Source organism: Hypanus sabinus, chromosome 6, assembly GCF_030144855.1.
Source record: "Hypanus sabinus isolate sHypSab1 chromosome 6, sHypSab1.hap1, whole genome shotgun sequence".
In the NCBI taxonomy this organism is placed as follows: domain Eukaryota; kingdom Metazoa; phylum Chordata; class Chondrichthyes; order Myliobatiformes; family Dasyatidae; genus Hypanus; species Hypanus sabinus.
The window spans coordinates 27,027,355-27,519,164 of NC_082711.1; the positions used below are offsets into that span (position 1 = coordinate 27,027,355).

Genomic DNA, 491,810 nt, shown 5'->3' on the forward strand with positions numbered 1-491,810 from the left:
GTAAGAGGCTTGCTTTGCTGTCGTCATTTTGTTGGTCCTGTTCCATTGTTGCTATTTGTGTTGCTCTTCTGAACATTGTGGGCATGCTACATTAACATCAGAACGTGTGATGATGCTTGCAGGCTACCTGCGGCACATCATGCATTTCATAGAACATAGGACAATGCAGCACAGTACAGGCCATTCGGCCCACAATGTTGTGCCGACTCTTAAACCCTGCCTCCCATATAACCCTCCACCGTAAATTCCTCCATAAACCTGCCTAGTAACCACTGCATTTCACTGTATGTTTTGATGGAAATGTGATAAGTAAATGATTAGTATTTGAAAAGGTGCTTGCAACCATTACATGTTAAAATGGAAATACAATGCAAACATGCTGTGTTTGTACATTTGAGTTGATACAAGGTCAAAGGAACAAGAATTACCCATTTTACAAACATAAAATACTTTAGATCCTAGAAACCTGAACTAAAAAATAAAGGAATCCTTCACTGGTCAGGCAGCATTTATGGAGAGAGAATTAGAATTAATGTTTCACGTCAAAACCCTTGAGTGACAATCTGTCTATTATATTTGTAACAAAAAGTTCAGATCTAAAGATTGATACACAGATATAGAGCTCTGGATCTCCTGTTTCTTAATAACGGGACAGTAGTGTAGCCTTGCTCCTGATTTGAAAATCGTTTAAGACTCTCTGCCATTAAAAACAGGTAACATTTAGCCCAATCTGCAGCTGAATCCCACAAGAGAGCAAGTCAAGTTGTAAGAAAGGTTAAGAGTTATGTTTTTTTTTTGTGAAAGAGAAAGTGAGCAAGAGTGAGTGTGAGTGTGAGTGTGGGTGTGAGTGTGGGTGTGGGTGTGAGTGTGGGTGTGAGTGTGGGTGTGGGTGTGGGTGTGAGTGTGGGTGTGGGTGTGAGTGTGAGTGTGAGTGTGGGTGTGAGTGTGGGTGTGGGTGTGGGTGTGGGTGTGAGTGTGGGTGTGGGTGTGGGTGTGGGTGTGGGTGTGAGTGTGGGTGTGGGTGTGGGTGTGGGTGTGAGTGTGGGTGTGGGTGTGGGTGTGGGTGTGAGTGTGGGTGTGAGTGTGGGTGTGAGTGTGAGTGTGGGTGTGGGTGTGGGTGTGGGTGTGGGTGTGAGTGTGGGTGTGGGTGTGGGTGTGAGTGTGGGTGTGGGTGTGGGTGTGGGTGTGAGTGTGGGTGTGAGTGTGGGTGTGGGTGTGGGTGTGAGTGTGGGTGTGGGTGTGGGTGTGGGTGTGGGTGTGAGTGTGGGTGTGGGTGTGGGTGTGGGTGTGGGTGTGGGTGTGGGTGTGAGTGTGGGTGTGGGTGTGGGTGTGAGTGTGAGTGTGGGTGTGGGTGTGAGTGTGGGTGTGAGTGTGAGTGTGAGTGTGGGTGTGGGTGTGGGTGTGAGTGTGGGTGTGAGTGTGAGTGTGGGTGTGAGTGTGAGTGTGGGTGTGGGTGTGGGTGTGGGTGTGGGTGTGAGTGTGGGTGTGGGTGTGGGTGTGGGTGTGAGTGTGAGTGTGAGTGTGGGTGTGGGTGTGGGTGTGAGTGTGGGTGTGAGTGTGAGTGTGGGTGTGGGTGTGGGTGTGGGTGTGGGTGTGGGTGTGGGTGTGAGTGTGGGTGTGGGTGTGGGTGTGAGTGTGGGTGTGAGTGTGAGTGTGGGTGTGGGTGTGGGTGTGAGTGTGGGTGTGAGTGTGGGTGTGGGTGTGGGTGTGAGTGTGAGTGTGGGTGTGGGTGTGGGTGTGGGTGTGAGTGTGGGTGTGGGTGTGGGTGTGGGTGTGGGTGTGGGTGTGAGTGTGGGTGTGGGTGTGGGTGTGGGTGTGGGTGTGAGTGTGGGTGTGGGTGTGGGTGTGGGTGTGGGTGTGGGTGTGAGTGTGGGTGTGGGTGTGGGTGTGGGTGTGATTGTGGGTGTGGGTGTGGGTGTGGGTGTGGGTGTGGGTGTGGGTGTGAGTGTGGGTGTGGGTGTGGGTGTGGGTGTGAGTGTGGGTGTGGGTGTGGGTGTGGGTGTGGGTGTGAGTGTGAGTGTGAGTGTGGGTGTGGGTGTGGGTGTGGGTGTGGGTGTGAGTGTGGGTGTGGGTGTGGGTGTGGGTGTGGGTGTGGGTGTGGGTGTGAGTGTGGGTGTGGGTGTGGGTGTGGGTGTGGGTGTGGGTGTGGGTGTGGGTGTGAGTGTGAGTGTGAGTGTGGGTGTGGGTGTGGGTGTGGGTGTGGGTGTGAGTGTGAGTGTGGGTGTGGGTGTGGGTGTGGGTGTGGGTGTGGGTGTGGGTGTGGGTGTGAGTGTGAGTGTGGGTGTGGGTGTGAGTGTGGGTGTGGGTGTGGGTGTGGGTGTGGGTGTGGGTGTGGGTGTGGGTGTGGGTGTGAGTGTGAGTGTGGGTGTGAGTGTGAGTGTGGGTGTGGGTGTGGGTGTGGGTGTGAGTGTGGGTGTGGGTGTGGGTGTGGGTGTGGGTGTGGGTGTGGGTGTGAGTGTGGGTGTGAGTGTGAGTGTGGGTGTGAGTGTGAGTGTGGGTGTGGGTGTGGGTGTGGGTGTGGGTGTGGGTGTGAGTGTGGGTGTGGGTGTGGGTGTGGGTGTGGGTGTGGGTGTGAGTGTGGGTGTGGGTGTGGGTGTGGGTGTGAGTGTGGGTGTGGGTGTGGGTGTGGGTGTGGGTGTGAGTGTGGGTGTGAGTGTGAGTGTGGGTGTGAGTGTGGGTGTGGGTGTGGGTGTGGGTGTGGGTGTGAGTAAAATGAGGGAGGCAGACACACAGACAAAGAGAAAGAGAGAAAGCAACAGGCAGAGTGAGAGAGAAGGGGAGAGAGAGACACAGAGACTGTGTGGAAGACAAACAGAGAAACAGACAGGGAGACAGAGATGAGTAGACAAACAGAGAGAGAGAGAGACATAGAGAGACAGAGAGAAAGGGAGAGAGACAGTGACAAAGAGAGACAGAGAGAAGGAGAGAGACAGACACACAGAGACTGTGTGAAAGACTAACAGAGAAGCAGACAGGGAGACAAAGACAGTTTGAATGAGATAGATAAAGAGAGACAGAGAGACAGAAAATGTGAAAGAGAGACGGGGAGACAGAGACAAACAGATAGAGAGACAGAGAGACAAGGACAGTGTGAATGAGAAAGAGACAGACAGACAGAGAGAGTGAGACAGAGAGAGAGAAAGGGAGAGAGACAGAGACAATGTGAAAGAGAGAGACAGGGAGACAGAACCAGAGATAGGGGGACAGACAAATAGAGATACAGCAAGTCAGAGCACAGGGAGGGGGAGAGTGAAATCACAAATTTCAGAGATATTAAAGAGTCACTGTCACCTTTCAGTTGCAAAGAAGACTGCTATTGGCAAGGACAACATAACTACCTAACCTGCTCTTCTGCAAACTAGTATCACAGTCTCTCTTAAAACAACCAAAGGTAACAACAGGGACTTCAATTTATCACTCAAGCCAAAATTGTCACCTTTGGCAGATCAATACCTTGAAGACATTTACAAATCATGAGAGATATAGATAGAATAGTCACAGTCTTTTTCCAAGGATATCTAGAGGATAGAGGTTTAAGTTGTGAGTGGATCTGAGATGCAGTATTTTTTCATAGAAGGTGGTAAACATATGGAACAAGCTACCAGAGGCAGGTATAATTACAACTTTGAAAGATAATTGGATAGGTATGTAAATAAGCAAAGTTTAATGAGATAGAATACAAATACAGACATATGGCATTAGTTCACATAGGCATCTTTATCGGCAAGGACATTGTGCCGAAGGACCTTTACCTGTACTATAAAACTTGATGAATCTGTGAATTAAAATGTCTAAATTATAATATCTGGTTTTAAATGCAGAATCTCTGACAGAAGAGTGCTACCTCTGTGTTTCTATTGTTGACCATGTTTGAAAGGCTATGAATTCTGGCTTCTTTCCCTTCCGTTTCCAGCCCTGATGAAGGGTCTTGGCCCAAAACATCAAATGCATATTCCTCCCCATAGGTGCTGCCTGACCTACTGAGTTCTTCCAGCATTTTATGTGTCTTGCTCAAGAACTCCAGCGTGCGTGGAATCTCTTGTGTTTATAATATGGATGCCCAGGTGATATCCAAGAGTACCAAATGGAATAAAGTAAGGCCATCTACATCAGTTCCCAATGAAAAATTAAATTACTATGGTCTTGGATTTCTTATTAAGAGATCTCTTAGAATAATAAGACTCCATGGTACAGAAAAGATCAGTAGGACCAAATAAATGTTTCACACGGACCTTCTACGACATTTAAATTAATGCATATTATTCAATTACTTGCCAAGCTTCTTTTTTTATGGTAATCATCATAACTGTTCCTTTTTGTGTCAAATTCCACAATATGGGTGCACAATCAGAGAACGTTATCAACAGGAGGCTATTCATCCTGCGAAAGAGCAATTCTGTTAGTAACATTCCCCTGTTCTTTCCAATTACTCCAGCAAACTTCTAATTTTTAAGTGTAAACCAAAAATCAAACTGCTGGAGGAACCCAGTGTGTCAATAGACAATAGACACTAGACAGTAGGTGCAGGAGTAGGCCATTCGGCCCTTCTAGCCAGCACCACCGTTCACTGTGATCATGGCTGATCATACACAATCAGTACCCCGTTCCTGTCCTCTCAGGCAGTGTCTGGGGAGAGAAGTGGATGGTCAATGTTTTAGGCTGAGGTGCTTTTGGATTAAAATATAGATGGGAGATAGCTGGTACTCCATAGATGCTGAGTTCCTCCATTAGTTTGATTTATGGCCCGGAGTCCAACATCTGCAGTCCTTTGTTCCTCAATTTTCAGGTATCCAATTTCATTTTGAAAGATATTAATGTAAATGAAGTTCTTGGAAATGCTCTGAGAATGGAATAGATTGCTTTATTAATAGACATGCGCGTGTAGTACAGCATTCTTACTGCTGCTTCGAAGAATTTAATCAAAATCAGAATCAAGCTTATTATCACTGACATAGAATGTTGTGAAATTTGTTGTTTTTGCAGTACAATGCAAAATATTTTAAAATTACTATCCACGTCAATAATTACTATCCGTGATAAAAAAGGAATATAAGAATATAAAAATCAGTAGTGCACAAGAGTACAATGGTGAGATAGTGTTCTGCCATTCAGAAATCCAATGATAAAGAGAAAGAAGCTATTCCTAAAACACTGACTGTGTTCCTTCAAGCTTCTGTACCTCCTCCTGATGGTAGTAATGAGAAGAGGGCATGTCCTGGATGGTGAGGACCCTTGATGATGGATGCTCCCTTCTTGAGGCATCGTCTCTTGAAGATGTTCTCAATGGTGGGAGACTAGTGCCTATGACAGAGCTGGTTGAGTTTACAACTCTCTGCAGATTTTTCTGATCTCGGGCATTGAACAACCCACACCAGACAGTGATGCAGCCAGTCAAAATGCTCTCTATGGTGCATCTGTAGAAATTTGCTGAAATCTTCGGTGATATTTTAAATCGCTTCAAGCTTCCAATGAATTATAGCCAATAGCATGCCTTATTTATGAATGTACTATTTTGGGCCCAGGATAGATCTTCAGAGATGTTGAGTCCGAGGAACTTGAAGCTGCTTACCCTTTCCACTATTGTCCTCTCAATGAGGACTGGCGTGTGTTCCCCTGACATCTGCTTCCTGAAGTCCACAATCAGTTCCACGGTCTTACTGATGTTGAGTGCAAGGTTGTTGTTGAGACACAACTCATCCAGCCAATCAGTCTTACTCTTGCCCTGTAATTTATTATAACTGCCAATCACCAAGTAAGTGTGGATTTTGTGTGTGGGAGGGGGGAGTGTGACCTGCTTCCAAAAATTTCTTTAGGGGTCTTTCATGTATTTATGGGGAGTAGGGCAAGGGAGGCCAAACAAGAATGTTTTAATAATAATGTCTGGAGCTAAAATAGCAGCAGTAAACCAAGGCAAGACCAGACTGGGGATATAACATTGCGGTTATTTAATTAGGTATTCTGGAGAAAAGAACGGACGTGAAGACTGACTCTCAGTTCAAGTTTAAAGATGTCACCATGACCACAAATAATCGGCTTCACTTTCAGGGAGCTGAAGGGAGAGAGATGAGTCAGTGTCTAATGGACAAAATTTCAGTCAGAAAACAAATGACAATGGTTATGACCTTCCCGGTATTCAACCGTGGATTCTTCTTCAACCAATACTGGATGGTGGACAAACATTCTGACCATTTAGAAACAGTGGATAGGTCAAATGTGTAGTTAGCATGTGGAAGTTTACTCTATGTTTTCAAATGGAGGTGCTGAGGAATAACACGGAGATGGGAAATAATAAGGGCCAAGGCTTGGGAGACACCAAAGGGATCTGTGTCAGTATAGTAACAGCCTATTTTCTGACTACTTCTTTATAGCCGAGAATTGAATCTGCTGAGGGCAGTCTGATCCAGTTCATCAGTAAAGATGCTTTGGAAGAGGATTCTATGGCCATCTCCATTATCTGCTGCATCATATGAGGTGGGTGGTTATAGTCTTGTGACTATACTTGTTCTGGGCAATTGCTTCTGCAGAAGCGGTTTGCTGTTGCCTTCTTCCGGGCAAAGTCTTTACAAGATGGGTGATCCCAGCCAGTATCAATACTCCTCAGAGGTTGATTGTCTGGCATCTACTACCAACTGCTATGGCTTCACATGACCCTGGTTGGGGGTCCTGCAGAATAGCAGAGGGAAAGAGAGCGCCTTACACCTCCTTTGGTAGAGACTTATCTTTACTCTGCCACCCAAATGTGTTAAAAACTGCAAATTGATTGAGAAGGATGAGTGGGAAAGCATGACATGTGTAGCAGTCATCTAGGGTACCATTTGTGACTTTGGGGAGTGTAGTTTCAGTAGCATAATAGGTCAAAAATCTAATTGCAGGATTTCATTCAGAATTACCAGGTAAAATTAATGTGAATTTGCATATTCCAAGACTTTGAAGGGGAAAATAGGAATGAAAATGCGATATTTATTTGCAAGGGCCAATCTTCAGAAGGGAAAGGTGACGACATCATATCTAAAGTATCAGAGGGAACAGCGTCTGAGCAAAAAGAATCATTAATAATGTCAGCTAATATGTGAGCCAGTTGGATGGTTAGTGGGAATGAAGTCACAGAGGTAAAAGGTGGAGCTCAGGGTGAAATGAGCTGAGTTAATAAAAGAGCTGAGTTAATAAAAATTTACCCAAATGTATGAAACTTGCCAACTGCTATATTTTAATAAATCAATCCCAGAGGCCTGTCCTGAGATTGGAGGACTGTCTGTGTGGGTAGGAGAGAGGAAAGGGGACTTGTTTTCTTTTGGAGTTTTGCTGCCTGTAGTGTTTTTTTTTTGTTGTGTTCTCTGTCGTTCTGCCAAGCAGTTTGGGTATTCTATGTTGGCGCTAGAATGTGTGGTGCTGCTCCCTGCACATCCAAAGGTTATATTGCCTTTCATCCTGTGTTCCATGTAAACGTGATAGAGAAATGAATCTGACTCAGAATTTGAAACAGCAATTTAAACTTAATAGAAAATAGAGTGTGTCCTAAGATTTTATATATATTTGTTTTATTGGATGCCATGTTGCTAGCAAGGCCATCATTTATACCCATCTTAAATGCTCCTGATAAAATGGTGACATGTATTTTTTTTTAATTACCACAGTTCAAGTGGCAGACACCCACAGTGTTGACGGGTGTGAGATTCCAAAATATGGACTCAGAGATAATGCAGGGATAGCCAAGTAGTCCCACTTCAGGAATTGTGCATCGCCGGCAGAGAGTGGTGTCTGGATCTTTGTCCACCTTGGTGCTAGATGTTAAAAATAATCTACAAATGCAGGTGCTGGAAATCTGAGCGTGTCCGAATACTGCTCAGAAGGAAAAGTGGCTGTGCAAGTGACCCACTCAGGGTCAGACGTATGTTCAAAATAGTCCAGCATTTTTTGAGGCAGTGTATTCAACATAAGATCATACGACCATAAGATTTAGGATCAGAATTAGGCCATTTGACCCATTGACTCTGTTCTGCCATTTCATCATGGCTGATCCATTTCCCTCTCAGCTCCAGTCTCCTACCTTCCCCCTGTAACAGTTCCTGCACTGACTAATCAAGAATCTATCACCTCTGCCTTAAATATAACCAGTGACTTGGCCTCCACTGCCCCTTGTGGCAAAAAATTCCACAGATTCACCACACTTTGGCTAAAGAAATTCCTCCTCATCTCCATTCTATATTGATGTCCCTCTATTCTGAGGCAGTGTCCTCTAGTCTTACACTTCCCCACCATAAGAAGCATGCTTTCCACATCCACTCTATCAAGGCCTTTCAACATTCAATAGGTTTCAATGATTCTTCTGAATTCCAGTGAGTACAGGCCCAGAGCCATCAAATGCACCTCATATGATAAGCTTTTCAATCCCGGAATCATTTTCGTCAAGTCAAGTCACTTTTATTGTCATTTCGACCATAACTGCTGGTACAGTACATAGTAAAAATGAGACAACGTTTTTCAGAACCATGGTGTTACATGACACAGTACAAAAACTAGACTGAACTACACACAAAAAAAAACAACACAGAGAAAACTACATTAGACTACAGACCAACACTGGACTGCATAAAGTGCACAAAACAGTTCAGGCATTACAATAAATAATAAACAGGACAATAGGGCAAGGTGTCAGTCCAGGCTTCGGGTATTGAGGAGTCTGGTAGCTTGGGGGAAGAAACTGTTACATAGTCTGGTCGTGAGAGCCCAAATGCTTTGGAGTCTTTTCCCAGACAGCAGGAGGGAGAAGAGATTGTATGAGAGGTGCATGGGGTCCTTCATAATGCTGTTTCCTTTGCGGATCCTTTGAATCTTCTCCAATGGCAGCACATCATTTCTTAGATAGCCCAAAACTGCTCCAAGTGAGGCCCCACCAGTGCCTTATAAAACCTCAACGTTACATCCTTGCTTTTATATACCAGTCCTCTCGAAATGAAAGCTAACATTGCATTTGCCTTCCTCACCACCGACTCAACCTACAAATTAACTTTTAGAAATTCTTACACCAGGATTCCCAATCCCTTTGAAACCTCATATTTTTGAATTTTCTCTCCATTTAGAAAATAGTCTACACTTTTATTTCTTCTATCAAAGAGCATGACCAAACATTAAGGGCATATCTTCAGGTTCATGCACTGACACATGAATGCTCTTTTCCTCTCTATGAAACAATCCCAATAAAGGCCATGATAGTCTACAATTCCACATTATCTTTCCAAAAGTAAGTTGGCCTGGAAGTAACATATCTTACTGAATGGCAGAGCAGGAGCTGATCCTATTTCCTAAATTCTTAGGAGTGTCTAGCATGTTGGAAGCTGTCACAGCCTCAGTAGAAAGCCACCACCAGCATTAGAAGCGGGCTGTGTGAAGTTCTTTACTCAATCATTGATTAAACTCTGCACAGCAGACACAGGGATGAAGTTGCATCAGGGGAAATAGAGCAAAAAATGACCTCTAAAGTTTCATCCAATCACAGTGCGGGAATTCCTCTGGTCATAGTCCCTAACTACATAGGAAGCATTGTTTCCTCTATTCGGTGCCTTCCAATGAAAGGTAAATATGTTTCTTCACATTTTGCCAGAAGTGCAAGTGTATAATTGCCTTGGTGTACATGTGCAATCTCAGAACATGTAGTATGAGGGTAAAGTGCTACAATAATCCATTAAAAATTACAACCAGCAAGAGGTGATATAAGAGATTTCCAACTGCCTAAATCATTCTGATGAAATTTCAAACATGAAGCTTCTGATCCTAGAATTTTTAGATGACCTAAGATATCTATGCTAGACGGCTTGCTTCAGATTTTCCACCTGAACATGATCAGGATGCAATCTGAACGAATACAAGAAGATCTGCAGATGCTGGAAACCCAAGCAACACACACAAAATGTGTGGCCTCATCTCCTGGTGTCCACCCATCTCAGTTCTACTTCCCACTCCCATTCCGACATGCACATCCATGGCCTCCCTACTGCCGCGATGAGGCCACGCTCAGGTTGGAGGACCTTACATTCCGTCTGGGTGGCCTCCAACCTGATGGGATGAACATCAGTTTTTCAAACATCTGATCATTGCACCCCCCCTACCCCATTCCCCCTTTCCCATTTCCAATTCTCACCTTATCTCCTTACCTGCCCATCACCTCCTTCTGGTGCTCCTCACCCTTCCCTTCCGTCTGTCCTCTTCTACCAGATTCGCCCTTCCCCAGCCCTTTATCTTTTTTCACATATCAACTGCCCAGCTCTTTACTTCACCGCTCCCCCCCCCCACCCCAGTTCCACCCATCACCTACCACCTTGTACATCTTCCTCCCCTCCCCACACCTTCTTGTTCTGACTTCACATCTTTTTTTCTTCAGTCCAGATGAAGGGTTTCAGCCCAAAACATCGACTGCTTCCTCTTTTCAATTGATACTGCCTGGCCTGCTCAGTTCCTTCAGTATTTTGTGTGTGTTGCTTGCTACCAGTTCACGTCACTTCCCTTTCATTAAGCAAAGTATGATTTATAACATTTGCAAATGTACCAATCAATCAGAGTACAAAAGAGGAACTTGCAATGGCTCAGCACGATGAGATTCCAATCCATACTGATTGAAGTGTGAGTGTAATTTGGATGATTTATCCTCTTTGATTATTATCCATTAAGGTGACAGGGAGAGCGTACAATACGTTCTGTATTATTCAAATCACATACTACAGCAGTGCAATCAGCTTCCAGGGACACAAGAGACTGCAAATACCGGAACCTGGAGCCACAATCTGCTGGAAGAATGCAGTGATTCAATCAGCATCTGATGGGGGAAACGAGTTGTCAATGTTTCAGATTGAAAAATGTGCATCAGGACTGAATGGAGAGGGGAAATTTTATGAGGCTGACTTCTGAAGAATGGAATAGTAATTGATTAACTACCTTTAATGCAGAAAAGAATGCTGAGGGACAATTTTTTTCTTCCTTTGCACTTTCTGATAAAAGTATTTCAAGGCCCAGGGATGTGTGCTTGTAGCACAGGTTACTGCCTCCCCTGCAATTCCCACACATTATTGTTGTCTACATGGGGCAGCACCAGAGCATAGTGGTTAGCGGAAAGCTTTAAAGCTACAGGACTGAGGAGTGATTTCCGCCAGTGTCTGTGAAGGAGTATGTACATTCTCCACCTGACCACGTGGGTTTCCTCCGGTTGCTCCAGTTTCCTCCCACATTCCGAAGAAGGTGGTAAGAGTGAATGAGTTATGGGCGTGCTATGTCGGTGCCGGAAGTGCGGAGACACTCGCAGACTGCCCAGCACAACCCTTGCTGATTTGATTTGATGCATTTAACTCTATGTTGCAACAAACGAAGCTAATCCTGATCTTTAGAATCTTTCAGGAGGCTGCACAAAAGCAGCAGCATTCTGACGGGAGTTCAGTGCTGGCTCCAGTGCAGAGGGAGAGACACAGACATGACATGAACTCTTCACTGATAATAACTATACAGAAATAAGGAAAACAATAAACACTAGACCAACAGAACCACTAACTAAAAACTCTCAAACTAACTGAAAACTAACACCATCACACTAAATCAAAAATAATGACCTAGAACTAAATTAATTCCACTACTATAACAGTGTCTATCTAAAGCACGAATCTTCTTTCCCGGAACATGGACTATTGACACCACTGTGCCTCAATCAAGACTTGGCAAGACTGAAACAACATGAAGAGATTTACATACAATTAATTCTAGTCAAATTTATTGTCATTTAATCGTATACATGTATATAATATATAACCATATAATGTATCTAGAAATGAGACGCTTCTCTGAACCTGACTGAAAAGTACAGTAGTACACATAAAACACATAGCACAGGATAATTTATGAAGGCAAGGATACTGATGAATCACACATAAATAACAAACTAAAGTGTATTATTATTAGTTCACTAGCAAATCGGAATTTGTGTGCACAGTATATTTAATAGCCAGCAGCATTTTCTGATCATAACAGAACATGGACTAACTATTACACCTGAGACAAAGTGGTCACTGGATCTGAACATGCTGCCATCTTGGATATCCATCAACAAAGAAACCCTTACAAGCTGGAATGTGTGTATTCTCACACACGTGATCCCTTCTTTTAGCTGCCTGCCTGTGAGAGTGGCCAGACTCCACAGCAGTGTCCGCGCGTCTGAAACATTCATGATAAAGGAGCATGCAAACATGTGACCAGAGTGTAATGCGCTGTAAGGTTTCACTGCTAGTATAATGGTTTATCTGTAGCAGCTGTGTTTGGGTTATGATTAGAGATAACAGGGGCTTTGGAATGTGCGCCATCCAATGAAGGGAGTGTTGTTTCTTCGTCGTGTATCTGAGAGGAGGTATTTGTGGGCTTTTGTCGGCGAGAGATGAAGAGAGAAGACGCGAGTGGAGAGTTGGTAGACCGCAGGATGGAGTGGACTTGAAGTGAGGGTCCGGGAGTCGACAACGCTCAGAGGAGGTCGATGGGGAACAAATGGACAGACAACCGTATGCTCCAATGTGCATATTAGACTGTTTCATTAAAATGGGCCCTTTTTCTTTTTATTTTCTTTACTAACCCTATAGTCAGATTAGGACTTATAAAGCTCAATCGTTTAATTGCGTGTGGTGTACTGTCTGATCTTTTGCGGTATGGATTTGTAACTGGGCAACACATCACGCAACATCCACACAAACAAGATTTCTCAGTTTGGCTGGGCTGGAGGCTGTCTCCCCCTATACACACGCCCACTGGCCGACCCTGAGGGTTACAGGAGTATTTGCAATATCCACCTAGCTTCAGATTTCTCTGCCTCTCGCCCCCCCCCCCACAATCCCATACTTAAACGGAAGAATGAGAACCAGAGCTAGCTTCGGACTCAACTCAAAGCAGCAACCACAGCCCTATGCTTTATTCACTTGACACTTACAACAACATGGCCAGATTCTGCTGCAGCTCCATTCACAAATATGCAGGTGACACCACCATAGAGGGCCAAAGCTTAAATAACAACAGGTCAGAATACAAGAAGGGGATAGAGAGCTTAGTAACATCAAGTTCTGACAACAACCATTCCTTCAATGTCGATGTGGCTGTTCCATTTCTTTATGTGGGGAGAAGGGATTTGGGTGCTGATGATTGTGCTGCTGTTCTTTTCTTTCTTGGTTTTGTGGCTATATGGAGAAGGAGAATCTCAGAGTTGTCTACTTTAATAATAAACGAGCCTTCGAACCTTTGAACGTATGAATGTCAGCAACGCTAAAGAGCTGGCCATTGGCTTCAGGAAGAGGGTGGTGCACGTGCTATTGATTATATTGACAGTACCAAGGGTGAGTAGGTTGACAGCATCAAGCCCCTTCGTGTGAACAAGAACTTTAGCCTGTCCTGGTCCAACCACACGAATGCTACGGGGCAAGAATGTGCACTTCTGTCTACACTTCCTTGGAAGGCTGAAGATGTTTCACATTAACCCGTCGACCCTCACCAATTCATCTAGTTGCTGCGTAGAAAGCATCCGATTTGGATGCGTCACAGTTTGGTAGAGTATCTGTTCTGCCCATAACCACAGGATACCGTGGAGAGTTGTGGGCATTAATACATTATCTACGCTTCTAGCTGCTTCAGTAAATGCAGCCACCATTGTCAAAGACCCCACCAGGCCCTGTCATTCTCTTTTCCTCCCTCCCATTATGTAAAAGGTACAGAAATTTGAAAAACAGCACATGCCACCAGGCTCAGGTACAGTTTCTATCCTGCTGTTACAAGATTATTAAATGGTAGCCAGTACAATTGGATGGACCCTTGACCCCACAATCCACCTCGTCATGGGCTTGTACTTTATTGTCTGCCTACATGTCAGTCTCTCTATAACTGGTCTACAGCAGATGCCATCACATTGGCACTTCACACAACCCTGGAACATCTACACAGCAAAGGTGCACACATCAGGATGCTCTTTATCAAATACAACTCAGCACTTAACACCATCATCCCCTCAAAACTAATCAGTCCAAGACCTGGGACTCAATACCCCCTTGTGCGCTTGGATCCTGGAATTCTTTGTTTGTGGACAGTTCAGATTGGCAAAAACATCTCCTCCATAATCTTCATCAGCACAGAAGCATCACAGGGATGTGTGCTTATCCCCCAGCTCTACCCACCTTACACCTTTGACTGTGGCTAAGTACAACTCTAACACCATATACAAGTTTGCTGATGACACCACTTTTATGGACCATATCAAAGGTGGTGATGAATCAGCATACAGGAGGGAGGATGACAATTTGGCTGAGTGTTATCATAACAACAACCTTTCAATGTCAATAAGACCAAGAAAATAGACAACACAAAGACCTATGTTCATCGCCTATAGCTCAGCATTTAACACCATCATTCCCACAATCCTGAATGATAACTTACAGAACCTGGGCCTCTGTACCTCCCTCTACATTTTGATCCTCAGCTTCCTAACTAGAAGATCACGGTCTGTGTGGATTGGTGATAATATCTCCTCCTCGCTGATGATCAACACTGGCGCACGTCAGGGGTGTGTGTTTAGCCCACTGACTACTTCCTCTATATCCATGACTGCGTGGCAAGGCATAGCTCAAATACCATCTACAAATTTGCTGATGGTACAACCGTTGTTGGTAGAATCTCAGGTGGTGTCGAGAGGGCGTACAGGAGTGAGATATGCCAACTACTGGAATGATGCCACAGCAACAACCTAGCACTCAAAGTCAGTAAGACAAAAGAGCTGATTGTGGACTTCAGGAAGGGTAAGATGAAGGAACACATACCAATCCTCATAGAGGGATCAGAAGTGGAGAGAGTGAGCAGCTTCAAGTTCCTGGGTGTCAAGATCTCTGAGGACCTAACCTGGTCCCAGCATATCCATGCAGCTATAAGGAAGACAAGACAGTGACTATACTTCATTAGGAGTTTGAAGAGATTCAGTATGTCTACAAAAACACTCAAAAACTTCTATAGATGTAATATGGAGAGCATTTAGACAGGCTGCATCACTGTCTGGTATGGGGGTTGCGGCTACTGCACAGGACTGAAAGAAGCTACAGAGGGTCGTAAATTTAGTCAGTTCCATCTTGGGTACTAGCCTACACAGAATCTTTAGGGAGCGGTGTCTCAGAAAGGCAGATTCCATTATTAAGGACCTCCAGCACCCAGGGCATGCCCTTTTCTCACTGTTGCCGTCAGGCTGGAGGTACAGAAGTCTGAAGGCACACACTCAGCGATTCAGGAACAATTTCTTCCCCTCTGCCATCCGATTCCCAAATGAACATTGAACCTGTGGACACAACCTCACTTTTTTAATATATATTATTTCTGCTTTTGCACAATTTTCTAATTGATTCAATATACGTATACCATAATTGATTTACTTATTTATTACGTATTGCATTGAACTGCTGCCACTAACGAATTTCACGACACATGTCGGTGATAATAAACCTGATTCTGATTCTAACTCTGATTGTAGGCTTCAGGAGAGGGAAACCAGAAGTGCATGAGCCAGTATTCATCAGAGGATCAGGAGCAGAGGCGGTCAGTAACTTTAAACTCCCGAATGTCATTTTCACAGAGGCCCTGTCCTGGATGCCTCATTTGAATATTATTGCAAAGAAAGCATGGCAGCATCTCTACTTCCTCAGGACTTTGTGGAAATTCGGTATGTCATCAAAAACCTTGGCAAACTTCTATGAACACGTGGTGGAAAGTCTGCTGACTGGCTGCATTATGGCCTAGTAGCGGAACACCAATGACTTTGAGTGGAAAATCCTACAAAAGGTATTGTATTGGGCCCAGTGCATCACAGGTAAAACCCTCTCATCCATTGAGCACATCTACATGAAACTTTGCCTAGAAAAGCAGCATACATCATCAGAGATCCCCACCACCCAGGCAGGTCATGTTCTTTTCTCGCTGCTGCCATCAGGTAGAAGGTACAAGAGCCTCAGGACTCACACCACCTGGTTCAAGAACAGTTACTACCCCCCAAACATCAGGCTCTTGAACAAAAAGGGATAACTATAGTCATTCTGTTTCTGGTGTTCCCACGACTGATGGTCTCACTTTAAGGACTCCTGTGATTTCATGCTCTTGTTACTTATTGCTATTTATTTAAATTTGCACTTGCACAGTTTGTTGCTCATTGAGCCTGTTTACCGTTACTGTTCTGTGGGTTTGCTAAGTATGCCCGCAGGTACAATCTCAGGGCTGTATGTGCTGAGGTGTATGCACTCAGAGATGTGGTAGGTTTCAGTCGCTTTCCTCGGAGAGGCCTCTGGTTCAAGTCGCTGCTGTCAGAGGGGCCACTGAGTCCTTATGCTCCCGGAGATGTTGTTGAAATTCTGAGATTTATGCATTGGACTGCGATTCAAACTAACTGTTTTTCATATTGGCCTTTTTCAGTTCTATGTTTTTTTTCATGTTCTCGCCTATTCTTTCTTGTTGCCGATTGCCAGGCTGGGGTTTGGGTTATCTGTTAGTTTTTGGGTGAAGGAAATGTTGGAGATGTTTGAGGTTTACGAGTTTTTGTTGCTTTTTCTTTTCGGGCAAGGGGGATTAATGATTTTCTTTCAACTACTTCGGTGGCTTTCTGTATTCTATGGCTGTCTGGAGAAGACAAATTTCAGAGTTGTATTCTGCATGCATACTTTGATAACAAAATGAATCTTTGAACCTTTGACAATAAATTTTACTTTGAACTTTGAACATTTTATTCTGCATTTTGTTATTGCTTTTCTCTTGTACTAACTCAGTGTACTGATTTGATGAAATGATGTTTTTGTATGGCATGCAAAACAAAGTTAATTACTACATGCTGGTGCATGTGAAAATAATCAATTTACCAATAAACCGATTTACAGACATCACAATGGGTTTCTCAGAACTGCATTCGTACTTGGAAAGAAAGCCCCTTCCAAGGCTGTTCTTGTGCCAAAGCTCAAGCTGCAACTACAGGTCCAGTCACCTTCTCGAAACGGAGATTTTTCAGTCAAATTGTTGATTATTAACCTCAAACTTTAATGTCATGGATTTCCACCATTCCCATTTATTACTTTAATATTTACTAGATTGATGGCTCATCCAAATAATGCTATTTCAAATGCAACAGTAGTTCTTTCTCTAATGCACTGATGTCACCAAACTATTTCCAAATGAGGAGGCCATTCAGCCCAATAAGCCTAGGCAAACCCAGCCAGAATAATCCAAAAATACTTCTCTGCTCCTTTCTAAATTCTCTGTGCCGTGTCTTGATTTAAAATATTGAGTTTCTAATCTCTTGAGAGGCACAATATTATTTCAAGAAACCATTTCGAATTAGGTTATTATAGACGCAGTTTGGGTCATAAAACAGGATTAATTAATAATCTCTGAGGCAAAGTGAGCACGGTTTAGAATTACATAATAAATTTGATGTGGTTAGGCCTGAAATAGGAAATAATTCAAAGCCAATTAAGGAGGTTCTAAGGGTAAATTTGCTGCGACAGATTGTGTAATTAGATAAAAATACCTGATAAAGAAGCACTTGTATTTGTGTCGTATCTTCCATAATCTCCAAATATCCTTAAACATTTCACAGCCAACAATGTAGATAAGTGGCTGTTCCAGTGACCACTGGACTGTGATAATCAGTGATTTGACTGTGATAATACCATTAAATTTCAAGGGAATGTGTTAGATTCTTTCTCTGTTGAAGATGTTCATTGCCTGGAACTTGTGATATATAAAGATTACTTGCCATTTATCTGGCCAGGCTTGATATATGCTCAGGTTTTGCTGTGTGCAGTGAAAGACATCATTAACCAAGGACTTGCAAAGGACATCTTCTGATTACAGATTTTGCCACCAAGAGGAAATATATTCCATAATCATCCTGTTGTAAGAATTTTAAATCCCTTATTAAATCTTGCTTTAGTGCATTCAAATGAAAATTGTTACATCATCAGACAGCTCTTTCAACTTGTGTTTCCAGTATTCTGCTTTAACGTTTAACTGGAATGAGCTAAATTATACATAAAATTTCTATTGAGATCAATTGCAAATATAATATAGGACCCACTTGTCCTGAATCCATTGCTCTGACGCTCCATGCACTCGATTAACTGGAGGTGCAGTATCTGTCCCACAAGGCAGAGTGGGAGGGCATAAGTAACTGTAGGCCTCAACCAGCATCTCATAACATCCTGATTGACCCCACTGTCAAAGGCCTTTTTGAAGGCCTTTATATGTCTTAAAGAATCAGAGGCATTTATTTTTATTTTGTTTTACTGAGGTACAGCGCCCAGCAATTCACAATTTAATCCTAGCCTAAACATGGGACAATTTTCAATGACCAGTTAACCTACCAATGGGCACAGCTTTGGACTGTGAGAGGAAACCAGAGCGCCTGGAGGAAACCCATGCAGTCATGGGGAGAATCTACAAACTCCTTACAGGCTGTGGCATGAATTGAACCCAGGTTGCTGGTACTGTAAAGCCTTGTGCATATCTCTATGTTACAGTGCCTCTGCTTTATTTAAATCTATTTGAACTGATTTTAAATCAGTAATCTAGCAAGTAAATGTAATTGAAAAATAGAGAATTCATAACTTTATTTAACTAATACTAACTAAATCATTAAAATAGAGTAAATTAAAGTGCACAAAACAACCCATTTTTTAATCTAGGCCAAAAACCCAATTTCTACGCAATCAGCGGTGAATCCAGTGATCTGCTACTTTACAAGAAAGGTCATGTGACCCTGGCTTAAGCCTGGTTAATTTTTTTTATCTCTGCATTTTCATTTTGTTCTAAATGTATTCTTTCTGGCAAAAATTGTGTATTGCATTCTTGGGGCAATTTCAAGGGAGATTTATGATCAAGTCTCTTTTACACAGAGAGTGGTAGTTGTCCAGAAGACTCTATCAGGCTAAGTGGTGGAAGAGTATACAGTCATATAGCATAGAAATGGACCCTTCAATATAGCTGGTCAATGCTAACCAAGTTTCCCATCTAAGCTCATCCTATTTGCCTGTGTTTGGCCCACATCCCTCGAACTTTTCCTTTCCATGTACCTGTCCAAGTACCTTTCAAATGTTATTAACCAGTCTCAGCCTCTTCCTCTACATTTCTCTCCCTCACCTTAGAACTATGCCCTCTAATTCTGATTGTCCTACCCAGAAAAGTCTGCGTGCACCAGCCCTCACCACAGATCCCTCTGGCATGACGAGAGTTTGGGACAAGTGTTACACTTGCCCCTACACTTCCTCCCTCATCACCTTTCAGGGCCCTAAACAGTCTTTCCAGATGAGGTGACTTCACCTGTGAGACTGTTGGTGTCATCCAGTGCTCCCAGTATGGCCTTCTCGACATCAATACGGATCAGGGAATTGCTTTGTTGAGCAACTTCACTCTATGTGCTGCAAAAGGCAGCGTTTCCTAGTGGCAGACATTTCAATTCATCCTCTCATTCCCATTCTGACATCTCTGCCCATGGCCTCCTCTACAGCCATGTTGAGGACAAACTCAGGTCGAAGGAGCAACACCTCATATTCCGTATCGGTAGCCTCCAGCCCAATGGCATGAACGTTAATTTCCCTAACTTCGGGTAAGTTCTCCCCCCACCCCAACTCTTCTTACTCTGTCCCCTTGCCTCCCCTTCTTATTCTGGCTTCTTTTCTCTTTCCTTCCAGTCTTGATGAAGGGTCTCATCCCAAAACATTGACTGTTTATTCTCCTCCATAAATACTGCCTGAAATGCTGAGCTCCTCCAGCATTTTGAGTAGCAGAAATAATTTCCTTCTATCCACTTATGAATCCCTCTAAAGGCCTTAAAGCCTTAAACAAGTCATCTCTTCACTCCCTACATCTCAGAGAATTTATCCTATTTTGTAAACTTTCTTCATAAAGTTTAACTCTTCCAGACCAGGAACTCCTCGAGTTAAGCATCTTGGTCCAGAGGAATAAATCTATACAGTTGAGTGACAATAAACCTAAACTGAAACTTGAATTATTGTAGTGCATTCTCTCCAATGCCCATATCTCTTTTGTAGTGCATAGCTCTCAGAATCCAATTTGAACTACTTAGAGCTTTGTATATGGCATATCACCTTGCACTCCAAGTATCTGTAAATAAAGGACAGAATTCCACTTACATTCGAGAGTATTTTCTATAACTATTCATCACATTATAATGATCAATGTACAAAGATTTGCCTATTTCTTTGGACAAACACTGCTATTTATTAAGCAAACATGAGGAAATCTGCAGATGCTGGAAATTCAAGCAACGCACACAAAATGCTGGTGGAACACAGCATGCCAGGCAGCATCTATGGGGAAAAGCACTGTCGATGTTACGGGCCGAGACCGAGACGTCAACAGTGCTCCTCCCTATAGATGCTGCCTGGCCTGCTGCGTTCCACCAGCATTTTGTGTGTATGACTGCTGTTTATTAATACTTTTATATAATACCTTTTTCACGCACAGATTATCTCACATTTGCCTCCAGTGAAAATCATTTGCCAAAGTTTTGACCATTCACTCACTTTATTAATATTGCTTAGATTTGTGCTGTCTACCTATCTTTGTCAAACTGACCCAGTGTAGATCTTTGTGGGACAGCAGTGATCACATCCTGCCAGTTTGAGTACCCACTTTTATAGTCAGTTTTATTCCCCCACCGCTCAGCCAATTACCTCTGAGGGTCAATAATCTATCTTTAATACCATGCATTTCAGCTTTAGCTAACAAATTTTTATGCAAGATCGTATCAAATGCCTGTAGAACAGAGCATACAGGGACTCTGTCTCCAACAGTACAACACATCCACAGCACTGTGTTGGAGAGTCAGATAGACTTTTGTGCTCAAGTTTCTGAAATGGGATGGCCTACAGCTTTCCAGCTTGGAGGAGAAGTCCTATCAACAAAACCAAAGCTGACTTTTATTAATAGCACAAAGGATTCTACAGAAGCTGGAAGTGCAGAGCAACATAGACAAAATGCTGGAAGAACTCAGCAGATCAGGTTGTATCTATGGAGAGAAATACAGACTTGACGTTTTGGGCCTAGACTATTCATGACCCCTGATGTTTATTCCTCTCTATAAGTGCTGCCTGACCTGTGAAGGTCCTCCAGCATTTTGTGTGTGTTGCTGTGAATTAATAATGAAGTGATATTCCCACTTTCATTTTAGTAAACTCTGGTGTACTCAGGGCAAAATTATTTTGAGGGGCAGTATATTAACAAGATCTCTAAATAATATATAGGAAATTCACCTGTCTGATATTTTCACAAAATTGTTAATCAATTCAATGAACATATGAATATTAGCAAATGTATTTTCACACAGTTTTGCTTTACTCAAATATTGTAAATAATTTCTGAACACAGCCAATTAGTCTTTATTGAAAAAGGTGCAAGTAAACAGTGGACTGTTCCTCTTGATTTGAGAAGCTTCATTGGTTCGTGGTGGAAGCGGGCAGTTATGATGGAAAGCTTCGGAAAGGCTATGGTTCTCTCTTAAAGAAGACCCATGAAACATTAATCAAGACGTGCGATCAATAAATTCTGAAGTGCTGATTGCGCTCTGAGAGGTTTGCTGATTTGTGAGATAGTTTATCATTTGTATCATATTGTGTTCTTTATTCACAAAAAAAGGCAAGTGTTAAAACATACAAAGATGTGTGCCACTTAGCAAATTAATTATTAACAAAAGGAAAATGCAGCCACAAGGCTATGACTTCAATTGTTCACAAAAGGACAATGAGAAAGATTATTTCAAACTTTTTTTACATGGTTTAAAAACCAAAAACTGTAGCAAAAGTCTTTCTGTTTTGCACCTAAGGGTAGATAATTAATGAGATAAGAACAGAAACAAATGAAACTAATTAATTATTAATTTGAAGAATGGCAGAAGATCAATATTGTTTAATTATTTAGGGATATATATAAAAAAGAACTAAATGACTTAAAACTTGAGCTATGTCACAAGCTTTAATATTTCAGTAAAAAGTAGAATAGTTCTACAGGATATTTTTGGTTATTGTATTAAATCACTTATAGTAAACTAAAATCAAATGATCAGAATCAGAATCAGAATCAAATTTAACATCACCGGCATATGTTGTGAAATTTGATGTCTTTGTGGCAGCAGTACAATGCAATACATGATAATAGAACAAAAACTAAAACTGTGAAATACCATAAGTGTGTATGTATATATATATATATAAAAAAAATAAGTAGCACGAAAATAGGAAATAAAAAATATAGTGAGGCAGTGTTCATGGGTTCAATGTCTGTGCAGAAGGAAAAAACTGTCCCTCAGTTGTTGAGAGTGTGCCTTCAGGCTTTTGTACCTCCTTTCTGATTAATCCTAATTTCAATATTCAGTAATTCATTTTTAGAATCAACTCTTTATATTGAATAGAAAATATCACTTGTACAACTCTACACTTGTAGAGTTTATGCAAGTATTGAGAAATAACTCTGCTCTAGACTTGTAACTTCACCTTATCTGGGCAAATACTGCTATTTCAGGCTCACGAAGAAGGGCACTTAAGAATTACACTCTATCACATGGATTTGAGAGGTAGAGTTGCACAGTCCACAAAAACCCTACAAACTCCTCTTGTACTTATTGTTATTAGAATAAAGCAAAAATAAATCCCAAACACAACCTTGAGCTTAAAATGAGATACACTGATAGGAGAGAGTAAATTGAAAAGAGGCTAAGTTCAAAGATGACTGATACACTCAGTGGCCGCTTTATCAGGTACACCCATACACCTGCTCATAAATGGAAATATTTAATCACATGGCAGCAACTTCATGCTTAAAAGCATGCAGACGTGATCAAGAGGTTCAGTCCATAATCAGAACCAGGTTAGAATCAGGTTTAATATTACTGATCATATATCATGATATTTGTTGTTTTGTGGCAGCAGTACAACAGAATATATAATAATAGAAAAAAACTGTGAATTACAGTATATATATATATATATTGGTTAAATTAAAAAAGTAGTGCAGAAACAGAAATAAAAAAGTAGTGAGGTACCATTCATAAGTTTAATGTCCATTCAGAAATCGGATGGGCAGAGGGGAAGAAGTTGCCCTGACTCGTTGAGTGTGTGGCTTCAGACTCCCGTACCTCCTTCCTGATGGTAACAATGAGAACAGGGCATCCGCTGGGGTGACAGGGGTCCTTATTAATGGATATCCTGGATATCACAGAGGCTCGTGCCCATGATGGAGCTGCCTAAGTTTACAACTCTCTGCCTCTTATTTCAATCCCGTGCAGCAGCAACCCCCACCCCATACCAGACCAAATACTAGAATGGGGAAGAAATGTGACCTAAGTGACTTTGAACATAGAATAATTTTTGGTGCCAGATGAGTATCTCAGAAAACTGCCGACCTCCTGGGATTTACACACACAACCGTCCCTAGTGTTCACATGGGATGATGTGACAGACTGAAGGAAAATCCAGTGAGTGGCAGCTCTGTGGGTGAAAATGCCTTGTTTATGTAAGAGGTCAGAGAATGGCCAGACTGGTTCAAGCTGTCAGGAAGGCATCAGCAATTCAGGTATCCTCGTGTTACAGCAGAAGCGTGCAGAAGAGCACCTCTGAAAGCACAACACATTAAACCTTGAAGTGGATGGACTGCAGCAGCAGAAAACCACAAACATACACTCAGTGGCCATTTTATTAGGAACAGGAAGTGCCTAGTAAAGTTTCACTAAGTGTATATCTTTCGATGAGTCCAGTAACTCCAGATATTACAGTACCCCTTGAGATGATATTACTACTTTAAGGTGCACATATTCTATTATTTCAACATGTGCAATTCCACAAAATAAAATTTGTCTTATGTTAAGTAAAAAAAAAATCACAACTCTGACTTCAAGCAAAAATCTCCACAGGTAAGCAAGCTATTTTCTGCTATTTCTGCTATAGACAATGGAATGCATTCAAAGAATTGCCAAAAATCACAGATGTCAGTCAGTTTTTTAGGAGAAGAATGATGGAAAAACTAGAATTCCAGCTTTAACAATAAAAGCTCCAACATGAACAAAGCTGGCCTGTCCTCTGCACAGCTCCATGGGCAGACGTTTTTAGCCAGCTACAAGGCATTCAATGAGGCTATACACCATTTAGCAAGCACTCCATCACTTATAGTTCAAATTTTAGTTGTGGTTTTAGCCATATTTTAACACAGCACATAGATTAACTAATATTGACTGAAATCTACAAGTAACCTATTGAACCCAATTATTTTTAACTAATTTTCACATCAAATTATACGCATCTACATATTATATCCACACATCTTATATTCACATATTAATCTCAGAGTTCTAAGAGGGTAAGCTGTCTTCTTTTATATGATTTCCAGCATAGTAGCAAAGATTGATGGTAAGATTTGATGTAATTCTTGTCCTTAAACTCTGTATTTTGTCTCAGTTACCAGTTCACAGACTTTCCAGCTTTAACATATCCTAGGAAAGGAAATATTGTGTATGGTTTAATGGATACTCACCTTTTTTTTCACAAATGTTTGTACTTAAATAAATGAGTTAGCAATTTTTTCAACAATGTCAGAAGGGAATTCCATATCACCCTCTTAAATATCTGCATGCAACCATCACACGGGCACTATTTCATCTTCTCTTAAGCATCTGATACAAAGTTTTGTTTGTTACTTAACCAAATCTAAATTAGTTTGCTTCTGATATTTCCAAACGTTTTCCTCATAGAGTTGAATTAATCAAGTGAAGTCCAAGTTAAGCCCCTAAACACTCATTAATGTTGGGCCTAATTCAAAATGTCCTCATTTCATAGCCTCTGCTAACTTCTCTCCCAAGCTGTCCTCATCTTGCCAGTAGCTTGATCATATCTGCAACTTATCTCACAGCAAACTTGTTCTCACCATATCAGAGATATCACCTTTGTCCTATCCACTCATCTCTTTTGATCTCTGCAATTTAAAGCTAACTCATTTTCTGTCTTTCCCACTTTTGACAGAGAATTTGAACCACCAACTGTGTTTCTCTTTTCACAGAGGCTACCTGACGATCCAGCAATTTCTGCTTTCATTTCAGGTTTCAGCCGGCTGGTGGCGTAGTCGGATCAGCGCGGGACTTCGGAAGTGAAGGCTCCCAAGTTCAAACCAAGTCGCCCCCACCCCCCCGGGCATGCTTTCCATCGTGCCGGGTTGAGCATCGAGCTAGCCACTTGGCCTCGTAAAAAAACAGGGGTCGAGTCAGGAACGTTCATACCGTGACCCGGTTAATCCGAAAGGAGACCAATCCTGACACCACGTGCCAGACAAGAATGGCTGACTGTCTGGTGTGACAAGCTATGAAATGACCATCTTTTTGATGTTTACATTATTAAAATATTTACATTCAAAAGACCTACAGTATACACAGGAGAAAACTAATCATGCCAGACAACATCTGTGAGAAGATGTTCATAGCTTCATTTTCTGTTAATGGATTGCAAGACTGACAAATTTCTATTTGAGGAGATTCAATATAGTTTGAGGAGCACTTGGAGTTTTGTTCAAAAATTTATTATCCTGAACTTATTTCTTTTCAAAATTAACGGTGGCATTCTTTTGCTAGTCAGTTAGAAAATTATCTCAGAAGGAATTATTGACAAATTTCTGAAATAAGCAAATTAAAATTGAAGCAGCAATGAAGACAAGATTAGGTAAGGAATCATTCCTTAAAGCATAATAGTGAATTAGTAATGTACATAAAATGCTGGAGGAACTCAGAAGGTCAGGCAGCATCTGTGGAATGAACAAACAGTTGATATTTCAGACTGAAACCCTACTTCAGGATTGTAAATTATAGTGAATAATAAATTAGTGGCTTTATACAATAATCCACTAAAGTCACTATTGCCAGTACCAGCTTTTTGTTCCATATTATCTAATGAACTAAATTTAAATTCCATCCACAGGGGGATCCAAGCTCAATCTCCAGAAAACTGGTCCAAATTTTTAGCTTACTGGTCCAGTAACAGAACTACTATGTTAGTCGAGTCAGCTGTTCCAAATGTCCCTGCTGGGCAAACATTATAATGTGAGATTATTTGTCACATGTACATCGAAATGTAAATAAGTACAGAGAAAAATGTTGTTTGCACATATGTGTACTTCTCACTGCCTCAGTAAAGCAACCAAAATAATCAAAGACCACACCCACCCCAAACATCCCCTTCTTCTCCCCCCCTCTCCCATTAATAAAGATACTAATCTGTGGGTGTGGGTGGCAGGGTGGAGATACGTCTCCACTAAAGGAGGTGTGAGGTGCTGTTACCCTCTGTTATCCCGCAGGTCAACCTTGGGCAAGGTGTAGCACCTGCTTAGCCCCCCAAACAGTCATGGGAAGCCATGGGAACAGGTGGTGGATGGTCATATGAGCAGCTGGTGCACATCACCAGTCCTGGTTATGCGACCGTTGGCATCAGGCAGGTAATCTCAAGAGTATTGATAATGGCTGGGGTTACCCATTTTGTAAAGACACTGCCCAGAGGAAGGCAATGGCAAACTACTCCTGTGGAAAAATTTGCCAAGAACAATCATGGCCATCAATAGACCATGATCGCCTACATCATGGAACATGGCACATAACAAACGAACAAACAATGGGCTGAAAGCACGAGCCATCAGGCTCAAGGACAGCTTATATCCTGTCAGAATCAAATTATTGAATCATTCTCCAGCATGATAAGACAGTCTCTTGATATCACAATCTACATAATGATACGCATCTTATTGTCTACCTGCACTTTCTCTGTAGCTTTTGTACTTTATTCTGTATTCTGTTATTATTCTACCTCAAGGCGCTGTGCAATGACAAGTGTGAAGAGTCTGCAAGACAAGCTGTCCACCATACCTCAGTACATGTGACAATAAGAAACCAATGAAATCGAATTCAGGTGGACGAGGTTAATGTAGATGGGCATCTGTAAACCAAAAGTGCTATACACTCAGTGGTCACTTTATTAGGTACCCCTTGTTCATGGTCTTCTGCTACTGTAGTCTATCCACTGCAAGGTTCAACATGTTGTGCGTTCAGAGATGGTCTTCTGCATTACACTCACTGGATTTTTACTTTGTTTCTCTCGTCATTCTCTGTAAACTCTAGAGACTGTTGTGCATGAAAATCTCAGGAGATCAGCAGTTTCTGAGATACTCAAACCACCCCATCTGGCACCAACAGTCATTCCAAGGTCAAAGTCACTTAGATCACCATTCTTCCCCATTCTGATGTTAGGTCTGAACAACAACTGGACCTCTTGACCATGTCCACATGCTTTTAAAGCTTGAGTTGCTGCCACATAATAGTACTATTCTAAGAACAATCTTAGTAAAAATATGCCACTGCTGCCAATATAATGGAATAAATTTCCAACATTTTATCTCCTTCAAACAGGCTTCTTCTTTGGAAAGCTCTTGAAAGATTGTAACTGAGAATACAATTTACATGAGATAGCAGTCAAAATTGTTGCAATACTTTGTCTCTGGCTGTATTCAGTTCTCACCTTCTTTTGCCATATTCTTACCACAACTCAGTCTTATATTGAAACTAATTACTAATGATTGTCAGCAGATAAACTCATGGGTTTCTTTAATTTTCCAGGTTTCAAATAAATTCTTTCATGTTTCTGCTAGTTCTCCATTTCTTCCAGATCTTTTACCTCATTCTCTTCACTGTGTGTCATGATGTCTCCTCCATACTATTCGAGCGGTGATTGATAAGTTTGTGGCATAAGGTAGAAAGAGTCAATTTTAGAAAACCTAGTACATTTATTTTTCAACATAGTCCCCTCCTACATTTACACACTTAGTCCAGCAGTCGTGGAGCATACTGATCCCTTCTTTGTAGAAGTGGTCCACAGCAGGCATGATTGATAAGTTCGTGGCTTAAGGTAGAAGGAGATGAGTTATTAACTTCAAACTTTCTGCATTATCACTCAAAGAGTTACCATAGAACCATAGAACATTACAGCACAGAAACAGGCCTTTTGGCCCTTCTTGGCTGTGCCGAACCATTTTTCTCCCTAGTCCCACTGACCTGCACCTGGGCCATATCCCTCCAAACCCCTCTCATTCTGTCCAAGTTTTTCTTAAATGTCAACTTAAATGTTGAACTGCACATACGTGTAATGAGAGTGTCTTGGACCACCAGGTGGTCCACAGCAGGGGTGATTGATAAGTTTGTGGCCTAAGGTAGAAGGAGATGAGTTATACAGCTCTCGTTACATGCACGTGCAGTTCAACTTTTTGAGTGATAATGCAGAAAGTTTGAAGTTAATAGCTCATCTCCTTCTACCTTAGGCCACGAAGCTATCAATCACACCTATCAACACATGGATGGATGTGCATGAATGACATAGGAAGGAATTTAGCCTGACAAGTGCTCACATTAATATAAATCCATCTTAATGACATTGCTTTCTTATTTAGTCTCTTATTTTTCCTACTCTGTTGACCCACCAAATCAATAGAGTTCCATCATTTTAAGTTTGACATGAAGGTCTCTTCTGCAAGGTATGTTTCTGCTTAGTAATTTTTCGCTGACAATATGCACAACAGCAGAGTGTTGTGCGTATCCAGAATCCCAGGAATTGTGTTGCATCCACATTATGATGCTTGTAATTATCAAAGTAAGAGGGCTTTATTTTGGAAAGAGTGCTGGGCTGTGGCCCAGATCAACAGTTATTTTATTCACCCGAGACATTCAGTTCTATATCTAAAATTCCCTACATGTTAAAAAATTAAAGGAAAGTGAACTCTGAAGTTTATTAACTAATCAATTTGCATTTCAGAAACAAACTATAAAACCTAAAACATTGGTGAATTCCAATTGTTCTACATTGGTATTTATGCTCCAGATTTGATTTCCTCCAGCCCAACTAATTTTGCCTTTCTCTCTACTTTTAATATTTTATTTCTCATTTGTGCCATTTTATTTGTTTATCTCAATGAGCCAACTAGTGATATAGTAGCTTCAGCTTCAGACTTTGAGGTAAATGGTCCCAAGTTCAAATCTGGCCAGTTCCCTGTAGGAGTGTTGAACTAGCAACTCTGTCTCGTGAAACACAGTCAAATGCTACAGAAACTGGAAAAATGCCACTTGATGTGCCACAAGGCGTGAAAAGGAACAGCGTCAATCTTAATTTTCTACTATCAATCTACTAAGTTTTCTGACCCTCCATGAACAGTCAAAGGATAGAAAAGGTAATAACAATAAAAGGAATCTATGCTGGCCATGTATTCCTCTAATGTCCACGTGACTGCGGGGTACCCCACATCCGCAATGGTGGGTCTCTGAAGAGAGTTATTACTGCTAGACCACTCAAAGCAACCGCTTTTATGTTGATTCCTTATCTGTTCAAATGTTGCACTTCAGTGCCATAGACTACAGGTCATCTGACTGACATTTAACACTTTCTTATTGGCTCTGGTCCTGGCAAGCACCTATTTATTGTCTTTCTTCTGCAAGTGACAACTGGTAGATATTGGCTCTTTGTCCTTTTTGACTCTGGATCAAACCAGTAACTAGCTCAGACCACTTAGGGCAGCCAAAGACTACACCATTCATGATCTTGCATTTTATATTACATCAAAGAACACCTCTCAAATAACTTCTTCTTTGGAAGTTATCTCTAATCCAGCAGATTACCTGAAGCATCATTGTTTCTACTTTAAAACACTGACCAAGCCAAGCAACTTCAGTTCACAAAATGGAGGATGCAGAGCAGCTTCACAAAATGGCAGCTTCCATTCCTTCAACCTTATGGAAAGACAAAGACAATTGGTCTGTCTGAGTTCAATATCTTTGATTCATTCGAATTCACTGATCTGAAGCCTGTAGTTCTTTCTGGCCAATACAACCATTTGGAGAAACAAATAATATTTTATATATACGACCTGTTTTGATCACTCCAACTAAAGTAATTATCTTCACTATGGATACCCTTTCAAACTCTTTCCTACTCTTAAAGACCTATCAGGTAACTTCTTTCTATAAAACCTAGTCTGCTTACTGTTTCCAGACATATTCACTCAACTTTGGTATTAACCTTTGAAGCATCTTTCTCAATGTCTCTAGGGTAGCACATGGCCCAGCAATTTATGATCCTACCTTGCTGTCTATGCAGAGTTTGCATGCTCCTCTAGGTGCTTCAATTTCTTCCCATTTCACAGAGAAGTGCTTGTTTTAGACTGAATAACTTCTGAAAACTACTCCTGGTGCAGGTGGGTAGTAGCAGAACTGAGAAGAGGCAAGTTGTTGATAGGCATAGATTACAAAGAAACAAGTGGGGAAATGAGATTGCCTTGACTGTTGGCATGTTACCAATAAGATCCCTTTTACATCAAATGCAGTATCTTTTTATGAAATAATTTTATTCACAGTATCATATGTAGTTTTATCAAGATACTATAGAGGTCTAACTTAACCTCCCTACTTTATTTTCCCACTTGTACCATTTTATTCCATCTCAACAATCTAGACTTAGATAAATGGAAGAACGGGCAAAAAAGTGGCAGATGGAATATAGTGTTGGGAAATGTATGATGATGCATTTTGGTAAAAGGAACAATATTGTGGATTATTATCTAAATGGGGAGAAGGTTCAAACATCAGAGATGCAGAGGAACAGCCATAATGGAATGGCTGAGCAGACTCAATGGGCTGAATAGCCTAATTTGGCTCCTACGTCTCATGGTCCTATGTCTTATAGATTTGCTAACTTGGGTTGTAGAGTAGCTTCAGCATTTTACAGCTAATTTTCAAACTTTGCCCTATTTTTCAGTCCAAGATTTTTCAACCATCAAGCACTCGTCTACACCAATCCTAATTTTCTCATGGCATCTCCATTAATTCCAGCTCATCAGCAGAAGAGATAATTTACCGGAGCCAATTAACCTAACAAGCAGTGTATCTTTGTCATTTAGGAGTAAGCCAGAGCACCTTGAAGAGACTAAACCCCTCCCCTCAACCCCACCATACATGCTCATCACGAGAGATCACCCAAGCCAAGGGGTCTCTGAGGTGGTGGTATTAATCGTGGTACCGCAATGGGGCGGCATAGTAGTACAACTGTTTTCTCACAGCTCCTGTGACCCTGACCTCTCTGTGTGAATTTTGAACACTCTCCCTGTGAACTGGTAGGTCAATTGGCCACTGTAAATTGTCCCTAGGTGAGTGATAGAATCTGGGGGAAAATACCATTATACTGGGGTAAATGCGTAGGCTAAGGGTCTCGACTGTGCATTCTGGTAATATCCATTTCTCTTTCCTTCTGGTTTGATGATGACTAAATTCCATTCCAGTTCTACGTAGTCTGGGGGTGGCTGATGATGTTAATGTAGGCACCACAGATACTTCCACAGGTAGGACAATAAACGTCAGGCAGGACAGGTTGGGAGGGGGTGGCATGTGAGGTGCTGCACTACTTCTTTCATTTGCCGAGAATTTTTATGTACTCACTATGCACAATCCCTAAGTTCCCATTGCCCTCCTGAACGTTACTTCTCTACCTGGAGTGGCCATGGAACCAGGATTCCACACTAGGTATGTTATACTTTCCCAAGAAGCCTCTGAATCTGTTCCTCTGGCCACCTACTGTAGTTACCTCGCTATATGATGCAGCTCAGCATATGGAGGTTCATGAAAATGATTCCAGGATTGAACACCTTGTCATATGAAGAGTATTTGATGGCTCTGGGCCTGTAATCTTTAGAACTCAGAAGAATGAGGGGTGACCTCATTGAAACCTATCAAATGGTGAAAGGCCTCGATAGAGTGGAGGTGGAGAGGATGTTTCTATGGTGGGAGAGTCAAAGACCAGAGGACACAGCCTCACAATAGAGGGGGGTCATTTTAGAATGGAGATGAGGAGGAATTTCTTTAGCAAGAGAATGGTGAATCTGTGGAATTCTTTGCCACAAGCAGCTGTGGAGGCCAAGTCTTTATGGTCTATTTAAGGCAGAGATTGATATATTCATGATTGTTCAGGGCATGAAGGGATATAGGGAGAAGGCAGTACAGTGGGTCTGAGAGGAATATTGGATCAGCCATAATGAAATGGCGGAGCAGACTCGATGGGACAAATGACCTAATTCGACTCCTATATCTTATGGTCTTATACAGCCTGGTGTCAGGTGTGTGAGCCTGCACAGAGGTAGTCTAGGCATAATTAGGGCTTCAGTGCTGGAGGTACAGGGCTCAGTAAAGTATGCTGGCATTCTTTCATTTACTCTGCCAATATATTTAAAGGATTTGCATTATTGTTTCTCTCCAGTGCTTGTTTTGAAGTCTTTACATATCCATAGTTAATAGGCATACGGGAAGTCTGGGATCAGTGTGGTCTATCAGGTATTTTTATTAACCCAGTTTTCAATCTAGATCTTCAAATACTCTTGTCCTACACAGTCCAAGGGTGGCATTGTGGCATCAGCGCTGGACTTCGGAGCGACGGCTCCTGGGTTCGAATACAGCCGGCTCCAAGAAACCTGGAGAGGGATGGGCTCTGAAAGCTTTCAGATGCCCAAGACATGCCGTATGATGAGCAATCACCAAAAAGATTAGTGCAAAAAGCTCGTCATGACGGTGCCCCAACGACTCCACCAGGAGTTAAGGGTACACACACAGCAGAGCACAGTGTAATACATAAAAGCAACTATAAATTACAGTAAGAAATATATTAAAAATTGAATGAATAGTGGCTCAAAATGAGTGTTTACTTAAAAAGTTAAGTAAGTAGTGTATGGCTTGAGGCTCCTGTGTCTCCTCTCTCCATTTACCTCAGCCTTCACTGAGAGTTAATGGTCCACAATCTCTCGATTCTCATTACAGACCCTTATCATCAAACACCAATGTTGGTCAGAGGGGACAAGTCAGTGCAGGACTCCTGTTCTGTGGATGAGGCTATTCCTCTCACAGGCTTCAGTTAGAGTGGACCTCGACTCCAAACATGATCAGATGCAAACACCGTCTGCATTGTGCAGCTCCATGGCCAAAGCAGGGCGACGTGGTTCTGGAGAGGAGGTGGCGTAGGGTGAATGCTTCACAATGCTCCCTGTGGATTAGCTCCACTCTGGGGAAAATCTTGAAAGTAAGGAACAGCACTGTGGTGAGAATGATTGAGAAAAGTATAGTACGATATTCAAAGGACATGATTCTGAGCTATAAGAGCCCACAGAAACATTGCTGGTTTAATTAGAACTATTGTACTAATGCTTTGACTTATACAGGATCAAATAGCATACACAATTCAGGTTTGAGATTATTTGACCAATATTTTGGTTACCAGAGGACGTTTTAGATCTGTCTTAAAAATTTTACACTTTGAAAAATTATATCATATCATGGGATGTACAGTATGGGGTGTCCAGGGAGAGATAGAGCCTCTGGTGAATGAATTGTTGTGTCCATTCCAGGGCAGCTCGCTTATCTTTGGTCCCCACCAGACACTCATCTCTCACCTGTGCCTCCAAGTAGCTGCTTTGCATGCGACAGTAGCCATACCCCAGTACGTGGCTTCGACGGGCAGGCTAAATCAGGTGAGGGTAACCAGCAACCCTCATACGCCAGTGAGAGAGAGAGAAAGACATGCCTATCCTAGCATGCAAAGTCAGCTCCAGCAGACTATGTGGAGCAGATCTACAGTGAGATCCAATGGCCAAGAGAGGGGCTCTGCAACACTCAGTGATGATCAAAGGGCATGACAAGACACAGAAGAAGCCATGGTCCCAGTTGTGACGTTTGTCCGTGCTACTGGAGTGAAGCCGTGCCACTGCAACAGCTTTTCCACTCTAAAAACTCCCCTGCACACGTTTCATGTCATCATTCCGACACGACAGACAACCACCGCCATGGTCCCAAGAAACAATCAGGAACAAGGCGCATAGAAATAATTGAGTCCAACGTCCAAATGATTTGTATATTCTGAGAGTCACAACTGTTTTAGCGCAGATCTCCCTTTGTTCTCTGTTAACCATTCCTTCAGATCAGGTGATTTGTAAAAGATAAGGCCTGCAGTTCAGCTTCCTGACAGCTCATGACAACGGTCTGTTGTCACTTTGCCGTAGGTGATGCTTGGACGTATGGCTAACAGGAGATGTCTGAAACCTTCGTGCACACAAGCCTTATCATGGGAAATTGCTTCAAATGCACCTGGCAGACATGTGTTTCATTATCTTGAGACAACATGCTTGACCAGGCTGTTAAATGACATCAGAAGCAAAATGCCATTCAAATTCTACATTGCGTGCCCTTTAGATGCAACCTGCTGCATAACAGAGTCCTTAACAACTGTTTCAAAGTATTCTAAAACGCAGTCTGAAAGGAAAATCAATGGGCTGCGTAGTGTACGGAAAATAACATCTGAGAATTTTTTTCAGACTATAAATGCCACTTTATAATGTTCAACTGGAAGGAATAAAATATACTTTTCCAAAGTTCAGTTCTGAGGGCAAAGTGCTCCACATAGCAGGCTTAATGGAAAGGTACAGAGGTACGAAGGTAAACTAGCCAAGAATATAAAGGAGGATAGTAAAAGCTTCTTTAGGTATGTGAAAAGAAAAGGAATAGTTAAGACCAAAATTAAGATAGAAATGGGTGAATTTATTATGGGGAACAAGGAAATGGCAGATGAGTTGAACAGGTACTTTGGATCTGACTTCACTAGGGAAGACACAAACAATCTCCCAGATGTAATAGTGGCCAAAGGAACTAGGGTAATGGATGAACTGAAGGAAATTTATATTAGGCAAGAAATGGTGTTGGATAGACTGTTGGGTCTGAAGGCTGGTAAGTCCCCGGGACCCGATGGTCTGCATCCCAGGGTACTTAAGGAGGTGGCTCTAGAAATTGTGGATGCATTGGTAATCATTTTTCAATGTTCTATAGATTCAGGATCAGTTCCTGTGGATTGGAGGGTGGCTAATGTTGTCCCACTTTTCAAGAAAGGAGGGAGAGAGAAAATAGGGAATTATAGACCGGTTAGCCTGATGTCAGTGGTGGGAAAGATGCTGGAGTCAGTTATAAAAGAGGAAATTATGACACATTTGGATAGCAGTAGAAGGATCAGTCTGAGTCAGCATGGATTTATGAAGGGAAAATCATGCTTGACTAATCTTCTGGAGTTTTTTGAGGATGTAACTATGAAAATGGACAAGGAAGAGCCAATGGATGTAGTGTAACTGGACTTTCAGAAAGTCATTGATAAAGTCCCACATAGGAGATTAGTGGGCAAAATTAGGGCACATGGTATTGCGGGCAGAGTACTGACATGGATTGAAAATTGGCTGGCTGACAGGAAACAAAAAGTAATGATTAATGGGTCCCTTTCGGAATGGCAGGCTGTGACCAGTGGGGTACCGCAAGGTTCGGTGCTGGGACCGCAGCTGTTTACAATATACATTAATAATTTAGATGAAGGGATTAAAAGTAACATTAGCAAATTTGCCAATGACATAAAGCTGGGTGGCAGTGTGAAATGTCAGGAGGATGTTATAAGAATGTGGGGTGACTTGGACAGGCTAGGTGAGTGGGCGAATGAATGGCAGATGTAGTTTAATGTGGATAAATGTGAGGTTATCCACTTTGGTGGCAAGAACAGGAAGGCAGATTACTATCTAAATGGAGTCAGGTTAGGAAAAGGGAGAGTAAAATGAGATCTAGGTGTTCTTGTACATCAGTCAATGAAAGCAAGCATGCAGGTACAGCAGGCAGTGAAGAAAGCTAATGGCATGCTGGCCTTTATAACAAGAGGAATTGAGTATAGGAGTAAAGAGGTCCTTCTGCAGCTGTACAGGGCCCTGGTGAGACCCCACCTGGAGTATTGTGTGCAGTTTTGGTCTCCAAATTTGAGGAAGGACGTTCTTGCTATTGAGGGAGTGCAGCATAGGTTCACAAGGTTAATCCCTGGAATGGCGGGACTGTCATATGTTGAAAGATTGGAGCAACTGGGCTTGTATACACTGGAATTTAGAAGGATGAGAGGGGATCTGATTGAAACGTATAAGATTATTAAGGGATTGGACACGCTGGAGGCAGGAAGCATGTTCCCGCTGATGGGTGAGTCCAGAACTAGAGGCCACAGTTTAAGAATAAGGGGTAAGCCATTTAGAACATTTTTCCCCCAGAGAGTGATGGACATGTGGAATGCTCTGCCCCAGAAGGCAGTGGAGGCCAAGTCTCTGAATGATTTCAAGAGAGAGTTAGATAGAGCTCTTATAGATAGCGGGGTCAAGGGATATGGGGAGAAGGCAGGAACGGGGTACTGATTGTGTATGATCAGCCATGAAGGGCCAGAAGGGCCGAATGGCCTACTCCAGCACCTACTGTCTATTGTCTATTGTCATATTTTCCAGGTTATGGAAAAGGTTGAGCAAGTTAAAAACTTTATTCCCTGGAGCATAGGAGAACGAGGGGAGATTTGATAGAGATATACAAAGTTATGAGGGGTCGAGGTATGGTAAATGCAAGCATTGGGTGGCAGGTTGGGGATACGTCTTACCTAAAAGAAGGTGTAAGGTGTCCCCGCTAGTCTGCAGGTCACCTTTGGGCAAGGTGTAGCACCTGATTAACACCCCGATCAAGGTTACATGAGGGCAAGGGAGAAGGTGGTGGATGTTTGTATGAGTAGCTAGTGCAAATCACAAGTCCTAGTTATGCGATCACTAACGCCAGGCAAGCAATCTCTGAGAAGCATTGATAACAGCTGGGTCACCAAACCTAAAAAGACACTGCACAGAAGAAGGTAATGGCAAACCACTTCTGTAGAAAAATTAGCCAAGAACAATCATGGTCAAGATCACCTACGTCATACAACATGGCACATAATGAATGAAATGCAAACAGGCAGGCTTTTCCCACTGAAGTTACGTGACACTAGAACTAGAGGTCAAGGGTTAAGGGTGAAAAGTGAACATGAGGGGGAACTTAATCCCTCAGAGAGTGGTGGAAATGTGGAATAAGCTGCCAGTGGAAGTGGTAAATGCAGGTTTGATTTCAAAATGTAAGAGAAATTTAGATCAGTATATGGATGGGAGGCTATGGTCTGTGTGCAGGTTGATGGGACTAGGCACAATAACAGTTCAGCACAGTCTAGATGGGCCAAAAGGCCTGTTTCTGTGCTGTAGTGCTTTATGACTATCATAATAAATAACTTCCTCTAATCTAAATTCCACTCTTCAGTTTTAACACCTCCTAAATTCAAATACCTTAGGTGTTAAAACTGAAATTATGATCATTGCCTGCACTTATTTCCATTTACAGTGCACCTTTGATGGAATCAAATAAGATTACTGCCAAGAAATTGTGTTCCATGTGACCCATTGTTCAGGTACCACTTGTGTTAATTTGACACAAAATTTACATGCAGCGCAGGTATACATAATTTCAGTATGACAGCAGCATGGGTAACATGATAGCAAAGAAGGTGGCAGAGGTAATTAGAAGAGCAGGAGTACCTGCCAAAATAGAGAGGAAAAGGACAAAGGACAAAGGAGTTGTGTAGAGTGCTGCAAGTAGGAGGCCATGTTTGCTAAGGGCCCTTAAAAAGCTCTTCATCTAGTGCCAGGGATGAGTGAAGGGAAAGGAGGCGCAGACAGAAAACAGCCCTTGGCGGCAGTCAAGTGCCAGATATGGCTTGTCGAGGAAAGAGCTAATTCATTAATATAGTGATATAGCACGGAATAGGCCCTTCCAGACCTTCGAGACTCACTGCCCCAGTAACCCCCACAACCTCAATTAACCCTCACCTAACCATGGGCCAACTTACCATGACCAATTAACCTACCTGGTATGTCTTTGGACTGTGGGAGAAAACCAGAGCACTGGGGAAAACCCTTCCATTCCACAAGGAGGACGTACAGAATGGCACCGGAATTGAACTCCAAACTCTGGACCACCCCAAGGTGTAATTGAGTCGTGTTAACTGCTGCACTACAATGGCACCCACCAAATGGCTGTATAGTGGAATATCAGAATATCCACCACTGGGATGAAAGCAAGTCTCCTCGATTGTGATGGACTGTCTCTGAAGATGAGAAGAAGACCAGACCAGGGATTTCACACTATCTTTTAGCAAAAACCCTATCCTGCCCTGCCTTTGCCAGGGAAGTGCAATATGTGTCTCCATTTCTAGCCAGCTGTGGGTCTGCAGTTTTGATTATATTCCGCTGTTTCTTAATGACTATTTAAAGAAGTAGTTTCTGGGCTCTATTTTTTGGTGCAACACTGTAATTTTTAGAGCACTAATAACTGCTTACAATGTTAGCAGTATTCTGCTGTCTGCTGTTTAATTGTCGATGTTATCCCATTTACTTTAAATGTAAATTCCTCCAGCAGAGCATCTTTTGATTGTGATGTGGTATACTTCAAAAATGGCATTTCATTGCAATAATTGGCTCAGAACATTACAATCTTCATCAGAAGATGGCTGCCAATATTACTTTAAACTTGTAATCTTCTGCCTTTCAAACTGAAATGTGTACAAAGCATAATGAAGACCTACAAACGGCCATTAACATATTAAACAAACACGCATAACACTATTAGTTATCTTGTTTGCTCACTCTTAAGACTACGGCATCCAAAACAAGAACTCTTATTGATAGACAGCTTTGACATAACAAAGAAATTGAAAAAGCTGGAGTGCAGAGGAACACAAATCACAGAAGTTCAATGTGCAGATGTAGCAAGCAACAAGGGAAGGCAAGCAGTATGTTGGCCTTTATTCCAAAGTTCAAGTAAGATTTATTATCTAAGTTATAGTGTATATGTCACCATTTACAATCCTGAGATTCATTTTCTTGTGGGCATAATCAATAAATCTACAGAATAATAACCATAACAGAGTCAACGAAAGTCCGCCCAACTAAGGCATTCAACCAGAGTGCAGAGGACAACAAACTGTGCAAGTCGAAAAAGAAGAAACAATAATTATAAATAAATAAGCTATAGATATCAAGTACATGAGATGAAGAGTCCATTGGTTGTGGGATCACTTCAGTGATGGGATAAATGAAGTTGAGTGAAGTTATCCCCTTTAGTTCAGGAACCTGATGGTAGAGGAATAGTAACTGTACTTGAACCTGGTGGTGTATGTCCTAAGGCTCCTGTATCTTCTTCCTGATGGCAGCAGCAAGAACAGAGCATTTACTGGGTGGTAGGGGTCCCTGATAATGGATACTACTTTTCTGCATTTCATGTGAATGTGCTCAATAGTTGGGAAGGCTTTATCAGTGATGGACTGGGTCCTATCCAGTACCTTTTGTAGGGTTTTCCATTCAAAGTCACTGGTGTTTCTGTGATGCAGCCTATTGAGAAACTCTCCAGCTCTCATCTATAAAAGTTTGTCAAAGTTTTAGATGTCATGCCAAATCTCCACAAACTCCTAAGGAAGTAGAGTCACTACCAACCTGTTTTTGTAATTGCACTTACGTGCTGGATCCATGGCAGGTCCTCTGAAAGAATAACACATAGAAATTTAAAGTTGCTGACCCTCTCCAATGAGGACTGGCTCCTGGACCTCTGGTTTCTTTCTCCGGAATTGCCCGTGAAATGGCTTTCCAGAGATTGTCGATGTTTTGTAACTTTCTTGGTCACCAGATTTGAATGGCCCCTGATCTGGCTCTCAGCAGATTGCAGATCTCATCCAAGGCTTCCGATTGAGGAAGACACTGAATGACTTTGTGGGGGCATGCTCACCTACAGCTGTTCTAATAAAATCCGTTACAACTATGGTGTATTCATTCAGATCCTGTGATGAGTCCTTATACACGGCCAGTCCAGTGACTCAAAGCAATCCTGCAGCTGCTCCTCTGCCTCCTGCGGCCACTTCTATGTTGTCCTAATCTTTGCTCTTTACCCTCTGCCTGTATGCAGATATGGGAAGGGCAGCCAAGTGATCTGACTTACCAAAACACAATCTGGGCATGGAATCTTAGGCAGTCCTTATCTCAGTATAGCTGTGGTCCAGTTTGTTAGGACCTCTAGTGCTACAGGTTATATGCTGATGGGAATTCCAAGGGGACTTGACTAGAGGAGGAGATAGATACTTTTTTGATCCCAAAGGAAATTCCAGTCTCTGAGTAGCATTACAAGTGCACAGATGTGAAAAAATAAGCCACCATGAACAGTCTAACTGGAAGGGGTCATTACATCTCTGGCTATGGGTTGACTCATTATGGCCAAGGGTAAGAATGACCTCATATAGCACTCTTTGGAACAGAACAGTTGTCTTTGACTATTACTAAAAGTGCAATTACTAAGATGTCTTCCTGAAATTACATATGTACTGAGTGAGACAACACCCTGAGTATTGTCTCTCTCCACATGTAATTGTTTGAGAATTCAATGGAAATTCAGCACATGATTCTGGGGTTGTGATATGAGGTCAAATTTAAAAGCAGATCCATATGCTCATAAATTCAGAAAAAAGTGAGAGGCAACCACATTGAAATTTACTCTTGCAGACTTTACTAGGGTAGATGAAGGAAAAGATTTTTCTTTGATGGGGTTTTTTCAAACCAGGGGTTACTACATTAAAGTAGGGAATTCAAACCACAACACACACAAAATGCTGGTGGAACACAGCAGGCCAGGCAGCATCTATAGGGAGAAGCACTGTCGACGTTTCGGGCCAAGACCCTTTGTCAGGACTAACCGAAAGGAAAGATAGCAAGAGATTTGAAAGTAGTGGGGTGAGGGGGAAATGTGAAATGATAGGAGAAGACCAGAGGGGATGGGATGAAGCTAACAGCTGGAAAGGTGATTGGCGAAAGTGATACAGTCCATTGCAAACTGAGAAAAAGTTGTCCCGGAGGCATGGTAGTGATTGTGATAGGGACGCCAGGTTCCTTCTCATGGTAGAGAGCGTCACCCTCAGAGCTCGACAGGAGAAACAACGGGAGGCAGAGTCAATTAAATGTGAGTACCTGGGATCATCAGAAGGTCCAAATTGAGAAGCTCGAAAACAGATCCTGAAGCCATCCTGAAAGTAGGAAATTGTCCATTCTTTAAAGGTTGAAAATAAGTTTCTTCTTTAACAGGGTTGTAATCCTTCGGAATGTTCTGCTCAGTTGGTCTGAGATGGTTAGTCACTTACTGTTCAGAACCTGTTAACAGAAATTGATAGATAAGAACAGCAGATTATTATAGACAGGATGAGGTGTAGGTTATTTGATTGCCTGTGTCTGCTCTGCCCTTCAGTAAGATCATGGACGATCTCCTAATAGCGCCTGTTTCACGCATCATCTCAATATATCTTGATTCTCTTAATATCCAAAGACCTAGCCAGTTTTGACATATATAACCCAGCAACTAAGTCTCCAAGGTGAATAAAGTTTTACTCACTCTCAGTATAGGATGGCCAATTCTTACTTTGAGGTTTTGACTTTGGTGCTGGACACTGCAGCCAGGAAAACATCAATCCACTGGGCAATAATTCAGTCAATGTTGACGAAGTTCTTGTCAAATGCCTTTGGATACTTTCAACCATAAATAGTATTACATGAATGAAATTATTCTCTATCATTCATTGCTCTCTCCCTATAGTTCTGGAAGTCATGCATTTTTGGATATTATGTGAATCAAGGGATTGTGGTTACTATAGAAAAGTAGCATTAACATAGAACATCAGACACCAGGAGCTGAATGGTTCTGGTTTTGTGTTCTTAAAACATCTCAAAGTACTTCAGAAAAGCAGTACAAAACAACACTTGACACTGAGAAAGATATTGAGATAGATTACCAAAAGCTTCATCACCAGGGTAGGTTTAAAACAATTTCTTAAAGGCAGAAAGAGAAATCGAAAGATGAAGGATTTGGGAAGCAATTATGAACTTGGCCCTTGAAGACACAAGAGCCAAACATGTAAAGATTAATATAAGTGCTGTTGGTTGGTGGTAGAGTGGTGGGGGGGGGGATGAAGGCGGGGTGGAAAGCACAAATACCAAAGGATTGAATGGGTAACGATCACAAGACCATAACATATAGGAACAGAACTAGGGCATTCAGGCCATTCTGTCTGTTTCTGCCACCCAACCATGGCTAATTTTTTGAAACCATTCTCCTTCCTTCTCCCTGCAACCTTTACCCCACCTCCCCTTACAAATCAAATCAAGAACCTAGCAACCTTGGTTTTGAATCCACCCAGTGAAATGTAGCCACTGCTGTGCCTTCTTTGCCATTTCATAGATATGTTGGACCCAGGATTGATCCTCAGAGATGTTGACACCCAGGAACTTGAAATGGCTCACTCTTTCCATTTTCAATCCCTCTATGTGACAGGGGGAAATAAAGCCATCAACAGATAATGGGAGCTGAATTGATATCAAAAGGATTCTCCCCCTTGAGATGTGCTTCCATACAAAGGAAGCTGTTATTGTCTTTGGCAACACTTAATTGAAATTTACCTAAGGGAACTCCACTAAAAGTGATTGCTGCCTGTGCTGTATACATCTTCGTTTACTACCTGCTCATTAATAGTGATTCACAGTCGGCTGGTACATCTAGAGCGTCAGGACTGGTAATACTAGAAGGAGATAGCAATCTGGCCCAAAGGACCTAAGTTCCAGCAAATTGCAATGTAAATTTACAATGTATGCACATAAATTGAAGGCGTATTTGCTTTCTTTTATTTACTTCCCAACATTTTATAAACTACTAGATTTTATTCCTAATATAATATTTACTCACAGACATCCGCTTTCCCTCTCTTTAATTAAGAGGTGCAGATGAAAAGAAACATTTTGTTCAGATCTCGGCTTCTTGATCTTTTATGGACCATTCTCTTTCAGCCTAATTCTAGGTGTCCTCTTTGCAAACAGTCATTATAGGAACTCCCCCCCCTCCCCTATTCTCATCTGCCCTACAACTAGTAGCAAGTTGCTGATACAAATCACTCATTGCACTGATCAGTTTATGAACTTTATAATAATTCCCATTTGGATACTTAATTTTCAAATTGAATTCATCAATTAAATTAAGCATTCTCCTGTCACAACAAACAGGGAAATAAATAGAGTGTAAATGGTGCTGATGAACTCACCAGGTTACAATAGAGGCCCATCTTCTCCTCCAATGTATTTTATAGCAGAAAATCTGTCACCCTTATTGGGTTAAACCCACATCTGCATCCTGAGCCACACCAAACTGATTGCTTCTTAAATGTTCTTTGGAACAGCCAACCAAGCTAATTACTTCAAGGGCAATTAGAAATGGACAACATAGAATTGTGCTGGTGTAAATGCATAGGGTGAGCATCCTGTATCTATATTGTGATGATAGTTACAGATACAGTGGTTCCAGTTAATTGGGACACATCAGGACCAGTACATTTTGATCCAATTAAGCAGCTGCCCCAAGTTAGCCAAAGTTTCATGAATACAGTTTAATTGTGTAACAAAGACAAACTACCATGTAACTAAGTAACAAATTATGAGTTTGAATGAAGTTCAGAACAATTAGAACACTACCAATACTACTACAGTATTATAAACTGTGTATTAATTCCTAATAGTTATCGATGGAGGAAATCATCCAATGTACGCACCCTATTCTATTGATTGATCATAAATGAACAAAATTAGCGCAGACGCCTGCTGTAGATAATGGACTGCCTTCATACAATACTATCGACAATTGCATCCTACAAATTTTCATTTTCATTGTAACATTCAAAGTGATTGTTGATACCTTCAAATTCTTCATAGTTCCTTACATGTTAAAGTAGTGAAATTGATTCATTTTCACTCCCAGCCATTCCTGGCAAACTAAGCCTGAAAGTTTGAAACCACAATGAGCAAAATAACTCCGAATCGTCTTACAGCTTATTTCTCGCCAGCTACCAGTGAAAAAAAATCACTGCTTTTTTAAATAAACACACACAACTGATGCTATTTAAAAACTGCTCTAAGCACAGTTCATTGTCCAATGGCCAAACAAATGCACATGTCTGATGCTAGTTAGAACCTGTTTGGCAAAAGTCTCCTGTCCAAATTAATCAGCAGAGCGTCCCAAATAAACAGAGGGAAGCCAGGCTATTTTCTTGATTAATTATTGTTCTTTAAAGTTGTCCCAAATAAGCCGCTTCCCGGAATATCCGGAATCTACTGTGTTTCTCGTTTCTTAGGCAGTCCTTTGGGTCTGAGGATAACTTGCTTCCAGTCTAGTTCAGCATGGTTCTAAAGTGGCTAACGAAGCCTACGTGGGAACCGTATGCTGTACACACACACAAAGTGACATCCTGTGGCCTCATTAAAATTATTTCAGCGATCAGCTAGCAGGAACCAAAGTGTTGTAAAAACCATTGAATCCTGTACTATAATCAATCAGCTCTGTTTCAGGCCAGCCCATTCTGATTGTTGACCTGCATGACTTAAAGAGCAGGTCTTCTTTCTTTCTGAACTGGGACTTTCCCCTGTTTTAGTAGACAGCGCCCTTGACTCCATCTCATATATCTTCCATCATCTAAAGAGTAGGCTGAATCTGTTGTCATTCCATTTGTGCTAGCAGATTGTGAAAGACATTACCAAATAATAAGGGTGCCATGGTTGAGCACGGCACTACTACAGATTAGGGCATCAGAGTTTGGAGTTCAATTCCAGCGTCCTCTGTCACATGAAATTTAGGAATTACATATTTCTTTTGTTAACACCCTGGGAAAGGTTTCACTGCTAACTTAATGGTAAAAGCAGTATTTGGATAGAGGTAATGGGTGCTTTGGACTGTGAGCTTTGATCAGCAGGACAGGTAAAGAGAAGATGCTGGAGACAACCGGTCATAGGATTTGACCCAGTGGGGGACCGTGATTCGATGGAGCCAGGTGATCGACTGAGGATCAGTCAATATGAATTTTGGGAAGAGTTGAGCTCTATAGAAACATAGAGACATAGATATTGTTCATTTTAATAGGTCAAATATGATGACAGAATATAGTATTACGGGTAAGATTCTTGGCAGTGTGGAGGATCAGAGGGATCTTGGGGTCCGAGTCCATAGGACGCTCAAAGCAGCTGCGCAGGTTGACTCTGTGGTTAAGAAGGCGTACAGTGCATTGGCCTTCATCAATTGTGGAATTGAATTACTTTACTTTATTGTCACCAAACAATTGATACTAGAGCATACAATCATCACAGGGATATTTGATTCTGCACTTCGCGCTCCCTGAAGTATAAATCAAATTAAATATAATAAAAATTTAAATTATAAATCATAATTAGAAAATAGAAAAGGGAAAGTAAGGTAGTGCAAGTCAGGTCTGGATATTTGGAAGGTACGGCCCAGATCCGGGTCAAGATCAGTTCAGCAGTCTTATCACAGTTGGAAAGAAGCTGTTCCCAAATCTGGCCGTATGAATCTTCAAGCTCCTGAACCTTCTCCTGGAGGGAAGAGGGACAAAAAGTGTATTGGCTGGGTGGGTCGTGTCCTTGATTATCCTGGCAGCACTGTTCCAACAGCATGCAGTGTAAAGTGAGTCCAAGGATGGAAGATTGGTTTGTCTGATGTGCTGGGCTACGTTCACGATTTTCTACAGCTTCTTCCAGTCTTGAACAGGACAACTTCCATACCAGGTTGTGATGCACCCTAGAAGAATGCTTTCTATGGTGCATCTATAAAAATTAGTGAGGGTTTTTAGGCGACAGGCCAAATTTCTTCGGCTTTCTCAGGAAGCAAAGGAGCTGATGGGCCTTCTTGGCAGTGGACTCTGCTTGGTTAGACCAAGTCAGGTCATTTATGATATTCACCCCGAGGAACTTAAAGCTTTTGACCTGTTCCACCTGCGCACCACCGATGTAGATGGGGTCGTGCGGTCTGCTACTCCTTCTGAAGTCAACAACCAATTCCTTCGTCTTGCTGACATTGAGGGATAGGTTATTGTCTTCACACCATGCCACCAGGTTCTTAACTTCCTCTCTGTACTCAGACTCATCATTATCCAAGATACGGCTTACAATTGTGGTGTCATCAGCAAACTTATAAATTGAGTTTGATGGAAAGTTGGCTACACAATCATGGGTGTACAGTGAGTACAGCAAGGGGCTGAGTACACAACCTTGTGGGGCACTGGTGCTCAGAATGATTGTAGAGGAGAGTTTGTCCCCTATTTTTACAGCCTGGGTCCTGTCTGTGAGGAAGTTGAAGATCCAGCTGCAGATCTGAGTGCTAAGACCCAGGTTCCGGAGTTTAGGAAACAGTTTATTTGGAATGATGGTATTAAAGGCAGAATTTAGGAGCTGAGAAGTAATACTGCAGCTACATAGGACCCTGGTCAGATCCCACTTGGAGTACTGTGCTCATTTCTGGTTGCCTCACCACAGGAAGGATGTGGAAACCATAGAAAGGGTGCAGAGGAGATTTACAAGGATGTTGCCTGGATTGGGGAGCATGCCTTGTGAGAATAGGCTGAGTGAACTCGGCTTTTGTTTTTTGGAGTGAAGGAGGATGAGAGGTGACCTGATAAAGGTGTATAAGATGATGAGAGGCATTGAGCGTGTGGATATTCAAAAGCTTTCTCTCAGGGCTGAAATGGCTAGCATGAGAGGGCACAGTTTTAAGGTGCTTGGAAGTAGGTACAAAGGAGATGTCAGGAGTAAGTTTTTTACACAGTGAGTGGTGAGAGCGTGGAATGGGCTGCCGGCGACAGTGGTGGAGGCTGATACGATAGGGTCTTTTAAGAGACTCCTGGACAGGTACATGGAGCTCAGAAAAATAGAGGGCTATGGGTAACCCTAGGTAACTTCTAAGGTAAGGACATGTTCGGCACTGCTTTGTGGGCCGAAGGGCCTGTACTGTGCTGTAGGCTTTCTATGTTTCTATGTTTCTAAAGCCTACAGCACAATACAGGCCCTTCGGCCCACAATGCTGTGCCGAACATGTACTTAGTTTAGAAATTACCTAGGGTTTCCCATTGCCCTCTAGTGTACTCTAACTTGTGCACAATTTGACTATTTAATTATAAAGGGCCTGTTTTGTTTCTTTTCTTTACTAAACCTTTAGCTTGAAGTCATAAATATAATTCCTTTAATCGTATGCAGTGCGCAGTCTGTTATTTCTTGACACTGAGTTGTAACAGGGCAGCAAATTACACAGCAACCACACGAGCCGGTGTTTGGGGCGGGAGAGCCAGCTCAGTCTCACAGGACTGGTGGGACTAGAGTGTTATTCCGTAGACTTGCACCACCAAGATCACCAGGGAGGTTTCATCTTTATGGATTGATGTACTGTTTCTGAGCTGTGACTCCGGGACTAGGCAGTTTAAATATTTTGACACAGACTGGGTGGCCAAAGGACCTGTTTCTGAGCTGTAGTTTTTTTTTATGACTCTATATAGCTGAGAGCAAGCACCCCAACTTTTTTTTTCAACAAAACTCTCGAGACCTTCATGGACAAAACGAGAGACAGGGCAGAAGGTTCTTCAAAGACACAATGAGAACATGGTAAGTAAAAACCAAAGAATGTGGATGCAAGGTGGAAGAAATGTAATCACTCATACCCATGCTCAACGATTACATTTCCAAGTCCATTCCCTCACCTACTGTTTCCATAGCCTCAGACACTACCCCCCAAAATAAATTTCTATCACTCATCTGCCAATACTCTCAATTAATCAGTCATTGGAACCAACACTCCAATGTTCTACGTGAACCACCACCGTATCGTTCTATCTCCTACATCTCACATTGCCTGTTATTCAACAAGTGGTGCACGCAAGCACAATCTCACTCTTTAAGCAAAGTTTGGATAGTAGGCCTAGGTATGGGTCAATGGGACAGTGCAGGTCAATGGGAGTAGACAGTTTCAATGGTCAAGCATGGACAAGATGGGCCAAAAGGCCTGTTTCTGTGGTGTACTTCTCCAAGTACCGAGATACAGTGAAAAACCTTGCCTTGCATGCCATCCATTTCATTACATGGTTCATTAAGCTAGTACAAGGGAAAACAATAACAAAATGCAGAATAAGATCTTAGTTACAGAGAATATAACATGCAGGAAAAGAACCACATCCACATTCAAAATACTCCAAAGACTAAATGGTACATCTCTATAATCAATTCTCTTTCAAGTTGACACTACAAGGACAAGTATTCTCTTTAGTTATCACTGAGGACTATGCTAATCCTCTGTAAATCCTGAGTTTTCTGTGAATTGAACACAAAAGTTCCGATTGAGATTTGATTTGGTAGAATTGCATGATTGAACACTGATTGATGTTATAATCTGCTTACCTTATATATGTCTGAATCCTTCGTGGATCTGCAGGCATCATGCGATGTTTCTCCCAATGGGACAATCCAGAGGAACAAAAATATGGCCCATTAATTAGATACTTAGCAATGCTGCGTGTCAGAAACAAAACAGTATCTTGTTTCATCTGTGAAGTTGATCATCTCAGAGTGAACAGACAGAATCCTGTTTCCAATTCTGTCAGTATTCCCTGTTCTTCCATAGTTGAGCATCTTAGTGTAGAAGTCTGATACTTTAATAGTTAATGATAATAGTTCCATTCGGAACAAGACCTTACCTCAGTCTTAATAATTCACCTCCGCCCATTAACCCAATTCGCCACCCTCGACCACTATTACACCCACATCAGCCACTACTCTCCACAGCCCCTTAGCACCCTTCACCCACCCATACACGACCACTTTTTACTTCCAAACTACACCTCACACCTACAGTGACACGCTCACTGTCACACTGTGTTTTCATGTACCTGCTGCTACTAGAAGAGTTCCTTTTGCCAAGAGTCACTTTGTCACTCATTTCCTATCAGAGTCACCTTTTGGACAGATAACCCTACATTTAGCATCACCCTATATGTGTACAGTCTACGTATATAAGCTAATCTCATGTATATGCGGTCACACTCAAACAGTTATTTGTACAGTATAGGATTGCTTTTATATTTATGTTTTTTGTTTTTTTATATGCTAAATTGAATCTGTAGCAACAATCATTTTGTTCTCCTTTATACACAGTACTGAAGAATAACAATAAACAATTTTAATCTTGAATTAATTTTTTTTAATTTATTGAGATACAGTGGCCCCTTCTGGCCCTTCGAATGGTGCTGCACAGCAACCCACCAATTTAATGCTAGCCAAATCATGGGACAATTTACGATGACCAACTAACCTACCAACCAGTAGTACATCTTTGTTTTGAGATAGTGAACAGAAGATGAAAGTTCATTCCATTTGTCTTTCTGCACAAGTGTGGTTTGAATTACGTTTGTGATGAAAGAAAAATTCCTGTTTGATTGGAGTTCAGTTCCCACTGCTGTCTGTGAAGAGTTTATACGTTATCTCCATGACCACATGGCTTTGCTCTGAGTACTTCAGTTTCCTCCTACATTCCAAGGATGTATGATTAGGGTTAGTCAGTTGTGAGCATGTTATGTTGGCTCTGGAGGCACTAGCCAGCTGGCCATCTCAATCCTCACTGACTGGTTTTATGGTCTTATAGTCAAACAATGCATTTCACTGTATGTTTAATGCGCATGTGACAAACAAAGCTAGTCTTTAATCTTTTTTGTTGCACCCCATCTACAGCAAGTACATCTTTCACCAATTAAAAAGAAAAATATTGTACACAGGCATGGTCACACCAAAGCCATATTTAACTTCACCAGATTGGTCTTCTGATAATATTCCAACTCCTTTGAAAAAGGCAAAAGATATCATTGTTTTCCTAATTGCTTGTTCTGTCTGCATGCTCACTTTTTTTTTCAATTCATGCACAGGGATCCTCAAACCTTCCTGAATACCCTCAACCAGTCTCTCACAATTTAAAGACAAAATATTTTTTGATAACACTGTGTCATCAAACAATCTGCTATACAGCAAACTGGATCAATTTAATCTAAAGTACAGAAGCAAAAAAAAATGCAGGTGCATCTGCAAGTAGAACAAAGCAATTTCAACAGGAAAAACACTGACTGGGAAATATATGCTTAGTAGCTCCTGTATTAGGCAAACCTGTATATCTGCTTATTAGAAACATAGAAAACCTACAGCACAATACAGGCCCTTCAGCCCACAAAACTATATCAATAGACAATAGACAATAGGTGCAGAAGTAGACCATTCGGCCCCTCGAGTCTGCACCGCCATTCTGAGATCATGGCTGATCATTCACTATCAATACCCAGTCCCTGCCTTGTCCCCATATCCCTTGATTCCCCTATCCATCAGATATCTATCCAGCTCCTTCTTGAAAGCATCCAGAGAAATGGCCTCCACCGTCTTCCGAGGCAGTGCATTCCACACCTCCACAACTCTCTGGGAGAAGAAGCTCTTCCTCAACTCTGTTTTAAATAACTGACCTCTTATTCTCAATCCATGCCCTCTGGTACTAGACTCTCCCAACATCTGGAACATATTTCCTGCCTCAATCCTATCAAATCCTTTAATTATCTTAAACGTTTCAATCAGATCCCCTCTCAATCTCCTCAATTCCAGCGTGTACAAGCCCAATCTCTCCAATCTCTCTGCGTAAGACAGCCCTGCCATCCCAGGAATCAACCTAGTGAATCTACGCTGCACTTCCTCAATTGCCAGAATGTCCTTCCTTAAACCTGGAGACCAAAACTGTACACAATATTCCAGGTGTGGTCTCACCAGGGCCCTGTACAAATGCAAAAGAACATCCTTGCTCTTGTATTCAATTCCCCTTGTAACAAAGGCCAACATTCCATTTGCCCTCTTCACTGCCTGTTGCACTTGCTCATTCACCTTCATTGACTGGTGAACTAGGACTCCTAGGTCTCTTTGCATTTCTCCCTTACCTAACTCGACACCGTTCAGACAATACTCTGCCCTCTTGTTCCTGCTTCCAAAGTGGATAACTTCACATTTATTCACATTGAATGACATCTGCCAAGTATCTGCCCACTCACTCAGCCTATCCAAGTCTCCCTGTATTCTCCTAACGTCCTCTTCGCATGTCACACTGCCACCCAGTTTAGTATCGTCAGCAAACTTGCTGATATAGTTTTCAATGCCCTCATCTAAATCATTGACATAAATCGTAAAGAGCTGTGGTCCCAATACAGAGCCCTGTGGTACCCCACTAGACACCTCCAGCCAGTCCGAGAAACACCCATTCACTGCTACCCTTTGCTTTCTATCTGCCAACCAGTTTTCTATCCATGTTGAAACCCTGCCCCCAATGCCATGAGCTCTGATTTTACTCACCAATCTCCTATGTGGCACCTTATCGAATGCCTTCTGAAAATCTAGGTACACAACATCTACTGGCTTACCCTCATCTAACATCCTTGTTACACCCTCAAAAAACTCCAACAGATTAGTCAAGCATGATTTGCCCTTGGTAAATCCATGCTGGCTCGGCCTAATCCTATTTCTGCCATCTAGATGTGCCACTATTTCGTCCTTAATAATGGACTCAAGCATCTTCCCCACGACTGACGTTAGGCTAACAGGGCAATAGTTCTCCGTTATCTCCTTCCCTCCCTTCTTGAAAAGTGGGACAACATTAGCCACTCTCCAATCTTCAGGAACTGATCTTGAATCTAAGGAACATTGGAAAATGATTACCAATGCATCCGCAATTTCCTGAGCCACCTCTTTTAGAACCCTCGGATGCAGACCATCTGGACCCGGGGATTTATTAGCCTTCAGTCCTACCAGTCTACTCATCACAGTTTCTTTCCTAATGTCAATCTGTCTCAATTCCTCTGATATCTTATGACCCTGGCCCATCCATACATCTGGGAGATTGCTTGTGTCCTCCCTGGTGAAGAAAGATCTAAAGTATGCATTAAATTCTGTTGCCATTTCCCTGTTTCCCATAACAATTTCTCCCAATTCATTCTTCAAGGGGCCAACATTGTTCTTAACTATCTTCTTTCTCTTCACATAGCTAAAAAAGCTTTTGCTATCCCCTTTTATATTCCTGGCTAGACTGAGCTCATACCTGATTTTTTCTCTCCGTATTGCTTTTTTAGTTAAGATCTGCTGTTCCTTAAAACTTTCCCAATCATCTGTATTCCCACTCATCTTAGCCCTGTCATACTTCTTTTTCTTTAATGCTATACAATCTCTGACTTCCTTTGTCAACCACTGTGGCCCCTTCCCCCTCTTTGAATCCTTCCTTCTCATTGGAATGAACTGCATTTGCATCTTTTGTATTATGCCCAAGAATATCTGCCACTGCTGATCCACTGTCTTTCCTGCCAGGGTATCCGCCCATTTAACTTTGGCCAGCTCATCCCTCATGGCTCCGTAGTCTCCTTTATTTAATTGCAACACTGACACCTCTGATCTGCCCCTATCCCTCTCAAATTGTAGATAAAAACTTATCATGCTATGATCACTACTTCCTAATGGCTCCTTTACTTCAAGATCACTTATCAATTCCTGTTCATTACACATCACCAAGTCCAAAATAGCCTCTTTCCTGGTTGGCTCAAGCACAAGCTGTTCCAAAAATACATCCCTTAGACACTCCACAAACTCCCTATCCTGGGGTCCAGCACCTACCTGATTCTCCCAGTCCACCTGCATGTTGAAATCTCCCATAACGACTGCATTACCTTTAGCACATGCCAATGTTAACTCCCTAATCAACTTGTACCCAATATCCACGCTACTGTTTGGGGGCCTGTACACAACACCCATTAGGGTCTTTTTACCCTTACTGTTCCTCCACACATCCACACAGACTCTACTTCCCCTGTTCCCAAGTCACCTCTTGCTAAGGACTGAATCTCATTCCTCACCAACAGGGCCACCCCACCCCCTCTTCCCATATTTCTGTCTCTACGATAGCACGTATACCCTGGTACACTCAATTCCCAGGCCTGGTCCCCTTGCAGCCATGTCTCCGTTATCCCAACAATATCGTAGTTCCCCATTTTCATCTGAGCTTCAAGCTCATCTGTCTTATTTCTGACACTACGTGCATTCAAGTATAGAATTCTTAGCCCATTCCTCCTCTCTTTGCTTAAAACACTGTCTACTGTGCCTAACCCAGCTCCTTGAACTTCCATCGGGCAAATTGCACCCTGAATTTTGATGACCTTCTCAAGATCACCCAAACCTTGTACACATTTAACCCCATGCACCTTCTGACCAACCCTCTGGATCTGGATCCCTGCCCCCTGCACATCTAGTTTAAACCCCCCCGAGCAACACTGGCAAATACTCCTGCAAGAATGTTAGTACCCCTCCTGTTCAGATGTAGACCATCCCTTCGAAACAGATCCCAATGTCCCTGGAACAAAGACCAATTATCCAAAAACCTGAACCCTTCCTTCCTGCACCATGCTCTCAGCCTCGTATTAATGTGCATAATCATTCTATTCTTTGCCTCACTCGCACGTGGCACAGGTAGCAATCCCGAGATTGTCACCCTGGAGGTCCTGCCTTTCAGCTTCACTCCTAACTCCCTGAACTCTCTAAGCAGGACCCCCTCACTCACCTTACCTACATCGTTGGTCCCTACATGGACCACTACATCTGGGTTCATGCCCTCACTCTCAAGAATAGCCTGCACCCGATCTGAGATGTCCCGGACCCTGGCACCAGGGAGGCAACATACCATCCGAGACTCCCGATCTGCCCCACAAAATCTCCTATCTGCCCCCCTAACTATAGAGTCCCCTAAAACTATCGCTCTCTTCTCTTCCCTCCTCCCTTTTCTAGTTGAGGGTTCAACCTCTGTGCCAGAGGCAGGACCACTACAACTCATTCCTGGTAGGTCATCCCCATCAACAGTATCCAGTACGGTATACTTATTGTTAATGGGAATGGCCGCAGGGGTGCTCTGCTCTCTCTGCCTGCTCCCCCTGCCTCTCTGGACTGTCACCCATCTGCCTACTTCTTGGTTTTTTGGTGTGACTACCTCCTGATAACTCCTATCTATCTCTGCCTCCACCTCCCGAATGATCCATAGTTCATCCAGCTCCTGCTCCAACTCCCTAACTCGGTCTGATAGGAGCTGCAGCTGGACGCACCTTTTGCAGGTGTGGTCATCAGGGACAACTGTGTTGACCCTGACCTCCCACATACTGCATACGGAGCACACCACTGCTCTGACTGTCTCCCCCATACCTGAACTGGATTAATAGAATAAGTCTAAAAAGCACCTAGCGACCTTACCTTCTTCCCCTCAGCGAGCAATCACACAGGCTTACCGAAGTCCCCTTACGCCGAAGCCCACAGCCAAAGCCCAGGACTCTGCTTCCACGGACTCCACTATCGAACATGTCCTTACCTTAGAGATTACTTAGGGTTACCCAGAGCCCTCTATTTTTCTAAGCTCCATGTACCTATCCAGGAGTCTCTTAAAAGACCCTTTTGTATCCACCTCCACCACTGTCGCCAGCAGCCCATTCCATGCACTCACCACACTCTATGTAAAAACTTTCCCCTAACATCTTCTCTGCACCATCCTCCAAGCACCTTAAAACTGGTCCCTCCTGTGCTAGCCATGTCAGCCATGGGAAAAAGCCTCTTACTATCCACATGATCAATGCCTCTCAACATCTTCTACACCTCTATCAGGTCACCTCTCATCCTCCGTCGCTCCAAGGAGAAAAGGCCGAGTTCTCTCAACCTATTTTCATAAGGCATGCTCCCCAATCCAGGCAACATCCTTGTAAATCTCCTTTGCACCCTTTCTATGGTTTCCACATCCTTCCTGTAGTGAGGCAACCAGAACTGAGCACAGCACAGTACTCCAGGTGGGGTCTGACCAGGGTCCTTTATTGCTGCAACATTACCTCTCGGCTTTTAAACTTAATCCTACGATTGATGAGGTCAATGCACCATATGCTTTCTTAACCACAGAGCCAACCTGTGCAGTAGCTTTGTGTCTTATGCACTCCGACCCCAGGATCCCTCTGATCCTCCACATTGCCAAGTGTCTTACCATTAATAATATATTCTGCCATCATGCTTGACCTATCAAAATGAACCACTTCACACTTATCTGGGTTGAACTCCATCTGCCACTTCTCAGTCCAGTTTTGCATCCTATCACTGTCCCGTTGTAACCTCCACACTATCCACGACACCCTAACCTTTGTGTCATCAGCAAATTTACTAATACATCTCTCCACTTCCTCATCCAGGTCATTTATAAAAATCATGTAAGGGTCCCAGAACAGACCCCTGAGGCACACCACTGGTGACTGACCTCCGTGCAGAATATGACCCGTCTACAACCACTCTTTGCCTTCTGTGGGCAAGCCAGTTCTGTATCCACAAAGCAATGTCCCCTTGGATCCCAGGCCTCCTTACTTCCTCTTATCTTATCTTATCTTATCTTATCAAATGCCTTGCTGAAATCCATATACACTACACCTATTGCTCTACCTTCATGAATGTATTTAGTCATATCCTCAAAAAGATTCAATCAGGCAAGTAAGGCATGACCTGGTCCTGACAAAGCCATGCCGAATATTCCTAATCATATTATACCTCTCCAAATGTTCATAAATCCTGCCTCTCAGGATCTTCTCCATCAATTTACCAACCACTGAGGTAAGACTCACTGGTCTATAATTTCCTGGATTATCTCTACTCCCTTTCTTGAATAAGGGAACAACATCCGCAAACTTCCAATCCTCTGGAACCTCTCCCATCCCCATTGATGATGCAAAGATCATCACCAGAGGCTCAGCAATCTCCTCCCTCACCTTCCACAGTTGCCTGCGGTACATCTCGCCTGGTCCCAGTGTCTTAATGCAAATATCCAATCAGCCAAATATGTGGCATCAATCCAATTCATAAAAACATGCAAACATGGTCAAAAGTTTCAGTTACTGTTCAGACTGTGTTGGCGCGTGGCCTAGTGGGCAAGGCATCAGACTAGTAACCTGAAGGTCACTGGTTCGAGCCTCAGCTGATGCAGCGTGTTTGTGTCCTTGAGCAAGGCACTTAACAACACACTGCTCTGCGATGTCACCGGTGCCAAGCTGCATGGGTCCTAGTCCCCTTCCCTTGGACAACATCGGTGGTGTGGAGAGGGGCAACTGCCGGTCTCCCATACAACCCTGCCCAGGCCTGCGCCCTGGAAACTCCAGGCGCAGATCCATGGTCTCTCGAGACCGACAGATGCCATCACCGCTGTTCAGACAAAACATCAGAATTGAGAAGAAATGTGATGTAAGTGGCTTTGACCGTGGAATGATTGTTGGTGCTACATGGGGTGGTTTGAGTATCTCAGAAACTCCTGAGATACTCACACACAACAGTCTCTGAAGTTTACAGGGAATGGTGTGAAACACACAAAAAAAAGTCCTGTGAGTGGCGGTTCTGTGGGTGAAAACACTTCGTTAATAAATGAGGTTTGAGGTCAGAGGAGAATGGTCAGACTTGTTCAAGCTGACAGGAAAGCGGCAGTAACTCAAGTAACCATGGATTACAACAGTGGTGTATAGAAAGCGTCACTGAATGCATAGCATGTCAAAGCATTGAAGTGGATGGGCCACAGCAGCAGAAGACCCCTCCATTTCCATTCCTGTACCTAGTCAAGCGGCTACTGGGTGTAGTTATGGACTGTGTCAAATGAATGCCAGTCACCAACAGCGGTGTCCCTAACCTGGCTGACAGAGAATCATTTCCGTTCTGGCTGATTAAATCATTGTCATCATAAGTAACCCATTTTAGAAGCATTTTGATTTTCTATTATTCTACAGCTGTGAAGCCATTGGGTCCTCGCCTTTAGGGTGCATTGCGTTTGATGGCATTCAGAAACATTCGGGGATTCTTATGCATGTGCATAATCAGTTCAAATGGATTTAGTAATGCAAATATATTCCATCCTTTCCATCCCTGTTGCACCTTATATTCCACCAAGATTTACCTTGCAAGCAGTCTGAGCAAAACCTCAGCTGCTGTGTTGCAAATTCACATGTATTTCTTCGCAAGACAGTATGAGGCCATCCAGCCCATTTTCTCTATCAGCTCTTGGGCCATTCTAATCCCAATTTACTTCCATGCAACCTATCTCTCTAACACGTCCATCATCTCTCCTCTCGTCCCCTCCCCATTTTCCTGCCACTCGTCAGGACCCGGTGGAACTTACAGTAACTTACCAGCGTAGGGCTAGGTTAGAGGAAACCAGGGCACCCAATACAAGCAACACATTCACAGGGATAACTGCAAGCTCCTTAAAGACAACACCTGAGATCAGAATCGAAACTGAGTCAATGGCACTCTGCACTCTTCACAGAAGCAGGCTTAGGTCCAAGACCAAAATAAAAATAAAAATTGCTGGAAAAAAAATTAGCAAGTCAGGCGGCAAGTGTGGGAAGAGGAACAGAAGTCCACAGAGACCCTTCATCAAAATTAATTTTTTTAGGTTTTTATTTTCCTTTATGATTTTCTTAGTTTTGAAGTTGCTGTATAGATTTTATTCTCTAAATGACAATATGAAAACAGATTCACCCTTTTAGTCATAGTAATATGGTACAGTACTGTACAAGAGTCTTGGGCGCACACACACACACACACACACACACACACACACGCACACACACAAAACAATGTCACAGGTACTATATTTGTCAGTGTAGAATGGGGAAAAATTTGTAAATTTCCCACTCTCAGTCCACAATAGATACCTATATCTGAATCAGGTTTAACATCATTCAAGTATGATGTAACTCTCACTTCGGCTAAGACTAAATATAGGGGGTGATAGCCCACGGCCCGGCCAAACTTAAGAATTCTTGTCTGGGTGGATGCTGTGCAATGTGTCCCCCGTTACAAATCAGTACCCCAAAATAAATAATAGTACACAATATGTGATTAAATGATTAAGCTTTAAAATTCTTACTTTGACCATGTGGTTAGTAAAGAAAACGAAAAAAAAGAAAACTGGCCCAATCTTATGAAACAGTCTATTGCACAATGTTGGAGCTCACAGTTACACTGATTGTCCACCATCGACCTCCTCCGATTGTCACTGCCCTTCGGACCCTCGCTCCAAGTCCACCCCGTCCGGCGATCTACCAACTCTCTCCATTCGCGTCTTCTCTCCTCATCTCTCCCCAGCAAAAGCCCGCAAAAATCGCTCTTCTAGACTCACAAGAAAGAACAACAGCATTCCAAACCCCGTTATCTCTAGTCATAACCCAAACATTGCTGCTACAGAGAAACCATTACATTATCAGTGAAACCTTACAGCATGTTACACAACAGTGAAACCCTACATCATGTTACAATGATATGTCATGAAATTTGTTTTGTTTTTGTGGTAGCAGTACGGTACAATATATAAAATTACTACTGTACTGTACAAATCTCTTAGGTGCCCTCGCTATATATATGTGCCTAAGACTTTTCATAGTACTGTTGATACTATTGTAGTGTGGATATGATTACATTTGACAGATTATCATGCTACTTTGAGTATAGCTTAATCTTAACATCTGAAAGGTGATTCATTGCACCATCCATAGATTTTTAATAAAATTAATATAATAAATTATTTGCTAGCTTTGCCCTTGCAGGCTTTTAGGAACTGGTATATTTTTTAATCTGTTTCAGCTCTTTGACGCAACATTTACTCTTGTCTGCCTCCTCCTGCCTAATTCCGAGCAGAATCCCCTGTTAGTTTGGAGCCTCCTGATGATGTGAAGCAAAAGCCTCCTTTCCTCAACTTCATGCAGATGCACCTCCATTATGGGCCAGAACCAGTAAGGACTGCTGATTTTCTTCTTGGAATTGGTATTGGAATTTGGTTATTGTCACATGTATTGAGATACAGTGAAGAGCTTGTCTTGCATATTGTTTACACAAATCAAAGCATCGCACAGTGTATTGGGGTAGAACAAGATGAAACAATAGCAGAATGAATGATAAAGTGTAGTAGTTATAGAGAAAATGCAGTGCTGGGAAACAAAAAGGTGCAAGATCACAACGAGGTAGACTGTGAGGTCAAGAGTCCTCATTATAACAAGGCACATTGTGAAGGATTCTCTGAAGGATATCAAGAATATTACAGCATCATGAAAATTTTCACAACTATCTCACAGTGCCATTTAAGCAAAGGGAGAATAACTCTTGAAAACAAAAAGAAAAAAAACACTGATTTGTTTAATTAATTTAGTTTCACAGCTGTCAAACAGAGATTTAAACTGGAGTCTCTGGATCAATAATAGTTCAGGCCTCTGGGCATTAGTCTGGAACTCAGAATGCTGGTCAAGAAATTTTAACCCTGCTGGTGCCATAACCAATTGGTCAGCAGGCAATTACTTAACTTATTTTAAAAGCTCCTGCCTTACAAGCAATTGCACATGGTAAGGCTTCTATCTGAATATGCTTCCTCACCATCCACCAAAATTGATGTCAGAAGTAAAACACAGGATCTATTGGCCAATATTATTAGTTTGTTAACTTTTAACATTGACACTCATATTCCATACTTGCTACAGCCATTACTAAGAAATATCAAAAGAAGCCAAATGTCAGAAAAGCAGTGGATCATTTCCCAACCTTAATCATCTCTTTAACTTGTGAACTTGTCACTGGTTCCAGCCTCAGCTGAGGCAGCGTGTTTGTGTCCTTGAGCAACACATTGCTCTACAACGTCACCGGTGCCAAGCTGCATGGGTCCTAGTGTCCTTTCCTTGGACAACATCGGTGGCGTGGCGAGGGGAAGGTCTGCAGCTTGGGCAACTGCTGGTTTCCCATTCAACCCTGCCCAGGCCTGCACCCTGGAAACTCCAGGCACATATCCATGGTCTCTCGAGACCAACGGATGCCACACCAACTTGTGAAATTTGATGGGTATAAACTCAAGCCTGTTTAGTTAATCAGGGAACAAACACTTTACTGGAACGGTGTGTACACTATCACTCTATTGCAATGTATACTCAGTGGCTGCTTTATTAAGTACACCTGTACACCTGCTCATTAATTCAAATATCTTATCAGCCAATTATGTGGCAGCAACTCTGAGCACAAAATCATGCAGACATGGTCAGGAGGTTCAGCTGTTGTTCAGAATGTGGAAGGAATACTGTATGATCTAAATGACTGGCTGTGGAATGATTGTTGGTGCCAGACAGGGTGGCTTCAGTACCTCAGAAGCTGCTGATCTCCTGGGATTTTTGCGCACAACAGTCTCCAGAGTTTACAGAGAATGGCGTGAAAAATGGAGAAAAACACCCTGTAAGCAGCAGTTCAGTGGGCGAAAATGTCTTAGAATCATAGAACATAGGTGCAGGAGTAGGCCATTCAGCCCTTCGAGCCTGCACCACCATTCAGTATGTTCATGGCTGATCATCCAACTCAGAACCCTGTACCTGCTTTCTCTCCATACCCCCTGATCCCTTTAGCCACAAGGGCCATATCTAACTTCCTCTTAAATATAGCCAATGAACCGACCTCAACTGTTTCCTGTGGCAGAGAATTCCACAGATTCACCACTCTCTGTGTCTTATTAATGAGAGAGGTCAGAGGAGAATGGCCAGGCTGGTTCAAGCTGACAGGAAGGTGGAGGTTGGTGGTTGACATTCGTCTGTCTTGAAAGACAATGAGTAATGATTGCCATCATCACAAGCCTGGGTGGAAGATCTGGAGATCATGAGATGTCCAGTCGTCAAGATCCCTCTCTTGGCCTCACCAGTCTAGTCCAAAGGAGAGCTTATGAAGTAATATGTTTGGCACCAGCTTGGATGCAGGAGCTGCTGGAAGGGTCTGAATTTGCTGCCTGGGTTTACTCCTGTAGCCGCCATCTCTCCTGAGGCTGCCCGCAAGGCAGCGGGGCTGGGGATCTGGTTCACCAGCACCAGGGTGCATCCACACACTGCTGGGCCTGCGTGCTACATGTGCAGGGGCCAGACCTCCTCCCCATCCTTTGTAGTTCAGCCTGAGTCCGAAAGGAGTTCAATTTCGGTGTGTCGCCGGCGAGGAGAGGCTCCCTGTTGGAGAGGCTGTGTACTGGCAGGGAGAGACTGAGACATTCAGCTCTCCGTTTTGCAAGATGACTATCCAGCGGTGGAAGCTGAAAGTGAGAGCGACAAGCACTACCCACTACTGGAAGGTGACAGTAACTCAAATAACTGGGTGTTTTTCAACAGAGATGTGCAGAAAAGCATCTCTGAACGTGCAACACGTCCAACCTTGAAGCTGATGGGCTACAGCAGCAGAAGACCACGGACATACTCTCAATGGCCACAGGAAATACCTAATAACAGCACCACAGGAAGCAGCCTCACAGTGTTTAAAACAATTCATCTGCATGGTTTTGCATTGTAAAATTATAACTGGTCACAGAGTACAACTTACAAATGCAATATATTTATGATAAGTAGGAACTAATCATAGTGAGTGCATTACTCCGGCACAATTGTTAGTGATTGAAACTCGTGTCTATCACAAGGCAGCATTATAAAATGGATAAAAGTGTTTGCTTCCTTTGTTTATTGATGCTGACAGCAAGATTAATTATCTCTCCACTGAGACGCAGAAACTGCCACCAAAACATGTCACCACTTATTGAGGAAGGCCTTATTCATCACATGTGACAAGCCTGGGGATAATGGAAAACCTTGTTGAAAATTTGTCCCTGTGTGACGCTCAGTAATATAGTTGGAAAACTGCAAGGTTTAACTGCCTATCAACTGAAAGGATAAAAAGAGGAATTTTCTGCCGAGGCTCAACAGGGAATCCAAAACAACGAGTAACTAATTTTTTTCTTTCAATGGACCTCCTTGAATTCAATTAATTTGCTCATTAGGGATTTAAAGAGGATTTGCTACCTAACTCGTTTGCACATTTGCCTTGAGACAAATCCAACAGCCACTGACAACATGCTTTCTTTGTCCTGTACCACACATAATTTGAGGGGAACATGTTTACAAACAGCTTAATCTGTTTGGTACAAATACCCTCTTACATTCTTTTGCCCTGTTAGAACCACAGGAATCAGTTGAAGGCTTCCAAAGTCCAAAGCTGGACTTTGGTGCAACCTGATAGCAATGTATACTTTGTTTGTACAAACAAACAGCACTCAGCAAATTGAATTTCCTGTCTTTTTTTTTAATCGAATAAGTAAGTCTCACTTTGGTGCTTTTTGAGCTATTGATGAAGACTACAGATGCATTCTCTTTCCTCACTTCACACACACGGGCAATACCTTGGGCAAAGAGACACCTATTCAGTTTCTCCTTTGAACTGTTCTCCAATTTCTTATATTTAGGACCACTTTAAATGCAGTTAGTTAACCCTTTAAATGCTAGGTGCTCTGCAGGATGTGATTGCGTCTGCTTAATGTGGATTAATTGTAAGACAACATTTGAAAAAGCAGCAATATTTGCTTTCAGCCTTTTTGAAGCAATATGAAAAATGCAAAGGGGGTATTTGCCATTGCAAGGCATCTTTGCTTATTTCATACCCATAATGATTTTGGCATATGTGCATTTATACATCATCAAAAACAAAGATAATGAAGTTAAAAACTGTCTTAACCCAGAATTAAGTGCTTTTGTGAACATTTCTGGAAGCCTGAGCATCCATTGGAAAAAGTTCATGAGATTCGAAGTAATTTTTATTATCAGAGTACATACATTTCACCACATACAATCCTGATTCACTTCCCTGTGGGCATACTCAGTAGATCTATAGAATTATAATGATAACAGGATCAATGAAAGATCAAGTAGAGTGTAGAGGACAACAGACTGTGCAAAAGCAAATATAAATAAAAGGAATAAATAACAAGAACATGAAATATCATGATAAAGGGTCCTTAAGATGAGATCTTTGGTTGTGGGAACATCTCAAATGATGGGCAAGTGAATACGGTTCTTCCCTTTTGTTCAAGAGCCTGATGGTTGAGGGATAGTAACTGTTCTTGAACCTGATGGTGTGAGTCCTGAGGCTCTTGTACCTTCCTTCTACCTGATGTGTAGCATTCACACCTATGATGATGAAATGCTTTGGGAGGTTGGTCATGAATCATCACCTGTCTCAGGAAGGATCTGGACACAGCAGTTTGCCTATCGCCACAATAGTTCTACAGCAGACATGATCTCAATGGCTCTCCATGCAGCTTTGGATCACCTGGACAACACAAATACCAATGCAGGAACTCAGCAGGCCAGGCAGCATCAATGGAAAAGAGTAAACAGTCAATGTTTCGGGCCGAGACCCTTCATCAGGGTGGAGAGGTTTTGGCCCTAAACATCAACAATTTTTCCACTGATGCTGCCTGGCTTGCCGAGATCCTCCAGCATTTTGTGGGTATTATTTTTATTTCCAGCTTCTGCAGATATTCTCTTACCTAAGTCAGGATATTGTTTATTGACTACAGCTCAGCATTTAACATCATCATTCCTGCAGTTCTGACTGAGAAGCTACAGAACCTGGGCCTCTGGACCTCCCTCTGCCACTGGATTCTCCACTTCCTAACCAGAAGACCACAATCTGTGCAGACTGGAAATAACATCTCTACCTCACTGATAACCTACACTGGGAGTAGAGTCATGCTTAGCCCATGACTCTACTCTCTCTACACCCATACAGTGTGGCTAGGCATAGCTCAAATGCCATCTATAAATTTGCTGATGCTACACCCATTATTGGCATATGGTAATGAAAGGGTGTACTGGAGCGAGGTATACCAGTTAGTGGAGTGGTGTCACAGCAAAACCCTTGCATTCAGTGTCATTAAGATCAAAGAGGTGATTGTGGATTTCAGGAAGGGTAAGACGAGGGTATACGAAGCAATCTTCACAGAGGGATCAAAAGTGGAGAGGGTGAAAAATGACAAGTTCCTGGGTGTTAATATCTCTGCGGGCCTAACGTGGATGCAACCTATTGACGCAGCTATAAGAAAGGCAAGTCAGCGAGTATATTTCATTAAGAGTTTGAGGACACTTGGTTTGTCAACTAAAACACTTGAAAACTTGTACATATGCACCTTGGGGAGCATTCTGACAGGCTGCATCACTGTCTGGTATGGAGAGGGTGGGGTTCTTCGGTGCAAGATCAAAGTAAGTTGAAGAAAATTATAAAATTAGTCAGTTCCATCATGGTTACCAGCTTTGGTAGTATCCAAGACATCTTCAAGGGACGGTGCCTTAAGAAGGTGCTGTCCATCATTAAGGATCCCCATTACCCAGGACATGCCCTGTTACCATTGGGAAGGAGGTACAGAAGCCTAAAGGCACACATTCGGTGATTCAGGAACAGCTTCTTCCCCTCTGCCATCCAATTTCTAAATGGACATTGAACCCATGAACAATACCAAACTACCTTTTTATTTCTGTTTTTATTTGCACTACTTATTTTAACTATTTAATAGACATATATAGACTTAATGTAACTCTGTTTTTTCACTATATTTATATATCATGCATTTAATTGTACCTCTGCCTTAAAGATTTTCATGACATATGCTGATCATAGAAAGTCTGATTCCGATTCTGATTTTGATGGCTGCAACAAGAAGAAGGCATGGCCTTGGTGAAGGGATCTCGGATGATGGATGCTGCTTTCCTATGACAGTGTTTCATGTAGATGTGCTCGGTGGTTGAGAGGCTTGTACTGGGTTGAATCCATTACTTTTGTAGGATTTTCCATTCAAAGGTATTCAATGCCTAGGCAGAACTCCCCCAGATGGCATCAGCTGTACTGCGACAGGCAAAATCCATCTGCAGTAACATACTCAAAGTCACTGGTTAGAAAGATGAGTTCCTACTATCTCACAGAACTGCACTGTTTCTCCTGCACCTTAGATTAGATTATTTTGGGCTAGTTTATCTCATAAACAATAGATATCAATAGGTACACTTAATGTCAGAGAACTGTATACAATATACATCCTGAAATTCTTTTTCTTCATCCACGAAAACAGAGGGGTGCCCCAAAGAATGAAAGACAGTTAAATGTTAGAACCCCGAAGTCCCCCCAACTCCCCCTCCCATGCATAAGCAGCAGCTAGGCAATGATCCCCCCCCCCCACCAGCAAAAAAGCATCTGCACCCCCCACCGAGCACTCAAGCATGCAGCAAAACATCAATAAAGACACAGGCTTGCAGTACACCAAAGACTACTCCTTCACCTGGTATTCGACATACCATACCTAATAAGCAAAAAAGAGGTGTTCCCGTTTCACAGCAAGAGGGGAGCCATAACAAAATAACTCGCTGATTTACAGTGTTAAAAGTCTGTTGCATCGCTTTTTCTGAGCTCTGCCCCCAAAGAACTCAGGTCCCTGGGCACACAGCCAGCATCCAGCTCCCTGCTTTTGATCTTCTGTAAACTCCCATGACACATCAGGCGACAGCACCGGCCTTGAATCAGCCCGAGTCCGGAGCTAAAAAGGCGCACTCGGCATTCTTGGCATATCAAAAAGCGGCCAGTCATGAGGCCCTGAGAGCGGGTCTCATTCCCGCAAAGTACTGAAGTCAGCTTTTAACTCCAGGTCAGGGTCTTTAAAAGAACCTTGAAAGGGAAAAAAGAGATATGAAAGATAAAAATACAGCCATATCTGAAGATGCAAGCAAAAGAGTCGCCGTTAGGCACCATCATCCACCTAAGCTCCGCCCACAAGGTCCGTTGAAATTCCTTGTTCACATGAAGTTCACACAATAAACTTCACATGGTAATAACCAATACAATGATGAGCAAATCAGAATAGCACAGAAATTGCAACCTAAAATAGTGCAAAAAGAAATGCTGAAATTTCAGTAATGGAATATCCAAGAACAACACGAAAGTGGAAAAGTGGTGTAATAGAGTTATTGGTTCATGATTCTGAAGCAGTGGAGAAGAAGCTGTTCTTATTTTTGGATGGACTAGAGGCAGATACATTAGGGACATTTAAGAGACTCATAGAGAAGTAGATGCATGAAAGGAAGGCAGAGGGCCATGTGGAATGGAACGGTTGGATTGATCTTGGAGTAAATTGAAATGTTGGCACAACATTGTGGGTCGAAGGACCAGCACTGTGCTGTACTGTTCTATGTTTAGGATTCCAAGCTCCTATATCTTCTACCAGAAGGTAGAAGGGAAAAAAAAAACGGAATGCCTATTTTAAGGGCCAAATATCAAGCTGCGTTCTTTGTCTCTCCTAAAGCTGTGACCTCCTGCTACCCCATCAAATACAACCTCATCGGTGCCAGGATTACTCCCAGCTTCCGATCATCAGCATCATTCCAATGTCTGCCAAGTCTAACAGTTTACTGCTGACTGCTGCATTTGTGAAATTACCAAAACTCTGTACTCAAAGGAAAACTTTATGTACCTTTCCTCGCGCCCATGAGAGCATGCAATTCCAGTTTTGGCATGGTTTTACACAGAGAAATATCACAATTGTGTGAATTGTACAATTGAAGATCTTGAAATCTATGTGACTTACACAAACAATTAATGCCATTAAAAGGCAGCAAAGTAATTTCTAATCCTTTGCTTCCAATCTTCCTTTTCTGTTCTCAATTTAGAACAGGCTTCCTATATTCAATGTATTTAGAAAAGCATAGTGGTGCAACTTGCAGAGCTGCTGACTTATGGTGCCAGAGATCAAGGTTCAATCCTGACTGTTCGTGCAGTCTGTGTGGAGTTTGCATGTTCTTCCTGTGACCTCAAGAGCTTCCTCTGAAAGCTCTGGTTACCTCCCACACTCTAAAGAATTATGGACTGGTAGTTCTCAGCCTGAAACATCGACTGTACTCATTTCCATAGATGCTGCATGGCCTGCTGAGTTCCTCCTGCATTTTGTGTGTATTGCTTGGATTTCCAACATCTGCAGACATTCCCTTGTTTGTAATTGGACTAACAGTATAATCAGCCAGTAGAAATTGACCTCCATGTGTTGGTGAATAATAGAATTGTTGCAGTAGAATGCAGTTCAAAGTAAATTTATTCCAAGTACATATATGTATGTCACCATACACAACCCTGAGATTCATTTTCATGCAAGTATACAGAGTAAATCAAAGAAACACAATAGGATCAATGAAAGACAACACAGAACAGAAAGGATGAACAATCAATGTGCAAAAGACAACAAACTGTGCAAATTCAAAAGAAATATTAATAATAATAATAATAATCAACCACATGTACCCCCAGTCCTGAAACAAATCCAGACACATCAGTATCTGAGATTAGGCAGTGTTCTGGTCAGCGTCAGCTCCCCATGTTAGAAGAGGCTGGAACTAAAACCTGGCTGTAGGTATAAAAAGCAATACCCTTCCACTTTCGAAATGGAGAGATGTCTATGGAACAGAGTGATACTTCACTGCCTGGGGACTGCCAGAGCCTGCCTGGAGCTGGCGCTGGGCGTGACAGTAAGCAACCGCTAGTGGTGTACTGCTGAGTAGGCGGGGCAGGCTCCGGGGAACCCGGAAAAGATACTACCAGCACTCAGAATAGTCCATCAGTACCACAGGCTGCGTCTGCCACAAGTGCTCCTCAGGGGAGCAGGCCACTTACAACTGACACTGCTCGAACAGTTAAGAGAAGAAAGACACCCATGAAATAGTCATTAGAAGTAAACACACTCATAGTGTGAATATATTACTGAGTAACGGAACTTGAGGCTGACATGACAGGATAGAGGGAAAACTTAAAGTCTTACCGGCTTGAGCAAAGAGAAGAAGGAGGAGAAGGAGAAGAGAAAACAACTATCAAGGTGAAGAGTCCTTGAAAGTGAGTTGTTAGGTTGTGGGATCAGTTCAGAGATGGGGAGAGGTTGAGTGAACCCTGTGGTTCAAGAACTCGATTGCTGAGGGGTAATAATTTTTTCCTGAACGTGGTGGTGTGGGTCCTGAAGTACCTCCTTCCTGCTGGCAGAAACAAAAATAGATCATGGACAGTGCTATGCTTTGTAACTCCAGAAACTGATTGAATGGAAAACCAAGGAGGTAGGATGCATGTCTACTTAGCTTCCTTTCCTTTTTTTTAGTGAGGCGTGCACATATGACATGGTGACATAACGATGTATGCCATTCACATACTTCCTACATACATGCTGAAATGAATTATGTAACCAAACAAAGAATGCATGTTCAAACAATGTATTTACAAAATGACTCAAGTTTATTGAACTGCTAGATGCAGTACAGCCTGGATGGTGGGGGTCCTTGACGGTGGATGCTGCTTTCCTGTGAACTCAGCAGCATCTATGGAATAGAGTAAAGAGTCAAGGTTTCAGGCTGAGACCCTTCATCAGGACCGGAAAGGAAGGGGAGAAGTATGAGTAAGAAGGTGGGGGGACGGGCAGAAGAAGTACAAGGTAGCAGACGTGTGCAAAATGGCAGAGATGTGGGTGAGGGGAGAGTTGATGTTGGAGGAAGGAAACGTTTCCATTTTGTCCACATCTGCCCTCACCCCATCCTCCCGCCACCCCATCAGGTAGAGGGTTCCTCTTGTCCTCACCTACCACCCCAGCAGCCTCTGCATCCAGCACTTAATTCTCCATAACTTCCACCATCTCCAACAGGATCCCACCACCAAGCACATCTTTCCCTCTCCTACATTTTCCATTTTCCACAGGGATCGCTCCCTACACGACTCTCTTGTCCACTCATCCCTCTCCTGGTACTTACCTTGCTAGCAGAACAAGTTCCCTAGCTGCAGTCACAAGGAGAATGTACAAACTTCTTACAGTCAGCATCTGGAATCAAGTCAAGTCAAGTCAAGTCACTTTTATTGTTATTTCGACCATAACTGTTGGTACATTGCATAGTAAAAATGAGACAATGTTTTTCAGGACTATGGTGCTACATGACACAGCACAAAAAACTAGACTGAGCTACGTAATAATAAAAAAAACAATATCATTGGCATTACACTTCCTGCTGTGATCCAGTGTTGCTCTATATTGTACAGGATACACATTAGTTATTCCTGTCCATTGACTTATTCTGTTTAGTCTTTACCTACTAATAAAAGGACCAGATTCATCCTCATCAGCACCACCAAACAGGCTGCTGGTATCCACAATTATGAATGTCACACAAAGGAGACAGCCTGGATGTAATGCTACATGATTTCCAGAATGTGATAGTAGACAAAATGTTTACAATGAAAAGGGATAATTTAATAGAAATATTCACAACCCTAACTACTGTAGAGAAGGTGAATGAATTAGAAGTGATCTTCCTTAATGCTCTTCCCAGTTCCCAATCAGAATTTAGAGGGTACTTTCAGTGAATGTCCACTATGGAGCCCTGAGGGAATCTGTCCACATTAGATTTAGTACAGTGACAGTATTTACATATCAATGAGTTATGTTGGCTTAGCAAAATAAGCTTTAGTTTTAGCAACACTGCAAAGAGCATAGTGAATGCCAGGAACAGATTGTCAAAAATGGAACAAGACCTACTACATCAGCTAATTAAAGAAATCTGGACATATATCTAGCAAAGAATCTCAATATCATTTAAGCAGTACTTTATCTCACTTACTTTACTTACTTTATATGAATGGATGAGCAGAGATATAGAACATAAGACCATAACAGATAGAAGCAGAATTGTGCCATTCGGCCCATAATGTCTGCTCCCCCATTCTATCATCTCTGATTTAACACCCCTCACAACCAATTCTCCTGCGTTCTCACTGTAACATTTGATGTCCTTACTAATCAAGAATCTACCAACCTATGATTTAAGTATACTGTATCCAATGGCTTGGCCCCTACAGCTGTCTGTGGCAATGAATTCCACAGATTCACCACTATAGCCATCTATTCAATCGATTCATCACAGAACAGTACATCACAGTACAGGCCCTCTGGCCAATGATGTTGTGCCAATCTTTTAACTTGCTCTAAAATAAATCCAACCCTTCTCTCCCACACAGCCCTCAGTTTTGCTTTCATCCACGTGCCTGTCTAAGAGTCTTTTAACTGGCTCTACCACCAACCCTGGCAGCAAATTCCACACACACCCTCTATGTGAAAAACCTACTGCTGACATCCCTCCTATACTTATCTCCAGTCACCTTAAAATTATGGCCCCTCACATTAGCCATTTCCATCCTGGTAAAAAGTCACTGGCAGTCCACTCTATCTACGAGGGGTGATTGATAGGTAGAAGGTAGAAGGAGTCAATTTTAGAAAACCTAGTGTTACGTACCCGTGACACGTGACAGTGGTATCCTTGTCACATGACTGGGGTTGAAACTATACTGGACTTGAGGTAATGGTCTTGTGATGGTGGAGTGATGTCATTTTCCCGCCAGTAGAGGTCATGTGACAGGTTTTTTTACAGGGTATAAAAGGAGGACCCTTCCCTGTGAGGAGGGGCAGTTCGTGGCTGGATTTGCCATGTTGACTTCATGCCACTGCGTGATTTAATGTGATGACGCAGTTTAGTTGAAAGATGAAGTTTTATCTAATGCCTAAAGTTTAAAAGGTCTTTTCCAGCAGTTTCTTTACAATACTGCTAGTTGAGAATCAGTGGAGAGTGAAGATCGGAGTTCGGGAGTTAAAGATTGAGGAGAATTGATTTCGACGGTGAAACCTTGTTTGATCCTTATTCGGAAGGAATTCGTTGACTGTTCTCATGTTAATCCCTGCAAAGTAGCAGAAAGGATTGAGGACAGTGCTGTAAAGGAAAGGTCAGTGCCTTTAAGCCGTTTCGTTTTGTAAATTCTTCTGGGAAAAGTTCAATTTGGGAACCGAAGCAACACAACGTGAAAGAGAATTTAAATCACCTTAAAAAGTCTCTCCTTTAAATGGACTGTGAGCATTTTGAACTTTTGGCAATACTACTTTAAAGAACTGTTTTTGCAACATCGCTTTAAGAACTGTTTAAGCTGCCGCACATCTGCTGATTTCCGATTATGTTAGTGATTTGTTTACTTTTGGGGGGTTTGTTTTCAGTGTTTAATAAACATGTTATTTGTTATAAAAACCCTTGCCTAACTCATATATTTATTGTTGCCTGTATCCGTAACATATTTATGGGGGCTCATCCAGGATTGGACAGTTTGAGTTTAAATGCTTGCTAACTTTTGGATCAGTGTTTTGGAATAGGGGAATACTCAATTCGTTTCTTTGATTGGCTTGTGAGTGGTATTCGGCAACAATGAATATTGATGAGTTTCTGGTTTCGCCAGGCGCAGAGTTGTTAGCAAAGGCGAAAAAAAACTGAGGTGTCTGAGATAGCTAGTAGATTGCAACTTAAAGGTATTTTGAGGACTACATCAAAGGCTGTAATACAGAGAAAAATTGTGTCACACTATGTGGATTTGGGTGTTTTTGATTAATCGATTTTAGAGTCGTTTCCAATAAGTAATCTGGAGATGCAGTTGCAAATCGAACAAATGAAGTTGGAACAAAGTAAAGCAGAATTGGAGCGGTGTAGGTTAGAAGCTGATCAGAAAAAAGGGGATTTTGAATATGCAATGACGGAATTAAGGTCTGGGAATCAGTCTTCTGGTTCTAAAAAGCCATTTGTTGCTAGTCAAGAAATTAAATTGGTCCCTCCATTTAGTGAAACAGAAGTGGAAAGCTATTTCCAACATTTTGAAACTATTGCTCGGATGTCAGAGTGGCTGAAAGATAAATGGTCAGTGTTGTCACAGAGTGTAATTAAAGGCAAAGCACAAGTTTACACAGCTTTAACTGCTGCGCAAGCACTTGATTATGATGTTGTGAAAATGCATATTTTAAAGGCATATGAATTAGTCCCAGAAGCGTATAGGGAAAGATTCAGAAGTTTGAAGAAGTCTGTGGAAAAGACTTATGTGGTATTTGCCTATGATAAAGCTGTGTGTTTTGAGAGATGGGTTTCTTCTAAAAATGTAAATGAGGACTATGATACATTGAAAGAGCTGATTTTAATGGAGGAATTTAAAAGAAGTATTCCTGTTGAAGTAAGGACCTATTTAAATGAGAGGGATACTGATAAATTGCAGGACTGTGCTGGATTAGCTGATGAGTATGTTTTAATCCATAAGAATAAATTTCCTCAGGGCAGAATTTTTAAGAGGAAAAATAACACGGAGACTCAAGGTAAATCAGAAATTAAATCAGAAATTAATGAGAAAGGTAAGGATGAAGGAAAACCTGTGAAGGAAAGTCTTATTTGTAACTATTGTAAGAAGCCTGGCCATGTAATAGCTAACTGTTTCAGATTGAAAAAGAAAGAGAAGGAAGCGGTTCCAGATGCTTGTGTGCAACATACTGAAGCACCTGTAAAATGACAGGGTTTGATAAACACAAATGAGGGTTTGTTAGAGTCCGACCAAGTTAGAAAGGAATATGATCATTTTATAACTGAAGGGTTTGTATCCTTGAAAGAAGGATCTACTCTGGTGCCAATAAAAATCCTTAGGGATACTGGAGCTTCTCAATCACTGATGTTAGACAGTATATTGAAGTTTAATGAAGAGTCTGATACTGGTGAGGTAAATTATATAAGAGGTGTTGGGAGTGATTTTATGCCTGTACATTTACATAAAGTAAATTTAAAGTCAGGGTTAGTTACAGGATTTGTTAAAGTAGGATTACAGCATAGCTTACCTGTGAAGGATATTTCTTTATTGTTAGGTAATGACTTGGCGGGTGGACAAGTTTTTCCTGAAGTGCATTTGACAATAGAGTCAGAGGAACCAGAGATGAATACTAACACAGATTCTTCCTGTGTTGTGACTAGAGCTATTGATTGATGTGCAGGATGAGGTTGTTACTCATGACTGTTCAACTCGGGATTCGAGTTTTGAGAATGTGTCAGAGACTTTCTTACCTTCGTTGTTTGAACAAGATTCTTGAAGTAAGTCTGACTATGAAGATTTATCTCTGTCTCGGAAGAAGATGATAGCAGAGCAGAATCGAGACCCTGAGATTATAAAATTAAGAGAACAAGCTTTACTAGATAGTGAAATTGAGAAGGTGCCAGTAGGATATTACTTGGAAAAAGGAGTGTTGATGAGGAAGTGGAGATCGCCTACAATTTCTGCAGGTGAGGAATGGAATGTTGTTTACCAGGTAGTTATCCCTAATGTTTACCGGAATGAGATTTTGACTTTAGCTCATAGTGTGCCTTTAGGTGGACATCAAGGGGTAAGGAAAACTGTGGACAAGATTTTAAAACATTTTTACTGGCCTGGTCTAAGAAAAGATGTGGCGATGTTTTGTAAAACGTGCCATACTTGTCAAATTGTGGGTAAACCAAATCAAGTTACACCAGTAGCTCCATTACAACCTATTCCAGCATTTGGTGAACTGTTTTCTAAAGTTATTGTAGATTGTGTTGGTCCATTACCAAAGACAAAAACTGGTTATTAGTACTTGTTGACTATCATGTGTACTTCGTCTAGGTTTCCAGAGGCAGTACCACTTAGGAATATAAAAGCTAAAACTGTGACAAAGGCTCTTATAAAATTCTTTACTTATTTTGGATTACTTAAAGAAATACAAACTGATCAAGGTAGTAATTTTATGTCTGGATTGTTTCAACAGATAGTTTATAAATTGGGAGCTAAGCAAATCACTTCGTCTGCATACCATCCAGAATCGCAAGGTGCCTTGGAGAGGTTTCATTCTACCCTCAAGAATATGATTAGGACATATTGTGTGGAAAATGAAAGTGATTGGGATGAAGGTATAAACTTACTTTTATTTGCAGTAAGGGAATTGGTACAAGAATCTTTAGGTTTCAATCCATTTGAACTTGTGTTTGGGCATAGAGTTAGAGGACCTTTGGCTTTATTAAAAGAACAGTGAGACTAGTAAGGAAATACACACTAATTTGTTGGACTATGTTTTGAAATTTAAGGACAGGTTACATAAAGCGTAGCTTAGCCAAGGGAAATTTAAAATTGGCTCAGGAGAAAATGAAAACTTGGTATGATAAAGAAGCTAGGATGAGGATGTTTAAGCCTGGAGATAAGGTGCTGGTTCTTTTCCCAGTGCAAACACATCCTTTACAAGCTAGATTTCATGGTCCTTATGAAATTGTGTCTAAAATCAATTATGTGGATTATGTGATAAAAACTCCAGATCGTAGAAGGTCAACACAACTTTACCATATAAATATGATAAAACCATATTATGAGAAACAATCTGATACTGTGACTGTTGTGGTTAGTGAGAATGAGTTTGATTTAACTAGGAACATGATAGATGATTCATCTGAATTTCATTCTAAATCCAACATGGTTTCTGTTAGGTTACCAAATTCAACCATACTGGAAAATATTGATGAGAAATTAGCACATTTACAGCTAGAGCAGAAGCAGCAGATGAAGAAATTAATTTTTAAATATAAGGATTTGTTTCTAGATGTTCCGAGAAGGACTACTATAGCTTCACATGATGTAGATGTTGGAGATGCCAAACCTATTCAACAACACCCATATAGGATGAACATAGAAAAATGGGAACTTGCTGAGAAAGAAATTGAATATATATTAGAGAATAATATCATTAGACATTCTAACTTGAATTGGAGTTCACCATGTGTTATGGTGCCAAAACCAGATGGTAGTATTAGGTTTTGTACGGACTATAGGAAGGTGAATGCTGTAACGAAAACAGATGCATATCCAATTCCTAGAGTAGATGATTGTGTAGATAAAGTTGGAAAAGCAAAGTTCCTTACAAAGATTGATTTATTGAAAGGGTATTGGTGTGTTCCATTAACGGACAGAGGTAGAGAGATTTCTGCATTTGTAACTCCATCTGGGCTATATGAATATAATATTCTTCCATTTTGGGATGAAGAATGCCCCAGGTACTTTCCAGAGGATGATTAACTCTGTGATTCAGGGATTGAAAGATATTGATGCTTATTTTGATGATTTAGTGACAGGAAATGATACTTGGGAAGCACACATTATTGCTGTGGATAAATTGTTTGAAAGGCTTTCAAAAGCTAACTTAACTATTAATTTAGCTAAGAGTGAATTTGGACATGCCACTGTGACTTACCTTGGTTATGTTGTGTGTCAAGGTAAGGTATCTCCTGTTCAGGCAAAAGTTCGGGCAATTTTAGAGATTCCCACTCCAACGGGGGAAAAAACCCTCAGCAGGTTCTTGGGAATGGTAGGATATTATCGAAAAATTTGTAAGAATTTTGCTAATGTTGCCCTTCCATTAACTAACCTTTTGCAGAAGAATATGAAGTTTGTGTGGACAGTGCCTTATCAAGAAGCATTTGAAAAATTGAAAACAATGATATGTCAGCAACCTGTGCTTAAGGCACCTGACTTTGAAAATCCTTTTTCATTAGCTGTAGATGCTAGTGATGAGGCTGCAGGAGCAGTATTGATGCAAAGCAATGAGGGTGATGAGGTTGATCATCCAGTAGCTTACTTTTCTAAGAAATTTAATAAGCATCAAAGAAACTATTCAACAATAGAAAAGGAATTGTTATCTCCTGTTTTAGCTTTGGAATATTTTGAGGTAAATGTTGGTGCAACTCAAAAACCACTTATTGTTTACACTGATCATAATCCGTTAGTTTTTCTGAGTAAGATGAAAAACAAAAACAGAAGATTATTAAATTGGAGTTTGATGTTACAAGAGTACAATATTGTGATAACTCATATTAAAGGTAAAGATAATGTGGTTGCTGATTGTCTATCTCGATGTTGAATGTACAATGTAATTTTTTTATAGAGTTTTTTTTTCAATTGTACCACTCCTACTGTATTGTGAGTTGTAAGATGTTATATGATGGTATTGTATATTGTGTATGTTATAAAATTTATATATTTGTTTTTCTTGTAAATAATTTTTGAAATTTTTGTTCTTGTCAGACCAAAAATATTTTTTTTGATGGAGGTGTTACGTACCCGTGACACGTGACAGTGGTATCCTTGTCACATGACTGGGGTTGAAGCTATACTGGACTTGAGGTAATGGTCTTGTGATGGTGGAGTGACGTCATTTTCCCACCAGTAAAGGTCATGTGACAGGTTTTTTTTACAGGGTATAAAAGGAGGACCCCTCCCTGTGAGGAGGGGCAGTTCGTGGCTGGATTTGCCATGTTGACTTCATGCCACTGTGTGATTTAATGTGATGACGCAGTTTAGTTGAAAGATGAAGTTTTATCTAATGCCTAAAGTTTAAAAGGTCATTGCCAACAGTTTCTTTATAATACTGCTAGTGGAGAATCAGTGGAGAGTGAAGATCGGAATTCGGGAGTTAAAGATCGAGGAGAATTGATTTCGACGGTGAAACAGGTTCGACCTTGTTTGATCCTTATTCGGAAGGAATTCGTTAACTGTTCTCATGTTAATCCCTGCGAAATAGCAGAAAGGATTGAGGACAGTGCTGTAAAGGAAAGGTCAGTGCCTTTAAGCTGTTTCGTTTCGTAAGTTCTTCGTGGGAAAAGTTCGATTTGGGAACCGAAGCAACACGACGTGAAAGAGAATTTAAATCGCCTTAAAAAGTCTCTCCCTTAAATGGACTGTGAGCATTTTGAACTTTTGGCAATACTACTTTAAAGAACTGTTTTTGCAACATCGCTTTAAGAACTGTTTATGCTTCATTGCTTTAAGAACAGTGTAAGCTGCCGCACAGCAGCTGATTTTCGGTTATGTTAGTGATTTGTTTACTTTTGGGGGGTTTGTTTTCAGTGTTTAATGAACATGTTATTTGTTATAAAAACCCTTGCCTAACTCATATATTTATTGTTGCCTGAATCCGTAACACTAGCACATTTATTATTCAACATAGTCCCCGCCTACATTTACACACTTTGTCCTGCAGTCGTGGAGCACATGGATCCCTTCTTTGTAGAAGTCAGTGCCTTGGGCTTCCAGAAAGTGGTCCACAGCATGGGGTGATTGATAAGTTTGTGGCTTAAGGTAGAGGGAGATGGGTTATTAACTTCAAACTTTCTGCATTTTCACTCAAAGAGTTGAACTGCATGTGTGTGTAACGAGAGCTGTATAACTCATCTCCTATTATCATCTTATACAACTCTATCAAGTTACCACTCACCTTCTTTCGTTCCAAAGAAAAATGCCCTAGCTCACTCAACTTATCCTCATAGGACGTGTTCTTTAATCCAGCCGGTGTCCTGATAAACATCCTCTGCACCCTCTCTAAAACTTCCGCATCCTTCCTATAATGAGGAGACCAGAACTGAACATAATATTCCAACTGTGGCTTACTCAGAGCTTTAATGAACTGCAACACAACCTCCCTGCTCATGAACTCAAACCCTGACTAATGAAGACCAATGCACCATACTATTTCCTAACCACCCTTTCAACTTGTGCCTCAGCTTTGAGCAATCTACGGACGTGGGCCCCAAGAACCCTTTGCTCCTTCACACTGCTAAGAAGCCTGCCATTAACCCTGTATTCTGCCTTCAAATTAGACCTTCCATAGTGAATCACTTCACACATTTCCAGGTCAAACTTCATCTGCAACTTCTGAACACAGCTCTGCATCCTATCAATGTCCCATTGTAACCTACAACAACACTGGCCAAAACACCATAAATCTTCATGTCATCTACAAGATTACTAACCCACCCTTCCACTTCCTCATCAAAATCATTTATCAAAATCACAAAGATCAGGGGTCCAGAACAGATTCCTGTGGAACATCACTGATCCAGACAGAATATGCTCCATCTACCACTACCCTTTATGTTCTGTGTCAACATGCTCCAGCCGATTAGCCTGCCGTGCCCTCACATTTGCTAAGGTCCTTCTCAGTGGCAAATATTGGAGCAAAGTTTTCATTAAGTACCTCCCCTATCTCATCAAACTACAAGCATGTTTCCTCCTTCAATCCTACTCTCAATCTTGTCATCCTGCTGTCCTTCAAGTATATGTACAACACTTCAGGATTTTCCTTATTCCTACTCACCAAGGCCTTCTTATGAACCCTTTTAGGTCTCCTAAGTTCCTTCTTAAGCACCTTCTTGGCAACCTTATAAGTCTCAAGAGCCCTGTCTGATCATTGCTTCCTAAAGCTTAGGTATGCTTCTTTCTTTCTCAACTAGATATTCCACATCCCCTATCAATTATGGTTCATCCACCCTACAATCCTTCCTCTGCCTCAAAGTGAAAGATCTATCCAGAACCCTGTGTAAGTGCTCCCTAAACAACTTCGGCATTTCCTTAGTATTATCAGTTCACAATTTACGCTCCCACATTCCTGCCTATTAGTCCTGTAAACTACAGTGTAATAAGACGATAAGACATAGGAGCAGAATTGGGCCATTCAGCCCATTGAGTCTGAACTGCCATTTGATCATGGCTGATTTATTTTCCCTCTCAACCTCATTCTCCTCGTACCATTTGACGCCCTTAATAAAGAACCTATAAACCTCTGCTTTAAGTATACCCAATGACTTAGCCTCCACAGCCATCTGTGGCAATGATTTCCACAGATTCAGTACTGCCTAATTAAGGAAATTCCTCACATCTCTATTCTAAAGGGACATCCTTCTATTCTAAGGCTGTGTCCTCTAGTCCTAGACTCTTGGAAACATCCTCTGGATGTCCACTCTATCTAGATCTTTCAATATTTGTAGCTTTTAATAAGATCCACCCTTCATTTTCTAAACTCCAGCGAGTACAGGCCCAAAACTATCAAACAACCCTTTCATTCTGTATTTCATGGGGAAGAAAGAGAAGGGGGAAAATATTGTGCAGTTATGAAATTACATTTTGGCAAAATCATCAATGCTATGCTTCAGCTTTATAAAATCTTGGTCAGATCTCAGCTGGAGTACTCAGCTGGTTACCAAGGTAATAGGAAGAATGTGATCATGCTGGTGAGAACATAGATGACATTCACTAGGGTATGAGGAGAGACTGGAGAAGTTAGGTATGTTCTCTCTGGAAGCCAGGATATTAAGAAGGGACATGACTAAGGTCTCAGGAAAAATAGGATTGACTGCAGGAAACTTTAACCATGTCAGAGATAGATAAAACTAGACAACCTAGGTTTAGGGTAAGGGAGAAAAAGATTTACAGGGGATATAAGAGGGATCTTCTTTATGCAGACAGTGGTCTGTAGTTAGAATGTATTACCTGAGAGAGTGTTCAGGTTTTGGCATATTTCAGGGAGAATTTCACACCTAGTGTTTGGGGCCTCGTCATTGGGAAGGCCAGAGATCGAGGCCTAGTGTTTGGTGTCTGGCGTGTCCTGGGATGAATGCTGAGGACTGAGGCATGAGGGTTGATTCAGAAATCTGAGTCCACTGGAGATGCCAAAGCCCAGCGTCAACAGGCCCGAGTCGGTGTCCGTTAGAGGCTGGAGGCCTGTCCTAGGGTTAAAGGACTGTGGATGCATGTGGGTGGGAGGGAAGAACAGGGTTTGGTTTTGCAGTTGTTTTGTTTCTTGTTGTGTTCTGACTTGTCCAGCTGAGCATTGTTGGTGCTGGAATGCCTGGTGACCCTTGCAGGCTGCCTCCAGCCCACACACGGGATGTTAACACAAACAACTCTCTTCACTGTATGCTTCAATGTACATCTGACAAATAAACTTGAATCTTTAAATCTTGAAGCTGGGGTGCTGACAGCATTTAAGAAGGGTCCTGATTTTTGAATGAATCACTTTGACATAGCAGGCTATGGACCAAGAGCTGGGCAAAAGGATTAATGTCAAAGTTCAAAGTAAATTTATTAATGAAGTATATATATGTCACCAAATACTACCCAGAGATTCATTATCTTGCAGGCATTCACACTTGAACAAAGAAGTACAATAAAAATAAATGAAAAACTAGAAACAAAGAGAGATGACCAGTGAGCAGAAGACGACAAGCTGCAAATAGAGAAATAAGAACATGAATAAATAGGTAAATAAATAATAGTGAAAACATCATTGTAGAGTCCTTGAAAGTGAGTCCAAAGGTTGTGTTCAGTGATCAGTTGAGTGTTGAGGTGAGTGAAATTGTCCACACGGGTTCAGGAGCCTAATGGTTGAATAACTGTTCCTGAACCTGGTGGTATGGGACTTAAGGCTCCTGTACTTCCTTCCTGATGGTGGAAGTGAGAAAAGAGCATGGTCTGGATGGTGGGTCCTTGATGATGGATACAGCTCTCTTTGTAGATGTGCTCAGTGGGGGTGCAGGGGAGACTGGGCCGTATCCTCTACTTTGTGTAAGCTTTTCCACTCTTGCTCACCAGTGTTTCCGTGCCAGTCAGGATTCTCTCCACCATGTGCAAGCTATAAAAGTTCATGATATGCCAAAGTTGCCTAAGGAAGGAGAGGTGCCACCATGCCTCTAATACAGAAGGATGTCCACTGCTCAGGGAGGACGAATTGAGCCAAATGGCCTGTTTCAATGCTATACGATTCAAATATTTTTATATTTATAAACCAAATGGCCTTGTTATAAGAAAATAGACTATAAATGGGAGCAGGGTTAAATGACTAGCCAGTGATTATTCCTTTATATTGCATGGTAACTGCTTTCACCTGCTTCAGCTATGATAATACTGTATATCTTGGTCAAATAAATACTCTTCTGTATAAAAGAAATGAGATTGAAATGGACAATTGTCAGTAAATCAGATGCCTTCATGCACTATTGCATCAGCACTTGGCACCTACTGATCTTAATATCTACACATTTTGACAACACTCTACACCAATAGCTTTCATTCCTTAAAACTTGATGAAAATGTATGATGTTTTTCTGAAACATGAGAGGAAACTGCTTATCTTTTAGATGGTTGTACCTTTGATGCAGGTCCAGATATGTATGGAATGCACACATGCTCATTAAGAAACATTTAAGAGTATCACTTAACCTCTCCCAAATGCTTTACAATAACTGATGTCCACTTTGCACTTGAAGCCAAAGGAAAACAAGTCCATTAAAACTGTGGTTTTGCTAAATATGTAAAATTCATTATCTGCAGCTAATGCATGAACATGATTTCCTCATTTACAAAAAATGAAAATAAGCAAATATGTAAGTGAACACAAACAAATCTATCAAAATTTACATCTGAACTTATCCATAGCAAAGTTGTTTGCGACTACTCATGCATTTTTATTATTTCAATGTGGTCTTGCCCTTTTATATTAAAAAAAAATCCCATATCATAACCTTGGCTTCATCGATGAGAGTAATTTTGTGCTTTGAAACTTGACTACATATTCAAAGACGTTCTTTGAATGATAGTCTTGCACAGAGCTGAGTAGACATCTGGAGGGTCTTTCTCTGGAATGAACTTCTGTGCAAAGCTTTGGAAAGTTAACAGGTCAATGTGAAGGATCCTGCAGAGCATGATAGTGCAGTGGCTAGCACAAAGCTTGACAGTACAGGCAGCATGGGTTCAATTCCCACCACTGCCTGTAAGGAGTTAGTGCATAGGCCTTGTGATCAGGTGGGTTTCCTCCCTCAGACTGATTGGGAGGTTAATTGCTCTTTGCAATTTGTCCCATGATTAGGCTAGGGTTAAATCGGGGGTTACTGGACAGCATGGCTTGAAAGGCCAGAATAGCCTGTATCTCAATAAGTAAATACTGTAAATATATCAATAAATACTATTCAAAGAGAAGATAATTGCTCTCACATAAGCTTTCTTTAACTTCAAAACTGATTAATTGTTGATTCATTTTCTATTTACATGATCTTACTATGAGCTATTTGGCTGTTATATTTGCTGATGGCTTGCTATGGAAACACCAATGCCCAGGAATGGAAAAGTCTACAGGAAGTAGGGGATACAGCCCAGTCCATCAGAAGAAAAGCCCTCCCCATCATTGAGCATTTTTACAAGCAGCACTGCTACAAGTAAGCAGCACCTACCATCAAGGACTCCCATCATCCAGACTATGTTGTCTTTTCACTTCTACCATCAGGCAGGAGACACAGGAGGCTTATGTCCCATGCCACCGGGTTCAGGAAGAGTTATTACCCTACAGTCATCATGGATAACTTCACTCACCTCACCACTGAATGATGTGTTAAATTAAATAGAAATGCATTTTTAATAGATGTATTAATCAAGGCACAAAATGGTTACTGTCTCCCCTTCTCTTCACCTTATCTGCCCATAACTTCCCTCTTGTTCTCCTCCTCCTTCCCTTTCTCCCAAGGTCCACACCCTCTCCTACTGGATTCCTTTACCTCTTCTATTTATACTCTGCCAGTTTCTCATTTCATCCCCCTCCTCAAGCCACCCACTTTCTCCCTCACCTGGTCTACCTATCACCTACCAGCTTGTACTTGTCCCCCTCCCTTCATCTTCATTTTCTGCCTTCTTCCTATTTCCTTTCTAGTCCTGACGGAGGGTGTCAGCATGTAACATCCATCGTCACTGCCTAACCTGCTGAGTTCTTTCAGCATTTTGTTTGCATTGATCAAATGATAATGCAAGCTTTCTATTTAGAACCATAGAACACTACAGCACAGAAATAGGCCTTTTGGTCCCTCTTGGCTGTGCCTAGTCTGCCTAGTCCCACTGACCTGCACCTGGACCATATCCCTCCATACACCTGTCCTTACATAAAATTTCCAAGTTGTGGGTGAATGAGAATACCTTTAATCAGAAAATTGTCATTTGTTTATTTCCATATATTTTGCCATTGCGCATACTAATATCTCAAGTGAAAGGAGACCAAAATCACTGAACGTTCTCTTGCTAATTTCCATTAACGTTGGCTGATGATTTGGCAGCATTGTATTTCCATGCTTCTGCACAATTTTTCTGTGCTTTTCCCGATCTCCCATTAGGAAAGTCCTATTGAATTTCCATTGAAGAATCAACATTACAGTCCAAATGAGACCTTTCGTGAAAGGTCTCAACCCTAAATAGTGGATGCTGCCTGAAACATTGATCTGCTGCAGCTTTTTGAGTGTTGCTCAAGATTCCAGCACCTGCATTCTCTTGTGTCAATATTTCATGTATCTGGCAATGTTGGTCAGCTGACTGTCTATTTATGATGGAACAAGACACCATATAAGAAATACCAATATATTGTTAGAAATTGTCTTTCAGCTAATTGGTGCTGGTAGTCCCAGTGAAAATGAAGGAATAGGAATGGGGCAGGGAAACTGAACCAAAGCAGAAGATCAGTCTGAATCTTGCCAAATAAGGAATTAGGCCTGAAGAGTCATATGGCCTATTTCATCTCCTGTTTCTTATCTAAATATGCTAGATCACCAGCCAGGCCAGAGTTGAATACACATAGTTTTATTTTAAGATGCAGGGTGTATTTGCTCACATTGCTCTGGACATCAGGGCGACGTTGGCACAGGCAACAAATTTCGATTTCAATTTTAGATTGAGTTTTATTTTTGAAAATTGGGCATACAAAATCAAATGTGTAACCTGGATCTTGAAGAAATTTGGATTCTCATTCTGAGTTGTCAGATATCACTGTCACTACTTCATATTTTAGGGACCTAAAATTGTAACTGGATTTCCATAAAGCAACTAAAAGCACTTGAGCTCAATCCAGTTATTCTACAGATCATGACCCCTCTGGGCATCCTGACCTATTCATATAACTTCTTGAATATAAGACTAGGCATAAAAACTCACCAAGGACAATCAAATTTATTCCATATTTACAAAGGTCATCAATATGAATGTTTACTTTTCATAGAGGGGATATGAATAGAGACTCACTAATTTGCTATCTGACTTACTGTTTTTATCTGTTTTCTGTTTATATCTGCATGTTTATCCATTTCTTGCATTTAAAATTATTACTGAAGTTATTGTATATAAATCCTCAGTCACATCTCATCAGTCTCATTTCCCCGATCCGACAATTTTCCATTGGGTCTATTGTCCAATTCCCTCATGGGATCCCTGAATGATTTCACTTCCACCATCTTTGCAAACAGTGTAAGCTAGTTCATGACCACCGCCTACAAGGAAAGTGTTTTCCTCACATCTTACGCCCAAAACATTAACTATGTAATAAGACAGAAAAGCTGGAAATTCTCCACAGGTCAGGCAGCACCTGTGGAGAAGTGAAACAGAATTAATGATCCAGCTCAATAGGTTTGAACAGAGCATCTGTTTTAATGAAAGGTCGTCTCTTTTCTTTTCCCAGATGCTGCATGACTACCGAGTATATCTAATGTTTCTGCTTCATCGCCGATTTCCAGCATCTACAACAGAACAGAGTTTTTATGTGCATACATGGAAAAAATCATTGAGGGGAGACAATGTAAACTAAATGACGCAGTTCTAACTGCTTCACATCATAGTTTTTAATTAAATTTCATCCACCAATTGTGTGGCCACGATAGCACACTATCTATACCTTCTTACAATCTATTTCTCTCTTCTCTATTTTACTTTGCGTCATCTGCAAAGTGGAAATTGTTATGTCATCCAGATGCCTAACTCACATCTCCCCAAACAGATCATTTAAAGGAAGATCAGCGAGTCCCTCGAGGTCAAAGGAAACACTTCAAAGATAACATCAAAACCAGCGTGAAGAAATTCAACATTACATCTTAAAACTGGGAAGCATTGCATTCAGTAGATACACCGGAGAAAATCTATTCAAGAGAGAGCTGTGCTGTACAAGGACAACCTCCGCTGTGCCACAAAGAATAGGTGGCATCTGTGAAAGGAGAGACTGAGAAACCAAAAGAGGCAACCACCATGGCCCAAGAATATGTGGATCCCGGACCAGGCTCTACAGCCACCTGAGAATCCACCAATAGACAACCCCTTAGGGGAACATCATACTCACGTGAGCAATTGCACTAATATTTAAAAAAGCACTGTTATCACTGACCCCTGGAGAGTAGCACCTCAAACAAAAGAGGCTTCAAAAATATTTATGAAAACAGAAAAATAAAACTTTCCACAATTTACTAAATATTTCCAAAAGAGAATAAGTTAGGATTAGATCCAGAAGGCCCTTGTATCCAATTTTTCTGGGATAACCAACTCTTTCACTCTCATGTTATCTAAAATTGGCTCTTAAATAAGTCCAGTAGATTGCTTCCATCATATTCCCTGACGCATTTTTCCAGCTGCTGGATATACACTTTAAATGGTTACACACCAGCAACTATTTCAGCATTCTCCTTCACCCGTGTCCTCTAAATCTGTTCAAAAAACAGAACCTGAAAATTAACAATCTGCCTCAACCACTACAAAGAGAAAGCTTCACAAACATTTTCGTTTTCTGTTTTTGTTCTTGTTTCGGTTAAATATGAGACCCCACTTGCCACTACCAGTGCCAATGTTCTTTGATGCTGTTGCTTTGATATATTTTCACCTGGCATTTGCAAAACCATTACTTAAAGCTGCAGCAGTTATGTAGCAATGCACTTTGATGGGGTCAGCTGAGATCTGAGTGAGGAAATTTCCATGGAATCCAGGACTATAATGTATGTGGATACAATCAGTCAGACTTCATTAAGCCAGCTATACAAATTGTCAATAAATTATCTTAGGTCTAAATATTATTTTGAAGAACTGAAGACATTTTAACTTATCTTTAATATCATAATGATAGATGAAGATAATCAGATGAGTTTTTAAATATAGTAAGACCATAAAGTATAGGAATAGAATTTGGCCATTTAGTCCATCAAGTCTGCTCAACTATTCAGTCATGGCTGATTTATTATTCCCTCATAATTCCATTCTCCTGTCTTCTCCCTGTAACTCTCCCACTACTGGAAACATCCACTCTATCCAGGCCTTTAAATTTTCAAGTACATTTATTGTCAAAGAATGTAAAAATTATACAACCTTGAGGTTTGCTTGCTCACAGGTAGCCACAAAGCAAGAAACCTGAAAGAATCCAAATTAAAGAAGAAAGATAAAAGATCAGCACTCAATGAGCAAGAGAAAAAATACTAATCATGCAAACAATTGAAGTAAACAACAGCATTCCGAAGCAAAATTGTGTCCTTAGATCAGAACCACAGAGCAATCTAGAGTAGGCCCAAAGCCTCACTTGTCAGTTCATAAAACATAGAATAGTACAGCACATTACAGGCCCTTCAGCCTACAATGTTGTGCCGACCCTCAAACCCTGCCTCCCATATAACCCCCCAACTTAAATTCCTCCATATACCTGTCTAGCAGTCTCTTAAATTTCAATAGGGTATCAGCCTCCACCACTGACTCAGGCAGTGCATTCCACGCACCAACCACTCTCTGAGTGAAAAAGCTTTCTCTTATAACCCCCTTGAACTTCCCTCCCCTTAACTTAAAGCCAAGTCCTCTTGTACTGAGCAGTGGTGCCCTGGGGAAGAGGTGCTGGCTGTCCACTCTGTCTAATCCTCTTAATATATTTGTACACCTCTATCATGTCTCCTCTCATCCTCCTTCTCTCCAAAGAGTAAAACCTAGCTCCCTTAATCTCTGATCATAATCCATACTCTCTAAACCAGGCAGCATCCTGGTAAATCTCCTCTGTACCCTTTCCACTGCTGACCAGAACTGGACACAATACTCCAAGTGTGGCCTAACTAGAGTTTTATAGAGCTGCATCATTACATCGCATCTCTAAAACTCTATCCCTCGACTTATGAAAGCTAACACCCCATAAGCTTTCTTAACTACCCTATCTACCTGTGAGGCAACTTTCAGGGATCTGTGGACATGTTCCCCCAGATCTCTCTGCTCTTCCACACTACCAAGTATCCTGCCATTTACTTTATACTCTGCCTTGGAGTTTGTCCTTCCAAAGTGTACCACCTCACACTTCTCCGGGTTGAACTCCATCTGCCACTTCTCAGCCCGCTTCTGCATCCTATCAATGTCTCTCGGCAATCTTCGACAATCCTCTACACAATCTATAACACCACCAACCTTTGTGTCATCTGCAAACTTGCCAACCCACCCTTCTACCCCACATCCAGGTTGTTAATAAAAATCACAAAAAGTAGAGGTCCCAGAACAGATCCTTGTAGGACACCACTAGTCACAACCCTCCAATCTGAATGTTCTCCCTCCAACACAACCCTCTGCCTTCTGCAGGCAAGCCGATTCTGAATCCACCTGGCCAAACTTCCCTGGATCCAATGCCTTCTGACTTTCTGAATAAGCCTACCATGTGGAACCTTGTCAAATGCCTTACTAAAATCCATGTAGATCACATCTACTGCACTACCCTCATCTATATGCCCGGTCACCTCCTCAAAGAACTCTAGCAGGCTTGTTAGGCACGATCTGCCCTTCACAAAGCCATGCTGACTGTCCCTGATCAGACCATGATTCTCTAAATGCCCATAGATCCTATCTCTAAAGATCTTTTCCAACAGCTTTCCCACCACAGACGTAAGGCTCGCTGGTCTATAATTATCTGGACTATCCCTACTACCTTTTTTGAACAAGGGGACAACATTCACCTCCCTCCAATCCTCTGGTACCATTCCTGTGGACAACGAGGACATAAAGATCCTAGCCAGAGGTTCAGCAATCTCTTCCCTTGCCTTGTGGAGCAGCCTGGGGAGTATTCCATCAGGCCCAGGGGACTTATCCATCCTAATGTATTTTAACAACTCCCAACACCTCCTCTCCCTAAATATCAACATGCTCCAGAACATCAACCTCACTCATATTGTCCTCACCATCATCAAGTTCCCTCTCAGTGGTGAATACCGAAGAGAAGTATTCATTGAGGACCTCGCTCACTTCCACAGCCTCCAGCACATCTTCCCACTTTTATCTCTAATCGGTCCTACCTTCACTCCTGTCTTCCTTTTGTTCTTCACATAATTGAAGAATGCCTTGGGGTTTGACTTTACCCTGCTCGCCAAGGCCTTCTCATGCCCCCTTCTTGCTCTTCTCAGCCCCTTCTTAAGCTACTTTCTTGCTACCCTATATTCCTCAATAGACCCATCAGATCCTTGCTTCCTAAACCTCATGTATGCTGCCTTCTTCCACCTGACTAGATTTTCCACTTCACTTGTCACCCATGGTTCCTTCACCCTACCATTCTTTATCTTCCTCACCGGGACAAATTCATCCCTAACATCCTGCAAGAAATCCTTAAACGTCGACCTCATGTCCATAGTACATTTCCCTGCAAAAACATCATCCCAGTTCACACCCGCAAGTTCTAGCCTTATAGCCTCATAATTTGCCCTTCCCCAATTAAAAATTTTCCTGTCCTTTCTGATTCTATCTTTTTCCATGATAATGCTAAAGGTCAGGGAGTGGTGATCACTGTCCCCCAGATGCTCACCCTCTGACAGATCTGTGACCTGACCCGGTTCGTTACCTAATACTTGATCTAGTATGGCATTCCCCCTAGTCGACCTGTCAACTTGCTGTGACAGGAATCCATCCTGGACACACTTAACAAACTTTACCCCGTCTACACTCTTGGAACTAATCAAGTGCCAATCAATATTAGGGAAGTTAAAGTCACCCATGATAGCAACCCTGATATTTTTGCACCTTTCCAAAATCTGCCTCTCAATCTGCTCCTCGGTATCTCTGCTGCTATAGAATACCCCCAGTAGAGGAACTGCTCCCTTCCTGTTCCTGACTTCCACCCATACTGACTCAAAAGAGGATCCTGCTACATTACCCACCCTTTCTGTAGCTGTAATAGTATCCCTGACCAGTAATGCCACCCCTCCTCCCCCTTTCCCCCCTTTCTATCCCTTCTAAAGCACTGAAATCCAGGAATATTGAGAATCCATTCCTGCCATGGTGCCAGCCGTCTCCGTAATGGCCACTACATCATAATTCCATGTATGTATCCAAGCTCTCAGTTCATCACCTTTGTTCCTGATGCTTCTTGCATTGAAGTACACGCACTTTAGCTCTTCTACCTTACTGCCTTTACACCCTTTATTCTGCTTCTCTTTCCTCAAAGCTCTCTATATGTTAGATCTGGCTTTACTCCATGCACTTCTTTCACTGCTCTATCGCTCCGGGTCCCACCCCCCTTGCAAATTAGTTTAAACCCTCCCGAACCATGCTAGCAAACCTACCAGCAAGGATATTGCCCCCCCCTCGAGTTCAGATACAACCCATCCAATCTGTACAGGTCCCACCTTCCCCAGAAGAGATCCCAATGGTCCAAAAATCTAAAACCCTGCCTCTTGCACCAACTCTTCAGCCATGCATTCAACTGCCATCTCCTCCAATTTGTACCATCACTATCACATAGTACTGGCAGCAATCCTGAGTACACCACCCTTGAGGTCCTGTTCTTCAGCCTTCTGCCTAGTTCCCGAAACTCACCCTTCAGGACCTCATCCTTCTTTCTGCCTATGTCGTTGGTCCCAACATGTATACGACTTCTGGTTGCTTTCCCTCTCATACCAGAATGTCATGCACCCGATCAGAGACATCAGAGACGATCCAAGTCACGGCTGTGATTCCGGAATCTGGTGGGCGTTCCGTCTTAAAATAGCCAGAGCACCAGTCAGAGGCTGAAAGGTCCAAGTCCACGTCCTGACTGTTCAACTCCTGCTTGGGTGTGGTGACATTGCTGCAGAATAACCCTCACTTTAATCCCCAGAGCAGGAATCTGTTCCCTCACAGGTTCCACCCTCCTCTCCCCGGGGGCTAGTTGGACAGTGTCCAGCTGAGTGCGGGGTACGTTGGAATGCAGAGACTCCTTTCATAAGGTCGGCTCATCTTTAAACGTCAGGCGACTTGGCATTCTCCTGAGGCACCCGAGCCCACTCAGCAGTAGTGAGACACAAGGGTGTGTGAGGATGGTTTGTGAGGCCAGGAAAGGCTTAACCAGGAATGCCTTCCACTGCAGCTTTCAGTAGCATCCTGGAGATCAGGCAACCCCGAGCGACAGGAGCTGGGTAAGAACCTCAGACTGTCTGCCCAAGGTCTGGGCAGAATGGTGATTGTCCAGGGTTACCAGCAGATTGCTCTTTCCTGAGCCCAGGGAGGACCTGGACTGGCTCCATGTGGATCAGAGCAGCTGCTGGATTGTCTGACCCTGGCAGATTGTTACCCTGTCACTCAAACACTAACAGGAAGCAGTGTGTCACCGATAAAGAGAGACCCAGGAGAGGGTTCAGGTCTATCAGAGTCCCGGACCTTGAATATACTGTCTCCCTGGAGACAGACTGACTTAGCCCTGCTCTGAGTTTGGAACTGGACAATGTCCACTGTACACTTCACTCTCCGAGCCTGTGGAAATGACGTGAGCCCCTGGAGAAGGACACACCAACAGTAGCTGTCGGCGCTTGGGGGCAACCAGACTGATTCTGGTGCCAGTGGGCAGAGACTCCTCAGAGCCAGCTGGTGCCAGGTAAGGACCCCTCCTCTATCCGGGGAAGTCTGGGTACCAGTGTGTACCGGGGTTTACTTGACAGTGTGGCCTGGGAGGGGAGCAGCTGGTTGGCGAGTGGCCTTAATCTACTCCTTCCACTCTGCACCATCGGGTGGGATAACTGGGGGGATCCTCTGAGACTCTGTTTGCCTCGGTCTCAGTGTGGATGCCCCAGTAGCATTGACCGAACGGACCGGGCACTCTGCAGTGCAGAGCGGTAACTCCGAGCAGTGTCCAGCTGAGCCTGCAGCTGCAGCAGGGTCAGTTCCTGTTGCTGATGCGTGGTCACAGCAGCTGGACATGAAGGTCCATACCGGGAGAGAACCAGTTGTCAGATTTCACCAGTTCGCACCGAGAGGTGGATAGGACATAAAGGGACTGACCTGAGGAGCATCGGTTCAACTGCAGTCCAGATCTGCCGTCTCAGGTTTGTGTGGTGGACTGGTGACTCACGGCTTCATCACTGGCTCATGCGGAGAAAGCCTCCGTTTCACCGCGCTCACCCAGATGCCACAGGGTTTGGCAGTCTTGTTTCTCTGGGAGAAGAAAGAGGAAGTAAATTCACCGGCTTACAACTAGGCAATGACAGGTCCGCTTCCACTTCAGAGTCACAGATTTCACAGCACGAGAACTGGTTCACACCTCTTCACAACCCTGTCTACCTGTGTCGCCACTTTCAGGGAAATCCGTACTTGTACCCCTCGGTCTCTCTGTTCTACAACCCTCCCTGGGACCTATCATTCACTCTGTGTGTTCTGCTTTGTTTTACCTTCCCAAAATCTATCACATCGTGCTCATCCCTATTAAGTTCCACCTGCAATTCCTTGGCCCACTTTCCCAGCTGGTTTCTCTCTCATTGTAACTTTAGACAACCCTGACTTTCACCACACACCAATCCTGATGTCATTCACAAACTAGTTATACCATCAACATTCTCCTCCAATTCATTAACACACGGAACAAACTGCAGATTATTTCAGGATGACAAGAAGACCATTTGCGCTTCATAGGTTTGCCACTCTGCAGTTGGACATTGGGCACCGTCTTCAGACAGGCCCAAGGGGGAGGAGCATGAGCTGAGGTAAAAGGTGAGACCAGATGAGGGGAAGGTGAGTATGTGGGGGAAGTAGGTTTTAGTAAGAAGCTGGGAGGTGATAGGTGTAAGAGGTAAAGCACTGAAGAGGAAAGAATCTGATAGGAGCACAGAATGTGTTTTGGGAGAAAGGGAAGGAGGGGTGAGGGCACCAGAGGGAGGAGTTTCCCATGCTCACCCAGATTTCTGGAAGTCTTGTCCCTTTGGAAGAAAGAGAAAGTAGAGTCACCGGCTTGCAACTGGACAATGACAGGTCTCTATGCAGTTGGAGTCACAGATTCACACAGCCTGAAAACCCATCCACACCTTCCTCACTATCTTGTTTACTTTCAGGGAACTCTGTACCTGTACCCCACTATTTCTCTGTTCTACAGCTCTCCCTGGGTCCTGACATTCACTCTGATGTCCTGCTCTGGTTTAACTTCCCATTCTATCTGCTCTCAAGGGTACAGGCTCATTCTCCTTTCATTCTCTCAAAACAATCCCACTCCAGGCCAACACCATTTTGTCTCACAGACTTCCATTTTGTTTTAGCATATACCAAGGAGGAATTACATTGAACTCTTTTCTTACAGGGAGATTCAGTGCTAAAATGGCCCTTGGAAACAAGAAAATGGCTGAAACATTGCACAATTGTTTTTCCTATTTTCATTTGACGTTAAAGATTGAGAAATAAAATGGAATATTAATGGGAGAAACATAATTGAATCATGCCATACTTCTGGGAGCTTCTTGTGATCATTGTCCCACACTTGGGATCTTGCATCGAACACTCCCAATGTCTCACTGGGTATCTGATGGTCTTTTTTTTTAATTCTTTTAGGGTTTCATTGCTTAAGGGCTGCATGTAAGATGAATCTCAAGGTTGTATAATATATACATACTTTGATAATGTACTTTGAACATTGAACTAACCTTCGTGCAAATGCCATACAACTCCTGGAGACCATTTGCAAACTTTGTCCCTTACAGGTGCACTGCCTGTAAATAGTGTCCCATTCGTGAGTGTCATGAATTCTAAATAGAAGAAAGGCCAATTTTGATGGTATCAGAAAGGATCTGCAAGTGTGGATTGGGACAGATTGTTTTCTGGCAAAGGTGTAGTTGGTAAGTGGGAGGCCTTCAAATGTGAAATTTTGGAAGTACGGAGTTTGCATGTTCCTGTCAGAATGAAAGGCAAGGATCATCTGCAAACTTTGTCGCTTTCCAAGTGCACTGCCTATAGTGTCCCATTTGTGAGAGTCACATTCCTGGGCACTCTGGGTACACGGTCCCCCTTCGGGGAATGCAACTGCCTCCACTATTCCTACAGGCATTAAATAATTGAAGTTTAAAAATATATTTACTTTCGTTGTTCTCAGTTCATTTACCAAACCTCTTCATCCTACAAGAACACAACACAAAATGCTGGAGGAACTCAGTATCTATGGAAAGGAATAAACTGTTGACATTTCATGATGAGACCCTTCATTCAAGGCTCTCTATGTTCTTGATCCCATTGCTGATGTGAAGAGTTTCCCTCCCTCTGCTCCGCCTACATCCTTCACCAAAGTACTTTTCTCTGTCAAATCCCCAGCAAATTTGCCTATTCTGAGAACAACTCCAGAATCTCCAATCCATGCACAGAACATATGTCCTTCATTGGTGGAATCATTTCAGTAACATTTTTCTACTCCTCACTCTAGACCTTAATTTATTTACTAAAACATGGCCCCCAGCAGAAAGACACTTGCAGAGTTCAGTAACCCAGGTTTCATGCTGAGCTCAGGTACTGCCTGGTGGAGTTTGTCAATTCTCCCCATTACTATGTGGGTTTCCTCCAGCTGCTCTGGGGACCTCACACACCCCAAAGCAGTGTGATTTAGTGGGTTAATTATCTGCTGTAAGTTGCCCCTCGTGTGGGTGGTTGACAGGAGAAATTTTTGAAGGGTTATGTGAAAGGGAATAGGTTACAGGAAATTAGGTGTGGGAACGGGTTTGACTTGGAGCTGGTACAGACTTAACACCATGAGACCATAAGACATAGGAGCAGAATTAGGCCATTCGGCCCATTGAGTCTGCTCCGCCATTCTATCGTGGCTGATTTATTATACCTCTCAACCTCATTCTCCTGCCTTCTCCCCAAAACCTTTCACTCCCTCACCTATCAAGAATCTAACAATCTCTGCTTTAAACATACCAAACAACTTGACCTTCATTGCCATGTGTGGTAATGAATTCCACAGGTTGACCACCCTCTGGCTAAAGAAATTCTTCCTTACCTCTGTTCTAAAGGGACATCCTTGTATTGTGAGGTTGTGCCCTCTGGTCTGAGATGCCTCCGCTACAGGAAACAACCTCTCCACATTCACTCTAGGGTTGCAAAGAATGCCTTTGGCACATTGGCCTTCTTAAATCAATGTATTGAATACAGGGGTTGGGATGTTATGTTGAAGAAGTAAAAGATGTTGGTGAGGCCTAATTTGAAGTATTATTGTGCAGTTTTGGTCATCAGCTAGAGGAAAGATGTAAATAAAATTTAAAGAGGATGTTCCCAAGACTGGAGGACCTGAGTTGTAGGGAAAGAATGAATTGGTTAGGACTATGCCCTAAAACATAAAAAATTGAGAGGAGATTTGATAGAGGTATACAAAATTATGAGGGGTATAGACAGGGTAAATGCAAGCAGGCTTTTTCCATTGAAGTTGGGCGAGACTACAGTTAGAGGTCATGGGTTAAGGGTGAAAGGTGAACTTGAGGGGAACTTCTTCACTCAGAGTGTGGTGAGAGTGTGGAACGAGCTGCCAGCAGAAGTGGTGGATGTGATTTCAATTTCAACTTTCAGGATAGGAGTACAAGGCGAATGAACTTAGAGCATGGATCAATACATGGAACTGTGATGTTGCGGCCATTACAGAGAGACTTGGATGTCTCAGGAGCAGGAATGGCTACTAAGTGTGCCAGGCTTTAGATGTTTCAAAATGAACAGAGAGGGAGGCAAAAGAGGTGGGGGTGTGGCATTGCTAATGAGGGATAGCGTCACGGCTGCAGAAAAGGAGGAAGTCATGGAGGGATTCTCTACTGAGTCAGTGTGGGTGGGAAGTTAGTAAAAGAAAAGGGGCAATAACTCTACTGGGTGTTTTTATAGACCTCCCCCAATGGTAACAGGGATATCAAGGAGCAGACAGGGAGGCAGATTCTGGAACAGTGCTATCATAATAAGGTTGTTGTGATGGGAGATTTTAACTTTTCTAATACTGATTGGCATCTCCTTAATGCAAGGGCTTTAGATAGAGTGGAGTTTGTTAGGTGTGTACAGGAAGGTTTCCTGATGCAATATGTAGATAAGCCAACTAGAGGAGAGGCTGTACTTGATCTGGTATTGGGAAATGAACCTGGTCAGGTATCAGGTCTCTCAGTGGGAGAGCATTTTGGAGGTAGTGACCACAACTTTATCTGTTTCACCATGGTGCTGGAGAGGGACAGGAGCAGACAACTTGGGAAAACATTTAATTGGGGTAGGGGGAAATATGATGCTATTAGGCAGGAACTTGGAAGCATAAATTGGGATCAGATGTTCTCAGGGAAATGCACGGCAGAAATGTAATACATGTTCACGGAGTATTCGCTTTGAGTTCAGCATAGGTATGTTCCATTGAGGCATGGAAAGCATGGTAGAGTTAAAGAACCATGGTGTACAAAGTATGTAGAAAATTTAGTTAAGAAGAAAAGCTTACAAAAGGTTCATCATCAATAGGGACAGGAAAAGTACCAGAGGACGGGTGGGTTGGAAGTGTCGTTCCCTTGTTCAGGAAAGGGAGTAGAGATAACCCAAGAAATTATAGACCAGTGAGTCTGATTTCAGTGGTGGGCAGGTTGTTGGAGAAGATCTTGAGAGGCAGGATTTACGAGCATTTGGAGAGGCATAATCTGATTAGGAATAGTCACCATGGCTTTGTCAAGGGCAGGTTGTGCCTTACGAGCCTGATTGAATTCTTTGAGGAAGCTACAGCAGTGGATGTAGTGTATACAGATTTCAGTAAGGCATTTGATAAGGTTCCCCATGCAAGTTTCCTTCAGAAAGTAAGGAGGCATGGGATCCAAGGGGACCTTGCGTTGTGGATCCAGAATTGGCTTGCCCACAGAAGGCAAAGGGTGAGTTGTAGATGGTTTTTGTTCTGCAAGGAGGTCAGTGACCAGTGGTGTTCCACAGGGATCTGTTCTGGGACCCCTCCTCTTTATGATTTTTATAAATAACCTAGATGAAGAAGTAAGAAGGGTGAGTTAGTAAGTTTGCTGATGATACAAAGGTTGGGGGTTTTGTGGATAGTCTGGAGGGTTGTCAAAGGTTACAGCAGGACATCGATAAGATGCAGAAATGGACAGAGAGGTGGCAGATGGACTTCAACCCAGTTAAGTGAGAAATGGTTCATTTTGGTAGGTCCAATTTGAAGACAGGATATAACATAAATGGTAAGACTTTTGATAGTGTGCAGGATCTGAGAGATCTTGGGGTCTGTGTCGATAAGACACACAAAACTGCTGCTCAGGTTGACAGTGTTGTTAAGAAGGCATATGGTATGGTGGCATTCATCAACCGTGGGATTGAGTTCAAGAGCAGTGAGGTAACGTTACAACTACATAAGACCTTGGTCAAACCCCACTTGGAGTACTGTGTTCAGTTCTGGTCATGTCACTACAGGAAGGATATGGATACTATAGAGAGAGTGCAGAGGAGGAGATTTACAAGGATGTTGCCTGCATTGGAGGGCGTACCTTATGAGAATATGTTGAGTATACTTGGCCTTTTCTCCTTGGAGCGACGGAGGATGAGAGCTGACCTGATCGAGGTGTATAAGATGATGAAATGCAATCATGTGGAAAGTCAGAGGTTTTTTTCCCAGGTCTGAAATGGCTAACACAAGGGGACATATTTTTAAGGGCTTTAAAATAGGCACTGAGGGGATGTCAGGAGTAAGTTTTTCACACACAGAATGGTGGGTGTGTGGAATACACTGTCGGTGGTGGTGGTGGAGGCAGATACATTAGGCTCTTTTAAGAGCCTCTTAGATAGGTACATGGAGCTTAGAGAAATAGAGAGCTGTGCACTAGGGAAATTCTAGACAGTTTCCAGAGTAGGCTACATGGTTGGCACAACATTGTGAGCCAAAGGGCCTGTAATGTGCTGTAAATTTCTATGTTCTATGATCTATATATATAGGTACATGGCTGGGTTGGGTATGGTCCGGGTGCAGGTTGATGGGACTAAGCAGGTTCATAGTTTAGCATGGACTAGATGAGCTGAAAGGCCTGTTTCTCGGCTGTAGCGTTCTATGATTGTAGGGGGCATGACCTACTGGAGGAAGCTGTAGTGGCTGAGTTTCTGGCATTGAGTCCAGTTTTGTGACTCAGAAGGGTAGGAGGGAAAAGAGGGGTGCATTAGTGGTAGGGGATGATGGCTGGAGTTTCTGGGAGCAATTCAGAAGGTACAGGATAGATGGGAGATTTCAATATACAAGAGAAGGATTTTGTAGAATGCCTACGAGGTGACTTTTTAAAGCAACTTGTGGTTGAATCCACAAGGGGAGTCCCAAAGATGAAGAAGTATCATAAAGGGAGGATGAGACAACTGTGGCTGACAAGGGAAGTCACAGACAGCATAAAAGCAAAAGAGAGGGCATACAATATAACAAAAACTAGTGGGAAGTTAGAGGATTAGAAGCTTTTAAAAACTAACAGAAGGCAACTAAAAAACCATAAAGAGAGAAAAGATAAAATATGAAGGTAAGTTAGACAATAATATAAAGGAGGATATAAAAAATATTTTCAGATAGTTAGAGTAAAAGAAAGGTGAGAGTGGATGTTGGAGTGGCAGTAATGGGCACAAAGAAATGGTGGATGATCTTAATAAGTATTTTAGGTTGGTTTTCACTGTGGAAGACAGTAGCAGTATGACTGAATTTGACAGTTTAAGGGGCAGAAGTGGGGATCTTTGCTATTACTAAGGAGAAGGTGTTTGGAAAGGTGAAAGTTCTGAATTTTCTGATTGCCAGTATTTTAAAATGTTACAGTATCTGCTATACCACCATGCTGTCTGATAATACTTAAATATTTAATGTACAAGTTTGAAGATTGCTTATTGTCATTCTTCAGATCACAGTGTACAGGAGAATGAAATAATCGTTACTCTGGATCCACTGCAGCACAAAAAAAAACATAATAAACATAAAGAACTCTTTTCATTGGATTGTACACAGTCATGTGACAGTAAACTTGAACTTGATTTGAAATGTAATAATAAAAACAATCCTATAAAACACAATGTACAAGTAACTGTCATACACATAGACTGATTTATGTACATAAAGTGATGCTAGATGATGAGGTTGCGTTGAGGAGGTTGGGTTAGTGGGTGGAGGTGCTGATCAGCCTTACTACTTGGGGAAAGTAACTTTTTCTGAGTCTGGTGGTCCTGGTGGTCATTATCATTGATTAATAAATTATTAACAGTAATTATGAACTTGAAGGAAAAGGAATAACTCCTGTTGCTTATGTGTGTGTATTCACTGGTTTACTATTGATAAAAGTATAAGAGACAGATGGAAATATATGAAGCATTTTAGAAAACCTGTTCAAAAGTTATTAACATTAATTTTTTTAAAGACAATTGGAAAATGACATTATTTCTAAATAGTATTGTTATTGTAACCATTTACTATCCAAAACTGATGTGTACACTAGGTCTGCAATGATTTCAAAATGTATAATGCAACAACACATGTTCCTGCAATCATCTAACTGGCTCAAGTCAGTATGAGATTGTTACCTATGAAAACAATTCAGTACTCTTGGGTTATAATTCACTGCTTCATTTGACAGTAAGGATACTGCTTATGTATTGTTTTAATATGGGCTTGGCTTTAAGTAATTGAGGGGCAGTATTGCATGCCACTGGCCAATAACATTTATGTGCATGCCATGTTGAGCATATGTGCCATAGTTTCACAAAATGTACTCTAGGTGATGTATCATCAAAAAGCAAAATGAATGTCACATTTCACTGATCATTTATTTGGTTAGGATTTTAAAAAAGCATTGTGCTTCATACATCAATCAATTGCCAGAGATGGTTTTTCTGCATTTTCTGTTTGTCAATAAATAACCAGCAATACTTTCCCAATTTTATCCACTTAAAGGGTATTTTTACAACATTTTCAGGAACAATGGCAGTTGAACAAAAACATTCTCAACACATTAGTGGTCGCAAAAGAAAAAAAGTACCCATTTGTCACTATGGAATGTTTTTACATACTCTTTGTGTTTATTCTCACCATCTACCCAGAAAATATTTTGAATATTGCACAGTGACATATTAGCTGTATTTCCAAATTTTCTGCCCTTTTCTACTAGCAAGCTGTTTTTGAACGAGGTGGGCAAAGCCAGAAAGCGCCAAATACACTGTGGAGTCATTTGAAACATTTAAAACAGGCTGAGTCCTTCAGATGATCAAACCACTGTTTTGGTATGAAACAAAGTGCACAAATAAAACAGTTATGTTTGGGTTAGCACCACTGGTTATTTGTCCATGGTAGGCATCAAAGCAATGTCTGTTTGTCTTCTTACTCAATGCAACTATATGCTAAATCTACCACAAATCATTATACAACTTTGTAGGGTTTGAACTATTGCTATTTCTTTCCAGTAGCTTTCCCATGCCTTAAGGCCAATTATATAGCTTATAACATTATGACTTCTTGACCAATACCAATTAGAATACGCTTGTTCAATAGATACTAATCAAGAACATAACATCATAAAAACAGCAATGTTAGAAGTACTCAGCTATTTCATAATGCTCTTTTGTTTGATGTATTCATGTATGAACATAGAAATCTACAGCACATTACAGGCCCTTTGGCCCATAGTGTTGTGCCAAGCATGTAACCTACTCTAAAAGCTGCCTAGAATTTCCCTACTGCATAGCCCTCTACTTTTCTAAGCTCCATGTACCTATCTAAGAGTCTGTTAAAAGACCCTATTGTATCCACCTCTACCACCATCGCTGGCAATGCATTCCAGACACCCTCTCTGTGTGAAAATCTTACCTCTGACATTCCCCTTTTCACGCACCCTTTTATTAGCTATTTCAGCCCTGAGAAAAAGCCTCTGGCTATCCACATGATCAATGCCTCCCATAGTTGAATGACAATTGCACTTGAACTATAATGAAGTTGCGTCTGCAAGAAGAGAAATAGGGTTTTATATCCTCTAGAACGTTGAGCAATTACCAACTGAGGTAGCACAGTTGAGCTGGACTAGGACAAACACCAGCCATTGGATGGTCGAATGTTCAATTCCTGCCACTGTCTGTAAGGACTTCGTACTTTCTCCCCATGACTGGGTTTCCTTTGGGCTTTCCAGTTTCCTCCCACGTTCCAAACGTGTCCAGTTAGGTTAGGATTAGTCACTTGCGGGCATGTTATGTTGGTGCCAGAAGCGTGGCAACACTTGTGGGCTTACACCAGCACAGTCCTCGCTGAGTTGATTTGAGGCAAATGACACATTTCACTGTATGTTTTGAAGGTGGTGAATGTCACGCCACTGTTCAAAAAAGGATGTAGGCAAAAGGCAGGTGACTACAGGCCAGTTAGTTTAACATCTGAAAGCTTGAAGCTATCATTAAAGAAATAGCAAAGCACCTGGAAAGAAATGGATCCATCAGGCAGATGCAGCAGGGATTCAGCAAAGCCAGGTTCTGTTTGACAAACTTAGTGGAGTTGTTTGAGGATATAATGAGTGCAGTGGATAGAGAGGAACAGATAGACGTTATTTACCTGGAGTTCCAGAAGGTGTTCGATAATGTGCCGCATAAAAGACTTATCCATAAGGTAAGGATGCATAGAGTTGGGGGTAAAGTATTAGCATGGATAGAGGATTGGTTAACTAATAGAAAGCAGAGAGTTGGGATACATGGGTGTTACTCTGGTTGGCAATCAGCAGTGAGTGGTGTACCACAGGGGTTGGTGCTGGGCTCGCGACTGTTCATGATATACATTAATGATCTGGAAGAGCAGGCCGAGTATAGTCTATCTAAGTTTGCTGATGATTCTAAGTTGAGTGGAAAAGCAAACTGTGCAGAAGACATGGAGAGCCGACAGAGAGATATAGAGTGTGGACAAGGGTCTGGCAGATGGTGTACAATGTTGATAAATGCGAGGCCATCCACTTTGGAAGGAAAAATGGAGGAGCAGATTATTATTTAAATGATAAAAAATTTCACATGCTGCTGTGCAGAGGGACTTGGGAGTGCTTGTATATGAATCACAAAAGGCTGGTTTGCAGTACAGCAGGCTATCAGAAAGGCAAATTAAATGCTAAGGGCATTGAATTTAAGAGCAGGGAGGTTATGCTGTAAATGAAAAGGGTACTAGTGAGGCCACACCTGGAGCACTGCGTGTAGTTCTGGTCTCCTTACTAGAGGAAGGATATACTGGCTTTGGAGGTGGTACAGAGGAGGTTCACCAGGTTGATTCCAGAAATGAGGGGGTTAGACTATGAGGAGAGATTGAGTCACCTGGGACTGTACTCGCTGTAATTCAAAAGAATGAGAGGAGATCTTATGGAAATATATAAAATTATGAAAGGGATAGATAAGATGGAGGCAGCAAAGTTGTTTACACTGGTAGGTGAGACTAGAACTAGGGGACAAGATTTGGGGGAGTAGATTTAGGACGGAGATGAGAAAGAACTGCTTTTTCCAGCGAGTGGTGAATCTGTGAAATTCCCTGCCCATTGAAGCACTGGAAGCTTCCTCACTATATGTATTTCTGCTTTTAATTTAGATTTCCAACATCTGCAGTTTGGTTTTTGATTTTTGTGGACATGGCATCTCTTCATACACAAATATTATTCAAGAATGTGTCACAGAAAAGGCTGTTAGATGAAACTCAAATGTCATCTTGATCTGCTGTCTTAAAAGATATAGAAAAAAGAAATTCAAGTACAGCAGTAAAGTAGAATGTTAGCATTGCAACAGAGATGATTCTGTTTTCTGTCTTTATTGCATTCTGGGTTACATGTTTATTATGGAAACTTGAGAGGAGGGCATAGTAATAATCAAATAGAGTCAAAGGAATAAATTTGTTTGTGGCAATTTGAGGCTATCATAGACTTTAAAATGGATATCATAGCTTTTGCTGACCACTCAGTTACGCTTAATTTATACGTAAGTTCTATCATTTCAAGGTTTATGTTTGCTAATTGCTAATAGAGGATCGAGTATGTATTTTCAACTTAGGGAGCAATCATTACTGCATCTGGGGGCACATCATTCAAGCACAAGTCTATGGGGTTGCTGCAGCGACAATTGTTTTGGTTAGAATTGGCTGTCACAGCAATATTGGCGGGATGGATTATGTGGGTAAGACTGTAAGTAGATTGGTGAGACATCATTTGGAGTATTTTGTGGAGTTTAGCTATGATATCAGTGTCGTATAATTTCCTAGATTGATTAGCAGATTAAGTCGGTTCTCAAAATTAAGTGAAATGCAGTGGGATTTAAGGCTGATTTATACTTGTGCATACAGCCTACGCCGTAGCCCTGATTTTCACTTCTGCGTCGCTCTGCACCGTAGCGAGGATGTGTTGGTGTGCACCAAAACGCTACTTGGCGGAGGGGTTTCTATGCCACTGTGTTGAGTTTCTTCATGACAGACGTGGACGAGGGAATGCATTTCAAACATTTTCGCATGTCAGCAGGTAGATTTGACGATTTGGTTCATCTGTTTCGCATCTGCGTACAGACATGGCGGAGAAGAAGCAACCGGAAATGCGTAGGAGGATGTTGCCAAGCGGATCAATCACATTTGTTGCAGTCATCGTCGCCACGAAGCGTGAGTTACTTTTTTGGGAAGGTGCACATCACCCTACGACATAGGTATGTAGTACCTATGGCATAGATGCAATGCACAAGTATAAATTGGCCTTTAGAAGGAATAAGTGGTCTGAACAGGGAAGATGCTGACAACTGTTTCTTCCAGCCAGTTCTAAAGGGCAATAGATAAGAGTCAATCATTTAGTGCTGTAATAGGGATTTTTTTTATGCGGAGGTTTGTAAATGTTAGCAATCCCTGCATCAGAGAGCTATGAATACTGTTTGTACAGAGGGAAGATCAATAATTTGCTGGACACTAAAAGAAATAGAGGATGTGGAGAAATTAAGTGGAGCAGGTGGCAACCAGCCACAATCTAACTGAATGGCAGAGTGGAGTCAAAGGCAGGACAGCTTCCTGCTTCTATTTCTTAAGTTCTTATTACACTGGAGTTCCTCCTCCTGTTAGTTCAGAACAATCCCAAACAGTGTATTATGACTGTATCAGTGGAGTGTTGAAACCATGACTGTAATGTTAGCAACGTACAAACTAGTAAGCTACACTTTATTTCTAATGCTTTTTACACTGCATTTTGACAAAAGCCTCTTTCTGAACATTCTGGTTGACCTAGTGAATACACAGAGACCTACTGGCTCCCCCTGCTGTAGATGTTAATAAGTAATAACATTAAAAGAACAAGATTTATAAATGTTTGATATTTATTTGATTAAATGAAATTCACTTCTCTCAGGTAGTTAAGCAAAGAGACTTAAACAACTTTTGATCACTTGCTATTCTGAATTTTTTCCAAACAACAATGTTATTTTCCTACATTGGAGATAAAACACTGTGAAATATCTTTATCTAAGAACTTTATTCATTTTATTAACCAATATTGATATTTTTGTACAGATCTTTTTTTAGAAGATGCAACACAGGGGAGATTTGTAAATGGGTCAGATCATGCATGATTCAAATTAAATTAATGAAATCTTCAGAGACTACAGTATATTTCTGAGGCAGTTAGGTAGTGCTGAGCATTTTTGCAATCAAATGCCATGCTAGAATTTGGGAATATTATAAAGGAGCTTCCCCATTGTGAAAAAGGAATAAAATGTGTCAAGTGGGGCCAAAGTTGTGCAAGTCAGAATGCTACTTGGAGACTAGCAGAGGCAAAGGTATGATGTGTGCTACTTGACAGTTCTAAATTGACAATGCTGAAATTCTAATTGGAGCTTAATAAGAATAAAATTATTTGCCCAAAATACGAAAGTGATTCATATGTCTTTTTCCCTGCTGTTATGTTCAAAATCTATATGTTCATTCTATGTGGCAAGTGCGCGCTGGCGTCCTGCTGCCGAATGAATAGATCTTCCATAAAACACTAAATGGTTAGATGAAGGGAACAAAATTCATTTGTTGACCCAGTTGAATTAATCCTTAAAAGGGAATGGACACATTAAATAAAAAGCAAAAAGAACTTAATGGTTGCTTTGTACACAAGAACAAAGGTCATGATGGCCTTGTCGAAAAAGAAGTATTTTTTAGAGATGCAGCGCAGAATAGGCCCTTCTGGCCCTTTGAGCCGTGCTGTCCAGAACAACCCCAGTTAAATCCCAAGTTAATCATGGAACACTTAACCTACCTAGTACATCTTTGAACTGTGGGAGAAAACTGGAGCACCCCAGGAAAACCCATGCATTCCATGGGGAAGACATACAGACTCCTTACAGAGGACGCTGGTGCACTCTGACACGCCTAGATGTCATAGCATCATGCTAACCACTACACTGCGGGGCTGACCATACTTGAGTGCAGTTGGAAGATCCTTGTTATATGGGAGTGATACTGGAGGTAGGAAATACATCTTCAGTAGGATGATCCTGAAATAGCAGAGAGCTCATAGGATTTTCCCTCCAACTAAGACTGAAAATGAATCCATCAGAGGTACTGAAAATAACAAAAGGAATAGAGTAGATAAGTGAGGACTAATTATTTCCCTCAGTAGGGAATGGTTTCAAGATAGCTTCTCGAAAAGGGTAATTATGATTTTTAAGAGCTTTTAGGCATCCAGCATGCAAGTAGGGCTTCAGTCCAAGATTGGACTCATAAGCCAATTGAGAGCCCATAAATAGATCAACATCATCCTTGACCTCGAGGGATTGCCACGATGACAAGGGCTTCCCGCCCATTATTTCCAGATGAACCATCAAGCACCAATCTGCATTAATCTAAAATAAAAATAAAACAGAAAAGCATAATAAATATAAATACATATGTATATCCATAAAGTGATGCTAGCCATAGGAGTGTCTATACATAAAGTTTCTCTGACAGGAAATGATAAAGTAGTAGTGGTAGGGAGATTGTAGGTTAGTGGGTTGAGGTGTTGATCAGCCTTTGCTTGGGGAAAGTAATTGTCTTTGATTCTAGTTATCCTGATGTGGATGCAATGCAGCCTCCTCCCTGATAGGAGTGGGACAAACACTCAGGGAGCGTGAGAATAGCTGGGATCCGATGATGCATTGGGTAGTTTTGACTACCTGTTGCTAAGCATTCTTGCTTGCCACAGTGCAGTTTCCATATCATGCAGTGATGCAGCATGTTAGGATGCTCTTTACTGCACATCTGTACAAGGTCAAAGTCTTGATTCATCCCACTACATCGCAGATTTTACATAATGTAAAGCGGAGAGACAATCCAAACCTCCTGCAAGTAGCAACAAATTAGATCCCATGTCCCTTCGCCTTCTGGAGGTACAGAAGCCTGAAGGCACACACTCAGAGATTCAGGAACAGCTACTTCCCCCCTGCCATCCGATTCCTAAATGGACATTGAACCTGTGAACACTACCTCACTACATTTTTTAGTTCTGTTATTATGCACTATTTATTTTAACCTAACTATTTCATGGACATATATATACTTAACGTAGCTCAGCTTTTTCTCTCTATTTATTTATCATGTATTTCATTGGACTGCTGCCATAAAGTTAACAAATTTTACGACATATGCCACTGATATTAAATCTGATTCTGATTCTGAATCAGCCAATTATGCCGAATCTGTTAAATGCATTACAAAAGTTTATATAGATGTGAATTCCCTGCCTTCATCAGTTTTCTTAATTACCTTCTCAAAAAGCTCATTCAAGTTAGTAAGGTAGGATTTCCCCTACATAAAACTATGCTGACTATCTTTTATCAGTCCCTGTCTTTCCACATTTACATAGATTCCTTCTCTTAGTATTTTCTTGAATAATTTCATTACCACCTAGGCCTGTAGTTACTTGGCTTATATTTGCTGGCCTTCTCACAAAGGGAGCTTTGCAAACCAGCCATTTTCCGATGTCTAATTGTGCAATCTTTTTACCCCTCTAGAAACAACAGTCATCTCCTCACAAGGCCAGGTCAGTTTATAAAATGCCATGAATTAGTGGTAGGTAAGCCAAGATGAAAGTCAAATAAAAAGGTCTTTAGAAAGCATTTATAAATAAGATAAACAATGGCCCTAGGGAAATAAAGGCACGTACTGAAATCCATTTCGATGACAGTTTTAAGAAAGCACCTTTTATGTATTGCTGAGCCCACCTTTGCTGTGTCTTTTTGATTGGATTGTTTAGCTAAAAACGCAAGCAATGTCCACAGTCTCGCCTGCTACTGCAGCCCTTTGATTTCAGTGAATTAAATCTTTAACTAACAAATTGCTCCATAGCTTTGTCATGAGCAGAAAGGCAAAGGTCTGTAGTTTCCCGCAAGAGCATACAAGTCTCATAAATGTACTGGGCCTTCCTACTTATAAGTCAGGACTGTTGTTGACTTACCGGCTGTTTTGACTAACTGTGCACCTCAGCGGCTTGTTGCTTCTGCCATCTGTGTTTTTGAGTGCACCTAAATCAGATCAAAGTTGAAACCTTTTTCTTAAAAAAAATATGCAAACCACAGCATGAAAAATAACATACCTGGTTTGACACTACAAACAAAAAATAATGAGAGGAAATTACTTTCAGTAATTCAAGAAAAGAATTCAGAGATCCTGTGTGTTTTAATGCTGTTTATATCCCTGAAAAATCAATTAGTTCTTGTTAATTAAAATAATACTTCAACAGCTTAAATAACATGTTTCCAAGTTGAAGATATCAAATAATTCACATGTTTATCTAAGACTGGAGTCTTCTCTTAACAAGGTCATTTGCATTGAGTTGATTTCAAGCAGGCATGTTAATTTTTCTGTACCTAAAGTGACATTTCTTTAGTTTCAAAATTAACAGTGGTGGATTAATATATGGAATTGTTGTCTTCATTTCTTAAACAAGCCATTTTCTTTTATCTATTCTGAAACTACTAGCTGTCGTTGGAGTGCACTTACGTATGTTCCAGCTAGCTATGAAGTGGCTATTTGTCCTCTGTTAAATGAAATTGAAATAAAACAGAACTTTCATAGAATTTCATCACAGGTTTAGCTGTACTTATTGAGGTAGAAACAGAATTAGTGCTATTCTGATGAATGATCACTCACTCCCTCCATCCTCGCCTTCCCCCAACCCATCCACAGCCAGCGAAGGAATTTTGGCATCTTTATGCTTATAGGACGATGGAGTCATACAGCATAGAAAAACGTTATTTGGCCCGAAGTATTCACTGAACAGTTAGCATGTTATTACAACTGAGTTGATCTTTTTTCCCACCATGGGTTGGATTTTGTACTAGGGAGTAAATAAATAGGATTAGGGATAACAACAAAGAATCCTGGTTGATGTTTCTCCTGATCAGCCCAGAGATCGCAAGGATAATTGTAGTCCAGCTGGCAAGAGTTAATCCCTATGAGCCGCAAAATGGTTCTGAGGCCTGCAGGTCTGCATGGTTACCCTGTTACCAGTCTACTACACATCAGACCAGGGGTTCCCACCCTGGGGTCCACGGACCTCTTGCCTAATGGTATTGGTCCATGGTATAAAAAAGGTTGGGAACCCCTGCACCAGAGTAAAGTGACTTTTATTTGGTTTCAATATTAACAGTGCCAGATTAATATATTCATTTTGTAACCTTTGTTGAAAATAAAGTTATATGCTATATGTGGGGCGGCAAGGTAGCGTAATGGTTTGCACAATGCTCTATAGTACAGGTGACCAGGGTTCAATTCCCGTCGCTGCTCATAATGTTCTCTCTGACGGTTTCCTCCTGGTGCTCTAGTTTCCAAAGACATTGGTCATAGTAAATTGTAGTGTAGTGGCATCAGCACCGGTTTTCAAGGCGAGTGGTCCTGGGTTTGAATCCTGCTAGCTCCTCGCACGTTTCCCATCCGTACTGGGTTGGGTATTGAGCTTGCAACTCAGCCTCATGAGAAAACAGACAAAATGCTAAAGAAACGGCAAGGTTGCCATCCAATGCACCACAAGGCGCAGAGAGGAATAACAGCTATTCACTCCCAAGTCAATTGTTACCAGTGAATGATAATTATAATACAGAATTAATTTGAGTAGTTAGCTGGCTACTAAGAAAAATGTTCTCCCTCCTCTGCTGGGCGCACTAGAAGATGGTAGTGTCATTAGGCATAAAATCAGAGCCTAATCAATTCAATCATCTGATATCTAAAAATTAGATTAAAGATTAGCTTTATTTGTCACATGCACAGTGAAACATGTCAATTGCATCAATGAAGAATTTATGTCATGCAAGACTGAGTTTAATTTTCCGGGTAAGGCCAGGCTCAGCATACCACGGCCTAGCCTCATAGATCATCTGTTCAGCGACTTTTTACTTATTTATTTATGTAGATACAGCACGGAATAGGGCCTTCTGGTCCTTCCAGCCCTGTTGCCTGGCAACCTCCTTTGACTGACCCTGTAGAAGCTGCTGCTTCCAAGTGCCCCACCTTATCTGTAAGTCTTTCTCTCACCAGTTGGTGTCTTTGCATAGGTTGAAAGATCCTAAAGAAGAACTGTAAAACACATTTAGATATGGACGTTGTTATAATATTGGTTTACTTCAGGTTAATTTATTTACAAAAGATAAATAGTGTCGATGTTGAAAACCTGAAATAAAAACAGAATATACTAAAACACTTACTGCAGGCAGGCAGCATCTATGGAGAGATATATAAAAGTGCTCCAGGTCAATCATCTTTCATCAAAGTAGGAAAGGTTAGAGAGAAATTAAATTTTAGTATGTCGTTTCTGCTTTGTTATAGTCACACATTCTGTAATGTGAATGCACAATCAACACAAGGCACTAGAATGATTGTGCCAACAGGAGCAAAACGAAGGCAAATGCAATGTTGGCATTCATTTCAAGGGGAATAGAATATAAAAGCAAGGAGATAATGCTGCGCCTTATAAAACACTAGTCAGGCTGCACTTGAAGTATTGTCAATGGTTTTTGGCCCCATATCTCAGAAAGGATGTGTTGTCATTGGAGGGAGTCCAGAGGAGGTTCATGAGAATGATGCTGGGAAAGAAGGGGTTAATATATGAGGAGCATTTGGCAGCTTTGGGCCTGTACTCACTGAATTTAGAAGAATGGGGGGGGGGGGGATCTCATTGAAACCTACCGAATGTTGAAAGGACTAGATAGGGTGGATGTGGAGCAGATGTTTCCTATCGTGGGGTATCCAGAACTAAAGGGAACTGCCTCAGAATTGAAGGGTGATCTTTTAGAACGGAGGTAAGGAGGAATTTTTTTTTTAGCCAGGGAGTAATAAATCTGAGGAATGCTCTGCCACGAACTGCAGTGGAAGCAACGTCCGTTGGTATATTTAAGACAGAAGCTGATCATTTCCTGATCGGTCAGGGCATCAAAGGATATGGCAAGAAAGCAGATGTATGGGGTTGAGTGGAATCTGGGATCAGCCATGATGGAATGGCAGAGCAGACTCGATGGGCTGAATGGCCCAATTCTGCTCCTATGTCTTATGGTCTTATGGAGAGTACCTAACACTAGATCTTAAATTTGCAGCAATAACATAATTTTATCTAAAGTAATATCCATATCATGTTATACATTCAGGCATACCTGACTGGCACTAAAAATATGGCTCTCATACTGCTTTCTGAGCTTGAGTCTAGGAGTACTGGCCACAGAGACAATGAGAACAGAACTAGCGGAAAGAACTGAGGAATTGAAAGAATCAATGCTGAGGGATTTTGGGAAACAAAAATCTGGCCCAGTGGTGTAATAACAACAACTTCTCCATCAATGTCAATAAGACCACAGAACTGATACAGGGGAGGGATACCAGAGGTCCGTGAGCCAGGACTTATCAGAAGATCAGAAGTGGAGAGGGTCAGTAACTTTAAATTCCTAGGAGTCACTATCCCAGAGGACCTGTCCTGGAACCATCATATAAATATAATTGCTAAGAAAGCATGACAGTGCCTCTACTTCCTCAGGAGTCTGTAGACATTCGCCATGTCATCAAAATCCTTGGAAAACTTCTACAGATGTGTGGTGGAGAGGGTGCTGACTGGCTGCATTACAGCCTGATATGGGAACACCAATGACTTTGAGTGGAAAATCCTCCAAAAGGTAGTGTATTGGACCAGTACATCACAGGTAAAACCCTCTCAACCATTGAGCACATCTACATGAAACATTGCACAGAAAAGCAGCATACATCATCAGAGATACTCACCACACAGGCCATCCTCTTTCCTCGCTGCTGCCATCTGCTAGAAAATACTGGGGCCTCAGGACTCACACCACCTGGTTCAAGAACAGTTACTACCCCTCAACCATCAGGGATAACTACACTCATTCTATTTCTGGTGTTCCCACAACTGATGGTCTCACTTTAAGGACTCTTTATCTTGTTATTTCATGCTCTCGTTATTTGGTGCTATGCATTTATATTTGCAATTGTACAGTTTGTGTTCCTTGATCCTGTTTATTGTTACTGTTCTATAAACTTGCTAAGTATGCCCGCAAAAAAAGAATCTCCGAGTTGTATGTGGAGCATGTATGTATTCTGATAATAAATTTTACTTTGAACGTTGAACTTTTTGAGACTTGGGTGATCTTAGAGCAAGATTGGGAGGGGTGATAACCTGATCATTGCAGCATGCAGATAGTGGGTGAGGTGGTTCCTGAAGGATGAAGAGAAGGAATTCATTTACCTGGCCAGCAGCCCAGTCTATTGGAGGTCCATGTTTTCCTGGGAATGCCCAACTACAGAGCAGAACAAGGAGTGGTACGTTAAGGGATTATATTAACCAGTGAGCCCTGAAACATCAGTTTACAAGGGTGTCTCATGACTGATTAAATTTCCAGATTAGCATTAAATAACTCAGAAGAGCTCATTACTGCGTATCATTGGAGATACAAAATAGAAGGACTTTTGCATCAACAAAATAAATCAACATTTTGTTATTGATTTTAAAGGTATATTTATTAATGGTTCAATATTGTTAACATTACTTTTATAGCATAGCAAAGATTGAGATCGTAACATTCCATAAAGATTACATCATGTTAAGGTTGAGAAAACTCCTGGTTAAAAAAAAACTTGCACTGAGGAATCAGTGAAAAAATTGTATTTCATTGCTTTATGCATCTGTCAAGTTTACCCTGTGTTACATCTCCCTTTGTCACTGCAAAGCCAATGATAAATCTGCACATGAGCCTACAAAGTCAATCATTATTGCCCACGTCCTCATCAAACATTTTTTGCTTTGGTAATGAACATGTCAAGGTTGACCCTCACATTGTCTACTCTGAGATTATTGAATCACGTACACAATGCTGGATCTAAATGCTCATATTTGGGATAGTACTTTCTCTTTGAAGCCTGACCACTTTGTTCAACTGCCAGTCACTTCCCTTTCAACTATAAACATCACTTACAGTTGATCCTCTGGTTTCAGTTCCATGCTTCTCACTAATTTTACATGTACTAACCTTTTGTATTGCCTCAGGATGTTCCCGTTTGTGCAGGTAAATGTGATGTTTGGCAGATGCTGTCAAATTGCTATTTCCCCCATATAGACGGGCTCTGAGGCCATATCTGTACAGGTGTACAACACCTATGCTTTGTAATTTCTCTTCTCCCATTAGTAGTTACTCACATGACCTGAGTTACATAAAGACAGGACAATTATATCCATGGTTATATCCAAAGATGCTGTCAAAGTGGCTTCTAAGTTGTCACTGTGAAACACATAGTCATTTCTGACCAATTTACTTTCTATTCACAAAAAACCTATCCAACCCTACAGGGTAGAGAAAGCATAAAGTTATTCAAGTGTCTTTTTGCCCCCAAATTCAGAACCCAACACATCGACAACATACAGCTATGTGACCACTTCATGTCATTTTTATTTTATAATTTACAGTATTACAAGGGATGTCCATCAGTTTGAATTAAAACTTCGAACACTGCTGTCTTAGTAATCATTGCATTGTTATCATTTTTGCTATCATAGATCCCCCTTCTCCATCAGAGGATTCAGTGATCTTTAACTTGTTTAAAATTCACTCAAAAGGCTTTATTCAATTGCAACCCTTATGTTGATACATACCAATATCGATTCTTTCAACTTTAACCCTCAATGTGCTTCTTTGTTCTGTCAGTGTCTTCATCTAAAATGTTCCTGCAATCCATAAGTATTTGCTCAAACACTTGTTCTGGCAAATCACTAAAATTGTCCTCAAAACCTATGTTTAGTCGCCTATTTAATCATCTCTTCCATTTTTCAGGGAAATACACAACGGAATGTGGAGGTTGTTAGGGAGCATTTGCATGGGCTTCTAGGTAGGTTGCTTGCATTGAAGCCAGGAAAGGATGGTAGGGCTAAGGAATCATGGCTGAGAGCTAGAAGGGGACATGCAAAGGACTTGGTGAGAGGCAATAAGGAAAATACCAAGGCATCCTAGATGAAGAACAAAAAGTTGACACAAGAGGATAGAACCAGTCAGGGATAAAGGAGGAAACACGTATCCAGAGTCAGTGGAGTTAGGGGAGGGCCTTAATGAATACCTTGCTTCTGTATTTGCCAATGAGAGAGATCCTGACTTTTCTGAGTACGACATAGAACACGTTGATATGCTGGAACTTGTCAACATTAAGAAAAAGGATGTGCTGGAACTTTTGAAAAACATTAGGATCGATAAGTCCCTGGGGTAGGACAGGATATACCACAGGTTATTACAAGAAGTGAGGGAAGAGACTGCTGTGCCTTAGCAATAATCTTTGTCTCCTCACTAGCCAAAGCAGTGGTACCAGAAGACAAGAGGGTGGTAAAAGTTATTTCTTTGTTCAAGGAAGGTATAGGGATAATCTTGGAAATTATAGACCAGTGAGTATGACGTCAGTGGTAGTAAACTATTGAGAAGATTCTTCAAGACAGGATGAAGCATTTGAAGAAGCACAATCTGATGCCTCATGAGCCTGATTGAATTCTTTGAGAAAGTGACAAACACATTGATGAAAGTAGGGCGGTGGATATTGATATTAGTAAGGCATTTGACAAAGTTCTCCATGGAAAACTCATTCAGAAAATCAGAAGACATGGGATCCAGGTAGACCTGGCTGAATGAATTCAGAATTAGGTTTGCCCAAGAAAGGCAGATGGTGGTAGTAGATGGAGCATGTTTTGCCTGGAGGTCTGTGAGTAGTGTTGCCTGCAGAGGTCTGTTATGGGATCTCTGCTCTTTGCAATTTTTATAATGGCTTTGACGAAGTGGTGGAAGGGTGGGTTATTGTTTGCAGATGACATGAAGATTGATTTTGGCTGGTGCCGAAGGTTGTCATAGGTTAGAAAGCGACAATTATAGTACACAAAGCTGGGCTGAGAAGTGGCAGATGGAGTTAGAAGCTTTAGAGAGGGTGCAGAGGAATTGCTCTGGGGTGTAGATATTTCCAACATCTGTAGTACTTCTTGTGTAAATGATTTACTGCTCCACTACAAAGTCTCTTCGAGATATGCCTACTGTGCAGAAGTTTAACTCTACTCTTTGACGGGAGTTCAGTGAAACTCTCTCTTGTTGCTCCCCCTCTGTGATCACCAATCACCTGACACTTAATACTTCTTCCTCCCCTCTCCCCACCTTTTTATTCTGACTTCCTTTCCAGTGCTGATGAAGGGTCTCGGTCCGAAATATCTACTGCTTACACTTATCCATAGATGCTGCCTGACCTGCTGAGCTCCTCCAGCACATTATGTATATTTCCAGCATCTGCAGTACTTCATGTCTAAAATTTACTACGATACTGCCTAGATTAGAGAGTGTACCTTATGAGGAAAGTTAGAGCAAGCAAGGGCTTTTCTGTTTGGACCAAAGGAGGATGAGAGGTGACTTGATAAACATGTATAAGATAACAAGAGGCATAGAATGCTCAGCTTGAACCTTTTACCCAGGGCAGAAATGGCTAATAGGAGTGGGCATAATTTTAATGTGATTGGAGGTAAGTATCGAGGTAGATTATTTTACTCAGTGAGTTTTGGTGCATGAAACACACTGCTGGGTGGTGGTTGAGGCAGATACATTAGAGACGTTTAAGAGACTCTGAGCTAGGCACATGGATGAAAGAAAAGTGGAGGGCTATATGGGAGGGAAGTATTAGATGGGCTGAAGAGCCTGAACTATGCTGTACTATTCTCTGTTCGATTTTTCTTCCCAGTTAGACATGATTTGAACATATTGGGGCAAATATTGAGAAGGTCCACTGGGATACCGTTCAAAGTTCAAAGTACATTTATTATCAAAGTATGTATATTTTATACAGCCTTGAGATCCGTCTCCTTACAGGTAGCCACGAAACAAAGAAACCCAGTAGAAACAATAGAAACACATTAAAAATAAAATAAAATTGAAAAACACCCAGTGTGCAAAGAGAGAGGAAAAAACAAATTGTGCAAACAATAAGGGCAAGCAAACAACATTCGGAACTGAAGCTCACAAAGCCAGGTATTCATTACAGCTGATCGAAAAGTCCACTAGTTGCAGGCCGCAGCCTCAGTCAAGCCCCACAGAGCAGCGAGCCAAGCCAGACCATCCTCGCCTCCGATCCCAACACCCTGACCATTTTAATCTGGCCCGGCACTTAAACCATCCAAATCTCAGGTCATTCCTCAATCTCTGCCACTTTGATACGCCCTCAGGCTCGAGCTCTGCTGCCTCGATTTGGCTTTTCCAACTTGGCCCAGCTCTTAAATCCATCAGACCTCAGATCTTTCCTGAACTTCGCCTCGCCTCAGCTCTGTCACATTGAGTTGCCTCCAAGTCCACTCTAACAACTCCGGCCCAGACACGCTGCAACCATTATGCCTCTCTGAGGCCCCAGCCCACACTGCAAAAATGCTAGGCTGTATAGGCAATACAGCTCAACTCTGACAGGGAAGCCACAGGCCACTCTTTGCAGTGATTGTTTACCAGCAAAAGTGTGAATAGCAAAGTATTGAGTTGCTTTCTTTGTTTCATTGGCCACCAGCAAGTAGTCACAGAACTTCAGCAGCACCATCTTAAACCAGAACGTTTCAGGCCAATTCACATGGTGTATTGAGAAAATAGGAAGGAGGAAACAGGAATGCTGAATCAGATTGATTGCATTCCAAAGATAGCAGTGCAGTTGCTAAATTAAAGGCTACCTTATTAATTAAGTAAACAACAATAAAATGCCTATTGATTCTTTGTGGACAAAGACGTGTATCAGAAATACTTCAAGATTTAACTGAAGCAGGCCAAAATGGCATTTGGTTACCCTATAGAATGAATGCTACAAGTTATAGACAGAGGTGAAGATTGAGGCATACAGTTGCCTAAAGACATATGAATCAGAAATTGTGGGCATAGATTGGATGAGTCACTCAGTTTAAAGAACTGCAGGTGTGAAACTTTTAGCACTGGACAGTGAAGAGAGTCGCTCAGTCTTCAGATTGTACTGATTGTGCAAGAAGTCAATAGCTCACCAACTGGAAGACCCTGACCTGGAGTTACACACTGACTTTGGTTCCTTGTGGGAATGGGACCCACTCTCAGTGCCTCAAGTCCGGCTGCTTTTCGGGACGCCGGACTTTTGTGGCTCTGGAGATGGGCTGATTCAAGGCTGTTGCCACCACTGACTGATGCGTTGAGAGAACAAGGAAGTGCGGAAGCAGTGGTTTGCTGCTGGCTATGTGCCCAGAGACCTGAGTTCTTTGGACACAGGGCTCAGAAAAAACGATACAACAGACTCTTAACACCATAAATTAGTAAGTTGTTTGTTATGTCTCCCCGCTCACTGTGAAACGGGAACACCTCTTTTCCCTTATTAGGTAGAGAGAGAGCCTGTGGTATGTCAAATACCATGTGGATGACATGGGGTACTACATGGGGTACTTTGGGGTACTTCAAGTCTGTGTCTTTATTTATGCTTTGCTGCGCACTTGAGTGCTCATGGAGGTTGCTGATACTTTTTTGCTGGTGGGGTTGCAGAGGGTCATGGCCTTGCTCCTGTTTATGCGTGGGAGATGGGACCTTTGGGGTTCTAACATTTAACTGTCATTCATTCTATGGGGCACTCCTCTGTTTACATGGATGTTTGTGAAGAAAAAGAATTTCAGGATGTACATTGTATACATTTCTCTGACATTAAATGTACCTATTGAACCTATTGAAGTGTGAAGGGATGCATTTTGGAAGGTTGATTTTGAAAGAAGAGTACAGGATTAATGCACAATTCATAGCAGTGTGGAGGAACAGAGGGATCTTTGGATGTATGTCCCTAGATAGCAAAATAGTCATGAAAAATTAGAGATTGCCACTTAAAGGTATGTGGATCATGAAACAAGCAAAGACCCATCACAACAAACTGAATATTGAAGGGAATTGTGAATATTTTGCAGGCTGATTGCAGAAATGTAAGAAAAAGCACAGCTTTAAATTTGTAAAGATTTTAAAAATTGTAAGCATTAAGTGTCTGCTGATTACAAAGCAGCAAAGAAATTCATTTGAGTTTGCCAGGATCATTGCTGATGAAAATCCATCACCAGAAGAAGTCACCAGTGCTAATTGATTTTATATTTTACATAAAAACACAAAAAAAAAATACAGTGTACTGTAACCTTCCAATCAAAACATAACATCGTTGGTGGAGGCTGAAAGCCCACTATTGTTGTTATTGTTCAATGGCTGATTCAGGTACTCTCCCCATGCTGCTGTGCTGTTTTTGTTACCCTGCACACATTCTATTTTCATTATATTAATGGTATGTAATATTTTTTACTGTTAAGTGCATATGTTAATGAACAAGTGTAAGGCAAACACTATTTACCAGTAACATAAATTCAGAGTCAGAAATGATGACAATCCCAAAATGTCCCATTTTATACTCCATAATCCAAAAAAAATTTGAAATTCATAACACTTCTATCCCCAAGTATTTTGAATAAGGCATACTCAACCTGTAGATGCCAGAAATTTAAGAGTAAAACAGAAAATACTGGAAACATTCAGCAGATCAAGCAACATCTGAGGAGATAGAAAAAAATGTTTCAGGTCTGGTATAAGGGTTTCAACTTAAAGTGTTAGCTGTTTCTCCTTTCTCAATTGCTGCCTACTCTGCTGGGTGTTTACAGTATTTTCTGGTATTAGAAAAAAATATAGTCCAGGATGTGCACAGTAAATAGCAGACAGTTCCCAGAGGGCGGATTACAGATAGTGTCATAATAGTACCATTGCAGATGGAATTTGATGGTAATTCATTTGAAAAAGAATGTAAAATTGGCTGAAACAGCTGAACAGCAAATTTTACTGCAGAGGAAGCCAGAAGATGGGTCACAGCATGAAGGCCATAAATTATAGGAGCAGAATTAGGCCATTTGGCCCATCATCTGCTCTGCCATTCCTTCCTAGCCGATTTATTATCCCTCTCAACCTATTCTCCTGCCTCTCCACGCATATTTGGATTCTGTATATGATCTTGGAGTCTCTTAAATGCCCCTATCCAACTGAGCAAGAGACTTCTAACACTATAAACCTCCACCTTAGCCCTAAATTAAAACAAACCAAATACCCACACAGAAACCAAGTCGTTTGAGTTACCAGAAGAATCCTGCGGGAGTTATCTAATAACGACATAATTGAATTTGGAATCAGAATTCAACGAGAAATAAATGCATATCATTTTAGAACCAAGAAGGTATTTAATTCATCAAAACCACGAAATTTAAACTACGCAGGCTCCGGTTAAACTGATAATAGCGGGTTTAGGATCGAGTATAAAAAATACTTTTCCCCCAAAATAAGAAACCAATTTAAAAAGTTTTCCCCCAAAATATACGGCATATTGTATTATTACTTTTAAAGAGCTCGAGTTTGTTTTCGGTGCCTGTTAGCCGCTGGACCGTTGCTAGGTAACAGCCACCGCCTGTACTCGGGCTTGCCTGCTTCCTCCTTCCGCCGGGGCCGATTTTACTTCTTAAATTAACGGGGTGTTGTTTGTTCGACGTTCCTTGTGTATGCGGTTTAGAAGGTGTGTGATCTAGAATCTGCTAAGTTTTATTTAATCTGGATAAATATGTTTAGACTCACTGCCGTTGAGCTTCGTGTGACGGCCACAATTACTGCAAATGCACGGGCTCAGGGAGTTTGGAGCAGTACTGTTTCCCAATGCCTAACCCCATATTTGTCAGCTGTGATCACCCTAGTTCATTATAATACTAACCGAACCTACAGCATTACTAGCCTAACCTTACCTTTGCTAGCCTAGTCCCCACTATGACCAGTCTATTTCATATTATTACCATCCTGGGACCCAATATTACTAGGTGATCTCGACCATTCTTAGAACATAGAACAACAGTCCACTATGTTAAGCCAACCTTTTAACCAACTCCACGATCAATCTAACTCTTTCATCCTACATAGCCCGCAGTCCTCCATTTTTCTTTCATCCATTTGCCTAGTTGAGTCTCTTAAGTGTCCCTAAAATATCACTATTACTGGAAGAACATTCCTGATACTTTCCACTCTCTGTGTAAAAACCTTATCTCTAACATCTCCCCTAAACTTTCCTTCTTTCACCTTAAAAGGATGCCACTTCCACTTTGAGAACAAGATGCTGGCAGTCCACTCCTGTACTTCTTGTCTTTGACAGTTTAGGTATTGGTCTTGGTTTATCATCGTCAAATGTACAAAGATACAGTGGAAAAACTTTTTGTGGTTCATTCATATATAATTACAAGTCATTCCATACATAATTTATTGTTGGTCAGTCCTTAAGTCAAGTCTGACTCTTCATGACCTCATGGACTCCTGCACACCAAGCCTTTTTGTTGGAAACTGTCTCTCTAAGATCTCCCAAGATCATACACGTTGAGTAATATTATCTATCCATCGTAGCTTCTGTCGTCCTCTCCTTCTTTTACCTTCTGTTTTACCGAACATGAGAGTATTCTCCAAGGAATCCTGTCTTCTCATGATGTGGCCAAAATATTTGAGCTTTTGCTGCATAATCATGCCTCCTAGTGAGCAGTCTGGCTGTATTTCTTCAAGTATTGACTTCTTGGATCTTCTTGCTGCCCAACAAACTCTTAGCAGTTTCCTCCAGCATCCAAGTTCAAAGACGTCTACTCTTTTGTATTCAGCCTTTCTAATAATCTAGCTCTCACAGCCATATATCACAACTGGAAATACCATAGACTTGACTATATCGATCTTTGTAGACAATGTTAGGTCTCTACTCTTTATCTAAATTTGCCGTTGCTACTCTCCCCAGAAGTAAGCACAGTTTAATATTGTGGCTGCATTTACCATCTATAGAAATCTTTGAACTGAGGGAGACATAATACATAATTACATCAAGGTAATAAAACAGAATGTAAAATATCGTTGTATTTACACAGGAAGTGCAGTGTAGGTAGACAAAGTGCTAGAGCCACAAAGACATTGATCTGGATATCAAGAGTTCATCTAATAGCATATGAGAGGTCTACTCATGAGTCTGATAACAGTGTCGGATGGTTCGTGCTCACAGGCATTTGAAGCTTCTTCCTGACAGGAATGTGGAGAAGAGGGAATCACCAGGGTGAGAAGTTTCCTTGATTATATCGGCTACTTTTAAGGCCTTAAAATATTGGAGTAGATTTAGGCCATTTGGCCCATTGAGTCTGCTCTGCCGTTTCATCATGGCTGATCCAGTTTTCCTCTTAGCCCCAGTCTCCTGCCTTCTCCCCGTTCCCCTTCATGCCCTGTGGGACAGCAGAGAGTATAGACAGAGTCAGTGGAGGGAGGTTGCTTTGCATGATGGACTGAACTGTACTCATACCTCTCTGTAAATTCTTGGACAGACCAGTTGCTGAATCAGTTTTTATGCATCTAGATGAGATCCTTTCTGTGGTGCATCTATAAAAATTGGTAAGAGTCATTGATAACAGCATTACCAGCCTAGCCCTCACCATTACTATGTAAACCCCAACAGTTGCCAGCTTAGCAGCCCCCCACCCCAAACCATAATAAGTTCATAAGACATAGAAGCAGAATTAGTCCATTCAGTCCATCAAGTTTTCTCTGCCATTCCATCATGGCTAATTAATTATCCCTCACAATCCCATTCTCCTGCCTTCTTCCTATAACATTTAATGGCCTGATTAATGAAGAAACTATCAACCTTCACCTTAAATATACCCATTGACTTGGCCTGCACAACCATCTGTGGCAATGAATTCCATAGATTCATCAACCTCTGGCTGAAGAAATGTTTTCATTGCCTCTTTTCTAAATTGATGCCCCTTGTATTCCAGGGGTTTCCAATCTGGTGTCCACAGACCACTCAGTTAATTGTAGGGGGTCCATGGCATTAAAAAAAGGTTAGGAGCCACTGCTCTGTTCTGAGGCTGTCCTCTGGTCCTACACTTCCCCTTTCTTGTAAACATCCTCTCCACATGCACTCTATCTAGTCCTTTCAAAATTCACTAGGTTTCAATGACATCCCTTTTCATTCTTCTAAACTCCAGTAAGTACAGTCCCAAAGCCATCACATGTTCACACTGACATTTCAGGAGTCATTATCATGAACCTCCCCTGGACCCTCTCCAATGCCAGCACAACTTTTCTTAGCTAAGGAGCCCAATGGCTTACAGTACTCCAATATCTTATAAAGTCTCAGGTTTACCCCCTTGCTTTTGTATTCTAGTCCTCTCAAAATAAATGCTAACATTGCATTTGCCTTTCTTACCACCAATTCAAGCTGCAAGTTAAACTTTAGGAATCCCTGCACAAGTCCCTTTGTACCTCTGATTATTGAATTTTCTCCCCATTTAGAAAATAGTCCACGCCTTTATTCCTTCTACCAGGATGCATGACCATGCACTTCCCTACACTATATTCCATCTGCCTCTTCTTTGCCCTTTCTCCCAATTTGCTTGGGTCCCTCTGAAGACACACCACTTCCTCAACACTACCTGCACAACTCCACCTATTTTCATATTGTCTGCAAATTTGACAAAAAAGTCATCAATTCCTTAATCCAAATCATTGACATCTAATGTGAAAAGAAGTTGTCACAACACCGGCCCCTACGGCATACCACTAGCCACTGGCAGCCAGCTGAAAAAGGCCCCCTTTATTCCAACTCTTTGCCTCCTGCCAATCTTCTATCCATTACTAGTATCTTTGTTGTAATACCACAGGCTCTTGTTAAGCAACTTCATGTGTGGAAACCTGCCAAAGGCCTTCTGAAGATCCAAGTAAACAACATCCACTGATTCTCCTTTGTCTATCCTGCCTGTTATTTCCTCAAAGAATTCTAACAGATTTGTTAGACAAAATTTCCCCTTAAGTCAGCATTTCCATGCTGACTTTGGCCATTTTTATCATGTGCCTCCAAGTACCCCGAAACCTCATCCTTAATAATAGACTCCAACAACTTTCCAACCACTAAAGTCAGGCTAACTGGTCCATCATTTCCTTTCTTCTGCCTCTCTCCCTTCCTAAAGACTGGAATGCCATTTGCAATGTTCCACTCCTACAGAACTTAAGGACTACATAAAAGCCAAGAAAGGTCATCGAAGGTAGCAAAAGTGAGTGGGAAGTTGGATGATTGGGAAGCTTTTAAAGTCTAACAAAAGGCAACAAAAAAACCTTTAAGAAGGGAAAAGATGAAATACGAGGTCAGACTAGCCAATAATATAAAGCAGGATACCAAAAGTTTTTTCGGTTATATAAAGAATAAAAGCGAAGTGAGAGTTGATATTGGGCCACTGGAAAATGATGCTGGCGAGATAGTAATGGGGGACAAAGAAATGGCAGATGAACTTAATCGGTACTTTGCATCTGTCTTCATTGTGGAAAATACTAGCAGTATGCCAGTGGTTCATGAGTGTCAGAGAGCAGGAGTGAGTGCTATTGCTATTACAAAGGAAAAAGTGCAAAGCAGACTCAAAGGTCTTAAGTTGGATAAGTCACCTGGGTCAGATGGACTACATCCCAGAGTCCTGAGAAGGATTGCTCAAGAGATAATGGATGCATAGATTAGGGTCTTTCAAGAATCACTTGATTCTAGCATGGTTCCAGATGACTGGAAGATTGCAAATGTCACTCCACTCTTTAAGAAGGGAGGAAGGCAAAAGAAAGGAAATTATAGGCCAGTTAGCTTAACCTCAGTGGTTGGGGAAGTGTTGGAGTCTATTATTTAGGATGAGGTTTTGAGGTACTGGGAAACTAATAATAAAATAAGTTAAAGTCAGCATGGTTTCTGTAAAGAGAAGTCTTGCCCAACAAATCTGTTAGACTTCTTCAAGGAAGTAACAAGCAAGGTGGACAAAGGAGAGACGGGATGTCATTTACTTGGATTTTCAGGTGTTTGATAAGCTGCCACACATGAGACTACTTAACAAGATAAAATCCTTTGGCATTTCAGGAAAGATGCTGGCATGGATAGTGGAATAGCTGACAGGAGGCAGCGAGTGGGAATAAAAGGGGTCTTTTCTGGTTGGCTGCCAGTGACCAGTGGTATTCCTCAGGGGTCAGTATTGGGACTGCTGCTTTTCACATTGTTAGTCAGCGATTTAGATAATGGAATTGATGGCGCTGTGGCAAAGTTTGCTGATGATACAAAGATAAGTGGAGGGGTAGATAGTGCTGAGGAAGCAATGTGATTGCAGCAGGACTTAAACAAATTGGAAGAATGCGCAAAAAAGTATGGAATACAGTGTTGGGAAATGTACGATTATGCATTTTGGTAAAAAAATACAATACTGCGGACTATTATCTAAATGGGGAGAATGTTCAAACATCAGAGGTGCAGAAGAACTTGGGAGTCCTCGTGCAAGTCCCGCAGAAGGTTAATTTATAGATTGAGTCTATGGTAAAGAAGGCAAATACAATGTTGGCGTTTATTTCAAGGGGAATAGAATATAAAAGCAAGAAGATAATGCTGAGCTTTTTGACATGAGTCAGGCTGCACTTAAGAGTATTGTCAACTGTTTTGGGCCCCATTTCTCAGAAAAGATGTTTTGTCATTGGAGAGAATCCAGAGGAGGTTTACAAGGATAATTCCATGAATTAAGGGGTTAACATATGAGGAGCTTTTGGCAGCTTTGGGCCTGTACTCACTGAATTTAAAAGAATGCAAGGCGATCTCATTGAAACCTACCAAATGTTGAAAGGACTAGATAGGGTGGATGTGGGGAGGATGTTTCCTATCACGGCGGTATCTGGAACTAGAGGGCACAGTCTCAAAATTGAGGGGCGACCCTTTAGAACAGAGGTAAAGAGAAATTTTTTTAGCCAGAGAGTTGTAAATGTATGGAATGCTCTACCACGGACTGCAGTGGAGGCCAAGTCCATGTGTATATTTGAGGCGGAAATTGATCATTTCCTGATGGGTCATGGCATCAAAGAATATAACTAGAAGGCAAGTGTATGGGGTTGAGTGGGATCCGGCGTCAGCCATGATGGAATGGCGGAGCAGACTCAATGGGCTGAATGGCCTAATTCTGCTTCTAGGTCTTATGGTCTTAATTATACTAAAATTTAGTGATTCTTGAAAGATCATTACTAATGACTCCACAATCTTTTCAGCTACCTCTTTCAGAACCCTCAGGTATAGTCCAGGTAATGTATCCACCTTCAGACAGTCTATTCTATCGTTATCAGCCTCATCTCCACTTTTACTAGCTTAACCCATGTCAGTACCACTCTTAACTCCAATCCTTGGCATTTGAAATTTTATGCTCAGTTTTGGTCACTCAGCTGCAAGAAAGCCGCCATTATTGAGCAGAGGAGATTTACAAGGATGTTGCCTGGTTTGAGAGACTGAGTTATGTAGAGAGGTTGAGCAGACTGTGGTTATGTTGATTGAACTGTGGGAGAATAGGGGTGATCATATAGAGATGTATGAAGCCATGAAGGGATTAAATGCACTCAGTGTTTTTCCAAGGGTTGTGGAATCAAGATCCAGAGAACATAAGTTTCAAGTGAAAGGAGAGAAATTTAATGTCTGAATGGGAGTTTATCACCCAGAAGGTGGTATGTATATCAAATGCACTGTCAGAAAAGGTTGTCGAGATAGGTACATTAACAACGTTTAAATGACCCTTGGACAGCTAATTGGATAGGAGAGGTTTAGAAGGATATGGGTCACATGTGGGAAAATAAGAGTAGCTTAGATGTTTGTCTTGCTTGGCACAGACTTGTTGGCCAAATGACCTATTTTCATGTTGTGTGACTCTACATCTCATGACCATGCTTCCTCAAAAATAACATCCTAATCCCCAACTTTCAGCACAGGTTTCCCTCCCTCTTCCCAACAGTAATACCCTGATGCCCAATTATCATCATAAATTCTTTCCACTCCTGACCACCTTCCGAAACTACTCAAATCTCAGCACTAACCACCAGCAGTAATGACATATGGAATAAAAGCAGGAATAGGTCATTCAGCCATCAGACCAGACAATAACAAGATGTTTACTTCCACATCGCTTTCCTACAATTGTTTATCCTTACTATCTAAATATCAGTCTTCCTTGAATATACTCAGTGACTGAATCTCCACATCACCCTTGCATAGAGAATTCCAAAGATTAACTACCCAATGAATGAACAAAATTATTGTCATTTCTCCTCAATTGTTATGCCTTTAAAGTGGGATTAGTGAATCCTAGTTTCCTAGTTACACAGAATATTGAACATAGGAACAGGCTCTTCACTCAATATTGTCAGAGCTGAACACGATGCCAAATTAAATTAAATCACTTCTATCTGAACACTCTGCCTGAACATAATCCTTATCCCTCTCTATTCCCTTCAAATCCATGTGCCTTTCTAAAAGCCTCTTGAATTCCACTATTGTATGTTTGCATCACTACCCTCATCCAAGCACATACCACTCTTTGTGTTAAAAAAGACTTGCTCACTCATCTTCCTTGAGCTTTCCTCATCTCAGCTTAGTGAATGTTCCTAATGAAAGGTCTTGGCCTGAAATGTCAACTCCGTAGATGCTGCCTGACTTGCTGAGTTCCTGCAGCATTGTGTGTGTTGCTCTAGATTTCTCTTAAATGAACATCTTCTGGTATTTGACATTTTTATCAGGGGAGAGGGTTCTGACTGGTTACTCTGTGCTCCTCATTATTTTAAAAACATCTGTCAGATCTCCTCTCATCTTCCGATGCTCCAGATGCTTTAATTTGTCTGACCTCCACTTATAGCTCATATTCTCTAATACAAGTAGTATCTTTGTAAATCTCCTCCGTTTCCTTTCTACATCCTTCGGGTAGTGGGACAACCGGAATTGCCCACAATACTCCAGCTGTGGCTTAACTGAAGTTCGTTATAAATGCAGTATGACTTCCTTACTTTTATATTGAATCCCCCAACCAAAGGAGGCAAACATACCATATGCCTTCTTTACCACCATATCTACTTATACGGCCACTTTCAGAAAGCTATGGACTTATCCCTCTACAAAAAACAATGTTAATAGTCCTGCCATTAACAGTATACTTTTCATTTTGTATTTGACCTCAAAAAGTGCAGTACCTACATGCCCAGAATAAATATCAGCATAGGCAATATCATTATACTTAATCTGACAAGCCATTTAGAAATTTCAATAAGATAAAGTCTCATTTTTCCAAAGTTGGAAGTACAGCCTCAGTCTTCTTAAACGCTCCTTGGAGCATAAGCCTGCCAATCAAGGAGTCAATCTAGTGAATCTTACTGCACTTCCTCTTTTGTAATACTGTATATCTTTTCTTGGGTACATATTGTTCCTGAGTTGTTCCCACCAGGGCTGTAAATAACTGGAGGAAGAAGTCTCTACTTCTGTACTCAAATCCTCTTGCAGTAAAGGCCAGTGTACAATTTACCTTTCTAATTGCTTGTTATAACGTCATATTAAATATCAATCATTCATGTACAAGGACATCTACATAAATCACTGAAATTTAATATGAAGGTAGAGCAAGCAATTAGATCCCTCTGAGGGCCAACACTCTTCAATATCTCACCACCAGTCACAGCCTACTTATCAGAAAAAGACTTGTTTTTCCTACATGCTATTTTCAGTTAAACATTTCACAGCCCATGCCAGTGTACCAACCTGACACTATTTTCAGATTTTGTATAATAATTTTTTGCATAAAATTTTATGGAATATCGTCTCAAAATTCAAATATACGATTTCCTATTATCTAAACTGATAGTTACAAATTTAGAAAACTATCAAATTTATCAAACCCTAACTTCCTTTCATAAATGTGGTTTTTTGCTAAACCACATTTATTATTATTTTCCTGGTGCTTTGTTAACATTTCCTCAACAACATTGCCCCGCATTTTCTCTACTATGAATACCAGTGCAATGTGTCTCAAGTTCCAATTTTTTTCTCTCCCTCACTTTTGTGGTAAGATTACATTTGCCTTCTTCTAATCTGTAGAATCTGTAGTATTTTTTTAATTTCAATAATTGGGAAGCCCGGTAGAATAGTGCATAAAATTTTATGGCACCAGCAATCTGGGTTAAATTTCCTCCACCGTCTGTAAGGAGTTGGTATGTTCTTCCACGGGTTTTCTCTGGGTGCTTCAGTTTCCTCCCACATTCCAAAGACATGCCGATTAGCATTAGAACATTGTGGGCATGCTATTTTGGCACCACAATGGTGACACTTGTGGGCTAACCCAACACATACTCATACTGTGTAGGTCATTGATGCAAGTGATGCCTTTCACTGTATGTTTCAATGTACATGTGACAAGCAAAGCAAATATTTTTTTCTTAAAACTACTACAGTATTTCCAAGGCCATAGAATGTAGATCATTAGATCCAGGGGATTCATAACATTTTCTTCCCATTAATTTCTCCAGTCCTAATATAAATATCTTTCAGGGCTTCCTTCCTTGTTGTTCAGTATTTCAAGGAAGTGTTTTGTGTTTTCCTCCATGAAGATAATACACATACATACTCATTTTAATTTCTCTGGAATTCCCAAAAATGATTTCTCTTGATTCTGAATGTAAGGGACATACAATAGTTATTTTTTTCCTGTTTATATAGCTGTAGAAGTATTTATGTTTCTTTCAGACCATTTTTGTATACTCCTTTTTTCTTCACCACTAACTTGGTCCTCTTTTGCTGAATTCTGAAACTTCCCCAAACTTTACCCAACCTGTATTTTTCAGGAGAATTATAAATCTTTTTCTTTGACACTTTAACTTCATAATATTCAAAGCTGATCATCTATTCCTATTTGTTGTAAAGAAATATGTATTTATGATCTATGTATTCTTAACTATTCCACATTTACCTGTTACCCTTTTAATTTCCAACACCAACAACCCCCCCCCCCCCCGTACCAACTCCTCTGGTAATTAAATCCCAAAATATGATCTTCAATACCAACACTTATTGAATTGAATTGACTTTATTTCTTACATCCTTCATGTACGAGGAGTAAAACTCTTTAAATTATGTCTTTATCTAAATGTGCAATCTTAGTAATTTATAATAAATAGAACAGTCAATGTAACAAAGAAATAAACTCAGTGTGAGCAAATCAGTGTGAGCTAATCAGTCTGATGGCCACGGTGGAAGAAGCTTTCCTGGAGCTTGTTGGTCCTGGCTTTTATGCTGGTACCGTTTCCTGGATGGTAGCAGCTGGAACAGTTTATGGTTGAGGTGATTCAGATCACTAATAATCCTTTGGGCCATTTTTTCATACCTGTCTTGTAAATGTCCCAAATCATGAGAAGTTGACAACTATGGATGCGCTGGGCTGTCCGCACCACTCTCTGCAGAATCCTGTGATTAAGGGAGGTACAGTCCCTATACCAGACAGTGATGCAGCCAGTCGGGATGCTCTCAATTGTGCCCCTGTAGAAAGTTCTTAGGACTTGGGGGCCCGTACCAAACTTCCTCAACTGTCTGAGGTAAAAGAGGTGCTTTTTCACCTAAGAGCTAGTGTGTACAGACCACATGAGGTCCTCGATGATGTGGATGCCAAGAAACTTAAAGCTGTTCACGCTCTCAATCCCAGAAAGTGAGGGGGTCCTGTGTAGTGATTTCAGGGAGTTAGGTGCAAGGCTGAAGGGCAGGACCTCCAGGGTAACAATCTCAGGATTGCTACCTGTGCCACGTGCGAGTGAGGCAAGGAACAGAAGGAATATACAGATTAATACATGGCTGAGAGGATGGTGCAGGAGGGAGGGCTTCAGGTTTTTAAATAATTGGGCTTTGTTCCAGGGAAGGTGGGATCTGTTCCGACGGGACGGTCTACACCTGAACTGGAGCGGTACTAACGTTCTTGCAGGAAAGTTTGCTAGTGCTTCTCGGGGGGGTTTAAACTAAATTTGCAGGAGGCAGGGATCCAGAATTCGAGAGAGGTTAGCGAGATGAAGAATAAAGGACAGGTGGGGACTACACGGTTCCGGAATATTAAGTGTGTAGTAGAGAAAGGTGAGGCTGAACAAGTGATAAGGAGGACACATGTACAGAGGGATGGTCTGACGGAACATGGAGTTAAATGTGCAGAAAGAATAAATAAATTTAGGAAGGACAACAAAATTCAAGGGGCGTATAGCCCGATGGGAGTTCAGGGAGCAGGGTTAAGCACAATAGGCAGTGATTTAAACAGAGAGAGGAGAAATGGGCTAAAAATTCTATATCTGAATGCACGAAGTGTCAGAAATAAGGCGGATGAGCTTGAAGCTCAGGTGCAAATGGGTAACTATGATGTTGTTGGGATAAAGGAGACATGGCTGCAGGGAGATCAGACCTGGGAAATTAACGTACAAGGGTATACGTGCTATCGTAGGGACAGAAATGTGGGCAGAGGGGGTGGTGTGGCCCTGTTGGTGAGGAATGAGATTCAGTCCTTTGCAAGGGGGGACATAGGATCAGGAGAAGTAGAGTCTGTGTGGATAGAACTGAGGAACAGGAAGGGCAAAAGGACCCTAATGGGTGTTGTCTACAGGCCACCAAACAATAGCATGGATATTGAGTGCAACTTGACTAGGGAGTTAATATTGGCATGTGGCAAAGGAAATGTTGCATTAGCTATGGGGGATTTCAACTGGGAGAATCAGGTTGGTGCTGGACCCCAGAATAGGGAGTTTGTAGAGTGCCTACGGGATGCATTCTTGGAACAGCTTGTATGAGAGCCAACCAGGGACAAGGCTATTCTGGATTTAGTGTTGTGTAATGAACAGGATTTGATAAGCGATCTTGAAGTAAAGGAGCCATTAGGAGGTAGTGACCATAATATGATAAGACTTTATCTGCAATTTGAGAAGGATAAGGGCAGATCAGAGGTGTCAGTGTTGCAGTTGAACAAAGGAGACTATGGAGCCATGAGGGAGGAGCTGGCCAAAGTTAACTGGATGGATATCCTAGCAGAAAAGACAGTGGAACAGCAATGGCAGGTATTCTTGGTAATAATGCACAAGGTGAAAAGTCAGTTCATCCGCCTGAGAAGGAAGGATTCAAAGGGGGGAAAGGGGCCACGGTGGTTGACAAAGGAAATCAGAGATTGCATAGCATTTAAAAAAAAAAGGAAGTATGACAGAGCTAAGGTGAGTGGGATGACAGATGATTGGGAAATTTTTAAGGAACAACAAAACTTAACTAAAAAGGCAATACGGGGAGAAAAAATGAGGTACGAACGCAAGCTAGCCAGGAATATAAAGGAGGTTAGCAAAAGCTTTTTTAGGTATGTGAAGAGAACGAAGATAGTTAAGAACAATGTTGGGCCCTTGAAGAATGAATTGGGTGAAATTGTTATGGGAAACAGAGAAATGGCAAAAGAATTTAATAAGTACTTTAGATCTATCTTCACTAGGGAAGACACAAGCAATCTCCCAGATGTATGTTTGGGCCAAGGACATAGGGTAACAGAGGAAATGAAACAGATTGACATTAGGAAGGAAATGGTGATGAGTAGACTGATGGGACTGAAGGCTAACAAATCCCCAGGTCCAGATGGTCTACATCCTAGGGTACTAAAGGAGGTGGCTCTGGAAATTGCGGATGCATTGGTAATCATTTTCCAATGTTCCTTAGATTCAGGATCAGTTCCTGAAGATTGGAGAATGGCTAATGTTATCCCACTTTTTAAGAAAGGAGCGAGGGAGAAAATAGAGAACTATCGTCCTGTCAGCCTAACATCAGTAGTGGGGAAGATGCTAGAGTCCATTATTAAAGATGAAATAGCGGCATATCTAGATAGCAGTGATAGGGTTGGGCCGAGCCAGCCTGGATTTACCAAGGGCAAATCATGCTTGACTAATCTATTGGAGTTTTTTGAGGATGTAACCAGGAAGTTAGACAAGGGAGATCCAGTGGATGTAGTGTACCTCGATTTTCAGAAGGCATTTGATAAGGTCCCACATAGGAGATTGGTGGGTAAAATCAGAGCTCATGGCATTGGGGGGAAGATATTGACATGGATAGAAAACTGGTTGGCAGATAGAAAGCAAAGGGTAACAGTGAATGGGTGTTTCTTGGAATGGCAGGTGGTGACTAGAGGGGTGCCACAGTGCTCAGTATTGGGACCACAGCTGTTTACGATTTACATCAATGATTTAGATGAAGGCATTGAGAATAATATCAGCAAGTTTGCTGATGATACTAAGCTGGGTGGCAGTGTGACATGTGATGAGGATGTTAGGAGAATTCAGGGTGACTTGGATAGGCTGAGTGAGTGGGCAGATACTTGGCAGATGACGTTTAATGTGAATAAGTGTGAGGTTATCCACTTTGGGAGTAAGAACAGGAAGGCAGATTATTATCTGAATGGTGTAGAGTTAAGTAAGGGAGAAATACAAAGAGAGTCCTTGTTCATCAGTCACTGAAGGTGAATGAGCAAGTACAGCAGGCAGTGAAGAAGGCTAATGGAATGTTGGCCTTTATTACAAAGGGAATTGAGTACAAAGCAAGGAAATCCTTTTGCATTTGTACAGGGCCCTGGTGAGACCACACCTGGAGTATTGTGTACAGTTTTGTTCTCCAGGGTTAAGGAAGGACATCCTGGCTGTAGAGGAAGTGCAGCGTAGATTCACAAGGTTAATTCCTGGGATGTCCGAACTATCTTACGCAGAGAGGTTAGAGAGACTGGGCTTGTACACGCTGGAATTAAGGAGATTGAGAGGGGATCTGATTGCATGATATAAGATTATTAAGGGATTGGACAAGATAGAGGCAGGAAATATGTTCCAGATGCTGGGAGAGTCCAGTACCAGAGGGCATGGTTTGAGAATAAGGGGTAGGTCATTTAGGACAGAGTTAAGGAAAACTTCTTCTGCCAGAGAGTTTTGGAGGTCTGGAATGCACTGCCTCGGAAGGCAGTGGAGGCCAATTCTCTGCATGCTTTCAAGAAGGAGCTAGATAGGTATCTTATGGATAGGGGAATCAAGGGATATGGGGACAAGACAGGAACCGGGTGTTGATAGTAGATGATCAGCCGTAATCTCAGAATGGCGGTGCAGGCTCGAAGGGCCAAATGGTCTACTTCTGCACCTATTGTCTACTGTCTATCTATTGATGTCAATAGGGGTTAGCCGATCTCCATTCCTCCTGTAATCCACAACCAGGTCCTTTGTTTTTGCAACATTGAAAGGGAGGTTGTTTTCTTTACACCGCTGTGTCAGACAGATGACTTCTTCCTTGTAGGCCGTCTCGTTATTGTTTGAGATTTGGCCAATCAAGGTAGTGTCCTCTGCAAATTTAATTAGCAGATTAGAGCTGTGGGTGGCAACACAGTCATGAGTATACAGAGAGTAAAGAAGGGGACTTAGTACACAGCCCTGAGGGGCTCCTGTGTGGAGAGTCAGAGGACTGGAGGTGAAGGAGCCCACTGTTAGCACTTGCTGTCGATTTGACAGGAAGTCTAGGATCCAGCTGTACAAGGCAGGGTCAAGGCTGAGGTCTCTGAGCTTCCTGCTGAGCCTATATCAAATGATGGTGTTGAATGCTGAACTGTAATCCACGATCAGCTTTCTCGCATAAGCATTCTTCTTCTCCAGATGTATAAGGACAGTATGTAGAGCAGTGGCTATTGCATCATCTGTTGATCAGTTGTGTCAGTAGGCAAATTGTAGGGGGTCCTGTATGGGTGGTAGCATTCCCATACTCTACATTAAATTTCTGATTATCAACACCCTAACTTCATCAATTCAGCATTTGTAAAAATTGGCATCAATACCCTAATGCTAGCACTTCTATTTCATGTTTCCTTACAACATAGAAGCAAACCATCGTACCATAGATGGTCTCATACCATTCTGGTTTCTCCTATTTCCCCACTTACTTCCCTAAAACCTATTCTATCTCCATCAATACCACAAATTTCCCAGCAGACATCTACACAGGAGCCATTTAACATATTAACCAGCAAACTTTAGGGACAGAGTAATAGTGGGTGATGGGGATGTTACAATGTACACTACTGGACCATCTCCATCAGTCCTCTGTATTTATGCCAACCATAATGCCTATCTCTGCTAATCTCGCTTTCCTATATTTATATTCTCTGTGCCCTGCTCTTTCAAGTACTTATTGAGAGGTCACTTAAATGTTGTCACTGTTCCTGACTCCACCACCTTATTTGCTGCTTCCCATGGGAAACATACAGTGGCTATATATCCAATCTAAAGTTCTTATAACTTTATACAGCTCTTATCATGCAACATTTCACCCTGTTTCATTCTATTGAAAAAAGATCAAGCCTATCCAGTATCTGACAGCTCAAGTCCTCCAATCCCAGTAACAACATTATGATTTTTCTCTGCACCCACTTTAACTTAATCATGTCCTTCCTACAGTGTGGCAACTTGAACTGTATCCAATACTCAAGAGCAGCCAAACTGTACCAAATCATAAACATGAGAAAGTGTGCAGAGACGGGAAGTTCAAAGCAAGATACACAAAAATGCTGGAGGAACTCAGCAGGTCAGGTAGCATCTATGGACAAGAATAGAGAGTCGACATTTTGAGCCAAAACCCTTCTTCGGGACTAAGAAGAAAGGGGACAGATGACCGAATTATAAAGTGGTGGTGGTGGGGGAAGAGACTAGCTGGAAGATTATAGAGGAAGCCAGGTGGATGCAAAAGGTCAAGGGCTGGAGAAGAAGGAATCTGAAAGGAGAGGAGAGTGGACTATAGGAGAAAGGGAAGGAGGAGGGGACCCAGGGAGAAGTCATATGCAGGTGAGAAGAGTTTAGAAGTCAGAATGGGGATAGAGGAGGGGGTGGATTTGTTTACCAGAAGGAGAAATTGATATGCCATCAGGTTGGAGGATACCCAGGTGGAATACAACATGTTGCTCATCTACCCTGAAGGTGGCCTCATCTTGGCACAAGAGAAGGCTATTGACTGATGCATCAGATGGGAATGGGAATTAAGATGTTTGGCCACTGGGAAGTGCTGCCTGTGGTGGAGGTGCTCAATGAAGGAGTCTCCCAATTTACAATGAGTATCACTGCTGTAGAAGAAGCCACATCGAAATCAGTGGGCAACCCCAGCAGGTTCACAGGTGAAGTCTTGCCTCACCTGGAAGGACTGTTTGGGGTCTTGAATGGAGGTGAGGGAGGAGATGTATGGGCAGATATAGCACTTGGGTGCTTGCAGGGATAGGTGCCAGCAGAGAAATTAGTGAGGAGGGATGAATGGACTAGGGAGTGATCCCTGCAGAAAATGGAGGGGGAGTGGTGGTAAAGGTACATTTAGTGGTAGGATTCCTTTGCAGATGGCAGAAGTTGTGGAGGATAATGTTTGGATGCAAAGGCTAATGGCGTAGTAGGTAAGAACAGGAGGAACTCTATCACTATTGAGCTGGTGGGAAGATGGGGTGAGTGCATGTATGGGAAATAGAGGAGATGCAAGTGAAGGCAGCATCAATAATGGAGGGAGGGAAACTGTGTTCTTTAAAGAAGGAGGACATCTCTCATGTTCTGGAACGGAAAGCCTCAACTGGGGAACAGATGCGGCAGAGGTGAAGAAACTGAGAAAAAGAAATAACTTTTTTACAGGAGACAGGGTGGCAAGAGGTACAGTCAAGATAACCATGGGAACCAGTAGCTTTATAAAATAGGCTGGTTGACAGTTTATCTCCAGTGATGGAGACAGAGAGATCATGAAAGGGAAGGGAGGTCTCAGCAATGGGCCAAGTGAATTTAAGGGCTGGGTGGAAGTTAAGAGGCAAAGTTAATAAAATTGATGAGCTCACTACAGGTGCATGAAGCAGCATCAGTGTAGTGTAGGAAAAGGTGGGGAGTATAACCAGCGTAGGCTTTCAACATGTTTTGCACAGGTTTAAGTCTTATACTCAGTACCATAGCCACGAAGACATGAAAGTTGTACATCTTCCATGACAATCCTACATCAACCATGTGTACCATTCCTTTCATTCTCCATCATACTACCAATTTTAGGGTCATCTGCAAGCCATTTCATTAGGTCACCTTCATTTTCATTCATTAATATACTGTATATGACAAGCATCAGAAGGACCCAACACTGAAACCAGAGCACAGAGGAAAAGCTTACACATTCACATTAAATTACTTAGTTCTTCGCACCAATAATTAATATTGTTACCCTAATGCTTGTACTCTATTCTACAGTGTTACCATCATAACACTGGCATTCTAATCTACATGATCCTCTTTCCATTCCTAATACCCTAATTTCGATCAACATAACATGTACTCCTAACCATATAACCATATAACAATCACAGCACGGAAACAGGCCATCTTGGCCCTCCTAGTCCGAGCCGAACTCTTAATCTCACCTAGTCCCACCTACCTGCACTCAGCCCATAATCCTCCACTCCTTTCCTGTCCATATACCTATCCAATTTTACCTTAAATGACACAACTGAACTGGCCTCTACTACTTCTACAGGAAGCTCATTCCACACAGCTATCACTCTCTGAGTAAAGAAACACCCCCTCGTGTTTCCCTTAAACTTCTGCCCCCTAACTCTCAAATCATGTCCTCTCGTTTGAATCTCCCCTACTCTCAATGGAAACAGCCTATTCACGTCAACTCTATCTATCCCTCTCAAAATTTTAAATACCTCGATCAAATCCCCCCTCAACCTTCTATGCTCCAATGAATAGAGACCTAACTTGTTCAACCTCTCTCTGTAACTTAAGTGCTGAAACCCAGGTAACATCCTAGTAAATCATCTCTGCACTCTCTCTAATTTATTGATATCTTTCCTATAATTCGGTGACTAGAACTGTACACATTATTCCAAATTTGGCCTTACCACTGCCTTGTACAATTTTAACATTACATCCCAACTTCTGTACTTAATGCTCTGATTTATAAAGGCCAGCGTTCCAAAAGCCTTCTTCACCACCCTACCTACATGAGACTCCACCTTCAGGGAACTATGCACTGTTATTCCTAGATCTCTCTGTTCCACTGCATTCCTCAATGCCCTACCATTTACCCTGTATGTTCTATTTGGATTATTCCTGCCAAAATGTAGAACCTCACACTTCTCAGCATTAAACTCCATCTGCCAACTTTCAGCCCATTCTTCTAACCGGCATAAATCTCCCTGCAAGCTTTGAAAACCCACCTCATTATCCACAACACCTCCTACCTTAGTATCATCGGCATACTTACTATTCCAATTTACCACCCCATCATCCAGATCATTTATGCATATTACAAACAACATTGGGCCCAAAACAGATTCCTGAGGCACCCCGCTAGTCACTGGCCTCCATCCTGATAAACAATTATCCACCACTACTCTCTGGCATCTCCCATCTAGCCATTGTTGAATCCATTTTACTACTCCAGCATTAATACCTAACGACTGAACCTTCTTACTAACCTTCCATGTGGAACTTTGTCAAAGGCCTTGCTGAAGTCCATATAGACTACATCCACTGCCTTACCCTCGTCAACATTCCTCGTAACTTCTTCAAAAAATTCAGTAAGGTTTGTCAAACATGACCTTCCACGCACAAATCCATGCTGGCTACTCCTAATCAGATCCTGCCTATCCAGATAATTATAAATACTATCTCTAAGAATACTTTCCATTAATTTACCCACCACTGATGTCAAACTGACAGGTCTATAATTGCTAGGCTTACTTCTAGAACCCTTTTTAAACAATGGAACCACATGAGCAATACGCCAATCCTCCGGCACAATCCCCGTTTCTAATGACATCTGAAAGATCTCTGTCAGAGCTCCTGCTATCTCTACACAAACTTCCCTCAAGGTCCTGGGGAATATCCTGTCAGGATCCGGAGATTTATCCACTTTTAAATTTCTTAAAAGCGCCAGTACTTCCACCTCTTTAATTGTCATAGGTTCCATAACTTCCTTACTTGTTTCCCACACCTTACACAATTTAATATCCTTCTCCTTAGTGAATACCAAAGAGAAGAAATCATTCAAAATCTCTGCCATCTCCCTCGGCTCCACAGATAGCTGACCACCCTGATTCTCTAAGGGACCAATTTTATCCCTCACTATCCTCTTGCTTTTAATATAACTGTAGAAACCTTTTGGATTTACTTATTTGCCAAACCAACTTCGTATCTTCTTTTAGCTTTTCTAATCTCTTTCTTAAGATTCCTTTTACATTCTTTATACTCCTCAAGCAATTCCTTTACTCCATGCTGCCTATATCTATTGTAGACATCCCTCTTTTTCCGAACCAAGTTTCTAATATCCCTTGAAAACCATGGTGCTTTCAAACCTTTAACCTTTCCTTTCAACCTAACAGGAACATAAAGATTCTGTACCCTCATAATTTCACCCTTAAATGACCTCCATTTCTCTATTACATCCTTCCCATAAAACAACTTGACCCAATCCACTCTCTCTCTAAATCCCTTCGGATCTCCTCAAAGTTAGACTTTCTCCAATCAAAAATCTCAACTCTAGGTCCAGTCCTGTCCTTCTCCATAATTATATTGAAGCTAATGCTATTTTGATCACTGGACCTGAAGTGCTCCCCAACACATACATCTGTCAGCTGACCTATCGCATTCCCTAACAGGAGATCCAACACTGCCCCATCTCTAGTCAGTACTTCTATGTATTGTTGCAAAAAACTATCCTGCACACATTTCACAAACTCTAAACCATCTAGCCCTTTTACAGAATGAGCTTCCCAATCTACGTGTGAAAATTAAAATCTCCCACAATCACCACCTTGTGTTTATGACTAATATCTGCTATTTCCTTACACATTTGCTCTTCCAACTCACGCTCCCCATTAGGTGACCTATAAAACACTCCTATCAGTGTCATTACACCTTTCCCATTCCTCAATTCCACCCAAATAGCCTCCCTAGAGGAGCTCTCTAATCTATCCTTCCAAAGCACCGCCATAAGATTTTCTCGGACAAGCAATGCAACGCCTCCTCCTCTGGCCCCTCCTACTCTATCACACCTGAAGCAACTAAACCCAGTTCCCCAACCAATAACAGCAGCAATTTCATCTCAAATCCCATCCCATCACCATTCCCAAATGCCCACCTTGGTCCAAAATTCCTGCATCTTCATTAGATACAGGAAGTTTTTATGTTCCAGGTGGTACAACAAGCCAAGCATATTAAACTAAGAACCGTACAGCATAATCATTACTGTCAAGAAATTGTGGATCTTGCTAAGTAGAGAAAGGGTTTGCTGGATAAAATTTCCTTTGTAACAACAAGTGCTTTAAATTTACATACATTAGTAGGCAAACTGAAATGCTAGCCATAAATAAACTTATTTATTTATTAGTATTATTATTTTATTTTGTTTTTGTCTTCTATATTATGTATTGCATTGAATTGCTGCTGCTAAATTAACAAATTTCACATCAAAGCCAGTGATAATAAACCTGATTCTGAGATGAAGGGCAAGGTTAAGATAATTAATTGCTAGAAGTAGGTGATGGTTAACAATATTTGAAATTATTGTACAGTTACTCACATCCTGTGAAATGGTGCTGTTTGCAGAAGTGAATTATAGACAACTGGTAAGCTGAGCTTCCTTTTTTTTAACAAATAACAACTTGTAAAATCTGGCCCAGTGGTTCAGAAAAGAACAGGACAAAATTAATGATTTTCCTTCTTTCAAATTGCTTCAACACAATAATCATGTCAATCAAGAAGTACAATTGAATAATGCTGTTTTTGTTGATATTGTATGATTGCAAATTGATTATTCCTTGAGCAAAATGCAATGGCTATTTTCTTTTTTATTATTATTATTAATCTGTAAAGTTACCTAAGCCCATATATTGTACTTGAGCATCCTTGCAGCTGTGATGCATCTTCTTATCACATCAATTATATATGATATCATTCCATGTACAGTGTTCCCTTTGAAACTACATGGGTTCCCTTCATCAGAGAGACTCTCCAAGTCTTTGATTCTCTCATATTCCTGAACCTCTGAGAATCTCAGATCCTACCAGTTCCCAAGTGGACAAAACCACCTCAGTGTACTTGAAACCTATACATTGGCCATGATTTCTGTTCCACCCCTGGCTGCTTAATTGATGGCCTGCTCTCATTGTAGGCACACATTCTTCAAGACGCCCTCTCCACCACTGCATCCCCTAGTATTTTGACATACCTCAGCCTTTGATCAGAAGCCCCAATCCTTCTAAATAACCCATACTACCAATGCAAGACCTTATCAGACTCCCCCATCAAATCCAGAGTCAATTCCAAGAGGCAGGATTTGTTATTGAAATTTATATCTTACACTATCATTTGAGAGCACTGGAATTTCAAGTCTGTCTTTATAAGATGCAACTTCAAGAGATTTTGTTTTAAATGAATTATAAATCCATTGGAATGCAAAAAGGATCTAGGGATCTCCTCGTCTGCCTGCTGCGCCTCCGCCAGTGCTTCATAGTCTACCCCCTGGGACAGGGCTTCGATGTTAGGGTGGGAGAGGGTGTCCGCCACTACATTGTCCTTTCCTGAGACATGCCGGACATCCATCGTGTATTCGGAGATGTAGGACAGATGTCGCTGCTGGCGGGATGACCAGGGGTTGGATGCTTTCGTGAACGCAAAGGTAAGTGGTTTGTGGTCCGTGAACGCAGTGAAGGGCCTACCTTCTAAGAAGTACCTGAAATGTCGGATTTCCAGGCATAGCGCCAACAGTTCCCGGTCGAAAGCACTGTATTTGAGCTCGGGTGGTCGTAGGTGTTTGCTGAAAAATGCCAGGGGTTGCCAGCGACCCTCGATGAGCTGTTCCAGCACTCCACCGACTGCCGTGTTGAATGCATCCACTGTGAGGGTGGTAGGGACATCCATTCTGGGGTGCACTAGCATCGTGGCGTTTGCCAAGGCTTCTTTGGTTTTGTTGAAAGCAGCGGTGGACTCCTCGTCCTAGGTAATGTCCTTGCCCTTACCTGACATCAGGGCGAACAGCTGAAGGGAGGAAGCGGTGGTAGAAATTCACCATACCCACGAATTCCTGAAGGCCTTTGATTGTGTTGGGTCGGGGGAAATGGCGGACACTGTCTACCTTGGCGGGCAGAGGGGTTGCCCCGTCTTTAGTAATCCTGTGGCCCAGGAATTCGATGGTGTTAAGCCTGAACTGGCATTTGGCTGGGTTGTTTGTCAGGCCGTATTCACTCAGTGGGGCATAGAGTTGACTGAAGTGGGACAGATGCTCCTGACGACTGCTGCTGGCTATGAGGATGTCATCCAAATAGATGAAAGCGAAGTCCAGGTCACATCCCACCGCATCCATTAACCGCTAAAACATCTGTTCAGCATTCTTTAGGCTGAACGGCATGCAGAGGAACTCGAAAAGGCCAAAAGGGGTGATGAGTGCCGTTTTGGGGGCGTCGTCTGAATGCATCGGGATTTGATGGTATCCCCGGACGAGGTCTACCTTGGAGAAGATCCGTGCGCCGTGCAGGTTTGCTGCAAAGTCCTGAATATGCGGCACAGGGTAGCGGTCCGGTGTTGTAGCCTCGTTCAGCCTGCGGTAGTCGCCGCATGGTCCCCAGCCCCGTTGCTTTGGGCACCATGTGCAGGGGGGATGCCCGTGGGCTGTCGGACTGCCGTATGATCCCCAATTCCTCCATCCTCTTGAACTCCTCCTTCGCCAGCCGGAACTTGTCCGGGGGAAGCCTTTGAGCGCGGGCGTGGAGGGGTTGTCCTTGTGTCGGGATGTGGTGCTGTACGCCATGTCTGGGCATGGCTGCCATGAACTGCAGTGCCAGAACCGATGGGAAATCCACCAGGACTCTGGTGAAGTCGTTGTTGGACAGCGTGATGGAGCCTAGGTGTGTGGCTGGCAACTGGGCTTCACCCAGGGAGAACGTTTGAAAGGTCTTGGCATGGACCAGTCTCTTCCTCGGCAGGTCGACCAGTAGCCTGTGAGCTCGCAAAAAATCTGCTCCCAGGAGCGGTTGGGCTACGGCAGCCAGTGTGAAGTCCCATGTGAACTGGCTGGAGTCAAACTGTAGCCGTGCCGTAGGTCCTTACTGTGCTGCCGTTTGCGGCCCTCAGGGTGGGACCCGGTTCTCTGTTGCAGGTGTTGTAACTTGTCGGAGGTAAGACGCTGATCTCGGCTCCAGTGTCGACCAAAAAGTGGCGTCCTGACTGCTTGTCCCAGACATACAGGAGGCTATCCCAATGGCCAGCTGCCGTAGCCATCAGTGGTGGCTGGCCCTGGCGTTTCCTGGGAACTCGCAGGGCGAGCTACGGCAGCGGGCTTCTGCGCCCCACCGCTGGTGGTAGAAGCACCATTGTTCGACGGTCTCCTCACCCCTGCCTTTGGGGTTAGCGGGCTCTGCGGCCGGGTCTGATCTGGTTTGCTTCTGGGAGCGTGACATGGTGATCTGTGCGACAGACGCCCCACTCTCCTTCTTGGCTTTCCACCACACGTCCGCCTGGGCCGCCACCTTCCGGGGGTCGCTGAAATCCGCGTTGGACAGCAGCTGGCGTATGTCCTTGGGCAGCTGCTCCAGGAATGCCTGCTCAAACATGAGGCAGGGCTTGTGACCTCCGGCCAGGGACAGCACCTCGTTCATCAAAGCCGACGGTGGTCTGTCCCCCAAATCTTCCAGGTGCAGTAAGCGGGCAGCTCACTCACGCCATGAGAATCTGAAAGTCCTTATGAGCAAGGCTTTGAATTCTGTGTATTTGCCATCCGTTGGGGGCAACTGTATGAACTCCTCAACCTGGGCGGCTGTCTCCTGGTCGAGGGAGCTCACCATGTAGTAGTAACGTGTGGCATCCGAGGTTATCTGCCAAATGTGGAATTGGGCTTCTGTTTGCTGGAACCATAGGTGAGGTTGCAGTGTCCAGAAGCTTGGCAGTTTTAACAAAACTGCATGAACAGATGCAGCGTCGTTCATCTCCGGTCCAAATATCGTTTGGGCCGTCGGGGTCACCAATTGTAGTGGTATGCTACACACAGCGTTGAAATAACGACACGGAGTCGATGATCTGCAGTTGCAAAAGAGGTTTATTCAAACTTCGCGGCCTCGCTTTAAAGCCTTCCTGATCCCGCCCTCTCAGGGCGGGAGTGCTGTAGGGGGCGTGTATTCACTGTCCCGTCCTGCGCGCGGGCTTTTCCCCTTGCTTGTGAAGCAGGCTTGGCGCCCTCTTTGGGATCTGCCTCAATGCCGGCGCACGCTGCTTTGTGAGCCGGTTCGAGTGCGCTGGGAAGTGGGTCGCCACAGTATTTTAGTTTTAAAGAGTGAGACAAGATTGCTTCCAGCCCAAATTGTGACTCACTCCAAAGAGACAGAGAGACCTACTTAACAAGTCTGGAGATTATCCTCATTATTTGATCACATAAAACTGGTTTGTGGAACTGCAGTTTATAACAATCACTTCTCAATTACACGTCATAACTTTCAGTAAGCAAGATGCCTGCAGGAGTTATCTTGAGATATGCATGTACTTTACACGTAGCTGGTAAGGTGTCCAAGAGGTTTTGTTTCATGTCCTAGGAGAACTCCAAGAAGAAAGGAAAATGCATTCATATACTGTGCCATCTTTTATGACTTCGGCTTGTAGCCAGTTAAGTATTTTTGAATATTACATTTGTTTTAGCATAAGAAATGTGACAGCTTGTTTTTATATTGTAAGAACTGTCAATTGACATGTGATTGTGACCAGCTAATGTGCTGTGGTAATGTTGCTTGATTGGTAAGTATTGGCCAGAATTCCAGGCAAAGCTCACCAGCTCTTGCATTGAATTACATACAACTTTAACCACGTGGCTATTTAGCATTCCATTCTAACCATCGGCAAATCTTTTAAACTTCTCTTGTGTTTACTTGTCTAATTTCTCTTTACCTGTTTTATTCCCTTTATCATGTTCATCCTCTTGCCGCATCTTCTCTATGTGTGGAGAGGTCAACGTTTTCATTATTCGCTTTAGAAAGGTTCATTTTAATTTCCTATTTGATTCCTTTCTGACTACATTATTAGGCCTCATTGTTGGCAATGTAGAACAGTCCGTTTCAAACCTTGTCCAGTGCCACTCCCCGATTTTTTCTCCATTACATTGATTACTGCATTTTTTGCTATTTTCTGCATAAACACAGAACTCATCAGTTTTTATCACTTTTGCCACTAACTGCTATTTGCTTTTAAATTCATGTGAGCAACTTCTGACATTTCCCTTTTGTAAATCCTACTCAAAAGCTAAACTATCCACTTACTAGGATAACGGGGAGACCTCTTTTTCCCTTAAAAAGGAGAGAGAGAGCCTGTGGTATGTCGAATTACCGGGTGAATGAATAGTCTTTAGGGCACTGCAAGTCTGTGTCTTTATTGATGCTTTGCTGCATGTTTCAGTGCTCAATGGAGGGGGGTTGTCGCTTTGCTTCTGATCCATGGGAGGGGGAAGCTGTTGGGGGGGGCTTTGGGGTTCTAACACTTAACTGTCATTCATTCTTTGGGGCACTCTGTTTTTTGTGGATGTTTGCGAAAAAAAGAATTTCACAATATATATTGTATGCATTTCTCTGACATTAAGTGTACCTATTGATATGCAGTACTATGCAAAAGACTTGGGCACAGATATATAACTAGGGTGCCTAAGACTTTTGCATAGTACTGTAAGTAATTTTATGTATTGCACTGCACTGCTGCTGCAAAAGAAACAAATTACATGACATATGTGAATGATGATAAACCTGATTCTGATATGGGTCTCAATTGTGGACTGAGAGTGGGAAGGGGACAGGGAGAGGGGAAGAAGCAGGAAGCACCAGAGAGACATTCTGTAATGATCAATAAAGCAATTGTTCGTAATCAAATGACCTTGCCTGGTGTCTCAGGACTGGGTTTGTCTGCACAGACCACAACCCCCCCCCCACCCCAGCACTGCTTCTGTACCACATGTTCCACATCACTCCCATGGCACGCCACGCTCACCATTCTCAATGTCCTTTGCTCCTGCCAGATTTACAAACTCACTCTCTACTCCACGTTGACAAATACAATATTGTGCAAACATCTTATGTGTGTATGTTTTTATATAAAAATGTAAAATAAGAATAGCTAGGGTTTCTAAGACATTTGCATTGTACTGTATAGTGGATTTCCTACACTTCCTACAAAGCGAAACCCAATAGCATGAATGGCAGTGATGCTTCACTACCAGATGAACTCAACGCCTTCCATGCTCACTTTGAAAGGGAGAACACAACTACAGCTGTGAAGATCCCTCTGTCTCAGAGGCTGATGTTAGACTGTCTTTAAAGAGAGTGAAACTTTGCAAGGCAGAAGGTCCCAATGGAGTACTTGGTAAGGCTCTGAAAACCTGTGCCAACCAAGTAGCGGGAGTATTCAAGGACATTTTCAACCTCTCACTGCTATGGCAGAAGTTCAAAAAGGCAAAAATTATACCAGTACCGAAGAAGAATAATGTGGGCTGCCTTAACGACTATCACCCGTTCATCAACAAGTGATGAAATGCTTTGAGGGGTTGGTGATGACTAGACTGAACTCCTGCCTCAGCAAGGACCTGGACCCATTGCAATTTGACTATCGCCACAATAGGTCAACGGAAGACGCAATCTCCATGGCTCTTCTCACAGCTTTAGACCACATAGACAACACAAACACCTATGTCAGGTTGCTGTTCATCAACTATAGCTCAGCATTTAATACCATCATTCCCACAATCCTGATTGAGAAATTGCAGAACCTGGGCCTCTGTACCTCCCTCAGTAATTGGATCCTCGACTTCCTAACCGGAATACCACAATCTGTGCAGATTGGTGATAACATATCCTCCTCGCTGACTATCAACACTGGCGCACCTCAGGAGTGTGTGCTTAGCCCACTGCTCTACTCTCTATATACACATGACTGTGTAGCCAGGCATAGCTCAAATACCATCTATAAATTTGCTGACAATACAACCATTGTTGGTAGAACCTCGGGTGATGACATGAGGGCGTACAGGAGTGAGATAGGTCAACTCGTGGAATGGTGCCACAGCAACAACCTGGCACTGAAAACATCAGTAAGACGAAAGAGCTGATTGTGGAAGGGTAAGACGAAGAAGCACATACCAATCCTCATAGAGGGATCAGAAGTGGAGAGAGTGAGCAGCTTCAAGTTCCTGGGTGTCAAGATCCCTGAGTATCTAACCTGGTCCCAACATACCAATGTTGTCATAAAGAAGGCAAGACAGCAGCTATACTTCATTAGGAGTTTGAAGAGATTTGGCATGTCAACAAATACACTCAAAAACTTTTATAGTTGTACCATGGAAAGCATTCTGACAGGCTGCATCACTGTCTGGTAAAGAGGGGCTACTGCACAGGACTGAAGGAAGCTGCAAAAGGTTGTAAATCTAGTCAGCTTCATCTTAGGCATTTGGGGTGAACTATGTATACCTGTCTGGACACACCCCTCTGCTGACTGCTCCTGTGGCTCCTCCCACAGACCCCTGTATAAAGGCGATTGGAGGCACTGCTCCTCCCTCAGACTCCGAGATGCCGTGCTCCATTTTGCTGCTAATAAAAGCCTATCGTTCACCTCCCGTCTCCGAGAGTTATTGATGGTGCATCAATTTTATTAGCAGCAATTTTAAAACATGGAGAGCATTTTGCGACCCGACAGATTGGATCTCGACCCTCAATCCCAGGAAGCCGGCGATGCTTTTGAACTCTGGCTTGCATGCTTTGAATCATACCTGGAGGAGATTCATATGACCGACCCTGCCACGATGCGCAGGGTTCTCCTCTCCAGAGTCAGTGCAAGGGTCTACTCCATGATCAGAGACCAAACGGACTACCAGGGTGCGATGGATGCCCTCAAAAGACAATACCGGCAGCCAGTGAACACTGTCTATGCAAGACATCGCTTAGCGACATGGCGGCAAGGAGCTGGAGAGTCGAGCACTGAGTTTGTCCAGGCCCTACAGACACTCGTGCGGGCCTGCGACTGCAGGGGACTGACGGCGGAACAGCATGCAGAGCTGCTAGTAAGAGACGCCTTCGTTACGGGGATCAGGTCAGTGTACGTGCGACAGCGGCTGCTGGAACACGCCGAACTTACCTTACATTCGGCGATCGAGCTAGCCGACACGCTGGAGGCCGCTCTGCACAACACTGAGGCTGTCCAGGCGCGCGATCTCCCGCCGGCCCCATGGACGCTGCAGACCCCGCAACCTGCTGGCGAGTCGACCTTGGCTGCTGCCAGTCACAAGTCCGTGAAGTCCCCACAACCCGCCGGCGAATCGACCTTGGCTGCTGCCAGTCGCAAGTCCGCACAGTGTTACTTCTGCAGACTCGAAAAGCACCCCTGAAAATGCTGCCCAGCCCGAGAAGCTACCTGCTCCAGCTGCGGCAAGAAGGGCCATTTCGCCAAGGCCTGTAAGTCCAAACCATGAGCGGGGTCGAGCAACGCCATGTGCGAGGCATGGAGGTCGCCATCTTGGTTGCCACCATCTTGCCTGCCTGCTGCGTGTGAGGCATGGGGGTCGCCATCTTGGTCGCCGCCATCTTGCCTGCCTGCCGCGTGCGAGGCATGAGAGTCGCCATCTTGGTCGCCACCATCTTGCCTGTCCGCCGCGTGCGAGGCATGGAGGCCGCCATCTTGCCTGCCCGCCGCGTGCGAGGCATGGAGGCCGCCATCTTGCCTGCCCGCCACGTGCGAGGCATGGGGGTGGCCATCTTTGTCAGCACCAACTCGCCCCGCCTCCGACCCACAGGTGCTTACCGGGCACCAAGACAGCGGTTCAACTCTGGCCTTTGTGACCCTCGACCAAAGCGCTCCACACCAGCTTGCAAGGTCAATGATGGACATCCTGGTGGAGGGGCACAGGACTAGCTGCCGATTTGACATGGGCAGCACTGAGTTTTATTCACCCGGACACGGTGCAACGCTGTGGACTCGTGACACAGCCGGAATGCCAGAGGGTCACGGCTTCTGGATCGCATTCCACAGACATTCGGGAGGGGTGGGTTGTGTAGTGACACTGGTGGTTCAGGGCACAGAATATCGAGACTTATCGGGACTTTGCATTACTGGTCATGCCTCAACTGTGTGCGCCTGTGCTATTGGGGCTGGACTTCCAGAGCCACCTAAAAGGTGTGACAATGGAGTATGACGGGCCCCTCCCACCACTCACTGTCAGAAATCCTCAGTTCTGTGGGACTTTGTCATATACCCCGCTACTGACCACACACACACACCGAACCGCACATCCCACCATGGATGGTTTTTTAATATGCAGAATTTCTGTTTTTGAACATTTTTAATAATCTATTCAATATACATAATTGATTTACTTGTTTATTTATTATTATGTTTTATTTATTATTATTATATTTTTCTCTCTCTGCTAGATTATGTATTGCATTGAACTGGTGCTGCTAAATTAACAAATTTCATGTCACGTGCCAGTGATAATAAACCTGATTCTGATTCTGGACTTACACCACCATTCCCACAACTACTTAGACAACTCCTCTTCCCCCCCGCCCCCCCATCTTCTGCAAGGATTCTATCCCTTTCTTCCAGTTTCTCTGTCTCTGCCGCATCTGCTCTCAAAATGAGATCTTGCATTTAAGGATATCTGAAATGTTGTTTTTTTTCAGGAAGCATGACTGTGGCTGTTGAAGCCTTTTCTTACATCTGTTTCTCATTCGTCCACTCTCCACCCATCTCTGTGTGAACAAAGCTGACATAGAGATCCCTTCATCCTTGCCTTTCTTGATATAAGCCTCCACTTCCAGCATATTATCCTTCACAATTTCCATCAGCTGAAGTGACACCTCCACCACCTGCCCCATTTCCACCCCACAGAGACCACTCCCACCGTGATTCCCTGGTCTACTTATCCCTCCCCATCAACCCCTCCAGAGATTAAAGTCATCTGTGTTTCGAGACCCTGATGTGGCCTTCTGTACATCAGTAAAACCAAGCAGAGACTGGGCACCTATTTCACCGAGCACCTATGCTTGGTCCACAGTGGCTATCCTGAGTTCCCTGTTGCAAGTCATTTCAATTCCTCTTCCCACTCTCATTCTTCTCAATTCTAGTGTGATGCTCAATGCAAACTGGAGGAACAATATCTCATACATGAGGAAATCTGCAGATGCCGGAAATTCAAGCAACACACACAAAATGCAGGTGGGACACACTAGGCCAGGCAGCAGCAGCCTGGCCTGCTGCGTTCCAGCAGTGTTTTGTGTGTGTTGAAGAATACCTCATAGTCTGCTTGAATATTTTACAATCCATGACATGAACATTGAGTTTTTAGGTAATCCTCCCTTTGGTGAATGCATCTCTTTTTTAATCCCTTTCCCAACCTCTCTTTCTTCTGGTCCCCTATTTTGGTTCCCTTTCTCTTAACCGTCCCTGCCTCCTGTCCCCCATCACCCACCCCCCGAATCCAACTATCCACTACACATTAGTTCACCCACTGTCTCTCCCCCACCATACCCCTTCCCCATTTGGTTCTGGTTTGGGATACATCTGCCAATCACCTCTCCCTTAATGTTTCCCACTATCACCTTCAGACTAAAGCACTGGTAGCCCTTCATGTTTTGTTTTATCTCCCTCAAGCAGCTGTCTCCAACCTACACACTTCCCTTCCCCACGTAACTCCATCTGCCTCTCCATTTTGTTTTGTTGTCTGTCTCCCTTCTTACTCACCTGTCACTGTATCCCACTTCCACCTTCTACTCGTTACAACCTGCCTGTCCACCTATCACCTCAGATATCGGTCTCACCTCTCTCCCTCTCTGTACGAGCCACCTGATGTCTCCGCTCTCACTTTTAAAGCAGAATTTCAAGATGAATCATTGGTATTTCCCTCCCTCCCACTGAATGAACTCAACCCACTGAGCGCTTGCAACAAATTGTTGGACTTCTAGTTCGCCCCAGAAGTAGAAATGTGTTCATTGTATCTCTCAATCAGAACCATTCCTTCCATAAAGTCTTTCACCAAGTTACCCAACAGCCTTCTATTTTCAATAGTGACTACCTACATTGAAATAATATCAGAGATCTCTGATTTCCACTCTACTGACATGGACTCTGTTTAACATTTCATTCTAAAGTTGATCCGTCACGCCCCCCCCAATAATCATTGGAAACTTGAAGTTGATAAGGTATATTTCAACAGTAACAATTCCTCTTTATCTACAGTATTTATAAACTGAGATTTGAAAAGCTTTACAGGATGCTTCACAGAGTCATAAGGGTGGTCGGGGGTAGGGCATGAAGGAAAATTAACTATAATCTGATAAAGGACATTTTTAGAAATGCCTCACAAATAGTTTCGTAGTCAACGCTTGTTTACACAGCATATGAGGAACAATATTAGAGCATTTGGATCATCCATGCAGGGTTTCAAGAATTACTTTCCTGTGCAATCTGCCATGGTGATTACTCTTCAGCTGTGGTCCTCAGTGGGAAGTCTGCTTCAGACAGTGTCTTAAATCTGCTGGTATGGTTAGGTGGGGTCAAAGAAGTATTCAAGGTTAATCTGAGAAGGACTGGATAAAGTAGATTGTTTACGACTTTCCAAAGAAAACACAGAGCATCAAATACAGAGATATCTGGCCTATCAGCGGCATCGACAGAGCTTTACCAAGAGGGATTTCTCACAGGTCAGCGGCGGTTATTTAAAAAGGGAGCTTCGAGAGCGTTTGTCCATTGTACGTGGCCTATCAGCAGCTATAACCAGAGCACCAATCGTGAGTTAGATAGCAGGGAAGGTTCCAGCATAAAAGGGAGATGCTGCCTAGTGGAGTGGTTATCAAAGGAGTGATCTGAGGCAGTATAGTATAACGCTTTGGCGATAACAGGTTGAGGCGAGGTAAGTTACCTGTGAGGAATAGAAACAGGAAGGATGTCTGTGAGGCTGGGTTCTGTACTGGATGTCAGATGTGGGAAGTTCAGGACAATCTCCCGGATGCCACATCTGTGCCAGGTGTGTTGAGCTGCAGCTCCTTAGGGACCATGTTAGAGAACTGGAACTGCAACTGGATTACCTTCATCTAGTTAGGGAAAGTGAGGAGGTGATAGAAGTTATAGGCAAGTAGTCACACCAGGGCCTCGGGAAACAGGTAAGTGGGTAACAGTCAGGAGAGAGAAGGGCAAGAGTCAGATACTAGAGAGTACCCCTGTGGCTGTGCCCCTTAACAATAAGTACTGCTGGGGGGGGTGGGGGGGAAGGATAACCTACCTGGGGGAAGCAACAATGGCCATGTCTCTGGCACAGAGTCTGGCCCTGTGGCTCAGAAGGTTAGGGAAAGGAAGAAGACAGCAGTAATAGGGGACTCTGTAGTTAGGGTGTCAGACAGGCAATTCTGTGGACACAGGAAAGAAACGCAGATAGTAGTTAGCCTCCCAGGTGCCAGGGTCGGGGATGTTTCTGATCATGTCCACAAAATCCTGAAGTGGGAAGGTGAACAGCCAGAGGTTGTGGTACATATTGGTACCAACGACATAGGTAGGAAAAGGGAGGAGGTTCTGAAAACAGACTACAGGGGTTAGGAAGGAAATTGAGAAGCAGGACCACAAAGGTATTAATCTCAGGATTACTGCCTGTGCCACGTGACAGTGAGTATAAGAGTAGAGTGAGGTGGAGGATGAAGGCATGGCTGAGGGATTGGAACAGGGGGCAGGGATTCAGATTTCTGCATCTTTGCGACCTCTTTTGGGACAGGTGCAACCTGTGCAAAAAAGGACAGGTTGCACTTGAATCCCAGGGGAACCAATATCCTGGCAGTGAGGTTTGCTAAGGTAGTTGGGGAGAGTTTAAACTAGGATTGCTGGGGGGTGGGAACCAAACTGAAGAGTCAGAGGAAGGGGCGGTTGGCTCACAAATAAAAAAAGCTTGGAGACAGTGCGAGAGGGAGGATACAGTAGGAAGGTGATAGAGAACGGATACACAGACTAATGGTTTGAGATGTGCCTATTTTAATTCAAAAAGCATCATGAACAAAGTGGATGAACTTAGAGCATGGCTCAGTACTTGAAGCTATGATGTGGTGGCCCTTACAGAGACTTGGATGGCTCAGGGACAGAAATGGTTACTTAGAGTGCCAGACTTTAGATGTTTCAGAAATGACAGGGAGAGAGGCAAAAGAGGTGGGGGCATGGCACTGCTGATTGGAGACAGTGTCACAGCTGCAGAAAAGGAGAAAGTCATGGAGGGATTGTCTACTGAGTCTCTGGGTGGAAGTTAGAAACAGGAAGGGGTCAATAACTCTACTGGGTGTTTTTTATAAACCATCCAATAGTAACAGGGACATCAAGGTGCAGGTCGGGAGACAGAGTCTGGAAAGGTGTAATAATATTAGGGTTGTTGTGGTGGGAGATTTTAATTTCCCAAATATTGATTGGCATCTCCTTAGTGCAAGGGGTTTAGATGAGGTGGAGTTTGTTAGATGTGATCAGGAAGGTTTCCTGACCCAATATGTAGATAAGCCAACAAGAGGAGAGGCTGTACTTGATCTGGTACTGGGAAATGAACCTGATCGGGTGTCAGATCTCTCAGTGGGAGAGCATTTGGAGATAGTGATCACAATTCTGTCTCCTTTACCATAGCATTGGAGAAGGATAGGAACAGAAAAGTTAGGAAAGTGTTTAATTGGAGTAAGGGGAAATATGAAGCTATCAGGCAGGAACTTGGAAGCATAAATTAGGAACAGATATTCTCAGGGAAATGTACAGAAGAAATGCGGCAAATATTCAGGGGATATTTGAGTGGCATTCTGCATAGGTATGTTCCAATGAGGTGGGAAGAATAGTAGGGTACAGGAACCGTGGTGTACAAAGGCTGTTGAAAATCTAGTCAAGAAGAAAAGCTTACAAAAGGTTCAAAACAATGAGGTAATGATAGAGATCTAGAAAATTATAAGGCTAGCAGGAAGGAGCTTAAGAATGAAATTAGAAGAGCCAGAATGGGCCATGAGAAGGCCTTGGTGAGCAGGATTAAAGAAAACCTCAAAGCATTCTACAAGAATGTGAAGAGCAAGAGGATAAGGCATGAGCAAATAGAGCCAATCAAGTGTGACAATGGACAACTGGAGGAGATAACTGAGGTACTTAATGAAAGCTTTGCTTCAGTATTCACTACGGAAAAGGATCTTGCCGATTGTAGAGATGACTTACAGTGGATAGAAAAACTTGAGCATATAGACATATAAGAAAGACAATGTGCTGGAGCTTTTGGAAAGCATCAAGGACCACAAGATGTACCCCAGGCTACTCTGGAAGGCGAGGGAAAAGATTGCTGAGCCTCTAGCAATGATATTTGCATCATCAATGACATCAATGAGGATGGGAGATATTCTGGAAGATTGGAGGGTTGCAGATGTCATTCCCTTATTCAAGAAAGGGAATAGAGATAGCACAGGAATTATAGACCAGTGAGTCTTACTTCAGTGGTTGGTAAGTTGATGTAAAAGATCTTGAGGGGCAGGATTTATAAATATTTGAAGAGACATAATGTGATTAGGAATAGTTAGCATGGCTTTGTCAAAGGTAGGTCGTGCCTTACGAGCCTGATTGAATTTTTTGAGGATATGACTAAACATATTGATGAAAGTAGAGCAGTAGATGGAGGGTATATGGATTTCAGCAAGGCATTTGATAAGGTACCCATGCAAGGCTTATTAAGAAAGTAAGGAGGCATGGGATCCATGGGGACCTTGCTTTATGGATCCAGGACTGCCTTGCCCACAGAAGGCAAAGAGTGGTTGTAGACAGGTCATATCCTGCATGGAGGTTGGTGGCCAGTGGTGTGCCTTAGGGATCTGGGACCACTTCTCATTGTGATTTTTATAAATGACCTGGATAAGGAAGTGGAGGAATGGGTTAGTAAATTTGCTGATGACACAAAGGTTGGGGGTATTGTGGATAGTGAGGAGGGTTGTTAGATTTTACTGTGGGACATTGATAGGATAAAACTGGGCTGAGAAGTGGCAGATGGAATTCAACCCAGAAAAGTGTGAGGTGGTTCATTTTGGTAGGTCAAATTTGATTAGTATTAATTTGTAATAGTATTAATGGGAAGACTCTTGGCAGTGCGGAGGATCAGAGGGATCTTGGGGTCCAAGTCCATAGGACACTCAAAGCTGCTGTGCAGGTTGACTCTGGGGTTAAGAAGTGGTACAGTGTATTGTCCTTCATCAACCGTGGGTTTGAGTTAAGTGCCGAGGAGTAATGTTACAGCTATATAGGACCCTGGTCAGACCCCACTTGGAATACTGTGCTCAGTTCTAGTCACCTCACTACAGGAAGGATGTGGAAACTACAGAAAGGGTGCAGAGGAGATTTACATAGAAACATAGAAAACCTACAGCACAATACAGGCCTTTCGGCCCACAAAGGATGTTGCCTGGATTGGGGAGTATGCCTTATGAGAGTAGATTGAGTGAACTCAGCCTTTTCTGTTTGGAGCAGCGGAGGATGAGAGGTGACCTGGTAGAGGTATATAAAATTATGAGAGGCATTTATCGTGTGGATAGTCAGAGGCTTTTACCCAAGCCTGAAATGGCTAACACAAGAGGACAGTTTTAAGGCACATGGAAGTAGGTACACAGGAGAGGTCAGGGGTAAGTTTTTTACACAGAGAGTGGTGAGTGCGTGGAATAGACTGCCAGCAATGGTGGAGGAGTCAGAACGATAGGGTCTTTTAAGAGACTCCTGAATAGTTACATGGAGCTTGGAAAAATAGAGGGCTATGGGTAATCCTAGGTAATTTCTAAAGTAAGCACATGTTTGGGTCAGCATTGTGAGCTGAAGGGCCTGTATTGTGCTGTAGGTTTTCTTTTTTTTATGATCAGAGAAAAGTTCCATGATGACAGTCAATGGTGGACCCTTTCACAGTGGCTCTGTAGCAATCTCTAGAGATTCTGGAGCAAGGAGAACATTTCCCCTTTGAAATATAGGGGGCCAATGGGGACAGAAAAATATAAGTCATACTAGGAACAGAATAAAAGTTGTATTAGACAAATTACATCTTTATGGAATCTTTGTGTAAACTGTATTAAATAAATATCTTTATTTTGGCAACAGGGTTTTTCCCTGCCTTTCTGTGATTGTATATTAATGTATGAATCAAAAGTGCATTGTATAAATGGGAATAATTTAGTAAATTTATAATGTAAATAATGTATCAATAATGTTTGTTTTATTTTAGATAAACTTTTGGATAAATGAAATTTCCTGTTGAGGTCAAAGCTTTGCTTTAAATATGGATTTAAGTGCAACAATATCCAAATCACTGAGCACATCTTTGATGCCAGGCCCAAGTAGCAAAACACAGAAGGATAAGGTACATGTTCGAACTCTTGAGTATTTGGCTTTATAAAGAGACTCTGTTAACCACTTTCCTATTCTTTATGATATATTCTACAAATAAAAAAATATTTTCTTCTTACACAGAGTATTCACTCAGTCACGTTTTACTTTGTCTAAAATTAAACAGGTTAAATAGCGTTATTGTATTTTTTTTTGACAGGCCGAGGTGGACTGAGCATTTGCATATTCTGAAGATTGAAAAGTTAGCACTTAACCAAAACAAGAGTTGTTGTATCCACAACCTCTAGTTAAGTTAGGAGGCATTAGCACCAATATTTCTAACTCCTTTCCTGCTGCTTTGTTAGACTGCCAAAAGCCTCTCTTAAGTAATGTCATTGCATACAAGCCTCTTGAGTCTGCAGCTTTCTAATTGTTCACCATGGTTGCAGAACACAATGTGTTCAGCTACAATGAAAGTGCAAAATATTTAATTGTATCCCTTTTGCATTATTTGGCAAGGTCAGCTGTATGGGATCACTGCCTTTGCCCAATATTTTTCTTTGTTATTTGTATTGCATGCCTTCATTTGCGTGCCTAGAACCCACAATTGCAACATAAACTGCAGTTACTTTCCATGGCTATTCAAACAGCAACTTCCAAGAGCATAACTTCTACCAGTAGGAAGGCTAAGAAGGGAGGCAGGTGCACAAGTTCATTGCTCGCTTGCAGGTACCCCTCTAAGTTACAAACCATCCTGACTTGACATTAAATTTCCATTCCTCCCCGACTCTAAATCTTGGAAGACAGTGTGGAAGAACCTTCACAAGAAGGATTGGCTCATCACCACCTCTCAAGGGCAGGAAAAACTGACCCTGCAAGCAATGCCCCAAAAATGATTGAATGAATATATAACATGGGCTATAGCAAAATTTGGAAACTGTTTTATTACTGTTTAGGACAACATTGTGGTATGGCTTTAACAGAAACTCAACGGCAGCTTGTTTGCATGTTTATTTAAAGAAGCTTGTTATGATTATTTTCTTGTCAATGACAAGTTCCCTTCTTGGCAAATATTGAATAACTAATTCCAAAATTATATATCTTTATTTCTGGTTATTAATATTTCTGTAAAGAACAGATTACTGTCTAGATTTTAATCATGATTTAAAAGTGCTTTTGTTCTCCAAAATATGGCTTATTATGTTTTGAACCACATTTTAAACGAAGATATTTGACCTCTGTTGCATATGGTAGGATTTGTTCAATGAAAAACTGCTTTTGAAAGCTTAATTTACTTTTTATTCAATAAATTCTGCATACCCAAAGATGCTCATTAGCAGTTATCTCTATTCATTACATTTTGTTATGGTAGTATTTTGAAATTCAATAGAGAAGAAAAAGGCCAATTTAAATTTAATATGTTTATTATCAATTTTAAACTCCCTAAATCACAGGGATAATATAATGCTAGAGTAATACTAGTATCTGATACATGAGTCCCATACAAGTGGCTGGAGACTGAGAAGATTTGTAATGAATATTAGCCTGTACCTTTTCCTGCTTTTAACTGCAGAAGACTTCTTCGAAGGTATAAGTTACAGCCAAGTCTTACAGACCAGAAACTGTTCTTCTTAGATCTCATTAAAGAGGGAAGGATATGTATAATTTGTATATTTGTTTGTTAAAATAGCATTACATCTTTTGTGCTTTACGCCTTTGGGCTGATTGTGGTAGCTCCAGTTGATAAAGGCTGACTGTACATAGGACCCCTAAATCGGAAACTGATTGAGGAAGGAGAGTGTTTATGGGATGTAATTTAGCACATAAACACTTACATTTCTCAATCAGCTCCAATGTATCCACCAATGTTGTTAGGCTTTCTGGAATTTAGCAGGGAGAGACGCAATCATTTTTTTTAATGAGCTCTCTTAAAATAGACCATAAAATTTGTAAGGGGGAGGAAGGAGAGCAAGTCATGAAACATTAAATGTATACCCCAAAATAAGTGGATAACAATTTGTTGGACATAAGTTACTCAGTTAAGAGGGCTTCTCAAATAAAAAATAATTAGTTGTTCTTGCATTCTCATTTCCATTGTACCCTTTAGCGTATTTCCACAAAACCAGACACCACAGTGCTCGCTGCTGTAGCTTTGCAAGATCACATTATTAGGAATCTGCAGCTCCAAAATCATTCATTGTCTGATACTTTTAAGACAAAAGAACGGAATAAAATGAATTGTTACAGGCTTGTAAACCGAAACACTGTGAAGCCTGTCGTGGATACAGGGATAAAAAGAAATGAAAAAAAGGAAATAAAGGAAGATGAGGAAAGAGAGTACGTTTTGGATCCAAAACCTTCAGGCCTTACTTTAGGTAACTATATTTAATATTTCGTATTTCAGTTTTATTAACTTTGTAGGGTACAATGTGCAACGAACCTTGTGGATGAGATGGAAATATGAAGTCCATAGATAGGAAGTTGTTGAAGCCATTATTCCTACTTAATGCAACGTGAGATAATTTATTAACATTACAGAAATTATTTTCACCCATTTTAAGGTTTGCCATTTTGAAGCAGACTCATTGATTCAGCCGCTTCAGAGTCAAAAACAACGTTTAATAATGATCGCAACGCACACAAAATGCTGGTGGAACACAGCAGGCCAGGCAGCATCTATAGGGAGAAGCACTGTCGACGTTTTGGGCCGAGACCCTTCGTCAGGACGTTTAATGATGATATTTTCTAGAATCTTTTTATGATATTCGATGCAGGATATAAAATTCTGTGTGCTTTGATAAGCAACAGCAGAAAACTAAGTTCTGATAATGTCAGGAAGTATCTCTACCTCCATCTCTCAATGACTTACACAGCTTGTTGGCAGCACTGCACAGTGACACACCTGGAAGAGCTGCTCGCCCCTAGCTCTGGTTACCTGGATTCAGTCATGACCTCTGGAGCTGTCTATGTAGTGTTTGCACAGTCCCCTTGTGCATTGTCCTGTTGCTCAGGTTTCATCCCAAACTATACAATAGTTAACTAACTGCAAAGTAGTCACTGCAGAGATAAGCAGTAGGAATGTGCAGTAAATTGGGGAAAATGTGGAACTTGTGTAGATGAATGCTTGATTGTTGGTGGTGACTGAATAGCTGAAAGGCTTGTTTTCATGCGGTATAACTCTGAAATGATTCTACATTGGATGGCTCTACCAGTAGCCATATGAAGATGGTGCAGAGAGGCTTCACAGGAGTGAAGAATAGATGAATAGATGAGAAAGAATATAATTTAAAGCAAAGCAGTCATTCAATTTTAAAGATGAAAGCACTGAAAAATAAGGTAAATGGTGTGAAATAGTGCAAAATCAAAAGATGATTGATATTCAGAAAGATGTCAGTGTACACACTGAAATTTAATGAGTACGAGAGACATCTTGTTACAATTATATATAGCTGAGGACCATTCTATTTTCCCTGCCTCAGGTATACCTGCAGTTGAGGAAGTGCAACAAAGGTTCACCAAATTGATTCCTGAGATGATAGGCATGTCTTAAACTGGGAGATTAAATGACAGGACCAATATCCTTCTGAATTCAGAACATTGTGAGAATATAAAATTCACTTGAGATACAAAATTCTGTAGGGCTTCATGGATGAATATTGTGACAATGATATGTCTGGCTTGGTTTCTAAAACCAAGGATCACGTTCCCAAAGTAATTGTTGGCCATTCAGGGCAAATGAGAAGACACTCATTCACTCAAATATTTGCGAATCTTAGGATTTCTCTGTGCAAGAAAGCTATAGAAGCTCAGTTTCTGAGTACATACATGATACCGGATGACAGATTTTTAGCTATCAGGTGAAATGAGGTTGCTGCAGAAATTGAATTGACTTTATTTCTTACATCCTTCACATACATGAGGAGTAAAAGGCTTTATGTTACAGCTCCATCTAAATGTGCAATAATACTAATTTATAATTTATGATGAATAGGACTGTCAATGTAACATAGAAATACACTCAAATCTGTGTCAGTTAGTTAGTCAGATGGCCTGGTGGAGGAAGCTGTCCCAGAGTCTCTTGCAGCTTTTATGCTGCAGTTCTGTTTCCCAGATGGTAGCAGCTGGAATAGACTGTGGTTGGGGTGACTCAGGTCCCCAATGATCCTTCAAGCCTTTTCTTCACACCTGTCTTTGTAAATGTCCTGAATCAAGGGAAGTTAACAACTACAGATGTGCTGGGCTGTTCACACCACTCTCTGCAGAGTCCTGTGATTAAGGGAGGTATAGTTCCCATACACCAGGCAGTGATGCAGCCAGTCTGGATGCTCTCAATTGTGTCCCTGCAGAAAGTTCTTAGGATATGCGGATATACCAAACTTCTTCAACTGTCTAAGATGAAAGAGATGCTGTTGTGCCTTTTTCACCACACAATTGGTGTGTACAGACCACATGAGGTCTTCAGTGATTTGGATAGTGAAGAACTTAAAGCTGTTTACCCGCTCAACCCCAGATCCATTGATGTCCAAATGATGCAGAAGTAATAGATCAGTCAGTTCCTTAGGTTGTTATAGACAGGGGCTGATAGTGGGGATAAGCTCTTGCTACCTATTAAGTGCTTCAAATGGCATGTGCCTCAAATAGCTTCTGACAACCAGATTCAGCTCCTGGCCGCCACATGCAGCTTAGCTACTAAGCCCAGTGGAAGAAGTTCTACTGACAGGAGAAGGAGCAAAGGTGGGTTATTGTCACCTTAAAACTAGTATCTTCAGGCAGATAGGGCATGTCAGCTGTGGCTTGAAGCTTTCCAGGAGAAGGAAAACTCTGATCTCAAACTCCAGCTGCCTTGCAGCTATACCCACTAATGGGGAAGGCTTTGTGAGTAAATCCCTGAGAAAAAAATCCAGAGCTGGAGTCCCTAATGCAGATCTACATAGAATTCAAAGCTGAATGGCAACTCCTGCAATGCCACTGGTGCCAGACTATATCGTGGAGAGGGTGAGCTTGCTGTCCATACTGTACTGTCCTACCTTTAAGTATCACATGGATGGCTGGAGTGCAGCACCCACAGGCAGTCCCACCAGTGGAGGGTCTCAAATAGATCAGCCATAATCTTACTGATTGGTAGAGCAGATGCAATGTTCTGCTTCTATGTCCTATGTTTTTAATCCTTGTATTGAATGTTTGCTGGCCTTGTGCATGGACTAAAATATTTTTGTTTGACTGTCCTTGATTTGAAATAGATGAATATTAAACTTCTGCTGGTAATGCCCTAACTGGGATTTGTGCATTCTTAGATAATGCATTTGTAAATTTGATTTAAATATCTTCATTTTTTATTATTTCCACTTATAATTGTCAAATAGCAAGATAATTGGATGAACGAGTTTTACTTAGAACAAATTCTGAGACATATTTCTACTATCAATCTTATCCTTTCAGCTCAGAAAATGGGTCTGGTTGAAGCACCTAATGCACCCTTGACAGCTAATGAGTGGCATCTAGTAAAGAAGAGATCCATGCAACAGGGAGATTCAGCACAGCCTTGTGCTATATGCAGAGAAGAATTTGGATTACAACAACAAGTAAGCACCTTACATGATTGAAGAGAAAAACATTTTTACTGTACCAGTAAACCTCTACACTATGCGACAATGTTGCGATTTAAGTCACTATGTACTTGGAATTGCAGTTAAGTATCCCTTATCTGAAATGCTTGGAGCCAAAGTGTTTTGTATTTTTTTCATATATTTTTGGAATATATAATGAGATAGCTTGGGATCGCCATAATTTACGACTCTGAATTTGTGTACTACCAATGATTGTGTTACACTTGTTCATCACACGTATGTACTGATGAAGCCATTCAGTGTGTTTGATTTTCATCAGCAATGATCTTAGCAAACTCATCAATGTTTTTCTCTGCTGCTTCGTGATCAACAGACACTTTATCACCACAAATCTTTAAAAATTTAATACTGTGCTTCTTAAATTTTTGCAACCAGCCTGATCAATATTCACAATTAACTTCAATTTTCAGTTCATCGTGATAGATCTTTGCTTGTTTCATGATTAGCATGGCGTTAAAACAGCAAATATTCACTCTGATACTGATGAATCCACTCTTCCAATACACAATCAAGATCTTTGTTTTTTGCTTCATGTAGATTGTTTTTCTAGTTTTCATTAACTTCTATTCATTACGTACTGTATATGAGGTCACTTCTCAGAACTGTTTATGGTGCACAGAGATCTACGCATCACCAGGGAGCCTTCCCAGCAACTTTTTGAAATTTCCATTTGTGACTTCATATCAGTGCTCAAAAAAACTTCCAATTTCGGAGGCTTTTGGATTTTGTAATTTCAGATAAGAAGTACTCAACCTGTAGCTATAAAAACACTGAATTCCATACAATGTATTGAAATCACAAATATTGTTTCCCTTCCAAAATGTAAATGTGTATTCTATTCTGTTATGATCACTAAATACTCCAGGTGGTTTACTTTGATTTCATTTTAAAAATTGAGTTAATTTGGGATTATTTTCTATCTCCTTACAAACCTATTGCCAGTATATGTCCTTCTCTTATGGGGATTAAGACCACCAGGACTTCAGTAGTCTCTCTAAGTGCTTGAATTTAAACAAATCTACCTAAAAAATGTTGGTGTATTTCCTCACTTGACCCTAAGAGGGGACATCCCACAACCATTTGGCATGCCATCTAGTGGTGTAGGAAATGCTGAAATTAATCCAAGTAGTTTTGCTTTTTATATAAACAGTACTAAATACACAATGCCTTCCTCTTTTGATGGTCAGTTAAAACAGGTGTTGTTAAATTTGTTAATTAGAGCCTAATGATTGTTGAAAAATTCCTTCAGGAACTATGTTATAGTTAACATTTTATCTACCCATGGAGCCGGGAAGAATAAGTCTGCTCCCATCAACTCCTTTGCCATGCCATTTTGTCACTTTGCTTAGTATTGAATCACTTTTAGGCTGAGTTATCAAGGATACTACAGTCATACATGAAATCAGGTCATTATTCCTTGACATATTTGGACTGTGGCTCTGAACTGCTACATCAAAGCCTGAAAATAATTAAATGAGCAAAGCAAACTCCAGAAAGCACAACTTTAAAAATTTAATTATTTACAAAATGGTAATAAAACTAAGAACTGCTCCCATTAAGAAAATGCCAATGAAGAAGTCACATCGTTAAAAATAACTCAGCTGTTCACAGATGCCCCTCAGAAAAAGAAACCTACTTCCTTAACCTCACTTGGCCAGGTGTGATTCTAATCTTTCCTGTGAAGAAACTCATCATAGTTGTATCAAACTCTGCTAGTAGCATTCAACAATCCATTGGCATCATTGAGTAACTAGAAGAGGCAATAAACATGGCTTTTTCTCAAGAACACGCGTTTTAAAGAAATAATTTTATTGATGATTGCCAGTCTTATCATTAAGAATCCTGATCATTTCTGTCATTGTCTGCCATTAGGAATCCTGATAATTTCTTTAGCATTAAAGAGGGTAAAATTAAGGGGAAACATTATTCAGTACTTTTTATACTCATACATAAGATTACAAATTAATGTACAAGTTTTTTTTTCTGTGCAACAGGTTTTGCTGTCTTGCTCACATGTTTTTCATCGGGTAAGTACAAAGGTTTGCAGGGAAATAATGAGAATATCTATAAATAAATAACAATTTGATAATTTGTGCTGCTTGGGGAAATAATGAAACCCAGATTTAGGGTTTGCATGAACAGAGAGATTTGATATTGTTTTTAGTTGTAACAAATAACAATCAGCAAAACAAGCCCAAAGATTGCTTTATAAAATCGATACAGCACAGAACCTTTATTAAGACTGTCCTGGCTCTTATTACATTAGTTTCTTTTTCTTGGTAACACTTTGTATTGTGAATATGTTTTGTATATCAATCATGCATTTTTCATTAAGAACATTGCTTCATAAATGTGGATTATGTAGTGACCATTTACGTTTGTCATGAGCACGTGGTCAGTGATATCAGGGATGGGATGGTAAAAATGCAGAAATTTTTCCTTTTAATTTTTATCTTTATCCAGTACCTGGGTATTACTGGCAAGGCCAGAAATATTTTTCTTTCCTACTTGCCGTGGAGAAGGTGCTGAGGATTCATCTTTCTGAATCACCATCACAATACTGCTAGGTCCTGATTTACAGCATTTAGATACAGCAATGATGAAGGACTGGAGGTATATTTCCAAATCACAGTAATCTGTGAATTGGAGGAGAACCTGCAGGCTTATTGCCCCTGTCTTTCTTGATAGTAGGGGTTGAAGATAAGATAAGATACTGCAACTGTAGTCTGAGCAAGGTAATTGCAGTGAGGTTGGTGGAAAGGCCTTGAGGTGTCACTTGGTAAGGCACCTACCACAGAATACCTAGCCTCTGATCTGTGTTTTTTTAAACCTTTTTATTCAAAAATGAGGATTTTTTGAGGATTAAAAATAGTAATGTAAGGAATTCCTGAATTTCACAATTTACTTATTATATTTAATTTATACCTTAAGATTTGTCTGCAAGCCTTTGAGAAGTTCTCTGGGAGAAGGAGTTGCCCCATGTGTAGGAAGGAACAATACCAGACCAGGGTAATTCATGATGGAGCTCGCCTATACAGAATGAAATGTGCTACAAGGTACCTTATTTAATTGAAGCATCTCATTTGTAGATACTTTGTTGTGTTTCAAAACTGTTAATAGGGTGGAGGCAAAATGAAAGTCTTGTTCCATGGAGAAAAGTGAGTATTTTTTATGCTAAGAGACCATCCTCCTCAATTTGAGGGAGACTGAAGTAAAGAAGTTTCCTTCCAGTATGTAAGGAAATTTTGGTGATTTTATTATTGGATTTGTTCGTGCATCAAAGGTTTTCTACACATTGGCTGTTCTTGCTAATCATGTATCTATTCAAAATTAAAACAAGAACTTAGAATCATACAGCACTGAAATAGGTCCTTTAACCCCACCTTATCCATGCTAACCATGATACTTATCTATGCTAATCTCATTTCCTTGCATTAGACGTTTCCTAAGTACCTGTCTAAATGCCTTTTTGATCTGCCTCCATTGCCTCGTCTGATTTTCTGATCCTCTATAAGATCAACCCTCAGTTTCCTACATTCTAGGTGAAATAGACACAGTGTGGCCAATCTTTCCTGAAACTACAGCCCTCAATTCCAGACAGTATTCTGATGAATCTCATTTGTACTTGCTTTATTGCTTCCACATCCTTCATGTAGTGTGGCGACCAGAATTGTACACACTTTGAGAAATAGTACAATAACACACGCAAAATGCTGGAGGATCTTAGCAGGTCAGACAGCATCAATGGAAAGGAATAGTCAGAATTTCAGGATGAGACCCCTCATCACCCTCAATACTTTTTCATTTTTTTACAAAAATTTCAAACTTTCTTTTCCATAGATGTGAACATGAGGAGTCCTGACAAGGGGTCTCGGCCTGAAACGTCGACAGTGCTTCTCCTTATAGATGCTGCCTGGCCTGCTGTGTTCCACCAGCATTTTGTGTGTGTTGATTGGTTTTCCATAGATGTCCTTGGATTCAGTTTCCATTATTGCATTATCAGTGAATAGCTATGTGGGTGCTGTGTATCCTGACATCACCCCTCAAATGTGGCAGAGACTGAGGAATTGATAGAAGGGGATGGCATTTTTACAAGTACAGGGTGGGAAGAGGTATTGCCCATCTAGATGTGAGAGTCAATGGGTATATGAAAGACATGAGTAGATAATTTCTTTTCCAGCGAAACAGACAGAATGAGAAAGAGGAGAAACGTGTCAGAAATTTGAGGGCAGGGTGGAAGTTGGAGGCAAAGTTGATGAAGTTGACAAGATCCGGGAACAAGTGCTACACCTGCCCCTACACCTCCTTGCTCACTACTACTCAGGGCCCCAAAACAGTCCCTCCTGGTGAGGCCACACTTCACCTGTGAGTCTGTTGGTGTCATTTACTGTAACCTGTGCTCCCAGTAATTTCCCCCTCACCATTCCCCATTCCCCCCTCACATTATCTCCTTACCTGCTCATCACCTTTCTCTGGTGCTCCTCCCCCTCTCTTTCTTCCATGGCTACGTGTCCTCTCCTATCAGGTTCCCTTTCTCAAGCCCTTTATCTCTTTCACCAAATGACTTCCCAGCTCTTTACATCTCCCCTTCCTCCTCCCACTTCCACCTATCACCTACTACCTTGTATTTCTTCCTCCCCTCTCCCACCTTCTTATTGTGATTTCTCTTCTTTTCACTCCAGTTCTGCCCAAAACATTGGCTGTTTACTCTTTTCCATAGATGCCGTCTGCCCTGCTGAGTTTCACCAGCATTTTATTTGTGTTGTTTAGATTTCCAGCATCTGCAGATTTTCTCTTGTTTGAGAACAGTAAAGTAACTGGCTTTTCTATATCTTTTCAATTTTCCAGTAGCTAGTTTTTTAACTAAATCTCTGATCTTTCTAAATATTACTTCAGGAGTAAATAATTGTGTCAAATAAAGTTAGCCTAAGTATTACTGAAAGACATAAATTGATTGATGCAAGCAACCCGCACAATGATCTCCCTGTTTCCAGAACTAAGAATTGTATTCCAATGGTACATTAAGCATTTATTTGACAATCTCTTAGTATTGGAGGACCGATTTTAAAGTTGGTTTAACGATTCACACTTTTTAACGTAGAATTCAGAGTCATTGGCGTGGATATATTGTTCGCAAATGGTACAAGCAACTGAGGCACACTGTGCCTCCAAAAGACAAGAAATTACGAAAGCGATTCTATGAAGACAAGGTATGGTGATGAGCTTATAATTGTTAGTGTAAATAACCAGTGAATCTCAACCATCTGAAATAACTGGCACTTCCACTTCTAAGTTCAAGCCTAGTTCACAATGGCTTAGATAATAAAGTGTTAGCAACTTTTCTAAGTCTAGACATTTGGGCAATCGTCATCTGGTTGAAAGTTTGAATACACACTAATCAACTTAGGGAAATGGTGGAAAGTGTGATATAAATTATTAATTAATTTGAGACGGTAAATAGTGTTATTTATTTTTCAGCATTGCGCCAATGCAAACGACAAGGCCAGCACAGTAAAATAATGGCAGCTTTTAAGAATAAAAGAGTGGCTTGGACAATACAATCAAAACATTTCCTTTATGTAGAACTTTTTGCATCCCACAATCAATGACGTACCTTGAAGTACTATCATTCTGGAGTGTAGAGAAATATTAGTTTAACTCATTGATAAAATTATAGGTTTAAATTTTAAAACTGGGGTGGCCTTTTAGAGGACAGCAGTGGCAGCAGTTAGGTCTGTGGCAAAATTGGCTCTTGCACAGCAGGAGAGGATGGAGACAAAGAAGATTTAGTGATAGGAGAATCAATGATAGCGGGACAAATGGGAGATTTTGTGGCTCCAAGTGCCTCTGTAGGATGGTATGTTGCCTCCCAGGTGCCAGGGACCAGGGTCAAAGATTTCAAATGTTTTCGGGGGGTGGGGGGGTGGGGAAGAGGGCAGAGGTCATTGTACACCTTGGTACCAATGATGGCATTGGTAAAAAAAGGTTAGTCATGCTAAGCGAACATAAGGGATTAGGCAGAAGGTTAATCGAGCAGGACATCAAGGGCCGTAATCTCTAGCTTGCTTCTGGTGCCATGTGTTAGTGAAGTTAGAAATAAGAAGATACAGGAAAATACAGGTACAGACCTACAAGTATCTGGGAGTGCAGTTAGACGAGAAGCTAGACTGGACTGCCAACACAGATGCCCTGTGCAGGAAAGCACAGAGTCGACTGTACTTCCTCAGAAGGCTGGCGTCATTCAATGTTTGTAGTGAAATGCTGAAGATGTTCTGTCGGTCAGTTGTGGAGAGTGCCCTCTTCTTTGTGGTGGCGTGCTGGGGAGGCAGCATTAAGAAGAGGGATGCCTCACGTCTTAATAAGCTGGTAAGGAAGGTGGGCTCTGTCGTGGGCACAGAACTGGAGAGTATGACATCGGTGGCAGAGCGGAGGGCGCTGAGTAGGCTACGGTCAATCATGGAAAACCCTGAACATCCTCTGCACAGCACCATCCAGAGACAGAGAAGCAGCTTCAGCGGCAGGTTGCTGTCAATGCAATGCTCCTCAGACAGGATGAAGAGATCATTACTCCCCAACGCCATTCGGCTCTACAATTCAACCACCAGGGGCAAGACATGTTAAGTGCCGGGGTTAGGACTGAGCTTAAGTTACCACTCAATGCACTTTAGTAAACTATTTAAGAACTTTTTAAAAGCTATTTATTAATGCTTTTTGGGAGGGTGATTTTAGATGCATATCATATTTATACTGAGTTAAATACTGTATGTAATTAGTTTTGCTACAATAAGTGTATGGGACACTGGAAAAATGTTGAATTTCCCCTTGGGGATGAATAAAGTATCTATCTATCTATCTATCTATCTAATAAGGACCCCCATCACACAGGACATGCCCTCTTATCATTGCTGTCATCAGGGAGGAGGTACAGGAGCCTGAAGGCAAACACTCAATGACTCACGAATAGCTTCTTCTTCTCTGCCATCAGATTACTGAATGGACATTGAACCCACGGACACTACCTCACTATTTCTTTCGCTCTTTTTGCACTACTTATTCAATTTAGCTTTTTTAATATACGATATATATATATATCTCTTTCTCACTGCAATTTACAGTTTTTATTATTATGTACTGCTGCTGCATAACATTGAATTTGACAACTATGCCAGTGATATTAAACCTGACTAATTCTGATAAATGAGTGGCTGAGGAGCTGGTGCAGGAGGGAGGTGTTCAGGTTTTTGGACCATTGGGATTACTTGGGCAGAGGTGACTTGTTCAAGAGGGACTGGTTGCACCTGAGCATTGTACCTACAGGAAGAGTTGCTAATTCCAATCAGGAGGGTTGAAATTAGTTTGGCAGAGGTGGTGGAAACCAAAGCAGTGTGGCAGATGGGAAAGTTGAGGCAAATATGAAAGCTGAAGTGAACATGTTCAGTAGACAGGACGGCTGGACCAAGACAGGAAGTGAGGAAGGTTTGATCGACTAAACTGTATTTATTTAAAATAAAGAAACCTACAGATAGACAATAGGTGCAGGAGTAGGTTATTCAGCCCTTCGAGCCAGCTCTGCCATTCACTGTGATCATTGCTGATCATCCACAATCAGTACCCTGTTCCTGCCTTCTCCCCATATCCCTTGACTCCGCTATCTTTAAGAGCTCTATCAAACTCTTTCTTGAAAGCATCCAGAGAATTGGCCTCCACTGCCTTCTGAGGCAGAGCATTCCACCGATCCACAACTCTCTGGGTGAAAAAGTTTTTCCTCAACTCCATTTTAAATGGTCTACCTCTTATTCTTAAACTGTGGCCTCTGGTTCTGGACTCCCTCAACATCAGGAACATGTTTCCTGCCTCTAGTGTGTCCAATCCCTTAATAATCTTATATGTTTCAATCAGATCCCCTCTCATCCTTCTAAATTCCAATGTATACAAGCCCAGTTGCTCCAATCTTTCAACATATGACAGTCCCACCATCCGGGGAATTAACCTCATGAACCTACACTGCACTCCCTCAATAACAAGAATGTCCTTCCTCAAATTTGGAGACCAAAACTGCACACAATACTCCAGGTGTGGTCTCACCAGGGCCCTGTAAAACTGCAGAAGGACCTCTTTGCTCCTATACTCAACTCCCCTTGTTATGAAGGCCAACATGCCATTAGCTTTCTTCACTGCCTGCTGTACCTGCATGCTTACTTTCAGTGACTGATGAACAAGGACACCTTGATCTCGTTGTATTTCCCCTTTTCCTAACTTGACACCATTCAGAAAGTAATCTGCCTTCCTGTTCTTGCCACCAAAGTGGATAACCTCACATTTATCCACATTAAACTGCATCTGCCATGCATCTGCCCACTCACCCAACCTGTCCAAGTCACCCTGCACTCTCATAACATCCTCCTCATATTTCACACTACTAACCAGCTTTGTGTCATCTGCAAATTTGCTAATGTTACTTTTAATTTTTTTTAAAAAAGATAAAGTAGAAGACTTCAAGTTATGCTATCCAAGGCATGGGACTGGGGCATTGTAGCATTAACAGAGACATGGTTGAGTGAGTGTTAAGATTGACGCTTCTGTGTTTGAGGGTATAGATGCTTACAGATGTGATAGAGGTGGAGATAAGTGAGGAAGAGGTGTTGCATTTTGCTTAGGGAGAACATCACAGTGGCACTTAGACAGGATATTCTTGGAATCATCCTCTGAGGCTGTTTGGATAGAAATTAGAAATGAGATGATCACTTTGACAGTAAGTGGAATTAGAGGGTAAAATATGTACAAAGAATGCAGATAGCTGTAAGAATAATAAGGACGTTATAGTAGGTGATTTCAACTTCACCTGTATTAGCTGATACTTCCATAGAGCAAAATTAGTTCTATGTATCCAGTAAAGTTTTCTTGAACAGTTTGCAAGTGCTCCATCTAGAAAGTGGTAACAAACTACCACCTGCTGGAAATAAAGTAGGAACAGTAACTGAAATGTCAGTGGGGGTACAGTTTGGAACAAGTGGCTGTAATTCCATTAGTTTTTCCATAGTTATAAAAAGAGATAGGACTGCTCCACAAATTGAAGCTTTAAATTGGAGCAAGGCAAATTCTGAAGATACTAAACAAGAGCTTGCAAAGTTTGTTTGGGAGTGGCCGTTTGCAGGTAACTGGCTGTCCAGAAAATGGAAGACTTTTAAAAATGAGATAGGGACAGCATGGTCTTGTTAGAGTGAAGGGCATGGCTGACAAGATTAGGGAATGTTGGATAATGAGGCAGACTGAAGCATTGGTCAGGAAAAGGAGATGGTGTATATCAGGTAGAGGCAGCTGGAATCAAGCTAACCCCTTGAAAAGTAACAGAGTTATAGGAGCACGCAAGAGAAATCAGGAGGGCAAAAAGAGGACGCGAGATAGCTTTGGCAAATAAGATAAAGCAGAATCCTGAGAGTTCTACAAGTATGTTCAAAGCAGAAGGGAACTAAGGAACAAGAAGTTCTACTTAAGGATCAAAGGAATCATCTGTATGTAGAGCCACAAGAGAAAGGCAAAGTGTTAAATGAATATTTCCCATCTGTACTTACCGTGGGTAAAGTTGGAATTAGGGGAAATGAATAATGATGTAGCACACAGAAAATGCTGGAGGAACTCAGCAGCCCAGGCGGCATCTATGGAAAAGAGTATAGTCGACATTTCGGGCTGAGATCTTTTGGCAGGACTGGAGAGACAAATATGAGGAGCAGAATTAAAAGGGTGGGGGGGTGGAGGAAGATACACAAGGTGATAGGTGAAGCTGGGAGATGGAGGGATGAAGTAAAGAGATGGGAAGCTGATTGGTGAAAGATATACCAGGCTGGAGAAGAGGGAATCCAGTCGGAGAGGACAGAAAGTCATGGAAGAAAGAAAAGGAGGGAGGAACACCAGAGGGAGGCAATGGGCAAGGCAAGGTTAGAGAAGGAAAAGGGGATGGGAAATAGTGAAGAGGGGAGAGGGAGGGGCTGCAGGGACATTACCAGAAGCTTGAGAAATCGATGTTCATGCTTTCAGGTTGGAGGCTACCCAGCCAGATTATATGTTGTTCCTCCAACCTGAGTGTGGCCTGATCGTGACAGTAGAGGAGGCCAAGGATGGACATAGCAGAATGGGAATGGGAAGTGGAATTAAAATGGGTGGCCACTGGGAAGTCCTGCTTCTTCTGGCAGATGGATCATAGGTTCTCGGCAAAGTGGTCTCCCAATCTACGTCGGGTCTCTCCGATATACAGGAGGCCACACTGGGAGCACCAGAACAGTATATGACCTCAAAAGACTCACTTGGAAAGACTCTTTAGGGTCCTGAATGGTAGTAAGGGAGGAGGTACAGGGGCAGGTGTAGTACTTGTTCTGCTTGCAAGGATAAGTGCCAGGAGGAAGATCATTGGGGAGGGACAAATGGACAAGGGAGTCAGGTAGGGAGCGATCCCTGTGGAAAACAGAAAGTGGGGGAGGGGGGAGGGAAAGATGTGCTTAGTGGTGGGATCCCATTGGAGATGGTGCAAGTTGCAAAGAATTATGTGCTGGATGCAGTGGCTGCTGGGGTGGTAGGTGAGGACAAGAGGATCCCTATCCCTGGTAGGGTGGTGGGAGGATGCAGTGAGAACAGGCGTGTGTGAAGTGGAAGAGATGCGTTCGAGGGCAGCAATAATGGGGGAAGAAGGGAAGAAAGACATCTCCTTCATTCTGGAATGAAAAACCTCATTCTGAGAGCAGCTACAATGGAGGTGGTGAAATTGAGAGAAGGAGAGGGCGTTTATACAAGTAACAGGATGGTAAAGGGTATAATCCAGGTGGCTGTGAGTGTCTGTGGGTTTATAATAGACATCAGTGGCTCCAGAGCCACCATCCAGAGACTCCACACTCCAGTGTCTCTATCTCCAGAGATAGAGACAGAGAAATCGAGAAAAGGGAAGGAAGTGTTGAAAATGATCCCTTTAAATTTGAGGGCAGGTTGGAAATTGGAGGCAAAGTGAATGAAGTCAACAGGTTCCTCATGGGTGCAAGAAGCAGTACCAGTGCAGTCGTCAATGTAGCGTAAGAAAAGTGGGGGGGGGCTGGCTAACAGGGTAGGCTTGGAACATAGACTGTTCCACGTAGCCAGCAAAAACGCAGACATAGCCGAGATCCATGCGAGTGCCCATGGCTACACCTTTTGTTTGAGGGAAGTGGCAGGAGCCAAAAAAGAATTTATTAAGAGTGAGGACAAGTTATGTTAGATGGAGGAGAGTTGTGGTGGAGGGTACTGGTTGGGTCAATGATGTGTTAGAACATTTGTAAATTACAGTAGAGGAGATACTGGAAGTGTTAAGGTATGTTCAATGTTCAGGCCCCATGGCCTGAAAAAGTTTATACTTGGACATTGTGGAAAGCTAATGAAGGGCTTTGGCAGAGAAATTAGCAACTGGATGATAGTTAGTATTGTGCCTTTATTTAAAGAAGGGCTGCAAAGACAAGTCAGGGAACTACAGGCTAGTGAGTCTAATAGCAGTGTTGGGAAAGTTACTGGAGGGAATTCTGAGGGGCAGAATACACCAGCATTTGGAAAGGTGTGTTCTAATTAGGGATAGTCAGCATGACTATGCGCAGGAAATCATATCTCACAAATATAAGTTTTTTTTTAAGAGGTAATGAAGACTGACAAGGGTAGGGCAATAGACACGGCTTACATGGATTTTAGCAAGATGTTTGACAAAATCCAGCCGTTCTGGAAGGTTAGATCATGTGAGATCATGGATAAATTAGCCAATTGGATACAAAATAAGCTTAGTAGAAAGAGACAGAGGGTCTCCTGTCTCCTCCTGTGAAGGATTGCCATTCTGATTAGAGGCCCCTGACTAGTGGTGTGTGCAGGGATCAATACTGCATCCATGCTTGTTTGTCATCTATGCTAACAACTTAGATGACATTGTTTTTAACATAAATAGTAAAATTGCAGATGACACCAAAGTTGGTGGTGAAGGATTATGATGCAGAACATAGAGACCTATTGGGTACAAGTACATAGTTCCCTGAAAACAGGTAGACAGGGTAAAGATGACAACATTTAACATGCTTGCTTTAATTAGTCATGGCTTTGAGTACAGGAGTTGGATCATCATGTTGTAACTGTTCAAATCATTGGTGAGACCACCCATGGAGTATTGTCTGCAATTCTTGTCACCCAGCTTTAGATCTTATTAGGAAGCTTAATGTAAAGGAACCCTTAGGAGGCATAATATGATTGAATTCATACTGCAATTTGAGAGGGAGAAACATAAGTTCCATGTATTAATACCGCAGTAGAATAAAGGGAATTACAGAGGCTTGAGAGAGGAGCTTGCCCAGTTGGATTGGAGGGGCATACTGGCAGGGATGATGGCAGAGCAGAGACAGCTGAAGTTTCTGGGAATAGTTCAGAAGGCGCGGGATAGACATGTCCCACAAAAGAAGATGTTCTCCAATGGTAGGGCTAGGCAACCGTGGCTGTCAAGAGGAGTTTAGGACTGCATAAAAGCCAAAGAAAGGGCATACAAGGTAGCACAAGTGAGTGAGAAGTTAGATAATAGGGAAGCTTTGAAAATCCAACAAAAGGCAACTAAAAAAGTTATAAGAAGGAAAAAGATGAAATATGAGGTCAGACTAGCCAATAGTATAAAGCATGATATGAAAAAAATTTTCAGTTATATAAAGAGTAAAAGGGAGATGAAAGTTGATATTGGACCACGAGAAAATGGTGCTGGTGAGGTAGTAATGGGGGACAAAGAAATGACAGATGAACTGAATCAGTACTTTGCATCTGTCTTCACTGTGGAAGACACTAGCAGTGTGCCAGAGGCCCGTGAGTGTCAGGGAGTAGAAGTGAGTGCCATGGCTATTAAAAAAGAAAAAGTGCTAGGCAACCTGAAAGATCTTAAGCTGGATAAGTCATCTCGGCCAGATGGACTACATCCCAGAGTCCCAAGAGAGGTTGTTGAAGAGATAACAGATGCATTGGTCATGATTTTTCAAGAATCACTTGATTCTGGCATGGTCTCAGAAAACTGGAAGTTTGCAAATATCGCTCCACTCTTTAAAAAGGGAGGAAGGAAAAACAAAGGAAAATATAGGCCAGTTAGCCAAACCTCAGTGGTTGGGAAATTGTTGGAGTCTGTTATTAAGGATTAGGTACTTGGAGACTTATGATAAGATAAGTCAAAATCAGGGAAATCTTGCCTGACAAACCTGTTAGAGTTCTTCAAGGAATTAACAAGCAGGGTGGACAAAGGAGAGGCAGTGGATGTCATTTACTGGATTTTCAGAAGGCATTTGATGAGGTGCCACACATAAGCTGCTTAACAAGATAAAATCCGATGGCATCACAGGTAAGATACTGGCATGGATAGAGGAATGGTTGATAGGCAGGAGGCAGCAAGTGGGAATAAAGGGGGCCTTTATTGGTTTGATGCCAGTTACTAGTGGTGTTTCTCAGTGGTCAGTATTGGGACACTACTTTCATATTGTTTGTCATTGATTTAGATAATGGAATTGATAGCTTTGTGGCAAAGTTTACGAATGATACCAGGGTAGGTGGAGGGGTAGGTAGTGGTAAGGAAGCAATGCAATTGTAGTTGGACTTAGACAAATTGGAAGAATAGGCAAAAAAAGTTGCAGATGGAGTGAATACAGTGTTGTGAAATGTTGATAATGCAATTTTGGTAAAAGGAACAATAGTGCGGACTTTTATCTAAATGGTGAGAAGTTTCAAACATCAGAGGTGCAAAGGGTCTTAGGAGTCTTTGTCCAAGACTCACAGAGGACTAATTTACAGGTTGAGTCTGTGGTAAAGAAGCCAAATGTAATGTTGCCATTTATGTCAAGGAGAATAGAATATAAAAGCAAGGAGATCATGCTGAGCCTTTATAGGACACTAGTCAGGCCGCACTTGGAGTATTGTCAACAGTTTTGGGTCCCATATCTCAGACTGGATGTGTTACCATTGGAGAGAGTCCAGAGGAGGTTCACAAGGATGATTCTGGGAATGAAGGGGTTAACACATGAGAAGTATTTAGCAGCTTTGGGCCTGTATTCACTGGAATTTATTAGAATGTGGGAGGATCTCATTGAAACCCACCAAATGTTGAAAGGACTAGATTAGGTGGATGTGGAAAGGATCTTTTCCATGGTGAGTGTATCCAGAACTAGAGGGCACAACCTCAAAATTAAGGGTCAAGGTGCAACCCTTTAGAACGGAGGTATGGAGCAATTTCTTTAGCCAGAGAGTAGTAAATCTGTAGCGTGCTCTGCCACAGACTGCGGTAGAGGCCAAGTATGTGGGTATATTTAAGATGGAAGTTGATAGTTTCCTGATCGGTCAGGGCATCAAAGGGTATGGTGAGAGGCAAGTGTATGGGGTTGAGTGGGATACAGGATCAACCCTGATGGACCAATGGAGCAGCCTTGATTGGCCAAATGGCCTAATTCTGCTCCTATGTCTTATGGTCTTATTGTGTAACAAAGCTGGAAAGGGTACAGAAAAGATGCACATGGATGTTACCGTGATTGGACAGCTTAACCTATGAAGAGAGGCTGGTTAGTATGGGTCCATTTTCTCTGGCGTATAGGAGGCTGAGGGCTGATCCCATATAGCTGTGTAAGATAGTGAGTGGTGCATTTCTCAATGGTCACAGTCTTTTTCCCAGGGCGGCATAGTCTAAAAGCTGTGAATATATATCTTAAGTTGAGAGAAGAAGCATTTAAAAGGGGAAATTTTATTTCCACACAGGTGGTGGTGGTGGTTACGTGGAATTACAAAAGGTACTTGCAGAGACAAGTACAAATACAGTGTTTAAAAGGGATTCAGACCGGTACATGGAAGGGAAAGATTGAAAAGGATATGCATGCAAATGGAATGAGTTCAGATATCTTGGTTGGAATGAATGCATTGGGCTGAAGGACTTCTTTGCACGCAGTACAACTCAAAACGTGACTCAGAATTTATGGCATTTGTCAATAATTACGTGTGATATCTCATGGTCCACCAGATGTAAATTTGAACTCTGATGTAATTTGGGAATGTTAGATTAAAATAGAATTCAGTTGTCCTATTACACTGATAAGAATTTCTTTGGAATGATTGGTCATATTTGCACATTTAAAATTAATTGAGGAGAAACTAATAATATTTTAACATATTTATTAGTGCAGCCTAATTTAGCTATCATTCTACAAACACAGCCTTAAGTTAATCAGAACATTTATTCAGAGTCTTAAAATTCACAAAGTTAAAAAAGAAAATAAATACAGTAAGCAAACAATTCTAAAACCTACTGAGCTAACAAAACTGCACCATTATACTTTGGACCAATTAGTCAAATAATATTGCAGTTTGTGGATTGGAAATACCCACTGTTCACATGTTTAAACACAAGTTATATCAAACAGCTTTGGACAGCTTTATGGTTTGTGTTGGTGATACAGTAGTTTCCAGTAATCCATTTAAGTTTCTTAATAATTTAGATCAAAGTTGCCTAAAAGGTCACTGAAACTTTGTTATACCAATACACTATACAAGAATGTTTACCTGAGTGAGACGTGTTCCTTGGAATGTAGGGTTCTTCATGGTACAGTTCTTTGATCTTTATCTATAAAATCTTTGTACAAATGTCATGTAATTGAAGTATGACCATTTATTGCTGCAATTAAATCTGTTCAAATGCATCATATTATCAGCAGCTTTACTGGTTGTATAGATGTTTTTAAAAGGTGGTAAGTCAGAGGCTTTTGAGAAACAATTTGCTCAGCTTCATTTATTTCCCACAAAAGGAAGGCAGCCTTGTTTCAGGATTTGAACAATTTTGACTCAGATCTCACCAAACAGTGTAATGGTTTTGAGGTTTGCTTAGTCGGGGAGCTTCCTTTATCACTCAGAGATAGCAAACAATCTGTTGCTAACTTGAAGAGGTTTTGAAGAGTGTGACTGAGAAGATATTAAACCAATCAAGTCTTATCTTCATTGATATGTTGTAAATTCCTTGTTTTTTTTAGTTTAGTTTTGAGGCTTACTGGAGGTCAACACATTAGTAACCAATTTGTTGGCGTTTAAATGAAAGTTTTCTGAAGTGAGCAAAGTCCATCAACTTGCATTTATTTAGACAGTTTACAGATTCTGAAGTAACTTCATATTGACTCTTTCAAAATTAAAATAGTGATAAATTATAAATGTTTATTCTGCAAGATTGTTTATAACTGAAAATAGCAACTGAAAGTCAGTGCAATATCATGAGCTGTTATGTATACAAAATTAAAGAAAAATGAACATCTTACAATTTTAGTTTGATTTGCTGAGGGTGAATTTGAAAGGCTACCATTAAAATGACATGCTTTTTTTCCCTCTCCTGTGATGTCTTTCAGACCCCACGTACTGCCACAAAGCCTTGCATGCCTCAATCCTGTCACTATCAAGACACAAAATGCATGCATGAATCCAAGCACAGATTCTGTTATACCCTAAAATTTCTAAAAAGTTGCTACACTTCCTGAGCACATACTTACCCCATTTAGCTAAAACCTACTTTATGTCATCAAACATTGTCCTATTATACTTTGAGTCTTAAAACAAAAGTGATAAGTAATAATATGTAATTCCAAAATCAGGAATCATAATCTAGATAGGGGAAGAAACACGGGTGGAGGAGACTTCTCATGTACCTCAAAATTCAAAATAAATTTTATAATCAAGGTACATATATGTAACCCTGAGGTTTACTTTTCTGCAGGCATACTCAGCAAATCTATAAAATAGTAACTATAATAGGATCAATGAAAGATCAATGTATAACTATCTGCTAACCTCATTATAATTTGGCAGATTTGGCCAATTGATGAATTTTCAAATACTTTCTGTATACATGTGGCCTTATAGATTGTACTACCCTGCACTGTTTAATGCACTTTATGTAGTCCTGTGCAGGTCTGTAGTCTAGTGTAGTTTTTATGCTGTTTTACATAGTCTAGTGTAGCCTTGTGCTGTCTCACATAGTCTAGTGTAGTTTTGTGTTGTTTCATGTAGCACCAGGGTCCGGAGGAACATTGTTTCATTTTTACTGTGTACTGTACCAGCAGTTTGTGGTTGAAATGACAATAAACTCAACTTGACTTAAAGTATATTCTGTAGGGAGGCTTGCTGCTTAAACCTAAATGATGAATGTCCACATTAGGAGGAATTAAGAATGTAGCTGATGGAATAAAGAAATTGATTTTGATTTTAGAAGGTTTAAATAGCTTTAAAATTTGTCAGTCTTTGCAAGGTTAGTTAGTGGGAATCGATGCAGGCAAAAAGGAAAGCAATAGCTAGTCTGATGTCAAGCCATGAAATAGGAAAGTATTGGCAGATGCTGAAATGCTGCAGCTCCTCATTATTTAATCATTGGCTGATGATATCTCTCCACCAAATGGATGGATGATTAGCATCCCAGAATTCTTCCAGTAGAAGATGGCATGGAAACATGTCTGGTAAGACATGATAACAAACATTTTTTTTCTTAACTTGACCCCCAAAAAAAGCTGTTGGAACATCTCAGTAGGTAAAGCAGCATTTAGGGAAGCAAAGGGATGGCTGACAGTTTGAGGTCAAGACCTTGGATCAGGATATCAGTTTTTTTGCTCTAGTTTCCAGCATCTGCAGTTTGCCTTCTACTCAAACTAATCCACTTATGATGCCATAGCCTTGGCCCTCCAGTCTATTCTGTCCCACTTAGAAAATGATGCTTCATAATCCAGGAGGTTGTTCATTGATTTCAGGTCAGCATTTAACACAGTCATCCCTCAGAGTTAGGTGGGTAAACTGTCCTCGTTGGAACTCAACAGCATGCTCCATAACTGGCTCTTAGACTTCTTGACAGAAAGACCCCAGTCAGTCTGAGCTAGCAGCAATATCTCAAGCTCCATCACGCTGAGCACTGATGCCTCCTCCGCCCCCGCCCCCCCCATAGTTGTGTGTTCAGCCTGCTGCTGTTCATGCTGCTGACTCTGCACTGCCAGATCCAGCTCAAACCACATCATCAACTTCACTGATGATACAATAGTGGTTGGCCTCATAACAACAATGATAAGTTGGTGTACAGAGAGGAGAGTGAGAGGCTTGTCAAATGGTATAAGAGCAATATGCACCCGAGTCTCAATGTGGACATGACAAAAGAAATGACCGTGGACATCAAGAAGGAGCAGGCCAACCACTCTCCATTGCACAGCAATGGCTCTGTCATGGCGAGAGTGAAGAGCACAGCTTTTTTCAGTGCATACATAATGGATGAACTAATCTCACCCCACAACACCTCCTCGTTAGTCAGAAAGACACAGCAGAGTCTACACTTACAGAGCAGATTGAGAGCTTCAAGGTTCCCTGTCCCCATTCTAACAACTTTCTACAGGAGCATTATCGTGAGTGGCCTGTCTGGCTGCATCATATAGGAATTGCAAGACATCAGATCACAAGACCCTACAGAGGATCACCAGGGTCTCCCTCACCCAGTATTTGTGACATTTACTGGGATTGTTGTATACGGAGAGCCCAAAACATTGTTGAGGATCCCTACCACCTATCCCATAATCTCTTTGACCCACTACCATCAGGCAGGAGGTACAGGAGCATCAGGATAAGGACTGTCAGACAGGGTAACATTTCTTCCTCCATGCTTTGAGACTAATGAATACCCTGCTACCTCATCACTAGGACAGTAAGCTGTTTACTGTTTGCCTATGTGGCACAATGTGCTCGATTTTGAATTATATTTTATTAACATACTTGTGGTAAAATTCTCCTCATAGGACAATCCTATCCATTCCAGGAATCAACCTGGCAACATTTCATTATAGAAAGAACAGTACAGCACAGAAACAGGCCCTCTGGCCCACAGTGTTGTGTCGAATGAAATAGCTAACTAAACTAATCTCTTCTGCCTACACAATGTCTGTATCCTTCTATTTTCCTCACATTCATGTACCTATCTCAACATCTCTTAAAAGTCCCTACTATTTCTACCTCTATTAGCATCCCAAGTCCATTCCCCTCTCCATGTCCCTCACATCTCCTTTGAAATTACCCACTCTCACCTTAAATGTGTGCCCTCTGTTATTATAAAGATGTTGTCTGTCTATGCCTCTCATAATCTTATAAATCTCTATCAGATCTCCCCTCAACCTTCACTGCTCAAGGGAAAACAACCCAAGTTTGTCCAGCCTCTCGTAGCAAATGCCCTGTAATCTAGGCAACATCCTGGTATGCGTCTTCTGCACCCTCTTCAAAGCCTCAACATTCTTCCTGTAACAGGATGACTGGAACTGTGTGAAAGGTGCAGCCCATCTAGAGTTTTATGAGCAACACACAAAACATGCTGGCGGAACTCAGCAGGCCAGGCAGCATCTATGGAAAAGAGTACAGTCGACATTTTGAGCCAAAACCCTTCAGCAGAATTTCCGGCATCTGCAAATTCTTGTTTGTTTTTAGTTTTATAAAGCTGCAACATAACTTCCTTTACTTTACTGCAGGTATAAATTTTCTGCTTCCAGAATATTTCAAGTGAGGGGTTTGGCCTAAACTTTTTCCACTTTATATTTTATGTACCATGTCCCTATACATTCAGTTACTTTTTCCAAATTTATCGCTTTCGGTCAAATCTTTTTAAACCAAAGTTATTTTAATTTCTTGTAATGCCCAATTCATTGTTGACTGAGCCCAGTACTCCAGGATGTTCTGTGCAGCTTTGTAAAGATAAACAAATTATTTTTCTGTATTTCCTTATTCCCCAATAAATAATTTCTTCTATTACAGTGTCAGGAAGCCATGTAAGTTTTTTGCTAATTTGTTATTCATACATCTATAGAAGCTTTCACAGTCCTTCTAGGTTTCTTGGTAACTTACTCTCATGTTCTACTTTATCTTAACAATTCTTTGGTCTTCCTTCACTGACGTTTGAAGTTTACTTGATCCTCTGACTCACCGTACTTATTTCCTCAACCATTACAAGTCTTTTCCTCAGCTAATGCTTTCTTTAACCCCTCATCAGATACAGCTGGACCACTTATCTCGGTTGGCTTTGGTGCCTTAAGGTACATATATTTGCTATAAACTATGTACTAATACCTGAATTGGAAGCTGTTTGCCCTCTCCTAAGTAAAAGACTGTTACCTTATCTCATATTTCAAAACCCTTCATAAGGTTGCCCATAATTAGAGTCATAGAATAGCACAGCACGGAAACAGGCTCTTCATCCTGTCTAGTCTCTGTTGAACAACTTAAGCTGCCTGCTCCCATCGACCTGCACAGGGACCATAGCAACCAATAACCCTGTCATCCATTTTGCTATCCAAACTTCTCTTAAACATTGAAATTGAGCTCACATGCACCACATGTTGTCAGTTCATTCCACACTCTCAAGACCCTCTATGTGAAGAAGTTTCCTCACATGGTCCCCTTAAACATTTCACTTTTCACCCTTAACCCATGACCTCTAGTTGCAGTCCCATCTAACCTCAGTAGAACTCTATAGAACCTCAGCTTCTATAGATGCATGAATAACAAATTAGCAAAAAACTTACTTCTTACATTTGCTCTATCCATAACCCTCACAGTTTTGTGTACCTCTATCAAACCTCCCCTCAATCTTCTGCATTCCAAGGAATAAAGTCCTATCCTGGCCAACCTCTCTCTATACACTCAGACATTTTAGTCCTGGCAACATCCTCATAAAATGTCTTCTGCATTCTGCTTTGATATTAAGATGGTTGGACTGGTCATGTCTATTTGAAGCTCTGCTATAAATAAAGTCAGTGGACATCAAGGCAAAATACTCAATGATTGGAGTCACATGTACAAAAAGAAGATGAATGTATTTGTTGAAGATTATCCCTTATCTTAACTCTCTCTTTCCATTGATGCTGTTAGACCTACTGCTTATTTCATGCATTTTTTTTATTTGAGATTTCCAGCATTTTTACTTTTGCAACTGAGCTGTCAAGTTCTGTTTCTACTGGCAGTCTACTAACCAACATTTTTATTATATATTTCCACAGTTGCATGAGATTAATGACAGGTTAGTGAGATCGTGCAACATAAATATCGATGACCTGTTTTCTGAAATTGACCACTCAGTGGCTACAAGCAGAAGGGTGTTGCAGCAGTTTGAGAGACAATATGTTCGGACCATATCTGAGGAAGAATGGGTGCAAATACAGATTAAGGTCAGTAACTGAAAAGTGTTCTAGTTTAATTATGGAGGCTTCACAGTAGCTATTAACTCAGAATATGTCATTGCTGGACAGATACCGTAATGCAAAGATAAGCCTCAGAATTCAGAAAGATGTTCTTGCAGTGACCAATTCTAAAGGAACAAAACAGGAGCAGGTAGAAAGGCAACTGTCATGCAAGATTTTCTTTATCTGTAACACCCAAGGATTTTTTTTTTCATGATATCAAGAACGTCTGCCTAAAGTCATGATGATAAAAATTAATTGAAATGAGATGAGAGGGAAAAGCATGTGGAAACTCCCCAAATGCCAGCAGTTTTTGATGAACCCTCCATAATGTTAAGCATTTTTTCTTTCTTATATTTGTTTTCCATTAGAAAATCATTTCTAATGGAATTAAACCATTCAATGGTATCAGAAGTTATTTAATGCACATTGTTCATAAACTATTATACTGAGCCCACCAAGCTTTTGTACAGGAGAGGTTCTCTTTCCCCCAAACCCCATGTTTTTCCAGCAAGTTCAGATATCAGATAATAAATCTGGAGAAAAGGTAGTGTCTTACCATTAGCGCCATCCCCAGTGCTGGGAATATTCCAACTGCTGTATTAGCAGGGAAGCCTTTCCTAGCAGCTGGCAAATACAGCAAGCTTGCAATAGTCCTGGATATCCAACACTGGCTCTTGACAACACAACAGATCTGGCCTCAACTAATCTGTTGAAAGCAATGCCATGGGTGCTTTTGGTCACTCTTTCTGATAGAGCTCCTTCTGGGAATTGCACCGTTGATAAGGAGGAGAATTACCCTATGCATTTCTTTAATGACCCAAGTAAAAGCACCACGCAAGTTCAGGTGGTTTGGCATGTAGTTCTTTTCAGCACCTGTAGTATCACATTAGTGCTGGAAGTAGTCTTTTTAGACCATAAGACCATAAACTACAGGGGCAAAATTAGGCCATTTGGCCCCTCAAATATGCTCCACCATTTCATCATAGCTGATCCACTTTCCCTCTCAGCCCCAATTTCCTACCATCGCCCTATAATCTTTCACACCCTGACTAATCAAGAACCTATCATCCTGTGCCTTAAATATATATCAAGATTTGGCCTCCTCAGCTGCCTGTGGCAATGAGTTCCACAGATTCACCACTCTCTGGATCAAGAAATTCCTCCTCATTTCCATTCTAAAAGGACACCCCTCTAATTTTGAAGCTGTGTCCTCTGGTCTTAGACTCTCCCACCACAGGAAACATCTCTCCACATCCTCTCTATCAAGGCCTTTCACCATTCAATAGGTTTCAATGAGGTCACCAGTCATTCTTCTAAATTCCAGTGAATACAGGCCCAGAGCCATCAAATACTCGCCATGTGACAAGTCGTTTAATCCCGGAATCATGTTCCTGAACCTCTGTTGAACCCTCTCCAGTTTCAGTACATGCTTTCTTAGGTAAAAGGTCCAAAACAGCTCACAATACTCCAAGTGAGGTCTCACCTGTGCTTTATAAAGTCCCAACATTACATCCTTGCTTTTATATTCTATTCCTCTTGAAATGAATGCTAACATCACATTTGCCTTCCTCACCACAGAGTCAACCTGCAAATTAACTTTTAGGGAATCCTGCACAGGCGCCTCAGATTTTTGTATTTCCTATCTATTTAGGAAACAGTCAACCCTTTCATTTCTTCTACCAAAGTGCATGAACATACACTTGCGACACTGTATTCCATCAGCCTCTTCTTTGCCCATTGTCCTAATCTGTCCAAGTCCTTCCTTAGCCTCCCTACTTCCTCAAAACCATCTTCCTATCGTCGGCAAACTTTGCAACAAAGCCATCATCCAAATTACTGACATATAACGTAAAACGGATCGGTCCCAACAGAGACCTCTGTGGAACATCATTATTCACTGGTGACAACCGGAAAAGGCTCCCTTTATTTCCAGTATTTGCCTCCCGCCAGTCAGCCACTGCTTTATCCATGCTAGAATCTTTCCCGTAATATCATGAGCTTGTAGCTTGATAAGCAGCCTCATGTGTGGCACCTTGTCAAAGGCCATCTGAAAATCCAAGTACACAACATCACCCCATTCTCCTTTGTCTATCCAGTTTGTTTCTTCTTCAGTCAAGATTTTTCTCTGAAAAAACCATGCTGATTACAGCCTATTTTGTCATGTTCCTTGAAGTATCCTGAAAGCACATACTTCATAATTGACTCCAACATCTTGCCAACCACTGAGGTCAGACTAACTGAGTTATAATTTCCTTTCTTCTGCCTCACTTCCTGCTCGAAGAGTGGAGTGACATTTGTAATTTTCCAGTCTTCCGGAACCATTCCAGAATCTAATAATTCTTGAAAGATCATTATTAATGCCTCCACAATCTCTTTAGTCACCTCTTTCAGAATCCTGGGATGTACTCCATCTGGTCCAGGTGACTTATCTACCTTCAGACCTTTCAGTTTCCCAAGAACCTGCTCTCCAGTTATGGTAACTTCACGCACTTCATAACCCCTGAAACCTGGAACTTCCATCATACTGCTAGTGTCTTCCACAGTGAGGTCCATTGCAAAACACTTAATCAGATTGTCCATTTCCTTGACTCCCATTCCAACCTCTCCAGCATCTTAGAACATAGAAATATACAGTGCATTACAGGCCCTTCAGCCCACAATGTGTGCCGACCATGTAACCTACTCCAGAAACTGCCTAGAATTACCTTACTGCATAGCCTATATTTTTCTAAGCCCCAAAGGGTCCCTTAAAAGACCCTATTGTATCCGCTTCCACCACCCTTGCTGGCAGTGCGCTCCATGTATCCACCACTCTCCGTGTGAAAAACTTAACCCTGACATCCCCCTTGTATCTACTTCCAAGCATCTTAAAACTATGTCCCCTCATGTTAGCCATTTCAGCTCTAGGTAAAAGCCTCTGGCAATCCACACGATCAATGCCCCTCATCATCTTATACACCTCTATCAGGTCACCTTTCCTACTCCGTCACTCCAAGGAGAAAAGGCTAAGTTCACTCAACATGTTCTCATAAGGCACGCTCTTCAATTCAGGCAACACCTTTGTAAATCTCCTCTGCACTCTTTCTATAGTATCCACATCCTTCCTGTAGTGAAACGACCAGAACTGAACATAGTGCTCCAAGTGGGGTCTGACCAGGGTCCTATATAGCTGCAACATTACGTCACGGCTCTTGAACTCAATCCCATGGTTAATGAATGCCAACACACCAACATGCCTTCTTAACAACACTGTCAACCTGCTCAGCATCTTTGAGTGTCCTATCAACACGGACCCCAAGATCTCTCTGATCCTCCACACTGCCAAGAATCTTACCATTAATACTGTATTCTATTATAGTATACTTCAAGCAGTATACTATAATAATATATTCTGTATTCCAGCAGCCGACATCCACTCTCACCTTTCTTCTACACTTTATGTACCTGCAGAAACTTTTGGAATATATTAAACATTATTTATGCAGTATTTGAAATTTAAGTAGTATTTTGGCATAATTTCTGCAGCACAGAAACATTGTGAAGAACAGGTAAAAAGTGAGATTATTTAAAGTGACAATATACATTTAAACAATTAAAATAGTGAATGAATTTATTAGGCTCATTAACACAAATTATATGAACTGTGCTTTATTCATGATTACTACTGCACAGTGAAAGCTGAACACTGATAATCCTACTGGGCTGCAATTGGATCAGAACTTTACATGGAGATTTTTAACTTGAGAATTCAGCATTTATCTTTAATACTTTTCCCTACTTTTGACAGAATTTGGAATGTTCTATCTGAAAATGTAACAAAACCAGTTCCATAAATAGTTTGTGAGGAGTTGAATAGATTCAGTTATATTATTATTGACATTCAGTACTGTGGAAAAATCTTAGGCACATATATACTGTGGCTAGTGTGCATAATACATAATTTTATGTATGACACTGTACTGCTGAAGAAATAAAAAGAAGTTTGATGACTTTTATAAGTGGTGATAAACCTGATTCTGATATGGTTCTCTACTGTGGACTAAGAGTGTGTTCACTAAAACTTACTGGACATTCCCAAACCAAAAGCCGTGGATGAACCAGGAGGTACTTTGTCTGCTGAAGGCTAGATCTGTAGCATTCAAGTCTGGCAACCCAGGCCTGTACCAGAAAACCAGGTATGATTTGCAGAGGGCTATATCAAGGGTGACAATTTCGAACGAGGTTGGAAGTGACATTGGATGCACGGCAACTCTGGCAGGGTCTGCAAGACATTACTTCCTACAAAGCGAAACCCAATAGCATGAATATCAGTGATGCTTCACTACCAGATGAACTCAACGCCTTCTATGCACGCTTTGAAAGAGAGAACACAATTACAGCTGTGAAGATCCCTGCTGCACCTTGATGACCCTGTGATCTTCGTCTCAGAGGCCAATGTTAGACCGTCTTTAAAGAGGGTGAACCCTCGCAAGGCGGAAGGTCCTGATGGAGTACCTGGTAAGGCTCTGAAAACCTGTGCCAACCAACTAGCAGGAGTATTCAAGGACATTTTCAACCTCTCACTGCTACGGGCAGAAGTTCCCACTTTCTTTAAAAAGGCAACAATTATATCAGTGCCTAAGAATAATGTGGGCTGCCTTAATGACTGTCGCCCATTAGCACTCACATCTACAGTGATGAAATGCCTTGAGAGATTGGTGATGACTAGACTGAACTCCTGCCTCAGCAAGGACCTGGACCCATTGCAATTTGACTATCGCCACAATAAGTCAACAGCAGATGCAATCTCAATGGCTTTCTACATGGCTTTAAACCACATGGACAACACAAACACCTATGTCAGGATGCTGTTCATCGACTATAGCTCAGCATTTAATACCATCATTCCCACAATCCTGATTGAGAAGTTGCAGAACCTGGGCCTCTGTACCTCCCTCTGCAATTGGATACTCAACTTCCTAACCAGAAGATCACAATCTATGCAGATTGGTGATAATATATCCTCCTTGCTGACGATCAAGACCGGTGTACCTCAAAGATGTGTGTTCAGCCCACTGCTCTACTCTCTAAATACACATGATGTGTGCCGAGGCATAGCTCAAATACTATCTATAAATTTGCTGACGATACAACCATAGTTGGTAGAATCTCGGGTGGTAACGTGAGGGTGTACAGGAGTGAGATATGCTGACTAATTGAGCAGTGCCGCAGCAACAACCTGGCACTCAACGTCAGTAAGACGAAAGAGATAATTGTGGACTTCAGGAAGGGTAAGCCGAAGGAACACATACCAATCCTCATAGAGGGATCAGAAGTGGAGAGTGAGCAGTTTCAAGTTCCTGAGTATCAAGATCTCTGATCTAACCTGGTCCCAACATATTGGTGTAGTTATAAAGAAGACAACATCTATACTTTATTAGGTGTTTGAAGAGATTTGACATGTCAACAAATACACTCAAAAACTTCTATAGTTGTACCATGGAAAGCAGTCTGACAGGCTGCATCACTGTCTGGTATGGAGGGGCTACTGCACAGGATGGAGAGAAGCTGCAGAAGGTTGTAAATCTAGTCAGCTCCATCTTGGGCACTAGCCTACAAAGTACCCAGGACATCTTTAGGGAGCGGTGTCTCAGAAAGGCAGCATCCATTATTAAGGACCTCCAACGCACAGGGCATGCCCTTTTCTCACTGTTACCATCAGGTAGGAGGTACAGAAGCCTGAAGGCACACACTCAGCGATTCAGGAACAGCTTCTTCCCCTCTGCCATCCAATTCCTAAATCGACATTGAATCTTTGGACACTACCTCACTTTTTAAAAAAATATACAGTATTTCTGTTTTTGAACTTTTTTTAATCTATTCAATTTAGATAATTGATTTACTTGTTTAATTTATTTTAATTGATTTACATTATTTATTTTATTTATTATTATGATTTTCTCTGCTTGATTATCTATTGCATTGAACTGCTACCGCTAAGTTAATAAATTTCACGTCATATGTGGGTGATAAGAAACCTGATTCTGATTCTGAGTGTGAAGGGGACAGGGAGAGGGGAATCATGGTTGGGAAGAGGAAAAAGAAGGGAGAGATCAGGAAGCACCAGAGAAACATTCTGTAATAATTAATAAACCAATTATTCAGAATCAAATGACCTTCTCCTCTGCCATCCGATTTCTAAATGGACATTGAACCCAAGAACACTGTTAATTTTTTATTTCTGTTTTTTTGCACTACTTATTTTAACTTAACCTTTTAAAAGACATATACAGTCGGCCCTCCTTATCCACGAGGGATTGGTTCTGGGACCCCTTGCGGATACCAAAATTTGAGGATGCTCAAGTCCCTTATTCAACCTGTTGCAATGCGCTGGACCTCAGGACCCAGTGGAACCCAAGACCTTATTTAACCTTTCTCAGTGCGGTGGACATTAGGGCCCAGCAGCGGAGATCTGAATACGCAGTGTTTCTGTTCACGAAAATACTCACGATAACGATTGAAAATAAAGTGGAAATAATAAAGTGATCAGAAAGAGGTGAAATGCCATCGGGGTCATTAGGCCACGTTGGTCAATGATTGGAACAATTTAAAAGTATAAAGTGAGAAAGGCTGTGCCCTGATGAAAGCTGCAATTATTACTAAGCAATGCAGTGGTTTAATTATTGGGTTTTGGGTTTTTGATCCTCCGCATCAACCCGGCACAGTGGAGAGCGCCCTCGATAGCGATCTGTCACTAGATCGAACTCGGGGACTTAACAAGCCCGGCGCTGAAACATACATTCTTAAGTGTTTTATATGATTAGAGAGGTAAAATATATACTATATACCAATGCAAACGTTTGACTAACTGACACTAAATCATACTGGATGTACCTGTTTCGACTTACTTAGTAAGAGAACTTCCGAATTTTTTCGATCCTGATACACGATAACCCATGCACATCCTCCCATACACTTTAAATCATCTCTAGATTACTTATAATACCTAAAACAATGTAAATGCTATGTAAAATAGTTGTTATACTACATCATTTAGGGAATAATGACAAGAAAACGAGTCTGTACACGCTCGAACAACAAGTGCTGGAAGAGCACTTCCGGGTTTTCGCAATTCGCAGTTGGTTGAATTTGTGGATAAGGAGGGCTGACTATATATAATTAATGTAACTCAGTTCTTTTGTTCTCTATATTTATTTATCATGTATTTATTTAGAAAGAAGGCATGGGATCCAGGGAAGTTTGGCCAGGTGGATTCAGAATTGGCTTGCCTGCAGAAAGCAGAGGATTGTGGTGGAGGGAGTACATTCATATCGGAGAGTTGTGACTAGTGGTGTCCCACAAGGATCGGTTCTGGGACCTCTACTTTTCGTGATTTTTATTAACAACCTAGATGTGAGGGCAGAAGGGTGGGTTGGCAAGTTTGCAGATGACACAAAGGTTGGTGGTGTTGTGGATAGTGTAGAGGATTGTTGAAGATTGCAGAGAGACATTGATAGGATGCAGAAGTGGGCTGAGAAGTGGCAGATGGAGTTCAACCTGGAGAAGTGTGAGGTGATACACTTTGGAAGGACAAACTCCAAAGCAGGGTACAAAGTAAATGGCAGGATACTTGGGAGTGTGGAGGAGCTGAGAGATCTGGGGGAACATGTCCACAGATCCCTGAAAGTTGCCTCACAGGTAGATAGGGTAGTTAAGAAAGCTCATGGGGCATTAGCTTTCATAACTCGAGGGATAGAGTTTAAGAGTTGCTAGGTAATGATGCAGCTCTATAAAACTCTGGTTAGGCCACACTTGGAGTACTGTGTCCAGTTCTGGTCGCCTCACTATAGGAAGGATGTGGAAGCATTAGAAAGGGTACAAAGGAGATTTACCAGGATGCTGATTGGTTTAGAGAGTATGCATTATGATCAGAGATTAAGGGAGCTTGGGCTTTACTCTTTGGAGAGAAGGAGGATGAGAGGAGACATGATAGAGGTGTACAAGATATTAAGAGGGATAGGTAGAGTGGACAGCCAGTGCCTTTTCCCCAGGCCACCACTGCTCAGTACAAGAGGACATGGCTTTACGTTAAGGGGAGGGAAGTTCAAGGGGGATATTAGAGGAAGATTTTTCACTCAGAGAATGGTTGGTGCATGGAATGCATTGCCTGAGTCAGTGGTGGAGGCAGATACACGAGTGAAATTTAAGAGACTACAAGACAGGTATATGGAGGAATTTAAGTTGAGGGGTTATATGGGAGGCAGGGTTTAAGGGTTGGCTCAACATTGCGGGCCGAAGGGCCTGTACTTTGCTGTATTATTCTTTGTTCTGTGTTCTATTGCAATGTAATGCTGCCGTAAAGCTAACAAATTTCACAGCATATGCCAGTGATATTAAACCTGATTCTAATTGTGATTCTGACTTTGCCTAGTGTCTCACAGCTGAGTGCATCTGCATCAGTGCCATCCCCAACCCTTGGCACTCCTTCTCTGCCACCTGTCTCACCCTCTCCTGCAGCACTCCACTCGCCATTCCCAAATTCCTTTGCTCCCACTGGATTTAAAAACTCACACTCCACTCAACATTGACAAAAAACAATACTGTACAAAACACTTAGACACCCTAGCTATAAAACATAGAAACGTAGAAAATAGGTGCAGGAGTAGGCCATTTGGCCCTTTGAGCCTGCACCGCCATTCAGTATGATCATGGCTGATCATCCAACTCAGAACCCTGTACCTGCTTTCTCTCCATACCCCCTGATCCCTTTAGCCACAAGGGCCATATCTAACTTCCTCTTAAGTGGCAGAGAATTCCACAGATTCACCACTCTATGTGTGAAGAAGTTTTTCCTCATCTCGGTCCTAAAAGGCTTCCCCTTTATCCTTAAACTGTGACCCCTCGTTCTGGACTTCCCCAACATCGGAAACAATCTTCCTGCATCTCGCCTGTCCCAATCCCTTTAGAATTTTATACGTTTCAATAAGATCCCCCCTCAATCTTCTAAATTCCAGTGAGTATAAGCCTAGTTGATCCAGTCTTTCTTCATATGAAAGTCCTGCCATCCCAGGAATCAATCTGGTGACCCTTCTGTATACTCCCTCTATGGCAAGAATGTCTTTCCTCAGATTAGGGGACCAAAACTGCACACAATATTCTAGGTGCGGTCTCACCAAGGCCTTGTACAACTGCAGTAGAACCTCCCTGCTCCTGTACTCAAATCCTTTTGCTATGAATGCCAACATACCATTTGCCTTTTTCACCACCTGCTGTACCTGCATGCCCACCTTCAATGACTGGTGTACAATGACACCCAGGTCTCGTTGCATCTCCCCTTTTCCTAATCGGCCACCATTCAGATAATAATCAGTTTTCCTGTTCTTGCAACCAAAGTGGGTAACCTCACATTAAATTGCATCTGCCATGAATTTGCCCACTCACCTAACCTATCCAAGTCACCCTGCATCCTCTTAGCATCCTCCTCACAGCTAACACCTCCGCCCAGCTTTGTGTCATCCACAAACTTGGAGATGCTGCATTTAATTCCCTCGTCTAAATCATTAATATATATTGTAAACAACTGGGGTCCCAGCACTGACCCTTGCGGTACCCCACTAGTCACTGCCTGCCATTCTGAAAAGGTCCCGTTTACTCCCACTCTTTGCTTCCTGTCTGCCAACCAATTCTCTATCCACATCAATACCACACCCCCAATACCATGTGCTTTAAGTTTGCTCACTAATCTCCTGTGCGGGACCTTGTCAAAAGCCTTTTGAAAATCCAGATATGCCACATCCACTGGCTCTCCCCTATCCACTCTTCTAGTTACATCTTCAAAAAATTATGTAAGATTCATCAGGCATGATTTTCCTTTCACAATCCATGCTGACTTTGTCCCATGATTTCACCTCTTTCCTAATGTGTTGTTATCACATCTTTGATAACCGACTCTAGCATCTTCTCCACCACCGATGTAAGACTAACCAGTCTATAATTCCCCAGTTTCTCTCTCCCTCCTTTTTTAAAAAGTGGGGTTACATTAGCCACCCTCCAATCCTCAGGAACTAATCCAGAATCTAAGGAATTTTGAAAAATTATCACTAATGCATCCACTATTTCTTGGGCTACTTCCTTAAGCACTCTGGGATGCAGACCATCTGGCCCTGGGGATTCATCTAACTTTAATCCCTTCAATTTACCTAACACCACTTCCCTACTAACGTGTATTTCCCTCAGTTCCTCCATTTCACTAGACCCTCGGTCCCTTACTATTTCCGGAAGATTATTTATGTCCTCCTTAGTGAAGACACAACCAAAGTAGTTATTCAATTGGTCTGCCATGTCTTTGTTCCCTGTGATCATTTCACCTGTTTCTGACTATAAAGGACCTACATTTGTCTTGACCAATCTTTTTCTTTTCATGTATCTATAAAAGCTTTTACAGTCAGTTTTTATGTTCCCTGCCAGCTTTCTCTCAATCTTTTTTCCCTTTCCTAATTAAGCCCTTTGTCCTCCTCTGCTGATCCCTGAATTTCTCCCAGTCCTCAGGAGTGCCACTTTTTTTGGCTAATTTATATGTTTCTTCTTTGGACTTGATACTATCCCTAATTTCCCTTGTCAGCCACGGGTGTACCTTCCCTGGTTTATTCTTTTGCCAAACTGGGATGAACAATTGTTGTAGTTCATCCATGTGATCTTTAAATGCTTGCCATTGCATATCCACCGTCAACCCTTTAAGTATCATTTGCCATTCTATCTTAGCTAATTCACGTCTCATACCTTCAAAATTACCCTTCTTTATGTTCAGAACCTTTGTTTCTGAATTAACTCTGTCACTCTCCATCTTAATGAAGAATTCCACCATATTATGGTCACTCTTACCCAAGGGGCCTCGCACAACAAGATTGCTAACTAACCCTTCCTCATTGCTCAATACCCAATCCAGAATGGCCTGCTCTCTAGTTGGTTCCTCGACATGTTGGTTCAGAAAACCATCCCGCATACATTCCAAGAAATCCTCTTCCTCAGCACCCTTACCAATTTGGTTCACCCAATCTATATGTAGATTGAAGTCACCCATTATAACTACTGTTCCTTTATTGCATGCATTTCTAATTTCCTGTTTAATGCCATCCCCAACCTCACTACTACTGTTAGGTGGCCTGTACACAACTCCCATCAGCGTTTTCTGCCCCTTAGTGTTATGCAGCTCTACCCATATCGATTCCACATCCTCCAGGCTAATGTCCTTCCTTTCTATTGCGTTAATCTCCTCTCTAACCAGCAAAGCTACCTCACCTCCTTTTCTTTCCTGTCTATCCCTCCTGAATATTGAATATCCCTGGATGTTGAGCTCCCATCCTTGGTCACCCTGGAGCCATGTCTCTGTGATCCCAACTATATCATATTCATTAATAACTATCTGCACATTCAATTCATCCACCTTGTTATGAATGCTCCTCGCATTGACACACAAAGCCTTCAGGCTTGTTTTTACAACACTCTTAGCCCTTATACAATTATGTTGAAAAGTGGCTCTTTTTGCTTTTTGCCCTGAATTTGCCTGCCTGCCACTTTTACTTTTCACACTACTTTTTGCTTCTACCCTCATTTTACACCCCTCTGTGTCTCTGCACTTGTTCCCATCCCCCTGCCACATTAGTTTAAAGCCTCCTGAACAGCAGTAGCAAACGCTTCCCCTAGGACATTGGTTCCAGTCCAGGTGCAGACCGTCCTGTTTATACCAGTCCCACCTCCCCCAAAACTGGTTCCAATGCCCCAGAAATTTGAATCCCTCCCCCTTGCACCATTTTTCAAGCCACGTATTCATCTGAAATATCTTCCTATTTTTTCTCTGACTAGCACATGGCACTGGTAGTAATCCAGAGATTATTACCTTTGTGGTCCACTTTTTAGTTTATCTCCTAACTCCCTAAATTCACCTTGTAGGACCTCATCCCATTTTTTTACCTAGATCGTTGGTACCTATGTGCACCACGACCATTGGCTGTTCACCTTCCCATTCCAGAATGTCCTGCAGCCGCTCATAGACATCCTTGACCCTTGCACCAGGGAGGCAACATACCATCCTGGAGTCTCTTTTGTGGCCACAGAAACACCTATCTATCCCCCTTACAATCGAATCCTCTATGACTATAGCTCTCCCACTCCTTTTCCTTCCCTCCTGTGCTGCAGAGCCACCCATGGTGCAATGAACTCGGCTGCTGCTGCCTTCCTCTGATGAGACATCTCCCCCAACAGTATCCAAAACAATATATCTGTTTAGGAGGGAGATGACCTCAGGGGACTCCTGCACTACCTGCCTACTGCTATGCTGTCTAGTGGCCATCCCTTCCCTTTCTGCCTGTGTAGCCTTTACCTGCGGTGTGGCCAACTCACTGAACGTGCTATTCACGACTTTCTCAGCATCGCGGATGCTCCAGTATGAATCCAATTGCAGCTCCAGACGTATGTTCCTAAGACTCATGCACAGTACTATATGAAATTTGTTTTGTGACTGAGTACAGTGCAAGACAAAGGTCAAATTATAAGGATATGGCAATCATATGGCTACAGTCAAAAAGTAATGTTCCACTATTTAGCAGTGCATAGTGATATTTGAAATGGCCCTGCTCAATGTCAAGAAGCCTTATTTAGAAAATGTATTGTCTTCTTAAAAAGCATCGACCATTGTGGAAATCCTGGTACATTAAATACAGGAGACTAAATTGGCACAATTACACTGAAAATTTTAAGTTTTTGTTTAAAAGGGACCAATACCTCTACCAAGGTAGTAGACTGAATAGTTTAATACTTAGTGAATTTTAAAAATAAAAATTCCATTTATATCTTTGTTGAGTATATTCAGTATTGTGTAGCCATTATAGTAAACTATTATTTGTTGTTTTGTCAAATGTGTTTTTTTTTTACCTATTTTCAGGCAATCCAGAGAGAAACATTTGATTGTCCAATTTGTATCACCCCATTGGATCACTTAAGCAACATATTGTACCAAGCTGAAGGACCTGGCAGAGGAGAGAAAAGTGGTTCACTTGTGCGTCAAACAGTGCTACTGTCTTGCTCACACACCTTTCATTACGCTTGCCTGCAGGCCTTTGAGGACTTTTCAGAGGGAGAAAACCACATTTGCCCATTATGTAGATCAACCTATGAAAAGAAGGTTTTGAGTAACAAGCTATAAATCTCTACTTTGTCCAAAAAAAGGGAATTTTCATCCCTGTTCATTTGAGTTCTCAATAAACATAATGTGTCAAATCATTTTTGAGAAGATTCCTATTCCTCGTGGATCTCGCTTCTAAAACTAAACTTTATAAAAATAATAGAAGAATAAATGCTTTGACAATTTAGGGAATAGATCATCTTTTATCATAATGAATTCCGCATACTATATGCTTCATGTCTTCAACAATTTTTTCCAATTGTTTCATGGTCAGCTTGAAATTCTTGATTTTTGACTGCTTCCCATATTAAATCTGTTTATTCTACTCTGTAATGGAACATAAGCATTCTACCCATAATATGCTGCATCACAGATGATTAACCACTAAAAGTTCACAAGCTGCCTGTTTACACTGAGACCACTATTCTCATTGGTTGGAATAGTTGGTTGAATGGGCAAATTATGGTCAGTTTGTCAAGAAGTTGCATTTTTTTTAAACCACAGAACTCATCTTTTGACAGCCAAGTCAGATGGGTATGTTTCTTGTGGATGCTGCAGTTATTTGCCACTGAGATCCAAATTTAAAAGATAGACTAGTCACTGTGTCAAATCATTCCAACATTGTGGAAACATTCTCTTCTCCCTTTTCACTCCTCAACAATTTAGAATGTTGACCATATTTAATGTGCTTTTTTTTATCCAGAGAATACAAATATTCAATTTTAATTGTTATATTAAAACCCTAAATATTAAAAATGCATAATATTTCATTTCTCTGTCAATAGTAATGCCAGCATCTTTAGCAAGACCTCATAACTACAATGAATCATTCTACTATAATCTTGGTGAATTTATAACCTTTATGCTTCCCTTTACTGGACTGACCAAAACTACTGTGACTTGACTTTACAGATGGATGCCAAACCATTATCTAGAAATGTGAACCCTTTATTCCTGCAACTATTCCCAATTTATCTAACATATAGTTTAGGGATTAATTTGAAAATAACAATCATTCAGGGCACGTTTCTACATTTTTAAACTCCCTGTCCAAGACAAAGTAGAAATATATTTATACCATTGGTTCAAATTTGGCCAATGCTGGTTGACTGGCCTCTTTACTCCCAAATGTTTTCTAAAAAACAGTTTCATTACACTCCTCACAACAGTAGGGAAACAGTCAACATCGACATTGTAAATAGACATGTCAGCACAATGCATAACAGTATAATGCTTTATAGCACCAGTGATCAGAGATCACCGGATGTCATTGAGACTACTTGATACAAAATGATGCATTTGACAGCATAATCTTACCAAAAGTTCTGCATAGAAGTGCAATTAAAAAGCTTTGTACAATGAATGAGAAGCTTCATTCTTGTGAGAGTTGAACACTTGATGGAATTTGTTGAGCAGTAAATATTTTTCAACTCAGTGGATATGTAACAATTCACTTCAGATTTAAAAAATTCCCCTTAATTGACATGGTCACTCTTCAGTCCAGGACCAATACTGTATCAGGTCCAACCCTACATCAATACAGTATGACCTTAAATTTCTTCTGTTGAATATCTGAGGAAACGTTTATTGGGATTCAGCTAAGAATTTTATTTTATGCCGTAACAAAATAAGGAATCATTCCAGCTGTTTCTCAAATTGTTTCAGCCTTACAATTTTTTTTTAAAAAATCCTCAGCTAGTACAAACATTCTAGGCAGATAATACACAAAGGCAAACTATGGCATAAATGAAAGTATTTTGTAATCTGATTCTCAAGCCAAACAGACTTTAAATAAAAGGACAAGTTTTCTTCACAGCCTTGAATGTAGTTACTGTCTGATCTGGATATTTTCACTCTTGGGTAGAACACATTTCAAAGTTCAAAGTAGATTTATTATCAAAGTACATACTGTGTATGTCATCATATAAAGATTTGTTTTCTTGTGGGCATCTTCAGTAAATCTAAAAACCATAATAAAATCACTGAAAGACTGCACCCAACAGGGTGGACAACTAGTGTGCAAAAGATCACAAGCCATATAGATTCTTCAAAATTGCAATATTTAATATTTAAGATGATGTAATGTTAGAAGCCAAAGTAGACTTTAAGTGAAATAGTGACAGCTGAGCAGGAATTGGAGAGTAGAGCAGCCAGCCAGCAAAATATTCCAATATAGTGTGAAGTTTATAAGGACATGGCTGAGGACTTCGGTAGAGAAAATGGGTGAAAGGGTCAGTAACTTAAGGATATTCAGATTATTTGCTAGGTTACCTTTGTAGCTTGCAGGAGATTTGGGAGATTTCTCCTTGGTGGTTTTACCATAGTTCAAATTTTTGATCTAATGTGTGAGGCACAGAGATTCTTAATTAGCAAGAAAACTCCTGGATTAGAGAGCATATCTTAGGAGGAAATGTTGAGTGAACTGGGGCTTTCCCCTTTGGAAAGGAGGATGAGATACGACTTGATGGAGGTGTGTAAGATTATAAGTGGTACAAATAAAGTGAACATTCAGTGTTTTTTTTTCCCAGAGCAACAATGGACAATACCAGAGGACATCCTTTTAAGGTGACTGGAGGAAGGTTTAGGGGAGATGTCAGAGGTAGATTTATTTATTTTACACTAAGTGGTAAATGTTTGGAATGCACTGCCAGGGTCATGTTTGAGGCAGATCCATTAGGGACATTTAAGTAACTCTTAGATAGGCACATGGGCTGTGTGGATAAGAAGGGTTAGATTGATCAGGCAATGTGTAAGGGAAGAGTTGAATTTGCGCAATAGTGTCTAGTGCATATATTCATGTTTACATCAACATTGCTAAGGTAGAGAGGGTTGAAAGCTTCAAGTTCCTAATGTAACGCCATCAGTAGCCTGTCCTGGTCTAACGATGTAGATACATGGCCAGGAAAACACACCAGCATCTCTACTTCCACAGGTAGCTAGGGAAATTTGGCAAGTCCCCTGTGACCAATTTTTATGAATAAACTACAGATGTATCTATCTGAATGTATTATGTCTTGGTATGATAACTGCTCTGCCAGAGACTAAAAGAAACTGAAGAGTTATAGACGCAACTTGGCACATCACAAAAATCAGCCTCGCCTCCATGGACTTACACTTCTCGCTGCCTCAGTGAAGCAGCCAGCATAATCGAAAGACCCCACCCATTCTGGGCATTCTCTCTTTTCCCCTCTCCACGTGTGGCAGAAGATTAAAAAGCCTGAAAGCACTTACCTCCAGGCTGAAGGACACCTATCTCATGGTTATGACTATTGAACAGTCCCTTTGTACAATAAGATGGCCTCTTCACCTCAATTTACCTTGTTAAGGCCTTGCACCATATTGTCTTCCTGCACTAAAATTTCTCTAACATTTTATTCTGTTATTGTTTTCCCTTGTACTGCTGATGTGATGAAGTATTCTGGGTGGACAGCATGCAAAACAAAGATTTTCACTGTATTTCAGTGCGTGACCATAATAATAACAAAACCACATTACCCACACAACACTGCATTTTGACAGATTAAATAAATATGGAGAAGCACATGACACAGTTAACTGAATTTATTGTAAACACTGGAGTCACAATGTAAGATTTGATTACAAACTATTTTACAAAATAAACTATAAACATAAGATAGATACAATGTTGATGTTACATTCTCAGTTGCAACAATGAAACAAGGCTAACATGCAATATGTCAATAACTGGAACACACAGGATCTGTACCCTAGATATCAAAATTATCCTAATGAATTGGCAGCTACTGGCTTGAGTTTCTGCAAGCTACATCTGAATAAATTCTGCAGAAGAATCTAGTTTGCATTAGAATAATATGTAACAAATGTAATTATAAAAAATGTTTTACTGATATGGGCGCTATTGGGAAGCAGCATTTGTGAGATACAGGAACCAGCTACTCATCAAAATCTTTGGAATGCTGAGCAAAACGACTGTTATGCTTACACTATATGATCATTTCCAGTGTACAGTAGAGGAATCTAGACTTAGCATGAGAAAACAGATGTTGAAAATAGCTCACACGAGTCCATCGTACATAACACAAAAGCTCTGCCATAACACAAAGAACAGATGGGTAAAGCTAACATCTTCAGTAGCCTACTAATATGTTGGAAAATAACAACTGTTGTTTTATTTCCACCATATCCAGCATAGTAACTAATATTAGTGGGGTGTCTACACACCTATAACATAATTTTAAGTACCCAAAAGAAAATTAAATGTTAAATTTTGGTAAAGCCTGAGCTGCTTGGCATTCACAAACTATCACACTATTTGACAATAAGAAAAATTATTGCTTGTTTATGAACTCAGATCCTTTCTTGACTGCCTAATTTTTCATAAAATGTCACCATCTAAACAAAAAATTGTTAAGAAAAATCAGAACCCTTTTCAATACCACTGTAAAATTCCTATTTAAATAACCAAGTAGGTGTTTCTCAAAGCAATTGCATCAACACATTGAATCTAAACAAACATGACTCTTCGCAGTGATGTAATTACAACTTCAGAGTTGGTAATGGAAACAAATAAGCAGCTGCCAATTCATCAAACTGCAATCTACCACTGAATATTGTCCACAAGAGGAAACAATCTAAAGTGTTGTTTCACAGCCTAGTTCTCAAAGTTTTCACATTTGAAATGGTTGGATTTATATACACATTTGAAAAAAGGTCACAATATGCTTCCATTTATTTTCCCAGTAATCCAACTATGAATAGAAGTCAGATAAATTCCAAGTCTGCACACACCAGTACAACTATGGCCTTTATCCAACATTAATTTTACTGGTATCACATAATGGGCTGTTCTAAGTTTACTCAATCAGAATTATCTGTATTTTGCAGTTCCTTTTAATTGCAATATAACAAGAAAATATTTCTACATGTCAGATCACAGTACATAAGACAATAAAGATGCAATTTACTATAATGAGCTCTATCAATATATGTACACAAAAACTGCTACAAAAATGTGATCAAAAGATAACTCAAAACAACTTTGAATTGTGAGTTATGAAGAAAAATCACAGTGTATTTGTCATTAAAGAAACTCTTCATAGGTAAGATGCTGGGATGTTTGTAACTGGTTAACATAACACTACACATGTAGACATTTTTGGTCACTGTAAATAATTGTACATAAAAAAGCTATGAAATCTATTGGGACTGATTTTTATTATCATATCAGGACCTTTTGGTTTCACTAGCAAAGCCAACTAAACATTGGAGATTTGCTAAGATAAAGGGCTGGGTAAAACTCAAGTGACTAAAACAAAAGTTATGGTACATTTCCTGACAATCTGTTGCCTTTCCTCTGATCTTGATTACTGCACCAGACTCACAAGTAGCTGTTACCAGGCAAAAACCAAATTAACTCAAATACCACCTGTCATGAGAACTTGTTTTTATTTTCATATTCACAAGTTTGTATTTTCAATGCAGGAGAATTCTGTGCTAGCAATTTACTTCATCTTGTGCATTCACACTACTGGCTTTTCTAATTCATGCTTGGTGAGAATGATCTCTGTGGATATCCTCTTAAAAAGCAGCCAACTTCCATAAACCAGCAGGGCACTGCTGTCTGACACACTGGTCCAGAATGCAAACACACTGATCAGCTGTCACTTAATTCCTCTTGAGCTGATGATGAAAACCTGATAATAGCTTATATGCCTGCAATAACTTTGTCTATGAGATTATGGTTTTGTAGCATTACCATCCCCTCCCCCACTCCGCCATCCCTACAAATTATCATCAGCCTGCCTGCCAACATAATGCATTCCTCTCACATAGAAAGTGCCTCAAATTCAATGGATTAAACACTGCTTCCTAGCCCTCTCTCAGGAATGTAAAACTTTTCAATGCAAATTAAATTTGAATTCTAGCAACATACAGCATAGCACTCTTAAAAAGTACAGGAAAGCAATATCACACTAACAGTTCTTTCCCATCTCCCCCCCACCCCCCCCCCCCCCCCCCACCGGCAATCCCACCAAAAACATGTTAGGTCCCTAAAACTGCTTAAGTAAGTGATGGATACAGGTCTGCATTTGATGATGATGCTAAAAATCCTTGATGACGTCTGATTTTATTATAGCAGTAATCTTTATGCAATTTTATTAGGTTCAGCTAAGGACAACGCCATCAGCCTGTGCATATTTGCATCCAAGTGACTTCATTGGAAACTGGAAGCAGTTCCACAGGCAACTTCTACAAGGAATTATCATCACCGGGTACAGTTAAGGAACAATGAGTGGTAATGAAGTAAAATAGAATTGAGAATATACAATATATTGTACTATCAATACAACAGAAAACAGTACTCAGACCACAAACAATTTAAATGGCAAGAGCAGCATGTGTCAAGGTTCTCACCAACATTTTGAAGATTCACCAACATGTTAGTGATTCAGAGATTTTAAAACTTACAAAAAAGCCAAAGCAGCATAAAATGGGATTTATTTTGCTCTCCCATTCCAAACTTCCCATTTCATTGAAAAGGCCAGGCTAAATTTCCCACACACCAAAATGTACTCCACAGTCAATCCCTTTCCTATTCTTTTCCTGAAAGCAATGTTCATGTGGACAGATTGTCTGATACTGGTGAAAAGAACCTTCAGTCAGACATTGCTTCAAGTTACTTCCACACCACACATTTAACCTAGAACTACACAAATAGATTTGTCAAAATGGATCACAGTTAATGTAAACAGAACTAGTATTTAACCTTGATGCAAGCAAGGTCTGTGGAACTCACAATGTGATCAGCATCTTCAAATATATTTGAACAACACATCTCATCTTCCAGGAATAATGCTATAGTTATTAGTTTTCAGCCCAGTTTTCCAACAGCAGACTAGGAAAATGAAATTTCTCCCCAACAATCCAAAATCACTTATATTCCAATGACAAATATGAAGCATTTTCCAAAAAATGCTGCCTACACCAATCAAATTAATCTGTTTGGGTAACAGTGATAAGTACAGCATTAATTTTGTAGTGTTTAGTTTTTCATACGAAAACAACTTAAACAATTCCTTTTTATCTGGAACCTGAAATACTACCACATTGACAGGCAACTCAAATATTTCACTAAATGGGTATCAACTCAAATAAACAAAGCCATTAAACAGAATGCCAAGTGAAATTACTGAAGAATTGATAAATCAACTTGTGGTTACATAGCACCTTTCTATATCCTCAGTATATCCTGTTCACTTTACTCTCACAGTATTTTTAAGAATGGTTACTATTATCATGTAGACAACATCCTATATGCATATTTAGGAGAAAAATATTGAAATAGGTTGTAGACAGGAAGTGAGTTCAGGGATAACTCAATTTACATTGCTGGTATCATCCCAAATTAATCACCGGTATAAAGGATGTTCGGTAAAGGTACAAAATGAGTATATCAGATTTTGAATATTGGCAAACTTGTTCCTCTCTCTCCTTTTCTTCACCCCCATCCCTGCCAAGTGCATAGGTTAATTTGCAAGTGTAATAATATGTAAAACTTTTTTGGGATATCCTTTCACATTTGGTTCAGACTACCACAAATCACCATATTGTGCTTACAATCTTCAAAAGAAAATAATGTTAATCGTGGTTTAGAAGGGCTTTATGTAATCCATTTAGTAGTGAACCAGGAAATGGTTACAGAAAATGCTTTAGGAATGATTTTCAACAAACAACTTGATCTGGGATCCCCAGTAGCCAAACTTGTGGCCATTTAACCTTTTTCAAATACAGAAACCTCAACAAATTCAAGCCTTCCCTTGAAGTTGACTCCAGCATAACTATTTAACAATATCATGCAGTAGGCATTAAAACTCATTGCATTGTAGATGAATATTCTAAGCTAACCACTCAATAAATTATTATTGATATAGGGGAATTATAAAATTAATACTTCAAAACGTTGGATATAAATTCCTAGCTGATCTGTACACCAGAATGGGAAAGCCAGGCAGAATCTTCACAGCAATCAGTTCATTTAACTCCATGGGCCAAAAGGTCTGACAGCACCCACATCTTTTCATCAGAACCAACTGAAACCTGGACCATGTTGGGAAACCGCAAGGGCAGAGGTTCCCAATTGCTAGCATAAAAGAGCATTTACTTAATACCTACAGTAATCCATTTGGAAGTTTTACTTTTTTAAAAAATACAAAAGCAGACTGAAAACCAATTTGTTGTAATGCAATAGAAGAGCTTAGGCAACAAACTAAACAGATTTTCCTTCTGCTGACTGTTACTTTCCTGTATTCAACAAAGTACAGTGACTAGAATTATCACACAGTTCAAGCTGGCTCAACTGGAAAGTCAGATTCTGTTCAAATGCAGTAAATGACAACAGCTCCCCAATGTCAATGCGAGTAACAACCAGAATTCCAAAGATCTCCAAAATAGCACACTTGCAGTTAAGACATTGCCAGAAGTGCTTCAGGGCTTAGATTAACAAAGATTTCAGGGACAGACTAACCGATTGGCTCTGAAAAGTATCTTTAATCACAGCCAAATGGATCCCAAATTGTATTCTGGTGTTTTGTAATGGTTAGTCTGAGTGCTGCATGACACTTCAAGCTAACTTGGCACATATTCAGAATCTGACTGCAAAGCAGGGAGACCTAGACATTTACCTCCTGTGCATTTCCTAGTTTGAACTTTCCCACAGCTGAACCTTTAATTCCTTCTAGCAGCAGAAAATAAATGACCATTAAGACTCAAGATGGTGGAGTGGAACGTCATCCAACTGAATCATTTGCTTCCTCCTCCCTTCTTTACGCACACACAAAGTTGTCTTTAAGTTGCCGTTGGTAATCTCAGAATGATTTTTGATGTCCATTTGCAGAATGCAGGACCTTCTCCGTATCTTTTGTTCTATTTGAAAGATGCAAATTATTCAGACCTAGAGAGAAAAAAGAAAATATAGTATTTAAGATTCATGCAGTTTAAATCAATGATGTACAACCATTATCCCTGTATTCAAGTTCATTGCCAAAGACATTTATGCTTAGTATTTTGGCAATAAGATTGAAAAAACATTTTGCAAATATTCACACCACATGGAACAAGATATATTTAATAACATCTTCATAATCTAAAAGCACAATATTGTAGATGCTGAAAATCTGAAATAAGGCTCAGCAGGCCAGGCAGAGGATAGGGATCAAAGAGCTGATATCTCAGTTTGTCAAAATTGGAAAAAGACATTTAAACAAATGAAGGAAATTACAGAGAAGTTATTAGTTAGCAGTGAGGGAAATCCTAGGCCATGGAATAGCATCAGAAATGATGCAGGATTTCAACCTGAAAAGTCGACAAGTCCTCTTCCTCCCCGCAGATTCTGTCTGTCTGCTGTGTTCCTCCAGTAGATTTCTTACTAATCCAGATTCCAGCACTTGCAGTGTTTTGTGTCTACATAAAACACTGTTTAGGCCATATCTGGAATGGAGTTTGTGCAATTCTGGTCCCCACACTATAGTAAGGATCTGACCACACTGGAGAGGTTTGCAGAGAAGATTTGCCATGTTGCCTGCGATAGAACACTTCAGTTATGAAGAGAGACTGGACAGGCAGAGTTTGTTTTCCTTGGAACAAAGCACACTCTAGAGCATATATGTCAAACTCAAGGTCCGCGGGCCAAATCCGGCCCGCGGTGGAATTATCTTTGGCCCGCGAGATAATATCTAATTACTATTAAAGCTGGCCCCAGTAATCGAAGCGCCTATGGCGTATGATATGGCTAATGCTGAGTTTATTCAGGTACCAGGTTTTCAGGGTTTTTAGTATTTATTTGGTTTCCCTGGTTTATTTCCTGAATATCATTAATGAATAAATTTTTTTTCTATTAGAGCTGGCCTGCCGGTATATTGCATGCACCACTAATACTACAAATCCCACAATGCACTGCTAGTGCATTGCTCGCGCTTGCCTTACTCTCTCATCAGCATCCTTATGGCGCTAGTCACGTGTGGTCAACTTTCAGCTATCCCTCACCCCAAAACTGGCTGAACGAAAGGTGGACTTTGAAAACAGGGGTTTTCAAGGCAGGTGGGAGGCAGAGTATATGTTCGCAGATATAAAGGGCAAACCTGTTTGTCTTGTGTGCAGAGACGGTGTGGCTGTAATTAAAGAATATAACGTAAGATGACATTATGAAACGAAACACCGCGACAAATACAAACATCTGGACAAGAAACAGAAGCCCGCGATGTGCGGTCAAAAGAGTGGATTGGTGGGCAGGATCCGGGAGAAGATGCGGGAGGAAAACGGCGCAGGTGAGCTGACAGCTTATCACTGCATCATACACCAGGAATCGTTGTGTGGCAAAGCCTTGAAAATGGAACATATAATAACACGAGCAGTTAACTTCATAAGAGCCAAAGGTTTAAATCACCGCGAGTTCAAGTCGTTTCTGGAGGAGTTGGGTTCAGAATATAATGATTTGCCCTATCACACAGAGGTGCGATGGTTAAGCCAAGGAAAAGTGCTGAAAAGATGTTTCGAGTTGCGTGAGGAGATCTGTCAGTTCATGAAAAGCAAAGGGAAAGACACAACAGAGCTCCGGGATAAAAAGTTGCTTTGTGAAATGGCGTTTCTGTGTGACATCACGAGCCATCTCAATGTGCTCAACCTGCAGCTTCAGGGGCGGGGTCGTGTGATCACAGACATGTACGCTGCAGTGAGGGCTTTTAAAACCAAGCTGCGCCTGTGGGAGACGCAGATGCAGCAAGAAAACTTGAGCCATTTTCCGTGTTGCCAACTATGAAAGAGCAGGTTTCTACCGCAGTGTTCCCATGTGCAGTTTGCTGAAAAACTTAGCATACTTGGTGCCGACTTCACACAGCGATTTGCCGACTTTGAAGCCCAAAAAAGCAGGTTTGAACTGCTCAGTAATCCATTTGCAGCTGAAGTGGAAAGCGCACCAACCAACATACAAATGGAGCTGATTGAACTCCAATGTAGTGACACACTCAAGACAAAGTATGACTCAGTGGGCGCTGCACAGTTTCTACGTTTCATTCCCGACACAATGCCCCAGCTGCGTATCCAAGCTGCTCAAATGCTCTCTATGTTTGGCAGCACATATCTGTGTGAACAACTGTTCTCTTTGATGAACATAAACAAAACATCACACAGGAGTCGTCTTTCTGATGAACACCTTCACTCAATTCTGAGGACTTCCTCAGCTCAGAGCCTGACTCCAAACATTGATGAACTTGCATCCAAGATGAGATGCCAAGTATCTGGCTTAGACTAGTGTGAATCACAGAGTGTTGGCCTGTGGAAAAATGTTTTCATTAGAAATTACTCCAGAAAAGCTGCAGATAAAGCCATAAGAAAATGCAACTGATTTTTTATTTATTTAATGTTCAATGTTGTTTTTGTAGGCAATAACCTAAGCTTTGTTAGTTCCAGGTTAATATGTGTAATAAATTCATTTCAATAAGCTTTGCAATAAACGCTGAACCAGTCCGGCCCTCGACTTGTACCGATTTTTTAATTTTGGCCCACTGTGTATTTGAGTTTGACACCCCTGCCAGAGTTATGTAAAATTATAAATGACACATATAGGATTGACAGTAAGCCACATCCCTGCAACAGAGGTCCCCGTGACTATAGTCTATAGGACAAGTGGTTTAAAGGGATCTGAGGGACATCCAGGGGTTGTTGCTTTCTGGAATACATGAAATTCAAAGTAAATTTATTATCAAAGAGGGGGCAGGTTCTCAAAACACCTAGGCAGCAGCTAGACAAGCAGCTGAATTGCCTAGGCATAGTAGGATATAGTCCAAGAGCTAGTAAGTGGAATTAGTATACATAGCTGGTTGATGATCAGTATAGCCACAGTGGGTTGAAGGGCATTTACTGTACTGCACATTTCCATCAAAGGGTGAAAATTAGTTGTACAAGTTAAAGGAAGTGGATATAAAGAAACAGAACCGCCCAGAAATTCTCATCCCTACAAAGGGGCATCAGTGGAGTGGAAAACTATGCACTGTACAATTCCTGATTTGGAGATAAGGAGCAACATTTGGGGTTGGTGGAAGATTTGGTGCAACACAACAAAGTGTTGAGTAAACCTCAAGGGTTTACTTATCTGATAAATAATGAACCAGAATACCTAGCAGTTAAGACAAGACTGTCCCAACAATCCCAAATGGTCAAGTCTCTCTCCACTGCTTTCGACTGACTGACTTGGAAATCATGTCTGAAATACGTTGATGAATCATACCTGTCAAAATTCCAGGAAGATGCAAATGATGATTGCCAATTACATTTCGAGGCAACAAGAGCATCGCAAGTTTTATTTATTTATTTAAATATACAGTGAAGAATAGGTCTTTCTAGCCCAATAAGCCACACAGCCCAGCAACCCACCTGTTTAACACTAGCCTAATCACAGAACAACCTACAATGATCAAATAACCTACTAATTAGTACACCTTGGGACTGTGGGAGGAAACTGGAACACTCAAGTGAAACCCACTTGATTCTCGGGGAGAATGTACAAACGGTACCAAATTTGAACTCTGAATTCTAGCACACCCCAAGCTGTAGTAGCATTGCACTAATCGCTACACTATTATCTTAAATTGCTGAATTCAGCATAGAGCTTTAAAGGCTGCAATGTGCCTTGCTGAAAAAGGAAGTCTATTTTCATCAATCTGGCGTTTAACTTTAATGCAGCCAAATAGGAAGGGACAGAACACCAAGTTGACAGATGACCCTGGGCAGTCTGAATACAAGAATTCTGTAAAGCAGCATCTTGATTTGCACTTGGTTGTGCTATTGTAGAAATTAAGTTCTGAACAACAAATACAATATTCCAAATTACCAGCATAATTAAATCACTTCCACGGAATAGAGCAACTCTAGAGCAGTACTCTGCTATCTCATCAGGAAGGCAAAGTGAGAGTATGCACACAAAATTTACAACTTTGTGACATCAGGAACACGCAACACGTGTGGCAAGGTCGACAAATCATAACAGATTACAAGTCCATCTTGCACGTCAACAACAGCAACAACTCCCTTCCTGATGGGCTGAACGTCTTCTATGTATGACTTCATGCAACGAATGATATGACATCGAGGAAAGCCCACTCTCCCCCTGAACAGACTCCCTGTTTGGCCACAGCTGAGGTGAAGAGGATCCTAGCCAAGGTAAACCCATACAAAGCTGTGGGGCAGGACTACATGCCTGGTCAGGTGCAGAGGGGTTGTGTGGCCCAGCTAACAGAAGTTTTAATGTACATCTTTAACGTCTCTTTAAAACAATTCACTGTCCCTGCATGCTTCAAGGTATGTGCCCAAATGAGTGACAGTAGCTGGCTGAAATGATTACTGCCCAGTGGCACTGACTTCAAAAATTATGAAGTCCTTTGAAGGCCTGGTAATGGATCATATAAAATCCCCCTTCCAGCTAAATTGGACCCTTTCCAGTTCATCCACCATTCAAACCAGTCCACTAACGAGGCCATAGCCTCAGCCCTCCACTTCTTCCTGTTCCACCTAGAAAACGATGCCTCATACACAAGGATGTTGTTGATCAACTTCAGCTTGGTGTTCAGTACAATCACCTCTCAGAGGTCGGTGGGTAAACTGTCCTCGTTTACGACTCTTTTTGTAACTGGATCTTGGACTTCTTGACAGAAAGACCCCTACAAGCCAAGTTTGCTGCAACATCTCAAGCTCCATCACACTGAGCACTGGTTACCCCCAGGGCTGTATTCCCAGCCCAATGTTGTTCACACTCCTGTCTCAAAATTGCACTGCCTGATCCTGCTCAAACCACATCATCAAGTTCACTGATGATACGACAGTGGGTGGCCTCATCAGCAACAATGAAAAGTTGGCAATACAGAGAGGAGGCAGAGAGACTTGTCAAATGGCGTGGGAACAACAACCTAAGTCTCAATATGAATGAGACAAAAGAGACAATTGTGGACTTGAAGGCACAGGTCAACCACTCTCCATTGCACATCGCTGGCTCAGCCATGGAGAGAGTGAAGCATGCAGAGTTCCTTGGTGCACCCACAATACCTCCTCATTAGCCAAAACAACACCGCAGCATCTTCACTTTAAGGAGACTAACAACTTTTTACTGGAGCACCATCAAGAGTGCCCTGCCTAGTTGTATCATTGTGGGGTTTGGAAACTGCAATACATCAGACTGCATGATCACTACCCCCATTTGTGATAGTTACCAGGAATGTTGTAGATGAAAGGCCCGAAGCATTGTTAAGGATCCCTACCACCTACCCTGCAATCTCTTAGACCCACTACGATCCGGACGGAGGTACAGGACCATCAAAATTAAGTCTGTCAGACTGGGTTACAGTTTCTTCCCTCAGGCTGTGAGACTAATGAATACCCTGCTACCACTGAGGTCTCATCACTGGGAAAGTAAGCTATTTACTGTTAACCTGTGCTGCAGACTACATACATTTTGAATTATATTTTATTAACTTATTTATGGTAATAATTTGTTTTACATGCCATGTGTGATATATGTTTTATGGGTGCGCTGTGGTCTGGAGGGACATTGATTTTGTTTGGTTGTATGTACATAGTCAGATGACAATAAACTTGAGTCTATTTGCACAGTGAAAAGGGAGAGAGTAAAAGGTCAAGTTTCTCTCTACACCAATGCTACTTGACCTGCTGAGTAATTCCTGAAATTTCATTTTTATGGAGATTTCAGAATTTCAGCATCCACAAGGATTTACCATGTAAAACAACAAGAAATACATAGAAATGCAGAAAACTGAAAATTTACTTGTGAGTTGATGGAAACAAGTTTGAGATCCACAAAAGTTGCAGTATAACTCAATAATTATACACTTTTAACTTCCCAAAAGCCAAGAAGGGCACAATCCCTCCCAGCAGTTTGAGCCAAAAAGAGTACAGATTTTTATAAACCAGTACAAAGCTACATCTGTAGATGTAGGCACTCATTCTGATATTGCAATTTTTTGCATGAAGTGTATTGATAAAATATGTATACCTACAGGGTATTACTTTCTTCTATCATTAACTATTCAGAAAATAGTTATCTTCATGATCAATCTCAGCACGTACTGCATTAATAGTTAACCGCAATGGGCACCATAACTTGTGTCTAGCACATGATCTTGCATCATCCAGTTAATTTAATAGCAACATAAAATTGTGATGCCAACTTTAAATTAAACAGAATTTTTAATGCTAAGCAAAGATATGAATTTTAAGATATGTTAAGAGGTGAGAAATGCAGCAGTTACAATGCTTAGTTTCAATATGGGCTGAAGGGCCTATAATGTGCTGTACTATTCTATGTTCTATGTTCTATGTTCTAATATTGGGTGAAAGAGGGTTAATAGTCATTGCCCCTTACCTAAAGCTTTAAGCAGTTCTTCTCTTACTGCGGATGTAAATTTTCTGATCAGGCACAGAGTCGTTACCACAGCAAATAACAGGTTGTAGGAGAGTACAATGTAAAAGTTTCCAAGCCAATTGAACCTTCCAAAGTCTCCAAGTAGGTCAAATCTGGTTATTCCTGTTAAAAACAAGTATTTGCAAAAAATAACTAAGAAGATTTCACACACAGAATGTAACATATCAGTCATACTCTCTGATACAAGCACACATTTCTGTATATCGAGAGCAAAAACATGATGTTTCAAAATAATGCTGGTAATGCTTGGGAGCATATACTCAAGACAGCATTTGACATTTACACTGTTAATGAATAAATTTAAAAGTTCAAGTTAAATTTATTATCAAAGTACATATATGTCACCACTTACATCTCTGAGATTCATTTTCTTCTGGGTATACACAGTAAATGCAAGAAACAATGGAATCAATGAAAGGCCACACCGAGCAGGACGAACAATCAATGTGCAAAAGACAACAATCAGTGCAAATACAAAAAGAGAGAAAAAAATAAATAAACAATAAATAGAGCACCTAAGATAACAGTCATTGAAAGTCAGCAGGTTGGTTGTGGGAACAGGTGAGTGAAGTTATTCCCTGTGGTTCAAAGCATGATGGTTGAGGGATAATAATTGTTCCTGAACCTGGTGGTGTGAGTCCTGACGCTCCTGTACCTTCATACTGATGGCAGCAGCAAGAGACAATGAATAGAATGGTGCAAGTTCCTGATGATAGATGCAACAATGCTCCGTACAGACGTGCTCAATGGTGAGGAGGGCTTTACCCATGATGGACTGGGCTCTACCCACTACTTTTCATCAGACTTTCCGCATGAAAGGGTCTAAACTGTGCAATGGAAGATGATGCCAACTATTATTTGCTTGGCTGACATTTAGTTTCATTGAATTCACTGGAAGTAGACATTTGGTTGGCAGAGAACATTATGCCACTTGTTTTGAGTTACAACTGAAAGCAAAACTCCACTGTATAATGGAGTGACACCTCCACACGGCTTATTAAATTTTTGATCCTCATTTTAGTGCTTTTTAAACTTCAAAGACCAGATTTAATTATGTCCTTATACACATTTTTCTGTGCAAGGAATTTTATTCAGCTTCAGATACTAGAAATAATGAATTGAAATGGGGAAGTTTTTTTTCTGCTCGTGGATTAAGTTATACTGACCATAACTGTAGTAGCCCAGCTATTACAGTAGCAAATCCAACACAGTTTAAATGGAAGGAATGGTGATGTTATGCAGTTGGTGCATAGTTATGTGCAATAGAAGCTAATTTTCAGAGAGCTGCAAACTCTTTTGGCATCTGCAGCCCTGTGCGATGATTAGTAACATCTTTATTCATAGAGCACAGGGAAAATCAAATCTTTTTTTTAAAGTTTTGCATTCATCTGAACTAAAATTTCTATTTTAAAGCAATACAACTACAATCACCTTCATCTTTCCACCAATATCATATGATTTCCTTTGTTCCTAAGGATTTATTGATCAGTCTATTTTAAATAAGCTCTGAGGTGGAGAATTCAAACAGATGAACCAGTTCTTCAGTCCTAAATATATTACCTCCTATTTACAACCCCTACTTTGACTTTTTAGCCAAATACTGTAGCTTCTCAGTATCTACTTTTTAATTCTTTAAATTTTCAAGTGCAATTACTCTTTAATTCTTTTAAATTAAAAAAGTGTAAGTCCATTGTATGCTTTTGATTAGCCAGTTCGTTCAAGTACATTATTTAATTTGAATCTGGTTTTGATGATATCGTTATTACTTCTTTAAGTTGACAGACGTGAGCACAAAATATGATTGGGATGCTTCCTAGAGTACAGTATATGGCAGCCTAAAACTAAGTCAAAAAAATGATAGAAACACTCAGTAGGCCAGGCCACAAATGTAGAATAAGATGCTTGAATCAGAAGTTCAGATCAATCACTCTTCAGTAGAACTGGAACTGTAAGAAAGCAAGTACATCCAGTACCTGATAAAGTGGCCACAGTGCATATTCATGGTCCTCTGCTGCCTGAGCTTACCCATTTCGAGGTTCGAAGTGTTGTGCATTCAGAAATGCTCCTCTGCATACCACTGCTGTAATGTGTAGTTAGCTGAGTTACTGTCAGCTTGAACCAGTCTGGCCATTCTGCTTTGACCTCTCTCATTAACAAGGCGTTTCAGCCCTCAGAACTGTCACTCACTGGAAGTTTTTTTTCATTTTTCACACCATTCTCTAAACCCCCCCAGGCAATCACCAATTTCTTAGATACTCAAACAACCCTGTCTGGCACAAACAATTTTTTCATGGTCAATGTCACTTAGATCATATTTCTTCCCCATTCTGATGTTTGGGCTGAACATCATATGAACCTCTTTACCATGTCTGCATGCTTTTATGCATTGAGTATTGCCACATCCTTGGCTGATTAGATATATACATTAGCATGTACCTAATAAAGTGGCCATTGAGTAAATTGTGAAGTGGCAGTAGGTTGGAGAGAAAATGCTTACAGCAGGGTGGAGACCAAAATTGTATTGACTACATAATTTCTACCAGTGTCAACAGTTAGAGGAAAATTTCAGCTGAAAATTTAAAACAGGAGCATATACTGGCAGCAACTGAGAGAGAAGAAAAGTAAATTAATTTTAAAATTAATTTAAAAATAATTTTAAAAAGGACTGGAAGGGAAAGGGACTTAAAATTGTTGAATAGAACAGTCATCTCTGATATTTGCCTAGTTGGAAGATATGTCGTAAGGTGAGGAACATGGGAAAAACACCACAATGGTGTAAGTGTAACTGAATTAACCTGACAGCAAGGTTCTTCTTTGTGTAAACTGGACATGAATAATAACCTCATCACAACTGAAAAGAAATAAAAGACCCTAAATTCTACGTATTAACAGCATTTACTGTTTCAACATAAGACAAGAGTTTGGCTGATTCATACAGTAATCTTTTAAGAGTTCATTCTTCTACATCTTCAAAAGTGACAGATAGGAAAAATGTTCTCATAAGCCACAGATCTATTACTTAGCATAGCTTTAACCGACATTGAATAAAATAAGGATATGATTTTGGAACAAAGCCAACATAAAAACATTATAGCATTGGATATGATTACAGTATTAGAGGCTTAATGATACCTAGATTCCAATATATCAAGTATAGATTTCAAAATGAATTAAAAAATACTTGGCTCACATTCAGGAAATAGCTGTTCAATATTCTCCCAGTCATAATATTTTAAACCATAGACTTCATCAACTTTATATGAGAGGCATAGTTGCTATAACAGAAGATTTTTAGCACATGTCAAATAGTGTGCAACACCAAGGATATTTTCCTAATGTTTGATTCATAATTGTGGACGTTAAGATGTGTTTAAAAACTGCTGACTATTTTACCATTATGTAGCGAGGCATTTTGTCATTTTGACCAATGAGAAAAAAAAATCTGCAAACAAAAACTGCTTACAAGATTCCTTTTGTATTAGTGTTATGCCCTAAATGCTGCACAAGAATGCAAGTAGTATTGAAGTAACAGACATGGACGAGTATTGCCAATACCTGCTACTTGCATGTTTCAGTATTAAAGGCTTTACCATAAGCAGTCACGCCATAAATATTAAATCTACATTGATATCTACACATCTGTGCATTTTAAGACAATCTCAAAGGACCTGTGGATAGAAGACAGTTCTCCCTCAATTTAAATTAGCATACATTACACTGTCACATCCAATTGTGCGTCAACCCCATAGCAGGCAGCGCCACACACCTACGACATCCAGTTCACGGTGATGCTTTGTAGAATGCGTAACAGGCAAGGCAGAGATCAGTATATGATCAAGTCCGCTGTCAGATTTTGGCACATCACCAAGCATACTGGCTAAGGGGAGATACTTTTCATCATGACTGCCTTGAAGTGCTGGCTGCTGCTGGGACATGAACCCAGTGACAAAGCTCCAAGGCAAATGTAAAATCTAGCACCAAAAGATCAAGATGAGCCAATATCTTAGAGCATTCTGATGAGTGAAATATGTCCATTTTTGTCACACTGGAGTGTGCATGACTGATTACTTTTCAGCTAGAGAAAGATAACTCCATTATGCACCTTAAATTGTATCATAGTAATTGGGAAGAGAATGTTCAAAAAGAGTCACTGTGCGCAACAGTATCTATTGCTAGCAATCTATTTGAACTAGTAAAATGAAGCCACATTTGCTTTAAAGAAAGTGAACTTTCCATCTGTTTTTTTGTGCATATTGTTAAGTCTTTAATCCCGAGGAAACTATGTTGGCTGAGACACATAAAGCCAAGTGTCCTTTATATCCATCCAATGAGCTGAAGGAATCACTGTCTGCTCAGGTTGCTGTATTTCAACTTTAAAGGCAAGAGAAACTATTGGTTAAGTAGATACTTTCTGCAGCTGCTCAGAGACCATTTGCACTGGGCCCTGCAGGGGAAATTTAGGAGGCATTTTGATGCCAAATTAAGCATCAGTTAGCCAGATCTAGCCTACAGCAAATGACATTCAAAGTCCAAAACGACAAAATAGTAAGCAGAATAAAAAATATTTACCATCTCAGTTTTGCACATTAATTCATAATGCATACCTACCTCCTGTATTAAATATGGGAGAACATCATACACAACTCTTTAACCCACTACCGTCAAGAAGGAGGTATAAAAACATCAGGACTAGGCCTGACAGGCTGGGTAACAGCTTTTTCCCCTCAGTCTATGAAACTAATGAATACACAGACACCAATGAGGTCCCGTCATTAGGACACTGAGCTGCTTACACTGTTTACCTATACTGTAATTTACAACATTGATTTTGTAATTTATTAACTTATTTATAATAAAAGATTTTGGTTTATGTGCTGTGTTCGATACATTTTGTGTGGCTTTACCACGGTCCAGAAGAACATTGCTTCACTGGGTTGTATATATTCACAGTTAGATGACAATAAACTAGAACTTTAAACACGTATAAGCATCTTAAGGTTTGTATAAATCACAGAAAATGCACTATACATGCAGAATACAAACTACTGTGTTACATTAGGTAAGTAAACCAGAAGTACACAAAATCTACCACATAAGACATAGGAACAGAATTAGGTCATCTGGCCCATCGAGTCTGCTGCACCATTCAATTATGGTTGATCGTTTTTCCTTCTCCTCCTCAACCCCAGTTCCTGGCCTTCTCCCCATAACCTTCGATGCCATGTCCAATCAAGAACCTATCAATCTCTGCCTCAAATACACCCAACCTGGCCTCCACAGCTACATGTGGCAACAAATTAAACAAATTCTCCACCCTTTGGCTAAAGAAATTTCTCCACAACTCTGTTTTGAAAGGATGCCCTTCCATTCTGAGGCTGTGCCCTCTTGTCCTAGACTTTCTCACCATGGGAAACATCTACTTATCTAGGTCTTTCAACATTTGAAAGGATTCAATGAGATCCCCCCTCATCCTTCTGAACTCCAGCAAGTTCAGACCCAAAGCCATCCAATGTTCGTCGTATGATAACCCTTTCATTCCTGGAATCACCCTTGTGAATCTGCTCAGGACCCTCTCCAATGCCAGCACGTTTTCTAAGATGAGGAGCCCAAAACTGTTCACAATACTCAAAATGAGGACACACCAGTGCCTTATAAAGCCTCAGCATCACATCCTTGCACTTGTTTCCTAGACTTATTGAAATGAATGCTAAAATGGCATTTGCCTCCCTCACCACTGACTCAATCTTCAAGTTAACCTTCAGGGTGTTCTGCACAAGGAATCCTAAGTCCTTCTGCATCTCAGATTCCTGGATTTTCTCCCCGTTTAGAAAATAGTCTACGCATTTATTACTACTACCAAAGTACATGACCATGCATTTTCCAACATTGTATTCCATTTGCCACTTTCTTGCCCATTCTCCTAATCTGTCTAAGTCCTTCAGCATTCTACCTGTTTCCTCAACACTACCTGCCCCTCCACCAATCCTTGTATCATCTGCAAACTTGGTAACAAAGCCATCTATTCCATCATCTAAAACATTTATATACAGCATAAAAAGTAGTCCCAACACTGACCCCCTGCGGAACACCACTAGTCACAGGCAGCCAACCAGAAAAGGATCCTTTTATTCCCACTCGCTGCCCCCTACCTATCAGCAATGCTCTAACCACATTAGTAACTTTCCTGTAATACCATGGGCTCTTAACTTGGTAAGCAGCCTCATGTTGCACCCTGTAAAAGGCCTTCTGAAAAGACCAAATATACAACATCCTTTATCTATCCTACTTGTAATCTCCTCAAAGAATTCCAACAGGTTCATCAGGCAGGAATTTCCCTTAAGGAAATCATGCTGACTTTGTACTATCTTGTCCTCTGTCACCAAGTACTCCATCACCTCGTCCTTAACAATTGACTCCAACATCTTCCCTACCACTGAGGTCAGGCTAACTGGTTTATAATATCCTTTCTACTGCCTTCCTCCTTTCTTAAAGAGTGGAGCAATATTTGCAAATTTTGAATCCTCTGGCACCATGCCAGAGTCCAATGATTTTTGAAAGATAATTTCTAATGCCAATCTCTAACGCTACCTAGGATGTAGTTCATCTGGTCTGGGTGACTTATGTACCTTTAGGTCTTCAGCTTTTTAAGCATCTTTTCTCTTGTAACACTAACTGCACCCACTTCTCTTCCTTCACACACTACATCATGCATACCGCTAGTGCCTTCCACAGTGAGACTGATGCAAAATACTCAGTTAGTTCAGCAGCCATCTTCTTATCCCCTATTGTTCTCCTGCCTCATTTTCTAGCACTTCTATATCCACTCTTATTTCTCCTTTATTTTTAACATACTTAAAAACTTTTACTATCCACTTTGCTGTTATTTGCTAGTTTGCTTTCATATTTCATCTTTTCCTCTCAAACGATTTTTAGTTACTCTCTGTAGGTTCCCAGTCCTCTGTCTTCCCACGAATTTTTGCTTTGTTGTATGCCCCTTCTTTTGCTTTTACAATAGCTTTGACTTCTCTTGTCAGCTATGGTTGTACTATTTTACCATTTGAATATTTCTTCATTCTTGGTATACACATGTCCGGCATCTTCATTTTTTCCAGAAACGCACACTATCGCTGCTCTGCTGACATCCCTGCCAGCAGTTCCTTCCAATTTACTTTGGCCAACTCTTCTCTCATATAACTGTAATTTCCCTTACTCCACTGAAATACTGCTATATCAGACTTTACTTTCTCCCTATCAAATTTCAAATAGAACACAATCATATTGTGATCACTGATTCCTAAGGATTCTTTTACTTTAAGCTCACTAATCGCCTCCAGTTCATTACAGTATAGCTGATCCCCTAGTAGGCTCAATGACAAACTGCTCTAAAAAGCCATCTCTTAGGCATTCAACAAACTCACTCTCTTAAGAACCATTACCAACCTGATTTTCCCAATTGACCTGCATGTTAAACTCTTCCATAACTACCATAACATTACCCTTTTGACTCGTCTTTTCTATTTCCTGTTGTAACCTGTGGTCCACCCCACAGCCACTGTTGGGAGGCCTGTATATAACTGCACCAATGTCCTTTTACTCTTGCATTTTCTTAACTCAACCCACAAGAATTGAACATCTTCTGATCCTATGTCACATCTTTCAACTGATTTAGAAACTGAGAAAAAACATAGAAAATTCACAGCACAATACAGCCCCTTCGGCCCATAATGCTGTGCCAAACATGTACTTACTTTAGAAATTACCTAGGGTTACCCATAGCCCTCTAAGCTCCATGTACCTGTCCAAGAGTCTCTTAAAAGACCACAATTGTATCCACCTCCACCACCGCTGCTGGCAGCCCATTCAATGCACTCACCATTCTCTGTATGAAAAGCTTTACCCCTGACATCCCCTCTGTACCTACTTCCCAGCACCTAAAAATGTGCCCTCTCGTGTGAGCCACTTCAGCCCTTGGGTTAAGGCTCTGACTATCCACCCAATCAATGCCTTTCATCATCTTGTACACCTCTATCAGGTCACCTCTTATACTCTGTTGATCCAAGGAGAAAAGGCCAAATTCACTCAACTTATTCTCATAAGGCATGCTCCCCAATCCAAACAACATCCTTGTAAATCTCCTCTTCACCCATTCTATAGTTCCCACATCCGTCCTGTAGTGAGGTGGCCAGAACTGAGCACAGTACTCCAAATGGGGTCTGACCAGGGTCCTATACAGCTGTAACATTACCTCTCGGCTCTTGAACTCAATCCCACATTTGATGAAGGCCAATACACTGTATGCCTTCTTAAACATACAGTCAATCTGCACAGCACCTTTGAGTGTCCTATGGACACAGACCCCAATATACCTCTGATCCTCTGCACTGCCAAGAGTCTTACCATTAATACTATATTCTGCATCATATTTGACCTACCAAATGAACCACCTCACACTTACCTGAGTTGAACTCCTTCTCAGCCAACTGTAACCTCTAACAACCCTCCACACTATCCACAACACCTTTAACCTTTGTGTCATCAGCAAATTTAATAACCCATCCCTCCACTTCCTCATCCATGATTTATAAAAATCATGAAGAGAACAGATCCCTGAGGCACACCACTGGTCATCAACCTCCATGCAGAATATAACCCGTCTACAACCACTCTGCCTTCTGTGGGCAAGCCAATTCTGGATCCACAAAGCAAGGTCCCCTTGGATCCCATGCCTCCTTACTTTCTCAATAAGCCTTGTATGGGGTAACTTATCAAATGCCTTGCTGAAATCTATTTACACTACATCTACTACTCTACCTTTTTCAATGTGTTTAGTCACAGCCTCAAAAAATTCAATCAGGCTCGTGAGGCACGATCTGCCTTTGACAAAGCCATGTTGACTATTCTGAATCATATTATGCCTCTCCAAATGTTCATAAATCCTGCCTCTCAGGATCTTTCTCCATCAACTTACCAACCACTGAAGTAAGCCTCACTGGTCTATAATCTCCTGGGATACCTCTACACCCTTTCTTGAATAAGGGAACAACATCTGCAACCCTCCAATCCTCCAGAACCTCTCCCATACCCATTGACGATGCAAAGATAATTGCCAGAGGCTCAGCAATCTCCTCTCTCACCTCCCACAGTAGCCTGGGGTATATCTCATCCAGTCCCGGTGACTTATCCAACTTGATGCCTTCCAAAAGCTCCAGCACATCCTCTTTCCTCGTGTTTGCTCTTAATATTTATAATCTGATCCCATTCTTTACCAGTAGAGCCACACCATTCCCTCTGCCTATCTTCCTATCCCTCCAATACAACGTGTATCATTAGACATTCAGCTCCCAACTACAACCATCCTTCAGCCACAATTCAGTGATGGCCACAACATCATACCTGACAATCTGTAATAGTGGAACAAGATCATCCACCTTATTTCTTATACTATGTGCATTTAGATACAAGACCTTGAGCACCATATTTGTTATCCTTTCTAACTCTGCATCCCTAATGATTTGATATTCAGCATGTTGGCTGCAACCAAGTCCCATCACCAGCCTGCCCCTCCTAATAATCTGACTGCATGCTATCTTCATTTTTTTTACCATCCGTCCTTTTCTGAGTCCCTTCATTCCAGTTCCCACTCCCCTGCCAAGTTAGTTTAAACCCTCCCCAACAGTTCTAACAAACCTGCCCATGCGAATATTGGTCCCCCTCGGGTTCAGGTGCAAACCATTACTTTTGAACAGGTGATAACTTCCCCCAGAAGAGATCCCAATTATCCGAGAAGCCCTGCCCGCTGCACCAGCTCCTCAGCCACACATTTATCCTGTTTCTACCCTCACTGGCACGTGGCACAGGCAGCGATCCAGAAATTACTACCCAGAAGGTCCTGCTTCTCAGCTTTCTACCTAGCTCTCTAAACTCTCTTTTCAGGACCTCATTGCTTTTCCATCCTATGTCATTGGTACCAGTATGTACCAAGACATTTGGCTGTTCCCCCTCCCTCTCCAAAATGCTGTGGATGAGCTGAGACATCCCTGACCCTGGCACCTGGGAGGCAACATACCATCCAGGTGTCCTGTCCCCACAGAATCTCCTGTCTTCTTAAAGTTTGCTGCAATTGTATATTTATATTGGTCAGGCTGCGCTTGGGAGTATTGTGATTAGCTTTGGGCCCCTTCTCTAAGAAAGGACATGTTGACATTGGAGGGTCCAGTGGAGGTTCAGGAGAATTATCTCAGGAATGTAAAGGTTAGCATATGAGGAGTGCTTGATAGCTCTGGATTTGTATCACTGGAATTCAGAATAATTATAGGGGATCTCATTGAAACCTATCAAATATTAACACACCACACCTTTGAGTATATTGCTATTACTCTTTGACTCTAGCTTAGAATTGCATCTTCATCAGCAGTTTGAATTAAGCCAAAGGGCCTGTTTCAACGCTGTATTGCTCTATGACTCTATCTTAACTTAATGCAACTGGAGTTTGAAGCAAGGAACTCATCTTAAAGCCAGAGACTGAAATGAATGAAATTCAGTCGATATGTACAAGTCAGAAAGAGGAAAATCAGTTTTGTAAGCCAGCTTAGATTGGAATATTTGACTTTAAAATAACTGGATAAGGCCAAGGTCAATTTGTGTAACATATCAACTAATCCTTGTTTTGTAAAGATGCTAAACAAAGTTCCTTGAGTGAAGATAGTATAGTTGCAGAGACATACAGCACAGATAAAGGATTTCAGCCCAATATGCCCATGTCAACCACCAACCAACTATTTACATTAGTTCTAAATTCATCTTTTTTGTCCGTCTCACATTGTAATCAATTGCCCCAGATTCTCCGACTCACCTACATACTAGTGGCAATTCAGTGTCAATTAACCTACCAATCTGCATATCACTGGGATATTAGAGGAAACCCTCACAGACAAATGTGTGAACTCCATGCAGACACTACCCAAGATTAAGATTGGAGTTCTGATGTTGTGAGGCAATGGCTCTACTGGCTGGACCATTGTGCCACTCAATATGGATGGACAATGAATAATGGCTTTGACACATCTCCAACTATGAATTAAAAATGTTGTTTTCATCCTCATGAAAGCACATGAAGTTTCATTGTTAAACATAGGAGCAGGCAGCATCATTGTACCTAACAGCAAAGGCATCGATTCCCAACCATTTTTATGTCATGGAGCCTTACCATTAACTAAGAAATCCATGGACCCCAGGTTGGGAACCCTTGAGCTAAGCCACTGTAGTAATTCAATCAAATGTAAAGTGGATTAGCTGTAGTTCCTTTCCTTGATTTGTATCTTAATACAAGTTACATTACAAAGCCTCTCAAAAACACTTTCCAAAGATTCAATTGGCATTAATAACTAGAGCAAGTACCAGTTGTAAAACACTTGTAGTTATAAGCATATTAATTATTCCTAATTGGGACTACTGGAATATGCATATGTGACAATGTGGCATTGAAACCAGATGTCAAAGTGGAAGTGATTGAGTTGATAAAAGGAAATACTCCATTGATGATATAGGAGTATAGCACTGAATCCAAACTAAGAAAATAAACTATTAAAAAACTGCAGAGAAATGCACCTGCAAAAAGTTCCATGACAAGTTAATTGCGCATTTTTTTAATCTGTTGAAGAATTCAAGAAAATAGTGAATTTGAAGGAAATTTGCTTATTGCTAAGCAGCACTTTAAGTATATTGACAGAGAACAAAAATCAATGTGAGGGTGAAGTGTATCAAATGTTGCACATTGAAGATCACATGTTTGCAAGTTGGATAGAAATATTTCAATAGAACAATGCATTACTTATGATCAAACATGCATGTCCCTGTCATGGCATCTTAGATAATGATATCTATGGTAACAATGAATACCGCATTATGGGAGTCAAGGAATTTCAACGTGTTTGAAAGAAAAATAAGTCATGACATGACATGATGTTCAAACTTCAAACTGTTGCACTGGAGAAACATATCTTTCTGGCATTTGCCCCAATCCTCACCTTTCAAAGCTGCTAATATACAATGTGGTTCAGAAACAATTCCACTTTTAATCTGTGGGTTTAATTAATGAATAAAATGACGGAGGAAAATACTTCATGTGACTGTTTTTAAGTGTACACGACAAGAAAGGAATTACAGCTTCAAGATGTTACAAAAGGGTCATTAAAGTAAATTAGTGTTTGGAATAAACAACAATGTTGCATCTTCCACGAACGATTTCTTAAAAGAAGAAATGGTGGGATACACTTGATTAATTCCATAATGCAACAGATGGAAGGTTTAAGTCAGGAATAAAAGTTACAGTGATTTGACCACCATGCTCCTTGTCAGCAAAGTTCCCTGCTGGAAATGCAGTCCTTATATCCTAATTATATCAGTCATGAACAGATGCCTGTGGAAAAGTAAATGGAAAAATTTGATAAGCTGCTGAAGGGCTATAAAGCAAACACATGCGACTGCTTTATATTTTGATGAGTTGGGTGGGAGATAATAAAAGTGGATTTAATAAATGAAAGACAAGACCTGGCATGCCACTCATGTCATTAGTTACCAGATAAATGACATCTCTGGAACGGCAGTCAGAATGCTAAAGCAGCATTCCACTCTCAACAGTTTTACAATCACAAATATAAAATTAATCCAATTGAAGTAATAAGGTCCCATTTACTTCAACACACAAGTATTATTAAGGTGATAATTTTCTTTCTAGTATCAGTAAGGAGGTATTTATGCTGAGCCTTTGTTTTCATCCCTTCTGTTTCACATAATTTTCATTCTTTTTGCTCTCAAACATAATATCTGCCTTACATCTAATAAGATTATGAACAACCTGCATCTCAATCTCTTTCAAATGCCTTTATTCTTTATCCCTCAGTACTGTTGGTTAACAAAAATTGATCATTCCATTTTTTCCATCTGCCCTTTAATATTAATAAAAATCTGTCTGATGAGTAACTTCCCATGCCATAATTTGGAAAGGAACAGAGCTATTTTGAGCTAACATTTCTTCATTTTTAATCCAACATGGCTAACAGATTTGCTAATTAATTAACTTGCTAATTATCTGTTTTTTCATAATGAATTATCAAGTATAAATTTCCAATGAAACAGCCTACTCATCATAATTCACAGGTCGTGAATGTAAATTGGTTCTGAACTACTTGGGAAGGACTATCAGACATTGCATGCTTTATAAATATGCCACTCTTCTGGCACTCTGGTTCCCATCCCCTGCAACTCTAGTTTAAACCCCACTGCGTAGCATTAACAAACCTTTCGGCTAGGTTATTCATCCCCCTCCTGTTCAGGTGTAAACCGCCCCTTCTGTGCCAGTGCCACCTTCCCTGGAAAAGAGCCCAATGATTCTAAAATCTTATGGCCTGCCTCCTACATCAACTCTTGTGTAGACTGGATTTGTTAGTTAGCAGAACGGATAGGAGGTTCTGTGGACAAGAACAAGATTCCTGGATGATATGCTGCCCCCAAGGGGTGCCAGGATCAAATCCTCAGCATTCTGAAGAGGAAGGATAAATCGCCAGAAGTCATGGCCCTTGTAGGTACCAATGACATGGGTAGGACAAGTAACAAGGTTCTGCATAGGGAGTTTGGTGCTAAATTAAAGGGGGAGACCTCCAGGGTTGGGATTTCAGGATTGTTACCCATGCCAGGTGGCAGTGAGGCTAGAACTAGGTAGATTATACAGTTTAATACATGGCTAGGGAGTTGGTGTACAAGGGAGGGCATAAGATTTTAGGATTTTTGGGGTCTCTTCCAGGGAAGATGGGACTTGTACAAAAGGGACGGTTCGCACCTAAACTGGAGGGTGAAAAATATCCTAGTGGGAAGATTTGTAAATGCTGCATGGTGGGGTTTAAACTAGAGTTGCAGAAGTTGAGAACAAGAAGAGTTAGTGGAGAGATTGTGGAGGCAGATGTTAGTAAGACCTCAGGGAAAGTTAGGAATCAAAAGGTTGAGCGTGGTGCAACAATCAAAAAGGGTGAACACAGGACTGAAGGTGTTGTATCTGAATGCGCACAGTATATGGAATAAGGTAGATGAATCTGCAGCACAGTTGCAGATTGGCAGGTATGATGTTGTAGGTATAATTGAATCATGGTTGAAAGATTATAGTTGGGAGCTTAATGCTCAAGGATACACATTATATTGAAAGGATATAGGAAGGAAGGCAGCGTTGTTCTGTTGGTAAAAAAATAAAATCCAATCATTAGAAAGAGGTGACATAGGGTCAGAAGGTGTTGAATCATTGTGGATAGAGCTAAGGAACTGCAAGGGTAAAAAGACCCTAATGGGAGTTGTATACAGACCCCCAAACAGTAGTAAGAACTACAAATTACAATGGGAGGTAGAAAATGAATCCCAAAGGGACAATATTATCATTGTCATGGGGGACTTCAATATGCAGGTAGATTGCTGGGTTTGTGCTGGATTACAGGAGGGGGAGTTTCTCGAGTACCTGTGAAATAACTTTATGAGCAGCTCGTGGTTGAGCCCACTGGAGGATCAGCTATTCTGGATTGGGTGCAATGCAATGAATCATAATTGATTACAGAGCTTAAGGTAAAAGAAGCTTTAGGGGAAAGTGATCATAATATGTTCAAATTTGCCACAAAATTTGAGGAGGAGAAGCTAAAGTCAGATGTGTCAGTATTACAGTGGAGTAAAGGGGATTAGAGGCTTGAGAATGGAGTTGACCAGAATTGATTGGAAAAGAACACTGGCAGGGATGAAGACAGAGCAGTAATGGTTAGAATTTTTGGAAGAAATTTGGAAGACACAGAATATATACATCCCAAAGAGGAAGAGGTATTCTAAAGGAAAGATAATACAACTGTGGCTAGCAAGTGAAGTCTAAGCCAACATACAAGCCCGAAGAAAGGGCATATAGTGTCACGCAAAAGTTTGGGCACCCCTGGTCAAAATTTCTGTTACTGTGAATAGCTAAGCGAATAAAAGATTACCTGATTTCCAAAAGGCATAAAGTTAAAAATGACACATTTATTTAATATTTTAAGCAAGATTACTTTTTTATTTCCATCTTTTACAGTTTCAAAATAACAAAAAAGGAAAAGGGCCCGAAGCAAATGTTTGGGCACCCTGCATGGTCAGTACTTAGTAACACCCCCTTTGGCAAGTATCTCAGCTTGTAAATGCTTTCTGTAGCCAGCTAAGAGCCTTACAATTCTTGTTTGGGGGATTTTCGCCCATTCTTCCTTGCAAAAGGCTTCTAGTTCTGTGTGATTCTTGTGCCGTCTTGCATGCACTGCTCTTTTGAGGTCTATCCACAGATTTTCGATGATGTTTAGGTCGGGGGACTGTGAGAGCCATGGCAAAACCTTCAGCTTGTGCCACTTGAGGTAGTCCATTGTGGATTTTAAGGTGCATTTAGGATCATTATCCTGTTGTAGAAGCCATCCTCTTTTCATCTTCAGCTTTTTTACAGATGGTGTGATGTTTGCTTCCAGAATGTGCTAGTATTTAATTGAATTCATTCTTCCTTCTACGAGTGAAATGTTCCCCGTGCCACTGGCTGCAACACAAGCACAAAGCATGATTGATCCACCCCCTTGCTTAACAGTTGGAGAGGTGTTCTTTTCATGAAATTCTGCACCCTTTTTTACTCCAAACATACCTTTTCTCATTGCGGCCAAAAAGTTCTATTTTAATTTCATCAGTCCACAGAACTTGTTTTCAAAATGCATCAGGCTTGTTTAGATGTTCCTTTGCAAATTTCTGATGCTGAATTTTGTGGTGAGGACGCAGGAAAGGTTTTCTGTTGATGACTCTTCCATGAAGTTCATATTTGTGCAGGTGTCGCTGCACAGTAGAACAGTGCACCACCACTCCAGAGTCTGCTAAATCTTCCTGAAGGTCTTTTGCAGTCAAACAGGGGTTTTGATTTGTCTTTCTAGCAATCCTACAAGCAGTTCTCTTGGAAAGTTTTCTTGGTCTTCCAGACCTCAACTTGACCTCCACCGTTCCTGTTAACTGCTATTTCTTAATGACATTACGAACTAAGGAAACAGCTACCTGAAAACGCTTTGCTATCTTCTTATAGCCTTCTCCTGCTTTGTGGGCATCATTTATTTTAATTTTCAGAGTGTTAGGCAGCTGCTTAGAGGAGCCCATGGCTGCTGATTGTTGGGACAAAGTTTGAGGAGTCAGGGTATTTATAAAGTTTTGAAATTTGCATCACCTGGCCTTTCCTAGCAATAGCTGTGAACAAGCCAAAGCCCAAACAAGCTAATTAAGGTCTGAGACCTTGGTAAAAGTTATCTGAGAGCTCAAATCTCTTGGGGTGCCCAAACTTTTGCATGGTGCTCCTTTTCCTTTTTTTTTACTCTAAAATTCTACAAAACAAAAATAATACACTAATTTTGCTTAAAATGTTGAAAAGAATGTTTTATCTTTAACTTTATGAGTTTTGGAGATCAGTTCTAAGAGAAATTTTGACCAGACGGCCACTCCTTTGCTTGTATCTAAGGAAATAGCTCTATTTCCATCTTTAATATCACTATTTTTCCCTTTCAGGGTCCCTTTGAAGACTCTGACCTGGAGTTAAATGCTGACTATGGTTCTTTGCAGGAATGGGACCCACTCTCGGGGATCCACAAATGGCCATTGTTGTTCAGCATGACAGAGGCTCGGCCAAAGAATCCAACTCCCTCACCACCATTCAGGGCCCCAGACAGTCTTTCCAGGTGAGGTGACACTTCACCTGTGAATCAGCTGGAGTAGTATACTGCTTTACCCCACCCTCTCCTGTCTTCTCCCATCATTTCAGATTTCCCCCCTCCCCCTCCTACTTTCAAATCTCTTACTATCTTTCAGTTAGTCCAGATGAAGGGTCTCAGCCCGAAACGTCAACAGTGCTTCTTCCTATAGATGCTGCCTGGCCTGCTGCGTTCCACCTGCATTTTGTGTGTGTTGCTTTCATCATTTGATAGGTTTTAATAAGGTTACCCCTCATTCTTCTGAATTCTAGTGAATACAGGCCCAGAAACAATAAAAGCTCATCTTATGACAAGCCATTCAGTCCTGGAGTCATTTTCATGAACTTCCTTTGAACCTTCTCAGTTTCAGCATATCTATTCTAAGATAAAACTGCTCACCAGTGCCTCACCAGTGCTTTTTAAAGTCTCAACATTACATTCTTGAATTTATTTTCTAGTCCTCTTAAAATGAATGCTAACATTGCATTTGCCTTCCTCACCAGTGATTCAACCCGCAAATTAACCTTAAGGGAATCCTGCACAAGGACTTCTAAATCCTTTTGCATCTCTGCTATTTGTATTTTTTCTCCATTTAGAAAATTCTTAACCTTTCATTTTTTCTACCAAAGTAAATGACCATACACTGTATGCCTTGTCATTTCTTTGCTCATTCTCCTGATCTGTCTGTCCTTCTGTAGCCTCTCTACTTCCTCAAAACTACATGCCCTTCTACCTATCTTCATATTGTCTGTAAACTTTGCAACAAAGCCAATCATTCCATCATCCAAATCATTGACATATAAAGTGAAAAGAATCTGTCCCAACATAGACCCCTTTGGAACACCACTAGTCACCAGCAGCCAACCAGAAAAGGCACCCTTAATCTTCATTCCTACTCTTAGCCTCCTGCTAGCTTAATTCATGCTAGAATCTTTCCTGTAATACTATGGGCTTGTAGCTTGTTAAGCAGCCTCATATGTGGCACCTTGTCAAGGGCCTTCTGAAAATCCACGTACTCAACATCAACCAATTCTCCTTTGTCTATCCTGCCTGTTATTTCTTCAAAGAATTCTGACAGATTTGTCAAGCAAGATTTTCCCTTGAGCAAACCATGCTGACTACAGCCTATTTTATCATGTGCCTCCAAGTCTGCTGAGACCTCATCCTTGATTATTGTCTCTAACCACTGAGGTCAGGCTAACTGGCCTTTCATTTCCTTTCTTCTGCCTCTCTCCCTTCTTGAAGAATAGAGTGGCATTTGCAATTTTCCAGACTTCTGGAACTATTCCATAATCTAGTGATTATTGAAAGAATCTACTACTACTACTACTACTAATAATAGTAGGTACTTTATTGATCCCGAGTGGGAAATTATTTCAAAACGACTGCCACGATCTCTTCAGCCACTCTTTCGGAACTCTGAGGTATTTGGTCCAGGTGAGTTATCTATCTTTAGACCATTCAGTTTCCCCTAGAGCCTTCTCCCTAGTAATGGTAACTTCACACACTTCATGCTCACCGACACCCGGAATTTCCACCATACTGCTAGTGTCTTCCACAGTGAAGACTGGTGCAAAATACTTATTCATTTCATCCACAATTTCATTACTACCTCTTCAGCGTCACTTTCCGGCAGTTCAATATCCACTCTCGTCTCTCTTTTACACTTCATGCATCTGAAGAAATTTTTGGTGAACTCTAATATTATTGCCTAGCTTACCTTCATATTCCAATTTTACCTTCTAAATGACTTTTTAGTTGCCTTCTGTTGGTTTTTTAAAGGTTCAAAGGTACAATTTAATGTCAGAGAAATGTATACAATATACATCCTGAAATGCTTTGTCTTCACAACCACCCACAAAAACAGAGGAGTGCCCCAAAGAATGAACGACAGTTAAATGTTAGAACCCCAAAGTCCCTCTCCCATGCAGAAGCGGCAGTGAACAATCACCCCTCCCCCCACTGGCAAAAAAAAAGCAACTGGACCACCACCGAGCGCTCAAGCATGAGCAAAGCAATAGCAAAGACACAGATTTGCAGTTACCCCAAAAACTTCCCTTTTCACCCAGTATTCAACATACCACAGGTTCTCTCCCTCCCTAGTAAGGGAGGAAGAGGTTTCTCCATTTTCCCGGTGAGCAGGGAGACATAACAAACAACTCACTGGCTTACAATGTTAGAAGTCCGTTACGTCGCTTTTTCCGAGCTCTGTGCCTGAAGATCACAAAGCTCCCGGGTCTCCAGGCACACAGTCGCAGGTAACCTGACGACACATGGGTCTCCTGTCGTGACACCAACCATCGATCCGCCCATCTCCAGAGCCCTGAGATCCTAGGCATCTGCATCCGAGTCAAAGTGTAAGGGCAGGTGTAGCACTTGTTCCGCTACTACGTCCGGTGCTCCCGGTGCGGCCTTCGGCCTTTTATATATTGGTGAGACCTGACGCAGACTGGGAGGCCGTTTCGCTGAATGCCTACGCTCTGTTATCCAGAGAAAGCAGGATCTCCCAGTGGCCACACATTTTAATTCCACATCCCATTCCCATTTTGATATGTCTATCCATGGCCTCCTCTACTGTCAAGATGAAGCCACACTCAGGTTGGAGGAACACCACCTTATATTCCATCTGGGTAACCTCCAACCTGATGCCATGAACATTGATTTCTCTAACTTCCGTTAATGCCCCCCTCCCCTTCTTACCCCCTGATTTATTTCCCCCCTCCTTTTTTTCCTCTCTCTGCCCATCATTCTTTGCCTGTTCTCCATCTCCCTCTGGTGCTCCCTTCCCCCTTTCTTTCTCCCTAGGCCTCACATCCCATGATCCTTTCCCTTTTCCAGCTCTGTACCCCCTTTTGCCAATCACCCTTCCATCTCTTAGCTTCACCCCACCCCTCCCATCTTCTCCTATCTTTTCAGATTTCCCCCTCCACCTCCTAACTTTCAAATCTCTTACTATCTTTTCTTTCAGTTAGTCCTGACGAAGGGTCTCAGCCCAAAACGTCGACAGTGCTTCTTCCTATAGATGCTGCCTGGCCTGCTGCGTTCCACCAGCATTTTATGTGTGTTGCTTGAATTTCCAGCATCTGCAGATTTCCTCACAAATGGTGAAAGGCCTTGATAGTGGTGAATCTATGGAATTCTTTGCCATAGGTAGCTGAGGAGGCTAAGTCTTTGTGTACATTTAAGGCACAGGTTGATAGATTCTTGATTGGTCAAGGAATGAAAGGATACAGGAGAAGATAGGAGATTGGCGCTGAGAGGAAAATTGGATCAACCGTGATGAAATGGCAGAGCAGCCTGTATCTTATGGTCTTAAAATCACCAAAGCTTCCTGGCAATTTTAATCCATCAGTAAATGTTTCTATACTCTAATTTTCATCATTCTAATCATATTTTCTCAAAATATGAAACAAAAATAAAAGGAAGTGAACAGAATTAGCTGCCCAAATGACAAAAAAGTACTTCAGTTAAAAACACATTGATTAAATTTCATCATGTATGAAACAAAGATCAAGAACCGTGCAAGAAAATTTGGGCAAGTGTTTTCTCATATTTGCTTCAAAGTTTCTTGAACAGGAACCACAGGCATCAAATGTAATAACTTAACAGGTCAATAGCGGACTGCAGAAACCTAACGCCCTATCCTGGCCACCACAAAATGAGAAAACTGTCTACTTCCTCATTTCTGGAAAATTCTCATTAAAGATTAAAAACATTAAATATTATACAAACATAACTTCCAGAAGACAAATTTCTTTGAAGTGTTATATTCTGCTCTTGTGGCCAAGCCATGGAACTATTATTGATGGTGCATACTCAGTTTTTAAACAACTATTAAAAAGTTAAAAGATCACTAGAAATTGAGATAATTAGACAAGTGCTTACTTATCATTCATAAAAATTCTCCAATTTAGACAATTCAGTTATAATAACATTTTAAAAGTAATCATCTCAAATAATTATCAAGCAGCCTTCTCCATCACACAACTGATAAAGAACCACATTATTACAAGAAAACTTACTAAAATTTCCCCCACATTGTAGGCTGATCCAGAAGATTGAGGTGCATGTGACTTAATAAATTGTAATCAAAACTAACCTGGCCTTGGAAGAATGTAGTTGTGGATGGGTGTTATTCAGACTGGAGGTCTGTGTCCAGTAGTGTTTGTGATAGACATGTTCTGGACAAAAACGTATGTAGCTTGATTTGTAAAGTTTCAGACAACACAAAGTTTGACAAGAGTTATGGATAGTGAAGAAGGTTGTATTCAGAATATTCAGCAGGATATTGACCAACTGGAAATGTGGGCAGATAAAGAGCAGAACTTAAATCAGACAGTTGTGAGGTCTTGCATTATGGGAGGTCAAAAGTCAGATGAAAACATACAGTAAATGGCAGTGCCTTTAGGAGCACTGATATACAGAAGGATCTTGAGGTACAAGTCTGCAGCTCCCTGAAAACCTCAACCGGACTAGATAGGGTAACGAAGAAGCATACTTGCCATAATCAAAGTTTTGAGTATAAAAGCTGGGAAGTCATGTGCTTCTTTATTAAACTTTGGTTAGTCCAAATTTCAGAATCAGAGTCAGGTTTAATATCACCAGCATTCGGCATGAAATTTGTTATTGAAATGTAGAATTCTGCATGCATTTCTGCTCATCGCATTACAGGTAGGATGTGGAAACTTTGGAGACAGTACAGAAAAGGCTCTCCAAGATACTCCCTGAATAAAAGACTTCAGCTTTAAAGAGAAATTGGTCAAACTTGGATTGATTTCTCTGGAGTATTGAAAGATGAGAAGTGAAATAACAGAAATATATAAAATTATGAGAAGCATAGATAGGGTAGACAGCCAGTATCTTTTCCCCAGGGTGGAAATGTAAATAGAAAATGGCATTAAGATGGAGGGAGGGGCAAGGTTAAAGGAGATTTATGAGGGAAGTTGCATTCTTGCACAGAGAGTGGTGGGCACCTGGAACTTGTTGTCAGAGGAGAATAATGGAAGCAGATCAATAATAACATTTAAGAGGCACTCAGACATGAGCAAGCAGCAATTGGCAGGTTATAAACTATATGCAGCTAATTGGAAATAGTTTGGATTGGCATCATGGTCGAAACAGAAACCGTGGGCCAAAGGGATTGCTTCTAGTCCATTTCAATCAGTTCACTGCACTCACACGTACATCCAAAAACATTTTTGCTTATGAGTTAATAGTAAGAAAGGAAACCTGAATAAGATTTGAACAAAGAACATTCTACAAGGACTCACTAAGATCAACAATCTTAAATCCACCTCCCAAATTACTATTCAATTCTCTTCCCATCTGAAAAGCTAAAGACATGGAGTGGACTTGTTCAATAACTGAGGATATTTTACACAGAAGGATCTGGGTCCACAGCCACAGGTCATCTAAGACCTTCATTGGTCCTGATGAAAGGATTTAGTCCTAAACAAAACTATTCATTTTCATTCACAGTTGCTGCCAAACTTGATGAGTTCCTCCAGCATTCCATGTGTGTTTCTCCAGATTTCCAGCATCTCACGTGTTCCATACACCCACCTACTTAAATCTTTTAATAATTTTGTATATTTCCAGAAGATTACACATTATTCATCCAAACTCTGGAGAAAAGTATGCTGTTCAACTCAATTTCTCCTCCTTATAGAATGCCCCATATCCAGAACCCACATACTGAACTTTGGTTGTACTCCCTCTTTGGCAAGTATTTATTAAGAAAGAAAAACAAAGAACTAAAATTAGTTTTACAGCTTAATGCCCTATTTAATGGAAAGTAGATTTACCCTTAAACTCCAGGTTTTCGCAATTAAAGAGTATTTACCCAACAGCTTCTTGAATCATTATGTTAATTTTTTATGATTTGCCTACAGGGCAGTTCTATCTTGAAACCGATGTATGAACAACCCACATTATCCACAATCCTTCACAATTTAGAAAATACTACCCTACTTTTCTTCTACAGAAGGGAAAAACTTTACATTATATCCCACTATTCATATTCTTAAACAGCAAATTACTTGTATATACACACTTTTACAGGTTTTATTTTAAATGTGTTGTTCATTGCTTACTCACTTTCTATAGCCAATAAACATGCAAATATCACACTCAAGTCTCTTGGCCAAGTCACTGATGAAGATTATATACAAACCCTGGAGTCCCGATCGATTTAATACAGACCTGAAGCATTAACTGATTTTCTTTCCACTAGTCCTTCTAACCTACTGAATGCTGCGGGCATTTTGTATTTTGATTTCAGCATTTTCCGTTTTTTTCCCCACTTTAAAAAAAATTGGAGGAGAAGAATTTAGGCTATTTGGCCAATCAGGTCTCTTTTATCCTTCAATCAAAGCCGATATTTTTCAAAACCATTCTCTTACCTTCAACCTGTAACCCTTAAACCATCAAGAACCGATCAATCTCTGCCTTAAATACACTCAATTAAGGCCTCCACAGACCTATGGCAATAAATTCCAGGAATTCACTGCCCTTGGGTTAAAGAATTCCCTCCTCATCTCAGTTTTGAAAGGAGGTCTGTTTAATATGAGTCCGTCCCCTCAGATCCTAAATTCTCCTACTCATGGGAACATCTTCTCCACATCCAAGCATTTCAATATCTGGTAGGTTTCAGGTTTCTGGTTTCTGAACTAGGACTTCCATTTGTATTTATGATTTTTGAATTCTCTCCCCAAAGTTTATAACTGCACACTTCCCCATGCTATAATTCCATCCGCCACTTCTTGGTCCACTTTTGCAATTTGTCAAAATCCTTTTACAGACTCCCTGCCTCGACAAGATTACCCATTCCTCCACCTGTCTTTGCAAACTTGGCCACAAGGCCATCAATTCCTTCATCTAGATTATTAATGTAGTGTATAACATGGGAAAAGTTGTAATCCCAGCACTGATCCCTGTAGAACTCTACTAGTCACTGGCAGCCAACATGAAAAGGAACCCCTTATCCCCACTCTCTGACTTCTGACAGTCAGCTAATCCTCCATCCGCACAAGTACTTCCCCTCTAACAACACAGGCTGTTACCTTTTTAGCAGTCTCATGTCCAAGGCTTTCTGAAAGTCTAAGTAAATAATGTACTCTTCTTTGTATAACTCCATCAATTGATAAAAATGACTAGCTTCATCATTTTGGCAAAATACTACAGATCTAGAAATCTGAAATCAAAGTAGAAGATACTTAGCATGTCAGGCAGCATCTGTGGAATATGGAACATTTAACATTTCAGATTGATGACGTTTCATTGATACAAAATATTAAGACCTCTTCTCTCAACACAGATTGCCCTGTTTTTATTTCTGTTCATTACTCCTTTGTCTTCAATGACCAATCCAATATACCTCAGCCTGATAGCCACTCATTCTTATCAAATAATCTTTTCTAAGGCATCTTAGCAATTGCTTTCTGAAAATCCAAATACAATTCTTCCTCTGGTTCCTACATATATACCTTTCTATGTACTGCCTCACAGAACTCCACACCATTTCTCTTTCAAGAACTGTGCTCATTCTACTATTTTATGATTTTCTAGGTACCCTGCAATAGACTTTGTCATTTTCCCATTCAACATCAAATTATGAATATGAATACATAATTATACAATTTCTTTCTCATCTATAAATTTCCCAGATTTTCCAGAGAAATCCAGAGTTTTTGAATCATTATAGACTAGGACCCCAAAAGCTTGAAATTATTTAGCTTTCTCTCTCTCCTCCCACCTAGAGCCATTACTTAGGAAATTCAAATATGGCAATGCATAATCACTTCCTTCATATTTATTCTTTTCCTCCTTTATTGCTTCTAATTTAGATGGTTTACAACTTAATGATCTTTTCACCTTTCTCAAGATAAAACACAATTTTCCCTCACTTAACAATCAAAACTACACCCGTCTGGAATCTTTTCAATCTCCACACTGTTTTGCGTATTGTGTCGCAACCTTTGAATTTGCTAAATGCATTTATTTCTTTTCATCTATTGAGTGCCACTCAGCATAACCTACAAAATGATGCACCTTGATATTTTCTGAAGCATTGCTTGAATCACGGTATTCTAATACATCCCATTAATCTTGTTTGGACAGCTGTGTCCGTGCATTTGGTAGCAGAATTTTAAATTGTTCAATCACTTCCTTTTTTCTCCCCTTCTATTCTTTACATAAATCCCTATAGTAAACGATTCAGGAAACTCATTCTTTCAGTTAAAGAGATGGCTGATTTTTGCCAACATACTAACTTCTTAGTCACAGCATGTGCTATGATACAAAGCCTCACATGCAAATTACTTTAAATAAAAAATTGGCTTAGGTGTTTAACAATCTTCATTAGACCAAGCTGTTTTCTTTCCACGTCAAGATTTGATCACAATGAAAAAGACTTTGTAATCATCCATAAAAATCTTCAAAATTGAATCTTATCTGTGATAACTCATTATATACAATGAATATACTTCCTGACATAGAACAGACATTTTTATACACATGTACATCTTGTTTTAATTTCTATATTTTTTGGACATTCACCAATTTGAACAATATTAGTTTCAAAATATTTTCAATTTCCCTCTATTAAATATTAAAAGGATTCTTAATATTCTTAATATGGTGGAGGATTACAAATACCTGGGGATACGAATTGACATTAAACTGGACTGGTCAAAGAACACTGAGGCTGTCTACAAGAAGGGTCAGAGCCGTTTCTATTTCCTCAGGAGATTGAGGTCCTTTAACATCTGCCAGACAATGCTGAGGATGTTCTATGAGTCTGTGGTGGCCAGTGCTATCATGTTTGCTGTTGCGTGCTGGGACAGCAGGCTGAGCGTAGCAGACACCAACAGAATCAACAAATTCATTCGCAAGGCCAGGGATGTTGTGGGGGTGGAACAGGACTCTCTGATGGTGGTGTCGGAAAAGAGGATGCTGTCCAAGTTGCGTGCCATCTTGGACAATGTCTCCCATCCACTCCATAATGTACTGGTTAGGCACAGGAGTACATTCAGCCAGAGACTCGTTCTACTGAGATGCAACACTGAGCATCATAGGAGGTCATTCCTGCCTGTGGCCATCAAACTTTACAACTCCTCCCTCGGAGTGTCAGACACCCTGAGCCAATAGGCTGGTCCTGGACTTATTTCCACTTGTCATAATTTACATTATTATTAAATTATTTATGGTTTATTTTGCTGTATTTCTACAGTATTCTTGGTTGGTGTGACTATCGAAACCCAATTTCCCTCGGGATCAATAAAGTATGTCTGTCTGTCTTGCTGAATTCCATCAGAAACTGCTTTCTTGATTTACTTTATTGATACAACCTAAAATAATTGTAACATAAAATGCATCATGTAGTACTGAACATACATTCATTCAATTTCCCTTCCATTTAAGTCAACAGAAAAAAATTCTGGAAGTAGAAAAAAGATATAAAGCTACTATTATACCAGTGTACCCCACCAGATCAAAATTCACTGATGTGGGTACTTTTCAACTGCAGACCGTGAGAAGGGCAGCAATGAACAATACATACAATATCATGAGATGCTACAAATTTCTAAATTTTGGCTGGTACAATCAGAAAAAGGCAAGTTTTACAAGTATAACTTTAGTGCATCTCCACACAAAAAAGAGAATTAAATGTAATTTTAACTGAAGTACTTTTGGTTACCAGGTTTTTAGCTATTGTGTGGTGTAAAAGCTCATTTTCTGAGCACAACTGGTAAGAGAAATAGAGGCTCGAAAGAGAAGAAGACAGGCATTGTAGTAGACAAGTACTACTTAGGGATGAGAATTTTAGGTTGTTAAATCCATACCATTTCAATTTGGGAAATTTCCTATCAGCCTCTATAATTGCTCATATATCTGGGACAGAGACCTTTATTTTATTACTTATTCGGAGGATGTCAGCTTCACATGCTGTTTCAACATTTCATTACTCATCCCTAGTTAACTTTGAGGTGGTGGTGGCAAGTCAGCCTTTTTGAATGGTTGCAGTCACTGAGGTGTCAGTAAGCCTGAAATGGTGTTAGACAGGGAATTCTAGCAATTATGAAGAAACAGTGATAGATTTCTAGGTCAGCACAGAGGTTTTATACACCTTTACAAGATTGTCCCTCATTCTCTTATGCTCCAATGAATAAAGTCCAAATCTCTCTCCAAAACTTATCCCCTCTAGTCCAGCAATATCCCCACATATCTTCTCTACATGCCTTCCAGCTTAATGCTATCTTTCCCATAGCAGTGTGACAGAAACTGAACGCAATATTTCAAATGTGGCTTCACCAACACCTTGCACAGCTGAAACATAACATTTCACTTTCCATATTTGAAGACCTGACTGATGAAAGTCAGGATGCCAAAAAAGCCTTCTTCACTACCCTGATTTTCTGCAAAGCTACTTTCAGGAAACCATGCACTGGTACACCTACATGTCTCTGTTCTATTTCATTTCCCAGGGCATTACTGCTCATTCACCATCACAAACTTTAATACCTTGCACTTTACTGAATTAAAAACAGCCCACCTAGCCAGCTGATAAAAATTCCTCTGTAAATTGTGATTATTATCTTCAATTTCTACAAAGTCTAACTTAGTGTTATCTACAAGCTTACAAACAGAACCTTGTTCATTCTTATCCAGATCATTGATATAGATGACAAATAGCAATGGGCCTAACACTGATGCTTAGGGAACAATAACTACAGGACTCCAGTCTGAAAACAATCTCTCATCACCAACACCATCTTTTCCTACCATCAAGCCAATTCTGTATCCAGTTAGCTAGCTCTCCCTGGATCCCATGAGATCTAACTCTCCATAGCAGTTTACCATGCAGAACCTTATCAAAGGCCTTTCTGAAGTCCGTATAGACCACCATACTGCCCTCATAGAACTTCTTGGTTACTTCATCAAAAAAAACTCAATCAAATTTTGAAACATCATTTCCCATGCACAAAACCATGCCGACTATCCTTAATCAGCCCATCTTTCCAAATGCTTGTATAACTTATCCCTCAGAGTTGGAGATTAACTATTCAATAAAATGACATTAACCTGCCAAAAGACAAAGACAGAATGACAGAAATACTCAGCAGGTCAAGCAACATTTGCACAGAATGAAACTGAATTAATATTTTAATTCAGTGACATTTCATTAAAACCATAAAAAGTTAAAAATTAAATATGTTTTATATTGTAGATGAGGGAAGAACACAAAAGTTCAAAGTAAATTTATTATTAAACCACATCTATATCACCATATACAACCCCAAGGATAATTTTCTGTGAGCATACCCAATAAATCCATAATATCGAGAACAAGAGATGAAGTTGTGGGAATACTTCAGTGATGGGGCAAGTGAAGTTGATTGAAATCATCCCCTTTGATTCAAGAGCCTGATGTTTGAGGGGAAATAACTGTTCCTGAACCTGGTCATGCAAGTTCTGAGGCTTCTGTACGTTCTTCCTGATGGCAGTAGCCAGAAAGCATGACCTGGATGGTGGGGTTCACTGAGGCTGGATGCTGCTTTCCTACAACAACACTCCGTATAGATGTGCCCAGTAGAGGGGAAGGTTTTCCCCATGATGGTCTGAGCAGAATCCACTACTTTTTGTAGGATTTTTCGTTCAAGGGCATTGGTGTTTCCATACCAGGCTGTGATGCAACCAGTCAAAATACTCTCCACTATACATCTATAGAAGTTTGTCAAGGTTTTGGATGACATGCCAAATCTTCACAAACTCTGAAGGAAGTAGAGGCACTACCGCACTTTCTTCACAATTGTACTTGTATGCTGCGCCCAGGATAGGTCCTCTGAAATAATAACGAGGAATTTTAAGTTGCTGACCCTCTCCACTTCTGATCCATGGATGAAGACTGGCTCATGGACCTCAGGTTTCCTCCTCCTGAAGTTAACAATCAGTTCCTTAGTCTTGCTGACATTGAGTTAGAGGTTGTTGATGCAGCACCACTCAGTCAAATTTTCAGACTTTCTCCTATATGCTGATTCATCACCAGCTTTGATTTGGCCTAAGAAATCTGCAAACTTGAATATGGCATTGGAGCTGTGCTTACCCTCACAATCGTAAGTATAAAGCGAGTAGAGCAGATGGTTTGTAGTGCGCCTGTGCTAACGGAGATTGTGGAGGAGATGTTGTTGCCAATCTGAACTGACTGGGATCTGCCTGACCGGGATAAAAGACTGAATACAGGACAAGTGTTGCCAGCTGAGAGGATGGTGAAAAGTTGTTAATGATGACTGATCAGATGGAAAAGTAAATAGGAGGAGGTGGATAAGAGAGAAATAAGGACTTGTGAAACAGATACAAAATATGACAGCTGCTAGAAAACTGAAATGAGAATGCTCAAAGTACCCAGCAGGTCAGCCAGCTTATTTGAGAGAAAACTACTTGATGTTGCAAGTTGATGACACAGACCTGAACTGACCTGTTGGATATAAACTGGAAAGGCTCATTATCTGGAATTGGTAAATTCAATATCGTGCTCTGACTGCCTGGCAAGAAAGTGAGACAGTGTTTTTTGAGCTGAACATATTCTGAACAGCATAGGAGGTCATAACAGAGAGGTCATAGTGGGAGTGGAGATGAGAATAATAGTGACTAGCAACTGGAAACTTAAGGCACTTTTGTTAACTGACCAGAGGTATTCCACACAGCTGTCGCCAAATATGCCTTTCATTAAGAGCATGAATGTAGTACAGCCAAATTGAAAGTAGTACAAGTGAATCTATTGCATCACTTGGAAGGCATGCCTGGAGTCCTGCTTGGTGGGCAAGAGATGAAAGAAAAGTGCCACAAATCCTGCGATGCCTTGGAAGATACTGTAAGATGGGAAGCAAGAAGTGGTGAAAGTGAAATTGAATGTAGAAGGAATAGTACCTTCAAAAAGGAGAGTGGAGATGTGTCTGTGGTGGTGTCATGTGAATTTGGTGGAAATTATGAAAGATGATCTGTGAATGTGAGAGCGAAAGGGCAAGAAAAGAGGAGAAGGGAAACATAACCCACGCCCTGGGTGGAAACTGCAGGGGTGACAGCACAAATGCAAGTGATAGAACAGAAGTGGTTGAAAACACTGTCCGTTATGGTGGAGGGCAAAGAGCAGTTAATGAAAAAGGGAGAAATCTCAGAAACAATATTGTAGAGGGCAGCTCATTATATTAATTGATGATACTCTTCCAATACTTTTGAATTCTAACCCATGTGGAAAATTTGGATTTTGTTTCAGGGGAATACAGAACTGCATTCACTCCCCAAAACAAGTGGATCATGCAAACACAGACAGAGATGGACCAGAGACAACGCAAACACAGAGTACAGTTAATCATGAGGAAGTAACTCAATGATCATTACAGCACAGAAAGTTGCCATTTGGTCCATCAATCTTGTGATTAAGTTTCTGTAAAAGAACCATTCCCTGCATAAAACTGAGAAGAAAATTGTTGACAACTTAGCTATTGCTCATAAGTAACCACAAATCCAGAACGTTTACTAGGATCGAATTTTGCATTCCACACTTTGCATAGTTCCAAAGTTCAGACTTGAATCATTCCTTGATCATTACTACAGCACTTTAAAATGTTCCTACAGTGTTTGCGTAGCATTTTTTGAAACTCTAATAAACCCTGCTTCAGTTGCTCTACCATCCAAGTCAAATATTGTTCCACACATAAAACTGTCTATGGAATAAAATAAGTAGACCATTCTTTGGCTAGCCAATTATGTGTGACATACTCGATTTATCCACTGAAGACAAAGAGCCATCCAAGATAGAGGAGTCAGCACAGCAAAAGACATTTAGATCAAATCATTCATTTGTGTACTTTCTCCACAAGTTAACCTGGTTTAATCCCACTAACTTGCTTTTTCCCCTTTCCTCCACAGTTTCTCTTTATTAAACAAGTATCTAATTCTCCTCCAGAAAAATATTAGTTGTTGAATGGAGAAAAATTAAAACAGTCTAGTTCCTTCTCTGCAAAATGAGACAGTGGATTAAGATTCCAATTAATTGGCCCACTGGTTAATTGGGGCAACCTCTTATTTGAGACAACTCTCAAAGAACAAAATCTGATCAAGAAAATAGCCTTCATTTATTTGGGACACTATGCCACTTATTTGGGACAGGACACTATAGACCATAAGACAAAGGAGCAGAAGTAGGCCATTTGGCCCATCGAATGCTCCACCATTCAATCATGGGCTGATCCAATTCTTCCAGTCATCCCACTCCCTTGCCTTCTCCCCATACCCCTTGAAACCCTGGCTAACCAAGACCCTATCTATCTCTTGCCTTAAATGCACCCAATAACTTGGCCGCCACAGCCGGTCATAGCAACAAATTTCACAGATTTACCACCCTCTGACGAAAGTAATTTCTGCACATCTCGGTTCTAAATAGATGTCCTTTAATCCTGAAGTCATGCCCTCTTGTCCTAGACTCCGCTACCATGGGAAATAACTTTGTCATATCTTCAGGCCTTTTAACATTTGGAATATTTTTATGAGATCCCCTCTCATTCTCCTGAACTCCAGGGAATACAGCCCAAGAGCTGCCAGACATTCCTTACACAGTGACCCTTTCATTCCTGGAATCATTCTCTTGAATATTCTCTGAACCCTCTCCAATGATGGTATATCCTTCCTAAAATAAGGAGCCCAAAACTGCGCACAATACTCCAAGTGTGGTCTCAAGAGTGCCTTATACAGCATCAACGTCACATCCCTGCTCTTATATTCTATACCTCCAGAAATGAATGCCAACATTGCATTCGCTTTCTTCACCACTGACTCAAACTGGAGGTTACCCTTTAGGGTATCCTGCACAAGGACTCCCAAGTACTGTTGCATCTCTGAATTTTGAATTCTCTCCCCATTTAAATAATAGATTACCCATTTGTTTCTTCCACCAAAGTACACGACCATACACTTTCCAATATTGTATTCCATTTGCCATTTCTTTGCCCATTCCCCTAAACTATCTAAGTCTCTCTGCAGGTTCTCTGTTTCCTCAACACTACCCGTTCCTCCACTTATCTTTGTATCATCACAAATTTAGCCACAAAATCCATTAATCCCATAGTCCAAATCACCGTAAAAAGCAGCGGTCCTAACACTGACACCTGTGGAACTCCACTGGTAACTGGCAACCAGCCAGAATAGCAGCATCCCTTTATTCCTACTGTTAATCAGCCAATGCTCTGCCCATGCTAGTAACTTCTCTGTAATTCCATGAGCTTTTATCTTGCAAAGCAGCCTCACGTGCAGCACCTTGTCAAAGGCCTTCTGAAAATCCAAGTACACCACATCTACTGCATCTCCTTTGTCTACACTGCTTGTAGTTTCTTCAAGAAAAATTACAGTCAGTAAGTTAGTCAGGCAGGATTTTCCTTTCAGGAACCCATGCTGGCTTTGGTCTATCTTGGCATGTGCCTCCAGATATACCGTAATCTCACCCCTAACAATCGATTCCAACAACTTCCCAACCACAGATGTCAGGCTAATAGGTCTATAGTGTCCTTTGTTACGAAGGATGAACAACTCTGATGGACAGAAGGGTGCAGAGTCGCCCATGCCCCCGCCCCCCTTTTGGAGAATCACAAATCGCTACTATTTCGATGCTGGTATCAAGGAAGTAAGAGAGACAAAGGAAATCTGCCAGGGCAGTTGTTATTGATAACAGTTCATGAAAGTTAATGAGAGAGAGATACACAGCTAGGAGTTACCCAGGGTGGATCATCTCCCAGTGACAAAAGAGGGGAGAAACCACTGATTACTGCTATTGTCTTTTGGAGAAGGATTGTTTACTTGGTACTGTTCTATTCATTGAAACCTCTCAGGGGGCAACCAGAGTGGGCTGGTTTGATGGGTTACATTATCCCAACCTGATTGACACCTGAGACCCCGTGAGTGGGGATAAAAGTGAGGTCTGGGGAACACCCCTCAGACGCACCAGGAGAAACGCTAGTGAGCAGCAGAAACTCACGAGACAGTGTGGGACATCGGAGACCAAACGAAGGGTTGGTAAATTTTAACTCACAGTGTTTATAGCAAGACCGGTGGGGGCTTGTGTATGTGTCCACCCTTGCCTGGGTGACGAGTCCACCATGGAAGAACAGTCTAGCTAAAGGACAGAGGGGTCACACTTGAATGGCCACAACGACGACGCAAGGATGGATCAAAATCGTAAAGGAAGGTTGGCATTATAATAGCTGTTACTGTTCACATGTTTTCTCTCTTTCTCGCTCCCTCTCTCTCCAAAAATTGCAACACATCGACAAACAAATACTGCAGCCTGCATGAACTGAACTGAACTTTATATTTCCATCTGACAATTCATTATCCCCTAGACAACGATAGAGCTTGTTTCATTAGTGATTATTATTATAATATTATTATTATTATTATTATTTAGGTTTAGCATTGCTAACGTATATTCTCTATATATTCGCATTGATATTATTTTATATATTTTTGCTAATAAATATTGTTGAAAATAGTATCACCAGACTCCAACGGACACTTCTACCTTTGCTGGTAAGACACCCAGTTATGGGGTACGTAACACCTTTCTGCTGCCTCCCACCCTTCTGAAACAGCAGAGTAACATTTGCAATTTTCCAGTCATCCGATACAATGCCAGAATCTATCGATTCTTGAAAGATCGTTGTTTATGCCTCTGCAATCTCTCCAGCTACTTCCTTCAGAACCCAAGGGTACATTCCTTCAAGTCCAGGAAACTTATCCACCCTCAGACCTTTAAGCTTCCTGAGCACTTTCTCAGTCGTAATTTTCACTGCACATACTTCACTTCCCTGACACTCATGAATGTCCGGTATACTGCAGATGTCTTCCACTGTGAAGACTGATACAAAGTACGCATTCAGCTCCTCTGCTATTTCTGTATCTCTCATTACAATATCACCAGCATCATTTTCTATTAGTCCAATATCTACCCTCAACTCTCTTTTACCCTTTATATACTTAAAAGCTTTTAGTATCTTCTTTGATATTAGTTGTCAGCTTCCTTTCATAATACATCTTTTCCTTCTTAATGACCTTCTTAGTTTCCTTCTGCATTTTTTAAAAGCTTACCAATCCTCTACCTTCCCACTAGCTTTGGCTTTCTTGTATGCCCTCTCTTTTGCTCTTACTTTGGCTCTGACTTCACTTGTCAACCACAGTAGTGTCCTTTTTCCATTCAAAAATTTCTTCCTATTTGGAATATATGTCTTGAACTTCCCTCCTTTTTTTGCAGAAACTCCAGCCATTTCTGCTCTGCTGTCCTTCCTGCTAGTGTCCCTTTCCAGTCAACTTTGGCCAGTTCCCCTCTCATGCCATTGTAATTTTCTTTATTCCACTGAAATACCGACACATTGGAATTTAGTTCTCATTCTCAAATTTCAAAGTGAACTCAATCATATTGTGATCACTGTTCCCCAAGAGTTGCGTAACCTTAAGTTCTCTTATCAGCTCTGGATCATTGCACAACACCCAATCCAGCAGAGCCAATCCATTAGTGAGCTCAACAACAAGCTGTTCTAAAAAGCCATCCCTTAAGACATTCTACAAATTCTCTCTCTTGAGGTCCAGTACTGGCCTGGTTTTCCCAATCCACTTTCATGTTAAAATCCCCAATGATTATCATGACATTGCCCTTCTAACATGCCTTTTCTACCTCCTGTGGTAATTTGTAATCCACATCCCAGCTGCTGTTTGGAGGCCTGTATACAACTGCCATTACGGTCCTTTCACCCTTGCCATTCCTTAACTCAACCCATAGAAACTCTACACCTTCCGATCCTATGACCTCCCTTTCTAATGATTTAATATTATTTCTTATACACAGGGCCACACCACCCTCTCTGCCTACTAACCTTTCTTTCCGATACACCATCTATCCTTGGACATTCAGCTCCCAATGGCAGCCATCCTTTAGCCAAGTTTCAGATATGGCCACAACATCATACTTGCTGATCTGTAGCTGAATTTCAAGTTGGTCCATTTTATTTCTTATGCTGCGTGCATTCAAATATAACACTTTCAGTCCAGTATTTCTTGCTTTCTGTTTTAACTGTACCATGCCTCTATTGCTCTGCAAATAATCCCATTAGCTGTGATTAGGTGATTAGAGACCTAACAAGTTAGGTCTCTATTCATTGGAGCGTAGAAGGGTGAGGGGGGATTTGATCGAGGTATTTAAAATTTTGAGAGGGATAGATAGAGTTGACGTGAACAGGCTGTTTCCATTGAGAGTAGGGGAGATTCAAACTAGAGGACATGATTTGAGAGTTAGGGGGCAGAAGTTTAAGGGAAACACGAGGGGGTATTTCTTTACTCAAAGAGTGATAGCTATGTGGAATGAGCTTCCTGTAGAAGTAGTAGAGGCCAGTTCAGTTGTGTCATTTAAGGTAAAATTGGATAGGTATATGGACAGGAAAGGAGTGGAGGGTTATGGGCTGAGTGCGGGTAGGTGGGACTAGGTGAGATTAAGGGTTCGGCACGGACTAGGAGGGCCAAGATGGCCTGTTTCCATGCTGTGATTGTTATATGGTTATATGGTTATTATGCCTCATTTCCTGCCAGTCCTTTCTATCATCTGTCGCAAGCTATCTTTGAGTTATTTCTGCTTTTCCTTTCCTCAGCCTTATCACTCCAGTTCTCATCCCCCTGCCAAATTAGTTTAAACCCTCCCTTACAGCTCTATTAAACCTGCCTGCTAGGGATAATAGACCCCATTGGGTTCAGGTGTAACCCCTCCTTTTTGTACAGGTCGTATCTCCTCCAGAAGAGGCTGCAATGATCCAGGAAACCGAGGCCCTGCCCCCTACAGCAGTCTCTCAGCCACGCATTAATATGCCTGATCATACTATTTTTGCGCTCATTAGCATGTGGCACAGGCAGCAATCCTGAGATTACTACCCTGGAGGTCCTGCTTTTCAGCTTCCTACCCAACTCGCTGAATCCTGTCTTTAGGACCTCCTACCTTCTTTTACCTATGTCATTGGTACCAATATGTACCAAGACTTCTGGCCGTTCACCCTCTCCCTTCAGAATACTCTGCACCCGATCCAAGGCATCCAGTACCCTGGCACCTGGGAGGCAACACACCATGCAGGTATCCCTATCAGGCTGACAGAACCTCCTGTCTGTTCTCTCCCTATGGAATCCCCTATGACTACCGCATTCCTCATCTTCTCTCCCTTCTGCACCACAGAACCAGGATCAGTGAAGGAGACCCGATCACCATGGTTATTCTCTGTCAGGTCACGCCCCCTGAACAACATCCAAAATCAGATAACAATTACTGAGGGTGGGCGGCCACAGGGGTGTTCTCTACTATCAGAGCTCTTCCCTTCCCTGACAGTCACCCACTTGTCTAACTCCTGCTGCCTTGGGGTGATTAACTCCCTGTAGCTCCAGATCCCTAACACGGTCTCTCAGGAGCTGCATTACGGTGCACCTGGTGCAGATGTGCCCATCTGGGAGACTGATAGATTCCCAGAATTCTCACATCTGACACCCAGAGCAAAGTACTAACCCTACAGACATGCTCCCTATTCCTCAAAAATGCAAGGAAAAAAAAAGTCCACTTACCCATCTTCCTCGCCAAAGCCCGAATGAGTCGGACCACTCCATCTATGACCATTCCATGAGGCAGTGTCTCCCTTTTATACCTGAACCTTCCCTGCTCTCCAACACAGCTGTTGCCTGTTTCCAACTGGTGCAGTTTCATGCACCTGTGTGGCTGTTAGATACTACACCATACTAAGAGCGAACAGTTTTAAATAATGTCCCCATTCCTGATGAAGGGTCTCGGCCCAAAACATTGGCTACTCTTTTCTCACGGATGCTGCCTGACCTGCTGAGTTCTTCCAGCGTTGTGTACGTATTCTTAAATAATGTCAGTTGTATGTGTTGAAAAATCAGAGACTCTTAGTCACTGTTAGTTTGTGAGAAATAAACAGAAAGATAATTCAGAACTATTTTCAAACATTGAAAATATGTTTCACTATGGCTTCAAACATTTAGGTCGGTAGTGAAAATGAAATGATGGAGCTACGAAGAATTAAAGCATTGACAATCATCTTAAAGTTACACTGAAGATGGAAAATTTTGTGCACCTTTGTGGCTGTGAGATACTACAAATGCTTAGAGTGAACAGTTTTTAAATTGTGTCAGTTGCGTATGGTTGTATTATGTTATTCATTTGGGTCGACCAGCGCAGAGCTAAAAAGCAATGGTTTTTGACACTACTTTATATAGAAAAGCAATGAAGGTAGTCCATTATCTGCACTAGCCGTCTCTGTCTCGCTGAATTTGTTCATTTACAATCAAAAGAACACAGCAGTGTACACTGTATGAATTCTGCTGTCAATAACTATTAGGAACTAATATATTGGTAGTGTTCTAATTTGTTCTGTACAGGATTCCCCCGCAATCCGAAGGTAGAGCGTTCCTATGAAACCATTTGTAATCCGAAATGTCGTAAATCGAAGAAGCAATTACCATTAATTTATATGGGAAAAATTTGAGTGTTCCTAGACCCAAAAAAATAACCTACCAAATCAAAGCAAATAACACTAACATATAGTAAAAGCAGGAATATGATAAATTTACACCCTATATAAAGTAGAAATATTGTAGGTACGGTGTAGTTTCACTGATCAAGCTCGGGAAGGCAGCGAGCCAAAATCAATTTGGAGGGGGAAAAGAAAAAATCGGCACGTACACGCATATGTACGCACATGCATACACACATACACGCATGCACAAACAACTACCTGCACAAGGCTTCATGGTCATTGTAGTCTTTTTCAGGGTAAACACACATATAAAGCGGGCATCTTTTTTTCGTAAAAGTGAAAATCCTCTTTGGTTAGTGAAAACAGGTACTAATGTAAATCTTTCGTAACAGCGAGTTGTCATAAAGCGAATGTTCAAAAAGCGGGGGCCACATGTACATTTAAAACGTACATAATTTGTTACTCAGTTAAGCCTAGTTTGTTTTTTTTAAGCAAGAAGGCTGAGAGTGGAACGCCTGAAGGGATTTTTGAAGAGAAGGCATTTTACTACTCGGGGTTAAGAGAGGCAAGACTGTGCAGGCACATGACGTCAGCCATGTAGAGAATGGGAAGACTTTAAAAAGAAGTCCGCCATATACTGTCAGTATATGGCGGCAGTGGAGTGAGAGGGCTTTGGCTCAAACAGGACTTCGGCGAAGAAGGATCAAGGCAAACAACTGATTCGCAGAGACTCACAGATAAAAGTTTTCAACTTCCCCAGTGGGCTCTTCCCTTTCTCCCATGGTCCTCTTCCGCTAACATCTGTTGCTCTGACATGGCAGGTGAGCTCAGACCCGTGCCATGCTCCTCCTGCGACGTGGAAACTCAGGGAGGCTGACAGTGTCCCTGAAGACCACATGTGCAGGAACTGTGTCCAGCTGCAGCTCCTGATAGAGTGCATGGCAGCATTGGAGCTGCACATGGACTCATGTTGCAGCATCCGCAATACTGAGAATGTTGTGGATAGCACATTTAGTGAGTTGGTCACACCCCAGTTTAAGGATCTAAGAAAAGATAGGGAATGGGTGACCAACAGGATGAGTAGTCACAAGAAGGTAGTACAGGAGTCTCCTGCGGTCATCTCCCTCCAAAACAGATATACCACTTTGGAGTCTGTTGGGGGAGATGGCTCATCAGGTGAAGGCAGTAGTAGCCAGGATCATGGAACTGTGTGTGGCGCTGCTACGCATGAGGGCAAGAAAAAGAGTGGTGGAGCTGTTGTGGTAGGGTATTCCATGGTAAGGGGAATAGAGAGGAGCTTCTGTGGCCGCAAACTGGACTCCCGTATGGTGTGTCGCCTCCCGGATGCAAGGGTCAGAGATGTCTCGGAGAGGCTGCAGGGCATTCTGAAAGGAGAGGGTGAGCAGCCAGCTGTTGTGGTGCATGTAGGTACTAACGATATAGGAGGAAAGCGGAATGAGGTCCTACAAGCTGAATTTAGGGAGCTAAGAGATAAATTAAAAAGTAGGACCTCAAAGGTAATCACTTCAGGATTATTACCAGTACCACGTGCTAGCCAGAGTTGGAATAGCAGGATAGCCAGAATGAATATGTGGCTTGAGCGGTGTTGCAGGAGGGAGGGTTTCAGATTCTTGGGGCATTGGAACCGCTTCCGGGTGAGGTGGGACCAGTACCGTCCAAACGGTCTACATCTGGGCAGGGCCAGGATCAATGTCCTAGGGAGATTATTTGCTAGTGCTGTTGGGGAGACTTTAAACTAATATGGCAGAGGAAGGGGAACCCACACAGAAAAGACGGAAGTGATGCAGAGAACCAAAGCTAGAGTTAGTGCAGAAAAAAACTAAGAGTAGAGTGCATAAAAGTAAAAAGCAAGAATCATATAGGTCACTAGATTCTAAAAGCACAATGAGTATAAGGGCATTTTATCTAAATGCCTGTAGTATTAGAAATAAGGTTACTGATCACAGGTCAGTACCAAGGGACAGGATTTAATAGCCATTACAGAAACCTGGTTGCAAAGTGGAGATGACTGGGTATTAAATATTCAAGGGTATCAAGTAATACGGAAAGATAGGCAGGAAGGCAGAGGAGGTGGAGTGGCACTCTTGATTAGATCTAAGATATACGATCTACAGAGCAGAATGTTGAGTCCATCTGGGCAGAGATTAAGAATAGTAAAGGGGAAAAAAAATCACTGATGGGTGTGGTCTATAGGCCACCTAATAAAAATATTGTAGTGGCAGAGGCAATTAACCAAGAAATAACTGAGGCTTGTAAGAACAGAATGGCAATTGTCATGGGGGATTTTAACTTCCACGTAGATTGGGTGAATCAGGTTGGTCAAGGAAGTCTTGAGGAGGACTTCATAGAATACATCCGTGATGGCTTTCTTGAGCAGCATGTTAGTGAACCTACAAGGGAAAATGATATCTTAGATCTAGTCCTGTGCAATGAGACAGGTACAATTAACTATCTTGTAGTCAGAGATCCTCTTGGAAAGAGTGATCATAGTATGTTTGAATTTCGCATACAGATGGAGGATGGGATTACACTAGTTAGACCGAAAACTAGTGTATTATGCTTGAACAAAGGAGACTACAACGGGATGAGGGAGGAGTTGGCTAATGTGGATTGGGAGCACAGGCTATTTGGTAGGACAGTTGAGGAACAGTGGAATACTTTCAAAGAGATTTTTCACAGTGCTCAACAAAAGTATATTCCAGTCAATAGTAAGGACAGTAAGTGTGGGGAGAGCCAGCCTTGGATAACTAAGGAAATAAAAGATAGATCAAATTAAAAGCTCATGTGTACAAAGTCACAAAGAGTAGTGGGAGACTGGAGGATTGAGAAAACTTTAAAAAGCAACAGAGAACAATTAAACAAGAAATAAAGAAACAGAAGACAGAGTATGAAAGTAAATTAGCATAAAATATAAAAACAGATAGCAAAAGTTTTTATAAATATATAAAGTGGAAGAGGATGGCTAAAGTCAATGTAGGTCCCTTGGAAGATGAGAAGGGGAAATTGATTTTGGGTGATAAGGAAATGGCTGAGGCATTGAACGACTATTTTGTATCAGTCTTCACAGTGGAGGACACGTCTAATATGCCAAAGAATGATGTTATGGACGAAATGGACCTCGATAAAATCACTGTCACTAAAGAGGTAGTGATGAGAAAACTAGAGGGCCTGAAGGTAGGTAAGTCTTCTGGTCCTGATGGGATGCATCCTAGGGTGCTGAGGGAATTGGCGGAGTTTATAGTAGATGTGTTGGTAATCATTCATCAAAACTCTCTAGACTCAGGGCAGGTCCAGGCGGATTGGAAGACAGCAAAAGTCAGGCTACTTTTTAAAAAAGGATGTAGGCAAAAGACTGGCAACAATAGGCCAGTTGGCTTAACAACTGTAGTCGGGAAAATGCTTGAAGCTGTCATTAAGGAGGAAATAGCGAAACATTTAGAAAGGAGTGGTTCCATTAGACAGATGCAGCATGGATTCAGAAAGGTCAGGTCTTGTTTGACAAACTCACTGGAGTTTTTGAGGACATAATGAGTGTGGTGGATGTCGTATATTTGGATTTCCAGAAGGCATTCGATAAGGTGCCTCACAAGAGACTTATAAATAAGATACAGATGCATGGAGTCGGAGGAAGTGTATTGGCATGGCTAGTGGATTGGTTGACCAATAGAAGGCAGAGAGTTGGTATAAATGGGTATTTCTCAGGTTGACGTCTGTGGTAAGTAGGGTACCGCAGGGGTCGGTGCTGGGCCCACAGTTGCTTACCATTTACATTGATGATTTGGAAGAGGGCATTGAGTGCAGCATAGTAAAATTTGCTGATGACACTAAGCTGAGTGGAAAAGCAAATTGCACAGAGGATGTGGAGAGTCTGCAGAGAGATATAGATAGGTTAAGTGAGTGGGCCAAGGTCTGGCAGATGGAATACAACATTGGTAAATGAGAGACCATCCACTTTGGAAGGAATAATAGAAGAACAGAATATTACTTAAATGGTGAAAGATTGCAGCATGCTGTTATGCAGAGGGACTTGGGAGTGTTTGTGCATGAATCGCAAAAAGTTGGCTTGCAGGTACAACAGGTTATTTAGAAAGCAAATGGAATATTGGTCTTCATTGCTAGAGGGATTGAATTCAAGAGCAGGGAGGTCATGCTGTGGAAAGCGGCCAGTGAGTGAGTGGGCCAGTGAAGGAGTGGAGATTTGAGGCTTTGACTCGAGAGATTCTGGCAGTTTTGGCAGTTGGACTGTGCAATCAAGTCAATCAAGATTTGAATAGCTCAGCAGAAAGCCATTGATTAGACAATCAAGATTTGAATAGCTCAGACTCAGCAGAAAACAAATGATTGGGCAATTGAGGTCAGGTGACCAAGCAGTTTGAAAAGCTCAAAAAAATAAATAGAGGGTTACCTCAAGCAGAGCAGCCTGTAGAAAGCAGCCAGTGAGTGAGTGGGCCAGTAAAGAAGTGGAGATTTGAGGCTTTGACTCGCAAGGCGGAGGACGAGCTTCACTACAAGTGAAGTAAGGCCTGGTAAGTTCCTTTCAAAGGAGAAAGTTTCAAAAGTTGAGGCAAGTATTGGGTAGGTCATGGCAGCTGAGATCGGCCCCATGGTTTGTTCATCCTGCAGCATGTAGGAAATCAGGGATACTTCCAGTGTCCTTGATGACTATGTGTGCAGGAAGTGTGTCCAACTGCGGCTTCTTGCAGACCGCATTGAGCATCTGGAGCTACGATTGGATTCATACTGGAGCATCTGCGATGCTGAGAAGGTCGTGAATAGCACATTCAGTGAGTTGGCCACACTGCAGGTAAAGGCTACAAAGGCAGAAAGGGAAGGGGTGGCCACTAGACAGCGTAGCAGTAGGCAGGTAGTGTAGGAGTCCCCTGAGGTCATCTCCCTCCTAAACAGATATACTGTTTTGGATACTGTTGGGGGGAGATGTCTCATCAGAGGAAGGCAGCAACAGCCGAGTTCATCGCACCATGGGTGGCTCTGTGGCACAGGAGGGAAGGAAAAGGAGTGGGAAAGCTATAGTCATAGAGGATTCGATTGTAAGGGGAATAGATAGGCGTTTCTGTGGCCACAAAAGAGACTCCAGGATGGTATGTTGCCTCCCTGGTGCAAGGGTCAAGGATGTCTATGAGCAGCTGCAGGACATTCTGGAATGGGAAGGTGAACAGCCAATGGTCGTGGTGCACATAGGTACCAACGATCTAGGTAAAAAATGGGATGAGGTCCTACAAGGGAATTTCGGGAGTTAGGAGATAAACTAAAAAGTGGACCACAAAGGTAATAATCTCTGGATTACTACCAGTGCCATGTGCTAGTCAGAAGAAATAGGAAGATACTTCAGATGAATACATGGCTTGAAAAATGGTGCAAGGGGGAGGGATTCAAATTTCTGGGGCATTGGAACCAGTTCTGGGGGAGGTGGGACTGGTATAAACAGGACGGTCTGCACCTGAACTGGAACCAATGTCCTAGGGGGAGCATTTGCTACTGCTGTTCAGGAGGCTTTAAACTAATGTGGCAGGGGGATGGGAACAAGTGCAGAGACACAGAGGGGTGTAAAATGAGGGTAGAAGCAAAAAGTAGTAAGGTGAAAAACAAAAGTGGCAGGCAGGCAAATCCAGGGCAAAAAGCAAAAAGAGCCACTTTTCAACATAATTGTATAAGGCCTAAGAGTGTTGTAAAAACAAGCCTGAAGGCTTTGTGTGTCAATGCGAGGAGCATTCATAACAAGGTGGATGAATTGAATGTGCAGATAGTTATTAATGAATATGATATAGTTGGGATCACAGACACATGGCTCCAGGGTGACCAAGGATGGGAGCTCAACATCCAGGGATATTCAATATTCAGTAGTTAAACAGGAAAGAGAAGGAGGTGGAGTAGCATTGCTGGTTAGAGAGGAGATTAACGCAATAGAAAGGAAGGACATTAGCCTGGAGGATGTGGAATCGATATGGGTAGAGCTGCATAACACTATGGGGCAGAAAGCGCTGGTGGGAGTTGTAGGCAGGCCACCTAACGGTAGCAGTGAGGTTGGGGATGGCATTAAACAGGAAATTAGAAATGCATGCAATAAAGGAACAGTAGTTATAATGGGTGACTTCAATCTACATATAGATTGGGTGAACCAAATTGGTAAGGGTGCTGAGGAAGAGGATTTCTTGGAATGTATGCGGGATGGTTTTCTGAACCAACGTGTCGAGGAACCAACTAGAGAGCAGGCCATTCTGGATTGGGTATTGAGCAATGAGGAAGGGTTAGTTAGCAATCCTGTCGTGCGAGGCCCCTTGGGTAAGAGTGGCCATAATATGGTGGAATTCTTCATTAAGATGGAGAGTGTCAGAGTTAATTCAGAAACAAAGGTTCTGAACTTAAAGAAGGGTAACTTTGAAGGTATGAGACATGAATTCACTAAGATAGACTGGCAAATGATACTTGCATCATACATGGCTGTGTATGATCAGCCATGATCGCAGTGAATGGTGGTGCTGGCTAGAAGGGCCGAATGGCCTACTCCTGCACCTACTGTCTATTGCCTATTGTCTATTAAAGGGTTGATGGTGGATATGCATTGGCAAGCATTTAAAGATCACATGGATGAACTACAACAATTGTTCATCCCAGTTTGGCAAAAGAATAAACCAGGGAAGGTAGTGCACCCGTGGCTGACAAGGGAAATTAGGGATAGTATCAAGTCCAAAGAAGAAACATATAAATTAGCAAAAAAAAGCGGCACACCTGAGGACTGGGAGAAATTCAGGGATCAGCAGAGGAGGACAAAGGGCTTAATTAGGAAAGGGAAAAAAGATTGAGAGAAAGCTGGCAAGGAACATAAAAACTGACTGTAAAAGCTTTTATAGATATGTGAAGAGAAAAAGATTGGTCAAGACAAATGTAGGTCCTTTACAGTCAGAAACAGGTGAATTGATCATAGGGAACAAAGACATGGCAGACCAATTGAATAACTACTTTAGTTGTGTCTTCACTAAGGAGGGCATAAATAATCTTCCGGAAATAGTAAGGGACCGAGGGTCTAGTGAGATAGAGGAACTGAGGGAAATACACGTTAGTAGGGAAGTGGTGTTAGGTAAATTGAAGGGATTAAAGGCAGATAAATCCCCAGGGCCAGACTGTCTGCATCCCAGAGTACTTAAGGAAGTAGCCCAAGAAATAGTGGATGCATTAGTGATAATTTTTCAAAACTCCTTAGATTCCGGATTAGTTCCTGAGGATTGGAGGGTGGCTAACGTAACCCCACTTTTTTAAAAAAGGAGGGAGAGGGAAACCGGGGAATTTTTGACTGGTTAGTCTGACACCGGTGGTGGGGAAAATGCTAGAGTCAGTTATCAAAGATGTGATAACAGCACATTTGGAAAGAGGTGAAATCATGGGACTAAAGTCAGCATGGATTTGTGAAAGGAAAATCATGTCTGACGAATCTTACAGAATGTTTTGAAGATGTAACTAGTAGAGTGGATAGGGGAGAGCCAGTGGATGTGGTATATTTAGATTTTTAAAAGGCTTTTGACAAGGTCCCACACAGGAGATTAGTGTGCAAACTTAAAGCACACGGTATTGGGGGTATGGTATTGATGTGGATAGAGAATTGGTTGGCAGACAGGAAGCAAAGAGTGGGAGTAAACGGGACCTTTTCAGAATGGCAGGCAGTGACTAGTGGGGTACCGCAAGGCTCAGTGCTGGGACCCCAGTTGTTTACAATATATATTAATGATTTAGACGAGGGAATTAAATGCAGCATCTCCAAGTTTGTGGATGACACAAAGCTGGGCGGAGGTGTTAGCTGTGAGGAGGATGCTAAGAGGATGCAGGGTGACTTGGATAGGTTAGGTGAGTGGGCAAATTCATGGCAGATGCAATTTAATGTGAGGTTACCCACTTTGGTTGCAAGAACAGGAAAACTGATTATTATCTGAATGGTGGCCGATTAGGAAAAGGGGAGATGCAACGAGACCTGGGTGTCATTGTACACCAGTCATTGAAGGTGGGCATGCAGGTACAGCAGGCAGTGAAAAAGGCAAATGGTATGTTGGCATTCATAGCAAAAGGATTTGAGTACAGGAGCAGGGAGGTTCTACTGTAGTTGTACAAGGCCTTGGTGAGATCGCACCTAGAGTATTGTGTGCAGTTTTGGTCCCCTAATCTGAGGAAAGACATTCTTGCCATAGAGGGAGTACAGAGAAGGTTCACCAGATTGATTCCTGGGATGGCAGGACTTTCATATGAAGAAACACTGGATCGACTAGGCTTATACTCACTGGAATTTAGAAGATTGAGGGGGGATCTTATTGAAACGTATAGAATTCTAAAGGGATTGGACAGGCTAGATGCAGGAAGATTGTTCCCGATGTTGGGGAAGTCCAGAACGAGGAGTCACAGTTTAAGGATAAAGGGGAAGCCTTTTAGGATGGAGATGAGGAAAAAGTTCTTCACACACAGTGGTGAATCTGTGGAATTCTCTGCCACAGGAAACAGTTGAGGCCGGTTCATTGGCTATATTTAAGAGGAAGTTAGATATGGCCCTTGTGACTAAAGGGATCAAGCGGTACAGAGAGAAAGCAGGTACAGGGTTTTGAGTTAGATGATCAGCCTTGATCATACTGAATGGCGGTACAGGCTCGAAGGGCCAAATGGCCTACTCCTGCACCTATTTTCTATGTTTCTATGTTGCAACTATACTGGGTACTGGTGAGGCCACACCTGGAGTACTGTGCGCTGTTCTGGTCTCCATACTTGAGGAAGGATATACTGGCTTTGGAAGCAGTGCGGAGGAGTTTCACCAGGTTGATTCCAGGGATGAAGGGGTTAACCCATGAGGAGAGATTGAGTCCCCTGGGATTATACTCTCTGAAATTCAGAAGAATGAGAAGGGATCTTATAGAAACATACAAAATTTTGAAAGGGATAGATAAGATAGAAGTAGGAAAGTTATTTCCATTGCTAGGTGAGACTAGAGCCAGGGGACATTGCCTCAAGATTCAGGGGAAAAGATTTAGGATGGAGATGAAGAGAAACTGTTTTTCCCAGAGTGGTGAATCTGTGGAATTCTCTGCCCAGGGAAGCAGTTGAGGCTTCTTCACTAACTATATTTAAGAAAGAGTTAGATAGGTTTTTATACAGTAAGGAAATTAAGGGTTATGGGTAAAAGCCAGGTAGATGGAGCTGAGTTTACAGACAGATAAGTCATGATCTTATTGAATGGCGGGGCGGGCTCGATGGACCGGATGGCCTACTCCTGCTCCTATTTCTTATGTTCTTCTGTTAAACTATTTCCATGAAACTTCAACATCTCAATATGTCCTAATTAACCAGAATCCACTGTATTTTATAATTTGTCCGTTAACTTGTTTTTGAATCACAAGTTTATGCTCTCACATTTACCATCTCACCAACAAGACAGTATTTCACCACTGTAAGCAAGTAATTTTATTATAACCCACTGAAATGTATAATACTTTCAAATTACCAGTGATAAGTAGTTATGGTGGTATATTTAGTAACAATGGCAGAGGAACGCTACGCCAACTCACATTACATCTGGCTGGAAAGCAACCCAATTTCCTGACAAACACTAGTATAAGTGCAGTAGTAAATACTATTCTCAAGATTAATTATTATAATTAATCTTACCCAAAGTTCTTGACATTACAGGGAGTGCTGAACTCAGAACCAATATCGAAACACAATTTCCAATAATCTGTTGGACAGAGAAAGCATTTTCATTAAAACAGCTCCTTAAGTTTCTGACTTTTAACTTGTTTAACTTTACTCTGAAGGATTTTTAACAATCAAGCTCCATTTAAACTTAATAAAATATCCCAAAACAGAAAATGACTGCTATTGTTGGAATGAATACCATGCATAGGAAGATATAATAGAAATGTAACAGAACTCTTTATCTCTACACTGATCTAGTATAAAAGCTAAACAATGGACAAATCTGCTTAGTGGTCAACTGTGATGCATACCACCTCAGTAAAAGAATCAAATATTAAATTCAGCAACAATTAATCCTCTTCAATAAAAGTATTAGGATTAGATACCAATCATGTTAAAATAATTTATATTTAGAACTTTAGTCTACCTTATGCTTGTAGCTTCTTATCAAACCTTCTAAAATTTTAAGCTGTATTGGCACCTTAGTAGGGTACAATACATAAAACAGTACTGGTGCTTCATTGAGATTTGCAACCTATCCAAATAATAGACAAAAGGGACCACTGCAATGTCATTACGGAGCTTATTTTATAGCATTGGTCTTAAACTGCTAGTTTATATATGCAAATCAGAGATGGCACCATCTGTCTCAAAGTATTTCTGAAGTTTTAAATCTTCAATCTTAGTGGTGTGCTTTGAAGAATAATGTTCTGTGGACACTCTAAATAAATTGGATTCTATGACTTGCATGCTAGCATTAGAGATACAATTAGTTCAATTAAAGTTACTCATTAGCAGATGTTCCCTTTGAGGAAAAGTCCTTTCACTGGATTTCTATAGATAGTTAACGAGCCTTTCCATCCCAAGCTATTTACAAGTGAATGGACACTATCCAAACCAAATAGAGTACATCCTTTTCCTCCACTACCTAGTTTTATGAAAATCTTCCCATTTATGTTTACATACCACACAAACAAATATTATCATTGCAAGTGAGCCATTAAAGGTAATTATGTGAGGAAAAACTGCCAGCTGTGTAGTAACAAGAGGGGTCACAAATACATCATCACCACTGTCCACCATACCTTTGTCATGGTTGTGTCGTCTTTTGTGGGAGCGAGGACTGCAAAAAACCGGAGGCTATAGAAGCCGACGACAGAGGATACCATCAGATAGCTGTGAGAATTAAGGAGAACCTCTGCAGGATGAGGAATGCAAGGGTTTCATTCATATCATTTGCCACCCCCTTCACTTCCTTAGAATGGGAAATAACAAAGAATTTCACTGAAGTGTCTCCATAGTAACATGGCCCAAGCCTTCACCACTGTTTATCTAGCTCTAACTCTTAAGTAAAATACCACTGTCCCAGAAAACTGCATATAATACTTGTTAACAGACATGACTGGTTTTAAGAAAAAAAGGATACAAAATCAGGATGATTTCAATCGCCGCACCAACAAACCCAAATGCAGACAGAGAGGCTTTACCAAGGCCTAGTTCCTGAAAAAGAAAAATGTTTTTCTCCCATGAAATAAATCTAAATACCCAAACACTGCATTTTAGACATACCTTGGAGAATGTACATTAAAACAATGGCTACGCTTAATCTTGAAACCAACAGGTCAAAGTGAATAATCTCATCCCTTGGAATAGTTGTAAAGGTGCAGAATCATAGAATTTTATTAATTTAAAAAATGAAAATTACAAAATCAGGTGTATCAGAATATAAAAAGGACTGATTTTGTTTTTTTTTAATGAATATTGTTCATTGCGTCAATTAACTAAACTGTTGTTTAGTTTCTAGTTGACATCGGAGTTTGCATATTAATGTTTGCATAGTTTGGATCATATTAAATAACCTGTTTGTAGAATTTGCATTTTTAGCTTTTTCCTCTCAAATTCTAAATTTGATTCCATATTTTAGTTTTTTTTGTTAAGTCAATAAATTAAGTGCCATGTGCCCTCTGAAGTGGGTGCAACCTATTGGTTGCATTTGAATGAGAACTTCATTTTCTATTGATACTTACTGATAAAACAACTTGTCATGTCAGTTTTGTGTTTGAGAGAGATAGCCATTTCCAGCTTTGCCATCACTAAGATAGTGCAAATTACAAACACCTGAGAGAAAGATATGACTACTACAATAAGCCTAATTACTGTTTTTTTAAAAGAGCATTTAAAAGTAGAATCCTCACCTATATTTTTGCAAGTACTAAAAGACTTTGACCATATATAGAACCATCATTCAATGTATGGTAAAATAAAATCTTTTACTATTAAGCAAGCTTATTTTATAGTTTCAGTAATATATCAAAACAATTTACTTAGAGGTCTGTATTTGGATAAACTGTTATGAATAATTAAAAGTTTATGACTGATTAGCAGCACATGATCTAATGAATATCACAGTTTTTGTTCAATCAGTAAAGCAATACGGAGTTACAGAGTGACACCATTTGATAGATACTATTATGTAATGTATTCCATGAAATGAGAAAATGCACTGTCATATCACTGGAATTTGCCAAACAGCATTCAGTTAAAAAGTTTTAAAGTAAAATAATACAAAGTAGCCACAAGGTTATCAGATTTTCATATTAAACACAATTAATTGACTGCTGCCCTTCATGGAAGGAAACTTGTTACTTAATTACTTTATCTGATTTACATATGACTGCAATACTCAAAATATTTTTAGTTGGTCACTTCAGTGACCATTTAATTGCACTGAATCACTGAGAACAATAAAAGAGAACTAAATCAGGCAGACACAAGTAGTTTGTAAAGGCTCTCCACAACCCCCTCAACCACTGGACATAGGCAACACATGACCTTACATCAACCAACACATACAATCCAAAATTGAATTATAACATTCAACTGCTTTAAAACAGACAACCTCCAAGAAAACAGCTGTAACTAAAGAGACCCCTCAAAAATGTGCAAATTAAATAAGTGTATTTATAATTAATATTTGAACCAGATTTATACATCTTAGTGCTGAGCTTGCAGAGAGTGATGGGACATTTATATTAAAAAGTGAAATTAAATCCGTAGTACAAAAAAAGCAGTGAGGTAATGTTCATGGGGTTCAATAGCGATTCAGAAATCTGATGGCAGAGGGGACGAAGCTGTTCCTGAATCATTGAGTGCGTGCCTGCAGGCTCCTGTACCTCCTCGCTGATGGTAGTAATGAGAAGAGGGTATGTTCTGCATGCTGGGGGCTCAACAATGGATGTCATCTTTTTGAGGTATTGTTCCTTGAAGATGCCCAGGAGGTTAGTACCCATGATGAAGCTGAACGAGTTTACAACTTTTGGCAGCTTATTTCGATCCTGTGCAGTGCCCCCCCTCCCCATATGAGATGGTGATGAAGCCAGTTAGAAGGCTCTCCATGGTACATCTGAAAAAAATTTGCACGTGTCTTTGTTGATATACCAAATCTCCTCAAAGTCCAAATAAAATCTAGCACTGTTGTGCCTTCTTTGGAACTGCATTGTTATTTTGGCTCTGATCTATCCAGGGATGTTGACACCCAGGAATTTGAAATTGCTCACTCTTTCCACTTCTGATCCCTCTATGGAGGCTGGTGTGTGCTCCCTCGTCTTACCCTTTCTGAAGTCCAATATCAATTCTTTGGTCATCTTTGTGCTCACCTATTAACTGATATTTGTATCAATGTTGGTAATAATGGAAAGGTGGATTAATTTGGTTGTGCTGCTACACTCACTTCAACCTGTCCTTATTTGAATAACCCACTGAGGTAAATCACTGAAAGTACAAGTAAACCTCCATCTCACATGCAAAGTAGCAATCCCAGACTAAACTTAAATCACAGAGAAATGCTCAGCAACTATGGCAGGGCTTGAATGTCATCATCTCCAACAAAGCAAAACCAAGCAACATAAATGTCAAGATTTTGATCCCAGATGAACTCCATGCCTCATATGCTCACTTTCACTGAGAGCATGGAGATACTTTCACAAACCCCCACACCTCCGACAATCTTGTGATCTCGATCGCTGAGGCCGATGTGAGAGCATCCTTCAAGAGGGTGAATTCACTGAAAGCATTTGGCCCAGGCAGCATACCTGGCCAAGTATTGAAGACCTGTGTTATACAACTAGCTGGAGTGTTTTCAACCTCTCATATGGCAGTCTGAGGTACCCATCTGTTTCAAGCAGGCTTCAATTATGTTGGTACACAAGAAGAATGTGGTAAGCTGCTATTGTCCAGAAGCACTTATATCCACTGTAATGAAGTGTTTCAAGAGGTTGGTCAAGAAGCATATCATCTTCTGCCTGTGGAGTGACAAGGGTTCCTTGGCAGTATCATATCAGAGGATCTGTCACGGTTACCCTATAACCAAGCTGTTGAACCGGTGTGGATTAACTACACTCTCCACAACTCTGAACTGATTCTTCAATCTACAAACTCACTTTCAACGACCCTGCATTTTAAGCTTTCAGTATCTTTTTATTTACACAATTTCTCTTCTTTTGTACAAGGATCTACACTAATTGACAGTCAAAATCAAATTCTATTTCATTGGCCTTCCACTTAGCTCTGGACAATGAAGATGGATACATCAGGATACTCTTCATTGACTACAGCTCAGCAATCAACAATATCATCCCCTCAAAACTGATCGCTAAGATTCAAGGCCTGGACCTTGATACCTCCCTGTACAACTGAATCCTTCATTTCCACACTTGCAAACCTCAGTCAGTACGGATTAGCAAGAACATCTTCCGCAGACTCACATCAGCACAGATGCACCAAAGCTTGTGTGCTTAGGTCACTGCTTTACACACTTTACACATATGATTGTGTGGCCAAGTCCAACTCCAATGCTGAACTAAGTTTGTGGACAACACCACTGTTGTTGACCAAATCACAGACAGAGACAAATCAGCATACAGGTGGGAGACTGAAAATCTGGTAGAATGGTGCCACAACAACAATCGCTCAGTCAATGTCAGCAAAACCAAAGAGTTGATTATTGACTACAGGAGGAGGAAGCTGGAAGTTCATGAGCCAGACCTCATCAGGAGATTGGCAGTGGAGAGGGTCAGTCGCATTAAATTCCTTGGCAGTATCATTATCCGAGGATCTGTCCTGGTTACCCTGTAACCAAGCTGGTAATCCGGTGTGGATTAACTACACTCGCCACAACTCTGAACTGATTCTTCAATCTACAGACTCACTTTCAATGACCCTGCAACTTAAGCTTTCATTATCTCTTATTTGACACAATTTCTCTTCTTTTGTACATTAGTTATTTGTCACTTTGTTTATGCATAGTTTTTCATAAATTCTATTGTATTTCTTTATTTTCCTGTAAATGCCTACAAGAAAATTAAACTTACAATAGTATATAGTAACATACACATACTTAGATAATAAAATTTTACTTTGACTTTGAGTAAAGAATGATAACAGCTGCAGGAAAGGCCATTTGGTTTTCTTTACCACAGCAATTTAGTTAGTCTAACTCCCTGTCTTGTAGCCTTACCATTTTTCCCCTCTTTCAAAACACTGAGCCAATAATCCTTGGGGTGCAGGGAATGTTCAGATTGTTGTTATCAGCATGATCAGTACATCTCACAAATTTTTAGGGAAGGGTTGAAAACAAAGGAGAAAAATTCTGTGCAAAGATGTACCATTTTTAAATGCTGTCACAATTCCCAATCCCTTCAATGGGGATGGAAAGAACAGGAAATTAGATGAATTGTTTAAAACCTCACTGACAAGTTATTAGCATGATTAGTCAGTGTGCACAGCCAACATCAAAAGAAACCAAAACTGAATTATCTTTTTCCAAAGGAAAAAGATATCGTATGGATTAAAAGATATTTTGTTGTACTTAAGAACAAGGATCCTGTCACAACAGATGAAAGTATTTACTGGTAACCAGTCACTAACAACCTATTTACTAAAATCAGACTAAAAAAGGTATTTACACTGTACATGACCTTGTACACTTCAGAGTGGCAAATTCAATACACTTCATGCTGCAACAAACACCAAAGAAGTTGCTTTGATGCTTATGTACTACAGTGCAGAAGTTCATTATCTTGAAACATTTAGCGTTCAATAAATCCATATTTTATCAGCTGCATTTTTTGTACTTCTTATACACCTTTCATGTTTCTTCTGTGCTTCACACATCAGTACTAAAAACAGGTGAAGTAGTAATCCAGCTTTTTGAAATCATATACCATCCTATGTTGAAAAAAAGGTACAAAAAGAAATTAAGATCCCAGTACTGATGGTTAAAGCAAGCTCAAAAGTAAGTCTCTTTCTGTTGACGAACTTCTCTTAACTTTCATGAAAAGATAAGAACATTGTTGGTTTATAAAGAATTAATTTTACAATGGAGAAAACAAAAACTGACAGGTATTATGATAACTTCAAACATCTCCAAATTCCTCAGCATAACTTAGGTACTTGACAGAAAGATAATTAACGTCATTTGTGACATTAAAATACATATGTGCAAGCAGAGGTCACAAGGGTCAGTGATACCCCCCTCAGTACACAATCGGTGATACCAGAATTCGAGGTCAAGTGTTAGGGGTCCCGACATGAGCAAGTCTGGAATTCAATGCCTGCAACTCAGGGTCCTCATTGGTTAACATCAGCAAATCCTGGGAATGAAGATAGAACCTTAAGATCAAATGGAAGTCAAGGCGCAATGGGTGAAGCCCAGGGTCTGCAAGTCCACTGAGGAAGTCAAAGGCCTAATACTTGTGAGTCCACTGGAGGCCTGGAGACCATCTGTTCTGCGGTTAGAGGAATGCATGTCCACGTGGATGAGAGGTAGGTAAGGGGCTTCTTCTGCTTTTGCTGTTGTTGTTGTTTGTATTCTGTGAATATAGTCGGCCCTCCTTGTCCGCGGAGGATTGGTTCCGGGACCCCTCCCCCGCAGATACCAAAAATTGCGGATGCTCAAGTCGGTGGACTTAGGACCCAGCAGAGCTCTGGAGGTTATTTAACCTGTCTCAGTGCAGTGGACTTTAGGACCTGGCAGAGCTTATTTAACCTGTCTCAGTGCGGTGGACTTCAGGAACTGGCAGAGGTCGGGACCTGCCTCCCGCAGTGTTTCTGTTCCGGAAAACAATCATGATTGAAAATAAAGTAGAAATAATAAAGCGATCAGGAGGTGAAACGTCATTGGAAAAGCGTTAGGCTACAGTCGGTCAATGATCGGATCAATTTTAATAGAGCATGTGAAAGGCCCTGCCCCGATGAAAGCTACGATAATTACTGAGCAACACAGTGGTTTAATTATTGAAATACATACATTTCTCAAGTGTCTTATATGCATAGAAAGGTAAAATACTATATACAAAGACAAACATTTGACTAACTGATGCTAAATAATACCGGATGTACCTGTTCCGACTTAGAGAACTTACTTTTTTTTTTCGATTCCCGATCCGCGGTAACCTATGCACATTCTCCCATATACTTTAAATCATCTCTAGATTACTTATAATACCCAATACAATGTAAATGCAATGTACATAGTTATACTGTATTGTTTAGGGAATAATGACAAGAAAAAAAGTCTGTACATGCTCAAACAACAAGTGCTGGAGGGAGAACTTCCGGGTTTTCCAGATTCATGGTTGGTTGAATCCGCGCATGCAGAACCCGTGGATAAGGAGGGCCGACTGTACTGTGAACATGTTATGTTAGCACAGGAATGTGTGGCGACACTACAGGGCTGCTCTCAGTACATCCTTAGGTTATGTTAGTTGTTATGTTAGCCGGCAACGCACATCACTGTGTTTCAATGTACAATTTAGTTAATGCACAATTCTTTGAATTTGTCAGAGTACTCAAAAAATGGGAATGAAGATAAACGTTTCTAAAACTTTGCAAATGTGCTAACCCAGACATGATAAATATTATAGAAAAACAAATTAATGGTAGGGTGTTCAAAGATATCATCAGAGAAAAGTTCTAGACCAAATTATCATCTGACACTGATATAGGGCCACTCATTGGATTTGCAGTCCATAACTTGACAAATTTATTTCAGTGAAACTACAGGAAGCAAAAAACTACATTGTAAGAAAGCAAGTCATTTTAGGATAAAATTGCATTTCAAGCAAAACAAAGCCTACATTAAAATTCTTATAATTTATTTATATAACTATATGGCACAGAGCAGGTCCTTGCAGCCCTTCAAGCCATGCCACCCCAACAACCCTGATTAACCCTAACTGTATCAGGAGGCAATTTACAATGACCAATTAACCTACCTAGTATGTCTTTGGACTGTTGGAGGAAACCAGAGTATCTGGGGAATATCCACACATTCCACAGGGATGACGTACAAAGACTCTTTATAAAATGGTGCTGGAATTAAATTCCAAACTCCAGCAAGTGATTACAAAGGATTTACAAAACATAAATATCATTACATAGGCTCAACATGGTGTTACGAAAGGGAAGTTTATCTTCAAAACAAATTAGAACCCTTCAAGAATGTAATTGCAAAGTCAGTTAAAACCAGAATATGCAAGTCAGAGTAGTACAGTGCAGAAAAAGGCCTTTGCCCACCTAGTCCACGCTGAAAGTATTTAAACTGCCTACTCCCATCGACTTGCAACAGGACCATTGCCTTCTGTACCCCTACTATCCATGTACCTCTCCAAACTTAGCTTAAACATTGAAATCGAGCTCACATGCTGGCAGCTCATACTATACTCTTACAACTCTCTGACTGATGTTTCCCCTCATGTCCCACTTCAAACTTTCATCTTTTACACATGACCGCTGGTTGCAGTCCCACCCAACCTCATTGAAAAAAGCCTACTTACATTTACCCTGTCTATACCCCTCAATTTGAATTTCCAAATGGCAAGTCATAACAAAGCATATAAAGTTTATATCAGTTCATATGATTGATAGTGATGCATCTGCCCCAGCAACTTGTGAATGCAGAGTCATTAATTTCAAAGCTGACATAAATACATTTTTGAACCAGAGTGCAAACCAAGGGTTACAGGTATCAAGGAGAAATTGGGATCAGATCCATTATAATCTTTTAGTTAGGGGAGCAGACTCACAAAGGCTCAGCTGCACAGCTAGTAGAGCTGCCACCTCACAGCTCTAAAAACCCAGTTCTTTCCTGATCACAGGTTCTGTGTGGCTGCAGTTTGCACATTCTCCGTGACCATGTGGGCTTCCTCAGCTACTCTGGTTTCTTCCCTCAGTGAGGGTGGGAGAGGGGTGAGGGAGAGGGTGGGGAGGGAGGGAGAGAGTGGGGATATGGAGTGGAAGAATTGCTAAGTTAATTGGCTGCTGTAAACTGATCTTGATGTATGAACAAATGTAGTGGAAGAATCTGCTTTACTTTAATTTCAGTATTTTAATGACTGTAATAATTAGACTCCCCTGTCTTGCACACATTTTATTTTTCCATTATTCTCCATACTTTTTCACGCAAGGACAAGGATTAGTGGGCCAACTGACGGAAGAGTTGGGGTCTTCCTGCCAAGTTCCACAATTGAGCAGTTTAGAGACCAGAAGCCAAAACTCTTTTCAAAATCCTAATTAGATATATCACTGATGTACATGTTGTGAAATTTGCTATTTAGTGGCAACAGTGCAGTGAAAATATAAGCCATTTTCTTGAACCTTTGTATTGATTCTTCTTCTTTCTTACGAAAAGAAAGTACAAAACTTCTCAATGGGATTTCTTGATTTGATGAGTCTACGCAAATTGGCATATGGCCATCCTATCAAGCCAATATCACTGAGTCATCAACCTAGAATACACAGCTTTATTTATTTCCAGTTCCACTTGAGCCATGTGCAATGAGACTTGCAAATCCTTACAAGATTCAACTTAGAAGAACAAGCTACTTCATGATTCGTTGCTCTGCCAGAACTATTTGATCATGTGCACGCTCATGACCATAGCCCAAATACAGACTACAAACAAAAATTTCAAAAGTGGCGAAAGCTAGTCTGAACATAACCAAAGTTCTTGTAAAAATATATACTTTCCTCAGATTCTGATGAAAGAATGGATTCAGTTTTATATAAAAATGTGGTTAAAAATTTATACGAGGATTAAAGTTAGTAATGCATTCTATTTCATTGTAAATCTTGTATTTTTTTTAAACTTGAGTACACTTTTAATTATGCCTACAATGTACAGCATAGTAAAGTCTTCTTTCTTGAATGACAGTTTCGGTAGACCCTTCCATCATTACCTTATATAATCTGACTGCCTTGCTCTTGCATTGAAAGGCTGGTCTATTCACTTACTTCACCCACAATCAGAACCTTATACTGGTTCAAACCCACCTCATCTCTTTGTGCAGTTTGTTTTAATCCTAAATGGAACCCCCCCCCCCCCCCATTGTTTCATCTGGTATAATGATCATAATATAGAAACATAGAAAACCTACAGCACAATACAGGTATATTTCATATCACTCCTTACTCTCCGTCAGAACTCAGAATCAGAACAGGATAATTAACACTGGCTTACATAACACGGGTGGTGGGCTGGAGATATATCTCTATCGAGGGAGGTGTAAGGCGCTCCTTCCCTCCACCAGCCTGTAGGTCACCTTTGGGCAAAATGTCACATCTACTTATTCTCCAGATCAGTCACATGAACCCATGGGAGCAGGGAGTGGACGGTCATATGATCACAAATGCTGGTGCATAGTTCTGGTTATACAACCACTGACACCAGGCAAACTATTTCTAGGGAGTATTGAAAATGGCTGCTAGGTCACCTGTCTTATAAAGACACTGCCCAGTAGAAGTCAATGGCAAATCACTTCTGTAAAAAAAACTTGACAAGAACAATCATGGTCATAAACCATGATCGCTCACATCATACGACACAGTACATAATGATCATCGTATGACACAAAATCTATTGTATTGTGGAGGCAGTACACAGCAAAGATATAAAATTACTATAAATTACAATATACAAAAAAGGAATAATGAAATAGTATTCATGGATCCTTCAGAAATCTGATAGCGAATGGGATCAAGCTGTTTCCAAATCATTGAATGTGGGTCTTCAGACTCCAGTACCTCAGCCCCCAGTGGTAGTAACAAGAAGAGGGCACATCCTGGATGGTGCTAATTCTCACCCTACTCTTGCTTTCTGCAAGGTTGGCATTTATTTCAAGGGGAATAGAATATAAAAGCAAGGAGATAACGCTGGGCCTTTATAAAACACTAGTTAAAGCTGCACTTGGAGTATTGTCAACAGTTTTGGGCCCCATATCTCAGAAAGGATGTGTTGTCATGGGAGAGAGTCCAGAGGAGGTTCACAAGAATGATTCCAGGAACAAAGTGGTTAACATATGAGGAGCATTTGACAGCTTTGGGTCTATACTCACTGGAATTTAGAAGAATAGGGGGGGATCTCTCTGAAACCTACCAAATGTTGAAAGGAGAGGATGTTTCCAATGGTGGGAGTATGCACAACTAGAGGCCTCAAAATTGAGAGGCTACCTTTTAGAACAGAGGTAAAAAGGAATTTTTTAGCTAGAGCGTAATAAATCTATGGAATGTTCTGCCACAGACTTCAGTGGAGATCGAGTCCGTGGTGTATATTTAAGGTGGAAGTCGACCATTTCTTGATCGGTCAGGAAATCAAAGGATATGGTGAGAAGGCAGGTATATGGGATCCAGGATCAGTCATAATGAAATGACAGAACAGACTTGATGGGCTGAATGGCCTACTACTGCTCCTCTGTCTTATGGTCTTATAGAAGCAGGATGAAAATTAGAACTCACAGCGATATGTTCCTTATGTCATAGGCTAGGTTGATAGCCAAAGTTCACAGACTTATCCAAAAAGAATGGACCTTGCCCCTTATTTCTGTAAAATCAAATAGTGGATTGTGTATTAGTAGGAAACTATAAACTGTAGGGGAGTAGAATTCAAAAAATAATGGGAATCCTTAGACAGTCACATGGATGACACAAATATGAAAGGTTACGTAGGAGGGAAGAGTTATAATGATCTTAGAGAGAAAGGGTAAAATGTCAGCACAACATCATGAACCAGAGGGCCTGTACTGTGTTGTAATGTTTTATGTTCTATATACTTTGAGGAATCAAATTGAAGCAGTTTATTTTAGATTGCGGAATGAGAAAGTATCAATTAATAATCTTATAGTGAAGGATGCTGTGGAAAGAGTGTAAATATTTCATCTCACATATTCATACCCACACTCAGCCTGTTCATATACCTTTGAAGTCTCTTTGATTACTTTATATTTACATCCCACCTAGTTTAATATCATTAGCAACCTTGGAAATGTCATAAAAACAAGAGATTTCACAGATCACACAACAAAAGGCTGGAGGAACTCAGCAAGTCAGGCAGTATCCATGGAGGGGAATAAACAAACAATGCTTTGGGTCAAGATCCTTCATCAGGGCATTGGAAATGTCAGTTTGTTTTACACAACCAAACTGGTGATATGGATCATGAATAACAGTACCCAACTATCACAGCTTGCCCACTTGAGAAAGACCCATTTGTCCCACTCTTTATTGTCTAAAAAAAGTTTCCAAACCATGTCAGTACAATACCCCAATCCGATGTGCTCTAACTTGCTTAATCATCCTCCAGAGTGGAAACATCCTCTCCATGTCCACTCTACCTAGGCCGGTCAACATACAATAGGTTTCAATGAGATTTTCCAACATTCTTCTAAACTCCAGCGAGTATAATAGTTAGTTAAATGACAATAAACTTTACTACAGAGCCTAGAGCCATCAAACACTCTTCAAATGTTAACCCTTTCATTCATGGCATCATTCTTATGAACCTCTCCAATGCCAGCACGTATTTTCTTAGATACACAACCTATAACCCTTCATTTTTCTTTCATCCACGAGCCTATCTAACAGTACTTTTTTAATGTCCCTAGTTTATAAGCCTCTACCACCATCCCTAGCATCACCTTCCAGACATTTGCAACTCTGTAAAAAAAAACTACCTCTGACATCTCCCCTGAAACTTTCTTCTACTATATGCTGTACTACTCTATGACTCCATATTGGGGCTCATTAGCTCTCAATAGACACCACCCCTAAAATGGCTTTGGAACACCAAGACAATGGATTCCGGTTATTTGGGGCATCGGTTAGTTGGCAGCCACTTACTTAAGACAACTCTTAAAGAACAAAAGCTAAGTGAGAAAAAAAGCCAGGATCAACTTCATTTGTTTGGGACATCATGCTGCTTTATTGGGACAGAACAACAAAAGACTACTGCCAAACAGTTTCTAACTCGTGTCAGTTACATGCTCTTGTGTGGTCAATAAATACTACAATGTGCTTAGATTTTAAATAGCATCAGTTGCATTTGTGGTCAAAAATCAGTGAATTTTGTGAATGACAGTTAGCAAGAAATAAGCAGTAAGACAACTCAGAACTGTTTTACTCATGGTGGTTTCAAGCATTCTGGTTTGGAGATGCCAGTAACTCCCAGGAATGAAAATGTAACGATTTCACTACTCGAGCAAGTTCAGAGCAATAAAGAATTTGAAGATATCAACAATCATCTTGAATGTTACAATGAAAATGAAGATTTGGAGGGGGTAATTGTCAAAATCATTTTATGAAGGCAAACTATTATCTGCACCAGATGTTTGTGGTGATTTTGTTCATTTACAGTCAATCAAAAGAACATGGCAACATAATCTGGATGAATTCCTCCATCGATAACTAAAAACGTTTGTATTAGGAACTAATATACAGTTTTATAGTACCGTAGTAGTATTAGTAGTGTCCTAATTTGTTCTGTATTTCATTTAAATACATAATTTGATACTTGATAGCTTTTAACAATTTCCAATAAGCTTTGGCTAGTTAGGGAAACCACTTAATTGGACCAAATGCAATAGTCCTGATATGCTAATTAACTGGAATTCAAATTCATCCACCATTAGTAACCTTAATGTGCTTTGTGGCCATAATGGCTTTCACAGTCTGAAATTCATTTAATTGAAATCCACTGGAGCTTTTCAATGGCCTCATACTAGTTGATACTCATGTACTTGCTTGACTGAGCTTAGAACTATTGAATATAAAATTATAAATATAAACTATATAAAAACATAAGTGAATGAAATATTAAAATGGTATTGGCCAATCTGTAACTACAAGGACAAAAATAAGAAAAGTGACAGAAATCAGCACAAAATGGCTGGTATTGCATTTGAACAGATAATGTTCCCTGTTACTCAAATAACTCCTTATTCTATTCAGAATGATTCTCTTCTACAACTATCATATTTTTAACATATTTTCATCCCATTTAATACCTGTACCTTTTTCTTCACCACTGATGACCGATACACATTTTTCTAAAGTATTCTCAAAATTTAAGTTTATACAAGAAAGGAAGAATATAAATTTATTAAAGAGTCTTTTACAATTTCAGGACATTCCAAAGTATCTACTTCCCACACAGTCAGATACTACAAAAGGTAATGGGAATAGTGATTACTTAATGGAACTTTTGATGATGTTGGGGTATATGTTGGACACCATCTTAAGGAAGAACTACCCCCGTGCACATGTTTTTCTTTGAAATAATGCCACAGGATATCTTGAAAGGCGCAAACTTAAGAGATCATAGAGTGGAGTGGCACAGCCAGTAAAAATATTGCTTAACAATGTCAAGGATCCAGGCTTCCATACCATCTATACAGCTGGTACATTCTTGTGGCTGCCTTGGTTGCCACCCACATCCCAAAGATATGATAGTTGATAGGTTTATTATCCCCTGTAAATTTTACTAGGTGGTAGAATTGGAGGGAGGAGGGAATGCTCTGTGAGCAAAAGACTTGATAGGCAAAAGAATCTTATTCCATATCGTAAGAAAAAAATGAAAATATGGGCAGACAGGCCATAGTTGACTGTCCATCAAAGAGGAACCTTATCCAACATCACAACACTTACTCAGCTCTGCTCCATTATATGCTCATATCCTGAATAAGAACAAACTATGTCTCTGGTAACCTTGCAAACAGTGTTACAAAACCACTTAATACAATCTGCTCATGTTTGAAAATCCCCACACTGTTTGAAGATAATTTTCTTTTTTATTTTCTTCAATCTTTAATTCAAGTATTTATTCTGAATAGCATTTAACAACTTCAGATAATTTAATTCCTACACATAATTACTTTCGATGCATGTAAGGTTATGAAGCTAACAAGACTATAATGCTAATACATTCAAAGTCAAAAATTGAGTTCTAAGTGGAATTTAAATTTACAAGACTATTCCACATTGATATTATACTTTTAAATTAATAATTGATCTCATTGGTATACCCAATGATTACCATATTTAAAAAATTCTATTCAACATCTTAAATGTCTATATTTAATGTACCAAATAGTTGGCATAAAAAGCTTAATCCATTTCCAAAACTCAATTCCATTAAAAATGGCAAACATTAATAAAAACATTTTGATATTGAATTTAAGGTGTCCAAGATTTATAATAGAGAGATGTACCATGCTTTATTATCCGCAACACAACAAAAACAGTGTAATACTTTGAAATCCGATAAAGAGGAACACCTCAATTTACTTTGATGTTTTTTTTTTACTTTTACTTAATCCTTCCTAGAACTAGATAACTCTCGTTATGGCTTAATCTTGGATCCAAACGTAAAAGGCATTGGATGATATAAACCTGAAATAAAAACAGACTAATAATTGAACAGAATTCAAATCCAAATTCAGGTATTTTAAAACCCAAGTTCAGACATTTTAGATTCTAACACCAATAACTCACTTCAAAAGTACTTTACTGGCTCTGAAGCTCTTTGGGACACCCTAAAAGATGTTTATAACAGAAAATGCAGAAATTCATAACATGTTTGTTATGAAAATATATTATATTTTCCGATCATCTTTTTACAGCAGATAGACTAAATTCAATCAGCTGTACATTCAAATGCATCAAGTGTTAAAATTATTTTAAGCCAATTATCAGTCATTGGTAGTTTGATAAAAACAAGTTTCTAAGCTCAGCAGAGGGAGCTTCTTCTCACAAATTGCTTTAGTGCATTAAGAGTTCTGCTTGCTAGCCAACCTCAAGTTACTTTTCTCAACCCCACAAGCTTGAATGTATGAAACTGCAGAACAGAGAGCAGCTGTATCAGTGAACCATACAATATGAACACACTTTGTAAAAGTACTAACCTGAGTATTTAAAATAAAACTACAGTAAATACCATTAATCTATATTTTTCATATATTTATGTTCAACAAGCATCTAATGGAAAGGTCAAACAAAAGGAAAATACAAGACTAAACTCAGCAGAAGACAAATCAAAAACTACAATTAAAAGTAAAAAGAGATCAGTGCAGCATCCAAGTGTAAGGATATCAATGGAATATTTTTTAAAAGCAATCCATTACCTGTGATCCTTTTGGCATTGCAGTTTCATCAACCAACAGAGTAAGAATATTGAAAGCAACCAAGAGGACAGAGATGGCCTGAAAGTTGTAATAATGGGGAAAAATATTTATTAGTTTCAGTAATTATTATGCAATTATAATTTTTAAGAGACAAGTTGGAAATAATACAGAATTACCTTAACTGAATTTGCAGAATGAAAATAGGTACAGTAAATGGACAGCACAAATTTGACAGATTTATTTACTTTAACGATTTACAAAACATTCCTTGTACACCTGCCAGCTCATTGTTATGGCTGAAAGGCAATGCCAATTATAAAGAGCAGGGCTCATACATTCTTGGTTATCTGCTCACTCACACCAAATACTAACAGAGGGACCACACCATAATCTTGCCATCTGTTACTTTCACTCCATATAACTTTTGGAGGTAAAGAAAATTTAAAAATTACCAGAGATGCAGAGATTACCCTCCTGAGTTACGACAATAATGGAAAAAATTATTATAACCGGGTGGTTCAGCAGTTACATTAACAGATTACAATAACAGAGGTCTGAACAAACATCAGAATTCAAACTTTGCAGCTATTGAATTTAAATTAATATTATGGAATTTATGGGAAAAATCAGGATAACTATTAAAAAATTAACAATTTTCCATAAACATGTCCTACAGAGGAGGAAATCTGCCTTTCCTAGCCATTTGGGTCAATATGCAACTCTAGATCTGCTCTCAGCTGTTGACATCAAAGTAGCCACTCAGCTGGACCATTACCACTATATTCAGAATTGGATTGCAACAGTTCAAGAAAGTGCTTCACTGTCACCTTCTCAAGAACAAGTATAAGCAATAAATACTGGTCTTGCCAGCAATGACCAGTGCCTGAAAAATCAGTAGAGCAAGATATGAATTAAGCCCAATTCAGGCCATGGGGGTGCAAGAGCTGAGGAAGATCCAGTCAGGTAGCCAGACAGCATTAAAGCTGGAAGAAATAAAATCTGAAGCACAAAGCCTTATTAAAATACTTAACTGTATGACCCAACAACAGGATTTGGGTTTACACACACAAAATGCTGGAGAAACTCAGCAGGTCAGGCAATTATATATGGAGAGGAATAAACGGTCAGTGTTTCAGACGGAGACCCTTCATCAGAACTGGAGAGGAAGGAAGAAGCTAGAATAAGGAGGCAGGATAAGGGGAAGGAATACAAGCAGGCAGGTGATAGGTGAAGTCAGGTGAGGGAGAGGGAACGAAGTAAGAACCTGGGTGGTGGTATGTGGAAATAGTAAAGGGCTGAAGATGGAATCTAGTAGGAGAAGAATGGATCATGGGAGAAAGGGAAGGAGGAGTGGCACCAGAGACAATAGACAAGTGAGGAAAAGAGAAAGGGTAAGAGGGAAGTCAGAATGGCAAAAGAAAGAAGGGGGTGGAAAGAGAAATCACTGAAAGTAGGAGAAATCAACAATCATGCCACCAGGAGACAACCTAGAGAGAATATGAGGTGCTGCTCCTCCAACCTGAGAGTGGCCTCATCGTGACAGCACAGGAGGCCATGGACTGACATGTCAAAACGGGAATGAGGAGTGTATTAAAATGGTTGGTCACCAGGAAATCCTGCCAGTTGCAGACGGTGCGAAGGTGCTCAAGTGAAGGATCTATGCTTGAAGCATTCAGAATTTTGAATTTCTTCATAAACCAAACCTATCAATTTTGAAATTATTTCATAGTTTCTGACATGCACATTTTTCCATCCACAGGACATATGCAACAGTTTACACTTCACTCTAATATGGCAAAAATACCAGGCAAGAAAGAAAGGTGCAGAAGGTCAACACAAAGAATACAAAGATATAAGGTTTATAGAGAAATCACTGACTAAAAACTTCAAGAAAAATGACAAGATAAGCTATCAAGTCTCCTTACTAGCTTATTTATAATATGCATTTAATTTTCCATTACGTGTTGTAGTAAATACAAAAATAAATGTGTCTCTCATAAAACTACCTTTGTGTAATCACTTGTTAAAAGATTATAAGATTACCCCCACCCTGACTTCCCACATTAACATATTTTTGTTGAATTATCATTGTTACAGTAAAATCCCAGATAAATAGCTAACTTAGTTTACAATGTTAAGTTCAACAATAAACCAGCCATGTTTAACATATAAAAAACTATGTTGAAAAAACATTTCTGCATGAAACTGTAATTCTTTAGTTCACATTGAATCAAAAACAATTTGTGTTGACAAGATATATGTTAAGAAGCACTTAGCCTCAAGTAGCACAGAGCACAAACTGTGTAGAACCGAACATTGGCTAACTGGATGGTCTCGTATTATATCTCAATACTTTTGTTTTCATAAATAAACATAATGGTAGCAAAAAGTTCTATTTATGTTATGTAATGCATACATATATACAGTACATTATAGTAAATAACAGAAAAAAATTACAGAATTTAAACTGCAACAATTTTTCTGTGCATTATTTACAAATGTTTATTTCAATCAACTGTTGTGGCTTAAATAAGGAATGAAACTGATTAGAACAGCATGATTTATTCTGTTGTTAAAGGAGCCAGAAAAGTTGAAATGGTATTTTATATACATCATCCAGCACACCAAGTGATTCTTTTTGTTCAAAAGCAAACAGTACAGTTCAACAGCTCATCTAGCCACTGATCACTTTTGACAAATACTTCCATGCTGAGTAAAACAGGATTATGTCTTCAAAGCTTAATAACATGGTGGCAAAAACTGTCCAGATGCACTTATCAAAATGATCAATTAAATCAAAAAGGTTTTTTTTGTACTTTAAGTCAAGTACAGATCTTTTTTTTAATGTTCTTTCCCTGCACCAATGGTTTTGCACTTCTTAAAAGTGCTAACTTCTTACAAAGAAAAATAAAAGATGCCAAAGCATTGACTGGTACATCATTTGAGAAGACATTTCTAATTTGGCCCTTCTGTAGAATTTCTTTGTTACCTACTTAGTTTTGTACAGCTTTGTCACTAGCAATGCCAGCATTTACTTACGATCCCTAGTACCCATGAGAAAGCTCTACTAAGCCTCCTTCTTGAACCATCTTTCTTGGTGATTTGGTTTATTACTGTCACATGTACTGAAGTACAAAAAGAAGCTTTGTTTTGCATGACACCCTTGCTGGTAGATGTTGCAGGTTTGGGATAATGTGCTTGATATTGTAGATGGTACATACTGTCAGTGTATAGGAAATTAATGGTTGGGGTGCTAAATTCAATAGCAATCAAGCTAGTTGCTTTGTTGTGGATGGTACTAATCTTGTTTAGTACCAAGAGCTGCACTCATCTATAAGAGTTATCTTCATCACCTGTCTCTCTTTCCACAGATTTTGAATCAAGTGAAGCAATGAGAAGAAAATTGCATAAATTCTTGATTAGAAGAATTTAGTTGTTTTTTTTTTTAAAAGAGTAATTTTATTATAAAAGAGCCTGAACAGGCTGAACATAGTAAGCACTTTTCTGTCCTGAACTATAGTACACAACCTATCCATTGATTAAGTTGAAAATGTCATTAAAAAAAAATAAACAGAAAGTGCTAGAAATACTCAGCAGAGGATGCAGCATCTGTGGAAACAGAAATAAAGTCAATGTTCCAAATAGAAGCCTCTTTGTCAGAACTGACTTTGACTTTCAGTTGCCTATGGAAATAAATGAAAATAAGATAAAAGTTCCGAATGAAATCATGAACAACAAAATAGCTTACCGTTCCAGATAATAGTATCAGCATGACAACAGGATAAACCAAATTCCTCTCCCACGCAGAAGCTTTCTTGCGACGCTCTTGAAAGAGACAGACATAAGATTAGATAGTAATACAATTGTAATGTGGTGTCGTGCCTGAATTGTAAACCAAATTTAGGTATACAAAATTGTTTAAAGAAAACAAAATACCTCAGAACAAGTCAATTCCCCTGTTTAATATGGGATAGATAAATGCCAATTCTTTCTGCTTGCCATCTTATACCTTGCAAGGTAGACTTCTTAACATTAAGGTTATTACATTTAAGTCTGTTCACCCTCTCACTTGAGAAACTATAAATAAGTAAATGGAAATTCATACAATTTGCCACCAATAGGTCTGCTTTCAACTGCATTTACTCTCAAGATTCAGTAACAAAAATAGTTGATGAAGGAAATGTGGTTGGGGAAAAGGCATCTGAAGAGGCTTGTAATGATGTACATATGGACTAGTTACTAAAATTGAAATTATGTGATCAAAGAGGTGTTAAGAAAGCAGAGGGCAGTAGAGAATGCCTGCTGTACAGAATGGAGTGGGTAGCGTAGCTATATTCCCCATGGATCAGTGTTGCGACCACAGTACATGCCTGAAGTTGGGTCTTGGGGCACATTTTAAAAGTTTGCCATTGATACAAAAAGAAACATAGCAAGAAAAGTAAAAATATTGTTGCAGGTGCCAGGAGACAAGCACATGGAATAGATACACAGGTGCCAAATGATATCTAAAAAGAAGTGTGAAGTGATTCAATTTAGGAGAGATTGGTGCAGTTTTAACAAGGATCCACAGATACTCGCAAAATCCTTTTAAAGATGACAGGATGAGTTCAAAAGACTGTTTAAAAAGGGATACACAATACATAGCTTTCTTTTATACCATTTACCTTCACAAAGCTATCTGTTGAGGACTCTAGAATCTAGTGGCAAAAGACTATAATGAAATGTCACAACGTGAAAACTTTGTTAACCTTTTACAGATACATACTGAAGAATAAATGTGACATGCTAGAGCCAGAAGTCAGTGATCACACAACAAAGCTTCATAATAAAGTCCGGGGCCATACATTCAAATCCAGTGAAAGCAAACAAGGAAACCCACAAATGAACCCATTCTCAACCATGACAGAGTCCCCAGCATGTGCAGCAGATGAGACCAATATATGAACTCATTTTCATTGCCAAGTAAAAGAATACTTCAGCTTCCTTCCAAAGACCTCATACAACTACCACCTGCACCCCCATCACAACACAAAGTCATCAGCCAGTTCAATTCATTTCATACTAAAAGAAATGGATAATTAACATATCAACAACCAAGTTAGGTATGCCTACAACATTTAAGCATTGGATAAGTACTTGAAGCACCAGAGAACTGTTAAGTCCAAAGTGAATTTATTATCAAAGTTCATATATGTCACCATATACAACCCGAGAATCACTTTGTTGGCATACTCAATAAATCCAATAACCATAATAGAAGCAATGAAGAATACACAAACTGGGTATACAATCAGTGTGCAAAAGACAATAAACTGTGTAAATATAAAAAGAGCACAGACAGACAGAAAGCTGTATCAGTGAGTCCACAGGTTGTGGGAACATTTCAGTGTTGGGACAAGTGAAACTGAATGAAGTTATCCCCTTTGGTGCGAGCCTGATAGATGAGGGGGAATAAAGTGTTCCTGAACCTGGTGGTGTGATTCCTGAGGCTCCTGTACCTTCTTCCTGATGGCAGTAGTGAAAAGATAGCATGACCTGAGCAGTGGGGGTTCCTGAAAACTGATGCTGCTTTTCTGCAACAACGCTCCATGTAGATGTGATCAACGATGGGGAGAGCTTTATCCGTGATGGATTGGGTTGTATTCACTACATTTTGTAGGATTTTTCGTTCAAGGGCATTGGTGTTTCCATACCAGGCTGTGATGCAGTCAATATAGTCTCCACCACATACCTACAGAAGTTTGCAAAGTTTTAAATTATATGAAAATCTTCACAAATTCCAAAGGAAGTAGAGCTGCTGCTGTGATTTCTTCATAATTGCACTTACATGCCGGGCCCAGGACAAGTGCTCTGAAATGATGACACCGAGGAATTGAAAGTTGCTGACCCTCTCCATCTCTAATTCCCCAATGAGGATTGGCTCATGGACCTCCAATTTCCTCCTGTTGAAGTCATTTATCAGCTCCTTATTCTTGCTGACATTGAGTAAGAGGTTGCTAAGGCACCTCTCAGCCAGATTTTCAATTTTCTTCCTATATGCTGATTTGTCACCATGGTTGATTCGGCCTACAATAGTGGTGTCGTCAGCAAACTTTGGTATGGTATTGGAGCCATGCTTAGCCACAAAGTCATTAAATGTAAAGCGAGTAGAGCAGGGAGCTAAGCACACAGTCTTGTGGTACACCTGTTGCTGAGGGAGATAATGGAGGAGACGTTGTTGCCAATCCAAACTCACACGGGTCTGCAAATGAGGAAATACAGGATCCAATTGCACAAGGAGGTATTGAGGGCAAGGTCTTGAAGCTTATTGATTAGTTTTGAGGGGATGATAAAATTGAATGCTGAGTGGTAGTCAATAAAGACCATCTTGATGTATACACCTTTACTATACAGATGTTCCAGCATTGAGTGAAGACCCAATCAGATGGCATCTGCTGCAGACCTATTGTGCCAATAAGCAATTGGAGAGGATCCAAGTTGGTTCTCAGGCATCACTACCAAACTCTCAAAGTACTTCATCACTGTGGATGCAGGTGCTACTGGATGATAATCACTGAGGCACATTACCACGTTCTTCACAGGCACCAGTATAATTAAAAACAGCTTGAAGCGAGTAGGCATCTCAGACTTCCAATGTCGGGGTTAAAGATCTCAGTGACCACTCCAGTTAGTTGATCAGCACAGGTCTTTAGTTCTCAGCCTGGTATCCTGTCTGGGCCTGTTGCTTTCCGGTTCATCCTCCTGAATGATGCTTATATATCAGCCTCAGAGACTGAAATCACAGGGTCATCAGGGGCTGTGGCAGTTCATCATAATTCCTCCATCTTTTGACAGTCAAAATAAGCATGCAATACATTAAGATGAGCTGGAAGTGAAGCCCTGTTGTCACCTATGTCACTTGATTTTACTTTATAAGAGGTGATACCATTCAAGCTCTGCTACAACGGTCAAGCATCCTTTGCTGATACAAGTTTAGTTTGGAATTGCCACTTCGTCCACGAGATAGCTTTCCGTAGATCGCACGAGGGGACATAGCCTCAAGAATCGGGGGAATAAATTTAGGAAGGAGATGAGGAGGAACTGCTTTCCCCAAAGAGTGGTGAATCTATGGAATTCTCTGTCCAATGAAGCAGTGGCGGCTACCTCAGTAAATATATTTAAGACAAGGTTGGATAGATTTTTGCATAGTAGGAGAGTTAAGGGCTATAGGGAAAAGGCAGGTAGGTAGAGACGAGTCCATGATCTTATTGAATGACAGAGCAGGCTCGACAGGCAGAATGGACTAGCCCTGCTCCTGTTTCTTGTGATCTTATGTACCTGGACCTCTTGTAAATTTCTTGATCACCAGACATGAATGGTGAGATTGCAGATCTCATAGTTCATCCAAGGTTTCTGGTTGGGGAAGGACTCCAAATGAATTTGTGGGGACACATCCATGTACAACTGTTTTTATAAAGTCTATAACAGCAATGGTGTATTCATTCAGATCCACTGATGAGCCCTTAAGCACAGCCCAGTCCACCAACTCAAAGCAATCTTGTATCCACTCCTCTTCCTCCCGTGACCACATCTTTGTTGTCCTAATCTCAGGAGGCTTGCTCTTTGGCCTCTACCTGTATGCAGATAGGAGGACAGTCAAGTGATCAGATTTCCCGAAATGCAGTGTGGGCATGGAACGGAAGGCACTCCTTATTTCAGTATGAACGTGGTCTAGTGCATTGGAACCTCTGGTGCTACGTGTAATTGACCACAAGATCATAAGACATAGGAGCAGGATTAGGCCATTTGGTCCATCAAGTCTGCTCTGCCATTCAATCACGGCTGATCTTTTCATTCCTCTCCTCAAAACCACTCCCTGGTTTTCTCCCCATAAAGTTTGATGTCGTGTCCAGTCTACAACCTATTGCAGGGCAGCATGGTAATGCAGTGTAATGCAGTAATAATGTCGTGTCCAGTCTACAACCTATTGCAGGGCACTTTACGGTACAACCTGTAAGCTCTGGCTTACATACACCCAATAACCTGTTCTCCATAGTTGCATGTGGTAACAAATTCCACAAATTCACCACCCTCTGGCTAAATAAATTTCTCCACAGCTCTGTCTTAAATGGACCCTCTCTGTCCTGAGGCTGTGCCCACTTATCCTGAATTCCCCCCACCATGAGGAAACATCCTTTCCACATCTACACTGTCTAGGTCTTTTAAAATTCAAAATATTTCAAGTCAAGTCAATGAGGTTCCCCCACCATCCTTCTAAATTTCAGCAAGTACAGACCCAGAGCCATCAAACGTTCCTCGTATGTTAACCCTTTCATTTCCAGAATTATCCTTGTGAACCTCCTCTGAACCATCTCCAATGCCAACATGTCTTTTCTTAGATGAGGTACCCAAAACTGTTCACAATGTTCAAGGTGAGGCCTCACTAGTGCCTTATAAAGCCTCAACATTACATCCCAGCTCTTATATTCTAGACCTCTCAAAATGAAAGCTAACATTGCATTTGCCTTAATCACTACTGACTCTACCTAAAAGTTAACCATTAGTGTGTTCTGCAAAAGGACTCCCAAGTCCCTTTGCATCTCAGATTTTTGGATTTTCTCCACACTTAGAAAATAGTCTACACATTTATTGTTACTGCCAAAGTGTAAGACCATGCATTTTCCAACATTGTATTTCATTTGCCACTTTCTTGCCCATTCTCCTAATGTTATACCCGTTTCCTCAACATTACCTGTCTCTTCACTAATCGTCATATCATCTGCAAACTTGAGAACAAAGCCATCTATTCCATCATCTGAATCATTGATACACAGCATAAAAAGCTGTCCCAACACCGACCTCTGTAGAACACCACTAGTCACTGGCAGCCAACCAGAAAAGGATCCTTCTGCTCCTATTCGCTGCCTCCTACCAATCAGCCAATGCTCTAACTTACCTGCAATACCATGGGCTTTTAACTTGGTAAGTAGCCTCGTGAGTGGCGCCTTGTCAAAAGTCTACTGAAAGTCCAAAGATACAACATCCACTCCATCCCCTTTATCTATCTTTCTTGAAATCTCCTCAAAAAATTCCAACAGGTTCATCAGGCAAGATTTTCTCTAAAGGAAGCCATGCTGACTTCATCCTATCTTGACCTGAGTCACCAAGTATTCCATAACCTCGTCCTTAACAACTGACTCCAACATCTTCCCAACCACTGAAGTTAGGCTAACTGGTCTATAATTTCCTTTCTACTGCCTTCCTCCTTTCATAAAGAGTGGAGTGACACTTGTAATTTTCCAGTCCTCTGGCACCATGCCCAAGTCCAATGATTTTTGAAAATCATTACTAATACCTCCACAATCTCTACTGCTATCTCTTTCAGAATCCTAGGGTGCAGTTCTTCTGGTCTGGGTGACTTGTGTACCCTGAGGTCTTACAGTTTTTTTGAGCACCTTCTCCCTTGTAAAAGTAACTGTATTCACTTCTCTTCCCTCACACCCTTCACTATCTGCCACACTGCTCGTGTCTTCCACAGTGAAGACTGAAGTAAAATACTCATGTAGTTCATCTGCATCTCCTTGTCCCCCATTATTATTTCTCTGGCCTCATTTTCTAGTAGTCCTATATCCACACTCATCTCTCTTTTATTTTTTACCTACTTTTTACCTAGTAAAAAGCTTTTACTATCCACTGTAATATTGTTAGCCAGCATGCTTTCAAATTTTGTCTTTTCCCTCCTAATGATTCTCCTAATTGCTCTCTGTACGTTTTTAAAAGCTTCCCAATCCTCTAACTTCCTGCTAATGTTTGCTTTTGCTTTTACATTGGCTTTGACTTTCCATTTCAGCCAGTTGTACTTTTTTGCCATTAGAGTACTTCTTCGTTTTTGGAATACATCTATCCTACACTTTCCTCATTTTTCCCAGAAACTCTCACCATTGCTCCTCTGCCATCATTCCTGCCAGCATCTCCTTCCAATTTACTTTGGCCAATTCCTCTCTCATACCACTGCAATTTCCTTTACTCCACTGAAGTACTGGTACATCAGACTTTACTTTCTCCTTATCAAATTTCAAGTTGAACTCAATCATATTGTGATCACTGTCTCCTAAGGGTTATTAAGCTCCCTCTTTACCTCCAGTTCACTGCATAATCCAGTATAGCTGATCTACTAGTAGGCTCAGTGACAAACTGCTCTAAAAAGCCATCTTGTAGGCATTCAACAAACACTCTCTTGAGATCCATTACTAACCTGGTTTTACCAATCGACCTGCATGTTGATATCTCCCCTGCATATTGAAATCTCCCATGACTATCATAACATTGCCCTTTTAACACGCCTTTTCTATTTCCTGTTGTAATCTGTAGTCCACATTCCAGTTACTATTTGGAAGCCTGTATATAACTGCCATCAACATCCTTCTACCCTTGCAGTTTCTTAACTCAACCCACAGGGATTCAACACCTTCTAATCCTATGTCACATATTTTTGATGTTTTGATACCATTCTTTACCAGCAGAGCCATACCACCCTCTCTGCCTACCTCCTATCCCTCCAATATTATGTGTCCTTGGACATTCAGCTCACAACTACAACCATCCCTCAGCCACAATTCAGGAATGGCCGCAACATCATACCTGACATTTTGTAATTGTGCAACAAGATCATCCACCTTATTTCTAACACTCCGTGCAGTAATATATAACATTTTGAATACTATATTTGCTACCCTTTTTGATTCTGCAGCCCAATGCACTGATATTCACCCTGCTGGCTGTAATTTTGTCCTATCATTTGTCTGCCCTTCCTGACCATCTGACTGCATGCAATCTCTGATTTTTTTTTACCATCCATCCTATCCCGAGTCCTTTCTTTCCAGTTCTCACCCCCATGCCAAAATAGTTTAAACCATCCCCAACAGCTCTAAGGACCTGCCCGCAAGAATATTGGTCCTCCTCAGGTTCAGGTCCCCTATTATTAGCTCTCCCCACTTCTCCCTCTTTCCCTTCTGCACGATGGACCCATTCATTCCCCTGGGAGGTCATCTCCCCACAAGAGTTTCCAAAATGGTATACTTATTTTTGAGGGAAATGGCCACAGGCTGCTCTACACTAACTGCAATGTAGGGGTGAACTACTTCACTATAACTCTGATCGACTATCTCCTCTCCCATATGAGCCAAAGGTCATCTAGCTGCTGCTCCAGATCCCTAGCACAGTCTTCAAAGAGCTGTAGCTTGATGCGCTTCACACGGACACAGTTGCCTGGGATACCCTGGGTCTCCCAGGATTCCAACATCCAGCCATTTACTACACTAGGTACAGTAAGAGGAAATTTAAAAAAGCAGGGATTTCTTCAAGCAAGCCTGACTGAAATCTCTGACTATGATATGAAATGCGTTCACATAGACTGTTTCTTGTTTGGAGATAGCCTCATGCAGTATCTCAAGCACTTGATTATAGTTGGCCACTGGAGGTATACAAACTGTGCTCAGGATCACAGAGAAGTCGTCTCTTGGTAAGCAGAATGAAAAGCATTTATTCATTAGGTACTCATGGTCTGGGAAACATGAGTTCGACAAAACCACCTCATCAAAACACCACAGAGAGTTTATCATAAAACACACACCTCCTAGAATACTACTAGAATTGTAGGCTACAAACCAAGTGCTAGTGAGTGGAGGCTGAGCAGACAGCAGATGTTGGAATCTGAAGCGACTCACAAAAACAATGTAGGAATTCAGCAGATCAGGGAACATCTATAAAAGGGAAAGAATAGTCAAAATTTTTGGGTTAAGACCAAGAAGAGTTGATCTAGGGAGGGTGTGGTTTGAATATTCTCCCTGTAACTTGTGTCAGTTTTCTCCCACATCATGAAGATGCAAAGACTGGTAGGTTAATCAGCCGGCCACCTGAAACGTAGAATCGGTGGAGTTTTGAATGGAAGATGGAGAGAATGAAATGATGGAAAGAATCAGGTAAATGAGTGGCTGCTCCTCAATGAACACTGTGGGACACAGGACCGCTTTCCACACTAAAACCCAACTTATCCTCTTCTATCCAATTTTTATTTTTTGCCAATCTGTCCATCATCTCTACTGTTCTGTAATAGCAGTAAAATAAACATGAAATATACCAAGCTTTGACTTCTTGTTTCTTACAGCATCTAATTCCTGTTCAAGGTCCTCAGAATTGTATTTTAAGTAGGATGTCATATAAGCACCTGAGGAAGGAAAAAAAAGTCGTATTAATTTCTAGTAACAATCATGAGTCACTTCTTTAAAGCCAACATTTACATAATTCTAACATCTAAAAATATGACAGATTCACATACAGTATTCAGCCTCTTTTCATTCATTGCTAATATTCAGAAATATCAGAAGGTAATATCTAGTATATTACCAATATACTGTTAAATATCAGAAGGTAATATCTATTAAAGTGAAATAAATCAGTGCTAAACCAAAATTCCTGTTAATTATCTATAGGTTACCTCTGTTGCAAGCTTGGTCATCTGAATTACTTCAAAATCCAACTGTCCTTCAAATGCAAAAATTCTTATGACACATCAAGCTAGGCAAGTTAATGATATGCTTATTTGTAATAACAATTTACACTTTTCTCAAAATACTGCAATGTACTTAAGCTTCCTAGATCTACATAGAACATCCAATCACGCCTACATTATTAGGGACATTATGAGAAGGATTTGCTGGTCATCTGGTTACAAGCTCACATGACACCCATTTGGTAACAGCCTCTTGTATAGCACCATTTCCCAATAATTCAAATCTTCATACTGTAGCTTTAAAGGATTGAATTCTCCACAGTGACCAATACTCATTACCACTTTCGATTCGTCCAACAACAGTGGTGTTATGAGCAAACTAAAATACGGCATTGGAACTGTACTTAGCCTCACAGTCATCAGTATAAAGTGAGTAGAGCAGGGAGTTAAGCACACAGGTTTATACTTTACACTTAAACCCTATTCGCTTTATACTTATGACAGTGAGGTTAAGCACAGCTCCAATGTTATATTCAAGTGAGCTGATGACACCACAGTCATTAGTCAAATCAAGGTTGGTGACAAATCAGCACATAGGAGAGAGACTGAAAATCTGGCTGAGTGGTGCCACAACAACCTCGAACTCAATGTCAGCAGGACCAAGGAGCTGATTATTGACTTCAGGAGCAGAAAACTGGAGGTCCATCAGCCAGTCCTTGTCAGAGGATCGGAAGTGGAAAGAACCAGCAACTTTAAATTCCTCAGTGCTGTCTTTTCAAAGGATCTGTCCTGGGGCCAGCATATATGTGCAATTACAATGAAAGCACGACAGCACCTCTACTTCCTTAGGAGTATGTGAAGATCCTACATGACGTCTAAAATTTTGACAAACTTCTGTAGACAAATGGTGGAGGGTATATTGACTGATTGCATTATGACCTGGTATAAAAACACAAATGCCCTTGAATGGAAAATCCTACTAAAAGTAGTGGATAGGCCAAGTTCATCACAGGTTAAGCCCTCCCCACCACTGAACACATCTACACAGAATGTGGTCACAGAAAAGCAGCATCCATCATCAATGACACTCACCACCCAGGCCATGTTCTTTTCTCGCTGCTGCCATCAGTAACCTGGTACCAGAGCCTACTAAGGACCCACACCACCTGATTCAGGAACAGTTATTACCCTCAACTGTCAGGATCTTGAACTAAAGGGAATAACTTCACACAACTTCACTTGCCTATCACTAAACTGTTCCCACAACCTTTGGACTCACTTTCAAGGACTCGTCATCTCATGTTCTCAATATTTATTGCCTATTTATTTATTTGCACAGTTTGTTGTCTTTTGCACATTGGTTGTTTGTCCATCCTGTTGGGTGCAATATTTCACGGATTCTATTATGTTTCTTGGGTTTACTGTTTTACTGGGTTGTATGTTACTGGGTTATGTATTTGCTAATAAATTTACTTTGAACTTGCATAAAGGAAACTTGCAGAATGTCTTAGCAATGATTTCTTAGCAATAAGGAAATAGTAAGATGGCTCCTATTTGATTAGCTTGCTGAAACTCAAGCTTGCCCCGTTATAATTATGTCAATGTTCATTTTACAACTCTTTAAATTTAGGGGGAAAAAACATTTTCATATTAATCCTTTTATTCTCAACTCATCACCATCTATCTATAATGTGGCTCAGATGGGGATATTATAAAATTAAATTACAAAAGAATGTAACAACAAAACCACCAACTTTTCATTCAATTGCCTAGAGATGATTGCTGTTACCATGCAAAAAACAATAAATGTGTACAGCATAAACCCCTGTGCACCGCCAAGATAAGAACATTTGTGGGCATTGTAGTCAAAAATTTCTAAAGGGTGTGTACACCAGCATAGTTTTTCTTACTTGGCTTCTGAAAAGCAAAGACTTTTTCCTGTGACAACTAAAGATCAGCTGAATTAATGAATGTGTACATTTATAAAAAAATAAAACCACCAGAGAAAGAGCAAGACCTAAATAAAATCCATTAAGAGGAACACTAACATGAGGAGCAAGAGGATGAAGCCGTTGGAAAGCAAAGCCTTCAAGTATTATTGGCCTAGGGAGTACCAAATACATTAGAGACTGCAGTCTTTTGAACTACAAATATATTTTGCACCTCACATATTCTGGATATGGGGCCTCAAGTAGTCTTAGTCATGAGACTTCTTAATCAATATACTGTATTCCCTTTTCTCAATGATAACATGCCATTTGACAACCCATATAGAATCTACAGCCAGGAGTGCCCATTGCATAGACAAACAACACTTTACCATTGCTAGCAACATAAAATGCTACTGCTTATACTTTAGTTGGAGGCACTGAAAAACTATGCACCACCTAAATTTACGATTGGGCACACATAATGCACTGAGTTCATCAATCTACCTTGACAAAACTATTCTGTATGATTCACTCCAATGTGCTACAGGGCAACATAAATTGTTGGAAGTTAACTGTGAATTTGAAGGCTAAGCTGAGGGGACCAAGAGAATTGCATTTGAATCAATAACCAAGGTAGAACACCATTAATTAGTATGTAAGAAATACAGCTCGAGGTAACCTTGGCTTTCACGTGTGTCAGATATGGAAACTCCGCAACTTCTTATGTTGTGAAATTCCAAGTGCAAGGGAGGCATCAGGAGGAGTAGTGTTTAAAGGTGGCACAGCACTATCACCTTCTGAAAAGCAATTTGAAATGGGCAATAGTGGCCTTGCCAGTGATGCCAAGGTCCATAAAAGATGTATAGAACTATGGTATATAGCTCCTCCAAATCCACTAAGGCAAGTTCAGTTCAATGCAAATGGCCAGAGACCAAACATACTGAATTAGCAACACTCTGCAATTGCAATAATAGCAGTCACTTTATAAGGCACCTCATCTTGGCATCAGATACCATAATTTACTGAAGAACATAATATTTCTACTATTATTATTACAGAAGATAATAAACTATTATATTATATTTCATCAACAATACTGCAATAGTCAGAAATATAAAGGATAAATTACAACAATTTTTACCTTTGTTATGGACTACACATTTTACAGAGGTCAAAATAGTATAGCAAAATTGCACACATGAATTTTATAGATCTACACCTTTAAAACAAAACAGGGCATATTTCTGACTGGAAGAGAGGACGGGTTAAGCATATCAGAAAGTAATGATTAATAGTTAATTGCTCAATTCAGAACAATACAATCTTCTATAACAACCACAACTCATTGCCTCAGCTGATGAAGGCAAGTATGCTAAATGCCTTAATACTGAAATTAACTCCCTTGATTTTCTCCACTTTCCTAATATCTATTTACCTTTTTCTTGAAGGCACTCAGTGATTGAGCCTCTTGATAAAGAATTCCAAAGATTCACAACCTTCTGAATAAAGAAATCTTTCCTCAGCTGTCCTCAATCACCAACACCTTGAGGCTGCAACCCACAGGTCTGGACAACCCAGCCAGGGAAACCATCAACCATCTACCCAATTAAATTCCCTACAAGCTCAGTGTGCTTCAAAGAAGCGTCTTTCCACTTTGAGGCCCAGCTTTTTTTTAAGATCATAAATGCACTCCCACTATCATAACTCTCAACCCCTTTGGGTAAAAAGACCAATCTGCTTGCTCTATCTGCATTGAACAATTAACATACTGGTGTACGTGGTGACACTGGTGTCTCTGAAATGCAGCACCTCTCAAACTCTCAGCATTTCAACAGCATTATTCTTTTTTCAATTTTCCTTGACACATTTTTCCCACAATACCTTGCCTTTTCCCTGACCAGGCATGGCCCAAGATATACCACTGATGGCTCTATACATGCATCTTTTCTTAAAGAGCACAAATCCCCTCTCAGTTATCATCACTGTACATGCTGAATGCCCAAAGTCACGGTTGGAAGCTCATCTAGAAGGTAAATTCTGATCTCAAACCTCTGATGCTTTGCGGCTATACCCATTCATAGGGAAAGCTTTGGGAGTAAACCCACCGGAAAAATCTGGAGCTGAAGTACCAAAGGCAGTCCTACATTCAGTTCAATGCTGACTGGCAACTCCTGCAACACTGCATTGGTCTCTGCCATTCCTTTGGGTTCGTCAGATGCATGGAGAGGAGGAGCTTGCTACATGGGTAACAGCTTACTCATCATATTGTACTGCCCAGGCTGTATAAGTAGACAGCTAGGATGCAACACCATGATTGAGGCCTCACTCATTCACTCATTTGCTGATTGAAGCTTCTCTCAGTTGTTCAAAATATTTTCAGATTTTCCTTCTTGTTTTGTTATTCCTATATGACTTTCCGTGGAATACCATTACACACTGACAGCCAACCAGAAAAGGATCCTTTTATTCCCACTTGCTGCCTCCTACCAATGAGCCAATGCTCTAACCATGACAGTAACTTTCTTGCAATACTATGAGCTCTTAACTTAGTAAGTAGCTTCATGTGTGGCACCTTGTCAAAGGCCTTCTGAAAATCCAAATATACAACATCTACTACATCCCCTTTATCTATCATACTTGTAATCCCCTCAAAGAATTCCAACTGGGTCGTTTGGCAAGATTTTCTCTTAAAAAAATCCATGCTGACTTTGTCCTATTTTGTCCTTTGTCATCAGGTACTTCATAACCTCAGCCTTAACAACTAACTCCAATATCTTCCCAACCACTGAGGTCAGGCTAACTGGTCTATAATCTCCTTTCTACTGCCTTCTTCCTTTCTTAAAGAGTGGAGTGACATTTGCAATTTTTCAGTCCTCTGGCACCATGCCCAAGTCCAATAATTTCGAAAGATCATTACTAATGCCTCCACAGACTCTACTATTACATCTTTCAGAATCCTAGGGTACAGTTCCATCTGGTCTGGGTGACTTATGTACCCTTAAGCCTTTCAGCTTTTTGAGCATCTTCTCCCCTGTAATACAGGTCCACAATCCCTTATCTGAAATTCTGAAATCCAAAAAGCTCCAAAAACAGAAGTTTTTTTCGCCAACAGCTGACATCACTCAGGCGTGATGTGGCAACACTAGCAGAGGCCGCCAGACATTAGTTGTGGCTCAGCGCTCGCACTGGTTACACGTGCATTTGCTGTTCGCTGGTATTTTGTGTTCACTGTTGACTTTGTGTTTAATTTCACAGTGAAAATGTCAAAAAGAGCTGCAGGCACTCCTATGGGTAACAATGAGAAGAAGAGAAGGAAGCATCTATCATTATCAATAACACAGAAAGTGAAGTTATTGCAAAATATTGATCGTGGTGTGTCTATGAGGTGTCTTACTGAAGAATACGTTGTCGGAACTATCACTGTATATGATTTAAAGAAACAGAAAGACAAGTTACTGAAGTTTTATAGTGACAGTAATGTTCTACATTTATTCCAATAAGTCATTTACAATGTTTGATTCAGTTTGTCTAAAACTGTATATTTTTATGTTTTATTGAATGTTTTTGTTGGAAACAATTTTTTTTTCTTGTCATTATTCCCTAAACAATACAGTATAACAACTACTTACATAGCATTTACATTGTATTAGGTATTATAAGTAATCTAGAGATGATTTAAAGGATGTGCATAGGTCTGGAGCACCACCGGGTCCTAAAGTCCACCCACACTGAGACAGGTTAAATAAGGGACTTGAGTATGCTTGTTTTTTGGTATCCTCAGGGAGTCCCGGAACCAATAAGGAGGGATTCGGAAATCTGAAAAATTCTGAATTCCAAAATGCAACTGGCCGCAAGGATTTCAGGAAAAGGATTGTGGACCTATAGTTACTGCACTCACCTCTCTTCCTTCACACTCCACAAAATACTCACTTAGTATACCTGTCATCTCCTTGACCTCCGTTATTATTTCTCCAACCTCATTTTCTAGCAGTCCTATATCCATACTCATCTCTCTTGTTTTTTTTCCACACTTGAAAAGCTTTTACCATCCACTTTGATATAGTTTGCTAACTTGCTTTCATAACTCATCTTTTCCCTTCTAATGATTATTTTAGTTGCTTTCTGTATGGTTTTAAAAGCTTCCAAATCCTCCAACTTCCTGCTAATGTTTGAATATACAACATAGGACATATAAATTTATAACACATTACAGGTCTTTTGGCTCACAATGTTGTGCCGACCATTAACCTACTCTGGAGACTGCCTAGAATTTCCCTCGCGCATAGCCCTCTATTTTCCTAAGCTCCATGTACCTATCAAAGAGGCTCTTAAAGGATCCCAAATGCTTTGTTGTATGCCCACTCTTTTGCTTTTACATTAGCTTTGACATCCCTTGTAGGCCACGGTTGTACTATTTTGCCATTAGAGTATTTCACAGTTTTTGGAATACATCTACCCTACACATTCCTCATTTTCCCCAGAAACTTTCTACATTGCTGTTCTACCAACATCCCTGACAGCATCTCCTTCCAATTTACTTTGGCCAAATCCTCTCTCAACCCACTATAGTTCCCTTTACTCCCCTGAAACACTGCTATGTCAGACTTTACTTTCTCCCTATCAAACTTCAACTTGAATTCAATCTTATTGTGATCACCATCTCCTAAGCTTTTACCTTCAGCTCCTTAATCACTTACAATTCATTACATAACACCCAATCCAGTATAGCTGATCCCCTTGGAGGCTCAATAACAAAATGCTCTAAAAAGCCATCTCATTGGCATTCAACAAGCTCACTCTCAAGACTGATTACCAACTTGATTTTCCCAATCAACGTGCATATTACAGTCTCCCATGACTATCATAATATTGCCCTTTAGACACATCTTTTCTATTTCCCATTGTAATCTGTGGTCCACATCCCAGCTACTATTAACTTTCAACATAACTGCACAAAAATATTGTATATTAATTATTCTATATGAAACGTAAAGGAAGACTTGTGGCACTCTCAAATTTCCCCCCAAAATTAAATGATCTTCTCAAAACAATCCAAAACTAACAAAAATTGTTAAGCACGGTGAACTTTTCATTTTATGGTCAGCTTCAAAAGTTAATAAGGTCATTTAGAAAAGGGGTTCACAAAATACTTGTGCAAGGACTAAAGAAATTTTCAATCTTTCTTAATATTCACAACTTCTTGACTCAATATAGAAACATAGAAAAACCTGCAACACAATACAGGCCCTTTGGCCCACAATGCTGTGTCTAAGATGTACATACTTTAGAAATTACCTAGGGTTACCCATAGCCCTCTATTTTTCTAAGCTTCATGTGCCTTATCCAGGAGTCTCTTGAAAGACCTAATTGTATCCGCTTCCATCACCATTGCCAGCAGCTCATTCCGCGCACTCACCACTCTCTGCGTAAAAAAATACCCCTGATATCTCCTCTGTACCTACTTCCAAGCACCTTAAAACTGTGTCCTCTCATGTTAATCATTTCAGCCCTGGAAAAAAGCCTATCCTGACTATCCACACGATCAAAGCCTCTCATCATCTTATACAACTATCAGCTCACCTCTTGATATATGTTTAACAATATTCTACAAAAATTATTTTTCCCTCAAATACATATAAGCTCAGCAATTAGTAATATAGTTTGCTAACAAAATGATCAAATTTACTTGCTTGGGCTTGTTAAGATATTTAATGTGGGCTCACAATTGAATCAACTATACAGATCAATTCAACTATACAGATCATTTAAAATCACTTAACAGATTAATTTTGTTATCTTCCCAGCTCTGAGACAAAGATTCAGTTGCTCAAAGAAAAACATCCAAGTGGCTTGACTGCTAACACCCCCAGGCAACTGGGAGAGCGACACCAATTAGTTCACTCCTAACACTGTAAGTGGCATCAAATACAACAACCTTTCATCTTCATTGAATAGGTAATGAAAATTAAATGTCTTTGATCAAGTAAGCATTTGTGCCCACCACACCCTGTGCTTCTTGAACTTGGAGAACTAATAGCTATAAGCAGGGGGGCAAACCACTCTTATAATTAGAGATGCCTATTATACAGGATAAATCATTTAATTGTTCCACCTATTCAACATACATTGAAATTATCAAAAATGGTCTTTAAAAATATGTCAAGTTATCAAATCAAATGGAAGAACAAGTCACCAGAGCTTATTACATCTTGTCAAGCAGAAATTTAAGTTCCTGTTTTAAGTTTCAAGTAGGAAAAGGATCATCTTATTATACAATTCAGTGTCATGGTATACACTGTACATCTCTCTGATGAATACATTTATCCTCTCTTTTGAGCAGGTACCACTCTTCAGATACTTATCTAATTCACTGAAGCTCTTCAGGGAAAAAAATTATTGTCCTTATCCATGCATGATTTCAATATACTGTAATTGTCTCTTAAAGTCCTATAAAATAATCTATATACACCAAGCCACTGTGGATAAGGAATATATACTGGTCTTGCCAAGGATTCCTAGGCTGTGTTGAAAACAATTCTGAAGACACTGGCTTTTCACACTGTTTTCACAAGTCTTCATTACATTTTGCTTCTATTCATAATCTCGCTTCCTTTTCCCTCTCGGACTTAAACCCCATATGTACACATCATCATTACTCAATATCAAAAATACCTGTTCTCTACAGTAATAAAATTAAAGGGAGTCAAAAAGAAAAAACATTTAAGATGTAGATGAGGAGATGAATGACCAAGTTATAGAAGGCCAATTACTGGTAAATGGGATTGGAATGGATAGCCTTGGTTGGCATGGTGACCCAAAGGGCTCATTCATTTTTGTAGTTCATGACTATGACTAAAATCTCTCTGAGGCCTTCATTCCTCACAAGGTTACCAAGTGTTTTGTATACAATTTATGGCACTCATACCATTAATGAAAACTAACAAAAAACAAATAAGGAATTCAGAAGAAACTTCTTTAGTTTACTCACACTAGTGAGAATGTGCAGTTCAGTATCAGGGTGTGATTCAGGCAAACAATATAGGTATTTTTCTTGGGAATCCAAATAAATGAGGGGATAAATACTGATGGAGATGAAAAATCAAGGTGACAAGAGAGACAAGTTAAACACAAAATATTTGTATGACTGGTAGGGCAAAATGGCACATGGCTACATAACCCATGCAAAATGATTGTGGTGACAAATAAGTTAATAGGTGAGACTTGTGCTCAGTCAAACCAAGAAATACTGGAAGTTGTCTCTAAAAATGGATATATTGCCAAAAATGATATATTATTCATTATAAGAAATGGTACTTCTTTTGCCTTCAAGTACATAAACATCTTTAAATTTTTATTTAGGTAAAGTTTTTTTTAAAATCCAAATAAAGACTAAAACATCAAATATCCACTATGAAAGTACAATTTCTTTTTATATTTTCAAGGCATGAAAATCAGTTGATCTTCATTTGTTCAATAAGCTCTAAGTTTTTATCAGAAGAAAACTGATGTTTTATTGTCATCATTCGTTGGATCTTTGCTGTTATTTTACTTTAAATAGTAAACAGTCACTTTGCATCAATACACCAGTTACTTGGTGCATACAGCATCTTGGCCTTAACCCAGTGGATGAAATATACAAGAATCATCGAAAGTTCAACAAGCCTGCTAAAAGCATCACAATGTCTTTTCATGTATCTATACGTGGAGGACGTGCACAGCCCATGAAGCCACCCACAGTTAAACATTTATCAGTGCATCTTTTTATAACAAGCACAAAAATAAGTTATCAGTAGAAAGTTCACAAACTATCAATATTGTATACGCAGTCCAAATATGTTTGTTACAAAACAAACTACATTTCATATTTTCTTTGAAGTTCCAGGTCATCTGTTTTTCTTAGGACATGGCCAATATTTAATTCTATTTACAACTCTTCAGAAAACAAAAATGTCAGACACGAAGGCAGCAAGACAAAGACACCATTCAAGTACTCTAGTCAATAACCATCTTCACAGGTGAGAGTCCAACTACCCAACCTTGAGGGATGCCTGGGAATGCAAGTACATAGTTCCCTGAAATCATGATGTTGGAAGACAGGGCAGTGAAGGCAGCCACCAGAGATGGCACAGAGTATAGGAGTTAGAGCCTTATGTGGTAGTGGTACACAATATCAGTGAGGCCACATGTAGAGTACTATACACAGTTTCAGGTATTTAGATATAGCAAAGACATCATTAAGTTAGAAACAGTATAAAGATATATAATAATGTTACCAGGTTCTCAAGGGGCTAAGTTTCAGGGAGAGGTTGGGCAGGCCTGGACTTTTTTTTTAAAAAACCATGGTGTGTAGGAGACTGAGCTGTAACCTGATAAAGGTGTACAAAATCATAGGGTGAATGAACATTCTTGTTCCCAGAGAAAGGCGACCAAAACTAGAAAACAGATTAAAAGTGATAAGTAGAATCAGAATCAGGTTTAATATCAATCACTAAATGTTGTTTTATAGCAGCAGTACATTGCAGTGCATAATAAAACTATAAATTACAGAAAGAACTATATATATTTATTTCTTATTGTCCTGGGTGATGCTGGTCCTTAATGATGGATGCTGCCTTTTTAAGGCATTGACTTTTAGAAACATAGAAAATCCACAGCACAGTACAGGCCCTTTGGCCCACAATGCTGTGTCGAACATGTATTTACTTACTTTAGAAATTACCTAGGGTTACCCATAGCCCTCTATTTTTCTAACCCCATGTACCTATCCAAGCGTTTCTTAAAAGGACCCTATTTTATCCACCTCAGTCATCAGCATGCACTCACCACACTGTACCTAAAAAGCTTACCCCTGACATCTCCTCTGTACCTACTTCCAAGCACCTTAAAACTGTGCCCTCTCATATTAACCATTTTGAAAATGCTGGGGAGGCTAGTGTCATGATGGAGCAGGCTGAGTTTACAACCTTCTGCAACATTTTCCGATCCTGTGCAGTGGGCCTTTCATATCAAAGATGCAACTAGTTTGAATACTCTCCACAGTACATGTGTAGAAATTAGTGATAGTTTTTGGTGACATACCAAGTCTCCTCAAACTCCTAATGAAATATAGCCACTGTTGTGCCTTCTTTGCAACAATATGTTGGCCCAGAATAGATCTTCAGAGATGTTGACAGATCAGAACTTAAAACCCTCACCTTTTCCATTACTGATTTTTTGATGAGGTGTGTGTTCCCTCAACTTCCCATTCCACAATCAATTCCTTGGTCTTACTGAAAGTGAGTGCAAAGTTGTTGTTTCAACACTACTCAATCAGCTGATTTATCTCACTCCTGCACACCTCCTCATCACCATCAAATTCTGCCAACAATAGATGTCTTATCAGAGGATTTAAAGATGGCATTTGAGCTGTGTCTAGTAACACAATCATGGGTGTAGAGAGGGTAGAACAGTGGGATAAATACGCATTCTTGAAAATTCACCAACGTTGATTGTCAGCAAGGAGGAGATGTTATGTTTTGCAAAGTAAAAGATTAAAAAATGAATTGAGGGGCAAGTTTTTCCACAGAGGATGAGCTGCCAGAGAAAGTGGTTAAGGCAGGTACAATAACATTGAGCAAGTTACTCAAATGAGCAGGTTAACAACTTGACCAGTTCCTGGAATGGGCAGGTTAAACAATCTAGACTTGTGTCAGCTAGAGTTTAGCAGAACAAGAGGGGATTTAATTGAAACATCTATATTTTTGAAATGGTGGATATGGAGAGATGTTTCCTTTATTGGGGAATTTAGAACTGGTCACATCAGATTAGCCATGATTTTATTTAACAATGAAGCAGATACAGGAAGCTGAGTGGCCAACTTCTGATTCATAGATTTGTAATTAAGCCTATTTGGACAATACACAAATAGGCAAAATATATATTTTTTCTCTTCCTTGCTTCTCACAGTGCTCATAATTAGCATCAATAGGAGGTTCATAGACGCTTTCTTACCGTCTCAGGAGAACCAAGAGCTAAAAGTTAATCTGGTTATCAATTAATAAAGGCTGTGATAGAAATTGATTGTACATTCTGTTCCTTTTCTTCTGGAATTGTGACCATTAATCCCATTACAAAGCCTAATGTTTCTAATATAAATCAGACTGCTTCTAAAAACTGAGAGCTTCATGCAGTTTATCATTTCAATAAATTATCTGTTCTCAGTGCAACTTATCAGTTATCTGCCAAAATGCAAAAAAAAATTACCAGTCTGGACTGCATACCATTTAATCTCCTTATAAGTGCTTCCTCCTGAAGGCCAGTACAATAGATTTGCTCATCCAGGTCCTCTAAAATCTGAAATTATAAACAGTTAAGCTAAATAAAACAGTTCTTGATCACAGTTTTAATTGAAATACCCACAAAATTAAATGAATTGTTACATCATTGAACCAGCAAACATGGGGGAATTTAAAAACTGGTAGCTGGAATTTAGCTGAAATTATCCAAATGCAATTTCTTGCATTTTCCTTGCATAGCTTATATACTTTTTTAAATTATTTGTTCAGTGTCATTTTATAAAAAAAAATCTTTCAACCATTGTTTATGATAAGCTCTTGGTAAAATATTATATATTACTGTATCTTGAGTGAAATTCCAAACCTTTCAAGACCATTTTACCAACTGGAAAATGATCTTCTGTGTTTCTTCTGCTCAGAAATTCTAACTGTTTAAACTCCCAAATACTCCAGCCTTACCTAATAATTATAACTTTTCTTTCCTGTCATCATTTGAGTTGCAGAAGATGCAACACTTGTCCTTACAATTCCTCCCTCATCACCATCCAACAACCAAACCAATCTTTCCAGGTGGGGCAAAGGTTCACATGAGCTCTTCCAAACTTGTCTTCTGCATTCAGTGCTCCCAGTGTGGACTCAACATCAATGAGATCAAGCACAGTCTCGGCACCCATCCTGTAGAGTACCTACACTGAATCCACAATGGCCATCCTGAGCACCCAGCTGCCAATCAGTTCAAATCCCCTCTCCATTCCCACACTAACCTGTGTATCTTGGTCTTCTCTACAACCAGGCTGAAGCAAAATGCAAACTAGAGGAGCATCACCTTATATTCCACCTAGGTACTCCACAACCCAATAGCATTGAGTCCCCCTCCCTTTTACCTCTCTTCCTCCCCCCTTACCTTTTCTTCCCTCTTCTCCTTCTGATCTCCCTTTGCTGATCCTCTTCCTACCCTCCTCTCAGCTTCCCTTCATGCATTTTTGTCCACTCCTCCTTTCTAGTCCCATCCAGCCACTTCACACACTGGTTATTTTTCCCTCTGGTTTCAACTGTTGATTACCTCTCCCTGCTGCTCCAATGGGTCTCTCATTCTAATCTCTTTTCCTTATATGAATCCAGCTCTGATAGCACTTCGTGTTCCTGCTCATCTCTCTCCAGCAGCTGTCATCCACCTTCACAAATCTACTCCCCCGCCCCCCCTTCTTACTCTATCATGTTTTCTCATCTTTTTACTCTTTCTCATCTGCTGGCTCCATCTACCATTCACCTGCCAGAGTCTTCCAATTCCACACTTGCTCACCTCCCTTACCTGAAAATGTCTACATCAGTACTGTGGAGAGCATTTTAACTGGCTCTATGACCATCTGGTATGGCAGTGTGAGGGTGTGGAGGACTACTGCACAGGATCGAAATAAGATTCAGTCAGCACCATCAAGGCACTAGCCTCAGTAATATCCATTACATCAGGGAGTGAGGTTTCAAAAAGCAATATCCATCATTAAGGACCCACATCACCCAGGTCATGCCTTGTTCTCATTGCTACCATCATGAAGGAGGTACAAACTCTGCCTGAAGGCACAAACTCCACAACTCAAGAACAGTTTCTTCTCTTCTTCCAACCAATTTCTGAATGGACATTGAACCCATGAACACTAGCTCACTACTTAGTTTATTTCTATTTTAGTAGTACTTATTAACTAGTTAATATATATATTTACCATAGTTCACATTTTTTCCTATTAATAGGTATTACACTGTACTGCTGCCGCAAAGACAACAAATTTCACAGCATATGCCGCTGATATTAAACCTGATTCTGAACTACCTGCCCCATCACTTTACACCTTCTTCAGTCCACCATCAACACAGAATCCTTTCTTGCCAATCCACTTTTCTTCTTTGTGCTGGCCAGTTCACCTCTCAGTTACGATGTAGGGCTTCAACCTAACATGTCGACAATATTTTCCTCCCTCAGATGCTGCTCAACATATTGAGTTCCTCCAGCAGATTGTGTGTTGACCATTTGAATTCATCTTTCTGTACTTTTGATTAATAAATACTTAAGAGTACCAGGCTTTAGGTGTTTCAGAAAGTACAGGGAGGAAGACAAAAGAGGTGGGGGTGTGGCACTGCTGATCAGAGATAGTGTCACGGCTGCAAAAAAAAAAGAGGAAGTCACGGAGGAGGCATTGTCCACTGAGTCTCTGAGGGTGGAAGTTAGAAACAGGAAGGGGTCAACAACTTCACTGGATTTTTTTTATATAGAGCACCCAACAGAAACAGGGACAACGAGAAGCAGATAGGGAGACAGATTCTGGAACTGTGCAAAAGTGACAGGGTTGGCATGATGGGAGATTTTAACTTCCCCAATATTGATTGGCATTTCCCTAGAACAAGGGGTTTAGATGGGGTAGAGTTTGTTAGATGTGTTCGGAAAGATTTTCTGACACACTATGTAGGTAAGCTGACAGAGGAAAGGCTGTACTTGATCTGGTATTGGGAAATGAACCTGGTCAGGAGTCAGGTCTCTCAGTGGGAGAGCATTTTGGAGATAGTGATCACAATTCTATCTCCTTTACCACAGCATTGGAGAGGGATAGGAGCAGACAAGTCAGGAAAACATTTAATTATAGAGTAAAGGCAAATATGAAACTATCAGGCAGGAACTTGGAAAGCATAAATAGGGAGCAGATGTTCTCAGGGAAATGTACGGCAGAAATGTGGCAAATGTTCAGGGGACATTTGCGTGGCATTCTCTAATGAGACAGGGAAAGGATGGTAGGTACAGGAACCATGGTGTACAAAGGATGCTGAAAACCTAGTTAAGAAAAAAAGAAAAGCTTACAAAAGGTTCAAAAAACTAGGAAATGATAGAGATCTAGAAAATTATAAGGCCAGCAGAAAGGAGCTTAAGAATGAAATTAGAAGAGCCAAAAGGGGCAATGATAAGGCCTTGGTGAGCAGGATTAAGGAAAACCCCAAGACATTCTACAAGTATGTGAAGAACAAGAGGATAGAATAGGATCAATCAAGTGTGCCAGTGGAAAAGTGTGTATGGAATTGGAAGGTGTAACCAAGGTACTTAATAAATACTTTGCTTCAGTATTCACTATGGAAAAGGACTTGACAATTGTTGGGATGACTTACAGTGGATAGAAAAGCTTGAGCATATAGTCATTAAGAAAGGGGATGTACTGGGAGCTTTTGGAAAGCATCAAATTGAATAAGTCACTGGAACCGGACAAAATATACTCAAAGCTACTGTGGGAAGTGAGGGAAGAGCTTGCTGAGAAACGATCTTTGCATCATCAATAGGGATGGGAGAGGTTGCGGAGGATTGGAGGTTGCAGATATTGTTCATTTAAGAAAGGGAGTAGAGATAGCCCAGGAAATTATAGGCCAGTGAGTCTTACTTCAGTGGTTGAGAAGTTAATGGAAAAAATCCTAAAAGACAGGATTTATGAACATTTGGAGAGGTATAATATGATTAGTAGTAGTCAGCATGTATTTGTAAAGGGCAGGTCGTGCCTTATGAGCCTGATTGAATTTTTTGAGGATGTGACTAAATACATTAATGAAGAAAGAGCAGTAGATGTAGTGTATATGGATTTCAGCAAGGCATTTGATAAGGTACCCCATGAAAGGCTTACTGAGAAAGTAAGGAGGCATGGGATCCAAAGGGACATGGCTTTGTGGATCCAGAATTGGCTTGCCTACAGAAGGCAAAGAGTGGTTGTAGACAGGTCATAGTCTACATGGAGGTTGCTGACCAGCAGTGTGCCTCAGGGATCAGTTCTGGGACCCCTACTCTTTGTGATTTTTATAAATGACCTGGATGAGGAAGTGAAGGGATAGGTTACTAAATATGCTGATGATGGGGGTATTATGGATAGTACAAAGGGCTGTCAGAGGTTACAGCAGGACATCGATAGATGCAAAACTGGGCTGAGAAGTGGCAGATGGAGTTCAACCGAGTTAAGTGTGAGGTAGTTCATTTGGTAGGTCAAATATAATGGCAGAATATAGTATTAATGGTAAGATTCTTGGCAGTGCAGAGGATCAGAGGGATATTGGGGTCCGAGTCACAGGACACTCAAAGCTACTGCGCAGGTTGACTCAGTGGTTAAGAAGGCATACAGTGTATTGGTCTTCATCAACCATGTGATTGAGTTCAAGAGGAAATGTTACAGCTATATAGGACCCTGGTCAGACCCCTCTTGGAGTACTGTGCTCAGTTCTGCTCACCTCACTACAGGAAGGATGTGGAAACCATAGAAAGGGTGCAGAGGAGATCTACAAGGAAGGGTCTCGGCCCGAAACTTTGACAGCGCTTATCCCTATAGATGCTGCCTGGCCTGCTGCGTTCCACCAGCATTTTGATTGTGTTGCTTGAATTTCCAGCATCTGCAGATTTCCTCATGTTTACAAGGATGATGCCTGGATTGGGGAACATGCATTATGGGAACAGGTTGAGTGAACCTGGCCTTTACCCCTTGGAGCAGCGGAGGATGAGGTCACCTGATAGAGGTGTATAAAATGATGAGGGGCATTGATCATGTCGATAGTCAGAGGCTTCTTCCCCCAGTGCTGAAATGGTTATGGCTAACACAAGGGGGGACACTTTTAAGGTGCTTGGAAGTAGGTACAGAGGAGATGTCTGGGGTAAGTTTTTTTAAAAAAAAACGCAGAGTAGTGAGTGCATGGAATGGGCTGCCAGCAACGGTGGTGGAGGCAAATACAATAGGGTCTTTTAAGAGACTCTTGGATAGGTGCATGGAGCTTATAAAAATAGAGGGCTATGGGTAACCCTTGGTAATTTCTTAAGTACATGTTCAGCACAGCATTGTGGGCTGAAGGGCCTGTATTGTGCTGTAGGTTTTCTATGTTTCTAGTCACTTTAAATTCCTAGGTGTTACTATCCCAGAAGACATGTCCTAGACTGATCATAAAAATATAATTGCTAAGGAAGCATGACAGCACCTTGACTTCCACTGGAGTCTGTGGAGATTCAGCCTGTCATCAAAAACTATGGAAAACTTCTATAGAAGTGTGGTGGAAAGTGTGCTGACTGGCTGCATTACAGCCTGGCATGGAAACACAAATGCCTTTGAGCAGAAAATCCTACAAAAAGTAGTGGATTGGGCCCAGTACATCATGAATAAAACCCTCCCTACTAATGAGCACATCAACATGAAATGTTGTCATAAGAATGCAGCATCCAATAACAAAAGTCCTCACCACCCAGGTCATGCTCTTTTTTTTTTTGCTGCTGCCATCATGTAGAAGGTTCAAGTGCCTCAGGACTCCTCAACCAGGTTCAAGAATAGTTACTACCCCTAGCATCAGGCTCTTGAATAAAAGGAGATAACTTTTAAGGACTCTTATCTTGTTATTTAATGCTCATTATTTATTGCCATTTATTTATATTTGCATTTGCAATTTGTTGTTCATTGATCCTGTTTACAGTTACTGTTCTATAGATTTGCTAAGTATGTTCACAGAAGAAGAATCTTTGAATTGCATGTGGTGTATGTGCTCTGATAATAAATTTACTTTGAAGTTTGAACTATGGTATTCCAGTTTACATTATTCCTTGCTTAATGCATTATGACATCCTCCAGTTATTTGTATTTTCTTTCTGAAGCTCTTAAAGATTCAGTTACACTTTTGGTTATTACCATACTCAAATTCTTTGGTATTCATTGTAACCTTAATTATTTTATCAGTGACACTTGATCACAAATAGCCAAATATGTTTAATGAATCAAGTGACCTACTCCTGTTCCTATTTTCTGTGAATACGCCCTTAGTTTCTGAGATCCACCCATATGACCTCACTTGAAGAACTTGTTGGGACATCCTATCTCCTTATTGCAGTAATGGACTCCTTGATTAACATTACAACACCACATCCTCTTACTGACAGTGCCTGGTAACATTTCAGAAGTTCAGATGGATGAAAGAAGCATAGAGGTCTATGCTCCAGGTTCAGGTAGATGGACTCAGCAGAAAATCAGGTTGGCATGGACTAAATGGACTGAACAGTATGTTTCTGTATTAGAGCTTAATAACTTTTTAATTTATTTAACATGCACTGTGCCAAGTATGAGGCTAACAGTGAGAGAACAGGATCCTCAATGAAGATGTGAACATACATGTAAATTGACATTATCACCCATCTTAGGTAACTTCCTGGGATCGGGGATAACTTGCATCAACTGCTGAGATGGCCAATGAGAAAAATCTGGGATCCAGAGACTGCCACTGATGGGAAAAGGTGAATTATGAGGTAATGTGCTCCTTCTGCTGCTTCTGAATGGGCATTGAACCTATAAACACTACCTCCCTACTATTATTTTCTCTTATTGTACTATTTATTTAATTTAACATTTTATACACACACACAGTAAAGTTTTTATTATGTATTGCAATGTACCTTTGCCACATAACAAATTTCACTAACATATGCCAGTAATATTAAACCTGATACTGATCATTCCAAATTCTCCTCCACTGAGTGGTCATGCAAAGATTTCCATCAGTCAGTTGCATTTCTTTATGGGAGGTTTGAATAGATTCTCCATACCTTCCTCTGTCCACTTGACAGTGAATGGATTAGAGCTCCCATTCTAGGAATCTGATGACAAGAATGCAACTATGTAACCTGCTAAATTTAGTCAACTGAATGTAACTAGGGGTCCAATGCTGGGACTGGAATGAATTTATCAGGAGTGATCATGATGAATATCCAGATCAGCTAGTAATTATTTCAGGTCTGCACACAAAGACGGCTGCTTTAGGTTTATCCAACAACAATAATAACTGCAAAACTTTCTTATTACATCGTACGCATTTGCTTTTCCATTAAAGTCTCTGTATTCTAAGCATTCTCCAAAGGGACAAGATCAGTGCTTTTGGTACATTGACTTGGGTACAAGTTTCTTTATTTTTTTTGAAAATCATTAGGGACTTTACAGTTAATTGAAGGGAATGAAAAAATGGGTAATTTGGCATGTACAGCACCACAGCAGAAAGCAAGCACAAAAAGTCTTTGGTGACTTTTTAAATGAATAATTAATATTTAATTTTCTATTTTCAACTGAATTATTTGTTAGTTGACAGTTGAAATAGAAGAAACCCAACTAGAACAATAGAGACAAGTTGAAATTATTACAAATTAATTCCAAATGCATAAAACTTCCGTGCTTATGAAAGCACATTACTTTACACTAAACAAATACTATTTGCAACATTATTCTAATTGGACAATTATCTTTTTTGCACATAGGATCAAAATGCTGAAACATTAATTTATTTACACTCTCAAACATTGAAAACAACAATAGAATTGTAGTTTTAATAAAAGAGGAAATAAAAATTAGGGTCGATCATGTGCATCTTTAGCTGAAGTATCCAGTGCAAGACTTACCCTCTGGCTTCAATATTCTTCATTTTGAAAGAATTCAGCATCAACTTTACAAAATACACCAACATTACAGCTATAAAGCAACTTATCAGAACCCAGGGCATAATAGAACAACTACAGGACAATGGTTTTCACATCATTCAAGAGTCATTGGTCATATCTCATTTATTTTTCATGGATAAACATTTTCCAACTTCAGCAAATTCATATTCTCCTTCAAAAGAACAGCCCATTTTTACTGAATCTGTAATACTAGTTCAACTTTTCTCTCAATTCAAACTGCACAACTTTTGTTTACACTTTTTGCATGTTCTTTTGTTTCTTCAGAAAGCTCAAAGTTCAAAGTAAATTTATTATCAAAGTATACCATATATAATCTCTCTCTCTCATTTTTGTTCCTTTTTTCCTCTTTAAGTAGCCCCATTAATCAGATTATCTGCACAACCCCAGCCACATTTTTTTGATAATATTGCCTTGCCTTTCACACTCCTCACACAGCTTATATACAAGTTAAGAAATTCAGCTGAAATTAAAAGATGAACTATGTTTTACTTTAAATTAATGCTGCCTGATTTAAGTGGAGTTTTTAGTATTTTTGCTTTTAGTTCAGATTTCCCATTTTCTATTCATAGTCAACACATGTACCAGGGCAACATAGCAGTTAACTTCAGAAACCAGTTTTGATCCCACCTCAAGTGCTACCTATGTTGAATTTTGATCTCTCCATGACTGTGTGCACTTCCTTCGATTTCTTTGGTTTCCTCCTTATCTCACAGACACACTTGTGGGTTACTTAGTAAATTGAAATTACCCCTTTGATGACTAATGTGAAAAAGAATCAAGAGGAAGTTGATGGGCATGTAAGAGTTATTGCAGGATGGAAAAACATTGAAAAGGATCGCTGTAAAGACAAAAAGGCTTTGGGTGTGGGAGATCATTTCTTTTGGACTTGACTGATTTTTTTTTGGTGAGGTGATGAACAGTGCCAACGAGGGCAGTAGATTCAGTTTATAAGGACATCAGGAAGGCCTTTGATAAGGTACCACATGGTAGGCTGTTAGATCACAAGGAATCCAGACAAAACTGAAAAATGGATTAAGGTGGAAAGTTGACAGTGATGGTGGAAGTTTGTTCCTTGTCTGGAGGCTATGACTAGTGACCTGCATCAGGAATCACTGCTAGCCCCATTGCTCATCATCTATATCAGTGACTTGGATGAGAATGTACAAGGCACAGTGAATAAGTTTGCAGATGGCACTAAGACACATGGTATAGTGGACAATAAAGGCGACTATCAAAAATTATATTGGGATTTTGATCAGCTGAGTATGTGACTGGAGGAATGACAAACGGAATTTAATTTGGATGTGTCAGGTGTTGCTTTTTTTAAAAAAAGCTGCCAGAGGAAGTACAATAACTACTGTTAAACATTTGCTCAGGCACATGGATAGGAAAGCTTTAGAAGATTACGGTCTAAATTCTGGCAAATAAGACTAGACTGAATGGAGAACCTCATTCATCACAGACCAGTTCGGTTGAAGGGCCTATTTCCATGCTGTTTAACTCAGATCAGAGATGCAGAAGGAAAATAAAAAGAAAATTTGAAAGAATCACAAGTATGGTAGAAGGATTAACACTGATTCAACTGATAATCATCATATTCCAATTTATATTCTTGCCTTATTATAATGCTACAAACTGAGGCCAAGGAGAAAGAAAGAAACACCACAATAGGATGTAATATCCGTTAATACTTGAACTCTTGAAAATGCATAAAATGGAGAATTGACATGCTTGTTGTAACATTGTGACTAGGATTTGATTTGGTTTGACAGCTTCTGTTTTAAACGATTTCCATTAGAATAACAAATGCGATCACTATACATTTACCAACTTACAGAAAAGCAACATAAAAAAACATTTTAAATGAAGAATAAGACAAAACAGAAATGAGATTAAATGAAAATAATATAAAAATTCATGGCTTGAAAATTACCAGCTCATTTGCTCTTTTGTTGGCCTTATAAGGGAATATTTCACAAATCAAACCATCAACAAGTTTGTCCAAGTTTCTGATGATCTCTTACAACCTCACAGATCTTGTTAGTGATTCTAATTAGAGCATATTACAAAATATGACAGAAGCTGTCAAGCTTGAATGCTTTGTGATGAGAGATACATGGCTGAAATGCACATATTATTATGCATATATTCCTTCAAAAAAAAAACAATAGCACAACTTGTGGGCATGTTAATGTGTAATGTTTGCAAGCTGCCCCAAGCACATCCTTGGGAGTGTTGCTTGTTTACACAAATGATAATTTGACTACATATTATGATGTACATGTGACAAATTAACCTGTATCTGAATCTGAAAATATCTTCAATATGTACATAAGGCAATTTACAAAGAGACACCTTTTACAGTAGCACCTTACAGCAGAATTATTATACTTAGTAATTTTGATTACTTACAGTTGGCTTTACAAGTAACTGTCCCATTACTGTGAACATTCTGGAGAGACCAACCGGAGTACATACTGAAAAGAAAAAGGCATTTACAGTACCCCATTCACAAAATAATTAAATTAGTGCATTAAGATTCTCCATTAGAAATCAGAAATGTGAATTTCAGTATATACAGTTTTGGCTATGCTGCCCTCTATTATAGGTGTGAACACATACTTATGGCACGAACAAAGCACTTAGAATGAGCATGAAGCGCTGAGGTAATCTCTGTGACCTTGTCCTCAATCCAACAGTCAAAGGTTCACTTTTCCATGTCAATATTACTAATTTTCTATTGTGTAGCCCACAAGGGAAGAAAATTCTCTTGATGCAATGATCATCTTTCATTATCTAGCTTAATTTCAAGAGAAACAGGTTTTGTCTAGCAACTCATAACCAGGCTTCCAGGAGACAACAGATAATGATTAGCCGAATTCAGTATCATCACAATCCGTATAAAGTGCACGTATAAAGTGGATGATCAACTTAATGGTCTTTGCAAGGTTCCCACCATCACCAACGCTATTTTCAAACAAGATTCAGTGTGCAATATTAAGTAGCAAGTGTACCTAATACAGAAAACAGTAAGAACTACCAATAACAGGGCAGAACAGTTACATAATCGGTTGGCATATTATAACAGTGCTAGCAACCCTGGGTTAATTCTGCCACTATCTGTAAGGAGACTGTTTATTCTAACCTTGATCATGTGGGCTTCCTCTACGTGCTCCAGTTTCCTCCCACATTCCAAAGATGTATGGACTAGTAGCTTAATTGGTCACACGGGTGTAAATGGGCAATACAAGTGTGCTGCACTAGAAAAGCCTGTTATTATACAGTATTTAAATAAATGATGTGCTATCGGTGGTGATAAAGATTTGCTGTTCAGAATTAACTGGGTGGCTAACTAGGCTGTTGTTCAATAGTATGGGGGCAAAATGCTGCAACTCTCAACAACACTAAGAGATCCTTTACTGCATTGACTCAAGATGCTGCACCACCAAAGGTAATTGAGGAATAATTAATGCTAGGCTTGCCAAAGATGTCCACATCCCTTGATTTAATAAAACAATTATCTAAATACCATGATCACATTCAACAAAGACAATATGAAACACATGATTTTTAAAAAATCTACTATAAGAATCAAAATGCCAGGGCTACTCAGCATTCAATAGCACAGAGTAAACAGTCAACATTTCAGGCCAAAACTGGTCTTGGTCCAAAACATTAAGTGATTACTCATTTCCATAGATGCCACCTGATCTGCTGAGTTCCTCCAGTATTTTGTGTCTTGCTTGAGAAATCTTCTAGCTGCTTGATACAACTCCCAGCAAAACAAAACATCCTGTCCAACTGAGTCACAAGAAAGCTGAAAACTATGCCAGACTTGACCATACGTTCCATGAATTACATTTACTACAATGCAAATGAGATTTATCAAATTTGTACAGTGCTACTGTCAAGTCAAATTTCTCAAAGCAGAAGTCAGGAGCAAATTGGTGGCTTGCAAGATGGAAAGACTGAAGGGCTTGCTTATGGTCACTGAAGTGTGCAAGGCTGACCGCTTATAAGGAATAGTAACCTGTGAAAGTGGAAGAGTTTAACAAGATCTTTGAGAAAGTCTTAGTTTAAAATAAACATTTGTTAATGATCCGGAATGATACGACAGGAGGGTCTATAATCTCCTGCTCATGTAGGAAAATTAATTTTTATCTCCAAAGCCTTTAAATTATATTGTCTAATCAACATGTTTGAGTCTTAAAACTGAAATAACTGGCAATAATCAAATGCAATAATCTTGTTCACAAGGTCCTGCAGATGTGGATGACTGGGATGTGATTTGAGACAATGCTGCCGGTGCTTTGAAAAACCCAAATCATTGGTATATGCACTTGAAATTTTGTCATAGAGCATATCTAACACCGAGAATTAGACATCAAATGGGACTAGTTCCTGACTTATATTGCTCATTTTGCCCCCATGGAACTGTTGGCTCCTTTATACACGTTGTATAGGAATGTCCAGGGATTTTTGGTTTGTGGGGGAAGGTCATCAGTACTCTTACAGAACTAATGGGGGTACAATTACCAATGGATCCTGCTGTACATCTTCTAAATGATGACTTCCACCTTTCACTTATGGAAAAAACACGCAAAATCAAGCTGGCAGGTCTGACTGCAGCTAAGAAGATTGTAGTCCAGCATCGGAAACGTCCCCATGGTATTTCAAGTACTGAGCTTCGGAGCTTTTTGGACATTTCTTACCTGGAATTATCATCAGCAAGAGTAAATGATGCACGACCAAACACAATCTTAATGTGGACAAATTTGATATCTAACTTAAAAGATCTTCTGTTAAAATAGGAATGCTCTGTCTGTGTATGCAAAGACAGAGAGAGGGGAGAGGGGGGTGGGGATGAGGGTTGGGGTGGCTGGGTTAAACAGTCAAAATGTAATCGGCAACTGGTTGTATTGAATGTAATTTGTTGGTGTTGCAATAAAAATCAGTGATAAAAAATTACAGATAATTAAAAATTAAATAAAATCCAATATGAAATAACATTATAAAGAATAGTGCATTTGATAAAATGCTGCATCACAGATTACTTCAGAAAATTAAAAAATGATACTGCCTATACTGAACTTTTAAGTAGGTAGAAGACTGGATGGCCAACAAGAAATACTAAACAATTGCAACTAGCAAGATGTCATGAATACATTGGAATTAATGCAGGTTAGAAGATTGCTAACTGGAATGGGTAGCTTGACTAATGTGGAAAATTGAATATATTAAACTTGTATCTCCGAAAGTTCAGGACTTGTTTGAGGTGTAGGACCTGGAGTGGTCTTAATAGGGTGGATGTGGAAAGGATGTGGGAGAATCTAAAACTAATGAGTCACTGTTTAAAAATAAGGTGTCTTAATATTTAAGATGGAGTCTTGAAAACTACCCAAATAGAGTTTTTGAATATTAAGGCAGAGAGAGATAGATAAATTAATAAGAATAGCCAGGGCTAAGGGATTAGAGGAATGTTAAGCAATTGTGGCTGAAAGGAAATTGATCAGCCACTATTTTTCTAAGTAGCAATTAAGGCTTGAGGGCCTGAGAGGCCTATACATGCTTTAATTCATTTTCAGGTTTGTAAGCCTCTTATACGATTTTGACCAATCAAATCCCGTCCAATGATCCTTCCAAATGAGCTACATAATCTGAGAGGCAGGATGCACTGTATGCTCAAGCATTCACAACACAACCAACCTCAGTGATGAGTTCAAAAGTAAAGCAAAGGATACACAATCTGTAGAAAGCGATAAAACCAAAATATAAAAAGTTTAAAGTAAATTTATTATTCAAGTACATACATGTCACAACATACTACCCTGAGATTCATTTTCAGGTAGGCATTCACAGTAAATACAAAGAAACACAGTAGAATTGATGAAAAAATGCACAGAGACAACAGACAAATAACCAATGTGCAAAAGGCAACAAACCATGCCAATACAAAAATAAATAAATAATAATAAACATTGAGAACATGGTTTATCGGGCCCTTGAATGCAAGTCTAAAGGTTGTGGAATCAGTTCAGTATTGACGTGACTAAAGTTATCTGCACTTGTGCAGGAGCCTGATGGCAGAAAGGTAAAAACTGTTCCTGAACCTGGTGATGTGGGATCTTTGGCTCCTATACTCCACCTTGATGGGAGGAGCAAGAAGAGAGCATGCCCTGGATTATGAGGGTTCTTGATGATGGATCTGCTTTCCCATGGCAGCATTCCTTAATGTGTTCAATTGTTGTGTGTGCTTTACCCGTGATGGACTGCAATGTATCCACTACTTTTTGTAGGATTTTCCATTCAAGGGCATTGGGGTTTCCATACCAGGCCATGATGCAAACTGTTAATATACTCTCCACCACACATCTATAGAAGTTTGTCAAAGTTTTAGATGACATGCCGAACTTTCGCAAACTTCTAAGCATGTACAGGTGTTCCAGTGTTTTCTTGACCCAAGACAAATCTTCTGAAATGATTAACCGAGGAATTTAAAATTACTCTCTCCTCCTCAGGTCCTCCAAAATGACTGGCACATGGACTTCCAGTTTCCTCCTCCTGAAGTCAATAATCAGCCCCTTGCTCTTGCTGACATTGAGTGAGGAGTTGTTGTTATGGCACTACTCAGCCAGATTTCCAATCTGCCTCATATGCTGATTTGGCATCACCTTTGATTTGGCCAAGAAAAGTGGTGTCATCAGCAAGCTGAAATATGGCATTAAAGCTGCACTCAGCCTCACAATCATAAGTGTAAAGCGAGTAGAGCAGGGGGCTATGCACACAGTCTTGTGATGCACCTGCGCTGATGGAGATTGTGGAGATGTTGATGCTAATCTAAAAGGACTGATGTCAGCAAGTGAGGAAATGGGGGATCCAGCTACACAAGGAGGTCTTCAAGCTTATTGATTAGTTTTGAGGGAATGATAATATTGAATGCCGAGCTGTAGTCAATAAAGAGCTTTCTAATGTATACATCTTTGCTTTCCCGATGTTTCGGGATTGAGTGAACAGCCAGTGAAATGGCATCTGTTGTTGACCTGTTATGATGGTAGGCAAATTGATGTGGATCCAAAATGCACCTCAGTTCTAATGAACAACTGCCATTACGGCAAGTTACTGTGTTCTTCTTGGGCACTGGTATAATTGAAGCCTGCTTGAAGCAGATGGGTACCTCAGACTGCCGATGGGAAGGGTAAAACAGTAAACAGTAAACAGTCCAACCAGTTGATTAGCACAGGATTTCAGTAGTCAAACAGGTTAACTGTCTGGGCTAGATGATTTTTAGTGGGTTCATCCTCCTGAAAGCAAACTGTGGTGTACTAGCATCCGAGGCGAGCGGTTCTGGGTTCAAATCTGGCTTGCTCCCTGCATGCTTTCCATCCATGCTGATCTGAGTGCCGAACTAGCAACTTGGCCTCAAAGAACAGACAAAAATGCCAAAGAAACTGCAAGGTTGCTGCCTGATGTGCCACAAGGCACAGAAAGGAACAACAACAAACACCCTCTTGAAGGATCTCTCAAGTTGGACCCAAAACCGAAATCACAGATCACCAGGGCTGTGAGAGCTCATGAAGGTGCACTCCATGTTTTGTCAGTCAAAGTGAGCATAAAAGGTATTGAGCTCATTTGGGAGCGCAACCTTGCCGTCCCATCCATTGCTTGTTTTTACTTTGTAGGAGATGATAGCATTCAAGTCCTGCCACAGGTGTCGAGGATGTAATTCAAGTTTAATCTGGATTTGCTACTTCACATGTGAGATGGCTTTCTGGAAGTCATACCTGGACCTTTTGTATTTTCCTTGACAGTTAGATCTGAATGCCACCAATCTAGCCCGCAGTGGATTAGTTGTAGTTGTAGTGATAGTGGTAATGGTCACATCTCTGGCACCAGCTCAGAAAGGAAAGAGGGCAAAGAGGAGAGCAGTAGTGATAGGGGATTTGATAGTTAGGGGGACAGTTAAGAGGTTGTGTGGGAGAGATCGAGAAGCCCAGATGGTCTGTTGCCTCCCTGGTGCCAGGGTCCATGATATCTCAGATCAAGTTCTTGGTATTCTCAGGAGAGAGGGTGAGCAGCCAGATGTCGTGGTCCACATGGGGAGCAATGACATAGATAGGAGTAGGGCTGAGGTCCTGAAGAAGAAATATAGGGAGTTAGGAAAGAAGTTAAAAAGCAGGACCTCAAGGGTGGTAATCTCGGGATTGCTGCCCATGCCATGAGACAGAGAGGGTAGGAAGAGGAAGTTGTGGCAGATAAATGAGTGGCTGAAGGGTTGGTGCAGGGGATAGGGGTTCAGATTTCTGGATCATTGTGATCTATTCTGGGGAAGGTCTGACCTGTACAAAAAGGCCTGACCTGTACAAAAAGGCTAGTTTGGCAGGGGGGTGGGTATCAGAATGTGAGTGCAGAGATTAGGGTAGAAGGACAAGGGTATGATGTTATGTGTTCTGAGTTGGTGAGGAAGAACAGGCAAGGGACAAAACATAAATGTAGCCAGTTAGAGGGTATGAATTATGTCTATTTCAATGCTAGGAGTATTAGGAATAAAGGAGATGAACTTAGAGCATGGATCAGTACGTGGAACTACAATGTTGTGGCTGTTACTGAAACTTGGCTGGAGGAAGGGCAGTATTGGATGATGCAGCTACTGGGGTTGCATTACTGGCCAGGGATAGTATCACGGCTATAGAAAAGGAGGACACAGAGGGAGTGTCCAGAGTCGGTCTGGAAGTCAGAAATAGGAAGGGATCAATCACTGTGCTGGGAGTAGTCTATTGGCCCCCTAACAGCCCTCGGGTCACCGAAGAGCAGATAAGCAGGCAGATTTTAGAAAGAAGCAGGTAATACAGAATTGTAGTTATGGGTGATTTCAACTTCCGTCATATTGATGGCACCTCCTGACTGCAAGGGGGATAGATGGGGCTGAATTTGTCAGGTGTGTTCAAGAAGGATTCCTGACACAGCATGTGGACCAGCCGACGAGAGGAGAGGCTATACTTGATCTAGTTCTGGGTAATGAACCTGGTCAGGTGGCAGACCTCTTGGTGGGGGAGCATTTTGGTGAGAGTGACTACAACTCCCTTAGCTTCAGCATTGCTATGGAAAAGGATAAAAACAGATAAAATGGGAAAGTGCTTAACTGGGTAAGGGCTAACTATGAAGGGATGAGGCAGAAACTAGCGAGAGTAAATTAGAAACAGATGTTCAAGGGCGAAAGCAGAGAAGTAATGTGGAGGAAGTTTAGGGACCACTTGAGCTGGGTTTAGGATAGGTTTGTCCCACTGAGACAAGGAAAAAATGGTAGGAAAAGGGAACCATGGCTGACAAAACACGTGAGGCAACACGTCAAGAGGAAGAAGGAAGCATATGTTAGATATAAGAAGCAGGAAGCAAGAGGGGCTCATGAGAAATATAGGGTAGCCAGGAAGGAGCTTAGAAAGGATTTAGGAGAGCCTGACGGGGACATGAGAAGCCTTGGCATGTAGGAACCCCAAGGCGTTCTATGCATATGTGATGACAAGAATGAAAGTGGGGCTGCTAAAGGATAAAGAAGGCAACGTGTCCCTGAAGGCGGAGGAGTTTGGGGAGGTCCTAAATGAATACTTTGCTTCAGTATTCACAAGTGAAAAGGACCTTGATCAGGGTGAGGTCGAAATAGAACAGACCTGCGAGCTGGACAATGTGGAGATTAAGGAAGAAGTAGTGTTGGAACTTCTTAAAAACATCAAGATTGATAAGTCCCCAGAGCCGAACGTGATATACCCCAGGTTCCTGTGGTAAGTGAGAAGAGATCACTGGAGCAGTAGCTATGATCTTTGAACCCTCTTTGGCTGCAGGGGAGGTGCTGGAGGATTGAAGAAACAAGTTCCCTTGGTCAGCAGCACTGGGGCTCCACAGGGACTGTCCTGTCTCCCTTTCTCTTCACCATCTACACCTCGGACTTCAATTACAACACAGAGTCTTGCCATTTTCAGAAGTTTTCTGATGACTCTGCCATAGTTGGATGCATCAGCAAGGAAGATGAGGCTGAATACAGGGCTACGGTGGGAAACTTAGTCACATGGTGTGAGCAGAATCATCTGCAGCTTAATGTGAAAAAGACTAAGGAGCTGGTGGTGGACCTGAGGAGGGCTAAGGCACCAGTGACCCGTTTCCATCCAAGGGGTCAGTGTGGACATAGTGGAGGATTACAAATACCTGGGATATGAATGGACAATAAACTGGACTGGTCAAAGAACACTGAGGCTGTCTACAAGAAGGGTCAGAGCCGTCTCTATTTCCTGAGGAGACCGAGGTCCTTGAACATCTGCTGGACGATGCTGAGGATGTTCTACGAGGCTGTGGTGGCCAGTGCTATTATGTTTGCTGTTGTGTGCTGGGGCAGTAGACTGAGGGTAGCAGGCTCCTACAGAATCAACAAACTCATTCGTAAGGCCAGTGATGTTGTGGGGGTGGAACTGGACTCTCTGACGGTGGTGTCTGAAAAAAGGATGCTGTCCAAGTTGCATGCCATCTTGGACAATGACTCCCATCCACTCCATAACGTACTGGTTAGGCAAGGGAGTACATTCAGCCAGAGACTCATTCCACCGATATGTTTTACACTGAGCGTCACAGGAAGTCATTCCTGTCTGTGGCCAATAAACTTTACAACTCCTCTCTCGGAGTGTCAGACACCCTGAGCCAATAGGATGGTCCTGGACTTATTTCCACTTGGCATGATTAACTTATTATTATTTAAATATTTATGGTCTTATATTGCTACATTTCTTCACTATTCTTGGTTGATGTGGCTGTCACAAAACCCAATTTCCCTCGGGATCAATAAAGTACGTCTGTCTGTCTGTCTGTCTGTCTGTCTAAAAAAGGTAATAGGGAGAATCCTGGGAACTATAGACCAGTGAGTCTTATGTCGGTGATCTGCAAACTATTGGTAAGGATTCTTAAGAATAGGATCTATGAGCACTTGGAGTACAGTCTACTCAAGGATAGTCAACACGGCTTTGTGAAGGGAAGGTCGTGCCTCATGAGCCTAATAAGAGTTTTCTGAAGAGGTAACAAAAGAAATTGATGAGGGTAGGACAGCAGATGTGTTCGACATGGATTTTAGCAAGGCATTTGTCAAGGTCCCCCACGAGACACTCATCCAGAAAATCATCAGGCATAGGATCAGTGGAACCTTGGCTGTTTCAATAAAAAAAATTGGCTTACAGGAAGAAAGCAGAGGGTAGTAGTGGAAGAAAAGTATTCTGCCTGAGGGTCGGTGACTAGTGGAGTGCCGCAAGGATCTGTCCTGGGACCCCTGCTCTTTGTGATTTTTATAAATGACCTAGATGAAGAGGCGGAAGGATGGGTAAGTTTGCAGATGACATGAAGATTGGCGTTGTGGATGAAGCTGTAGGTTGTTGAAGGTTACAAGAGGATAGAGACAGGATGCAGAGTTGGGCAGAAAAGTGGCAGATGGAGTTCAATCTGGATAAGTGTGAGGTGATGCATTTCAGAAGGACAAACCAGAAGGCTGAGTACAGGGTTAATGGTCGGTTACTTAAGAGTGTGCATGAACAGAGGGACCTTGGGCTTCAAATCCATACATCCCTCAAGGTCGCTGCACAGGTTGATAGGATAGTTAAGGAGGCCTATGGGATGACTAATTAATGGGGGGTTGAGTTCAAGAGTAGAGATGTCACGTTGCAACTTTACAAATCTCTGGTGAGACCACACTCAGAGTATTGTGTTCAGTTCTAGTCACCTCATTATAGGAAGGATGTGGAAACTATGGAGAGGGTGCAGAGGAGATTTACCAGGATGCTGCCTGGATTGGAAAACAAGTCTTATGAGGCCAGGTTAGCAGAGCTGGGACTTTTCTCTTTGAAGCGTAGAAGGATGAGAGGGGATTTGATAGAGGTCTACAATATTATGAGGCGCATAGATAGGGTGGATAGCCAGTAACTGTTTCCCAGGGCACAAATAGCAAACACCAGAGGGCATATGTACAAAGTTAAGGGAGGGAAGTTTAGGAGAGACATCAGGGGTAAGTTTTTTTTGTTTATGTTTTTTTTTAAACAGAGGGTTGTGGGTGCCTGCAGTGACTTGCCAGGGATGGTGGTGGAGGCCAAAACATTAGGGGTATTTAAGAGACTCCAACCTGATGGCAAGAACATTGACCTCTAACTTCTGTTAAAGCCCCTCCTCCCCTTCTTACCCCATCCCTGATATAGTTTTTCCCCTCTATCTCTCTGCCCATCACCCTACCTCTTCTCCATCTCCCTCTGGTGCTCCTTTCCCCCTTTCTTTCTCCCTAGGCCTCTCGTCCCATGATCCTTTCCCTTCTCCATCTCTGTATCCCCTTTGCCAATCACCTTTCCAGCTCTTAGCTTCACCCCACCCCCTCCAGTCTTCTCCTATCATTTCGCATTTCCCCCTTCCCCTCCTACTTTCAAATCTCTTACTATCTTTCCTTTCAGTTAGTCCTGACGAAGGGTCTCGACCCGAAACATCGACAGTGCTTCTTCCTGTAGATGCTGCCTGGCCTGCTGTGTTCCACCAGCATTTTGTGTGTGTGTGTGCAAGTAAAAATACTACTGAGAACATGAGTTGTAATGGGTTCTTGAAAGTGAGATCATAGATCATAGAATCAGTTAGAGTAGTGGTGAATGAAATTATTCATGCCAGTTTAGGGGCCTAATGTTTGAAGGGTAATAACTGAAGTGTTAAGTAGCAATCTATTCCCTTAAATTATAGCCTTTATGAGGTAAAAAAAAATTTAGGGATGTAAAACAAAGCTGACTAAATCAATTCAATGTATAGATCGGTGTACAAAAGAGCCCAAGTGGTTGAGGTGAATCCAAATGTAGTTTGTTTCAAGTTCAAATGATTTCTGATATTGTGACAAATACCTTCCAGACCTTCTTAATAAAAATCAAAAGTTAACTAACTCTCCAAGCCTAACTGATTAAAGTTAATTCAAGCTGCTAATGGATGCATATTGTATATAGTTACATATACACACATATCCATATATGCACAGACTGTATATATTATACACACACACACAGTGATTTGATAAGATGCTACATTCATCAATACATTACTGCAATGTCTATTAAACAAAACCAAGGAAAATAACCTAACCCACAAAAACATTGGAGGGTTTTGAAAGATCTTTGATCTTTTTGATGGGTACTTTGTGGATTTCCCATTACTCCACCTCTCTGACAGAAGGGTGAACGAAATTATGGCCTTCTGATACAAGAACAAGAATTAAGCTTCAGTTAAAATTTCAAGGATGAAAGAATATTCCCTTCTCCTGTCTGATAACATGGCAGGTGTTTTAATTCCACCTGGAATTCACCAATTCTCAACCAAAACCAGGATTACAACACATATCCTATAATACTGAAAAGTTCTTATTTAAAAAAAACATTAAATTCAAATACAATAATTTATACAGAATTTCTACACGTTAAAGCCTGCTTTATAAGTCATCAACACAAGAAATTCTGTAGATTCTGCAAATTTTGAGCAACACACATTAAAATGCTGAAAGAACTCAGCAAGTTAGGCAGCATAGATAAAGAGGACTGAATAGTTAAGATCTTTCATCAGTTCTGAAACATCAACCGTTTATTCTCCTCCATAGATGCTCCCTAATTTGCTAAGTTCCTTCAGCATTTGGTGTGTGTTGTTTAATATGTGAACCCTTTTCCATTATAGCAATCAAGAGATTAAAGCGAGAAACTTCTCTCCACTGTATAAACTGGAAATTTAGCCCTCAGCCTATTTGCATAAGAAATTATATTCAGTTTGGGCACCTGTATATTGTGGTAATTCAGTAATTAAATTTGCCCTTAAAGAATTTGCATCACTATCAGAAAATCTAGTCTATGGAATTATGAGTTTGTTCTTAGAAAACTTGTGATAAAAGTCAACTTTTGTTTATCTCTTACCTTAATGCATGTGCAGATGACATGGCTTCATGTTATGAAAAATAGTGGTAACAGACTATTTTCTACTTTATGTAAAATACAAATAAATTTCTATGTATAGTTATTAAAAATGTTAGTCTTTGCCTTTAATGAATAGCAGTGCTCCTGCTCAATATACCTGTTGGGGACAGGTATAATTTCTAAGATACTTGTCTGAAAATCTTTCCAATTCTTGACACACAAGTGGCTAAATAAAACGGTTTTCAAAGTGAATTTTGCATAATTTCCTTCCTAATTTATATTGACTGCCTTATGATCTCTATCCAGTTAGGGTTCCATTTACAGAGCAAATTTCACACAAGCTATGCTCAATTCTGGTCACCTCACTACAGGAAGGATGCGCAAACCATTGAAAGGCTGCAGAGGAGATTTACAAGGATGTTGCCTGGATAGGGGAGCATGCCTTATGAGAATAGGTTGAGTGAATTCGGCCTTTTCTTCTTTGAGCGACAGAGGATGAGAGGTGACCTGATAGAGGTGTACAAGATGATGAGAGGCATTGATCGTGTGGATAGTCAGAGACTTCTTCCCGGGGCTGAAATGGCTAGCACAAGAGGGCATAGTTTTAAGGGGCTTGGAAGTCAGTACAGAAGAGATATCAGAGGTAAATGTTTTTTTTTTTAAAAACACAGAGAGTGGTAAGTGCGTGGAATGGGCTGCCGGCGGCGGTGGAGGCAGAAACGATAGGGTCTTTTAAGAGACTCCTGGATGGATACATGGAGCTTAGAAAAATAGAGGGCTATGGGTAAGCCTAGGTAGTTCTAAGGTAAGGACATGTTCGACACAGCTTTGTGGGCCAAAGGGCCTGTATTGTGCTGTAGGTTTTCTATGTTTCTAAGCTTAAAACATCATAAAACCCTTGTTATAGCAATGAAACAGCTGTTATAACTTAAGAGAATGTAGCAGACAGCTTTAAGTACAGCTACCATCAATGGGTGGATAAATCTATTTCAGTTATGCTGGTAAAAGAATATACAGTGGCCTAGGCATTCGGACAACTTCTCTGCATTCCTGCAAGTAAAATTCAGGAAACTTTTACTCTTACTCAAGAGGCACAAAAAAGTTGGAAATAGAGGTAATGTTCATCAATTTATATTGTCGTCTTTTAGAGTATTAGTTGAACACATTAGCATGCTGATCCAGAAGCAAAATTATCATCCCCAGGCAATGACTAACACCTAGCTTCAAATCAACCTCTGGTATGGTTAGTACCAAGGGTTTGAAAGGAACTGTTGAAAGTTAAACACAAAGTACACTGCAGATGCTGTGGTCAAATCAACACATACAAACAAGCTGGATGAACTCAGCAGGTCGGGCAGCATACGTTGAAAGGAGCAGTCAACGTTTCTGGCCAAGACCCTTCGTCAGGACTAAAGGAGGAGGGGGCAGGGGCCCTATAAAGAAGGTGGGGGGAGGGGGAAGGTGCAGGTGAAAAACCAGAGGAAAGATTAAGGGGTGGGGGAGGGGAAGCAGGGAGGGGATAGGCAGGAGAGGTGAAGGAGGAATGTAAGGGGAAAGCACTATGGTTAGTAGAAGAAGGCAGAATCATGAGAAGTGACAAGCAGCTAGAAGAGGAGGCAGAGTGCCCCTGCCCCCTCCTTCTTCAGTCCTGACGAAGGGTCTCTGCCCGAAACATTGACTGCTCCTTTCAACGGATGCTGCCCGACCTGCTGAGTAACTGTTGAAAGAGTTTGTACAAGTAATGACAGTACAGTTAATTGCCTAAGTTTTTTGAACTTCTAGTGGTTGCTGGGATAACTATCCCCTCAAATCCATGTTCTCTTATTTTTGATACTCAGAACATGGGAAAAAGATTCTGACCATCTACCCATATCAGTACTTCTTATGAATACATATAATTCTGTTCAGTCACCCTCAACTTCGTTTCAGGGACTGGTATTGGTTTATTATTCTCACATGTACTGAGATACAGTGAAAAGCTTCTGCATGCCACCCAGCTAGATCATGGAAGCATAATTATGAGGTAATAAAATAAAAACAGAATGCAAATATAGCATTACAAACAGAGAAGTTGGGTAAATAAAGTCCAAGGCCAAAATGCTGTAGCTAGGGAGATCAAGAGTTTATCTTTACCATAAAAGAGGTCCATTCAAGACTCTAGAAACTGTCCTTGAGCCTAAAGATCTGCGTTCTCAAACTGCTGTAGTTTCTGTCCAATAGAAGGGAGAGAAGAGGTGGGAAGGATCCTTGATTACGTTGGCTGCTTTCCCAAGGAAAAGGGAAGTGTAACAATCAAAGGAGCAGACTGACCAATGCCTTATGAAGCCTTACCATTACATCCTTGCTTTTAAATTTCTGTCCTTTTAAACTGAATGTAACATTCTATTTGCCTTCCTTACCACCAGCTCAACTTGCAATCTAACCTTAAGGGACTCCCAAGTCCTTTGCAGTTCTGATTTTTGATGTGTGTGCATGACCATACAATTCCCTACACTGTATTCCATCTGCCACTTCTTTGCCCATTCTCCCAATCTGTCTGAGTCCTTTTACATACCACCTTTGTCCTCAATGCTACCTGCCCCCTACCCATCTTTGTATGGTCTGCAAACTTGGCCACAATGCCATCATTCAAGTCATTAACATATAACATAAAAAAAAGTGATCCCAACGCCAACCCCTGCTAAACATCACTAATCACCTGCAGCCAACAAGTAAAGGTCACCTTTATTTCCATTCTTTGTCTTCTGTTAGTCAGCAAATCTTTTATCCGTGCTAGTATCTTTCATGCAACACCATGGGTTCTTATCTTGTTAAGAAGCCTCATGTGCAGCAACTTGTCAAAGGTCTTCTGAAAAACCAAGTAAACAACATCCACCGACTCTCCTTTGTCTATCCTGTCTGAAAGATCATTACTCATACCTCCACAATCTCATCAGCTACTTTCAAACCCTGGAGTTAGTCCATCTGGTTCAGATGCCTTACCTACTTTAGACCTTTCAGCTTCTCCTTAGTAATAGCAACAACACTCACTTCTGCCCCCGACACTCGTGAATTAATGGCTAGTTTCTTCCATAGTGAAGACTGATGCAAAATACTTAAGTTCATCCACCACTTTTCTCCCCCACTACTACCTCTCCAGTGTCATTTTCCAACAGTCCAATATCCATTTTCTCCTCTTTTACTCTATGTATCCCAAAAACTTCTGGTAACCCCTTTTATAATACTGGCTAGTTTTCCTCCATATTACATAGAACATAGAACACAGAAATTTACAGCACATTACATGCCCTTCCTTTCTCTTATGGCTTTATTTTTAGTTACCTTCTGTTGGTTGTGGGTTTTTTTTAAAAAAGCTTCCCAATCCTCTAACCTCCCATTGATGTTTGCTATTTTATAATTTTTGCTATCTTATATGCTTTTATGCTGTCTTTGATTTCCCTCATCCTCATAGACCAGTTATGTCATCCTCTGTTTAAAATATTTAATCTTTCATATGTAGGCATTCTACAAATTCTGTCTCTTGGGATCCAACGCCAACCTTATTTTCCTAATCTACCTGCAAATTGAAATACAGATATATTTTATTGATCCCGAGGGAAATTGGGTTTCATTACCAAGAATAGTGAAAAAATATAGCAATATAAAACCATAAATAATTAAATAATAATAAGTTAATCATGCCAAGTGTAAATAAGTCCAGGATCAGTCTATTGGCTCAGGTGTCTGACATTCCAAGGGAGGAGTTGTAAAGTTTGATGGCCACAGGTAGGAATGACTTCCTATGCTGCTCAGTGTTACATCTCAGTGGAATGAGTCTCTGGCTGAATGCACTCCTGCGCCTAACCAGTACATTATGGACTGGATGGGAGTCATTGTCCAAGATGGCATGCAACTGGGACAGCATCCTCTTTTCAGACAACCCATCAAAATCCCCCATAAGGCACCAAGTAAAGTTGAGGTTGACAAAGATGAGAGCAGAGGATGGGTGGTTGTTCAGCAATGGCTGCCTGCATTTGACTGGTCTTCCTCGCCCTGTCATTAGCTGCTGTCGGAGGAAAGTACAGGAATTTTGGGATCTACTTTGCAGGGATTGATCAGTGAGGCTTGCGGCTGTGGACCCATTTTTGGAGGATTTAGCTTCATGTTGCATGTGTTTCTGGATTCTGGTTACTGTTTTTGCTGTTTGAGTGGTTTGCTCAAAGTAATCAATGCAGGCTTTGGCAACAATTAGCTCTGTAGCTTGTAATCAGATAGTGACGCTGAACTGAACTAAACTAAATACCCTTGGACTCTTGGCTTGATGCTTGGTTTCTTGGTTATGTGTTGTTCGCTCGCTTTTTGCCATTTGCACAAATTGAGGTTTTTTTTAAAGTGTTGGGTGTTTGATGTTTTCTTTGAACGGGTTCCATGGTGTTTAAGTTTCGTGGCTGCCTGTGGGAGGACGAGTCTCAGACTTGTATTCTGCATACATACTTTGATAATAAATGTACTTGGACTTAAATCTTCCGATCCTATGTCACTTCCTTCTAAGGATTTGGTTTCATTTTTTTACCAACAGAGTCACACCACCTCCTCTGCCTACCTGCTTGTCCTGTTGATACAATTTGTATCCTTGAACTTTAAGCTCTCAACTATGATCTTCTTTCAGTCACGACTCAGTGATACCCATAACGCCATTATCTGCCATCGTTAACTGCACTACTAGATTAACTACCTTATTCCATATACTGAATACATTCAAATATAAATATTGTATTTATCACCCTTTTTCAGTTTGTCCCCCATGTTACACTTCAACTCATCCCACTGACTGCAATGTCTCACTATACATTGCAACTACTTGCATACTAATGGCCCCATCCTCAGCCCTATCACCCAGTTCCAGTTCCCCATATGAGAGGTTCTAATGGGAATACTCCAAAAGTTCATCACAGACTCAAATGGAGGAAATGGCCTTTGTGGCATAGGATCTCACTTTCCTACTTTCCTGTTGTTCTCTTGCATTATTGACTTCTTGGTGCTAGAACCAGTCATTTCCAATTTTCCATTTATTCCTTGGTTACTCAGCTAGATCTTCACTTTTTTTTAAATCCCCCCCACTCTTGCCATTTATCTGTGGTGAATTACTAGCCACTAGACACCACTCCTTCAGAAAATAGAAATGATAACCAAAAACAATATGGTCTTCCTGAATTATGATGCTTAAGGCTTATATAAAACAAGCACACAATTAATGCATAATCAACAGTCCATTTCTTCACACTAAGAAACAAAACAGCTCAGAACTGGAAAAAGAGACATCAGGGAAAAAAAGATATTGATATACCCTGTAAATATAGCTTTACATCATATAAATGGAAATTGCTTCAGCACTCAAGACCATCAAAATGTATAATCCACCACACTACAGCTCTGAACCCATGTATCTGACTAAAGCTTACAGGATATGCTAACATACAAGCTACACAATATGAAATGGTCATCTTAGAAGCTCAGAAAACTAACTTAGTTTGCCAGATTATTTTGCACCAAAATAACAACTATGGTATGTTGAATGGGAAATGCGGCCAATCTCCTCACTGTGTGCATTACACACATAATTAAATCAATTTGTACCAACTCCCATTGACCAAGTTCTTCATATGTGAGTCCAACTGTGAAACAAACGGATCTTTAATAGAGCAACAATACATCATATACCAATTTTTGATGAAGGTTATTGAGACTTAATAATTCTTCAATAATTTTTAAAATAATTAGATTAATGTAAAAACTAATTCCAATGTTTCATATATACGACTGTGGTAAGAATGCAGACAGTTGTGTTAAACTTTTTCATTAATATCTGACCACTGCATTCGAATGTGAAACAAGTGGAATATTGCAACTACATTGAGCAATATAACACAAAATACAAACCAACAACAAATGCAATACACCATTTGTTTTGCCACATGTTTGCTCCATTTAGTTATCAAACTTGAAGACTGGTGGGAATGCCAAACACAAATCCCATAGTTGGACTAAAAATGAGATTTTCAGACTGATGTTTATTTTCCCCAAGATCTTGTTTGCACACCCAAAATATTCTCTTGGGATCTTTACACAGAAAGGAGGAATCGGGCAACATCAGGTTAGCTAATGTAATATTCATGGACAATGGAACATATTGAAGACTATAGGGAGTTTGCCTAACACTCTGTGGTAGATGGGTCCAAATGACTGAACATCAATCTGACTTGCGCATGAGTAGACTTCCAATTATAGACAATGAAAACCATCTTCCAGAGAAGGCACAGTTAGTTGCTCATCATTTCTTTCCCCTATGAACGACTGCCCAAATTCTAACAATCCACTTTCTGTGAAACAGCAAAATTATTAAAATTGACAATTCTGTGTTGCAAAACAAAAACTTCCAATCATAAAAAAATGTAAGTATGATTACAACAATCAATAGTCAACAGTTCTGATATTTCACGGTAATCTTTCTTCACTTCTCCAAAAAGGGAAGTAAAATTGCAATCACTGTGCTGCAACAGGTTAACATAGGGCAAGCTCACTTAGATTTGAAGTGCTAAAATAATACTAATATTCACTTGCCAATTGCTGCTGAAATATTAGCCGTGGTTCTGCAATATCAAAACACCAGGGACTCAATTGTTCCACTGCAGTTTAGAAAGTCATTAGTGACCTCTGCTGGTTGATACACAAACATACAGGAGCAGCCTGATGTAAATATCATAAATGCTCCACGTGAGGGGCATACAGTAACAGAAAGACCTTTGAGTGTATGTACATTTTCAGATTCTTTAAAAATTAGCAGGGCAGTTAAATAGGGTGGTTTTAAAAAGGCATGGGGGAATACTTTCCTTTATTACCCGAGACACAGAATACTAGATACAGTAAATTCCTTGCATACTTCTGCTTCCTTTGTATTACTTTAGTTTCAGAGTGACTGATGAGACTCATAGGGGAACAATAAACTCTAAAGCACTCCTTTAGCTGCTCAATGCACAGCTTCGAGATACTTCCAGTGTCTGTACCTGAGGTCTATAATGTTCCTCCACTTTGTGTAGTCATGGTCCAGGAATTCCCACCACCTGTCAATGGAGATGGCAATTTTTTTTTGAGAAGGCTTTGAACATAGTCTTGAATCTTTTCCTGATTACCTGGAAATTTGCTCTCCAATACAAACTGGAATAGAGCTCCTTTTGTGCAAGTCTGTGGTGGGCATGCAAATAATAAGACATGCCCAACTGAGCCAGAAATGTTAGCCTTGGAGAAGACACTGTCAAGTATTCATTTATCCTTTCAGTGAATTCGGAAGTTACTGCAGAGAAACAAATTGTAGTATCTTTCCAGTGCTTTGCCAGCTGCAGTGGTTCCAACCTCAGAATTGCATTGAATGTTCATTGCCACCTGGTTTAATGTCAACTGTAAAAGCCTTGATTTTCACAATCAGCTTTTCCTCAATCAATAGTGGTGCTAGTGAATTCCATCAATATCTGCCTTCACTAAGAGGCAAAATGGTACTTAAGAGTGGTTGACCATGTTTTCCAGGGTCCTAGAGTGAAACTTGTCAGAAGGCAGTGTTGCTGAGCTTGGGTAGGTTGGTAGTTGACCTTGTCTGGTGGATATCAATTGAAAGACAATGTTACAACACAGGAATCAAATATTGGCTTGGAACTGTCTCCACTCATGGGCAAATGTAAGAATGGGTTACATACTTCAGCTCAGCTTCTGTGATTCACGTGACCTTTGTTCTCAACTGCAATCTATGCATTTCCTTTTAGTTCAGAAGATTAACTGCTGAAAGAAGTTTGTTGGGAGAAAAGTACAGCAACACCATGAAAAATTTTCCCCAGGGCTGAAATGGTTGTCACAGGAGGGCACAGGTTTAAGGTGCTGGGGAGTAGGTACAGAGATGTCAGGGATAAGTTCTTTTACTCAGTGATGAGCGTGTGGAATGGGCAGTCGGCAATGGTGGTGGAGGCGGATACGATAAAGTCTTTTAAGAGGCTTTTGGATAGGTACATGGAGCTTAGTAAAATAGAGGGCTATAGGTAAGCCTAGTAATTTCTAAGTTAGGTACATGTTCAGCACAACTTTGTGGGCAGAAGGGGCTGTATTGTGCTGTAGGTATTCTATGTTTCTAAGTACTACATTCATTTTTCAGCATCATCTTAAGGAAATATGCAACTGCACTGGAGAGAAGGCATTTGATATTTTAGCTACAAGTAATAGAGAACTGAGATTGCTTTCTTCTTAACAGATCTGACTAAAATGATAATTAGATATAAGCAATTACGGGAGCACTAGATACATTTTATAAATTCAAAACCAATGTACATAGATTTCAAATATATTGGAAGGAGGATTAGAGGGGAGATGAGGAGAGATTTCTATCCCTCTATGCAAGGAGTAGTAGAGATCTGGAACTTACTGCGTGTAAGTGTGGTAAAAGCAAAAATCTTCACATCTGAAAAGTACTTGGATATGTACTTGAAGAGTAGAGCTTCATCTCACATACACTGTACTTTTTCTGTACAGCAAACTTACTATGATTCCCCCAAGAGCTTTATGAATACTAACTCTCAAAATGCAAGATTCACCTAACATAGATTTGCATTGACAATCCACTTTTAGTAAGAGATTGAATCGATTCATAAAATTCACAGAATCTTATAGCAGACAGCGGACACTTTGAAAGAATCACCCAATTAGTCACAGCCTCATTCCTGCTCACTCAAACAGCCCTACAAATATTTCAAGTGTTCATTCAAATCCCTCCTAATAGTTATGAGTTAAATCCTTCCATCATTCTTTTAAAGTCAGGCAATGCAGATATCAACACACAGTCTAAAGACCAAGACACCCTTTTTATTCATTTATTACTTAAATTTGTACCCTCTCATTATTGATCATTTTGTAACTCTAAAGCAATTTTCAAGTGTAGCCCATTAAACCTTGTATGATTTGGCATACCAAATCTGTCCTTAGTGCTACTGTGGTGTAGCAGTGATTGCTGCTGTTTCTCAGCCATGGAGATTCCATTCAATCCTAATCTTGGGTACTGTCTCTGAAGAATTAGTCATGGCTGCATGGGCTTTCACCAAATGCTATTTTCCTTTCACATCCAAGATATATTGGTTGAAGCATTCTTTAAAGGCATGCTGCTAAATCAAGTCAACAAGTGGGTGGCACTATATAGTCACAATTTACCGTACCAGCAACAGGAGTTCAATTCCCACCGACATCTGTTAGGAGTTTGTATGTTCTCCTCGAGACCACACGCTTTGGTTTCCTCCGACATTCCAAAGGCATAAAGGTTAGGGTTAGTAACATGCTCTGTTGATGCCAAAAACATGGTGACACTTGCAGGCTTCCGTCAACACAACCTTGTACTGTGCTAGTTGTCAATGCAAATGATGCATTTTGCTGCATGTTTCAAAGTACATGTGACAAATAAAGCTAATCTTTATGCTTATCTTCTGCAGATTGCCCCTTAATGAAAATAAGCAGCAAAGACAAAAAAATATCAAACAGGAATTGACAAAAATTCAAGAGAGAAGCTGTGGAGTGGTAGACAAGACCAGGTCTATTGCACTTAGTTATTTCAGTGACTAACCAGTAAATTTCCACTATCAATGTCCCTAAATTGTACCATCTAGAATTAGATAACATGCAGATGGGGCCTAGCCACCATCATGAAGGGAGTAACATACCCTCATTTTATACCTTGTGTCTCTCTAGTTACATATAATGTATGCCTTCAAAATAGACCACTTAACATGCCCTGCCATCTACCAAGTCTAGACCTTTATGTTCTTGCACCTAATTCATAACCTCACAATTGTCTAATCTCTTCCTCCTACTAATTGATCAAAGCTGCAGTATTTTAATAGTGAGATCATCGAAAAATTATGCCGAAGAAACTGATAACCCATTCTTCAATGACTTATTTGCTGTGTACTCCATCTAGTGGCAAGACTGGATATTAGTACAGAAATTAGAGAGACCGATCCCAACTGCCTTAAAATGGTGTTTTAAAACTGAACACAGATGTGTTAGAAGGCAACTCCTGCCTGAGAAGAAACTTGAATCCACTCCAATTTTCCAGTCATCACAACAGGTCAACAGCAGATGCCATTTCATTGGCTTTCTACTCAACACTGAAACATCTGAACAGTGAAGATGCATACATCAGGAAGGTAGTCAGTGACTATAGCTCAGCATTCAATACTGTCATTTGCTCAAAACTAATCAACATACTTCAAGACCTAGGCCTCAGTACCTCCCTGTGCAACTGTATCCTTGGATTTCCTCATTTGCAATCACCAGTCAGTTCGGGGTGGCAGCAAAATGTCCTCTAAAATCTCCACTGGCACAGGTGCATCACAAGGCTGTGTGCTTAGCCCTTGCTCTACTCGCTTTACACTTATGACTATAAGGCTAAGCACACTGTCACTGACAAAATCAAAGGTGGTGATGCATCAGCATATGAGGAAGATTCAAACTCTGGTTGAGTGGTGCCACAACAACCACCTCTCAATGGCAGCAAGAACAAGGAGTTGATTAATGACTTCAGGAGGAGGAAACTGGCAGTCCATGAACCACCTCATTGGGCATCACAGGTGGAACGGGTCAGCACCTTTAAATTCCTCGGCATTATCATTTCAGAGGATCTGAAATGATCCTGCAAACAAGTGCCATTAGAAAGAAAACACTGCAGTGCCTCCACTTTCTTAGTTTACGAAGGTTCGGAATGACAACTAAAACTCTGACCATCTTTTATAGATGTGTGGTAGAGAGTATATTGATTGGTTGCACCATGGACTGGTATGGAAACACCAATGCCCTTGAATGGAAAAGCCTACAAAAGGCTCAGTCCATCACGGGTAAAGACCTCCCCATCACCGAGCGCAGCTACGTAGAGTGCTGTCACAAGGAAGTAGCATCCATCATCAAGGATCCCCACCGCCTCTGTCATACATTCTTCTTGCTGCCATTAGGAAGGTGATACAGGAGCCTCAGGACAGTTCAGAAGCAGTTATTATCCCACAACCATCAGGCTCTTGAACCAGCAGGGACAACTGCACTCACTCCATCACTGAGCTGTTCCCACAGCCTCTGGACTCACTTTTAAGGTCTCTGCAACTCATTTTTGATATTTTTTGCTTGTTTATTTACTAGTAATATTTTGAGGGCTTTTTTTACATTTTGTATTCACAGTATGCCATCTACTGCACATTGGTTGCTGTCCATCCTATTGGGGGCCAGTCTTTCCATTGAATCTATTGTATTTTTTGTACTTACTTTGAATGCCTGCAAGAAAATGAAACTCCGGGTTGTAAATGGTGACATACATGTACTTTGATAATACATTTACTTTGAACCACTGAATTTAGGATCTTGGTAACGAAGTGTATTGCCACCAATGATGGCATAACATATTTTTTTTAAAAAAAGGTCATCAGGAGATCCAAGTTAGTGAATGACAGGCTTTCCTTGTACTCAATTATAGACCCTATAGTAAGCATTTATGTGCTTGAAGAAAAATTTCTAGGAGGAGTTTCCCCAGTTCTTTCAAAGACACTCTGAAGATACCCAGTAATAACCAAGCCACACATTTTACCTGGTCATGAATTGCCTCAGGCATTTGCACTGGGTGCTTCTCCAATCCAGGTGCTTGTACTCCAATTTTTCACAAATATCATTGGGCAAGTACATGTGCTACTTCAACCAGCTGTAGGCTAGTGGGGTCTTCCTTTAACCTACTGTGTTTGACTAGAAGTTGCCAGTCATACACAAGCTATGCTACATTTGGATTCTCTTGCTCATAATATCAAAATTAAACTTTATCATTGCCAATGATCCATGCTATGTGTTTTTAGTTGGAAGAAAAATTAGTTAGTTCTGAGACCCAGCCTTTTCAGGTGAAGCAGCAATCATTTGCCCTCCTTCCAATCTAACATAGCCTCATGTATATTGGAGAAAAAAGAGGCATATTGAATAATCACTTTATAAAGCACTTGCGTTCAGGCCACAGTTGTAACCCTGAGCTTCCAGTGCCTGCCACTTTAATTCACCATCACATCTCCACTATGACCTCTGTTTCTTTCTAACAATGTGGAAAGGAACAATGCACGCTCAAGGTATAGAAGCCTGAAGACACACTCAGCAATTAGGGAACAGCTTCTTCCCCTCTACCATTCAATTCCAACATTGAACCCTTAGGCATTACCTCACTTTTTTTTAATATATATTTGTTTTTTGCACGATATTTAATCTATTCAATTACATACACCGTAATTGTTTTAATTACTATTTTTGTTGTTCTCTTCTATATTATGTACTGCATTGCATTGAACTGCTGCTGCTAAGTTAACAAATTTCACAACACATGCCAGTGATAATAAATCTGATTCTGATTCCTGGACTCTTATCAAATTTTCCAGCTCAATCTTTATCTGTATCTTACCTGTATATTTCTGCCCATTAACATTTAGCTCGATTCATTCTTTCTGACCTGCTGGGCAGGAATAAAGTTAGCTTGTAAAATCTACATTAATTAATTTGGTCTCACCCCATCAAAAATATTTCCCTTTTCTCTAACCAGTCCTCTTTCACCATCTCTGCCATTCAAAAACCAACTCTATTTCTCCATTTCCCAGTGCGCAGGCTTGAAATGTTAACTGTTTGTCTTTCCACAGATACTCGGACCTACTGAATATTTTCAGCATTTTCCATTTCAGATTTCCAGAAAGGCCATCTTTAATGAGAAAATGATTTTAAAGGAAACCAGTCTGTATGCAACTTTTCAAAATATTAACCTAAAATAAACTCTTACATCATAACAATAATGCTGAAATATGAGATACTGCATTTTTTTACACCCTAAATGTGATTTTTTTTTTAATTATAAAAAGAGGATGTGCATTATACTTAGTAGACTTGCAATTCAAGCAAACACGAGGAAATCTGCAGATGCTGGAAATTTAAGCAACACACACAAAATGCTGGTGGAACGCAGCAGACCAGGCAGCATTTAAAAGGAGGAAGCACAGTCGATGTTTCAAGCTGAGACCCTTCGTCAGGACTAACTGAAAGATAAGATAGTAAGAGATTTGAAAGTGGGAGGGGGAGGGGGGAGGTCCAAAATGATAGGAGAAGACAGGAGGGGAGGGATGAAGCTAAGAGCTGGAAAGGTGATTGGCAAAAGGGATATACAGCTGAAGAAGGGAAAGGAAGCACCAGAGGGAGATGGAAAGCAGACAAGGAGTGATTGTGAGAGGGACAGAGAGTGAAAGAAGAGAGAGAAAAGGGGGGGGGAATGAATGAATGAATGAATGAATAAGGGATGGGGTAAGAAGGGGAGGTGGGGCATTAACAGAAGTTTAGAGAAATCAATGTTCATGCCATCAGGTTGGAGGCTACCCAAACAGAATATAAGGTGTTGTTCCTCCAACCTGAGTGTGGCTTCATCTTGACAGTAGAAGAGGCGGCCTTGGATAGACATATCAGAATCGGAATGGGACGTGGAATTAAAATGTGGGGCCACTGGGAAATCCAGTTTTCTCTGGCAGACAGAGCATAGGTGTTCAGCGTAACAGTCTCCCTGTCTGCGTCGGGTGTCACCAATATATAGAAGGCTGCACTGGGAGCACCAGACGCAGTATACCACAGGTGAAGTTTCGCCTCACCTGGAAGGACTGTCTGGGGCCCTGAATGGTGGTGAGGGAGGAAGTGTAAGAGCAGGTGTAGCACTAGTTCTGCTTACAAGGGTAAGTGCTAGGAGGGAGATTGGTGGGGTCAACACCACAAGAATATATTCTACACCATAATTTCACAAATCTTCAAAGCAGAATAAAACATTATTTTGCAAATTTGACACTTTTGGAAAATATCTTCAACAGCTCATTTTTCCTAAAGATGTGTACTTTCCATTACAACCTGTACATATCTTTTCAAAGTCCATTCAATCATTTTGGTAGCCCAGCACCCAATTCATTTGAGGTCTAAATCCAACTGGCTTTTTCCACTGGAGCTCATCCTGTTCAATTAGGCATTGGGCTCTGTCACTTTCTTTTTAGGGCTCCACAAAAACATGACCCTTCTTAATTTCTCACTTACAGCCTGGGTTTTATGGTAGGGTAATGGTTCCTTATATTCCTGCTCAAGTCTCCTGTATTCTACCACAGTGATGCAGTCAAAATCACTCCACCTAAAAAAATGTATCCAGTTTTGTAGCAATAAAAAAGCAATAAAATAAATTCAATTTTTATCATTACTGAATAGTTACTTACACAATAGTAGTAATCCACCCATCAACGAGATGCAGGAATACAAATAAGGAAGATAAAATTCCCAAAGGTCTGCAGGAAGAAACAACCCAGTAATAAGATACCTTAAGAAAAGGTGTCCATTAGTGCTTCAAAAAAAATAGCCAACTAAGTCATAACAATTTTGGAATATTTGACAGGAGTTAACAAAATGTATCTAGAGTAATAATGGCAGAAAATAAACAAATGGACGGTACTAGATTTTACTCAAAGTTCATGTCTTCTTGAAGCTGACTGCTTAAAGACAGTTGTAAAAAAAAATTCCATAAAAATTTATAAAGCCTATGATATAGCTATCTAAACAAACCAGCAAACTATTTTTTTTTAATAAAAAGTCACCAAATCATAGAAAAGAGAATCACAGAAGGAGGCGCTTTGGCCCAATTAGTCTGTGCAAAAATTCTTTTGGTTTAATAGTCTTCTGGTTCAGGGAGAATGCTCACCAAATTATATTGCACTTTCAACAGTAACAGAAGGAACCAAGAATCAGACCTCCTAGATTCATGAAGTATGCTCAAAACTTAATAGACATGAAGAGCACAGTCTGATCTTGAAGATCATCTGATCCATAAACAATCACTTATACTCTTCAAAATAATATCGGAAGTCCATAGTCTAATTATTGCTTGGGATGGCCCCCATACAAGTATTTTTTAAATCTGATAAAGATCTTCATGTGGAAGTGCACAAAAATTATTCATAACCGGAACTATCTTAAAGCGTGCAATTACTACATTTAATTTAGGTAAATGTTGAAGCTAATTTACACACCTACTATAAATCCCAAAGACATTGTAACTGTTCAAATAGTAGTGAAATAAATAACCTGATGTTTTCATTCTACTTACAGACTTCTGTAAAAGGAAAGGATGTCGAAAAATATTTCTGAGGTTGCATTTGGATCAGCCATGACCTTACCAAATGACAGAGTAGGCTTGAGAGGGTTTGTAACCCACTCTTGCTCTGGCACTTAAAATTTGTAAAGCCAATTACATTTCAAAATTCACCAAGAGTCCTATACAAAGCTAAAGTGATAAAGAAGTCTCCAGCAATTGGCATTTTTATGGTCATCAAATCCCTTATATTTATCAAGTTCAAATGTTGGAGCATGTAACCCTGACAAAATGTACAGTAATTACTTATTATGCCCAATAAAGCTAAGAGTTCTCCAAACATTCCTGAATAAACTGAACATTTGCATTTCTGTTAACAGGTGTATAGTTCAGTAATAATGCATCAACATTACCCCAACACAAGAGGAATAGTGCTACTTCGAGATACTAGACCAGTGAGTTGCTTCAATTTTCGACTTGGATGTTTTTGAAGATCAGTAACCAATGCTGTTATCTGCCCTAAAAACACTTTTTTTTTTATTTAATAGATTGTAGGGATGATGCATGGGATAGAAAACAAGATCCAAAATGTAGCATTACATCATTTTTAATTAATATAATTTGATTCCAGTTAATTGGGACACATCAGGACCGGTACACTTTGGCCCAATTAAGCACAAAATACCATTTAACTGAGTCACAAATTATGCATTTAAATGAAATAGAGAACAAATTAGAACTCTACCAATACTACTACAGTATTACAAAACTGTATTAGTTCTGATAGTTATTGACAGAGTAACTCATCTCTAAAACAAAATCAGTGCAGACACCTGGTGCAGATAATAGACTACCTTTATTGCCTTCCTGCATGAAGTCATAATAAAAACAACAAAATTATCAAAAATAACACGAGTGAATCTGCAGATGCTGGAAATAAATAAAAACACAAAATGCTGGCAGAACTCAGCAGGCCAGACAGCATCTATGGGACGAGGTAGTGACGTTTAAATTATCAAAATTCACTGCTTTCTGATTCAGCATCTGTCAGCACAAATGGAAAACATAACACAAGAATAGGCTACTGACACCATTTTAAAACTGTTCATTCCATAATGTCTAAAAGCTGATTCTGGCATCACCAAGCCCGAGTGCTTGAAAACTATTCTGAATTGTCTTGCTCACTTCTCACCAATTATCAGTGACAAAAGTCACTGCTTTTTTGAACACAAACACACGCAACTGACACTAGCCCATGCTGATCACTCTAAACGTGGGTGAGTGTCACACAAGTGTACACAACTGATGCTCGTGAGAAACTGCTTGGCAACAGTCTCTTGCCCCAGTTGAGCAGCAGTGTCCCAAATTCTGTAAATGAAGGGAATCACAGCAATTTTAACAATTTTTCTTTTTGTTCTTTAAGAGATGTCACAAATAAATGGTAGTCCCAATTTACCAATGGCCCAATTAGCTGTATATCAAAATTTTGATTTCTTAGATCACATACCATACAAAGATTCCATGCTGGCAGCATCATTATCAATCAAGGCAGAAGCTACCCAAACTATTCCGAAAATGAGGAGCCCAAGAAGAATAAGCATGACTACAGTCTCCAGAATTCGTGCTCTAATTCCCTGAAAATAAATGGAAAACACATTGATATATTAAAACATGATCTTTGCACTTGAGGAATGCAATGATTTAATTAAGTCAGTGAAATACAACACTTCGCAAAGATGCTAAGCCGCATTAACAGAAAACAAAAGAACAATCACATTATCAGTAAGGAGATGAAAACATTGCCTACATTGGAGTGGCGACAGCAAGTGAAGCTGTATATATCCTGGACAGTACAATGAAATTGCATAACATTTTTGATATTATTTTAATAGCAAATAGGTCAAGCAAAATTCAATGCAGAAATCAAGACAGCAAGTAAATTTTCTATGTGTAAGTTTACAATAGAAAGAATTAAAACAAATGGAAGCCCACTTCTATAAAGACACAATGTCTTTCAGCTCCTACCCACTTCATAAAACAAGCTGAAGCAGTCCAACCAATTTCAAACCTCATCTCCAAAGTAGCCCATTAATTAAAAACTATATATACGGTAATTATATTATAAAAACTACATACTTCTCAAGCTTCTAATAATTTCTCCCATCTCCCTTTTTTTCCCCCATTTCCTATTTTGGTTCCCCTTACATCTCTTCTCCTCACCTGCCCATCATTTCCCACTGGTGCTGCTCCTCCTTCCCTTTCTTTGATGGTCCACTGCCTTCTCTCAAATTCTTCCTTCTTTCATCTTTTATCTCTTCCACCTATCACCTCCCAGCTTTTTACTTCATACTCCATCTTCTCTCTCACCTGGTTTCACCTACCACCTGCCAGCTTGCACTCCATCCCCTCCCCCCAACTTCTAATTTTGGTTTCTGCCCTTTTCATTTCCAGTCCTAATACAAGGTCTTAGCCCAAAATGTCAATCATTTATTCTCCTGCACAGAGGCTGCCTGACATGGCGAGTTCCTCCAGCATTTTGTGTGTGTTGCTCAAGTACGTCAGCATCTGCAGAATCTCTTTATACAGACCTTAAGAAACAGGAGCAAATTAGGCCATTCAGCCCATCAAATCTGCTCTGCCATTTGACCATGGATGATTCATTTCCATCTCAACCCTATTCTCCTGCCTTCTCCCTATAATTTTTCACACCCTGACTAATCGAGAAACTATCAACCTCTGCCTAAAATACACCCAATTACTTGGCCTCCACAGCTGCCTGAGACAGCAAATTCCACAGATTTGTCACCATTTAACTAAAGAAATTCCTTCTATTCTCCATTCTCAATGGACGTCCCTCTATTCTGAGGCTGGGCTCTCTGATCCTAGACTCCCCCACTACAGGAAACATCCGGTCCACATCCACTCTATCTAGGTCTTTCAATATTTAATAGGTTTCAAAGAAATCCCCTCAATCTTCTAAATTCAAGCAAGTACAACCCCAGAGCCATCAAACATTCCTCGTATGATAAGCCTTTCATTTCCTCAATCTTGTGAAACTCCTTGGAACCTTCCACCAAGGGGCCCAAACATTCTCACAATGCTTCAACTGAAGCCGCGCCAGTGCTTTATAAAGCCTCAGCATTACATCCTAACTTTTATATTCTGGTCCACACAAAATGAATGCTAACACACTGCATTTGCCTTCCTCATCACCAACTCAACCTGCAGATTAACTGTTAGGGAATTTTGCACAAGGATTCCCAAATCCTTTGGGACCATGGATTTTTAAAATTTTTTCCTCCTTTTGAATAGTCTACACTTTTATTCCTTCAAGCAAAGTACATGATCATCCATTTTCCAACACTGTATTCCACCTGCCACTTCTTTGTCCTTTCTCCCAACCTGTTCAAGTCCTTTTGCATACTCCCTTTTCCTCAACACTGCCTATCCCTCCATCTATCTTTGTCCATAAACCTAGCCAGAAAGCCATCAATTCTGTCATCCAAATCATTAACAGACAACACAAGTGGTCCCAACACCAATTCCTGTGGAACATTGCTCATCACCAGCAGCCTATCGGATGAGGCTCCTTTTATTCCCACTCTGACTCATGCCAGTTAACCAACCTTCTAGTATATTTCGGGTAATATCATGTGCTCTTATCTTGTTAAGCAGCCTCATGTGTGGCACATGAAAATCCAAGTAAACAACATCTACAGACTCTTCTTTGTTTGTCCTGTCGAATTTCCACAAAGAATTCCAACAGATTTGTCAGGCAAGCTTTCCCCTTAAGGAAACCATGCTGACTACAGCCTATTTTGTTATGTGCCTCCAAGTACCCCAAAATCACATCCTTAACAATCGACTCCAACACCTTCCCTAACCACTGAAGTCAGGTTAACAGCCAATAATCTCCTTTTTTCTACCTCCTTCCCTTCTTGAAGAGTGATGTGACATTTGGAATTTTCCAATCCTCCAAATAATTATTTTCCAAATAATATTCAAAAGTCAAGATGCCTTTGTTGAACTATTCCCCCCATAGAAAGGATTTTGGCATCATCCCTGTTAAATATCTTTTTGTGTTATAAAAAGCTCGTTTGTGCACCCAAGCTGCATTTTGAGTCAGTCAACAAACATAAAATTTAATTGTTTCAGCATGGATAATTGCTTTGGACATGCCCCAAACAGTATTCACACATCACCATTCAGAAAAATACTTTGGACAATGATGTAAATGAACTCTTTTGATCTCCACTAGTCTTTGATAAATGGCATTCTTTCATGAATCAACAAATATCATGGGTGGAAGGGATACAGAGAAACAGCACTTGGGAAATTAACAGCTGATTCAATCTATGAAGTTGTATTATTTATACTAGTACCCCAAAATAAGTGCTATTCCATTTTTCAATTTGTCAGCCAATCTAAACTCATGACCTACTTTTTAAAATAACTGCAGGATCCTATCCCTAAAAGTGCATCAGTGAACCAATCAGAATCAGATTTAACATCATTGGTATGTCATGAAATTTGTTAACTCTACAGCAACAGTACAATGCAATACTTAATAGACAAAACTGAATTACAGTAAATATATACCAAATAGTTAAATTAAATTAGTGCAAAAACAGAAATAAAAACGTAATGAGGTAGTGTTTCAATGCCCATTCAGAAATCAGAAGGCAGAAGAAAAAAAAACCCTTCCTGAATTGCTGGGTGTGTGCTTTCCTGATGGAAACAATGAGAAGAGAGCATGTCTTGGGTGGTTGGGGCCCTTAATGAAGGAACCCACCCCCCCATGTTTTTGAACCTCGTTTTCCCAAAAAGTAACAACCCAGCAACCAGTGCAATTACAGGTAGTCCCCGAGTTACGAAAGTCTGACTTATGAACAACTCGCACTTACGAACCGAGGAAGGAGAACGCCATCCACCATTTTAAGTTGGATCGCGACGCTGTCCACCATTTTAAGTCATTGCCGTTGACACTGTGTTGAGTGTGTCACTTTGTATTTGGCTTAAATTTTTCTTAGCAAGATTCACCCTGACCCCACCACCCCCTTTTCCAGTCAGCTGGTGGCACAGCGAGATCTGCGCCGGGCTTGAGAACAGAGGTTCCCGAGTTCGATCCAGTGACAGACCGCTTCCGAGTGCGCTCTCCATCCATGCTGGGTTGATGTCGAGCTCGCAACTCGACCTTGTAAAAAAAAAAACACTGCCACCTCCAGTTTAAATTCCCACACGGAATACTGTGCAGGATCAAATACCCAAACCCAGCACAGACCCCACTTGTCCCATTTAACCTGTCTCAGTGCAGTGGATTTTAGGACCCAGGGAATTCAGTGCAGTGGTACTTAAGACCCAGCAGAGCTCAGGACCCGCCGCCCGCAGTACTTCTGTTCCATTGACAGGAAGCCATCACGATTGAAAATAAAGTGGAAATAATAAAGCGTCTGGAAAGAGGTGAAACACCATCAGTTATTGGAAAAGCATTAGGCTACAGTCGGTCAACGATCGGAACAATTTTAAAGGATAATGGATAAAGTGAGAATAATGGAGCATGCCCCAATGAAAGCTACAATTATTACTAAGCAACGTAGTGGTTTAATTATTGGAATACATACATTTCTTAAGTGTTTTATATGCATAGAAAGGTAAAATGTATACTATACACTAAGACAAACGTTCAACTAACTGACGCTAAATAATACCGGATGTACTTGTTCCGACTTAAGTACAAATCCGACTTAAAGACGGACTCAGGAACGGAACTCGTTCATAACCCAGGGACTGCCTGTACACAATTCAGTAGCCTGCTGTAATTTGAACTCATGACATCAGAATCATTAGTTTAATACTAGAAAAGATGTCACACGTTATTTAATAGTAGAATCAATTGTACAACAATCATTAAACAAGGCAAAACTGTACTATACTTAAAATAGGTGATTCTCACTGGTAATGCAAGTTGAAACAAAGACTACAGCCTGTATTTACAAGTTTATACCATACATGAAATTAAGTATATGGTAAATTCAAAGTCCAAAATTACCTCTAGACTGAACAGGTTGCTTTACATTTGTACTCCTAATAGCAACAAGAATATTTTAAACATGAAAGCTCAGAAACATTTTCCCCTATATATTCCAACCAAATATATATCTGGACTGTTTACACTGAGATGGAACTGATAGTATTTTACTGACAATTTTGCAATTCCATTATCACTTCAATTGCCAATAAAACCAAACATTGAGAAAATCATATCATAAATCAATTTAAAACAATGTGGGAAAACAAACAAATGGAAATATCAAACAACACACATAAAATGCTGGTGGAACACAGCAGGCCAGGCAGCATCTATAGGGAGAAGCACTGTCAATGTTATAGGCCAAGGCCCTTCGTAGGGACTAACTGAAAGGAAAGATACTAAGAGATTTGAAAGTAGGAGGGAGAGGGGGAAATGTGAAATGATAGGAGAAGACTGGAGGGGGTGGGATGAAGTTAAGAGCTGGAAAGGTGATTGGCAAAAGGGATATAGAGCTGGAGAAGGGAAAGGACCATGGGACAGGAGGTCTAGGGAGAAAGAAAGGGGGAGGGGAGCACCAGAGGGAGATGGAGAACAGGCAGAGTGATGGGCAGAAAGAGAGAAAAAAAGCAAACAACTAAATATGTCAAGGATGGGGTAAGAAGAGGAGGAGGGGCATTAACTGACGTTAGAGAAGTCTATGTTCATGCCATCAGGTTGGAGGCTACCCAGCCGGTATATAAGGTGTTATATAAATCGATATATACCAACTGCAAACCAGCAGTTCTGACACCAACAGCAGGATGTGTGTTATCAGTCTTTAATTAAGTCTTAAGAATTAAGAAATATTATCCTACTTTAGTAGAAAACACTGTTTTGGAGTTGGGATGGCAACAGAATTTTCCAAGGTTTTTTAAGTTAGATTTTAAAACCTTATGCTCAATACATTTATCTTTAGTATAAAAGTGATAAAAAGTATTGAATTCTAAAACCCGAAGAACATGAAAGCTGCCTGCTGGAAGGCACAGCCCTACCAAATGACAAGCTACTGTTACGTACATCTTCATGCTTTTTTTTAAAAATATGAGCCTCACTGGGCAACTGTCACTCAAACACTAAATGGTTCATAGATAAAAAATTAAAATGAGTAACTTGCTGTGTGACCCATGGTCTTTGTCCTTTAAATGCAATAGTTAAAAGAGGTGACAATCATGAAGTAGTAAATAGTTGTAATCTAGTAAAGAATGACTTGGTCTGTGACTCGAGCCGAGGTTTAAATAACCTCAGTCTTGAAGAAACCATCATAAGTAAAATCTATCAAAATTCTGATGTCTTGCTTTCCTACTCACTTGAGAACTGCTACTGATATTTGTTTATGCATGAAGAAAGGCTAATGCTCACTGTATGCAGTAATAATTATCTAGATATACACAAGCAAGTTTCCTGTCTTACCTCATCTTCTTGGTAAATACAGAGCACAAGTTATATCGATGTCACATCCAAGATGCAATCATGCAAATTGCTTATTAGCAACCCATCAAAATAGGCCCAAATCCTCAAAAAATTCTGTCAGAAATTGATGGCACACAAGATGGGAGAATATTTAGTCTGATAATAAAAATAGAGAGATGTGCTTTTTAATTTTTAGTTTATTACATGCAACATTGGGGCAACAACACAATGACACAGCTACCACAATTCCAGTGATTCAGGTTCAATCCTGACTTCTGGTGCTGTTTGTTTGCAGTATGTACATTCTCTATATGAGCATGAGGGTTTCCTCAAGGTGCTCCAATTTTCTTCTACATCAAAAATGTGTTAGTAATTCAATTTCCCACTGTGTATACAAGTAGTAGAATTTGAGTGGATGCTTGAGGGAAAATGGGGAGAATAAAATAGATTAGGATAAATAAATAGGCATTTGATGCCGGCATAGGCTCTGAGCCAAAAAGACCCATTTTCATGATTGAGGTGAGGAGGGCAAGAATGTTAGCTGCATCAGAAAGGTAAGAGTTGGAGAAATTGAAAGTGTATAGATAGGACCTACGGAGGATGGAGATTGAACCACAGAACCATAGAACATTTCAGCACAGTACAGGCCCTTCAGCCCTCCATGTTGTGCCAACCCATGTAAGTGATTACATTGCTTGATGTAATCTCCTGGAAAAGTCCAACAAGGAATGATCTGTTTATATCAAATATCTTATTTTAGCCCAAAACCCGATCCAAGGAACAAGTTAGAGAATGTATCAATTCTCAACAAGAGAAACAAAAATTCAGAAAAACTGCAGTTGCTGAAAAAAATCAAATAAAAGCAGAAAATGCTGCAAACATTCAGGTGATCAGGCAGCATCTATGAAAAGGTCAAATACCTATCATCGCATCAAAGTAAGGTTTGTGACTCAAAACAAGCTATTCACTTCCCTCCTTTGATATTGCTGGTGTGCCCCATTGCCTTACATAGCAGAAATTTGCATTGCTTTAGAAATTAGACATTTTGTTGCGGGCCAAGAGACTGATTCACAAAATATGTTGATAGCGCCAGTTGAACATTGGTGATGAAGGCTCATTAATGACAGGTGGTCTGAACAGAGCTGCAAATTAGGATGAATGAGGACAGAGAAAATGCTGGATCTGTGAGATACACAACACAGTAAGAAACTGAAATAAGAACATTTTAAGTAGCTAGCAAGTCAGGCAGCATCAGTGGATAAAACCATGATTAATAATTCTTCAAAAGAATTAACAGAGGCTGAAAAGGTTAATTTTCTAAAATTATTGAATCAGGTATAGAGTTCCAGAGGCTCAAACATGCCCAGAGATGCTCTTCTTCGGACTTGCACTGGGACTTGCCATTTTTCGTACTATTGTAGATGAACACATTAGCACAGCCATATTTGCTGCTTCACCAAAAGATATTTTTCTTTCCTTTCAGATAGCAGAGAGGATAAACTTAAACTATTAAATTCTATTACTCCCTGGATCTTTTTCCACTACATTTATGCCACTTTTCTCAGTTTCGCACTTGCCATGTCTTCACTATCCTTTCTGATCTTCTCTTTGCTAATCCCAAACTATACATCCTCAGCTTTACCAGCCCCCCCCATGTCACCATCCCTAGGATTCACATTTCGCATGATGTTGTTCTGATAACTTTGCTTCAATAGCCAGTTATCTATTTTCAATATGGACTATGGCAGCATTCCTAACCTCTCATCTCTTCTAGATCTGAAAATCTGCAACTACCAATGTGATAGAGACCATAAGTTGGCGCATGGCCAAGTGGTTAAGGCGTTGGTCTAGTGATCTGAAGGTCACTAGTTCGAGCCTCAGCTAAGGCTGCATATTGTGTCCTTGTGCAAGGCACTTAACCACATATTGCTCAGCGACGATACTGGTGCCAAGCTGTATCAGCCCTCGTCTTTCCCTTGGACAACATCGGTACAACCCTGCCCAGGCCTGCATCCTGGAAACTTTTTTTTAGTCTCTTATAGTCTCAGATGCCTACTTATTTATAGACCATACTAACTTTTTTTCGTCAAATAATCATACTCATCCTAGCCCAGCCAACATCCTTCCCAATACAAAGAAACAACCCCAATTCTGTCATCAAATCTCTTGATAATGGTAATGGTGTTCTTTGTAGTGAACTGATCTCAGTCTTGAAGACCTTGAGACATAGGAGTAGAACTAGTTCATTCGACCCATCGAGCCTGCTCTGCCATTCATCTTGCTGATTTATTATCCCTCTCAAAAGCATTCTACTGCCTTCTCCTCATAACTTCTACCACGCTGACTAATCAAGAAACTCTCAACTTCCACTTTAAATATATTCAATGACTTGGCCTCCATAGAATAAATAAATAGATAACATGCAGGATAGACAAATGAATTCCACAGGTTCACCACCCTCGGGCAAAAGAAATTCCTCCTCATCTCTGTTCTAATGGGCATACCTCCATTTTGAGGCTGCTCCCTCTGGTCCTAGACTCACCCATTATAAAAGTACAGAAACTGAATTGTGCAATAACCGTAACTTTTCACGCAACATTTTTTTTAAATGATTATTGATTTCAGGAAATCAAAAAGGTATGAACAATCTCTACTACTCAAAAGGTGAAGCAGTGGAAAGGATCTCCAGCTTTAAATTAAGAGCACATTGACCTACTGTATGATAATACTGTACGCTAGCTGCAACAAGATAGACCAAAAAGCACTTCAGCAAGTGATCACGACTGCACAACGACCTTTGTCTATCCTGCATGTTATTTATTTATTCTATTTTTATTTGTAGATACAGTGGAGAATAGGACCTTCTGGCCCTTCGTGCTGACCTGCCCTGCAATCCATGACAACTCCAGTTTAACCCTAATCTAATCGCAGGACAATTTAAAATGACCAATTAACCTACCCGGTATGTCCTTGGATTGTGGGAAGAAACTGGAAGTCTAGGAGAAAATACTCACATTAGACTACCAGACATAGGAAGAGAATTAGGCCATTCAGCCCATCGAGTCTGCTCTGTCATTCCATCATGGTTGATCCCAGATCCCACTCAACCCCAGACACCTGCCTTCTCACCGTATCCTTTCATGCCCTGACCGATCAGAAAACAATCAACTTCCTCTTTAAATATACCCACAGACTTGGCCTCCACCGCAGTCTGTAACAGAGCATTCCAGATTCACCACCCTGTGGCTAAAAAAAAATTCCTCCTTACCTCTTTTCTAAAAGGTCACCCCTCAATTTTGAGACTGTGCCCTCTAGTTCTCGAATCAGAATCAGAATCAGGTTTATTATCACTGGCATGTGACATGAAATTTGTGAACTTAGCAGCAGCAGTTCAATGCAATACATAATCTAGCAGAGAAAAAAAATAATAAAATTTGTATAAAATAATAAAGTAAATCAATTACATATATTGTAATCAAAAATATCAAAAGAAGTGCAAAAACAGAAATAATGTATATTTTTTTAAAAAGTGAGTTAGTGTCCAAAGATTCAATAACCATTTAGGATTCGGATGGCAGAAGGGAAAAAGCTGTTCCTGAATCGCTGAATGTGTGCCTTCAGGCTTCTGTACCTCCTTCCTGATGGTAACAGTGAGAAAAGTACATGCCCTGGGTGCTGGAGGTCTTTAACAATAGACACTGCCTTTTTAAGACATGCTCCCTAAAGATGTCCTAGGTTCTTTGTAAGCTTGTGCCCAAGATGGAGCTGACTAGGTTTACAACCTTCCGCAGCTTCTTTCAGTCCTATGCAGTAGCGCCTCCATACCAGACAGTGATGCAGCCTGTCAGAATGCTCTACACAGTACAACTATAGAAGTTTTTGAGTGTATTTGTTGACATGCCAAATCTCTTCAAACTCCTAATAAAGTACAGCCGCTGTCTTACCTTCTTTATAACCACATCAATATGTTGGGACCAGGTTAGATCCACCGAGAACTTGACACCCAAGAACTTGAAGCTGCTCACTCTCTCCACTTCTGATCCCCCTATGAGGATTGGTATGTGTTCCTTTGTCTTACCCTTCCTGAAGTCCACAATCAGCTTTTTCGTCTTACTGACATTGAGTGCCAGGTTATTGCTGCAGCAATACTCCACTAGTTAGCATATCTCACTCCTGTACACCCTCTCGTCACAACCTGAGATTCGACCAACAATGGTTGTATCGTCAGCAAATTTATAGATCATGTGTATATAGAGAATAGAGCAGTGGGCTAAGCGCACACCCGAGGTGCGCCAGTGTTGATCGTCAACGAGGAGAATAGGTCATCAGCAATCCGCACAGATAGTGGTATTCCAGTTAGGAAGTCAAGGATCCAATTGCAGAGTGAGGTACAGAGGCCCAGGTTCTGCAAAATCTCAAAAAGGATTGTGAGAATGATGGTATTAACTGCTGAGCTATAGTTGGTGAACAGCATCCTGACGTAAGTGTTGTCCAGGTGGTCTAAAGCCGTGTGGAGAGCCACTGAGATTGCTTCTGCTGTTGACCTATAGTGACGATAGGTAAATTGCAATGGGTCCAGGTCCTTGCTGAGGCAGTTCAGTCTAGTCATGACTCCACCATAGGAAACATCCTCTCCAAATCTACCCAATCTAGTCTATTCAACATTTGGTAGGTTTCAATGAGATCCCCACGCATTCCTCTAAATTCCAGCAGTACAGGCCCAAAGCTGCCAAATACTCCTACGTTAAACCCTTCATTCCCAGAATCATCCTTGTGAACCTCCTCCGGATTCCCTCCAAAGACAACACGTCCTTTGAGATATGGGGCCCAAAACTGTTATCAATACTCCACGTGCAGCCTGAACTAGTAACTTATAAAGGTTCAGCATTACCTCCTTGCTTTTATATTCTATTCCCCTTAAAATAAATGCCAAAATTGCACTTGCCTACTTTACCACAGACTCAACCTGTAAATTAACCTTCTGGGAGACTTGCACGAGGACTCCCAGAAGACTCACACGTCCCAACACTTTATTCTGCCTGCCATTTTTTTTGCCCATTCTTCCAATTTGTCCAAGACCTGCAGTAATCACATTGCTTCTTCAGCACTACCTACCCCTCCACCTACCTTCAAGTCAGCCATTCAGAGGGCAGAGCTTAGTTAAGATGGCGCTAAACAGTGACTCCTTTGCTTACATCTTCGGAAACAGTTCTATTTCCATCTTTAATATCTCTATGTTTCCTTTTCAGGGTTCTTTTGAAGACCCTGACTTGGAGTTACACACTAACTTAGGTTCTTTGCAGGAATGGAGCCCGCTCTCAGAGTGTCATGACTGGTTGTTATCTGACACGCCAAGGGCATGGCCTAAGAGTTCGGCTTGCCTTTGGAGGCCTAGGATCTTGGGGTTCTGGAGACGGGCGGTTCAAAGGTCAGTGTCCCGGACCCTTGTGTCGTGGGAGCTGGAAGATCTTTGGCTGTGTGTCCAGAGACTTGAGATCTTTGGGCACAGAGCTCAGAAAAAGCGACGCAACAGACATCGTAAACCAGCGAGTTGTTTGGTATGTCTCCCTCTTCTGTGAAACAGAGACATCTCTTTCTACCTTATTAGGGAAAGAGAGAGAGAGAGAACATGTGGTACGTCAAATACAAGATGAATGCGTAGTCATTGGAGTATTGCAAATCTGTGTCTGCTGTTGTTTTGCTGCATGCTTGAGTGCTCGGTGGCAGGTGCCGATGCTTTTTTTTGCCAGTGGGGGGGGCGGGGGGGGGATCGTTGCTTGCTGCCACTTACATGCAGGAGGGAGGGGAGCTGGGGGTGGTGGAGAACTTTGGGGTTCTAACATTTAACTGTCATTCGTTCTTTGGGGCACTCCTCTGTTTTCGTGGATGGTGGCAAGAAAAAAGTATTTTGGGATGCATATTGTATACATTTCTCTGACATTAAGTGTACCTTTGAAACCTCTGCCACAAAGCTAGCAATTCCATTATCTAAATCATTAACAACCAATTTGAAAAGTAATGGTTCCAATACTGGCCCCAGTCACTGGTAGCCAATCAGAAAAGGTCCTTTTATTCCCACTCACTGTCTCCTGCCTGTCAGCCATTCCTCTATCCATGCCACTACCTTTCCTGCAATGCCATAGGGTTGTACCTTGTTAAGCAGTGTCATGTGTGGCATCTTACCAAATGCCTTCTGAAACTCCAAGTAAATGACATCCATTGCCTCTCCTTTCTCCACACTACTTGTTACTTCCTTGAAGAATTCTAACAGATATGGCAGGCAAGGTTTCCCTTTACAGAAACCAAGTTGACTTCTACTTATTTTATCATTACTCTCCAAGTACCTCAAAACCTCATCCTTAATAATAAACTCCAACACTATCCCAACAACTGAGGTTAGTCTAACTGGCCTATAATTTCCTTTCTTTTGCCTTCCTCCCTTCTTAAAGAGTGCAGTGATACTTGCAATCTTCCAGTTCTCCAGGACCATGCCAGAATCAAATGACTCTTGAAAGATCATGACCAATGCATTCCTCATCTCTTCAGCAACCTCTCTTTTGACCTCTGGGATGTAGTCCATCTGGTCCAGGTGACTTATCCACCTTAAGACCTTAGGTGCCAGGCAAACTCATTCTCTTTTTGCAATAGCAATGGCACCCACTCGTGCTCCCTAACGCTCACGGACCTCTGGCACACTGCCAGTGTCTTCCACAGTGAAAGATACCCATTAAGTTCATCTGCCATTTTTGTTCCCTATTACTAACTCACCAGCATCATTTTCCAGTGGTCCAATATCAACTCTCACCTCCCTTTTACTCTTTATATAACCGGAAAAAAAATTTGGTATCCTGCTTTATATTACTGGCTAGTCTGCCCTCATATTTCATCTTTTCCCTTCTTATAGCTTTTTTAGTTACCTTTTGTTAAATTTTAAAATCTTGTCCATCATCCAACTTCCCACTCACTTTTGCTACCTTATATGCCTTTTCCTTGGCTTTTATGCAGTCCTTAACTTCCCTTGTCAGTCACAGTTACCCCTGCCATTTGAGAACTCTGTGGACATATACATCCTGTACCTTCTGAACTATTCCCAGAAACTTCAGCCTTCTCTGCTCAGTCAGTATCCTCCTCCAATCCACCCAGGCAAGTTCCTCTCTTGTGCCTCTGTAATTCCCTTTATCTCATTGTGATACTGATACATCTGATTATGTTTCTTCTCAAATTGCAGTATGAATTCAATCATATTATGATCACTGCCTCCTAAGGGTTCCTTTACATTAAGCTCCCTAATAAGATTTGGGTTATTACACAACACCCAATATAAAATAGCCTTTCCCCGAGCAGACTCAAGCATAAGCTCTAAAAAGCCAACTCATCGGCATTTAACAAATTCCCTCTCGTGATCCAATACCAACCCGATTATCCCAATCCTCTTGCATACTGAAATCTCCCATTACAATTGTGCCATTACCCTTATTACATGTCTTTTCCAGCTCCCTTTACAAACTCAACCCCACATCTTGGCTACTACCTGAACACCTGTATATGATTAGCAAGTTGTTTTTTTACCCTTGCAATTTCTAACTCCACCCACAAAGATCCAACATTCTCTGACCCTATGTCACCGCTTTCTAAAGATGTAATTCCATCTCTTACCAACAGAGCCACAACACTGCCTATGCCTTCCTGCCTGGCCTTTCGATACAAAGTATATCCTTTCATGTTAAGTTCCCAATTATGGCCTTCTTTCAGCCACAACTCAGTGATGCCCACAATGTTATGCCAACCATTCCATGGCAAGGACAGAAAGAGACTCGTTGGAGAGGAATCCAGGGCTGAACTTCGAACTCTAATTCCATGAGCTGTAATAGCTTCGTGCTAATCGCTGTGCTACCATGGCACCTAAAGAATTATTTGTCAGGCAAGATTTCTCCTCATGGAAACCATGCTGACTGGCCTACTATATCATGCACCTCCAAGTATCCTGAAACCTCCTCCTTAATAGTGGATTCGTATATTTTCCCAAACACTTAAGTCATAATTCTCTTTCTTCTGGCTCCCTCCCTCCTTAAAGCGTAGAGTTTTCAAGTTTCCAGTCCTCTGGAACCCTCCAGAATCTAATGATTCTTGAAAGATTCATTACTAATGTCTCAAAATCTCTTTAGCTACCTCTGTCAGAACCCGGAGGTGTAGTTAATATGGTCAACTAATTTCAAACCTTACAGCTTCCCAAGCACCTTTTCCTTAGTAACAGTGACAATTGACGCAAAATGACTAAAGTTCATCCGTTTCTTTATCCCCATGACTACCTCTCCAGCATCTTTTTCTAGGAGTCCAATAGCTACCCTCATCTCTCTTTTATTCTTTACGTGTCTGAAAACTTTAAAACCACTTATATTATTGCTAGTTTAACTTCAGATTTCATCTTCTCCCTTTTTCAAAAATGTTGTCTTGTAGCGGTGTGCTACACGCAGCGCTAAAATTACGACACGGAGTCGGTAACTGCAGTCGAAGGAAAAAACTTTATTCGAAAACTTCAGCCTCACTTTTAAGCCTCCCTCAACCGGCCCCCCATGGCGCAGAGGCTCCAAAGCTCTGTGCTCGCAAACCCCGTAGGCTATCTAATTGTGAGTCGGTTCGGATGCGCCAGGAAATGGGTCGCCACATAACCCCCCCCCCCCCCCCAGAACCGGCGATACACCCCCCAATGTCCACACGAACGTGGACCCGTTGTTCCGGAGCACCATAAACGGCCCCTCCTATGGCCGCTGCAGCGGCGGCCGATGCCCGCCCCTTCGTACAAACACAAACTTACAGTTCTGTAGGTCTTTGGGTACGCAGGTCGGGTGCCGCCCGCGCTGTGAAGTGGGTATGGGGGCCAGGTTACCGAGCTTCTCGCATAGTCTGCCCAAGACTGCTGCGGGTTCTTCCTCTTGCCCCCTTGGGGCTGGTAGGAACTCCCCGGGGACGATCAGGGGCGCGCCGTATACCAACTCGGCCGACGAGGCATGCAGGTCATCCTTGGGCGCTGTGCGGATGCCGAGTAGGACCCAGGGAAGCTCGTCCGCCCAGTTGGCTCCTCGCAGGCGGGCCATGAGGGCCGACTTCAGGTGACGGTGGAAACGCTCCACTAGCCCGTTCGACTGTGGGTGGTAGGCAGTTGTGTGGTGCAGCTGAGTCCCCAAAAGGCTGGCCATAGCTGACCACAGGCTGGAGGTGAACTGGGCACCTCTGTCGGAGGTAATGTGGGCTGGTACACCAAAGCGAGATATCCAGGTGGCGATCAGGGCTCGGGCGCAAGATTCGGAGGTGGTGTCGGTGAGCGGGACCACCTCTGGCCATCTTGTGAACCGGTCCACGATAGTCAGGAGGTGCCGCGCTCCGCGCGACACTGGCAGGGGGCCCACGATATCCACATGAATGTGGTCGAAACGCCGGTGGGCGGGATGGAACTGCCGCGGTGGGGCTTTGGTGTGCCGCTGCACCTTGGCCGTCTGGCAGTGCATGCACGTTCTGGCCCATTCACTGACCTGTTTGCGGAGTCCGTGCCAAACGAACCTGCTGGAAACCATCCGGACAGTTGTCCGGATGGAGGGATGCGCCGTTATGAATGGAGTCGAAAACGCGGCGCCGCCATGCTGTCGGGACAACTGGACGGTGCTGGCCGGTGGCGACGTCACAGAGTAGGGTCCTCTCACCTGGGCCCACGGGGAGGTCCTGGAGCTACAAACCGGAGACTGCAGTTCTGTAACTCGGAATCTCCTCATCCGCCTGCTGCGCCTCTGCCAGTGCCTCAAAGTCTACCCCTTGGGAAAGGGCATGAACAGTAGGGCGAGAGAGCGCATCCGCCACGACATTGTCCTTACCTGAGACGTGCCGGACATCCGTCGTGTATTCAGAGATGTAGGACAGGTGGCGTTGCTGGCGGGACGACCAGGGGTCGGACACTTTCGTAAACGCAAAGGTAAGCGGTTTGTGGTCCGTGAACGCGGTGAAGGGCCGACCTTCTAGGAAGTACCTGAAATGCCGGATTGCCAGGTAGAGCGCCAACAGTTCCCGGTCGAAAGCACTGTACTTAAGCTCGGGTGGTCGCAGGTGTTTGCTGAAAAACGCCAGGGGTTGCCAGCGACCTGCAATGAGTTGCTCCAGCACCCCACTGACTGCCGTGTTTGATGCGTCCACTGTGAGGGCGGTAGGGGCGTCCATTCTGGGAGTCTGGGCCAGAACCTGCTTGGGAGGTCGGCCTCTGCGCCGAGGCGCCGGAAACTCGGCCGGTTGCGCCAGGTCCACATGGGGAGGTTTGCTGCCGGGAGCGTGGCTGGGAGATCTGTGCGATGGACGCCCCGCTCGCCTTTTTGGCGTTCCACAGCAAGTCCGCCCGGGCTGCCACCTTCCGGGGGTCACTGAAATCAGCGTCGGATAGCAGCAGGCGTATGTCCTCGGGCAGCTGCTCCAGGAATGCCTGCTCAAACATGAGGCATGTGTGTCCGTCGGCCAGAGACAACATCTCATTCATTAAAGCCGATGGAGGTCTGCCGCCCAAGCCATCCAGGTGCAGTAAACAGACAGCCCGCTCGCGCCGTGAGAGTCCGAAAGTCCTGAGGAGCAGGGCTTTGAATTCCGTGTACTTGCCGTCTGCCGGGGGCGACTGTACGAACTCCGCGACCTGGGCCGCTGTGTCCTGGTCGAGGGAGCTCACCACGTAGTAGTAGCGGGTGGCTTCTGAGGTGATCTGGCGAACATGGAATTGGGCTTCGGCTTGCTGGAACCATAGGTCCGGGCGCTGTGTCCAGAAACCCGGCAGTTTCAACGAAACCGCATGAACAGAGGCGGCATCGGTCATTTCTGGTCCAAAAATCGTTTGGACCATTGGGGTCACCAATTGTAGCGGTGTGCTACACGCAGCGCTAAAATTATGACACGGAGTCGATAACTGCAGTCGAAGGAAAAAACTTTATTTGAAAACTTCAGCCTCACTTTTAAGCCTCCCTCAACCGGCCCCCCCATGGCGCAGAGGCTCCAAAGCTCTGTGCTCGCAAACCCCCGTAGGCTATGTAATTGTGAGTCGGTTCGGATGTGCCAGGAAATGGGTCGCCACAGTCTTCTGTTGATTTTTAAAAGCATCCCAATCTTCTAACTTCCCACTAACCGGTGCTTTTATGCTGCTTTTGACTTCCCTTGTCAGTCACAATAGCCTCATCTTCCCTATAGAATACTTTTCATCTTTGGGATACATCTATACTGCACCCTCAGAATTGTCTCCAGAAACTCCAGTCATTGCCATTCTGTCGTCATCCCCGTTGGTGTCCCCTTTCCAAACAACTTCAGCCAGCTCCTCTCTGTCTCTGTAATTCCTTTTACTCCAATGTAATACTGACCTATCTGACTTCAGCTTCTTCCTCTCAAACTGCAGGGCGAATTCTATCATTATGATCACTGCCTATAAGGGTTCCTTTACTTTAAGCTCCCTCATCAAATGTGGTTAATCAGGAAACACACAATGCAGAAGCGCCTTTATGGTAGTGGTTCAACCACAAGATGCTCTTTTTTTTAAATCAAAAATAGTCCTGTGGGCATTCTACAAATTCTCTCTTGGCATCCAGCACCAACCTGATTGTCCCAACCTACATGCATATTGAAATCCCCCATGACCATTGTAACATAGCCCGTTTTACATGCATTTTCTATCTCCTGTGGAAATTCATTCTTGATTATGTCCTTTTGATATTAAGTTCCCAGCTATGATCTTCTATCAGCCATGACTCAATGTTGCCCACAATGTCAAATCTGCCAATCCCTAACTGCAATGCAAGGTCATCTACCTTATTATGTATACTGCATGCATTCAAATATAACACCTTCAGTACTATATTAATCACCCTTTTCAATTTTGCCCCCAAGTTACACTTTGACTCATCCCACTGACTTCAATTTTCCTCTATCATCCCAACTGTCCTTCCACAGTCTCACAAAACACAATCCATTGTCCGGTATAGCAATTGTCCCATCCTCAGTTCTATCACTCCAGTTCCCATCCCCCTGCCAAATTAGTTTAAACCCTCCGCAGCAGCTCTAGCAAACTTGCCCAGAAGGATTTTGGTCCCCCTTGGATTCATGTTTAACCTGCTATTTTTTCAATACTTGTCATAGCTCCCCCAGAAGAGATCCCAATGATCCAGAAATCAAACTCTGCCCCCCTGCACCACTCATCTAACTATCATCCTATTCTTACCCTCATCAGCATATGGTACTGGAGTAATCCAGAGATCACCATCTTGGAGGTCCTGCTCTTCAGCATCTTCCCTAACTCCCCATACTCACTGTGCAGGACATCTTTCCCTTTTCTACTTATGTCAATGGTGCCAAAGGGCTTCTCACCCTTCCTCTTGAGAATCTTCTCAGCTGCTCAGACATCCTGGATCCATCACCTGGGTTCTCATCCTGGCTTCTCTTTCACAGCCACAGAATCTGCTTTCCATTCCTCTATCAATCAAGTCTTCTATCCCTCTATCACTATCACTCTGCCTGATTTTACCCTTCCCTGAGCTTCAAAGCCAGCCACAGTACCACTGTGTTGACTGTTGCTGTGCCCTGATAGGTCATCAGACCCAGTATCCAAAAGGGGTATACTTGTTGCTGAAGGGAATTACCACAGGAGAACCTTGCACGAACTGCCCTGAGAGGTACTCTCTGATAGACATCAGAGTAGACACTAGTTCTGATACTTCACATTGCACTCAACTATGACCCCACACTAAGCCATTATTTCTCAGATAGTTGCTCGCCATGTTTTCTCCCAATATATTCCCTTCACAACATTATATTCAGAAGACTGAGGCTCAAACAACCCACTCTTCTCCTAGTACTGTAAGCAGGACTATCCTCACTGACTCATTGCTTCAGTTCATTTTCTTCAGAATTTCTTCCAACCAACTACGAACCCTGCTCTTCCTACTTGCATCCACGATACCTCAGATGCTGTACGTCACTTTGACGGTGTACAGTTTCCCAATTCGAACTGGTTCATTTCCATTACAGGCATCCAACTTCTACAATTCTATTCTCTATCAGGATGGCCCTCAGGGCCCTCACTTCTTTCTTGTACAGAGGACCAATGAGATTACATCCAATATCACTCACCTTCACCTGGCTCAGTTCATTTCCACAATGAATACTTTCTTGAATAAGAGTAGCTTTTGGCAACAACCTTCCCCCTCAATAAAGGCAAAACAAAGAGCTGGTAATAGCCTTTAGGGAGCACAGCAGTGCACACATTACTGTTTACATCAATGTTGCTGAGAATGAAAGATTCAGGCTTCTAGGAGTAAATAACATAAATAGCCAGTCCTGATCCATGATGAAGAAAGCACACCAGTGCCTCTACTTCCTCAGGGGACTAAAGAAATTCACCATTTTGAAGAAATTCAAAATGACCATCACCAATTTTTAATATATGCACTGTAGGAAGCATCATACCCAGATGCATCATTGCTCAATATGCAACTGCTCAGCAGCTCCAAGATGCAAGAAACTGCAGAGTTGTGTATGTAACTCAGCACATCATGAAACCCAGCCTCCCTTCTGTTGGTTCTGACAACACTTCTTGATGCCTCAGTAAAGCAGCCAAAATAATTAAAGACTCCTCCCACCCGACATTCTAACTTTTCCCTCCTCCTCAAATCAAGCAGAAGATAAACACCTGGAAGTACATATCACCAGGCTCAAGAATAGCTTCTTACCTGCTGTTATGACTATTGAATGGTCCCCTTGTACAATAACACAGATTGTGAGTTCAAGAGTCTGTGATGCCCTGGTTCACATGGTTCTTATTTTTTCTCTTATGCTTTTCTGTTTTCTGTACAAGCTGCTTGTTTGGGTTACAGTTGAAGATAAGAGACAGGAGAAATGTGTGCCATCCAGTTGGGGTGAATGGATTCAGGGGAGGTTTCTCTGGTGAGGGACACTAAGGTTGGGCTTGGGGCTTTTGAGAGAAGACGTGGAGAGGAGAGGTCGGAGGAGTCAACCCAGAGTGGAACTGTGATTCGATGAAGCCCAGGAAGATCGAAGGAGGATCGATGAAGGGGAAACCGTGAGCTCCAACTTGTGCACATTAGACTGTTTCATTTAAAATGGGCCCTTTTCCCTTTTGCTTTTCCTTTACTAACTCTTTAGTCAAATTAATTATAAAGCCAAATCTTTTAATTGTAAGTGGTGTACTGTCTGTTATTTTGTGCTACTTATTTGTAACAGAGTAACAAATCACACAGCATCCACACAAGCAGAGGGATTTGGGAGGCTTGCACTTCAACCTCCCATGCTTGGCAGGGCCAGAGGGTGTCTTCCCTAGACTTATGCAGCCAACGTGACAGAGTGTTACAAGTCTATTTCATTGTGGCCTTGTACCTTGGTGCCTGCACTGCTCTTCCTTGCTAACTGCAACCCTATTTTCTGCATTCTATTACTGCTTTTCCCTTTTTGCTACCTCAATGTACTGATGTGATGAAATGATTTGTATGTATGACATGCAAAACATTTTTTTTAATTATACTTCGGTGGATGTAACAATAAAAAGCTTCATCAATTAGCTGCAGAAACTCACATGGGTTCCAAACTCTGCTCATCTCACTGTGGGGAATAGGGAAAGAGGTCTTGTTTCAGTCCTACTCAGGCTTTTCACCTATTCCTTGGATACCCTATTGACTATACTAATGTTGCCTCCTGCTCTCTCACAGAAATCCAAAGTTACATAAACTGTGCAGACAAACTCCACCCTGTTCAAGTTCACATGGTCCATCAGACAGCTTTCTCCACATTCTCAACAAAAAACTCTCCGCAGATGCTGCTTTTATTTGCAAGCTCCAGCAACTACAATCTTTGTCTCAAATATTTTTCTTTCTTACTTTTCTGTACATAAACATCTACATTACCATCAGACCAATCAGCTGCAACTCATCCACACCATGTGATCTCATTCATTATCTGTTTCCAACCAAATCGAAATAGTCTGTCTCCACCGTCTTCCGATAAAGTAAAAAAAATATTTTTAAGCTCTTCTTTATTCTGATGAATGATCAGTAACATTAAGCAGTCACATTAATATCCTAGCATTTGAAAATAAAGCTCACAAAAATGAGGTTGTCAAAAGTTGGCAACCTGTCAAGCAATGCTCAAGTAGGCAACTACATAAAACAGCATGAGACAAGAAAATTTGGAGGTACTTAAGGATAAGGTAAATTTCATGCTGCAAATTAAAAAATCATGACTGCTTTATTATATTTGTCCAGTTTGTGGATGAGTAATTGTGATATGCAGACTAATACTAAATTGTTAAAGACATTCAGGAAAAGTAAAATAACTTTTCCCCTTCATTATTTTATCTCCATTTGTAATAAGATATTATGTTCTACTCCGTCATTAGCCATGCCTCTTGAGGAGCACTTCACAATGGACGTAGCCCAAGCACAAACATCAGGTGCACAGAAATGCATTTGTTCAAAGTACCTAAGCATTCCCAGTGGTGCTCACATACTCATTTTCCAAAACACTGATATACAAACTATTTAATGTACTTCGAATCTCCTAATTCCTTTATAATCAACATCTGTGTAAAATTTTCAAATTAAAATTAACATTTCTCTAGACAGTCAGCCACGGTAGTCTTGGATTCAATTTGTGCCTAAATAAATTTGGGCATCTACCTCATTCTAGAGTACCACGATTATAAATCTAAAAGTTCAGCCTGATGCAAACAACATTGATGTTACCCAACAAATAAGGAATTGTCAATGGAACATAAAACGTTGAGCACTGCAGTTTGTTCTGCTAATGTAGATAATGATGCAGATGACTATACACAATAGTTCTAAAACAAGTGCTAATAATATTGTCAAAAACTGCCAATGTCATTCAATTAAATCCTCTCATTCTGAAAAAACCAGGCTGTCTTCAGCACATTATTTCCTCTGATTTATAAACCCTCAGAGACACTGCTGACTGTAAATTACTCAAAGTGGAGAGAGAGCTTTTACTGCCACCATTAATCAGCCACAGATAAACACACGGGAGCAAAACGCAGCCAACTGCCCATCTCTCCATTAACTGCTGTAATCTGGAGTTAGAAGGTCCCAAGAGGAAGCCTCCTATCAGTTCATCGCTCACATATACTTTAGTTAAAGACACACCAGATGTCAAGCTTACTTATTAGTCGATTCTTCAACCAAACAAGTGCTGCACTGTGTCAGAGATGAAAAGCAGACCGCTACTGTTCATAATAAAACACGAGGACAGTGAATGGCACTTTGATGACATACTTCCTAATGAAGATTTCACACAAGTTAAACCTCTTTTACTTCACAAATATGATAAAATATTACAAAAATTACACTTATTTGCATAGTGGAAAAACTGGGGAGAGAGGCAAGCTGTCAGCAAATGGTCCAAAATATATCTAGGATTTGTTAGTGGTACCCCACTGATCTACAATAGTCTGTTTTTCTACCAAATCAAAAGAAAACACATAACTACTAAAATTAACATTGGTCATACTTAACATTCAAATTGTAATTTAATGCAAATCACTACTGCAATAAATACATTTTCTTCCTGACTAGTTAAAACTCATTGCTTCAAGCCCCAATGAAACAAAATGGTAATTGGCAGTGTTCAGTCAGGCAATCCATATAAAAGCTAATAGTACCATTATACTTCAACATAAATCTTAATTATCTAAAAACCAGAAAAAGTAATAGAATTTTGTAAAACTGAGTAACTGAAATTTTTGAATGTAACTACGGTAAAAGCTCATTTCAAATATTTTGTACTTCAATGCAATTTAATGCACTATTTGTATACATTTTTTTTAAAAACCAAGGTTCACAACCAAAGGTCCGAAGTGCAAGATGCAACTCAAAGCTAAAATGATCTACAAAGTGTGCTTGGGAAAATGCAAGGTCTGAAGAGAATACACGAGAGACAATTTCATGATACTTTACAGACTGAGGGGGAAAAATATCAGCAGGCTATTTCAATGCATGAAGGCAAAATTAACCACTCATAACTTCTTAGTAGATTTAGGCTTCTTAGGCTTGCAGTAACACTGACTCAATAGATATTATAAAATTTAGGAAAATTGATGAAAATATCAAAAAATTTTCACTTAAAATGGATAAATATCTTATCCTAAAATGATAGACAAATTAAACAATGAGATTCTAAACTGTATATACATTCTTCATGTAACAATTTGACGGTTCTCTTGCAATTACAGTATTACTTAAGATCTCATTACACACCACTATTACTGGATTTTCATATTTCAAATACTTGTCAGGAGACATCAAAATATTGCAATTATGAATTTACCACCCAACCTCTGCATACATTTCACTTGGATATTCCACAATCAACAAATTTCTCTCCAAATCATGCAAGATATAGTTTTGAAGTATGTTACCAATGCTCGACCTCAACAGGGTCAAAAACAAAACTCTCTACCCTATTACATTGTGGGAATAGATAAAAACACAAGGACTAAAGTAGCTCAAAGCAGTTGCTCATCAGAATTTTTCAGGACATCTAGGAATGAGCATCCAATGCTGTCCTTCTAGGTGACATCTGGATCCCAGAAAGGAAATTAATATTTAAATTGTTTTAGCATACAATAAAGACGCCTAGCAAATACCAACTCAAATCATATCAACTGGTAACCCATACCTCATTTATCAGTTCAACTATTCCCACCGATATTTGTGTTAAGGAAAATTATTTATGTGCAATAACTGTACCACATCATCAACCTGCATTATACACCAGAGCTTCAGTGGTTACGATATATTCAGACATTTACAGAAACAATAGATTCCAGTTAATTGGGCCATTGTTTAATCGGAACAGTCACTTATTTGAGACAACTCTCAAACAAAAAAAAACTGATCAAGAAAATAGCCAGAATTCCTTTCACTTATTTGGGACACTACGCCATTAAATTGGGACAGGATGAACATCAGTTGAATGCACTTGTGTGGCAGTTAACCATTACAACAATTAGACAGTAGTATTTTTTAGTGTCAGTTACATGGGTTTGTGTCAAAATACAGTGACTTTGGTTACAAGTAGTTAGTGAGAAATAAGCAGCAAGACAATCAAGAGCAAACACAATAATTAAGAACTGTTTTGCCATTTTCAGTTTCAAACATTTGGGCTTGGAGATGCTAGAAACAGTTGGGAGCAGAAATGAAAAGATTTCACCACTTCAGAAAGTTAGGAACAACACAAAGTTTGAAGGTTTCAACATCATCTTGAATGTTACAATGAAACGAATATTTGGAGAATGCAATCTTTGAAAACATTGCACGAAGGCAATCCATTATTACCACCAGGTGTCTATGCTAATTTTGTTCACTAATAGTCAAAAGAACATAGCAGCATACACTGGTTAAATTCCTTTGTTGATAACTAATGTGGAACTAATGTGTCCTTATAGTACTGTAGTAGTATTGATAGTGTTCTAATTTGTTCTGAATTTCATTTAAATACACAACTTGCTACCCAGTTAAAATTATTTTGTTTTTTTAAAATACCTTTTTAGCTACTTTAACGAAACTTTGATTAATTGGGACAGCCACTCAATTGAACCAAAATATACTGGTCCTGATGTGTCCCAATTAATAGGGATCCAGTGCATTATAAATCAAAATTTTATAGCCTTTGATAGTTATTTCATTTAAAATGCCATCAATACTTTATTTCTATTTCTATTGAGTATAGAACAGAAAAATCCAGCCCACAATATTGTGCCAACTTTTTAACCTACTCCAAGATTAATCTCACCCTTCCCTCCCCCACAGCCTTCTATTTTCTTTCATCCATGTACCTATCCAAGAGTCCCAAATGTATCTGTCGCCACCACCCCGGCAGTGCATTCCACGCACCTACCACTCTAACAGCCCTCCTACATTTTTCTTCAATCACTTTAAAACTATGCTCCCTCATAGTACCCACTTACACCCAAGGAAGAAATCTCTGGCCATCAATGCCTCTTATCATGTACAGCTCTATGAAGTCACCCCTCATCCTCTTTTATTCCAAAGGGAATATCCCTAGCTTGCTCAACCTATCGTATGATCTACTTCCAGAGTGAGGTTTGTCCTTGATCAAATGAAGTTTCTAATTGAACTTAAAATCAATAAGCATATTAAATATTTTCAATATTAACTGAAAATAATGCCAGAAAGAAAAAAAACATTTAAAATTGACCACTCTTTATAGTACCTTGGTACCAACCCCACAGCATCCCAAAAACTACACAATCAGCAACAGAAGTTAGATGCTCGATTAACATGCTGGATAATGATCCATACTTTAAGCCAAACCAGAAGTACATAAAAGCACCAAAAGCATTAATAAATAGAGCATTAAAGTTGTGACACTAAACTTATGCAAACAATTTATACAACCACTATGCTAACAATGGTTTAATAGAGCCACCTACTTAGGCTGCTGAACTATTTACAATTTTATTAGCTTCCTATGGTATCTCATTTTAGAAGTTGGAGATAAAGCATTTTCAAGAATTAATATCCCCAATCTGCATTAAGCACATCTTAACAGTTCAAAACATATTGCCATTTATCAACAAGATACTTATTTAAAATGAGTATACCTTGATCACCGATCTTTACATTCACAAATAAAATCAGTAGCACCATCTGGTTTTACTCAAAGGTTCACTGACGCCAAATGATACAAGCAGGAAATAAATAGTGTTAATTGTCCTATTTCAAACTGCAGAGATGTATTCTTCCTTTTCTATAACATTTAACCCCAAGTACGCCCAGTATATGCTGCTTTGAAGATATGAAAGTGGTGTTGGAGGACTAAATGTAGATGATTCACCAGGGCCTAACCAAGTGTTTTCTACAATGTTATGGGAAGAAATAGAGCAGACCGTTTGGACCTTAGCAGAAATCTTTGGTAGTACCTGTGAAGCATCAAAAGACAGGAGGATAAGTAACACTGTGTCTTTATTTAAAAAGGATTCAAGAATAAACCAGAGAATCTTTCATTACTGGTAAAAAAGTTATAGGAAAGGATTCTGAGAAACAATTCATTTGCATTTGGAAAGGCAAGGACTAATTGGGAATAGTCAGCGTGTGCTTAAGCATGAAAACAGGGTAACCAAGCAGATTGATGAAGGGAGAGCAGTAAACACTGTCTACATGGACTTAACAAGACCATTAACAAGGTCCTAAGTTGTAAGCTGGTCCTGAAGGCAAAAACATAAAGGATCCATCATCAATTAGCCAAATGAATGCAAAATTGGCTTGGTATGAGGCAGAGGTACTAGATGGAAGATTTTCACAGGAAGCTTGTTATCAGTGGTAACAAATTTAATATATATTAAATGATTTGGACGAGAATGCAGGTGACTTGATTAACAGTTTATATGACACAAAAAATGTTAAATTAGTGGACAGTGAAGGTGGTCATAACAGAATCTAGATAAACTGGGAAGGTGGGAAAAGGAATAGCAGATAGTATTTAACTAAGACAACTGCAAAAAGTGATGCATTTTGTGAATTTAAACCAAGTCAGGATATCCACAATGAATAGAATGTCCTTGGGAAGTACTGTTAAACACAGGCCTAGTGCTAATTCCCTGAAAGCGCAATACAGTTAGACAGGGCGGCGAAGGTAACATATGTCATGCTTGCCATTATTAGTCATGGCATCAAGTACAGAAGCTGGGGCATCATGTTACATTTGCAGAAAACTTTGGTTAGGCCAAACTTGGGAGCACTATATGCAGTTCTAGTTGGCACACTACAAAAAAGATATGATCAAGAGAAGATGCAGGAAAGAGTCACAATGATTTGCCTAGATTGACGGGCTCAAGTTACCTGTTGAGATTGAATAAACATCTTTCTCTCTCTGAAGAAAAGACCGAGCAGCGACATGTTTGTTTATACAATTATTTGAGGAACAGACAAGTTAGACAGACAATGTCTGTTTCCATTGGTAGAAGTGGCTAAAACTACATCACATTGGAGGAATTTCAGAGGAGGATTCAGGATTAATTTCCACCCCCCCCCCCCCCCCCCCACTCAAACACACACACGAAGAGGAGCTGATGTCTAGAATGATCTGCAGGAGGTAGTGGTGGAATAGTAGTAACAACAGCATTTAAGCAACATTAGGAAAAGTACTTGAGTGAGCAAGGCATACAGGGATGTCAAATTAATACAGGCAAGTGGGATTAATGTTGATAAACATGATGGTCAACACAGTGAGCTGAATGGCTACTTTCTGGAATGCTCTTATAGCCCTATTCAGTTCTCATCGTCTCACTACAGGAAGGATGTGGAAGCCATAGAAAGGGTGCAGAGGAGATTTATATATAGGAAAGATGTCAACAAAATAGAGTACAGAGAAGATTTATTAGAATGTTACCTGGGTTTCAGCACCTAAGTTACACGAAAAGATTGAACAAGTTAGGTCTTTATTCTTTGGAGCGTAGAAGGTCGAGAGGGGACTTTAGATAGAGGTATTTAAAATTATGAGGGGGATAGATAGAGTTGATGTGGATAGGTTTTTTTCCATTGAGAGTAGGGGAGATTCAAACAAGAGGACATGAGTTGAGAGTTAGGTGGCAAAAGTTTAAGGGTAACACGAGGGGGAGTTTCTTTACTCAGAGAGTGATAGCTGTGTGGAACGAGCTTCCAGTAGAAGTGGTAGAGGCAGGTTCAGTATTGTCATTTAAAGTAAAATTGGATAGGTATATGGACAGGAAAGGAATGAAGGGTTATGGGCTGAGTGCAGGTCAGTGGGACTAGGTGAGAGTAAGCATTCGGCAAGGACTAGAAGGGCCAAGATGGCCCGTTTCCATGCTGTAAATGTTATATGGTTAAATGGTTATATACTTACAAGGATGTTGCCTGGATTGGGGAGCATACCTTATGAGAATAGGTTGAGTGAACTCGGCATTTTCTTCTTAGAACGATGGAGGATGAGAGGTGACCTGATGGAGGTGTACAAGATGATGAGAGGCATTGATTGCGTGGATAGTCAGAGGCTTTTTCCCAGGGCTGATATGGCTGCCATAAGAGGGCACAGGTTTAAGGTGCTTGGGAGGAGGTAAAGAGGAGATGTCAGGGGTAAGTTTTTTTTACCCAGAGAGTGGTGAGTGTGTTGAATGGGTTGCTGGCAATGGTGGTGGAGGTGGATATGATGGGGTCTTTTAAGGGACTTTTGGATAAGTACAAGGAGCTTAGAAAAAGAGGGCTATGGATAAGCCTAGTGATTTCTAAGGTAGGGACATATTCGGCACAACTTTGAGGGCCGAAGGGCCTGTATTGTGCTTTAGGTTTTCTATATAACTGGATTTGTCCACCACCTTAAAACTAGCTTTGCTTCTGAGCAACAAAACCAAAAAGAAATACCATGAGTGAATCTCCAAAAATTTTGCAGGAGTTACAGACACACAGTTTTATCTGTCCATCAACAGGTGCTCATGTGGCAATTTCTTATTTATTCACTGATTTATCATGAACATCATCACTGGAGGGCATTTCTAGTACACCTATTCGTATTCTGCAATCTGTTAATGTGCCACATTCCTATAGGCCCTCATTCAATCAACCAAGGACATGGAAAAATCTCTCTCCAAGGTCTCCAGGCAAGGATTTCAGCAAAAAATGGTAGTCATCCTTAATAAAGGTGGATGATTTGATTCCACTTACAATCTTATGGATTCTGATGCAGTTAAGCAAGCAAGTGTGGGAACTATGAAACTCTTCCACAGATGGAGAAGATGCAGACAGATAATTTGCAAGGCAAGGCTTTTCTTTCCACTGCTTATACTTTTGTATGTTCCAGTGCATGTCATCAATGCTCCAAATACCATTCTAAGTGCTCTTTTTCTATTGGGAGTAGTCATAGGCTACAAGTTTCTGGGAGTCAATGGAGAATGTTACACTGCTTCAAGCACATGCTCAAGTCTTTTTCTCTGCCTGGTCAGTAAAACAAAGCTTAGAACAGAGCGCCTGCTGTGAGAGTCTGATGTGTATGAAATGGTTTAATCACAACTTCCAGCTTTCAACCCAGAATGTCAATTCTCTCTATCTACAGATGTGGCTTGACCCTTAACAGAGTCTTCCACTCAGCAAGAGTGGTAGCAATAAAATCAACAGCTCACCATATAGAAAACAGCATACGCAGGTCTGTTACCATCATTAAAGAGTGGAATGTAAGAATGGAAATTGATGAGCATGTCCAAAAAGCTCAGGAAGCCTTGAATATGCACATCATACAATAGTTGAAAAACAAATGTACATTGTTAGAAATGGATCATTATTAATTGCATTAAATGCAATTGTACATTTTTAAATTAATTTGCATAGTTTCTTTATATTACAGGTCAATTCAATTTTTATTTTTCATTGACACAATTCACATTATTGCGATGCAGATTAACTGCAATGATTGCCAACAATAATCACAGTAAAACTTCAACTGGGTAATGGTAGCAAAAGTCTACAACACTGCACTTTTGAAACCTTAATCCTTATTCTGTAGCCCAACACAAAATACATCTTAAATGCAGTATAGTTATATTGCATTTTTCACATACCAGCCATCTTGAAGCAAGAACATTAAGTTAGATCTAGCCCTTGTGGGTACTCAAAATTCAAAGGCCAAAGGAGAAGTCCAAGGTTGCCAAACTCAACCTAATCTGGATTAGTTACACATTACCCAAATAAATAATTTTTATTCGAAGTTGACTGGTTTTTGAAGCAGGCAACAGAATTGAAAGCTCTGATCACAACCTAGCATCCATTCCCTTTTCAAAGTAATTTAAATGACACTTCCTGAACAATATAATGTAATATTTAAGAAAAAGAGTCATGTGATTATCTATCCCCATTACTATGCAAGTCCAATTTATACCTTCACAAATTTCTTTCATGTTTTATTCCTAAACTCTTAATTTATTGTACACTGCCAGTAAACACCATCTCCTCACACTTCGTAAAAAAAAGTCTGTCAGCAGGAATATTCATTCTGTACCATGCCATGCATACTACAATACCATTATAAAATTAAAAGCTGCTTTCAATACCAATTATATTACATCTCCAACTATTTCAACAACTGGAATTCTGCATGACATAAGTTTGTAGGAAGAGATGGACAGTGGATCTTGCCTTTATATACCACCATGTCATTAATTAAATAAACATAGGCAACAAATTACTTTTAAAGGATTAGACATTACAGATTTACTTGCATTTACAAATATACAGCAACACATATATCATATGTATATATTGTAATTATATACAACGCACACCATGAGAGAAGTAGCTTATTCTTTTTGGGGCTATATAAGAAATCTGTTGCCAAGTGTGCCTTGCACAAGAGAAATAGCATCATTCTTTAAAAAGTACATGGAATCTTTTATGTGCACCTAACTAGTATAACAAATGGAACTTTAAATTAATCCAGTGTTTTAGAGTCGGAAGCTTCGGAGCAGCTAAACCCATTAATTTGTAAACAGAGAAACCAGAGAGTTACCACTGAGCAATTCAAGCATTTCAGCATAATATAAGTAGGCATTTGATAATAAAGCAGATTTGAAACCAATTACATACAGCAGGGGTGTAATGTTTTTGTTGAAAATGATTGATTCTTTTAACTCAGTCCAAATCGAGTTTTGTGTTAGAACCGTACAAGATGTGATAAGACTGCAATTGGATTACATCACTAAACTGGAAATGGTGTAGACAAGATCCACAGGTATATTACCAGTACAAAGGGACACACTATTACAAAGGAAATAGTGCTAGGCAAAATGAAAAAGTCTTAAGGTGGATAAGTCACCTGGACCAGATGGATTACATCCCAGAATTCTAATCGATGTTGCTGAAGAGGTAACTGATGTATTGACCACGATCTTTCAAGAATCATCTGGTTCTGGCATAGTATCAGAGGACTGGAACTTTCCAAATGTCACACCACTCTTAAAGAAGGGGGGGAATTATAGGCTAGTTAGCATAACCTCAGTGGTTGGGAAAGTGGTGGAGTCCGTTACTGAGGGTTCAGGGTACTTGGAGAATAATGATAAATTAAGTCAAAGTCTGTAAAGGAAAATCTTGCCTGACAAATCTGTTAAAAGCAAGGTGGACTAAGAAGAGGCAGACGGTGTCGTTTGCTTGGATTTTCAGAAGGCGTCTGATAAGATGCTACACGTGAGGCTGTTTAACAAGATAAAATCCTATGGCATTGCAGGAAACTCATTGGCATGGATAGAGGAATGGCTGACAGGCAGGAGGCAGCGAGTGGGAATAAAAGGAAATTCTTCTGGTTGGCTGGCGGTGACTTGTAGTGTTCCTAGTGTCAGTATTGGGACCACTGCTTTTCACATTGTTTGTCAGTGATTTAGATAGTGCAATTAATGGCTCTATGGCAAAGTTTGCAGATGATAGGAAGATGGGAGGAGGGGTAGGTAGGGCTGAGGAAGCAATGCAATTGCAGCAGGACTAAGACAAATTGAAAGAATGGACAAAAAAGTAGCAGATGGAATACAATGTTGAGAAATGTATGATAATGCACTTTGGTAAAAGGAACAATAGTGCAGATTATTATCTAAATGGGGAGAAGGTTCAAACATCAGAGGTTCAAAGGGACTCAGAAGTCCTTGTACAAGACTTCCAGAATGTTAATTCACAGGTTGAGTCTGTGGTAAAGAAGGAAAATGCTATGTTGGCATTTATTTCAAGGGAAATAGAATATAAAAGCAAGGAGATAATGCTGAAGCTTTATAAGGCACTAGTTCAGGCCACACTTGGAGTATTATCAACAGTTTTGGGCCCCATATCTCAGAAAGGATATATTGCCGTTACAGAGAGTCCAAAGAAGGTTCACGAGGATGATTCCAAGAATGAAGAGGTCAACATATGAGAAGCGTTTGGCAGCTTTGGGGTCTGTACTCACTAGAATTTAAAAGAATGCATGGGGATCTCATTGAAACCTACTGAATATTGAAAGGACTAGATAAGGTGGATGTAGAGAGGATGTTCCCTCAGGTGGGGGTATCCAGAACTAGAGAGCACAGCCTCAAATCTGAGGGGCAACCTTTTACAACAGAAGGAGAATTTATTTTTTAGCCAAAGAGTGCTGAGTCTATGGGATGCTCTGCCATAGACTGCGGCGGAGGCCAAGTCCCTGAGTATGCTTAAACTATAAATTGGTAGATCAAGGGATACAAGAGATCAGGTATATGGGGTTGTACAGGATACGGGATCAGCTACGATGAAATGGCATAGCAGACTCAATGGACTCGGTGGTCTAATTCTCCTCCTTTGTCTTATAATCATAGAGGCAGACACAAGACAAACTAGAACTTTCCTCCCTGGAGTACAGAGGCTGAGGGGTGATATAGACATATACACCCCTCATTCTATTTAAGGTGGATGGTTATAATAAATGTCAGTGATTATAAAGTAGATTCCGATTCATATTTTCCCAGGATTAGGAACTCTAAAAATTAGAGGGCACAGATTTAAAGGGTACTTGAAGGACATCTTTTCCTAGAGGAAGAAGTGGGTATGTGGATCAAGCTGCCAGAGAGAGTGGTGGAGGACAGTAAAATACTGGAGGAACTATGATCAGGCAGTATCTTTGGAAAGGCATAAACAGTCAGCATTTCAGCCAAAGGCTTGTGGCCTGAAACATTGACTGTTTATTACTTTCCATAAATGCTACCTAACCTGCTGAATTCATGCAGCATTTTGCATGTGTTACTCTGAATTTCCAGCATTAGCAGAATCTCCTGTGTTTATGCTAGCAAGGGTTCAGTGGACCAACTGCAGACTAATGTGACAAGGCCAGGGGTACAATTTGTTTGGTGGACAATTTGGACCAAAGGGTACTGTCATTACTAATGTTTTGTGGCTGACTTGCTTCCACTGTTTCTGTGTGGAACCGTAGAACCCCGTCTACTACAACTAGCCCAGGGGGTACATGACAGAGGAGGAGGAGGTGGTGGCTGTGGCAGGGGCAGAGGCTTTTTGGATGGAGAGCAAATGTAAATATATTGGAGCAGGTGACCTCTGTGTTCCAACTATTCAAGGATTCTATGATCATAACCCTGGCCTCATCCTTTACCCTACACGTTGCTCCCTTACCTTCCACAAACCAAAGCTAACACACTTTCTCTCTTTTCCCCATTTTGACAAGAGGATTTTGACCTAAAATATTAACAGATGCTACTTGGCCAATTGGCTGTTATTTCAGATTTTCAGCATCAGTAATTCTATTTTTGAGTTTTTAAGGGTCTTTACTTTAAATCTGTGTTTCTTCACTTGCATCTCTACTCATTTTCCTTTGGACAAATTAAATAAATGTACTTTTAATAAAATTAAAATGACTTAGGAGGTAAACCAATCAACACATGAACCTTTTTCTCACATTTAGAAGTTATGCAAATAATCACTGTTCAGGATTATCTTTGATGATAAGACAGGCACAGAGTTGTAAAAACAGAAGTAACACTTTTCAGCACCTGCTTTTTTGGGTTGACTTTAATGATTTGTTCTAGTCATAGCATCATTCATGTCACTGGTACATAAAGTTTTTAAACTCGCAATGAAGTAAAATTTAAAGTGCTGGCAATCTAGCTAATTCTCATTAGCTAGAAGAATTTGTGCAGAGTAAGATTTGTTATCCCAAAAAGCTGCTGTAGGCAATTTCAAGTCTGTACTGTCTGCACCACCACAACAAATCCAGATATATGATAACAAAGCCAAATATCCTAAGGCACTCGGCAGATATATTAAACAAAAATTGTTGCCAGGTAAATGATCAAAATTACAGCCAGGGAAATTGGTTTCAAAGCATCTTTAATGCAAAGAAACAGCAAGGTTCAGGCAGAGAATTTGAGTTGTAATCATGTCAGATTAAAGATAGCTATCATTGGTGCAGCAATCAAGGGACCTGAATTTGATTGGCAAAACTAGCTCAGAAGAACAAAAATAAATTGCTGAGTTAGTAGAGGTAACATATGGGAAGATATGAAAATAAGAATGAGTATTTTCAGATTGTGGTACAGCTTAATTTGGACCAAACTAAGTCAAAAAGCATACAAGTGGCTGGTAAAATGGTGCAAGATATGGGCAGCAGTGTTTCAGAGAGACCTTAAATTTATGACAGCAAAAGAAAAGATTAGAATATCTCTGTGACCAGCAGCCAGGGTGATTAAGCTAAATCAATCACTGGGTGACAATTGACAGCTAAAACTACAAATAATCATATATTCCTCTGGCAAATTCTACCACTTATTCAGCTGCCCGATAAAAGATTTCACCTCAAGAAATTAATGTTATCAACACTAGAGTGAACTAGCTATCAACATATTTTCCAATTTATTTAAAACTCCATAAAGTTCAAACAGCAATTAAAGTTGCTTTAGCCACAACCCAATTTGGAATGTTAGCAAGTTAATTAATGCCCTTGAAAGGCTACTGAGCCAAGATACAAAGAATTCCAGATATCATAAATTGAAATTCCTCATCAATCACAGACATGTTGAAGTCATAATGACTGAAAACCATAGCTACTTCAACACCAATGTTACCACAATTAACTAGGATGAAATCTGAGCTTTTAATTAAGATATTTTAAATTATAAAGTTATACATCTCAAAATCATTTAAAACTAAATCAATTTGTTTCTAAATTTAAACAGCATCAATATTGCTTGAAGTAACACTTTTATTCAATCAGCTTTCAATGTGGTTAGTTTCACTACCCAAATGAACAGCAAAAATATGCACGTGCTATTAACACAAAACAGTGCTTCCGTAATCAGTCTTTAACAACAATTTATGGATCATCAATGGGGAGAAAACAAGTTTAAAAAAATGAAAGAATGCAATGAAAGAAACTGACGAAGCAGACTTGTACTTCCTACTGATTTTGAAGTCTCTTTAATATGGGTCTGATACAAATTAACTTCAATGAGCACTACAAAAAAAGTCATCTGGTCGTAAAATACAGTACATGGTCAGTTTTATGTAAGTTTGCCAAAAGGGATGCAAACCAGGACAATCTCAAACTGCGACGCAGGATTGAAGTGTATTAAAAATCTTTTTTTCTCATCCATTGTGCTGTCTTTTTGCTCAGGTTTATAGACATTTTGAGCACTATTATTGGCCTCTTCACTTCCATCTGGTGGATCTAATTAATTAGGCAAGGAAATCACTGCAAATTTCATACTGCTCACTTTATTGATAGGCCTTTTTTAAAAAAAACCATTTCACTTTGACTTAAACTCACAGATGCGACATGAGAGTTCAGTGTTTTGTAATGTCTGGATAATTGGTATAATGGTTTAGGATGCTGATGTCATCCGACTGCTGATGAACATGTGGATAGTATCAAACTCAGACAATATTCACAGATTTATGCAAAGTAACTGTCACATGCTTATTTTTGGAATAAAATAAAAAAAATCAGTTCTTCCTTTTACTTAAATCAATAATATTTTAAAATATAGGAACTTTTCAATTATTCAATAGATTGTCTATAATATTGCTCAATTCACCAAACTAAGCCAAATAAAACTAGTAAATGCGTAATTTTTAAAATATTGCCACATTTACCAAGATACGGTGAAAAACTTATCTTGCATACTGTTCAAACTGATCATTACAACAGTGCATTGAGGACGTACAAAGTAAAACAATAAGAATGCAGAATATCGTGTAAACAAACTTTGAAATTCTCCCACTATTTAGTCATGAGTAATATTAAAAGTGTTCTACTTGTATTTGGCAATGAATCAATATTGATTTATAACTACTACTCAAACTCAACTTGCTGATTCATTTATCAATGTGGAGAAGTAAATATTCTCTGTATGCAGGACAACTTAGCATACCTCAGTTCATTTACTGAAAGCCCAATGCATTTGCCAAGTGCTTTCAGTGATGTAAGCTATCAATGCAAACCAAATTATGTTGATCAAGACCACAATTATGATGATGCTAAAGAAAAGGTTGGGTTGTCAAGGCAAAACACATTCATGGGCATTGGTGATCAAAGCCAAACAATATTTTAGTCTACAAACAGCATCTCATTTTTCTTGAATTTCCAGAAACCTGAGCTTTTTGAGATTCCGGGTCTATACAACCTACAATACCTCTCTAGCCTACACACAAGTCCTAACTTACACAAAAAAGGTACAGCCTTTAGAAACAGTTGTTTGATTACTTCATTGCTCTGTAAAATATCATAAGAAATAGGAGCAGGAGCAGGCAAGGGACCAAAATTCAACATGATGATGGCTGTCGTGCCCCTCCGAAAGTGTGAAGGACAAGCAAATTCATTCTTTCTTCATTCAACTATGAAGAAAAAGCCATCTTTGCAGTCTAATCTCATCTGGACTTGGGCAACTCGTGTCTCACATGGAGGGTAGAACCTTACTATTCCACATGCTTTCATTCATATTTTCCAATGTTTGTTACACATGTAGGATGACAACTAAGGGTTAACAACCACTTAAAACAAGAACCTACCTTCTTTGATCCAGCAAATCCTTCAGATTCCAAGAAAAAGTAGGCAAAAGGCATCAGCACAAATAAAGAAAGATTGGAGAAGAGTGATACGAGATTCCACAGACCTAGAATAAACATAAGCATATTGTATAAACAGAATATGAACATCTGCAAATCAAAAAAGTGATGGGATTATACAATAAATTATACAATAAATACAATTATTTCACCATTTTGCTTTTCCGCATAACAACTGCACATGATTGTTCTGATGGAGCTTCAGCCCTCCAGCTTAGTTTAAGATTCACCAAATTCCCTATAATCTATCTAAGGAAAGATGTGCTGACCCTTGAGAGAATCCAGAGGAAGTTCACAAGAATCTTAGAAATGAAATTGTTTGATGGCTGTCTGACTATATGCAATGGAATTCACAAATACTGGGGTTGGGAGTGATTGAAAGGGAAAGAGGATCTCCACTGGTTTCCCAGATGGTCATCACAGTGGGGGCTATACACAAGTGGTGCTTTCGTAACTTGGGGAGGATTTGTATTAGAACAATACAAGCTATGGAATACTATAAGGAATATAGAGTAGATGTGGAAAGCATATTCTCATTAGTAGGAGAGCCAAGACCATAGACTTAGAGTTAGGGATGTTCCCTTAGAACTGAAATAAGGAGGAATTTCTTCAGTGAGAATGGTGCAAATTCAGCCTAATTCAGACCCTATTGCGCAGAATCAGATTCAGGTTTAATATCACTGGCATATGCCATGAAATTTTTTAACTTAGCAGCAGCAAATGCAATGCAATACATAATACTATATAGGGGGGAAAAAAATCAATTAAAGTACATGTGTATATTAAATAGTTAAATTAAAAATAAAAATAATATAAACAAATGAGGTAGTGTGCATGGGTTCAATGTCCACTTAGGAATTCAATGGCAGAGGGGAAGAAGTTGTTCCTGAATCACTGAGTGCGTACCTTCAGGCTTCTGTACTTCCTTCCTGAGGGCAACAATGAGAAGTAGGCAAGCCCTGGGTGATGGGGGCCCTTAGTAATGGATGCCTCCTTTCTGAGCCACCACTCCTTGACGATGTCTTGGATACTACAGACGATAGCACCTAAGATGAAGCTGACTGATTTTACAACTTTCTGTAGGTCCGTCTGGTCCTGTGTAGGAACACTCTTCCCCCTTCGCCCCACTATACCAGACAGTGATGCAGCCAGTCAGAATGCTCTTCGCTGCACATCTATAGAAGCTTGAGTGTTTCAGGTGACAAACCAAATCTCCTCAAACTCCTAATGAAATATAGCCACTGTCTTGCCTTCTTTAAAGCTGCATCAAATGGTATATCTTGATCTTCAAAGATCTTGACACCTAGGAACTTGAAATTGCTCAGTTATGAGTTTCTGCTTCTATTATCCTGATAGATGGAGAGTTCCAAACTTTTCCCACATCACCAACTGGGAGAAAAAAAGTTTCCTTCTTTCATTGCTAACTCTTCAAATAATGACTTTAAATCTACAGCTGTTTTCCTTTCACATTTCTTACAAGGGTAACTGGCCTTTCTACTTGGTCTACCAGGGCTTTATACTTAGCCCAGTCACCCATCAGCCTCCTTTGTAACATTAACAGTTTACCCAACCTTTCTTGATAACTATAACCTTGATACATTTTCACTATGTCTTCTTCAGTGCAACCATATTTTTCCTTCAATCAAAGAAGACATCTCAAATACCTGCTTTAACCACTTTACCAATTTGTCCTGTTGTGCTTTATGAAGCTGTATTTATACTTCAAGTTCCTCCCAGGAGTCAATATACCATTTGGTTTACATTCCTTTTCCCAGTTGCAATTTCCCTAATAGCATTACTTTAAGAGTTTTCAGAATTAAAAATCAGGTAAAAAAAAACATTGCTGAAATGCAATCTATGTCAAATGTACTGCCATCATCAAAAAATATTCCAAATTAGACAAATTTCCCATAACAAATCCATGCTCCATGCCCCTGATCAACTTACGCCTTTTCTAAAAAAGGTTTTCATTATTCATTAAAACCCATTCCAATTATTTACTCACAAATGAAATTAGACTAACTGACCCACTTATCTCTTCCTCCATTTTCAACAGTAGTTATCAGATCCTTTTCCATTATTCCATGAGCCAAGAGTCGAACAGTAGTCAAATACTTACTTCAACAGACTAAAATATATTTCAACTGGCCATATCAATTTATCCATTTTCTAAGAAATCTTAAACCTCCTCTTTTGCTAGTGGAGAGAATCAACTTGTAGTACACTGTTAACTTTAGAAATGGAAGTTTCTGAAGAGAAACTAAAAAGGTCTTGAGTTTCAGTATCTGTTGCAACTCATCTCTCCAGTTGGCACAATGGTTATTCAACCAGCCTTAATAAAATTAAAAACTGAACTTACACATAACTGGAAATCTGAAATAAAAACTAAGTATACTGGAAACATTCAGGTAGAATCTGTGGAAAGAAAAATGGTTAACATTTCAGGACTGGGAGACCTCATCAGTCTTACTGAACTCAGCTTCAACACAAGCAAATTCAAGTAAAATGAGAACTATGTTAAACCATCCATTAACTTGGCTCAAAATAAAAAATAATGGCCAAATAAAACTTCTTAAGGAAATACCATGCTGATATATTTTGGTTATATAGAAGTCTGTGCGGCATTTATTTTTAAATGAAGCACACAGTAAAGTAATGCCAATTGTGATGGATTAGTTAGTAGTTGATGTAGTTAGCACAACACTGAAATTTTAACTAATTGCTTCACAGCTTCAAAATAAATCTCAAACATATTTTTTCTGTACCATGAAAAGCACATTAAATGGTATCCATTATATCCATAATTCCGCCAAGAGGGTTTGGAGGCTCACTTGCCTCAATGACCTGGAGAGTTATGTTGGCTGAAGTCAGGGCTTTATGCTTTGACTCTTGGTACGGTCACCCATGCCAAATAGGTCAAACGGTAAAGGACAGACCAAGAGTGGTTCACCCGCCCTCCAGGTTCAGGGATTCAGCTCATGGCCAACAATCCCGAATAGCAAAACAAAATAGTTATGGAAACAGCAAAGAGAAATCCTTCCACATCTGAGTGCAATGGTATTCCGGAGTCTCCACCTGGGACATGCATAACTGACAGTAGTGATAAATGAGAGGAAGTTACTTACACACTGAAAGAAGCCCTGACCGCTGCCAGAGATGGAGGACCTTGATTGCTACCCTAAATGCCAGCAGCTAAGCATATCCATAAATAATATACGTAAAAATGTGCAAAGTGTATTCCATATCTTTTCTCAATACCGATACCATTTCGTACGGGCCTAGTTAGGCCTTTTGGGAAGCAGGTGAAGGTGCAGAATCGCTAAACTGATTAGTTGTTATGACGTATTAGATTGCCTTAACAGACAACTTCAACAGACCTACAAAATGATTCCTTTTGATATAATCCTTACAGAGAAAAACAAAGTACAATTAAACAAAAATGAATATCCAAGAGGAAAGAGACATGCTTAAAAGTGTGAATACATGCTTAATCAGAAATGGAAGTCACAGAAGGATTTATGCATCTCACCAAAACAGCAAGCCAACTTCAGGGAGGGATACATATTGAACAGATAGACAACCTTGAACTAATTGGCAGCCAGCCCTTGAGCAAACATCTCCTTTGTCTACGAAAAGCCACCACTTTTACTTCTGGTAACCCCAATACAAAGTGCACTGGCATACAAAAACCACAAGCCCCTAAAAAGCTGAAAATATCAGATTTTCTAGAGTAAATCACATCTCAAATAAAGTATCATTAAGACAACATTAAGCTGACTAATGAACAAACAGCTGCCAGCTAAAGATGAATTGGAAGTTGGATATCAGTGCCTCTGACATTGTATTTTGACATTGGATTTACCCTAGAATCCAGCAGCTGGAATAAAAAAAACATACAAAATCCTGGAGGAACTCAGCAGGCTGGGCAGCATCTATGGAAAAAGAGTACAATCGATGTTTTGGGCTGAAACCCTTCAGCAGGACGTTGACAGCATTTTGTGTGTTGCTTGGATTTCCAGTATCTGCAGATTTTCTTTTTTTTTTGTGCTAGAATAAAAATCATGCTGCAAAGAAAACCTGGATACAATTCACATCCAGTCCCTTCCTTATATGCCAGAGAATACTCACATTCTAATAGTCATCCATTCCTTTGAAGTGGATGGCTAATTTAAGTGGAAAAAGATGTGCAGGTTAAGAGTTTAAGTTAAATTATTTCAGTGTACCTGTTTTTATGCAATTTATTTCTAGCAGTTTTTGCTATTATTTACACCTATTTGAAAAGAAATTTACAATCAGAAAGTTGTTGAAAAGCAGTTCAAAAGGCTTGACATTGGTGAGGTGTCAAATATTCACAATACACTGCCCGAGGCCTACTTGTCCTTTGGAGCCTGCTCCGCCTCACAGGACACCTCTAGGGTGCAGAGAGAGGGTCAGCTCATTTAGCCCACTACATCCTGAAAACGCAAGTGTGGACAAGCAGGCACCACGAGTTCAGGCCTGTGTCTGGTCTAGAACAATCTGATCCAAAAAAAATTAAAATATAAGTAGTTTGGTGATCCGGGACTTCCTGGTGCTTGTCACTTCAATTCTCAATCCCACTCTTATACTACAGCCTCCATCACTGTTAATGAAGGCCCAATATAAACTAAAGAAAAACATTTCATCATCTTTCTGGGCATTTTGCACAAATTTTCACTTCAAGTAAACAGTATTCTAATAATTTTCCAATATGAGATGTTTGCTTTGTACTCATCTTTATTATATAAAATGTCCCCTGCTCTAGCTGACCCCATCCCCTGATGGTCTTTTGTCTTATACTCCACTCCCACCACACAGAAAGGTCAGCAGATCTTTTAAATATTCTTTCAAACTTACACATTAACAAATTTAAATTCCTCATCTGCTACACAACCATTAACACCTACTTACAGAATCAGAATCAGGTTTATTATCACCAGCATGTGTTATGGAATTTGTTAACTTAGCAGCAGCAGTTCAATGCAATACATAATATAGAAGATGCAAAATATGTGGGTGCAGTTCAGTGTACTATCAAGTGTGCAAGGGAGCAGACAGCCACATGAATGAGGCAAGGGTGACAATAGATAGGGATGGTTATTAAAGTGAATGACAGCTGTACATAGGGGTTTTCGATGTGGAGCCACAAGAGACTGCAGATCTTAGGAAAGAGAGCAAAAAAAATAAGCTACTTGAACACAGCAGGTCAGGTAGTATCTGTTAATGCAAAGGGTAAAGGCAGTGCATTAGAACTGAGTGTACAAGAGAAGATAGCTAATAAATCAAGAGAGGGGTGAGACAAAGCCTGGTAGGTGATGGGGGAACCAGACAAAAGTACCCATCTTCCATGCGTATATAGACCTCAGTGAGGCCAGTAAACTTATCCATGACACTGGGGGCTTCAGTCTCAGTGCTCAACTCAATGGCAATTATGTTTGATATTCTTCAGGGAGAAATGAAATTGCACGACATTGTCTCCATACTCTTATTGATTAAAGTGACCCACAATATACACCAAAATAAGTATGCTTGCTCTCATTCATACTCCTTCATAACTTCCTCTCAGTATCTGCAACCTTTTGCAATGTTACTGTTTTCAAGCAGTGAGCACCTTCTTTCTACAGGCATAGCTTCAATCACAAACACAAGAAAGCCTGCAGACGCTGGAAATCCAAAGTAACACACACAAAATGCTGGAGGAACTCAGCAGGTCAGGTTGCATCTATGGAAAAGAGTAAACAGTTGACATTTCCGGCTGAAACCCTTCTTCAGGACTGAGACTATAATCCATCATGGACAGTCAGATACATCCTCTCTAAGACCTACTGAATAAACATCAGAGCACCCTACCGAAAAGGCTCATTCAGCTCTGCTGTCATAAGAATTGTTACAGAAAATCTTTCCAATGCAATAAATATACAGTATACAAAAATTCATCTCTGTGTGACCAGAAGAACACATCATAGTGTTATTATTTCATACATTATTATTGCACAATATTGGACACTGATAAATTATTGTGTATATTATTGAGTGCTTTAATATTATTTATTATGTTTTTAAATGTGCTGCTGTAACAAAGCAATTTCCCATTCAGGATCAATAAAGTACTTATTATTAGAAAAAAAAAGGGGAAGATGCCAGATGAAAGGTCTTGGCCTGAAATGTCGACTGTCTGCTCTCTTCCATAGATGCTGCCTGACTTGCTGAGTTCCTTCATCATTTTGTGTATTCCTATAATTTCATCAGTTCCTAATGCTTCAATTGACATTAGCCACTCAAAATGGAACACGTGCCAAGCTAGGCAGCGGTATTAATTATAACTTGATACAAAAATGAAGACAAAGACATAGGGGGCATGAATTTTGTGTCCCTCTACTGGGGCAATAGGATCCTAGTTAACAAAGCATTCCAGTGTCATCCAATTGCTCCTCAAAATTTTAATGTTGTGCACTACCACCACCTGCTGGTTTTCTAGTGCAAAGCAAGATATCTGAAAGCATTTTAACACTGAATCCATCTCTCAAGACAGATTATCTATCAACATTTTTACAAACCCACTGACTCTTGACTAACTCTCCAAACACTGTCACTTGTAAAAATGCTATTCCCTCCTCTCAGTTCCTCCATAGCTGTTCTCAGGATGAGCCTTTCTATTCCAGAACAGTTGCCCTCCCTTTTTCAGGGAATGGAATTTCCCTTCCAGCACTATCAATGCTCTCCTCATCCTATTTCCTCCCCCAACATAACAGGAATAGGGTTCCACTTCTCCTACCCTACCACCTCCCAAGCTTCTGCATCCAAACATCATTCTCTGCAAATTCCGCTATCTCTAACATAATCCCACTACCAGTCACATCCTTTGCTACACCCGGTCTCACCTTCCCACAGACATCATTTGCTCCATGACTCTACTGTTCACTCTTCCCTCCCCACAGATCCTCCTCCAGGCACTTTTCCCTACAACTGTGACAAGTGCCACACCTGACCCTACATCTCCTCCCTCACTACTATTTGAGGCCCTAAACACTCCCTCAGTTGAGGCAGCGCCTCACTTGCAAGTCTGTCAAGGTCATTTACTGCATCTGGTGCTGCCTCAAGACAGTGAAACCCAACATAGATGGGGGAGGAGTGGAAAAGAGGGGGAAAATGCTTCATCAAGCACCTTCATTCTGTCTGCCACTACAGCCAGGATTTCCAAATGGTCACTCAATTCAACTTCCCATTCCTACACGTTTTTCAACATTCCCCTTTACTGCCACAATGACACCAAATACAGGTTGGTGTATCAATGTCTCATATTCTGTCGGGGTAGCCTCCAACCTGAGGCATGAGCATTGATTTCTCCACCTTCTGGTAACCACTCCCTTCTGTTTTCCTTCAGCCCCCAAAATCTCCCCCACCCCTTCTCTTCCTCATCCCTGCCCGCATGACCTGCCCATCACCTCCTTCTGGTTCCCAACATGTTTCTGATGGTATATTTCTGATGATTTTACAGACAAAATAGAAGTTACTAATCCCCGTTTTACCACAAGAATGCAAAAATTATCTGTTTTGCATATTCAAAACAGATCAGCACCAGAGTTCAGGTCCAAGCCAAACCGTGGAAGTAATCTTATCTGTATGCTAGAGCCCTACATCAGCAACTTTATAAAATGTGAAGTTTGGAGACTATTAACCCACAAAAATAAACTAATTTAGCAAAGCATACAGTTATTTAGACATCCAGCTGGGAAAGAAGCCATCTTGTGCATCACCACATCCATGACAATCGCTGGGCATTCATCTGCTCTAATTCCATTTCCCAGCATTGGACAATATCCTTCTATACCCAAACGTTGTAAATGCTCGGCTACAGACATCACTTAATTCTGTCAGCATCACACTTCAACCACTCTTGAGCAGTGCATTCCAAGTACTCACCGCTTGCTAGTCATAAAAGATTGCCCTCCCATTCCTTCCAAATCTCTTGCTCCTTACCATAAAACTTTGTCCTCTAATTTTATCTACCACTGAATGGCAGTTTATCTTATCTATACCCCTCAATTTTAAGTACCTTAATTTCCCTTAACCTCCTCCACTCTTTGGAGAACAGATTTAGCTTCTCCTGTCTCAACTGAACTACTCCACTTCAGACAACATCCTGCTGAATCTCCTCTACATGTTTTTCAGTACTATTACATCCTCCTTATACTTTGATGACCAGAACTTCATATTCAATACTCCAGTTGTGTTTGAACCACTTCAATATTCAATACACTGAATGATAAAGGCTAATATCCTATACGCCTTTCCAACCACATTATCTACTTATCCTGCCACCTTCAAGAGTACAACTTGAAGTACAAGAACCCTCTGCACATCAATGCTCCTGAAAACCCGACCATTCAAGGTACATGTCCTTCCCTCAAGAGGTGTAGAGCTGTGTGGGAGTCTAGCATTGCAATTCAAATGGGGTTTTATTATTCATTCACTGAACTCAACAATGTCCCCTTAATTAGCACCATGGAGAGCAAGTAGCTTGACTACCACCTGATACCCAAAGCTTTACCTCCAGCTACAAAAGTAGGAAGTGTAAAATATGCTGGAACATCCTTGAAGTGTGTGGCTCTAACACACTTGAGCAATTCCACAGTGCAAGCATAAAGCAGGCAGCTTAACTGGAATTATAATTTTCGCTTTCATCCACATTGCATTCACCACTGGCAAATGATGCCCACAAAATTCACTGCTGTTACTCACCTAGGCCAAACTGACAGAAACCTCCCAACTATGTGACCTCTACCACCATGAAGAATAAAAGGTTCAAGTTCATTGGAAAACCACTACTTTCATGTGTTCCATCAAGTCGCAAATCATCCACTTTGAATGGCCTTTTTAAGTTGATTCCAAAGCCCAGAACTCCCTCTCTAACAGGACTATGGAAGTACCTTCATGAAAAGGACTGAAGCAGTTCAAGGCAGTAGCTCTTCCCCACCTTCTCATGAGCAACATGGATTTGCAATAAGTGCTGACCTTACCAGCAACATACAAATTCTGAAAAATAAATTGTTTAGGAAAAGAATTTACATCAGCTTTGCATCTAAATATTCTTTCCCACACCTATGAGGACAAAGTGAATGCTGGCACAGTGGTTACGTTACAGAAATAGTGAAAGAGGCCTGAATAACTGAACTAGAACCATGTATTCAAGTGCTTACATGCTTGGAATTGTAAACGTACAGCTAATTAAATGTTAACAATTACTTCATTTACCTTACCTTGTAATATCTGCATACGACAATGTGGTTGCCTTGTGATATGGTCTTACAAGCCATTTAAGTGCATCAAGGTAATATGTTTACATTTAACAACAAAGCACCATGCTGATTATCACCCTAAACATTCACACCCACCCTTTTCTCTATTATCAGTGTATTACATCTGCACTGTCATCATCAACATAATGAAATGCAACAAATTACCATGATTTCTTCAAGAGCGTTTCACAGAGCATCAGTCTTTATCATCCATGATATGTGCAGCTTTCTAACTCAAACACAATCTTGACACAGAAATATACTAAACACAAGAAAATCTGAGGATACTGGAAAGCCAAAGCAACACACTCAAAATGTCAGAGGACCTCAGCAGGTCAGGCAGCATCTATAAAAGAGAGTGCACTGTCAACGTTTCAGGTCAATCAAAATACTGGTACTGCCAAACCAACAGCTCTGAGGAATTATTTTCACGATACAAAACTTCAGAGGTGATAAACCACACATCACCCTATTGGGCAATTACAGATAGACAATAAATGTTGACATTGACCGCTTGGGTTTTCTCCGGGTGCTCCGGTTTCTTCCCACATTCTGAAAACATCAAGTTACAGTTAATGAGTTGTGGGCATGCCATGTTGGTGCTAGAAGCGTAGCAACACTTGTTGGCTGCCCTCAGCACAATCCTAGGACTCTGGTGGTCATTGATTCAAATAAATTTCACTGTACATTTTGGTGCACATGTAACAAATAAGCTGATCTTTAAAATTCACCTGCTGTATTAAACCTGATCCTGACTTAGTGAGTTCAAACCAAAAAAAAGAACATAACATTTATAACATTAAATGTATAACCTAAGAAAAAAAAAAGTTGACGCAAATGCTCCAAAAGTGTAACGAAGATTCATGACAATTTAACAGGAATCAAAGACCCATGTTTTGGGGAGGGGTTGGGCAACTTCATACCTTGGTCTGAGGAGAGACCCCATAGAGAGTATAATATCATAAGGGGCATAGACAGGATGAATGCATGCAGTTGTGTCCTCTTTAGGGAAAGGGAAACAAACTATAATTTTAAGGTGACAGAGCAAAGACTTAAAACAAACCAGATGGGCAAATTTTTCATGCAGAGGATAGCAAGTATATGGAATGAGATGCCATGAAAAGTAATTGAGACAGGTACAATAACATTTAAAAGACATTTGGATATGTACATGGATAGGAAATGGTGGAGGGACATTAACCAAACACAGGGAAACATTTTGTTGGCATAGACAAATTGGGTCTGTTTCTACTCTATTATTGTATGATTCAAGATCCTCTAATATTTTTGAAAGAAGCTCAGTGCAATCAAACAAAATATGAAGGACAAATGCCATCTTCCATGATACCATAACTGAGAAGACAATTTAGTGAATGAAAAAAAAATGCACTTAGAGCAATCTCTCTGTAACCAAGCAGAAACACAAATAACTGGAGAATTAGAATCTTCAGTGCAACATCAGTCAGATAAACCAATAAAACTATCATGCTTGATTGACAGTAGGATTATCCAATGATGCCCACTCCTTCTACAGCTTATTCATTAAAAAATCTTTCATAAAAAATACCTAGTGGCCAAGACAAAAGCATAAACTGCAGTGTCAGGATTTCAAGATCCTTTAAGGAGCTGTATAAATTCTTAACTGCTCCACAAGATGGAGCTTACATCAAGTAGCAATTGGGGTCATCAAACAGTTCTGACTAAATAGAAGGATTTCGAAGATGCTGCTCCTTCTTGATAACACAAAGTCAACAATGCTAAGTACATTATGATCACTGAACAGGCGCACCTGCAGAACCTCAAGTTTCACTCTGCAAGCAAGTATTTAACAGCTTTACAGGGTCTGAATTTATGCATTTAATTCTTGCACTGGAAAGAAGCCCATGCGCCAATATTTTAAAACAGTATTATCATATCCAGAAAGTACTGAACCCATTAATCTGATTCTGATTACAGCAAATAACATTCAGCTATACATACAGCTATAAACATTCAATAAAGCTTCAGGCAGTGAAAGGTTATAACGAAATTTCAAAATAGTCTCTAGGTTCCTTTTTTTAAAATTAAAACCACCTGGATGAACTGAGTGCATACTTATAGAAAGGATCAAAAATGGAAACGGAGTACTTGGGAGTAAAGCAGCATCACTACATGCAGAAGCTTGTTAAAGGGAACGAAGTCGCCAAGGTGTTGTGGGCTGCTGAAATTAGTTTGATTGTCTTTGAGGAAGAAACTGGAATTTCCCATAGACCTTTACTCAAATTGACCTGCAGATTTCATTTTGCTGATCGTTCCCTCCCCAAGAAGATAGCAGGCTGTATTGATATGAATAACGATGATGCAAGCACAGTACAATGCAATATTTCACTTGCTTTTTTTCATGCCCCTCAGTCCTTTTTACACACACCCCCAGTTCAAAGCAACCAGCAGTAGAAGCTAATTTAAAACAGCATAAAGGGAAGAGGAAATCACTGCAATAATCCCATTAACAAAATTGCTGTAACAAAATTTAATGTTTAAATCAGGGCACAGACAAAATGTATAAGACAGGGCTTTGTGTACTCATGTTTAGGAAGTGGACTAAACGGCATACAACTTTTCAGGTAATGTGAGAAACAAATTAGTATATACTAACCATGAATTAATGATCCATTCAGCCATTGTATATAGTACATTTGTGGAAAAGAAAGCAGGATCTCATTGCTGATGATAGAAAATGGCAACAACAAGACTGCACCAGCTGAAACAGCCAGAGTAAATGTGCAGAGGTACAACCTGAAAATGTGTGAAAAACAAAAATTAGAAAAACAATTGATTTCAGCTAACAATTAACAATGAGAACAAATGAAACCACACATCACTCCAACTAAATCATTGTCATTCTACCCTACTAGAGAAGGGCAACATTTAAGGAATGTAGTCAATGGTGAGAGTCAGTGGGAGAGCCTCAGAATCAGATTGAATATTTGGCAAGAAGCTATTTGTTTAGTGGCAGCAATACAGTGCTAAGTCACAAAATTACTATTACATAATTAAAGACAGCAATTTTAAAAAAAGGAACAACAAAAGAGGGTTCATGGACTGTTTAGAAATCGAATGGTAGAGAGGAAGAAGCTGCTCCTGAGTCATTGAGTATTGATCCTCCTGATCTCCTCACTTAAAGTAGCAACAAGAACAGGGCCCTGGAGAGGAGGGCATTTAGTGATGAATGCCACTTACAGTTGGTAAACAAGGAAATTAACCGAAGGATAAGAATGATGATCAAATTAAGGTACTAGACTGAAGGACAGGGCCTAGTTCAGTTTTGCATGACTGAACTTGGGAAAAGCAAACTGGTGACAAGCACTTGCAGCTAAGTGGACAGGTAGCAACATAAATTAAGGAATACTGTGCGCTGAAATGAAGGAAAATCCTACAAGTGTATTTAAAATATAGGATAATTTTTAAAAAGAAACTATGAAAGAAAAGTAGGGGCACAAAATAGCCCAAGATGAAGAAAAATCCCAGATCGATGAGAGACCAAACTGTTAAGTATGATTGGAGCCACAGCTCGTAGATGAGCTCAAATGGATACTTCTTGTCTGTACTCACTAAGGAAGGCAAAGTGGTTGGAGAACTCAGAAAAAGTTAATGGAACTCTATAAGCAAATTGCCATTCAAAAGAAGGTATTTTTATATCTGCTAGAAAACTTAAAGTTTAGATAAATCTTCTGATCCTGATGAGATGGAACTTGTGGTGGGAGGAAAGAGAGAAAATTGTGGGATCCGCAACAGGCATCTTTTCTAGCCACAGATATCCAAACTCAGCTTATGACTGATAGTCAAAGTACACTGAAGTTAAATGGAAGAACATGACATTAAATGGAAAATGAAAACATTTTATTGGTACATACGAAATTCTGTTCACAATGGCATCTTCATCCTCATTATCATCTGCAAAACAAGGAAAGCCTTAAAACTGAACTGCACAACAATTCAATTGTGTGCGGATGGGCAAAAATAGTTTAAAGTTTAAACTGAATTAAAATTATTCAATACAATTTGCTTACAGTCACGAGATGAGATTTTTTATACAACTGGAATAGATTTAGATAAAATTCTACAAAATTATTCTTTAAAAACTGCAAGTGTGTTTCATTTTACAACCACAATTGTATTTCAAATGTCTACAAAAGTTAAAAGGATTTACTTTCAGAAACAAAGGCCACAGCCACAGTTAAAATTAAATTAAGGAGAAATCAGTGAGAAATTGCTATTCTGATATACAATAAATAGTCGCATTATATACATTTTTTGAAGAACAGCACATAATGGTTTTTATTTGAGAGGTTCCAGTTTGTTAAAAGGTTGATTCAGAACACAATCTCACAGCTTCCATGTCTACAATGCTGCTTGAAGTGTCATGTACTGGCGATTTTCAGCCACTTCAAACTTCTTGTTTTCTAAAGCTGGAGTTTTTTTCTTTATGATCCTACTATTTACTGGGTACTCCCTTGCCTTATTCCACCTCTAGAAAGGCATTATTACACACTTATCTGTATTAAATTCCATTGGCCACCATCCTACTCAACAGACCTCACCATCTACCCTGCAGTTTAAAGCTTTTCACCTCACTGTCAACCTGAAGAGCAATTTTTGTCATATCTTTAACTAAATAAACCTAATAATTTCATCCTGATAAATGGTCTCAGCCCAAAATACCAACTCTTCATTTCTCTCTATGACGCTGCCTGACCTGCTGAATTCCTCCACCATTCTGCACATGTTGGTCTGGATTTCCAGTATCTGCAGAATCTCCTGTGTTAATAATTTCATCAGCATGTGCTGATGTAAACTCAGTGTAATTCATTATAAATATTTCCACTAACCAATCAGAAATATTAAACAATAAATGGTTATTACTATTTAGAAATTAAGACTTCAATAAAATTAATTGTCTATTAACATCTTTAATAATTAGAATGCTAATAAATATGAAGTTGAAGTATTGCTAAATATAATTAATAGGATTCTAAATGGTATTCAAAATTAATTAGAAAAATGCAAATATAAATGGTCAAGGCTTCATATTTTCCTGGATTTAAAACAAAAATTGCTTGACAAAAAAAAATTAGGATTACATTTGTAGATTTAACATTGATAGTATTGATTTTGCTTAAGTGCATTAAATTTTCATTTGAAAATAATTAAGCAAAATTGAGTACCTGTAGTTGGTCACTGCAAAAGCGGGATTATGTCATTCATTACATGATCCACAAAAAAGCCTTTTGTAAGCTGTCAGTCTTGGCTCAGAAGGTTGAGAGCTCAGACTATAATACAGGCTGCCACATTACTGCATAACCTGCTCATTCATCTCACTTCACAAAACTTTCTTACGCACCACTTAGCTGCTGCATTTCTCTATAAATTAATAGTGACAAGTTTCAGGAAATATTTCATTGACTAAAATCTTCACTGGGACATGCCAAGAACACACAAAACACTGCATAAATGGTTTTCTTCAAAGCACAGAGCCACTATCAATGCAAACTAAGAAATTCTGAGCAGTAGCAATAAAGAGCAGCATATGGATAATCTTGGTTTCCATTTATAACCTAATTTTTAGGTAATATTCATATTGCCTTTTCAAGAGATATTTTTTAAATATTACAGCAAAGGAGTTATCACAGAAATAACAGCATTTTGAAGTGAACTTCAAATTTTACATTTCTATCAGCCCAAGAATCTACCTTCCACTGTCAAAGTCAAAATAACAAAACCATTACTTTCACACCTCTCCTCCATCTCACCATCAACATCCTTCCCCGATCACCCCTTCACATTTAGCAAGACCTCAAAATTTTGGCATAACATTCAAACCCATGCAGTACTTTAATATGGCATGAAGAACAATTGAAGCTGCTTTACTTCTGCCTGCTTAACATTTCCTCAGTACATCCCCATGTGAGTGTCATCAACAAGATCCTTACTCAGACATACCACTTCTAATAACCACACTGCTGGCTCTCTTCATCGTTCAATTAAAAATCCAAAATATAATAGAATGGGAAATAAGAACAATCCAAAGCTAAACACCAGCGAATCTCACATCAGTGGTTGGTAAGCTACTGGAGAAATACCTCAGGGACAGAACTTATGAGCACCTGGAAAACTACAGCATATTTAGGGACAGTCATTGTGGCTTTGTGTGGGGACAAGTCATGGCTCAGTAACTTTTGTTTACCCACACATGGCTTTGTGTGGGGACAAGTCATGGCTCACTAACTCACACACACTTTTGCTTTTACAAAGAAAAGACACCTGCTTTATACATGTTTACCCTGAGAAAGACTACCATAACCACGAAGCCTTGTGCGGGCAGTTGTGTGCACAATCATGTACGTGTCAATTTTTTTTCTCCAAGGATCAATTTTGACTCACTGTCTTCCCCATTCTGATGTGAAACTACACCGTACATACAATATTTCTACTTTATATAGGCTGTATATTTATCATATCATTCCTGCTTTTACTATATGTTCCCGTTATTTTAGGTTTTATGTGTTATTTGGTATGATTTGGTAGGTCATTTTTTGGGTCAGGGAACATTCAACAATTTTTCTCATATAAATTACAGGTAGTCCCCGAGTTACGAACGTCCAACTTACGGACAACTTGTATTTATGACCGAGGAAGGAGAACGCCGTCCGCCATTTTAAGTCATTGCCATTGACACTGTGTTGAGTGTTTAACTTTGTATTTGGCTTAAAATCCTCTTAGTAAGATTCACCCTGCCCCCCCACCCCACCATTCCGGTCAACAGTAACATCAGCGCCAGTCTGGAGAACGGAGGTTTCCGTGCCGGGTTGATGTCGACCCAGTGACTCCCGTACCATCCGTGCCGGTTTGATATCGAGCCCACAACTCGACCTTGTAAAAAAAAACTGCCACCTTCAGTTTAAATTCCCACGCGGAATATTGTGGATGATCAAATAAGCAAACCCAGCACAGTCCCCACTTGTCCCATTCAGCCTGTCTCAGTGTGGTGGTCCTTAAGGCCCAGTGGACCTCAGGAGCCGGCGGAGGTCAGGACCTGACGCTCGCAGTGTTTCTGTTCCATTGACGGGAAGCGATCACGATTGAAAATAAAGTGGAAATAATAGTGTTTGGAAAGAGGTGAAACGCCATCGGTCATTAGAAAAGCATTAGGCTACAGTCGGTCAACAATCAGAACAATTTTAAAGGATAATGGATAAAGTGAGAATAATGGAGCATTTGAAAGGCCCTGCCCAGATGAAAGCTACAATTATTACTAAGCAACACAGTGGTTTAATTATTGGAATACATATGTTTCTTAAGTGTTTTATATGCATAGAAAGGTAAAATATATACTATATACTAAGACAAACTTTTGACTGACGCTAAATAATACCGGATGTACTTGTTCCGACATAGGTACAAATCTAACTTAAATACGGACTCAGGAACAGAAATCGTACGTAACCCGGGGACTGCCTGTAATGGTAATTGCTTCTTCGCTTTACGACATTTCGGCTTACAAACAGTTTCATAGGAACGCTCTACATTCAGATAGCGGGGGAAACCTGTATATACACACACATTTTATATATTATAATATAAATAATCCATCCCTCCAGAGTAAACAACCCAGGTCATACATACAGACCTGGGTTGTTTACTCTGGAGCAGCAAAAGCTGAAGGGAGATCTGATAAAGGTTTATAAGATTATGAGAGGTATAGATGGAGTAGACAGACAGTATATTTTTCCCCAGGGGTCAAAAGGTTGAATGCTAGAGGGCTAGCATTGAAAAGGCAAAAGAAGGCAAGTTCAAAATAAATGTTCAGGACAATTTTCTATTTACATACACAGTGCTGAGGTACCTGGAATGCATTGCCAAATGTGATGGTAAAGGCAAATATGACAAGAGGCATTCAAAAGGCTTTTAGAAAGGTACATGAATTTGTAGAAAATGAACATTGTGTAGGCATAAGGCATTAGTTTTGTTTAACATTTAAATATCTGCTTAATTAGTTTAGCACAACATTGTGGAATGGAGAGGGTGCTATTCCTATACATTTCATGTTCAATCCAGAAAATGCAGTTAGTAACTTCATATGTTTTTTTAGCCTTGGGTCATTCTTACCTCTATACCTTTGTCTTGCCTTGAGTGCTCTCAGATTACTCCTTTTGAGCATCTTCTCTGCACTGCCTAATCAATCCAACATTAACAGAATTAACCTTAACCTCCCGGCTCTCCTCTTATGTGCAATACATCTTTCCCTGTCAATTCCTAATTTCTATTCACCTATTTTATCATAGTCGTACAGCATGCAAATAGATTTCTCAACCTACAAAGACCATCAAGAATACCCACATGAACCCCACTGACTAACACATGGAATTTGCAGTCTTTTATGCTGTGGCAATACAAATGGCAGTCCAGATACTTTACAAATGATATGAGGATACCTGCTTAATCTTCTCAGGCAATACAATGCAGATTGCTGGAACACTTTGGTTATAGTCAGAGCTGTACAACATGAAAACAGGGCTTTCAGCTCAGCTCATCCATGGTGGCTGACAGTTCCACATGCCTACATTTGGGCCATTTCCCCCTTAAATCTTCCACTGAAGCCCATTGCATTTACCAACCATTTGCCAAAAAAAACCTCTCCAGCACTCTAGTTTTTTTTCCCCGTCTCACCTTAAACTTCTGCCCTCTAGCTTTAGAATCCATTATCCTGGTGAAAAGAGTGATTATACACCACATACATACCCCTCAAACTTCTGTAAGGTCACAACTCAACCTCCTTGACTTTGGGGAAAGCAGGCCCATTCTAACTAATTTCTTCTAACTCAAGACCTCCAATTCAGGCAATACCCTTCTAAATCTTTCATGCACCCTCCACAGCTCAACTACATTGCATGACAGCATGAAGTGCATAGAAGGCTCTTCAGTACAATCTCACCAATGTCTTGCACATCTGTAAAATGATGTCCCAACTCTTGCACTCTTTCTTAGTCAATGAAGCCAAGTTTGCCATATGCATTTGTCACCACCTTGCCTAACCGTGTAACCACTTTCAGGGAACAACAAACTTGTACATTCCACCTGCCAATCTTTTGCATGCTTTCCCAGTTGTACTTTTTGTAACCTCAGATCCTATTGCAACAGATCATGTTTAACCTCAGGCAACTTTCTTCAACTGTTCGTTATGTAGCCAATTTTGGTGTTATCCACAAACATTCTAATCTTGCCACCAATGTTCTTAAACTTTTTCTCTGATGCCTTCTATCCCTTTGATGCCTCACCCTAAACTTACGGGAAAAAGTTTCTCATTATACACTCCATGTCCTTTAGCACTTAATTTTGTACACCTGATCAGCCTACTGCATTTCAAGAAAAACAAACACCACCTATCCAATCTCTCCTCATAATTAAACCATTCTACTTACACCCTCTTCAGCACTCTCTCTAGTGCAATCACATCATTCCTACAGTCCTTCAACTGGAACTGCCACAGTAATCCAGCTATGGCCTAACCAAAAGTTCTGTAATGCTGTACCACAAACTACTTATACACAGCAAATGAAACTCAACATCTAATGTGCCTTCAACTATTTACCTGTGCTTCCATCTTCTGGGAACTATGGACTTGTGAACCAAGGTCCCCAAAATCCAAAATGCTCTCAGAAGCCTTGTCCTACCCAAAGTGTATCACCTCCCACTTATCAGGATTAAATTCCATCTCCCAGAAAATGTAAATCACCTCATTGCCCTTAATAACACCTAAAAATACTGCCAATACTTAATAAATCTCTCAAATTGGCATAGTCTAGGATTTGTTACGTGAAATTGACAACCATCATGCCTTTTATTGATCAATAACAAAAGAAATAAAGTTTATTCTATTCATCTAAATACCTTTGAGTACAAATAAATCTGATTATTTTACTTCTGAATGTAAGCAGCTCTGTAATAACACTATTAAGTACAAACCACTGAACTGTAATAATGCAGATTCTTTTCCAGAGGTGCATACATCAACTTTGTCAGGCTCATTCCCAATAGTTCTGAAAACTATTCCCTCACCACTCTTTACCCCTTCTAGCACCAACTCTTACAGGCAATAGATTTTTAGTGATTTTCTCTCACCTTGCATCCCATTTCTTTTTATGTTTGGCCCAAATCTTGAAACCAATGCCCCTGATCCTTGTACCACCTGCCACTATAAATAGCTTTGCTCTAGCTACCTTAACAATTCCCTCTGCAAAATCTGAAAAGTTAGTTCAGTTTATCTTTCCTTCAGAAGCTGTCTGGCATGCTGAATACTGCTATCACTTTCTCTTGCATTAAGAACAACTCTAGCTCCTCATGTCTCAACTTACTTGACATCCCTCACTGTGTCACAGTTTCTAGTAAATATTTTCTGAGCCATCATATCCTCCAGAAATACCCATAAATGGATGGAATATTCCTGTTATGTCCAGTGTTTTGCACAACTTAACTTAAACTCAGTTTCTTTTGTACTTTATACATCATTTCTTAATCCAAGGAATTCATAAGTTTTACTCCCTCAAAATATGTCACTTTCAAGGATTCATACCACCCAGGTCACTTTTTTGCTGCAGGCTGCCATGAACATTCTTCAAATTATCACTTAATTCAGGAAATCCTTACTTCATCTTCTTGTCAAAATGTATCTCTTCATAGATCTCAGTCTTCAATTTTCAGCTCCACCTATCAGTACATTTATCAAACCACCTCCTTATATCATCTTTCCTCAAGTTTATTTAGCACACTTCCAAATTTTGTATCATCAGCATATCTGGAAATTTTACTCTCCACACCCACGTCTCAACATAGACATGAAAAGATACTCTAGACCAGGCATGAGCAAACTACGGCCCGCGGGCCATATGCAGCCCGTTAAGCTTTTTAATCCGGCCCGCAGAACTTGATGAAATTATATTAATAAACCTTGTTAATGTTTTCTCCCCGCAATTCTGGCGTTTTCCCAATAGATGACGCACTCTATATACATTGACCTTTGTTGAGGTGCAGCGTATTACTCCACATTTGCGCTTTACTTTGTGACCTTGTGGCGACCCATTTCCTGGCACATCCGAACCGGCTCACAATTAGCCAGCGTTCCGGCTAAGGGAGATAGCCTGCGGGGATTTGCGAGCACAGAGCTCTGCATACCGGCGCGCTCTCCCTGCTTTGTCATTGTGCGGGTCGTTGTTGAGTTTTGGCACAGGGGACAATTGAATAAGAAGGAGCAGGACAAGTAGACCTGCATCTCCTACCGTTTTTGAAATAAAGACAGTCAGGAGGAGAGTGATGATGATAATATCTTGAAGGATAACAGAATTTTCAGTGCTTTAAAATAATAACTGTTACTATTTAAAAAAGCTGTATTTTATTCATTTAATTTTCAGTGTTTTAAAAGTCATTTCAATAAATAGCTAAATACCATGGGACTTCAAAGACAGATATTTTGTTGTAATGCATTTGTTCATTTTCATTTGAAATTAAAGCACATGTTTTCTACATATCCCATGATATTTTATTTTCTCTTATGAGGTGTATTACCAAAACACTCCGTCCATCTGCTCCTGGTCCGGCCCCCCTGTCAAATTTTAGACCCCTTTGTGGCCCTCAAGTCAATAAGTTTGCCCACCCCTGCTCTAGACCCAACACTGACTTCATGAGGGGAAAAATTACTTTTCCCACACAGTTCAAGTATTACCATCCACTCAATATGAGCAAGTTAACAATCAAAATTTTGGCATTTAGTTTAAAAAAAATTAAATGTTTAAGGGCCGAACGATTTCTGCAACCACAGCACAAAAATTAGGCAATTAGTTAATGTACTGCAACTTCCTAATGAAGACAAAGTAACATACTGAAAAATCAAGTAATTTCTAAAATACAATATTTATCTAATGTTGACCTTGTATTAATGCATGTCCATCAATTAGAAATTGCATTACTAATTTTTTCCCCTTTATGCTCTATATGACTCAGTACACAGATCCATTTTACATCTGAATACATACATCGGCACTAATGTCAACCAATTTTTTTTTAACTACTTTAGATAAAACAGGGGCAAATTCACTGACCTGAGAGCTTACGTATTGTAAATAATGCCAAAAACACTATCACAAAGATAATGAAGCTCACTGCAGCTCTCCGGTGAAGTCAACTCCACAAAATATTGAAACAAAACCCTCAATTTCCTGGATAAAAAAAAGTAACTGCAACAAGCTTTCTGGGCAAATTTCAACGATAAATGTAACCCCAACCTATTGACTTGAACTAAGGAGATTAGAGAACTTCAATGACAGTTGAAGACTTCAGTGGTATCGCCTTAAATTGAACATTTTTGTCAATTAAAGAATCAGAAAAAGCAACCAATGAAACAGATTCATTCTTCATGCCATACTCTGGTTCAATGAGCTCCAGACATTGCTTCCTACTAAAATAATAAGCAAGGTGCAAACAATGGCTATTTATCCCTGTACCAGATAAGACACTGTCCTGTGTGAGAAACACTGAAATACACACTCAGTGGCCACTTTATTAAGTACATCTGCTCATTGATACAAGTATCCAATCAGCCAAATATTACCAGCATAAAAGGTATGTAGGCATGGTCAAGAGATTTAGTTGTTGTTCAGATAAAGCATCCGAATGGGGAAGAAATGTGATTCAAGTGACTTTGACCATTGGAATGAAAGTTGGCGCCAGATGGACGGTTTGACTATCTCAGAAACTGTTGATCTCTTGGGATTTTTCACACACAACATTCTCTAGAGTTTACAGAGAATGATGCAAAAACAAAACAATACAGCAAGTGTGGGCAAAAACATCTTGTTAGAGTGGTCAAAGAAAAATGGCCAAACTGATCAAGCTGACTGGAAGGCAACAGAAACTCACATAACCACTTTACAACAGTGGAATGGAAAAAGGCATCTCTGAATGCAGAACATGCTGAACCTTGAAGTGGATGGGCTACAACAGCAGAAGACCACACTGGGGTTCACTTCTGTGGTTAGGTAGACTCTTGTAACCAATAAAGTGGCCACTGAATGTATAATTTTATAGGTTTTTCCCAGTCTTTCTGGTTGGTTACCAAATAGAAATTCTTCTGGTAAACAGTCAATGAGACAATACTTAACCAAGCAAACCACACAAAATGCTGGTGGAACTCAACATGACTGGCAGCATCTATGGAAAAGAGTAAACAGTCAATGTTTCAGGCTGAGACCTTTCATCAGCAAGAAGGTGGGGGAGGGAAAGTAGTACAAGGTGGTAGTAGATAAGTAAAACAGAGAGGAGAGGGGTGAAATAAAGAACTGGGAAGTTGAATAGGGAAAGAGATAAAGAAATGGAGAAGGGGGAATCTAATAGGAGAGGGTAAAAGGCCACAAAAGAAAGGGAAGGGGGAGGTGCACCAAAGGGAGGTGATGGGTAGGCAAGGAGATAAGGTGAGAAAGGGAAATGGGAACAGGGGAAAATGGTGAAGAAATGGTAAGGCAATTGCTGGAAGTTCCAGAAATATTAACATTTTTTGTTCATCCCATTAGATGTTAATAATCATTTTCCCCATGAACAGTTATTGCTGCAAATTCAATTTATGGCTGAAAATCTTCACTAACCTGGTTTCCTCTTGTACTTGGTGATAATGAAGTAGGAGATTGTGTACAGAATAGTAAATAAAAGGAAGCAAATCTAAAAAAAAACACAAAAACATTCATTTGAAAAATCCAAGTGATTAGCTTTTTCTTATGAACATCTACCTGCAAATAGCACATTATGCATTTTAACACTTCGTAAGAGCACGTCATCAGTCGAGAATGGTAGTTTACTGAAAATGCAAAACTACTTTAATAATCGTAATCTTTCTAACCTATGCCTCAAACAATCACTTCAATATAGTTTCCTCACTAAACCATGTTCTGCTGAACAATATGATCTGCCTTAGCAAATCACAATATGTCACCCAGTTTCATTCTTAACATTTCCAGCACAACATTAGTATTACAGGTGATACAAGACAATAGAAACAGAACTAGGACATTCAGCCCATCAAGTCTGCTGTCCCATTCCATCAGGGCTGATTTATTATTTATTATCCCTCTCAATTTATTATCTCCTGCCTTTTCACCATAACCTTTTGACGCTCTGATTAATCAAGAACCTTTCAACTTCTGGCTTAAATATACACAATAATCCACAGCCATCTGTGGCAATGAATTCCACAGATTCACCACCCTCTGACTAATTTAAAAAAAAACTTTCTTCATCTCTGTTCTAAATGGATGCCTTTCTATTTTGAGGCTGCATCCTCTAGTCCAAAACTCCTCCACTACAGGAAACATCCTCTCCACATCCACAACCTACACCTTAAAATACTCAATACGTTTCAATGAGATCACCCCTCATCCTTCTAAACTGCAGCAACTACAGGCCCTCATATGTTAACTCTTTCATTCCTGAGATAATTGTCAAAAACCTCCTCTGGACCCTCTTCAATGCCAACACACGTTTTCTTGGATAAGAGGCCCAAAACTGCTCATAATATTCCAAATGTGATCCAAGCATTAACTTATAAAGCCTCAGGTTTCCAACCTTGCTTTTATATTCTGGTCCTCTTGAAATGAATGCTAACATTGTATTTGCCTTCTTACCACAGGTTCAACCCACAAGTTAACCTTCAGGGAATGCTACACGAGGACTTGAGTCGGTGGTGAAGGCGGCAAATGCTATGTTAGTATTAATTTCAAGAGGTCTAAAATACACGAGCAAGAACGTGATGCTGATACTTGAAGAGGCACAGATGAGGCTTCACCTTGAGAATTGTGAACAGTTTTGGGTCTATCATCTTAGAAAAGATATGCTGGCATTGGAGAGGGTCCAGAGGAGGTTCAGAAGCATGATTCCAGGAAAGAAAGGTTTATCGTACAAGGAATGTTTGATGGCTCTGGGTCTGTACTCGCTGGAATTAAGGAGGATAAGGAGGGATCTCATTGATACTTTTCAAATGTTGAAAGGCCTAGACAGAGTAAACATGGAAAGAATACTTCCCATCGTGGGATAGTCTAGAACAAGAGAGCATAGCCTCAGGGTAGAGGAACACCCTTTCAAAACAGAAATGTGGAGAAATTTCTTTAGCCAAAGGTAGTGAATTTCTGGAATTTGTTGCCACATACAGCTGTGGAGGCCAGGTCAGGTCGTTGGGTGTATTTAAGGCAGAGATTGGTAGGTTCTTGATTGGACATGGCATCAAAGACTACAGGGAGATGGCCAGGAACTGGGGTTGAGGAGGAGAAAAAAAAAGACCAATCAGCCATGGAGGAGCAGACTCGATGGGCCAGATGGCCTATTTGTGCTCCTATGTCTTATGGCCTCGTAGATTCCAAGTCCTTCTGCACATTTTTGAATTTTCTCCACATTTAGTAAATAGTCCACACCTTTATTCCTTCTACAAAATGCATGACTATGCACTTCCCTACACTATATTCCATCTGCCACCTCTGTACCCATTCCCCCATTTTGTCCACATCCTTCTGCAGGCACTCTACTTCCTCAACAGCACCTGCCCCTCCATCTATCTTCAAATCATATGCAAACGTGGCTACAAAGCCACCAAATCCTTCATCCAAATCATTGACAAAAACGTGAAAAGAAGTGGTCCCAACACCAATCCCTGCAGAACACCGCTAGTCACCAGCAGCCAACCAGAAAAGGTCCACTTTAATCTGCTCTTTGCCTCTTGCAGTGAGCCAATCTTCTATTCACGTTAGTATCTTTCTTATAATACCATGGGTTCTTATCTAGTTTTCTTGTCTTGTTAAACAGCCTCACATGCAGCACCTTGTTAAAGGCCTTCCAAAATCCAAATAAACATCTACTGACTCTCCTTTATAAGTCCTGCCTGTTATTTCTTCAAAGAATGCCAACAGATTTGTCAGCCAAGATTTCCCCTTAAACAAATTGTGCTGATTTTGGCCAACTTTATCATGCATCTCCAATTACCTCAAAACCTCATCCTTAATAATCATCTCCAACCACTGAAGACAGGTTAACATGCCTATAGTTTCTTCTACCTCCCTCCCTCCTTAAAGAATGGAGTGCCAATTGCAATTTTCCAGTCCTCTGGAACCATTCCAGAATCTAGTGATTCCCGAAAGATCATTACTAATACCTCCACCATCTCTTCAGCTACCTCTTTCAAAACCCTAGGGATGTAGTCTATCTGCTCCAAGTGACTTGTCTACCTTCACACCTTTCAGCTTCCCAAGCTCCTTCTCCTTAGTAATAGCAGTGATGCTCACTTCCACCCCAACACTCCTCAATTTCTGACATTCTGCTAATGTCTTCCACAATGAACACCAATGCAAAATACTCAAGTTTGACACCCATTTCTTCATCCCCCATTACTACTTCTGGAGTGCAATTTTCCAGACATCCAATATCCACTCTTATTCTCCTACTCTTTACATATCTGACAAAAAACACTATTTCAGTTTTGGTATCCTTTTTTATATTTTTGGCTAGCTATCCTTCATACTTCCTCTTTCTGGTTTTTTCTTAGTTACCTTCTGTTGTTTTTAAAAAGCTCTCCAATGCTCTACCTTCCCACTAATTTTCATTATATTATATGCCCTCTCTTTTGCTTTTATGCTGTTTTTGAAACATACCTGTTATATCACATTACCTTAAAACAAAGAACTTGATTCATTTTTGAGAAATACCAAAGCAAATAGTGAGAAATAACAAAGACAGCAAATGTTAATTTTAAACTGTTGTCTGTTTCTGAATTGTAAACTCAATAAACCTTGTACATTAGAAGGAAACTAGATGATAGGCACATAAATGCTCCAAGTATCTTACAGAACTGGTGGCCTAGGGGTACAAATCAACATGTAGAGTGAAAGTGAGAAATGAGAGAAACATCAAGCCTCAAGCTTTTAAAATCTAAAAACAAACCTTAGTTTAGCATCCTCTCAAATTATCCTTCAAAAAAAAACCCTCCAAATGAATTTGAGAGTACTGCTATGTTTTTCTAAAGGTAATGCTATACATCAGGAATTCCATGTATCAATCTAAATATATCATGTCAGATGCATTTCTATTCTGGAAATGATGCAACTCCAAACATGATACAGTCAGCCCTCCTTATCCGCGGGGGATTGGTTCCGGGACCCCCCGCGTATACCAAAATTCGTAGATGCTCAAGTCCTTTATTTAACATGTTTCCGTGCAGCAGACATTAGGACCTGGCGGCACAGCTCTGAATCCGCAGTGTTTCTGTTCACGAAAATAATCACGATCGGGATTAAAAATAAGTTGGAAGTGATAAAGCAATCGGAAAGAGGTGAAACACCATCAGTCATTGGAAAAGTGTTAGGCTACAGTCGGTCAACGATCGGAACAATTTTAATGGAGAATGTGAAAGGCCCTGCCCCGATGAAAGCTACAATTATTACTAAGCAACACAGTGGTTAGATTATTGAAATATGCATGTTTCTTAAGTGTTTTATATGCATAGAAAGGTAAAATATGTACTATATACTAAGAAAAACATTTGACTAACTGATGCTAAATAATACCGGATGTACCTTTTCCGACTTCAAATCCAACTTAAAGACGGACTCAGGAACGGAACTCATTCATAACCCGGGGACTGCCTGTACTTTTAAGTCATTTCTAGATTACTTATAATACCTAATACAATGTAAATACTATATAAATAGTTGTTACACTGTATTGTTTAGAGATAATGACAAGAAAAAATAGTCTGTACATGCTCAAGCAATGAGTGCTGGAGAGAGAACTTCCGGGTTTTCCCAATCCCCGGTTGGTTGAATCTGTGCATACAAAATCCGCAGATAAGGAGGGCCAACTGTACTATGATTCAGTGCTCTACACTTAAACCTCAGTGGTTAAACAATTACTTTTTGTTCCGTTGTTCAATAAGCTGTCAGATGCTTGTCCCATCAGCTCACATTCCAGAATCTTTTTGAATAAACTAATACCATACACCCTGACAATTTGAGCCAAATGGCCAACATCTGTTATAAGTGGCAAGAAACTGATATTGTTCCATTTTATCTGCGTTTCCTTTGGTCAAGTTAACTCAATAAAATGAAACCACCATCCAGGCACCTCCTACATCCTCCTCCCATATCTTCTTTCTTGCCCACATGAATTTCACATTGTTCAGAAGAACCACCTCACAACAACAAAGCAGAAGTGAGCCAAATGGTTCCTCAAACCTGACAGAGCAAGCACTATGATCATGGCTGAAAGGCACCAGGTCTCAGTGGCTCTGCCGTGCCAGTTCCCCAGAGTAATAATTCTACAATCTTTTAAATATTTTTTCTATCTCCATTTTGAATACTTCCAATTAACTAAACTCAACAATTGGAACTGGAAATGGCATTGCTTTATTATCACATATACTGAAATACAGTAAACAGCTTATCTTGCATATTATTCATAAAGTTCAAGAGTTCGCACTAAATAGAGACGAAACAATATTAATGCAAAAAAAATTGTAACAACTAGAGAGAAAGTAGGTAAACAATAAATGCAATATGATAAGGAGGTAAGCTTTGTAAGGGTTGATGGGGACATGCCAAATTTCTTTATCCTCTTGAGGAAATAAGAGTTTTCTTGTTCATGGTGTCCAAAAGTCTGGACCAGAACTGGTCTATTGATGATGGTCACTCCTAGGAACCTGAAGCTCTCAACCAATGACGTAGACAGGAGAATGTGCACTGATTCCCTCATACCAGCCCTTCTGTTTTGCTGACATTGATGGAAATGTTGCTGTGACAGCACATTCCTAAACTCTATCTCAAACATTATTTGAGATATAGCTCAGTACAGTGACAACATCTGCAAACTTGAAACTAGAGCAGATCCGGCCACACAATCATGAGGAGATGTTGTAGATTAGGGGCTGACAACACAACCTTGTGGAACATCAGTGTTGAGAATATTCATGACAGAGGTGTTGCTGCCTATCCTTGATGATTGTAGCCCATTGGAGAATTCCACAAATCCATTATTTTCTTTAAGGAGGAACTTGTTAGCTCTATTTTTGATGACAACTGTCTAACTTCTTATCCATGCCACTAATTGAAATATCTCAACCACAATTCCCTTGCAAGATCAACTCACATTCTTCTATATTCCAGAGAATACAAATCCAACTTCTTTAGTTTTGCAGTTAGGACAATCCTCTCATCTTGTGAATTAACCTGCTAAATTTCCTTTGGTCTGCCTGCATTAAGACATTATTTTGAGTGGACCAAAATGGTTCACAGAGATTACCGAATTCACCAACACCATGTACAGTTGTAACAATACTTCCCTATTTCCAACCTCTCATGCAAAAATGTCAATATGTTGTTTGCCTTAACCACTTGTTTCACCTGTCAGTTAATAAATTATACAACCTTGAGATTTGTTTGCTTACAGGCAGCTACAAAACAAGAAACTTTAAAGAAAATTAAAGAAAAAGAAATTAAAATAAATACATTTCGAGGAGACATTGACAAGTTTTCTCAGGGCTGGTACTAATGATATTGGAAGAAATGTGTTTGCATGAATTGAAGGTTGAAATTGAAGATAGCTGGAATATATGGGTTGCTTTCAGACTGGAAAGATTGATTTAACAATATAGCCAAAGGATGTTATTGACCCTCTTTTTATATAAAAAAAAATGTACAGACTATCTCCAGGTTGTGAATGTTTGGCTTATGGACACCATTATGTGTGAACATGTTCCATTAAAATATTAAATTTAAAAGTCTGATGTACATTTGTTTCTACCAATGATAAAACTAACTTCCTCTCTTTTAGTAAATGTTCTTTCTTATTTGTCTTGTGTGCTATTCATTACAATACTGTGGAGATAAGATTACCATACCATGTTTTGTTTTTGTCTGCATATTTGTTGACTTCTAGACAAAATCATTGTATCGACATCTACAAAAATAGAACCAGTTTGTTATCTGGGGAATGGCCTGTATATTAATTATTGGAAGAGTGGTGGAACGTTAATGACACAAAAATAGGTGGAAGGGCATGTTGCATTAAGGGCACTGGGTTTCTGAAACAGGATATAAATTGACTAAATAAGTGGGCACAAATTGGTAAATGCAGTTTGAATCTTTGAATCTACCTGGGCTGTCAGCTTCAAACTACAACTAAAGTAGGCATGCAGGATCAGGTGATGTGATGGAACTGCATGACGTGGGAGCAGGTGGACCCCATTGTAGTTCCTGGTGACAATATTTGCAGGTCGCTCGAAGAGCTTAAGCTCAAAGTTGATGACCTAGAATCTGGGAGAGGAAAAAGTTACCTGGACTTAGTTTCAGGAGACAGTCTCACCCATTAGATTAACTACTTCAAACTCAATGTGTGGTCAGGAACAAGGGAGTGTGACTGCAGGTGAGACAAGTAGGAGGACCCGAGAGGTAATGCTGAAAGAGCCTCAGCCTTTGAGCTTGCCCAACAGGTGTGGCCCCCTGTGATGATGAGTGACAGCTGAAGAAAGGATGAACAGCTGAACTGTGGCACCATAGTTTGGAGAGCTACTCAACAGAGGGAAATAGACACAATTCTCTGTTGCAAGGATCAAGGCTGTTCTGTTTACCTGGTGCCTGGATTGCACATTTCATCTTACCAACAGAAGAATTTGGAGAGGGAGTTAACAATCCAGTTATCATAGTCCATATGAGTACCAACAATGCAGGAAGTATAGGGAAAAAGGTTCTGCTGAGAGAATCTGAGCAGTTAGAGACTCAATTAAAATGCAGCATGAAAATTTAATAATCACTGGATTGTTACCTGAGCCATGAGCAAATTGGCACAGGGTTAATGAGATCAGAGTTAAATGGGTGGCTCAAAGGTTGATGTGGAAGTAGGAAGTTTGAATTCATGGGACACTGGCACCAGTATTCAGGAAGGGAAGAACTGTTCAATGGGACAGCTCCACCTGAACCATGCTAAAACCACGGTCTTGGCAAATCACATAACTAGGGCTGTGGATAGGGCTTTAAACTAAGTAATTGCGCCGATCCTCTCTACAACCTGTATAAGTATGAACAAAGTAAAAGGAGAGTGTTGGAGAGGTTACTGAATGCTCCAGAATAAAGAACAATACATACATTTTAGAAAGGGACAACTTCAGGCAATATGTTGACAAAATTGAAGAGTAGTGAATACGGCTGAAGGTATTATATTTGAATACATGCAGTATACAAAATAATATGCATAATCCTAAGGCAGTTAGAAAGTATACATCATATCAAGAGGACAGGCAGGTGGGCGGGGGGGAGGGGGGGAGAGAGTATCTCTGTTGGCTTAAAAAGATGTCAAATCAAATACCTCGAAAGAACTGATATAGGATCAGAAGATGTAGAATCATTGTTAGTAGAGTTTTTTTAAACTGCAAGGATAAAAAGACCCTGATAGGAGATGTGTAAAGAGGGACTTTTCTGGATGGCTGCCAGAGATTAATGGCACTCCACAGGGGTTGGTGTTGGTCTACTGCTTTTTATGTTAAGGATCTGGTTGACAGAATTGACGGCTTTGTGGCCAAGCTTGTGGATAATACAAAGGTAGGTGGAGAGGCAGCCAGTGCTGAGGAAGCAGGGAGTCTGCAGAAGGACTTAGATTAAGAAAATGGGCAAAAGAAGTGACAGATGGAACAGTGCAGGGAAATGTATGGGCATGCACTTTGGTAGAAGGAATAAAGGCATAACAATTTTCTAAATGGGAAGTTAGTTCAGAAATCAGAGGTGCAATGAACTTGGGAGCACTCATGAAGGATTTTCTATTGGTTAATTTGTAGTTAGTGTGAAGGAAGGCAAATGAAATGAAATATAAAACTAAGGATATAATGTATAGGGCATTGGTCAGATGATACTTTGAGTATTGTGAGCAGTTAGGTGCCCTGTATCTAAGAAAAGATGTGTTGACTTTGGAGAGAGTCCAGAGGATGTTTACAAAAATGATCCTAAGAATGAAAAGATTAAAGTAGTTGATGGCTCTGGGTCTGTTCTCTCTAGAGTTCAGAAGAGGGGGAAGCTCATTGAAACTATTGATTATTGAAAGGCCTGGATAGAATGGACATGGAGAGGAAGTTTCAAATCATGACAGCATAGGACCAGAGGGCATGGAAAACAAAGACAACCCTTTGGAACAGAGATGAGGAGGAATTTCTTTGGCCACAGGATGGTGAATCTATGGAATTTCTTGGCACACAAAGCTGTGGAGATTAAGACATTGGGTATATTTAAAATGGAGGTTGATGGGTTCTTGATCAGTAAGGGCATCAAAGGTTACAGGGAGAAGGCAAGGAAATGTGGTAGACAGATAATAACTTCCTCCTGGCTGGCTCCTGAGTCAGCAGAGATAACTTGACTAATCCAACACTACACTGATTCTACAACCTATGGACTCATTTCTCAGTATTATTCATAGTTTTTTTTATATTTGCAGTCTGTCTTCTGCACATTAGTTCTTGGCCTTTGTGTAGTTTTTCATTGATTCTGCTGCATTTCTTTGTGCTTTGTGAATGCTTGCAAGAAAATAAATATGATGATGATTTCAAAGTACAAAGTAAATTTATTATCAGTCTGATCAAGTGGTGGAACGGACTCAATAGACCAAAGGATTTTATCTCTTTCTATGACTCTGCTTGCTACACTGAGGAATTCACACATATTCATCGAATGTGGTTTACTTTTCACCAAACCACAAGAACTCGGTTTGTTTACATGAAGATTTTCAAACCATTAGCTACTTCACATATTGGCTCTACCATCCTACCAAATTTATGAAACCTCCTATCACTGGAATCCAACCCCAACCTCTCCAATTAATCTAAAATCTTGTCTATGAATCTATTAATGCCATTTCCCAGGAAACTGTACCAGCACAGTTCTGATGAAGCCAATCCCAATAGAATGGCCTCCTTCCACAGATAGTGCCTCACAAAGAAGAACTCACTACTTAGACCATTGCAAGTGGATCCTTCACATCACACTTCAAGTTCTTCTCCAACCCAGAAGAGATGTCCTCAACTTGGCATCAGGCAAGAATAGAACCTTCAGGACTTTGTTGCAGCAGAGAACAGTGTCTATATTCCTAACTATGCCACCAGAGGCTGTATACAAGAAGGCCCAGAGTCACCTGTACTTCCTGAGAAGACCGAGGTCCCTTGGAGTATGTAGGCCTTTTGTTCACGTGTTCTACCAGTTTGTTGTTGTCAGTACAATCTTCTATGCAGTGGTGTACTGAGGCAACAGCATCAACACAGGCAGAGTGTTGCCTGATCAGAAAGGGTTAGGGTGGCTCTGTTATAGGGAGTCAAACTGGACACACCGGAGGCTGTGGTAGAACAAAGAATCCTACGGAAAATCCTGGCAATTCTCCACAATATTTCACACACTCTGCATGCCACTTTGACTGAACAGAGGAGCACTTTCAGTAATAGACTAAGGCAACAATGGTGCTCCAAAGAGCGCTTTATGATAGCATTCTTAACCTGGACCATTAGGCTCTATAATCAGTCAACCTATCTCCCGTTAGGCTATTTGTGGAAACGTGATTTTATTCTTTCTACTTATTTTCTAATATTTCTATTTGTGCGCTTGTAATAGTACTGTGACACTGTAACATTGGGATCAATAAAGTATATCTATCTTCTTGCACTCCAACAATATTTCCTTCTCTCTCCTCCCCCCATCATACATGAATGGTACCCTGTGCTGCTGTGTACAGTCTGCTCACATAATTGTTGGAGGAACTCGGCAAGTCAGGCAACATCTACAGAGGGGAATAAACAGTCGATATTTCAGACCACTGTTTACAGTTTGCACATCCTCTCTGCAGTTCTCACCTTTGTTCAACAGGAAGTAAGAACCTCCTACCAGCCAAATAAATATTAAAGCTCCTCAAAGACTACACTGTGATCCCCCAACCTGAGCCTCTGGGCCTTAAATAACAGCCTCTCAAATCTGTCACTTAGGAGGAAAAATGTGAGGCATTGCATGGGAGCTGCTGGAACTTGGGTATCATATATAGTGCCTGTAAAAAGTATTTACCCCCTTGGAAGTTCTCATGTTTTATTGTTTCACAACACTGAATCAGTGAATTTTATTTGGCTTTTTGACACTAATCAACAGAAAAAGGCTCATATCTGTCAAAGTGAAAATAGATCTCTACAAAGTGATCTAAATTAATCACAAATATAAAACACACAATAATTTATTGCATAAGTATTTAACACCTTTAATATGACACACCAAATCATCACTGGTGCAGCCAAATGGTTTTAGAAGACACATATTTGGTTCAGATGTCCTAGCTACATATAAATCTGTGTGCAGTCAAGATGTTTCAAAATACACCTGTATCTGGAAGATACAACTGCTGGTGAGTCAGTATCTCGGCAAAAAACTACACCACGAAGACAAATAAAAATACTCCAAGCAACTCTGCAAAAAGGATATCAAAAAGCACAAGTCAGGAGATGGATACAAGAAAATTTCCAACTCACAGAATATCCCTTGAGGTACAATTAAGTCAATCATCAAGAAAAGGAAAAAATATAGCATAGCTGTAAATCTGTCTAGAGCAGGCTATCCTCAAAAACTCAGTTACTGTGCAAGAAGGGACTAGTGAGGGAGGCCACCAAGAGACCTATGACATCTTTGGAGCAGTTACAGGCTTCAGTGGCTGAGATGGGAGAGACTGTGCATACAACAACCACTACCCCAGTGCAATGGCAAAGAGAAAGTCACTGTTGAAAAAAAACACATGAAATCTCAGCTGGTTTGCCAGAAGACATGTATTCAGCTTGTCTAAAGTCAGCTGGAAGAAGGTTCTATGCTCTGATGAAACCAAAGTTGAGCTTTCTGGCCATCATCATCTAAAACACATCATCCCTACCATGAAGCATGGTGGTGGTTGCAACCATGCTGTGGTGGTTGCTGCATTGGCAGCAGGGCCTGTAAGGCTTGTGAAGGTACAGTGTTAAAATAAAAGCAGCAAAATACAGGGAGGTCCTGGAAGAAAAACTGATGCAGTCTGCAGGAGAACTGCGACTTGGCAGAAGATTTGTTTTCCAGCAAGACAATGACCCCAAGCATAATGCCAAAACTACACAGGAATGGCTTAAAAACAAATGTCCTGAAGAGGCCAAGTCAGAGGCAAGACCTCAATCCAATTGAGGATTGGTGTCAGGACTTGAAAATGGCTGTTCACTCACAATCCCCATGCAATCCGACAGAGCTTGAGCAGTTTTGCAAAGAAGAATGGGGTAAAACTGCAGTGTCCAGATGGGCAAATCAACCCGCACAGAATCACTGTCAAAGGTGCATCGACTAAATACTGACTTGAAGGGGTTGAGTAATTATGCATTTGTGTTTAAATATTTTGTGTTTTAACATTGATGAGTGTCAAAAAAGCCAAATTAAATCCACTGTGATTCAATGTTGTAAAACAATAAAAGATGAAAACTTCCTGGGGGGGGGAATACTTTTTATATAGGCACTGTAAATAGGCTTAATAAAATAGGTTTTGTAAAATGTTAAAGGTAATTGACCAATTTGTGAGAATTCCTCAATCATGTACCAATACATTTAATTACTGGTACAATGAATGTTTTGGAAAACATAACTCATTTGTTTATATCTGTTATAAATAAAGCACATCTGTAGAGGTTAAGTAACCTTTTCCGGAATCACACAATCCTATTCCTGACTATTTGTCAAACTCAAAGTTTATAGAAGGCATGCAGCTGCCATTCAGAAGTGTGCAGGTACAGTAATTCTCTCCCTCCCTGTCATGTCACAGTGTTTGAAGTGTGAATTGTTGGGAGCACTGAGCTGAAGTTCCTTAAACAGCATAAACTTACTGCACACTTCATATCAATTGCTGTTTAATGCACTATAACATTGGCTACCTAGCTATCTATGTTCTATTCAATGACTTTCGATTGGTTTTTGCTACATCCACCTCGCATAGCATTTACATTGTACACCAAAAAGTAACCTGTAATTACAGGACTTCAGGAAACCATTGAAACTGTGATCACAATTGATAGGGGAAATTAGTAAAGAGAAAAAAAAACGCAGCAAAGAAGCAGATACAGAAAACAGATATTAATCAATGGTGTAATAAACAGTCAAAAGGAGATCTTGAGGCAAAACAATGTAGAGGAGTGAGAGGCACAGAAGTGATAAGTTTTATAGTCATTGGTAAACCTGTCATGCCATTTATACCTTTCCAGATACAATTGGGTAATGGGGTGCGAGAAGAATGATGACATTATAGCTTGTAAAACAAGATGGTGAACACATTACTAGCCAATCTTCTATATTACACGGAAACTGGTAGAAGTTGTTTAATCATATCTTAAGTTAACATTTTTTTGTCCGTGAAATGAGAATCGGATTTAATGTTCCCGATCTGTGACTTTTCGTCAGAACTAGATATTAGTTTTATTTATGAAATGTGTTAACAAGAGACCTATCAAAGTAAATATAAGCAGTAATACCGACAAAAATATTAAGATACCCTCATTCCTAATATCATAGATCAACAATAGCTCTTTATCGAAGCAGTTCCCTTGACACTTCCTCAATATATTCTAGGCCTATTCGCTGTAACATTGGCAGCCTTTGCGATAACTGCACCTGCATATCAAGAAGCTATTCTGTATCTACAGGAAGAGAATAATCAGAGGAAACGTATCAAACTTCAAAACACTGAGACCATCGGCACGTTCGTAACAGTCGGTGAGAGGGCTATTCAAAAGTCTTGCAGAAAAAAAGACGGAAACAAGAAAAACGCAACTAATCATCTACGTGCTCAAGAAAACAATGCAAGAACCCTCCGCTTTGTGGGAGTCATCTCAATAGAATAAGACCAATTTCAACAGCCACCAGTATTCATCTTGTTCCTCTTGGTCGATCATTCGAGAAACTCTGTAAGAAAACAACACTGAATGATACGGTGAAGAGACGGCGCAGGTGTAACTACTTACAATGTACTCGCGGACCTGGCTGTGAAAGTTTTGCTCTCTGATTGTCACATCGTCGGCGTCCATCCTTCAGTGAAGTTTAACATTTAAGTCAAAGACAAAAATAGAAGCCACATAACAATCAATTTAGAACCAAATACATTCAACGCTCGAGTAGAAGGAGAGAACCGGCGGCACCGTATTTCAAACGGTAGCGCAAAGCCAGGACATCACATCCTCACTCGGTCTTCCTTCATCACGACGCGACGGCAACCTGAAACAGTAACAACACCGGTCATAGGCTAACCAGCCCCACAAGATAACGGCACCCTGTTATATCCCTTCCGCTTATAGGTTAAACGTGGCATCAACCTAACTTGGAGAGTGCGGAGGCGGGGTTAAATCGATTGACGTTTATAACAGCCAATGGAAATGTAGCAGTGTCAGAGTCTAGGCCAATCGCGCTGGACAATTGACGGGGAGCGGGACTTTATTGGACATTCAAGGTAGGATGTACCCATCCAACGACATTTTTTTAATTGCTCATAGCGGTTCTCGCGAGTGACTTTGGATCACGTCGTGCGTCGCGGAGCTTTAACCGCGTGTAGCTGTGCTTGCGAGTATTGCAAGCTGGTGGTGCAGCAATGAGGGGGAGGAGATGGCAGGGCCGCTCCGGCCCGTTGAAGCAGTTTCAAGAAGCGATCCAGCAGTTCGTAGGAACGGCGGAGGCCGAGCCAGAACAATCTGGGGCTCGGCACCACGAAGACGGCCTTGGCCCGAGCAGGCCGAAAAGTCGGAAAGAGTTGCGGAAGGAGCAGAGGCTGCTGAAGAAGCGCAGGGTGAGGGACTATCATCAGAGGAAATACCTGAAACCGAGCCCCGAAGAAGCTCCGGACAAGAGCGTGAAAATACTGGCTCCGAAAGAGAAAACGTGTGAGGGAGGCGATGAAAGTAGACCCAAGTCCTGCCAGAAAAAGAAAGCGACGGCAGCCTTTTCCAAGTCCGCTAAAGGGAAGTCCTCAGCCAAAGTCCGTAGACTGGGCTTACTGGAGGCCAACCAGGAGGAAGACAGGGAGATCAAGAGGTTAGAAAAGGCTTTGGGATTGAACAAGCGTAAAAATAAAACTGCCGTCCCGCAGGCCTTCGCCCGGGATGGCCTGGATTACGTCCTAGGGATTATAGATGAGGCTGTCACTTCCATGTCAGGCTTGTCTGACGAGAGTGAGGATGAGATGGCCGCATTGCGAGATCTTATGAATGAGGCTGAAAATGACCTGGGTCAATCTGATGATAAACAGATGTCAGAAGAGAGTTCATTACCGTCTAACGCGGATGATGTGAGAGAAGATGATAATTTGATGGCAGCGACAGCATCTCCCTACCAGGATTCTGATCTATCTAGTGATGACGCTGACGAAAGTTCCCTGCCAAGTCAACCATCACCTGAAAACGAAAAGGTATTTGATGTAATTGTTGTCATGCATTTCCAGAATGGTTAAGAGCTATGAGGGTCGTTGCATAACTTAAAACAGCTTGGGTTTCCTCCCTAGAGTTTTTCAAGAATCTCTTACTCCAGTATTTTTGTGATTGTGTTATTGAGCAACTTCTTGATTTTTTTTAATCGTTTCCTTTAAATTTCCCTTTCTTCCCCCCCCCCCCCTTTACTTAGCCTTCGTATTTATTTTTTTCCAATCACTCATTTCACGAATTGTATTAATCTCATCTGTGGAAGATATTCATGAGGTCCTGTCAGATTTCATGGACCTACTGTTCTCATTATAACTCAGAAACAGGAGAGACAGTGCAGTTCTGCATAGTAGGGGCAGTTTAAAGGTTTACTCAAGTTATTAATTTAGATGACAAAAAACAATGGTCCCAGCTCCTTTTGCTATAGGACACCTCTATTCACAGACATCCTTGCTTATACAAACATCCCCGACGCATACCGGGCAGAGCTCTGCCCCCACCTCAGTTACTCAAACCATATCTCTGTTACGCTAATCCCAGCATACAGACCGCTTGCCAGGTGCCCCAGACCAGTTCAGAAGCAAGTGAAAACCTGGCCAGCAGGAGCCATCTCTGCTCTTCAAGACTGCTTTGAGCACACTGACTGGCACATGTTCAGAGAGGCTGCAACCGATGGCAACTCTACCAGTTTAGAGGAGTACACAGCATCAGTGACCAGCTGCATCAGCAAGTGCTTTGATGATGTTACTCTGTCCAAGACCGTCACTACACACGCTAACCAGAAGCCTTGGATGACCGCGGAGATGCATGCACTGCTGAGGACCTGCAATTCCACTTTCAGAGCAAGTGACAAGGCAGCCCTAACAACAAGGGCCAAACTGTCCCGAGCCATCAGAGGGGCAAAGCGTGCATGCACCCAGCAAACCCACAGCCACTTCCAAGACAGCGGCGACACTCAGCGCATGTGGAAGGGCATCCAGGACATCACAAATTACAGGACAACATCACCTGACTGTGCAGGTGATGCCTCCCTCCCAGATGCGCTGAATAACTTCTATGCCAGTTTTGAGGCAGAAAATGACATGGCGGCGAGGAAGTCCACCCCTCCTACAAATGACCAGGTGCTGTGTCTCACTGTGGCTGATGTGAGAAGAACCCTGTGCAGGGTCAACCCACGGAAGGGTGCTGGACCAGACAACATTCCTGGTAGGGTGCTCAGAGGATGTGCAGACCAGCTAGCAGATGTTCTCACTGACATCTTCAACATCTCCCTGAGCAGCGCCACCATTCCAACTTGTTTCTAGGGCGCCACCATCGTTCCCGTGCAGAAGAAGTCTCCAGTGTCCTGCCTAAATGACTACCGTCTTGTTGCACTCACATCCATCATCATGAAGTGTTTCAAGAGGCTTGTCATGAGGCATATCAAGACCCTGCTGCCCCCTCACTCGACCCCCTGCAGTTTGCATACCGTCCCAACCACTCAACACATGACGCCATTGCCATCACCCTCCACCTGGCCCTAACCCACCTGGACAAAAAAGACACGTGTTCGGATGCTGTTCATAGACTTCAGTTCAGCATTCAACACAATCATCCCTCAGAAACTGATTGCAAAGCTGAGCCTACTGGGCCTGAACACCTCCCTCTGCAACTGGATCCTAGACTTCCTGACTGGGAGACCTCAGTCAGTCTGGATCGGGAGCAGCATCTCCAACACCATCACACTTAGCACAGGGCTGTGTGCTCAGTCCACTGCCGTTCACTCTGCTGACCCATGACTGTTGCAACACACAGCTCAAACCACATCATCAAGTTCGCCGATGACACGACCGTGGTGGGTTTCATCAGCAAGAACGACGAATCAGTTTACAGAGAGGAGGTGCAGCAGCTAACAGACTGGTACAGAGCCAATAACCTGTCTCTGAATGTGAACCCATCTCCCCATCTACATCACATTCGACAGGGGTTGTATTGAGAGCATCCTGAGCAGCTGCATCACTGCCTGGTTCGGAAATTGCACCATCTCAGATTGCAAGACCCTGCAGCGGATAGTGAGGTCAGCTGAGAAGATCATCGGGGTTTCTCTTCCCACCATCACAGACATTTACACTACACTCTGCATCCACAAAGCAAACAGCATTATGAAGGACCCCATGCACCCCTCATACAATCTCCCTCCTGCTGTCTGGGAAAAAGCACTGAAGCATTCGGGCTCTCACAACCAGACTACGTAACAGTTTCTTCCCCCAAGCTATCAGACTCCTTAATACCCGAAGCCTGGACTGACACCTTGCCCTATTGTCCTGTTTATTATTTATTGTAATGCCTACACTGTTTGTGCACTTTATGCAGTCCTGGGTAGGTCTGTAGTCTAGTGTAGTTGTGTGTTTTTTTTTCTCTTTTTTTACGTAGTTCAGTCTAGTTTTTGTACTGTGTCATGTAACACCATGGTCCTGTAAAAAGTTGTCTCATTTTTACTATGTACTGTACCAGTAGTTATGGTCAAAATGACAATAAAAGTGACAACTTGATCCTAGTCTGAGAAATATCCTTTGACAATCACTACACACAAATTGTTGGAGGAACTCAGTGGATCAGGCAGCATCTATGGAGAAAAATGAACAGTTAACATTTCAGGCTGCGACTCGTCATCAGAATGGAATAACAAGTCTGACATAGTGCTCCTCCAGCAGTTTGTATGGGTGCTGAGCCAGATTTTCAGTATCCACAGTCTTTGTGTCTTCCACCATCACCCTTCCATCCAGCTAATTTTTAATCCAGTTTTCTAGCTCTCCTTGGATGCCATGCGATCAAACCTTCTAGAGCCATCTGCCACGTGGAACCTTACCAAAGGCCTTACTGAAATCACACCTTCTGTCATCCACTCATCAGTCTTCCTTTATCACTTCATCAAAAAGTTCAATCAAATACATTAGACAATGCTACTCTTAATCAAAAAAAAGAGTTCCTGGTGTGGGTGGGCTCTGTCATCATGTTGGCTGAATTACCAATCAGTGAGAAGTGCAGATAGAGTAGACTGGTTTCTGTCTGTACTGAGTAGTGTCCTTTCTGTAGTTACTGGAGAACTGCAAAACTTTCTGCAGTTTCTTATAGTCTCTGGCAGGGCCGTTACCATAGATAGTGTGCTTTCTGTAGTGTATTTTTTTAATATATTTCTTCACCCTCCTGAGGAACCAGCAGTGCCAATGCAATTTCTTGATTGTGCTATCTAGGTAGTCAGACCAGGATAAGACTATTGGTGATGTTCTCGTGTAATATTAAGAAGTTAGCATCTCGTAGGCTGCTTGTGACCCTGGCTATTTTTCTGTAAGGGTCATAGCAGCTATGAGCTTGAGAAAAAGAGTATAAATGCACAAATGCTTTCCCATAAGATAAGCTGAGCAGGTGACATCATTCTCAGTATGCGATCTGCGCTTAACTTCAGTTTTGCTTAGGGTAACTTGTATCATTGCCTGATTAGTTGCTGTGAGAAACCTATTGTGCCTTGTATTCCTTCTGGCACCTGCAAGATAAGCATAAAAAAAGAGTGGCTATTTCCAAGGGCAGCAGGCTTTGGATGGTAAGCCTGTGCCTGTCTGCATCCAGACATAGTAGCAATTAAAACTGTTATACCAACAATTTATGACTGGTTAAGTTACCAATACTAATTTTTTGAGAAACTGGGGGGGGGGGGAGTGAACCTACGTGCATCTGCGTACGTGACTGCATGATATAAAAAGAACTGTATTTGCTTCAGGAGAGAGAGACCCTGGGAGCAGCCTCCGAGAGAGAGAGAGAGGAGGGTTCTCTCGAGTAACTTGCTAATAAAGAGTTAAAGTTACTTTCACCGTAGTACGTGGTGTCTTTGCATCGGGTAGATTGAAAGAAGTTTACAACAGTTTCTATGTACACAACGCTGGCAGAACTCAGCAGGTCAGGCAGCATCCGTGAGAAAAGAGTAGCCAACGTTTCGGGCCGAGACCCTTCATCAGGAATGGGGGGAAAAGAGGGCCAAAGCCCAGTAATAGAGATAGGGGAAGGGGCAGGGCCTAGAGGTGCCAGGTGGAAAACCAATCAGAGGAAAGATGAAGGGGGAGGGGATAAGCATGAAAGAACTGTAGAGATAAAGGAGCAGAAAGTTGAAAGGGGAGAGAGGCAGAGAGGGATCTGGGATGGGGGAGGGGGAGGGAATTACCAGAAATTGGAGAATTCAGTGTTCATACCACCAGGCTGGAGTCTACCCAGACGGTAGATGAGGTGTTGCTCCTCCAACCTGAGTTTGGCCTCATCATGGCAGTAGAGGAGGCCATGTATGGACATATCTAGATGGGAATGAGAGACAGAGTTGAAGTGGGTGGCAACCGGGAGGTCCTGTCTATTGTGAAGGTCAGAGCGGAGGTGCTCGACGAAGCGGTTCCCCAATCTGCGTCAGGTCTCGCCGATGTAGAGGAGGCCACAACGGGAGCACCAGAAGCAATAGGCAACTCCAGCAGACTCACAGATGAAGTGTTGCCTCACCTGGGAGGACTGTCTGGGGCCCAGAATGGTGGTAAGGGGGGAGGTGTGGGGACAGGTGTAGCATTTGCACTTACAGGGATAAGTGCCGGGTGGAAGTTCTGTGGGGAGGGACGTGTGGACCAGGTAGTTGTGGAGGGAACTATCCCTGTGAAAAGCTGAGGGGTAGGGAGGGAAAGATGTGCTGGGTGGTGGAGTCCTGTTGAAGTTGTGGAGGATAACGTGTTGGATCCGGAGGCTGGTGGGGTGGTAGGTGAGGACAAGGGGAATCCTGTCCTTGTTGTGGTGATGGGAGGATGGGTTGAGGGCTGAAGTGCAGGAAGTGAAGGAGATGTGGGTGAGGGCATCTTTGATGACGCCAGAAAAGAAACCACAATCCTGAAAGAAAGAGGACATTTGAGAAGTCCTGGAACGGAAACCTCATCCTGGGAGCAGATGCGGGGGAGACGGAGGAACTGGAAATAGGGAATGGCATTTTTGCATTGAGCAGGGTTATGTGAGTCAGTGGGTTTGTAGAAGATGTCAGTGGATAGTCTGTCTCTGGGGATGGAGATCGAGAGATAAAGAAAGGGGAGAGAAGTGTCTGAGATGGACCAAGTGAATTTAAGAGCTGGGTGAAAGTTAGAAACAAAGTTGATGAAATTGACGAGCTCAGCATGGGTGCAGGAAACAGCACCAATGTAGTTGTCGATGTAGTGGAGGAAAAGTTGGGGAGTGGTGCTAGTATAGATTTGGAGCATAGACTGTTCCATATAACCCACAAAGAGGCAGGCATAGCTGGGGCCCATGCGAGTGCCTATGGCTACACCCTTGCGTTTACATTTCTTATTCCTATCTCTATTACTGGGCTTCGGCCTTCTCTTCTTCCCCATTCCTGATGAAGGGTCTCAGCCTGAAACATTGGCTACTCTTTTCTCATAGATGCTGCCTGACCTGCTGAGTTCTTCCAGCGTTGTGTACATATTCTTTGATCCACAGCATCTGCAGTTGTATTTTTGTGTTACAACAATTTGGCGAGCCCAGACAGGAGCTCAAGACAAGGTACATCCGTAAAGACGGTGTCAGTGGTCGACTCTGTGGCAACGACCTGAGGTGGATGGGCCCACGAGGTAAGAATTACCTCGATCCCTCTCATTAGTTGACCACTTTGGTGACCCTTTCGTCTGATGGGTGACCCTTTGACGAGCTCCTGAAGAACCACAATTAAACTACCCGAGTACTATGGTAACTAAGAGGGTGAGGTTTGAGTCCTCAAGATCAAGGTATAAGGTGAGGTTCGAGTCTTCAAACTTAAGGTACCTGGGGTTAGAGTCCTAAAAACTTTGAAGTATACTGGATAATATTGTTTGAAAGTGTCTGTCTCAGATACCCTGCCTTCAACCGGTTGTTAAGAGGGGAAATCCCCCACATGAAGGTCAGGACCCTGAAGTGGGTGCAGAGAGACACAGCACTAGGTTACAAAAGGGTGAATAATTTGAATTCTGAAATGGATCAGACCCTTGATAAATCAGGACCTAATACACCTTTATTTAAACTTTGTAAAGGCAACCCGGGGGATGAAAATGATTTTTTACAGACTGTCGGCGTCATTAAATAAAAAACTAAGGAATGAGATATAGCCACTAGATGTCAGCTGGGATTTGGATAAATGTATCAAAGCAGAGGAAGCACTGTAGAAACGGGGGGGGGGGGGGTCTGCAGAAAGGTGGAAAATATTAATGTCGACAGGGAGAAAGACATGAAAGGAAAGAGAAGCGGGGAAATAAAAATGGTGATCACAAAGGTAAAGTGGAGGTACCTCCCGACATGTCTGATTTGCTTCTGTTGTTTCATAATGATGAAACTGAGGAGGATTGGCTGATCCGCCCCACTGCTCCCGTATACCCCCTGATCCCGCGTGCCTCTCAAAAGGATGCAACAACCCCACCCCAGGAACAGTACTGCAAGCCTGTTGCAACATGGACCAGGAGTCAATCGAAACAGAAAAAGCACTCCTCCCCCCCCCAGTAAATATACTACCAAGAGTTCGAGCAAGCGACAGAACTTTTCTGGTGAGCAACGAACCCTTGGTTGACCCCAATATGGACACTGAGTATGACCCCGACTGATGATGATGACCCTTACAAAAAAAAAAGTCAATCAAAATCCGGAGGTGGGTATCTTACACATCCAAGAGCCCCAACACATGAATCCCTGTATGCACCACCGCCAAATTTCTGCGGCCGACTTATGCCGAAGGGAAACCCAAACTGTGGACTTCCGCCGTCCGGGCCCCAGCAACCACCCTTAGCAAGCGTTAGGGTTACAGGATGCTACCTCTATGGCGCCTCTGATCATTGGCGAAGGGAATGTCCCAATCGCCAACAATAGTCCATGCCCCCAGGTCGGCAGCAACCATTCACCGCCTGTAAGCCGTTTTCTGCCTGACTAGTTGATCAGCAGGATACTGGCTTGATGTTCCCTGTCCTCACTGATAACCCTGAAGAGGAGCCCATATTTAACCTACTAGTGGAAGGCAACAGTGTTCCCTTTATGCTCGATACTGGAGCAACTACGTCAACACTTGAATCTTGGATCAACATGGTTTCAGGATGTCAGACACGTCAGTGATTCTGAGTGATTTAATGGGACAAGAAAAATCCTACCCACTGACAAAACCCCTACGAGTCCAATTTGGGGACCAACAGAGTACAATTCAGTTTGCCCAAACCCTGGACCTCAGAGTTAACCTAGCAGGGAAAGACCTGCTGTGCTCCCTCTGACTTAAAATAAAATGTCTTGATGTTGGAATTACTGTTAGTGGTCCCGACTCCAGAAGGACCTTTTGGGTCTACCATCCTCCTCATTGTTGGGCTGTAGACCTTCAGCTCAAAGATTTTGACCCACCCCTGCAGGTTCCCGATCCACATGTAACATTGGTGTATGACCCCTCGGGTCTCACAGGAATTAGAAACCCAGTATGCCCTCTTTGTGGGCAACATGGTCAGCATTACTGTTCTGGGAGACAAAGGGTAAGGAGAGAGCAGCATTATTAGTTTATGCCTACTGAGATGTGGAGCCAGTTGGGTCTTGTGTCCCCCCACATCACCTTGTCAGTGACTGTGGGATACAAATCAAAGGAGTTAGGGTTACTAGCCTGCCGACTGTGGAAACAGGCAGACCTGAGCCTCCTCGGAACTCCCCAGACGTTACCAGGTGGAATTTTGACTTATTACCTTACCCCTTTTTCGGTAACAGGCTGTCACCATCGTCACCAGCCTCACCACCTCGCCTCGGATGAGCCAGCCCCTGACTTATGGGCCGCATCAAAGGTTGAGGTAGGACTGACCTCTGTGACCCCAGTGCAAATTTGGGTGAAACAGAGAGTACAGCTGCCCTCCATTCCACAATACCTCCTTCGGAAGGACAGTGTCACTTCTTTGGTGGACTGCTTTTGCAAACAGGGTATCTTAGTCCCTTACCAATCACCTTGTAACACCCCTATTCTACCCATCCCCAAAGCTGGACAGACAGAGTGGCACCTGGTACAAGATTTATGGAAGATAGATGAAATAGTTGAACCTTTACATCCTGTCATTCCCAACCCCACCACCATCCTTGTCCCTGCGGACTCCTGTATTTTCACTATCGTTGACCTGCAGTATGCGTTTTTTGCAATTCCCCGTCCCCCGAATCCCAGTATTTGTCTGCCTTTACTTTCCAAGGCCAGCAATACACTTGGACACACCTTCTACAAGGATTTGTCCATTCCCCGACCATTTTCTTTCAAATCGTACATAACCAACTTAAGGACTTGCAGCTGCCAGGGAGGTCATCCATTATCCAGTACATAGATGACCTGTTGCTCGCCAGCCCTTCTGAACCCGCCAATGAACAAGACACTAACAGGCTCCTTAATGCCCTCCTGGAGATATATAATACCCCCTTATAAGGTGAAACATGCTCAACGTCGGGAAATTCCTGGGCACCCTGTTGAGTGCATATGAGAGAAAGCTCACCCCTGAATGAGCAACACCCATCATTGCTACCACACCAAAGAGTATGAGGGCCTTTTTGAGTCTAGTGAATTTTTGCAGACAGTGGTTACCCAACATTACCCTCCTCTCACCCCTGGCATCCAGCTAGAAGGCAGGACCTTTTGAACTCACACAAGAACAAAGGGATGCTTTTGACCAACTCAAACAGGCGCTGGCCAGTGCTCCGGCCCTGGGACGTTCCCTCTATGACTGCCCCTTCCAGTTATTTGTTAATGTTCTGGAAGACTGCACTACAGCAGTCCTTACTAAGACCCGTGGCATATTTCTCCACCAGCTTAGACCCAGTGGCAAGGGGTCTCCCACCATGTTCACAGATGCTCCCAGCCATTTACTCTTCCGTAACAGCAGCCTCCAACATAACTCTACAGCAGACTGTAGTTATTTATTCCTCACACACTGTAACTGCACTTTTGACCTCCCATCAAACCCAGCACCTCACAAAGGCTAGATTGAACAGATATAAGATAGCACTCCTTAATAACCCACTTAACACCTTTGCCTACTGTACTATCATCAACCCCGCCACCTTTTTAGAAAGCCCACCTGAGGACCTCAGCGAGCCACCCCATGACAGTTTAATGAGGAACCACTTTCTGACTGCCCTCAGCCTGGATAGCTCAGATAAAGCTTTCCCGTCTGCAGATTTAATCCTTTACGTTGATGGTAGTTCTTCTGTCTCTGAGCAGGGCAGCCGCCTCAGCACTATGCAGTTGTAAACGACTCAGCTGTGCTCGAGTCCGCATCCTTGCAGCCCTCTGTATCAGCCCAAAAAGCAGAACTTTTTTCTTTTCTTTTTTTCTTTTCAATCTTTTTATTGAGTTTCATATAAATATTAAAAAAACATAACATAATAATGAATAGGTTATGAATACAATAGACTTGAAATTACATTAATAATAAGATAATAATCTATTAAACATCAACAAAAAAAAGTACATTAATCAATCGAGTCTATATAATTATATATGAAAAAAACCAAAAATAATCGTCAAAAGAAAAAGAAAAAAAATTTTGAAAATATATAAAAGAGAATATATATGAAAAAAAACACTAAACTAAACTAACATGGGCAATAATAACAGTTTATAAATATATGATAGTGTCAAAGAACTCCGGAACTCCATACCTGAACAAGAATAAGCAGAGTGAAGGTCTGGACAAGGCCAAATTAATTCATATGAAAATGTCGAATGAACGGTCCCCAAGTTTCTTCAAATTTAATTGATGAGTCAAAAATAGTGCTTCTAATTTTTTCCAAACTCAGATAAGAAATAGTTTGAAAAAGCCACTGAGACGTGGTAGGAGGATTTACTTCTTTCCAATTTTGTAATATAGACCTTCTGGCCATTAATGTTACAAAAGCAATCATTCGTCTGATTGAAGGACAAAACTGATTACCATCCTCATTTGGTATACCAAAAATTGCAGTAATAAAATGAGGTTGTAAATCGATGTTCCAAATTGAGGAAATGGTAACAAATATGTCCTTCCAATAGTTATGTAAAGTGGGACATGACCAAAACATGTGGGTCAATGAAGCCACTTCTGAATGACATCTGTCACATTGAGGGTTAATATGAGAATAGAATCGAGCAAGTTTATCTTTAGACATATAAGCTTTATGTACAATTTTAAATTGTATTAAAGCATGTTTAGCACATGTAGAAGAAGAATTAACCATTTGTAAAAATTTTTCCCATTTATCTGTTGATATATTGTATCGAAGTTCTTTTTCCCATTGTTTTTTAATTCTATCAGATATCTCTGGTTGTATTGTAGCGGTGTGCTACACGCAGCGCTAAAATTACGACACGGAGTCAGTAACTGCAGTCGAAGGAAAAAACTTTATTCAAAAACTTCAGCCTCACTTTTAAGCCTCCCTCAACCGGCCCCCCATGGCGCAGAGGCTCCAAAGCTCTGTGCTCGCAAACCCCCGTAGGCTATCTAATTGTGAGTCGGTTCGGATGCGCCAGGAAATGGGTCGCCACAGTATCTTCATAATCATATTATAAATAAAAGCTACTAATCCCTTCTGACAAGGATTTAAGGCAAAAATCAAATCTGAGAAATCCGTTGAAGTTGAATTGGGAAAAGATGGTAAAACTTTATGTAAAAAATTTCTGATTTGTAAATATCTGAAAAAATTAGATTTAGGTAATTTAAATTTATTGGAAAGTTGGTCAAAAGACATCAAAGTACCTTCAAAAAAAAATCACAAAAACTTTTTATACCTTTCCTTTTCCATATGCTAAAAGCTTGATCTGTCAAGGAAGGTTTGAAAAAAAAATTAAATAAAATAGGACTATCAAGAACAAAGTTTTTCAGAGTAAAAAATTTACGAAATTGAAACCAAATTCATAATGTATGTTTGATAACAGGATTAGATATCTGTTTATTGAATTTAACTAAATCAGCAGGAAGAAAAGAACCAAGAACAGAGAATAGAGAATATCCCTTTACCTCATTGCATTCCAAATTTACCCACTGTGGACACAATGATGAATCCAAATCTAATTCCCAATTCGTTAGGTTACGAATATTATTCGCCCAATAGTAAAATCTAAAGTTAGGTAAAGCTAAACCACCATCTTTTTTAGATTTTTGTAATTGCCTTTTACTTAACCTGGGGTTTTTATTTTGCCACACAAATGAGGAAATTTTTGAATCAATGTTGTCAAAAAAAGATTTAGGAATAAAAATTGGTAAGGCTTGAAATAAATATAAAAATTTCAGTAAAATCATCATTTTAATAGCATTAATCCGACCAACTAATGATAGGAATAAGGGAGACCATCTTGTAGTAAGGTGTTGAATTTGATGAAGCATAGGTAAAAAATTCAGTCTAAATAAATCTTTATATTTCTTGGTAATTTTTATACCTAAATAGATAAAATTATCAGTAACAACTTTAAATGGAATCCTGTCATTCAATAAAGTTTGCGCGTTTAAGGGGAATAATTCACTCTTATCTAAGTTTAATTTATAAGCAGAAAAACTACCAAATTGAGCCAACAAGGATAAAATAGCGGGAATAGACCTACCAGGATCAGAAATATATATCAGCAAGTCATCAGCATAAAGTGATAATTTGTATAACTTCTCATTACGGGTAATACCAAAAATATTAGGAGATTCACGAATAGCAATGGCTAAAGGTTCTAATGCAATATTAAATAATAAAGGACTTAAAGGACAACCTTGTCTCGTACCACGAGATAATTGAAAAAAAGAGGAAAAAAACAGGTTTATAATATATTAATTTAATCCATGATATAAAATTAGGACTAAAATTAAAATTTCTCAATGCATTAAATAAGTATGTCAATTCAACTCTATCAAAGGCTTTTTCAGCATCTAATGAGATAACACATTCTAGGACTGTGGGTGATGAAGTATAAATTATATTAATCAATTTTCTAACATTAAAAAAAGAATACCGATTCTTAATGAAACCAGTTTGATCTTCTGAAATAATCTGTGATAGTACCTTTTCTAATCTAATGGCTAGAATTTTTGTAAGAATCTTAGAATCTACATTTAATAATGATATAGGGCGATAAGATGTACATAAAGTAGGATCTTTATCTTTTTTAAGAATTAGAGAGATAGTAGCTTCATAAAAAGATTGAGGTAATCTCTTCTTAGCAAACGCATCATTAAAGATTTCACATAACCAAGGGGAAAGCAAAGAAGAAAAAGTTTTGAAAAATTCTACAATATAACCATCAGGGCCAGGAGCTTTCCCTGAAATCATTGATGAGATAGCCTCACCTATTTCGGCCATAGAGATAGGAGCATCAAACAAGCTATGATCTTCACCTATCAGTTTAGGAATATTCAAATTGTTAAAAAAAATTATCCATCATGGACAGGTCACCATCAAATTCTGATTGATAAAAAGATTTATAAAAATCTTGAAAGGTGTTATTGATTTCTTTATGATCAGTAGTTAAATTACCGTATTGTTTACGAATTTTATAATTTGTCGCTTAGTCGAAATAGCTTTTAATGGATTAGCTAACAGTTTACCAGTTCGATCACTGTGAATATAGAATTGAGCCCTGGTCCTAATTAATTGATTTTCAATTGAAGAAGATAATAATAAGCTATGTTCCATTTGAAGCTCAACTCTCTTCTTATAAAGTTCTATGGTAGGAGTCACGGAATAAATGTTATCAATTTCCTTAATTTTATCCACTAATAAAGCAATATCTAAATATCTTTGTTTCCTTTTACCAGCGGAATACGAGATAATTTGTCCACAGATAAAAGCCTTGAAAGAGTCCCAAAGTATTCCTCTGTCAATTTCTTCAGTATAGTTTGTTGAGAAAAACAAGTCAATTTGCTGTTTTATGTAGGTGACAAATTCTGGGTCTTGAAGCAGAGTAGCGTTAAGTCTCCAAGATCTAACATTATTGGAAAAATCCGAAATCTTAATAGATAACTTCAAAGGTGCATGATCCGAAATAGTAATAGAATCATATTTACAATCAATAACATCCGTTAATAACCGATGATCAATAAGGAAATAATTCTAGAATAACCATGATATACATGTGAAAAAAATGAAAATTCTTTATCTTTAGGGTTCAAAAACTGCCATATTTCTGTAATTCCCGAATCAACCATAAAAGAATTAATAAGTAAGGCTGATCTCTTCGGAAGAGTTCGGATAGGTTTAGATCTATCCATCGAAGGATTCAAACAACAATTAAAATCTCCACCCATTATCAACATATATTCATTTAGATTAGGAAGGGAAGTAAATAAACGTTTAAAAAAATCAGGGCAGTCAAAGTTTGGAGCATAAATATTAACTAGGAACCACTTTTCGATTAAAAAGTGAACCAGTTATCAACAAAAATCTGCCCTGTGGATCAGAAATAATTTCATGATGTGTAAACAAAACTGAGGGGTCTATAAAAATAGACACACCCCTAATTTTGGCGGTACAATTCGAGTGAAATTGTTGACCCTTCCAGAACCTAAAAAAATCGTTGATTATCCTCCCTCCCAATATGGGTCTCCTGTGCAAAAATAATATTAGCATTCAATCTATGGAATACTTTAAATATTTTTTTACGTTTAATCGGATGATTTAAACCATTAGTATTCCAAGAGATAAAGTTAATAGATTTATCCATCATGCGAATATTTGTTGTGTGTATCATAATAGGTTAAAAAGACACATAACCCATAATTCAGGAAGAAGGAAAATAGATTCAGGAGCAACCGGAGAACATGACACCTCAACAATATTAATAATTTAAAGTCGGCCCATAAACTAAAAGCAAAAAAATAAAACGCAAAAGCGTGAAAAAAGATCCCTACCCCCTCCCCCCACCCTTCGAAGGAAAGCCAAGCGGCAGGCGCATAATCTAACACTAACCTTACCCCCATTTCAAGATGGCAGCTCCATAAAAAGATTTTAAAAAACTATATAACACCCAGATTTAAATATAGGGTTGCAAAAAGAAAATATATATCAATCAGAATGAAAAAACTAATATAATAAAACAAACAATCATTAATAAAAAAAAGTATAAACATTAAAATTTAAAAGTGTAATATACCTTTAAAAAAAAATTCCATATTCATATACAAGAAAGATGACGTTTCAGAAGCGAAGACTTATGGGAAGAAGAAATGACATTTTGAAAAAGCCATCTTACAAAATATAACTGTAAATTCAGCAATCTGTTAAAAAAGTTTAATAAAAAAAAGTTCAAAAAGCAGAACTTTTTGCCCTAACCAGAGCTTGTATTTTGGCTAAAGGTAAAGTGGCCAACATTTTTACTGACATTTGGTGTCGCCCATGACTTCAGCTAACTTTGGGGATTTCTCACTTCCACAGGAACCCCTATTCAGAATGCTTTGTATGTACAGAACCTCGTCAGGGCCATCCTCCTCCCAAAACAATTGGCTATTATTCAGTGCTCAGCACACCTCTCCGATTCCTCCGCAGTCACCCAAGGCAACAACCGGGCGGACAGGGAAGCCAAATTAGCGGCACAAACAGCCATTCACATTGTCTTCACGGCAGAGAAATTGGCCTTGGCCTGCAAGCTGAACACAATGACGAAGGGCATCCCAGACCTGAGGGCTGTGCATCGATTCCAGGGGGGGCGCCCCTGACTCAGTAAAACAATTATGGAAGGCATGGGTGCTCGCACTCTGCGTCAGCAGGTCTCTGGCTTATGCCAGTCGGCCAAGTGTGTATACCTGATACTTTATTACCAATGCTCATTGACTGCTTCCGTACTGATACGCACCTTGGCAAGGAGGGAATGAGTAACGTTTTGCTGTGCACCTGGTGGCACCCTAGGTTGAATGAGGTGACACACAAAAAAAATACGGTCATGTTTAATATGTCAAAAAAATGAATGCGGGAAAAGGGTTAAAGTGCTCCTCAGGAAAAACCCCCTTGCAAGGTGGTCTATTTGAATGTATCCAGTTTGATTTTATTGAATTGCCATGAGTACAATGTTATAAGTACAGGTAGTCCCCGAGTTACGAATGTCCGACTTACAGACAACTCGTACTTACGAACCAAGGAAGGAGAATGTTGTCCGCCATTTTTAAGTTGGATTGCGACACCGTCCGCTATTTTAAGTCCTTGCCATTGACACTGTGTTGAGTGTTTAACTTTGTATTTTTCTTAGTAAGATTCACCCTGACCCCTTCCCCCCCCCCCCCCAACCGTTCCGGTCACTTGGTGGCGCAGTGAGATCAGAGAGTTCGATCCAGTGACAGACTGGATTGATGTTGAGCTCGCAACTCGACCTCATCTAAAAAAAAACACTGCCACCTCCAGTTTAAATTCCCACACGGAATATTGTGGAGAATCAAATACCCAAACCCAGCACAGCCCCCACTTGGATAGTCTCAGTGTGGTGGTCCTTAGGACCCAGCGGACCACGGGAGCCAGCAGAGGTCGGGACCCGCCGCCGGCAGTGTTTCTGTTCCATTGACGGGAAGTGATCGTGATTGAAAATAAAGTGGAAATAATAAAGCATTTGGAAAGAGGTGAAACGCCATCGGTCATTGGAAAAGCATTAGGCTACAGTCGGTCAACGATCGGAACAATTTTAAAGGATAACGGATGAAGTAAGAATAATGGAGTATGTGAAACACACTGCCCCCAAGCTACAATTATTACTAAACAATGCAGCAGTTTAATTATTGGAATACATACATTTCTTAAGTGTTTTATATGCATAGAAAGGTAAAATAGATACTATATACTAAGACAAACGTTTGACGAACTGACGCTAAATAATACCAGACGTACTTGTTCCAACTTGCATACAAATCTGACTTAAAGACAGACTCAAGAACAGAACTCGTACGTAACCCGGGGACTGCCTGTATTGTTTAATAGTTGTAGATGTGTTCAGTAGATGGATTGAAGCCTATCCAACCACCAACAAAGCCTCAACAGTAGTGAGACTGTTACTCACAGAGATTATACCAAGATTTGGGGTACCCCGACAGATAAGCTCAGATAATGGTACTCACTTTGTAGGAAGGATAAATAAGGAGTTATGTGAGGTACTGCATATCAAGCACCCGAGGGCGGCAGGCATAGTGGAAAGCTAACGGCACCTTGAAAAACAAATCGGCCAAACTGATGTCTGAAACTGGCCTAAGTTGTCTGAAGGTTCTCCCGTTGGCACTGTGCCACATGAGGATCACTCCCCATTCGACTACTGGGGTGTCGGCTGCCGAGGTCGTTTATGGGCAGCTGGGAAGAACCCCATAGGATGCCGATACCCAACCCCCTACCCAAGTTGATCTCAACATCATGGGGGACGAGTTACAAAGGTATTTCAGGCAATTAACATCCTCAAGTTTCTTCATTCACAGGTACAGGAGGCGTTTATGCTACAAAGAGGCTGAAAAGCAGAGTGGCCTGACTTAAAGATTGGAGACACGGTACTGATAAGGGACCAGAAGCGCCCCGAGCTTGGACCTCAGAGGAAGGGACCCCTGCAGATACTTCTCCAGACACCCATAGCGGTAAAGGTACAAGGTCACAACCGTTGGGTTCACCTGAATGATTGCAAGCGATGGCCGCCGGAAGAGAAATTATCATTGTTGGACTTGGACTCTTTATCGTTGCCGTCGCCTTTATGGTGGCCGTTCTAGAGGAAAATCTGTTCTATAAAACCCATATGCAGCTGCATGGTAATTGTACTATATGTTATCCACTTGCCAAATCAGTAGAAGCCCTGTTTGTAGCCACTCCTGGATGGAACCCTAAGACTCTGTACACCATTGATACCTCCGACACCCCCTGCGTAGGAAGGACAGGCAGGTTCTGGCAGGGGACAATAGGGCAATGTGTAGAACTTGTATACAATGATAGGAGGAAATTTCGAAGATCCAACTGTGTTGGGTCTCATCCCGTTAAAGGAACAAAGGCTAACTGTTCTGACCCACAGAGTTACCCCCTACTGTTTTGGAGGAGAAGGCTGGGGCTGTGTAATAGGCCTAGTTCCTAACAACATCTCTCATGCAATCACTCATTGCTTACGCCAAAGATGCAGAATACAAGGAAGATGGCTTAGTTGCACACGTACAGAACAACTGTGTGTTAATGTGACCATGGGACCACAGAGGGTCTGTGGGAAGTGTAACGGAACACACGTTACTACAGGTTCCCTGATATACCCATATAACACTTCAGATTTTAATCCATATGCAGGAATCAGTATCTGGCACAAAAAACAGATGGCGGGAGCCAGGAAGTCTACCATAAAATGCTACCGGGCTAAGGAGGGGTTTGTTTTCCTTCTTTAATGGGATTTTAACCACGGCCACATCCAGTCTGCCAGCCTTGTTTGCGGTGGGAACAATTGGGCCAGTCACGGTCCCCTGCCCCCAGAAGGCTCATGTCCAACGAAGACTCGTGGCCCGGTCAATAAGTAAGGCGTTCTGTGCGGACTGGAAGGATCCAGTCACGCTGGGCTCCTCTTCAGGCTATGGGTTTCTGAGTACTCTCTAGGGGGTTCGGCAGGGACCATAGCCGCAAAAAATCGGAACTACCTAGAATACGTACACAACGCTGGAAGAACTCAGCAGATCAGGCAGCATCCGTGAGAAAAGAGTAGCCAACGTTTCGGGCCGAGACCCTTCATCAGGAACTACCTTATTTGTGGGCTGCCTATTTGCAACATGGGCTTATTACAGTCATGATTGCTCTTTTTGCTATGTGTGTGTTATTAGTTTGTATTAATACATGTTGCAAGTTGTGTCTGCATGAGCTAAGGAATTCATTCTCGGCCCCAATCTGAATGTATTATCATGGAATTATAAGAGGAGGGAATGTAATATTACGAAGTTAGCATCTCATAGGCCGCTTGTGACCCTGGCTATTTTTTTGTAAGGGTCATAGCAGCTATGAGCTTGAGAAAAAGAGTATAAATGCACAAATGCTTTCCCATAAGATAAGCTGAGCAGGTGACATCATCCTCAGTACGCGATCTGCGCTTAACTTCGGTTTTGCTTAGGGTAACTTGTATCATTGCCTGATTAGTTGCTGTGAGAAACCTATTGTGCCTTGTATTCCTTCTGGCACCTGCAAGATAAGCATAAAAAAAGAGTGGCTATTTCCAAGGGCAGCAGGCTTTGGATGGTAAGCCTGTGCCTGTCTGCATCCAGACATAGTAGCAATTAAAACTGTTATACCAACAATTTATGACTGATAAAGTTAACAATACTCATCTGTAGAGAAACTAAGGGGGATGACCCCACATGTATCTGTGTACGTGACTGCATGATATAAAAAGAACTCTATTTGCTTCAGGAGAGAGACCCTGGAAGCAGCCTCCGAGAGAGGGTGCTTAAGGAGGGTTCTCTCGAGCAACTTGCTAATAAAGAGTTAAAGTTACTTTCACTGTAGTACGTGGTGTCTTTGCATCGGGTAGATCGAAAGGAGTTTAGAACACTTGGAACCTTAAGGCTTCAACCCTCCTGAACTCAGTAGTATTGAGTTAAACAGGAGCATGTGCATTGCCCCAATAAAGTCAGTTTCTTCTCCAGGTTCATGGAATTCTGAATAGTCATTTATGTTATCTTTGACCTTACTGTGCAAACACTTTCAGATTCTCTGACCAGCATGTACTGTCATAGAGCAATTTAAGGGTCTTGCCATTAACAGTGTACTGTAGCCTTGTATTTTCCCTACCAAGGTGCAACACTTCACACTTATCTGGGTTAAATGCCCATCTCCAATTTCTCCGCCCATGCCTGCAACTAATCTTTATTTGCACTGTATCCTTTGTCAGCCTTCTACACGATCCAAAGCTCCAGCAATCTTGGTATTATCCGCAAACTTACTAACCCATCCATTTATATTTTCATCCAGGTCATTTATATACATCAAACAGCAGAGGTCCCAGCACAGATCCCTACAGAACTCCAGCACAAATAGGTACCTTCAACCAGTACCCTCTGACTTATATGCGCAAGCCACTTTTGAATCCAAACAGCCAATTTGTCTTGGACCGCATGCATCTTAGTCTTCTGGATTAGCCTTCCATGAGGGACTTTGTCAAATGCCTTACTAAAACCCATGTAAACAACATACACTGGCCTACCTTCATCAATCTCTCTCGTCACCTTGTGGAAAAAAAACTCACTTAAGTTGGTAAGACATGGCCTGTCACAACAAAGCCGTGCTGGCGCTGGCTCTCCCTAATTAGGCCAAGGATTTCCAAATACTCATATATCCTATTCCTAAGAATTTTCTTCAGCAATTCCCTACAACTGACATGAGACTCACTGGTCTGTAGTTCCCAGGATTTTCCCTTGTTCCTCTCTTAAATAAAAGTACATTAGCCACTTGTCAGTCTTCCAGGACCTCACCTGTACCTAGAGAGATTCTAGTTGAGGCCCCAGCAATCTCATCTCTTGCCTCCTTCAATAACCCCTGCCCCCTCTTTTACCTTTTATCTTTTCTAAAAATTCAATAATCAGCAATTCACCCATTCCTGCCCCTTTCTCAACCAAGTTTCTGTAATGGCCACAACATCATAGTTCCATGTACTGATCCATGCTTTAAGTTAATCAACTTTACCCATGATACTCCTAATATTAAAATACATACATTTCAAACTATCTGACCAATCATACCTGTTATTTCGATTTTTACCTTTCTGTAGTTTCCCTGACATCTACCTTCCTGTCTGATCCTTCCCTTACTGACCTGGTCCTCTGATTCCCAGCCCCTGCAGAACTAGTGTAAACCCACCCGAGTAGCATTAGTAAACCTCCCAGTCAGGATATTGTTTCTGGTGCAACTGACCCTCTTATCCAAGTTACCCTTACTTAGAAAAGGTTCCAATGATCCAAGAACTTGAAACTCTGCCCCTGGTACCATCTCCTCAGCCACTCATTCATCTGTGCTATCATCCCATTCCTACCTGCACTAGCCCATAGCACCGTGAGTACTCTACCTTCTCGTAAGCCTCTTTCCAATCTCTATAATCCTCACTACGTAGGACCTCTTCCCCTCTTCTGCCGATGCCATTGGTGTCAATATGCACCGTGCCCTCTGGCTGTTCACCCTCCCTTTTGAAAATATTCTGATACATCCTGGACCCCAGTACCCGGGAGGCAACATCCCATCCTGGTGTCTCTTTTGCAGACACAGAATCTACTGTCTGTCCCCTTAACTATCACGACTACACTGCCTGACTTTATCCTTCCCTGCTGAGTCTCAGAACCAGTCATAGTGCCATTAGCCTGGCTGCTGCTGCTGTGCTCTAATAGGTCAATTCTCTTCCCTCTGTCACCCAGCAATATCCAAAAAGGTATACATGTTGCAGAGCAGAACCCTGCACTGACTTCTCAATCCCCTTATCTTCTGGTGGTCACCCATCTACTGACCGAAGCCTATACTCTGAGTGTGACCACCTCTTCAAAAGACTCATCTATTCAAATGTTTGGTTGATCACTGAGCTTGGCAAAATGTTTGCAGACATTTCAGCTCCAATCAACAAGCCATCAACAGTGCACAGTTGAGGGTGTTGTCTCCTTAGAATCCCAGCTTAGATACTCCTCCAAGGTCCAAATGGATACTAATTAGATGTCGCCATCTGGTTGGCTGATTCAAAACACTGTAAACTGTTTAGCAATAGAAGATTCCAGTTAGCTGGCTACAAGGAATGTCCATTGGAAGTGATTGCTTCACTGTCCAGATCCTGAGATTCATGGATTATTGGCGTTTCTCTTTTTGCCATAAGGATTCATATACTGGATCTACGTTAATGTGGTTGTGATGGATCCGTCTGTAGAGAAACATGCTTTAAGAAATTCTCATTCTTGCTTGAGTGAAGACTCTACTGTGCCTGTTGTCTTGTTTATTATTTTTGTAATGCCTACAGTGTTTTGTGCACTTTATGCAGTCCTGGGTAGGTCTGTAATCTGGTGTAGTTTGTTTTCTGTGTTGTTTTTACGTAGTTCAGTGTAGTTTTTGTACTGTTTCATTTAGCACCATGGTCCTGAAAAACATTGTCTTGTTTTTACTGTGTACTGTACCAGCAGTTATGGTCAAAATGACAATAAAAAGTGACGACTTACTAGAATGGGCCGTGCCTTCTGGTCTGCTAGCTGATGCTTATGTAGCCAGGTCAATAGTATCCTTCCTATTTGACTAACATAGTATTTGTCACAGTCACTACACAGGGTTTTATACATAACATTTGTTCATCAGTGACATTTTGTTGTGCTTTTGAGTTTTACATAGAAATATAGAAAACCTACAGCACAATACAGTCCCTTCGGCCCACAATGCTGTGCCGAACATGTATGTACTTTAGAAATTCCCTAGCATTACCCATAGCCCTTAATTTTTCTAAGCTCCATATACCTATCCAGGAGTCTCTTAAAAGACCCTAGCATTTCTGCCACCACCACCATCACCAGCAGCCCATTCCATGCACTCACCACTCTATGCGGTTTTTTTTAAACTTAATCCTGGCATCTCCTCTGTACCCACTTCTAAGCACCTTAAAACTGTGCCCCTTCATGTTAGCCATTTTTAATCGGTTCAAAGTTGCAGTGGGTTTGTCGGCAACTGATGATGTGTTGCTAAGGCAGTCTTGCTGTAATTTTTGAGATGTTCTTTATGTACTGCAATAGAATTCATTCATTTATCATTTGTGTAGTTTGTATATTTGGGTTTCTGACCTTGAGGTACCATCGGTTGAAGCTTCCTGGATATCCATTCTGTTGAAAGGTGCTTTTCTTCCAGTTTTGTGTCTGTGGTGTTGCAATGGGACTCGATCCTCTTGAATAAGATCTTCACACAGCTTTATTTGTGATACTTTGGGTGATCGCTATGAAGTTCAGAATTCGATTGGTGTAGACTAACGATTGAATGGTGGAGCAGTCTGATGGGTCAAATGGCCTCGTTCTGCTCCTCTGAATTATGATCTATGAACCCCACATTGCCAGCATTAATCGATACTTCAATTATGATAGTTCTTGATGCCCTGAGGGGCTCCCTGAAGTCATCCTCTACACCAGTTGTGTTTGCTGCAAAAGTGGATGATTTGTACCATCTCTGCAGCTGGACCTATGGGACTCACTAACTGGAGGCAAGAATGAATTGATCTATATTTCTCAACCAAAGATGGTGCTTGCATACAAAGTCAGAAATCCATTCTCAGTAAAGGATCATACTAAAATACATTAAATATTTAATTCTAAAATGAAACATAAATCTCCATATGATTCTACTATTTGGGTATCTAATTCAATACAGGCAGTCCCCATGTTATGTATGAGTTCCGTTCCTGAGTCCAACTTTAAGTCGAATTTGTACGTAAGTCGGAACAAGTACATCCGGTATTATTTAGCAACATTTCGTCAAACGTTTGTCTTAGTATGTAGTATATATTTTACCTTCCTATGCATATAAAACACTTAAGAAACATATGTATTCCAATAATTAAACCATGTGTGGCTTAGTAATAATTGTAGCTTTCATCGGGGCAGGACGTTTCAGATGCTCCATTATTCTCACTTTATGTGTTATCTTTTAAAATTGTTCCGATCGTTGACCAACTGTAGCCTAACGCTTTTCCAATATCCGATGGCGTTTCACCTCTTTCCAAACACTTTATTATTTCCACTTCATTTTCAATCACGATCGCTTCCCATCAATGGAACAGAAACACTGCAGGCGGCGGGTCCCGAGGTCTGCTGGGTCCAAAGGACCTCCACACCCCATCAACGGAACAGAAACACTGTGAGCAGTGGGTCCCGGGGTCCACCGGGTCCTAAGGACCACCTCACTAAGACAGACTAAATGGGACAAGTGGGGGCAGTACTGAGTTTTGGTATTTGATCCTCCACAATATTCCATGTGGGTATTTAAACTAGAGGTGGCAGTGTTTTTTGTTACGAGGTCGAGTTGCGAGCTCGACATCAACCCGTCACGGGAGCGGACTGCCACTGGATCGAACCTCTGTTCTCGAACCCAACGCTGATCTCACTGCGCCACCATTCAACCGGAACGGTGGGGGGGTGGCGGTGTCAGGGTGAATCTTACTAAGAAAAATTTAAGCCAAATACAAAGTTAAACACTCAACACAGTGTCAATGGCAACGACTTAAAATGACGGACAGCAGTCTCCTTCTTCAGTTTGTAAGTACGAGTTGTCCGTAAGTCAGATGTTCATAACTCAGGGACTGCCTATATATACAAGACAGACTAGTCTTTCAAAGCAGACTTTTCTTATTAGATTGGGACATCGAATTTTTTCTTAAATACCTGTAAGAGATAAATTCACTTGTGCCCTAGGGAGTAGAAGAGTGAAATACAGTACACTTCAGCTGGTACAATTTGTTCAATTATTTCTTTTAGGATGAAAGATCAAATGATGGCACTGTTTCGGGAAAGTATATACCTCCACAGTTACGTGAGTTGTCCGAAACTATGACTGAGAAAAGGAAAGAAGAACTTGCAAGACTGAGGAAGAGTGTAAAAGGACTTCTGAATAGGTACAGATATGAACATTTTGTACTGGTGCTTTTGGAAAGTGGAGAATTTCATTTTAGGAATAAGAATTGCTTCTTTGTGTTCAGATCTTGCAACTGTTTTTGATTTTAAATAAAGTTAGCAATTCAAAGTCATGAAGTACAGGAGTAGATCCTTCGCAGTAATCCAGACTGAGGTGCAAATGTACATTAATCATATTTTCAAAGTCAATTTAAAGTTGAGTTTATTTTCATATGCTTAAGTACATGTACCGTATACATGGGTGCAATAAAGGCTTGCATGCAGATTACTTATTTTCTTGCATTTGGTCCATATTCCTCTACTCCTTTCCTATCCATGTAACTGCCCAAATAAATTTTTAAATGCTGTGGTTGTATTTGCACCTACCACCTCCTCCAGCAACTCGTGCCATATATGTCGGAGAACTTGTCCTCGAGATCTCATTTAAACATTTTTCTTCTCCCCACAAACTATGTCCAGTAGTTCTGGACTTTTCTTCAGAATGAGAACACTATCTACCTGACTTATGCCTTCATTATTTTATAAAACTTAGCCTTCTGCACTCCAGTGAGAACAATTCCATCCTTCCTAATTGCTTATAACTAAAGCCCTCCATTCCAGAAAACATCCTGGTGAATCCCGAATGAAGTCTTTCTAACGCTGTTACATGTGGTGACCAGAACTGCACACGGTGTTCTGAGCATGACCTAACCAGTGCCTGGATGGCTGCAAATTGATATCACAACTCTCATTCTCTACATCTGCCCGAGAAAACAAACAAGCTAAATGTTTTTTTTCACTGTCCTATTCAGCTGTGTTCCTATTTTCAGGCATTTTTGGATTGCATGTCCAAAGTCTCATCCTTCTAAGGTGCCTATAAAAAGTATCACCCCCTTGGTAGAAGTTTTCATGTTTTTTTTGCCACTGATTAATAGAAAAAAAACTTTTTTGTGTCAAAGTGAAAGCAGATCTCTACAACATGATCTGAATTAATTACAAATATAAAACACTAAATAATTGCATAAGTATTCACCCCCTTTAATCAATATTTAGTAGATGCACTTTGGCAGCAATTACAGCCTTCAGTCTTGTCAGATATGTCTCTTATCAGCTTTGCACAGCTGGACACTGCAAATTTTCCCCATTCTTCTTTACAAAACTGCTCAAGCTCTGTCAGATTGTATGGGGATCATGAGTGAACAGCCCTTTTCAAGTCCAGACACAAATTCTCAATTCGATTGAGGTCTGGACTCTGACTTGGCCACTCCAGGACATCAACTTTGTTGTTTTAAAGCCAAAACTACACAGGAATGGCTAAATGCTTGGGGTTATTGCTGGAAAATAAATCTTCTCCCTAGTCACAGTTCTCCTGCAGACTGCATCAGGTTTTCCTCCAGGATTTCCCTGTATTTTGCTGCATTCATTTTACCCTCTACCTTCACAAGCCTTCCACGGCCTGCTGCAGTGAAGCATCTCCACAGCATGGTGCAGCCACCACAGTGCTTTACGGTAGGAATGGTGTGTTTTGATGATGTGTGGTGTAGCAGTAGTCTGGTGGCCAAATAGCTCGATTTTGGTTTCATCAGAACATAGATCCTTCTTGCAGCTGACTTCAGAGTCTCCCACGTGCCTTCTGACAAACTCTAGTCAAGATTTCATGTGTTTTTTTCAACAGTGGCCGTTTCTTTGCCACTCTCTCTTTAAGCTGTGGCAGGTGAAACACCCGGACAACAGTCTCTCCCATCTCAGCCACTACAGCTTGTAACTCCTCCAGAGTTGTCATAGCTTCTTGGTGGCCTGCCTCACTAGCTCCCTTCTTGCACAGTAACTCAGTTTTTGAAGACAGCCTGCTGTAGGTAGATTTCTAGCTATGTCATATTCTTTCTATTTCCCGATGATTGACTTAACTATACTCCAAGGATGCTTCACTGCAGCAGGCAAGGGACGTTCAATGACTTGGAAATTTTCTTGTATCCATCTCCTGACTTGTGCTTTTCAGTAACCTTTTTGCGGAATTGCTTGGAGTGCTCTTTTGTCTTACTAATTTAGTCACCAGCAGAGTTGGACCTTCCAGATAGACGCAGGTATATTTTGAAATGCCTTGACTGCACACAGGTCTCCAAAAACAGATCTCCATTTAACTAATTATGTGAATTCTAAAATCAGTATGCTGCACCAGTGATGATTCAGTGTGTCATATTAAAGGGTGGGGTGGGGGTGAATACTTATGCAATCAATTATTTTGTGTTTTATATTGTAATTAATTTAGATCACTTTATAGAGATCTGTTTTCCCTTTGACATGCAAGTGTTTTTTTCTGTTGATCAGTGTCAAAAAGCCAAATGAAATCCTCTGTGATTCAATGTTGTAAAACAAAAAAACAAGGGGGTGAATACTTTTTTTATAGGCACTCTATACCCTTGGGCAAGCAACCACACTATCTGCAACTCCACCAATCTTCATTTTGTTATCAAGCTTGCTTATCATACAACAAACATTCTTATCCAAGTCATAAGATACCCTTCAAAGTCCCAGTACTGGTCTCTGTGGTACATTTCTGAATATAAGTTTCCAGTTAGAAAAGCAGCCATCCACCAGTACGTCCTATCACAAAACCAATTTTGGATCAATTTTGTCAAAACACCTTGGATCCCAGAAATGCACACAAAATACTGGAGGAACTCAGCAAGTTAGGTAGCATATATAGAGGAGAATAAACAGTCAATATTTAGGCTGAGGCTCTTCATCAGGAAAGGAAGGGGATCCTAGGTGTCCTAATGTTCTTGACCAGCCTACCACGTGAGACCTTGTCAAACGTCTTAGTAAAGTCCATGAACGTCACATCTATGCATCTTGCCTTCGTCATTTTTAATAGCCTCCACAGAAAATTCCAAAAAATCGAAGAGGCAGGTTTTTCCTTGCACAAAATCATGTTGGCAGCAGGCCATCCCCGACCACAAGCAGTCCTTTGTAAGCCATCCCCTCACCTGCTTCAAGCATTTCAGTTTCAATCAAATTTCACCATGTGGAAGTATATAGTACCTTCTAGATGACAAAAAGTTGGAAACATTCGAGATCCACAGTGACTTAATTGTATTAATTGTATTGTTTCTGGCTTCCTAAATCTAGAGATGTTCCCTGATTGGCTAAGTGCTTTCAACATATTTTGTTCTTAAGATAATAAGCATTATAAATCAATTACGACAAGAAATTGCTACAAATATTGTATTAACTTTTAAAGATCAATAACTTCCATAGTAAATTGACTAATTACAATGTTTCAGAGCTTTGAGGATTACTTGGTAAAGAAAATGCTTAATCTGGAAGGAATTGTTTGGTTCTGAACATGCCTTCTCATACAGTTCAGTATAAAATAGATGAAAATGCTGGAAGTACCTGGATTACGTAGCATCACGCAAAGAAAACACGTTCATATTTCACAATGATGATAAGTAGGACAGCTGTATCTTTCTCCACAGATACTATCTGACATGCTGAGTATTGCCAGCATTTTTAGTTGTTATTTCAAGTTCCTAGTACCTGCAGTTTTTTTTTGCTTTTCAATCAGTATAATCTAATAGTTTTATCAAGCTGAATCGTTTCTAATGTGACTTATTTAATTAAATAACATAAAGCTAAAGTAATAAGCTTTCAGTTAAATTTGAAATATTTTCAAGAAGTGATGGATTATAAGATAGATTTTATATTTCCTTTACTGAAATGGTGAACAGCCAGAGAACGTAGTTCATATTGATACCAATGACATTAGTAAAAAGACAGATAATGTTTCATGGGCAGAATTTAGGGAGTTACAAAAAGATAAGGATCAGGACCACAAAGTTGGGAGTATTTGTTTATATCAGTGTGACGTGTTTTGAGCACAGGAATAGGAAGGTAAAGCAGATTAGTACATTGACCAGAAAGACATAGGAGGTGAGGGCTTCGGACTCCCGAGGAACTCAGGCAATCTCTGAAGGAGGTGGGACCTCTACAAACGGTGTACTACACTTCAATGGGAATGGAACCAGTATCCTCATTGGGGTTTTGTGGTGTTGGCAAAGAGAGGGTAGAAGCAGAATGGGGAAAAAGACTAAACAGGAAATGGAAAATTATTACAAAATTCCAAATACAAAAAATAGGAGATGCTCTCATCGGGAAAGAGGAGGAGCTGGCAATTTGAAACCTATTAAGGTAGATAAATCAGAGGCCTGACCACATGTATATTAGAGCATTATGGGAAGCTAGAGGAGAAATGGTGACATAGAGGAGTCTAAAACTAGACGGCAGAGGTTTAAGATTAGCAGAAAATATTTAAAAGGAACATGGGTTGGTGGGTGTATGGGGCAAGCTGCCCAAGGAAACTGTAGAACAGATACAATTACAAGTTTATACAACATATAATCACGTACGTGAATAAGAAAGATTTGGAGGGTTATGGGCCAAACACAGGCAGACTATTTGGTCAGCAAGTATGAGATGGGATGGAGGGCCTATTTCCTTCTTGTATAACATTCTGATGCTATGACTGTAAAATAGAGGCTTAACTAAGGGGATATTCCAAAGCGGGGTGAAGGGGGGGGGGGGGGAATCCCTGAATTGTGCATAACACTACAGCCAGATCGTACTGGGAGGGGAAAGAGGCAGAATACACCAGCAAATAGAGTCAGAGCTAAGAAAATGATAAAACGTAAAGCAAAAAAGTAAAAAGAAATGAAGACGAGAATTTGCTGGGCTACAAAATGGCTAGGAGTGGAACTGGTGAATCATTCTGGGGAAGAGAAGGTTAGTTCATTCTATGCTGTTAAAAGTTCAAAGTTCAAAACTTCAAAGTAAATGTCCTTTGATAATAAATGTACAGTATCACGATAAACATCCCTGAGATTTGTTTCCTTATGGGCATACTCAGTAAATCCAGTAACTATAAAAGAATCAATGAAACACTACATCCCACAGGGCGGACAACCAGACAATAAAGTGAGTTAAGCAAGGGACTGGGCACACAGCCCCTGTGAACTAAGAAATTTATCTTTTAATTTGGGTTTGGATATACAAATGAAGCTTATATTCTGTACTCTGAAGGAAACAGCATCTCTTTGAAGGTTTGGTGTGTAAGTAATGAATCATTATATAAGTCTCGTCTCTCAAATGTGAAGAAATCTTAATTTGCAAACTGCTCCTCTTGATATTTTCCTCTTCAGAACACTAGAGGCAATTGTATCAGTTTCACTAAACAAGCAACTGTCGGATGGTGTTCAAACTCTTCTTGAGAATGTAGAAAGGTAGTTCTTTCTAAATGACGAAATGCCAGAAATATTGCAGATCAAAAGTGCCTTTATGGTTCGAGTTCATAGATCATGAAAATGTCATGGCACAAAATAAAGGCTAATGAAAATTTATGTTTGTAAATAGACAACTAGAGGATCCATACCCAAGTAATACAAAGCTCTTGTTGACTGCACCTATAATACTGAGAGCAGTGTTAGATATACAGCATAGTTGTACTAGAATGGTACCTGAGTAAGGTGATGGCATGTTGGCCTTCATAACAAGGGGAGTTGAGCATAGGAGCAAAGAGGTCCTTCTGCAGTTGTACAGGGCCCTGGTGAGACCACACCTGGAGTATTGCGTTCAGTTTTGGTTTCCAAATTTGAGGAAGGACATTCTTGCTATTGAGGGAGTACAGCGTAGGTTCACAGGGTTAATTCCTGGGATGGCGGGACTGTCATATGTTGAAAGATTGGAGCGACTGGGCTTGTATACACTGGAATTTAGAAGGACAAGAGGGGATCTGATTGAAACATGTAAGATTATTAAGGGATTGGACACGCTAGAGCCAGGAAACATGTTCCCGATGTTGGGGAAGTCTAGAACCAGAGGCCACAGTTTAGGAATAAAGGGTAGGCCATTTAGAACAGAGTTGAGGAAAAACTTTTTCACCCAGAGAGTTGTAGATCTGTGGAATGCTCTGCCTCAGAAGGCAGTGGAGGCCAGTTCTCCGGATGCTTTCAAGAGAGTTAGAGCTCTTAATGATAGTGGAGTCAAGGGATATGGGGAGAGGGCAGGAACGGGGTACTGATTGTGGATGATCAGCCATGATCACAGTGAATGGCGCTGCTGGCTCGAGGGGTCAAATGGCCTACTCCTGCACCTATTGTCTATTGTATAGGCTAACCACTCTATTGGATAAATATTGAATTATACTGATTTTTACAAGTATTTCATGTTATGTGTATTAAATCATTGTTATCTGCTTTCAGACTGAGTGAACCAAATATGGCCTCTATTAGTGGCCAGCTTGAAGAATTTTACATGACAAATAGTCGTAAAGACATGAATGAGACCCTAACCGATATACTCCTAATTGCATGTGTCACACCAGCCTTGATGCCGAACAGACTGATGATGGAGCATGTTCTGCTGGTTAGCATTCTTCATCACAATGTTGGAATTGAGGTAATCTCATTCCTGAGATGTCTATTATATTGCTCATGAACTCTTTCTGTGTGTGATTTTTTTTTTTAACTCGTCTTTAATTTGGCATATCAGCATAGTTGAAATTTTCAGGAATTGAGTTACATTTTTTGTAGAAAAAGTGCAAATATTTTATTTTGGCAGTACATTTAACATTACTCTTAGTTGATCCATTTTTCAATTCTGATTCCTAGAAAAAATTTTACAGCTTGTTAAACAGGCTTCTAGATCTATAGAAGTCATGGTATATTTTCTATTCTGAAAGGAGTGTGGATAGCTTTAGTGGTTGTGAAAGGCTTAATCAACATTAAAAGAATTCTCATTGCCTTGAAATACGGCAAGAGATTGTGAAAACTTGCAGTTTCTAAATACTGGATCTTTTCCTGTGTGGTTAAAACAAAATTGAATCTTGTCAAATAAGGGATCTAGAAACCCAATGCTTTGTTAATTTCCTGAAATTTTATGTTTCAAATAGACTAACCAATCAATAGAAGTCTTGGAATTCAAATTGTATGTTTTGTCCACTTTTCTAACTATAGGCACATGACTTTCAGATAAAAGTGACACATTTCTAACCTATATAACTATAAATAATTCAGTGGGGTGATATGACCACCAGGGGTGGCAAACACATAAAATGTTGGTGTGGGCCATGCAATGCCACCTCTCAATTTAAAGCCTACTCAAAATAGAGAGATTATGCTATCTTTATTGCTAAAAGAAGCAGCAAATTACTCTTTACAGATAGTAGTGCGATGTTCTCACAGGTAATGTCTCACCTACTTGACACCAGCTAGACAGTTGCAAGAACATCTGACATTTGACAATGCAATTTGAAATCCTCACAGAACTACACTACACATTAGTATTTGGAAAATGATGGTTAAAATAAACTTACTATTTAGAGCTTGTCTACACTTATCTCCTGTCAAAAGGCTATTCCCTTTTTTGAGTTTCTTCACCTCTGCCGCATCTGTTCCCAGGATGCAGCTTTCTATTCCAGGACATCAAAGATACACTCCTCCTTTAAAGAAGAAGGTTCTGATGCTGCCCACACCCACATCTTCTCCATTTTCTGTATATTTGCGCTCACCCCATCTTCCTGTTGCCATAATAGTGATAGAGTCCCCCTTCTCCTTAACTACCACACTATCAGTCTCTGCATCCAACACATCCTCCGCAATTTCCACCATCCCCTCTCTTCCCCAGGCTATCTGCAAGGATCATGATACCCTCATACATTAGTCCCTCCTGTCACGTACACACAACCCTGTAAAAGTATCAGCAACAATAGAACACACCTGGAGACTGGTTTCACTGTTAACAATCACTATTTTATTAGTAAGCACATCATATAGTAACTTAAACCAGGTAAATCAAGAGTTAACAGTGTTATGTATATATAGGTGTAAATATATAAATCCCTAAATTTCTTCAAGCTTAGATGGTAAGTGATACAGTCTTACGATGATATGTAAAAAAAGTTCAGTTCAGTATTGAAGTGAGAGAGAGATATTTGTAATCTGAGTAATCAGGTGTCGTCGATCCTCCTCAGTGTCCTCCAAATCTTCCAAGTCAGCCTAACGTGACCAACTGAAGAGTGCCGTCTCCAAGTGATAATCTACCAACATAATACTCCCCACTAATCTCCCTTCCGGCACTTATCCCTGCAAGTGGCCTGAGTGCTACATCTGCCCATACACGTCCTGCTCACCTCCTTTCAGGGCCCCAAACAGTCTTTCCAGGTGGAGGCAGTACTTCACCTGCAAATCTGATGAAGTTGTCTTTTGTGTCCGATGCCTCCGCTGCAACCCCCTACATTGGTGAGACTTGTCATAAATTGAGGCACCACTTCATCAAGGCTTCTACACCATCCGCCACAAGCAGGACTTAGCAATGGCCAAACATTTTAATTCGCATTCCTATTCCCATTCTAACTTATTGATCCGTGGTGTCCACTTGTGCCAAGATGAGGCCATCTTTAGAGTGGGGTAGCAATACCCTGTATTCCATCTGACATTGTTGAACCTGACGGCATGAATATTGGTTTCTCCTTCTGGTGAACAAATCTTTCCCCCACCCCCCCCCTCTATTACCCACTCTGACCTTACACTTATTTTCATCTGCCTATCATATCCCCCTGCTCCCCCCTTTTTCCTGTTGTCCACTCTTTTCTTTTCTCAGAGTCTTTCTTTTCCAGCCCTTGACCTTTCCCACCCACCTGGCTTCACCTATCACCTTCCAGCTAGCTGCCTTCCCCTGCCCCCCACCTTTTTATTCTGGCATCTTCCCCCTTCCTTCTCAGTCCTGAAGAAGGGTCTCAGCCCAAAACATCGTGAGTTTACTCATTTCTACAGATGCTGCCTGTTTGCTGAGTTCCTCCAGCATGTTTTGTGTGTTGCTTACTGTTTAGAAATAATTTTAAGTTTCAGTTGTTTTCTTAAAAGGTTAATATTACAAATTTTGAACAGGTTTTCTAAAATGCTTCATTTATTTCCATCTGAATCTATTATAGTTTTTTTAAATAGTAAAACAATGTGTGCGTGTAAATAAGCAACAGGACTCGTTTTTCCTTAAAGTCCATAATTATTGTTACCAATTCATCAAGAATTATCTCTGCCCAAAATTAGCATGGCATGTGACAGATTTTTTTTTAATTCATGCCATTTGGGCATAAGCTCTCAAAGTTTCCCCACCCCTGACCTACACTAATACCTCAATGCAGGACTGAAACACTGCAATATTTTTAAATGAGGTCTTCAGTCTAGATCCTGTTTGCAGCCTTAAGTGGATATTAGAGATTCTGTAACATCAACAAAGAAAATATAGCAGTTCTCCTGTCATCCTTTGTTCTTGAATCTACATCTAAAATTGGTCACTTAGTTCATTGTTGCTCCTGAGAATATTCTCTGCATAGTGTTATTCAATGATAACAATTATTGTTTAATTTAAATACTTGGTGGTTACACCACATGATCATGAATTTTGAGCTGTAATTTGTAATAGAATTATAGGTACAAGATTGTTGCCTTTTTGTTTTACAGGTTGGAGCACATGTTTTGGAGGCAGTGGTGAAGAAATTTGAAGAACATTCTAAAAATGTTGGTGAAGGGAAGGAATCTGATAATCTAATCAACTTGATTGCACATTTTTACAACTTCCACGTAATACATTCCACGTTAGTGTTTGATATTCTGAGAAAACTTATAGATGGCTTTAAAGAGAAAGACATTGAACTAACACTTTTTTTATTGAAGCATGTGGGATTTGCCCTTCGGAAAGATGATGCTGTGGCATTGAAAGAATTTATCTTAGAAGCTCAAAGAAAAGTTAATACTGATGGGAGACAGTTTCATGACCAGACCAGGGTAAGAAAGATTTCAAATTTTCATTGTTCATTAAAGGACTAGCAGTCTTAACATAGGTTTAAAAATTTAACAGGAGCATTACACCTACATTTATGAAATTAAAATATACTTCAAGCTTTGAAGTTTCATTTTTTAAGTTCCTAATTTAGTTATACCATTGAGAAACTGATCAGAAATTGGGGAAATGATAATTGACATTAATGCAGATCAGGGATAAAATGAAGGATCTTCAATTTTCCATTTAGCTACAGTAGATTTGATCTCAATGGCTTGGAATGAAAATAATTGCAATGAACTCTGGTTAATTGGGACACATCGGGACCAGTACATTTTGGTCCAATTAAGCAACTGTACCAAATAGGTAAAATTTCATGGAAATGGTTAAAAGATATTAAAAAGACAAACTACCATTTCACTGAGTAACATATTATGTATTTAAATAAGATACAGAACAAATGAGAACACTACCAATTCTACTACAGTGTTCTAAAACTCATAGTTGTGGATGGAAGAATTCATCCAGTGTACACTGTAGTGTTCTTTTGTTTGCTATAATGGGGAAAAAAAACTCAGCGCAGACACCTAGTGCAAATAATGGACTACCTTAACTTTTCATAGTTCTTAACTTATTGAAGTAGTGAAATTGTTTCATTTTCACTCCCAGCCATTTCTGTCATCTCCAAGCCTGAATGCTTGAAATTGCTGTGAGCAAATCAGTTCTGAATTATCTTACTGCTTATTTCTTGCCAACTATCAATGATAAAGAAACTGGTCTTTGAACACAAACATACCCAACTGATGCTATTTCAAAACTGTTCAACAACAATCTCCTGTCCCAATTAAGCGACATAGTGTCCCAAATAAGCATCTGGTCTGATTAACCAATGGCCCAATTAACCAGAATCCACTGTATATGCTTAAAACATAGGTATGCTATTTGGCTGCATAAACGTCTTCTACCCTGCTGTTATGAGACTATTGAATGGTTCAGTACTATGCTAAGTTGGACTCTTGACATAACAGTCTACCAATTATGATCTTACACTTTATTGTCAGCCTACACTGCACTTTCACTGTAGCTGTTAGACCTTATTCTGCATCCTGTTGCTGTTTTACGGTGTACTACTTCAGTACACTATGTAATGAATTGATCTGTAAGACAAGTTTTTCACTGTTCTTTGGTACATGCGACAGTTATAATCCAATTCTAGTTCTATTGCCAACCCCATTATTCAAATTCTCTTGGCCAATCTTTTCCCTACAGTACTGCAATATCCCAATGTCCTGCAATTACCCTAACATCAAAGGTCTTGAAAATAACTGTGCTTGTAGAAAATTCCCCAAGATTTACTATTTCTTCAAAGTTCAATGTAAAATTTATTATCAGGATTATTTTTAACAGGATCAATGAAAGAGCAAATGGAGCATAGAAAACAAGAAACTGTGCAAATGCAAATATAAATAAATACCAATAAATAACCAGAGCATGAAATAACAAGACAAAGGGTCCTTAATATGTGATCTTTAGCTATGGGAACATCTCAATAGCTGAGTGTAGTTATCCTCTTGTTCAAGAGGTTCATTGTTGAGAGTAAGTAACTGTTCTTGAATCTGGTGGTGCAAGTCCTGAGGCACCTGTACCTTCTACCTGATGGCAGGAGCAATAAAAGAGCATGACCTGGATGGTGAGGATCTATGATAATGGATGCAGCAATGTTTCATGTAGATGTTTGGGCGGGCTTTACCCATGATGTACTGAGCTGGATTCATGTGAAGAAATATTTTTTCATCTCGGTCCACAACCAACCCTTTCCCCACAACCCCCACTCCAAATCCATTAGAGGAATCGACCTTGTGATCCTCTTTATACTCGCTGCCTTGTAAGTGTATCCTTCCTTCTGTAGGAAGACAGATTTTCGAGGAGCTAACTTTCTCAACCAGATTCCAGGTAATTGACTGCTGTACTCATGATTTCTTGTAATAAAGGTTTCAGTAGGATAATGACCAGTGACAAGTCCTCAGAGTTTGTGATTGAGCTTTCATTCAGGCTTTAGTGGGGGGATATTCTTGGGATACCATAGTCTGCTAGATTGACAGTAAATACCTCAACAACTGATTCATGTTTATGGCTATTAATTTTGCTATGCAGATTAGAGGAAATGTCACCCCACCACCACCCCTTACTGCTGCTGTGTTATCTAATGTTGTAACTGACCTTTGTCGCCTTTATCTCTTTCCTAATGTCCTTGTACCATGGATTAACCCATTTATGTCTGGCATTGGTAATGTTTAATGTCTTTAACATTGCAATCCACACATGGCTATAATTACTGTTTATCCTACAAGCAAGTGCAGTCATTTTGGTGTTTGCTTATTTTGATTGCTTGTTGATTACATGTTAATTTTCAATGGTTCATGCTTTGTGTGCTTAGATCTGCACTCCACAACCTTGCAGATCTCCATTTAACTTCCCCTCTTAACTTAGTTATGTCCCCTTCTATTTGACATTTGCAGTCTCAGCCAAAAAGACTCTATCTACCCAGTTCATGCCTCCCATAATTTTAGTCTTCTTACCTCTGATGCAAAATGGACTATCTTGCCTTTATGTTCCACCTGCCTTGTCTTGAACTTCTGGTAACTGCGCCCCACCTCCTCTCCTTCACCATTCCCCATTCTTGTCTCCTCTCACCTTATCTCTTACCTGCCCATCATCTCCATCTGGTGCTCCTCCCCTTCTCCTTCATGGTCTTCTGTCCGTTCCTATCAGATTCCCCCTTCACCGGCCCTTTATTTCTTTCGCCAATCAATTTCCCTTTACTTCACCCCCTCATCGTCTCCCAGTTTCATCCAATGGCCCTGACCTCACACATCATGAAGACCCTAGAGATGTGGGCCTGTCTCACCTCCGACCCCTGGTCAGGTTAGCCCTCAAAACCCTACATTTTGCCTACCAGGAGCACATTGGAGTCAGCAATGCTGACATCTGCCTGCTGAATGGAGCCTGCGCCCATTTGGATTAGCAGGGCTCATGTTACTTGATTTCTCAAACACCTTCAATACCGTACTGCTTTCAATACTGGGGGAAAAGCTTTGTTCAATGCAGTTCCATTGTATCCTGGATAATGGACTACCTGACTGGTAGGCCACAATTTGTGCAGCTTCAGAGCTGTGTGTCAGACATGGCTATAAGCAGCACTAGGCCCCCATGGGGGACTGTATTGGCTCCCTTCCTATGTACCATGTATACCTGCATTAGGGTATTTAGACTTTAGATACAACACTGAGCCATATCTCAGTGATGACTCATTCAGTGATCAAATTCTTTGATGACTCAGCAATAGTTGGGTGTATAAAGGGAGGGTGGGAGGATGAATACAGGCCCCTGGTGGAGGACTTTGTCAAATGGCGCAAGCTGAATAATCTGCAGCTCAACATCAGTAAGAAAAAGAGATAATGATAGACTTTAGGAAGACCAAGCCTGCTCTGCTCCCAGTTACTATTGATGGTGAGAAACTACAAGTACCTGGGAGTACACATGGACGACAGACCTGAGTGGAGCACCAATAGAGACTATGTTCAAGAGGAGTCAGAGTTGCCTCTACTTCCTGAGGAGACTGAGGTTCTTTGGAGAATGCAAGCCTCTCGTTCACATGTTCTGCTGTCACCAGCACAATCTTCTATGCAGTGGTATGTTGGGGCAATGGCATCAACATGTGTGATGCCAACAGGCTCAATAAACCGATTAGAAAGGCTGGCTCTATTATAGGAGTCAAACTGGGCACACTGGAGGCTGCAGGTGAACAAAAGACCCTGCAGAAAATCCTGGGCAATGTTTGCATGCCACTGAAGTTGAACAAAGGAGCACTTTTAGTAATAGACTAGACAACGGGGTGACCCGTTGGGGTGCCCTTTGAGAGAAGGGTAGTGCAGTCTGATGTAACCAGAATGAACATTAAATTTTCCTGAATGCTATTGGTATTGTTTTGCTTTGGAAATTGAAGAAGAAAACCTTGGTTTATTAAAGAAGAACGACATGTAGCAAGGCAAATATAGCTCCTCCTTGTTTAACGAAGGACACTTTTGATGGCATCATTTCTGGTTGATCTGCCAACCTTGTGCCTCTCGTCATTCTGGAGATGTGCAGTCCTTTCATCTGCTGTCTCTTCATCTCTTCTGTTTAATCTTTGTCTCTGATCTTGGAGATGTGCATTTCTCTTCCTCTCTCCTCTTTCTATGCCAGTTGTGGTCATTTTAGAGATGTGCATGCCTGTCCTCCTGTGTCTCTTCTCTCATCTTTTTTGTCCTGACTCTTTGATCCTGGAGTCATGCTGCCCTGGCCTCATCTGATTCTTGTTCTCTCCCTCTCCTTGTCGCTTCCCGATGACGTTTGGCATCATCTCTTGATCATAATGTCCCCCTTCTCTTTCCACGCGGCATAATTTGGCTGACCATATTTTTTTTACCCTAATGCTGGATAGAAGATATGAACCAGTAACACCAAACCCTCCAGGATGCTGATTACTCTTGATGATGTTGTTGGTGCTCTCCTAAATGGACGTGATATAGTCACTGCTGTCCTTTGGGTGTCTTGAACTACGTCATTACAATAAGATTTAATTACCTCTTATTGATGGGTGGCAGTTAGATCTGTCCTAATCCTGCACATGCTGATGGTGATTAGCAGAATGTGACTGCTCGAAATAGAGCTGCCCTGCCCTTTTTCTCCGGTTGGTGTCGCTGCTGTGAGCATCGTGAGACGCTTCTGAGGCTGGCCGTGCGCATGCGTCATGGTGTCGCGTTGCGGTTTCCATCATGGCTGACATTGGCTCTTGGGTGAAAGCTGGGCTGTTGATTTTGGCAAGTGAGCAATTTTATACGAATATATAACCCTGAACTTTGCCTGCATCCTGTAAGTTAGCGCATTTTAAGGCGATTTAGCCAAAAATAGTGCCACTATAATGCACTATTTGCACGAATTGGAGGTCACAAACAGACAAACGGAGCATGAGAGTTTTAGTGGTATATAGACTAAGGCAACTGCGCTGCTCCAAAGAGCATTATATGAGGTCATTCTTACCCTCGGCCATTAGGTTCTATAATGAGCATCCTATACCCAAGGAAGTGATTACCCCATCCTGTTAGACTGGTCGAGGTAAATTTTTTCTTCTTTCTTACTTCTCTTCTAATGTTTGTATATCTGCACTTATAATCCTACTGTGACACTGTAATTTCCTTTGGGATCAATAAAGTACAGTCGGCCCTCATCTGCGAGGGATTGGTTCTGGGACACCTCACGGATACCAAAAAACGTGGATGCTCAAGTCCATTATTCAACCTGTCTCAATGCGGTGGACCTTTGGACCCAGCGGAACCCCAGACCTTATTTAACCTGTTTTAGTGCGGTTGGCTTTAGGACCCAGCGAAGCTCTGAATCCGCAGTGTTTCTGTTCACAAAAATAATCACGATCATGATTGAAAATAAAGTGGAAATATTAAAGTGATCGGAAAGAGGTGAAATGCCATCGGTCATTGGAAAAGCGTTAGGCTACAGTCGGTCAATGATCGGAACAATTTTAAAGGATAAAATGAGAAAGGCCCTGCCCCGATGAAAGCTACAATTATTACTAAGCAACGTAGTGGTCTAATTTTGGGGCTTTAGGTTTTTGATCCTCCACATCAACCCAGCACTGTGGAGAGCGCCCTCAGTAGTGGTCTGTCACTGGAGCCGGCGCTGAAACATACGTTCTTAAGCGTTTTATATGCATAGGAAGGTAAAATATATACGTAATACCTAATACAATGTAAATGCTATGTAAATATTTGTTATACTGCATTGTTTAGGGAATAATGACAAGAAAAAGTGCTGGAAGAGCACTAACGGGTTTTCATGATTCGTGGTTGGTTGAATTCGCGGATAAGGAGGGCCAACTGTATCTATCGCCTTGTTCATTCTTCCTCCCCTCCCCCCACCACCTTATTCTATCTTCTCGTCCTTTCCAAACGTGATTAAGGGTCTGGGCCTGAAATGTTAACTGTTTACTCTTTTCTGTAGATGCTGCCTGGCATGCTGAGTTCCTCCAGCATTTTATGTGTGTTGCTTTGGATCTCCAGCATCTGCAGTTTTTTTCATGTAGCCATGTCCTTGCCCATTCTTCTCTCTGAAGCCTCCCTGCATTCTCTTCACAACTTGCATTGCTTTCCAGCTTTATTTTTTATTTATTTTATTATTTAGAGCAGGGGTTCTCAACCTTTTTAAATGCCATGGAAGTCCATGGGCCCTAGGTTGGGAGCCCCTAATTTAGAAAAGAAAGTATGGTAACAGACCCTTCCAGCCCAACAAGCCTGCAGCTTATAATTATACCTTTATGACCAAGTGACCTCTGAATGTGGGAGGAAACCAGACCACCCAAAGGAAATGCGCAATCATAGGGAGAACATACAAACTTACAGTGGCAGAATTGAACCTGGGGTGCTAGCGTGGTAATAGTGTTACACTATCTGCTACGCTACTGTGCTGCCCGATCAGTTTGAGATGTAGGTATTGCTAGCAAAGCCAGCATGTATGTCCAGCACAAATTGTCATGATACAGTCCAAAGCAGAATTTACATCCTAATTAATTTGCCAGTAATGAGATCTGAGCAGGTGTTAATGGTCTGCCCAGGATATCTGATGCTCTTGTTCTACTTGGTAGAGGTTACAGGTGGTAACAATTTTAGCTTGATGGAGTTGCTCCAGTTCAACCTTGACAATACAAACTCTAGTTACAATATACTGGTTATAAATGGAGTGATAGTTGGTGAAGTGGCAGTTAGAGCAGCTTTCTTTTGTGTAACTAAACTCTCTAAAGCATATGAAGGGTTTTCTTTTAAAACTAATAGAGAGGCTTCACAAAATTCCTAAATTCCATTCTCCTCTTGTAGTAACAATTTTAATGACTAGTCCATTGAATTTTCTAATCAATGACAGTTCGTGGCATGGTGTATTAGCATGATAGTTAATTTATGATCAACACATGGCCTGACTCTTTACCATAGATGAAATCAGCACTCTAATACCAGGGAGATATTGGTAAGCAAGTGGTGCCTGTTCGTAGTGATGGTTTTTCCTTCCATTGCCTGATGTTTCTGGGTAGGATAGGATGTATGTTGGGGAAAGTGGAGATGAAATTCTAGAATAAGTTGTCATTAAAAAGGGATATTGGATGCCCTAGCAGGTTTAACAGTTGAGAAATCAACAGACTGATAGGGGAGGTAAAGAAGGGGATTTCAAGGGTCCTAATAGAATACAATAGCTCACTGGAGAGCTGCCCAACTTCCTCAGATCCCTTCTAAATTTTTTAAACCACTGCTTTCTAGTTTTTGGTATTACTTTTAGGAGGAAAGGATTCCTACTACTCACCCGATTTATGCCTATTATAATTTTGTCTGTCAAGTCCAACTCAGCTTATTTTGTTACAAGGAATGCAAAACCAGCCTTTCCACTGTCCCCTCCTAGCTGAAGAATCTTGGTGAATCTCCTCTGCATGCTGCCCTATACATATAACACAGAACAGTACAGCACAGGAACAGGCCATTCATCTCAGTGTTGCGCCGAACCAGAAGCACACCAACACTAATCCTTCAATACAGTCATTCTCTTCCTGTACCGTGGAGACCAGAATGAAACACTGTACTCCAGTTATGGCCTAACCAATGTAGACACACTGACAATCTTTGATTTAATCCCTGCTTTAACAAGTGCAGATTAATGATGTTTCAGTTTTTTTCTAGTAACTTCCCTACTGACATTAGAGCGAAAAGATTAAAATTACTTGGTTTAACCATGTTGCATAAAGCTACTGCATTTGTTGTCCTTCTGTCTGGAATGCACTGCCTGAGTGGGTGTTGCAGGAGGCTGGTACTTACTCAGCATTAAAAATTATGTAGATGAGGTATTGATTTACCAATGTACAGGCAGATCCTAGGTTATGTACAAGTTCCATTCCTGAGTCCATCTTTAAGTCGGATTTGTACGTAAGTTGGAACAAGTACATCCGGTATTATTTAGCGTCAATTAGTCAAACGTTTGTCTTAGTATATAGTATATATTTTACCTTTCTATGCATATAAAACACTTAAGAAACATATGTATTCCAATAATTAAACCACTGCGTTGCTGAGTAATAATTGTAGCTTTCATCGGGGCAGGGCATTTCACATGCTCCATTATTCTCACTTTATCTGTTATCCTTTAAAATTGTTCCGAACGTTGACCGACTGTAGCCTAATGCATTTCCAATGACCGATGGCGTTTCACCTCTTTCCAAACATTTTATTATTTCCACCTTATTTTCAATCGTGATCACTTCCCGTCAACAGAACAGAAACACTGCGGGCAGTGGATCCCAAGCTCCGCCGGGTCCTAAACTCCACTGCACTGAGAAAGGCTAAATGGGACAAGTGGGGTCTGTGCTGGGTTTGGGTATTTGATCCTGCACAATATTCCACATGGAAATTTAAACTGGAGGTGGCAGTGTTTTTTTTACTAGGTCGAGTTGCGAGCTCGTCATCAACCCGGCACGAATGGTACGGGAGTCACTGGATGGACATCAACCCGGCACGGGAGCTGTCTGTCACTAGATTGAACTCAGGAACCCCCATTCTCGAGCCCAGCGTTGATCTCACGGCGCCACCAGCTGACTGGAGCAGGGTGGGGCGGGGTCAGGGTGAATCTCACTAAGAAAAATTTAAGCCAAATACAAAGTTAAACACTCAACACAGTGTCAACAGTAACAACTTAAAATGGCGAACAGCATCGCAATCCAACTTAAAATGGTGGACTGCTTTCTCCTTCCTCAGTTCATAAGTACGAGTTGTCCATAAGTCGGACGTTCATAACTCAGGGACTACCTGTATAGAAGACAATGGACAAGTTGTAGTAAATTGGGGTAGCATTGATATGTACTTGATGGTTAGCATGGACATAGTGATTGAAGGGCTGTTTTCTATGCTAAATGATTCTGGTGCTTGCTTTTGATTGCTTTGCGTAAGACATTTGATCCTAATTATCTTTGTTTCCTAGGCTTCCCATAATTTTATGCACCTCAGTTATATCTCCTTCAGCCTCACCTGTAGAGTGTTTATAGACCAAGGGCTGCAGGCTTTTTAGCTCTTGAAAATGGCAACATAGGTAGACAGTGGTGAAGGTAGCATTAGGCACACCTACATTCATTAATCTGGGCACTGAGTACAAGAGTACCTGTTGTAACTGGTAAGACAACACTTGGATAGCTCTGGTCACCCAGCTATAGGAAGGATGTCATTAACCTGGAAAGGGTGCATAAAAGATTCACTGGGATGGTTCTGATACTGGAGGGCTTCGTAACAAAGAGACGCAAGACAGCCTGTGCCTCTTTGCCCTGGAGCATTGGAGCATGGGAGCCTGAGGGGGGATCTTACAGAGCTTTACAAAATCATGAACAAAGTTAAGGTGGATATTCGGTCTATTTCCAGGGTAGGGAAGTGAAAACCTGCAGAACATAGATTTAAGATGAGAAGGAAAAGATTTAAAAAGAACCTAAGGGCTCTTCCATACAGAGAGTGAAACCTATCCATTTTTCACACAGAGTAGTAGGTCTACACAACAACCTGCCCTAAGAAACTCTAGAGGTAGGTATTATTACTGTGTTTGAAACATATTTAGACAGCTACATTGATATAAATGGCTCAGTGGGATATAGGGCAAATGCAGGCAGACAAGAAAAGATTTTCTAGACCTCTTGGTCACTCTGGATGAGTTGGGCTGAAAGGCCAACTTCCATGCTGTATAACTTTGCTTCTTGGTTTCAAAGAACAACTACAGCTTAATCAGAACTTTTGGATTGCTAACCTTTTCCAGTGCAGTGTCCCTATGAATATCCTCGTCACCCTGCGCAGTGCAGTTACAACTTTTCTGTCATACATTTTACCAACCCCCATTGGATTCTGTGGGCTTTTAATTTTCTGACCTACCAGTAAATAACCTTTTCAAAAGCATTACTAAAACCCACGTAGACAACATCAGGAGTAAATAAAAGTTGGATTAGCTGGAAGTACTCTGCAGTCAGACAGCATTTGTGAAGAGAGCCAAAACTATCATAATGATAATGAATTGGACTGCAATGAAATCCAGCTCATTTCATCAGTGGTACCATGAATATTTTCAATGGATTATCCGGAATGGCAAATGAAGCAGATAATATCAGGAGCATTGCCAAGTATTTAATAGTGAAAGTGGTTGGACTGTGGGTAATGTTTTTTTCTCTCTGTGTATTGTGCTTTAGGATCAGCCAAATGAACCAGAATAGTCTTACAATCCATTGCTTACCAATTTACATTGCAACTCATTTTCTTTTTCTAGATTCGCTTTATGCTGGATATCTTGTTGGCATTGAAGAATAATGATATGAGAAAAATTCCAGGCTATGATCCTGAACCAGTGGAAAGATTTCGAAAACTGCAGAGGAGCATGGTAATGCAACAATATTTTTAAAACAAGTACAGAAAATAAATTCATACTTCAAACAAGTGGAAGAATGCTAGGACTTTTCCCTAATTAAGTTTTACTGATTTGAATATAACGAATCATAGTCTGGGTATTTTCATTTGGCCCTCCACTTGAAAACATATCTTTCAAAACTTGTTCACTATCTCCATCTTACCATCATTTTTCTCAATCTCTGAGAAACTTCCCAAATCTTTGTTGTCAGGCTGCTTCGCTGATGCACAACACTGGTTGTTTTACAATTATTTTCATTTAACACGAGAAATGCCATTATCAGCGTCTTGCCTACTAGCACCAGAAATTCTGTTTCCTGACATAGACAACATCTGATCTGTTCAGAACTTCAACATTGTATAAAATTGTGATGAGCTAGAGAGAAGGCATACAATATGACAAATATTTGAGGGGAGCCAGAGGATTAAGATGGCTTCAAAAGCCGACAGAGGGCAACTGAAAAAGCTACAAGGAAGGGAAAGATGAAAAATAAGGATAAACTAGTCAATAAAATATAAAGATTGCAGAAGATTGCATAAAGGATAAGAGAGTTACCATTGGATACCTTGAAAGAGAATCGAGGGGCAGAGGTGAGTGTACTGGATTACTAGGCAGAAGGTGCTGGGGAAGCTGAAAGGTCTGAAGTCACCTGGAGTAGATGGGCTACCCCACAGAGTTTTGAGAGGTAGTTGAAAAGATTGTGAAGGCATTAGTAGTGATCTTTCAAGAATCACAGGAGTCAGGGTCCCAAAAGACTGAATAATCACAAATATGACACCGCTGATTAAGAAGGAAGAGAGGAAAAACAGGAAATTATAAACTGGTTAGCCTGATTCTGGTGATTTTAGAGTCCATTAAGGATGAAATTTAGAATACTCGGAAGTACTTGATAAATAAGACAGTCAGCAGGTTTGCCTAAGGGATGACCTTGCCTGGCAAATCTATTAGTAGAATGTAACAAGCAGGTTAGATGAAGGTTTGATTAATGTAATTTACTTGGATTTCAAAAGGCCCTTGATAAAGTGTCACACACAGGGCTGCTGAAAAAGATAGGAGTCCATGACGTTAACGGAATGGATTGAAGATTGTATAATGGGCAGAAGTCAGAGAGATATAAAGAGGTTACCAATTACCAGTACAGATCCACAAAGGTCAGCGTTGCAACCACTACTTTTCACTTTATACATTAATGATCTGGATGAAGGAACTAGCAGCGCTGTGGCTAGCTTTGCAGGTGATACAAAGATAGGTAATGTCACAGGGGCAGGGAGTCTACAGAAGGACTTTGGCGCGTTGGGAGAGTGAGCAAAGAAGTGGCAGATGGAATATAGTGGAGGGAAGTTTGGGATTATGCACTTTGATAGGAAGAATGAAGGTGTAGATTATACTTTAAATGGGAAGAGAATTCACAAGTCGTAGTAGCAAAGGAACTTGAGTCGAAGTTCAGAATTCTCTCAGGGTTAACTTGCAGGTTATGCTGAAAGTTCAAAGTAAATTTATTATCACAGTACATACATGTCATGATATACAACCCTGACATTCATTTTCTTGTGGGCATGCTCAGTAAATCCATAATGGAATCAGACTGCACCAACTTGGCCTTTCAACCAATGTACAAGAGAAACTGCAAATTCAATACAAAAATAAAAGTAATAAAATTAAGAGTGAAGTTATCCCCTTGTATTCAAGAGCCTGATGGTTAAGTGATAATAACTGTTCCTGAACCTGGTGGCTCCTGTACCACCTTCCTGATGGCATCAGTGAGAAGTGAGCATGACAATGTTCATGGAGGTCCCTGGTGATCAATGGAGCTTTCCTGTGACAATGCTCCATGTACCTGTGCTCAGTGGTGAGGCGGGCTTTACCTGTGGTGGACTAGGTTCTGTAAGATTTTCCGTTCAAGGGCATTGGTGTTTCCATACTAGGTTGTGATGCAGCCAGTCAACGTACTCTTTTCCACTCATCTGTAGAAGTTGTTGAAGTTTTAAATGTCATGCTGAATCTCCACTAATTCCTTTTATATATTTTTTTAAAAATTAGAGGTGCTGCTGTGCTTTCTTCGTAATTGCACTTTTGTGCTGGGCCCCTGAAATAATAACACTGAGGAGTTTAAAATTGCTAACCCTTTCCACCTCTGATCCTCCAATGTGGTCTGGCTCTTGAGCCTCTGGTTTCCTTCAACTGAAGTCTACAATCAGCTTGCTAACATTGAGTAAGAGCTTGCTAACATTGTTGTTGTTGTGGCACCACTCAGCCAGATTTCTAATCTTCCTCCTGTAAACTGATTCGTCACTACCTTTAGTAAAAATGAAGGCAATAGACCTTATTTCACGAGGACAAGAGTATAAAATAAAAGTGTGCCAGTGTAGTGTAGAGTTAAGCATGACGCTATTACACCTTGGGGCATTCAATATCAATTCCAGTACCATCTGTATAGAGCATCCTCCTTGTGGAGTGCTTGGCTTTTCTGCAGTTACTCCAGTTTCCTCTCACAGTCTAAAGATGTACAGGGTGCGTTAATTGGTCATTGTAAATTGTCCAATGATTAGATTTGGGTTAAGTCGAAATTGTTGGGTTGCTCAGGTGGTGCAGCTTGGAGGGCCGGTAGGGCCTATTCAACACTGTATAACTAAATTTTTTTTAAAAGCAAGAATTACTGTACTGCTGAAGATTTTTTCAAGGTGTTGGTCAGAAATTTTGGACCCTGCTTCTCAAGAAGGATGTGCTAACCCTAGAGAGGGTCCAGAATTAGATTCACAGGGATGATGCCAGGAGTGCAAAGAAACATTTGAGCCTCTGGGCCTGTACTCGAAGGAGTTCAGAAGTATGAGAAATATACTGTATTGAAATTGTATTGTATTGAAATATTGTATTGTATTATATTCAGTATTGATACTGAAATACCTGGATAGCGTGGATATGAAGAGGATGCTTCCATTAGTAAGAGAGTCTAAGATCCCTGCACACAGCCCCAGAATAAAAGGATATCCCTCTAAAACAGAGCTGAATAGGAATTTCTTCAAGCAGAGGATTGTAAATCTGGAATTCATTGACAAGGGCTGTGGAGGTTAATAAGTTATTGATTGCTTATGGAGCAATGGAGAGAAGGTGGGAGAATGGAGTTAAAGAAATTATCCATGATTGATTGGTGGAGCAGACTCATTGGGCTGAATGGCCTAATTCTGCTTCTAAGTCTTACAGAACTTCCAATTGCATATCCACTATATTCCAAAGCGTTAGAGTCACAAGGCAAGAAGTGAGACCTTTGGTCCAGTGCGATCATGTAGCCATCACATTCCTATCAACACTAATCCTATCTGCCATCATTTAGCCACCCCTGTAACATTCTGTGTCATTATGTTCAGTTACTCATTTAAATAGCTCTTAAATACTTTGAGAGTATGTACCTACAGCTTCTGGTGATCTGCAAGACAGCACTCACATTGCAATGCTCCCTTAACAATTCACAGAGCCACCTAGATATTGTTCAGAAATTGCTCAGGTCGGATTGGAAGTCACAAAATTGTGACTGACGGGAGTTGTCAAGAATCACAAATGACAAAAGTGACTAGAAGTGGAGATGGTTGAGTTTGGACAAATAGTTCCATCTTTAAGCAATACAGTTACGTCCGATCTTCATTTCATAAGACCAAACACATTTTCTCTCATGCAATGAACTTCTTGCTCTGCATCTAGGAAGAAAAAATTGTGTCCGATAAAATAAATTTCACTTACCGAACATCTCTTCCAAATGTAATTGTCTTTGAAGTTTCTTTACTTGAATGTCTTTGAACTAGTCTGCAACATGTCCCCTCCACCTTCACACATTTTAAATGAGCTACTAATTTTCAGTCAATATTCAACGGGCCTTCATATTTGTAGATGAACTGTTGGCATTATGTTAAAACAAGTGGCAAGCTCCTGAAAGATGCTTGCTGATGTGATGCCACTAGGTGGCAGTGTTGCATGCTTCACATAAATTTGGCAATCTGATAGATCAGACTCAACCGAATGCTTGATGAAATATGTCATAAAAAGAATTGATTCTCGATATGTCTGTTGATGTAAATAAATATTAACAATTTTCAGCATTGATTCTGACATTGGAATGTTCGTTCACTGTCAACATTGATCTAAAGAAATGTTATTGGTGAGACTACTTGCAATATTAATTGCAGTTTACCTCTTCCACCTATCACCTCCCAGTTTCTCGCATCATTCCACCCCTCCACCTTCCCCTCCCTTCTGGTCTTACCTATCACTGCCAGAATGTACTCCTCCTCTTCCCCCACCTTCCTATTCTGACTTCTGCCCTTTCTTTCCAAACCTGGAAGGGACTCGGACTGAAATGTTGACTGTTTATTTCCCTCCATAGATGTTGCCTGACTGCTGAGCTTCTCCAGTATTTTCTGTGTTACTAAAGAATTCCAGATTCTGCAGAATCTCTTGTGTCTTTATATTGCTGTTTAAAACATGTATTGAGTTTCCTTCTCATTTGTTTTCCATGGTGCTTTGTCATGATCCTCCTGCTGGTGTAGGTGAACTTCACTTATCTGTGTTTTCCATACATGCTTATGACAAGAGGCTTCAAGTGTAGAGAATTCCTAAGTGTTGGTGAAGTTGCATCTGGAATATTATGCAAAAGACTAACCTCCCTACCCAAGGAAGGACATACTTCTGATATAGAAAGTGAGTGGAATTCACTAGAATGGGTCTATTTTCAGAAGAATTAGAAAAGATCTCATTAATCAAGACAATGTCTTTTCAATGTTAGATTGGTATGTGAACAACTGATATTTCCTCTTGACTGGAACTCGAGAACTCCAGTTTCAAAACAGCATGTTTGCCATTTGGGACAGTGGTGAGAAGAAATTTCTTCACCCTGAGGTGATGAATCTTTGTATGTCTCTACTCAGCAGATCTGTAGAGGCTCAGTCACCCGGTGTAAGTAAGACTGAGGTCAATGGACATTAGGGAAATTGATTAGTGCAGAGATGTAGTGCAGTTGAAAGATCAGCCATGATATTACTAAATGGCAGTTCTGATGCAAGGGGCCAAATGGCCTTGCGTGATTCTTTCTTATGTTATTCTCAGCTCTTACTGCTTCCTTCTTGATCAATTGTATGGTACTTGTACCTCTGGTAGTTCAGCTGGATCAATCTCCACCCTGTTATCAGGCATTATATATTTGATGGGCCTCACAGCTATTCCTCCGCTTGGCAGACTCCAAATCCCAGCTACACGTTATTTAATTCTGAATTAATTCGAAGCCATTTTCTTGTCTTATCTAGGACTAGTGTTCTTCGTGGTTCTTATAAATGCCCTGCAATTTTATCATTTTTTTGGCTCAGTATAATTCGAGAACTGTTAATGTCTTTCAGTATCAATAAACGATGCTGGAGGAACTCAGAAACTCAGGCAATGTCAGTGAAGGTAAACGGACAATCAGCTGTTTGGATAGTCCCTCGATCTGGACTGAAGGATAAAAGCAAGATGGCCAATATAAAAAGGTTCAGTGGTTCTGTCTAATATCAGAGAATGTACACAGTATGCAATCTGAAATTCTTACTCTCTGCAGACATTCACAAAACAGAAGAAAACTACAAAGAATGAATGGCAGAAAGGTTAGAACCTCAAAATCCCCACCCGCACAAGAAGCAACAAAGCATCAATCTTCCCCCTCCCACCCCGTGCCTCAGCAAAAAGCATCATCTCTCCCCACCACCCGCCATGCAAGGAATAGCAAAACGCCCAATGAGACCATTATGTAAAGTCCATCTCACAGGCTATCACTCATAATCAAGGGAGAGAGAGGTATCGCTCCTGCCAAAGCGAGAGGGATACCAACAGCTTGCTCTTTTGATGTTGCAGTCTGCAGAGTCACTTACTTCAACAGCAGCATACACTGCTCTCCCAATGTTCTGATCTTCCACGGTGCTCAAGTCGGCAACACCGCCGTGGAACAGTTTGTCTGCAGGACCACACCCCAAAGGTGCCTGTCTTCCAGACCACTCCTTGGATCCAGGACTGGCTCGCCCACAGAAGGCAAAGAGTGGTTGTAGACGGGTCATGTTCTGCATGGAGGTCGGTCACCAGTGGAGTGCCGCAGGGATCTGTTCTGGGACCCCTACTCTTCATTTTTATAAATGACCTGGATGAAGAAGTGGGGGGATGGGTTCATAAATTTGCTGATGACACAAAGGTTGGGGGTGTTGTCGATAGTGTGGAGGGCTGTCAGAGTTTGCAGTGGGACATTGATAGGATGCAAAACTGGGCTGAGAAGTGGCAGATGGAGTTCATAAGTGTGAGGTGGTTCATTTTGGTAGGTTAAATATGATGGCAGAATATAGTATTAATGGTAAGACTCTTGACAGTGTGGAGGATCAAAGGGATCTTGGGGTCTGAGTCCATAGGACACTCAAAGCAGCTGCACAGGTTGATTCTGTGGTTAAGAAGGCATACAGTGCATTGGCCTTCATCAGTAATGGGATTGAGTTTAGGAGCTGAGAGGTAATGTTACAGCTATATAGGACCCTGGTCAGACTCCACTTGGAGTACTGTGCTCAGTTCTGGTCGCCTCACTACAGGAAGCATGTAGAAACCATAGAAAGGGTGCAGAGGAAACTTACAAGGATGTTGCCTGGATTGGGAAGCATGCCTTATTAGAAAAGTGAACTCGGCCTTTTTTCCTTGGAGCGGTGGAGGATGAGAGGTGACCTGATAGGGGCGAATAAGATGATGAGAGACATTGATCATGTGAATAGCCAGGGGCTTTTTTCTCAGGGCTAGAATGGCTCGCACAAGAGGGCATAGTTTTAAGATGCTTGGAAGTCAGTACAGAGGAGATGTCAGGGGTAAGTTTTTTTTCTCAGAGAGTGATGAGTGCATGGAATGGACTACTGGCAACGGTGGTAGAGGCGGAAACAGTAGGGTCTTTTAAGAGACTCCTGGACAGGTACTTGGAGCTCAGGAAAATAGAGGGCTATGGGTAATTTCTAAGGTGCGGACATGTTCGGCACAGCTTTATGGGCTGAAGGGCCTGTATTGTGCTGTAGGTTTTCTGTGTTCAAAAATGCTAGGCTGCTCAGCAAGCTCCAAGAGCAGGAATCCACAGAACCCATCACTGTTTGAGTGCAGCTGTAGGTCACGGACACCAACAGGACTCCAGCCAACTTGCAAAGGAAAGAACAGACATTAGAGGGAATTTTAAACTGTTTGCAGAAGTACTGGGAGAAGTCACCCTCTGGTGCCATCTTTAGCTCCTCCCACAGAAGGTGAAGGGAAGAAATGGAACAAGAGCTAGCATATGGATTATTTTTGCCATTTCATCACAACCATTTGCAAATTTATCTGATAGTTGTACCATTCCAGTATTTTGGGCGGTGATTATTGTCATACAAATTGAGTACAGCAAGCATGCCTTAGCAAACCGTGTGATTAGGTGGTAGTTTAATGTTATCCATTTTCAATGAAAAGTCCCCACATCAACCAATTTGACTAGAGAGAGGCAAAAAACTCAGCTGAGTTTCTTACTGAGTAGCTCACAAAATTCCTCAGTAGATATATTCATTGTGTTGGATAGTGTTCTTAAGGTTAGTGGGATCAAAGATGATGAGGAAGAAGCTGGAACAAAATACAGAGTTTGAATGATCAGCCATGAGCCTATTGAATGGTTGAATAGGCTCAACTGCCAAATAGGTCACATTTATCTATGTCTTGAATTTATATGCAAATGACAGGAAAAGAGGTCACATAGAACAGACTAGCAAAGCATAGGTCCTTTAGCCCAAGGTATTGTGCCTACTTTTAACCTACTCCATGATCAATCTAATCCCTCTCTCAAACATAGCCCTTAGCACTCATTCACATTCATTTCAAACAAAAGCTCACTGCACAAAATTAGTGCTGTGCAATATAAAGACCAGCTTCAACCCTGACTACGTATTTGAGAGTTAATGGTCATGTGAAATCGGCCCCATGTTATGCTAAATGTTTGAAAAGATTAAATGTAGGTGAGTCACTCAAATCTTTCAAGTAAAAGTATAAATAAGGATTCGGCGTAGGATTTTTCTGTCCTTAAAAAAAATAATTAAGTATTTTATGTAGTAAGATGGTTTTATTAACATTTAATGCTGAAAAGGCATCATTGATATGAATATAGTACTCCCTATATGAAAGCTTATCTAGAACTTCGGTTCATACCGCACATTGAACTTCTATCTCACAATCTATTATCGCGAAGTCATATTGCTACCTTTATTTCATGACTGACAACAGATCCATCTCCACACTGTCCTGTAAACCATTTGCAGAGTTATAGTATTCTACTCCAATAATATATCCAGACCCAAATTCTCATATCACCCATCTGAAAGGATGGGTTTTTTGTTTATAATATTCTTGATTGTAGCACTGAATATCTAAAGTACAGATGGGGCTAGTCAGCCGTGGGTGGCACCTCCTCTAGGAGAAGGAAATCAATAATCTCAAACCTCCTGCTGCCTTGTAGCTACACCCTCTCATGGGGTTTACTACTGAAATCTTCTCCAAGGGAAAATCTGGAACTGGAGTCCCTAAGACAGTCCTATGTTGAGTTCAATGCTAACTGGTAACTCCTGTGGCGCCGCTGGTGTGAAACTGCATGGGCAACAGCTTACTCTCCATATTATACTACCCTGGGTTGCTTATTAAGTAGACAACTAGGACACAGCATCCATGGTCAACCCCAACCAATGGAAGGCCTCACTCCAGAGTACATAATAGAATTGCAGATCCCCATTGCTGATTTTTGTATTTTTTTTTCCATTAGCATCAATTTATCCTCCCCAGCAGATGATGATACACAGGGAGCAGTGAAATTTGATTGTAATTGTGATGCTAATTAGTGACTAATGTGCTGTAAGGCTTTTTTGAGTAATTGTTTATGTTAGTACCTTTGTTCATCTTTCATACTATGTATAGATCTGATCTTGGAGATGGGGAGATGAACACGCTTTGGAGAAAATATAAAGTGGGGATTATGATTCATTCTAAAATAGGGAATGAGGTTTCAGGAAAATTAGCAAAAAGATGTTCAATTATGATTAATACAAAGCAATGTGAAAGTATAAGTTTTGGGAGAGGCTCCCCATTAAGTGATTAAGTAGCAGAAAAAATTATTGATTGTATGAATTTGATTATGGTTATAATATTGCTTGGATGTGAAAATTATCACCATTAGAACATGACAAGTCACTAGCTATGGAACAAATCATTTTGAGAAGCATTAAGTATTTAATGCATCATTATTCATCAAGGATAATAATGCTGTGTGACTAAACAATGGAATGGTTTTGTTGGCCCTCATCTACTCTTCTAGATATGTACACGATGTTGAAAGATCCACAGAAGCAGAAAACACAAGCACAAAATTTTGTTGAACTATAACTCTACGTTACGCTGATGAAAAGGTTAATGTTACTATGTTTGAAAAGTGAATTTGTTTTTATATCCAGACTGTAAATCTGTCTGTTTACTTGACAGTTAAAAGGGATCATTATAAGAACACTTCAGATGATATGTGTTTTATAGCTTCTCTACTTCCAGGCAAATTTTGCTTTATGGGCTGAAAAATAAACATTATTTAACCTGATGTTTCTTTTTTCTCCAACTTTATTATTTCAGTTTTAGGTAAAATGGAATATTTGGTTCTATGAAACATCTGAACATCTGGTGTCTACTAATGCAACCCAACTGTATTTTGCTGAGGCAGATCTGTGTAATGTGAGGGAACATTATTTAAAAAGTAATGTAAGGGGGAAAAAGGTGCCAAATATTTTAGATTTCAGTGTAAATGTGAAAAATTTTTCCTAGGGTGAAATATGGAAAAGGAGGAGACATTTGAAAATGAGAAATTATTTTTGGCAACTAAAGCTAATGAATTAACATATGTTAGAATCATTATAAATGCATCATAAGTATCTTTTGTATGTAGTGACCATTACGAACATAGATTGAGTCAATTCTATGGCAGATGCCCAGAGAGTGGGTCTTAGTGAATAGATGCCAAAAATTATTTTAGATGCAATTATTCTTTGGTTAAGGACAATTACTCATTACAACATTTTAAATTAAAATCATAAAATCATTACAACATGGAATGTAGCCATTTGGCCCATCACATCAGCTCTGTGCGGGAGCACTCTGAGTCCTGGTCCCCTGCTCTTTTCTTGTCTTGACACTTTTTCCTCCCTCAAATATACATCCAATTCTTTTTAAAAGTAGCAATTAAATCTCCTTCTACTGTCCTTTTAGATATTGAATCACAGATCACAGGTTCTCACTGAATGGGAGCAGTTCTTTCTGTTGTCTTCTACTTCATTCAATCCACCTTTTAACAAGCGTGTCTTAAGCAGTGTAGTGCTTACTGTACAAAAGAATTTGAAGTCACCCATCGCAAGGACCATTCTACTCTTTTTTTTATCAGTGCACTTTCAGGTCTCCAGGGCCTTCACCTCCTTCCTCGAAAGCAATGACCAGATCTACATGCAATATTCTGTCAGCACCCAAACCATATTGGCATGCTTTGAAGAGGTTTAATGTAACACCATGCCTCTCAAAAAAATCTGCAATTAGTTTTTTTTTAAACTTGTTTTGTCAAACTATCCTGAAATCTAAGATTTCTATATTCAAGTACTCAGAAATTCATATTTGCTAAAATGAATGTTAAACTGGTTAGCCAGTGGATACTTTTGTTGCAGAAGGTTACACCTTTTCAGTTTTCTGGCAATACACTAATCTGTTAGGAGAACTGTAAGATTGTGACTGGAATCTCTGTAATTCTGATCCATGCCTCTCTCACTATCTGAGGAAGCATGCTGTCCCAACCTAGTACACTTGGCCTTTTAGTACAGTGGTGCTAGAAAGTTTGTAAGCCCTGTAGAATGTTCTCTATTTCTGCTTAAGTATGATCTGAAATTTGATCAGATCTTCTTGTAAGTCCTAAAACTAGAAAAAGAAATCTCAATGAAATAAAATAACACATAAAACATTATACCTGTTGATTTAAAGAGCAAACACAAGGAAATCTGCAGATGCTGGAAATTCAAACAACCCACACAAAATGCTGGTGGAACACAGCAAGCCAGGCAGCATCTATAAGGAGAAGCACTGTCAGCCTTTTGGGCCGAGACCCTTCGTCAGGACTGAAGAAGGAGGGGGCAGGAGCCTATAAAGAAGGTGGGGGAGGGGAAAGTGCAGGTGAGAAACCATTCAGAGGAAAGATCAAGGGGTGAGGGAGGAGAAGCAGGGAGGGGATAGGCAGGAGGGGTGAAGAAGGAATGTAAGGGGAAAGCACTATGGGTAGAAGAAGAAGGCAGAATCATGAGAGAGGTGATAGGCAGCTAGATGAGGAGGCAGAGTGGAAGTGGGATGGGGGAGGGAATTACTGCAAGTTGAAGAATTCGATGTTCATACCAAGGGGCTGGAGACTACCCAGATGGTATATGAGGTGTTGTTCCTCATCATGGCAGTAGAGGAGACCATGTATGGACATATCCGAATGGGAATGTGAAGGAGAGTTGAAGTGGGTGGCAACCGGGAGATCCTGTTTGTTTTGGTGGACAGAGCGGAGGTGCTCAACAAAGCAGTCCCCCAATCTGCATTGGGTCTCGCCGATGTAAAGGAGGCCGCACCGAGAGCACTGGATGCAATAGATTACCCCAACAGACTCACAAGTGAAGTGTTACCTCACCTGGAAGGACTGTTTGGGGCCCTGAATAGTGGTAAGAGAGGAGGTGTAGGGACAGGTGTAGCACTTACGCTTGCAGGGATAAGTACCAGGTGGGAGATCTGTGGGGAGGGACATGTGGACCAGGCAGTCGCGGAGGGATTGATCCTTGCGGAAAGCGGAGAGGGATAGAGAGGGAAAGATGTGCTTAGTGGTGGGGTCCTGTTGAAGGTGGCAGAAGTTGCAGAGGATAATGTGTTGGATCCGGAGGCTGGTGGGGTGGTAGGTGAGGACAAGGGGAACGTGGTCCCTGTTCTGGTGACGGGAGGATGGGGTGAGGGCCGAAGTGTGGGAAATGGAGGAGATGTGGGTGAGGGCATCATTGAATGGAAACGACGATTCTTAAAGAAAAAGGATATTTGAGATGTCCTGGAAAGGAAAGCCTCATCTTGGGATGATTTATTTTTTGAGAAAAATAATCCAGTATTACATGTATTTGTTGAAAAGGTATGTGAATCTTTGCTTTCAGTAACTGGCGTGACCCCCTTGTACAACAATAACTTCAACCAAACATTTCTGGTAACTGTTGATCAGTCTTGCACATCGGCTTGGAGGAATCTTAGACTATTCCTCTTCACGTAACTGCTTCACCTCTGGGATGTTGGTGCATTTCCTTACATGAACTGCTTGCTTCAGGTTCTTCCACAACATTTCTACAGGATTAAGGTCAGGACTTTGACTCAGCTATTCCAAAACACAAATTTAATTTTCTTATTTTTTAAACCATTCTGTTAACTTGCTCATATCTTTCGGATCATTGTCTTGTTGCATTATCCAACTTCTATTAAGCTTCAGGTGACAGCTACCCTGACATTCTCCTGTAGCTGTCTTAATACAATTTTGAATTCATTGTTCCCACAAGGATTGCGAGCTGTCCAGGCGCTGAGACTGCAAAGCACCTGCAAACCAGGATGCTCCTTCCACCATGCTTCACAGTTGGGATGAGGCTTTGGTGTTGGTATGCAGTGCCTTTTCCCCTCCAAACATAGCAATGTGAATTTCTGCCAGAAAGTTCAATTTTTGTCTCATCTGTCCACAGATCATTGTTTCAGAAGTGTTTATAGAACATCCAGGTAGTCTTTTGCAAACTTGAGACATGCAGCAATGTTTTGTTTTGGAGAGCAGTGGTTTCCTCTGGTGTCCTTCCATAAGCACCATTTTTGTTCAGTGTTTTTCTCATAGTGGACACATGAACAGAGACTTCAGCAGGTTCTAGAGATTTCTGCAGGTCTTTTGCTGTTACCCTTGGGTTCTTTCTCACCTTTTTCAGCATTGCACATTGTGCTCTTGGTGTGATCTTTGCAGAATGCCAAGCAAAAGTAGCAACAGTACTGAATTTCCTCCATTTGTAGACAGTTTCTCTTACTGTGGATTGATGAACCCTCGGGTCTTTAGGAATGCTTTTGTAGCCTTTCCCAGCTTAGTAAATCTCTACAATTCTTCTGAGGTCCTCTGAAAATTGTTTTGATGAAGCTTGGCACATCAAAGATTAAACAGATCTTTCTTGAGAAGAGCAGGCTCTGTCAGTGACCAGACTTTGTGTCTTTTTTATAGGGCAGGGCACCTCTACAATCCACACGTCCAATCTCATCTCATTGATTGGGACACCTGACTCCAAATAGCTTTTGTAGAAGGCATTACCCCAGAGCAGGGGTCGGCAACCCGCGGCTCCGGAGCAGCATGTGCCTCTTTCATCTCTGTGCTGCGGCTCCCCGTGGTTTGTTAGTTTTTGAAATGTAATTCGAAATTTGTAGATTATGGTGATCTTGTACAATCTAAATAAAACATTGTGGCGACCCATTTCCTGGCACATCCGAACCGGCTCACAATTAGCCACCGTTCCGGCTAAGGGAGATAGCCTACGGGGGTTTGTGAGTACGTGTCTTTTGGAGCATCCGCGCCCACGGGGGGCGGGTTGAGGGAGGCTTTAAAGCAAGGCTGTTTAGTTCGAATAAAGTTATCTTTGACTGCAGTGTCGTTATTTTAGCACTGCATGTAGCACACCGCTACAACGTGTTTTTTATCGCTATTAATATACATCACCACTGCCAATGCCTGACACCCGCCAGTGCGCGCTTTGTTTTAATTCTTCGATCCAAGGTAGGCTAACTATGGAGTAACCTTCAACCCAAAGTCTTTTTTTCAGAGTTCAAAATGTTTTTGTTGCATGCAGAAATGTAATTTCGTTTTCTTGGCAGGAGTTCATCAATTTCATAAATGCAACACATTATAGTTTGTTTATACATAGCATAAAGGCAAAAAAAAAACAGTTGTATGCAGTGTTATTTCATTTTAAATGTCAAATGGGTTTTGTGGCTCCCAGTGTTTTCTGTGGGAAATGGGTCCATATGGCTCTTTCAGTGGTAAACGTTGCCGACCCCTGCCCCAGAGGATCACATGATTCAGAAACTTTCTAGCACCACTGTACATTTTCAGGATCAGTATTGTAGCCTTTCCATTATCTCAATTATTCCCTCTTTTGCTCTGACTTTGGTAAATATTTGGAAAGTTACCAAGCTCCATTTGTAAATATTCATTTGGCTATTAATTGGCGCTAGCTCATCTCATTTAATCTTCATTATGTATATGCTTGCTTTATTGTTTGAAGATATCAGAAATTTCAGGCTTCTCTGTCAGGAACTTGTTTTTAAGTGGCAGTGCTTATGTGATACCCGGCTAGAGTGGGGCCAATTGTATTGCGATGATGAGATTGTAGAGCTGTACAGCATAAAAATGAGCCCTTGGGCCAAACTTGTCTATGCCAACTGCAATGCCTTTCTTTGTAAATCTCATTTGCCAAAGTTAGCCTGATGGCTTTTAAACATTGTAATTGTCTCTTATTTTTTCTGGCAGCTCATTCCAAATAATCACAACTCTGTGTGGAGGGGAAAAAGCTTGCCCCTCAGATCTCTTTTAAGCTTCTCCCCTCATACCTTCGAATTATCACCTCTGATTATGGACTTGCATACCCTGAGAAAAAAAGATCAGAATATCAACCCTATTGATGTCCTTCATAATCACAGATCTCTACAAAGTCACCCTTCAGTGTCCTACTTTCCAGTGAGATGAAGCCCAGCCTCTTCAATTTCTCTTTGTGACTGCAGCTCTCTATTACAGGCAACAGCAGCGACTGTTCTGCACTCATGCTGTTGTCTTTGCCTGTGGCCTCTTATTTCAGGCTGAAATGTTGACTGCTTATTTCTCCCCAGATTTCCACCATCTCAGTTTTCATTTTGAATTTTTACCATTTTGTCGGATTGTACATGTGTTACAATTCTCTACAAATCATATATTTTTCTGAATAAATAATCCGTTTCTCTTTAGGAGGAGTTTCTACATATGCTTTCAAATTATGTTTTTCTGTGTAAGTTTATTTGGGCAGTTCTGCGTTCAACTTTAGGCCCAGTTTTCACTTCACAATGCATGTGAATTGCCCACTAGAATCCATGAATACTGACTCTCCTAGAGCAATCCATAATTAACAAAATGTACAGAAGTAGCTAGAATGTGGGGATAAGAGAGAGCTAAACTAGAAACTAAACCATTCAGAATTCCAAATTAACCATTTTAAAGTAGCATAAATATTACCAAACATTTATTATTGCTGATTATGGAAAATAAGACCTACAGCTCATCTATTTTCAGATCCATAACAATCGTGGTGACTTCCAACTCCGTGTAACATTAGAAAACCTCCTTTCAGCGGACCAAGTTGGACGATGGTGGATTGTTGGATCTTCTTGGAGTGGTGCCCCTATGATTGACTCTGTGGGTATTAAACCACAACAAGACATAGTTGTTGGTGAGGTGAGTATTTGGTTTACTGCTGTATCATGGGAAAGAAGCTGAAGAAAGCTATTATTTAAATAATGAGATTGAGAAATGTTGAAGTACAAAGGGATCAGGATATCGTTCTGCTTCATTCAGTGGCTATAAGACAAATGGTACATTATCTTTCATTGCAAAAGGTTTTGAGTACAGGAACAAAATTGCCCAATACTTTGCCAGATTTTGAAGGGTATAGATGGGGTTAATGCAAGCAAGCTTTTTCCACTGTGGTTGGGTGAAACTAGAACTAGAGGTCGCAGGTTAAGGGTGAAAAGTGAAGTATTTAAGAGGGCGGTGAGTGCGGAATAAGCTGCCAGTGGAAGTGGTGGATGTGGGTTGGATTTCAACATTTAAGAGAAATGAGGATAAGTATATGGATGGGAGGGATATAGAGAGCTATGGTCCAGATGTGGGTCAGTGAGACTAGGCAGAATAACAGTTTAGCAGGGATGACATGGGCTGAATCGCCTGTTTCTGTGTTGTCATGCTCTATGACTTAAGGCAATATGAAATCATTGTTCATGTATGTCATGCCTTGGTGAATTTACACCTGACATATTGGGTGTTGTTTTTGTACCCACCCGCCTTTTTCTCCTTCAAATCTTAATTCTTTCGAATATGTTTATTACAATCATACTGTATTGTTGAGCAGTTTTTGATCTTTGTATTTTTCCTGAAGTCTTACTTAGTTCTTCTCCCCCTGTAGAATTAAATAGCCAGAGGCCTGGCTGCATCACAAAGCAGAGCCGTGTCCCCATGAAAGCCGAGTTGCAGAAAGGTCTTTGGCAAATCCTCAACTCCCATCTCTGCACCATTCTAGTGGACTTTCAATAGTTGCTCTCAACTGAAAGTGCAAGAAATCTATTATCTGAAATAAGTAAATCACACTTTATCAGTGAAGGTTAATGTCCCCATTACTGGGCTCACATTACATCTGGCAGCTATACCTGGAGCCAAATATATATGTCCGACAATCCAGCTCGGGACATCTGTCAGTCCATTGGCAGTCCAGGGAATTGGAGGCACCATTACATTGTACAGGGTTTGAAGTGAAACACAAGCATACCCATGAAGAGCTTGGAAATGCCAGTTCTCTGCCACCCAAACCACTTAGCTTTATGTATTGTTCGGATATTATCTTATTGATTTAAATTAATAGCTTGAAATTTTCCACTGGCATGTGGACAAAGATGTGCCAAATAGATGTACTGACCCAATAAAGTAAAAATAAAAGGGATTCAAGAGTAGCATCAGCAAGTGGAGCTGCTTTCTCAGAGCTTCAGCAACCAGGGTTCATTCCTGACCTCCAGTGCTATCTGTGTGTTTGCACATTCTCTCTGTGACTTCATGAGTTCCCAACCTGGGGTCCATGGGCCCCTCCATTAATGCTAGGGGTCCATGGCATTAAAAATAGGTTGGGAACCCATTTGGGGCTATGATTTCCTTCCCAAAATATGCACCTTGACAGATTAATTGTTGTAAGTTGCTGCCCATGTATAGATGAGAGTGGTTGTTTGCAGTGGGTGGGGAAAGGTAGGCAGTGCAGTGTTGATGGGGCAGTGGGAGAATAAAATAAAATAGAATTAATGTAAAGGTGAGTGCTTGAACGTCAGCATGAACTGACAACAGGCAAACAGGCCCTTTGGCCCAACTCACCCATGCTGACCACCATGCTCATCCATTTACTCACAATAGGCACACATCTTTCTAATCCTTTCTGATGGACGTACCAGTCCAAATGTCTTAAAATCAACAAGGTAGACCCCAGGGCTTGCTTCCATGCAGTACCCGTCTGTGACTCCTGGGTATGTTAAACTGGACAACGGAAGAAAATAAAAATGTTGTATTTAAAGTTTGTATTCTACGAACATTATGTGGAGGAAATATTCAACACATCTGGTAACATCTAAGGTTTTCTTTTAAAGTAATGCTGAAGTTTTAGTTTAAAGATTTATCACTGCAGTTAAGATTCTGCAGATAGCCCACATCTTTTTTGATGCTTTTTGACACCATATAATCAATGGTAGTAACTTTCACTGATGACATTATCAGAGCTGTTTGAAAAGGCTACAGAAAGGTAATAGAACATTACATATATTCAGATAACCGTGGAGTAATACAGCATTAGGAACCCTCTCCAATGCCAGCACACCTTTCCTTAGGGGCCCAAAGCTGCTCACAATACTCCAAGTGCAGTTTTAACAATGCTGTACAAAGCCTCAACATTATATCCTTGCTTTTATATTGTAGTTCTCTTGAACTGAATGCTAACACTGCATTTGTCTTCCTCGCCACCAACTCAACTTGCAATTTGACTACCTACCAAAGTGCATGACCATACAGTTCCCTACGGGATAATTCACAATGACCAGTTAACCTACCAACCAGTACTGCTGTGGACTGTGGGAGGAAACCTGTGCAGTCAAGGAGGGGAGAACGTACAATCTCCTTATAGGCAGCAGTAGAATTAAACCCAGGTCGCCTGTACTGTAAAGTGTGCTAACCGCCCAAGAGGAATAAACAGTCAAAGTTTTGGGCTGAGTTCTGATGAAGGGTCTTGGCTGTTTATTCCTCCCCATAGATGCTGTGTGATCTGCAGCATTTTGAGTGTGCTGCTCTGGATTGCCAGTATCTGTAGAATCACTTATGTAACTGATAGAATGAAAAAAAACTAATGTTGAATAGAAGACCTGTGAGGTAGCGAGAGAGGTGCACAGAGCATGGAAAAAGGCTTTTTGGCCGATCAATCTGTGCAGCACTACATTAATCCTTGTTTTCTTTATCCTCCCCACGTATTTACACTCCTCAGAGATTTCAGTACTCACCCAGACACGAAGGTTAACTTATTATGGCTAGTTAAGCTCTGACCTACATGTCTTTAGGGATGTTGGAGGAAACAGAAATGCCATGAGGTGAATGTGCAAATTCCACACAAAGAGCAAATGAGTTCAAGAGTGAACCCAGGTCTCTGGTATTGTGAGGCACTATCTTGGCTAGCTGCACCACTGTACTGATTAAATCAGGTAAATCAGATGCGCTGCTGCTCTCAAATTAAAGATCTAAAATGTGGTGATATTCTCAAGTTGACCTATTGACAATGATTTGCCAATTTACGGATATTAGCATGCTGTAAAAGGAATCATGGATTTATCTTCACTGTAACATCTTAGTTTGTTCAAAGCATTCTAGGTTTTAAATATGCTCTCCACCCAACATCCAATCAAAACCTCATAATGTACTTCAACAAACAATATTTCCCACACTTGATGACTATTTATTCGATTTTAGCTAAGTGGAAAAATTTTGGAGTTGGCACGCAAACAGAGGATGAATACAGATATACGCAAGCACATCTTCTGTGTCATGATGACCAGTGAGGATTACTTAGATGCTTTTGAAAAACTTCTAAGGTCAGTAGCTTCCTGTTTCTTTGATTGTGAAAGAACTTGATACAACTGAATAGTAGATGTTGGCCCATATTGTGCCATCAACCATAATCACCTTTGAGAGTCAGCAGACATTGCTGAATATGTTCAATCCACTTTGCCAGGTGCCTTTTGCATGTAGATAGTCAATTCATCCAGGTTTCACAAAGTCATGGAGCATTACAACACAGAGACAGGCCCTTTGACATCTTCCGTATCCTTAGTCTTCCATACCTTTCCCACCCACGTACCTATCCAAATTTCTCCTAAGTGTTGAAATTGAATCCACATCCACCACTGCCCCTAACAGCTCATTCCACTCTTATCATCCTCTGAGTGAAATTTTCCCTCAAGTTTCTCTTAACATTTTCACTTTTCACTCTTAACCTATGACCCCTAGTTCTAGACTCACCCAACCTCAGTGGAAAAAGCCTGCTCATATTTACTTTCTATACCCCTCATAAATTTTATGTGCTTCTATCAAAATCTCTCCACAATCTTCTGCATTCCGGGGGATATTCAACCTTAACCTAGAACATCCAGATTAAGTTAAGAGTAAATGAAGTAAAACAAGTTATTTGGTAATATCAATTAATAAAATTTAGGACTGGAATGTGTCATCCAAATGGGCACTTCCATGTGTCTCATTCAGACAGTCCTCAGTTTTCAGTTAAAACTTCAAGCCAACTGCTTATATATTAAGATCTGATTATCCTATTCCAACAAGTGTATAGAAGGTAGCCCAGCCAAAGCAGATTTAACTGATAATTTAATGTAGCTCCTGCTGATATGGTCAATAAAACAAGGTTTATGGATGTTACTTTACTTTGATAAAGTATTTGTTTAGGTTCTAGGTAAGAGAGACTGATAAGAAAATAGAATCAAATGGAATTGGAAACGGTCTCAAAGTCAGAGTGAGTGCAAGAATATGTATTTATATTGGCAGAATATAAAAATACGGTGTTCTTCCAAGGACTTATGCTAAAGCTTCGCCTTTCCCTTGAAATTAATTAGAAGAATGAGAAAAGAGCCTTGGTTCCAAGTTTGTTCATGACACTAAGTTATGTGTCATAGTTTTATAGAGAAGGCCGAAACAAAATACTACAGATAGTGTGGGTGAAACTGACAAAAAATAAATGGATAATAGCATTTTCTACATGGCGGAATAGCTTGGAACTGTAGTGGGCAAAGTACATAGTAAATTAGTAAATTTACTACTGTCACATGTACCAAGCAAAAGCATTATTTTTGCATAGCATCCATACAGATTATTTTATCACATTAGTGTGTTGAGATAGTATAAAGAAGATAAATGACAGGTTACAGATTAAAGTGTTACAGTTGCAGAGTGCAATGCCAGCAGACAATAAGGTGCAAGGGCCAAGATGAGGTTGGTTGTGAGGTCAAGAGTCCATCCATATCGTACGAAGGTGTTGTTAGTAGTCTTATAACAGTGGGATAAAAATATCCTTAAGCCTGATGGAACATAGATTTGTTTGCGGTATAACAGGTTATCAAGAAGGCAAGTAGAATGTTGGCCTTCCTTGCTAGAGGGATTTAAGAGCAGGGAAGTTGCTCTGCAACTATTTAGGGTATTGTTGAGGCACCACCTAGAGAACTATGTATTTTTAGTCTCCTCACTTGACGCAACACACACAAAATGCTGGTGGAACTCAGCAGGCCAGGCAGCATCTAGGAAAAGAGTTCAGTCGACATTTCTGGTCAAAACCTTTCAGCAGGACTGGAGATAAAAGCTAGGGAGTAGATTTAAAAGGTGGGTGGGGGGGAGAGAGAAACTCAAGGCGATAGGTGCAACCTGAAGATGGGGGGGGGGAGGAGATTGAAGTAAGGAGCTGGGAAGTTGATTGGTGAAGGAGAAAGAAGCCCATTGAAGAAAGAAAAGGAGGGAGGACTATGGGCAAGCGAGGAGATAAGGTGAGAGAGAGAGAAAATAGGATGTGAAATGGTGAAGGAGTGGGGTGGGCAGCATTACTGGAAGTTGAGAAATCAATGTTCATGCCATTAGGTTGGAGGCTATCCAAACAGAATATAAGGTATTGTTCCTCCAAACTAAGTGTGGCCTCATCACGACAGTGGAGAAGACCATGGATGGACATATCGGAATGGGAATAGGAAGTGGAATTAAAATGGGCAGCCACTGGGAGATCCTGCTTGTTCTGGCCTTTCGGCCCAATGAGCCATACCGCCCAATTAACCCACCAACCTGTATGTCTTCGGAATGTGGGAGAAGACCGGAGCACCTGGAGAGCCCCAGCCGTTACAGGGAGAATATATAAAGCACCTTAGAATTGGCAGTGGAATTGAACCCAGGTTACTGACACAGTAATAGCCTTACATTACCATGCTGACCCTAAATCATGACATCATGCCACCAGACACTCTATCCCTTTTGTGTACTCCAACTCATCATTACTTGAGATTCAGCCCATTATGGTCGTGTAATCTACAATCTTATAGATGGAGTTGGGGCAGAATCTGGTCACACAGTCCAGAGAGTAACTGAGGGTGTTAGGGATTATTGTGGTGGAGGTGGTGCTGTCTGTCCTTATTGTGGTCATTTGGTCAGGAGGTCATGGATCCAGTTGCAAAGGAGGCTGTTGTAGGAGTTTGAAGATGAGCAGAGAAAATAACTGAACACCACAAGGTGGGTTAACAAAAATAATTTAACATTAATTTTAAAAGACTGCAATTACTGGAAACCTGAAATAAAAATAGAAAATGCTCAGCAGGTTAGGCAGCGACTGTATAAAGAGAAATAAAGTTAATGTTTCTGGTCAAAAGCCCTTCGTCAGTATTGGGAAAGTGAACACTGGATGTTATCTCCTGTATATGTCAAGTTCAAATTCAGTTATTGTCATTCAACTGTACACATGTATACTGCCAAAGAAAAGAACATTCCTACAAACTAAGGTGCACAACTCAGTACATAAAACACACACACACACAAAAACACACAAAAGTGATATTACGGCAAATAAATTAATAAAAAGGCTCATTTACAATGTAAGTCAACAAGTAAACGGTATAACGCTACTGGCACTTCATGCGTGATGATGAGACTTGGTGGTGGCAGGGAGTTCATTAGTCTTACGACCTGATGGGGGGTGCTGTTTCCCATCCTAACAGTTCTTGCCCTAATGCTACAGCACCTCCTGCCTGATCGTAGTGGGTAGGGGGTCAAAGAGATCATTGGTTGGATAGGACAATGCTAAAGGCCCTGCATATGCAGCGCGCCAGATAAGTACCTCTGGTGGAAGAGAGACCCCAATGAACCTCTCAGCAGTCCTTGAGATCCTTTGTAAGGACTTGTGGTCAGATACTTTGCATTTCCTGTACCAGAAGGTGATGTAGCTGATCAGTACACTCTTGATGGTGCTCCTATATTTGATTACCATGCACTGAAAGTTATACAGCTGAAGCTCCACATAATTCCTTTTTTGGAATACAGTGTTCAGTTTTGTGTGAAGTACTTTAGGTTAGCATCATATAATCATACAGCACAGGTTCTTGAGCCCATCTGGTATATGCCAACCAAGATTCCCATCTATGGTAGTACATTTTGCCTTCACTTGGCCCATATCCCTCTAATTGTTTACATCCATGTACCTGTCCAAGTCTCTTTTACATGTTGCCTGCTTCAGTTGGCAGTTCTTTCCATGTACTCACCACTCTGGGAGAATAGGTTGTCCCTCCGGTTCTTAATAAATCTCTCCCCTCTCACCTTAAACTCATACCATCCCCCTAGCTCTTGATTCCCCAACCCTGAGGAAAAGACTACACTTTCACCCTATCTATGCTGCTCAAAGTTTTATACACCACGATAAGATCACCCCTCAATTCTCCTACGTTCAAATTAAAAACTTTCCATTATTCATTCACTCAAGTCCTGGCATCGTCTTTATAAATCTACACTTTTTCCAGTGTAATGGTATCTTTTCTATAGCAAGCAAACTGTACACAGTATTCCAAATGCAGCTCACCAAAGTCTTTTGCAACTGCGACATAACATCCTAATTTCTATAATCAATGCAGGATGAATGTGTTCTTAAAGAGGTTGTGGTGCACCATTGCCAAGAACATTAAATTGATGACTGGTTGAATTGACTAGGTTGCATTATAGAAAATTATAGGAAAAGTTTCCTAAATCAATTTTTACTGATGTATTTATCCCCATTTCTGAATATTAGAATGTAAAGACGTAGAAGCAACTAAATGTTATCGAGTGATTAATTGTAATGATTTTTCTAACCATCTGCTGTCACTAAATTGTTATCAATGTACTTTTATCTGTGATTAACTTTATATTATTCAGCACAGCCATCAATTAAAGCTTTGATACCACTCTTGCATGGGTTCTACTCAACCTATTTGCCCAGCCATCCATTAAGTTAAAGATATTTAAAATTCTTCCTGGCTTAACCATTTTCCAGATTTTACATTTAACTTTTATTTTCACAGGCTTGGGCTGAAAGATCAGCAGGAAAGGGAGATTATTCATGTCCTTGTTCATTGTTGCCTGCAAGAAAAGACTTTTAATCCTTTTTATGCTTTTCTGGTGGAAAAATTCTGTGAATATAAGAGGAGATTTCAGGTAATACTTCGTTTACAATGTTCTGGTGGTTCATAAGCTGCTGGGTCTTTAATTATTTTAATCCTTTTACCAGCAGTGTTAATGAAATTAGAAATTTAAAGTTTGCCAATACTTATCATTACTGAATTATTTATTTAAGCATTAGAGAATTTGTACTTCTGATGGCCAAGTCATTTACACTGGTGATTATAAAACAGGGGCTGACTAACTCCTTGGGCAAGCAATCGCAGTACTAATGCAATAATGATGTCTGCTGTTAATTTCATTTACTTGCCTTGTTCAGATAATTTACACAAAGGTATTAAGAGCCTGACAACATTAGTCATCATTAGCACCAGCTTGGAACATAATTGTTTGTTTTGGTATCCCAGTATAAGGGAATATTCACTCCATTGGCCCATTGATAGCCAAAAGTAATTATGCTGCCAGATCCCAGGAAATGACTCTTCCCTCTCTTTCCCCCCCCCCCCAACTTTTGAGTTATTAGGATTTATTACAGTTATTACAGCAATTGATAAATTATTGACAGAACAAGGCTAGTCCTATCCTGGAAGACTCTGGTTAAAGTTTAATCTTAAACTCCACACTGATAGGACCAGAAGTCAGGATTGAACCAAGGTCCCTGGAATCGTGAGGCAGCAACTAATCAGAATTAAAGTGTCTGGCCACCAGGAAGTTCTGCCCTTGGCGAATGGAGCAGAGGTGCTTATATAGGGACTGGAGTCTATTGTCTCTAGTCCCCCAATTTACAACAGGTGTCGCCAATGTGGAGGAGGCCACATCAGGAGGACCAGACAAAATAGATGACCCCAATAGATTCACATTTCAATTCCCATTCCTACTTCAACATGTGCAAGGTGAGGCCACCCTTGGGGTGTAGGAACATCATCTTTTCCATCTGGGTAGCCTCCATCCTGATGGCATAAATATCGATTTTTTTTTTCTTCTTCCACAAAATTACAAAATTCACTCCCCCCCCTCCTTTTGTTCCCCGCTCTGGCCCCTAGCCTCTTCTCTCCCACCTGTCACCTCCTCCTGGAATCCCTCCTCCTTCCCTTTCTCCATGGTCCACTCTCCTCTGCGATCGGATTCCTTCCTGTCCAGTCCTTTATCTTTTCTACCTACCTGGCTTCACCTGTCGCCTTCTATCCTCCTTCCGCTCCCCCCACTTTTTCACTCGGGCATCTTCCCCCTTCCTTTCCAGTCCTGAAGAAGGGTCTCAGCCCGAAACGTCAACTGTTTGTTCACTTCCACGTATGCTGTCGAACTTTTTGTGTGTGTTGCTTCAGAAATCAGGTGAATTGTATTTTGAGAGTTACAAGTCATAGGAACTTGCTTCCTCATGGCAGTAGAATGAGAGTCTTTGAATAATTTTAAGTCAGGTGCAGTCAGATTCTTTAAGGTAGGTGGAAATGTAGAGCTGAAGCTACATTCAGATCATTCATGATTCTACTAAAAGGCTAACAGGCTTAAAGAGCCAAGTAGTCTCCTACTTGCATTTTTGTATGTATTTTTGCTCATATTTCCTACTTTCTTATGATATTTTAAACTTCTTATCATCTCAAGTGGCAGTGAGACAGGCAGAAATAATTTCCAGCCTGCTGAGGTCAGGGGCACTCACATAAAGTGAGTCAGAGATGATAGAAGACAGCTAAAGGTCCTTTCCCCCAACTTGTCCATGCCAACCAGGTTGCCCAAGTGAATTCATTAACGGTGTTGTGGTTGAAGAGACCTTCCATTGGGTGTTGACTCAACTGTAAAGTGAAGTTAATTAATTTTGCCTACAATAAATCATCTTGAGCCACTTTTGAGTGCCCTGCCTTTTAACATACCTTTGTTCATAGGACCAACAGGATCCTGGAACTTACAAACCCTACCTTATTTGGATGCCTAGAACTTAGGGGGGGAATAGAACTTGTATTGTTTTTTTACGATACTAATAAGCACAAATTACATACAAACATGACTCAGGAGCAAGAGTAAGCTACTCAAACCCAATTAATAAAATCATAGATAATCTAATTGTGTCTCACAACTCTATTAATTTCTAACTATTGTAACCCTTCACCGGCTTGTAAAGAATCGGATTCCAGTGCCTTTTGAGGAAGGAATGTCCAAAAACCAGTGACCTTCTTTGTGGGGGGGGGGGGGGGGGGCGGGGTAGAATTCTTAGTTCTGGGTTTTTCCATGGACAAAAACATCTTCTCCGCATGTAAGTTCTTTAAAGTCTGAAGTTTTAAGTGTTTCAATCAGTTCCCATTTTACTCCTCTGCATCCAGTGGGTAAAGCGTGCCTGTCCAACCTTTCTTTAGAAGACAAATCCACCTGTTCCAGGTATCAGTCCAGTGTACTTTCTAAGAACTGCTTCCATTGTATTAAAATCATTAAATGAAGTGACCAATATCATAGGCTGCGCTCCGAATGTGATTTTGCCAGTGTATGTGATGGCACTGCTAACAGGGTTGTTGCATTAGAGCTCCAGGATCCTGGCTGTCAGTGGTGTCTGCTGGTTCTGTTGTGGGTTTCCTCCCTCATCCCAAAGGTGTTGGTTAGTAGGTTAATTATTCCCTCAGCAACAAATAATTACATTCTGTTAGCTTTCCTAATAACTTGTTATATCTGTTGTGATGACAAATTATGAATCAGACAGATTCTCAGAACACAACAAACTCTTGCCATTTAGGTAATGCTTTTTGTTTTTCTGGCCAAAATAGAAAATTCTGTTTCCCCACATTGTATTCTATTTATCTCTATCTCCTTGCAGCCTCTTTCCATCCTCTGCCACTTTGCCATCCTCTGCCACACGGACACTTTGCCATCCTCTGCCACACGGACACTTTGCCATCCTCTGCCACTTTGCCATCCTCTGCCACACGGACACTTTGCCATCCTCTGCCACACGGACACTTTGCCATCCTCTGCCACACGGACACTTTGCCATCCTCTGCCACTTTGCCATCCTCTGCCACACGGACACTTTGCCATCCTCTGCCACACGGACACTTTGCCATCCTCTGCCACACGGACACTTTGCCATCCTCTGCCACACGGACACTTTGCCATGCCCTGCCACACGGACACTTTGCCATCCTCTGCCACACGGACACTTTGCCATGTCCTGCCACACGGACACTTTGCCATCCTCTGCCACACGGACACTTTGCCATCCTCTGCCACACGGACACTTTGCCATCCTCTGCCACACGGACACTTTGCCATCCTCTGCCACACGGACACTTTGCCATGCCCTGCCACACGGACACTTTGCCATGCCCTGCCACACGGACACTTTGCCATCCTCTGCCACACGGACACTTTGCCATCCTCTGCCACACGGACACTTTGCCATGCCCTGCCACACGGACACTTTGCCATCCTCTGCCACACGGACACTTTGCCATCCTCTGCCACACGGACACTTTGCCATCCTCTGCCACACGGACACTTTGCCATCCTCTGCCACACGGACACTTTGCCATCCTCTGCCACACGGACACTTTGCCATGCCCTGCCACACGGACACTTTGCCATGCCCTGCCACATGGACACTTTGCCATGCCCTGCCACACGGACACTTTGCCATCCTCTGCCACACGGACACTTTGCCATCCTCTGCCACACGGACACTTTGCCATGCCCTGCCACACGGACACTTTGCCATCCTCTGCCACACGGACACTTTGCCATGCCCTGCCACACGGACATTTTTCTGAAAGCCTGGATTTGGGAAGTGCTAACTGAAAATTATTGAACCTGTGAAAATATGTATTGTTTTCCTATTATGGTGTTAAATACAGCAGATTTCCCACAAAGGAACATGTGTGGAATGCCTTCAAAAATGTTGTTTTTTCCTAAAGCTATTTAGGAATAAATTAGTTACTACAGACATCCTGACAAAAAGGTGCCATTCTTTACTCATCTTGATATTGTGGCCAGGTAATCCAAAGTGACAGTTGATGTTCCTCTAAATTATACTTTATTTCATTCCTTTCTGAAACTAGTTGATTACATCTATTCATTCAGCTGTACAAGTTTACAAGTGAATTAGAATGCACTTACCTGACAAGATTCTTCCGTTGAAGATAAACATGACCACCCTCAATATTTGTTTTCTGCAAGCATTAATCTCTGTGCTTAAAGCTGCTCTTGAGAAGTAAATGCTCACATGTCAACAGTTTGAGAGATGTCAGCGAGAAAGTTTTTCCATTATAATACAGGTTATATTATATACTGCAAGTTAAATTGCATTTTACCTCCATTTAGCATATCACGATATTGGTACTTTGCCTTGTTGTAAAAGATGCCATTTCCTCTAATAACACAAGTTGATGGATTTTCATGATGTAATGTTGGCGTTGAAGTAGATTGTCTGAAAGGTTTTAGCAGTTCTAACAATACAATAATGTATTTATGATTGTATCAGTTAGCATTACTGCAATAAATAGCTTCACAATTTTCAATACATAATATACTAGCTGCGCAGGTTCTGTTACTAAGAACTGTTCATAAGTTAGAAATGAACAAAAATAGTATGTGAAAGAAGGTCAGAGATACAGCTAAAAGATTAGCTTTATTTGTTACATGTACATTGAAACATACAGTGAAATTTATTGTTTGTGTCAAATCAAATAAGTGAAGGCAGCCAGGAAACGTTACCACACTTCTGCTACCAATATAGCATGCCCACAACTCACTAATCTTAACCATATATCTTCGCAATGCGGGAGGAAACCCATACTGTCTTGGGGAGAACATACAAACTCCTTACAGACAGCAGTGGAAATTGAATCCAATCTGTGATCACTGTAAAGCTTTGCGCTAACTACTACATTACCATACCACAGCTGTAACAGTTGTGGGTAGAGCGACCGCCAGCTGACCTCACTGACTCAGTGAGAGTATCTGCTCAAAGCTCCCAGCTCTACTCCACTTGATCCTGCCCTGAATTGTTGCAGATTATAGTTGGGTGAAGGTGAGGGAAGGCATGAAGATGCTCCATTCCCACCCAGCACAAGATGCATGCAGCCCCACAGAACCTGTTAAATCCATCCCACCTATTCTGTCAGTTTCCCAAATGCTCTCTCATTTGTATGGAGTATCCATAAGTCAGGCAGTCATAACCCAAGGAGGATCTGTAGACAGATACAATATGCTGAAAACAAATCTCATTTTTGTGTGAAGAACTAATACGGCTTCCTATCTCGACATCAATTGCTGCTGGGCAAATACTAATCGACAAGGTTATCCACACTTTTTAAATAGTCTTGGATTCAACTTTAAACTTATTTACTAACATTATCAAAATAGACATTGAATGTTGATGGAATCAGATGATTCATCCTATCCATTTGGGTTCTGTTTCCATATTAATCTGTGGCAAACTCTTAGGAAGCATTTAGATAGCTTGAGAAGTTAGCATTGTAGTTTCAATGACAGGAGTAGGGGTGAATATGATGTACAGTGGTGGCAGTTCTTCTCCTGTATTCTGAAACTCATGCTTCAATAGTACATGTGGTTATTTTCATTTTTAATTACAAATTTAAAATACTTTTTACGTGTTTGAGAGTGGGAGAGCTTGTGCAGCATAATTAATAATCTAAAATCTTGCAGATGGAGACCTGTGCTCTCAGTCTTGTTGACTCATAAAAGTGTTTCAGTTCATTACCTATCTGCAGTCATTTTTAATATTTTAACTTACAATTCTTAACCTTGAATAGATGACTTTCCAATTCAGCTTGTGGGATCGTTTCCGAGAATTGAAGGGCATGACCAGTCTGGCAACCACAAATTTGGTTCTTCTTCTTGTTCACCTTCTCAGTAGGAAAGTGGTGTCTTTAGCCATCTTTAAGGTAAATGCATAGCGGATAGTAATTCAATACTGTTTAAAATGTAATTGATCATTGTTCAAGATAATTTAATTGTTACTTTGTTACCTTTTATGGCACAATGTGTAACTTCACATCTTGGTCTGTTGAAAGGTCACTGTTACAACTAACAGAAAGCAAACATATCTCCATGTTACAGAGATCTTTATCTGAATAACTTGTGTAATCTTGTTTGTCTGGGAATCTAGAATAATAGATAGTAATGCAAACTTTATATATTTTTTCATGTAAAGGTATACACAGTTCGCACAGAAGTGTGAGCACAAATAGAAATAGATTTTTATCAGGGTAATGAGTAGTGGGCAAAAGGTGAATCATGAGGGTCTTTGTGTGCATCACTGAGAAGTCTTTATTTCAAAAGTAAATTGTAACATCACTGTAAATGTAGTGGGATGCTGGGCTGCGCGAGTTAGAATCTGGCCAAGAACTAATTCCGCAGTAAAACTGATTTGGATACTTCCTTTCAGCATGAGATGTTAAGAAATATGATTGGATAGTTTAAAAAAAAGTCTTAAAACCACAATCCCATCTCTCAATACAAGCCTTAACTCTCACAATTACGTTTTAGTTTTTGTAGTTAGTCTGTGAACTGGATGAGTCTTTGTCACTCTTTGTCTAGAAAATTCTATGCCATAAAATGTCCCTTCAAACACAGGTGGCTGTAATAGGAAACAGATTGATTAAATGACTACCTTGTATCAGAGAAAGATAACAAAATACAAATAAACCTTTTTTTTAAGTCAAGTTCTATCCCAGTACATTTTTTCTGGTCTGCACTTTTGGACATAACACCAATAGAGCACACGCCAATCACTCAACGAGGGCTATATTAACCACGAAGGGTGAGAAGAAAATAAATAAATGAACTAATAGTGCTGTTTGAGATGATTCAATAGAGGCGAGAGCTAATTGCACATTGGAGCACACCTTCCAATGCTGTAAGATTGCCAGTTATCCAGACCTAATACACCACAGGGTTTCTTCCAGCACATCACCAGTACAGCCATAGATCTGTTTCCACTATTGGGGTATGAGGAGTTGGTCGTTCAGGCAGTGCAACTTTAAAACTAAATCTGGACTGGACAGGTGAATTCAGGAGGCAGGGCTCTGGAAGAGGAATATTGTAAATCTAGAAAACTCAGTCAAAAAGCAATTAATACCAGGTTACATTTTTATTGAATATTAGAGTCCTATAGCACTACTGCACAGAAACATGTCCTTTGACCCATCTAGTCATACTGTGAAGTGTAATTATACAGGTCAGCCATGATCTAATTGAATGACAAAGCAAGCTTGATGTGCTTAATAACTACACCTACTCATTTTTCTAATGAAAGCAATCTTTATACATAAATCATCTGTTCCAATATTGCAGGTGATTGAGTTCAGTGAGCTGAATAAACCTCGAGTCAAGTTCCTAAGACAGGTTCTCCACAAGCTACTAATGGATACAGAACCAGAAGAATTAGTAGCAATCTTTCAAAGGTAATTTTATTCTGATACATAATAACTCTGATAATCCACCATCTAACCATTCAGAAATCCTAAACACAAAGTACACTGCAGATGCTGGGGTCAAAGCAACACGTACAACAAACTGGAGGAACTCAGCAAGTTGGGCAGCATCCATGGAAATGTTGACTACCTTACTCGACTCGAATGTAATTTTCTCCCATAGGAACATAGAAAATAGGTGCAGGAGTAGGCCATTCGACCCTTTGAGCCTGTACTGCCATTCAGTATGATCATGGCTGATCATCCAACTCAGAACCCTGTACCTGCTTTTTCTCCATACCCCCTGATCCCTTTAGTCACAAGGGCCATATCTAACTCCCTCTTAAATATAGCCAGTGAACTGGCCTCAACTGTTTCCTGTGGCAAAGAATTACACAGATTCACCACTCTATGTGTGAAGAAGATTTTCCTCATCTTCATCCTAAAAGGCTTCCCCTTTATCCTTAAACTGTGACCCCTCAATCTGGACTTTCCCAACATCGGGAACAATCTTCCTGCATCTAGCCTGTCCAATCCCTTTAGAATTTTATACGTTTCAATAAGATCCCCCCTCAATCTCCTAAATTCCAGTGAGTATAAGCCTAGTGGATCCAGTCTTTCTTCATATGAAAGCCCTGCCATCCCAGGAATCAATCTGGTGAACATTCTCTGTACTCCCTCTATGGCAAGAATGTCTTTCCTCAGACTAGGGGACCAAAACTGCACACAATATTCTAGGTATGGTCTCACCAAGGCCTTGTACAATTGCAGTAGAACCTCCCTGCTCCTGTACTTGAATCCTCTTGCTATGAATGCCAACATACCATTCGCCTTTTTCACCACCTGCTGTACCTGCATGCCCACCTTCAATGACTGGTGTACAATGACACCCAGGTCTCATTGCACCTCCCCTTTTCCTAATCAGCCACCATTCAGATAATAATCTGTTTTCTCCCAAAGGGGTTATTCCTTTAATGGCAAGCGCATGCGCTTGATTTTGTTTAATGTGGGGAGACTGATGTACGGGCAGCCACCTTGACATATTGGGTTCAGAGTCCAGTGTCTGGAACCTCCCCCTTGACCTCACTGCCATGGGTGACCCTACCAGTAGCTAGGCTCTGGGTGGCATCGATCTCTGGATCACTCAAGCCCCTCCGCCGTGACAAGGTGACGATCCTCAGAGAAGTCTCAAATGTAGTGTTGCATGTTTGATGAAGGGCCTGTTTCTGTGTTTTATTTCCCTGATGAGGACCTTTTCCTTGTTCCATATCTCTAAGATTAAGGCAGCACTGAAATCACATTATTGGTGGCTCTGTAGCATTTACTGTTTTACAACTTGTGCTCAGGAATTGCCCAGTTACCTGTCTCTTATTTCAGCAGAAGATTTGCCATATTATTGTAAATATCTGACATTGGACTGAAGATTCCTATTAAAAGTTATAAATTTTAAATAATCTTTGCAATTTATTCTGAATTCTGTTCTCTATATAAGAACTGCATAGCAGAATGCTCCAAGTATTACAGCCACTGATACAAACTGAAATTGTGTTCTTCAAAAGACCTTTGAATTTTGTTCTTACAGGATCTCTGGAATTCCAAATCTGGCGATGTTACGAGAAGGTCTGAAACTCTTCATTTCCCATTTCTTATTAAAGAATGCCTCTAGCCTGGGCACTTCAGAACAAGCTAATTTGCTCAAGGATCGTGTGGACATTGCTGAAAAGGCTTTACAAACAAAAGATGCCAGACTAAAATGTTAACAATGAAGAAACACTGAAAGACTTTATCCTAAGCTGTCGCCTTCCTGTCAGCTTGATCCAGTCTGGCCGTTCTTCTCTGACCTCACTCATTACCAAGGGAACTATGCCCACAGAACTGTTGCTCATTGGATTTTTTTTTTTTGTTTATCGCAATATTCTCTCTGAACTCTAAAAGACGCGCGTGAAAATCCCAGGGAATCAACAAAGACATTCAAACTACCCCATCTGGCACCCATGGTCATTCCATGGTCAAGGTCACTTAGCCGTTTCTTCCGCATTCTACTGTTTGGTCTGAACAACAACTGAATCTTTTGACCATGTTTTGACTCTATGTTGTAATGCATTGAGTTGCTAATATTTGTATTAAAAAGGTGGCCACTGAGTTTATGACCCAGGTAGAAAAATTCTGCAGAACCATGTATATAGTTGTCCATTGAAATAAACTATATGTGATTCAAATGATCAATTACAGGTTTAATAATAACTAGAAATTCTGTTTCGGTACTTTTAAAAGATGAAAAAGGCCTGGATTCTCCAGTAGTCATGGCAGTTAATTGATTCTCATAAGATGCTTTGGAGCATTGCAAAAACAGGTGCAGAGAAACCTGCAAATGAACATGAATGTTTCCTTAACATTCCTTATTTCCAACAGAATAAGGAATTCTGTCTTGCAGATTGGCAGGTATGATGTAGGCATCACTGAATCATGGCTGCAAGTTTATAGCTGGGAGCTTAATGCCCAAGCGTACACATTGCATCAAAAGAATAGGCAGAAAGGCAGAAATTGCACAGTTGGTAAAAAATGAAATCCTGTTAGAAAGAGGTAGCATAGGGTTGGAGGGTGTTCGACCACTGTGGATAAAGCTAAGGAACTGCAAGGGTGAAAAGACCTGATGGGAGTTGTATACAGGTAGATTGGGAAAATCAGATGATGCTGGATTACAGGAGGGCAAATTTCTAGAGTGCCTACGAGATGACTTTTTAGAGCAGCTCGTGGTTGAGCCCACTAGAGAATCAGCTATTCTGGATTGGGTATTGTGCAATGAACCAGAATTGATTAGAAACCTTAAGGTATAAGAACCCGTGGAGACAAGTGATCATGATATGATCATTCACCCTGAAATTTGAGAAGGAGAAGCTAAAGTCAGAGGTATCAGTATCACAGTATGGCAAAAGGAATTACAGAGGCATGAGAGAGGAATTTGCCAGAATTGATTGGAAAAGAACATTGGCAGAGATGATGGCAAAGAAGCAATGGCTGGAATTTCTGAAAGCAATTATGAAGGGACAGGATATATACATCCCAAAGGGGAAAAAGCATTCTGAAGGGAAGATGACAGAACTGTGGGTAACAAGTGAAGTCAAAGTCAACAACAGAGCAAAAATTGGAGGATTGTGAAACTTTTAAAAACCAACAGAAGGTAACTAAAAAAATTAATTAAGAAGATAAAGATGGCATATGAAAGTAAGGTAGCCAATAATATAGAAGTTACCAAAAGTATCTTCAGATACATAAAGTGTAAAAGAGAGATGAGCATGGATATTGGACCACTGGAAAACAATGCTGGAGAAGTAGTACTGGGGAACAACGAACTGACATCAGTCTTCACTGTGGAAGGCACTAGCAGTATGGTGGAAGTTTCAGGTGTCAAGGGGCATGAAGTGTGTGAAGTTACCATAACTAGAGAGAAGTTTCTTGGGAACTGATGGTGGATAAGTCAACTGGACCAGATGGTATGCACCCCAGAGTTCTGAAAGTGATGGCTGGAGAGATTGTGGAGGCATTAGTAATGATCTTTAAAGAATCTGTAGATTCTGGAATGGTCTGGAAGACTGGAAAGTTGCAAATGTCACTCCACTCTTCGAGAAGGGAGAGAGGCAGAAGAAAGAAAGCCATGGGCCAGTTAGTCTGACCTCAGTGATTGGGAAGATTTTGGAATTGATTACTAAGGATGAGGTCTCAGGGTGCTTGAAGGCACATAATAAAATGGTTTCCTTGAGGGAAAATCTTACCTGACAAGACTGTTGGAATTCTTTGAAGAAATAACAAGCAGGATAGACAAGGGAGAATTGGTTGATGTTGTATACTTGGATTTTCATAAGACTTTTGACAAAGGTGCTACATGAGGCTGCTTAACAAGCTACGAGTCCATGGTGTTACAGGAATGATTCTCGCATGGATAAAGAAGTGGCTGATTGGTAGGAGGCAAAAATGGGAATAAAGGGAGGCTTTTCTGATTGGCTGCAGGTGGCCACAGGGTTGGGATGGATTCTTTTCACCTTGTACTTCAATGATTTGGATGATGGAATTGATGGCTGTGTTGCAAAGTTTACAGACAATATGAAGGTGGAGGAGCAGGAAGCTTTGACGAAACTGTGAGGCTACAGAAGTAGACAGATTAGGAGAATGGGCAAAGAAATAGGAGATGGAATACAGTGTCAAGAAGTGTATGGTCATGCATTTTAGTAAAAGAAATGAAAGGGTTGACTATTTTCTAAATGGAGAGTAAATACAAAAACTGGGGTGCAGAGAGTCTTGGGAGTACTTGTGCAGGATTCCCTAAAGGTTAGTTTGCGTCTGTGGTGAGCAAGGCAAATGCAATGTTAGCATTCATTTCAAGAGGACTGGAGTATAGAAACAAGGATGTAATGTTGAAACTTCTATAAAGCACTGGTGAGGCCTCACTTGGAGTATTGTAAGCAGGTTTGAGCCCCTTAGAAAGGATGTGCTGAGACTGGACAAGGTTCAAAGGATGTTCACGAAAATGCTTCCAGGTTTGAATGGTTCATCACGTGAAGAGCATTTGACGGCTCTGGGCCTGCATTCGCCAGAATTCAGAAGATTGAAGGATGACCTCATTGAAACCTATCAAATGGTGAAAGACCTTGATAGAGTGGATCTGAAGGGGATGTTTCCAATGGTGGGAAAGTCTTAGACCAGAGGAGACAGCCTCAGTATAGAGAGGTGTCCTCTTAGAATGAAGATGAGCCATTTCTTTAGCCAGAGAGTGGTGAATCTGTGGAATTCTTTGCCACAGGCAGCTGTGGAGGCCAAGTATTTTTGTATATCTAAGGCAGAGGTTGATAGGTTCTTGATTGGTCAGGACATGAAGGGATGGGGGGGGGAGGCAGGGGATTGGGGCTGAGAAGAAAATGCGATCAGCCACGATGAAACGGCAAAGCAGACTTGATGGGCCAAATAGCCTAATTCTGCTCCTATAACTTAAGTATGCATTGTTTAACTGTCCCAAGAGCATTAACTTCTGTTCTCTGTTGTGAACACTACAAACAACCATGTATGAATAGTGGTGAAGTCAGCTCTGAGGCTGACTCCTTTAACTTATCTGATATGAACACAAAGACTTCTTGGCTGCTTCAGTGCAGATCAGAAGGTTGCTGGTGCCCCAAGACCCCCATGGAAGTCACTGCCTTCCTGGAGAAATAATAAAGGATGGGCAAAACTAGAACAATAGTTCCCATCCATTAGAAATCGGGAAGAAAAATGAACATGTTGAAAGATATTAGCTGGGGTCTTGATGGTTGTATTTTTAATCTCTTTTTCAGAACTTTAACATAAATTCCCTTCAACTGACTAACTTGCAGGCTCTTTCAATGGACATTTAAACATAGAATTTTTTTTAAAAAAGCAGGAATACATGATCCAGCCCTTTGAATTTGCTTTGCCATTCAATACAATCATGGCTGATCCTCTTTGCAATACCATATTCCCACCTTCCCCCATGCCATATTGTGTTGAGAAATTCATCCACCTTCTTCTAAAATACATGCAGCTGTTTGGCTTCTACGTTGTTGTGTGGAGGAGAATTCCACAGGTTCTCCACCCTCTGCTGACATTTCCCCACATCTCAGTCTTAAATGTCTTAGCCCTCATTTGAAATTGTAACCTTTGTCCTTGAACCTACCTGCATCCATTCTATCTATTCCTGTCAGAAATTTATACATTACCTCTCTACCTCTCATTCCTCTATTGTACCTGAGCCTCAATGGTCCTTGAGTCTGATTCACTACTATTCAGATTCAGATTTATTATCACATGTACATCAAAACACAGTCAAATGTCTCGCTTGCGTTAACATCCACCACAGTCTAAGGGTCTGATGATGGCAGCCCACAAGTGTCACCAAACATATCAGTGCCAACATAGCATGCCCACAACACTTGGCAGAACAACACAGAGCATAACAAGTGACAAAATAACCATAAAGCACACCTCATTCCTTCCCCCCCCCCCCCCCACCAGCCCACACCTATGGACAGTTATCCAGGCCCTCGTTAATCTGTAGGCTTGGACTACCAATCAACCTTAAGGATTCGATCTTAGGACAAGTATGCCCTTTATTAGGTCAGGAGACCAAAACTGCAAACAGTACTCCAGATGTGGTCTCAGCAAGTTCCTGTACAATGACAGTAAAAGATCTTTTCCCCAGTACTTAAATCCTCTGCTCTGAAGGCTAACACATCATTTGCCTACTCTAACTGCATCATCATTTCCAGAGAGGTGGACAAGCACAATATCCTTTGTTCATAAATGTTTCCCATTCTATCATCACTTATACAATGCTCTGTGTCTTTCCTACTGGATAACTCTACACTGCATCTGCCTTGTGTTTGCCTGCTTAAAACTAGTCTAAATCACCTTTAAGTTTCTTTGTGTTCTCCCAAAACTCACTATGCTGCCTGTTTTTGCATTTTCAGCATGTGCAGAAATAAAACATTTGGTTCCCTGACCCAAATAATTGAGATTGGCTTTATTTGTCATGTGAACATTGAAGCGTAGAGTAAAATGCATTGTTTGCATCAATGACCAACACAGTCTTAGAATGTGCTTGGGATAACCTGCAAGTGACACCACACTTCCTGCACCAGCATAGTATGCCCACAATTTACTAACCCCAACCAGAGCACACAGAGGAAACACACGTGGTGAACATACAAACTTCTTACAGATTGTGAAAAGAATTGTGAAAACTCTGATCTTACAGCTGACACTTTAAAGTATTACGTTAACTGCTACACTACCATGCCTCACATAGATGTGTGTGTATGTAATATAGATAACCTAATAAAGTAGCCATTGAGTGTATGTTTGCGGCCTTCTGCTGATATAGCTGTTCTTTGAAAAACAGAACGTTCTTCCTGTACCTCCCTCAATCGCAGAACTCTGCAGAGAGTGGTGTGGACAGCCCAGTACATTTGTAAATGTGAACTTCCCACTATTCAGGACATTTACAAAGACAGGTGCATAAAAAGGGCCTGAAGGATCATTGGGGACCTGGGTCATCCGAACCACAAACTGTTCCAGCTGCTACCATCCAGGAAACGGTACCACAGCATTAAAGCCAGGACCAACAGGCTCCGGGACAGCTTCTTCCACCAGGCCATCAGACTGATTAATTCATGTTAACACAATTAACTATGTTATACTGACTGTTCATATTTAACCATCTTGTAATTGTCCTGTTTGTACATTCTATTTATTACTTACTATAAGTTGCACATTTAGATGGAGATGTAACGTAAAGAGTTTTACTCCTCATGTACATGAAGGATGTAGGTAATGAAGTCACTTCAATCCCAAAACAATTGTAGTAGGTTTGTCAAGTATTATTTCTCT

At 40.8% G+C, this 491,810-nt stretch overlaps 5 protein-coding genes and 1 long non-coding RNA gene across 14 annotated transcripts in view; 4 read left to right on the forward strand and 2 right to left on the reverse strand.

The window, feature by feature from the left end:
* Window positions 1-117,442: 117,442 nt before the first annotated feature.
* rnf32 (ring finger protein 32) lies at window positions 117,443-195,132 on the forward strand. Of its 5 annotated transcripts, XM_059971867.1 has the most exons (11): window positions 117,475-117,565; window positions 138,368-138,583; window positions 141,486-141,555; window positions 153,164-153,298; window positions 155,372-155,639; window positions 158,704-158,846; window positions 160,886-160,918; window positions 161,823-161,947; window positions 163,993-164,101; window positions 179,942-180,109; window positions 193,044-195,114. In XM_059971867.1, the coding sequence occupies exons 4-11, from the start codon at window positions 153,218-153,220 to the stop codon at window positions 193,302-193,304; spliced, it is 1,188 nt and encodes a 395-aa protein (XP_059827850.1). In that variant the 5' UTR covers window positions 117,475-117,565; window positions 138,368-138,583; window positions 141,486-141,555; window positions 153,164-153,217; the 3' UTR covers window positions 193,305-195,114. The 5 variants fall into 5 exon arrangements, with proteins under 5 accessions (XP_059827851.1, XP_059827847.1, XP_059827849.1 ...); XM_059971864.1 differs by lacking the exon at window positions 138,368-138,583 and having other exon boundaries at window positions 117,452-117,565; XM_059971868.1 differs by lacking the exons at window positions 138,368-138,583; window positions 179,942-180,109 and having other exon boundaries at window positions 117,443-117,565; window positions 193,044-195,132.
* A 1,696-nt stretch (window positions 195,133-196,828) lies between these two features.
* On the reverse strand, window positions 196,829-408,289 carry lmbr1 (limb development membrane protein 1). Of its 4 annotated transcripts, XM_059971870.1 has the most exons (17): window positions 408,046-408,289; window positions 394,631-394,703; window positions 384,854-384,893; window positions 383,596-383,735; window positions 371,587-371,690; window positions 335,042-335,168; window positions 332,666-332,734; window positions 306,826-306,890; window positions 296,907-296,979; window positions 284,345-284,431; window positions 275,975-276,051; window positions 272,227-272,304; window positions 257,205-257,278; window positions 256,864-256,954; window positions 255,752-255,818; window positions 208,690-208,851; window positions 196,829-202,215 (listed from the first exon to the last, which is right to left on the reverse strand). In XM_059971870.1, the coding sequence occupies exons 1-17, from the start codon at window positions 408,106-408,108 to the stop codon at window positions 202,130-202,132; spliced, it is 1,476 nt and encodes a 491-aa protein (XP_059827853.1). In that variant the 5' UTR covers window positions 408,109-408,289; the 3' UTR covers window positions 196,829-202,129. The 4 variants fall into 4 exon arrangements, with proteins under 4 accessions (XP_059827853.1, XP_059827854.1, XP_059827856.1 ...); XM_059971871.1 differs by lacking the exon at window positions 332,666-332,734; XM_059971873.1 differs by lacking the exons at window positions 384,854-384,893; window positions 394,631-394,703; window positions 408,046-408,289 and adding an exon at window positions 374,003-374,058 and having other exon boundaries at window positions 383,596-383,713.
* LOC132395372 (general transcription factor II-I repeat domain-containing protein 2-like) lies at window positions 202,227-204,830 on the forward strand. The gene is made up of 2 exons (XM_059971874.1): window positions 202,227-203,587; window positions 203,771-204,830. The coding sequence occupies exons 1-2, from the start codon at window positions 203,521-203,523 to the stop codon at window positions 204,076-204,078; spliced, it is 375 nt and encodes a 124-aa protein (XP_059827857.1). The 5' UTR covers window positions 202,227-203,520; the 3' UTR covers window positions 204,079-204,830.
* LOC132395373 (uncharacterized) lies at window positions 302,809-309,173 on the forward strand. The gene is made up of 3 exons (XR_009512593.1): window positions 302,809-302,941; window positions 303,109-303,213; window positions 308,671-309,173. It is a non-coding gene; the product is annotated as an uncharacterized LOC132395373 (long non-coding RNA).
* A 252-nt stretch (window positions 408,290-408,541) lies between the features above and the next one.
* nom1 (nucleolar protein with MIF4G domain 1) lies at window positions 408,542-486,637 on the forward strand. 2 transcript variants are annotated; one of them, XM_059971877.1, is made up of 12 exons: window positions 408,542-409,478; window positions 432,915-433,051; window positions 439,307-439,502; window positions 442,565-442,684; window positions 442,778-442,888; window positions 453,267-453,377; window positions 468,817-468,978; window positions 472,288-472,409; window positions 476,904-477,036; window positions 482,754-482,885; window positions 484,297-484,406; window positions 485,998-486,637. In XM_059971877.1, exons 1-12 carry the CDS (start codon window positions 408,666-408,668, stop codon window positions 486,173-486,175), a joined length of 2,325 nt encoding a protein of 774 aa, XP_059827860.1. In that variant the 5' UTR covers window positions 408,542-408,665; the 3' UTR covers window positions 486,176-486,637. The 2 variants fall into 2 exon arrangements, with proteins under 2 accessions (XP_059827860.1, XP_059827859.1); XM_059971876.1 differs by having other exon boundaries at window positions 442,565-442,888.
* A 5,163-nt stretch (window positions 486,638-491,800) lies between these two features.
* Window positions 491,801-491,810, reverse strand: part of LOC132395095 (general transcription factor II-I repeat domain-containing protein 2-like) — a gene marked incomplete at its 5' end in the record, with an annotated part of 11,329 nt that continues 11,319 nt past the window's right edge. The window contains one exon of the mRNA XM_059971401.1: window positions 491,801-491,810. This exon is cut by the window's right edge and continues 79 nt beyond it. Within this exon, the coding sequence (XP_059827384.1) occupies window positions 491,801-491,810 (10 nt within the window).

What these genes read in the sequence shown, in the direction of transcription:
- rnf32 (XM_059971864.1), top strand. Translation starts at nt 153,218, where the DNA reads ATGGATTTAAGTGCAACAATATCCAAATCACTGAGCACATCTTTGATG. An exon ending in AGCGATTCTATGAAGACAAG is followed by an intron (nt 164,102 to 179,941) that starts GTATGGTGATGA and finishes ATATTTCCACAG; the next exon opens with TTGCATGAGATTAATGACAG. An exon ending in GGGTGCAAATACAGATTAAG is followed by an intron (nt 180,110 to 193,043) that starts GTCAGTAACTGA and finishes ACCTATTTTCAG; the next exon opens with GCAATCCAGAGAGAAACATT.
- LOC132395372 (XM_059971874.1), top strand. Translation starts at nt 203,521, where the DNA reads ATGTGCGGTCAAAAGAGTGGATTGGTGGGCAGGATCCGGGAGAAGATG. An exon ending in GCGGGAGGAAAACGGCGCAG is followed by an intron (nt 203,588 to 203,770) that starts GTGAGCTGACAG and finishes CCTATCACACAG; the next exon opens with AGGTGCGATGGTTAAGCCAA.
- lmbr1 (XM_059971870.1), bottom strand. Translation starts at nt 408,108, where the DNA reads ATGGACGCCGACGATGTGACAATCAGAGAGCAAAACTTTCACAGCCAG. An exon ending in CAGCATGGAATCTTTGTATG is followed by an intron (nt 332,735 to 335,041) that starts GTATGTGATCTA and finishes TTCTTCCTGCAG; the next exon opens with ACCTTTGGGAATTTTATCTT. An exon ending in TGTAATGTCAAGAACTTTGG is followed by an intron (nt 208,852 to 255,751) that starts GTAAGATTAATT and finishes TGTTTTTAACAG; the next exon opens with GAATAACCAGATTTGACCTA.
- nom1 (XM_059971876.1), top strand. Translation starts at nt 408,666, where the DNA reads ATGAGGGGGAGGAGATGGCAGGGCCGCTCCGGCCCGTTGAAGCAGTTT. An exon ending in CATCACCTGAAAACGAAAAG is followed by an intron (nt 409,479 to 432,914) that starts GTATTTGATGTA and finishes TATTTCTTTTAG; the next exon opens with GATGAAAGATCAAATGATGG. An exon ending in AATATAAGAGGAGATTTCAG is followed by an intron (nt 477,037 to 482,753) that starts GTAATACTTCGT and finishes AACCTTGAATAG; the next exon opens with ATGACTTTCCAATTCAGCTT.